Source organism: Periplaneta americana, chromosome 7 (genome assembly GCF_040183065.1).
Source record: "Periplaneta americana isolate PAMFEO1 chromosome 7, P.americana_PAMFEO1_priV1, whole genome shotgun sequence".
Classification (NCBI taxonomy): domain Eukaryota; kingdom Metazoa; phylum Arthropoda; class Insecta; order Blattodea; family Blattidae; genus Periplaneta; species Periplaneta americana.
Window position 1 is genome coordinate 135,762,570 of NC_091123.1, and position 496,866 is coordinate 136,259,435.

At 36.1% G+C, this 496,866-nt stretch overlaps 2 protein-coding genes across 7 annotated transcripts; both read right to left on the reverse strand.

The window, feature by feature from the left end:
• Window positions 1-15,272: 15,272 nt before the first annotated feature.
• On the reverse strand, window positions 15,273-470,944 carry yki (Transcriptional coactivator yki). Of its 6 annotated transcripts, none has more exons than XM_069831330.1 (9): window positions 470,208-470,944; window positions 144,650-144,804; window positions 102,967-103,098; window positions 85,790-85,867; window positions 47,079-47,254; window positions 42,626-42,827; window positions 41,122-41,205; window positions 36,493-36,593; window positions 15,273-26,720 (listed from the first exon to the last, which is right to left on the reverse strand). In XM_069831330.1, exons 1-9 carry the CDS (start codon window positions 470,723-470,725, stop codon window positions 26,706-26,708), a joined length of 1,461 nt encoding a protein of 486 aa, XP_069687431.1. In that variant the 5' UTR covers window positions 470,726-470,944; the 3' UTR covers window positions 15,273-26,705. The 6 variants fall into 6 exon arrangements, with proteins under 6 accessions (XP_069687431.1, XP_069687429.1, XP_069687430.1 ...); XM_069831328.1 differs by having other exon boundaries at window positions 15,273-26,705; window positions 470,208-470,943; XM_069831329.1 differs by lacking the exon at window positions 85,790-85,867 and having other exon boundaries at window positions 15,273-26,705; window positions 470,208-470,942.
• A 1,423-nt stretch (window positions 470,945-472,367) lies between these two features.
• Window positions 472,368-476,148, reverse strand: LOC138702795 (tigger transposable element-derived protein 6-like). Its single transcript, XM_069830092.1, has 3 exons — window positions 475,930-476,148; window positions 473,420-475,137; window positions 472,368-472,446 (listed from the first exon to the last, which is right to left on the reverse strand). Exons 2-3 carry the CDS (start codon window positions 475,135-475,137, stop codon window positions 472,368-472,370), a joined length of 1,797 nt encoding a protein of 598 aa, XP_069686193.1. The 5' UTR covers window positions 475,930-476,148.
• Window positions 476,149-496,866: the final 20,718 nt, after the last annotated feature.

The window sequence follows — 496,866 nt, forward strand, 5'->3', positions numbered from 1 at the left end:
TTCTACTGGAAAATCTTCTGTAGTATTATTCAAGGCACTAATTGCACTGTATCAGTTGGAACATGTTAGTAGTTGCTTGGCTTCTAACCTCGGAATTCGATTTTCAGCCATTTTCTCTTTTATTATTTTTTTTTTTTCAGATTCAAAAACTATGCACGCTTTATGTGTGGATTTATGTTCTAACCCGCAGTTTGGACATTTAGGTTTACTATTCTTGAATTCGCTTTCTGAATGGTTCTCACTACATATGGCACAGATAATTGTGTTCCGACAGACTTTTTCATGATGTCGAAATTTTTTACAGTTTCTGTATTGTCGTACTGGAAAACTATATTTCTCAGTAGGAAATCTTGTGTGGAAGAAGTATACCGCCTCTGGTATGAATTGTGACTGCCGTCATCCAGACTGTAGTGAGCTTGAAACACTTGGACACGTGCTTGGACAATGCCCTAAAGGCGAGCTGCTGATCAATGCTAGACATCATCGTGTACGACATGCTTTGGCGACATCGTTAAAAACTTTAAATTGGGAGATTCATGAGGAAGTACATTGTGTATCATCAGATGGTTCTTTCAGACGGGCAGACATTATTGCTATTAACAGATGCTTAAAACGGGCTCTTGTTCTTGACCCTACTATCCGTTTCGAAAGAAACCTAAATCAGGCCACTGAAGTTGATATTGAGAAGAAGTCTATATATAAACCTTGTCTGCTGTATCTTTCTCAAAAGTACAACGTCCCTCTTAAACAATGGTCCGTCATTGGTTTGCTGTTTGGTCATGGAATTATCTTAAGGAACTTCGCATTCCTTTTGATTATGTAATGTCTGTCCTTATAAATATTATCAAAGAATCTCTTCAAATATTACATCATCATCTCTATTTCAATTAATCTACTTATATTTGCCTTCAACAATTAACTTTCTTTTTTCTTTAATGTATCACATCACATTATATTGTACATGTTTATTGTATTCAGGACCCTTGTGGTCACTCAAATTCTTTGAGCTGATGTCTATAATTTAGAAAATATATATAATGGTCTGTGTAGGAATATAGTTGTAAATATTATTTTCGTACTATTTCCTATCAAATCATTGGATAGCTATAATAGAGACTGGCGATTCTATGTGGTTCATGATTTCTTTTTCACTATGCGATTGATGTACCCCTCTAATCACGCCTATTGTTCCTGTTTTGTAATAAGGAATGTAAGCATGATAATTCTTGTTTGCCCATAGATCCAATTGAACCGCTTTATTTGCATCTACAAATGTTTTAAATTTGATTTTGATTGTAGATCGATTACTTTTCTTTATTTCCTTGACATTTGGAATATTTTGTTCATAAATGAGTTTGCCCAATTGGGTTGGGTGTAAGTTACCAATATTCAAGTCTTTATGTTGAATATGTATACTAAAAGGTCTACTACCTTTATAAGTATATTGATTAATATCAGTGTTAGGAATAGTATCAAGTCGAATAGTATCGTTAGTGTTAGCAGTTGAAGTTACTGACTTTCTCTAGGAAGATGACTTATCCATGGGATATAATCACATTCTAGTATATACAGTCACGAAGCTTGAATTGTGAGGGTACTAGGAACAATAGACTGTGCCAGTACTATTTCGCATTGTCTATGATGAGGCGATAGTAGCGATCCTAGTGGTTAGCAACTATCTATGGATGCACATTCCCTACGTATTGAGCTTCATGACTATATACTAGACTATGATATGATGCTGCCTCCATATTAATGTCCGCTGCAATCTGGGAATCCATGTACAATGGTATGATACTGCTCGTATGGTCTATTTGAATTATACTCCCATGTCCTAATGTAGTAATTCTATCATGTGATTCACTAGTGTCCATGCTAGCAGATCCTATATCTTGTGTAGCAATCGCACGAAAACATAACTTATAAGTAGAAGAAAATAACTAAACTCAATTTTCAAAACACTAATAATAAATTGTAGCACTTATATAGAAGAGACTAACACTAGGAACGAAACTCCAAAAATTAAATTTAAATTTAACTGAAGCTATCAACCGATGAGGATGAATATAAATTAACATCCGCACTTCACCTAAACGAATGTTTAACTGATGGAAAGATCGTGTAGTTCAACACCACATCACTAGGGTCGCCGATAAGTTTTAGAGTCAATAGATTGAATTATATGGTATAATACCCGAATCGGATGCCATTTTTTGTCCATTCATATGAAAATCTTTTCCTGATAGTGTGAATAAATTCATAGAAAGATACACAGCAACAAAAGATTTATGTTTTCTTTCTTTAACGACAGCTAAATCTAGAAAATCTTATTCTTCATATTATTGAACCAGCAGAAATAACATACTTCTACATAAGAAAGCAAGAAAGAAGCCAAACACGAACTCTACAGTCTTTTTTTTTTACTTTTTTTATTTAACGACGCTTTTCAATATTAAACTTGGCTCTGATTGACTGGACGGTGTGACTTTTGGTATTCCAAATAAGTACTTTAGTACGATTCTTGGCATCTGTCAGTGCAGTCCCTACCCGGAGATCCGATTGAGGGAGTATTTTACCTCCAGAGAATTTTACAAACATTTTTAACAAGAGCCAGAACAGGTCACATTGTCACTCAATTGTACCTACACCGATTTCACATTTCTGATAATCCTACTTGTCTGTGGTGAATTAATCATGACGAAGATCTGGAACACATTCTTATATACTGTCCATTCATAAACCACAAAAGAAGTAAATTAAAATCATCAGTACCAGTTGCAGAAGACACAGCCCTGCAGTATATATTGACTACACCCCACTTCTGGATACTAGCAACAGGCATCTATAATGAACACTGATCAAAATACCCCTCATTTCTCGTGGAAAACAACAACTGAATAGACTACAGTGGACTATAGTGGACTTTATGTTGTCAGCAAAAGCTGGATACATTAAGAAGATTGATTTAACGACGCTGTATCAACTACGAGGTTATTTAGCGTCAATGGGATTGGTGATAGCAAAATATTATTTGTCGAGATGAGGCCGAGGATTCGCCATAGATTACCTGACATTTGCCTTATGGTTGGGGAAAATCTCGGAAAAAAAAACAGAAGCAGATAATAAGCCCAAGCAGGAATTGAACCTGCGCCTGACCACAACTTCGGATAGGCAGGCAAGCACCTTAGCCAAAAGAGCTATGCCGGTGGCTCTCAATGGTCTTAATATACGAGATAGAACAACATCCCAAGTGGATGAAAGATGAGTTAATATAGAATCAAGCTTTAATATAGAAACCTACAGTAAGGCCATAAAGTCCGTTACCCCTATTACAAACAAACAAACAAACAAAATGAATGACAGTTCTTTATAGCAGTTTTTATTTAGAACTAACAATGAATTTAAGATATTTTCTGTGGTACTGACCATTAAATATCAGTAGGCTTAGTGTGTGCACAGTCATTCTCATGGCAAAGGACAATACGCCGCCAAGTTCTGTGCGACATTTTCTTGTTTGATTTTTTTATGCATCCAACAACTTGCAATAACACGTTGCTCAATGGTTTATTAGATGTATCAACCATCGTTTAGTTCATACGATCTGAAACAGAAACAAACTAACGTAAATTTACATAAGGGGTAACGGGACTTTGGGGCCTCACTGTACAAGAAGAATAAATAACAATTTTATTACACTTTCGTGAGACTAGAATGAGCTTTATAGGCTTAAAACCTCATTATTTCTGCTGCTTCTGCTGCTGATGATGATGAATTAACAGAATTACTGTTTTGATATACGTCTTTTCCCAGAGCTATTTCAGAATCCATGGTAAAACAAAAAACTGAGAATTTCAAATGCTTAGGTACTGTAACAACACTGAGCTACAGCCGAATGCAAATATTATTATTAGTTAGGCTATGAATCAATGTAACTTGTGTACTACACCCAATGACACCGCTTCCCCTCTCTATGGACATGGGTGTGCCAAAGTTGAGTATAAGATTAGCCATACTGTGCAGTCTCTCTCAGTAATATCTCGGCATCGAGAACAGCTACACTGTGCTATCACTCATTTCATTTGTTATCACTAGTTCTGAAATATTAAAGTGATAATAGACACATACGACACACTTTGAGTGAACTATAGTGAAAAGTTAAGTTGTGAGTTGGGGTTAATTTCGAAATGTCGCTTCATATGAAGAGAAAATATTACATTAATTACTTCTCTTATCACAGACCCACACTCTCTTCAATTTTAAACCAAAACAAAAATAAAACATTCAAACCAATACAAGTGTAATTTCATTTCCAAAAATGCGTGATATACATACCGTATTTGAATCAGTTGGAGCTCAAAGGCATTAAGTCAAAATTGGATATATATATATATATATATTGTGATGCCATGTTGGAAGACCTGGTTGCATCAGGGAAGTTGCGCACGCATCTAGTGCGAGAGAAGGTGTGGCGTGACGTGGAGCAAAAGGAGCAGAGGGGGGACATCTGGAAGTTTTGCAAAGCCACAGGAACCGAAGATTCGAGAACGTGTGATTTAATAAACAAAGTGCAAGGAGATTTCAAGTGTGTCAGTTTAGTTTAGTTTGTCAGGTGCGAGAGAGCTAGTTAGCGGAGATTTATCCAGTGGAGCTGAATTCGAGGTTCAGTGAACTTGAGTAACTGTGGCAGCGTCCAGGCGAAGGCAACGTGTCCGGAAGTCTTCGGTTCGAAGTGCAGTGAACTGTGTCTGGAAGGCTTGGAGTTCGATATACTGTGAACTTGAGTGAGTGAGCTAGAAGAACTAGCCAAGGCGAAACGAACTGTGAACTGACAGTTTTTGTTTTCTAAATAGTGCTTTGTGAACATTAGTTGAAATTAGGAGTACATTTTTGTTCTTCTCTATAATACACTTGAATAGTCATTGTCGTTCTGTGGAGTGCAATAACGACTACTGTGTTACAGTGTTGAGTGGAATACCCATTGTTGATGAGTGTGTGATTAAGCTTAGAAATAAAAAGCCATTATTGTTGAATAAAAGTTACAATATTTTTTTTTATTTACCATTATGAACTATTTAAACAAGACCATTGATCGGCGCAAGAAAGAATTAAGTCAGCCTTCTCCTTGTACAAGAAACTGTTGCTACTGGTAACGTGAATGAATGAGGAAAGTGTTAAGTCATTGATTTTCTGCCTTACAGCGCTAGACAGATGCTTCACTACACACCATGAGGGAAAAGACTTATTGGAAGATCTCACAAGAGATGGTTGGAGACTGTAACAGGACACTAGGCATACTACTTGAAAGGTTTATGGCTATGATGATGATAAAAAAAATTGGTAGTTAGATTTGGTGATGTTTAAGTTTTCTACAGACCACTTCGTAATATTTTTAAGGAATTTTCCATTGTTGTTTCAAATTCAACACGTTTCTTTCTTGGTTTGGAGGTCCACATTACTAAACCATCTGCAAGCACACTTTACTCCAAATTTTTCATTGTTTATGGCATGTCATTTATGTAAGTGAATACAACTACGTTATATTATCATTTCTTTATACTGGGTGTTCAGTTCAAAATGTGTCATGGCTCGCTGTATGTCGTCATGTGGCTATCCGATGAGCCTAGAGAATTCAATCTTCCTACACTTCCGCAGAGGCGTATTACCTAAATGCGAGAGAAGTTGCCTAGCAAGTACGGCGTTCATTCTGAAGATTACTTACCGATACGTACAGTAACGCCAGTAGTGGCAAGAATGTGAACTGTTTGGAAACACGTACTGAAGTGAGATTTTTTTCTTACTGTCGGGATATGGGGAGAGGGTTAAGACGATTACTTACGTATTTGTTGACATTAACTTGGACGGTCAACATGGACACGGAGCATTTTGATTTGTGTTGTGGAATGTTGCCGTACGCAATCGATGATAACAAATATCCTGCGTACGACTTGCCCGCGCAAAACACTGTTCGAAAGAGGTTACGGTAGCACACAGACTTTACAGACCGCCATCTGTTGCTACGACATTCAAGTTATACCGTACACGTTCTCAAGTTCAGATTGAACGCCTTGATTAATAGGCAACTTCTCTGACATAAAAGCTGAAACTCGCTTCAAATCGCTGACTCACAACAGTGACGTCATGACACACTTCGAAATGAACACCCAGTATATACCGTACAATTATTATTGGTTATTTCATTTTAAGTATCCAGAAAGTAACATAAGTATGAAGTTTATATTTCTAAACATTGTTTTTTTAAACATGTATACACACATAACCATACAGAATAACTTTTGTGTCCTCATTTTCATGCACTGAGTTTCATCTTTACATTTAAGGTAAGAGGGTGCTGCCTATCTCGACAATGTTAATTTCATGAAGCTTGAGTGCACGTTACTGAAAAACTGTTATACATATCTGAACAAGATTTTCAGAGACTGTTTTTAAAACATGTATCTTTAATAATACGTACTACAAACTGAAGCGTATTAACAGGTATGGAGATATAATTTTTTTAATATAAAAAACGTAAAACCGAAATTAATGTCGTTCATTTCAAGGAGTTATTCTTTGAGATATTTCAAACAAAAATGTTTAATTCAATTTTGCTCGTTTTTGCTCCCTTTTCGAGAAAAAAAAAATTGTTTTATATGAAAAATTTCATAGTGTCTGAAAAAATCATAGATTTAATTCCCAATATGATAAGTCAATTCAAGAGAGCAATGTATTATGATAAAAAATTATTGAAATAATTTTAGTTTTATCCTTTAAATGTGCAGACATTTGATCCTAACAAATGTAACATTTTAAAATTCCTTTGCAGAACGAAAAGTTATATTTGTTCAGATCGAATTTCTGCACACGTGCAGGACAAAACTAAAATTCTTTCAATAATTTATTATCATAATATACTGCTCTCTTAAACTGAATAAGAATATTGGGAATTAAATCAATGGCTTTCCCAAAACACGCAATGAAAGGTTTCATATAAAACAATTTTTATCTCGAAAAGGAATGATCAACAGTAACTAAAGTTGAGACGATGTTGGGTGGAGTTCCCGGGTAGCTCGGTGGTAGAGCGCTGGTACGTTCAACCAGAGGTCCCGGGATCGATACCCGGCCCCGGAACAATTTTTCCCTTGAAATTATTCAAATCTGCTTTACAGGGAGCTTCACCTGAAAGACTAGATTTGCATAATATATACGTCACTGTGTACGTTAACAGAAAACCACAATTCCAAGTCACACAGAGATTGTGTGCACTCGTTGTGGGTCTCTGGCGTTTCGTCAGCCCAAGCGAGTTGTGTGGATATAAAGGGAAAAGTTGAGACAGTGTCGGGTGGAGTTCCCGGGTAGCTCAGTGGTAGAGCGCTGGTACGTTCAACCAGAGGTCCTGGGATCGATACCCGGCCCCGGAACAATTTTTCCCTTGAAATTATTCAAATCTGCTTTACAGGGAGCTTCACCTGAAAGACTAGATTTGAGTAACTAAAGATCATCCCCCAAATACCAGTGGAATGCCAACAGACCATCTCCTACTGGCACCATAACCATTCCTCAGGTGCTAGCTAGTCTTGCCTCAAGGCATCTTATGTAACACCAGGAACACTTCCAGATAACAGCTGATATTGCCAGTTGAGTGTCTTCCTCTGGCACAGGTACACCACACTCAAGGCATTTTACACAGAAGTATCATCTAGTATCATAGGAGCTCGCACTGATTGCTCTGAAATCATACTTTCTGATAACATGATATGAAAGAAGAGTAGAATGAAATTGAGTGTGTTAGTGGAATGAAATGCAAGAATCTTGATGTAAACCTTCAACATCTTGATAGGGCGGATTTCTGTAACACGTCATTTTTTTCTCTTACTTTATTTAGGAATTTAGACTATTTTAAACTTGATTCCAAACATTCTTATGAAAATGACGAGGCTTCTTTTGGGTATATAAATGCATATTTAGGCACATTTGGAGTTTTGTAGCACATTTAATTCAAAATTGCATAATAAGAATTTTCTTATGCATATTTTAGCATTTTTTGTTTCATAGCATATTTTGTAAAAATTCACTTCATAATGTTATGTTTTGAGAATTTTTTCATTTAAAAATCATCTATTCAAAACATAACGTACCACAATAGTTATTTATGCAACAAGTGGATAATCTTGATGATTATGGCATGAGTGAATGTTTGTCACATGAACAATAGTGAGTACGACAATTTTCAAGAGTGTCATAATAAGATTATCCATGAGTTGAGTTGGATACAACACTTTATGGCATCTTAGCATTACAAATTGTAGGAAAGAAATTATGAAAGAAATTCAATTCGGGATCCATAGCATTGCCATAGCTGACAAATTGTCTTCATATGTTCATACCGATTAGTTGTGCCTGGTCTTGGCACTGAGTAAAGAGTAATGGATGACCTTGCAGGTTATGTTATAAATGTTTCTTTATTTTGTTAATATAGTTTCTCTGAACCACAGAACTGTTTTATGTGATATTACAAAAGTGATACAAAATTGTTAAAGATTAGAAATACAGCAGCGTGCAAATTAATCCGAACACGACATATTTTTACATTTTCTGTCACTGTCGGCCTCACAGCTGCTCATACCGCTTTAATTGACATCTGTAGTAAGTGTAATTCCATTGTTGAAGGTCTGTCATTATTTTTTTTATAATATGTGACATTTTGCCTGTCGTTTTGTACTTATAAGCATTTCAGTTGTGTTGAAGACTTAATACTGTAATCCTGTGTACATTCTGTCGTCTTCACAAATGGATACAACTCCAAGAAAACGGTCTAAAATTATAACTTTAGCAGAGCATTCTTCTATGACATAGAGGCAAATTGCTGCACAATGTCACATCGGTATGGCTACTGTTAATTCGATCATGAAACGATACAGGGAGACTGGATCCATCACACCACACAAAAACGGAAACTGTGGCCGGAAAAGGAAGACTTCACCTGCAGATGATCGTTTGTCAGGAAAAGTAAATTAAATTCTAGACTAACTGCTGTCGACTTAACCCGCGAGTTAATGGCTACCACTGGGGCGAATATTCACGTCACAACAGTGCGGCATAGGCTTTTGGAAGCTGGACGAAGGGCTCATAAGCCTATTAAGAAGCAACTGCTAACCCCTGTTATGTGCAAAAAACGCTTAATGTGGGCAAAATTACATCAACACTGGACAGTGAATGACTGGAAGAATGTACTTTTTTCCGATGGGTCTCATTTCGAGGTCCACGGCCACTGTGTTTCTTACGTACGGAAAGGATCCGAAAAAGTAACAGCAGCTCATCTCCAACAAGCACCCAAATATCCCCCTAAAGTAATGTTTTGGGGTTGTTTTACACATGAAGGGCCTGGAGCATTAATACCTATCAAGGGAATTATGAATTCTGACAAATATATTCATTTATTAGAAACCAGAATCGTACCCCAGCTGCAAAAATCATTTCCGGATGGCAGAGGTGTGTTCCAACAAGACCTGGCACCATGCCATACGTCTCGAAAAACTACAGAATTCTTCAACAAGAAGAATATTCAGGTACTCCCCTGGCCAGGCAACTCACCCAACATCAACCCCATTGAGAACTTGTGGTCAATTTGCAAAAGAAGAATGCAAAAAATGGATTGTTCTACAAAGGAGAAGATGATTTCTGCCCTCATTGGTGTATGGTTTCGCGATGAATAATTGAAGAATATTTGTGGGAAATTAGTGGAATCCATGCCAAATCGCCTCAGAGCTGTTATTAGGAACAAGCGAGACCACATAGATTACTGAGATATGTCTTAGATCCTTTTTTTTATCCCGTTTGAGTGTTTTTGCATAAGTAATTACGTTGTTCAGATTAATTTGCACGCTACTGTAAATGATACGTTACCTTCTGTCCTGCATTTCATTTCTTGTTATGTCACACGTAGAAACAATAACCAAGATAGCAATCATTCCAGTATTACGTCATAGCAAATACGTCATTACTTTTATCAGCATGTGTACCATAATAAGCCAAATTATGCACGATTTTCGATGTAGTAGAAACCTGTTTATAATGCTGGGATGGCATAAAATATCTTTAAAATACCTATATTTTTATAGAAATGCTATAAAAGTTACGTGTTGTCTGTGGAATGTGGGTTTTCATGTAGCAGTTAGGCCTCTATTGTTTCTAGGGTTTTCTTACAATTTGTCAAATGTTGGTAACTTTCCTCCTCCTCCTTTAATGGTCGATCCTTGTGTCCTCGGTATTTTTCCAACATGCCTAAAATAAAAAAGTTTAGTAAGGAAGAAGTTACGATGTTATGTTCGAGAATTTGGTGATAAAATATTTAGTAGAGATGGAGTTACTGTACTCCAACCAGGAGAAAGTCTCAGGGGAATGAGACGCAGCGGGGTCATACTATGAATGAATGCTGATGTCATAAGATGTCATAAGGTCACACATGTGGGTACACGCATCTCCATTGGCTAACTCTCAAAGCACAAACGATAACACTGATAGATATATATTTATACTACCCTAGTTACAAAATTAGATCATGGTTAATTTCTTGGTCTTTTAATACCTCCATATGGGAAATAACATATGCAGGAGAGCGCATGTTTTTTTAAGCTGACGTTATAACAGTAATATTATCTATCTACTTCGCTCCAATAGATGACGCAATAGTAAGCACATTCCTTTCACGGCTAATCTCCTGGTTGGAGAACAGTAGCTTATTTTGTAAATTGTGTGAGATGAAAGACAGTCTGCAGTTGAAAGTAAGAAACTCCTATTATTCAAAAACTCTACCAGTACTTCACCGCACAACACTTCTAAATTTTCGAAAGACACTGCAAGATGATGGTTTCGTCCAACATTCCACTGAAGAAACTCAAAAACCAAACTTTTAGGCGGTTTCTAGAGAAATACACGAATCATCTGGTTCCCAATGAATCAATGCTGAGAAAAGGCTACCTGGTTAGATGTTACGAAGAGGTGTTATATACAATACTGTCTGATCGAGTGGTTATGTCACGTCTCAGTTTCCCCCACAATTTCTGCTGCCCCTCTGTAAAGGTCAGTGACAGAGTTGTTAGCTTTTTCCTAAAAATTTTTGCTGTATGGAATTAGAATTCTACGTAATATATAAAACTGTTTAAAATAATTTAAAGAAAAGGGGGATTCCATCTGGTGCTGTGGATTGAACTTCAGCGTAGCTCAGTGGTTAGAGCGCTTGGTACATAGAACCAAGGACTGGGTTCAATCCCCGGTGCAGGAGCAAATTTTTCTCCTCTAATAACCATTCTTACCATTACAGATAAATTCTGTAGGACCAAAAATTAATCTTTACGTAGATTATTCCCGTCAAGTAACTGTCACTTGATTTCCCCCATTAGACGACCCTGCGACATAACCACTCAGTTGGACAGCAAGATGTGTGAGAGACAATAAAATATGGATTTCAAATTGATGAAACTATGAATGTTGATGGCGGGTACATAGCAAATGTGACTGTTTGCACACTGAAAGAAGACAGATCTGGAGAAATATTCCTGCTAGCATGCAAATCTCCAGATAAAGCACATCTTTCAACTATTGATACTCTATTTGAAAATTCTATGAAGATACATATTATGGCCAAATAGGTAAAAAGAGACAATATTCTTGTTTGTGACCAATGCAGCTCCCTATATGGTGAAAGCAGTCAAGGAACTTAAAATGTTATACATGAAAATGATTGTGGAGAATATAATCTAAAAATATCAATACAAAAGACAAAAGTAATGGCTTTCAGAGGAAAACATCCAATTAGAAGTAAAATAATAATAAATAATACTGTTATAGAACAGGTGAGCCATTTTAAATACCTAGGTTGCGATATTGCTTATGATTATGATCAGGATGTGAATATTAAAACACAATGCTTCCAGGCTATATGTGGCACAATTGCCAAGAATTTAAAGAAGAAAACAAGGAAAGAAACGCAAATAAAATTTTATAAGACAATGGCTATACCATCTCTCTTATATGGATGTGAAGCATGGACCTTGAAGAAAAATGATATTAATAGAATCCAGTCAGTGGAAATGAAATTTCTCAGAGGAGTAAAAGGATGTACAAGATTGGATAGATATAGAAATGATGACATAAGGAATGAACTAAACCTGCTCCCAATTATAGATAAAATAAAGGAATATAGAATTCGTTGGTCGAATCATTTAAGAAGAATGGATAAGGAACGAATACCGAAACAGGTGTTGGATTATAAACCACAAGGGAGAAGAGATATTGGTCGGCCAAGAACAAGGTGGAAAGTTGAGGATGGAACAGGAGACTCTCCTACTCCATGAAGAGAAGAAGACATGAAAATGATACATGTGACATGCCTCACACATGCTTTCCACAGAATGGCCAAAGAGGTTCGCAGCAGCTACTTGGAATGGATAAATTAATATCAGATGAAAATATACAAAATCATCATTCCACCTTCAAAAGTTTAAAGATGAAGCTCTTTCAATGCTCCTTTCCCCAACCTGTTTTAATGCGTTGGTGTTACCTAGCTTAAGGTGTATATCGACTCTAGAATGTCAGATTTCTTAAAAATTTTGGTAAATGTTTTTGCATCAACTGGAAGCTGATTTCTTCCAGTTTTCAAAAATATATAACTTGTGCCCATTATCTCAATAATTTCACAATTATCTGGGAATTTATACTATAAATGCACTATACTTTCTATACCTTCAGTGTCTGTTTTGTATTTCAAATTTTCCGATATTTATTGCCCTTCCAAAGGACAAAAGTAGACTTCCAATGGGGTAAAAGACTTCATAGAGGTACCATAATGAAACTTAAACATGTGGCTATGTTGTAAACTAAAAGTATTATTTTCAATCGATTTAATTATTTTTTTCCCCCAAAATATGTTGTTGTTGTTGTTGTCTAATGCCTTGCATTTGGCAATGAAGCCATTAGCAGTCGTGTTTTCCAATACTTTTGAACTGTAGTTTCTTCTGATCTTAATGCTTCACAGGTCTTCAAGTGGTCTTCATTCTTTCTGCTGGATCGTTACACAGGACACATATGGGTGAAGCTGAGATACCTATTCTGTAGAGATGACTTGCTAGACAGTCAGGATTTGTCAATAGTCTGAAGGCTGCAACTGCTGTTTTCCTTGGTCTCTGGGGGATTATATCTGGGTTGGAAAGTAGTGTAATCCATTTTTTGTCTTTAGCATTTGATTCTATTTCTTGTAGGTATGAATGAGAAAATTTTGTAGTGATCAAGCGTTTTATTGAGGAATATGAGAAATTAAATTTAGACTTTTTTTTTATTGTTGTGCCTTTCTTGGCAAGTGTGTCTGCGGTTTCATTCCCCATGACTCCACAGTGTGCTGGAATCCATTGGAGATGGACAATCTTATTAACTTTTTGGAGTTGTGTTAGCATTTTGTAGCATTCTCTTATTTTTGTTGACTTCTTTGTAGCATTTGAACATATTCCCTGAATTGCAGCTTTAGAATCTGAAAGAATTACTGTCTTGTTATATTTATTTAAGGGAAGATTTAATAATTGTCTGAGAACAATGTGTATAGCCTCTATTTGTTGTGTCTCTGCCAACAGAATGATAAAAGGAAAAATGTGTACATGTAACTCCAGCTCCAGTAAGGTTTTCTGTGGTTGATCCATCAGTGTATATGTGTAGCCATTCTTCTTCCCCAAAATATACAAATGTACATTTTTACACAGGGTGATTCAAGAGGAAAGGAAATAATTTGGGATGTGAATTCTGAAGTCATTCAGAGTCAAAACGTTTATATGAATATAGGTCTGTTTTCGAACGGTTACGGATTTCAAAAAAACTTATGGGATTCCATTGTACTAATTCGCATTTAGAGACAGATAAAGGACAAATTTAAAGTTTATATTCACGTATGCACACATATCTAATATTCTAGATGTCGGGGTCGATGTTTTTGCACATTTTCAAAGGTACCTTCTTCTACTTCAATGCATTGTTGCACTAGGGCGTGAACTGTGCTCATCGCTCAGGAGAGTTGCACGTGGCTGTTCTTTATGCGGCATGCAGCATCCAAAATATGGTCGATTAGCACCTCTCTCGTTTTCACCTTCCTTTGGTATACTAAGTCTTTCATCCAACCCCATAAACAGTAAATACTTTTCGATATGGTACTCTTCTGTTCGGAAAGAATCGTTCATAATCAGCGATGGCACACAAGGAACTTCCATCGCACAAACCAAAAACATACACAATATCGGCGTATTCTGCAGTCGAAAATTTATAAAGCATCTTGAAAAACACAACTTAACACTTCCGATAACTGTACCTGTATAACTACTGTACTGTTAAGTAGCTGACTGAACTGCTGTGAACTGATAAGTGATAGTGTATTTGTGTTATGAGCGGGTTCTGTGTCATTACATCAGATAAGGGCAGGCGATTGGACATTTGTAATGCCCCACCACCCGGTTTGTGAGGTGAATGAACTTATCCATGTCACTCACAATGCAGATTCCAGTGTTACGTCATTCATTGTGATCCGTGACCTTGTCTCATATCTCACGTCAGCAGCATATGGTAATGTCTGATTCACATTGGGGCGAGACATTTTACCAAAAGAAAATGCATCTAGCTCCGCCATCGTAAACGGACCTATGTTCATATGAAGTTTTTCACTCAAAATGGCTTAAGATATTGTATACCAAATTTTTTACCTTTCCTCATGAATCACTTTGTATAAAGTGGCATATCTTTTGAATGGTTTAAGATAAATAAATAATTTTAATTTGTAACTTCTTCATACATAGGGAATCATTTTTGCGAAAGAAGTTTTACCCTAGGTCAATTTCTAATGAAGTTAAGTCAGTCCAAAACTTTATTAATTTAAAATATACAGTATCTATTTTTTTTTTTTCTTTGCGTCCCCCAAATTCCATTTTCAAGTTTGAATTATATAAATTGTTTAGTTTACTCCCAAGAATCATGTCACCAAAGTTTTAACGACATTAAGGATAAAATATGTATTTTTATCCTAAGAGTCAATGTATACCTTAATGCTGCAGTATATTACTGCAATAATTACGACAATGCGGAGAAGATTCTTCTGATGTCATCAGATTTTGTGTAAATGGATGTTTAATGAGGGAAAGACTTTGTGGACACGATTCATTTGCCAGTTTTTATCACTGAAGATTTCCTATCAGTGTTTAATAAACAAGGTCATTGCATAATTAAGAAATGATACACAAAACCCCTCTCCTACATCCCTTGTATTTACACAAAAAAATGAAGTCAATGTGTGCATTGTGTTTACATGATCATTTTAACAAGGAAGCCACCTTCTGAATACATTTCAAGTACAATGCTCCCTTTATTATTTGACTACTAATCATCAAGTGCCTCGGATTAGCTCATAAATATACTGAACAGATGTAATACAATTTAATTTCATTTGTTGACATTGTGTAAATATATACAAATAAGAAAAAACAAAAGACATTAATCAATAGTAATAATTAATTAATATGTATGGCTAATATAAAAATGCCTCCTCTTCATAGAGGATCTACCAGTCAGCTCCAATCCATGATGAACACAGCTGCCATGGTTGCCAACTTCTTCATGAAGTCTATTTTCAAATAAAATAGTCTTCAATTTGTTCATCATTGACTACAGTTCAGTGTTCCAAGAGAGGAAGCCAAGGCACCAGTCACGTCGCCTCCACTTGAGCAAATTCAATGCTTGTTTCAGATTGGACTCATAGTTCAACATCCACTTCAGCATCATTCAGTATGATTGAAATATCAGACTAAGTGTATTGCAAGCAAACTTGCTTAAATTTGGAAGCACTGTAAAAATAGGTAACCCATGTGAACTAAATATGTTGACAATATTTCTTGTACAGTGCAAATTAAAGTTGCCAGCATCATGAAAAATGCATATGCAAACTCAGAAAGAAATCTTTTGTATTACCGGTTATGTTATTTATGAGGGATATGATGGAATGCATAAAACACACAAACCATTCCTACGCACAATGCTAACATACCAAACTTCATACCTGTCATATCTTTACTCTCCATACTCCCTGTGTAACATTTTGACGTTACATTAAATTGCCATTTCAGTGGGAATAACATATTGTAGTCAGAATATTAAGTATTTTTATTATCAAATAAGGATCACGGTTAATTTTAAAAAAGTAAGATAAATAATTTTATATACCTCCCATTGAAGACTCACTTTCTCACCCCATTTTTAGGAAACATTTGTAGAACTAACAAGAAATTACTAACATGTAATTGAAAATCATAAGATATGACAAACACTTACTCTGCTTTAAATCTCGCATTTTTTTAAATTTTGACAATTCCAATAGATAAGACTTCTACATCTCTGAAGATATCCAAGCTATGACTTTTGAATGTACAGTAGAATCTCGATTATCTGATCTTCCCATCATCTGACATTCTGTCTTATCCATCACTGTTCATCCATCAGCAAGCAAACAAACATTAATAAGATATGTTTTTCTTAAATATTGCACTCTAAACTTGTATAATTAATGTGGGCCTACTGTGTTCTCATCATTCATTAATGTTTTGGTCTACTTCCTTACTAAGTAAAATATTTTACTAAAATACTGTTTTATTATGCATTTCTTTGTTATTCTGCACTATTCGACATTTTTCCTTACCCGATCCCTTCCAGGTCAAGTTTAAATCGGATAATCGAAAATCTACTGACATGTTAAGAAAAAAAGTTTACTAAAGAATATAACTCATTCAACAACTAATCAAATCGTGTTAACTACTTTTCTTTTCCTAAAGTACATTATATGAGGGTGGGGGGGGGGGGACATTTTATCGTGCCATTAGTAACTAATAAAATTTAAAATATTGGGGGGGGGGGGGAGGGGGGAGGAATAATAATAAACCACCTTCTTGGTTTTATATTACAATAACTTTAAATTCTTTCTTCGTGTTAAATAAGGAAAGTCCTTTTTCTGTAGCAAAATCAGATTTCTTTTCTTTCATGGAAAGTTAAAATAACTTATTCTCAATATATTGTTGACACTCATTTGAAGAGATGTACTCCATTTTCAAATTAAATATCACTTAGAATCAATTATCTCCCTCACAATGCTCAGTTGGTCTGGTAAGACTGGTGGTAAGGTTAAGAGTGAAGAGCAGAAAACCTTTTTCTGCTATCAGCAGTGTATATCCAGCTTCATGAGTCCATATCCATGTTTTATGTAGGTAACTTCGATAGTAATATCGATAAATGACAGCAACAGACCTATGGAATGATCACTACACCTGATGATGAAGTGGGAAGTCAATCTGTGAGCAATAAGCTACAAGCCTGCCTGGAGACACTTTGTCAAGGCTCTCTTTCATGGCACAAGGAAATGAAGCAGCATATTTTTTTATCTTTATCCACCTCTTTATCACCTTCACTTCATTGTTAAGAAAATTAACATACATATCCTCATAGTCTCATACTTATTCACATCTAAAGAAGACATTACCATAAACCCAACACCTGAAAAATATTATAATTGCAATAATAAAAACCACTACTTCATTATTAAAAAAAAACATATTACAAAGTACTTCACTTTAAAGTTAATATAACATGATAAAATTGATACAGTTGCTTCTTTTGTTTTTTTTAGAATCAGATATAAACCTGTATTTGCATTTGAGTGACAGGCACTGTTCGGACTTAACTGTATGTTACACAATGCCGATTCAATGTCGTTCTACAAGGCTTCTCTCCACATCAATTACAAACACATTACATAATATAACAAAATTCTTTGATAAATTGTTGTACATACTTAACCCTCTTATTTTGATACCCAGAGTTCCACTAATGTGCATTGTTCTCTTACATGAATACAGGATCTATGATGCATTGTGGATTGGACTATTTAAATTGTATGTAAGGCAATATGAATAGAACAATAGAGAATATGTTTTAATACTACAAAGGCTGTTGGTAAAATATAATACAACAGACACAAAGTGTGTACGCCCTTTAATGTAATGTCCTTCCAATTTCTTTTCTTCGCTAAACTGGAAAATTCCCACGGTATCTTTGAACCGTGCCGTTACGTTTAGCACCAAATTTAAGTAAATACACAATCTCGCCAACATAAGAACACGACGTTGGTGTGTGGCGTCGTTGGAGGGAGAAATTTGTTTCTTTTCTCTCTCTACCTCCTTCGTTCTGAACATTACTGAGAGATAGCACCACTGTTAGCTACAAGATATATTTGCGCAAATATATTGAAGTAGATTACGTGACCTATTACGTGACTTAGATGAGAGTCTCGAAACAAAACAGTTCTGCTATATTTCTTTTTTTATTAAATGTTAAGCACAGGAACGCCATTTCGTAATTTTATTTAAGAAACAAGCCAAATAAATTATCTTTGCATCAAAAACCGATGCTCCCTGGACCAAATTATCGTATTTTATAATTGTTTGAATGCAACAGAAGCCAGAAGTCTTGCACTTGACTAATGCAGTGAATTATTTAAGAATATAGTCGCGAATTTTACTACCACCATTTCGATTGTGTTTTGTTTGGCATGGCTCGGTACGGCCTGGTGACTAGTGGCCAGCGAGTAACATCGACTATCGACATTGCTCTGCCGTGGGTATTATCCAGTTGTTCCCTTTTCTCCTTCTTCTTTTTTTTTTTAACTTCACAAATTTAGAAAAATTGAATGCCAATTTAAAAACAGCATGGCACCGGTAAAATCATATTCATTTATGTAATTCATAGCTTTGCACGGAAGAAAAGGAATATGGTCAAGCACTTTTTATCCTGGAATTGCAGAAGATTAATTTGAGAAGCATTATAGATACTCCAAAACTAAGATGCTTGTAAATAATTTAATTTTTATTAATTACAGCCTACTTAATTAGTGATAAAATTATAGTTGCATGCATCTTTTAGTTGTTACTATGAAATAACTGAAAACTTATAGTGAAAGGAGTTTTTAAAACTATGTACTAATCTTGTATATTAAAGGACTTCTTTCTCATATATTCTCTTATTATCTCTGTTGGAGTAATTATTTTAAGAACATGTCATAACGCCAGTTCTTTAACCACGAGATAAGAGGGTTAATAGCCGTTTCTCCTGAGAAACTGAGATCTAGGCCATCTCCAACTTCGAGGTAAGTGACAAACATGCGCTCTACTATTCAAATTGCTACATAAATAGAACAAACATATTTGCTTGACACTTAACCTAGAAAATCGAGACAGAACATAACCTAAAAACATTAGAAGCCTTCAACCAATCAAAATCTTGTGCTTAAGATTTCGCCTCAAAATTAGTCTTAACTTGAAATATAACAAAGATAGTAAAATAAAATATATCTACACATCAAATACTTCGCAAGGCATATTTTCTGTTTAATAACATCCTGGTGAATTAATTTCTTTATTTACAACATCGTAAATTATTAATGGGCATCAGTTGTATAATCACGCTACAAAGAATCGCGCATTGTGTCTGTCCCTACGAAATCTGATATCTAAAAGTACACTTACAGTAAATAAAGTTGAAATGTAGATGAAGGAACAAATTGTATATTATCACTGTGGTCTGATGAACCAGTAGGATCATTCTTTATCTAAATGTATTATTTTTATTACAGAACTGGCAGTCAATAAAAAATATTCTTGGCATTTGATGGCAAGATAAGTATAGCATAATCTGCCAAGAATACCGTCAAAATTGTCTGATCTGCTGTTTATTTGTAAGGGGTGGGGGGCAAGACTTTCTTTACTATTTTGTTTAACTAATGCAGTTCTAGAAATAGCATATCGAAAAGGCACTAATATTAAGTTGCATGATTGTCGTGATAAATTGTACATGTATTGCTTTTGTGATAATCGAGTATTGAATTATGGGTGCAGTTACTTACATTAGATGAGCGTGGGGGGAGATAGAAATATATATATGATAAACATAATTACTATATAAAAAGGCACCTATATTGGATGGATCGTTACATCTAGTAAAAGCAAAATTGCTTTCTCTTTGAGCAGGCATGAAAACTTCTTATCTTTTTCTTACAAATAAAGTTCACTTTCTATTTAGATATAATATTGGTAATGTTTTGTGAGGCTGTTGCTATACCGAATCCAGTTGCTCTTGCAAATTTTTAATTACTGTTATATTTAACATATGGAACGTAACACCAAAATAGAACTGCAGTATTGCATACATGATTCTAGCACAATCCACGAAAATCACGGTTTTATTTCATTTACATGCTGGTTACCAATAAATATGTCTCTTCACAAGATTACAATAATGCACAGTTATGAGCCAGTAAAACTTTAGAATATCTGTTTGGTGTAGGCCTATATATACAAAAGAGCACTTTATTGTATTCATTGTTACTTTTATTTCAGACTTAAGTCCCTTATATTATTAACAGACTTTTCTTCAACATTATTTAATGTCAAGGTCATTTTCCGAAGTGTGAAAGGGTTACTAACCTTCAGTTGATAAACATTTGATAAAGTCAGGTTTGAAAAATATTTAATCTTATGCAACATTGAAAATTTGACATTTTCAACAGTTATTGGTAATGCCTATATATCAGAATATTATACATGCATTCGAAGTAAGAACAAAAATGCATATAAATTAAAATTGGTACTGGTACTAAGTAGCCTACATATTTTACAAAGAGAACATGAAATGATTTAAGAAATAAATAGCATTTATATATTTCACGTAACACATCCAAACAGCAAGTCAAACATGGAGCCTACCTCTAGCCTGGATTTTTTTTCTTAGCACCGAGGAAATGTTCTAATAATCTTACAACTTTAACTAAAACTATTGAAATATTAGCATTATTTTTTCACGAAAATAGATGGAAATTACTATAACACTAATGCCAAAGAACTTTGGTTTTCAGAGACTTAATACCTCATTAGTATACTACTTGTCTGTCAAAAATCTATCCTTTCCATCAGTCTTAAGAATCATGTAGGCCCTAAGTAACAAATTGAGTAATTATCGTAATGTAATATATTCTAACTCACTCACTGAATTAGGTATTAAATTAGCTCATAATACAATAAGCATAACTTATTGTTGCTACAATGCTTTTTAAAGTTTTACATCCATAAATTCCTAATTTTACAAGATATGAAGTTACATAATTTCTCATTACACACAAGAAATAATTTCTATATTATACCTAGGTAGTACAAATTTAGTTTGATTCTTAAACTATCTTTCTATTATAGTAGTCAGGATTCGTAAATCACAATGGCTATAACAATACTGTACTACTGATGCTGGGATCTATTACATCCAATATTCAAATGAAGACAATTTCATCCAGAGAATTTAACTCTGGAAAAGTCCCCAATATGCTCAATGCGTTTCCACGTTGGATGTCATTCCTACTCGTAATTTGTGCAGTGAGAGTCTCCAGTAATAGTCAGCAAACTTCTACCAATCTCAGAAACTAGGTCTTTTGCTTCTCTACGCCAGGAGCCTATCGTTTCAACAGAAAGAATGATGAAGATATAATTATCTAGCAGACATTCGTATTTATGTAAACTATTATAATAAGAAGTGAAAATTCCTACTCACTTTCAAATCAAGTGTATTCAAACTGTTAAGGTATTATTGTAACAAGCTATGCAGTTCTTATCTTGATGTTGTCAACATTGAACATATCTGCAAGAGCATGGATTTCCAATGAAATAACTAACAATTTTAACAAATGAATGCAAACAACAGAATTACTCCATTATCTATATGAAAAACTTCTGGAGCACTGAGTGCATTCTACCTATTTAACATTATAATAATCATAATAATATAAGAATAATAATATAATAATAGTACTCACAACATTTATAGAAAAAATTTGAACCATTAGTTTGACAGAAAACTCAGTTTAAACATTTTGATCGCACACTTTTTATATTATTTTGCACATTATAGGCTGTACTTTTTACATTAGTACCCGAACAAATGACTTGAAATATTTCCTGTTTTTTTTTTTTCCAAATAAAAAGATTACGCCTCAATACATAATGATCACTATGAATTCTAAAGAAGCATAATTATTACTTTATACCTTTTTATAAATCAAGTACAAATTGTATATATAATGAACAGTAACAATGAGAATATATTTAATATAGAAACTGGTATATAGAACATTGCAAATTTATTAGGTTTCCGTAACACTGTAACTTTTCCCGGGATACATAACAATATTTGTAACTAATATTTGTAGAATACCCAGCAAAATATTTCAAGTCATTTAAATATTTTACACATGTATAGTGAACTTTATTCTAAATCTGAAACAACAATATAAAAACTGCCAAAATACTGAGCTCAAATTCCTTACAATAAAGGTAAAGTTATATTAGATCCTAATGAAGATACCTTGTACTACGAAACTAGCTAACGCTCACATTAAGCATGGTGGCAAGAATAATCAAAACACAATATTAAAAGGTAACAATTTAAAGGTTAGAAAAAAAAATTTTCATTTCACAAATACATTTTTAAATTTCATATTGAAATCTTGAAAACATCAAACCTAACCTTTATATCAAAAAGACTGATTAAATAATTCTTTAAAAGAAAGACAATCCAAGTAACAATTGGTATTCAAATCTCTGAATAAAATTTAAATTCCTAAAAATTTAAAAACACCAAATGTATTATAACCAGTAGTATAGTTAAAATAACACATACAGCACTCAAAAGAGAAGGTAAGGTTAAGTTTAAGAAAGTCTTGACTTCAATACTTCCCATTATTACACTGATATAAACTTATCTTTGAATTGCAAGCTGTAATAACTTCTACACTCTAAAATAACGACTTTTTTACAGTACTGTGAGCCAAATACCCAAATTTTTAATACCTGCCTTCCGTGTAGATATTATATCATCCTTTACACTACACCTAATACATGCCATTTACTATTTGTTGGTAAGAGAGTGAATCACACATTCATATACTAATTTTACAAACATTTATAAGAACATTACGGGTAGTAGCATATCAACGTTCCAATTAAATTAGGACAGAAGGCATCACGTAGTATTTAATGATTAACTAATGAACATCATTGTTTGCATATTGCACTAAGTTAATATTGATTTAAAATAATGGCAAACAATATGAAGGGAAATATGGGACATAAAATGCATGTATGTAAGTGTGGTGTATTACATGATATAGTAAACACGAATTGTAAGAACACCAAATCACTCAAAACTTAACAACTTAGATCTTCAATAAATCTGAATAATTGGCTCATATTCCCCACTCACGAGTATATTTTAAAACTTCACACTGAATTAATCAATAATGGCCTAAATAAAATTAAAAAAACGCTTGCAAAAACAAAAATATAATTTCAATAGAATAACTATGATCTTGTTATTTATATATGACGAATTTCAATCACTTCATTAACAATAACATTTCAACCTGACTTATATAAAGTATTGAGAAAACTGTAACCGTGTACAGATGTACAGGACAGAATAATATGTCAACTCTACAGCTGCACATATGTTATACAGTGTTAAAACACTTTTGCATAACTATGTTATAAACATTGTGTGTACAATATCTAAAACCTTTAAAAACTACGTGTAAAAAATATTTCATTTTGAAGAAGAAGATGATAATATAAAGTTCTTTTCTACTTTCAATGTGAAACTTTTAAGTGTACATAGCTATTATACAAAAAAAAAAAAAAAAAAAATCTACATAGATATTGCTTAAGAATGTGGACGGTCTTGATTTCAGTTTTAAAAATATTGTAAGGTTATTTTAAGATGAAACTCTCCTTCCTTATGTGGAAAGATAGCTAGCATTGTACATCATCAACCTTCTTTCTCACCTATTGACAAATACTGTGGATTGTCAGAGTTTAAGTTATTGCTTCATTTAAGACGGTTTGTGTTCGGATACCTAGTTTCTAGGACCGGATGCTTTTAATTATCTGAGCAAAATACGAACTCCTTTGATTTCTACAAGACTGAGGTTCAAGGTTCATGATTGTGGCAGCATAACAATTGCTCGTACTTCCAGCTCACCATGATGACTTATGAACCGTTGTTCACTTGGGTATCACCAATATGCTTGTATTTACCATTCCATACAAGTTGTGAAAACGGTTTCTGTAGGTAGTCCCATTGTAGCAGATCTGCACTGAGATATGCTTCATCTTCTGACTGCTGCCAACACAACTTGCATAAAACACAAAATGACCTCTTTTCTTGTCATGTCCATGTAACAATTTCTCAACATGTAGCCATTTTAAAACCACCTAATCTGATGGCGTATCTAAGCTGTTTTCTAAATGCCTCTACTTCAATGCCTCGTATGTGGCTGCAAATAACCAAGCATGATAATTGCTCCAATTCTGCCTGTTTCTGGAACTATGCCCTCCTGGCAGATACCACTACTGTAGAAAATTGTTATAATTTCAGATTTGGGATCTCTGCCTTGGCATCTTATAGCAGAAAGACATAAAATACCGTTTCGTCATGGTAGAAAACCATGAAAATATACTCTAGTCCAAAATTATTGCAAAATTACTATGCTCGACATTCCCAAGAAAAAAAAAATCACTCATTCGTTGCAAGCTTATTTTACCAGGAGATGAAAATTGTAAAATGTGTCACATCTTTCCTAGTTCAGTGGACTAAAAAAAAAAAAACTTCACGTTAAGATGAAATATATTTTCCTTTAGAAAACGTGCAAGAAAGAAACGAGAATTATTAATTTATAAAATCTGTCAATTTTGTTCAATAACTTCATACTACAGATTATTATTAGAATTTTCATTCTGCTGCTGAACCAAAATATTCAGAGAAATGCCACTTTTATTCATTATTAGACAAAAACCTTCTTTCCCCTGACTTCAGTTCAGTTTAATTCGATTTCATATAAAGTTCCTTGCTGTACCCTATTTAATATGAAACGTAATAACAAATTTCATACAAACAGTATATAATAACTCTGTAAATAATGTACATCATAAACATAAACCTAATTAAGAAGCCAGTTTTCAAACGGAAAATTAGATAATTAAATTATGCATTTTTATTTTCAATGTATCTCCTGGGTGAACTTTGTATCAAATTTAAACAGAAATTTAGGTTCTACTTACGAAGACAGTACAGCTAAAAACCGTTTCTCTCATGAAAAACTAAACAGCACCATTCTGAATTCCAGAAATTTTAACAATAATAACATTATTAAAAAAAAATACAAAAAGAAAACAGCAGTGGCAAAATTAATGGATTATAAACATGGTACATATTGAAATAGTCACTGCAGAGCAAAAGGCCTCTAAAAATCCGACATTTCGTAACTTTTATTATACATTATATTTAATTCATCGCTTATTGCATTTTTAAACTCTTATAAGGAAATTGTATACATAAATATTTTAAGAAAATAATCTGCCCTCAATGAGGGTGACCATAAAGATCCAGAATAAAAGCACTACAGAATAATTTGGAAAGACAGGAATTGTTTAGCAAAAAATCAGAGAAATGGAAACCCAACAGAATCATCAATGGCCAAAATATAAATGGTAATGTAATATTTGGATTGAATCCTTAAGAATATTCAACAAAATTTTTTGAATTTCAAAAAGTCGGAGTCCGAGTGCTTTTAAAATACTATGTGTGAATTTAGGAAGTGTGCCACGTGCACCAAACAAAAGACCAGAAACACTCCACTGACTAGTGGGAATGTTATATTTCTCACTTAGATAAGGGATGCAGGACTCATAAATGTATTTCTTCTCCTCATCAAAGTGTTGTGCCTGCGCGTAATTGTTTAATAAATCAAGGTACTCGAAAAGTGACAGTGGGGAAAGAGGCCGAATTTTCCAATTATAACTCGCACAAAAAAAAAATTAAATATTTAAATTTATGTGTCTGACAGACATTTTTTTTTTTTTCATCTCCAACGTAGAGTAACGTTTCGTCATTTAACAGCAAACAGAAGTACAAATTTGCTTAATCACTTCACATTTAACACATTGTAATAACACTGTTCAACATTCTTAATACACTGTTAAAACTGGACACATTCAAAACAACTCACAGAAGTCACCTACGGGCATTATTCATTCCATATAGACTCAACACTATTACTACTCTTCCACAAGCACTCTTATTAGTAAACATACATTCATAGCTATATCATGACACATACAACCGTACCACCATTTGGTCAACAGCTGTTTATACGATCTCTTTTCCAAACAATCAACATGTCCATCCTTAGAATTGGGCAAGAAGCCTACAAAATGCAAAATGAACCATTGAACCATACTCTTACATACTTTCTAACAGACATAATAAATCAGTAAAATTCACTGATAGATGAGGTAAAAGTAACAATTAAACATAGAATTCTGGTTTACATAAAACATAGCTGCTAATAGCACAATTTGGAGCAACTATTTATAGAGGTATTGAAAACAGCATCCCTATAGCACTCTTTAGAGATCAGGCTACATTTATCTTGCCTGTGAGCATGGCACTTACAGCCACGTGAGGACATTGTCAGGTCTGCTGTTTGGGTTGATCAGAGATTGCACGTCGTCAAGGATGTCGCTGGAGAACTCCTCACTGAGCTACAACATTGGAAACTGCATTAGGAATAAATACAAAATATTAGGTACAAAGTGCATTAGGAATACATTCGTTGTGCAAAGACATGGAGAATGAAAAGGTATTTGAATCGCTGATTGCAAAAACACCCTAAGCCACAGAATACAAATTCTCAGAAAACTTGAAGAAACCTTATTTTGGCCAAATGAATTTATATACGAGTAGAAAGTTAAAAAAGTACAGTAAAACCTCGGTAAGATGCGCCCGCTTATTGCGCTATCCGGTGTAATATGCTTTTTTTGTCCAGTCCCTGCACATTTCATATATAACGCCTTTATAAAATACCCCGTTTGTTGTGCTCAAGTCGTGTATAATACGCTGTTTTTGTGGAATATTTTCGATGTAATTTTCAGCGATGTACTGTAACAACAATGAAACATCTTGGTCACTGAACTCACTGGTGTCATTAACGTGAAAAGTATTGGTATCTGACCCTTTACCTGCACATTTAAACCTTCATACTTCATACCTTAGTATACCTACCCCACCCTCTTATTATGCTCTCTTATTCGACTCCTTAGCTGCACGGTTAAAGCCTACATACAGTTACAATACCCCACCCTGTTGCTAACCCTCTCTCTCAAACAGCATTCCTCACTCGGCCGTAATAAAATTCTGGAAATTTCTGCTGGGCAGTTTGTTGTCCTTTTGTGTAGTGAAGTGTCTGTGACTGTGATTACAATGAGTATTAAACGAAAAGCGCTTTCTGTGTCGGAAAAATTAGAAATCTTACGAAAGTACGATCAGAACAGTACTCTTACTCAGAAACAACTCTCTGATTCATTAGAAATCTTATCATCGATATTAAGAACGATAATGAAAAATCGCGGCTCAATCACTACAGCTGCGACGTCGTCAGGAGGATGTAATCACGGGAAACTGAAGTGTGGTAATCATGAGGACTTTTTTTTTTCGAAAGAATTAAATACAATACAAATTGTAAATGTCTTTGATGTACAGTACAGTAATTACATAATGGAGTAATATTGTATTACCTTTCATGAATCATGTATTTCAATAAAGAAAAATGCTAATATATACTTTATATAAGTCAAAATTAGTATATCCACCTAACATGCGGTCCTGGTTAATATGCGGTTTACATGCGGTCCCTTGAACAGCACCTTATCGGGGTTTTACTGTAACTGATTATAGAATGCATTGTTTCACATAATATCCCAAAAGTTGAAATTAAAAATGGAATTGCAAATGTAAAACAAAAAATATTTTTGTTGGACTTCAGTTTTTTTGCAACGAGTTCTAAAAAATTGGTACTCGATCTAAAAAGAATATATTCAGATTCTTTAAATTATAAATAAACTTCAATTAAACCACAGAAATACGTTGGGAAGCATTTTCATTGTATTAACACTACACGTTTTATGTTTGAATATTTTCCACGTTATTTTATTATTATATGAATTTTGCTTTCGATTGAACATTGACAGAAATATTCTTTTCTGTCCAAAAACCTTAGGATACACACACTACCAAACTGATATTAAACAAAATACATTCTATATCTTTTAACATATTACACTACAGCTGTAGTACTTCACTCCAGAAAGAAGAAGATGATTCATCATCAGAGATATGTTGAACACACTTTCTAATCTCTCCCAGTTTCTTACCACATATTGGTACTCTTCCATCTATGTCGTCTGTATAAAACCTTAGCACGACCAGTCCTGCACTATGGAAGTGAAGCATGGACTCTAAGGAAATGTGACACAAGTAGAATCACTGCTAGTGAAATGAGATTCATGCGCCAAACAGCTGGGTATACTAAGTGGGACCATAAAAGAAATGAAGACATCTTAAAGGAACTTGAAATGAACTCTATACTAGCAGACATATGTCACTATTAAGATAACTGGCGTCAGCATGTGAGGCATATTCTAGGACTGGAATCCCTTGTGCAGTCCTGTATTACCAGGAGGCAGGAGATCTACTGGACGTCCAATTAAGAGATGGGCTGAACACTTTTGTGGACAGTAACAGTCCTTCTGGGGCTATAACCTGTATGACTGATGATGATGATGATGATGATGATGATGATGATGATGATGATGATGATAATGATGATGACAGATTTATATTTTTTGAAAGGGTTAAGTACCCTAACAGTTCAGTAATGGGGGTCGCACACAAAATTCCCGACCAAAAGTGGGTTGCGCCTTCAAAACGTTTGGGAGCCACTGCTACATGTTGATTGTAAAAACAACTGGAATCCAGCACTTCGGGTGTTTTAACACTCAACGCAATATTGATCCCCACTTTTCACTGCATTATTATTGTCACTTCGGTTGTTTTTCTACTCAACACTGATGCATCTATATGTGAGGTACCATAGCGACTACAGTCCACAACTCATTTTTGACCAAAATGTGACTTAGGGTGTTTTTGCAATTGGCGATTCATTTGCACATTCATAGTAGAGATGGGCGAAAAATAACATAGCAGTTACTTTGTAACAGTTACTTAATTGTAACGGTTACAAAAATAATTGGACACGAAATAACTAGTTACTCGCTGTTACACTGTTACTTTTGCCTGGATATACTGTAACTTCAGCTAAAGAAACTAGTAACAGTAACATCATTACGTAGTGTTCAATCTGTCCAGCGAGGCAGTACTAATGTGTTTCGCCATCTGGTTACAAAAATATCAACTGAGTCCTTTCCCTAGAGCAGAGCATTGAGAGCACGGTTTCGACCAGAGCCGAGAATGTGATATTTCACAATATTATTGTTATTAAATCTGTAAGAAAATTTATTGTAAGGGACTATACTCTTCATAAATTATTTCCACCCGAAGTGGAATGTGTATCTGCAAGTAAACCATCACAAAAAATTAGTCACGATAAATAAATCAATTTCGTTTATTATAATATTGTATGAGCTGTTCAGAACAGAAGTGGTGTAAGTCAATTTTGACTTACACCACATTTGCTCTGAACGGCTCAAATATAACTTGTTCGTGGATCACTAACTGCTTCTATGTCTCTGCTAGTTATTTAACCGTTAAATATAGCTTCCTCTTATGTGACTGCTATTTTGTCTCCGCCAGGAAATTGTAACCGTTACTTACAACCGTTATTTGTAACAACCAATCAAAAGTAACGGAGATAGTTATAACAGTTACCAGAAAATAACCGTTAGTCACATCCCTAATTCATAAGCATCTTCTACCCCCTGAACTTATAAAGCCACGGGTGTTACTTTCCCAATAAAATTAATAAAGGAGCCTCATCCCCCACAACATAATTAATAGAGGTGTGCCTTTTATAATTAGAAGAAGATTCCTCAAGTTAGATAAGTAACTAATTTGTTTGAAAGATGAACTAGGATATAACCCAAAAATGATTATTTTAAATCCATAATGAAAGTCAGCTGTCGCAATGAACATGTTAGTGACGCAACTCAAAATGCCACCTCCCTGTCTTTCCTCCTGCATTTGAGATCCGTGAATCCCTACACATGATGCAATGGTGACTCCACTTCTTTGTCTATGATCTACATTATTTTAGTTGAGTTCAAATCTATCAACTATTATGATTAAATCATAAATATCACCACCAAGAGGACATAATAATAATACAGAATTAACAGTTCAATTAACAGTTTATTCGACTATATTTTTACCTACCATCAGTTAACAAATTACTACTACTATTATTATTATTATTATTATTATTATTATTATTGGCGGCCGGGTAGCTCAGTTGGTAGAGCAGCTGGTTACGGACTGGAAGATCCGGGGTTCGATCCCAGGTGGTGACAGGATTTTTTCTCGTTGCCAAACTTTCAGAACGGCCCTGAGGTTCACTCAGCCTCCTATAAAATTGAGTACCGGGTCTTTCCCGGGGGTAAAAGGCGGTCAGAGCGTGGTGCCGACCACACCACCTCATTCTAGTGCCGAGGTCATGGAAAGCATGGGGCTCTATCTCCATGCCCCCCAAGTGCCTTCATGGCATGTTACGGGGATACCTTTACCTTTTTATTATTATTATTATTATTATTATTATTATTATTATTATTATTATTATTATTATTATTATTATCAGTGCTTTTTTTCTGGAAAAAAGTTTACCAGAACTCTATCACTCGATCACATTATACAACAAAAACGTAGGTTTAAAAATATTAGGCCTACATACCTTATATAGTCCGACCATTGGATCTATGCCCCCGTAAGATATGCGAACTGAACCTTAATTCCTTTTCAGCCTCGGCAATTCATTTCTCTCCCTGTATTCTTATTTCTCTCTTTTCTCTCTCCCTTTCTCTCCCCCACTACTCACAATTTTGAGCCTTCTTGCAGGACAGTTTATTTGCACTTGCAGTCCAGTGTTGTCAACTCAACATGAATACTGTAGCATGGAGTGGTGAAAGAAATATTATTAAGCAAGTAATAGCATCTTGCATAAGTCAATCAGCGTCATTAGACCTACTTAAATTAAATTATGAATAAGTAATAATTAACCTTACAGTATTATAAGCAATATTCAAGAGACATGGCAATGTTTGACGGAAGTTTGGCAACATCCCTATTCGGAAAGGTTCATGGCCTGCTGTTTGACGTAGTAGGAGAGAAACGGGTGGAATGGGGTGAGTAGAGGCGTTAACTTTTCCAAGAACGACGACAGCGCTGAAGGGGCATAGATCCGATGGTCCGACAATATTACAATAAGTTCGAAACGGAGCTGATCGATTTTAAGCATAATGGAAATTTTGCGATTTCGAGTTACAGTTTCAGGATCAATAACGGAAGATGGCAGCACTAGATTGCATGAGTTACTTTTGCACCAAAGATAATAATGAGAAAATGTAAACTCTTGGACGGGGCAGTGGCGGCAATTTTAATTTTCAATTTCGCTTATAAAATATATCTCGTTGGAATTTGTAATGGCAAAAAGTTTACCAGAACGCATTCCGGACCATTCCGGCTGAAAAAAAGCGCTGATTATTATTATTATTATTATTATTATTATTATTATTATTATTATTATTATTATTATTATTATTAATGGTCAACATTTTTTTTCATAAATAATTTAATTTGTTACGAAATTTAAAAATAACCATTATCAACATTCAGTTTCCATCATCATTTTTGTGATGGTTGTCATCATAGGTTATCAGCGATTGTAAGGTGACCATCTGTCCCGATTTTTTCTGGGACAGTCCCGAATTTAAGACCATCTGTCCCGGATTTTGTCTAGATGTTACCATTTGTCCCAATTTAGTTTTTTCTTCATTCACAGTAATGTTTTTAAGTGATGTGAACTCTAAAGTTGGCAATATAGGCAGTTAGTTGCCACTGATGGTGTTGCTTACATATCTCATTCACTTCAAAATTGGCTGCCACTCATATTCAATTCAATGAGAGGGGCTGGCAGTGCCAGTATTCCAATGCACTGAGATTGGACTGGGAGAGAGGTTATGAGTTATGTGATTGGCAAGTGTCTTAACGTTTTCACTCTATGTGATGTAGTAGCCTGATCAGTAGCGGCTGGTGGTCAAAATAATGAGTGTGCTACAATCTCTATATCGGCCTACTGTATACACTTATATGTATTTATCTTAATTTGGAGTCTCGTCTAGTGATGAAATATGAAGTCCATACGACGTTCTTTCGTACTGCAGAACTTGTCATTTGGTGTTAAACCCCTCCATCTTGGACATCATGCACTTTTCTATTGACAGTATTGCAAGAGCAGTGAGGCGATCCTGGGTCATAATGTTCCTTAAAAACGTTTTTATGCGTTTCAAGGAAGAAAAACATATTTCTGGCTCAGCAGTGGTCATTGGTGTTGTAACCAAAATATTTAACAACTTCGATACTTCACAGAATGGATTCTGTAAATTGTTGGATACTATGTATTGTGACAATTGAACAGCCATCTATATTTCGGAAGTCAGGTCTTCCGTATAGAAATCCAACTTGTATCTGGAGCACTCTTTTGTTCAGTATAGTATAGCTGTTGACAGCAACTTTAACTGGTAGATGGCAGCAGCAGTCAGACACTTTAATTACCAAATACATTGTACATAGTTCCGAGTTCTTCCACAAACAAGCATTTTTTCTTTACGCTTTACTTTTGCAATCTCCAAGCTGTGTTGTGCTGAAGCTGACTACAGCACTTTCCCGCGTAAAAATAGCCAATCAGAGCAGTGATTTCAGCTTCGCACATGTGCATAACTGTCTACATTTTTCTTGTGGAGCTTTGAGTAGCACAACGAACCTCCTGAGGCACCAAAGAGCGAAGAGCGAAGACTAAACACTCTATAACGCGTCATGAACATAACCACGGGAAATTGTCAAATGGCAGATCAAATACTATGGTGGTATTACAAATACATTATTTGAGCCAAAATTATCATTGTACTGTAGCACATAAGGACGGGCTGCCCCTGAGCCTGATGCTATAAGATTGCATTTTCATACAACTCATACAACAAGTACACTCTTCCTCACCAGCAGACATTCTAAGAAAATATCTCCTGCTAGAATCAACAATTACACTAATAAGGGAGAAGTCAACAAGAAAGCAGTAAAGTTTCCTATAGTCTCAAGAACACTGGAGGGAACACAACTGGAAACCAGAAAACAAACAATTGACGAAGCTTATTCATTCATTCATTATTAACACTACAGCCCATGAAGGGCCTGGGCTTCCTTAATCAGTAGAAACCATTCATCTCTATCTTGAGCCTGTTGTCTCCATCTCTTGCATCCAACTCTCCGCAGATCATCCTCCACATCCTGCAGCCACCTCAACCTTGGTCTTCCTCTCTTCCTTAATCCTCCTGGGTGTCCATATAATGCCCATTTAGGTAATCGGCCTTCTGGCATACGTTCAAGATGTCCCAACCATCTAAGTCTGCCTTTCTTAATGAAGGAAACTATACTCGGTTCTCCATACAGTTCCATTAGTTCTTTATTTGTTCTACTTCTAAACTGACCATTTTCAAAATGGGGACCATATATCTTTCTCAGGACTTTTCTTTCCCAAACTGCTAGCATACTTTCATTATTTATTGTTAAAACCCAAGCTTCGCTAGCATATGTAACCACTGGTCTTAGAACAGTTTTATAAATTATTTTCTTTGCAGATCTGGATAATGAACCGAGTTTAAATAGTTTTCCAAGCCCAAACAGGCACCTATTACCGGCTATTATTCTTGTCTTTATTTCTGAGAATATATCATCATTATTTGTAATCATTGTACCTAAATATTTAAAACTTGTACAATTTTCAAAATTATGGTGATGAAAGACCACATTGTCCTGCTTCTGTACCTCTCTCTGGATGTTTTCATATACTTGGTTTTTCTTCCATTTATTTCCAAACCAAGCTTTCTCGCTTCTTCCTCAAATTCTTGTAGTGACCCTGATAGTGCTGCCTTCGTTGACGAAGCTTCAGCCCTCCTTAAAAAAGGCTAACTAGGCCTACATACCGCTTTGGAAAGAAAAGAAAACTACTGTATAATACAATTACCATTCAGAGGCAAAGAACAGTCAAACCTTGGTTTGATGCTGAGTTCTTCAAACAGAGAAGAGAAGCAATCAAACTCTTGTACAGAGCACAGACAGACATCTCCGAGGCAGAGAAAAGGAAACCATATAAAAAAAAAACTGCCAGAGACAAAGAAAACTTTGTTCTTTGTTCTAATATAATTGATGGCAAGATTAAATAAACAGAATAATACTTACTTAAAGATCCTAAATGAGCATACACCATTCCCTGAAATACGTGCAGCAATTAAGTTTCTCTTAAATAATAGAAGAGGGACACTAACAGGTACAGTATGTACTTGAGTATATTTGTAACATCAGATTGTTGTTGTTGTTTAGTCAACTGTCCGACGACAGATCTGAATTTCACATGTGATACCAAGAAAGCACCATTTATGAGGCAACAAGGCCAGGATATAATGGAGTAGGATGCATACATCACCGACAAGCTACATATTACACTAGTCAGACTTCAAATGCATACAAACAATTATTCTTCCTCTGACACAGATCGTCAAGTGAGATGTACTGCCTGATAATAGATGTACATATCAACCAAAACCTCAATCAGAGGAAAAGATCAGATTACATTAAATTCACTGAGCAACAAGAATTTTGCTCCGACTTAAAAAAAAAATGTGTTCCTTATGGTTTGGTGTGCACTGAATCCGAAAATGCATTTCTTTTCTTCGTATCACGTAAAGTTTTTAAGATATACTATGATTTCACTTTTCGAAACATCTGGCGCGGGTTGGGGGTTGTAAACCAAAACAAAAGCTAATGCATTTTATGAGTTTATGACTTATTTTCGATTTCTTATGGTTGCTGAAATGTTCTTTTGTAATCTAATAAATAAACAGATATTGGTCCCTTCTAGTAAGTACATTTCATAACAGTTCAAAGTGAGGCCTATGCAATGAACAAACAAGGGTGTGGTTTTGAGTATTTAAAAGAAAAGTTTACTATTTTGAGTGAAAGAAAATTAAAAGAGGGCATTTTTATCGGTCTACAAATTCACAGAGTTATGGCTGACCCTTTGTTTGAGGAAAAACTTTCCATTACAGAAAAAAATAGCATGGTGCACTTTCAAAGATGTTTGCTCAATTTCCTTGGAAATTCTAGGACAGACAACTACATAGAACTTGTTGTGGAAACAATGCCAAGTGCATATGAGTAATTGGGGTGTACATTCCCATTTGGATTTCTTTTCTCCTAATCTTGGAGTGGTAAGTGACGAGCATGAGGAAAGATTTCATCAAGAAATATCTGAAATTGAAAGGTGATATAGAAAAAGATCATCATCCAGCATGCTTGCAGACTATTGTTGGTTCCTTGTAAAAGGCAGTCCTGGGTCTAGTTATACACAGAAGTCATCCAGAAGATTTTTTTAATTGTAAGTTCAAATTTCGGGATTTTTCTCATTATATGCATGGAATATTTTTATTGTTGTTGCGTTTTAAATTATGTAACATCATTTTTGTATCCAGTACACATTCTTCAAATATTATGAGGCATTTTGAATCTCTAATATGTTGTAATTTTACCAGTAGCAGTGAAAAATTTAAAAGAAACAAGTTTTTTCATAAAAAATTCAATTCATTTTCCCCGGAATAAAGTAGCCTACGTGATGGGGCAATTTGGATTTTAAATTCAGATTTAGGGCACACATATTAGTAATATTCACCTATTTTTATTTCGGAGCAAGACAAAAAGTAAAAATTTGTTATTCAGTGTATAATTGCAGGTATGAGGTTTTGAAGCTTCATGTGTATTACTCTTTTGGGTCTTTGTACACCTTCGAATAACTAACATTATTATTCCAATTATGCTTCTCCTGGAAGTTTCAGACCATTAGTATCAATATCATAAATGTTTGCAGAGATAGAATTCAAAGATTCTCCAGCATTTGTAACATGACTAAAACTATAACATAATTTCTGCAGTCTATTCATTAAATAAGATTAGCACTCTTATGGAAGTACAGTCTATTTGTATCTTCATAGAACTATATTACAATAATAACTTTGGTTAAATAAAAAGCTAGTTAGTCTTTCAGATAACATGAAACCAAATCAAGGCTGCATACAATGCTATTTCCTAAATGTCACTAATTTTTTTCTTGCAAAAACAACATAAGAATCTACACGATTCGATTTGTGAGTTCCCTCCCACCCAATAGTGGGTACTATGAAATTATGTTAAAATCTTAAATTTCAAAATACAACTCACCTGTAGGGAGGGTACAAGGTCATCTGTCGAGTCGATGTTGTCGCTGAGAGAACTTATGTCTGGACCATCCAATGCTGCCATATCTGCAGGGTTGCCACCCTCTGTTGGAGAGACAAATAAATATTAAATACAATAGTACACTTTAAGCACAATTCCTTAAGATCATTGCTTATGACTAGTGACAGGCAAAATACGAAATTTCACATTCTAACCATTCCTGCTAGCAGTGTGGGAACAATTAAAAAAAAAAATCATTTGAGACGGTGTCGGGTGGAGTTCCTGGGTAGCTCAGTTGGCAGAGCGCTGGTACGTTCAACCAGAGGTCCCGGGATCGATACCCGGCCCCGGAACAAATTTTCCCTTGAAATTATTCAAATCTGCTTTACAGGGAGCTTTACCTGAAAGACTAGATTTACATATTTCATAATGTTTTGGTAAAATTTTCATAGTTCATAAAAATATACCAGTTTTTTTGTATGATTAGCTGAAGTTCCAAGGGTTTCTGGAAAGCAGTTTCTACTAAATTGGATTTACTGCTGGGAAAGAATCCATCATACTCTGCACTCTAACAAGTTAGTATGGTGGTTGAAGGTTTTCATTGTATAAAACAATATTAACCAACAGAAGGTTTTTTGCTAAAAATATGGAAAAGTTACTTCTGCTTAATCGTAGCCAGTGTTGAGTCCAGCCAAAGCAAGAAGAGATTTTTTTTTTTTGTTTTATTCAGTGTAAAAAGTTGAGTTCTCTAGTTCTTGCATTAAGGTAAGAGCTTGATAATGCTGAAGAATTGTTTAACTATGCAGATTTATTGTATTTTATTTGGTAGCATATTAAATATAGACAAAACTATTAAATTCTAAAGGTTTGTAAATAATTACATATATACTCGTAAATCTGCTCCAAACGGTTTATAAACGACGATAGATATTTTAGCATTGGAAAGTATACTTCACATTTTATCAAAATTAATTTCATACTTTAACATAATTGTTTTCAAATTGTGCTGGTCTCTGTTTACAACCAAAACAGAAACAGCGAATTCAATTTCAGTGATCACAATTCCATCAACCAGTAGATTATCTAAAATTACTGCCAGGAACAGAATTAATACATTCAACAAGCCAACTAATACTTTAGAACAAAAATTCTCCCACACTAATTAGCATGGCGAAAATAGTAGCCTTTATTTTTTGTAAACTTCTAGCCCTTAAACATTTTCCATCACTACTTGAAATTCTAGATAAAATCGTTGATATCTTCAATTTGGTCGTCTACTTAATTTAGATTTGGAATACTATACAATAAATGAAATGAAATGAAAGATTTCTTTCAGTGGGAAGGAAAACATAAATACTAACCACCTCACAATTTCGTAAATTGTAGAGCAAATCTTAAACTGAAAATAAGGTACGTAGAAAATTTCAAGATCAACTTCCTGATGTAATAACTAAGTTCGTTCTGAAGTTATTCATATTATGACAAGAGGATGGGAAAACTGATAGTGCAGAATTTACTAAACACGGAAAATAAGAAGAATCGACATTATTACCTGGAAATTACCAGAAGTAGGGCCAAGAATTAAGATATGAAAGGTAATATTCTAAGGAAATTGCCCTTAACATTTCGCGAGAGCTTCGACTAACAAAAGGAAATTATTTAAGCTAAAGTAAGGATTATAAAATTACAATCATCCTGTTTAAATAATACACAAGAAGCACTGCAATTGAAAGCGTAATGAAATAGAACTCTAAGGCCCAATTGTATAAAACTCCCTGACTAAAGATCAACTATGATCGAAGATCGAAAAGTGAACCGAGTTCAGACACTTCTTCTATTGTATAAAACTTTTCTGCGATCAAATTACCTTGGTTCAAATGCAATCTAAGTTCACGTGAAAAGGATTTGGCAACATCGCATAAACAGATGAAATACGTGATGCGCGGACCATGTTACACAGGTTTGTTCAGTGTTGCCAATCTAGTGACTTTAACTCTTTTTCAACAACAATTTCTTTTAACTTTTATATTGCTTAAATAGGGATTTAGCGACCTTTTTAGCATCCCATAGTGACAAAATTTAATCTTTCTTTGTTGATAATGAGAAATCTTGCGACTTTACAATTACTTTTTGGCGACTTTCCGTATTACAGTCTGTTGGAGACACTGGTTTTTTGTGCTATGTAAATAATGGCGGACAATAAGAAGAAGGTTGACTGTTCTCCAAGTTGTTATCATGTTATGGTGTTTGATACTGCTAAACATGATAAAGCTTTATAAAACGACAATTTTCCTTTAGTAATACAGTTAATTGAACATTTTTATGAATGTACCTGTCATATCCATTAATAATTAATGGTTGTTATAAACATAATATAATTATAGGTTATGTTATTTGATACTGCTGAACACGATAGAGCCTTATAAAATATAAGAATGTTTGTGTATTAAGGCAAGAAATTGAAAGAAATATATATAAATGTACCTAACATATCTATTAAAATTAATAATAATGGATATTTTATTTGCACAATCTGTCACTCGTATATTTCAAACAGAAACGAAATAACTGAACTTGGATCATCTAACTTAATCGGAGAAATTTCTTCAGTCAAAGTTGACTTTAGTTTGAGACAAATTAATCTCAGATTAGACTTTATACAACACAAAATTCCAAGTTCAGCTGAAACAAGGATCAATTTAACCTCTGATCTAAGATTAAATGGTTTATACAATCGGGCCTAAGTAAATAAATCCTTCGTTTTAATTCTCACAACAACAACATATCTTCATGTCAAGACAAATAAATACACTTCTGTGCAGTAGCAGTAACAGTGGTAGTGGTGGTACTGTTGGTGGTGATCATGGTCGTGATAGCAGCAGCAGCAGCAGCAGCAGCAGTAGTCAATATTAAAGAATAACTGGATACCTTGTCACCCTTTCTGATATACCATCATAAGCATTTACAACCAACAAAAGACATCCACAATTTTGTTATACTCAGGGACATGACGTAACATACACACCTCATCCTCTTGCCTTCCTTAGAAACCTATCCAGGAAAACTATTTAATCCTAGGGGACACGAGTCAAGGATAGAAAGTTTACAGAGTTGCCTTGACTTTCATGGGCACTACGTATGTCCCTTATACAATTACCCTATAATAATTCCATGGGTATAGCATTTTTTTCTTATAGATATTTAGGCCTATAACATGAATGAATAAAAAGAATGCAGTTAATATATACAGAAAACAAAATAAAACTAACTGAAAGTTTACTATTTTATGAGAGTAATTCAACTTTCTTTTTCTTCCAATGGTATTCGCCCAAGTCAATGAGTAAGGATTTGAACCCAGGCCCCTTGGCTTATGAGCCCAATACTCTAGCACCGAGTCACCATGGCAGCTATAAGTCAACATTCAATTCAACTTTTTAAGATGTGACAGCTGTTAGAATTGTCAATTGAAGAAATTCTATTTACAGTACAGATACATCAGTTGTATGTGCGGCTAATCTGTTAATATTTTTTGATGATAAAATTTCTCCCTTTCCAATCAAATTTCGCAAATAGTTTCTAACATGTTTAGAGTTTGTTTCCGCAGTCTTGCCTTATTTCAGTAACATATTTTTTGTTGTTCGGGGTTCTTTGAGAACAGGTAATTTTATGTCAAAAGAAAATTAAAACAGCAGCAAATTGATAGTTAGGTAAGCATCACTGGCTATGCTCAGATTCATTATGCTAACGGTTAAAGGAGATTGAAGGAGGAGAAGCACGAGAGAGTGAGAGATATTAAGTAGAGAGAAAAGGGATGAAAGTTTTCAATATGTAGAAAAAGTTATTACTGGTTCAAACAATACAATAAACTCATGCCGAACATCATGGCGAAATCCTATGTGACATTGTCGCTGAAAGAAAAAATTAAAATCATTGAAGTAGAGGAAAAAGAAAAGCTCTAGGTATGGAAAATAATGATGCAGTTCAAGTGTGGAAAAACGTAAATTTACGACATGATTAAACAAAAAGATAAAAGAATGAGCAAGCGGCTGCAAGGATATGATAGAACGAAAAGTAAAGTGAAGATAATAGAGAACAAAATATAAATCAATGAGATAGTAATTATAGTGTAGTAAAAACAAAAACGCATCACCGAGGTTCACTCGCGAACGAAGATATTTAAATAATGATAATTTGATTATACAGTTTCTGAAAACAAGAGATTTGAGTAGTTTTCTATAACGTGGAAATCTGTCCAATTCGCAACCACAGAGCAACTGAAATAATTGCCATGCAGCATGACCTTAAAAAATCAGTCGCATTTTTTCTGCTAATGAGTGTTCAGCACAAAGGACTTTGTTCAGTGTCATTGAGGTTAGGATGGGGTTGGGATGGAATAGAGGAGACTTTTTTGGTACAGTTATGCTTAGCCATGTCCCCGACTATAACAGAGCCACCATCTAAGAAGACAACACAGAACAATCACAAAACACAGGACACCCCAGTCTCTACTAAAAGACAGATACAGCTTCACTTTCCATCTGGAAATCAAACATGAATCTGCTACATTTCTGTCCATGAAACATTAACAAAACATTCTGAATAATACTAGAATTTTAATAGAGAAATTTGTACCCAACAAGTAAGCTGCTATCCTTTCCTTTGCTTCCCAGATGATGCGGCTGACATGAAGCTTCGAAATGTCCGATGTTTGTCCATCTATGAAAAGGTGCAAAAACTATAAAACCTCGCACCATGCATGCACAAATATTCACAATGATATTACATAAACATTTCTTCCACAGATAACATCTTTGGTTGTTTTTTTGTGAAGGTGATTCAGGAGGAAAGAGCCATACATTGTGGGGTGGTAGTAGGGCGATTCTAAAGGAAAAATATTTTATAAAAATAATATCTTATTCTCAATGGTTTCCGAGAAACAGCTATTTGAAAATAACATGCATGAATCTCCTTTTCTTCCTCCGCATAATCGCTCACACTGATGCAGTCGCAATCAAAACAACATTAGGTTGTACTATTGTCTTTGTTATGTTGGCCACTTGCATATGTGCATGTGTTCCCAGAATACTTGGAGGATATTCCTTTGGCAACATGGGTAGTATGTACTTTCACCAAGATGGGGTCTTAAACATACCAGCCAGCCAGTGATCCAGTACCTCAATGAAACTTATCCTGGGCGTTGGATCAGTCATGGCGATGTCATTTCTTGGCCACCGAGGTCACCCGACCTCACACCATTAGACTATTGTTTGTGAGGCATCTAAAAGTGCAAACTCAAAACAAGGGAGCAATTGCTTGCCTATATTTTAAATACTTGTGATCACATTAAGTAATGTCCAAACCAGTTCGAATTAGCAACATGGCCTCTGGCTACAAGAGCTGCAAAGTGCTCGAGGTTGACAGTAGCATTTTTAACATGATACATAAAGTGATGTGGAAAATTAACACAACATACAGGTAGACTAATTATCTTTTGAACATGCTATGTAAAGAGAAATGGGAAATTAAACATACAGGTAACAATCATGAACATGCTATGTAAAGAGAAATAGAAAATTGAACACAACATACATGCTATGCAAAGAGAAGTGGAAAATTAAACATAACATAAATACAGGTAACGATCTCTTAATTTACTTTAAACATAACATAAATACAGGTAACGATCTCTTAATTTACTATCACCTGCATTGTTCCCATTCTTCACAGTTTCGATTGATTTTCTCCAAAACCATTGAGAACAAGACTAAGTTTATACCATGTTTTGCTTTAGAATTATGCGTACTAGCACCCCTCAACATATCGTCCTTTCCTCCTGAAGCACTGTGTATATAGATGAACTTCATTATAGCTACCGTGGTTGGTGTGACACCTCAGCTAAAGTGACAGTCATTTAGAAGTATGGTTTTGGTCTGTATTAAACAAATGTGGTTTATTATTTTCATAACAACAAATTCTTAATAATCAACTCATTTGTAGCGACATTTAGCAACAGTGTAAATTACTTCAAAATTCATTTTCTAAATAATTAAACAGAGACTGTTGTTGGGAGGAATTCTCAGCTAGACCTATATATCCAGTACAAGCTCTTAAAAAATAATTAAAACATCAATCTTACCACTAACGCCATCCATGTTGTCATCCATGTTGGCAAGGAAGTCCTCTGGTGTGTGTGGAAGAGAGTAGCTGTTACACATGCCCAGTCCACTGTCTGCAGATTCCTGGCGAGAGTGATCTGTGAGACCAGAAAGGAATGGATCCATTCCAGCTGAGTTGGGTGGCAGGTCCGTTGTACTTTGCTGTCGTAGCATCATCTCTTGCTGTTTATAAAATGGAAACAATATTTTAGTAAAGGTAAGTACTTACTGTATTCTTCACATGACATACACAATCTGGCAATAATAGATTAGTAGGTAACATCGCTGCAAAATCTTATAAAACAATGCTATGTCTAAGTATATTTTACAGTCAACAACAAGGTGTTCAATTAATCAATTTACTTATGTAGGTCAAAACATTTCAGCATAAAACTAAAACTCACATTCATAATCATAATGAAGCGATGGCAGATCCTTGATATTTTAGCACTTAATTTATTAAAGATGGAGGTCAACTGTAGTACTCCCTACTCACCATTAGTAATCTACTACCACTTCGTCTTATAAACTTTGAACTTTAACCTATAAAGATGTTTATTACATGGCAGTATAACTATCACCAAACAAATCCAATGCAACTTTGCTATCCATCAAACCCACAGAACGACTTTCACAGAGGCAGATGCTCGTCATTTCATGTTTCATGAATTCTGCTGTGCTTTGCTATTGTAGCATCATCATCTTTTGCTGCTTATGAAATGGAAACAACATTTTAGATCTTTCGCATGAAATACAGAATTTGGTAGTAATAGATTTGGTAACTTCACTGCAAACATCTTAAACACGTCTGTCTCTAAGTATATTGTTACGTTCGACAAATAGGTAGAGTTCCCAAAAACATCAGACAAAGTACTAATTGGTCACACATTACTAGAGCTAGGAATCTTAGATGCTGCACCTTATTTTATTTTTATTATTAAAATGCCTAATTTGGCTTGGCTTGTCTTGCAAAGAAAACATGAAATAAACACTCCTGTTTTGGTTGCGCCTTTTTGCACTTTTTTTCAATGCCAGCACATTTAGCACCTTTTGTCAATGTCAGAACCTTTTTTGCATCCGCCATCCCCCCTCTTTTTTGGTTCCTTTTCCGCATTTTATTTCAATAATACACTATCAACCAAAAAATAATTGGGCACTGTTTTTGCCCCTTTAGAACCTAGTGGTACCACCTCCTGTTGCTATAACAGCAGCCACTCTGTCAGGCATGCCCTTCAGTAGTTTGTGTAGGATATCCACTGGAATGTGTCGCCATTCCTCTTGCAACATGGCACTCAGTTGGACAATGGAAGTTGGCCCCATGTTTCGACGGCTACTATGCAGTGGTATGCAGACAATAATGTTCACCGGTTAGACTGGCCTGCACAGAGTCCTGATCTCAATCCCATTGAGCACCTTTGGGACAAATTGGACCAGTGATTGAGGTCTCGGAAGATGCGGCCAATTTCCATTGTCCAACTGAGTGCCATGTTGCAAGAGGAATGGCAACGCATTCCAGTGGATATCCTACACAAACTAGTAGAGAGCATGCCTGACAGGGTGGCTGCTGTTATAGCAACAAGAGATGGCACCACGAGATTCTATAGGGGCAAAAACAGTGCCCAATTATTTTTTGGTAGATAGTGTAATTAAACAAGAAAATTCTAATTAAGTGCTTCTGCCTACTATTATTAAACATGCCATTCGGGCACCTTAATCTACTATTCTACTGTTGATTTTGTTAATAAATTGACAAATCTACTGCTTTCTGAATGTTATTAGAATTTACTGTTTTTAGTGTGTCCCACATTACTTTTGCTTCGGTGGAGTCTTGTTTAGCAAAACCTTTCAAATTAATTTGCGTCTCAATGAACTCCCTTTTGACAAAATGTCCACATATTAATTTGCGCTTCATCACGCCACTGTTAGGTGAAAAGTATTGATTGAATAGGAAGAGAAGGAATTTGATTTTGCTCCTTCATTGACGGAAGATTAATTACATAAAATTTACTCTGTCACACGTTAAAAGTGTTAAAATTGTTAAAAAGGTATTTACCTTCGACAGACGGCCCGTTTCGACGCTATGTGTCGTCTTCAGTGTTTCTTGATTGGCTCAAGAGACACTGAAGACGACGACACATAGCGTCGAAACGGGCCGTCTGTCGAAGGTAAATACCTTTTTAACAATTTTAACACTTTTAACGTGTGACAGAGTAAATTTTATGTTTTTAACAAAGTGTTATCGAGAACTTTAATCAATGAAGATTAATTCTTTTCCTCTCCATGTCAATAACAACTGTAGGTCAGTCAGCTGACATTTTCACCAAATAGGATGAAACTTAAGCTTATTCAAGCAATTTTGAATCCTTATATGTAATGTAATTTGTTTCAGTAACAGTACTGTTTGTAATGAATATTTACATTTGAAATGTGCACCTTTTTTCGCACCTTTTTCAACTATAATTAAGGCATCTTTTTGACCAAAATTTCGCACTTAAAATTCCTAACTCTACATATTACATAATGCTAGAGTTTCACAACAATACATATCCCGCAATAATATTTAACTGTTTCCAGAGTATCAGCATTCATTTTGGTCACTATTTTGGGCAGCAGGGATCTACCTTGAATTATGAGTAAAGAATTTTGTTTTACAAGTTCTGAATGTGGTGCAGAAAAATGAATATAGGCTATAAAGTTTTTATATTTACTAAACACAATCAGGCTATAAAGTTTTTATATTTACTAAACACAATCTAATAAAAACAGGAAGATTAGGAGGTGCAATTATCACGAAGAATGTAGTAGTTCTATGATTACTATTTCTCTTGTTCAGTGAAAGATTGTGAAGAAACAATTCGATCATACAAACCACACTCTAGTATCTACAAGCCAAGGAATGTGTAGAGACTGTGCAAGCAACGGTTTCCAAACATCCTAGTTCTTATGCACAGAAAGAACCGACAGTCATGAGAATCTAGACCCAACAGTCAAATATCAATCTATCTTTCATATCCTAAAAGAAGAAGTGTCCAAGTAATTCCGACGTCAGTTAAACCCAATTTTATCTCTATGGATTACGAACAAATGTTATGAATATCGTGAAGGCAGAATTTCTAGAAACCAAAATATCAGTTTGCCTATTCCATCTTACCCAAAGCTCTTGAAGATGGTTACATTTAGAAAGTCTTGCAGAGAAATACCAGAGAGAAGGAAATGAAGATCTGAGGGCACACTTCCATTCACTTACAGCTTTGGTATTAGTGCCCAAGAAAAACATTTTCCAGGCCTCTGAAGATTGCAAGAAGCTCTACCTGAAGAACTCTTAGTAATCATGGACTAAATTTTATTGAGGATAACTATTTGAGAGGCCGAAGACACGGAAGTGGTAGGCAGCAACCACTTTCCTCTGAATACCTAGAATTGCTATCTGCGTTTCTTAGAAAACCTTCCCATAACCACGACTTGTGAGGTTTGGCATTGAAGAATAAATACTTTAATGGGCAAGGCAAATAGTAGTAGTAGTAGTAGTAGTAGTAGTAGTAGTAGTAGTAGTAGTAGTAGTAGTAGTGGTGGTGGTGGTGCAGTGGTAGTTGTAGTGGTAGTGCAGTGGTAGTTGTAGTAGTGGTGGTAGTAGTAGTAGCAGTGGTGGTAGTGGTAGTAGTAGTGGTGGTGGTAGTGCAGTGGTAGTGATAGTGGTGGTGGTGGTGGTATTAGTAGTAGTAGTAGTAGTAGTAGCAGCAGCAGTAGTCGTAGTAGTGGTAGTAGTGCTAGTAGTAGTAGTGGTAGTGGTAGTAGTATTAGTAGTGATAGTAGTAGTAGTAGTAGTGGTAGTAATGGTAATAGTAGTGGTGGTTGTGGTAGTAGTAACAATGTTAATGGTAGTAGTAGTGTAATGGTAGTAGAAATAGTAAAGTAGTAGTAGTAGTAGTAGTAGTAGTAGTAGTAGTGGTGGTTGTGGTAGTAGTAACAATGTAATGTAATGGTAGTAGAAATAGTAAAGTAATAATAGTAGTAGTAGTTGTGGTAGTAGTACTAATAGTAATGATAATAGTAGTAGTGGTGGTTGTTGTGGCAGTAGTGGTGGTGGTGGTGGTGGTAGTAGTAGTAACTGTAATGTAATGGTAGTAGAAATAGTAAAGTAGTAATAGTAGTAGTAGTTGTGGTAGTAGTAGTAATAGTAATGCTAATAGTAGTAGTGGTGGTTGTTGTGGCAGTAGCAGTGGTGGTGGTGGTGGTAGTAGTAGTAACTGTAATGTAATGGTAGTAGTGTAGTAGTAGTAGTAGTAGTAGTAGTAGTAGTAGTAGTAGTAGTAGTAGTAGTAGTAGTAGTAGTAGTAGTAGTAGGGTGGTGATATATTGTAATGAAGTTTGATTTGTTGACATGAATAATTATAATTAATGAAAGACAACATTAATATCATTATGCAATGTAACCTGTCTCATGATCTCCTGCTGGCGAAGTTTTAACCGTTCCCGTTCCATTTGTAATGACTGGAGCCTGAGCTTCTGTTGGCAAGCCTGAAGAGACTGTGCAGACAAAGAAGGCTGCATCCAGGCAGAGCTGTGTTGTGGCAGCATGCTTCCTGCAGGAGACTTTTGGAGATGCATGGCTGCAAGCAAGAGAGATATCTGTTAATCAACTGCGAGGCATAATCACTTGAAAAAATAATCTCTGTTACTTATTAGGAACGGTACTTTATCCCAAGAAGCAGCAAGATTAAGTACCGGTATTACTGAAGTTTTTAAGTGGACGATGCGCGTGCATCTAGCAAGCGATGTACTTTTTATTTTATTGGGTTATTTTACGACGCTTTATCAACATCTAGGTTATTTAGCGTCTGAATGAGATGAAGGTGATAATGCCGGTGAAATGAGTCCGGGATCCAGCACCGAAAGTTACCCAGCATTTGCTCATATTGGGTTGAGGGAAAACCCCGGAAAAAACCTCAACCAGGTAACTTGCCCCAACCGGGATTCGAACCCGGGCCATCTGGTTTCGCGGCCAGACGCGCTGACCGTTACTCCACAGGTGTGGACGCGATGTACTCGACTGAATGCTCAGCGACTCTTGTTTAGTAGAGTTGGACAGAACAAAACACTACACTAATATTTACAATTTAATTATTATTTACACTATGTACACTAGAATACGCTATTTTTACTATTTACACTATCATAAAGAATGCATGACCACCTACATCGATCAAACATTACTCACACTATTATATACAGTGTTGTGTATTGTAATACAAAGTATTTTATTTAATAATACTATAGCCTATTTATTTTATAAATAGTGTATAGTACTGTACGTATGCGTATATGTCTGATCAATGTAAGCCTATATTCATTATGATAGTGTAAATAGTAAAAATTGCGTATTCTAGTATGTGGGTACATAGTGTCAGATATTGACTATTTTCAAGGGGTGATTCCCAAAAAGACTGATTTTCGTTTCTAGAATATGGTCTTTCTTCAAATATTACATTTTTAGAATATGATTTTTATTTTTTAGAATATGATTTTTATTTTTAATATATCAATTTTGCTTCATTATGTTAATCATTTCTTTGGTCCAAATTATCCTAAATTATAATTGTTTAACGATTAGAATTACATGTATCTAAATACATCTACTTTTGCTCTTACTATTATTATTATTATTATTATTATTATTATTATTATTATTATTATTACTATTACTCCATTGTTTTCTGTATTGCTATTATTTATATTTGATATGTATTTTTATACTGGTTGAGTGGAAGAGAAGGTCCTTGTGTCCCTAACTCTGCTAGTAAAAATAAATCAGTTAAATGAATAAATAATTTAAATTGTAAGAATGGTCATCGTAGTATCAGTCTTTGTCACTAGAACGCATTGTCAACAGTCAGTTTTGAATCATGAATAGAACGTCAACTGCAGCACAAATAAGATGAAGTGGTCCCTAATAGTAGCCTACTCTGACAGGCGAAAACATGAAGTCACGTGAATATAGTCTGTAAACAACTAACCTTATCTCCGTACGCCCTGGGACAGAATACGGTCCCTATTAACTATACTAAATTAAGAATAGCGGATAATAATGCCATTATTAGAAAGGAACCTCATAAAAAGTAAAATTATAACCATGAAAATATTTATGAAACGAAGTAAATACATATAATAATAATAATAATAATAATAATAATAATAATAATAATAATAATAATAATAATAATAATAATAATAATAATCCGTGGCGCTACAGCCCGTGAAGGCCTAGACCGGGCGCGCTTCCGAACAGGGGCAGTGGTATTTCCTCTGAGGTTAGAGCCCAGTTTAGGTGTGTGCGTATTGATCGAAAATTAGGGGCTACAAAATATTGAGAATAGGACGCATGTTTATATGACATTTTTTTCGATTAATACACACACACCTAAACTGGGCTCTAACCTTAGGAGAAATGCCGCTGCCCTGTTCAGAAGCGCGCCCCCTAGACCGACTAGCCGGCTGCTGGCCTCACACCCATATGCCAATGCAGAGGTGGACGATCATCCAACCAGAATGGAGGTATCGTGTGGTTAGCACGATGATCCCCCCCAGTCGTTATAGCTGGCATTCGCAACCGGATTTCGCTACCTATCGTAGCTCCCCAAGTGCATCACGATGTTGGGTGGGCACCGGTCCCATACACTGGCCGAAATTTCATGAGAAAATTTCTTCCCCCATGAGGACTCTAACCAGCGCGCATTCCGTCACACGAGTCCCAGGCAAGATGCCTTAGACCACGACGCAACGGCGCGGGACCGAAGTAAATACATTTTGTATAATTATATTTACGATACAATTTTTCATATCAAGTTCAAAAGTATTTTCACAGAAATTACAGTTTTTTTACCGTACAAATTGTTGAATAGGTAAGTAACATATTAAAACCAAATTTATTTCCGAAGATTACTAGATTGAAATTATTCAAATCATTGCTCTTTCAACAGAATTCTAGGCAGCGAAATTTCGGCATAAAAACAGAAATGAAATAAAAGAATATAGTAGCCTATGTTTCACGATCACAGAGGTAAACAAAATAGGTATTGAACATTATAAAGATGAAATTAACATTACAAAATGTTTTGTGGACGCCAAAGCTATAATATAATAAACACCTACAATAACGTCGACAAACAAGAAGTAAAGAAACGTTCAGTAAAATTTTGAGCCTCAAATAACATGTTGCAATAGCTCGTTTTCGTTTAACTGTCGTGTGCTGATACGCTTCACTGGATCCAACCTGGACAGTCTAGTATATACAGTCACGAAGCTTGAGTTGCGAGGGTGCTAGAAACAATAGACTGTGCCGGTACTATTTCGCATTGTCTGTAATGAGGCGATAGTATCGATCCTAGTAGTTAGCAACTATCTATGGATGCATATTTACTACGTACTGAGCTTCGTGACTGTATATACTAGACTTGGCACTACCCTCTTCCCATTGCACTGACCAAAACATCAGTGAACGCATATTACCAAAGTTTTTTAGCCATTAAAAATCCCACTTGAAACAAATATGAATGCCACTCGAGAGGAAATTAAACCTAGAATAAATACGGGTAATGCCTGTTATTATTTGGTTTATAAGCTTTTGTGACCCACTGTGTTTTAAAAATCTGAAAATTAGAATTTATAAAACAGTTATATTACCGGTTGTGAAACTTGGACTCTCACTTTGAGAAAGGAACAATGATTAACGGTTTTCGAGAAAAAAGTGCTTAGGAAAATATTTGGGGCTAAAAGAAATGAAATTACAGGAGAATGAGAAAGTTACGCAGAACTGCACGCATTGTATTCTTCACTTAACATAATGAGGAACATTAAATCCAGATGTTTAAGATGGACAGGGCATGAAGCACGTATGAGTGAATCCAGAAATGCGTATGGAGTGTTACCTGGAAGACCTGTGGGGAAAAATACCTTTGGGGAGGCCGAGACGTAGATGAAAGGATAATATTACAATGGATTTGACGGAGGTGGGATATGATGCTACGGACTCAGGATAGGGACTGATGGCGGGCTTATGTGAGGGCGGAAATGAATCACTGGGTTCTCTAAAAGCCGTAAGTAAGTAAGATTCTACTTGATCTATGCGATTTGAACTAGAGTTTTCGACGTCAGAAACCGAAACCATATATACCCAGATTGCTCGGCGTTATAGGTTTTGACGGTAACAACTTTTGTCAGGTTTACTATGCTGCCATCTAGTTGTTACAAAAGGAGTCAGGTTATAACTCCCATTTTATTTGCATTAGCGACTGTACTGCCATCTCGTGTTCGTTTACGGCGGACGGGTGGCGATCCTGGTGGTTATTCTCTTCAAAGTGCAATAGATTTTAACATAGGAAAGAGCAATCTTTATGTGATCTGGGCCGAGGGACCCTAGGGCAGAGGTGTCAAAACACCTGCACGGCGTGCTCTGAAGAACCCACACAACATTTCTTTAAGAGCGATGATTTTACTTTATCTTGCTAAAAAGTGAACCTTGTTGGATTTGTGTTGCTTATTGTATAAATCCTTAGCGCAGGCGCACTGATATCCCTAGGTTCTAGGAGTTCCGCTATCGAGTCAGGTAGGCCTAAATTTATTGAATTATTCACCACTAAGTGATGCACTATTTTACATTTCAGTCCTTAACAAATTCGACCCTACGGAGCTGATAATTACTACATTTTCATGGAATATTCAATTCGATCTGAATTCGATCCGTACTGAATACGATCCCTGTTTTCATGCAATTTTCGATATGTATCGAAAACGATCTGCGTACGGAAGCTGAAGTTCCAAAAGTAGTTATGTTGGTTAACATGTCATCGACATATTAGCGTGTTGGTCGCTCTGTGGGCATTAGCTATAAACAATGTTGCGTTTTTCAAATCAGGCGCATGAAAGCTTAATCACAGTCTACTATATACAGTCACGAAGCTTGAGTTTTGAGGGTGCTAGAAACAATAGACTGTGACGGTACTATTTTGCATTGCCTGTAATGAGGCGATATTAGCGATCCTAGTATGTTTGCATATTTACTACGTATTGAGCTTCGCGACTGTATATACTAGACTGTGGCTTAATATTCTGGCTGTTAATGAATAATGGTAATATTGACTTTTAGGAAAACACGAAATATTATGTTTTACAACCCTCTTTTTCAACATATTTCCGTCGCTGTTGATAAAACATCTGACACATCAAACAAATGACGATCGATCTCGCGCTTGGCGTATTGAGATCGTATTGAATACGATGCCCGTTTTCATGGAACTCAATTCGAACTGAATACTATCCGATCCCACTTTTTAGGTGTATCGACCTTGAGACTCAGATCGAATTGAATCCCCGTTTTCATGAAGTATATATACGTTAAGTGTATTCAGATCGATCTGAATACTCCATGAAAACATAATAATTATTCCAACGGAAGATGTTGACAAAATTCTATTGTGCTAGGTATTGAAATGTAATCTGAGGTGGTTAATTTATTTCAATGATTGATGTAATTCCTTATATACGTAAGTAACTAGCATTTTTAACATACTTAAACTATGACAAATAATAAACAAGTCCAGACGGAGTACTAAAAATAAGATGGAGTAACTGATCATTTCAAGAGTGGTATCATATTACGAGGTCGAATAAGCAATCACACGAATTTATATCAATGCACAGCGTAACAGTATTTTAAGTGGCATACAATTACAGTGATAACACCACCTCACGACTTACGGCAGGGGCCCGAAATAGGGTCGAGCGAATATTCAAGGCAACCGTGCATAAACTTGTCCTTATTAGTAACAATAATAACACATGACATAATCACGTAACCTGCGCATCAGGAAATGGTGGCGGCAACAAGCAGACTGTAGCGTTGTGTACCAATGTACAGGGACATCATTTTATTTTTACTAACATTTCTAATATTAAACTGACTATACCCATGGATTAACGGTTGATAATCGAAAACACCGTTTGCTACCTCCTTCCACGACTGGAATTCGATGATACTGGCGTAAAATACAAACATATCACTTTACAACGTATAGTAGGGAAGAAAAGCTGTTCATCCATTTACGTAAACTAGGAAATATCGCGATTTTGAGTTTGATAATTTTCATTAGGTTATTGCTTAACCAAAATACAGTACTGTATTAACAATAAGTGTTTTTACTGGCGAACTGAGCTATCCATTCGAACGTATTCATTATGCAGTGTACAATTATATTGTCTACAGCACATTTAGAGTACAATATAGAGAATGAAGTTAAATTGAAAAATAATCATAATATGGATATTTAAACACAATTTTGAAAATGGTGGCCGTTTATTTCGACACAGGTATATTTGCATATTATCGCACTATAGACTATTGTACCTAATTCCAATTACCAGTTTCGTCCTTCGTAATAGTAACTCATGTTGAAATAATTCTGTACCTACTCTGTAAAAGAGTACCTTACGTACTGTAAATTCAATTTTAACTTCTGCCCGATCCGAAAAGATAAAATTACTCAGACATGCTATCTACTGTCCGTCCAAGTGGTTTTGTCGCAGGGTCGTAGAAAGGGGAGAAATCACGTGACAGTTAATTACTTAACGAGGCCCTTTTATTTAAGTTATTTAAAACAGTTTTATAATAATTCCAATTCCTAACAGAAAAGAGCTAAGACTGCTCAGCCACTAACCTTTACAGAGGGGCGTGCAGAAGCGGGTAGGGCAAACCGGGATGCGACGTAGGCAAATGGACGACAGTGCTTGTACGAAAATATGATTCAATATTGAAAGCTCTTTCGTTACTGAGACACGTGAACATATTTCTGGAACGTACTATACTCACTAACTCAGTACTGTTTCCTGACTTTGACTGCACACGTGGCCTTGATTCTGTCTGGAGGACGGTTGGGTGTTTACTAGTAGAGGGGGTGGGAGTGAAGTACATTCAAAAACTCAGGTACAATAAAAATTGAAGCAAAAATAAAATGATGTCCCTGTAATATTTTGTAAATGATTGCCACCAGTGCCAGATTTACGCCTAGGCAACCTAGGCAGTTGCCTAGGACGGCAATTTCCAGGGGGACGGCATTCTCTTTCTCTTCTTTTTTTCTTTACTTTTTTTTTATTTTCATTTTATAGTGAAATTTGTTTTTTTAAACATTTGTTGGCAAATTTTTTCTGAAGTTAGTTCTTGAACACCACCTTGTGGAAGTCGGATATTGTTTTGTTATCGCATTGTTGTGATCGTGGTGAGAGTAAAAGGAAAGTGTGCAGCTGCATAGTTACATTGTAATGCCGGTATCATGTTATTTTAGAGCCCGGAATTTTAGGTGCTAAAAGTTAAGAATGACACTGAGTGTAGACTGTAGATCAGGGATGAGACGATATTATCTCCCAATCATGGTAGAAGAGCTCGACCTTGATCACGAGCGCATAGCGCATCCACTATATAGCGTCGTAACGTAGATATCAGGGATGCACATGCACACGCAGCGAATAAAGGCAGCAACTATTACAATAACTTGCGTTACTAAATTTCTGGCTATGTAATAGGGCTAATTTATTTAATATACATGTACATATATAAACAAATCGCAAAGGGAAGGGTTTTTAGGAACAAAAAGAGAAATAGAAAAGTTAATTGCATGTAAACCATTTTATTGTTAAAAGCAATTATTTATTATGTAAATACTTCACTTCATGGGTTAGGAGAAACTAATAGGGTCTACCTGCTCGACGTGTGTGATCTCTAAGTACTTTTAAGTATTTGTTGAAAAAATAATAATGGCAATATTGTGAAAATGTAGTCCTTACTCTCCAGTCGTGATTATGTAATGAGTTTTCTTAGAGTGATTTGTAAGATGAACGTAACACGAAAAAAAAAAAATTGATTAAATTAAGATATTGAGAGTCATCGTAATTTTTGGGGTCAATCATTTAAGGGGTATGTGTGATTTTTAAAACTTTCACAATTTTCGGCCAAAATTTGTTAAATTTAAACTATATAAACAAATCTATAATAATATCATCTGTACAAAATTTGGCGCAATTAGGTCTAATAGTTTTCAAATTATATTTTTAAGAATATTTTATATTGACGTTACTAAAAAAGCTCCTTGCATCAAAGTTTTCAAAATGTTTAGTTCATATTTGCTCAAAATCTTTTAAAAATAGTTATTGGAATAAAAGTGAATTACCTTTCTGAGCTTAGTAGTAGTATAAGTTAAAGTGCAATCAAAGATAAAATATTATTTCTAAATTAAAGAAACACGTAGTCTAATAAAAGTAAATATCCAGAAACAAGCAACAAATAAAACATCAACAATACATTTAAAATGAAGCAATAAAAGGAATCTAGATACAATCTACTGACCCAAATATAAATTAATTTACACTTCGATGTCAATTCCAAAATCAATTTATTTCTCTCTTCTCCTGAATAATGCCTATTTTTTTTCATGTTGCGTCTCATAATGCCGTTTTATGTTTTTTTTTTTTTTTTTTTTTTTTTTTTTGCAAATGATAATTTTTTTTACACAAACATTGGACTTCATCACCATGTTCGAAGCATAAATATTGTATCTTCCACTCTTCCTTGAAAGCTTTAAGCGCTTTGTTCCGCCATGATGCGCTGTGTTCTAAGATCTGTACATCCTTTAGCAATGTTTACAGGTAAAAGAGCTCCGCGCGCGCAGCGAGCATAAAAGAGCTCTAGCTCGAAATTACTAGTCACCATCGCAAGACTGCTGTAGATGTATACATCTCCATATCTATTCATCTACAATCTACACTCAGTGTCATTCTTAACTCATAAATAATCGTAAAACGGTATTGCATATGCATACATGAAGTTACGACGTAAGAGCTACAAGATTTTTGTATCGCTTATTCCATTACATTGCGGAAAACTCCACGATAACAGCTGCCAGCAACCTCAGGATCAAGTTTACGTGTACATTGCCAGTAAATTCAAGTGATTCAAAGGAGAGAAATTTCAGTTTACTTCGCGAGCACACAATGAAGTCATGGAAACATTCCAACGGGGCTAAGAGTCAGAAAGCAATTATGCAAGTAATTGCATGATATAAGAGGTTAAACGCCTTAAGAACTGGTATAACACTTAGCATTTTCGTAACTATTTTTAATTTTTAATCGAAAATGGTGTTGATACAGCTATTTTATTCAAATGTAATGCTATGTCCATGGCATATCTCAGACTGATGTGTGTTACACTTTAGACTCATTTAATGCATTGCGTTTTATATTTTAAAGCCACACAGTTCCGCGATCGATTTGTTTATCCTTATGTTGTGGGCCCTAAACTTTGTCCATAATTTTAACCTAATTTCTAAAAATTGAAATTAGGTTTGTAGGGCAAACATTCAATATATCAATAGGCTATGTGTTTTATTCTTCACTTAATTAAATTAAACTGTCAAAGTGTCATTAGTGATATAAATAACGACGCTATTTGAACACATGATTTTATTCGGCCATACGGGCTATTCCATTTGAAATCGATCAGTAAAAAACCTCGCATTTTTTTATAATCTAATTTTTTTCCCTATTTATACAAGGTGCTGAGGAGAGTGCATTTGCAAAAATATACTATCGAAAGTCAAACGGTTTTCGTATTATTGAGCGACAAATTTAGCGTATTTTATAAAAACAAGCCTCTTTCAGCGCTCAGAACTCTGGAACCATTTACTGCAGAACATTGAACGAGAGCTCATTTTGAAGCTGACATTTGGTAGGTTATGTTAAGAAGTAATCCTTATTTTTATTGTATGAAGAGAGACAGATAATCTGATTTTACTTACTTTTCGGCTTTTTGCCAATTTGTAAAAATTTAAAACAATATTGAGAAAAAACCTTGCATTATTAAGAGGGATTCGGCATTGTTTGGTTAGTGGTACGTCAATAAGTTTCGAGGGTATTAAATAGATTATTTTCACACGCCTAGACTTGAACGGCGCAGTACCGCACACACTGGCCGAGAGCTGAATATAAGCTAGCGTTGGGCGTCATTTTACTCCTGTGTTTATGAAAACCTATGATAAAGCTAGCACAGCCATGACTGCTAGACGACACATCACGTGTTTATGTCTCCTGGCCTTGCTTACCTCGGCTAGCTCCCGTCTCACATTCAGCTGGTTAATTCACGCGCGTACTATTTATTTTTTTATTTGATATTTTCAATACTTTCTTATCAACGTGGTATCAGTAAGAAATATGTGTTTATTTGTACTTTCAATGCGGAATCTAACTATACATTTTTAAAATATTTTTTCCTTGGCAAAGGCGTCTTAATGAGGAAAAATCTAAATTTCTCCATTTCCATAAAAAGTAAGAAAATCTGTTTATATGTCAATATAAACTTTAATTTCTCAGCATCAAAATAAACCATGATTTTGATCATTGGGTGAAAGGGTTTAAAGTTCCAAATTTTATGAAAATACGATAAATTTATTTATTTTTTTTTAATTTAAACACTATGAAGTTCTGATGCCTCAAACTTTGCACAAAGCATTGGATCACAGTTCTCTACGTACAAAAAAAGTTTTATAGAATTTAGAAATTGTAAGGTCAATTTTCTCTATATTTCGGTCGATTTTAGATGGAATAGCTCATACGCTACCTACAAGTAACGTAGCTGTACCTTAATACCATTACATTAAAGTACTGCTATTCATTATGTTATTCCAACTAATTTTATTTTCTTTTAATTTATTTTACTTAACGACGCTCGCAACAGTAGAGTAAATCTACTGACATGAACCTGTCGCATTTAAGCATACTGCGCCAGGCCAACTATTCCAACTATCGAGTTCCAACTAAGCATATGCGATATTGATTAATATCGTTCGTACACGCAACAACCCGCAAGTCTTAAAAGCAGCAATCCAAAATGGCAGGAGCGATAATATAATAATCTATACTAATAATAAATCTGTAGCAGAAATTTTTCTGGTAATTTTCGATTTTCCAAAAATAATTGGTCCTAACATATATCATTAACCACCCTGAAACCGAAAATTGCTTTTTTGAAATTTTTGTTTGTATGTCTGTCTGTATGTTTGTTACCTTTTCACGCGATAATGGCTGAACGGATTTCGATGAAAATTGGAATATACGAGTAAATTAAGTTCGTTGTAACTTAGATTATAGGCTATATGGCATTCAAAATACATTATTTAAAAGGGGGGTTATAAGGGGGCCTGAATTAAATAAATCGAAATATCTCGCTTATTATTGATTTTTATGAAAAATTTTACATAACAAAAATTTATTTAAAAATCATTTCCGATAAGTTTTAGTCTTTGAAACATTTTGATAGGACTGATATTTAATGAGATAAATGAGTTTTAAAATTAAAATAACTGCCATCTAAGGCCGTGTAATGAAATAAACAAATGACTTCGTCTATAAGGGGCCTTGGTCAACAACATTCGAAAGCTATGAATCATAGCCTACAGAAAATGTTTCTGTGTTTGTATGAAGCAATATCGGAAGCTAAATTAACCGATTTGTATAACTAATTATTATTTCACCATTGTAAAGTGTAGTTTCTCTGTATGGACATAATGCTATAATGTTATTACAGTAACTTCTGAGTGAATTGAGGACAGGTAAGATTAAAATAGCTTCTTATGCACAGAAAACTTGATAGGCTATTCTGTGTATTCGTTTCCTATATTTCTTAAAATAATGTGTATCTCAGAGAATTAACGAACAACGAGAGTGTATTGATTTAGTATGCAGTAATAATACGTTAGCTTAGCATTTCATTATTTTATAATCCAAATTTTAACTATGCTCAATTGAATCGAGTTAAAATACATATGCATTAAATGCAATGCAAAAAATTTGGGTAATGAGCCAAGCAGATTATGTTGCTCTGTTGTAAAATAAAATTTGTTCCCCCTGAGATTCAAGAGCCCCCATAACAAATTGAAAACTTACTTATCGGGGTACATCCGTTATCAACACACTTTTTATATAATATAATATAATATAATATAATATAATATAATATAATATAATATAATATAATATAATATAATATAATATAATTTAAGTTATTTGAAGGGTTCAGAACCATAGTGGGCCAAGCGCCATTTACTGAATACGTAGAAAACAAGAGTTAAAATTAAGTTATTACCATAATTCAATGGAAACATATAGCAAGTAAAATAAAGTATACACATTAAATGTAAATGATGTCAATGTTCATTGAACTATGGTTGCATGTAACAAAAATTAAGAAACATGTTAAAGGAATTGTCATTGCACCAAATGAGTGCTCTGTGAACCAAAATGATTCCATTTTAATTATTTAAATATAATTTAAATTAAGTAACATATTAAACGATTTATCCTTCTATCAAACACGAATATTCCCTGGATCAAATGTCCTATTTTAATTATGTAATTACTTTATATTTATTTCTAACGGGTGCAGCGGAGCGCACGGGTACGGCTAGTATTCTAATAAATTCAGTTAATTTCCTGTGTTTTAATGTGTGTTTCTTTGAGGTTAAAATCTCCAAACCAAAGTTCTGCAAAAAATCAAATAAATACTGCGTAGACACAGAAATGCTCAGTGCCTACCATCTATTGCAGTAATCAGGAACACGCTGAAAAAACACTCGTGGTCATAGTCATTGTATATACAGAATATGGTTACTTCGAGACTTTCAATATTGCAGACTTATGAAACAATCGCTGCTCTATTACGTAGTACAAGATTGCGATGGTTACCACAAGGAACACTGATTTACAGCATTGTTGCCATTACTTTCGATTGCTCTATGTATAAAGTTATCAAGCATATAGTACGAGTAAATTATAAATATGATTTTATTCATCACTGCTCCGGCGATATAGAAGAAAATCAATGTTCACCTACAGATATAACATGCGAAGTAAGTCCGCTGCAATCGGCAAGCGGTAGAGCATGAAAGTCGAGGAATATTATAGACAGGAAAACATCGATCATACGGGAATGGGTATTTACGAGTTGTTAATTCATTGTAAAACGTTAATCTGATACGTTATATAAATCAATATTATTTCCTACAATATATCTATATATAAAATATACTAATAAATAAATAAGTAAATAAAGAAAAAATAAGTAAATAATAAATACATATTACCTTAATATTTGCGCCGTTTTCTAGACGTTGAATAATATTAAGCATACAAAGAAATAATTTATTACAGTTGTATGAACACTGTAATAAATTATTTCTTTGTATGTTTAATATCTCATTTATGAACACTGTTGAATTTGACCTTACTCGTGTAAATTCAATTACGTTGAATAATATTTATGTTGTAAAAAATATTTAGACGTGAACGTTTTGTTAATGATGCCTTACTAGTATGCTGTGGCTTGGCTTCTCGTCACAGCAGACCACGTTGTACTGTTTTCTGCTTTCTTTATTCTCAAACGTATTCTACTAAATCGACAGAGCAGTGTATTTCATTATGTTCAAGACATTTTGTGAAAATAACATCGAAAAGAATAGCTCAATTTTGTATATATTTATGCATTTGGTTTCTTATAAAATAAATTAACAGAAATTTTTAAAATCTGTTCATTGTTACATTGCATAGTCTACATGAAAAAACCATGTACGCTACACGTACATTACACATATTATAAAACCGCGTAAACGTAAAATTATAGCACACGGCACACCACTGAATTCAAGCTATGTAAGACGACAAGGTGCCTAAATTTAAGGAGCAATCCCTCCAGTATTTTCATCGTTTATGTCCACAATGCATCAGAAACCAAAGTTCAATATATCAAAACACTCGTATGGACACACTCTCTTATCCATCAATAATTTACTCAGTCAGGAACACCCTGTATATGCATCGTATCCAGAGTCCTTTTTCCACCGATAAGAAGACGTTACCCACTGAGCCCTAGGTCTCTCGGGTTGTTTTCTTTACTGTTTTCAGGCACTGTACAGTGTTGCATAATGTCATCGAAAACGTAACTACTTTCGCAAGTACAGAGACTCACGACAGACAATAAATTAATAAATAGAAGTGATCTCTCGCTTAACCTCCGCGCCACGGCGTGGAATGTGACGCCTTCCCGATATCGACCTCTAGGTGGAAGTCGGTGACTCAGTCATTCCCATGTAAAAACCCATGACACCCATTGCTCAAGATGCTGAATATGGGTTCCGAATCTATTGATAGGAAACTGGATTTATTATTTTTTCTCGTATTTCATGTGTCGTTATATGCTTGACGTGGAGTGGACGTGAGTTCGTATCCCAACTCTAGTATAAGTGTTCCTGTTATATCCTGTGTTTTTAGTTTGATATCCAGTGTAGTGCTGACGATAGCTGCCGAGAGTAAGTTACTGTTGTTTTTCCGATCTGTTTAATTAAAGGAGGAACTAAATAAAAAAATCTGAATATCGCGAGGTACAGGAACATAAAGAAGGCGCACGGTAGCGTCCGACGCTACCGCTACGAGCTGGAAGGCACGGGTTCGATTCGTAATAGATTTTCTCCATTGATTTAATACAGGGAGCCTTTTTAACACTAACATGTTTGTAGGACTTATTGCAGGTGACCGGTCAACGTCATTGAAACTATGTATTTGTGTTTATTTGTGTTTTATGTACTACAGCACTGATTGGTGATGAGAAATAGGTTGTCTTTACTTTGCAGGTGATGTCATTTTCATCAGTTTTGTTATAAAAAGAAGTCTGACTTCAGATATCTTGAATGGCAGTTTCCTCTTCACAACAGTGTCTTTTAAGTCATAAACATGCCAATCCTTGTCCAAAATGCCATTTTGACTCAAGACCTCATGGTATTGTGATGGTATGGTTCAGGTTTCAAGTCTTCTTAATTTTTTTTCGATGGTAGCTACCAAAAACACTATAGCCAATCTTTTAAGTGTAAAATACACATTTAAAAGAAGTGATACCAATAATTAACTGTATTAAAAAATCAATAAGAGAGGAACACACGCCGTTGATGAGTTTTAATAAAACTAAATTATTGTAGATGTTGAGTTTTGCAAAATTTCTCAATATTGAAGTCCATATTTTTTATTTTATTTTACTCGGTTATTTAACGACGCTGTATCAACTACGAGGTTATTTAACGTCGATGGTATTGGTGATAGCGAGATGATATTTGGCGAGATGAGGCCGAGGATTCGCCATAGATTACCTGACATTTGTCTTATGGTTGTGGAAAACATCGGAAAAAACCCAACCAGGTAATCAGCCCAAGCGGGAATCGAACCCGCGCCCGAATGTAACTCCGGATCGGCAGACATTCGCCTTATCTGACTGAGTTACGTCGATGGCTTGAAGTCCAGATTAAAGCAGTAGAAATTGAGTGTTGGTAAATTCTGATTAGCGCAATGTATTCGTCTCATTGAGAAATACATGAATGTGTGTATAACTCAATTTCGGAAATTTTGTAGATATTGAGTTTTACAAAAAATGGTCCTCAATTGTACTGACATTATATATTTTCTGAAAGTTTTACCTCTTATTCTCATTGATTTTTCTAAGTCTGATAATAAATTGTACCGATATAATTACTGATTGTACTGATATAACTATCACTCACCTATCTTTTCGCTAGATGAACTAGGGTAATTGCTGTTCAAACGCATTACAATTTCGGCCTAATACGGAATACATAAAAGAGTGAACATGGTAATGCCGTGTGCTTTAGGATTAATAAACGTTGTCAGCACAAACAAATAATGTCACTGAAAACAGTGTACCTACAGAGAAATGCAGACTTTCACCAGACACACAACGCCAGGGGGCTTTCCTCAAGCATATAATTGATAGGCTGTTCTGAAGAGTCAATCCGGAGGCCACGAAGGACTTAAGTTATAGTGCGTTGTGTGTTCTCGTGTGCAAGTGTCGCTGTTCGAATGTTCACTTTCTCACTCTCGAATACTAACTGAACATTTACCGAAAGGAAAAAAAAAACCGCTCACTAAAAATATAGATAAAAATAATAGTAGTTGAAACTTCGGAGAAATTACATGCTATATAAAGCTCTCTAGTTCGCCTCCAGACACTCTCCATGCCGTCTGGTGATCTGGACTCATCTGAGAAAGTTTCGTTCATAATTATCTTCGAATGTATCCAATATGATTCCAAACAAAACTTATTCAAGCGAAATTATGATTACGATACTCGAAACAAGAACGCCATTCCAATTTACTGAAGGTTTTAATTTGGAAAAAGCTAAAATTTATTTGGGGGAAGGAAGATGTAGGTCCGTGACCCATTTCTTTCAGGGCTTATGCCAATATTTGTATTCCCGCCTTATAAAATTCACAGAAAACCACAGGCAGGATGATCTGTCTCAATTTAGAAGATCAACCAATTGGAAGATAATTCTAATAAAATACGCTCGATCGATCCTGAGGACAATGTGAGGATGTGTGGGTATTCTTAACTAGGACGAAAAATAATGTGTTGCTAGCTTATAAATGACACACGGGAGGAAATTAAATGCAGAATAAATATGGGAAATGCGTGTTATTATTCGGTTGAGAAGCTTTTGTCATCTAGTCTTCTGTCAAAAAATCTGAAAGTTAGAATTTATAAAATAATTGTATTACCGGTTGTTCTTTATGGTTGTGAAACTTGGACTCCCACTTTGAGAGAAAAACAGAGTTAAGGGTGTTAGAGAATAGGGTTCTTAGGAAAAATATTTGGGGCTAAGAGGGATTAAGTTAGAGGAGAATGGAGAAAGTTACACAACACAGAACTGCACGCATTGTATTATTCACCTGACTTAATTAGGAACATTAAATCCAGGAGTTTGAGATGGGCAGAGCATGTAGCACGTATGGACGAATCCAAAAATGCATATAGAATGTTAGTTGGGAGACCGGAGGGGAAAAAGACCTTTAGGGAGGCCGAGACGTAGATGGCAGGATAATATTAAAATGGATTTGAGGGAGGTGGGATATGATTATAGAGACTGAATTAATCTTGCACAGGATAGGGACCGATGGCGGCTTATGTGCGGGCGGCAATGAACCTGCGGGTTCCTTAAAAGCCATTTGTAAGTAAGTAAAATTAGAGATAGATTGAGGGTAGGGCATGTCAATTAATCCCGTTTGGGAAGACACCTCATATTATTGAATCTTGTAGTCACCATGATCGATGATGCATACACGGTCCGGAACTTCAGTCTTCCCTAACGAATTTCCGTTGCATATCTCAGAGAGATTTACTCTATGGCTGTAGTGTACGATATTTTTACATAAAAAATGTAAAACACAGACTGATGTAAGAACTTATAGTCGCGTCGCTGTTATTCCCGGCGTGACTCCATCTCTTTGCTTACGCCTTAGGAAGTGAAGGCTCTATAAAGTCTAGGTAGGTAGTATCGTTCGCCATTTTTGTTCTTTCGTTGCCGAGCTAACACACGAGGAATCTATTTGCCGCACCGTTAAACATTATCATGTCGTAGCTCCTATGATAATAAATGAAACGCACTGTAATTGAGCAAATAATTGAGCGGCAAATAACGTCCTCTAATTTTTTATGCCAGGCATGTCAATTGATGCCCATAGGAGCAAGCGCGCGCTTTAGAGCCCAGGAGAGCCTGAGCGCTTTACAGCGGAAAGGAAAGAGATAGACGAAAGAGGTGGTATATGCCGCTTGGTCGAGCTATACTCAGGGATGGCCAGCACTGATTCAATAGATAATGGGAAGTGAACTTATTAAACCTGTATCCATGTTAATTTTTAGATTTGCCTGAGAGGTATAAGTGCATTATAAGAATGTAAGTTTTAATTTTAATGCTCATTTTTCACAAGTTTGATTTTTTTATTCAAAAGAAATATTTTCTCAACTTTTCGTATAGAAAAGTGAAATTTTCAGGTATAGGCCTCTTTATTTAGTAGCCTTACAGAATGTTTTCGTAAATCTAATATACCGTATATACGTATTACTGAAGACAGTGTATTGAAAAATTTGAAAATATTCGCATGGAAATTGTTTGTAAGGAAATTGATTAACAAAGCAACTACTGTTACATCATAAGCAAAAGATACGTGCCCATGTATTGTAAAAATGTCAACTCTATAGCTTCAGCAGATTTCGAGAAAATAATTTAATATTCTGATGATAGGAAGTTGCTCACAAATATCATCTTAAAAGCATAATGCGATAAGAGTTTTGTTATGTAACATTAGTTACACTTAAAAGAGATACAGTACCTAGGTAACTTTGCTTTGTACTGTAATAAGTTTATTGATTACTTTTGTAAGGCTAAAGCTACCATCAATATAAATTCCAACCAATCATGTCATACTCAATCTCTTTCTTTGGAATATCACTTTCTTTATGATTGATGTGTTTCATCCACTTAATGCAGTATAATATTAGGTATACTACTATGGAATTTAAGTGAATATTCCTTCTTAACTCTCTATTATGTTATTAAGATTTAAAACACAACTGCAATATTAAGACATCAGTGTTAGTACTTTTGTTTTACAGACAATATAGATAATATTAAACAGAAAAAAGCCATATAAAAATAACGACATAAAATTTCACGTTCCGTTTGAAGTTTGTGCACCACTGTTTTCTTAATCCAACAGGCTGCTTATTCATATACACAACCCTTCCTCTTTCCATACTTAGCGCTTGCTGCCCGCGCACGACGTCAAGGTCAGAAAAATGCGCTTGCTTTGACATCACTGCTTTATGCGAACGCCAACGAAAGAGTCATAATGGCGGGCGATTATATTGAGTACTTATCGAGCCTTAAGAAGTGCATAACATCATCAGCAGTGAATGACAAGACGCACTCGTTTAATTGTAGCCCATATGCAACGTGATTGGCTGCCGGAAATATGAGCGACGGGACTATAAGTTGACAGTATTTTTTGTGATAGGAGCTCTTTTAGACATTCCCATCATTTCAGGCACAATCCTTTATTTCGAAGTCAATTATTGTGGAGAGAAGACGTGAAATTCTGTAGTGATTGCAGCAGGCTTCTTTGCACTCGCTAAACTCCAATTTCGTCACCTGTCAACAATAATACAGGCGCAATAATGCAATTTTCTGGTTTTTACTTGCCAATGTGACAAATCAGAAAATTTCATTTTATTATAGTGACAGGTCTTAGAAACTTCGATAGTGTGTAGAGTGCATTAAATTTTAGAACAGCTTAGCTGGAAGAAAATGATTAATTGTGAATTTGTTTTATCAACGATGGCTAAAGAAAAATGTGCTAGAAGAGTGCCTGCTTAAGCAGTGGGTTCAAGGACACGCAACTTAGCAACTGATGGTGTCTTAATATTCTTGTGTATAAGAGAAAAACCATCAATAATAGTATTGTTTTTTATTTCGAGTGCATATTTTGTTATTTTTAGTGCATATATCGTGGGTTATACGTGCATATTTTGCCGTTTTTTAGTACATATGAATCCTCCCCTTAGTCATTACTCATAACCAGGCTTCGGCCTAGGGACACAGAGTAACCAGTATGAGGTTTAGAGTACACGGAGTATAAATGACGTCATGACCCGTGTGCAGTCACCCAACTGCAACAGCACAGGTGGGTCCGTAGTGTGCATTACCGTTGTGTGTATTGCTGCTTGGCTGCGGTACGTGTAACAGGCTTCGGCGTAGGGACAGCTGATTGAAGGTTACAACTCACGTTAATACTTTCATGGTAGACATTTATTGTCTACACAGGAATGTACTGTATATACTGCATCTGAACAGAGTGAAATATATTTTGTACCGTACTGTGACGGACTGTTTACATGTTGAGACACGAAGTAACGGCGCGCTCCATCTCCCAATCCACTCGACCAACATAAAACTATCGTCCGTGCGTTCTGAACTTCATGCGTTTCTGTGCCCAGTACCGAAGCCTGCTCATTATGCAGCGAAATGCTGAAATTGTTTTATTTGCACAAGTATGAGTGTGCAAGTTATTCAGAAGATGAGCGTACGTTTCCCTGCATCTCCAGTGGTAAAATAAAGCCGATAAAGACATAATTCATTCAGGATTATATTATTATACCTGCAAATATTGGCATACTTTGTTACACAATGCAAACGCCAGTAACGCGGGAACTCTTCATTATAGGCGCAGTTGTGTAAATACATGAAGCGCACTGATTAATTTCGCTTTGTATGTAATTTATTCAGTTGTAGGGACAGTTAGGCCACAGCAGTCTAGTACATGCAATGACGAAGCTTGAGATGATTTTTTTGCATTTCTAGCAATACAATGCTCCAAGCGGTTAGCAACTGAGAGTATTGGAAACAGTAGCACAGTCTACTATGTATAGTCACGAAGCTAGAGTTTTGAGGATGCTAGAAACAATAGACTGTGCCGGTACTATTTCGCATTGACTGTAATGAGGCGATATTAGCGATCCTAGTGGTGAGCAACTATCTGATGTTTGCATATTTACTACGTATTGAGCTTCGTGACTGTATATACTAGACTGTGACAGTAGATTGTGCCGGTACTATTTCGCATTGTCTGTGACGAGTGGATAGTAGCGATCCTAGTGGCTAGCAACTAAAGTTCAATTGTCATTGGATGCATATTCCCTATGCACTAGACTGTGGTTAGGCTTTGAAGAAACCGTAATTCCCCTTCAGGGAAAAAATAAAACATATGAACGATGGGACACTGGCGACAATATTGTTTCCACGTTAAATTATATAGGGTAAAGGTTGGTAATACTGTGATATGAGTAATATTGTGATAGTTATTTTTATGAATCTATTACAAAACTTTACTTAGCGAGAGAAAGACCGAGTTTGTGCGGCAACTTGTCCACGAACATTCCCTTAATACGTTGACGCAAGAAACCGATCTTCCTCTCGCTCAGAAAAATTGTAATAGATACTTAAAAAGAACTATCATAATATTACCGATCTTTACCCTATGTGTCTTAATAAAAAATTGTAGAAAATTTAATATTGAAGGTAACGATTAAGAAAAAAATATTTCTTGAAGGAATAGGTAAAATATCCTAGACTATGTTGTTGATGTGGGTCTTTAAAACATTCCAGTAAAAGAATCGTGCAGATATGTAATGAAGTATATTTTATTATATGAATGTTTTACGGTTGTAAAGAAATTATGCAAATTTGATATTATTTTACAGATAATTATTAGCTATTTTAATATTCTGAATAGTGTTTTATAAAGTGTAATGTATGTATATTAAGCATGAAAAGTTTTGTTCATTTACAGTCTTACTAATAAACCGTGTATAGTTTTTATACGAGGCTTGTGCAGAGTTGAGACAGAAAACGTTACTAATAAACCATAAGCTATGGACGTATAAACAGCCTGTAACTATACAATGGGAATTGCTTTGCAGTAGTTATTATACACGAAACCCCTTGTTTAAGCGTTGTATATAGGAAAAAAATGGCCGCCCCTCTAACAGCTGTTCGTATCGACTGTCATTTTATGATGATGGTTACCTTGTAACCACAGAAGAACAAACCAAAGATCATAGAATTATTAGAATAATATTGCTGTAGCTTGTACTCTTTGACCAAAATGTAGTGTGGTAATCGATTAGAGCCATTTGTATTATCGATATTTAACACGCGACACTAGAGCGCTCTACCGGATGCAATAGAGAACCTCAGATATTCTATTACCTTTCGTAACGAAGTAATGACGAAACTATGACGTAGTTGTGTAACAGTTGTACTGTTATACACGACGTATGTAGTGATTATTAGTAAGGAATTTACACACGACTTATAAACGAGCTACTCATTGTATAAGTATAAGACAGTTAAACGTCTGTATATAGGGTTTTTATTAGTAACACCGTAAGTTTTTATAGTGCCCGAGATATAAAAAAAAATTAATTTCACTAAAGTTTTGCAGGCCAACGGTGTACCTCCACCCTTCATTAAACCTCGTTTTATAGGTTGATAAAATTTATGGATTGCTAGTAAAGATTGAGTTGTTTTGAATTTCGGGTTTTCCCCGTGGTGAAAGCGAACTGGTACGGCCAAGTCATTGTAATAGGCTATATCTTGTGATAAGAGGAGAATAATGCCTTCTTACTTTGAAATACACAATAGTTAGCATTCAGTCGAATAAAAAAAAACCAAAGAACCGAGCTCAAGGAGGGGTGGGGGATTCTTATTAAAACAGCATTAACTGCGTATCCCGAGGTAAAGAACACCGGTAAGAAAAACAGCTTTCACCACTGGAGGCGCAGACAATGAAGTACGGATCATTAGCTAAAACAATCCTAACGGTTTCTGTAGAGTCATCTAAGGTGTATAAACTCGCCCGTAGCCAGAAAGCATTGAGAAACCTCGGTTATGATTTTTTTTAACCTTTTGTTGATATTTGAGGCGCTGACATGGGAAAGGTAGTAACTGCCAAAAACAAAATTTTTCAGGGGAAGCAAAAAACAAATTTATGAACACTTTCTCACTTACATTATTACAGAAACTGCTTTAAATGAAAGGCATACACTCATGTTTGTGTTACACATGGAATTTGAAAAGTCTGGCACAGATTTATCTGTGAAATCCTATTTTATGAAAATACAACATTGAAATCACTCCTTAGCCAAACTGAGAATTAACGTTATTTATACATTATGCACAAATTTTTCGGTAAAATGCATGATACTTTTCATAGAGGAAGTCTAACATTGATAACAAGTCTCTCTCTTTGGCATCAGGGACGACTGGTCTTCTTTCAAGGCGTTGCAAGCACTGCAAGTTAGTGATTAACGTTAATGACTGTCTTTCTTAAAAATCCTGTGCTCTGTCCACATTTCAAGATCATTAAATGACTGTCTTGTTTTTATTAGAGGAAAATCAGCTCTTGAGAGAGTAATCCAGTTGAGGGTGCTGATTTTGATAGGAGTTGTATTAAAAAACTTGTCACATTCTGCATAAAAGTCGAAGAAATCCTCATCCTTCATCACTATTACATTATTAGGCCTTACCTCTTCTGGAACCATGGTCTTGTATCTTTTTTTTTTTTCTTTTCTCTATGATGCCAAATTCCCTATCACATGGCATGTAGGAATGTTCTGAAACCAGGAATTTCAAGTCCACTGAATCAAAATGTTTCTTGGCAATAATGTAAACCAGGACCATTAGAATCATCCGATTCTTATTCTGCCCTGCACAGTTATCAGCCCATATTTGTCTAGACACACTCTGATGTTGTAAAAGGAGTTACTACCTTCTCCGCACCAACAGCTGTGCACATACAACTTACAACATCTAGTGACTACGCTTCCAACTTCGTTTCATTACATACGGACATACTAACTTCTCTGTGCCATTGGCATGGCCATTTACTACCTTCTCAATGAAAAACCTAAAAATTCGAATTTTTGGCAGTTACTACCTTTCCCATGTCAATGCCTCATTTAACGTATTCTACGTTTCAGAAATGCTTATAGATTCCATCATCAATGCCATAAGTATTGTCGGACCATCGGATCTGTGCCCCTTCAGCGCTGTCGTCGTTCTTGGAAAAGTGAACGCCTGTACTCACTCCATTCCACCCGCTTTCCTCCCACCACGTTAAACAGCAGGCCACGAACCTTGCCGAATAGGGATGTTACCAAACTTCCGTCAAACGGTGTCATAAATAACTGGTCCTCCATGCTACAATATTATTTCTTTCAATCAAAATACATCTTGTATTTGTACATTTTTTAAACCTAAATCCCATGTCTCGAATCACTTTCCGTAGGTTTTCTCTCCAACCTTGGAAATTAATGCTTCTCTCGCAAGCTTCAGTAATATCTTCAATGTTGAAACGTCATTCTGAACGGTACAAAACTCTTGCATCTTTCTTCTTAAAATACATCGGTTCATCTCCTCTACAATAATTAAAAGTTCCCTTGGTCTGTTCTTCTCTGGTGATTCTAGCTTTTCATCTCCTGCACAGACCCCCTCTCTCCTGATTTTCTTTATTAGGAGTTCTGACCTGTCTATATAAATTACATAAAATGTTGTATTATTAGTATTAGTTAAGTAAGTAATTTTAATACATAATCAATTGAAATAAAATAAGCCTCACCTGTGATATCAGTTGCTCTTTTCGTTGCCTGATTTATAGGAAACAAATATTGACCCGTTTGTTTCTCTTCATCGCAAAATGCTATTACATACTTGCTTAATAATATTTCTTTCGCCACTCCGTGCTACAGTATTCATGTTGAGTTGACAACACTGGACTGCAAGTGCAAATATTGTAAACTGTCCCGCAAGAAGGCCAAAATTGTGAGTAGTGGGGGACAGAAAGGGAGAGAGATAGGAATGCAGGGAGAGAAATGAATTACCGAGGCCGAGAAGGAATTAGGGTTCTGTTCGCATATCTTACGGGGGCACAGATCCGATGGTCCGACTATAGTGGGTAATATCTGTAGATATTTCAGTTAAAGTCGATATACAGAGTGTTTCCGAAGTGATGTTACAAACTTTCAAGGATGATGGCGAAGGGCACATGTATCAATTTGAGATAGGAACCATGGTCCGGAAATGACTGAGTCGAAAGTTATAAGAAAAAATAGTTGTGTGGAAATGGAATTGTTATTTGACACCATGTGCCCTCCTTCCCCTAACAGTCGTGGAAAAATGGTATGGGCCGGATGTCTCCTACGTGGGTACTTGTCCCGATACAATCTGTGAGCTTGTCTACTGTTCCCATTGGCTCATCCGTATTCGAAAATCAGGTCTGCTTATTCCGCTCCCGTGTACTCCTCCATTTCACTAGGACTGATCGATTGTACAAGTTGCAGTGTCCAGTCGATCAGTCCTAGTGAAATGGAGGATTACACAAGAGCGGAAGTGCTTATAAAAATTCTGGCCACTCGACCGTAATTACGAGGGCCGTAAAAATAAGTTCACCAGGGCCGTTAACAGAAAGAAAACACAATTTCATTGGAAAAATTTATTGGAACAGACAGCAATAGTTAAGCTATTTTTCAACATATTCCCTACCGGAAATGAGACTTTGTCATATCGATGGCTGAGAACCAGACTGTTCTAAGTCGAAATTTTTATAAGAAATAAATCTGTGTTTCATTGTGTTCCAGTTCTTGTCTGCATATATGAATCCAACAAAATTGTAAATATTCCTCTCCATAAGGTTGCTATGAAGCTGTTCCAAAGTGTTTTATGAAGCTTAGAATGTGAGGAGCTTAAAATAGCTCTCCTGGAGAAAAAAAAAAAAAAAAAAGTAAAATGGATTTGGAACAGTCTGGTTCTGGGTCATCGATATCATGGAATCGACAGAGAGCTGCTGTCAAACGCTGGTTCCGATTCCAGGTAGTTGAATTCTACGACAAGGATACAAAAATTGATCCCACGCTATGACAATGTCTCAGTTCCAGTGGATACGTTGACAAATAGCGCAATAACTGCTGTATCTGTTTCAATAAATCATTTCGTGCAATTGTGCTTTTTCTGTAATCGGTCCCAGGGAAAATCACTTTCTGGACGGCCTCGTAATTGCGGTGGAGTGGCCAAAATTTGTATAAGCACTTCTTTTGACATGATGGAAGAAAAAAAATTAAATTTTTTATCTGCTCCCATGAGAATGTTTACTTGTTAGTCAAAATATCGTTTGAAAACAAAACTTGGTTCCGCGGACCGCTTTAAAATCAATTGTGGACCCCTTGGGAACCGCTGGACTTTAAAATATGAAATGTTATATTCTGCCTCCTATTAATCACTGTAGTAAATTGAGATTTATGAATTTATTCACCGTCCAATTCTAAGATACTCTTTTCCTTTGGAAAACCACAACTTTAGCAATACCGGAATTCCACCTGATCTAATCCGTACCCAGGAACCTGTAACACACAATTGCAAGGAAGAGTGTCACCAACAAATAGCTGGCTCACTTCCAGTCCCCGCCCCAATTGTTAATCATTGCGCTTGATTATGTTGCTAGTAGTGATTTATTGAAACTGTATGAACTTTGTTTACGTTTACAGAACAAAACAAAGAGGAGATACTAGACGGGACTACAAAATGAATTAATATAAGGAAAGATCTACATAATTACTAGGGCATTCGAAAAGTATTAGCAACATAATTACTGTTTTACACTAAATTAATTTAGGTTACTTTTCGACATTACACACTTCAATTACACTGTAGTCTCCTGCCGTGTCAACAATGCGTTGCCAAATTCCTGGAAGACGGCGGACTCCATCTGCAGCATTATTTCTGGATATCTGTCTCACTGATCAGTCTAAAGCTCTTTGGATGTCAACTCTTGATTGAAAGCGAATGCCTCGCCTCCATCCAACTTGCAATAGTTCAGTATGGTAGGACTTTTCTCCCACAGGCTTCTTGCAATGCCCTAAAGAAATGAGTTGCATGTTTTTCTCCTGCAACTTGGAATTTTATGAACCACCTTTGTTCGTACCTTTAGGACTGTATTGTTCGCTACAAATCAGAAACAGCCACTGTATTTATAAAATATGGCTACTTCGAGACTTTCAATCAAATACCTTAATATAATAATACCGGATAGCTGTATACTATAGTCCCGACGCTGTTATTTCCGGCGTGACTCCGTCCCTTTGCTTACGTCTTAGAAAGTAAAGGCTCTATAAAGTCTACTAGTAGTAGGTAGGTAGTATCGTTCGCCATCTTTGTTCTCACATTGCCGAGCTACCATACGAGGAATCTATTTGCCACACCGTTAAACATTATCATGTCGTAGCTCCTATGATAATAAATCAAACGCAATGTAATTCAGCAAATAATTGAGCGGCAAATAACGTCTTCGTGTGCTTTCTGCGAACACCAAAAAAAGAGCTAAAATGGCTGGCGATTATATTACGTATCTATCGAGCCTTATGAAATGAATCAGCGAATCACAAGACGCACACGTTTAAATATAGCCGACCTGCAACGCGATTGGCTGCCGGAAATTAGGGCGATGGGACTATAGCAGCATTGACGTGAGTGCGAAATATCGCGGACCTGACATCTAGCGGAGCGGCGTGAAATTACGTCCACAAATACAAATATTAACATAGCGGGATTAGGACTATTGTTTTAACGTGAGTTACTAATGTGGAATAATATATATAACACTTAAGAAATGTTGAAAAATATTTAATGTACAATTATTATCTTATATTAAAGCTGCATATTATGAGAAATAATGCATACTTAATATTACTTTCCGTAATTAAGTGTTACATATTTTTTCTTTGGTTTAGTGAGAACAAAATCAATTCTGACATTAAGAATGAATTTACAATAATCTTCATATACGCATTGCTTACAACTGCAAAGATAAAATTGACAGTAAATTGATGCTTGTAATAATTAGTAAATGCACGTGGCAACAATAAAACTTAATTTGATAAAACCTTAAAAGTTCCAATACATTTTAACTTCTATTCATTTATTAGCTCTAAATAAAAAAGCTATTTTGTATTTTTCTATCAACACAAAGACGAAGGAATTAGGCCTACTAAAGAATGTTGTTGACTCACGTTTTATGATCCCTCGGAAATCGAAAGTAAGATTTGGAGCAATTTGTAATGCTGTAATTGTAGCAATTATAAACAGCACACATACACCCTGACATTTTAACACAGCACTAATTAATAAAACTATTAACTAGCCCAGCAACAATATACATTGCAGATTGCAGTTGATTACAGCTTGTTTCGCGAGTATCGCCACACCGGCCGCCTAGGTAGCAGCACCAGCGTTGATCGCGCGCAGAACTGCTGGCTGTCCGGTATTATTATAGTAAGGTATTTGTTTTAATATTGCAAATTTATTAAACAATTGCTGCTCTATTACGTAGTACAAGATTTCAATGGTCACCGCTAGGAGTACTGATTTACACCTTTGTTGCCATTACTTATCGAATGTCCAAGTTCCTAGTATTTCATCTGTATCTGCGCAGAATGAACACAATTTAATGTCTGTTAAAATTACGCTCTACGCCATATCAATTTCAATAACTACAGCCCAACAGCAGTTGCATAATTAGGAAGTTACGATACCATACTTGTACCGTATGTACTCTGTAGGAAGTAAGGAAGATGGAGGTGAAAATAATATTCCAATTATTTACAGAAACAAATCGTTAAAATGACTTAATGAGAAAATTGAACTGTATTTCAATTTATACATTAAAATATTTAATATTTTATTACTTCATTCCAGCGTTTCTCAAACTTTTTTGAAGTGGGGATCACTTTATAAAGTCAGAACAGTTCCGCGGACCACCTTACTCTTGTTCCCTTCGAAAGCAAATTTATAATTTTCGTAGCATATCTTGATACCAGTATACTTATATTTTAAAATTGAATTAAGGTTCGGTACTTTGGGCTGGGTTACAGGCGCGGCGCCAGATGTGCAGGGGAAAAGATGGCGAGAAACACCACGTGTATAGAGCTTTAAATCCCTTTTTTGTTGCCGACAGTAGAATGGGAAGTCGATACACGGATAGGGTAATAAATTTCATAAAATGTCAGTACTAAGAGAAGAAGGGAAATTCGATTGCCCTGTGTCATTTCCAGACTCTGAGATTTTAAGCTGTAGTGTTATACGCAATTCGTTTGAATTTTATTTTTTCTTATGTCTTGTTTGAAGGACAAGGGCAGACCTCGAGGACCACAGGTGGTCCGCGGACCATAGTTTGAGAAACGCTGCTTTATTCTATTCATATTACAACATACAACAAAATAACGTAGATCTGGAGAAAAAAAAAAGAACTAAAATTAAGTGCTTACCAAAATAAAATGGAGTGACGCCGGCTCTATAGTTGTTCACATTTTTTTTTAATTCATTACATTGAATGACAACAGAGCGATCAGATGAGGTGTGGACAGGAGCGACGGGGTTTTTCACTGTACACTTCTGACTCACTCTCGGCGGGAAACGATGGGCTGGCAAAGGCGACGACGCAAACAAACGCGTGTTCGTCCAGACTCGTGTCAAGGTTAATGAATCAGTCCCCAAGTAACTGGCGAGTGACGTGGTACATAGGACGGTCTATTATACGGTGATTTATTGTGCATTTAAAGTCAAAATGTGAGTAATTGTGAACTGTATAAGGGTGAAACTAAGTAATATAATTAATTCTGGTGGATGTTTCCTTTAGTAAAGAGCAACAAAGAAGTTAAATACCATTTTGCTGTATTTTAAATAGTTTTCCAGAAAAATGTGTATTTTAAAATACATGAATTATGAGATCGTGCAACGCTGTGTAATGAGTAGGTACGGAGTGCACATAAGGCTGTGTTGCTCTGAACAACCCCTTCACCTGGCTTGTTATATACAGAAAAGTTGAAGGTCATTGCTACGTGCATCGTTTTTGAACTCGTAAGAAGAAATACATATGATATACCGTTTAATTTTGTTGTTTAATCTGAGTTAGCGGAGAGTGAACACTGCTCATTTTACGTTACATGAAATCTTAAAAAAAAAAAAAACTCTACAACCTAATTTTAATTAAATTTTCAGAAAACGCAAACAATAAGATACTCTTATTTCAAACTAAATTGAAAAGATTAAGACATATTTCTACTCTCCAATTTCAATTGAATAATCTAGAAAACGTAAATAATAACGATGTTCATGTCACATTATAAAAACAAAATTTTAAAACATTTAAAACTCTAAAGGAAAAAAATAAAAATACCATATGCTTATTTTACGTTAAACGAACTAAATTAAATATATTATTTTTAAACTCTTCGATTTAATTTTAATTTCGGTGAACACAGGCAACAATAAAACCTTATTTTGCGTTATACAAATCTAATTAATGATTTTTAAAAAAATCCGTTTGCCGTACTACAAGCATTTTCTTCAGCCAATTAAAAATAATTTCCTCCCACTTTAATTTTTTTAAGCAGTAACCGGTAAACTTACATACAAGAAATGAAATTGTCCTTAAAAAAAGCTGTTTGTGTGTGTTATGTTTACATTTCTCGTTGTCTCATCCATCTCTCGCAATAGTCTTTAGAGATCTGTCAAGAGTGGATACGTTTTAAAATTCCTTTGCAGAACGAAAAGTTACATTTGTTGGGGTTAAATTTTTGCATATCTAAAGGACAAAACTAAAATTGTTTCAATCATCATAATACACTGCACTCTTAAACTGACTGACCATATCGGAAATTAATACAAAGGTTTTTCTAAAATGCGCTATGAAATGTTTCATACAAAGTATTTTTTTTCTCGAAAAGGAAGTAAAAACGAGCAAAATTGTATTAAACGATTTTGTTTGAAATATTTAATAGAATAATGCCATGAAATTAATGGACTTCCTTACAGTTCATCCTGTATATGAATAAAATGACTAATGAACAGACAGATGGATAAAACGCCAGAAACCACTTTCTGTGCAAAAGAATGCTGAAAATCTGAATTTCCGTAAGAATTTCGAAATTGGTTTTTGCAGCATTAGTAGGGCTTACACTGTGGTATTTTGTAAAATGAGACATTTAAATTTATTTTCATTTATTTTATTTTATTTATTTATTTTGCTAAAATTGTAAAATAAAATATAATATAAACAGAAAAAAGTTAAGCTCATCCCTGAAAGAGTATAACTCGTGCTCAGGAGCGGAATCCTGAATTGAAAATTAAAAAGTATATAATACAATTTGTCTTATGTCTACTACGCAATACGAATATCGTCGTTGTTCCTGCAATAACTCCTATGCGACATATTTATCGATTTTCAGATTTTTGCTCTATTAAATAACTTAAATAGTGATACAGCAAATAATAAAATCTCCTATATGTAATTATATTTCTTTCTTCCGAAAATTTAAGAATTCACAGTCTCCTATGTACTACTGCCATAGAATGAATAAATGTGTTTTTCTTCCTACTGAACAATTTTATATTTTAAACATAGGAGTTATTGCAGGAACAACGGCGATATACAAATTTAAATTTACAATTTTTCATTATTTATAAAATCCATATATAACTCTATAAATTTAATACTAGAACTACTAGAATTGATAAGACTAGGATATTTAAATATAAATTTGTTATATATTCTTGGGCCTAAATTACTACTAAGATTGAATACTGCAACAATGTTCCATTTTGCATCCAACAACTATGAGAATACAATTCAAAATTATTTCGATTTTTATGTATGAATTTTATTAATACAATATAATAAATTTGTTTAAAAACAATTTTTGAGATGGAAAATCAATAGGTTTATGAAGACATATTTTAATTATTTTTTTCTGTAATAAATAAAGCGGATTAAAATTGGTTTTAAATAAGCTACCCCACCCTACAATTCCATACATAATTACCGATTGAAATAAAGTTAACTATATTATGCGTAATAAACTTATTGACAAGTAATTCCTCAATAAAAGAAAAAAATATATATTATTTTACGTAATTTTATACAAAGGTAATTAATGTATTAGTTCCATTTTAAATTATTGTCGAAAATTATGCCTAAATATTTAACTTCAGAGGAATCCTTAATAATCGGACATTTACATTGTATATAAGGAACAATTAGAATTATGTAATTTAATACTTCATATACATGTTAAGAGGTTTGTTACAATTGAATTAGGATCTCTATTTCCGCAAGGAGAAAATGTTAAGAGGTTCATGCCGATAGATTCCAGAGACGTTGTTGCACAGACCCGAAAGAATGTGTTGGTTTTCATCACAGTATCAAAATATGAAGAACTGACGGGATAGGAGCCAAGACGCGTCGGGTAATTACTGACGGTCATTCATTCACCTACGCTTGTTTGGCAATACCAGTGCCACATTAATGCGAGATATTTATTTCCTAAGTGTGAGAATATAAAACGCACCCTCACAACACATTCCTTGAGCTACAAACGACAAAACACATGACATATTTCAAGAGATAAGATTGAACAGTAAAGGCTATTCTTGGTACGTTGAAATGATCTCGTAATAACATTTCTGAACTTGAATGTTTCTAATATCACAGCATTTACACGTCTGTACCGTCTCATTTACAATCTTACTATAAATGCTCTAAATTCTTTTCTCATAATCTGGCTGTTTCTTGAATCATACATGTTTTAAATGCGAACATTGTATATCTTCCTGGGTCGAATTTTTACACAATAGAAATTTTCTTCCACCAATCATTTCCATCTTCTCAATGACCATCCTGTAATCCTCTCGCTTCCACCATGTCAATAGCTTTGTTCGTAGTATAGTAAGAAACCGTTACCACTGATCAGACGCATGCGCATATCCATTTTCGCGTTCGTAGTAGCCTAGATTATGTATATCCCAGATAGGTCCGCCTTATAGGCTTTGACGGTAACAACTTTTGTCAGGTTTACTACGCTACCATCTATTTATTACATAAGGAGTCACGTCATAATTCCCATTTGAATTGCATTAGCGACTGTACTGTCATCTCGTGTTCGTTTACGGCGGACGGGTGGCGATCCTGGCTGTTGTTCTCTTCAGATTGCGAACGATTTTAACATAGTGATGACCTGTCACATATATGATCTAGGGTAGTAGCGAAGATGATGGTTGCTGACTATTAATTTGTTGTTCGTACAAAGAAATATACGATCTGTTTAAGGAGCCAGATATTATAAGAGTTATTAAAATTGGTCGATTGCAGTGGGCTGGACACCTGGTAAGAATGGACGATAATGTTCTCAAACTATTTGAAACTATCATCTAACCGTTGGAACAGTTTCCGACAGTAGAGAAAAATTTTAGTCAGAACATACGTGAACAGATTCACTGGCATCTATATACTACCATAACATTCTTCATGTCCTAAGAATAATTTAAAAGATACTGTAACAAAAAAAAACGATACAAGTTGGTTATCTTACCTTCCATTTCCATTTTAATTTAGATCCAGTACTTCCATGCCCCCCAAGTGCCTTCATGGCATGTTACGAGGATACCTTTACACCTTCCCCCCAGGGTGCGAATTAAGATTTCTGATGGGGGGATAGAATCCTAAATAGAGAATACAATACATAAAATTATTATCCTCATTCGATACGGCTCAACGCTTGGTCGCACTGAGTTGCTTGTCTTGAATCTTGATCATAATAATAATAATTATATTCCTGAACAGGCTTAAGATAAGCTATGTAATTCCTAAGTTATTGATTGTTGTCAGCTTACCGATGATAATACATCAATATCTTTGCTTACTTTATACTTTATAAAGTACTGTATATTCATATTAAAACAATATATTGTGAGGGAGGGAGGGAAGATAGAAGTTATCCCTGACAGGGATGTTAAAATGAATTTATGAGAGAGGGACAACTTAACAACAGGGGGGAAATCCCCCCATTCCCCCCGTTAATTCGCATCCTGCTTACACCATAGACAAATAACTTTGTATGGTAAAATCAACAAAGACATATTTTACGGTTTTGTAACGTAATGGCGGGCTCCACAATTCCTTATGAAGCTAAGTGCTGAGCCCTGACGCAACAACAAAATAAGTAGGATACGAGACATTAGATTCTTGAGATCTTAAATAATTATCGTATTATTGCTGACAAAATAAAAAGCATTGATGCTTCGAGTCATCATGAAGGAAGACATATTTTGGTGCCCATCCAGCATCGTGATGAATTTGGGGAGCTATAATGAGTAGCGAAAACCGGATTCGAAAGCCAGCTATAACAGCTGGGATCATCGTGCTAACCACACGTTACCACCATACCGGTTGGATGATAGTTCACCTCTCCTGAAGCATGTGGACGCGATGACTGCAGTAGTTTGCTGTTAAACCTTGGCCCTCCATGGGCTGTCGCGCAACGGATTTGTTTTGTTTTTGTTTGTAGCTAATGGCCTAGATTTTATATATATATATATATATATATATATATATATATACATATACAGTAGAACCTCTATTATCCGTGGTGATGAAGGGGGTGGACTGAACGGTTAAGCGAAAAATCGGATAATCCGTACTATAATATATTTTCGTAAATTAAGTACATAGGCCTAAGAGTTAGGCCTACAGTTCAGTAATTTTCTACATGTTCTTATGTTTAACATGCTAGTTAGTGGATCAGAAGTTCACTAATTTAAGTTCGGCTGTCAGTGACGGGTTTTAAATGGCGAGGAAATTCTTGCGATGGTTGTCTACGAAAAGATGGGAGTAGAGGTAACGTGTTGCAGATTTACATTTCTTACTTTATACACTTTATTTAGTTTTATAATAAATCGTGCACAATGTAAGTTGTAACGCCAATCTCGTATTGTAATTCGACATGAGCTATAGATTACACTTCTCCAAACCCCTCAATCACTTGCACTTTTTTTCGATACTAATCTCAACACATTTTCTTTCGACATTCTTGAAAGACATTTTGTATAAAAGTTAAACAGTACGGCCACTCGGACAGTAGGAAAAAGACCAAATGATGCACGGGTTTGCAATTGTGTGAAAGTTACTGAGGTCATTTCTTTGAAAGCAGATAGTGACTATTTTACAAGTTGGGAAAAACACTCCCTTCCACAAGTAACTGCTTTTGTTGCCGGAAGTATGCGGAAGAATTCCTACTACATATCGTGTAATGGTAAGAGCTTAGGCCTATAAAAAAATAGGGCGAGAAAAACAGTCGGATAATCCGCCGATCGGTTAATAGAGTGACGGATAATCGGGGTTCTACTGTATAACAGATGGCTCATTCCTATGTTAAAATCGGTAGCACTTTGAAGATAACAACCTCCGGGATCGCCACCAGTCCGCTGTAAACGAATACGAGATGGCAGTACAGTCGCTAATGTAATTCAAATGAGAGTTATGACGTGACTCCTTATGTAACAACTAGATGGCAGCATAGTAAACCTGACAAACGCAATCTGAGTACATAATTATGATCTAGGCTAATGGTCATATAAGTCATTACAGACCGTATGGTACACATCAGAAGATGCAGGCGATAGCCACCCGCACTACACTAAAGCAGCACTATTGCAGATGTCTTGATCTCTTGATGCCAGGATTGGGATAAAGATGAGCCTAGCTCTGCAGTTTACAACTAAACATCTCAAGCAAATAAGATAGTAATATAAACAAAGACGAGAGACATTCAACTTTCTCCTATTTAGTGGTTAAAACCAGACTGATGCGAATGTTTACCTCACTCCACTTCTATTGGGGATGATCGACTTCCGCCCCGAGAATGAATGTTGATGGAGCTGAGCGTAACTAGACTGCACAGGTAGAAAAGGTGGGTGGGGTAAAAGAGGGGAGGAAAGCAATCGCTCTCAAGAGCTACAGTTCTGCAGACCTGGTTTAGACTATAAGCGCAACGAACACTAAATGAAATAAAAATTGCATTTCAGTTTCATAATCATGAGGGATAATCCATGATAAACTTTTACAACCCATATTCTTGTCACTCTATAAATAATGGCGTATAGAACACGCCTTTAAGTCTGTCATTTTAAATTCCTGGATTTTTAAGGTTTCACAAAATAAAAAACAGAAAGATTATTATTATTATTATTATTATTATTATTATTATTATTATTATTATTATTATTATAGTATAACTATTTATATCTAGTATAACTGACGTTAAAATCCGTCCGGATTAAGTTTGGAAACATGAAACGTGAATTGCTTTTAACCAAAATGAATTCGTTCAATGGTGGAATTGCTACCTTCAGTATATCTTTGAGGTCATGCAAGAGAGGGAGGGAAACTGTAATGGCTTACTAGATCCAAAACACAGGAATTATTATTATTATTATTATTATTATTATTATTATTATTTCATTCTCCATTTCAATATGAAATTATCATGTCAACAGTATTCAATAGCAAAAGGGCAATATAGGGATTTCATCGGACACAAGCCTACATGGCTGACTCAACAGATGGCACCACATTCGGACTTCAACAATATTCCTAATTGAAGGGTTCAGAGCCAAAGGCGACCAACCCACAAAAATTTGTTTTGTCCATTATTAAGCCTTTTTTTTTTTTTTCAAAACTATAAATTGTAGTTATAGATTCATGATATTTTTTTTTATGTTTATTCAATATAGACCATTTAAAATAAATTGTGAAACCAATCATTTTTGTAAGGATCCTCTTAATATCAGCTCTTATTTACTCATTTTGTAATTGTGGGTTAGTCGCCTTGGGCTCTGAGCTCTTCAATTAAAGGAGTGGTAGAGTAGGCCTACAATAAGCCCATTTAAGGCTGAGGGCTTTGATCTCCTCCACCGTATGAAGGGAAAAAATTTCTTGCGAATTTCTGGTTGTTGAATATTTATAACATTTATAGTGTGTATAGTGTGTTATAGTGTTTTTGAAAAGAATTACAATTCCAACGGTAATGAAATCCATTATGCAAAATGTAACACCTATAAATTCCAGTATACGTATTCAGAACTCTCGTACGAGGGTTAATCAGTATATTTCCGAACTGCACTCTTATTTATTATACGCTAAATATAATGCGCGTGTGAGTCAAGATCATTGCTTCCATGCCTGTTGAGTCAGTCTATCAAACAGCATCAGATTGTCTTTAAGAACTGAGCTTCTACATGTGATTTTGTGTAAACATGTCAAGGATATATTGCAATTTTTCCTAAAATCTCTCCATATACGCCTTAAGGCTTGTCTTCTTCTCTGCTTTTCAAATGATGCATTTAATATAGATTCCAGACGTTCCCCTGTGTCTAGATAACTTCTCGTTTTCCATGTCCTGTGTGTTGCCTAAATTCAGGGCAGTCCGGAAACTTATTGACTCTCGTATATGGCATTGAAGAGACTGTTTACTTGAACTACAAGTAAATAAACTTGTTAAAAATTGGCAAATAAATATAATTTAATAAATTTAGCCTATTAATTTGATTGTTCACAAACGCTTTTCCATGTATGATAATTAACGTATTAGTATAGTACTTCGAAATACCTCTTTGCTTTGGAAAAAACTGCACATATCGACAGACAAATTAGACGAATCTCTATAGTTTATAATGTCATGTCATTTTATGAAGCAGAACGACGTCACATCATGGCGAAGACTTCCCCGTTTTAATTAAATAGTTTCACCTACAAACATATCAGCCTTACTATATAGATGTAAAAGTCGTCTTGTTCATACTGTGAACTTCCTTCAATAATTAGAGTTACATAATATATACAGGTATTTATTATATAATATGTACAAGTATTTATTACAAATATGTACAAGTATTTACACTTACTTTTTATTCATATTTTAAGTGGGAAATTGTTATAAACATATTGCATGCAACTATTCAATCAGACATGCATATGACTAATTACAAGATATTCTAGTGTGAAACAACTGAAAAGAAATTACCGAAGAGAAATGTTAGTTGATGTGAAATTTTCCGTGCATTGCACTGTACTTAATAGTGACATTTCTGTACATTAAATAATTACAAACACTTTAAATTAAATACAACAAATATAATATAAAGTATAAACAATTACACTGCGCTACTTTCATTCCATACATCTATATCAACTTAATTTCATGACAAAAAAAAATGTGTTACGATCCGAGCTGAAGGCTTCACTAAAACAGTGTAAAGTAAAACTTGTTTAAGGCGGAACGTGAATAAGGCGGAAAATTGTACAATGCGAACAAATCCTTTAGTTCCGACGGATAGAATAGGTATTATAGTGTTATTTACCTGCAATTTGCGGAATCTGGCCAACGCGTAAGCGAGAAGCAATATTTCAAAACTTCATAAGAAAACTATTTATATAATCCCGAAAAGAAACTGACGTACTGCGTCTTTCTATACCCTATATTTTACCGTTTTATCTGACAATGTCAGTTGGTGTGTAGTAGTTGTAACAAATAGTTTCATACCGCATAAAACAGAAGAACGAGGTGCAGTATTAGTATATTATATCGAGAGAAGGGCAATTACGAAAACTGTTTTCTATATCTTGGACAATCGTTCAGCGCATTTCCTGGGAATGAAAACAATGATTTATTCCGTTGACAGTTAGTGAGCATGCCTTCTTTAACGACCATGCCAACAGTTTATCAATTATAGTATAACACAGGGTGTAACAAAAATACGGATAAAATTTCAGGAATGGATTCCCGATATGTAGAGAAGAAAAACAGGTTATAACAACATGAGTCCGGAAATGCTTAAATTATGAGCTATCAAAACGTTAATTTACTGAAGTACGGTACAATACAGGTTTTTTTTTATTCCCATATAAGATCCGAACGCGATCTAACATTCTTGGTGTAGTGCGTACTGTCTGTGCCACAATTCACTCACGGAAAGTTGCTGGATCATCCACAGCAGTCGAATACACCAACGATTTCAAGTACACCCATGATAGAAGTCCAACGGAATGGGTTTAAATCAGGCGAGCGTGGTGGCCAAGTACTTGGTCCATCTTTACCTATCCAGCGACCAGGATAATGTACATTAAGGTGCATGTGAGCACAGTTTAAAATGTGCAGGAGCGCCGTCATGCATTAAGTACAGTCCACCAAGCAATGTAGTGCGCAAGAAATCTCTGTAGATCCGCCCTATAAGCCTGTTCGGAAGTACGTGGAGTCCTAAAAAGAAACTACCAAACAAAGTCGGCCCAGATGTTGACGGAGTAGTACTCCTGTTGGTGAGAAGGTTAAAGTACTGCATTGAGATTTGTGTCTCTACATACGTGCTGGTTATGGAAATTCTGGATTCCATGTCTTGTGGAATTCACTAAGATCATACTCGAAAGTCTGATAACTAAACAATTAACCATTTTCAGACTCATGTTGTTATAATCTGTTTCTTTTCTCTACATATGAGGAATCCAATCCTAAAGTTTCACTCCATCTCTTTGTCACACCCTGCATATGGAGAAGAAAAGAAATGGAATATTTACACGGGACATTTTCTCATAATATGCACATCCGTAAGAAGAAAGATAATGAAATTTGCATCAACTTTGTCATCTAAACAAGCATTTTCTGTACAATTTTTGTTTTTAAAGAATTGTGAAGACCAGTTGCGACGGTCTTCCCAGAAGGACACATACAAAGAGTTCATGAGAGTAAATTTACTAATTAGGTTTATTAACAATTTACGTACTTTGATTCGCGGAGAGTCTGAGAATGCGCATGCGCTGCACGAGGGATGGAATGGCGGTGCGCGACCACAATGCAGTTGCTGCAAAACAAGAGACGATCACAAGACACACAAACATAAACCTAACCCGCACCATTTTGAACAAGCAAACAAAACAATCAAACTTTACCAAATTTTTGGAAGTAAATAAATAGTTCAAATTTGGACGTCATGCTATTTTGTATAAACTATTCATTCAAAAAAGGGGGCTGCACCAAACTTTACAAGGAATCTAATTTAGAATTTTATGTATTTTCAAAAATTTGCGTATTAAAATAAATTCTGGTTGCAAATAATTATTAATGTTAGGTACATGTCAGTAATGCAGTAAGAATATTACTTACATTAGATCACATACATTGCACTATAATGGATTTGACCAAAGCAAATTAATTACAGGAATTTCTGCACTTGCTTTTTCTGTTACAGCATTTTTTGGTCAACCTTTGCTTTTTCCTTCAAGTTGTCTTTTTGATCATTTTTAGGAACCCAGGCAAACTATTGTTTACACCGTATGACACGAAAGTCACATAACAAATGGGGAAAACAATATTATATTGAAGTTACACATGTAGGCATAACAAATTAGATTCTTTAGAACAAATCTCTTAGCATTCACATTCTACCATGAAATACTGTACAGTAAAATATTACATTATTTCATAGCGTTACGTACAGGTAATTGACTAGATCTGCATGTAAAGATTGCTGTTCTATTCAACTGCACAGTACACAATCGCAAATGTTCAAAGTGTGTTCCATTTACTTGAAGAAAGTGTCTCACTCGATCCTGACATTTCTCTGTCACTCTTAAAAGTTTTGCTTGTGGAATGTGTTGGAAAATAAGGATCATCGTTTGTTTCAATTCACCTCTGTCTGAAAATATGCTGCTTCATAGAAAAAATCTAGTGGTGTGAGATCGGTGACCGTACAGGCCATTACTGAGGTCCACCTCGTCCAATCCAGTGCACATCGAACATATTATTTAAGTTCTCGCAAACTGTCATAGCATAATGTGCTGTAGCCCCATGAAAGAAAATGTGGTCCCACAATCATATAGCCTAGTATTCCACACCACACTATTACTTTTTAAGCACTAGTGTTACTGGATCACGCATCCATCTTAAGCTTGCTTTGGACCAATTTCGTGTATTTTTGTAAATGAGGGCACAGGCCTACCTATACGGAAATAATACACATTCATCACTGAATAAAGCATGCTGAAGGAAAGATTGGTCAATAAGCAAAAACCGTATGATTCAAACTCGCCTCTTCCGTTAATCATCTTACAATGTATGTACTGTACATGTTGCAATTTGCTGGGGTTGGAACGATTTTAGTAATCTTTACATGCACACCTAAGAGATTTATTCCGAAGGAAATAATTTGTTATGCCTACATTTGTTATTTCAAAACAATATTGTTTTCCCCATTTGGCAAGTGACTTTTGCGCCACGCGGTATTTCGGCTAGTTTATAAAAAATGTTTTTCTTTTATTGCGGTTAATCTTTTATGCACACAACAGAAACATGTACGACTAATTTATACGAAGAAATGTTATAGATCATCAACGAAAACACATTCTAATAATGAACTCAAATTAATAATATATTGTAAATAGTCAACATGTTCAAAATATCGCTTCCACGAGAGAAAACGACTCCAATACTGGCGTAATATAAGATCAAAATCAGAGCCATACGGAAATTGAGAAACTACGGTTAGTTTGACAAGAATACACAGTCCTCAAAATAAGATCAAAATCGGAACCATAAGGAAATTGAGAAACTACGGTTAGTTTGACAAGAATACACAGTCCTCAAAATAAGATCAAAATCGGAACCATACTGAAATTGAGAAACTACGGTTAGTTCGAGAAGAATACACAGTCGTAAAAATGACATGTTATCCAAAATGCGAAATAAGTGTAAGCTAAAGACCATACGCTAGAAAACTGTGTTTCGAAGTTGAAGTGTACAGCATTTTTGCAAAAACTGACACTCCAAAGACCAGTCATCTCTTCCAAAGCATTTACTTGTTACCATGGTTGCGGAATATTGTTCCTTATTTGTAACTAAACGTATCTGTAACTCAAAATAACTCATACAACATGTATGACAAAGGCCACGTGAGTGTATTTCTATAATTCTTTCATTTATTTCATTTACTGAACCCACAGTTCCGAAGTCCCCTAGCGGAAGTTTCAATACGTAGCCTACCAAGAATTTTAGTTACTTATTTGCCGACAGGAGACAGAGGGGCAAGTCGTAAGCTCATCGCCTCAAACAGCACCTACCATGCAACTAAGGTATTACTAGGACGCGAGAGAGGGGAAATTTAGTCCAGAGGCTGTAATTTAGGCTTGGCGTTTTGACACGGGACACACGGCTTAAGGTAAGCGTTCACTACATCGTAACGCACTCATTGTACGAATAGCACGCAACGGATATTCTAAGTGCAGCGCGTTCACTGTAACGGCTCCACCTCATCGCCTCATCGGATTCCCTTATCAGCTGTTTAAAACACGACGTCGTACGATATTGACATTACTGAAAGCAAAGGAGTTGAGGTTAGGTCTATTAATTACGTCTGTTAGAGAATAAGAATTTGTAATTGCTTCATGCGTCTTAATTGAAGAGGAAGAAATGAAAGAAATATTGGTTACATAATATATTTGCAAGAAACGACTTGATTACTGTAATGGGAACGCCTCAAATTATATAATTCTTCGCAATTTTCTACACGCGAAATAAGTTTTCCGTCTGCCATTTTAGCGCGACACTGAACATGGCACAACATAATAGTAACAGTTGACCAATTAAAATTGATTTATATATATATATATATATATATATATATATATATATATATATATATATGATATGCGACATGTGTGGACTTCGGTCCTACGTTCATAGACATCTATGACGTAGTGCAGAGGGCGGCCACTAGAGGGAACCCAAGAGTTGGAGCTTAATCTGAGACGATTCTGTCCGGCGCCGGGGTGGTATCCGATGTGGCTTAGTGGATAAAGCATCAGTACGTAGAGCTGAAAACCCGGGTTCAAATCCCGGCGCCGGAGAGAATTTTTCTCCGTTCCATTACTCTTTCATCGTACTCTTTCATCATAAAAATGATTTATTAAAGAAGGCCATGATCGCACGCATCGGAAAAGTTGCCCATCCGAGAAACGTGGACGGATTTGCCGAGAGGCGATGCGTCCGATACGATGTAGTGAACGCGGTTACACAACAATTACAGCAAAGATAGTCTTTTCCCGATCCGTGCGATTCGTCCGATGAGTGCGATACGATGTAGTGAACGCTTACCTTTAAAGTCCCTCCCGAGAACTTAGTTCCGGATTTTTGCGTCCTGAAAAATCCATCGATCCCAGCCGGGTTTGAATACGAAACCCTTGGGCCTAGAGGACAGTCTATAATTGAAAACCTCTTCGGAAAAAAGGATATAGCATCAAAATTATTGAAATACGTGATTTAGGTGGGAAAAGTAATTTTGAAGTATTCATTTATAACAATGAATTGTTGCATTCAATAAGTGAATAAACTTGTATGCTTGATTAGTCAAATGCTTTTGCTAGTAAATATAATGAAATATGATTCAAGACAGAGCATCCGCCCAACAATATAACGAATATTGTACACATTTAGCATAAGCAATATGGCGCTATAAAACTATTTTCATCACTTTTATCACAGCCACAACACATTTCAATTCTTATTGTACTATATATGTATATGGAATTATGACTACATTAACACATTATTTCACAAAACACACACTGAACGAACTAAATGTAATTATGAAAGTCGCCATATTTTCTCCCCGCCGTCACTATCCACTCTCACTAGATGGCACACGACACAGTGTGTAACAGGGATGGCAATACATGCAAATGAAATGATACTAAAAGTGAGGAATGTTACTACAAATGTAGAGTAATATGTGACAGGTTAGGTTTGGTTAGGTGTGTAGTATTATGTGAGACGTTAGGTTAGGTTAAATTAGATGTGTAGACCTAATATTATTACTATGTTGGCGACATTAAACCCCCTCCATTCTCTCCCTCAAATTACGTCACATTCACGAAATACATTCACGCGCGACGATTTTGACAAATAAGTAAATTGTTTATTGTTAGTAAAGTAACATGTACAAAAATACAACCTTAATTTTTCCCTGAAGGAGTAAAAACTCGTGCTCAGGGAGCTATCTAAACACACACTTGACACAAATAAAGTTAATTATTTGACACAAAGTGAGTCAAGGAAAGAAAAAAATTATAGGAATAAATTAAGTTTAAAAAATACAATTTCAATTTTAACATTTTAACTCATACAAATACATATACATATTAAACCAACATATTATATTACTTAAAAATTAAATTCCTAACGCTATTTTTGAAATTTGATACTAAAATTTTCCAAATTTGGCAATTTTTCAATTATTTTATTCTATAAACTTGGACCAAAGTAGGTACCATGGCTAACAGCTTGATTGTGAAACACTTTGATATCTCTAGTCGTATAAAATCGGATCTTTTAGTTCGGTATTTATAATGATACAATTTGAATTTATTGCGATTTTTATGTATAACGCTTTAATAAGGCAATATAATAAATTTGTTTAATTTTCAAAACATTAAAATCAGTGAACAAAAGCTCGGATGAGTAATCAATTGGTTTATTAAGGCATATTTTAATTATTCTTTTCTAAATAAGTATTAGTGGAGTGAGATTAGAATTACAAGCATTTTCCACCCTAGAATTCCATACTGGAGAATGCATTGAAATAAAGCTAAATAAATTAGACGTACAATATTAACTGGTAAATATGACAGAAGTATAACAAAGATATAAATTGTTTTACGTAATTGGTCTACTCATATGCCTTTTTAGCTTTCACGATAACTGTTATCAGAAATAGGCTTCTGGGTATTTCACCTGTCCTAGAACTTCACGTTTCCAACCTTTCGGAACTAGCCTACATACAGGTTTCATCATCAGGGCAGATCAGTAGTCCGGATTAGCCTGGCATATTCAGCCCAACAGAGTGGGCGACCTTTCTGGTCTTACCTATTTGTCTCTATGATGTAACCTGTACATACTGGGTGTTCATTTCAAAGTGTGTCATGACGTCACTGTTGTTGGGTCACCGATTTGAAGCGAGTTTCAGCTTATATGTTAGAGAAGTTGCCTATTATTTAAGGCGTTCTTCAATCTGAACTTGAGAACGTGTACGGTATAACTTGAACGTCGTAGCACAGATGGCGGTCTGTACGGTCTATGTGCTACCATAACCTCTTTCGAACTGTGTTTTGCGCCGGCAAGTCGTACGCAGGGTATTTGTTATCATCGGTTGCGTACGGTAACATTCCACAACACAAATCAAATGCTCCGTGTCCATGTTGACCGTCGAAGTTAATGTCAACAAATACGTAAGTAATCGTCTTAACCCTCTCCACATATCCCGACAGTACGTATTTCCAAACAGTTCGCATTCCTGCCACTACCGGCGTTACCGTACGTATCGGTAGGTACTCTTCAGAATGAACGCCGTACTTGCTAGGCAACTTCTCTACCTCATAGGTTATACACCTCTGCGGAAGTGTAGGAAGATTGAATTCTCTAGGCTTATCGGCTAGCCACATGACGGCATACAGCGAGCCATGACACACTTTGAACTGAACACCCAGTAGTTCCAAAACATTGGAAATTCCAAGTTCAAGGGTACGGTGAAATACACATAAGCCTAATTCTGATGAAATTATTACATTATCTAGTCTAATGTATTTCTAAATAATGAACAGCTGTCTAAAAATAGTGTACGACATGCACGTTAAAAATGATTTTATTTTGTTCGTAGGGTTGCTACACTCGGCGTGTGACCTTGTTTCGCAAACATCCCTACTTATAAAATTAAATATACGTAATTTTAACACATGTATCGTAAATATACTGAGGATCAAGTAAGAGTAATTCCTAAAAGACTAATTTGTCCGTCTCTTCAGTGTTGCTAACAAATACCAGACATCACCCAAGAGGGTAAAGTCACAATACCATGTACTGAAATAATAACAATAGCAATAATAATAATAATAATAATAATAATAATAATAATAATAATAATGAGTATTATTATTATTATTATTATTATTATTATTATTATTATTACTACATCGGGAGGTGTTTCCTGAATGGTTCAATAATTATTTGTGAAAGAGTATATTTTTCTCCTGGACCTTTAGCCCATTATGTTGAAATTAGTATTATTATCTAATATTAAAATGTAGGGTAAAGTTGGTAATACTTTGTTATAAGTAAAATTGTGATAGTTCTTTTTGAGAATTTTTTTACAATTTTACTGGGCGAGAGAAGGACCGGTTTTATGCGGCAACTTGTCCACGAACATTCCCTTAATAAGTTGACGTAAAAAAAAAAAAACAAAAAACGATCTTCTTCTCGCTCAATAAAATTGTAATAAAATCTCAAAAAGAACTATCACAATATTACTCATATCACGATATTATCAACCTTTACCGTATTTTACCTGACAAAGTGAAATTAATTGCTTTCACTAAACAGTTTACGATTCACGAGACCTAACCTAAAAATGCATTTTGTTTGATCACGTGAAATGGTTAGTACGAATTCCGAAAACTTTGAAATGTATACCCTACTTAAAATTTGAAGTATGGATTTTAAGTTAAAATACAGAGCATTCTGTCCATTATCAACATGCATGTTTCATACCAAGTAGGTCTTTAAGTTATACCTTATTTAATTTCACTTATCTCAATATAGTGTTGAATTCAAAAGAACGCAACACAATTGATATTAATATTAATACCGGTATTACTAATTAACAATTAATTACATTCAAATTTCAGAAGGTTAGTTATACTTCCATTTCATCAGTTTCGCTTACTGCAAATCAAAATTACTGCTGCCAACATAACAATTATAAAATAACTGCCAGTTGTCGTATTTGTCAGTACTCGAAATTCGAAATAAAGTTGGTAAAAGAAAATTCAACCTGATGTCTATAAAATCGCTATAATCCACTAGCATATGTAGTAATAGGGGGAAAATGGTTAGGTTTTACCCTTAGGTTATTAAGTAAGCTGATCTGGACTATAACTACGTTTTAATTCAATTCAAAAATTATGACTGTGTTATAATAAAAGGGATCAAATACTGGGTGAATGCGGTATTATTTTCAATTCTTTTTTGTGAACAGAATATAAACTAGTGATTAAGGGAAATCTGTACTTTCATATCTTATAATGTTAAATTCCTCAATTTTGGGTGCACTTCTCTCAAAAGTTATAAAAGATATAAATGTAGAAAAAAATAGGACATAATATGCAAAAAAACACACACACACACACACACACACACACACACACACACACACACACACACACACACACACACACACACACACACACACACACACACACACACACACACACACACACACACACACACACACACACACACACACACACACACACACACACACACACACACACACACACACACACACACACACACACACACACACACACACACACACACACACACACACACACACACACACACACACACACACACACACACACACACACACACACACACACACACACACACACACACACACACACACACACACACACACACACACACACACACACACACACACACACACACACACACACACACACACACACACACACACACACACACACACACACACACACACACACACACACACACACACACACACACACACACACACACACACACACACACACACACACACACACACACACACACACACACACACACACACACACACACACACACACACACACACACACACACACACACACACACACACACACACACACACACACACACACACACACACACACACACACACACACACACACACACACACACACACACACACACACACACACACACACACACACACACACACACACACACACACACACACACACACACACACACACACACACACACACACACACACACACACACACACACACACACACACACACACACACACACACACACACACACACACACACACACACACACACACACACACACACACACACACACACACACACACACACACACACACACACACACACACACACACACACACACACACACACACACACACACACACACACACACACACACACACACACACACACACACACACACACACACACACACACACACACACACACACACACACACACACACACACACACACACACACACACACACACACACACACACACACACACACACACACACACACACACACACACACACACACACACACACACACACACACACACACACACACACACACACACACACACACACACACACACACACACACACACACACACACACACACACACACACACACACACACACACACACACACACACACACACACACACACACACACACACACACACACACACACACACACACACACACACACACACACACACACACACACACACACACACACACACACACACACACACACACACACACACACACACACACACACACACACACACACACACACACACACACACACACACACACACACACACACACACACACACACACACACACACACACACACAAATCGATTCTATAAATTTAAGAATTAGTACAAATTATTTTTTATTTTTGCTGCAGATAAAAATAATCTTATTTTTTTAACCTACTGTGTAAAATGCCATCACATTGATATTGTGTATTAATTTCAGACTTTGGGTACAATACTTTCTGAGAAAAGCGCAACAATGTCACAAAAATAAGCAAATGCAGAAAAATGGTGTCAAAGTTTCCACATCTTGCAATGTTAAATTCCTCAATTTTGGGTGCACTTTTTTCAGAAGTTATAGAAGATACAAATGTGGAAAAATAGGGCACATGTAACATACTTTTATGTATACAACCAGCTAAATAAATTTAAAATTCCACTGAGCGGTTGGCAAGAAAAAAATGTTAATTGGTCATATTTTTTTGTATTGATGATTACCTACTACAATATTTTTGATAATATCAGATAATTAGTTTCTTATTTTCAGTCAATCACTTATCATATTAAGATGGCAGAAGTAGATTCTGTTACATCAAGTTACAAATATTAATATACATCACGAATATTTTCGACTTACTTTTCAAGTCATCTTCAGGTGATAGTTTACTAACAAACAAGTACATTTGAACGCAGGTGAAAAATATAAAGATAAAACACACTTATAAAACATAAGTAAAAAGTTTAACCTTGCTTACTTTTCTTAAAGTGGTTAAATGGCGTACATGGTATTAAAATAACATTCAGATAGAAAACCTTTCAGTAAATGTAGTTATAATTTATAAAGTATATTAAAATGGCAGACAATGTGCCAGAGTTGTAAAATAGAAATAGTCTGAAAATTATTATTATGTAAAACTGAAGGCTAAGGCTTGTTCATTGTAAAGTTCAATATGTTGGAAGACTGTAGTGAAATGGATGTGAAAGAAATTCTCGGTCTATTCATATTATGCCTCTCACCGCGGCGAACAGACCGAGAATTTCTTTCACATCCATTTTACTACAGTCTTCCAACGTATTGAACTTTATAATTAACAAGCCTTAGCCTTCCGTTTTACACAATAATAATTTTCAAAACTATTTTAATTTTACAACTCTGGATGGGGGAATCCAGAAATGCATACAGAGTGTTAGTTGGGAGACCGGAGGGAAAAAGACCTTTGGGGAGGCCGAGACGTAGATGGGAGGATAATATTAAAATGGATTTGAGGGAGGTGGGATATGATGATAGAGATTGGATTGATCTTGCACAGGATAGGGACCAATGGCGGGCTTATGTGAGGGCGGCAATGAACCTTCGGGTTCCTTAAAAGCCATTTGTAAGTAAGTAAGGCACATTGTCTGCCATTTTAATATAGTGTATAAATTATAACTACATTTACTGGAAGGTTTTCTATCTGAATGTTATTTTAATACCATGTACGCCATTTAATCATTTTAAGAAAAGTAAGCAAGGTTAAGCTTTTTACTTGTGTTTTATGAGTGTGTTTTATCTTTATATTTTTCACCTACGTTCAAATGTACTTGTTTGTTAGTAAACTATCACCTGAAGATGACTTGAAAAGTAAGTCGAAAATATTCGTGATGTATATTAATATTTGTAACTTGATGTAACAGAATCAACTTCTGCCATCTTAACATGATAAGTGATTGACTGAAAATAAAAACTAATTATCTGATATTATAATTCACAAACTTATCTCAACTCAATATGACTTTTAAATTTAAAACAATATTTTTGGTTAAGATAGGACTAAAAGCTGACAATCAGAAGAAATAAAATCATATTATCATTTTACACATATTAAACTACCGAAAAACGATAAAAACTAAAATTTAATTTTTTGTCAAAATTCGGTGTACAGATTCCCCTTAAAGTAAGTCAATAAACATTATTAATTATTATGACGATTACGACAATGAGTCCAAACCTGTGGCCCGGGTTTGAATCTCGGTCTGGGGAAGTTACCTGGTTGAGGTTTTTTTCCCCGGGGTTTTCCCCCCAACCCAATACGAGCAAATGCTGGGTAACTTTCGGTGGTGGACCCTGGACTCACTTCACCGGCATTATCACCTTCATTTCATTCAGACGCTAAATAACCTGAGATGTTGATACAGCGTCGTAAAATAACTCAATAAAATAAAAATAAAAACCGACAATGATGAATAGAGTGTAAGATTAAAACATAATCTCTTTCAGACGGTGAAATTCTCTCGCAATGGAAAAGATGATATATATCAAAAAGAAGGCAAGCCAGCAAGCATGCAGGCCTTCGTGCGTTCCTGAACAAGGATATATGGGGGGGGGGGAGAGGGCTGTGCCTGGAGCGAGGTCGGGCGCCCTCCCAAATTCGTACCAAGTAGAGCACGTTCCTCATGGTCCTCACATCGATCTCTTTCTGAGCGACGCGGTGTAACTCTGCCATGACATGAACACGAGGACAATCCTGAAATATGCGGCCCTTCATCTTCTTAAACATGCATCGAGGTCCTGTGATTATTTTCTACTGATTTAACGCAGCGGGCAGTATTATTATTTATTGCCTTTCGCTTCACTTCCTAGTGTGACTTAACTGTTCATTGTCTTTCGCAAGGCCGTCCTTGGTTTCTACAGATAATGACGATTATACAATATTGGTACCGTAACTAAACATTTTATTCGTAATTCCGATCCTTGAGACTTCTATTGTAATATTAGTTATGATATTTCATTTCCGTTCACTATTTAGCACTGTTTTATCATTTGTCTTAACCACTTCCCTGATTAACCCGAGTTAACTCGGGTTGCTAACTTGTGTCAAAATTTATTAACCCGAGTTAACTCGTTTTAGTCCCATTTTCGCTGCTAAGGATTATATCCCGAAAATATACGTTTCCATTCTTTCATTAACCTTTTCCTCACTAGATGGCTACAGAAGTTAGTGATATTGCTATATCTGGTGGTGTTTTTTGTACTTCTTCCTTGCTAGTGGAATTCTATGCTCATATAGCATTAACACACAGTAGTGAGTAGGTGATACTTAGTTTTGGCGGTTTCTATTTGTGTTTAGTGTTTTTTGTGCTGTTTTGTGTAAAGATGGATCAAGTTAGTGATTCCGAAACTATTGATCAGGAATATATTCCTGTAGAAGATTAGGAAATGAAACATCGGTATCAGAAGACGAAGTTATAGAACAACAAACAAATTCAGATCAGTTGATGTCGCGTCTTTTCGACAGTGGTTTGAATAGAAGACATTTGGCACCATTTCTTCTGCACCTCCGAGGTCCCCATTCCCTGAAATTTTAACATTGTTTCTGATAACGATAATTCTCAATTTTTTAAATTATTCTTTAATAATGACCTCATCAACATTATATTCGAGAAGACGATTCGGCATGCTAATAAGTGTTCACAGAATGCTGAAAATAATTCGTGGCGGCCTACTACAGACTCTGAAATACGTGTACTTTTGGGCATAGTGATACTGCAGAACATTATTCATTAACCTGAAGAACAGATGTACTGGTACAAATATTCAATGACTGCTACACCATTCTTCCCAAAACGCTCTCATATAGGAGAGCAGATACTACTGTCCGGAATGCAATGTGCCACTGTGCGTAATATCCTGCTTTCGAGTCTAACACACGACAAGCAACATTTAACGCCTTGATAACAGCACTGGTATTGCACCTCATAAATTAATCCATAAAAAAAAAACACAAGTTGGTAATAGTTCAGGAGAAAATCAAAGTGGGACAACTACCAGAGCTGGAATCAAGGTGCACGAGATAACTCGGGATGATAATTCAGGTATGAATGTATGTTTATTTCATAGTAGTTTTTAGGTATGTAAGAAAATTAGTGATGTACAGTGATTCTGCAATATTAAATGACCTCTTTACGAAAATAAAAAAAAATATGACACTTTTTTTCACAAAACTGGTAAAATATATAGTAAAGAAAGAGGTTAATTACAGATTTTGTCTCTCATAGGATTTACTACGTTTAGAGGTTGTCATAATTTTTCGATTCTGTCATGGATCCAACCGTCCGTCTTGAAAGTGGCATCGATCAAGCTATGAAAGCGAATAGAAAAATGATCTATATGTGAGCCTTGTCTGAACTACCTCACAGATGTCTATAAAATATACAGGCTGAATCGTAAGTAATGTTATTAATTTGGGGGGGGGGGTGTTATTTCTTTGAGATATTTCAAACAAGTAAAACTGGATCTTATTGCTCATTGACATTATATGAACACAAGTAATAATGAATGTTTAGATAAAATTTTGATTCATGTCAACTTTAATAAGTGTCCCGTTTCTTTTATTTTGGGAATCTGGTCACCTTACATTAAACATAACATAATACTGTACATATAATTAACAACTTATTGAGAAAATGCTGGGTAACTATCGGTTCTGGACTCCGGACTCATTTCACCGGCATTATCACTTTCATCTCATTCAGACGCTAAATAACCTGAGATGTTGATAGAGCGTCGTAAAATAACCTATTAAAAACATTTCACGAAATATCCACCGAAATAGTGGCAAGTTTAACACCGAAACCACATTTTATTTCACCAAAAATAGCCCTCGCTAAGAATGTCTTACTTCTTCAAGCTTTTGGTGAAGACATCTTATTATTCGAGATAATTCCGTGTTTTATTCCTGACATATTCTTTCTAATTACTAATTACTATACTAATCTATGTAATCCACCTTCGGAATATGCTAAAAATATTATGTCGTCTGCAAATAATAAAATGAATTTCGTTTAATATCGATATGATGGGTGCAAAAAATTTTATCACTAAAGAGGCATTGAGAATAATATTTTTAGCTTTAGTACAATCATTAATACAATATGGTATAATAAATTGGGGTGGAGTAGCGCCATCTGTACTTAATCCATTAATTTTATTACACAGAAGATTAATAAAAATTTTTCTAACCAAAAATATGGATTACCCGACAAATTTAATTTATACAGATTTTAAAGCATCAATTATTAAAGAAATTTATAAATACTGTACAGTTACTAACTTACTATCACAGAAATCAAATAAAACATAAATCTAATCGACATGAATATTGTACTCGAAGACAAAAGTATATTTTTCCATTAATTGAGCCTAAATGTCGTACAAGTGCAGCACTTAAACATGGTGTTAGTTTCGGCCCAAAACTTTACAATAAAATTACAAATCATTTTCCAAATTTGAATTATTTTAAAATTGAACCTTTTAAAAAAGAAATTTATAAAATTATTCATGATATATAATATTAACAAATGTGTGTATTTTTTCACCTTTTATTTCTGTCGACCATATTCATGTTTTCATTGAATATCACTGGCTTCTGTCTGATTCAATTTATACTAAATGTTTTTTTTTTTTCCTTTCTTTTTCTCTTTCTCGTTTTTTTTCTTTTGCTCTTGTATGTTATTTATTGGTTTGAATTAAGTTACTTACTGTATTTAGTAAACTATCCTTGTAAATTTTATGTTATATTATTGGCTACGACCACACTGTACACGAGCCTGGCTCTTACGGTAGTGGCTAGAAACATTTAGCTAGCTAGCTAGTTACATAAATAAATAAAATGCATGTCCATACAAATCTCGACACAGGTTATTTCATCATCACAACAGTTTTCTTTCATAATTTGAATAATTAAAAGTTCTGTAATAAAAGTTACTTCTCTTTGGTTAAGGCTAACGATAAACCTTACCTGATATAGCGAAATTACACAGGGAGGAATCTCAAGAAAACACGACCGTCTTCATTCATAAAATCCCACTTGGACTCGTCCGAATTTGAAACCGGATAAATTATGGCTTCAGAACTGTTAAACAAATATTCCCCTACATCGAAGCATAAACAATGAATGATTCTTGTGTTGGACAGCCACCAACAGGATCAACAAATGACTGACTCACCGCGACTTCTAACCTTTTACTGAGGTGGGGCCAAGGTCGAGTCAGTAGACCAAACATTCCGCATTAAATAACAGTTCAGCGAATTCCGATAACACTTGCTTATCACTGTCACTGTTTATAATGTTTATTACAGCCGTTGTTTGTTAACTTGGTTACATTTTTATGCAGCAAAGTTACCAATTCAGGTAGCTGTACAGTAGTGGCAAAAAAAAAACCGGACCGACCCTTGTAGCTGATTTCAGAGCCTTGTTCACTCCAGAGCACGATAGACTCCTAACTAAGACTTTCGTGGTTCGAATCCTGCCTGGGAAGGAAACTTTTTTTTGTTCCTCATGCAAATTTATTCCCAATACTTTTCGATTGCTGGTAAAATTCATGTTCTGGGTATAATAAGTTAATTAAGTAGTAAAATATCGCTGCAATCGAAAGTTCAGGATGTGCTGTGGGCGTGTTTTGTACGTTTGTAAATTTCATATTGTTCTACAGTGCCAAGTTCCTGGTTTTTTGGCGGGATTCTTCTCGAAATTGATTTTCACTGTGAAGCTAATGTCTGTATGACTCCCCACAACATAAAACAGCAAATTTCTACCCCAAAACGGTGGTGTAATAATAATAATAATAATAATAATAATAATAATAATAATAATAATAATAATAATAATAATAATAATAATAATAATTTAAATGTCCGATATACTCTACTTTATCCCGTTTCAATTTAATTTTGTTTTCCGTTTCTCCACGTTATCTTCCTTATTTTCGAATATAGTCACCTATATGGAATGAATTTATTTCAAAGTACTATAAAAGTCTTATCTTCTTGGTTCAAGTTTTGCTATTCCCAAGAAACTAGTTAGGAAAATTAAAATGTGTTTCAGTGAAACGTACAGTGGAGTCCGTAAAGACCTGTTTCTGTCCGATGCTTTTCCAATTCACTTCGAGCTAAAGCAAGAAGATGCACTATCACCTTTACTTTTTAACTTTGCTGTAGAATATGCCATTTGAAAAGTCCAGGATTACTGGCAGGGGTTACAGACGGGTTTGGAATTGAACGGGTTACATCAACTGCTTGTCTATGCGGATGACGTGAATATGTTGGGAGAAAATCCACAAACTATTAGGGAAAACACGGGAATTTTACTTGAAGCAAGTAAAGCGATAGGTTTGGAAGTAAATCCCGAAAAGACGAAGTATATGATTATGTCTCGTGACCAGAATATTGTAAGAAATGGAAATATAAAAATTTGAAATGTAACCTTTGAAAATGTAGAAGGGTTCAAGTATCTTGAAGCAACAGCAACAAATATAAATGACACTCGGGAGGAAATTAAATGCAGAATAAATTTGGGGAAATGCCTGATATTTTTCCGTTGAGAAGCGTTTGTCATCCGGTCTGCTCTCAAAAAAGATGAAAGTTAGAATTTATAAAACAGTTATATTACCGGTTGTTCTGTATAATTGTGAAACTTGTGTTCTCACTTTGAGAGCGACACAGAGGTTAAGTGTGTTCGAGAATAAGGTGCTTCGGAAAATATTTGGGGCTAAGAGGGATGAAGTTACAGGAGAATGGAGAAAGTTGCACAACGTAAAACTGCACGCATTGTATTCCTCACTAAATCCAGACGTTTGAGATGGGCAGGGCATTTAGCACGTATGGGAGAATTCAGAAATGCATATAGATTGTTAGTTGGGAGGCAGGAGGGGAAAAAGACCTTTGAGGAGGCCGAGAAGTAGATGGAAAGACAATATAAAATGGATTTGAGGAAGGTGGGATATGATGATAGAGATTGGATTAATCTTGTTCAGGGTAGGGACCGATGGCGGGCTTATGTGAGGGCGGCAATGAACCTCCGGGTTCCTTAAAAGCCATTTGTAATTAAGTACTACTGTATACAAGTACCAAATAATAATAATAATAATAATAATAATAATAATAATAATAATAATAATAGTAATAATAATAATAATAATACATGTTTAATGTCCGACATACCCTACTTTATCCGTTTAAATTTAATTTTGATTTCTGTTTCTTGATGTAGTTTTCTTCCTTATTTTCGGATATCGTCACCTATATGGAATGAATTTATTTCGAAGTACTATACAATTAACAAACGAGAAGTTTATATCTGGCAGAGTGTCTCCACTCAAAAGTGCCTATACCCAATCACAAACGCCCAAGTTATTAGTAATTACAGATTATTCGTATTTGTCTTGAAAAGCACACACCATAGTAATGAAATGCAAGTAATGTATTTCTTTGGGTTGCTGGTTTCTGGGCTTCTGACGCGTCGTCTCGGTTGCTGGAGCTGACGTTTCGACCATCTTGCTGTGGTCGTCCCCACAGCTGTGGACGACCACGGAAAGTTGGTCGAAACGTCAGCTCCTGTAACCCAGACGGCCGCGGCATAAGCCCGGAAACCAGCAGCCCATTAACATCGGCCGCGAAAACCTACGCCAATTAAAGTATTTCTTTGCTCATTATATTTTAGAATTGTGCAGGAAGTGTTTACTTGCAGGAAGATACTTACGTATCCTGGGATCGAACCATGATGTGGTCCTAGTCTGATGATTGATGAAGTACACCTCTCCTTCTTGAGTGGTCGCCTGCTCCCAGCCTTCAGGAAGGGGTCCTAGGGAACTTGCATCAACTGACTTGGTCCCTGAAAACATAAAGATAAACAATTATGTACCTATCTTACGTCTTTAATATGTTTAGGGGAGAGTCGGGTAGTATCGGACAGCGGGTAATATCGGACAGTGAGTTTCTTTCATCTACCACACGATGATAGTACCTGATTGACACGGTTACGTTTCTGTGATGTCGCATAGAGAAACGTAACCATGTCAATCAGGCACTATCATCGTGTGGTAGATGAAAGAAACGCACTGTCCGATACTACCCGATGTCCGATACTACCCGACTCTCCCCTGTCCAGTGGCCGGCAAAGATTAGGAATACGTCATGTAAAATGCAGCCCGAAATACACAGCAGAGCGGAAGGTAGGTGGGGAGGATATCCAAACTGCTTAAGGGGAGGAGATCATGCCTTACCCTTGCTCCTGCTTGTGTATTAGGCTTAAGGGATTGACTCGAGAGTCACGAAATGCCGACCACTGCTCTATTGTATGCAGACCAATTAATAATTTTACAGTATTATTTGTCAATAAATCAAGGAGTAAAGCAAGACTGCCTAACGTCACCCACCTTATTTAATATTCATATAAATAACATTACCAAAAACTGGGAAGACGAATTGCTCACATATTTTATGACTGACAACTTCCCACTCAACACATTACTTTACGCAGATGATCAGATAATCTTAGCAAATTCTGAAGACAACTTACAAAGAGCAATACACACACAAGATAGCAAAAAATCATAATTTGGAAATCTCTGTAAATAAAACCAGAATCATGGCCTTCCAAGGAAAGAATATGTAAGATCCAAAATTGCAATCAATAATAATTGTATAGAACAAGTCAACACATTCAACCATCTTGGCTGCAATCTTTCTTATATAAACTCCAGGGACGTAGATATTAAACTTGCCAAATTTCAGCAACTGTTAAGGACAATCAAATCAACTCTATTAAAGAAAGTTCGACCAGAAACAATTTTGAAATTCTATAAAGTTATGGCAGTCCCGGCATTATTATATGGATCAGAGACATGGTCATTAACGAAAGGACAACTTCGAAGAATAGAAGCTGCTGAAATGTGATTGCTAAGACCTCTTGCAGGATATACTCTTTACGACCATAAAAGAAACGCTGACTTCCGAACAGAATTGAATATCACCGCCATTACGGATACTATAGAATCTTACCGCAACAACTGGTATGAACATGTATTAAGAATGCCCAACAATAGGTTACCCAAGAGACCATTGGACTATACACCTCATGGAAAACGAGACATCGGAAGACCAAGGAAGAGATGGAAAGATCAACTTTCTTCTGGAAGCGGAACAGGCCAGGAGGCCTAATCCAAGACTGTTATTGATGATGATGACAATATTATTTGTTATTTATTTATAAAATGTGTGTGAATTTTGTTATACTCGTATTCTTAAGACCATACATTTTTCGTTTTCATATTACAATGCTCCCGAGAAAGGCAGTGAAAATGTTTATGTTTTCTATACATTTGTTATTATTTCGATTTCTATTGTATCACGTCCTAAAAAATACCATCGTTTTGAATTTTCTAAAAGTTATGAAAACAAAATAAGGGTAGACAGAAAGAAATTAGTAACAAACAGGGAAAAACTCTGAGTACAGTAGTGGCAAAAAAACCGGACCGATCCTTGTAGCTGATTTCAGAGCCTTGTTCACTCCAGAGTATGATAGACTGGTAACTAAGACTTTCGTGGTTCGAATCCTGCCTGGGAAGGAAACTTTTTTATTGTTCCTTATTCAAATTCATTCCCAATACTTTTCGATTGCTGGTAAAATTCATGTTCTGAGAATAATAAGTTAATTAAGTAGTAAAATATCGCTGCAATCGAAAAGTATTGGGAATACATTTGAATAAGGAACAAAAAAAAAAGGTTTCCTTCCCAGGCACGATTCGAACCACGAAAGTCTTACAATTAAACGTTCTGATGGGGGCAGATAAAAAAAGTTAATTTTTTTTTCTTCCACCATGTTAATAATGTCAAAAGAAGTGCTTATACAAATTTTGGCCACTCGACCGCAATTACGAGGCCGTCCAGAAAGTGATTTTCCCTGGGACCGTTTATAGAAAAAAGCACAATTGCATAGAAATATTTATTGAAACAGATACAGCAATTGTTGCGCTATTTGTCAACATATCCCTCACTGGAATTGAGACATTTGTCATACCATGGGATCAATATTTGTGTCGCAGAAGTCAGTCACCTCAGATCGGAACCAGCATTTGACTGCGTCTACACCTCCCATGATATGAGAAATATCTCAATTCCGATGGAAAATATGTTGAAAAATAGCTCAACAATTGCTGTGTCCGTTCCAATAAATTTGTCCAATGAAAATGTGTTTTTTTTTCTGTTAGCGGCCCCTAGCGAACTTATTTTTTTACGGCCCTCGTAATTGCGGTCGAGTGGCCAAAATTAGTATAAGCACTTCTTTTGACATTATTAACATGGTGGAAGAAAAAAATATAACTTCTTTTATCTGCCCCCATCAGAACGTTTACTTGTTAGTTACCAGTCTACCGTGATCTGAGTGAACAAGGCTCTGAAATCAGCTGCAAGGGTCGGTCCGGTTTTTTTTTTTTTTTTGCCACTACAGTACGTAAAATGTTATTGAATGACTACATGGGAATATTGTTTTATTCAGAGTTAAGTACTAATGATGTCATATCCGAAAATTAAGACTTTCAGTAACATTATCTTACATGAAGTTAGTCTGCGTTTATAAGGATGTTAGTGCAATGTCAAGAAATAGTGTAACTTAATGACAGTGAGGGAGATATCAGTACAACTCCGAGAAATACAATCCCAAAAAGTTGCACACCGTTCATTGGGATTTGAAGCAGAAACTGTGGTGTGGAAAGCTGGCGCTCTAGACATCCCACTAATGGTGCGCCATCCTGTCGGAGAGAAGGCTAAAAAAATGAATTGCGCAACGCGAAGAGAGAGAAATAGTCCAGATGCGGCGAATAGGTTGAGAGAATCGTGGCACACTGGTGCATAAATCTTCCAGCGTGAGATTAGTTTTCTAGATCACGGGAAATCCACATTTCGCAATCTCGTGCTTCACCTGCTCCAAAAACTATCAGACCGGAAGTCTGCGTTTGGTTACGTGTCGTTGCGTCACGTCAAGTATGTATTATTCTTTATTATTTACAGGCAGTATAAGTTTATTCATGCCCTCCACTGCTGCTCAAGCAATGACGTTTCTAAGTACAAATCTAGCAGATGCAGGTTGACTCTCGGCAAGAACTTGGAACTCTATCTCCTCCTACACTACAGAGCCTGGGTGTGAGTCCTTGTGTTCGATGTGGCGGTAGTAGTTTTTTTAGTAAGTTATTTTACGACGCTTTACCAACATCTTAGGTTATTTAGTGTCTGAATGAAATGAAGGTGATAATGCCGGTGAAATGAGTCCGGAGTGCAGCACCGATAGTTACCCAGCATTTGCTCATATTGGGTTGAGGGAAAACCCCGGAAAAGACCTCAACTAGGTAACTTGTCCCGAATCGGGAATCGAACCCGGGCCATCTGGTTTCGCGGCCAGAAGCGCTAACCATTACTCCACAGGTGTGAACGTGGTGGTAGTAGCAGAAGTAGTAGAACAGCACCATTTTATGTATTAACTCTTAAAAGTAGCATGATTATTAAACATTGTGCCGTACATCTATGAATTTTAAAGAAGATGAACAATTTTAACACCTGGCCCATATCACTAATGATGAAAACCTGTAACAGAATAAAACTGAACCATCGTGTAGCTAATGCTAACAAATAGTCCACACAAAATTACAAATTACAAACTCTTCTCCAGAACAAGAAAATAAGTGCTCCAAAATATAGTGAGGGTCACATAAGAACAGTTCCTAAACATAAAATATTACCGTCTTGTTAGTGTTGCCAATCGTTACCAGATATCACACGATCCTATGTACTAAATGACGTATTTACTTACCGTACTTTATGTTGGAAGGTTATTCTAAATAATTCAATAATTTGTAACATATTTTCGTAGGCAAAATTATACGGGAAAGGGATCAACATGTCAAATATTTTGTCTGGCAATACGAAATTCATTGGTTTGACTAAACAACTGACTCACGAGATCTAACCTAGAAATGGATTTTGTTTGACCACATTAAATATTAGTACTAACTTCGAAAACTTATCTGACTATAGTCTTGAATTATTACCACAACGCAACACACAAAATAACTATTATGTATTAATAATACTGATATTAATTAATTATTAGTAAGTTCAAATTTCACTAGCTTCCAGTAATCGGCTCAGAAATCTAGTACAATTTTAATTTCATGGAACTCCAGTACCGACAAATATTGTCGATATATGTCTCAGCTGCCAACATACCAGTTACAAAATCACTACCATTTGTAGCATTTGTCAGTATCGAAATTCGAAACATAGTTGGCAAAAGAAAATTCAACCTGCTAAGTAGAAAATCACCACAATCGACTAGCATATGTAGTAATGGGGGGGGGGGGAATGGTTACGTTTCACTCTTAGGGTATTACGTAAGCTGACCCGGCCTATACAGAACAACTCTATTTCTGTATAAAACCCTTCACAGAAAGAACCCACCTCTTTTGGCCACCAAGGTTGCAGCGATGCAAGCGCATTGGAAAGATCCATGCAGTGTTGTATAATGTATTTTCGATGGTGTTGAACAGCAACCTCGTATGTAAAAAAAAATGAACACAAGATTTCACTTGATTCCCAATAAATAAATTTTCCCGAAACATCTGTAAGCACATCTTAAGTCAAGGCATAGATACAACCCTGGGCCATAAGCTTGAAACGGTGGAATCAAAACGGTGTACTAGTATGGCCGTCAGATTACCCATAGTTCATCTCTTTTCCCGGTATGTTTATCAGCTATTTTGTTCATATTATTACGATTACAAATTGTTTCGTGTTGTGAATATTTCAAAAGTGTAGTTTAGTTCAGTAGGTGTCATTTTTTTTTATAAATACGCAAGGAGAACAAGAGGAAGGCGAGGATAAGGGGAATAAATCAAGGACATGGAAAATAGAAACTATGAGGAGAATACAAGGACACAAGTGGAATACAAGGTGAATAAGTGGATTGAAGAGAATATGGAGAATATAGTGAAACAAAGATAATACGAATACAAGGGAAATACAAGGAAAACAAGAAGAATATAAGAAAAACAACTGAAATGCAAGGAGCACAGAGTACAAGGAGTACATGGAGATGGGAATACAAAGAGTATAAGGGAAACAGAAAGGATACAAGCAGAATACAAGAGTACAAGGGTAATACAAAGATAACGAGAAATACAATGAGACCGAGAAAATGGAGAAATACAAGGACAACAAGGTGAAAGCAATGAGAATCCTTAGCATAAAATGAATGTAAAAGTCCTCTATCAACACTAGAAGTCTACAGATTGGAAGGTGCTTAAAGACGGTTCCTTTAAGCGATGAATCCTTACAATAGAATGAATGAAAAGTCCTCTACAATACTGTATTGTCAAAATATTAATAAAATGGAGAAATACAAGGACAAGGTGAAAGCAAGGAGAACAAGGAGAAAACGAGGATGGCAAAGATAACAAGTGAATACAGTAAGGGGAAGAAAATGAAAAGGGGATCCAACGGCTAGTATGCAACCACTGAACTACCGAGGACTTTCTGTTCAGAAATGCTCAAAATGCCCACCACTCTGTATCCAGCAACGCTGTGGTCTCCTCCTTATGTTCTAGGTTGCTCGAAGGACTTCAGCACTGCTGAGAGAGAGAGACCCACTGACTGCTCTCAGACAATCTTTCATGTCTTTCCTTGTTGCAGGGCACACTTGGTGGACAATTTCACTAATTCACCGCCGCAAAAAGTAGTTTGGAGATAAGTCAGGAAAACGAGACGGCCAACCTATCGGTTCTCCCCTTCAATCTACTGTCCTGGGAATAATTGATCAGCAAGTTGTCGGACCACGAGCCAACAGTGGGAACTAATGAAGTGTGTGGTGAGGGAGTAAGCCTTACAATACCACAATATTTATTTTCATTTATCACAGCATGTCTCATAACCACAACTGAGACACTGCATTTATTTTTTTCTTTCATTGATTGCAAATAAAGAATAAAGGTTAAAAAAGAAAAGTAACAGTAAAAGTTGTTTCTTTTCCAAAGTCCTACTCAAAAATATCTTCAACGAACTAGGTAACACTATTATGATACATTCCCCTGTCATAGCTTTACATCGAAGGAAGATAGCCACTGAAATCGATATTATTTCTGACGTAAATTAAAGAATTAGAACGTATTCTTAAAATAGCATATTACTACATGTCTGAAATATTTAAATACATAAAATAATAGTGAAACCAACAACAATAAAATTGTATTAGCCTATTTATTTATCCATAATATTTTCTACATTTTGTTCATATTTCTTACATAATAACTACTAACATACACACTTGGAATGGGTAAGAAGAAATGTTAAATGTTATGTTTTATTTAACAACGTTCGCAACTGCAGAGGTTATATCAGCGTCGCCGAATGTGCCGGAATTTTGTCCCGCAGGAGTTCTTTTACATGTCAGTAAATCTACTGACATGAGCCTGTCGCATTTAAGCACACTTAAATGCCATCGACCTGGCCTGGGATCGAACCCGCAACCTTGGGCCAGCGCTATACCAACTCGCCAACCAGGTCGACGGGGTAAGAAGAGGTTGGGAGTGTTTCAAGAAGTCCCATATGTCATAGAATCTTCATTATTCTATCTCTCGTTATGGACTCTAGTAGTTATGACAGCTAAATCACCCAAAGGCATATTGTAGGCATGTGGGAGGCAAGGCGTCCTGGCGTCCTGTAATCATAAGAAGGTCAAAAATCGACAGTTACCAACAACGACTTTTCAAATTTGTTTTAGCATATTTATTTTATATACTGTTGGTAACACTGACTTAACTGGGCCAGCTATTCATACAAGTAAATAACCTAACGAAGTCACACTTACACCAACAAATTATCAATCACTATCGATTAACAGGGGTCAGGTATCTTTGAACGTCAGCGTACACACAATCGAAATCTGACCCGACTAAACGGACCCTTGCGTATGACTCACTCACTGCGTGTTAACTGCTTTGTAATTGTGTGACCCTTCAACATTAACTGCGATATTTGGGAGTCGAATCACGAACAGCTCCTTGCACGGCACAATGCAGCCTTGACTTTGGTGTTTCCAAAAGAGTTGTTCCCTTTTCGGGCAGACCGTCTAAGCGCACGCTTTTAAACATGTACCACACTCCATGCGTAATTCGTCATCATCGCACAAATTTTGCGCAATTCAGTCAACACCAGCATCGGCGCAAAAACAATGAACATGACAAAAGCGCAGAAAAAAAATTATAATTACGCGGGATTATAGAGATGTTGCAAGAAATCATGGGACTCGTTGGTTTCATGTAATGGAAACCAACCTGGTAGTCAATTTGTCTCGCTTCTAAAGATCTAGGAATGTAAGAAATATCTAAAAATCTACACGGTAAAAGGTGCTTAATGCCAGTTCTTTTAAGCGACGAATCTTTAGCATAGAATGAATATCAATTTGTTACTTTGAGCTAAAAGTCTACAAAGTGTTAGATGCATAATGACAGTTCTTTTAATTGAGCGACGAATCTTTAGCATAGGATGAATGTAAAAGTCCTCTATCATTTTGTTACTTTGAGCTAGAAGTCTACAGAGTGTTAGATGCATAATGACAGTTCTTTTAATTGAGCGACGAATCTTTAGCATAGGATGAATGTAAAAGTCCTCTATCATTTTGTTACTTTGAGCTAGAAGTCTACAGAGTGTTAGATGCATAATGACAGTTCTTTTAATTGAGCGACGAATCTTTAGCATAGGATGAATGTAAAAGTCCTCTATCATTTTGTTACTTTGAGCTAGAAGTCTACAGAGTGTTAGATGCATAATGACAGTTCATTTAATTGAGCGACGAATCTTTAGCATAGGATGAATGTAAAAGTCCTCTATCATTTTGTAACTTTGAGCTAGAAGTCTACAGAGTGTTACATGCATAATGACAGTTCTTTTAATTGAGCGACGAATCTTTAGCATAGGATGAATGTAAAAGTCCTCTATCATTTTGTTACTTTGAGCTAGAAGTCTACAGAGTGTTAGATGCATAATGACAGTTCTTGTAATTGAGCGACGAATCTTTAGCATAGGATGAATGTAAAAGTCCTCTATCATTTTGTTACTTTGAGCTAGAAGTCTACAGAGTGTTAGATGCATAATGACAGTTCTTTTAATTGAGCGACGAATCTTTAGCATAGGATGAATGTAAAAGTCCTCTATCATTTTGTTACTTTGAGCTAGAAGTCTACAGAGTGTTAGATGCATAATGACAGTTCTTTTAATTGAGCGACGAATCTTTAGCATAGGATGAATGTAAAAGTCCTCTATCATTTTGTTACTTTGAGCTAGGAGTCTACAGAGTGTTAGATGCATAATGACAGTTCTTTTAATTGAGCGACGAATCTTTAGCATAGGATGAATGTAAAAGTCCTCTATCATTTTGTTACTTTGAGCTAGAAGTCTACAGAGTGTTAGATGTATAATGACAGTTCTTTTAATTGAGCGACGAATCTTTAGCATAGGATGAATGTAAAAGTCCTCTATCATTTTGTTACTTTGAGCTAGAAGTCTACAGAGTGTTAGATGCATAATGACAGTTCATTTAATTGAGCGACGAATCTTTAGCATAGGCTGAATGTAAAAGTCCTCTATCATTTTGTAACTTTGAGCTAGAAATCTACAGAGTGTTAGATGCATAATGATAGTTCTTTTAATTGAGCGACGAATCTTTAGCATAGGATGAATGTAAAAGTCCTCTATCATTTTGTTACTTTGAGCTAGAAGTCTACAGAGTGTTAGATGCATAATGACAGTTCTTTTAATTGAGCGACGAATCTTTAGCATAGGATGAATGTAAAAGTCCTCTATCATTTTGTTACTTTGAGCTAGAAGTCTACAGAGTGTTAGATGCATAATGACAGATCTTTTAATTGAGCGACGAATCTTTAGCATAGGATGAATGTAAAAGTCCTCTATCATTTTGTTACTTTGAGCTAGAAGTCTACAGAGTGTTAGATGCATAATGACAGTTCTTTTAATTGAGCGACGAATCTTTAGCATAGGATGAATGTAAAAGTCCTCTATCATTTTGTAACTTTGAGCTAGAAGTCTACAGAGTGGTAGATGCATAATGACGAATCCTTTCCATAGAATAGTTATTTTAAGCGACGAATCCTCTCCATAAAATGGATGGAAAAGTGCTATATCTTTTTGTTATTTCCGCTAGAAATCCATTTATTGGAAGGTACTTAATGACACTTCTTTCAAGCGATGAATCCATAGAATAAATGAAAAGTCCTCTATAATATTGTTACTTTGCGCTTGAAGTCTACAGAGTGGAAGATCAGCTGTTATTTTAATTGAGCGATGAATCCTTATAGAATGAAAGATAAAGTCCTCTATAATATTGTTACTTTCCGCTAGAATTTTACAGTATGGAAGGTGCTTAATGACAGTCCTTTTAAGCAATAAATCCTTAGCATAGAATGAATGAAAAGTCCTCTATCATTTTGTTACTTTGCGCTAGAAGTCTACAGAGTGGAAGATCAGCTGTTATTTTAATTGAGCGATGAATCCTTATAGTATGAAAGGAAAAGTCCTCTATAATATTGTTACTTTCCGCTAGAAGTTTACAGCATGGAATGAGTGGAAAAGTTATCTACCATTTTGTTATTTTGCGCCAGAAGTCCATTGAGTGGAAGGTATTTAATGACAGTTCTTTTAACCGACAAAAGCCTTAGCATAGAATGGAAAGTCCTCTATCATTTTGTTTCTTCGCGCTAAAAATCCACTGAGTGGAAGGTACTTAATGACATCTTTTTTGCGGCGAATCTTTAGTATAGAACGAAAAGTCCTCTATCATTTTGTTCCTTTGCGCTAGAAGTCCAGCAGAGTGGAAGATCCCTAATGACAGTTCTTTTAAGCGACGAATTCCTAGCACAGAATGAATGGAAAAAGCCCTCTATCATATTATTCTATTTGACTTTGATTTCACAAAAATTATTTTATTATTTTAAGTTATAATTTTTTATCTCATTAAAACACAGAATGATATGCAGGACAAAGGGTAACGTATCATTTATTTCCAACATTTAACAATTTTATATCACTTTTGTATTATCACATAAAACAGTTCTGTGGTTCAGAGAAACTATATTAACAAAATAAAGAAACATTTTTGTAACATAACCTGCAAGATTATCCATTACTTTTTACACAATGTCAATGCCAGGCGCAACTAATCGATACGAACATATGAAGACGATTTGTCAGCTATGGACATCGAATTGAATTTCTTTCATAATTTCTTCCCTACAATTTATAATGCTAAGATGCCATAAATTGTTGCATCCAACTCGTGGACAATCTTATTATGACACTCGTGAAAACTGTCGCACTAACGATTCACTCATGCCATAATCATAAAGAATATCCACTTGTTCCATAAATAACTATTATGCGTTTTTCTAGAATTAGAATGAAGCAGTATTAGGTATTCTGGCCGTATACTTCGGAAAGTCAAGTGAGTGAAGCTTGTAAATAGGGGGCGGATGTTGATGACCTAAAAATGTACTTAAAATGATCATTAAAATGCCCTTACACTAATGGAAAAATGACATGAAATTAAAAGAAAATGACATTTAAATATTATTCATCGTACTCGCACCACAACTTCTTAAAAATTAGTCACCTTGTTTCAATAATTGCCCTGCAAATCTTGGAGAGAGGAGGCAACTCCCTGGAATTTAGCTAAGAGAAAGGAAAAGGATATGCAACAAAATGAAGGTTTTAAGGAAAAACTATAGATTTTAATGAGGGTTTACAATGTGTTTCAATCAGGGGTGGTCCATATCAGTGCCTTCATTCTCTGTCTCCTCCTTTCGCGCTTCACTTTTATTACCAGATCTTCCAGATGAGGGACTGCGAATGACAAAACAAATTGTGGGCGCAGCGTGCATTCTTGCAATCTTTCTGTTAAAATACTGTTAATACAGTAGACATCCCCTCCGAACCACGTCCTGTCCAGGAAACGGTGAAAGTTACCCCCCTTCCAAACATAAATTCTAAAGACACCCTCGTACCGACAAAAGAACAGTAGCGGTCAAAACCCTCACTTAAACTAAGCTGTTGTCAAGCATTTTATACTACCGTTGTGTGAGTTGAAGCCTTCAGTGGAATGAGGGATGGACTTTAGAATCTATTCCAAACTATAAAACTCAAACTTCACTGTTTTTTCACTTAATCAGTAGGTAATTAGGTACTACTGACCTATTTGCTTAGAAAATAATTTAACAGACCTATCGGCAAAGAAGAAAGTAAAATGCATTCCGAATGATCTAAAAGTTCTTCAAAGTATTAAAAATTACCAAAAATGCCGAAAAAATATAAAAATGACCTATTAGTTCAAAAACGTCAAAAAATGCAAAAATGCAATATAAGAAATTATTATTTTATGTTGATAATAACATATAAATGATTTCTATATTAATAGGCATCGTCCTAATGTGAAAAATAAGACGACTTTTCATCAACATCCGCCCCCCTACTTATAAGAAAAAGACACAGGGAAGAAGAACTTAAGTAATCCCACACTTAATGTTGGTTCAAAACACTCTGGAAAGAGATGACAGAACGGGTGTTGGACCCGAATCATGAAAGCCGACGAAACTTTTCACTTAAAATAATTATTGCACCATGAAGATTTCGGAGGATTGATATCAGTGCAGGCGTGAGACTATCGGATAGAAATCTGAACGAAGTTGATGGACGCTTTAATCATCGTTTAGATTCCGTTTGTGGAGACCGATTCTAACCACACGCCTCCATCTCAATCCAGAGTTGCTGTGCTTGGCATTACATCGTAATTCACTCGTGTGAAACGCTATTACATAAAGGTTTATCACACTAAAAAATTTCTACACTGAGATTCTCTACTATATTTACTTCCGCCGTCAACCACAAGGTTTCTTACAGTGCAAACATTCTTCTCGTCTCATTCTTCTTACTCTACACTGCATTCTTCTTCCTCTTCAAGGCACTTTAAAATAGTAGGTACCCAATCTGTTAGCTGTATTTTGTAATCCTGACGTCAACAAATGCACGTGCACATATTCCCGTGTCATTGGTAGAACTATTTCTAAAAACAACTTAACATGGCGCATGAAAGTATAGTTCCATAATATGATGCTTTCGTTCGAATACATACCTATTTCCATATCCAATTCCACAAATAAACACATTTCAATTCAATATAATACAGGGTGTCCATAAAATAAGTAACTACTTCGTGTTTACACTAACTTACGCATGTTTTTGTTGTTATAGGTTGACCACTATGTACAATGTTGACTATTGCTGAACGTGTTGCCGTTGTGACATGGCGTCTACAGGTTGTTCCGTACGATGAGCTGCGACGACGGTTTCAACGGAAATTTCGAAAGGATGGACCAATGAATAAATCCATATGGAGGCTGTTGAATAAGTTCCAACGAACAGGCAATGTTGCTGATGAATCTCGACCAGGTCGACCTTCCACAAGCCCAACCAATATTGACGCTATACGGGAGTCAATTGAAAGGAGTCCTAAATCTGTACGTTGTCTTTCACGTCAATTGCAAATTCCGAAATCAGCAGTGTTCAAAGTGCTGAAGTTCACCTTGAAGATGCGTGCATATCATTTGCAAGTGTTATACCAGTTGCATGAAGAGGAGCTTGCAGAATGGATGGCGATGTGCATAGATTTGCTGGATTCTGTGGAGACTGATGATTTAATGTCACACGTGTTGTTCAATGATGAGGCAAAATTCCATGTAAGTGGACAAGTGAACCGGCATAACTGTCGGATTTGGGCCGACAACCCTCCAACAGATTTCATTGAGCATATCAGAGACAGTCCAAAGACCAATGTGTGGTTGCGAAGCACGCAGACAAAGATACAGGGACAATTTTTTTTTTTTTCAGACAGAAGACTATTACTGGTGCCTGTTACTTGGATATGCTGACAGAGTTTCTGCAGTAGTGCTGCTCATCGGAGTGACTACTACCGCGGAGGAATCAGAGATTACGAATAAAGCTCTCCACCGGTGATCTCCGGTACTATCGTAGAAGGAACAGGGAAGATACGGAGGGATGCGGTGGTTTGGAGCGAAGCGAAGTTGGAGGACGTAGAGCTCAAGGACGACCGGCGCGTACGGACTGAGAGTAGTTGTGAGTGGAATAAAATGGCACCAAATCGTATATCCGTCGCATGGAAATTCTTTAATTTAATTGGAGATAATAATAAAGTCGCACGCTGTGAACTTTGTGGGCGAATTAACTCTAAGGGTGGTGGCACTTCGAATTTGTTAGACCATTTGAAGCGCTCGCACAATTGCGAACTTGAATAAAGTAAGTAAATTTAACTAAAACACTTTTGAACTGTTTTAAAAAGCGTGTTTACTTTGATGTATATACAAAAGTTCTAATAAATAATTTTGTGGTTTTGTGTGCAGACAGAGCAACATTGCGAATGAAAAACTGAAAAGCAGAAGAATTTAAGCAAAAAAGGACCCTCTAAGATTGATCCAGCATATTGTTACGAGATGAAACTCCAAACTTCAGTGATGAGCCGCTTACTTGAAATGAAATATGAGTTGGTGATTGTGTTGCCAGAAAAGCCAAACGCTCCTAGGACGCTAACAGGTCAGTATTTGGAAATCTCTATGGCGTGGACCAGATTAGATAGATTCTCTGAGTAGGTCTAAATTTTAAAATGTAGGTATGTAAGTGTTTAGGCTAACATTAAGAGCCGCGGTTGTGGTAGCCTACTCGTACTTGCTGTCAAAAATAAATTATTACCATTCAGATACACATTGACGGTTAAATAGTGATAGGCCTATCATCGTTTTCGTAGTTTTAAAATTACGCAAAACATTTTATACGACTTTTTTAACTGCTTTAGTGCTATTATACCAAAGGTCCACAGTCTAGAAAAAAAGTCTTGACATTTCTATAAAACGTAACTTTCGAGGCAATAAAAATCATACATAACTTATATGGAATATTTAAAAGGCAACTTGAGTTATTAAATTAAAATATTGAGTTTCATTCTTAAACTAAAGTAACGTGTAGTAATAATATAATTACAATTATCCTTAAGTTGATATCCGCTTATATTTTTTATTACAGAGGAAGAGTGACGCGTTTTAGGAGAGACAGTTCAAATACTGACACCCTTTAACACAATGATCACAATCCTGTCTAGTGAAGAATTATAATAAATTATTTCGGACAGTAAACTTTAACCCAATGATACCGTACGTTTTTTGTTCCATTCTGAAACTCCCTGAACATATTTTACGTTAAACTAAACCGATTACAATAATAATTGATAAAAATTGTTTGTGAATAAACGAGTGTTTCCAGGAAAATTAGGCCTATAAATGTTTACATTAGGTACTGAAAAGCTTTACTTCTGCGTTAGTTTTCAGTTAATTTTGATGTTATTAATTTGATCAATGCCATAAAACTAATACGCCTTTCCACATATACTTGAATTTCAAAAGTAGAAAAAAAAATCTGTCAGCTAACATAGTACTTCAAGCAAAACAAGAAAAAAAGAAGAGCCGAAGAAAGAGAGAGAGAGGTAAATAAAAAACAGAAAATAAACAACAAAAAATTACACACTTATTTTAAAAGATACGCGGACGTCAGCGGACTCCAATCACTACCTGATCCGATTAAAGGAATGCTCAGCGGAAAATGTATGTCTGCGCCACAGCACATATACAATCTGCGCGGCATCAATCGGAGGTAACCGGAGGTCTCCGATTGAAAGCGCACAAACAGCCGCTCCGGAGAAAAACCTAATCATAAGCAGCACTATTCTGCAGCCACAATTGGAACAAGATGGTATCGTAGACACTGTTGTTTATCAACAAGACCCTTGCCACTATGCGACTTGAATGAAGTGTTTCCCGACCGGTGGATAGGACGAGGCGGCCGTAGACCATGGGCAGCAAGATCCCCAAACCTTACCCCATTAGACGTCTTTGTATGGGGATTTGTTAAATCCAAGGTCTACACAAGAAAAGTATCTAACATTGATGAACTGAAACAAAGAATTCGTGATGCAGTGTCACTAACCACACCACAGTTTCTGCGAAATTCATTCCGTGAAACCGTGTGCAGGTGGAAATTCTGCAGGGACATCAATGGACGACATGTCGAAAGGAACCAACGAGTGAGTTTGTAGTGTACAATCGTCTTATGAATACAAGAAAATAGTTACTTATTTTTATGACTCTGTATATGAAAGGGTGTATCAATAAATGTTTTAAAATATGTTACTGGTAGACACCATTACTTCAAAGTATAGTCTATTATACAGGGACATCATTTTATTTTTACTTCAATTTTTATTGTACCTGAGTTTTTGAATGTACTTCACTCCCACCCCTTCAACCGTCTTCCACACACATCCAAGACCGCATATACACTCATAGTAGCCACAGTACGTTCCAAAAATATGTTCGCATTTTCCGGTGACGAAAGAGCTTTCAATATTGAATCATTTTCGCACAGGTACTATCGTCCATTTGCCTACGTCGTATCCCGGTTTCCCCAACCAGCTTTTATTCGCCAGCTAGTGGCTGACCTGTCTTAGCTCTTTTCTGAGAACATTAATTTCTGCTAGGAATTGGACGTCTACGTAATATTCCATACTTAACAACTGTTTAAGATAACTTAAAAGGGCCTGTTAAGTAATTAACTGTCACGTGATTTCCCTCCTTTCTACGACCCTACGACATAACCACTTGGACGGGCAGTAGATAGTATGTCTGAGTAATTTTATCTTTTCTGGCAGAAGTGAAGATTGAATTTACAGTACGTAAGGTACTCTTTTATAGAGTAGGTACAGAATTATTTCAACATGAGTTACTAGTACGAAGAACTGTTTTTTTTTATTTGATTATTTAACGACGCTGTATCAACTGCGAGGTTATTTAGCGTCGATGGAATTGGTGATAGCGAGATGATATTTGGCGAGATGAGGCCGAGGATTACGTAGAACTGGTAATTGGAATTAAGTACAATATGCTATAGTGCGATAATATGCACAATAGAACTGAAGCCTGTATCGAAATGTGTTTAAATATCCATATTGTGATTATTTTTCAATTTAACTTCATTCTGTATATTGTACGCTAATGTGCTGTAGACAGTGTAATATACACTGCATAATGAATACGTCCACATGGACAGCTCAGTTCGTGAGTAAAAACACTCTTTGTTAATACTGTACTGTATTTTGATTAAACAAAAACCTAATGAAAATGATCAAACTCAAAAGCGCAATATTTCCTAGTTTAAGTAAATGGATGAACTACTTTTCTTCCCTCCTATACCTAGTGAAGTGATTTGTTTGTATATTACGTCAGTATCATCGAACTCCAGTCGTGGAAGGGGATAGCAAACGGCGTTGATCCAGAGGTATAGACAAGTTAATATTAAAAATGTTAGTAAAAATAAAATGATGTCCCTGTACAACACAATTCGATACTGCTTCAATTGAGTCAGGTATAAGACATCTGTGACGTGTGATAAATTTCCGTATGTCACTGCAACTTAGAGGAGGAGATGGGTGATATCTCCCCCCCCCCCAAGAAAAATTCTCAAACATTTAATAATTAGTATTACAGATAATTCAGAGGCTAACTGCTTGCAAATTTTATTCGAAGAAAAAAATTTTTCACTCTTTGCCAATGCAGCTATTCAGTTCATCTCGTCTCTACCTATAGCGTGGATGCAAAACGAGTTTTTAAGTAAGTTCAATTTAATTGCCACAATCAGCAAAACCAGATTATACAAGAGTATTGTTGAAAATTTTGTCCTTCAAATGAGTATCTTCAACCATTAAATTCACAAAGTATCCTATAGGATACAACAGATTAATAGGCTATATGCTACAGAGTGATTTATATAGAACTGACATATTTCTTTCTTTAATTATTCCGTTGGAAATTCATTCAATGACCCAATTTTAGCACCAAATTAAGCAGAATGTTCTGGAGTTTCGATTCCTTGTCACTAGATGCGCAGATGTTTATGTTTTATTCCCATTGTTGGCAGCTGTTTTCGACATTTTGTGTCAACGTGAAAATGCAGTACACATTAAATCAACGACTCTTCCTTGTGAAGCAATACTGGATTACGAATTCAATTACAGCTACTCAAAGGGCATACCAGAGAGAATTTGGTGTTCGCAATCCTCCCAAAAGAAACACAATACTGGGACTGGTAAACAAATTGGAAACAACTGGATCTCTGGTGAGTGAAAAGGGCAAGCATCGTTCATCTAGGCTTCCCACGGTTGTTGTTGACGTAAGAGCACGACTGGAGCAGTCACCCAAAAAATCATTAAGACGTTTGTCGCAGGAGACAGGGTACACCTACTCAATGTGTCAGAGAGCCTAAAGCCATATAGGGTTACGGTTGTTCATCAGTTACAGGAACCAGATAAGGATAAAAGATTGAAATATTGTCGTTGGTTTCAGACGTTCATTGTGCAAAATCCTGCCATATTGTCCATCACATGGTTCACAGATGAATCATGGTTCCATTTATCCGGTTATGTGACGACCGAATAATTTCCAGGAACCTGTGGCCACCGAGATCTCCGGGTTGACAACGCCGGACAACATTTGCTATAGTGGTAAATAATCTCCCAAAATTCCTCTACATTTTAGGTATAATAAGTTGTCGCTAGCACAATTCGCTTTGAAACAATTAATGAAAGAAATGTGTCAGTTCTATATAAATCACTCTGTATAATTTTAATAGAACAATAGAAAAAAAATTAGTAGGAAAATTAAATTTAACAAAATTTTCACAATAATATAATATTGTACAACATACAAAATATGGACATTGCGACAATGTGTTTTCTTTACAGTCCGACACGGTTTAATAAACTAGTGTAAGAAATGAAGTTTTAGCAATGTATAAGGGTTAAATGAAATGGATTTGTATCTTGAATACTGATTTGATTTTAAATGCATATTAATCTCTCTGTGTTAACAGGCTCACATATTTTGGAATGTGTCTTGATGTTTATCATTTCACTGTAATTGTGTGTTCCTTAATTTATACATTATTTTCGTGAATTTTGTCTGTAAAATGTACAAAATTCAATTCTTAATACAATTATGACATTGAATTCCTTCTACCACAAAACTTTCAATAAAAATGTACCATGCAGATCAAGATTTCAGGTATAACTCCCTGTAAAGTTGGTTTGAATAATTTCGAGGGAAAAATTGTTCCGGAGCCGGGTATCGAACCCGGGACCTTTGGTTTAACGTACCAACGCTCTACCATTGAGCTACTCGGGAACTCTAACCGACACCGATCTAATTTTTCCCTCTATATCCACAGACCTCAAAGTGGGCTGACAACCGTCAAGCAACCAACTTCGAGGGCACACTAACTCAGTGTGACTTAAATTGTGGTTTTCTGTTAACGAACAGTGACGTGTATTATGCAAATCAAGATTTCAGGTATAACTCCCTGTAAAGTTGATTTGAATAATTTCGAGGGAAAAATTGTTCCGGAGCCGGGTATCGAACCCGGGACCTTTGGTTTAACGGTTTACAGGGAGTTATACCTGAAATCTTGATTTGCATAATACACGTCACTGTTCGTTAACAGAAAACCACAATTTAAGTCACACGGAGTTAGTGTGCACTCGAAGTTGGTTGCTTGACGGTTGTCAGCCCACTTTGAGGTCTGTGGATATAGAGGGAAAAATTGGATCGGTGTCGGTTAGAGTTCCCGAGTAGCTCAGTTTTAGAGCGTTGGTACGTTAAACCAAAGGTCCCGGGTTCGATACCCGGCTCCGCAACAATTTTTCCCTCGAAATTATTAAAAAATGTACCAGCCCAAAACGCCACAAAATGCTAAATTCGAAAATTAAAAATTCTATAAAATGCTAAATTTGATTTTATTAAGTGCTAATTTTTTTATTTCAAAATTCATAAAATCTACCATCTCTAATTGAAGACCTCCCCAGAAAAAGGATGTAATATCAGATTCCTGAATTATGTGAAATAGGTGGAAAAAGTAATTTTAAAGCATTTATTTATAACAATAAATTACAGCGTTTAATGGCTGAATAAACTCGTATCCCTATTTAGTCAAATGGTTGTGATAGTAAATTATTCATTCAGTGCTCTGCCAAAGGGCAGGTCTTTCACTGCAAACCCAGCTTTATTCAATATTTTCTATGTTCTGCCTTCCTCTTGTCTCCTCATATGATCCATATGTCTTAATCACAATATCGTCTATCATCTGATATCTTCTACCCCGAACTCTTCTCCCGTTCACCATTCCTTCCAGTGCATCCTTCAGTGGGCAGTTTCTTCTCAGCCAGTGACCCAACCAATTCCTTTTCCTCTTCCTGATCAGTTTCAACATCATTCTTTCTTCATCCACTCTTTCCAACACAGCTTCATTTCTTATTCTGTCTGTCTACTTCACACGTTCCATTCTTCTCCAAATCCACATTTCTTGGATTCTCTTCACTTCGTCGTAATGTCCACGTTTCTGTCCCATACAATGCTACACTCCACACAAATCACTTCACTAGTCTCTTCCTTAGTTCTTTTTCCAGAGGTCCGCAGAAGATGCTCGTTTTTCTATTAAAAGCTTCCTTTGCCATTGCTGTCCTCTTTTTGACTTCCTGGCAGCAGCTTATAGTAAACTCCAAGTATTCGAAGCTGTCCACTTGCTCTGCTGCCTCATTTAGAATTCTCAAGTTTACCTTCTTTATTTTTCTTCCTATAACCATGGTCTTCGTCTTATTAGGCTAGTGAAATATACCCCTGAAATTATTTTCCTTTCTCCTGAAACATGAATTACAGTTTTGTTGGTTACAACTTTATTCCAGAGATGTTTTGAATTATAGTGATGATGCTAAATCTGTGATGTTTAGCCGGTTCATTCCCAGTGGACAACGACTTAGCAACCAGTTGAAGAAAATGACATATAATTAATTCCTTGCGGCCTACGCCATCTTACACAGAGTTTCACGGTCATACAGCACGTTGTGTAGAAGGCAAATCTTATCCAGAGTTGTCAACTCCAGTTTGCATAAATACACTAAACGCTTAAAAAAAACCGTTAAAAATAGCATAAACCCACTAGAGTTTTAAATGTGCATTACATATTTAAAAATAGTAACAATAGGCTACAAATAATTACTAAACACTTACCAAAACTACAAAAGAAGAGATTCTACATAATCATTATCGTCTTCTTCTTTCCAATTTCAGTCGTAGTTGTGGAAGTTGAAGCACCTGCAGTTTCTGGTTTGTATGTTTCCATTCTTCCGATTTTTTTAATAATGTGTTCAGGCAAGTCAACATCATGGGCAAATTTACCACACCCTCTCAGTGCAGCCTTAACTGTCAAAATTGACCGTGATACCTTTGTCAGCATTCTATTTCTAATTTTGGTTTTAATTATATTCATCAGGCTAAATAGCCTTTCTATTTCTGCATTTGACCAGGGAAGGCAGCTTAGAAAGTGCGAACTCGCTAATTTTTTTAATATGTTCATATGTGAAGCATCTTCATGCTCAAAATTTTCACAACAAAAGCCACTATTAAAACATGGTGTGGTGTCTCCACGTGCTATGTATGGTTCGGGGCTTCCCCTTCACTACAGACGAGAGGAATGCTAACACAGGACAAAGTCGAGTTTAGTTGTTTAACCTCTTCCCTTACTATATATTTTACCAGTTTTGTGAAAAAATGTGTCATACTTTTTTATTTTCGTAAAGAGGTCATTTAATATCGCAGAATCACTGTACATTACTAATTTTCTTACATACCTAAAAAATCACTATGAAATAGACATACATTCATACCTGAATTATCATCCCGAGGTATCTCGTGCACTTTGATTCCAGCTCTGGTAGTTGTCCCACTTTGATTTTCTCCGGAACTATTTACCAACTTATGTTTTTTTTTGTATGGATTAATTTATGAGGTGCAATACCAGTGCTGTTATCAAGGCGTTAATGTTGCTTGTCGTGTGTTAGACTCGAAAGCAGGGTATTACGCACAGTGGCACATTGCATTCCGGACAGTAGTATCTGCTCTCCTATATGAGAGCGTTTTGGGAAGAATGGTGTAGCAGTCATTGAATATTTGTACCAGTACATCTGTTCTTCAGGTTTGTGAATAATGTTCTGCAGTATCACTGTGCCCAAAAGTAGGCTACACGTATTTCAGAGTCTGAAGTAGGCCGCCACGAATTATTTTCAGCATTCTGTGAACACTTATTAGCATGCCGAATCGTCTCCTCGAATATAATGTTGATGAGGTCATTATTAAAGAATAATTAAAAAATTGAGAATTATCGTTGTCAGAAACAATGTTAAAATTTCAGGGAATGGGGACCTCGGAGGTGAAGAAGAAATGGTGCCAGATGTCTTTTATTCAAACCACTGTCGAAAAGACGCGACATTAACTGATCTGAGTTTGTTTGTTGGTCTATAACTTCGTCTTCTGATACCGATGTTTCATTTTCTAATTATCTACAGGAATATATTCCTGATCAAAAGTTTCGGAATCACTAACTTAATCCATCTTTACACAAAACACCACAAAAACAAATAAACACAAACAGAAACCGCCAAAACTAACTAGCATCTATTAGAGTTGGGTCGATTCGTGAACGAATCGTTCATTCGAACGACTAATAATAAAGAATCGTAAGAATCGATTCGTGGTATCAACGAATCGTCGTTCAAAAGAATCGTAACGAATCGTCGTTCAAAAGAATAGTAAGGAATCGGCATGGTATCGTAACCCACGATTCTATTAGTTGTTTGATGTAACCTGTCAACGGACATTTCCGAACCATGTCGAATGCTCCCGAGCGAGAGTGAAATCAAAATATGTACTGCATTTGTTAAGTATGGAAAATAATGAACACAAACCTGAAATTTGCAAAGTAAAATAGAGATGTAATGCAAAAAATGTACTTCATAATAAGGTTCAGTTGATAAATTATAATTTAAAGACATTATTTTGGGTAATTTCGTAGACTAATGGAGGTCATACTGAATGGTTCCAGCCAATGAGAAAGAGACAATCCAATGTCTCGCCTCTTATGCCATCTATGCGAGAGATGTAGAACGTTTTTGTTCTACGTGTGGTTTGCAAAGGAAAGTGTCTTGCGACGATTCAAAAGAATAGTTGGAATCGCAGACTGGGAAGAATCGTGAACTCGTTGACGATTCAAAAGAATAGATGGAATCGCAGACTGAGAAGAATCGTGGATGAATCGTTAGAATCGATTCGTAATGTGTGATTGAATCGTTGGAATCGACTTCTGAAAAAGAATCGTGTTGCCCAACTCTAGTATCTACTCACTACTGTGTGTGAATGCTATATGAGCATAGAATTCCACTCGCAAGGAAGAAGTACAAAAAACACCGCCAGATATAGCAATATCACTAACTTCTGTAGCCATCTAGGGAGGAAAAGGTTAATGAAAGAATGGAAACGTATATATTCGGGATATAATCCTTAGCATCGAAAATGGGACTCACACGAGTTAACTCGGGTTAATAAATTTTGACACAAGTTAGCAACCCGAGTTAACTCGGGTTAATCAGGGAAGCGGTTAAAGAAAAAATAAGTTCCCACTGATCTGAGCGCGAAAAGAACTAGATTTCCCACTGCCCACCGTTCAATAATTTTTCCCCACCGACAGAGAGAGATAAAAAACTAGATTTAGTGGGAAAACCACCATGTTGGCAACACTGGTTTTATCGTTAAAACAAACCGCTCATTCGTAGAGAGAGATAAGAATGTTATAGGCGCCATATAATTCTGAAAACGTCCATGTTGACCGAAATCATTGTTGTGCACCTCTCCTCGTTCCGAGGAGTCTTGAGATGAGGTCGACGCCCTTCCCGCACGCAAGCAAGCAAGCACGGCCGAGACATACAGACACATGCTCATACATGGCCGAACACTGCGGAGAGAAAATAACGGAGCTCGCTAATTATTACGTAATGGGCGACTCCGGAAGCCCCGCTCACACCGTCTCGTTCTGCGTTATGATGGATGCCAAATATCGACACCTGTGTTCACAACGGAATATTGCTGTGAAATCGTGTATTTCTTATTTGTATACGGGTGATTTCCGCTTGAGTTCACAGGTGAACGAATCATAAGAAAGAAGGCGAGAGAAGCCAGAATCTTCAATCGATGACGATCTGTGTCTATGACAGCTAGTGACGTAAATTGTTCTCTCTATTGAGAATTAATGATGGAGAACTACGTACGTCTTTCTCCTCACTAGACTAGATGGCATTTCGGAAGGCGGTCGGCTGCTATATGCGCCGTAGCATTTCTGGTATGTGACGTCACAAGCTTGTACAGTAGAAGCAATCGGAATCAATCAGTAATAAGTACTTCTCGAGTTCGTTTATTCATGTGTGGGTGTTTCAATACATTGAACAAGTAAAACTAACATTTACTGTGTGTGTAAGATAAATAAATGGAAGAAGAGACTGTAAAAAGACAAGTACTGCATAGGCAGGCACGGAAAATAGTGTTTAAGGCGTATAATTATTTTTAAAACGTTGATGAGCAGAACGCTGCCGGCCATCTTGATGCTGGCTGCAACATTGCCAACGCGCAAGAAACGACTGCAGAAGCATGTGTTGTGGGATTGAGAACCGTGCAAAGAATATTGTTAGTGAAGGAAAGAGGGTTTGTTTGGTGTCATGCTTACACTAATCAGCAGCTAAGGTCATTATTGTCTTTTGATAATTTAAATTCTCTCCTGCGCTATTTATATTACACGTGCGCGTGAAGTACGATGTGGCAACTCTCTATCTGCCTCTCTCGACGCAAACGCTAGCAGACTACCGCCTTCCGAATTGGCGTCGACTCTAGTATGAGAATTGGGGTAACTTGTCTCCCCATCGTTCCCCTTGTCTCCCCCTCGTCCTTTGCATTCCCCTTGTTCTCCTTGTCATTGTCGTCCTCTCGTTCTCCTGTTCCTCCCCTCATTGCCCTTGCTTTCCCTTTGTTTACCTTGCCTTCCCCTGGTTTCTCTCGTCTTCCTTTTGTTCTTCTGGCCTTCTCCTTGTCTTCAGATTCTCCTTCTCTTCCCCATATTGCTCTTTCCTTTCGCTCCTTTTTCTTGCATTGCCTTTCCTCTGTTTGTATTCCTCTTGTTGTCCTTGCCTTCACCTTGCTCTCCTTGTTTTCCTCTTTTTCTCTTTGCCTTCTCCTTCTCTCCTTGTTTTCTTCTTGTCCTCCTTATCTTCCCCTTATTCTCCTTGTCTTCCTTTTTTTTCTTACCCTTCCCCTTGTTCTCCTAATCTTTCCTTATTATCATTGCCTATCCTCTCTTCACTTCGTATTCTTGCTGTTTTCCTAGTATTCCTCTTTTTGACGTACCACCAATAGGCTACGTACTTCTACGTAAAGCTATGCCACATAGTAAAGCTATTCAATTGTCTCTTTTTTATTGCACTGATATATTTCTAATACTAGCCGTACCCGTGCGCTCCGCTGCACCCGTTAGAAATAAATATAAAATAATTACATAACTAAAATAGGACATTTGATCCAGGGAACATTCGTGTTTGATATAAGGATAAATCGTTTATTATGTTACTTAATTTAAATTGTATTTGCATAATTAAAATGAGATCATTTTGATCCAGAGACCACTCATTTGGTCATAAAAATTATTTTAGGAATACAGGAAACGAATGTACAGAATAGTCTATCAAGTTTTCTGTGCATAAGAAGCTATTTTAATCTTACCTGTCCTCGATTCACTCAGAAGTTACTGTAATAACATTACAGCATTATGTCCATCTAGAGAAACTACACTTTCCAATGGTGAAATAATAAATAGTAATTATACAAATCGGTTAATTTAGCTTCCGATATTACTTCATACACACACAGAAACATTCTCTGTAGGCTATCTTTCATAGCTTTCGATTGTTGCTGTCCAAGACCCCTTATAGAAGAAGTCATTTGTTTTTTAATTCATTACACGGCCTTAGATGGCAGTTATTTTAATTTTAAAACTCATTTATCTCATTAAATATCAGTCCTATCAAAATTTTTCAAGGAATAAAACTTATCGGAAATTATTTTTAAAGAAACTTTGTTATGTAACATTTTTCACAAAAATCAATAATAAGCGAGATATTTCGATTTATTTAATTCAGGCCCCCTTATAACCCCCTTTTAAATAATGTATTTTGAATGTCATATAGCCTAAAATCTAAGTTACAACGAACTTAATTTATATTCCAATTTTCATCGAAATCCGTTCAGCCATTATCGCGTGAAAAGGTAACAACATACAGACAGACAGACAGACAGACAGACAGACAGACATACAAACAAAAATTTCAAAAAAGCGATTTTCGGTTTCAGGGTGGTTAATTGTATATGTTAGGACCAATTATTTTTGGAAAATCGAAAATTACCAGAAAAATTTCGGCTACAGATTTATTATTAGTATAGATTAATTGTAACTGTCCTATTCTAAATGAATCTTCTAAAGTTAAATATCTCGGAATAATAGGCCTATTCGACCAACATTTACGTTGGGATACACATGTTCTTTTTCTGTGCAATAGATTAAGAAAAATTATTCACTATTTTGTCATCCTATGAAATTACTTGACTGTCCATACTTTACAACTGATTTACCTCGCATTAGTACAAGCTATATTACAATACGGCATTATAGGATGGGGTAGTGCTTATAGTACATCCCTCATGCCAATAACTCTGCTACAGAAAACAATAATAAAAATATGTCTTAATAAACCTCTTGATTATCTTCAGAGCTGCTGTATTCAGAATTTAAAGTATTTGACTTTCATCAAATTTATAACAATGTATTATTCAATTTCGTACATAAAAACCGAAATATATTTAATTTATATTTACATAAATATAAAACCAAAAGATCAGACAACATATGCTTGACAGTTCCTAAATGTACCACAACTGTAGCATATAATCACAGTAGCAACTTCGGTCCAAGGCTTTATAACATGATAATAGATAAATTTCCAAACATACAATTTGCTAATGCCCCTTATTTTAACAAAAAAAAATCAATTAAAATTGCGGTTAAAAGAGAAAATTTAAAGTTCACTTATTGTGATATCTGGGCTTTTTCTTCTTTTTTTCCAATTTTCTTTTCTTTTTTTACTTTTTACTCTGTTATTTAATAAAATGTCTTAACATTATGTGGAATGCCCCCTGAGCACAAGTATGTAACTTAATCTTTCTGGGGGTGCTAGGGTGTTTTTATATTTTAAAAAATCAATATGTAGCTTTGTTCTGGTAATAAGTATTATTGTTATTATTATTATTATTATTATTATTATTATTATTATTATTATTATTATTATTATTATTACTATTATTATCATTATTTACATTTTGCAGTTGCAAGGAAAGGTGGTACATCTGACAAACCATCGCGACCTCAAGTCTATTGTACTGATATACTTGAAGATATGAATTTATTAAAAAACATCCCAAGTCCAATATTTACTGGACTTGACTTTTTACCTGACATATGTTGTGTTTTGTATAGACTACCATCCTGTAAAAAGAATATTCCCAGTTCATCTCTAAGCCTGTTTTTTTTTTTCCATTCAAGCAGATATTTATTTTAGTACTCTTACAGTATATAGTTATTATGCTCTCCTGAAAACTTTACTTCAATGAACTTAGGATATTTGTCAATTGAGGTCTTCAATTATCATTCACCTCTTAACCTCAACGACAGATTAACCACTTGCTACTCAGCATCATTTACACAATCAAATTTTTTGTATTACACAATAATACTAACAATGTACACACGGAACAGGATTAAACATTAATTAGATCTCAAACTTAATTACAAACAACAATTTTCTGAGACAATCACAGCCACAATTCATACAACGAAGAAATTTGACTGGAACTGGCTGAGTAGTGAATGTGTGGTAAAACATAAGAGGAAGAGTGCACAGGTATAACAAAACAGGAAACCACGCACTGCACATATAGTAATGATTTCCTCATAACAAAACAGGAAACCACGCACTGCACATATAGTAATGATTTCCTCATAACAAAACAGGAAACCACGCACTGCACATATAGTAATGATTTCCTCATAACAAAACAGGAAACCACGCACTGCACATATAGTAATGATTTCCTCAGAAAATATTAACTAATTCATTTTTCAAATGCCAGCTCCACGTGAAGCAAATAATGTGGCAATACAGATCAGTAACATTTTCAGAAAATTATATTTCTCAGCCATTGTTTATTATTATTATTATTATTATTATTATCATTGTCATCATCAACATTATGATAAAACAAACGTGACAATGGCTGTTGTTTCGGAGTCAGTATTGACACAATTTTCACAGGTTTAGACGACTTACGACTTACGCTTGATAAGTAGGTGTACTGAGAAAATTGAATAAGCAATGCATGTGCAGTTTTTGCATGTGCAAGCAAGGAAGAGAAGAAAGCAACAATTTCATTAGGCGGATATTTTTCCGGTAAAGTCCCCCCCCCCAGAAAATTTTCTGCGAAAAATATTCCTTCTCACATCACTAGTAACAGCTAGCTCGTTGTTGATTTTTCAGCATTTTTTTTTATGAAAACAAACCCTCGAATTAAAAATTGTCACTGTGAATGTAGGCCTATGCTTCAAGCCAAGAATAAAGAACCCTCGTTTACAATCGACAAATTTGATTTTATTTTAACAGCGGCATGTAGTTATTAATAACAGTAGAGCACGCACGTGAAATGGCCTTACACCATGGTCATGCAAGTCTTCCCTAATGCAACAAACATAAAATAAAATAAAGGAATATACATAAAAGAATATAACATATGCCTTATTTTTTCTACATAACAGGCTTACCATAATTGTGATCGGGGGATTAAATATACTATACTATGAATTTAAGCTGTAAAAAATTATAAATTATCAACTAAAGAAAGGCTGCAAGAAATCATACAATATTATCGTAATTAACAGATGTTATTTGCTTTTTATTCCTTCTATTTCGTATTTGTAAGAATATTTATTGAAATACAAGTATAACAACTAAAAATATAGAAATATTTAAAGATGACTATTTCACTTTTACTACGTCATACTACTTTTGACCAATAAAACGGTACGGACCGACGTATTTCAACCAATCATGACTGTTTATCCTACAATTTTTATCACCTCCTTAGCATTTGTTTCTTTCTTTCACAACATTGTATTTTCAATAATTGTACCTTTTAAAATGATTCATGTTTATTTCATCATCCTTAATTAAAACTCTTCTATCATTTATCTTGTTTATATTATATAGGTTATGTTATAGCTTCTACTGTATGAGATGGATAATCACGTATCAGAGATTGTTTAATATTATATTGATAAATGAAGTAGAATGCAATAATTGTTTTAATAAAAATGAAATTGAATCAACAAAGACTTCTTGATTAGTAATCGTCCATAGAGTTCAATTAAGATTGTATAGTTGGCACAACCGATAATAAGAAAACAGCACATCATAACACACTACTGCCATCCAGCAGAATATTTGTAATGATGATATGGTACAATAATACATTTCCAAGACAGTTTAGTATTTTAGTAAGTCAATTAATATTTTATTGTATTAGGGTATTTCATTTCTTCTAATCTTGATATACTTTCTTCTAATCGTGTAATAGCCAATTAAATTCCACTCGAGTTTTGATTTTCTCTAGACAATTTAAAACCTCTAGCGAGATTACTGTAGATAAAAACTATACTATTTTCTACTCTGAATTTTTAGGGGAGAGGAGGTAAATCTTGACTCCCTTACCACTCTCCCTCGTTCTTGTGACACTGCCAGGACACAGTGAAAAATCCGAAAGTCTAATTATGATTATAGATTAATTATTCAGGCAAACCGTAGCCCAGTTTAATTGATTATCTTAATTGATACATCAAATATTCATATGTATGAGGTCTCGCCCACCTCATTGAATATTACATGACTAATATGAATTAGTCTATTGTATTATTACTATTAAATACGAGAAAAATTCGTACCGGCACCGGGAATCGAACCCAGGACCTCTCAGCAAGGCCGGCGCCGTGGATCGTGTCCCGGCATGGCTCAGTTGGCTCAGCGCGCAGAGCTGAGAGGTCCTGGGTTCGATTCCCAGTGCCGGTACGAATTTTTCTCGTATTTAATAGTAATATCTTAATTGAATAATGAATACCACAAAAATTCATCACATTAACGGACATCAAAATTAAAACACAAATCGATCAGTACGCAATAACGAGGGACTGTATCTCAAAGAAGAAGGCGTCATCTGTAAGTTATAGTCCGCCACTGCCATAACTTATCAGTTATCACATGTGCAGACGTGACTGTTGCAGTAACACAACGATTATGTCGCTTCCAATCGTCAGCTCGAACGCCACGTGACACAAACCGGTGTTGTTTACATGAGGTTTCATTCATATCCTGAACAAATAATGTAGCAGTCTTTATTATTAAAAAAGAACACACTTCACTAAACACGAATATGTATAACTAGTCATGTTTTGTTGTGGAGGCCTGGTTCAGGACATCGCAGAGTGGGGGTGACTGTGGAGCATTGGTGAAATAATGATAATGGAGAGAGGCAAAGGAAAAACCCCGAAGAAAAAACCCTCGCGCCCGCTTTGACTAACCCAAATTCCTTTGTAACCCTGACGGGGATCAAAGCCGAATCGCCACCGTGGAAGGCAGAGAAGCTAACCACTCGGACAAGGGCGAGAATAATATTAACAGGGCCTGGATTTTGATGACAAATCTTTTAACTGATGCATCATAGACATTGCTAGCTTCTACATAAATCGCTAACTTGTACTCTTGGTTTCACAAGTAAAGAACCTTCGTTGCAGGGTTGGGTTCAAGAAGCCATAAATCTGACTGACACGCTCCCCCAATTAGTGAAACTGTGGACAAAGATACCGCCAGGAGACCGCCTAGAATGCTGTGTTGTGAATTTTCCATTTTTGAAAGAATCCAACCAGTTGCAAAAGAAAATACATTTAAAGAGTCCAGTCAAGAGCAAACGTGGCAACAGCTTCCCCTAACTGGCCTGTCAATCACTGTCATCTGTGTAGAAGTGGTGTGAGGCCAGGGTTCTTTACTTGTGGAGCCGAGAGTACATAAAACTCCATCATGGCCCCAAGATTGTCATTTTAGGTTTTTAATTTCAGGTTTTTTCTTTTATTTTACGTCATTATTTTGCAATTTTCATGCATTTACATCCCAGATCACATATATAACAGATTGCTCACCCCTATGTTAAAATCGGTAGCACTTTGAAGAGAACAACCGCCAGGATCGCTACCCGTCCGCCGAAAACGAACACGAGATGGCAATACAGTCGCTAATGCAATTCAAATGGGAGTTATGACGTCACTCCTTATGTAACAACTAGATGGCAGCATAGTAAACCTGACAAAAATTGTTACCGTCAAAGCCTATAAGGCCGAGCAATCTGGGTATATATGATCTAGGATTTACATTCAGCAATTAACATACTATACTTCAATATTATTGGAACAATGAATAAGTACGGTGAAGGTTGGTAATATTGTGAGTTATTTTTGAGAATTTATTACAATTTTACTGAGCGAGAGGAAGACCGGTTTTTTGCGTCAACGTATTAAGGGAATGTTCGTGGAAAAGTTTCTGCACAAAACCGGTCTTTCTCTCGCTCAGTAAAATACTAAAATTGTAATAAATTCTCAAAAAGAACTATCACAATATTACCAACCTTTATAAATACTGAAACATCAGAAGTTTCACTGTTATCGAATTGAGACATAAAAGTAATTTTGTATACCCTTTAGCTGCATTCTTGGGAAATCCATTGCTGATACTGTCAAATCTCGTTTTAACAAAGCCAGTTTAACGAATTCGTCAGTGCAACGAAAAAAAAAATGTATTCCCCTGCCTTACCCGCATAACGTTCCATGTTAAATTATTTCAATTGTACGAACGTCGATATTATGAAAATTTCACCACAAAGAAAATAAAAATCCCCCCTTCATGATACATATGATCATTACAACGAAGTGGTCTAACACCAACTTATCAATTTTAGGAGCCATAGAAATGTTCACTTCAGCATGGAGAAGCTTATCCACAACTGCTATAATGAATTGCTGGCGGAAGTCCGGAATTTTGTCAGTGATTGAAGAAAAAAAGAATAGCCTGCAAATAACATTGAAGAGTTGGACCCAAAACTCTGGAGACAGATATGTGAGAAGAATAACACACCTACAGACGTGAAACCAGATTTCACTGATATCGACAGTGCAGCCACTGTTGTGTAATGCAAGAAGAAGGTGGTGTGAATCAAAGTGATGAAGAATCTATATGTAGTGACAATGATCCATGTGTTGTGGGTCCCTATCACCACGGCATGGTGCGTCCTCAGGTTGCGGATAGAGAAGACGGCCTCCAGATATGGAGGATATCTGCGAATATAATGAATAAGCTGGTCGCGTACAGCCGATGAGGGGTGGTCCCTCACCTTGGGATTTGGGGAAGGGCTAACAACCCATCACCGTAAAAAAAAAGCTTGTTACGAAACCCCTAAATAAGCCTCAGAATGAGACTGATTCTCTGGCACGACCACAGCAAAGGAATAAGATTATGAGATTTGGTACTTGGAATGTTAGAAGTCTATATAGAAGAGGAGGGGGTAACATTGGTTGAAGTAGGAAATATACAGCATTCTACAGCTTGAATAACGAACGATAGCTTCACCTCCTTAATCAATACACACTGCAATAGTATTATTAAGGAGACTGGAGCAGTCGTTCGTCATTTAACCTATAGAATGCTGTATATTTCCTACTTCAATCAATCAGAAAGCCTCTATTTTCCTTATCCACGCGGACTGGAATCTCACACAAAATAAACAACAACAGTTGTGGTGGATTCTTTCCAACCGACTACTTTTAACCCCATAATTGGCATATTGCTATGTCGGTCTAATTTTGAAATCGATTATATTAGGTTGGTGCATAAGTTCGTAGCGTTTTTGTTTCGGGTGTTGGTACTGCGGTTGCTATGGGTTTATTTATCGATTGTCCTTTTTTTTATTTCAAGTTCAATTGTTTACATATTAAAGTTTTCATTTTTGCAGATAGTGAGGGGAGCCGTGGACACTAGAAAATGGAGTGACAAGTGGGGAAAATAAAACTTTTCCGACATATTCTTCTTTTTGAGTTCAGTAGAGGGGCGAAAGCAGCGGAGGCGGCCAGAAACATTTGCGCCCTATACGGAGACAATGCTATCGGAGAGAGCACGACAAGAAAATGGTTTTCTCGTTTTAAGGAGGGTCGTTTTGACATTAGTGACACTCCACGTTCAGGAATACCTTCGGGGTTTGATGAAGACCGTTTAAACACATTAATCCGCAATGATCCACGTCAGTGTAACCGAGAACTGTATCATTCCACCATCGTGTGACATTTGCATTCAATGGCAAGGTTTAAAAATCAAGTGTATGGGTATCGCATGCTCTAAGCCAAAACCACAGAAATCAGCATCTTTCCTTGCTCGTCATTGATTGGCTCGTGAATAACATCGAACATTCCTATCCAATATCATTACAGGTGACGAGAATTTGTGTCTTTATGCTAATATAAGGAAAAGAAAGGAATGGGTAAGCCCGAACAAAAAGCAATTCCCCGTACAAAGACCAGCGCGCATCCACAAAAGATAATGTTATGCATCTGGTGAAACTGCGAGAGTGTGCTGCTACTACGAATTGCTTCCTCGAGGTGTAACCATCACTGCAGACATTTATTACAAAACACAATCCAGGAGTTGGGTTGGGAAGTCATTCCGCACCCACCTTATTCACCTGACTTTGCGGCCTCAGATTTTCACCTTTTCCGCTCTTTATCGAACAACGCTCAAGAAACTTCCTTTCCGGATGAAAATGTTTGGCTTGACGACTTCTTTAACTCAAAACCATGCGATTTCTACAGGCGTGGAATCGAAAATCCAGCGTTGGCAGACTTTTGTAAATAGTGAAGGAGAATATATTGTTGTTGATGATTAACTTTTCCCTCATATCTGATGTGTTTAATAAACTTAAGAAAAAACGCTACGAACTTATACACCAACTCAATACATTAAATTGTTATTCCAAGAAACGTTTCAATTAATTTTTGTTCACTCACGACTATACTTCGTTCCATAATGTGTGACAAGAGATATAAACATTGCCGGCAGAGGAGGAGAGAAGTATAATAGCTATTCAACCAATGGCAAAGGTCCCGTTTCACGCTCATCTTAAAGTTAGGTGGACTGAAGCGTTCTAACTCCACCCAACTTCAAGACAAGACAGTGTGGAATGAGACCTCTGCCATTGGTTGAATAGCAATACTTCTCTCCTCCTATGCCGGAAATTTTTACTTTTCCTGTCAGACATTATGGAACGAAGTATAGCAGCCCGAGCAGCTTCAATGGCTACTGGAACTTGGTCGCACAAATACCCTAAGAACAATACTGCACAGCGGACATTGTGGGGGGGGGGGGAACTTTTACAGATTTTTTAACATAGTCGTGGATAATAATAATAATAATAATAATAATAATAATAATAATAACTTAATAATAATAATAATAGAAAGGCCTCTTTTAATCAAGAATTTGAACCTTTTAACACTAGACAGCCAAACATTACAGTAAATAATTCCGAAAATGGCCAGAAGTCCTTCTGTCAACCGAGGATAAGAAAAAACCACATAATTCAAAAGAGTAGGCATTCGAGCTTATAACACTGGTCAACAATGAAAATGTTTCTTGCTCAAAAATAGCTAATTCTTATGTATTTCCACCTGCTGAATTCAAAAATCACCACAAAAATGACATATTAGCTCTTGCTTTGTAGATAAAGTGACATTTCATTGTTTAGAGTCAACATTTTCAGTTTGGGGGAAATTTGGGGGAAATTTTGTTTTGGGAGTCGGCACACCTGTCAAATAACAAAACACAAATATTCTTCAGCTGTTTCTAAGTTACAAACACAGGTATTGTTGCTGTCACTGTGAATTTCATATTGTTTCTGCTGTAATTATTGCAGAATTTCTGGTTTGGAAGTGTTTTTAAAGCGTAAAATTTGTAAAAATGCCACGAAAATTGTGTGTTTGAAGTAGAAAATGAAGACAGTGTGGAACAAGAAGAAGAACCCAACAAGCCTTCCACATCCCAGGACCCTGATTTTGAGGAAAAAAGATGATAAACCGCACAGACTGAGTCAAGCGGAATTGAATGATCTCATTAGAGACCTTGACCTGTCAAAGGAGAAGGCAGAAATTCTAGAGTCTAGACTACAGCAATGGAATCTTCTCGAACGTGATGTCAAGGTCTCGTAGTACAGACAACGTCACAGGGATCTGCTTCCCTTTTTTTTTTTTTTAGAAGAAAAACAATCTTGTTTGCTGCGACATAAGTGGCTTGATGAAATGTTTGAATTTAAACCATGATCCAATTGAATGGAAGTTATTCATAGACTCCTCCAAACTTAGTTTGAAAGCTGTAATACTTTACAATGGCAACCGTCTTCCTTCTATTCCTGTTGGTCATGGAGTTCACATGAAGGAGATTTATGCAAATATGACAGCCCTCTTTGACTCAATCGAATATCATGAACACAAGTGGAAAATCTGTGGTGATCTAAAACTCATTGCTGTACTCTTAGCAATGCAACTGGGGTACACAAAAAATTGCTGCTTTTTATGTATGTGGGACAGCAGTGATAGGAAATCAATTATATTCAAGCAGACTGGCCTGCAAGAAATCATAACCCTAGCGAGAAAAATGTTGTTGCCGAGCCTCTCGTGGTCCCAAAAGATGTTCTTCTTCCACCCCTGCATATTAAGCTGGGTTTGATAAAATATTTTGTCATACGTATGAACCAAGAAGGACAGGCCTTTAAGTACGTAACAGAGAAATTTCCGAAATTAAGTGATGCCAAAGTCAAGGAAGGCATTTTTGTCGGGCAACAAATTCGAGAACTTGTAAAGGATCCTGCATTTGACCAAGTATTGGCGGGGAATGAAAAGAAAGTTTGAGAAGCCTTCAAGGGAGTTGTTCATGGATTTTTAGGCAACAAAAGAGATGATAACTACACTCAGTTGGTGACGGTGCTCCTGCAAAAATACCATCAACTCGGATGCAAAATGTCCCTTAAAATCCATTTTCTCCACTCCCACCTAGACTTTTTCCCTCCTAGTTGTGGAGCTTTCAGTGATGAACACGGAGGAAGTTTCCATCACGATATTTCTGTTATGGAACAAAGATATCAGGGCCGCTGGAATGAAACAATGCTTGCAGATTATTGCTGTCTTTGCGTAGGGATGCTCCGGAACTCACTTACAAGAGGCAAGCTAAAAGACGACGATTTCATGAAGCCACACATGATTCTCTTCAGACCCAACCATCTGCCAGGTATTCTTCCATAAATTTAGAACTCTTAGAATGTAATTGCCATTAAAAAAAATAAATGCACTTTCAATGTTGTTGGCATATGTAATTAAAATGTATCGTTTTCTCTTAATCCGTTAAACTGAAATACTTCCACCTATTGTGTATCACAGAAACTAGAGCTAAGAAAAAATTTTCATTGTCATATTCGTTTTTCTCAACCCAAAATTAGTAAGAATTGGCTCATGAAGTGCAAGAAACTTTCAAAAAAATTTTTTTTTGTTGGCCAGTGTAATTAAATTACAGTTAACAATGTCTCTGGAAATTACAAGTACAGAAGCACTATCCAAGTTACAACGTGCAGTTACTGGAAGGCATCACACAATCAACGATGAGGAAAATATGCCAGATTTCACAAGAGAATATTATTACATGCAATTTTATCCTTGACATTATAAAATGAGGAAATAGTAAAAGAATATCCTTGTGCGAATTCAACATGCATTTATTGTATATTTTCCCATGTTCAGTATTGGGATGTATTGTTCATATCTGGGTGTGACATATTCATTAGATTATCGGACAGAATACACGACCGACTATCAGAGCCGAAAAACTGTTTTTCCTGACACCCCTGATCATTTCTGAGCCATAGTGGATCAAGTCACCAAAGCATTGCATCAATTAACATCACAATTGCTTATATTTTATAAATCTAGAATTTGAGATTGGAGCAATAAAATTATTGCTAGTCAAATCAGATAATCCACTAGAGCAAGTTAACTTAAGTCCTATTATCTCAAAACTACGTCTCATGCACTTCATCTACTTTAGCTCTGAACGCCTCATATGTGATCAGGGCTGGCACTGACAATCAAAACCCTGGGACATCACAGTGGTGGTGACACGACTTTTTAAGGTTTACAAATCAAAATGACATACAACCGAAGAGAAATGCATCCGTCTACTATCCTGGAGAACTTTTGCACACTGTGAAATGTCTGCTATAATATTGTTACTGAGGTTACGCATTCCTGTATTAACTCCTGATGTTACTGCTCAGTTGGTGATGCACTGTCAACCAGGAACTTCTATAAAATAATAGGCTACTGTTGTCGTCACTGGTCTAATGATATACTAGTCGATGGATCTGAGATGAGCAGATTCCAACTCAGACCAGGACAATGAAAAATTGGCAGATCCATAATATTTACTTAGAATTAGGTGTGGGTGCGATCATCTGTTGACAGATGCATAGCTTTACTGTGCATCTTTACCTACAATTACGTACGGGTATTACAAAAGTTTAAAAAGGCGGAAACAAGAAGAGAAAGAGGACCACAATGAGAACATGGGAATATAAGAAGAACTGAGTAAATACAAGGAGAAGATATGGGGAACAAGGAGAATAAATGGAGAACAAGGGGAATACAAGGCGAAGAAACAGAATGGAAAGACAAGGAGAACAAGGGGAATACAAGGAAACCAAGAGTAATACAAAGGAAACATGGGAAATACAAGAAAAACAAGGCGAATACAAGGAAAACACAGAAAAATACAATAAGCACATGGAGAAGACATAAAGATCAAGGAACATACAAGGAAAAGAAGAGATAAGGAGAAAAAGAGAAGACAAAAACATACAGAGAAGAAGGGAAACACAAGGAGAACAAGGGGAACATAGAGAGAACAAGGGGAACATAAGGAGAACACACGGAGAACTAGGAGAACACAAAGAAAACAAGGGGAACACAAGGAGATCAAGGGGAACACGTGGAGAACAAGGGGAACACAGGGAGAACAAGGAGAAAAGGGGAACACACGGAGAACATGGGGAACGCAAGAAGAACAGAACACAGGGAGAACAGGGGTAACGAAAAGAGGTGAACAAGGGGACTATAAGGAGAACGAGGGGAACACAAGCAGAACAAGAGAAACACACTATGAACATGATGGAATGCGCTGAAAACAAATGTGAGAAAAGAGCTTGTAAAGTTTGCATGGAATTCAAATTCAAGTGTGCAACCATTTACATGTGGCGTAATTTTAATGCTTCCAAGAGCAGCAGATTGCTACTTAATTTTTCACAAAAAAAAACGTAAGACGCGATTTTTTAATTGACAATAACGTTTAATTTCGTGAAAAAGTGATTTAGAACGTAACAATGAAATTTCATCTCTCCTGAAGATTAAAATACGATCGTATAAGAGTCAAAACGAATAAACGAAAAATGCAAATCCAAAATAAATTAACACGAAAAGTACACCTAAATGAATTTTGCCACCTCAGAAAAAAAAAAAAGTGTGAAAATCGCATAGGTACCTGCGAAATGTATAAAAGAAGTTTCACTGTACTTAGAATCTTGTTTGTATTTTCTTTCTACCATTGCACTACTTTCGCCATTTAACATTACCGACTTTGAAACCTGGCGTAATAATGAAATGTCCTTAAATGTAGAACTACTACTAGGTAGAGTTTAAGATTTCCGTGTTTTCATTGTATCAGTGGCTGACTGCGGTACATGTTGAAAGCTTGCAGCAAGAAAGCTGATGCAAAATGAAAGTAAAAGGCGACGGCACATCACACAACTTTCACTGTGCATAATATATTAATGCTATTGTAACCAATCTCGAAAGTTTATGTCATCTATGTTATATATTCTGTTACGGGGCCTGACTTCTGATATGGTTGACAAAGATGTCGATGACCTGGCAAGATTAATTTATTTAACATCAATTACTTCACAAGTTAGGCCGTGTGACCCGTTCCATCCTGCCTCTTATAATGGTTTTCAAAAAATACTCGTTCACAATCGAAAAAATGTTCTGGTCAAATGGCAAACACAGAGAATGATCACCGCTTAAAACACCATGGGGAATCATCGTGGTCGTTGTCATCGTCATCATAATTATGGCTAAAAAATCTATAAACTATAAATCGTCAAAATATACCCTAAAGTATGGCATATAGAACCTTATACTGTGAATTTGGCCTAGTGTGGAAAGAGTTCTTTTAGTGTTTAATATTTACACTAATAACACAGGCATGCGGTGAAAAAACGTTTAAACAATTTTAGATCTCCTTTATGTATTTGTGTGTGCTGTAGCCAGAAATGTCATAAAGAATGACACATCACGCACCATTTTTAAACAAAACTATATTTTATGTTTTATAGTGTTAATATATTGGTGATTTTGCTATATTAACGATGCAAATTGCAAACCGAAGTTGCAGGGCCCCAAATTTCTCATAGTGTTAAAATACGCAAAAACTATTTTATTCTCCAATAGGCTAAGCCAAGATTAGATTGATGTGAGACACGTATTCATTCATTCATTCATTCATTCATTCATTCATTCATTCGTGTATTTATTTATTTATTTATTTATTTATTTATTTTAGCTAGTAAGCGAAGTGAGTACAAATTCAAAATTATACAACAAAAATGTTTCTAGTCATTACAGTGTAAGATTAGTATCTGTTTCAAATTCTACAACAAATTCTACTACAAAATTTATTCAACAATGGAAGTGTGGGAAGTTTTGGTTCTTGTGAGTTTCAGATACAACGTTAACTGTGGGTTACCCTTTCAACAAATGACGTAGGATATGAATAACTTTCTATTAGCGTAATGTTTAAGTTATGTTTCTTACTAAGAGGTTATCGTAATTTTTATAATAGGAGTTTTTAAAAAGGCCGTACATATTATGTTATATCTAGCCTTCGGGCTAGGGGCACAGAGTAACCAGTATGAGGTTTATACGGAGTATAAATGACATCATGACCCGTGTGGAAGGGTGACTGCAAAAGCACAGGTGGGTCCGTAATGTGCATTACCGTTGTGTGTATTGCTGCTTGGCTGCGGTACGTGTAACAGGCTTCGGCGTAGGGACACCTGATTGAAGGTTACAACTCACGTTAATACTTTAATGGTAGAATTTATTGTCTACACTAGGAATGTACTGTATATACTGCATCTGTACAGGGTGAAATATATTTTGTGCCGTACTGTGACGGACTGTTTACATGTTGAGACACGAAGTAACGGCGCGCTCCATCTCCCAACCCACTCGACCAACATAAAACTATCGTCCGTGCGTTCTGAACTTCATGCGTTTCTGTGCCCAGGACCGAAGCCTGGTATATCCTATTCCATTTTGAAGATTTTTTTTCCTAAATGATTACAGATTCTCTTGAAATTAACGCCACCACCCTTCCTGTACTCATATTAGTTACATACCGTCGCTTCCTATAAAACCACTTTAAGCACCGACTATAACTATAGGATAACTTGTATGGAGTTTTATCGTTTTGTCATCAGTGAAAGCAGCAAGTGCTCAATTTCAAAAGACCGCAGCAACAGAAAAATTAAAGAGAAAATTCGTATTCGAGTATATAAAGTCTCTCCAGCCCATAAAATATGTATCCCTACATATCCAGATAATTCAACTTCAAAAGCTGGCAACCCTAGGTGAAATTGTATGTAAGATAAAGAAAATAATGACATAAATTCAACACACAACACTATTGTCAAAAGAAAGTACGTTTTATCAACAGTAATCTCACTAGACGTTTTGATTTATCTAGAGAAAATCAAAACTCGAGTGGGATTTAATTGACTATTACACGATTAGAAGAAAGTATATAAAGATTAGAAGTAACGAAGTACTCCAATACAATAAAATATTAATTGACTTACGAAAATACAACTGTCTTCAAATGTATTATTGTACCATCTCAACATTACAAATATTACGCTACATGCATGCTAGATGGCAGTAGTGTCTTTATACAGACACTGCAATGATTACTATTCAATAAATCTTAATATTAAACAATCTCTGATACGTGACTATCCATAATATCATATAGCAGAAGTTCTTTTTATCCTCTCAGAGCAGAAGCTATAACATAACCTAACTAATATACACAAGTGTTAGAAAAGTTTTAATTAACGACGATGACATAAAAAATAAACATGACTAATTTTAAAAGGAATCTTAATTACTGAATGTACAATTTTCAAATTTGAATGTGGTTGGTGGTTCAATTGATGTTATATTGGACGTGTGCGTAATAGAAGTGGAACTCGTTGATTTAGGCCTACATGGTGTATTCAACTTATTCAGAATTTCCGAATGAATAATTTTAAAAGGAATAATTATTGAATGTACAATTTTCAAATTTGAATGTGGTTGGTGGTTCAATTGATGTTATATTGGACGTGTGCGTAATAGAAGTGGAACTCGTTGATTTAGGCCTACATGGTGTATTCAACTTATTCAGAATTTCCGAATGAATAATTTTATTGAATGTACAATTTTCAAATTTGAATGTGGTTGGTGGTTCAATTGATGTTATATTGGACGTGTGCATAATAGAAGTGGAACTCGTTGATTTAGGCCTACATGGTGTTTTCAACTTATTCAGGATTTCCGAATGGTGCTCTTCATTTATTTGTAAATCGGATATCAGAAGATGCATAGGTATGATCAGTGATTTTTATTAATTCTTGTTCTTGAATGCCAATGCGAGTCATATTTGAAACTGCTGTGCATCGACTGGAGTGGTTTGTAATTTTATATATATTTTTGACGTCCAGACCAGCGCAGTTTCAAATGTTGGCAAACAAAGAAACAAATGCTAGGGACGCGATAAAATTAAACAAATGCTAGGGACGCGATAAAATTGTGCGATAATCAGCCATGATTGGCTGAAATACGTCCTTTCGTACCGTTTTATTGGTCAAAAGTAGTATGACGTAGTAAGAGTGTAATAGTCCTAATAATTTTGTGTTATATGTGTGCATTCATTTAGGTTAACAGTGAATGAACATTTTTACCTTGTGGCTGAGGCGATGAGGAGGAGTGTGGAGATCCGGCAACATTGCTGATGAGGTCTGCTGACGTCTGTTGTTGCTGCTGCTGTTGTGATTGCGCAACCTGCGCCGCTAGTGTTTTGCGTGGGTCTTCCCACGTTGTGGTCCTGGTTAAATGGCTGCAACAATACAGAAACAATTTAGTATCTTAATTAAGACAAGCAAATATTATACAAGTGTTTCTTAATCAGTATAATTTTCAATGGAAAAAAATGTTGCAAACAAATTTTCAAATTGTACTTCTATATCTTTTATCATCACCACATTATTACCAGATAATAATTATTGAATCGCTGATGGTACTCCTATTTTTAGAAAACACGGCAAACAATAACCTGAAAACTACTTCTCATGATGATATTTGGACCCAAACTACATAATGGAACATGGCAAATTAGATACAATCATAAACTATTTACTAAATATCCGGTATATATAGAACTAGAGATGAAAAAAACTGCCGCTCTCGCTCGCTGTGTTCGCTGCATTTGTCTCTCGAGTCTCGTCTCGTCATTCTCGTGCGCTTTGAGTATCGCTCATCATTCTCGAAATAGCATTTGGTCGGCGTGGAAAGATTTCGTAACTTTGAATAACATACATCATTGAAATAAATAACATTATAAATGCTTAAATGAGACAAAAAGACAAAACAGAACAATATCTTAGTTATCAAAATGTCCTGGTTCTGTTATATGATATTACCTATGGTTATATAAATAAAAAAAAAAACAATTCTAAAATAAATTTGCATTTCTAAGAAACATAAAACATAACGTTAATATCTTTTTACTTGAGATTGCACACTTGATCTTAAATATATGAAAAGAAAATTCCTAGCCTTTTAATAATGGCCTAGTGATTAAATAAAGATTGGGGAAAGGATTATCATACACTGAAAGGTATAGATGATGTTCCAAATAGACTACTTGATTGTTTATACATATACACAGTTACCAAAGTAGATAAAAGTTCAGTCAGATATAAACAACTGTGGCGATTCAAGGCCGCTCGACGTTCGGGACTTCGAGAGCGATCTATCTCGACGTCTCGAAACACTCACAAGCAGTCTTTACGTCAACGACGCGACGTATACAACACTGTCGCTGCAAATTTCTGGCTTTGCGGGCGCTTATAGTCTTGCTTTCTCGATCGTTGTTCATCTCTATATAGAACCCTATTTCACCCGTTGGTATATTATGGTTATAAATTTAACAATTTAGGATATAGGCCTATAAGTTATTTGATTAGTACCGGCACATTACAATTTAGCAAATGCATTATTCACAAAAGACGAAAAATGCCTACATCTATACATATTTAAAATATACAGTTAAGTGGGCTAAATAGTCAAAGTGGATCTTATTCAAATATGACTTCAATATGTACCTTTCATACAAGAATAAGAAGCAGTCGACAGAAGATATCTGACAGAGTGGTTTTCTTCTCCACATTTACAATTGGCATTATTTACAATGCAAAATCTCTTAAGATATTAGGCAAATTTTCCAAAAATTGTGTTAGAATAAAATTTAGTTGTAGGTACTTAGAAGATCATTTATCTTGTACTGTTGGAAAAAATAGATCTATTGTAGTAGGCAAGGCTACTTCCCTTTTCACTCTGTCGCCAATTTAGATTCCATTTTTGAAGAATATATTTTCGTATTTGGTTCTTTACAAAGGAAAAGAGGGTTTAATGCGTAACAAATGTGGAGATTTGAGTCAGACGCCTTATAAAATGATACAGAATTATCCAACATACGTATTAAGTGACTCCAATGGGCTGGTAATATCGCAAGAATAGAAAATCAACGAATCTCCAACAAAGTATTTGATGGATACATTGAGGGGAAAAGTCGACCTGGTTGGCGGAATTGGTATAGCGCTGGCCGTAAGTGTGCTTAAATGTGACAGGCTCATGTAAGTAGATTTACCGGCATGTAAAAGAACTCCTGCGAGACAAAATTCCGGCACACCGGCGGCGCTGATATAACCTCGGCAGTTGCAAGCGTCGTTAAATAAAACATAACATTAATTCATGGGAAAATGCCAGTTGGAAGTCCACGTGACCGATGCGATGGGAAGAAATGATACAGAAAGATTAAGCCGACTTGATCCATATAAGAAACTGCAACCGCAAGGAACATGAAGAATTTGGAAAAGAAAAATAAGGGAGGTCATGGTCCTAAAGTGCAAGAAACAGGGAGAATTTTGAAGAGAAAAATAAGGGAGGTCATGGTCCTAAAGCGCAAGAAACAGGGAGAATTTTGAAGAGAAAAATAAGGGAGGTCATGGTCCTAAAGCGCAAGAAACAGGGAGAATTTTGAAGAGAAAAATAAGGGAGGTCAAGGTCCTAAAGCGCAAGAAACAGGGAGAATTTTGAAGAGAAAAATAAGGGAGGTCATGGTCCTAAAGCGCAAAAAACAGGGAGAATTTTGAAAAGAAAAATAAGGGAGGTCATGGTCCTAAAGCGCAAGAAACAGGGAGAATTTTGAAGAGAAAAATAAGGAAGGTCATGGTCCTAAAGCGCAAGAAACAGGGAGAATTTTGAAGAGAAAAATGAGGGAGGTCATGGTCCTAAAACGCAAGAAACAGGGAGAATTTTGAAGAGAAAAATAAGGGAGGTCATGGTCCTAAAACGCAAGAAACAGGGAGAATTTTGAAGAGAAAAATAAGGGAGGTCATGGTCCTAAAGCGCAAGAAACAGGGAGAATTTTGAAGAGAAAAATAAGGGAGGTCATGGTCCTAAAGCGCAAGAAACAGGGAGAATTTTGAAGAGAAAAATAAGGGAGGTCATGGTCCTAAAACACAAGAAACAGGGAGAATTTGGAAGAGAAAAATAAGGGAGGTCATCGTCCCAAAACGGGCCGAAGCATCATAGGATGATGATATATCAAAACTGACAACGTTAACTATCATTTTTCTTACTTACAATGTTTCCAAGGTGCAATTTATTTACAAGAGAAACGATTATCAATTTAATTCAAGCATTTTCAATTGAAATAGTCTATGTATGTATGTATGTATGTATGTATGTATGTATGTATGTATGTATGTATGTATGTATTTAACGCATATCCTAATGTAATTCTGTAAAGAAAATTTCTTATCCCGTGCACATACTAAACACATAAAGAGCAGTGTTGTCTCCTGCCACGGAGGTGTCAGATGGTTGTCAACAGATCGTGAATGTATGGCTCAGTGACAGATTTTTGGCATTAGAAATCTGGACACTATAAATATGTTTAGAAAATATTATTTATTTCTTAACAACCACTTCAACTCGCAGCTAATTAGTCGACTGTGGACAGTTGTATAGTAACAACGGAAAAATGTACGTGACGCATCTGTTTCAATGACATGATTCGACAGTCTGTTTTTTGTTATAAATAACACGAAAAATACCACAGTCTCTGAACATAAATTTAGGTTATTCTGTAACAGAGAGAAAAAAAATAGGGGAGGGGGTGGAGTGTAACTTGAAACTTTGTCCAATGACACTTTCTGATTTCTATGCCCTGTTAGAGATTCGAAATCTCGCACAAAATAAAAATGTCACAAACTCGCCGATTTAGTCATTTTTATTCTCAAACAATACTATACTTCGTTCCATAATTTTTAATAGGAGATGCCGGCAGAGGAGGAGAGAAGCACTGTTCTCCAACCAGGAGATTAACAGTGAAAGGAATGTGCTTACCATGCGCTCTCCTGCATATGTTATTTCCTGTATGGAGAGATTAAAAGACCAGAGGATTAACCGTGATCTAATTTTGTAACTAGGGTAGTATAAATATGTGTGTATCAGTGTTATCGTTTGCGCTGTGAGAGTTAGCCAATTGAGATGTGTACCCACGTGTGTGACCTTATGACATCTTATGACATCAACATTCATACACAGCATTACCCCGTTCCGTCTCATTCCCCTGAGACTTTCTCCTGGTTGGAGTACAGCATAATTGCTTTAATAGCAATACCAATGGCAGAGGTCTCATTCCACGCTTGACTTGAAGTTGGGCGATCTGAAGCGTTCTACCCCCGCCCAAACTTCAAGGCAAGCGTGGAATGAGACCTCTGCAATTGGTTGAATAGCAGTTATACTTCTCTTCTTCTCTGCCGGCAATGTTTACATCCCCAGTCAGACATTATGGAACGAAGTATAGACATCTGGATGGATGCTTTCCAAAACTAAAAAATTATCTCTCGGAAAAGCCCCCGCAAAGGGAATATCTCGAAGTTTTATCCATACTGCACTCAAGCGAGTGTACAGTAGAGGAGCCAAGATCTGTCCTGTGACCATATCATGTGCTGTGGCTATATCACCAATGGGTATGGAGGCGAAAAACAGATTTTAGTCTGAGATGAACTTCCGTATCGGTAGATTCATGTAATATTAACCGTCATTAATTAAACTCTCCTGAGCTTATTCTATCACCTCTCGCACAGCTCACATGTCAAGTCTCATCTCCTCATGATTTCAGTCGAGCTCGTAAACAAGAAAGACACCGTACGACATGGTGGCATGACTGGCATGCATGTTGTGACCACCCAAGACTTTATGACTCTCTCTCTCTCTCTCTCTCTCTTTCTAGCGCCGTTTTAGGACGCAATATGGACATGAACTTGTAACACGAAAAGCATCCGGCTGTTACAACAAACTGACAACTACAGGAAATCTCTTTCTTACTTTCAGTGACTTTGAATATCTTTCACCCGGAGATTTAATAATAATAATAATAATAATAATAATAATAATAATAATAATAATAATAATAATAATAATCATCATCATCCTTGTATGTATTGGGCCTAGTGGCCCGTTACGGTCTCTTGCCAACGCTTGAACAGTCTGCCCAAGGATCTCTTGCCCACAGGATGGTAATTTAAAATTAATAATAATAATAATAATAATAATAATAATAATAATAATCATCATCATCATCATTCTTGCATGTATTGGGCCTAGTGGCCCGTTACGGTCTCTTGCCAACGCTTGAACAGTCTGCCCAAGGATCTCTTGCCCACAGGATGGTAATTTAAAATTAATAATAATAATAATAATAATAATAATAATAATAATAATAAGCGCAAGACCATAAAACCTAGTCCTATCAGACAACTGGTGACGTAACGTCCACATGCCTCAGCAGAGGTGAACGATCACATAACCACTGCAGAGTTAATGTGTGATTATCTGGATCACAATGATCCCCACAAGATAACTGACTCGCGGAACCGATCAGGAACATCCTATAAAACTAACAAAAAACTTAGCATCGTAGAGGAATCTTTCGATTAATATCCCCCTTGTACATTTACGATTTTCTAGTAACTATTTTACGGACTACGATTTAAAGAACTCAATCCTCTAGTCCTCGACAAGAAAATTGCACAAGTTTTTTTTTATCCTTGTTCTTAAACCTTTCTTAGGAGTGACATTTACGCGATATTTCAAGTCGAGGAGGAAAAGCAAAAGGAGAAGAAAGGATTGGGAGGGGGAAAAGAGGAAAAGTGACAGGGTATTTGAGGAAATTCCTGTGATTGCATGTGAATCTGTACAGGAATTAGGATGAAGGAATTATGATAAATATATACAATTTTCTGTAAATGTTTGTGTATAATGAACGTAATGAAATAGGCTGTCAGTAACAGTCAATAATAATAATAATAATAATAATAATAATAATAATAATAATAATAATAATAATAATAATAATAATAATGTTTATGTAATGCCGATCTTGTATAAACTATCTACAGTTATGTCTGCATTGTACATGCGTCTTTGTCGCGTCTATGTTGGAACATAACTGATCATAATAAACTCATCAAACCAGATTATGTATATATGTGGACACCAGTTCTGCATAGGAATGTATTCCTTCACATTGTTGAGTTTATCGTCTATGACGTACAAGTTTCCAAGGCAACCAAAATCGAAAGATGTCTGTATAATTTCCGTTCCACCAAATCCTTCCATTTTTCCTATTAATGTAACCTTTTCAATCTCAATTTCGGAAAATATTCAATTATATTCGGAAAAAGTGTATACAATTTCGGAGAAAGTAATGTCAGTTCCGGAAATAGTAATATTATAAAGTTCGAAACATGTAAAGTTACTTTCAGAAAAAACAAAATTGGATTTTGGAAAAGATAAATGTAATTTCGAAAATGTTTTCTTTTATTTGGAATAATATTGCATTAAATTAGATGTAATTGCACTAAATTAATATAAATTGTGATAATCGCGACAATTCTTGTTGTCATGTAAACGAATATTGTCAATAAACGTTGTTCCATGAATGACTGTGTAGCTACAATATTTCTGTTCTCTTGGGAGAATACAGAGAATCGATATTATTTTAATATGCATGTAATAAAATTTTATATCTATATATATATATATATATATATATATATATATATTTTTTTTTTTTTTTTTTTCTTACCATATGACTGAAAAATTGAGAAAAACCCTTCAAATCCTAAACTGACTTCCTTGCTTTCTCTGTTTCCTCACTTTGGGTTTTATGCAAGAAACTTTTCCACGAACATTCCCTTAATACGTTGACGTGAAAAACCGATCTTCCTCTCGCTCAATAAAATTGTCTTAAAAAGAACTATTACAATATTACTCATATCACAATATTACCAACCTTCACCCTATGCTTGAATCACAGCCTTCATAGACATCACGGTACAGCACTGAATTAAAAAGGCAGTGTCCTAATGCCGTTTCATTACGAGTTATGTGGAAAAGATAAGGGCCTAAAAATTACTTACTTACTTACAAATGGCTTTTAAGGAACCCGAAGGTTCATTGCCGCCCTCACATAAGCCCGCCAGCGGTCCCTATCCTGTGCAAGATTAATCCAGTCTCTATCATCATACCCCACCTCCCTCAAATCCATTTTAATATTATCCTCCCAATTACAATATTTAAAAAGTATAAAAAAGATACCGAAGTACCAATGTCAATTTTGAAGGTTAAGATATTGTTCTACATTTTACTTCCACAGCATCTTCACATTTCAAGCTTCAATTGTGATGTCTCTATCGCTTGGTCCGAAGGGTTGTGGGTTCGAGTCCCGCCTCGGGCATGGGTGTTGTGTTTGTATTAGTGTAAGTAAAACAAAGAAAACAAATGAAAAACGAAAACAGAAAACAAAGATAACTTTGGTAAACGGCCTCTGGCCGGTCTAAATTAAAAAAATAAATGAAATAAAATAAAAATTGCAAATGAGGCATACATGTTCTGTAATGTAGCTTACAAAGCAAGCATTTTCGTTTACTAGCTACTAAGAACTTCATTCCTATGCACTATGCAGGTTTGGATCATGACTTCTGACATCACATCCGGCTATTTAATCAACCATCTAGTTTACTTCAGCTGTAAATGTAGCTTTGAGACACGGATTCATATTACATTTTCCGCAATTCAGGTTAGCAATACCGAAATTAAGTTTATTTTTTTTAATGTGAATTAAATATTTCCGAAATTGAGGTTAGCTTTTCCCAAATTATAATTTGCAGAATAACTGGATAATATGCACGGTACACCAACGTCGACAGTCGACGTTGCTCGCTGGCCACTAGTCACCGCGCCGTACCGAGTAGTGCCGAACGAAAGGTAATCCGAATGGTGGTAGTAAAATTCGCGATTATATTTTTAAGTAATTCACTCCATTAGACAAGTGCAAGGTTTATGCAGTACAACGGCGGTGTTTTGAACGCACCAAAACAAAATGCAGATGCAGTAATATCAAAAAGTAGGTTATCATACCGAAATGAAGGGGGGAGGGGGAGGTGTATTTTAGGGAATATCTTTAAAATGAAGAAAGTAAATTTCCTGTTAATGTTCGGCAAAGTGTTAAGTACGTAATTATGACCGCGTTGCCGTTTTATTTGTGGTCTATAGAAAATAATTCGCTTTTATGAAGAAAATTTCTAGCGACCATGAAATTATTCACCACTTTCATCATATTATTGTCATGAATATTACGAAACAAAAACTATCATAAGGGCCATGACTGATAGGATCATCTTTGCTGTCTATGTATGCGCGGACTTGGTTAATAAAAACCTGAAATTACTGGGAGATAGCACCACTGTTACCGACAATATGTGTATGCGTAAATATTGCGAGTAGATTACATGTCTTAGATGAGGGGCTCGCGACAGGAACAGTTTTGCTGTGTCGAATGTGCGGACCTCTCATGCAGTGGCAGCGTGATCCTTACTTGAATTTATTTTCGTGTGTGCATTCCAGAACAAATCAAGAAGATTGCTTCTTCCTCCGGTTACACATCTTGCATATACGAAGGTTACAACTCACATTAATACTTTAATAGTAGACATTTATTGTCTACACTAGGAATGTACTGTATATACTGCATCTGTATATATATTTTGTGCCGTATTGTGACGGACTGTTTACATGTTGGGACACGAAGTAACGGCGCGCTCCATCTCCCACTCCACTCGACCAACACAACACTAACGTCCGTGCGTTCTGAACTTCATACGTTTCTGTGCCCAGGACCGAAACCTGGTTATATTTTATTCCATTTTGAAGATTTTTTTTTTTTCTAAATTATTACAGATTCTCCAGCTTAGCGTAATTTGCTTTTCCGAAATGGAGATTAGATTTCCCGAAAATGAGGTTAAATAGGTATAGTTCGAATACACACGTTACACGTCAAGAGGACGAATAGGCAGACGAACAAAGAGAGTAATGGTTGAAAAGAGAAGAGCAAGACGTGGATAAAGTAAAGAGAAAAGATTAGTATCCACATCTTGCTCTTTTCTTTTCAACCTTTACTCTCTTTGTCCGTCTGCCTACTCGTCCTCTTGACGTGTAACGTATGTATTCGAGCTATAGGCTACCTATTTAACCTAATTTTTGGGAAATCTAATCTCCATTTCGGAAAAGCAAATTATGCTAAGCTGGAGAATTTCCTATGGTAGCTTTGAACCGTACCGTTACGGTTACAACCAAATTTAACTAAATACACGATGTCGCCAACTTAAGAACATGACATTGGTCTGTGGCGTCATTAGGAGAATTTTTTTTCTCTCTACCTTCTTCGTTCTGAAATTAGTAATAAAAACACATTGAGAGATTGAAATACGGCAAAATGTTTAACAGATGAATGAATGAATGAATGAATGAATGAATGAATGAATGAATGAATGAATGAATGAATGAAAGGTGAAAAGGTACGAGGAAACATGTCCTTGCGAAGGAAATTGGGACTGAGAGGAGGCGTCTATGTGAGCTCCAAGCCTGTTCGCCACTCGTCTCACTCTGATTTTCGCCTACGATGGTGATGACGAAGACGACGACGATGATAATGATGCCGATGATGAACTTGGTAGCTTCACTACGAAAGTGAGTACATTTCGTAAGTTTCTGATTGTCGGTAATGAGACGGGCGACGCCTTCGCGGTAATTAGAATTGGGCGAGTGACAGAGCCGTGTCCGTCTGACAAATCTCGCTGCAAGCCGTCATCACCTCTGGCAGCCTTTTACTCATTTAAGCAGGAGCGGGAGCCAAGCAAGGCAGCGCAGGAAGTTGGCCGCCCAAACAGGTCGTCCGGTTCCACCGCCGCATGTAAAAATACGCGGCCGGAACTGCAAAATGGAAAACGAAGCACTCCACTTCCTGTCCTTCACTGTTATGGTCCACTTCAAGCCAGTGTTGCCAACAATTGTCACCTCAAAGTCGCCAAATAAGTTGTCAAATGTCGCTAAATAGTCGCTAAATTCAATTTACAAGTATAAAAAGGCGTATCTAAAGAAATGGATAGGATTAACAATAGCAAAAATGTATCGTAACTTTTATAGATATAAATGATCCATATCATCCTCTGCTAGACGACAACAGACTCATCTAAACTGGAATACTAGATGGACGACATGCACAACCGGATCACAGCCCAAGAGACACTTAGGGTCGTATTCATAGACATTCTTAAAGCGGGCTTTCGGTGGATGATCAGCGAACTAAGGTTTTTCGTATTCATAAATCAGTATCAGCGATATAATATGATATGAATCCTGTTTAGCACGCTCGTAGCCCGGGCTAGCGAAATGTCTATGAATAGCATCCTTACTTCCCAACAATCCACGACCGACTCAAAAGCCATCACTTCAAACCTACTTTCGTAACAACGCAGTTTCTTTCTGGACATGGGAAATTTGGTACTTACTTCGACAGATTCAACATTCCAGCAGACATCGACTCTACATGCTCCTGCCGCGAAGACCTTCACAGTGTGAAACACCTTCTATTTGACTGTCCTATTATTGAAGCAAAGAGATTTCAAATAAAGACACATCTTCTGGACTGCGACACCGAATACAGGACTCCACTATGTGAAGTAATCAAAAAAACCTTGTTGCTACAGACAATTTATAGACTTGCTAAACTTTATCTTTAAAAGACTGTAGATAAATATTTCACCATTATCTGTGTAAAAGTAAGTAGTAAGATAAGTAGTATACCGTATAACATAAACTAAAACCCTAGCATACCGCTTGGTGAATTAGGGTTCTTTTCCGCGGATATTTAATAATAACAATAATAATAATAACAATAATAATAATAATAATAATAATAATAGTTCTCTGCTACTTGTGTAGGACATTTCGTAACGGAAATTTCGTCACCATTACAGTTTGTCGCCTATTTTTCGTCATTAGTTTTTTGATCAAATACATTTTGTCATGTTTTTTGTCACTAACGAGATTTTGTCACCGAATATTTATTTCGTCATCATATACATGTCATTTTCTTTTGTACTAAGGGAATTTCGTCACCAAAATAATATAGAAAATTACATTTTCGCTATTTTCATTACGAGTCCAAAACTATCACTGTAATGAATAATTTCGAGGGAAAAATTGTTCCGGGGCAGGGTAACGAACCCGAGACCTTTGGTTAAACGTACCAACAGAACGGAACAATTTTTCCCTCTAAATTATTCAAATCAACTTTACACGGAGTTATACCTTAAAGCTTGATTTGCATAATACACGTCACTGTTCGTTAAGGGAAGACATAGATGAAATTACTAAATCTTACAGTTTTCAATCTATTGAGCTGAAATTTTTATCACATGCTACTTTTATATTTCAGTTACATTGTGCAAAATCTCTTTTATCTAGCTTTGATGGTTTTGGAGATATTGTAATTTTAATCAATTTCATTAATATATAAATGGTTTCACACGTCGAAAATTAAAGAAAATCACGCTGAAAAAAATTCCTGCCATTTATTTCATCTTAATAAGGAAACGTGTCACATAATTTTATTCTGGTGTCCTTGGTCTTTGAGAATCGCATTTTTGTCACATTTTTGCCAAAATTTCACCCATGCCTTCCCTTAACAGAAAACCACAATTTAAGTCACACAGTGTGCACTCAATGTTGGTTGCTTGACGGTTGTCAGCCCACTTTGAGGTCTGTGAATATAGAGGTAAAAATTAGATCGGTGTCTGGTAGAGTTCCCGGGTAGCTCAGTTGGTAGAGCGTTGGTACGTTTAACCAAAGGTCCCGGATTCGACACCAGGCCCCGGAACAATTTTTCCCTCGAAATTATTCAAGTCAACTTTACAGGGAGTTATACCTGAAAGCTTGATTTGCATATGACTATAATTATTTTAATGCTCTGTAATTAACATGGCTTCTGAATTGCATACATTCATCCTGTTTTTATGGAGTTTCAACTAAAATTCCCACTGAAGTGCTCTATAGGTTCTTCAATAATGGTTTTTAAAAATCTCAAACTTTGTCGCCAAATGATTAATAAAAACTCCAGAAAAGTCGTTGGTCTCTATTTCGTAATTTTTGCCGTTAGAAGCGCTCTCAAAACCGCTAGACCTAGCGACTTGTCGCTAAAGTTGGCAACACTGCTTCAAACATGACGCTGTGCTGTAACTACCAAGCTAGTCTTTGTCTCCCTTCCACTGTAGATCTGTTATTTTTATTTTACCCTACCCTATTCCTAAAACTTAGTCCTCATTAAGTACACCAATGCTACAGTGTAAAGGTTTCCATATTTTTCTTCTTCACTCGTGGAGGCTCCCGTTTCGACTTCACACTTACTTTCTTTCTTTATTTGACCGTCAATTTTTTTTTTTTTTTCTCGAACGAGGCCTAGTTTTGTATACATTGTTTTACGGCCTTGCATCAATATTTTTCCCCTACAGAACCGATATTCTATACAATTTTATTGGCTGCATGTCCCGTTACTATAGCTACATGGGTATCCTATTCTTTGGTTTTCTTTTTACCAACTTCGCGCTCTCATGGATATTGTTTTTGTTCCTGTATTTATTTGCCTTTCTCTTCTTGCCACGCAGAGCCCTACACTTTCGCGATTTTATGTAAAATTCTTCCATATCAAAATATGTGACTGACTCCTTCAAATACTTGTATTTTAAAAACTCTGCACCGTATCAGGGATAGCTACATAGGCATGGATAGTCCGGATCAGCTTACTTAATACCCTAAAGGTGAAACCTAACCATTTTCCCCCATTACTACATAAGCTATTGGATTATGGTGATTTTCTAGTTTGCAGGTTGAATTTTCTTTTGCCAACTTCGTTTCGAATTTCGGTACTGAGAAATACTACAACTGGTAGTGATTTTATAACTGTTATGTTGGCAGCAGTGACATAAGTTGTCGGTAGTTTAAGTTTTGAAAATCCAAATTGTTCTAGATTTCTGAGCCCGTGACTGGAAGCTAGTGAAATTTGAACATACTAATAATTAATTAATATCAGTATTAATATTAACACATAATAGTTATTATATGTGTTGCTTTGTGTTGTGGCTACAACTTCAAGATTAGAGTCAGGTAGGCTAAGTGTAAATAAATATAACATTTTTCATTGATACATGCCCTTGGGTAATCGATAGAAATATACCATTTCACATTTTAATTAATTGTTTTCTTTTCTTTAGACTTTAATTACAATAATGGAGTAAATATTCTAAAGCATACATTTCAAAGTGGCATTCGTTTTCGAAATTGTTACTAATCATTTCACGTGATCAAACAAAATGCAATTTTAGGTTAGGTCTTGTGAATCGTAAACCGTTTAATCAAAGCAATGAATTTCATGTTGTCAGACAAAGTAAATTTTAATATCATATCATACACTAACCTACTAACTACTAACATAATGTGCGAGAGATCCAGAAGAAAAATATACTCTTTCACAAATTATTGAATCTTTTAGAAAACACCTCCCCAACATAAAAATGAGATGTGGTAAATAAGCAAGACATCGTTATTGTTAATACTATATATTATTACTATTATTATTATTATTATTATTATTATTATCACTACCACCGGGTGTATACCCAATTGTAGTGTTAATAAATACATACATTATTATTATTATTATTATTATTATTATTATTATTACTATTATTATTATTATAGTACATGGTATTGTGTGATTTTATCCTCTTTTGGTGATATCTAGTATTAGTTGGCAACACTGAAGAGATGGCCAAATTAGTCTTTTAGGAATTACTCTTACGTGACCCTCAGTATAGAATAAGCCACATCAGGGATAAAACTACAGTTTTATTTTTCTTTTTCTTTTTTCGGGTCTACAAATGGGTCTAGGATAAGAGAAGTAATTAATGAAAGTCATGCAATGTATGTATTTTCTCTTCATACTCGCGATTATAAATAAAACGAGTGGTAGCACAGGTCTCTGGCTGTTCTCAATGCCGAGATATTACTGAGAGAGGCAGAACGGCACGGCTGATTTTATACGAAGAGAAGGGAAGTGGCGTCATTTGCAATGGTTACACAAGTTCATGGCCTAACTGCAGGCTGTGTGATGTATCTTGTCTCACTGTGAAAAGAGAGAGAAAGGAGATATGTCTTACTTCGTCTGTGTTGTTATGGCGATGGGGGAGTGGAGCGATGCCGTCCATCCATCCAGTGGCGGAAGGAACTAGTTGATACATTATGTAGCGCAAAATAAAATAACAAAATATCTCTCTTCGTACTGTGTAGTTCCGTCACTGAGCTTGTCTTTCAAGAAACTTAGTTCCGGTAGCCTGTACAATAACAAGGTTTTGAAAGGAATCCAGAAAATTTACAACCCCCCTATAATCTCCACCCTCACTTGAAGGGACTTGGTTTTATTGCTACTGAGACAAGATAAACCTTACCAGGTATACTAATAGCATTAACATTCAGCTATGGTTCATGGTTTTGTTAAAGTATTTGAAATTGTCATTTTTTTTGTTTCGCCACGGGTGTCCACACTCGGTGCGAGAAAAGACGTACACGTAGACCCTATACGGTGTAGTGTAGAAAACTTTGATATAGAATACGGTACATGGATAATCTTATTATGAAATTCGTGAAAAACATTCAATCATGCCATAATCATCAACATTATCCACTTGTTGCATAAATAACCAATATGAATGTAGTATAATTTAGTTTGAACTTTTTAAAGCCATGAACACTTATTTAATAGGCCTACAATTTAGTATATTTAATGTTTTACGTTCAAGGTTGGTAGCATTCAAGTACAACCCATTCTTGATTCTTGGTACCTCATCATATGCTGTTTTGTCGGACAACTTGTTTCATGAGAGTACGTAACAAGTTGCAACAGCCATCATATGACGTTAACACCGGACATTTATTTCATGACCTATTTCATAAAATGGTCGAGTTTAATCCTCGTTGAAGTCTGTACTTGAATCACCATGTTTTATATTAATGAATAATTTGTAACTTTAGAATGAACATTACTAATGACAAACTTCGAAGTTTCGTAGAAGCTACGGTCGTGGGTTCGAATACCCTCGGATCATAAGGATTTAGTATGAAATTTGATACTGTCCCCATCCCACGAGGGATAAAAGTGACCAGAGTTGCGGCCTTGTAGAATACTGGTCCGGTAGCTTTGGTGTATCCTACGGTAGAAATGGTCGTAGAATTGGTAGTATGCCTATTGGTCAGAAAAGGAATTTAAATGCATGTATAAGAATCGAACTATTTTTTTAATGACTGCACAATCATACAAAAACCAACCAACCAAAATAGGACTCTGCGCTGGTTATGAATGTTATAATAATTGGTGTGAATGATAATTCGGACGTAGGCCTATGTATAAGATATAAAAACAGGTACGCTATTTAGTTAGAAATTTCAGACGCGTGAAAAGAAATTGTTACTCCCCATAAACAATCACAGATACTTTCTATCAGTAATTATCATTCACAAACCTACCAAGACACCACCAAGAAGAACCCGGAAACAAGCGAAAGACCTTACTAAAAATTTGAAGATGGGGAAAACAAGCCGAAACTTGTCACTAATTAAGGTAAAATACAACAACAGTTTCGATCACAGAAAAGTTAAAAAAAGCTGTTTATCATATTTTAACAAATCACTAATGATGATCAATTTACTTACAAAATGATGTAAGCATACATGAAATCAATTAATCCTACACAAACTTATGTTATTAATTAAAATATGTAAGCAGGCCTTAAATCAATTGGACTATAAATTCAATTGCAACAAGTTATTTGAACATTAAATCAAATGACATACCTGAGACTGAAAATAAAATCAAACCAACGCCAATACTTTTGTGACGATCCAAAATACAATTTCTATAAATTTAAATCTCTGACGCTGATATTTCATGTCTCATTAAATATATTTCTAATAAGGGAAAACTAAAGTGCCTTTTCCTATGTAGAAACTCTTAATATAGAATCACACAGTTAACTTCTGGAAACTTACGAGTTTCAGATATACCGTGTTCCAGAAAGATTTTCTAGTGAAAGCATTATTATTATTATTATTATTATTATTATTATTATTATTATTATCTACCGCAGCTTTGCAACACTAGAGGTGACACAATCGTATTGCGGAGCGGGCTAGCAGCTGCAGTAGGCGAAATATACGTAGAGAAGAATACAGAAGTGTAGGCCTATATAGTATTTGTGAACTTAGAAAAAGCGTTTGACAGAGTGAATTGGAATAAACTTATGGGTATCCTAAAGAAAATTGGCGTGAATTGGAAAGAGAGGAGGCTGCTCAGTAACCTTTATATGAAACGAGTCAAAGTCAGAATAGGAGAAAAAATGTCAGAAGAAAGTGAAATAGGGAGAGGAGTACGACAAGGATGCCTTTTATCACCTACCCTGTTCAATATCTACTTGGAGGATTTAGTAAAGAACTGTTTTCAGAACATGGGAGAAGTGATAGTAGGAGGAAGAATAAAGTGTTTAAGATTTGCTGATGATGTGGCGTTGTTAGCAGAAGAGAAGACGATACTAAGAGACAATTTAAATCTCTCTCTTCAGAGAAAAGGCCAGCTCATTGTTGATATGTTGGATAAATTACGGGATTTCAGTCGTAAACTTAAACTAAGTCAGTTTCGAAAAAGTAATATGGCTTACTTTCCAACGATAGAAACTACTCGTGATGAAGTCATGTTAAACGATTATGTGCAAATATTAATTGAAATTCAAAATGAATTTAATTTTGAGTTCCAAAATCTTGTCTTAACTGGAAAGGAGTTTAAAGTTAACATAATAAATGCGTTCAACACCAGTTGAAACAGTGTCATACGATTTACAGCTTGAACTTATTGATCTACAATGTGACCTAAGGGCTAAAGACCGTTTGAATAATACTACTAATCTGGTTGAGTTTTACACGACTAAACATTAGTAATAATATCCACGACTACACAGGCTGGCTGTGAAAATAATTGCTATGTTTGGCTCAACATTTGTATTTGTGAGCAACTGCTTTCTATTATCAACTTCAATAGAGGCAGGCATCGAACATATATAACTTATGTTTCATTACGATCAGTACTGTTCCTTTCAGCTGCCAACAGCATAAAACCCCGTTTTGATGTACTGAAAAATAAAAATATAACAAAATGATATTGTATATTTAAATACCTACAGAATTTATATTATTTCTGTAAAATAAATATTTCTTTAATAATTAATAATAGTCCAAGATAGTTTTGTAAACATTGAACGGAGATTCATTTCGTGAACACTCGTACTAGTACTTCCTTTTGTTTACATTTTGCACGAGATCACCCCTTCATCCAGTCCACCCTTATATAGAGCGCATCCAATAACTGGTTTCCGTTCGCGAGCTGTGAGCCGACTCGGAGAGCGCAAACCTTGTGCAGGCTTGATCTAGAACCTCCAGCTTTCCATTCAAACTCCATCTGACACCCTCTTCTGTCTTGTGTTACTTTCCTCATGACATCTTTCAGAACTAAAAGGAGAGTCTGAGATAAAAGACATCCTTGCTTCACTCCGCTGTTTACTTTGAATGCCCTGTTAACTTTCCTTCGTGAATGTGACATTGTACATATCAATTTCAAATAAATTCAAGTTGGATCAAGTACAGTAATATAAAATAAGGGCAAAGCAAGGGTGAACTGGAAATTTGAAATGTTACCGGGGGAGATTCACGAGAGCCCTCATTCGCCGGTCGTATCCAGCACAGGCATCATCCAGTCAACGCCGGAAACAGGGCTGGAATTCGCGGGTTGGTAAGACCAAACTCTGGCACTGAACTAACGAAGTACGTGACGTAGTCCCTATAGGAAGAATTTCTAATTCTCTTTCGAGTATCGAACCCGGATCCTAATATTTGCAGCTACAACCGCCACCGCTTGAACCACAGCAGAAGACGTCATCCCAAAAGTTTGTTTGGAACTATTCTATTTCAAAAGCAGCAACTCTCGCGTACATCCGTAAGGCATATAGTGGGCTTAGCACTAACTGAAGACTTCGCAAGACCCAACACAAACACATCGCTTTATAAGTGGAGGCGTTTCCTCCCGGTCTGTTTTGAATTATACCTTCCTAAAAATAGAAATGTGCTAAATATAGCATAACGCTTTCCAACCGCCGTCCCTTTGGAGACGACTTCCGCTTCACATGTTTAAATTGAGACAGCCTACTCATTGATCTGCCACTACTCGTGCTCAATAAGAAAGCTGTACTAATAAGCAAAGGAAGTGCAAACAAGTCTTTGAATGAAAAACTACTTTCTGTTCTTGAACTATCTACAGGCTAAAGTTCCAGAGTTTGGCAAACTTGAGGGAAATTTGCCTACGCAGCAAACATACTGATGAATGGACCACCAGAAAGAGACATTACTAGCAGTTTATTTTGTCAGATAACGGTCTTTCATAACCACAGGCAAAGAATTATTTCTGTAGTAGATCTATTAATACAGAACGTCTTCCACGTTGAAGAGCAGAGTTCAAATTTCCGTCAGTGTAACTGGATTTTCTCAATTTACAGGTATCCTTCAACTGATGCAGGAGGAACAAAACACAAAGAACATTCTCCCCCAAAAATGGAACTCATTGTAAACCCTTTGGCGAACGATCTACAAAGCAAGTAACCACAGGAAACCTTGGAGATGACACGAGACCTGAGTATTTGGATACAGCACCACACAAATTACTCTTCAAGGAACGACCACTCCTATAAATTGAGGGAAAGAAGACAGAGGACGGACACTGGAAAGTTTTCTTTTCTCAATCGTATTATCAGCGACTGGAATGCTTTACCTGTAAACTTACTAAAGGCTTTACCAATGACCAAAAATATATTTAAAAATAGGCTTAAGGACTTTACTAATAGACGATAGTATACTATACACACTATTTAAAAGGTGCAATTTATATTTTATTTGAAGTGTTCTAAGTGTGAAGTGTGTTGTCAATGAAGTAGGTTTCCGTCAGTGAAGTTTTATAGTTTATAGTGGCAGTGCAAAGTTATTGAACAGTGAAATGTTGTTGAAGTGTTAGTGAAATCAGGGTAAAATCAGTGAAATGTGTCGTAGTTCCAGTGCAGTGAGTGAGTTGTCAGCGAAATGAGTATAATGCTGAAAGTACTTGTGCAGGTATGAACATATCATACTCGTGGGTTTCAGTTCGAACTTAGGGTTAAGATACAAATTAGATTTACTGTAAATGTTATTTTAAGTGATCGTTTCATTTAATTTAGTATATTCCCTATTATTATTATTATTATTATTATTATTATTATTATTATTATTGTATTTTTATTAACTGTGTTTATTATTGTCATTATTGAGTGTAATTCATTACCATTGCCACCGGGTATATACACATTTGCAGTGTGAATAAATACATACCTACAAAAAAAAACTCCATCACCATCTCATCGTGGGTGTAGCGTAGACCAGCCTTCTATGGCGCACCCTAGGCAACAACTCTGTCGGTAAATCTATCTACACAACTGGCTTCGTATGGGTAAAGACGAACAGTTAAGTACTCACCATATGTTAAAAGAAAAAGAATTAACAAAACAATTTTATTTCAGATTACGGTAAATAAGTTCATTCCCATAACTCTATTTATCCTGAAATAATATGTTATCCTCATCATCTAACTATACTTCGTTCCATAATGTCTGACAGGTGATGTAAATATTGCCGGCAGAGAAGGAGAGATGTATAATTGCTATTCAACCAATGGCAGAGGTTTCATTCCACGCTATCTTGAAGTTGGGCTGTGATAGAACGCTTCAGACCGCCCAACTTCAAGTCAAGCGTGGAAAGAGAGATCATCGGTGCTGTGGATTAAGCCTCATCGTAGCTCAGTGGTAGAGGACCCAGTGCGTAGAACTGGGGGTTCTGGGTTCTCCGTCATTTACAAATTGTATTAAGTAATCAGGAGAAGCCCACACCTGTGGAGTAACGGCTAGCACGTCTGGCTGCGAAACCAGGTGGCCCAGGTTCGATTCCCGGTCGGGACAAGTTACCTGGTTGAGGTTTTTTCCAGGGTTTTCCCTCAACCCAATATGAGCAAATGCTGGGTAACTTTCGGTGCTGGATCCCGGACTCATTTCACCGGCATTATCACCTTCATCCCATTCAGACGCTAAATAACCAAAGATGTTGATAAAGCGTCGTAAAATAACCTACTAAATAAATCAGGAGAAGCGACATAGTGTAGATTTTCCTTTTCTATATGTTGTAGTGTAGCAACTGACGGTAATGAAAGCATTTATCTTCCCCTCTTAGTAGCTTTTCAATCTGCTAATTGATATCAACAATAACAAAAATGAAATAACCCCTTGTATAAACTTCCGAAATATAATATAATTTGTCAATTTGTGCTGAAAGTCAACTAGTCAACGTTTGTGAGATGGACAGTAGCATATTTCTCTCTCACTAATGGTAGAGAGTGAGAGTAGAGGAGAAAGACCTATCAAAACAAATTGAAATGGGGAGTATAAGCATTTAATGCCTTTGAATATATTTCTGAATAATAATAATAATAATAATAATAATAATAATAATAATAATAATAATAATAATAATAATAATGCAAGTTTTATTATTATTACTTGGTGGATCGACGAAAACTAACTCGCTACACGCGCTCTGAAGGTGCAACATTGCAAGGAAATGTCACCCCAGGTATCCGAGATTGTTACACAGCGCTCATGTCAAGGGACCGCACATGACGCCACTTCCGCAGCCCTGGCCAGGCGTCCTGTGAAGTAACTCATGTAGGAGGACAGCGTTTTGGATGGGTTCCCAGGCGGACTGGATGCGCAGTACAAGAGCGCGCAGCAGGAAGGATGTAAACAAACATGGCGGTCTTGTTGGTGATGGCTTCTTTTTCTCGCATTATTGCGTTATCTGGATGTGAGGCAGCCACTGTTATTGAAGGGGAAAGGGGCGAAGGAGGGGCACAATTTATTTTTATGTCCGAGATAGGGGGTTCTGGAGCACGCAGCGAGTGAGGTGAATGGATTGGAAGGTTTCTGGCGTTGGAGGCGATTTAAGAATAAAATAGGCGCCGTCTGCTGAGACAAATATAGTACGTGGAACCCCAAGACGTGTTCCCGCCGACTGACAGTGCAAGGAAACCGAGCCAGAACTGTCCTCCGATGTTACAGTAGACGCAGTGTTCTCAACCATTTGAAGACTGTGAGCCTGAACAAACCAAACCTAAAACTGTCACTGATGTTCCTTTATTGTTGCAGTTATTGGCAGCACTGCAATAGGTAGGACCGGTTTTTTTTTTTATAAACACGAAATGTGGCATATTGTAGATGCATAATGAAATATTGGAGATTTCATCATAGATGTGACTAATTTGTGACAGAAAAATTGTAGTGAATTTTCGCGCTAGTTATCCCTTTCTGGCAAAATCTTCATTTCTACGATAACAACGAAAAGGGCATTTATTTTTTAAAAATATTTTAAATAAATACAGTATATTAATTTTGAATATGTCAGCTGCAAAAGAATAGAGAGGCAAATTATCACTGGATTTTTGTATGAAATTGAGTGAAGTAATAAACAATAAGGATGATTTACAGAAGGTACAGATTATCATTATTATTAATATTTATTTCGCTATGACTGTTGCAAATACAGTACCATGTATAAGATTACTGACAACTAAGTTTACTCGTAAGTCTGGGTAATATCACAACAGAAGATGAAATAAAAAAAATAATCACGAAATTTTCACGATAATACTGTAACATTTTAAACCGTAAGTAGCCTACAATATTTTACTTATTACTCACAAATAAAAAATTGAAAAATATTCACCAAAAAAAAAGCCTGGCCCTTGTAATAAATAAGTAGAGCCCGGAAGTTTAGGCATTTATTTTGGTTAAAATAGGCAGGCATATACGCACTAAAAATAGTAAAAATAGGCAGTGAAATAGGCATTTATTATTCGTGGGAACAGACAAAAAAATAGACAAATATTTAATAAACTATCCCATACGGCACTCACTTTCCTTGGTTACATGTCACAACAAGATGCTTTTTTAAGTTGTCAACTGTCATAGTGAGCCGTCTGTCAGAGAGAACGTTTTTCATGGTGGAAAAAGAGATTTCTTCTTCTACTGAAGTGATTGGAGCAAACTTCAACTATTTCAGAAGGCCTGTCTCTACTTTCTTTCAGAGATGGGGAAAAACTGACTTTGTATTGTCTCAAAAAGAGGGGTGTGAGAAGGGATTAGAGACTTCAAAGTACGCGTGACTTGTGCGTGCAAGCGACAACAGTAACGGGACCTGGAGACGTGCTTTTAATACTTCCCTCATCCCCTTTCTTTCGCTGATAAACCCCGAAGTGACCTGAGCACTGAGGGTCATACTGTTCAAACATCTTTGTTAAGTGACATAAAAGATGGAATCGGTAGGGGAGAAAAGTTTACGACTTCTTTTTAATGCATTAAAAATATAGGACATATACAATAACGACGTAAAAGTCTAAAAAAAAAGCGTTTAACCTTAAAATAGGCAACAGGAGCTAAAAAACGCAAAATAAAGATTGAGCCTATCGTCCCCAAATATGTGTAAACGCATTTATCTCTAATAGGTCTTTCATACATACACTCAGTTTAAAAAAGGTATTTTGCCTAACATCCGGGCTCTAGTAATAAGCATTCCCAGTCACTTGCCAGATATATTCGTGACTATATTTAATGTCTGATATATGTAACGCACAATATGAATTGAAATGTCTCTAGAGTGATATATATAATTTATTTCAAGAAATAGTCTGCCCAGGCATCCTGGGTTGCCAAAAACACAGAATAACACACATATAAGAATAGTAATGATTACAGTAAGATAGATGAGCCAAATTTAAATGTGAACTAGGAGCTTAAGTTTAAGAAATAATAAATTTGTACATATATTTGTAACAATCACACACTAACGAATAGAAAAGGGGGGGGTATTATGATATTCCGTATAAATGATTTTTCAGAATTGCCACAGACCCTTTAATGGTTGAAGTAATTATTTTTGGAATGATGTCATGGATTCCAAATGTTTTGATAGTGTTTACAGTTGATCGTGGGATGGTGCCCCTCGCTCCGATCATTAAACCATGTACTTCCCAGGTGCCTTTCATCTGATATTTTTCTCGAAAATACGGAATAGTAGGCTCATAAATTTGTTGTTTTTCTTTGTTGACCTCGGATGGTTGGGTCTGGCTCATCTCATATCTAACAGTTGGGTCCAGTATAAAGCCTTTACTATTAGTCTTGTCTAGAGCCACGATGTCCGCTCTTCGAATTCCGCCGCCTTCAGACGCAACGCAGTGCACCTCTTCATGGACCTCGAAGGATTTGTTTCTAAGGGCTGAATGACATGGTTACGTTTCTCTATGCGACATCACAGAAACGTAACCATGTCAATCAGGTACTATCATCGTGTGGTAGATGAAAGAAACTCACTGTCCGATATTACCCGATGTCCGATACTACCCGACTCTCCCCTATAGTGTAACCTATTATACGTGATATAGTCCAGTAGTTCCCAACCTTTTTGACTGACGACATACTTTACTGAACGCCCACAATATCGCGACTTATTTGTTTATGATGATGATGATGATGATGATGATGATGATGATAATAATAATAATAACAACAACAACAACCAGTGCTTGCTTTTGGAGAAAAAGGTTGTGGAACTCGTTGTAGAATATTTTATAGCGGACGGGGAAATGATTACTGTTTATTGCACGGAAATTTTGTAGTTTTTAGCCTCCTTTTCGTCCAACTATGACTTTCAAGGTCTATACCGTTTCAGAGCGTTCCGCCAGAGAAAAAGCACTGATAACTTCTATGTAGCGTCGGATATCCAGCGTTGTAGATAGATCGATGTTAACACACAATCGAAAAAGAAAAAAAAAAAAAAAAGAGAGGGGTGGGGGTACAATACCTGTGTGTCAAAAATACCAACCTATCTATACTAGATGTTCGATTATGTGCTTACTCTTATCGAGGAACTAGACGTGACAACGTGACGCTTAGAGTGAAACCTACAGAGCAACAATCGGTCGGCAAAATTATGTTTTCAAATCATACAGCACGTTATTGTATTAGCCGTTCAGAGCAAAAATGGTGTAAGTCAAAATTGGGTAACTAGGTTTAAAGTGAAAATTCTGTAAAATACAGCGCAAAGTAGAAATTAATATGTCCTTCTTGCTATTCACTACTAATAGTTTATATAAATTTAATATTAATTGCTACTTTGCGCTGCATTTTACAGAATGTTTACTTACTTTAACCCTCATTACCCATTTTTGACTTACACCACTTCTGCTATGAACGATGCCGACATGTTAAGCTTGAGGCCGCGGCGATAATACCATCTCTCTTCAAGAAATATTATAGACTACCATATCTCTTCAAGAAATAACACAACACAAATCAGAAGTCAGTCCCGTGTGTGCAGGGTTGCCAGATTTTATATTTACCAAGGAGGGACAATCTTTATCCATCAACCGGTACTTACGTTTTGTCTAAAAAAAAAAAAAGTGATATGAATATGGACAAAGTTGACATTTTCATAACCACAAAAAATAAATAAAAAATTTAAAAAATAAATAAAAATTATCACTTTTTAAGTTATATGCAATTCAATAAAGTAATATGAATCTCAAAACTATAATTTTAATAAAAAAACATACTGCAGGTACAGGTTTCCAAGCACAAAACAATATTCATCTCGCTCTACAATACATTAGGCCTACATCACGTTTCTCTGGCGTCTTTCTGAAGATCTTGTGGCAGTAATATGTTAGGGCCCTATACCAAATTATTAATTTAATGACGTAATAATAGTTCTGCCTCATAGATTTTCCCAGCTGTTTACTATTAACTGTAAAGCACAAATTTCAAAAGATGGCATCACATGTGACAAAATATTACAATTTCAAAGTTTATTATAAAATTTATTGATACCTAAATTCGTATATATTTTGTTTCTTAGCATATTACTACCATCGTTTAACACACATACATTTTCAGAGCTTCCTACATACGTATTTATCACTGCACTTTAACATTTTCAACAACAGTTTTTTCCATTCTCTGTGCCACGCATTTCTGATGAAACGTTTAGAAATATCATATTCACCACCGAATTCGTTGTTACAAACCTTACGCTTGCCAAAATATCATCTTTTCCAATGTGCAAACCTACACTGTTAAGGAAATTAATTTAAAATTAATGTAGGCCTAATTATTTAGGCCTCGAAGAAAATAGTTGCTAGGTAACAATAAAATTATACAAGTGATATTGATTTTCTAAAAGAGGGACTTTTGCGTCCCGCCTCGAATCGAAGCGGGAGTCGGAATTTTTATACGAAAATAGCGAAATGTCCCGCCAAATCGGGACATCTGGCAACCCTGCGTGTGTGGTATGTGTGTGTAGCGAGATCGAAGTTTCAGTATATTTTAATTTGAATAGACACATTGATTTGAATTTGCCAACAGAACTGAATAAGGAAGAAGGTCCAAGCCACTGGTCATCTGGCACAAATTTACGTAAACTATAATTCCGCATTATCCAATGTTGAGTTCAGGAAGTTGTCTCATGGTGCTGATGGTGTTCCTCCTCGAGTCTCCCGCGACGTGGCGCGCAAACAATGACATGACTCGTACTGGTCTTTCAATTGCATCTCGTTCCAGGCACAGTGCCAACCGTCCCGAGTGAGAGGGAGAAAAAAATCCTCGTTACAAGGTATGCATCAGAGTTCAAGATCTTTCGTTTCTAACCTTGATTATATGAGGATTGGGACACAGCTCACCCACTGCACTAAGCAACCGTCTGTGCAGTGGTGTACAGGTGTGCTGAGCAATCGGAATGCTAGGACTCTCTTCTATCATATTACCAAAGTGGACATCACAGCTCATTCAACTTGCATTCGTCATAGAATGCAAAGAAAAATTAACATTTTCAACACTTAAGCTACGGTTTGGCTACGACGATATTCGCCGAACGAACATCGCTGACGATTGAAATCGCCAGCGTTCATCATCAGAGAGTGGTTTCTTTACCGGCGAACTATAGTAAATTGTTTTATATAGTTGACCATGTCTAATCAGCTGATAAGTGGATGATAATATGATAACGGTATAATACAGAGTGATTTATATAGAACTGACACATTTCTTTCATTAATTGTTTCAAAACGAATTGTGCTAGCGACAACTTATTATACTTAAAATGTAGAGGAATTTTGGGAGATTATTTATGTACGTCTTAATGATTTTTTGGGTGACTGCTCCAGTCGTGCTTTTACGTCAACAACAACCTTGGGAAGCCTAGATGAACGATGCTTGCTTGCCCTTTTCACGCACCAGAGATCCAGTTGTTTCCAATTGTTTACCAGTCCCAGTATTGTGTTTCTTTTTGGAGGATTGCGAACACCAAATTCTCTCTGCTATGCCCTTTGAGTAGCTGTGATTGAATTCGTAATTCAGTATTGCTTCACAAGGAAGAGTCGTTGATTTAATGTGTACTGCATTTTCACGCTGACACAAATGTCGAAAACAGCTGCTAACAATAGGAATAAAACATAAACATCTGCGCATCTAGTGCTGCCAACAATAGGAATAAAACATAAACATCTGCGCATCTAGTGACAAGGAATCGAAACTCCAGAACATTCTGCTTAATTTGGTGCTAAAATTGGGTCAGTGCTGCCAACAATAGGAATAAAACATAAACATCTGCGCATCTAGTGACAAGGAATCGAAACTCCAGAATATTCTGCTTAATTTGGTGCTAAAATTGGGTCAATGAATGAATTTCCAACGGAATAATTAAAGAAAGAAATGTGTCAGTTACATCTTGAAAATGATCCCACCAATTTTAAGGAATATTTCAGACTTTCTCCCGAACAATTTCATTTTGTTTTAAGTTCAATTGAAAATGATATTGTAAAATTACCCACAAAATTTATTCACAAACCAATAAGCCCACCTGAAAGATAACAGCAACTTTAAGGTAAACACCAATGATATAAACACTTTATTTTTACTTTTTTACGTTATTTTTTTCATTTAGGAGCATTATTTAGGAAATAATGTTACAAATAAAAAAATAATGTGAGAAAGAGGTTGTTGTACTTCTCTCCTTTGCTCGGAATTCCACTTCACTTACTATTTCACGCTGAAACTTTTGCTTCAGTAGCTAAATCTGCCGCATCGTGTGTGTCCTTCAATGAACACTTTACTCAATTGTATTAACAGTTCTGGTTATTGCAAAATATAGATTTGTTGTTGTTTACGTTGGTTCTTCTTTTTGGCTCATGTCGAACAGGGATTTGTGTTTAATCAATTAACATCTCATCTTCATTAGTGGAGAAATTGCAAAAAGATTTCTGTTTTACCGCCATTATTGTATGTATGATGTATAATCACACGTTATTAATTGATTTAATTCATCACTTACTATAATTTTACAATTGGTTTCTCGGCGATGATCGCCAGGTTTTTGCCTCCAAGGCAAACGCCGACGATGTTCGTCGAGCCTAGCGACGTTCGTTGACGTTCATCGCTGTAAAGAAACCATGCACATTCAAATCAACGGGACAGAATCCCAGCGATGATCGTCTGCTAATGTCGTCGTAGCCAAACCGTAGCTTTAGCCGAACGTCTAGACTAGAGCGCCTACTTCCCGTGCGAGGCACTGGGGTGCAGAACAGAAGCGGCGTTTGTGGTGATTGAAACCTGTTAAGTTTTTTAGGAGATATTTCCATTTCTCATCATCGTCTCATTGTCATTACTGCATAAAAATGGATGAGCTCTGTGATTTCCTAAGATATACTGTACCGGCATTTACTTTGAGTGGGGAAAAATGGAGAAAAAAAATCACGATGTTCACGAAATGAGTCGCATTTTAACATACCTGCACAAACAGCGCTCGACGAGCGGGAGAGCCCTGTTATCGCTCGCCGAAACTGAGAGGAAGATACGTCAGAATGACATAGACTTACTACAGGTAGTGGAGAGGGAAATGACCACTCAGTTATCTATCTAGTGGAGTGTAGTGTGTAGGTATTCTCAGTAGTTATTTCACGTTGCTTACCTACTGCTACAGTACAATATGGAGGAATCTAAAAGACGGAACACAACATTTAACAATTTACAGCTCGAACTTATTGATCTTCAATGTGACCTAAGGGCTAAAGATCGTTTGAATACTACTACTAGCCTAGTTGAGATTTACAAGACTAAACATTAGCAATAATATCCATGTCTACACAGGCTGGCTGTGAAAATTTTTGGCACAAAATGTATATTTGTGAGCAACTGTTTTCTATAATCAACTTTAATACAGGCAGAAATCAAACATCTGTAACTGATGTTTCATTACGATCAGTAGGCTACTGTTCCTTTCAGCTGCTAACAGCACAAAACCTTGTTTCGATGTACTGATAAATAAAAAATATAACAAAATGATATTGTACATTATTTTAAGTAGCTATAGAATTTTTATTATTTCTGTAAAATAAACATGTCTTTATTAATTAATAAGAGTCCAAGATAGTTTTGCAAACACTGAACGGGAATTCATTTCATAAACACTCGTAAAGTACTTCCTTTTGTGTATATTTTGTACGAGATCACCCCTTCTTCCAGTCCACCCTTATACAGAGCTCAGCTAATATCTGCATTCCGCTCATGAGCTGTGAGCCGGCTCGGAGAACGCAAACCTTGTGCAGACCTGTATATTTTAAACTTTAAGTACGATAGTTTCTTTTCCACAAAAAAGTTCGAAAAATCATCACCAAAAAAACCATGGTCATAAGTAGGCTTCGCATTCTAGCTACCTATAAACTGGAATGAAGGTGCCAGATTCAAAGTATATGTGACGTCACAGCGCAGGTACAGGTACTTTCGTATACAAAATAGTTATGCATCCTCTGCCCTCTTCCTCTAGGAAGACAAAATAGGAACTCGGTCATAGTGAATAATCTCACCACTCTTACTAGTCGTATTAATCATATAACTACGTCTTTGTGGCTGATTGAAGGTTCACTGCAGAGGTAAAACGCCTTAGGTAAGACGCTCAAGCGTGTGATATTGCAGGGCATAGTTGAGGATATTTGAACTAATATTTTCACTGTCAATACATACAACATTACATATTATAAAGTTTGTAAAATTAACGTAAAAGTGATAAAAAAAATAGTGCACTGAAAGACACTGCAATGCCAAACGACACAGAAAGTGTGGTAAACGCAATCCAAAAGAACCAGTAGGCCTACCATCAAAATCTGAAAATTATGAAGTTAATAATAATTCGACGTTTGGCATTGATTTGTGCAGCCTTGCATGATGTTCAGTGCCAACATCCCAGTTAATAAATCAAATAATCTAAATTTTAGGGAATTTCTAGAAAAGTACCGTACATAGAAAATTAGTGGGTTATCAGTGATGAGCGACATATGCAATATCCTAATGAAACGCGAAAAAATATCAGACAATAGGAATATGTTGTACTATATCATGCACCAGTAACGTCATGTGTAGGGACCGGATTTTTATGTAATATCAAGGTGTGAAATATGTACATATTTATGTAAGAAAAATAGGCAGAATATGTACCAAAATAACTATGTAAAATCATGAAAATATTTAATATCAATATCTGGCAGGTAAAAGATAGGTAAGACTCTCTAGTTATGATTTCATAGAACACCCGACTTTTTTACCGCACACTTAACACTATTTTTCCATCTGTAGTGAAAGCTTCGTACATCGCAATCCATGATTTTATTTTTGTCGTTAGGGTTGAAGATACAGGGGCCATTTTAGTTAGTTAAAAGCAGTAGATAAACTCACTTGCACTTTATAGGTATTGTAAGTACTAAAACTAGAGAACTGAGTGAAATGAATGACACAACAGTATTGCAAGCACTATTTCGCTTTACTGGATTAGGATAAAATAAGAGGAGATGTGGGACACATGCATTTTAGCTGCTCCCTGTTAGAAACAAGTACCTACTAAAACCTCAAACTATAGGCATTTACAAACTGTTGTTTGAAAAGTGACATTCCTGTCTCATTCAGAAGAGTAGGATTATTCCAGCCGAGAACCATACTTTCTAATTGCTCGGAAAATCCCATTTCCGTATAGGTCTACTAAATTTAAAATAAAGAGGTCAAGCAATAACCTGAAAGTCTCACGTCAGACGCGACACGGGTTTTCCCTGGAAGAATTAGGAAGAGGGTGGGTAAGGTTGCAAATTGCATGGACGTATGCAGAACAATTATAGTTCGAGACAAATCATGTCGTCCTCGTCCCTGAAGGCAACGCTACTTTCTGAGTGATTGTTTTACAATATAAGGTAGTTGTATGAGAAAGGTTGCCTTTTGTTCACTCATATTTACACTGGGTGGTATGGGATGAGAGCCTCTATTACTTCCTGGAACTAAGGACGTTATGTTTCGTCCCGAAATATATCCTTTCTTGGATAGGTAAAAAGGTTTTTTTAAATCTGTGTATTTAAATTGTAAACTTCCCCAGCAGAAGTTCCCCCCCCCCCTTTCAGAGAAGTAAAAATGAATAAAACCCCTAAATATTTAGATTTATGTAATACCAAGTCATAATATGTAATGTGGGGTAAATATGTAAAAATATGTATCAAATTTTAATATATTAATGGTATATAAAAATCCGGTCCCGAGTCATGACTAGGATTCGTATTCCAGCTACCTAAAAACTAAGTTACAGACACATTGGGTATACAATACGACGAACACAGGTAATGCAACGGATAAAGATGTAAACAAACAGGTCGTCATCGAGTGTTCATGAAGTATACAGTATGGAAAAATAGTAATGTGTCAAGTGTGCGGTCAAAAAGTAGGGTGCTCTATGAAATCACAACTGGAGAGTCTTACCTATCCTATACCTGCCAGATATTGATATTAAATATTTTCATGATTTTACATATTTTGGAACATATTCAGCTTATTTTTCTTACATAAATATGTACATATGTCACACCTTGATATTACATAAAAATCCGGTCCCTAGTCATGACTATAATGTGTGACACTTTCTTCTCGTTGCGTAGATCCAAAATATAGATTAGATTAGATTAGATTTATTTATTTAACCTGGTAGAGATAAGGCCGTCAGGCCTTCTCTGCCCCTCTACCAGGGGATTACAACTATAACATGAACAATAAGATTACAATTAATATTAAATTTACAATTACAATTACAATAAAAATTAAATAAGAATACCTGATTAATGAAAGCTAGACATTTTATCATAGAAGTTAAGAACAAAGAATATTTTTGTATTTACTAAATTACAAATTAAACCTACAATAACAAAATTCTATAGTGATGAAATTACCGGATATTGAGATTTTTGTGGTAGATTAAAAGAACTATTTACAAGAAACCATGTCTGAACGAGTCTCAATTACTGACCAAGTGCCTAGTAAGTTTGCGTTTGAATTCAATTTTATTTCGACAGTCCCTGATGCTAGCAGGTAGCGAGTTCCAGAGTCTTGGCAGGGCTATTGTGAAAGAGGATGAGTATGAAGAGGTGCGATGGGATGGTATTGTTAGTATTGTTTCATGGCGAGAGCGTGTGTTCAGATTGTGGTGGGAAGAAAGGTAAGTGAAGCGAGACGACAGGTACGAAGGAATAGAAGAGTTCAAGATTTCGAAGAGAAAGAGAAGTGAATGTAAATTTCTTTTCTTATCTAGTTTAAGCCAACCTATTGCTTCCAGGGATGGGGTAATATGATCATATTTACGAACATTGCTTACAAAACGTACACACAAATTATGAGCACGTTGAAGTTTCATTTTGTTGTCGCTGGAAAGGTCAGTCAGTAAAATGTCAGCATAGTCAAAATAGGGAAATACAAGGGTCTGCACAAGGGACTTTTTTAAGCAAGAGGGAAGATGAACATTTATCCTTTTTAGCACATGAATAATAGAATATACTTTCCTGCAGGTTTCTGTGATTTGCATGTCCCAGTTGAGATTATTATCCATGTGAATGCCAAGATTTTTTACCGAAGAACTGAAAGGGATATGCACTGTACTTACTTTAACGGGGGAAATGTCGAGGTGCTTTACAGCGTCGGTTTGCCGTTTGTGTCCTAATATGATTGCTTGTGTCTTTCCAGGATTGATATTAAGATGGAATTTCTTTGTCCATGTCACAATCGAGTCAATGTCTTCGTTCAATTTATCTATAGCGTCATTTATTCGATCTAAGCGGGAATTGTATTAATATCTTTTACTAAACGTGTAGACTAAGAAAACGATGAACAGATCTAAATGGAATGAACCGCTATAGATACCGGTACCGCGTTTTAAAAATAGGTCCTATTAGCTGTTCGCTGATCCACGTCGTCTTATTATAGAGGGCTTTACAAGACTACCTTGGTGATGCGTGTAGGTGGGGAGTCTGTTCTTTGTCCTCGGCCTAAAATAATTGATAGATTGTGCGTATCTGCGAGCAGAACCGTCGGTGGAATTCAAAGATGTTCCGTAAGACATCAATCGAGGCAAAAAGATTAAACAATGCAACAAATCAAGATTGAGGAGATATAACAAAATCTGTTCTGTTTTCCTTGAATGAACTTGATAAGAGAATTAAAATTTGTTTAAATAAGCATTTATATTAACTAATAAAACACATAATAATTAAATATTTCAAAGTTTTAGACATCATAAAGAATTACAAATATACGTAACATATTACCACAAAATACTCATCAACTTACCACACTTATTCTACAAGAAAACATGCTATTCCTTTTCGGTTAACTGAACCAAAGTCAGCCGTGGCGTAAATGTAATCGTAACCTGCAACGTGCATAGCACCTATGGAGGGAGGCGGACACCCGAAGGGGAAGTGAAGCAACTGTCTGACTTATTAACGGATTTTCATTTTCCTTACGTCAATCACTTAAATATAATTTTATACAGTACAAGGCTACAAACTAATGTTTAATGTGTGTAACGAAGAAAGAAATGAACAATAAAATATAGGACAATTATCACAACCGTCTTCAGAATGTCTCTGTGACAGAGTTTCAAAATCAGGAATTATGTCACTTATTGCCAGTTATAGTTGATCACGAAGGTATTTGTCTGTCAGTCGTGATCTAAATTTGGTTTTTACTATTTTCATTGTTGAAAATAATTTTTCACAAACGTAAGTTGTAGCGAATACGGCTTCAACAGAGCAAGCGAAAGAACGAAGTTTCAGACATTTATTTTTTGGCAAAGATTTGTAAAGTTCAACATTTGTCAAGTCCTTACATCTAGCTTTCATTTGACACTACATTGTAAATCTGTGAAATTAAATTGAAGAGCTAACCGCATTATTCGTACATCTGCTGGAAAAGGATCGACGCACATAGATGATGATGATGATGATGATGATGATGATGATGATGATGATGATAACACTTAATCTTTTAATCTTTCATGAGTGACATGTAGTATAATGTTGTTTTATGTTACACAACCTTTTCCCCGTAATACTTGTGAACAAATTATACATTTAATATTCTCATCATATTGGCAGCAAAAAAATGCGTCCTCCCATCCTACTTGAAACTTTCGTTTTTGTAGAGGTACATGGTTTCGAGAGAGACATTGCGACGATACGCCATTCGCAGATCAGAGACAAATACAAATGGAACGGAGTTTGACTCCAGTGAGTGAGAGGGTGGAGGTTGGGGGAGGTAGGAAGCAAGAGAAATGTACAGCTATAATTGCGAGCCACAATGTGCTCGCGAGTCACATTTTCGCCACGGCTGACCAAAGTGTAATACTGAATCTGGTCTGTGACATAGCTCTAATTTCTGCCCAAAACTAAGCAATTATCTTATCTATACTAATAATAAATCTGTAGCCGAAATTTTTCTGGTAATTCTCGATTTTCCAAAAATAATTGGTCTTAACATATATAATTAACCACCCTGAAACCGAAAATCGTTTTTTTTTTAATTTCTGTCTGTCTGTCTGTGTGGATATTTGTTACTTTTTCACGCATTAATGGCTGAACGGATTTCGATGAAAATTAGAATATAAATTAAGTTAACTTAGATTTTAGGCTATATGACATTCAAAATACGTTATTCAAAAGGGGGCTTATAAGGGGGCCTGAATTAAATAAATCGAAATATCTCGCTTATTATTGATTTTTGTGAAACATGTTACATAACAAAAGTTTCTTTGAAAATCATTTCCGATTAGTTTTATTCTTTGAAAAATTTTGATAGGCCTGATATTTAATAAGATAAATGAGTTTTAAATTAAAGTAACTGCCATCTAAGGCGGTGTAATTAAATAAAAATTAAATGACATCCTCTATAAGGGGCCATGGACAACAACAATCGAAAGCTATGAAACATAGCCTACAGAGAATGTTTCTGTGTTTGTATGAAGTAATATCGGAAGCTAAATTAACCGATTTGTATAATTAATTATTATTTCATCATTTGAAAGTGTAGTTTCTCTAGATGGACATAATGCTATAATGTTATTACAGTAACTTCTGAGTGAATTGAGGACAAGTAAGATTAAAATAGCTTCTTATGCACAGAAAACTTGATAGGCTATTCTGTAGGCTATATTCGTTTCCTGTTTTTCTTAAAATGTTTATGTAAGTTACATCCGTTATCAATACACTTTTTATATAATATAATATAATATAATATAATATAATATAATATAATATAATATAATATAATATAATATAATATAATATAATATAATATAATATAATTTAAGTTATTTGAAGGGTTCAGAATCATAGTGGGCCAAGCGCCATTTACTGAATACGTAGAAAACAAGGGTTAAAATGAAGTTATTACCATAATTCAATGGAAACACATAGCAAGTAAAATAAAGTATACACATTAAATCTAAATGAGGTCAATGATCATTAAACTATGGTTGCATGTAATAAAAATTAAGAAACATGTTAAAGGAATTGTCATTACACCAAATGAGTGGTCTCTGGACCAAAATGATCGCATTTTAATTATTTAAATCCAATTTAAATTAAGTAACATATTAAACGATTTATCCTTCTATCAAACTCGAATGTCCTCTGGATCAAGCGTCCTATTTTAATTATGTAATTACTTTATATTTATTTCTAACGGGTGCAGCGGAGCGCACGGGTACGGCTAGTAAGAATAATAGGTATTCTCACCTAATATTAATGAATTATTTTAGGTAGGGTGACCAGACGTCCTCTTTTATCCGGACATGTCCTCCTTAAAAAGCCCTTTGTCTGGGGTCCGGGCGGATTAAAAAAAAAATCAAGAAATGTCCTCCTTTTCGTAACTTGTATGCCTGATATTTTGAAATTATCTGATCTGACATCATTCACAAGTAATTTGCCTGTAGGTGGCAGCAGCATCGACGGAATACACTCTTTGCCAACCGTCATAACTCTCTCTGCTCCTACTTGTTATGGTCGTTGCTTTCATATGTATTTAACTGTAAAATAAGTTTATATTATTAAGTTTTTATCATAAGTATGCTGTAATCAAATAGATATTTTCTGTCCTCTTTAATATTATAGTTCCCTTGACTTTCATATTGCAACTGTAAAATCATTATTATTATTATTATTATTATTATTATTATTATTATTATTATTATTATTATTATTATTATTAAGTCTTATCAAAATTATTTTGTAATAAAAAAGATATTAACATACTTTTAATATGATATAGGCCCTAAGCCTAAATCTGTATTGTAAATATTTTGTACCCAATAAAATAGATATTGACGTAATTTAAAGTATAATATAGGCCTAAGCCTAAATCTAAGTACATATTCTCTGTGCTCTTTTTTCGAACAATGTTCTCCTTTTTGAAACTTTGTGTTCTCTTTTTTATCGATGCGAATCTGGTCACCCAAAATTTTGGTTTAAAAGTAAGTACACAAATTACATCTACGAACTTTTATCTAAGAGAAAAAAAACTGACTCTTAAAAATATTTTCTGCTTTTTCATATTATAATTTATCTCATTCAGTTCTGTAATGCAGGGCTACTCTTTGTAATATTCTCTTAATGTGCTTAATGTATATAATTTTACGTACTTCTAAGTTTCAAAAAACACTCCGAGCACAAACTTTGGCTTTTTCGGGAATGAGCTAATTATAAATTACGAATATAATATTTAATTTTGTGTAAAAGAGTTCAATAATTTTTTTTCTCACTACTTATATGTAAAGAGGGTTCTGTTTAGTCGCTCGTAGCAACATAAACAATGACTTTATTCACTCCTAGAAATATGTTTAAAATGTAAAACAATTACTAGGCTAAACACACAATAAAACCAACTAGCCCACAAGCAAGAGCCCTTACATTTTTTTTAAATTTTTGAATACAATTTCATTTTTAACACTTTAACTAATACAAATACATATTAAATTTATATATATATATATATATATATATATATATATATATATAGTCCACACCTGTGGAGTAACGGTCAGCGCGTCTGGCCGCGAAACCAGGTGGCCCGGGTTCGATTCCCGGTTGGGGCAAGTTACCTGGTTGAGGTTTTTTCCGGGTTTTCCCTCAACCCAATATGAGCAAATGCTGGGTAGCTTTCGGTGCTGGAACCCGGATTCACTTCACCGGCATTATCACCTTCGTCTCATTCAGACGCTAAATAACCTAAGATGTTGATAAAGCGTCGTAAAATAACCTACTAAAAATATATATATATATTCTTTAAAAATTAAATTCCTAACGCTATTTTTGAAATTTCTGATAATAAAATTTTCCAAATTTGGGTATTTTTCATTTATTTTATTATATAACCTTGGACCAAAGTAGGTACCATGGCTAAGAGCTGTGCTTGTGAAACACTTTGGTTCCTATAGTCGTATAAAATCGGGTCTTTTAGTTCCATATTTATTTCGGAATATGTATGACTTTCCTGTGATCTGCCTGTGTGTCCTATGTAGAAGATGTTGCAGGTGTTACATTTGAGTTTGTATACTCCTGTTTGGTTGCATTCGTTTGTTTGTGTTGCAGATCGTTTCAAACACGTTACAAAGAATACATCACAGCCATAACAAAATTACAAAACACCTCCACATATGCAGAACACATCACAAATGCTAACCACACCTACATAGACATCAACAGACATGGAAATACTACACATCCAACCAAAAAGCTAGAAACTAAACACACTAGAACAATATGAAATATACAGACACATGAAAACACACCCCAACGAAATTCTCAACACACAATTAAACTTCAAAACACACACACACTCTTTGACTCTACACTATACTACACGAACGCACCCTCACAGGAAACAGAAACCTCGCCAAGACCAACAACGACCAGTTCTGAGGATGACCCATAAATAGGTCGAAACATGTAAACGAGGCACGTCGGAGTTTAACACAGTAAAGTCTCATCATACATATTCCGAAGTGATACAGTGTTAAAAGTTGTGTAATCAAGAGGTATAATCCATATTTATGATGATACAATTTTAATTTATTGCGATTTTTATGTATGAAGTTTAATAAGGCAATATAATAAATCTAATTTTAAAAACATTAAAATCAGTGAACAAAATCTCGGATGAGTAATCAATTGGTTTATTAAGGCATATTTTAATTATTCTTTTCTGAATAAGTATTAGTGGAGTGAGATTAGAATTACTAGCATTTCCCCATCCTAAAATTCCACACTGGAGAATGTACTGAAATAAAGCTAAATAAATGAGACGTAAAATATTAACTGGTAAATATGACCGAAGTATAACAAAGATATAAATTGTTTTACGTAATCTATTGCATAAATATGTAACATGTTTATTCCATCGTAAATGTTGGTCGATTGTAATGCCTAAATACTTAACTTCTGAGGATTCGATTAATATGGGACATTCACAAGTTTGAGAAGAACAATCTGAATGTTGGATTTTGAGACTAAAAGAAGATTGAGGAGATTTAAGACCACTGGACCCTAGTGAAAACGGGACAACAGTTTATTTAGCAAGCCCATTTCCTCTCTTATTATTTCATTTCTAATTTTCTTACGCCTAGATATTTCTAATGATCTCCTTAGAAAGTCCATTTCTATTGTTTCAAATTTCTTTTTTACTCGTAAATGTATTCGCGATTTGCCAAACTTCTGTAGCACAAGACAATACGCTTTTTATTGTACTAAATATTTGATTTATTTTGTTTAATTTTAGTTAAATTTTCAGTCCAAATTATAAAATTTAAAGAATTTGTTTTACGGGAATAAATGATTCGTTCTTCTATTTCTCTCCTATGTGTACCGTCGTTGTCAACTTTAAATCCAAATATTTAAATTCAGAAATCGGTTTTATGTAATTTTCATCATCTACCTATGTGAAAATCTCTTGGTCTATTCACCACACACAGATATTCTGTTTTATCTCTATTGATTTCTACGCCTTTTTTACCTACACTATTCTTCCTCTAATTTATGTGTCAATGTCATCCTATTCTTGGGCAATAATTGAGTTACACTTTATACATGTTTACAAGAAAATACATACTAGCACCACTACCACTGGTTATCAGTCTTTATTTGAAGCCCAGATTCATTGACATAGTGTTATTTTGTTTTACAGTAAAGACTGCTGGAAGAAAAATTGTAATTTTAGAACATGGTGCTTACATAAGCTTTTTTTCGTTCCTGTTACTCTACGTAGGCACTAGTGACGTCTTGTGACGCAGAAAGAGCACTATATTGTACTAAACCAGGCGTTCTCAAACTGTGGTACGAGTATTCCTAGTGACACACGAAGGTTTTGCGGGTGGTACACCTTTAACCCTTAAATTCACAACATATTAATAGGCTTATGCTATAATTGTAATAGAACAATAGAAAAAATTGGTAGGAAAATTAAATTTAACCAAAATTTCACAATACTATAATATTGTACAACATACAAAATATGGACATTGCGATAGTACGTTTTCTTTACAGTCCGACACGGTTTAATAAACTAGTGTGAGAAATGAAGTTTTGCCAATTTAATCAATTGAGTCACTCTTGGGTTAGCACTGTACGCCGTGAGCAGCGTTTAACTCTTCCATGAGCTTTACTGAGGTTCTCTATGATAAAATACAAATAAATCGAATAATTAAAGGAAGAAAATCTCATCTAAATAAGAGGACTCGTGGAAGGACGCCAGAATACTTGTAGCATTACCGCGCTGAATGGCGATGTCAATGCGCTGACGTAGATATTGACTGCTTCGAGGGTCCCCAGAAAGCTGCACTAAATTTCTACCTATGGTGGAGATGAGAGCTTTGGCTTCACTACACCATGATCCAAACGTTTCAACCGCAAAAGGGACAAAAATATAATTATCTGCAAGATGTTTATATTTATGGTGTTTACTGACAGCTGCAGATCCTGGTGTCTTAGAGGTTGAAGACAAATGAGAAGGGGCCAGCGTATCCACACATGTGGAATCCCAAATTAAGGATTTGCCTACACGCCACGGGACTAGAGTCAGACCATCGGGTCTCTTGCCGTCTGAACGGCTGATCCCAGAAGGCTCTAAGATGGATGAAACCCCTGAGGATGTTAATGCCCTTTTAATGATGTCATTGAGCGATGAATGACGAGAGAAACGCCCCTTACTCATGACACAACTTAAGGCACGGTGGCCATAAGAATCTACAATATTGCCACAGATACATTTATGAATCTGACAGATTTTACAACCGAGGCGTAAAGCCACAGAAACTTTAAAGGATCTGGGATCCATAAGTGTACCGGTGTTAGGGGAAGGAATTGCATGAAGCCAAGATCCTGAAACATTTTGTTGGAGAGCCAAAAAACGAACACGATCTGAATCTGAAGAAAAAGATGACTGAAGGGACTCCTTAACAAGAGAGATTAGTATTCCATCCCAATTCTTTTGAACCGCTGGAAAAGACGGAGGATCAGAGTTATTGGAAACCTCACCCCATCGAACTAAAGCCTCCTGCACAAAAGGGATCGGAACCGAATCACTTTTGGAATTATACTTACCCTATGTGATTACCTGAAATATTAGTTCATTACTCTTCAACTGCTGGACTTTCGGATATTGAAGTGTTATATTATTGTGAATTAGTGGCTGCTTCATCTACGATTATGTTAGTAAGGTGGACTTTTGCCTATTTCCTACGAAATCCTTGATGTCGTCATCTCGTTCTTGGATTGGGTAGCCCAGCAACAATATACATTGCAGTTGATTACAGCTTGTTTCGCGAGTATCGCCACACCGGCCGCCTAGGTAGCAGCACCAGCGTCGTTCGCGCTCAGAACTGGTAGCCGTCCGGTATTATTATGTACTGTATGTATGTATTTATTTACACTGCAAGTGGGCAAGCACCCGGAGGCAGTGGTATACCAATATAAACAATACACAATAAAATTACAATACAAATACATATACAATACACAATACAATTTAACACAATAATTACAATTAATAACAATACATAAAATAACCTAATTAATAAGTGAACCTAATTTTACATTACAACCTACATATGTATAGGCCCTACATAAGTTTCACATTGGTACTGATAATAATCTTTCACTTTACTGTCGTATCACTCACTTTAGTGGCACTATGACGCATTTCACAGACACTTTAGGCCACATTTCACTGACACTATGGAACACATTTCATTTACACTACAAATTATCACTGATCGGAACTATTCACTGCACTGTAAAACCATAACTTCACTGACTCACCACTCTTCACTGATACAACAGCTCAAGTAAGACAAATACTTACACCCTTATGCATACTTATAAACAGAACTACATTTAAGCTAAACATTTCTAGTCTAAGACCCTCTTACACGTTATTTTTAAATAATTTACAATTCAAACCAAGGGAGTAACTCGTCAGGCTAAATAAATACATGTCACCTTAAAAAATTAAATGTTAAATGTCACCTTAATTTTAATTTACACTTTATACACAACTTTTTAAGCACAGCCCTCAAAGACCGCTGCAGGTAGGTCATTCCAATCATTTGCAGTTCTACTTAAAAATGAGAATTTACCTACATCCAATTTCTGTTTCCTACATTTGATTTTAAAATCATGATCGTTCCTACCATAGTACGTTGGCTTTTCTAACCGAGCCGTTATGTCTATCCATGCTTTCTGACCTAGATGTGCTCTATACAATGATGTTATTCTAGATTTCCTACGTCTGTTTTCCAATTTTTCCCATTTAAGTTCTTTTATCGTATCATTTTCATCTTCTCTTTTACCTTTAACAAATCTAGCTGCACTATACTGGATTCTTTCTAAGGAATTTATCTAATATATTCTATAGGGATCCCAACATGCTGTTCCGTATTCCATTAACGGTCGCACTAACGTTAGATATGCTATTTCCCTCGATTTGGGGCTAGCCTTTTTCAAGATTCTCATAATAAAGTGAAGTGCCCACCATGCTTTACCCGTAACATTATCAACATGCTCTCCCCAAGAAAGTTTAGAGTTTAAATACACTCCTACGTATTTACAACATTGTTCTTGCGGAATTACAACACCACTGAATTCGTAATTAAGACTAGTTTCCTCTCGGGTTTTACTAAAATGTTATAGATTAACCTTTAAAATCATTTATTTGCATCCTATGCATTAACGCCCAGTTCTAAAGTTTATTCAAGTCTGTTTGAATAGCATCCACATCTGGATTATTTGTAATCTTTCTATAGATAATGCAGTCGTCTGCGAATAGCCTCAAATTTGATGTAATATTCTGGCATAAGTCATTTACGTATATTATAAAGAGTAATGGCCCTACAACGCTGCCCTGTGGCACCCCTGAACTTACATTTCCAATTTCCGATATTTCATGACCTACTCTAACTCTCTGGGTTCTACCTTTTAAGAATTCTTGGATCCATAGCACCACTCTTTTATCTATTCCTAGCCTACTTAACTTATCTATCAATATGTAATGTGGCACCAAATCAAATGCTTTCGAAAAATCAATCACAACTGCATCGATTCTTCCGGCTCTATCTACCTCTTCAGCTAGATCCTGAACCAGCGATGTAATTTGACTATCACATGAGAAGCCTGCCCTAAAACCATGCTGGCAATTGTAAAAGTATAGTAAGGTATTTGATTTAAGGGTTAACATTTCATGAATATCCAATACAGTGAGTACCTGTATGCAATTATACCAATTTCTGAGATATAACAAAATACCTTGTTGTCGTCATAGAACTATTTGGTCGTCGTATATTTTGTAGTAAGGAGGTCGTGACATAATTATGTCTTCTTCATCCATCGTCTCGTCCACACCTGTGGCGTAACGGCCAGCGCTTCTGGCCGCAAAACCCGGTGGCCCGGGTTCAAATCCAGGTCGGGGCAAGTTACCTGTTTGAGGTTTTTCCCTCAACCCAATACAAGCAAATGCTGGGTAACTTCTGGTGCTGGACCCCGGATTCATTTTACCGGCATTATCACCTTCATTTCATTCAGACGCTAAATAACCTGAGATGTTGATACAGCGTCGTAAAATAACCCAATAAAATAAAAAAATAAAAAAAAAATTCATCGTTTCTAACTAACCCAGAAATTCATTAGAATCACTTTCAATATTATATGCTACGTGTACATGTGGCCAGACTGATGCACATGAATTGAATTCTTAAATATTCCTTGCCATAAATTTTGAAACTGGTTAAGCTGTGTTTATGTTGGCTGGCTTGTACCCATGACAGAACGCCATTGGCCAATTATATACAAATAACATCAGAATGCGTAATATCGACTTTACATATTGTTACAGACATATCGATATGTATACTCGTTATTGTTCCGGTTTATTGTGAATAAAAAATCCTCACGTTCTCGTCCTTCGCTTTCCGTATTCTATTCGTTATCGTTCTGGTTGTCGTTCCCGGTTTATTGTGGACCAGCCTTTAGTGGTACTCTGAGAAAGAAGTTTGAGAACCCCAGTAGTAATATATTTTCAGTTGAAGTCTCTGATAGGAATTACGATTTTATTTTCATTACAAACTGAAATAGCAGAGAACGAGGTTGGTTTCTTAAATTTACAATTACTCTACTGTATTTGCATATATAATATTCTTATTAAATTTGGTATTCCCAAAAACTAGTTCGATTAATTGAAATGTGTCTTAATGAAACTTACAGCAGAGTCCGTATAGGCCAGTTTCTATCTGATGCTTTTCCAATTCACTGCGGGCTAAAGCAGGGCGATGCACTATCACCTTTACTTTTTAACTTCGCTCTAGAATATGCCATTAGGAAAGTTCAGGATAATAGACAGGGTTTGGAGTTCAATGGGTTACATCAGCTTCTTGTCTATGCGGATGACGTGAATATGCTAGGGGAAAATCCACAAACGATTAGGGAAAACGCGGAAATTCTAGTTGAAGCAAGTAAAGCGATAGGGTTGGAAGTAAATCCCGAAAAGACAAAGTATATGATTATGTCTCGTGACCATAATATTGTACGAAATGGAAATATAAAAATTGGAGATTTATCTTCCGAAGAGGTGGAAAAATTAAAATATCTTGGAGCAACAGTAACATATATAAATGACACTCGGGAGGAAATTAAACGCAGAATAAATATGGGAAATGCCTGTTATTATTCGGTTGAGAAGCTTTTGTCATCTAGTCTTCTGTCAAAAAATCTGAAAGTTAGAATTTATAAAACAGTTATATTACCGGTTGTTCTTTATGGTTGTGAAACTCGGACTCTCACTTTGAGAGAGGAACAGAGATTAAGGGTGTTTGAGAAAAAGGTTCTTAGGAAAATATTTGGGGCTGAGAGGGATGAAGTTACAGGAGAATGGAGAAAGTTACACAACGCAGAGCTGCACGCATTGTATTCTTCACCTGGCATAATTAGGAACATAAAATCCAGTCGTTTGAGATGGGCAGGACATGTAGCACGTATGGGCGAATCCAGAAATGCATATAGAGTGTTAGTTGGGAGGCCGGAGGGAAAAAGACCTTTGGGGACGCCGAGACGTAGGTGGGAAAATGGATTTGAGGGAGGTGGGATATGATGGTAGAGACTGGATTAATCTTGCTCAGGATAGGTACCAATGGCGGGCTTATGTGAGGGCGGCAATGAACCTCCGGGTTCCTTAAAAGCCAGTAAGTAAGTATTTGCATATTTTATAAGGAAAATTTGGTAAAGTTTTATGCAAGCGAAGTCTAGTATTCGTTTGGCACATATATCAGAAGTCTAATTACAAGATTTACATTCAAACAGACAACGCATTCACGTAATTAAAACAGAAAATGAGGCAAGTATGATCTGTTTGAAGTTGTGTCACCTTAGATCGTCTGTTCGGTCATCGTACTGGGCATGCGCATTTGTTCGTAGTCGCTCCCCGACTGGCGGGCGCCATTGTCGCCAGCGAAGCGAAACAAACAAAAAACAAACGCCAACAGGAGCAGCAACAGAGCTGTATGTGCTTGCGTGGTTTTTTGGACATAAGCCCACTTTTTGTATTTTGGAGGGATATTTTTACATTGGGATTTGGTTCGTCCGTACCGCATCAACTTCTTCTTCAATCTTTTTTAACCGGAAATCGTTGCTCATTCTTGTTGGCAACATCACCCACGAAGCGGGAGGAAGCGGGGGGCGGGGGTTTCGTCCAAATAGAAGGAGGGAGGGGAGGGCCCTTACAGCCAACCAAATTCTACACGGTAAAGACGGAGTACATATACTCCGCGGTGAGACACCAGTATGCCCTGGCATGAATGATTGTAGCATTACTGATGTACGTTCCCCCCTCACATAGTGTTAGCCCCACCCCCTCATTCACAAAGTAGTTGACGTTTTACGCTAGGCGACTAGAAAACTTCGCACAGAATTCGGCGAATGCTGCATACTCTCCCCTCCACAGCGTGACAGTCCGCACTTCCGTCTTCGCTGTATCATCCACCCGTGTGCGACCTGAACAGTCACGTTCTCTCATCAACTCTGTCCTTCCAATTCACCCGGTCACTGGATACCCAAAACAAATGCATATCGGCACTCCATACATTTGAAAGCGGTTAGGAGAACTTTATTACGAAACAACTGGCGTTCTGATACTCCACAATAACATAGCAAAACGCCAATGTATCATGTTCAAGTCAATGTAACAAACACAGTTAGGTATTTACGTCTATGTATGTACGGTCTTACTAATAAAAACTCTATATACAGACGTTTAACTGTCTTATACTTATACAATGAGTAGCTCGCTTATAAGTCATGTGTAAATTCCTTACTAATAATCACTACATCCATCGTGTATAACAGTATAACTGTTAACGCAGCTACGTCATAGTTTCGTCATTACTTCATTACAAAAGGTAATAGAATAGCTGAGATTCTCTATTGCATCCGGTAGAGCGCTCTAGTCTGCCGTGTTAAGTATCGATAGTACCACTGCCTCTGATAGATTACACACTATATTTTGGTCAGAGTACAAGCTACAGCAATATCATTCTACTTATTCTGTGCTCTTTGGTGTGTTCTTCTGTGGTTACAAGGCATCTATCATCATAAAATGACAGTCGATACGAACAGCTGTTAGAGAGGCGGCCACTTTTTCTCTATATACAACGCTTAAACAAGGGGTTTCGTGTATATAACTACTGCAAAGCAATCCCCATTGTATAGTTAAAGCCTGTTTATACATCCATCTCTTATGCATGGTTTATTAGTAAAGTTTTCTGTCTCAACTCTGCATAAGTCTCGTATAAAAACTATACACAGTTTATTAGTAAGACCGGTAATGTATAAGGAGTGGATTCCTATCTAATTAAATATTATTTTTGCGTGTGATAAAACACAATTAACAAAGTTAAAAATTCCGAACATGAAGGTTCAAGTTTAAAACCCGAATTTTAATCCATATAAAAACACATATTTCACAAAAAAATTATGTAAATACATTTTTTCAGGAAATCTATTATAAACACATAAATCTTTGAGTTTTTTTTTTTACTTAAATAATTTTTTACAAGAACTTTTTAACATTTTAAGACTAAATCAATTATGTCACTCAGAAGTACGTTATCTTTTTAAGAATTCTTGGTTGCTTCGTGTTTCCAAGTGCTGTGTGGTGTATCCGTTTTGTTCCTAGCGTAACTTCCAGCTACTACCAACATTACTGCAGTTGCTAGCGCATACACTCCGCTGTCTCCAGTGCGGAGAGACTTTTCTAACGCACTGTAGTTTCAATAAATTTTCGAAAATATGATTTAAATCCACTTTAAGTGAAAGAAACTGATACCGTACATAAACAATAAAAATCCTGAAATAAAAGTTGTCTGCCGTTTTCAAACTACCGTAACTCCGTAATTATGAATGTGAGCTCATTGATTTATTTACATTTTTCTTTCCAAATATACTCAGGAATCACCTGAACAGACCGGGGAAGAACTTCGTTAAACAACCTATATACTATTATTTTCTGTTAATTTTTTACCCCTTTTGCCACTGATTTCCATTCTCCATTATTCTATTAATAGGCCTATAGACGTTAAGAAAAGAGTTCGGAGTAATCAAACAGCTCTGTTTTACTCCTTTCACTTCTTTGTTTGTCGAGGAAAACCGTTGACTACAATTTGAAGAAGATGGAAGGGATCGCGAACGTTTTATAAGTTAGTGAAGAATAGAAAGGAAGCTTGATTTTCTGAAATAGATCACCGATCACCTCGCTCCCAGCAACGTCGTAACGCTAACCACAACGAATGTATCAAACTCTGGAAAGAAAACAAAAACTACTGGCGTTTACTTACCGAGATAGCTTCTCGTGACGTCATTCCTTTTTAAAAAGAGTTTCGATATTCTAAAAACAAGTCGGAACTTAAAAATATCATAACGAACCCGACGCAGTCTATTCTGAGTTACTAAATTCTTTCTACGCTTATTCTGGAATAATAAATCTATCTTTAGCGCATATTTTCCACCCACCATCAACCTATCATCCCCCTTTCGTGGATCTAAAGCGCCATTCATTAAACAGAACAAACACTACAACATAAAACTATACATAATTTCTCATTTTCGATATTACTCAGTTGATACGGAACTTACTTATTTACTTACTTACATGCTGGCTTTTAAGGAACCCAGAGGTTCACTGCCGCCCTCACGTAAACCCGCCATTGGTCCCTATCCTGAGCAAGATTAATCCAGTCTCTATCAACATATCCCACCCCCCTCAAATCCATTTTGATATTATTTTCCCACCTACGTCTCGGCCTCCCTAAAGGTCTTTCTTCCTCCGGCCTCCCAACTAATACTCTATATGCATTTCTGGATTCGCCCATACGTGCTACATGTCCTGCCCATCTCAAACGTCTTGACTTTATGTTCCTAATTATGTCAGGTGAAGAATACAATGCGTGCAGCTCTGCGTTGTGTAACTTTCTCCATTCTCCTCTAACTTCATCCCTCTTAGCCCCAAATATTTTCCTAAGAACCTTTTTCTCAAACACCCTTAATCTCTGTTCCTCTCTCAAAGTGAGAGTCCAAGTTTCACAACCATAAAGAACAACCGGTAATATAACTGTTTTATAAATTCTAACTTTCAGATTTTTTGACAGAAGACTAGATGACAAAAGCTTCTCAACCGAATAATAACAGGCATTTCCCATATTTATTCTGCGTTTAATTTTCTCCCGAGTGTCATTTATATATGTTACTGTTGCTCCAAGATATTTGAATTTTTCCACCTCTTCGGAAGATAAATCTCCAATTTTTATACTTCCATTTCGTACAATATTATGGTCACGAGACATAATCATATACTTTGTCTTTTCGGGATTTACTTCCAACACTATCGCTTTACTTGCTTCAACTAGAATTTCCGCGTTTTCCCTAATCGTTTGTGGATTTTCCCCTAGCATATTCACGTCATCCGCATAGACGAGCAGCTGATGTAACCCATTCAACTCCAAACCCTGTCTATTATCCTGAACTATCTTAATGGCATATTCTAGAGCGAAGTTAAAAAGTGAAGGTGATAGTGAATCTCCCTGCTTTAGCCCGCAGTGAATTGGAAAACCATCAGATAGAAACTGGCCTATACGGACTCTGCTGTAAGTTTCACTAAGACACATTTTAATTAATCGAACGAGTTTCTTGGGAATACCAAATTCAATAAGAATATTATATAAAACTTCTCTCTTAACCGAGTCATACGCCTTTTTGAAATCTATGAATAACTGATGTACTGTACCCTTATACTCCCATTTTTTCTCCAATATCTGTCGAATACAAAAAATCTGATCAATAGTCGTATCTATTACGCCTAAAACCACACTGATGATCCCCAATAATTTCATCTACATATGGAGTTAATCTTCTCAAAAGGATATTCGACAAAATTTTGTACGACGTCAACAAAAGTGATATTCCTCGAAAGTTACTACAGTTAGTCTTGTCAGTATAAAAGAAAAGTGTACTAGGAACGTTTGACAGCTCGCTATATATAAACAGTATAACCTCAGTTGAATGTAGTTCTGGTTTGCACGTAGTTATTATACATAGGTTCTGGCAAAATTGAATTTAATTACATATGAATTAATTCTGAATTGTACATAACTAATTTCTACGTAATTCATTTTTGTAAGGGAGACGGTGAGTTCCAAAACTTCGTAAGTGTACCTCACATAATTTTTCAGGAAGAACATTTTTTTTAACAAACTGCAATTATTGAATTGTTTACACCAAAATAAAAATAAAAATAGTTAATAACAGCGAGTTGAGACATAGTAGTTCATGATTTCCTATGCTTGAATATGATAAACTGAAATATGTATGTAAGCCTATCAAGTTTTGATGCAAAACCTAATAATGAGATGGATAAGCCTGTCGATTCTTGCACAGTTGTTTTATATTTGGATGTATGCTGGTAAGCGTAAGTCGGAGATCGTCAAATACATCGAGTCGATTTCGGTAGCCTACTTTGCTTTTATTAGAGTTAGTGATGAAAACCCTTGCTCACACAGATACGTAAAAGCAAACTGAATTATAATCTGTAAACACCATTGTACAGTTCACTATATTCTCTTTTCACTTGTGATGAGATCCACAAATTAACCACATCTTCCGCTTGGAATTTCATTTTAAGTCCAGTGTCATTCAAGAGTTCAATTGACTATTCTCTTTCATTCAATGAAAGTTTGTTAGTTTCAACATCGCAATGAAAGGGATCACGAACACATGAAAATTCGTCATATTTACTTGGAAAATAAGTTTCATATTGTGACCTCAGTGTTTCGAGATGCGAAGATATATCCTTGCATAATTCTTTTCCAATAACGAAATCATTTTCAACCAAAAAATACTCTAGGTTTGGAAATAGTGAAAAAATCCTCTGTTTTACGGAACTGACCCACAAACCAAGTTTCTTCTCTAACACTTTTTTTCTCATACGCATTGAGAACAGTCAAAGAATTACCTTATAGAGAGAGATTTAGTTCGTTTAGTTTTGAGAATACCTCTGAAAGATATGCCAATTTACTTAGCCACATGTCATCAGCTGATGTGCAGGGAAAAGATGGCGAGAAACACCACGTTCATAGTGCTTTAAATCCCTCTTTTGTTGCTGAGAGTAGAGTGGGAAGTTGGTAGATGGGTAGGGTAATAAATTTCATAAAACGTCAGTACTGGGAGAAAAAGTGAAAGGTGATTGCCATGTGTCATTTCCAAACTCTGAGATTTTCAGTCATAGTGTGATACGCAATTCGTGTGAATTTTATTTTTTCTTCTGTCCTTTTTGAAGGACCACAAGGGCAAACAGGGGCCACAGGTGGTCCATTGTTTGAGAAACGCTGGTATAGAGAGTTCGGAGTTTATAAAATACCATTGGGTATATAGGCATCTTCTTAGAGGATAATATAACTAAAATAAGTTATTTACATATTTTCTAATGTGTATATAATCTGTATTTTATAAGTAATGTACAAGTCAATTTTGAGATTAAAGCACTACCGGTACTGAATTCCTGAGGATAAGATCTATCTGAAGATACATTGTGTTAAGTCCTGGGACGAATGATTTCGGACTTAATGTATTTTTTCAAAACAATAGGATCTTATATTATGGGTACGTTACAATAAGTCATGTATAATTCTATTTACTTCTAAGAGTGTCTTAAAATATTCAAGGTATACTGTGGTTCCGCTATATCAAAAATAAAAGAAATAGGTTTGTAATTTTACCAGCCAATACGAAATTTGTTTTTTGCCTCTATCCTAAAGTTGATATAATGGACTTATTATGCAATACCTGTAAGGTAGATACTAGTGTCCTGCCATGTCCGAACATGAGAGAGGGAACCAAAACGTTACAAAAATCGTCTTATTCCATATGAAAAATTAATCGCAAGATCTATGCTAAAATCCATAAACTGTTAAAACATCAAGAGGTGGAGTGGAGGACAGTGACTGTTTCCATAACAAACATGAAAGGCCGACTTCTTGCAGAACGAACATTGGCGAATATCGGCCTTCGCCATTCTCGACGAACTTTAACCGAATATAAGAGCCGCCTAATGAACGATGCTATACTGAAGACTAATTTGTCGTCTCTTTAGTGTTGCCAACTAATACCAGATACCACCAACGAGGGAAAAATCACAATGCCATATACAATAATAATAATAGTAATAATAATAATATACTACTGGGTGTTCAGTTCAAAATGTGTCATGGCACGCTGTATGCCGTCATGTGGCTAGCCGATGAGCCTAGAGAATTCAATCTTCCTACACTTACGCAGAGGTGTATAACCTATGAGGTAGAGAAGTTGCCTAGCAAGTACGGCGTTCATTCTGAAGAGTACTTTCCGATACGTACGGTAACGCCGGTAGTGGCAGGAATGTGAACTGTTTGGAAATACGTACTGTCGGGATATGGGGAGAGGGTTAAGACGATTACTTACGTATTTGTTGACATTAACTTCGACGGTCAACATGGACACGGAGCATTTGATTTGTGTTGTGGAATGTTACCGTACGCAACCGATGATAACAAATACCCTGCGTACGACTTGCCCGCGCAAAACACAGTTCGAAAGAGGTTATGGTAACACACAGACCGTACAGACCGCCATCTGTTGCTACGACGTTCAAGTTATACCGTACACGTTCTGAAGTTCAGATTGAAGAACGCCTTAAACAATAGGCAACTTCTCTAACATATAAGCTGAAACTCGCTTCAAATCGGTGACCCAACAGTGACGTCATGACACACTTTGAAATGAACACCCAGTATACTAACAATAACGATGTCTTGCTTATTAATTAATTAATTTATTTATTTATTTATTTATTTATTTATTTATTTATTTATTTACCACATCCCGCCTTTATTTTCCGATGGGTTTTCTAAATGGTTCAATAATTTGTGAAAAAGTAGGCCTATACTTTTCTCCTGAGCCTCTCGCACATTATATTGGTAATTAGCAGATTAATATGATCTAATATTAAAATCTATTTTGTCTGACAACATGAAATTCATTGCTTTGACTAAATAATTTACGATTCATGAGACCTAACCTAAAAATGTATTTTCTTTGATCACGTGAAATTATCAGTTTAATCACTTTGAAATGTATGCTTAATAATTACTCCTAATAATTTTACTATTTTAATAATAATTGCTGTCTCTTTGCGCATAATTCCTTCTTCATTTTAGTCTTTCTCCAGTTCATTATAGGCCTACATATGAACTATAGATTCCTGAAAGATATGCCTACTCTGAATGGCACACGATTTCTTTATTCGAGGAGTCGCCACAGTCTAGTATATACAGTCACGAAGCTTGAGTTGTGAGGGTGCTAGGAACAATAGACTGTGCCGGTACTATTTCACATTGTCTGCAATGAGGCGATATTAGCGATCCTAGTGGTTAGCAACTATCTAAGGATGCATATTTACTACGTATTGAGCTTCGTGATTGTATAGGCCTATACTAGACTGTGGAGTCACTGTCATGCTATTTCATTTCTTTGGCATTATTGTAATAAAAATTTAAACATGAATGAAATTAATTAATTAAAATTTGAAATTGCATTTCTATCAATCACCCAAGTGCATGTATCACACCGTATGTTATATTTATTTATACTTATCTAAGTATAATCTTGAATTGTTACCGCAACGCAACACATAAAATAACTGTTAGGTATTAATATTAATCCTGACATAAATTATTAGTATGTTCAAATTACACTAGCTTCCAGTAATCGGCTCAGAAATCTAGAACAATTTTAATTTTATAAAATGTAACTACTGTCCACGGCTGTTACTGCTGCCTACGTAAGAGTTAGAAAATCGCTATCAGTTGTAGTACTTCTCAGTACCGAAATTCGAAACGAAGTTGGCAAAAGAAAATTCAACCTGCAAACTAGAAAATCACCATAATCCACTACATATGCAGTAAAGGGGGAAAAATGGTTAGGTTTCACCCTTATGGCGAAGTGCGTCAACCTCGGTTAAAAACGCAGAAATCATAGATTACAAAAGATGGTTAAACAGTAACCATGGTTAAAATGTAATTTCTGTGCACCATTCATAATCACCGATTACGTGAACATGGTTAGCTAATACCTCATTTAACCAGCGTAAAGTCTGTGGTGGTACATTGTTTATATAAAATGACTAAAGGAAAGCATCCATACCTCTGTAAAGATAATAGTCAGTGTCTAAAAACAACTGCGCTTACTCCGTTATACATAGAAATGAACGTGTTCTACATTTTCGCGTTGCATTTGTTTGCCTTTGGGAGCTGTTATATTTGCGAGTTGCATTTCTTTGTTTTTCAGTGGTTAGGTTAAAATCGTACAAAATGGAAAATTGAATGCAAAAGTGATTATAGCCCAATGTGAGGTTGAAGTATCGATAGATTTAATTATTATATTTAAATATATTATATAAAAGAGATGGAATATCCATAAAGGAAAAGGATGCAGAAGATTAGTAGGAATGTGTGTAGGAACCCCATTTACACCAGGGATCTGTGAATTATCCTATGATCCATCCATAATCTCTCTTTGTTCAGTCATTGACATAGAGAAAGAGATATTCGAATGTTCCCTCCTAAAATACAGAAAATGACAATTGCATAGAATCGTAACATAAGCAGTCGATCCATAGGAGAAATATGACTGTTTTTGTGTTATTTCTAGTGATCCATTTGTTGCAGCAGAAATGAAACTGTAGATTTTGATAAACGAAATCCCTCCTGAAATTTTCTGTCACCTAATTCCGCATAATAATTCTCTCTTTCCGCTAAAGGAACTTCACATTCTCCATCATCTCTAACCAAGCAATTCAATTACTGTACAATAATAATCGTCTTCGAAATAATCAGCTGTGGATCTGGCCGCCATTTTGTTTTACTTACCCTACTAATCACTGGTTATCTCCTTTAACTGCTCGAATATGGCCGGTTAGAGGTTACTGTGGTTAACCTCCTATTTAAGTCCTAACCGAGGTCGATCCACTATAAAAATGCTTAACCAGGGATTAGGTGACAATTTGAACTGGTGGTTACACTAACCGACGCTGATGCACGTGGACATTAGGGGTGCTATTCATAGACATTTCGCTAGCCCGCGCTACGAGCGTGCTAAACAGGATTCATATCATATATCATATCCCTAACACTGGTTTATGAATACGAAAAACGTTAGTTCGCTGATCATCCACTGAAAGCCCGCTCTAAGAATGTCTATGAATACGGCCCTACGGTATTCAGTAAGCTGATCCGGACTATAGATAGTAGGTACAGAAATAACAGAAGTAAATCTATATTTTGTAACTATTGTTTCAAACATAAACGATTTATACTGTTTTTACAAAGAGCCGGCGATGTCCGCTAAGATGACGCCAATATATTCACTGGTATTTTCTGAACTCCGAACGCACTATAGGCTAGTCATTCGAAAATTATCTTATATTCCAACCTTATTCACACGTAATTCTGAGTTATGCGTAATGCAAATTATTTCCATTCAGTTACGTACAACCCAGCTTTTACTCTAGTATTTGGGAGCAAAGCATAAATTTCCCGTTTCAGGCATAGGCTAAATTTCATAGGCGTCACTCTTCTTCTTCTTCTTCTTCTTCTTCTTCTTCTTCTAACTCTTCTTCTCTGTCTTCTTTCCCTTCTTGTGATGATACAAAGGTTCTGACGAAGCGTGGTAAATGTTTCATTCTGAAGTAAAACACACTAATAAAGGGCCTTAGTAAATCTTCGCATCCTTTAGCACGGACCATTAGTCCCTCATTCATCCACCACCTCTAAATGGAGAATATATGTTCTTTCAAAATTACTGACAGCCCGGCCTCAAAATGAGGACGATAAGGGTGACAGCTCGGACTCTTCTGGCTTTTGTCAGTTACCACAAAGCACTGTGGGAACGACCACACACACATGCTGCGGACAGACGGACATTCGCAGGCGACAGACGAAACAGTACGTCGCGACCAATCAAGACTACGTGGAATATTAGATAAAAGCTGCTCCTGAAACCATTTTTTAAACGGTCGCTCTCCATTTCTTCGTAATAATCCATAGTTTACCTTTTGTCAGGTTCATAGTTATCCAAGTTTCGTCGGGAAAGAATACAGCACGTTTGGTTGATCTTATTTCTTTATTTGTACAAGAAAACTGATTACACAGAGCAACTATGTCCTGACTTATTTCTCTGTGCACATTTTAATGTCATTCAACTTCTCCACACGTAAAATATTTCTTCCCAATGCATCGCTGTCGAAATTATCTACATTATTTTCAAAATAATTCCGTGCGGTTTTTCCGTTGGACTTTTCAATTCGTCTGTTTGTTTCTCCTAAGGAATTCTACTTTTCAGGATATCATAGATTTACAGCATCTCGTATCGTCATAGTCTTTCTGAAAATACTCGAAAACACGGCATGTAAGCTTTTTATTTTCGGAACGATTATGGTTCCCTCTCCCACCAATGAAATAAGACACTACTTACTTACTTACTTACTTACTGGCTTTTAAGGAACCGGAAGTTCATTGCCGCCCTCACATAAGCCCGCCAATGGTCCCTATCCTGAGCAAGATTAATCTATTCTCTATCATCATATCTCACCTCCCTCAAATCCATTTTAATATTATCTTCCCATCTACGTCTCGGCCTCCCCAAAAGTATTTTTTCCTCCGCCCTCCCAACTAAAACTCTATATGCATTTCTGGATTCTCCCATACGTGCTACATGCTCTGCCCATCTCAAACGTCTGGATTTATTGTTTCCTAATTATGTCAGGTGAAGAATACAATGCGTGCAGTTCTGTGTTGTGTAACTTTCTCCATTCTCCTATAACTTCATCCCTCTTAGCCTCAAATATTTTCCTAAGCACCTTATTCTCAAACACCCTTAACATATGTTCCTCTCTCAAAGTGAGAGTCCAAGTTTCATAACCATAAAGAATAACCGGTAATATTAACTGTTTTATAAATTCTAACTTTCAGATTTTTTGACAGCAGACTAGATGACAAAAGCATCTCAACCGAATAATAACAGGCATTTCCCATATTTATTTTGCGTTTAATTTCGTCCCGAGTGTCATTTATATCTGTTACTGTTGCTCCAAGATATTTGAATTTTTCTACTCTTCGAAGGATAAATTTCCAATTCCATTTCGTACTATTCTCGTCACGAGGCATAATCATATACTTTGTCTTTTCGGGATTTACTTCCAAACCTATTTCTTTACTTGCTTCAAGTAAAATTCCCGTATTTTCCCTAATCGTTTGTGGATTTTCTCCTAACATTCACGTCACCCGCATAGACAAGCAGCTGATGTAACCCGTTCAATTCCAAACCCTCTCTGTTATCCTGGACTTTCCTAATGGCATACTCTAGAGCAAAGTTAAAAAGTAAAGGTGATAGTGCATCTCCTTGCTTTAGCCCACAGTGAATTGGAAACGCATCTGACAGAAACTGACCTATACGAACTCTACAATTAAGCAAAAAACTTACACTTAAGATTCCCATTTGTGACAAGTTCACAAGACCACAATTCACACCAAACTGCTTGAAATAGCAAACTAGTTATGACTATAGCATCTATACGCAATAGGAACTACAGAATCATCAGCGACTTTTATTTCAACCCTCTCTGTACCTGCGTCACAAACAGTAACGTGCAGGTTTTCCAGGAATATGGTCAAGTAGCCTGTGAGGATATCGAGGTCAACCCTCTGTATTTGTGAAACGCACTATAGAATCTGGAGGAATACATTAAACCAGATACTGCTTTCCCACCAGTAATATGGGTCGAATTCACCGCTACGACGGAAACAACTACAGGCAGCTGCGAATAATTTCATGCTAAGTTAAATTGCTTATCTTACATCACTCACTCTAATATTTATCAATTTACAGAAGGCTGAAAAAAGTGTTACAGTCAATAAGCTGGCTGGAATATAAAAGCCCTGTCCTACAAATTTCTTCTAAGAACATAAAACTGACAGCTCAGCTTGACTAATAGTTTTTTTTTTTTTGTGTGTACAGTATTAATTTTTAAATAAATATGACTTATAGCAGTGTCAACTACAAATCGACGGCCCAATTCAAAAGGGAAACAATAAAAATTTAAAGTTTTGAGAAACCTTACTTTTAAAAACTCATGTTGCTATGAAAAATCCAATTAATATACTCTAATTTGAAACTTATAGTATATACTCAGTGACATCAGAGACTGTCGGAATTTATTACCGTTCAAAAGCAAACTTATTAAGCATTTTCTTACTGCGTAGAGTAGGTTTAAATTTTACTTAGTTAATAAAAAAATTTTTCTCTCTTCTTAATTTTTACAATGAACTGTCTAGCTTTTAGTCTGTTAATCTTTTAATACTTTCATTTTTATTGTATTTGTAAATTCAATATTAATTGTAATTATAATTGTAATTCTATTCTTAATATTGTAGTTGTAATCCCCTGGTAGAGGGGAAGAGAAGGCCTGATGGCCTTATCTCTACCAGGTTAAATAAATAAATAAATAAATAAATAAATAAATAAACCGTACCTTATTTCACTCAGGACATGTCACAGGGTTCCCAGACATATTGGAAAAAAATAAAGGACACTTATCAGTTTTCACCGAGTATGTTTAGTATGAGCACCCATCAAATATGCCAATCTTTCAAATTGTGTTTGTAGTAAAGTTTACTACACAAACACTTTACTAACTAACTAAGGATAAGTAAACAAGTATTAGGTCTAAACAAAATTGTTGGGGAGCATATTTCTATTAAGTTTAAGCTTATTTATGTAAATTGCCTTCAAATTGTTTTTACTAAATTATTACAGAAATAGCTACAAACTCTCTGCTCACTGACAATATTCTTATAAATCAATCCGCCTTAGCCTTGCAATATTTCTCTGAAAAATTAATTTCACTTAACAATTGTTTATTTTGAAGAATCATGCATGAAAAACAACGAGTACAGTCCTTACTGAAGAATGGCTTTACAACAAGCATTGATTTTACCGTTTTTACAAACAATTTATTTTTCTTATCAGTCCATAGAGCGTTCATGCAAGAAAATAATCTTTCGACATACGTATTTGTTCCAGGGATACACATAATGAACTCCACTACTCTCTTCACATTTTAGAGTTCTCCTTCAGTACTTTTAAAAAGATTCACTCAGACTTCATCTAAGCGTTTGGTGTTGCCATCACTTGCCTTGAGAAATTAATAACTCACAATAGTAAAATGGACACCCGCCCTTAGTTAAATAAGATATAAAAGATCATCAACAAAATCTGGAGTTAATTCCAACGATCCTTTGATTTTTTACAGCAACACAAAGCTTTAAAATGCAGGCTTCTCAAAAACTGAGTTGTTTCTCTTCTGAACTGGGAAATCGAAATGATGCGTTGAGTAAGGGTAAGCAACTTTTATGGGGCAATTACTGCAACCTTTTAGACAGCGAAGAGTGAACATGAACAGATGATTCGATTATCCGCATATGTTTAACAACGATTGTGTTGACGAGAGTCAATAATTATCCCCTCTCCAGTTTTTGACAGTCCTGAACCCGCATAAAATGGGGGAAATTTGTTTTATAATTCTCACATCATTTTAGTAATTGAGAGTATCGAATTATTGTGACTTACAACTCCTATACGACTACTTAGAAATTATTGCTTAAGTCCCAACGTCTGCTTTCTTACTTTAGCAGCAGCAGCAGCAGCAGCAGCAGCAGTAGTAGGGTTTAAGAAGGGCGCGTCAGGATAAGTAAAAGGGGTCAATAAAAAACTAAATCACCTTATCCAAACCTGTAATCGATAAAAATCTCAGAACTGCATATGTACAATTAAAATCATTTCCAAGAGCGTCACGTAGTGTCGGTCGAATTCCATATTGCCGGCGCACACAATCATATTTTCTGCAACGCAATAAAAAATGTTCCACTGTAAGTGGAACACGGCACATATCACACTCCGGCTGAGGCTCGCCACGTAGGAGATAGCCATGTGTCAGACGACAGTGGCCAATCCCCAACCGGGTGAGTAAAACCTCCTCGTGTCGTGACGTTTGTAGATATCGTCACAGTCTAGTATATACAGTCGCGAAGCTCAATACGTAGTAAATATGCAAACATTAGATAGTTGCTCACCACTAGGATCGCTAATATCGCCTCATTACAGGCAATGCAAAATAGTACCGTCACAGTCTATTGTTTCTAGCACCCTCAAAACTCAAGCTTCGTGACTGTATATAGTAGACTGTGATATCGTCACAAACCCTATTTTTTAACATGTGGTGCCATCTGTTAAAGGTTCCAATGGAGCGCCAATAGTGTCCTTCACCCATCCAAAGCGGACTACGACGCCTGACACTGCTGCTATCTATAAAGTCAGTCACAAAACAACATCACGTCAAACCGTTTAGGGCAAATACTATTGGAATGATTATGTTAATGAATATTAAATGGAGAGTAGCGATGGAATCGTGGAAAGGAATTGAAGAACCTCAAGAAAAACTATGAGGAGCATGATTTTCGTCCATCACAAATACGACTCCATCACCAGGATCCGCAGTCATCTTAGGCTGCTATTACACTATCAAAGTTCTTTGACAAAGATATTTTATAAAATACAGTACATATTATAAAATATATGACAATATAATAGGTTTTCTTTTATAAAAGCTTCTATGATAAAAGATCTTTTATAAAATGTAAGTGCATCTTGTTATGTTTGATAAAAGATTTCTATACCTTGAAACAAATATGGCGGAACGCAAATGTAACTGAACAGTTGCGACCACAAAAATTCTGATATCGGAGAATGAAGAAAATTAAATGTTGAAAAAAAATAATGTATATAATATAATATTATATAATAATAATAATAATTATTATTATTATTATTATTATTATTATTATTATTATTATTATTATTATTATTATTATTCATGTATTGTGGGTCCCTATCACCACGACATGGCGCGTCTTCAGGTTGCGGAATATATTGAATAAGCAGTCGCGGACAGCCGATGAGGGGTGGTCCTCCAGCTTGGGGGTTGGGCGAAGGGCTAACAACCTATCACAGTAAAAAAAACAGCTTGTTACGAAACCTTCAAATAAGCCTCGGATATTAAAATGGATTTGAGGGAGGTGGGATATGATCATAGAGACTGGATTAATCTTGCTCAGGATAGGGACCAATGGCGGGCTTATGTGAGGGCGGCAATGAACCTCCGGGTTCCTTAAAAGACAGTAAGTAATACTAATAATAATAATAATAATAATAATAATAATAATAATAATAATAATAATAGTAACTTTTCAAGTCCTAGCATTGTAACTCTTTCAATAAGTTCTGATTGATACTTCTCTTAGTTTATCAAGTCTTGCACTCCATGGTTTTCTTTTTTCTCTTGTACGGAGGAGGGACCCCGAAGGCTTACATCGCAGCCTGAGGCTTATTGTGCTTACCACTCCTACATATTGTGAATGATTGGGTAGCCGAACGGTCGCGCTCTTCTACAAGTACAGCACGCTGCTCCGTGAACTTTACCCGAGCTACTGTATGGATGATGATATGTGAATTAATTATGGCGAAATGAGTCCGAGTTCCAACGCCTAAAGTTACCCAGCAATTCTGCTTCAATTGGTTGAGGGAAAACCCCGGAAAAAATCCAACTTGTCCCAACCAGGATTGAACCCGGGCCCGCTCGTTTCATAGCAGACGTGGTGACCATTACTTCACCACAGTGGGCAAACCATGGTTTAACCCACAGGCTTTCTTTTTCTCTTTCTTTTTCAAAAACATGCACACTGTAGTAATTGAAGTAAATGCAGCTAAACAAGCATAATACTGTTCTTCACTCATGGTGTTATAAACTTAACACGTAAATATTAGTATCAACATATTATAAACTTAATGCGTAAATATTAGTATCAACAAATCACAAACTTAACGTATAAATATAAATATCAACAAAATTCTCGGAACACGTGTTAACTGCTGTGGAACAATTTTAGGTTATCTTTTATAAAAACTTTTATGTAGTAGTGTAATATACCCCAAATTCTATATTTTATCAAAGGTATTTGATAAAATATTTTATCGTATTCTTTGTCAAAGAACTTGATAGTGTAATAGTAGCCTTAGGCCAGTGTTCTGACAAACGAACAATCAAGAGGTTGAATAGAGACAGACTTTTAACACTGTTGCGGAAACTTCAAAATGTACGAGTAACTTACATTGAATAGACATGACATGCATTATATTGGTTTCCTTTCCAACCGATCTTCCACGAAAATAGATTTCCTTTCAACTCTTTCTTCATCTATACACAGCAAAACATCCTTGACAACAAAGTTCTATTTTAAGAAGGGAAATTATGGGTCGAAAATGGAGTCAACATTTCGATGGAAATGCCCAGTTTAACAGGATCCCTAACGGTTCGTCGTCCCACCAAAATATACAGCAATACAACCTCGGCCACTGGTGAGCACTAGACCAGTGCGTCCGTTCTATTGTTATACAACCTCAGAAACCATTCAAAATGAATGACTGACAACATTACTTTCCCATTATTCGAAGCGTAAACGGGGGGGAGTAGATTCTAGATTTCCATGGAAATACGTGTTTTCAACGTACTGAAAAAAATGAGTAATAATTATCGTCTGTATGTTAGCCTCACATCACTCAAAACATCTACCCCAACTTCTCCAAGGTTCAGGGCAGATTTGCATATGTTCCGATGTTTCCCGAATTGCAATACAATACTTATGGCGAAGTGTATCAACATCGGTTAAAAACGCAGTAATCATAGATTACGAAACGGCGGTTAAACAGTAACAGTGGTTAAAATGTAATTTCTGTGCACCATTCACAATTACCGATTACTTAAACATGGCTAGCTGACACCTCATTTAACCAGAGTAATGTCTATGATGGTACACTGTTTCTACAAAATTACTAAAGGAAAGCATCCATACCGCTGCAAAGATAATAGTCAATGTCTAAAAACGGCTGCGCTCACTCCGTTCTACATCGAAATGAACGTGTCCTACATTTTCGTTTTGCATTTGTTTGCCTTTGGGCGCTGTTATATTTGCGAGTTGCATTTCTTTGCTTTTCAGTGCTGTTAGGTTAAAATCGTACAAAATAGAAAATTGAATGCAAAAATGATTATATCCCAATGTGAGGTTGAAGTATCGATAGACTCAATTACTAGATTTAAATATAATATATATAAAAAAGATGGAATATATATAAAGGAAAAGGATGCAGAAGATTAGTAGGAATGTGTATACGATCCAGGACCCCATTTACACGAGGGAACTGTTCATTATCCCAAGATCCATCCATAACCTCTCTTTGTTCAGCCAGTGACATGGAGAAAGAGATATTCGAGTATTCCCCCTTTTAGTACAGAAAATAACAGTTACATAGAATCGTAATATAAGCAACCGATCCATAGGAGAAATATGACTTTTTGTGTTATTTCAAGTGATCCATTTGTACATTTTGATAAACGAAATACCTCCTGAAATTTTCTGTCACCTAATTCCTCGTAAGAATTCTCTCTTTCCACTAAAGAAACTTCACGTTCATGCTCTATCCAAGAAATTCAAGTAGGCTACTGTTAGATAATAATTGTCTTCGAAATAAACATATGTGGCTCTGGCCGCCATTTTGCTTTACTTGCTCTACTAATCACTGGTTATCTCTTTTAACCGCTCGAATATGGCCGGTTAGAGATTACTGTGGTTAACCTCCTATTTAAGTCGTAACCGAGGTCGATCCACTGTAAAAATGCTTAACCAGCGGTTAGGTGACAATTTTAACCGGTGATTACACTAACCGACGTTGATGCACGTGGGCATTAATGTCATTTGCACAGACATGTTTTTGTGAGTACATTTTCTGTTCTGGTCTTCTTGAAGAACAAATATACAAATGAACTTTAATGTTGAGATAGACTTGCGACTTTGAGTATCTACAATTGAGCCAGACTTTGCACTGACCATACCTTATGGTAAGTCTCAAAACAGCTGGTTTAATTTTTCACCACAAAGACGTAAACCGTTCCACTGATAAATCTTATGGTAATTCTAAAAAAAAAACTGTGTTAATTCTAAAAAACTAGTTTTTCTTTTTCACATCAAAGATATGATATTCCGTAAGTCAAACAACTTCATTTTTATGTATTTTCGCATTATATTCATAAGTTAAAACTGAAATTTACTAAAACGTTTAATTCACTACATTATCAATCAATCAATAAATCAATCAATTTAGGGAATTTCAAAACCTAAGAGATTTTTAGCCTCATTCACGATATATCGCCATTCGTCTCTGTTCTCTGCATCTTCTTGTCGTCCTCTCACTGTACAAAGATTATCATATACTTGGTCGTGCGAACGGAGACGAGGTCTAGCAAGAGGTCTCGTACATCTTGGAGAATAGTCGAAAGCTTTTCGTAGAAGAGAGTCTTCATCACGCAGTAGAACGTGTCCAAGCCAACGTAGTCTTCGACTTTTTATTAAGGCTATTATGTCCGGATCTTTATAAATATCCCTTAGTTCCTTGTTGCTCAAAATTCTCCTTGTGTTATTTTCTTGAATGGTACCAAAAATCTTCAAGATTTTGTTTTCTAAAGTAAAAAAGGGATTTTGTTGTGGTTTTTTTTGTTAATATCCAAGTTTCATAGCAATATTATACGAGAGTTCGTAGGATTATAGTTTTATAGCATCTTACTTTTGATAATCTAGAAAGGAGTTTGGAACTAAGCAATTTATGAAGGGAGTAGTAACACTTATTTGCCGTAACGAGTCTATGTTCAATTTCTTTCCCAAATAAGCCTGTTTCATTAATTATACTTCCTAAGTATTGAAATTCAGTAACTTTTTGAAACTCCCATTCATCTATTATAAGTGACTCTCTGTTATACGAGGTACGTAATATATACTATGCAAATGTTTAATTAGTGGATCATGATTACCAGCTTAAATTATACAAACTATTTCGGGAGTCCGCGAAAATGAAATATGAGCTCCAAGGGGTCCATGACACTCAAAAGGTTGGGAACGATTGGCTGTAGTATATCTAAGCTTGTCGGTAGGGAACGAGGGTCATTTCGAAAATAATGCACAGGTTGGTAGAACTGTGAAATGGATGACACAACACCAATAAAAATTACGTCAGTTGCAGTTGAAGGCTTAAGGATGAAAGACGTGTGTTCGTTTTGTCCATAACATATTCTGTGTTTAGGAAAGGAGAGCTAGAAATGGAGCCTATACGTGTCTCGAGTACTGTGACGATTGATGATCAAAGATCGAATCTTTACGTGGCAAAAACGCCACAGAAATCCACAGTGTTTTGAGTGGAATTTGTGATGAATTATAGTGGATCGTAGTACAGTTTCTCATTGGGCTACTCGTTTTCGTGATGGTCGTGATCAGGAACGCCCAAACATGGACAAATGAACGAAGTGTAAAGCTTGTGGCGGATGCTCTTGAAGAAGATCGTCAAGCGACGTGTGAGGAACTTTCAAAAGCTATGGGGATTCAACCAACTTCAGCATTCAGTATTTTGACAAATGATTTGAAGAAGAGACAAATTTCTGCGCGGTTGGTCCCTCACTGTTTGACTGCTGAACAGAAGCAGAAACACCTGAACATTGCAAATTTGCGGAAACAAAGATTTGAAGTTAAATGTCGCTATTTTTGACACGGGGATCAGACACTTCCAGCAGGAATTGAAATCACAGTCAGACGAGTTTCTGCCGCGTGAAGATTCGATCTTAATGTACAATCGTCACAGTACCCGAGACACATGTAGGCTCCATTTCTAGCTCTCGTTGCCTAAACACAAAGTATGTACGGACGAAACGAACACACGTCCTTCTTCCTTAAGCCTTCAACTACAAGTGAAACAACGTTGCCACTACTTCCCTTCCTCCCGTCCAGCAATAATCGAAATACATTGTATTTTAATTATGGCGGTGTGTTTGCTTCGTGTAACATTTGATTTAGCTTTGAATTTTACGTGTCATATCCTTAATTTAAAACGGCAAGAAATTTTCGTTACTTGATATTTCCTTGAATATCCCTGAAACGACATTTCATCGTAACCATGAAAGAGACATTCCCTCCTTAATCAGCCATCAAATGTTCCTCAGTTCCCTTCAAAAGACGTTAAACGCTTTGTAAGGACGGACTGACGTAATTTTCGTTGGTGTTACGTCACTCACTTCGTAACTCTACCAACCTGAGCATTGTTTTTGACATCATCTTCTTTATTTCTTCAGTAGGTGCTGTAACTTCGTCGAAATTTTGACCTTCTCAATTAATTTACGCCATTCTTTTCTGTTATGGACAAGATTTGGCCAATTCTTTACATTCATTGTTTTCAAATCGTTGGTTATGTTTTCCTTCCATCTACTTTTTGGTCTTCCTTTTGCTCTTTTAATGATGGGGTTCCATTTATATATTTTCTTAACTGATTTACCTTCGTCCATACGATTGATATGGCCAAACCATGCCATCCTTTGCGTTTTGATATAGTTCACTATGTGTTGGTTTTGTATTAAAATGTTTAACTCTTTATTATTTCTAATTCTCTACTCATCGTTTGCATCTTTTATTGGGCCAAATATCCTTCGTAATATTTTCCTTAAAAAAACCAGGAGCTTTTGTTTAGACAATTGTTTTTGACAACACCCTCGTAAATCACCGCGGCAACAACATTGCGGGCCTCCATAGTTGTGTGGTTAGCATGGCACAGGATTACAACTGAGACAACACACAACAGCATATGCTAATGGACAAATCTTCAATCCACTGGAGTGAAGATAGTCACTCCCATTACCCACGACGGAAACTGAACCACGGACTGCTTGGATGTGAAGCACACGCTAACCACAAAGCCAAAACAACGGACGACTTTTATAAAACGCTACCAATGAAGCAAATTTCACTTACACAGACCATCGCTTCTGATAAAGCAGTGTGTGACTTCACTAAAGGATAGAGTGTGGTCTTTCTGGCCAGCCTACCTTGAGGTGCGCTACATACCGAAACAGCAGAAAGGAATTTAACATTAATTTCGACCACACGGCAGTAGCAGCAGAGAGTTTCTTTGGTTTATCTTATTAATACAGTAATGGAAATCTGGGTTTGATTCTAACAGAACGGCAATGTGCCCGGAGGCGAGCGAAGTGATGTCATTTCATCTGACAGGATCTCTATTCTGAGAACAAGGGGGCAGGTGACGGATCCGACGTCTACCAGGAAACCAGCATCATAAACAATTTCAATCCGAACAGAAGAGACCCCCCGCTACACAGGTAATGTGCCAGGCGATGTCTCCGCAGCTTCGAAGAAACTCCTGTGGCTCGGCCAATGCGTGACGTCACTGTCGCTGATTTGATACTGCCTTAACGAGTAGCTACCCCTGATCACAATGAAACTACGTCATTCTGCGTCATATTATTCAGAAGACCTGTCCGGCGCCATCTGAAACACCGGCCCCAAATTAATTCCTTGCGGACAACCGCCCATAAGTGGCATCCTAACCAGTTATCTGTAATCTTGACCATCCTCGCCGCTGTGACGGGGGATGGAAAGGATCCGATCCATTGAGGAAGGCCAACCCCCAATGAGTCTACCTGGCTTTTGACTGTCATGTAGTGCACAGGTGAACCACAGTCTACTATATACAGTCGCGAAGCTCAATATGTAGTAAAAATGCAAACATGGGTAGTTGCCCACCACTAGGATCGCTATTATCGCCTCATCATCGCAGATCTCTCTCCTAGCAGACAAAATATGTTACACTTTCGTTGTGTTCTTTTGGAAAAATTAATACCTTCCTTCCATTATTAAAATATTAAATGCATAAAGTTAATTTATTATTTTAATGAAGTATATTAAATTCCACCATAAACTCGAAGATACCTGCAAGAAATAAGTTAATATAATTTTTGTTTGTGCAAAACGAACTGAAATTTACTATAATAGCTTCACTCATTCAAGATTATAGCGATAATTAACTATGAAACCAATAAATATTAATTTGCATTTCCCTTTACAGCAATAATAATGTAAATATGAATTAACGGAGTAACTTACGTGTACCGGTACTTGTAGTGTAGGCTTACGTAGTTAACAAAGTGGGATGAGGTTAAGCAATAATAATCACACCAGAATTGGAAATAAAACGTGATCAATAAATTTTATTGTAACAGACTTTTTCTACGTCTGTAGTAAAGTAACAAATAAAAATAACAACAAAATTAACAGCTATAATTAAAAACATATCCTTTGAAAAAAAAAGTAGGCCTAAGCAATAATAATCCCACCAGAATTGAAAATAAAACGTGATTAATAAATTTCATTAAAATAAACTTAATTTCCCTACGTGTCTAGTAAAATATTATTATTCCAATTATTGTATTTTAGCCATTAACATTTTCATTACAACCAATAACAAACATTTCACAAGCATCAGTGTGAAATACGCAAAGAGCTAGCACTCGATGGAAATACGACAGTCCAAAGTCGACCGTGGACAGTCTATTGTTTCCAGTTGCTAACCGCTTGGAGCGCTTTATCACGAGATTTGCAAAAAATCACCTCAAGCTTCGCGACTGTATATAGTAGACTGTGGGTGAACTCTGAAGATACATTTGCCAGTCTACAGGGAAGAAAATGTTTGCAGTTAAAATATGTTTGTTTTTTCACTGTAACTTTCCGTTAACTTAACAAATCAATTGGTGTAGACTAAAAATAAAATATTTCGCTTATTTTTATTATATTATAAAATATGATTTAATATTTTGGGGTAACTCCCATGGGCGCCCATTAGGGTGGGCTATGGGAACCCGAGCCTTTAACTTTGTAGGTTTTTGTAGATTGATTTGTGAATATAAAAATTATGTTTTCAAACTGCCTGTAAATGAAATTAACTCTCCACTAGTAACATGAATAGTACGGCATTCGTTGGTAACAGGGGTTGTGCACCACCCCAGGCATTTAACACGCAAATAAACAAAGACTGTAGATATATTTATTTATTAAACCATTTTTACTATTAAATTATGACTTTCCTTTCCTATAACAAAAGCACATAATGGCATAGTTGTAATGTGCCGAAAAACACTGTATAGAAATATCCTTCCTCTGCTAACTACAAACTGGACTGCCACGCTTTGAACTATAGTCCGGGTCAGCTTACTTCATACCCAAAGGGTGAAACCTAACCATTTCCCCCCCCCCCATTACTACATTATATATTATGCTAGTGAATTGTGGTGATTTTCTAGTTTGCAGGTTGAATTTTCTTTTGCCAACTTCGTTTCAAATTTCGATACTGACAAATACTACAAATGGAAGTGATTTTGTAACTGGTATGTTGGTAGCTGAGATAAATTTCGACAATATTTGTCGGTACTGGAGTACCATAAAATTAAAATTGTACTAGATTTCTGAGCCGGTTACTGGAAGCTAGTGAAATTTGAACATACTAATAATGAATTAATATCAATATTAATATTAATACATAATACTTATGTTATGTGTTGCATTGTGGTTATAATTCAAGACTATAGTCAAGTAAGTTTAGCCTATTAATAATTTCATGTGGTCAAACCAATGAATTTCGTACTGCCAGACAAAATACTTGACATGTTGATCCCTTTCCCGTATAGTTTGCCTACGAAAATATGTTACAAATTATTGAATTCCTTAGTATAACCTTCCAACATAAAGTAGGGTAAGTAAATAAGTCATTTAGTACGTAGGATCGTGTGATATCTGGTAACAGTTGGCAACACCGATAAGACAGCAATATTTGCTGTTTAGGAACTGTTCTTATTTGACCCTCACTATGCCTGTCTTCACTTTTCTGTCCTTTTTTCGAGAGCAAAAATAACATCTAGAATATTTGTTTAGCTTTATGGATCTGAGTTCGATCTTTTCGAGATCCCTATCTCGTTTCATCCCTAGGAATGAAAATGTGTTCGCAAAGAGCTCACGAACAAATTCGTATCTACATGTCATTTCATGACGAGGATTTAGAATTTGAAAAGCCAGGTTCTTAAAAAAATCCATTATTTTTAGTTTTCGCTGTCATTTTGTTGGTGTATATAGGACCAATGCATTTAGAGCAGCTAGACTTGGAATTCTAAACAACGTACAGAGTGGCCAACGATGCGTGTATCTTGAAACCGTGTAACCATGTATTATTATGTAGAACTCTTCAACCCCTCCTTTCGTATCATTATAAAATTAAATTCCTTTATATAAAAGGACACAATTCAAGTAAAAGATTAAATATTTACCACCGTGGAAGATAACAGGGATGGTGAACAACCCCGAGGAACAATTAAATCCATTTAGATCACTCATACAGAATAGCTGTACGTAACGATCCCAACAGTAGGTTTTTTTTCCTTTCTCTCCTTCCTTCCACCCGAAGACGAAGGGAGAACGACCCTTCGAAACGTTGTGTCTTAATTTTTGATTGTGACAACCAGCAATGGAAAAAGTCCAAACCCCTCACCTAAACATTAATGATCCACCATTGCTTTCCAACCCCTCATTTAGATCAAGAAATAACAGGACTGTCGCTACGGCAACCAATATTCTGAATTTTTTAACAATAAAGTGAGATTAAGACGGGCATAAAATAAGAAATACAAATGTAACACGTGGAAGAATATCTCGCTAGGGTTGCGCGCAACTTTTATTTTGATGTTTCTAATTCGATGTGAAACTCTGACAGAGTTACTCTGTTTTTCACTCTCTGTAAGCATAGTTTCATTTTTTAAATTTATCACTTTTTATTATTTTAATTTTATTACAAAGCCATTACAAAGTACATTTATTTTGTGTTCAGGTATCACAATTTCATTTTTTTTGGTAATTATTTTTCAACGGTATTTATATGACAACTTGTCCTTCAAACTCTTAAATAATTGACTCATAATAGTTATGTTCAGATATTCTAAATTCCTTTTACAAGATGAAATTAATGAACATGTAGTCCGGGGAGGCCTTCTATCCCAAAATACTATCTCAATAGCGGACACCTCCTGAGATTTAAGAAAATGTCCGATACCAGGAGTGTCCTTAACTGAGAAATTTTCAAGTAAAAAGTATAATAATTATTATATTACACATTTATCTACAGTAATCTCAGACCTCGAGTGACATTTATTAGAACTATTTCATGAATAAAATAAAAATGTACAGATAAATAATATATCCCTAAAATTCGATCACAAAAATTGTTAATAAGTTAATTGTTTATTTATACATGTTTAACCTATTCACAGACATTGTGAAGTCGAAATAGATGACTAACGATTATTACAATAAATAAATTCAATGTTACGGTATTCAGTAGTGCCAATGGAGAAAAGTGAAATAAAGGTTTAAAAATGTTAATTACATATACTGCGCTTTTCTCTTGTTATAACAGAAATACGTTTTCATTATCTGCTGAAATCATAATTTAATTTAATTTAAACATTTTATAGTATAATTACACCACACGTTTGAGATGGGCAGGGCATGTAGCACGTATGGCCGAATCGAGAAATGCATATAGTGTTAATTGGGGGGTCGGAGGGAAAAAGACCTTTGGGGAGGCCGATACGTAGATGGGAGCAAAATATTAAAATGGATTTGAGGGAGGTGGGATATGATGATAGAGACTGGATTAATCTTGCTCAGGATAAGGACCTAAGGCGGGCTTATGTGAGGGCGGCAATGAACCTGTGGGTTCCTTAAAAGCCATAAGTAAGGTAAGGTAATAGTATAATTACAAATAACCTGATTAATACATTAATTAAATGAACAATTGTTATGAAGGAGTGTCATTTTCTTTAGGTACAATTGACATGGAATTAGAAGATGAAGATGTAGATGTGAAAGTAGGATTTCGCACTTTATTCAGCACAATGGATTCATGATCATCGATTTACGTGGAAACAGTTGGCGACACTGACTAAACAAAAGAACGACCATGCGATAAATAGGTAGTGATAAATCGAGCTGCAGAAATTATCGTGATGTAAGACTGTGATAGGTAGAAATTCAAAATTTCATTACACTTCATTGGTCGAAAATGGAATGACGTCATATCAACGAAACAGTCATCATAAAAATTGTAATCTTTCAATTCTTTGGATCCAGATGGTCCGTTTATTTTTCTGTGATGACTACATACGTAGCTTGTTCCAAGATTGTCGTCAGTTGTTTTACACTGCAACTTCGCATTAAGTGTGTGACAAGAGGGGCCTTCTGCTACTGAGGGCTTGATAACGGTTCAATTTCCACACAAAAATGACAAAGGCACGTATCAAAGAGTTACATCCAAGTTTGTATTTACACATGGGCTCAGGGCGGGAAATTGGTTGAGGGCGGTAAAATCTTAAGAAAACAAAAAATCGAGATGAAAATAGATATTCGCAGATGTCTGCTTTAGATAGTAACAACTGTTAAATTGTTCTTACATGCATGCCACTTATTTTATAGTTTGACTTAAATGTCGTCTAAGATTTTGATATGTTAGTAGATTTTTATATGTGATAGAGTAAAAAATCTAGGAATTTATATGGACAATAACTTAAGTTGGAATACTCAAATCTCACACATATGTAAAATAATTTTTATGAAAATTCATGCACTAAAAAGATTTCGAAATTTCCTTCCGTTGCTTCTCAAGCAGAATTTAGTGCAGTCGCTCTTGATGCCTAATTTTGATTACTGTGACACTCTCTACACTGACCTTAACGTGAGACTGACAGACAGACTACAGCGTGTTCATAATGCATGTGTTCGATTTATTTGCAACGTCCGTAGATCTGATCGTATCACGCCTTCACTAAATATGCTGTCCTGGGTCCGTCTCAAAGAGCGAAGAAATATTCACTCTCTCACTTTACTCTTCAATATTCTTCAAAACTCTAACCCTAGCTACTTAGCTTCTCGTTTTCAACATTTGTTCTCGTATCACGAAATAGATACTCGCTCACAACACCATATCACACTCTCCATTCCTAAACACAGAGCATCCTTCTACTCTTCATCTTTCACCGTCTCTGTAGCTCATCTCTGGAACTCTCTATCACAACATGTCAGAGACTGTCGGACATTGTCTAGTTTCAAAAATAAATTAAAATTGCACTTTTTCAACTCAGATTCCTTTCAGTTATAAGCCTTTTTCTCTGCGATAGTTATGTAAAAATATAGGCTATATATTTCTTTCCTTCCTTTCCCCTTTTTGTTTCCTTTATCAGCTGACGAATTTATTATCATAAGTCTTTTATTGTGAATTGTATTTAATTTTCTTTCTTTTTTATTATTTTCTTATATCCTATTTTGTTACAGCTATTCTTCCTTATGTTTTTCCTTATTAACCATTTGTGCTAAATGAGTTGCTTTTACTATATTCCAATGTATTTTACTTACTTTTTTTTTTCTATTACGGTATTATTTTCATGTTGTTTAGTGTCGATTTTATTATTCTATTATTATTTCTCTTTGTAATATGTTAGTATTATGTTCTGTAACTTTTTTGTTAAATTTTAACTGCTTGAATACTTTGTGACCTGGTAGAGTGTAAGAGAAGGCCCTATGGCCTTAACTCTGCCAGTATAAATACAGAATTATTAGGGGGAGGGCGCAAAATTTGTTCGGACCCATGAGCATAGGACTACATAAATATGGGGTTGGTTACATCGTAGAAGATACTGCAGCAAACGAATAAGAAACAATAATGTAAATAAATGTGTACACAAAAAACAAATACAGCAGAAAGGTGATAAAGTGTTAAACGGAGTGCAATATAGCCTACCTAAACGGTGAACGCTTTATCTGAAACATTGTTTACAGTACTGGTAGAGCTATCATATATTTCCTGTGAAACGTTGCAGAATAAGTTATTGTCTCCGTGTTTGCACAGATACATCTTCCGTCATACTGCTTAAACTGATGTGTATTCTCATCTTCTATTGGTTCCTTACTAACCAAACACAAACACAGATTACAACGTAGTATCAGACAACCCACTAAACAGGACAATTTCATCGCAGAAAAGAGTATAATACGTTCAATTGCTTGTAACCTATCCTTGTACTTTTCAGTGTCAAGGTTTTCATATTTCACTTGCTAGATTTGCAATTTAAACAGACATAAGAGAGGAGTGCGTGAAGTAGGGAGAGTACGGCACAGGACGTCACCTGAATTTTATTTAACACAGGATATTTACACAACGCGCAACATCAGAATCTTGGAGTGAATGTGACCACGGTTGTGTATTTTGCCTCTCATTTAGAAACACAGGTCTGCTTGCCCTTAAGGGGACTCTTCACTAAAACTGACCACTTTTTTCCTAATCTTTTTTTTTTTTCAACCAAATTATGAGAGCATGTTTACTATGTGAAGGATTAACAAAAATCCAGATTTTGAACTCCCAGATGTTTTTTGGCTGTTGATTTTTCTATTCTTTTTAGAAATATTGCCAAACTCAAGATTTTAGTATAAGATCTCAAATTTTAAGCTACGCTTTGGGGGGGGGGGTTACATTCACAATACACAGATGAACATTTTATACATTCATTTTATGACATAGCTCATTTATTCACTTCAAATTTTTATTTTTATTTTTAAAATGCCATTTTTTTCTATAATTCATGAAAAAGAATTAATAAAACAAACTAGCAACATTTTTTACAAAATAGATACATAGAAACACACAGCTATCTCATAAATACTTGCAGTAAAAATTTAATTTATTTTGATTAATATTTGCCGTAAGAAAGTTGGTGTTGAATCAGGAAAAATAAACTTACGGAAAAATGGATTTGAAAGTAAAATGAATTTTTATGTAATACCTACCTATTAAAATTCTCCTCCGCTATTTTCATCTAGTAACTTCAGGGAGCCAACTTTAGAACCAAAAGCTACTAGATTTGTTATCAGAAATTTGTAAAAAATATTCTTTTATGAAAAAATAATTTTGACAGCTCTTTAAATGCCACGCCCCTTACCGCCTTAATTAAAAAATAAACATATTTGTAATCGGAACTGAATTAAATCCATTTGGGGTACGAAAATATATAAACTATTCTAAAGAAGTGAAGTAACTAATAAATGTTTTTTGGTAAATTTTCATAATTTTCAGTGGAGTCTTCCCATAAATCGGCCCTAGTCCTACTTCTATTCCGAAAAAAAAAATAATACTGAAGACTTTTTAGCATCGACAGCGAGATAAGGCCGAGGATTCGCCATAGAGTACCTCACATTCTTCTTATAGTGGGAAAAACCTCGGAAAAAACCAAACCAGGTAGACGCCCAAAGGGGAAACGAACCCACGCCCGAACGCAAATCCGGATCGGCAGGCAAGCGTCTCAGCCGACCGAGCTTGCCAATGGCTGCTGAAGACTTCTAAAACCTTCTTAAAACCAAGGTATAAAATAAATCCTTCCTCCAATCATATCACTGTCATCGTTTTCTTTTTGTGACTACGTTACTCGACACTAAAATTCTTATCCACGTAAGGGGTTGTTGGACATAACTTCATTTAGGTCAAAATTACATAAATTCTTACTTAACAGATCAATTGCTGATTAATATTTGTTACTTATAATGAAACTAACATCTGTCCATTCATATTATTATCATTAATTTCTCTAAATAGATTTACAAAACCTCTAATGGCAATTACATTAATATTCTCATTATAAAAATATATTTTAGATTTATATATATATATATTTTTTTTTTCTCCCTGTAACATAGTTTTAGTAAGCTTATATTAAATTAATTTTCATCATTTTACTAGCTATCTCAAATATTAAATTAATTATAATTGATTGAATTAAATTCTCATAAATTAAGTTACTACTTTACCTTATGGGTTTATCTAAATTTAAATAAATATGTAGTCTACTAGTCGATAAAACTGAAGAATATTGCTGGAGAACCTTTTAAGTGTAGTGTCTAAGTATTTGTAATTTAAATATGTATTGTATTGATTAAGGCTGGTTGAGTGGAAGAGAAGGCCTTATGGCCTTAACTCTGCCAGCGAAACTAAAACATTATTATTATTATTATTATTATTATTATTATTATTATTATTATTATTATAAATGAACAAATCGTTGAATTAAAAAAATTAGAGTCACTTATCGCACCAATATTATCGTTTAAAATTTTCGATTTTGTTTTATCGCTACTGCTTGGGAGTTGTTTCCTTCTACGTCGATAATTTAGGTCAGGTCACGCCATCGCTAGTTTTTGCGACATGTCACTTCAATACTGGTATATTAAGTAAATTAAAGTATTTCGTTTTAAGGGAAATTGTTCCTTAATAGGGTCTAACATTGTAATCATTTCATTTGCTTATATTAAAAAGCGCTCTTTTCTGTTTATGTATAATTTACATAAACTTATTATATTCCAGGAATATTTGTATTTAATAAATTAGTAACCCATTGGCAAAAGTCGTTATATCCACTTGAAATCTTTTTTGGATAGAGCGAAAAAATGTGTATCGTTTTTGTCATTCAAGGTATCAAAAAGATTTTTTTAGTTAAAAAAATTAGTTCACGAAACCTGTATAACATGGAATGAGAAATACAATTTGTACTTATTAAAATAAAATGCACTTCAATGGTTCTGGGCTGGACAAAGGATTTAGCTGATTTTAGAAGTGACGTGTCTACAATTTTTATTTTCTATACAGTTGCAATTGCATTTAAATCTTAGCTTAGTCTAACGAATTATACATAAAGTTATAGTTTGAAGGATGATATTATCCTACGAATAGGGCCTATACACAAAATTGCATACTACTACAGCGACATCAAATACTTTTTCCTTGCATTTTTAACTATGGCCTTATTGTACCTATGCAGTGTCACTCCTTAGCATAGCGAATACTGTCCATCTGCATGCGCTACACACGATTCGTGGGAGCTACTGTAGAGCATGCGGCCGTGCGTGTGAAGAAAGTATAGGATGAGCAAAAGGTATGTCGCTGATATTGGAAAAAAAATGCAGTGACAGTGAGTCATTAAGAAATCAACAAAACACATTTTATTTTATGTTAGCAAAATCCACAAACGCTTAAGTCTGGAGAAACTGAAAAAGCTATGTGCCTGAAACCGACATGTGCATATGAAATAAAACTTTAACATACAATCGTGGACAAATTATTAGACTAAATTAATTACATGTGCAACGAAGCTGTATTTATCAGTAGAAATAATGAACAGAAATGTATTTTACACAGATATAATGAACAGAATTTTGAGTCTGGAGGTTACTAATATTTTGTGAACATTCCCTTGTTCTTTATTCTTTATTAACACGTTGACTTTGTCAGGGATTCTGGAAACCAAAGTTTGACACTTTCTTTGAATATCAGCATCATTTAACTAGATATCAGACAGTGCTTAAATGAGTCCATGTTTTGTTGTAAACCTCTTTTTGTTCACTTTCTTCTTCAGTACAGATCTATAGATCATACAATTTCGTTCATGTCCGGTCTTCTTGCAGGCCATGGGGGAATGTCTTCTGCAGTATATAATTAAAACACTAGTAGTACCAACATAACCAGAAAAAATATACTTAACAATTGGAAAAATATACCAGAAGATGTAAACAATTATATTTACAACAATAGAGACTCTGTGAATTATACTGATAGTTGATATGACGAATTATATTATGTTCCAAGAAAAACGTTTTAATCTAATAATTTGTCTGCGTCTGTAATTACATACACAAAATGAATCTCTCGAGATTATAAATTTAACAATTCCGTCAGAAATGCCCGTTTCTGCAGCCAATCTCTTTAAGGACTTACAAGGACTCTTCTGCATTTTTTTCTTTTACATTTGCAATTACATCTTCTGTTGGTTTTGTAGCCTTTCAAACATACCTTTTCCGTTCTGTGCATTCGGTTTCTCTAAATTTACTAACCAAATTATTAAGATTTCTGCGGAAGTTTTCAGTGATTACATAATCAGGTAAAACGAGAAACAAACTGTTCTTCAAAGTCTTCAATGTTATACTTCCAGTTTCCATCTCCATCCTTGACGTATGCTTCAATAAAAGAAGATCTCTGTTGCACAGAAAAGCAACCATGTCTTCGAAACACACTATACCACTCTATGTTACGTCGGCAACAGACACACGACAACTGAATGTTGTGCCCCTTCAGACTGCACAGAGCACAGCGAGAGCGTTCCGACGGTTGCCTCTGTTTATAAGCACGTGCCTGCATAGTAGGGGAGACTGTTGTACGTTTAGTACCTTTGAACATTTTTTGTTTTTTAATTTTTGCTGCTACCTAGGGGATTCAAACGGAAGTGGATTGTAGAGAAAGCCGCTAAGTAGCTCTGGTCATAGTTTCAGTTTGATTTTCTGCAAAGTTTGAGTTCTGTAGATAAAAGAAGTTTTTTAGTACCAAAAGTAAACATTTCGCTAATTCATATGTGTTTTATAACACAAAACCATATTGTATTTGTTAATATCTTTCAAGTACGGTGTGTTCCCTGTCATGTGGTGAGTAATAACATATTTTAATTTCCATGATTTATGCGAATCCCTAGTTTTGGGAGCCATATTTGTTTAAAAGTGCACCCTCTTGTACCTTTGAACACAAAACATCTTGTACCATCGAACATGTTCCAAGGTAGAAGATACTATCGGTTTTTGTTTTTGTTTCATTTTAAGATCATGTTATTAAGTAAGTCTAGAGTTAAGAGGCCCCAACTGATACAGATGCCTTGAAGAAAGCTGTTGAAGCAGTTATTGCACCTCCAGGAAATAAAATCTCAATCAGAGAAGCCTGCTCTGGTTTATGGTTGCAAATACATTTTAAATATGATTGTCAGTTTTTACTCTATATTACCACCTATATTCATTGTATTCCAACTTAAAAGAGAGTATGTTCCAAGGTACATGAACCTGTTGTACCTTTGAACACATTACATATTCCTTCATTTTATTTTTTCCATCCTTAATAGATCTGTAAAACAGGAAAATACATACAGGAATTCGTAAAGGAATCTTCAATAATTATTTCAAGCATTTTTTTATATAAAAAATTTCATTTCCCAAAATTAAAAAAAATAAAATGTGAAAAGTGTCAGAGGTACAACAGTCTCCCCTATAGTCTAAAAACAAGATACAATAAAAATGCAAGGAAAAATACGCAATTTCTTTTTCTCTATTTAGTCAGGTGTTTCTAGTTTAATGAAATGGAAAAAAAAATTCTAACAGTATTGTTAGGGGGAGTCTCAACTATATTACTTTCACCCTCTTGCCATCACATTAATATCCTCATCCATCGTTATTCTGAAAATAAAACTGATAAATTAGCGAAGCATAAAATATTCAGAAAAGTAACAGCTAATCTTTGAAAAGGCAGATACAATAAATTAATAAACTCGAATGTTGATATAAAACTATTATATTACTAATATACTGACTGTGAGACATGGAGAACAAGTAAAATTATACAAAATAAACTGCAAACATTTGTTAATAGATGTTTACGAAGAATTTTAAAAATTAGATGGCTAGATATAATCACAAACTCAGAACTATGGAAGATAACAAATCAGAAAGAAATCATAATAGAAATCAAAAGACGAAAGTGGAATTGGATAGGGCACACAATCAGGAAAGAAGATGGAGCAGTAGAAAGAATGGCTTTGGATTGGAACCCCCAGGGTAGTAGAACAAGAGGAAGGCCAAAAAACACATGGAAGAGAACAGTTTTGGAGGAAATTGCTAGGGAGGGGAAAACATGGAGTGAAGAGAAGAAGTTGGCTACAAATAGGGTCCGATGGAGGCACTTTGTGAATGCCCTATGCTCCTCATGAGAAGATACAGGAGTTTGATTGATTGGTTACTAATATACCTACAGCTGTTTTCCAGTGTTAATGTATTATTTTCTCCTACTCACGTATTTACAAATGCCACATAATTTTATTATAGATGAAAATAAATTTCTCTCCTGGTTATACAGGGACATCATTTTATTTTTACTTCAATTTTTATTGTACCTGAGTTTTTGAATGTACTTCACTCCCACCCCTTCTACTAAGAAAGTTCCAACTCCACACAGAACCAAGACCGCAGATAGTAAGCAGTACTGAGTTACTGAGTATAGTACGTTCCAGAAATATGTTCGCGTTTTCCAGTGACGAAAGAGCTTTCAATATTGAATCATATTTTCGCACAGGTACTGTCCGTTTGCCTACGTCGCATCCCGATTTCCCCCACCTGCTTCTGCTCGCCCCTCTGTAAAAGCTGGGCTGTCTTAGCTCTTTTCTGAAAACATTAATTTCTCTTAGGAAATGGACGTTTACGTAATATTATACAGCTGTTCAATTTAACTTAAATAAAAGGGCCTTGTTAAGTAATTAATTGTCACGTGATTTCCTCCCTTTCTACAATCCTGCGGCATAACCACTTGGACGGACAGTAGATAGCATGTCTGAGTAATTTTATATTTTCGGGTCGGGCAGAAGTAAAGATTGAATTCACAGTACGTAGAGTAGGTACAGAATTATTTCAACATGAGTTACTAGTACGAAGGACGAAACTGGCAATTGGAATTAGATGCAATAGTCTATAGTGCGATAATATGCACAAAAGAACTGAAGCCTGTATCGAAATGAACGGCCACCATTTTCAAAATTGTGTTTAAATATTCATATTATGATTATTTTTCAATTTAACTTCTTTCTCTATATTGTACGCTAATGTGCTGTAGACAATATACACTGCATAATGAATACGTTCGCATGGATAACTCACTTCGTGAGTAAAATCACTTATTCTTAATACAGTACTGTACTTTGATTAAAGAAAAACCTAATGAAAATTACGACTCAAAATCGCGATATTTCCTAGTTTACGTAAATGGATGAACTTCTTTTCTTCCATCCTATACCTAGTAGAGTGATTTGTGTTTTACGCCAGTATCATCGAACTCCAGTCTTGGAGGGGGGAGCAAGCAGTGTTTCCGGTTCTCTAAAGGTATAGACAGGTTAATATTAAAAATGTTAGTAAAAATAAAATGATGTCCCTGTACAAGAAGGATGTAGCTACTTTTGCAACTTGAAGTTTGAGGTTGCCATTTTGTCATACTCATTTAGCTGTTTTTGCAATTGTAAATCTGGCTGATGGATATAACTTCTCTTGCAACTCGACCCAATTTTATTCCTCGATTTTATGTGGTTTATAACAGTTGTTTCATATATTTAAAATATTCAGTTCGTAACCGAGGAAAGAAATCCAGGGGTGCCAAAATATCGTATTTTTTATTTTTGGATATAGCTGCTTTTGCCAATAGTCTACTCAAATGTACTTACTTCTTCATATAGTGAAACCATATTAACCAATAATGATGTTTACTCAACTGTCCGAAGACGGTTTGAACCTCATAAGTGACGCAATTAACTCTATACACACCAGTAAAAGATGTCGTTATACTTCCCATACTACCGCAGCTCCGATTACAGCATTACATACACGGTCGATTTTACCGATGTTTGTCATATTTTGCTTGCCCAACATTTAACTGTTGACTTTGGAACATCTGTTTAAAATAACAACTGTTTCATAATCAACAAATAACTGACGGCCCGTAAGTCTGACAATTCCTTTGTTCGTGTGCAGGCCATGCAACTTTCCGAGAAGCAAAGGTTATAATACAGAAGTGTTCTGATTCGTCTTACCAAGAATTATCCGCATAACAAACACACTCGTCTGAAGAAATAATTGTTCAAATTTTGCAAGCAATACAACTGTTAAAACCAATACTACAGAAAACACGGACGAAGGAGAGATATTACTCCACGTTCGACATGAGGACATTCATAAATTTAACTCAGAACAGATATAATTGAGCCGTTGAGAGCAGAAGTGGTGTAAGTCAAAAATAGGTAATGAGGGTTAAACTAAACGTTCTGTAAAATACAGCGCAATTAATAAACCAATTTATTTAAACTATAAATAGTCAGTGGATAGCACGAAGGACATATTAATTGCTACTTTGCGCTGTATTTTACCGAATTTTTACTTTAAACCTCATTAACAAATTTTGACTTACACCACTTCTGCTCTGAACGGCTCAATTTAAAATAAATCAACCGAATACTAAACCATGAAATATGTAGAATTTGAAAGGCAAGAAGTAATGTCAGAAAAGAATATGCTAAGCAAAATCTTAAGGATACACAAAGGTGAAATTTGAATTTTCTAAACCAGCGTTTCTCGAACTACGGTCCGCGGACCACCTGTGGTACTCGTGGTCTGCCCTTGTGGTCCTTCAAAAAAGACAGAAGAAAAAATGAAATTCAAACGAATTGCGTATCACACTATAGCTTAAAATCTCAGAGTTTGGAAATGACATATGGCAATCGAATTTCACCTTTCTCCCAATACTGCATTTTATGAAATTTATTACCCTACCCGTCTATCGACTTCCCATACTAGTCTCAGCAGCAAACGAGGGATTTAAAGCACTATGAACGTGGTGTTTCTCGACATATTTTTCCCTGCACATCTGGCGCCGCGCCTGTAACCCAGCCAGGGACCACCCGATTCATAACAGAGGACCAAAGTACCGAACCCTTAATTCAATTTTAAAATATAAGTATACTGGCATTAAAATATGCTACGAAAATGATCAATTTGCTTTCGAAGGGAACAAGAGTAAGGTGGTCCGCGGAACTGTTCTGACTTTAAAAAGTGGTCCCCAATTCAAAAAAAGTTTGAGAAACGCTGTTCTAACGATTCTAACCAGACACCTGAAAATAAAATTAGTAAAGTCAGCATGCTGCATATAAATACTCTTTATACAAAGTTTCACGTAATTTGGTTGACAAATGTATGAATATTATTCACGTATGCTTTGGTCCACCGCTGTGGACTAACGGTTAGCGTGTCTGACCGTGAACGAGCGGGATCTGGTTCAAATCCTGGTTAGAAGAAGTTACCTTGTTGAGTTTCTTCTGGAGTTTTCCCCTCAATCAATTGAATCATAAATGCTGGGAAACTTTCACCATCATTAATTCACATACCATCATCCACACAATAGCGGTGCGGCGTGTTGTACTTATGCAAGAGCGCGACCGTTCGGCTACAAGTATAATTCACAGAACGGGAGTGGTAAAAAAGCACAATAAGTCTCAGGCTGCACTTTAAGCCTTCGGGTCCAAAAAAAATATTTATAAATATAAAATACAATAAAAAAGCCATTCTTTCCACAAATTTCGAAATTTTATTATATACCGTAAGTTGTTGTTTAGTCAACTGTCCGAAGACAGGTTTGAACCTCATATATGACGCCTATAAGGCACAATTTGTGAGGCAGCTAAGCCAGAACATAAAGGGTTAAGGTAACCAGTTCCCTTCCCCCTCCATTGCATACATCGCTGACAAGTACCATATTACACTAATCAGATTTGAGATGTACAGTATATAAACAATTGTTCTTCCTCTGACACATACCGTCAAGTAAGTTGTACTCTCTGATAACAGATATTACGCATATCAGCCAGAACCTCAAGACAAAATTCATATATATATATATATATATATATATATATATATATATATATATATATATATTTATTTATTTATTTATATATTAGGCTATACTGACTTATCAGTGCATTACTAGGAACCGTATTTTGTCCCAGGCGGCTACAAGGTTAACCCTTTGAAGCGCAGTGCTTACAGTACGTAACCACCTTTTAAATTTGAGTTTCCCGCCTACTTACAGAGTGGTTTTTATTTCAAAACTACTTCCCTGCGTTCACTGATCCTTAGTAGGTAAATGTAGAAGAATTTTATTTTCCCTATACAGTATGTGTGTTGCTGAGCCTGTTCATTAAGATGGCCGATGTTGTTGTGTATAGTTGGGGTGTGGAAGACTCGCTCTGTGTTTTTATTTCAGTTGTATGCTAAAATATCACAGTTAGGTAAGTTTCTATTTAGTATTATTTGTCTTTCGGTCTTTTAGAACATATTTCAGTAACAAGATTGTAATTTCTTCGACACATGTGGCATCAATATAGAAATAATGTGGTGGTTTCAAAACGTAACCACCATGCAAACAGGGTAGTTATGCTTACCATATCCAACAAAATGTTCCATTTTCGTGTCCGCTTATTCATCATGGCTACAAGAAAGAGAGTGTTTTTGACAACTTTTTCACAAGTTTGAATCTGATGATCTCTAAGGCAGCAAAATATCTATGCATGTGGTACAGATAGACATTGACGTATTGGTTCACCTCACAACGAAAGAAGAGACCGCGACCTGAAACGTGATGAGAGTGATGGCAGTACGTCATATGCTGGAGTGTCCTGGCTCAAGTGGAAGGATAGAAGGTCCATTCTTTTCCATTCTAATTACTACGATCCATCTATTGTCGCCACTGTTTCAAGGAAAGAGAAGAATGGAACAACCACTGAAATTGCTAGTCCACAACTCGTGAAGGACTACAGCAAACTTTGGGTTATGTTGAGAAAGCTGATATGTTGAAGTCCTTGTACGAGATTGATAGAAAATGCAGAAGATAGAGGCACCGTATGTTTTGGTATTTTGTTGATGTCACTGTGACTAATGCCTTCTTGGTATATTCATTGAGAGGTGAAGGCGGAGAACTGACTCTGAAGAATTTCAGGTTGGCAGTTGTTGATGGTTTGGTCGCAGCTAATATTCCAAAACCTAGAGGGAGAAAGACAGTACTAAAATCTGTGCACCACTTCAAGCCAACGGTCCCATATGAGAAAAGATTCGACAAGGTGGCACATATGCCTGTGTGTCGATCTTCAAGATGCTGTGCTTATTGTAGCACTGAAGTTCACCCACACGGGAGTAAATGTGCCTGCAACACTTGTGGAGTGGCACTTTGCTTTACTGAGACCAGAAACTGTTTCCTTTTGTATCATTCACAATAAGTCTGAAGGCATCGTGTTCTGCAGTATTGCATAGTGGTTTTACCATGAAACCACCCATTTTCTGTGTCAAAAATTGAAGTTTTTCAAATTTTTAAAATTTGAGGTATTTCTCTTAGACAAATAAAAGATTAATTTCATTGCAAACACAATTTTTTATTTTCCTCCCAAATGCGTGCAACAAAGGGTTAAGTATTACTGGAGTTCTTGCTGTAATGTATGAATGCATGCATGTAGCAAGCGAAGTACTTCTGTCTGCTCACGCGAATCTTCTTTTGTCAAGTTGGGCAGAACAAAACATTCAACTTTAACAATGATATTAATATTTACAATTTATATTATTTAAACTATGCACACTAGAATAGGCTATGTTTACTATTTGCATTATGGTAAAGAATGTAGGCCAACATTGATGACACATTATTTACACTATTATATGTAGTGTTGCTTATTGTAATGAAAGGTATTTTATTTCACAAAGTATAACCTACTTATTTTGTAAATAGTGCATAAAGGGGTTTCAGACATTCACTACTTTTTCATTATTAGGTTATTTCACGCCGCTGTATCAACTACGAGCTTATTTAGCGTCGATGGAATTGGTGATACCGAGATATCTGGCGAGATGTGACCGAGGATTCGCCATAAATTACCTGACATTTGCCATACGGTTGGAGAAAACCTCAGAAAAAACCCAACCAGGTAATCAGCCCAAGCGGGAATCGAACTCGATCCCAAGCGCAACTCCTGATTGGAAGGCTGATTGTACAAAAGACTGTTTTTCGTCTCGAGGATATCATCTTTCTTCAAATATAACTTTTGTGGAATATGATTTTTATTTTTCATATATATCAATTGTCCTTCATTATGAAATATCATTTCTTTGGTACAAATTGTCTTATTAACACTAAATTGTAATTGTTTAACTCTTCGAATTACATGTAACTAAATACAACTATAGGAAGAGGAGTACGTTAAGGATGCCCTTTATCACCTACCCTGTTCAACATCTACTTGGAGGATATAGTGAAGAACTGTTTTCAGAACATGTGAGGAGTAATAGTAGGAGGAAGAAGAATAAAATGTATAAGATTTGCTGATGATATGGCGTTGTTAGCAGAAGAGGAGATGATACTAAGGGATATGCTAGTGGAGCTAAATGACAGCTGTGAACAGTATGGAATGAAGATAAATGCCAAGAAGACGAAGACCATGGTCTTAGGAAGAAAAGTAAAGAAGGTAAACTTACGAATTCTAAATGCAGTAGAGCAAGTAGACAGCTACAAATACTACAGGGACATCATTTTATTTTTACTTCAATTTTTATTGTACCTGAGTTTTTTAATGTACTTCACTCCCACCCCTTCTACTAAGGAAGTTCCAACTCCACACAGAAACAAGACCGCAGATAGTAAGCAGTACTGAGTTACTGAGTATAGTACGTTCCAGAAATATGTTCGCGTTTTCCAGTGACGAAAGAGCTTTCAATATTGAATCATATCTTGGCACAGGTACTGTCCGTTTGCCTACGTCGCATCCCGATTTCCCCCACCTGCTTCTGCTCGCACCTCTGTAATAGCTGGGCTGTCTTAGCTCTTTTCTGAAAACATTAATTTCTCTTAGGAATTGGAAGTTTACGTAATATTATACAGCTGTTTAATTTAACTTAAAAGGGCCTCGTTAAGTAATTAACTGTCACGTGATTTCCTCCCTTTCTACAATCCTGCGGCATAACCACTTGGACGGACAGTAGATAGCATGTCTGAGTAACTTTATATTTTCGGGTCGGGCAGAAGTGAAGATTGAATTCACAGTACGTAGAGTAGGTACAGAATTATTTCAACATGAGTTACTAGTACGAAGGACGAAACTGGCAATTGGAATTAGATGCAATAGTCTATAGTGCGATAATATACACAAAAGAACTGAAGCCTGTATCGAAATGAACGGCCACCATTTTCAAAATTGTGTTTAAATATTCATATTATGATTATTTTTCAATTTAACTTCTTTCTCTATATTGTACGCTAATGTGTTGTAGACAGTATAATATACACTGCATAATGAATACGTTCGCATGGATAACTCACTTCGTGAGTAAAAACACTTATTCTTAATACAGTACTGTGCTTTGATTAAAGAAAAACCTAATGAAAATTATCAAACTCAAAATCGCGATATTTCCTAGTTTACGTAAATGGATGAACTACTTGTCTTCCTTCCTATACCTAGTAGAGTGATTTGTGTTTTACGCCAGTATCATCGAACTCCAGTCTTGGAGGTGGGAGCAAGCGGTGTTTCCGGTTCTCTAAAGGTATAGACAGGTTAATATTAAAAATGTTAGTAAAAATAAAATAATGTCCCTGTATAAGCAGTAACATGAGCTGCTGCCAAGAAGTCAAAAGGAGAATAGCAATTGCAAAGGAAGCTAATAGAAAAAAAAAGTCTCCTGCGGACCTCTAGAGAAAGAACTAAGGAAGAGACTAGTGAAGTGCTTTGTGTGGATTGTAGCATTTTATGAGGCAGAAACATGGACATTACGACAAAGTGGAGAGAAGCGACTAGAAGCATTTTAAATGTGGATATGGAGAAAGATGGAGCATGTGAAATGGATAGAATAAGAAACGAAGCTGTGTTGGAAAGTGGGTGAAGAAAGAATGATGCTGAAACTGATCAGGAAGAGGAAAAGGAATTGGTTGTCACTGGTTGAGTAGAAACTGCCATCTGAAGGATACACTGGAAAGAATGATGAGCGGGAGAAGAGTTCGGGCAGAAGATATCAGATGATAGACTACATTAAGATATATGGATCATAATGCGGAGACTAAGAGGAAGGCAGAAAACAGGAAAGACTGGAGAATACTGGGTTCACAGTGAAAGACCTGGCCTTGGGGAGAACGCTATGAATGAATGAAACACATCCATGTTTTATTTATTATTATTATTATTATTATTATTATTATTATTATTATTAAATTGAATAATTTCAAGGGAAAAATTGTTCCGGGGCCGGGTATCGATCCCGGGACCTCTGGTTGAACGTACCAGCGCTCTACCACTGAGCTATCCGGGAACTCCACCCGACACCGTCTCAACTTTTCCCTTTATATCCACACAACTCGTGTGGGCTGACGAAACGCCAGACCCCCACAACGAGTGCACACAGTCTCTGTGTGACTTAGAATTGTGGTTTTCTGTTAACGAACACAGTAACGTATATATTATGCAAATCTAGTCTTTCAGGTGAAGCTCCCTGTAAAGCAGATTTGAATAATTTCAAGGGAAAAATTGTTTCGGGGCCGGGTATCGATCCCGGGACCTCTGGTTGAACGTACCAGCACTCTACCACTGAGCTACCCGGGATTGTGTGCACTCGTTGTGGGTCTCTGGCGTTTCGTCAGCCCACGCGAGTTGTGTGGATATAAAGGGAAAAGTTGAGACGGTGTCGGGTGGAGTTCCCGGGTAGCTCGGTGGTAGAGCGCTGGTACGTTCAATCAGAGGTCCCGGGATCGATACCCGGCCCCGGGACAATTTTTCCCTTGAAATTATTCAAATCTGCTTTACAGGGAGCTTCACCTGAAAGACTAGATTTGCATATTATTAAATTGTTTTCTGTGTCGCTATTATTTATTTTCCTGCGCATTTTTATATTAGTTGAGTAGAAGAAAAGGGCCTTATGGTCTTAACTCTGCCAGTAAAACTAAATGACTTAAATAAATCAATAAATAATTTAAATTGTAGGAAACATCATAGTAGTATCAGTCTTATCAGTATAATGCATTGTAAACAGTCTGTGATGTCTAATTTCGAATCATGAATAGAATGTCAACTTCAGCACAAACAAGAAGCTGTGGCACGCGTCAAATATGACGTAACGTCAATATTGTCTATGCACAGCTAACCTTATATTCGTATGCCCTGGAACAAAATACGGTCGCTATTAGTTATTACACAGTAGACTAGTTGCACTGAATATATTGTTTTGAAGCCCAACTTTTATAAATACCCAGTAAACAAGACTATCTGTAAGAATCTTTTAATTTACAGCATAAATGGCCGGTCTGCGGAAACCTAGAACTCTCGCCACGAGGGGCATTGTTCCTTGCCCAGCAGCCAAGAGGATCAAGATAAATTATGTCGAACGAGCCTAATCGCCGCACAGCTTTTGTATTTCTTGGCGCTCATGGATTTGGCCTTGCTTCTAGCTTTCAGTAAAATTGCAGAACCTCAACTTTGATCTGCTTTGTTTATATACAGAGAAGGCCAAGACTGCTGTGCCTTGCGTTAAGATAAAGCGGTATAACTGGAACAGAATACTGTATAATTAAGAAGCCCGATCAAAGCCAAAGAATGTTAATTAGTTACATAAAATTCATCAACGGACAACAGATTTTCAATATAAACACGCTTCGTAACTACAACTACCTGAAACAAGTACGAATATAGATTATAACTTCTTAAAAATAGTTGTATACTGTTTCATGTCATAGACTACAGATTCCTGTTGACTATGAGGATAATTATCTACAAGAACAGCATTGCTACGTAAAACATTCAAATATGATTGACAAGTACAGAAATCAACATTTCATGGTCATATTTATAGGCATTAAGGTTGGTTCACAATAAACCGGGAACGGAAACTACGAGAACGAGAACGGAAATATTGTTAGAATAAAATGTATTTAAATGTAAGCATTCACAATTAACTTTCATGTTCCCGGGCTCCGGCAGGCTTCTCGTTAAGCTTGAATGCTCAAATTTAAATAACTTACATTTATTTTAACAATACTTCCGTTTTCGTTCTTGTTGTCGTTTCCGTTCCCAGTTTATTGTGGACCATCCTTTAGGCCTATCGATGGTTAGTGTTTGTTAGAAAAGTATTGCATGTAATAATAATAATAATAATAATAATAATAATAATAATAATAATAATAATAATAATAATAATAATAAGCCCGGCCCGTCACGTAGGAGGTTCGAGTTCGAGTCCCATACAATATAATTTCTAAACCTTCACTATATAGATATTCTTTCCTTTCCTTATCTTTGTCAAAATTTCAATTTTATTCACTTGAGTAACTTGGAATGTTGCTTGATTTTGAGTCTGTTGAATTAGGTGGCTCCTATGGTCATTTAAATAGTAGACTAATTAGCGCACTCGTATAATCGATCAAAAACATCACGAAACTCCAGGGTCGCCAATAAAGATAAATCTGAAAGCTCATAAATGTTTCTTCGTGATGTTTTATACTGTAGTTTCTATTGTTTAAATTGCTTTGGAGGTCCATAAAATCGATTTTTTTTAATAAAATAACATAAACATAACCGCTCATAGTGGTAAAACACGGAAATTTTAGTTCCTTTACAATTTTTCGTAAAGTTTGGTTGGCGACATTGCGTATGAATTACGCTTAGTAACAGAGCTTTCTATGCGTTTGTAAACTTTTAATATGATTCGTAAATGTTTAATTTGTAATGTATTAACTTCATGAAATGACGTCAGGAGGAATATCAAATAAAACTTAGGTACCGGTAGCTGACATGAAATGTCTACATATTTCATAAGGTGTCTTAAGGACAGGTACGTATAGTACACAATATAAAGAAGAAATTAAGACACCGCTCACTCATCTTTTCAGTGTTTACTAACTTGAATTAGAACAAAACTAGAAAAATCTCACAGAATTAATTCAAGTAGTTTTTCTAAACACGCCTTAAATTACGAACTTAAAGACTAAACCCAGTAACAAGACTACAATGTTAACAGCACAGAAAACCGTGATAGTCAAACAAGCTGTGAGCCACAAAGCCAGAGAACGAGAGATGTCGGTCCCCCAGGTTACGATGAGAAGATGACCTTTCAATTCCAATGAGAGTGAAACACATTTTTACAGAAAGGGAGGGACGTGGAATCTCCGAGTCGAAAGCTATTCTGGGTGGAGTCTGAATCTGTTGAAATGCACCGACTCCAACCTCGAAATAATACCTTTGAAGAGAACACTATTTTTTAACACTTTCCTACAGTGTGAACTGACGGAAGCTTCATATACTAGAAGATTCAATGTGGATAAAATTCTAGAAAATTTCCTCATAATTAAGGAAATGGAAACGGTGAAAATGTCGTATAGCATCGTTAACCGTTACGACAGGTTTAGCTATAGTAATGTCACAAGAGGTCTGAGATATGCCGATAAATCTCGGACCTCGAGTGACATTTATTAGGACTATTTCGTGAATAAAATAAAAATGTAAATAATATATCCCTAAAATTCGCTCAAAAATGTTAATAATAATATATTTATGAATACTTAACCTAATCAGACATTGTGAAGTCGAAATAGATGAATAACGATTACTGCAATACAGAAGTTGAACGTTATTCAGTAATGCCAATTGAGAAAAGCGAAATACAGGTTTAAAAATGTTAATTACTGCGCTTTTCTCCTGTTATTATAACCGAAATACGTTTTCATTATCTGCTGAAATCATAATTTAATTTAAACATTTTATAGTGTAATTACAAATAACTTGATTAATACAGTAATTAAATGAACAATTGTTATGAACGTGTTTCATTTTCTTTAGATACAATTGACATGGAATTACAAGATAAAGATGTAGATGTGAAAGTAGGATTTCGCACTTTATTTAGTACAATGGATTCATGCTCATTGATTACATGAAAACAGTTAGCGACACTGCCTAACAAAAGAACGACCATGCGATAAATTGATAGTGATAAATCGAACTGCAGAAATTATCGCGATGTATAACTGTGATTGGTTGGAATTGAAAATTTCATCACACTTCATTGCCCGAAAATGGAATGACGTCTTATAAACGAAATAGTGATTATAAATATTACAGTATGTTCGGATGGGTTTGTTACGAACTATGGGGGAGGGGAAGGAATTGTTAAAGGAAAAAATATATATATTGCCGATAAACCCATATCCTTTGCGTTATCCTGGAAGGTGGATCTGAAAAAGCACTGTTCATGAAAATTTTTCTTCAGAGGGGCGATGAGTGAAACTTCTATTTTCTACAATTCTTAAGGTAAAGATTCATATTTGTACTCTTTTTACCCCTCTTATAAGTATTTTTGTATATAAGTTTCATTATGATGAGATAAATGGTTTTTGTGTTAGGCCTATTCAAATTTAAAAAATGCATATTTTCAATCTTCTTATACAAAATTTAAATTTCATGCAAGATATGGTTAGAAAACTACTAAGTATCCGTAATGGAGAGAAATTAAAAAAAAAAAACACGCAACTTCAAAATTAAAACTTTAGTGTCTACTAAGAATGCTTTATGTTTTAAATTTCGAAAGCATTTGGTTTATAAAAAAAAATGCTAGTGTGTTTCGCTAACCACAGCATATAGAACACGCAGTAAAATTTTCATGTTCTTAGCATTAAAACTTTAAGAGCCTTTACACTTTGAACATGACAAAATATTCTGGAGAGAAAAAAAAGTAGAGAGAAACAGCATGTAAAGTTTGCATAGGATTCAAATTCGAGGGTGCAGCCATTTAAACATGGCGTATTTTTTATATTCTCCAAAATGCTCTTTTTGACTGAAAATGACCAAAGTTTCACCCGCCTTCCCCACTGCACGTATTATTAAATCAGTATAATAATTTGTTTTAAATTTTAACATCTGTTCGTTAAATCGGCCCTAGCAATCGAAAAATAGCTATGGCATCGGCTGTATTTGAACCCGGTACAGTTACTTTTTCGCAACATGAAACCTGCGCCTTCAGCCGTTACGTATACCACATCCGGCGAATGTTGACGGTTATTATTAACAGTATGTATCACTTTAATTTGTGCTTCACTTTCTATAATTATTGTACAGTGAACTGACCAGCAAACCACGACTCCGCATGTATTTCGGAGAACTTGCTATATTTAGCGCCATGTCTTAGAAAGGACGTGTTTTCTAATGTATACCACAGTGCTTGCTGTATCAGGCATATTTATTGGAAAGTGTAGGTTTCGAAATTTCAGCAATGATGTTTGCATTAGCTAAAGCGTGAAGTAGGCCTACATGGTTGTGGGTTAAAATCTCACTTGGGACATGCATAGATGTTTGCCCTGTGTTCACGTGATGTCTTTTCTCAGCATGATGTAGTATTGCAATGCAGCAAGGTGACGATAATGAATGGCAAATGGTGAATCAATATTGTAGGAAAGGGGTAAGTTATATCCAGTGATATCTCTTAAGGCCCGATTGTATAAACCATTTAATCTTAGATCAGAGGTTAAATTGATCCTTGTTTCAGCTGAACTTGGAATTTTGTGTTGTATAAAGTCTAATCTGAGATTAATTTGTCTCAAACTAAAGTCAATTTTGACTGAAGAAATTTCTCCGATTAAGTTAGATGATCCAAGTTCAGTTATTTGTTTTCTGTTTGAAATATACGAGTGACAGATTGTGCAAATAAAATATCCATTATTATTAATATTAATAGATATGATAGGTACATTTATATACATTTCTTTCAATTTCTTGCCTTAATACACAAACATTCTTATATTTTATAAGGCTCTATCGTGTTCAGCCGTATCAAATAACATAACCTATAATTATAGTATGTTTATAACCATTAATTATTAATGGCTATGATAGGTACATTCATAAATTTTCAATTAACTGTATTACTAAACGAAAATTGTCGTTTTATAAAGCTTTATTATGTTTAGCAGTATCAAACACCATAACATGATAACAACTTGGAGAACAGTCAACCTTCTTCTTATTGTCCGCCATTATTTACACTGCACAAAAAACCAGTGTCTCCAACAGAGTGTACGGAAAGTCGCCAAAAAGTAGTTGGAAAGTCGCTAGATTTCTCATTATCAACAAAGAAAAATTAAATTTTGTCACTATGGGGTGCTAAAAAGGTAACTAAATCCCTATTTAAGCAATATAAAAGTTAAAAGAAATTGTTGTTGAAAAAGAGTTAAAGTCGCTAGATTGGCAACACTGAACAAACCTGTCCGCGCATCACGTATTTCACCTGTTTATGCGATGTTGCCAAATCCTTTTCACGTGAACTTAGATTATATTTGAACCAAGGTAATTTGATCGCAGAAAAGTTTTATACAATAGAAGAAGTGTCTGAACTCGGTTCACTTTTCGATCTTCGATCAAAGTTGATCTTTAGTCAGGGAGTTTTATACAATTGGGCCTTAAAAGGCTTTTGAGGCTTAACCTACTCACAAAAAAAAATAGCTATACCTAGTAACACTTGGTTTCACTCCGATCCTTACATATATTAAGTCCACTGCATTCCAGGATGAAGAGTTCAGTGCGAGGTTTGTAACAGGAGCCTCTAAAGGCATGGCTAACACCTTGACTTTCAAGCTTGATGGGGGGACCAGGAAGGATGTATCGATTCGCTACGTCTCGATACGAAACATGTCTAGCCTCACCTTCACAATAATACATTGCGCTATATTGGTGCTATATGGCTGCGTTGTTGAGTGTTAGTTTAATCCCTGATCACATATTATGTATCAGATTGGTCATACCCATGTTATCAAATGGCAACATAAAATGAGAACAAACACCAGAGCTCCACCGTCGAAAAGACATTTTTTGTAACGACCGCTAGAGGATATAAATAATAATCGATTTATTTTGTTGGTTCTTATATTTGTAATATTTATAGTATTTTTAATTATCGGAACTAACTTAATTAGAATACTGTTGGGCTGAGATTGGAAGTACAGTTTCATAAGGATAAGTGACTTCTTTGTAGACGCTAGATGGCAACATAGTGAAACTGATAAAAGTGGTTGCCTTCAAAGCCCATTAGGCTGATCAACCTGTTACATGTGATTAGGGGTTTAATCAAAAGTGCATGTGTGTTAACTTCCATATTAATTTTGCGTACAATGGCTCATACTGAGAGAACACTGAGGTCATTATTTGTGAAATTAAAAGAGAAACAGTCTTCAAGTTGGACGTATGAAACAAAATGCGTTTATAAATATAGGAGATGACAGCACATTTACATATTAAAATAGCGGATTGAGGAAGCCAAAACAGACATTTTCATAGTAATATAAGAAATATCCTTGGCGAACAGGGTGCTCTGAGACAAGTAAGTTATATTGTTATCCTTGTATTCTGTTTGGGGATTAAAATGAGTGGCCATCACTTTCTTGTGGGATCTGTATCACAACAAATTTTGATAGAAAAGTCGAGAAAAGTCTATTCTGTAAAAATATATAAGGTAAAGAGATTTTCTGAGCCTACCCACTATTTACACCTTAGCTTCTCCACTGGTTATATTTCGCGAGAATCTTTCCCAGAACATTCCATCCTTTCCGAGTTCTACTTCGACGATTTAAGGGCATACAGTCCTGAGCATGCAGTGAAATGATACGGAATCAACAACAAACATTTATCACTCTAACTACCATAATATTGAAGACATAATTTTACAAAATTTTATTATGTGAAGTCAAAATCTTACAGACTCAAATTAAAGGCATTTCATTAGATTTAGTTTGGTGTGAGATTTTTTTTTAAATCCAGTTATTTTCCAAGGACGTGCTGAAACATGTCATTACATAGGTACACACTACTGTAAAACTACTGGTACCATTGCTTCCAAATTTTTACCACTCATTAAATAGGTTCAGATCTATATTCCACTCTATAATTATTTATTTTGGTGAATATTTAGTAATTTAATAATTGTTTAAATTCTTATTACTAAAAAATTAATATTAATCCAACATAAAACTTTTATAAACTAGTACAATTTTGAGGCTACATTAAAAATTCTAGAGTTTCAGCATCAAAGTATTGTCATAAAAGAGTGTGCAAAGTTTTAGATCTCTAGGTTTCATAGTTCACATTCTATGTGTACCTAAAGGTGGAAAAAAATAGTTTACGGAAAACTGCAGCAAAGGCATTTAAAAAGGTGATGTAGAAAATACGAGGCTTCAAATTATATGTTTTAATTTTTTAGAGAATTCACATATGAAGGAATATAAATTAAATATATTTCTGTTGAGAAATACACGTTTTTCAAAATAACAGCAGAAAAATATCTAATTTTTTTAATAATTTTCACGACCATATGTCCTTAACTGCATTGAACCAAAGTTCCCCACGTTTGAATCCGATTCTCTAAAGCCTTGGATTTTCTGAATCGACGCATGCGACGAGCGAGGCCCGCCTCAGACAAACCAAGGCTTAACAGTTCGGATATTGGTGCTATGAATTTGGAAATACTTCTCATCATGTAAATTATATATAGCGAAATATCGAAAGGAGATCAAATTCGTAGAAGGTTTCGCGAATCATAGAACACAAGTGACACAGAATTTCCCGTAAGACTCTTTGAAGTCAGCAACGTTTAACGTCTTTGTATTAAAATGTAACTGAAAACAATTGATAGTAAATCCACGTTGGCTGAGTTTCCAACGCAGAAGTAAATTTAAGTTGTCGCCAAAACAATTACCTAAGCTCATAGATCTTCTGCATCACTTAACAAAGGCGTCCGCCCAATAAGATTAATTTAAGACAGGATAACTGCCGACGGCGTCCGAGTTTAGAACAACTACGTAACAGCAATCAAGCTGTGACTCATCGTGACATCAGTTGGTTTCTGTAAGAAAACAATCTCGGCTACGTCCATATGCAAATATTACGGAAAAAAAATACATCACAGTGTGGTTAATAACAATGTACCTGTACCATTATTCTGGGAATGATATGAAAATATTCAAATATCTTATCATCATGGACTTAAGAACTTTACTTGTTAAGACTTACGAGGGGAGGGGAACGCTGAAATGGTATACAAATCTTTTGAAGCCTTGGTTTTTCTGAACCAACGCATGCGACGTGCGAGATGCGAGGCCCGCCTCACACAAATCCGGACTACACGAGAGAGAGTGAGTGGTTTCTATGGCTGCGAGGTTCGCTGACTCGCATCTCGCAGTTATAGAAACCACCATCTCTCGTGTAGTCCGGATTTGTGCGAGGCGGGCCTCGCATCTCGCACGTCGCACGTCGCATGCGTTGGTTCAGAAAAACCAAGGCTTGATACTGTCTCCGGATTCGATACGTCTAAAAGTTCTAACGGTTGAGTTTGTTACAAACTTGGGAAGTATACCAGGTGTCAAAAGAAACACATTTTGTCAATAAACTCATACCCAGCAACGCGACGCTCAAGTATAAAGCTACATGTCCTTAGAAGCATCGTTTCACGCCTGGCTATTAGACAATTCTCTTACTCATTTGCATAGTATCATACAAACAGTTGTGATGTAATTTTTATCAAAACTGCACTCTTATTTTTTTCTCGATTTATATTTTGACAGTATATTATATTTCTTTACTTGTAGCTATTAATTACATTCAACTGAATAATGAAATTTAAAAAAAAATAACATGAAGTTCTCCACATTAAAAACAAAAGTTATATGCTATTCATTTGCGGATGTGACCTCGATCCATCAGAGGCTGATGCAGGATGGTCCACTTGTCAGCGTCGGATTCACAAATTCCACCACTCAGGCCACCTGGCGGGATATCACAGCATATACAGGGTGGAAGTGAAATAAGTGATTTTCGGAGCGAATAGCCCATGTTTTATGTAACAAAAAAGTGTAAGTTCACAGTTTTCTCAGAAAAAATGTTTCCCTCCCCCCCCCCCAAATATTTAACATTCTCTTAATCGGTAACTATTTCGAGTAGGATCATGAATTTTGTCCAATCGATAGAAAATCCAATAAAGAATAATTTATCCCTCTGGCGTATTTCAATAACGTGAACGTTTTTCATGTAAATTTAATTTTAAAACCATTAATATCAAGCCACTCAACGATGGGAGCAGATTGCAACGTCCCGTCCCGTCGTAGCGAGAGAGGGAGGCTCGCGTACAGATAGACCTCAGTTCATTGACCGCTCACGTTTGTATTACGAGAAGAAAGACTACTGTGTTAGCGCCGATGTTGCCAGACTGCTGAAACTTCCAATTTAATTTTCTAATTTACCGTGAATTTAATCACAAAACGTAACATAGGTTTTGTATTCGTTTAAGTGTATCCTATCGCCCCTTTCAATCTGCAGGATTATTTCACTTCCACCCTGTATAGGGCGCACAATTGGCTAAAGTATGCCAAAGTGTAAGAATCCGTCCTTGGTCCAGCCCTAGAAAAACTCAAATTCATGAGAAAATTCCTTTCTTACCACTCCGTAACGCGAGTCCTAGGAATAATGTCTTGCAGCACGACGCTACGACTATTATCTCCATCATTGTAAATTGTATAGTTCCGAGGTTATGCAGAAGCGTTCTTTCAGCTCGCTGCTAGAAGTCTGCACGGGCAAGGGCACGGCTTACGGGCTAATTCCCGGTCAGGCCCGTAGGGCGAGTTTTAGCTCAAATATTCAAGATCTCTCCAGGCTTGGTTTGGGGCATGGGCGATTATAACAAGGACTAAATATTTTTACGGGCCTTTTCTTGGGCCGTGATAGCGTACTTTTGTTCTTTTTAATAAATAACATGAATATGGAAATAAGATATAGATCTAGTTATTGCCAATGAACCCTATAGATTTAGCTCAAGGGGCAGGTTCAAGAATAAATTTTGGGATTGTGTTCGATAGGATCTGGAAAGATACGGAATTCGAAAATGAAAAGAACTGTAAGGGCCCTCCACGGGTTATAGAGCCACGAAAAAAAAAGTTTTGACAAAGAATTGTAACTACTGTGTAACAGAAAAGTGTTGCAATGATGATCATTTAACTTTTCGTACGTGAAATACGTATTTCATCGTCGATTGAAATTCCAGATTTTCGCGGAACAGTCTCAATTTTTGGGGCTTTTATAATTTAATTCACACAAGTAATTCTGCCTGCTTTATCACGTAATGTATTTTAACATTTGAATATTCTCCTTTATGAGGCACATAAACATAAACAAAGCTGACTTTAATGTTATAAAACCATCAGAATATGTTTTGTTACGTTTTATAAAAATGTTATCTTCTACATTCAGAAGAACTTCCATTTCTCTAAAAACAACCTTCTACAGGAATATGAATCATTGTCATTAGCATTTCTTTCAAAAGCACTGAAGAAGCAGCACAGGAGTTGGTTTCAATTTGGATGCTGTTTGTAGATTATATTTTCTTAAGAAGATACTAATATATAATATAATTCCATATACTTACAAAGGTTTTTGAAACTAAAAAGGTGTTTTAAGACTAAAGTAGAAACAAACTATTGTAATTACATATTCTTACAAAGGTGTTTGAGACTAAATTAGAAAAAAATAAGGTTTTTTGAGACTAAATGAAAGTAGAAACAAACTATCGTAATTTCATATTTTTACAAAGTTGTTTCGAGATTAAACAAAAAAAAAATTATCATTGAAAGGTGTTTTGAGACAACTAAAGTGGAAGCAAACTATCACAATTCCATATTCTTATAAAGGTTTCTAAAACTAAAAAAAGGTGTTTTGAGTCTGAACTGAAGTAGAAACAAATTATAATTCCACATTCTTACAAAGGTCTTTGAGACTAAAAAGGTGTTTTGAGTCTGAAATGAAGTAGAAACAAATTACCATAATTCCATATTCTTACAAAGGTGTTTCGAGGTTAAACTAGAAAAAATTATCATTCAAAGGTATTTTGAGTCTGAACTAAAGTGGAAACCAATTATCACAATTCCATATTCTTATAAAGGTTTTTGAGACTAAAAAGGTGTTTTGAGTCTGAAATGAAGTAGAAACAAATTATCATAATTCCACATTCTTACAAAGGTGTTTGAGACTAAAAAAAAAAAAAAAAAAAAAAACTTATGAGTCCATATTCTTTCAAAGGTGTTTCTGTCACACGGATATTCAGGTTGAGTTTCCGTTGAAATGTCTATTTAAACGCAGACGGATAACGCTGTATTAGCTCAAGCTGTTATCTGTCGGAAGGACAGGCTTCAGTCTGTTGGTAAAGGCACTCCTATTCAAGTACTTGACACACGTTCAGAGAAAACACCTTGCATATGCAATTACGGCATTCAACCAGGAAACACATGTGGAATACAAGTGACCTTCTCACAACGACCTTTAGTTCTCCACCTTGGCCAACAGGTGGAGCGAGTGAACTTCCGGTGGTAGAGGAGGGGAGGAGGGAGAGACTTGTAACACAAATTACCGACATTTCCTGTACACTGTATTCGTCGTAGTAATTATACTGTTTTGTGTTGGTATTCAAATGTTTTTCATTCTCTGTCTCACGAACAATTAGCAAAGGGAAAAGGATAATATAACCTGTGTATTGTAATACATTTGACATTATAACACTTGCATAACTTTGAAAACAATTACCGAATGGAAGCAATAACTTGCGTTACGTAACAAGCTTAGCATTATTTCACGGGTTGTTTCCAAACACATTCCCAATAGTACCTATTCAATTATAGGTTTCCTGTACGAATTACATGCATACACATACGAGCATACGATTGTTTATGTATTACAGGTTTCTTGTTCTAGTTACTAGCAATATTTCAGCCGGTTGGAGATACAGAGTGTAAACCATTACAGTATGCTGCAGAACTTTACAGGCGGTACAGCAGTCTACTGAACAACAGTATAATAAAGTTGCTTCTCATTTATAATAATTTGTCCAAAGAAAAATGTCGCGAGAATAGGATTGTCGCATAAAATATAGGTAGGCTATGTAAAAACATCTCACATTAAAACTCCGTAATTTTCTCGACATCATTTTATTGCATTACGTTTTCATAAAATTTTCAATCTGCGGTGAACAAAACACAATACATTTATGATAGCTAAACTACAATACATATAGAAAGGGTACATTGGAAAACCGAACAATGTCACATTTCCATTAAGTGTGAGATAATAATCTATTTCAGTATATTACTGCAAAATTTATTGGTGTTTCTACTTGAAATGAAGGCAATGATTAGCGTAACCGTGGTTTTAATTCTCCTTTACCACTTTAGGTAAAAATAACACTAAGGTTTGTAGTAATACAGTGAATCAGATAACGACATCAGCCTTAAAGGAATTGTGACATTGTTTGTTTTTCCCGTGTACCCTTACTTGTGATTCCAATCTATCTATCTAATCGTCTTTCGAACACAGCATCAACAGGGGTACCTCCATTCGTTGTATGCACTGTTCTTTCAGACTTCTTTGTATTGCCATAAGATGTTTTCACATCAAAAATGTTTTAACAGATCCTATGTAAAAATGAGTAACGACATTGAACAAGATCGTGGAGTATTAGTCAATAGCGTATTCTATAGCATTTCTTCTTTTATGATCCACAATACTTCATAGCAGCTTCAAAAGAAATATTTGCTTTTACCATCTCCGAGAATAGTTTAAGGTTACAGTATTGTATATAAATTTATTACTATCTCCTAGAATCTCTTAGGGAGGTGTCCTTCGACTTTACTGTCTGAAAAGTTGGAATTTCCACCTGTAGCCCCAGAAATGCATATAGAATGTTTAGTTGGGAGGCCGGAGGGAATAGATCTTTGGGGAGGCCGAGACGTAGATGGGAGGATAATATTAAAATGGATTTCAGGGAGGTGGAATATGAAGGTAGAGAATGGATTAAACTTGCACAGGATAGGGACCGATGGCGGGCTTATGTGAGGGCGGCAGTGAACCTCCGGATTCCTTAAAAGCCATAAGTATAAGTGGCACCTAGTGACTCATTAGGAGAAATGATTCCTACAGACTTGATGTTCTAATAACTGTTCTGCGTGCACTGTGCTCTTCAACGGCGTTTAAAATCTGGTTCACAGTGAATAAATTATCATCTAACATATGGAACCAAATGCGCACATTTTTGCATACTGTACACTCACTGGCAACTAAGTTGCCACATGATTTCACAACACTCTAGGACATACCAGAAAAACTCTTCGTCATAAACTAGCTTTAAAATATTAAGTAAACATTCTGAAATGTATTTTAGTGAGATTTGAAATAATGAAGTAAAATTTAACAACAGTAATTACATTTTAGTTTCATTTATATAGACACACTCAAAATCACTACAGAATTTCGCGTCTGCACTTCACAACAATGACTTTCAAATGAAGGATTGTGCCAGAGATGACGGGAATGTCTAAAAGAGCTCCTATCACAAAAAATACTGTCAACCTATAGTCCAGTCGCTCTTATTTCCGGCAGCCAATCACGTTGCAGATCGGATACATTTAAATGTGTGCGTCTTGTGATTCACTGATGATGACGTTATGCACTTCCTAAGGTTCGATAAATACTTAATATAATCGTCCGCCATTTTGGCTCTTTCGTTGGGGGTTCGCAGAAAGCACACGAGGACGTTATTTGCCGCTCAATTATTTGCTGAATTACAGTGCGTTTGATTTATTATCATAGGAGCTACGACATGATAATGTTTAACTGTGTGGCAAATAGATTCGTCTGTTAGCTCGGTAACTAAAGAACAAAAATGGCGAACGATAGGCCTATTACCTACCTAGAGGTATAAGAGCCTTCACTTCCTAAGGGTACGTACACGTTGGAGCAACGATAAACGATAAAAGAAATGAGCTAGCGACGCTTTGGTATTATCAAAGAATCAAGTGTTCATATCGGAGCAACGAGGACGCGGGAAGCGAACATTTTGATTTATCAGTAGAAGATATTCTATACATCCACTTAATGAAAGAAGATATATAGGAAATATCAGCTGCTAAGTTCAAGGTTAATATAACTTAAATACGTACAAAATTAAACCAGTTTCTCATCCCAAAGATAGTATAAACTCGTTGTGTTGTGATTGGTTCTTGTGATCACATAACATATGACAAACAAGTACACAACTGATCAATTTGCCAATATCTACAATAATTAATTTAATACGCCGAAATAATAATAAATCGATTAATATTCGGATATATTGATAACCACCAGTATTTATAGATTAATATTATCTTAATCAGAGATCATATGAACGACAAGAGCGAAGAAAATGGAACTTTTCATTTTCGTCGCTTTTATCATGTATCTTCGCTTTTATCGTTACTCCAATATGCACACCTCAATGACAATGCATGCTTCAATTCTCTCTGATATAGCAACGCTGCTTCTTTTATCGTTTATCGTCGCTCCAACGTGTACGTACCCTAAGACGTAAGCAAAGAGGAGGAGTCACGCCAGGAATAACAGCGTCGCGACTTTAATATTATGTTTATTACAATTTTTATTTAAACAAACAGCAACTAAAGTTGCCACTGAGCACGAATGGGTTAAAATATCACTGAATGAAACAATTCTAAATTAGTCGAAAAGGAGCTCCCATGACAAAAAATACTCTCAATCTAATATTTTGTTTATTACAATTTTTATTTAAACAAAGTTTCCACTGAGCTCTAAAGGGTTAAAATATCACAGAATAAAACAATTCTAAATTAGTCGAAAGGGCGTATGGTGCAAGTAAATTCTGCCAAGCATACAAAGCTGCCAGATTAGCAAGATCTTTGAACGTCATGTGGCGAAATATACACCCGGGGCGAAAACCTAAGACCAGTTCTCACTTCACTTCTGCATCAGGAACCAGAGTGGACACTTCAAGATGTAGACATATGCTCGAGACAAATAAAACGAGTGCCCTCAGGAAAATAACAGGAAAAACAAGAATGGACAGCGAAGTAATGATGTTAGATAGCAATATAGCTAACATACAACCGATGAACAACGATTTATAAGAAGCAGAATAGAACGAGCCGTAAGAGCGGTTGAAAATGCATAATATCATATCCGATAACATGTAAGACCTTTCGCGTTTAATATTCGTATAGGAGGAATATATTCCTCGGCTTATGTTTTGCTCTGGAACAAGTGGTCAACACGCTAGAGTGGACGGCATTTCGGAAGGAGGTCGTCTGCTATATGGGCCATAGCATTTCTGGTATGTGACGTCGCAAGCTTGTACAGTAGAACCGATCATTCAGTCTGTAACAATTGCTTCCCGAGTTCGTTTGTTTACATGTGAGTGTTTCCATACCTTGAATAAGTAAAATTAACACATACTGTATTGTGTGTGTGTGTGTGCGCGCGCGTGCGTATGTGTGTGTAAGATAAATAAATAGAAGGACAGACTGTAAAAAAGAAGCTCTTAAGTTCCACAGAAAACAAGTTCGACATCCTATAGTTCGACTGCTTACGTAGGAGAATTAGACACGCCCCTATACGGGCACTAAGAAATGGGTTTGCCATTTGAATGGGAATTGGTTCTGTGTCTTGTATTGATACTTTTATTAAAGGAAAACAGGCTATTTTAATGATTAGGACATCCATATTTAATCAGGGATTTTAAATTAATGAACTCTTCTTTTTCTATTTGAGAATTGTGCCGTTTGTGAGACTGAACTGTTGAAACCCACCTGTGGTACTAGAAGCGCATACACAAGTCTCGAGGCAGTGATGCCAACTCAGAATTCCATTTACAGCTGCACAAGCTTAAAAAAACCGCTAAACTGTACTTGAAAAACTCCAGATTTTTCTTAACGCATCACTTCCAAATTTGAAATACAAACTATACAGTTTTAGAAATTGGAGAATTTTATAAAAATGTAGACTAAATTATGGAAAGTGTGTATCACTTCGTAGGCTCTATATTCTATACAAAATCGTATGGACAATTAAATCTGAATATTTTGCATTCAATATTACCTTACATCATTTACATCGAGCTTTCCAACTATCACTGGCAACTTCTTCCACCCATTCTTTCAATACATTCTTTTTTCTTTTTTCACACATCTCTAAACTTTTGTACGTAGGAAGTTTTACGTGGCATATTTCTTCAAAATTGAATGAAGTATATCAAGAATAATATAAGCTTACTGGACATTTCGGAAAGAATCACATTCACAATCACACAAGTCCGTTCGAAATCTGATTTCACACTGAGTTGGAAACGTACCTGCCAACAATGAGTCTGGTTTTAAGTTTTTAATATGTCTGTGTTACATAAACTGCAATGCGGAATGATAAATTAAATAATATATAATATTATAAGACGACATTAAGATATAAGTATCATATGAGGAGACAAAGAGGAAGGCAGAAAGTAGGAAAGGCTGGAGAATACTGGGTTTGCAGTGAAAACGAATGTGGCATACCTTATTTGTACAATAATGAATGAGGCAGGAAATGGACATGGTTGTACGAAATCAAGTTATCATAAAACACTGATATTTTATACTCGCAGAATGAAAAATCGTGATAATACCATATTAATCTCTGGTATATGATTAACTAATATTGTTGTCCGCAAGTAGGCCTACATATAAAAACAATATAGGATCTTTACAGAAAAAAACTTAAAAATATCGTCTCCCCTTGCCGGAAGCATAAAAAAACGCCAAATAAATAGTTAGCCGCTGACGGTAAAATTCTGTAGCTGACCACAGTCCTGAAAACACCAGATTTAGCTACAAAACCGCTGAATTGGCAACACTGTCTCGGGGCGGGCAAGAAATGCAAGTACAGTACGTATTCGTTGATGGATAACCAATAAGAATTTGTATTCATTTCACCTGCCACATCCAGTATCCTTATTGGACTGAAATTACAATTCTGTTCAGTCGAACTTTAGGAGAGTCCACTGTACTGCACAGGCAGGCGCGGGAAATAGTGTTTCAGGTGTATAATTTTTTTAAAAACGTTGACAAGCAGAACGCTGTCAGCTATCAAGGTAGGCTGGCTGCAACGTTGCCAACGCGCAATAAACCACTGCAGAAGCATGTAGTGTTGGATTGAGAACCGTGCTAAAAATATTTTTAGTGAAGGAAACAGGGTTTGTTTGGTGTCATGCTTACAGTAATCAACAGCAAAGCTCAATATTGTATTTTGATAATTTAAATTCTATCCTGCGCTATTTGTGTTGCATATGTGCGCGAAGTAAGGTGTGGCAATGTTGTATGCTGTCTTACATATTTTTTACCTTTTATGCGTAACTATAAAAGCCCTACTTATCACAAAATTTTGAATTATGGTACCACCAGCACCACCACCACCACCACCACCAATAATAATAATAATAATAATAATAATAATAATAATAATAATAATAGAGGAGAAGGTGGAAATATGGGCTAGGAGTGGTAATATGGGCTACCTCGTTTTTTACTATATATAGTGTTGTTACCTAGCGAAAAAACTCTAAAAGTACATCTCGTGTCCATCAGTCTGCGTGCACTAAGAGACAAACCAGTTGCCTTTGTGGTGTGGATGTGGTGTGTTCTTTGTTTTTTTTCATCAATTTCAAAGTTTTTGCAGATATATAGTTTCAATTTTATTGAAAGAAATATATTTCGTGTTTAGAAATCACGCTTGATGTGTTGCACTGATTAAGAATAGCTCTATCTCATGGCATAGGAGTAATATTTATTTAGAACAACAATTGCCATACATAATCTTAGAAACTTTCATGAGTCAATGCTGCTAATATGGGCTACCGCTATGTGTCAAATATGGGATAGCCCATATTACCAGCACATTAACACGTCCCGTATTTTCACGATCGTGATTTGCGTTATTTGTTACAGAATATTGCCACTGACGTCACACAGGTTTCCTACTTATGTTTCTTTATTTTTTCCAATTTTATTTCCAAATTTTTGTGGTAGCCCATATTTAGACCTCTACTACCTATCAAGGACCAGTTCGTCTTTCTTTCAAAAAGTAATTATATGAAAATATCTATTGCAACTATTGACCTTTAAGACTGGAAAAATTGTATATGAATAATTACTCTGCATGTCAATAAAGATTTCCAAGCAATATGCCACACCATTTTCCATTATTATGAGGAAAACAAAATGGTAGCCCATATTTCCACCTTTTCCTCTACCATCAGCACTTCTAAATTGCATATTAGCTTATACTTACGAATATTGTTTTTTAGGTCTTGTTAAACGAGACAGATAACCACCGACTTACCTGAAAAGAGAAAAAGAAAGTATTAAACAATTTTAACCTTATGTGACAAGATATCCACTTTACAGCCCGTATACCCACTTATAAAGTCTTCTCAACATTTCGTGATAAGTTATACACACTAACACAGCTTTGTAATTTACGACCAGTGTGTTCATGTAGACCGTTATGCAAAATGAGTTTCATAATTGTCCTCTTTACATATAACTTAAGTGGAAGATATCTTCATATTCATCTAAATTAGGGATATATCTCCATACTCCAGCATGAAACACCATAAAATTTTATCAAACAACGATCTGACTCACGATATGGCTTATAAAATTATGTACAATGCCAATTAGCTTTTAAATGCATTATTAATTAAATAATAAGTAGATATTAATTAGTGCTACGTACTATTCCCGACCACTATTCCAAATACTTTTTCAGAAACTATTATTCGTAAAGTCTGTTCTTCTTAATTGTACTTTTTCTTCTAATCTCTTTTTCCGAAAATAATTTTTCAGTTAACCATTATTTCTGTATGAAAATTCATGAGAATAGTAACACTTCGACATTCCTAGGAAATGCTTTCATTTCATTTCGAGGTAAAAATTTTCTGTTTTATTCATATATCCATTTAGAAAGAAAACATTCAGAGAGAACCCGAAATAATTGCATCTGGGAGGGAACTGATGAAATTGCTATTAAATGGATTTCTAGGCTAGAGTAGAACCTTTATTATCCGTGGTAATGAATGGGGTAGGCTAAACGGTTAATCGAAAAAACTGAATAATCAGTACCATAAAAGATATTCGTAAAGTTAGTGAATAACATTTACACTTTCGTACTTTCCTTCTTGGTGTTGCGTTTAACATGCTAGATAGTGAATCAGAAGTTCCCTAATTTGAGTCTGACTGTCAAGGACGGGTTTTTAAGGGGCAAGGGAGCTCCTTGTAATGGCTCTGTGGAAATATATGAGTAGTGAAGGTCTCGTGTTGTAGATTTACATACTTTATACACTGTAATCTCGAATTCTGATGCGAGATGAGCCACGATTTCTCTTTGCCCAAATCACTCAATTATTTACACTTTTTTTTTCGATTCTTAGCACAATGGGATTTCTTTTGACATCCGTAGAAAAGATTTAATATAGACGTTACACAATACGACAATTCGAACAGCAGACCATACCGTTTAAGGGAAAAGGCTTGTACTAACACATTCTAGAAAAAATATACGTGCTAATACAATGTACAGTACTTCATATATTTCTGCAGCAAAAAAAAAAGCGGAGGAAGACAGACGGTTAATCCACCAATAGGTTAATAGGCTGATGGATAATTGGGGTTCTACTGTATATTATAAAACAAGATCTGGAACGCAGGGGAAAATTTATTGGAAACGCAAGCAACTTCGAAGAGAATGTTCTACAAGAGCTATCACCATCGACAATGGGTGACTTCTTCGTCTGTATAAGAGTGACGAACTGTCGTACGATTCTCTCATCCTCCGTACATAGAAGCTGAGGCAGAGAAGTACAAAATAAAAAGCGTGCAGCCCAAGACCATTCAGAACTTCTTCCAACATAAATATTGCGTAATGAAGTATGAAATGTTTCTTTCGGTGCCATACCTAAAACAAGACGTAAGTGCAAGTTTGAACCAATAAATTATTGAGATTTGCGATAGATTAATTAGTTAAGGAAATTGTTTATTTATTATGTAGAACTCCATTTGTATATAGATCTTTTGTTAAATTATTAAGTTTTGTACTTCTGTGAACTATATCAATAAATCTATCTATCTATCTATCTTTCGGTGCCATACATTCTTTTCCTGAACGGGAAAATTGAAAGAAATCAAACCGAAGGGAGAGAACACTCGATCAACCCTCATTTCCGACATGAATGGTCTTAATAATAAATCTTGTATAACTTTTATACGAGATTTACTAACAAATCATGCATAAGTGATGGATGTATAAGTAGCGTGTAACTATACATGGGAATTTATTTCTTATACACACGAAAATATTTACGGATTCTACAGAGAGGAAAAATGGCCGCCTCTCTTACAGCTGTTCGTATCGACTGTCATTTTATGATGGTTGCATTGTAACCACAGAACAACAAATCAAAGTGCACAGAATAATTAAAGTAATATTGCTGCAGCTGCACTCTTTGATCAAAATATACGTGGTAATCGATCAGGTTCAGTTGTATTATCGATGATTAGCACGGCACACTAGCACATACTATTGGATGCAATAAAGAATCTCAGTTATTCTGTTACTTCTCTTAATAAAATAATTACGAAGCTATGACATAGTTCTATAACAGTTGTATTGTTATACACGACATGTAAAGTGATTGTTAGTCAGGGATTTACACACGATTTATAAACGAGATATTCACTGTATAAGAACGAGACAGTTAAACGACTGTACAAGAGTTATTAGTAAGATCGTAAGCTTACTATATCTGTTTCTTCAAAACGGCAAAATTCAAGGTGGATTTACAAGCACAACATTCCAAATAGCAAATGACAAACGATAAACAGTCTCCCAACAACGCAAAATTTTGATGTCAAATAAAAACGCAGCAAACTTTATCAATCTAATAGTAGTCAATGATGTATAGGTGTATATGTATGCTATAAACTGAATATACATAGTTTTAAGAAAGAACTAATAGATTTTTATAGAAGAATTTTCTAATGTATTTCTATTTTTATTCTTTACTTATTATACTTTTTCTGGCTGAGTGGAAGAGAAGGCCTTATGGTCTTAACTCTGCCGGCTAAAATAAATCATTAACTTATTATTATTATTATTATTATTATTATTATTATTAATATTAATGATTTTTACTACACGTTTTATTCTTTAACTTACTAAATATAATTAAGAATTACTAAAACTGTTATAAATGTTCAAATCAAGATTTCAGGTACAACTCCCTGTAAAGTCGATTCGAATAATTTCGAGGGAAAAATTGTTCCGGAGCCGGGTATCGAACCCGGGACCCCTGGTCCAACGCACCAACGCTCTACCACGGAGCCACCCGGGAACTCTAACCGACACCGATCCAATTCCTCGTTAACGGAAAGCCACAATTTGAGTCACACGGAGTTGGTGTGCGCTCGAAGTTGGTTGCTTGACGGTTGTCGGCCCACTTTGAGGTCTGTGGATGTAGGGGGAGGAATTGGATCGGTGTCGGTTAGAGTTCCCGGGTGGCTCCGTGGTAGAGCGTTGGTGCGTTGGACCAGGGGTCCCGGGTTCGATACCCGGTTCCGGAACAATTTTTCCCTCGAAATTATTGTTATAAATGTTGTTTATTATTTTTATTTATTTTATAATTGATAATTACTACATGCTTCAACATATTGTCTTTACTCCATTTTGTTCTCGCTTTTAAGACATGATTTCTGTAGCTTTCTACATATTTTCATCTACTGAACTGGCTCCTGAACAAGAGAAATGCTCTTTCGGGATCCACTCTATTTTAATGAGTGTATGTTTATTTCAATAGATTTGAATCTGAAAAAAAGAAAAAAACAGTTCCACTATTCTGAATCTTTCGGAAGAATGACTTTCGAAATTTCGTTTTCGGAAACTTGAAAGTAGAATCACAGTTTTTCGGAAAAAATGGATTCGAAAAAAATGTACGGGAACCCAATCTACGGATGAACAAAATTCACTTCGTGAAATCTTGTAGTATTGCTTCAGAGAAGTTTGCGAACTTTTAAAAATAATATTACATTTATTAATTAAAAATGCGTGTTTCTCAAGTAAACAGCAATCAACGGTTATGGCGCAAGTTTGACGCCGCCTGTTCATAAATTGCAATCCTATCTGTGGCAAGTTGTTGGTCGTTTGTCAGTATGCCATGAACTGCATCATTTTCGTTGGAGATCAGTCGACGTACTAAGAAAGAAAGAGAACGAGGAGGAAAATATCGATAATTTAAACTGCAAACACACCAGTATATCTCATAATATTTTAGTTTTCAGAGCCGAAAAATGACGTCACAAGTCCTCGAAAATGAATGCAATGGTTATCTTTTTATTACCTTTGTAGTAGCTTACTGTTGCACACCTGGATCGTAACTACTAAATTCTTCTCTGTTCCCTCACGCACACTTACGCATGCTTGGTGCATGTACGAATACGTGCGTGTATGCATGTGAACAGTGTTCATGAGTTGTAAACATATCTACAATTTAAATTTTTATCTATGTGATTCTCGTACTGAGAAACAACGGACATTTACATCTTGCATTTATTTTTATCAAGCCATCGAACATGAGTTATTATTATTATTATTATTATTATTATTATTATTATTATTATTATTATTATTATTAAGTAATTTCAGCTTTCGTATTCCTTCTAAAGAATGTAGAGTTCACAAAATTTTCTATAGGCCTACTAGAAATTCTAAATCTCTTTCTCTGGTCTCTAGATGCATACAAATGCCAATATCCATGGTTCTGAGTTCGATCCATTTAACGTACGGTAGTGACTAATAAGTGATAAATGATTTAATTGCATTATATAACCAGCAAATTTGGGCATTTTATGTTTCTTTATTAATTCAACACTGATCATTTTACTGCTTATTAATACTATATCTGTATTTAAGCTTTAACATTATATTTTAATTTTTATCACTAGTAATATTGCAGTATCTTTATTTAAGCTTTAATACTCTAATAACATTTACATTATTTGTTTTTACTGTACTAATGTGCTCGTCTATCATTTCTTCTTATTAAATTACAATACATTTATTACAATAAGAAAACCACAAAAAAACATTTTAAATGTTACAGAAACAAAGACACATTAAAAATTATTATATGCATAAAACAGAAATATAAATTAAAGCATTTATCCCCTTGTGAGCAAACGCTCGTGGTCGAGAGTTTGAAGCCACACTGCAGATAAGCAGAAAGAAGATAATAAACAATTAATATAAACAATAAAATAGCACAGATTACAAAAACAAAAACCTATATGATAAAGAACAATCACAACTGAAAATGTTTATAACCAATATTCAGAAGTATGATATAAAACTAATATTTGACAATTAATTATCTAATCTTATGTTAAGTTCTCTCAATATTTTTTTTTTTAATTTTCAGTTTAAATTTAATCATAGTTATGTTAGCTAAAACAGTGTACTGAGAAATTAATTTGTTGTATAGTTTTAAGCCATATTGAAGCCACGTTTCATACCAGCAGCCGTTGAACTTTTGGATTCTGTAATATGAAATATGTTTCTTCTCGTATTATAATTATGCCAATGTGTGTTGAAAATTTTCTGGTTCTTACGAAAGAAAGTTAATAATGTAAAAATTGGGCAACGGCTGATGACCAGCACACAAATATCAATAAACAAATAAATAATAATAATAATAATAATAATAATAATAATAATAATAATAATAATATTATTATTATTATCATTAATATTATTATTATTTCGTAATCCAGTAGCAAACTTTCGTTGGATTTCGCTTAAAATCATGAACAAAATCCATTTACAGACGAGTTTTACCGTTATGTTATATAGCAGAAATGTAGAGACCGCTCAAAAATTTCGAATTATTACGATTTTGAATTAAATTATACAAGTTCGACTGTATTTCATTCGCCGTGTGATTAATCTAAATTTAGTGACAAATTAGTTACGTTATCACAAGACTATTAATAAGTAAGTTACATAATCGAAAGGGTAGCAACAATAACTGAGGAGTACCGAGGGTCGAAGGCTACAGCTCTGCATTGAAACAATCAGTGCTGGAACTAATAAGGTATAAGGCATGGGTGTTATTAAGCAACTGTAATTGGCATTAATTATGTTACAAACTTCATTACCGGAACCGAATGCTACATGAAATGGCAAAGAAAAAAATTAACCTGTCTGGCATCAGTCATCTGGAGTTTTGGCTTGCTAGTTCGCTAAGTTAAATAAAATGTCCTCAAGAGTATTATGGTTTACACTGAGCTACTGGTTTGGGTGACCATGACGACGTGGTTAGAAATATATCTATGTCAGAAACCAGTTAAATCCCTCGAAAGCATGCACTTGTATCATGAATGTTTGGCCTTAATGCTGTCACGGACGATCTCTTAGTCTCGCTTTCTACAGGCCGCCACGGCGCGTTATTGTCTACAACAGACCACTTATTTTATTGTCTCACACTAATTAATTCGTATATAAGAACCTTCAGGATACTGCACAACAGACACCTTGGATATAAGATTAATATAAAAACTTCTCCGAGAACGAAAATAATTGTCAGTACCTGAAAGGTTAAAATATTATTCAAGTAATTTTAATCAAAAGCGTATTATGTAATGATACTAATTTTCGTTGATGATCAAGTAATTATTTCTAACTCCAAAAACGACTTCCAGAAATCAATATACGAGTTAAATAGAACGGCAAAGGAATACAATATTGTCCCCTCTCAGAGCCAGGTTTTTTAATGTAGTGTCTCGGCATGATCCGCTTTGCCCTGCAATTCACAGAAACTCATACTTTGTCTAATAACTCAAAAAATGTATATCCCAATAGAAACAAGTTGAAGTTATGAACTAGTTGTATAACCATGCTTTAACTTGCGACTGATGTTTCTTGTGTAGGTAGCAAAATTTCGTCTCCACAATGCTTTGTTTTCACTCAACATACACTTTTTTCTCAAAGAATTTAACAGATAAGGATAATCCGAAGACTCTCTCTTCTAGAAATGCCACTAAAAATAATTTTCTTTGCATTTATCATCCATATGGCGCTGACTTAACTAAGCAATACATATGTGATCCGCTTTACCATATGTGATCCTCTTTACCCCAGTTTACGGTACCCTGCGCCGCAGTCCGGTGACACTCTTTACGGAAGACGCATGGCCGTTAAAAAATAGAAAAAAAAAATAGACAGAGCAAGTTACAGATTGAATTTGTACAGTAATCAAATCTCACTGAAGGTCATAATGTCTCACTATGGGTTCAAATCCCGGTTGGGACGAGTTACCTGGTTTGGGTTCTTTCCGGGGTTTTCCCTCAACCAATTGAAGTAGAATAATAATAATAATAATAATAATAATAATAATAATATTTATTAATACTATACACTTGAGCTACATTAGGCATTGCAGCCCGAAAGAGCAGAAGCTCGTGCTCGGGCGCAGTTCAGATCAGTTATACAAAATATATCACAAAATTACGAGAGTTCATTGAGCACAATCACATTAATAAATGGTAAAATACATACAGCATGTAATAACAGGGTCTATATACAATTAGAAAATACAAAAGTACATGAATATTAGAGTAACAATTTTTAACTCAATTAGCTTCAACAATTAAATAATTATTCTGATTTGTTTCTTAAATCTATGTGTGTTAAGTGTACTTAGCTCAGGGTAAGCTCTAATTAATGTATTATATATTTTGGGTCCAAAATTTCTGCTGTGTTTTAATTCAGCAGTTGTGTGGCATTTGGGAGTATTTAGAAAGAAACTGCAGTTTTGTCTCGCCTGGTATTCATGAGGATCATATTTAAATTTATTGTGGTTTTTATGGAAGTAAATCAGCAATTTTTTGTTTATAAATTTGTTCTAGATTTGATACGCCAAATTCCTGAAAAATTAATTTTGTTGGGTAATCAAAAGGTTTATATAGACACATTTTGATAATTCTTTTTTGGAGCAGATTTAAAGGACGGAGAGTCGATTTTGCCATTCCTCCCCAACCTAAAATACCATACTGAATTATTGATTGAAACAGAGCTAAGTACACAGTACGCAGAACATAAACAGGTAAATAAGAGCGTAGAATGGAAAATTTGTGGATTGTTTTACGCAATCTGTTACACAGAAAGGAGATATGCTTGTCCCATTTTAAATGTTGGTCAATAATAATGCCTAAATATTTAAAATTGCGGGGTAACTTTCAGTGTTGGCCCTCGGACTCATTTCGCCATCATTAATTCACATATCATCATCACCCATACAATAGCCCGGGTTAATTCATGGTGCGGCGTGCTGTACTTGTACAAGAGCGCGGCCGTTCGGCTACCCAATCATTCACAGAATAGGAGTGGTAAGCACAATAAGTTTCAGGCTGCAGTGCAAGCCTTCGGGTTCCTTCTCCGTACAGGAGAAAAAAAAGTTTCATTACTAATTTAATTACAGTACACGCATATACAGTATGCAATATAGAAATCTTAATGACTGTATGTATCTTCGGTCCCGTAATCTTATCCACTAGAAAGTTTCAAGAGAGGGTGTAGTGTAATGTAATGTAATCAAGATCATATTTAGAATAGAATAGAATAGAACAGAACAGAATAATAGAATAGAATAGAATGTTTTATTTTCGATGGCAGAGTTAAGGCCATAAGGCCTTCTCTTCCACTCAACCAGCCTTAATCAATACAATAGTTACATACATATTTAAATTATGAATATTTACAATACACTTACAAGATTCTCCAGCAATATTCTTCAGTTAAGTTTTAACGACAAGTACATGTTTATTTAAATTGAGATAAAACCTGTAAGAATAATTTATGAGCTAATATATTCAATTCAGTCTATATGCAATATCTAAAGAATTATAATTAAGTTGAGATAGCTAGTTGGTTAAATGATGAGATTTAATTTAATAGAAGTTTACTAGAACTATGTTATAGGAAGCAAAATATAAATCTAAAACAGAATGATGGAATGAGAGTATTAATATAATGAGATTTTGCCAATAGAGGTTTTGTATTCTACGAGTATTTCTAGAAATTAATGATAATAATAAGAATGGACAGATTTTAGTTTCATTATAAGTAACAAATATTAATCAGTAATTAATCTTTACAGACATTGCATATGAAACGAATGGAGGTTTATGTACGAGTTTTCATCTTCGGGCTAAATCAGAATTTATGTCTGTAATATGTCGCAGTAATCAAAATGTGACATCACCAGGAGTTATTTTTAACTGATAATGAGATATGTGCAAAGTTTCGAACAAAATAGAACAAGAAACAGACAGGGACAGATCATAAATAGAATAACAGTTTTGTTTATTAGCTAAATATAAAACGGGAGATTATGTACATTGCATGACCTCATTTCAGCTGTTTACATTTTGTAAAGGTTAAAAATTCAAGGTTATATACTGTACGGTATAAATGCAGTTTTAATTTTTCTCGTGGTTCTTATATTTTGATGTTTTGATGATACGACGTGCACTGCAGATTCATACTGTTCTCTGCAAGCAGCATAATGAATTACATAACCAATGGTGTACTACTGATAAATGATGGAATGATTGAAAGGAAATTGAAAGTGTTCCAATAAAGCTAATATATCCGATAATCCAAGGCACGATTGTCCATGAAGGATCATGACCAACCAACCTGCTGCTGGCCTCACGCCCACATGCCAAAGAAGAGGTGGACGATCATCCAACCGGAATGGAGGTATCGTGTGGTTAGCACGATGATCCCCCCCAGACGTTATAGCTAGCTTTCGAAACAGGTTTTCGCTACCTATCGTAGCTCCCCAAGTGCATCACGATGCTGAGTGGGCACCGGTCCCATACACTGGCCGAAATTTCATGAGAAAATTTCTTCCCCCATGAGAACTCGAACCAGTGTGTAGTCCACACCTGTGGAGTAACGGTCAGCGCGTCTGGCCGCGAAAGCAGGTGGCCCGGGTTCGAATCCCGGTCGGGGCAAGTTACCTGGTTGAGGCTTTTTTCCGGGGTTTTCCCTCAACCCAATACGAGCAAATGCTGGGTAACTTTCGATGCTGGACCCCGGACTCATTTCACCGGCATTATCACCTTCATTTCATTCAGACGCTAAATAACCTAGATGTTGATACAGCGTCGTAAAATAACCCAATAAAATAAATAAAGAACCAGTGTGCATTCCGTAGTGTGTGTCTAGGCAGCAGTGGCGTAGCGTCAATGTAAGCTAAAAAGCTTAGCTTCCCCAGTTAATAATAATTTCATAATAAACCTGCAATTTATGCGGCAGCTCAGGATGATTTGTGATGCAGCAGTAAACAAGAAACCTGCACACACCAGCTTCCAAGCAGACCGGTTTCTTCTGTGTAATCCACCCCGCAGATTTTCCATCCCTTTCTAACTAAACTACCCTAGTCGCAAGGCTCGCAAGAAGCCAGCTTTAACATTTAAAATAAGTAGTTTCCGAGTTATCCCTTTTCGTCAGTTGCGTTCAGTTGAAGTGTTAGTGTGCATTGTGGCTGATATAATAAATAATGAGCGAAATAACAGTTCCTGACCTAATTTACTTGAATTTTTGTAGGACAATTATATTATCAAGACTGACTTACGAACAAAAGTGTAATTTAAAAAACAAATGACCGACTCCCTTGCTGTCAATGAAGGACACAACCAAAAGACAGACGCATACTTACGTAATGATACTAATATTGTGATTTCTCTAAGTATGACAGGGAGTGAGCTAATGTTATACGTATACGTGTCTATTTGTTAAGAGATATGTGTAAACCGTGAAATCATATTTTACTACGTATCATTTGAGGTCATGCCTTATTGGTGTTACTTACGATGTTCCAACCAATCTTCGACTGCTGACTTGAAATTGACTACTATTTATTTTGAAGACTGTATTTTTGTAATACGTTTTCTCATATTGCATGAAAGAACTTGAGTTAGTTTCCCCTGCTCAAAATTTCATGCTACGCCACTGCTAGGCAGGATGCCTTAGATCACGACGCTACGGACGGGACCAAGCTGTTATATCGAATGGCACGAAAGTATATTACATAATACAGTCAGTATATACTTGTCTATATTTTTCGTATAATCAGTAAGATGTAGACAGTAGATATACAAAGCCATATACAATAATTTTGTTCAGGCTTTGTTTATGTATCTCAATCTTGCAAATTTTCGAAATTTCTTTCCTCAACATTAATACGACCCCGAAACATGTCAGCGACACTACGACACACAGTAGAGTGCAGTAGGCCTATGCGGTTCCAATCAATCTCTTGAAATGTATCTCAAATGAAGTCACACAACTGTAGCACTGTGTGATCTCCTCCCATAAACCTTATCCTTAATCATATCCCCCAAAAAAAGGAGGAATGTCAGGAGATCGTGGTGGCCACTTAACCCTGCTATGTCATAATAATTTTACAGATTTAAACCTACGGTCGGGACCAGAGGGTCATACAGGAGTGTTGTACTACATAGCTTTAATTTCAAATTTTGCATTAACCGCTGGAAGGACGTTCATGGTATTAATAACTTCTACGATGCAGACTTCTTCAGGGTATTCACGAACGTCCGAGCTAAGTCTTCTGATTCTCCTGACGACCTGATTTCGATCCATTTGTCACCGAACCCATTGCATCGATATCGTCTCTGATGTGGTATATGGACAATGGGAGAAGGGCTGTGTGTGAAATGTTTCTTGTCACTCTCTACGCACCGTTTCGGCATTTTTCGACTTCCAATAACGTTTAAGGATTCCTTTGATCAGTATTCAGATTACAAGGCATTCTTCCTTAAGAATACGCGCTGGGTTCTGGTGAAGCATTTTAATTTTATTATTTTATAATTTTCTCACCAAAAATAATTTGGCCTATGATAAATATCTAGCAAAATATAATTTAATTATTTGAATAGGGTGACCTAAATATTAATTCCTTTAAAGTGTCGTAAGCTAACCTGACAGTCAGGAAATTACCTTTAAAGTTTAAATGCAGTTTCTAGGATATGTATGTATTTTTTTTTACAGTCTAGGAAGTCAGATTTCTCAAAAGATAATTCAAACATTGTATTCTGTGGAAATATGTTATTTTTTATATTATTCGAAAAATTCAGCCAATATACGCGGGAGAGTCAAAACGTAACCTTAATAATTATCTTATTAATTGAATATATACAATAAGACTACAAACACTTAATCACTTTTAACATAGTTTAACAGGAACACTTGCATTGAACGTAGTGGGGACTATGTTGAAAAGTGATGAAGTGTTTGTAGTCTTATTGTACATATTCAATTAATAAAACAATTATTAAGGTTACTTTTTGACTTTCCCTCGTAACTATTATTCATGACCCAAATCTTCTTAATTTTTCCAAAAATAATGTATCTCAAAACACAAATGATGATAAAAAAAAATTAACACACGATTCCATTACTCAATTATTCAAGTACAGGTTAAACCGTGAAACTAGAAGAAAATTTATTAATTCGTCTTTAACTTATTGGCAAGCTATACATTTTTTATTTAATGTTTTATGGACAAAATTTACACACCAAAAATTCTGAAAATTTCAACATAATCTAATCTTAATGAAAGGAACTAGTGATCAAAATTTCATTGAAATCAGACAAAAATTATGGAAATTTTAAAACTCAGTAACGGATATCTTTAAATCTTGCAAAATACGGAGAAGTGGTATAGGAACAATAGTAACTTATTACAATGCAGGGTGCGAATTAACGGGGGGGGGGGAATTTCCCCCCTGTTGGAAAGTTATCCCCCTCCCATAAATTCATATTAACATCCCTGACAGGGATAACTTCTATCCCCCCTCACAAAATATAAAATTGTTTTAATACGAGTATATGTATTTCATAAAGCACTAAGTAAGCAAAGAAAATAATATTTCTGTATTATCATCACAAGCAGGCAATAATCAATAACTTAGGAATTACACATCTTGTCTTAAACCATACACAGGACATCACACATGCAGCCATTACATCCAAATGGAAATGGAGTAGACACGTGGCCAGGCGACATACCGAGCTACCATGTGGGACCCTCGCATAGGAAGGAGACTTCAGGGCAGACCTCGGCGCAGATGGGCAGACTTCTTCAAAGAACAGGCATGTCAACAATGGTCCAGAGAGGCAAGAGACAGAAGAAAGTGGAAACTACTGGAGGGACATATGTGCATAGACAGGAAGTTGTGAAAGGCAGTGAGAGAATCATTGTTAAAGAAATTCAAGTTCTTAGACTTAACTATCACGTCTAACGTGAACTAGCTCATCACGTTAGGCAAACAGAGCTTTCCCTTATTTAAGGAGGCCTTTGCCCTTCATGGGACATAACAGGCTATCTTTATCTTTATCTTAAACCTGTTAAGGGATAAAATTATTATGATCAAGATGCAAGACAAGCAACTCAGTGCGACCAAGGGTTGAGCCGTATCGAATGATAATAATAATAATTTTATGTATGTATTCTCTATCTAGAATTCTACTCCCCCCCCCCCATCAGAAATCTTAATTCGCATCCTACTACTATGTAATTACTTTTGGGCCACTCCGTGTAACATTGTAGGCCTATCTATTTCTTTATCGAGTTTTCTTATTGTACGCACCAGGAACGTCAACCCGAGTCTACAGAATGGAAAGACGAAGCGTGAACTATTGGACCAAGGATGAGCACGATGCTGTCAGTGAAGTCTATTAGCCAGATGTGAAGGAAATATAGAGAGCAACAATCATAACGTTCGGTTACGGAATGTTATGGGAGCTATTTTTGTAATTGGACGCAGTCTGGGCTAATTAACACAGTCCCAGCAACATTCCAGCGCTTTCGAAGCAATATTTTGTGTCTCACACTCTTCCAAATCTAATAAAGTTCAGTTCCGTTCCATCTTTCATTCCACGCAATTTATATCTTTAATGTTTCTTGAAGGTGGATGCTGGGGAAGTAATAAATGAAGTTCAGTTCTGGACTAACATCTAGAATTTTTTTTTTTTTTAATTTTCTACAGTGTGACCAACATCCAGATTTCCTAATGATATCGGCAATTATTCATTGAATGTCTCCTGTCAACTAGGTAGGTCATTCAATGACATAAGAATGATGACACTGCTGTAATATAAAAATAAGAGAATAAGAAAAGGAAATGCGAGCCAGTTCCAGAAATATCACCCCACAGAGTGTATCCAACATACACTTGAGGAGCTTCCCGGAATCGAGCTCCAGTTTCCCTGGTAAGAAGACATCAGTTGATTGTAATGTTCAACTTGTGAATAAAAATTTTTTTGATGCAGCAAACTGAAATCTATCATTCCACTAATTCCAGAACTCCTTATCACTACAATGTAAGGTGTTTACTTGACATTTCCTTTATATGACGTCATTCCATTTTCGGCCAATGAAGTATAATGAAATTTTGAATTCCAACCAATCAGTCATACATCGCGATAATTTCTGCAGTTAGATTTATCATTATCAATTTATCGCATGGTCGTTCTTTTGTTTAGTCAGTGTCACCAACTGTTTCCACGTAAATTGATGGGCATGAATTCATTGTAGCTAAATAAAGTGCGAAATTCTACTTCCACATCTACATCTTCATCTTCTAATGCCATGTCCATTGTATCTAAAGAAAATGACACTCTTCATAACAATTGTTCATTTAATTGATGTATTAATCAGGTTATTTGTAATTATACTATAAAATGTTTAAATTGCATTATGATTTCAACAGATAATGAAAACGTATTTCTGTTATAATAACAAGAGAAAAGCGCAGTACATGTAATTAACATTTTTAAACCTGTATTTCGCCTTTCTAAATTGGTATTACTGAATAACATTCAACTTCTGTATTGCAGTAATCGTTATTCATCTATTTCGACTTCATAATGTCTGAATAGGTTAAGTATTCATAAATATACAATTATTAATATTTTTGTGAGTGAATTTTAGGGATATGTTATTATTTACATTTTCATGTTATTCACGAAATAGTCGTAATAAATGTCACTCGAGTTCTGAGACTTCCCAAATACATCCACTCGCAACAAACCATCCATTCTGACGTTACCAGTTGTTCAAGTAAATCCAAACTTCCTTTCCCTTTGTTTTTCTCGATCAGTCTAAATCTCCCCGATCCTTTTCATCTTGCTCAAATAAATCCAAACTGAATTCCCCCGTTTCTTCGCGTTCAGATAATTTGAAACTTATTTTCCCCTTCTTATTTTTCTATTCTTACTTTCCCTCTTTTAGTTCTGAATAAATAATTCCATACTGACTTTCACTCCTTTTCTTCATGGTCAGATAAATTAAAAACTTACATTCTCTCCGTTTCCTTTGTTCTGATAAATCCAAATTTAATTTCCCTCCTCTTCATTCTGTCCATATAAATACAAACATAGGTACTTTCCCGCCTTTTCTTCTGTTCGTGTAAATCCAAACCTTTTTTCTCTCTTTCTTCTTCTGTTCAGAAAAATCTTACTTCCCCCCCCCTTTTTCTTCAGTTCAGATTTTTTACTTGGTTTATTTAACGACGCTGTATCAACTACCACGTTATTTAGCGTCGATGGGATTGGTGATAGCGAGGTGGTATTTGGCGAGATGAGACCGAGGATTCGCCATAAATTAACTGGCATTCGCCTTACGGTTGGGAACCTAGGAAAAATTCCAACCAGGTAATCAGCCCAAGCGCGGATCGAACCCGCGCCCGAGATAGCTCAGGATCGGCAGACAAGCGCCTTAGCCGACAGAGCTACGCCGGTGGCTTTCTGTTCAGATAAATCCAAACTTACTTTCTCTCCATTTTCTTCTGCTCAGATAAATTGAAACTTAACTTTCCTCTTTTTTCTTCTGTTTCGATAAATCCAAATTTACTTTTCCTCCTTCTTCTTCTGTGCAGACAAGTTCAAACTTACTTTCCCACCTTTTTTTGTTCAGATAAATCCGCATGTCCTTCTTCATTTCCTCCGTACACATAATTCAAACTTAGTTTCTCTCCTTTTTATGTTCAGAAAAATCAGAACTTTTCTGCCCTTTTTTCGTTCTGTTTACCCAAATGCTCTTTTTTCCTTCTGTTTAGGTAAATACAAACTTCGTTTCCCTCCTATTCAGATAAATTCAAACCTATTTCTTTTTCCTGTGTTCAGATAAATCCAAACTTTCTTTCCCTCCTCTTTAGAAATATTCAATCTTTCCTTCCTTTCTCCTCTGTTCAGATAGATACAAATTTCCCTCCCATCTTCTACTTCTCTTCTGATAAATCCGAACTTCCCCTTTCTCTTTCTTCTGTTCAATAAATCCAAACTTCTATTCCACTCCTAGAAAGATTCCTCCTCATCTTTTCCTTGCCATATGGCAAAATCAAAAAAGATTAATTCCTTTCAGTACCCCTAATACTCACATAAATTCAGATTCTCTTTACGCTTCAGTACTTGCTGTCCAGATTTCAGTTTCCTCTAGCATTTCTTCCTTTGACGTTTAGAGATATTCTGTCTCCCCAACTCTCCTAATCCCAGATGTTGGGATGATTTCGGCTTTATTCTTTATACATCTTGATTGCACAACTTTTAACACTATATCACTTCGGAATATGTATGGTAAGACTTTCCTGTGTTAAATTTCAACGTACCTCGTTTACATGTTTCGACCTATTTATGGGTCATCTTCACAACTGATCGTTGTTGGTCTTAGCGCCACTTATTCTGTTTTCTGTGAGGTGTGTTCCTGTGGTATAGTGTATAGACTCAAAGAGTGTGTGTGTTTTGAAGTTGAGTTGTGTGTTGAGAATTTCGTTGGGGTGTGTTTTTGTGTGTCTGTATATTTCATATTGTTCTAGTGTGTTTAGTTTCTGGCTTTTTGGTTGGATGTGTAGAATTTCCATGTCTATTGTTGATATCTTTGTGGGTGTGGTTAGCATTTGTGATGTGTTCTGCATTAAACACACTAAAAAATATGAAATATACAGGCACACAAAACACCCCAACGAAATTCTCAACATACAACTCAACTTCAAAACACACACACACTCTTTGACTCTACACTATACCACAGGAACACACCCTCACAGGAAACAGAACAAGTGGCGCCAAGACCAACAACGACCAGTTCTGAAGATGACCCATAAATAGGTCGAAACATGTAAACGAGGTACGTTGAAATTTTACACAGGAAAGTCTTACCATACTTTATTCTTTATTTCCCACCGTATTAGATGAACTTCCGAATTCAACGTGGACTGAAAGTTGACACAGATGCCCGAAGTCACGAAAGTGAAGATCAATCATACAAAATATCCAGGTACCATTAGAAACGTTTAGGATTAGTTACGCCATCGAAGATTGCTCCAGAGTAGCCTGATTCTTCAGAACGCAACCATTAGTAGAGTCTGCTTGCGGTGGCTACTGACGGGATAGGATTCACTTGGTTTGCAGGGCTATGGGAACCATAAAACCTTGTCTGGTTACGTGGTGAAAGTCATTAGTTAGGAAATACAATAGCTGGTCCGGCGGGTTGCGGAGAAATTGTAAGACACGGAGCAGAAACAGAGGCTCGTTCACTCAATGGTTCTTAAATAAAACGGAGCGCGAGTTCTAACCGCAAGATCAGTCTGCAGATACGCGTTCGTTAAATAACAATAATGTTACAGTCGGGGAAATCCAGGAGTCACGAAAATAGAGAAACCTCGTTACAAGATATGGCGCATTACCGTATTCGACATAACGTTACCTCAGAACATGAAAGCTTGTTCTTTTCAGCCTACTTCCCGTATTCTATACACTTTGTATGCGACAAAGAGACACTGCGGGACTTTCTATATACTGTGAAACTAATCGGTCACTGCACTGTGTTAAAATTAGGGCTGTGATATGAAACATGGTTAGGGACAGGATTTTTTTGTAACAGTGATATGCGCGAAATTTTGTATAAAATTGTTTTGTTGCATTTATTCTTCTAGATACCCAAAGTAGTACAATATATTTTTTTTCTTCAATTTATTGAGTATGTCCCAACGAGTATAACTCATATGTAGGGGCTATACAAGAACACATACATATGTTGTACAATGTAATTGAAAAGTCGTGAACTACAGTCTGTGAAAAATAAACAATAACGCAAGAATTTATGAAAGAAAGAAAGAAAGAAAGAAAGAAAGAAAGAAAGAAAGCAAAATAAGAACAAATAGTAAGATAACAAAGTTTTGGGCAGAAAGAAGAAAAAGTTTGAAACTTTGAAATAAATAAATCAACTGAGAATTAAAATAAATAATCTTTCCAAAAACGTATTTTTAAACAATTCTTAAAACACCGGCAATTTGGTAAAAGTCTATGTTCTAAAGGAAGCTGGTAGAAAGTTGTTAAAAATGGTTAAGTCATTTCGTTCCATAAGTTACGGAGCTATGCTGAGAAAAATATATATTGTCTTTTTGTCTTGTTAAATAAGTATGTATAGCTATCTTTATTAAACTGAAATGTAATATAACTATGTTGTAAATTGTTAATAACTTTGTACATGAAAATAGTAGCATCTAATTTGATAATCGATTCAACTGGTAGAACGAAAGAAAATTGATATAGATATTTAACTGCAGTCAAATAATGAAAACCCAATATTTAAGCAAAACAAACTCGTGACATTTGAATCATAGTGCAAAAAATGTCAACAACCATAATATACACCCCTCTGTCGCAAAAACTACGATATATACACCAGAATGTTATTCAATATTGTTATAAAACCATGTTGTGACTTTCGTTTCGGAAAATTTGACAATCGTTTGATAACACCAATAGTTCTGTATTTTCTCTATGAATATTGTCTATACTCCTTTTTAAAATCTCTATGGCTATCGAAATTAAAGATCGATTTCTGTAGTTGACTGCATCAACGATTGAAGAATGCTGTATGTTGTACACCTAAAAAACCCCAAACATTATGAAAAATTAGAATTTTCGATTTATGTCTTATGGTTTTTCTGATAAATCTCATTTTCCAAGATTCTGCGTCATCAGCCACGCCCACTTATAGCTGTCAATCCCCTCGTCCAGAATTGCTTCCAAAATAAGCTTCTTTCTAGTCCCAAAATCGATACATAGATCGCAGGGCATGATCACTAGATTGTGGCACACACTAGTGAACTAGAAATTAAACATTACAAAAATCATCTGTTTGCAACTTACTTCGTTTATAATTTTGATGTAAAATTTGAAACATAATATCTCGTGCAGGTTTTAGGATACAGACAAGTTTTTTTTTTTTTTTTTTCATAGCTAAAGCCATTGTTTAGTGCCTGACAAATAGCTATTCTTTATTTTCATTTATATTCATTAAATATTACCATATATGTAAAAAAAATCCATAGATAATTCTTAACTATATTAATATTATTTTACTCATTGTCAGGGACTAGGGAACATTTCGAGCTTCAAAATGATACCAATATCTTCTTGCTATCACTATATTTGGATGAGATATGTTTAAAGAAATTAAATATTCTAAAATTATTATTTACAGGAAATGCAAATTTTATTAGGCAATATTATACAAAACAAAATTTTTTTTTTACATGTAAAGGTGTATATAAAGATTAAAGAATGTTATTCTGCAACCTTCATTGCCATATATTATGCACTGGAGGCAACATTTTGATACCAATATGTTTTGGGGAATTAGTAGAGGACAACAGTGAATTTGGTATCAAGTATGATTACAGGAAGTATGGTTCCCTACATCTAATATGGACAGTGAGAGGGACTTTTCTACGTAGAAGATAATACGGACTGTCACACAAAATATTCGTTCCTGATGGTGGTGTTAATGCTCCTTCTAAATTACGACGTCTTTGGAAGTGGAGGGGCGTAAATATTGTCCTTGGCGAAACTCCATAGGAAGAAATCAAAGTGATATCCGTGAACGGGGTGACCAAACGCAGATGTCTGCGGCCGCTGCACGACCAATCCATCGACGTGGCAGATGTTCAATCCCGGACGTCCGTATGCCAATGTGGTGGGGCTCCGTGTTGTTGCAAAATGAACCTCTGTCCCTCCTCATCCGTGAGTTGCGGCATTAATGTTCCATCATGTCCCGCGATAGTCTGCTCGACGAAGAAAAATGGGCCAAAAACACGTCTTCTGGAACGGTACCGGTATGAAACACGTTCACTTTGGGATTGACGACGCGGGAGGACCGGCACGTCCAAATTACTGTTGCAACACGCGGCGAACTGCGACAGCAATGTTACTTCGCGCAAATTCGAGCACATGTCACCTATGGTCTGTTGGTATGGCAGCCATTTTCTCCAATAATGATATACGCGTTCGACTGATCAGATGAAAGTATGAAACTTGAAATATCCCTCTTTCAAATGGTGATAATAGCCTATGTCTCTTCAATATTGGTGAAAATATAGCATTATATAATCATCCAGTGTACTGTTTTCCCCATTTCGCGTGACTACTTGAAATATCCCTCTTTCAAATCTGATAATAGCCTATGTCACTTCAATATTGGTGAAAATATAGCATTATATAATCATCCAGTGTACTGTTTTCCCCATTTGGCGTGACTACTTGAAACATCCCTCTTTCAAATGGTGATAATAGCCTATGTCTCTTCAATATTGGTGAAAATATAGCATTATATAATCATCCAGTGTACTGTTTTCCCCATTTGGCGTGACTACGTGAAATGTCCCTCTTTCAAATGGTGGTAATATGTCTGTCTCTTCAATATTGGTGAAAATACAGCATTACATAATCATACAGTGTACTGTTTCCCGATTTGGCGAGACTACTTGAAATATCCCTCTTTCAAATGGTGATAATAGCCTATGTCTCCTCAATATTGGTGAAAATATAGCATATATAATCATCCAGTGTACTGTTTTCCCGATTTGGCATGACTACTTGAAATATCCCTCTTTCAAATGGTGATAATAACCTATGTCTCTTCAATATTGATGAAAATATAGCATTATATAATCATCCAGTGTACTGTTTTCCCCATTTGGCATGACTACTTGAAATATCCCTCTTTCAAATCGTGATAATACTCTATGTCTCTTCAATATTGGTGAAAATATAGCATTATATAATCATCCAGTGTACTGTTTTCCCATTTGGCGTGACTACTTGAAATGTCCCTCTTTCAAATGGTGGTAATAGCCTATGTCTCTTCAATATTGATGAAAATATAGCATTATATAATCATCCAGTGTACTGTTTTCCCCATTTGGCATGACTACTTGAAATATCCCTCTTTCAAATGGTGGTAATAGCCTATGTCACTTCAATATTGGTGAAAATATAGCATTATATAATCATCCAGTGTACTGTTTTCCCCATTTGGCGTGACTACTTGAAACATCCCTCTTTCAAATGGTGATAATAGCCTATGTCTCTTCAATATTGGTGAAAATATAGCATTATATAATCATCCAGTGTACTGTTTTCCCCATTTGGCATGACTACGTGAAATGTCCGTCTTTCAAATGGTGGTAATATGTCTGTCTCTTCAATATTGGTGAAAATACAGCATTACATAATCATACTGTTTTCCCGATTTGGCGTGACTACTTGAAATATCCTTCTTTCAAATGGTGATGAATAGCCTATGTCTCTTCAATATTGGTGAAAATATAGCATTATATAATCATCCAGTGGACTGTTTTCCCGATTTGGCATGACTACTTGAAATGTCTCTCTTTCAAATGGTGGTAATAGCCTATGTCTCTTAAATATTGGTGAAAATATAGCATTATATAATCATCCAGTGTACTGTTTTTCCCATTTGGCGTGACTACTTGAAATGTCCCTCTTTCAAATGGTGGTAATAGCCTATGTCTCTTCAATATTCATGAAAATATAGCATTATAATCATCCAGTGTACTGTTTTTCCCATTTGGCGTGACTACTTGAAATGTTCCTCTTTCAAATGGTGGTAATAGCCTATGTCTCTTAAATATTGGTGAAAATATAGCATTATATAATCATCCAGTGTACTGTTTTTCCCATTTGGCGTGACTACTTGAAATGTCCCCCTTTCAAATGGTGGTAATAGCCTATGTCTCTTCAATATTGGTGAAAATATAGCGTTACATAATCATCCAGTGTACTGTTTTTCCCATTTGGCGTGACTACTTGAAATGTCCCTCTTTCAAATGGTGGTAATAGCCTATGTCTCTTACATATTGGTGAAAAAATAGCATTATATAATCTTCCAGTGTACTGTATTTCCAATTTGGCGTGACTACTTCAAATGTCCCTCTTTCAAATGGTGGTAATAGCCTATGTCTCTTCAATATTGGTGAAAATATAGCGTTACATAATCATCCAGTGTACTGTTTTACCCACCTGGCGTGACTTTTGTGGCACGTGGTATTTCCATGGCGTCGGAAGTCTTACAAAGACCAGTCATTCAAATTATAATGATAAAATTCGCAGTGAAGGCACTTAAATGCATAATCTAATGTCTTGTGATTTTGTTTTTAAAAGCAGTAATACTAAAAACGTGCCCAGTATCAAGACCAGGAATCGCTGCCCCTAGCCATAAGTTACCCAATGACAACCGACAAGCATCTGCATGTGTCTGAGTTCTCCTCGACAATAGTAGATAGGGGGTAATTACAACACAAGCCTTAGTGAATGGAAATGATGTCAGTGAGTTATTTTTAAAACCCCTCCTCCCAGTAGCGCACAAGTGCCTGCCGTCTGTTGTGCTGCAAGTGGATAATTAGCAAAGATCTATCTGGGTTGCGTGGGCATCCCAATTACTCTAGCGTCGCGTTCGGGAGGCCGGTGTTCGAGTACCCCACAGACCGGATATCCTCAGTTCTGTAGAAGCAGGATAAACATTATGAGTGGAGACAGACTTCTGTCTGCACTGTTTAATTCACGCACTGACAAATTCTACACAAGTGTAATTAAGAAACAAACCAGAGTGTTTTATATTCAAGGATGGTTTCAGTAGGATATGACAATGACCTCCAAATGAAAATGTTCCAAATTAAACAGTACGCGTAACAAATATACTATTGAAATGTCTCGTAAAAGCTGAAATATTAGCATTCGTAAAAACATCTACTGATATGAAGATGACACCTACTTTGTCAGTACGGTTTATGGGATTCGCCACAATTTAACTTCTTTATCATGTACCAATGACAGTCTTGTTCAGAGATTTTAATTTAATACAAGATGAACAGTAAGTAATGTCATTACTCCCATGGTTTTATTCTTTCAGATATTTCAAACTAACTTACTTACTTACTGGCTTTTAAAGAACCCGGATGTTCATTGCCGCCCTCACATAAGCCCGCCATTGGCATCCTGAGCAAGATTAATCCAGTCTCTACCATCATATCCCACCTACCTCAAATCCATTTTAATATTATCTTCCCATCTACGTCTCGCTCTCCCCAAAGGTCTTTTTCCCTCCGGTCTCCCAACTAACACTCTATATGCATTTCTGGATTCGCCCATACGTGCTACATGCCCTGCCCATCTAAAACGTCTGGATTTAATGTTCCTAATTATGTCAGGTGAAGAATACAATGCGTGCAGTTCTGTGTTGTGTAACTTTCTCCATTCTCCTGTAACTTCATCCCTCTTAGCCCCAAATATTTTTCTAAGCACCTTATTCTCAAACACCCTTAACCTATGTTCATCTCGCAAAGTGAGAGTCCAAGTTTCACAACCATAAAGAACAACCGGTAATATAACCGATTTATAAATTCTAACTTTCAGATTTTTTGACAGCAGACTGGATGATAAAAGTTTCTCAACCGAATAATAACAGGCATTTCCCATATATTTATTCTGTGTTTAATTTCCTCACGAGTAACATTTATATTTGTTACTGTTGCTCCCAGGTATTTGAATTTTTCCACCTCTTCAAAGGATAAATTTCCAATTTTTATATTCCATTTCGTACTATATTCTCGTCACGAGACATAATCATATACTTCGTCTTTTCGGGATTTACTTCCAAACCTATCTCTTTACTTGCTTCAAATAAAAATTGCTGTATTTTCTCTAATCATTTGTTGATTTTCTTCTAACATATTCACGTCATCCACATAGACAAGCAGCTGATGTAACCCGTTGAATTCCAAACCCTCTCTGTTATCCTGGACTTTCCTGATGGCATACTCTAGAGCAAAGTTAAATAGTAAAGGTGATAGTGCATCTCCTTGCTTTAGCCCACAGTGAATTGGAAACGCATCTGACAGAAACTGACCTATACGGACTCTGCTGTACGTTTGACTGAGACACATTTTAATTAATCAAACTAGTTTCTTGGGAATACCAGATTCAATAAGAATATCATATAAAGCTTCTCTCTTAACTGAGTCATATGCCTTTTTCAAACAAACAAGTTAAATACAATTTTGCTCGTTTTTATTTCCTTTTAGAGATACTCGCAAAAATTGTTTTATATGAAACATTTCATAGTGTGGTTTCTGAAAGCCATTGATTTGATTCCCAATATTCTCAGTTAATTTAAGAGAGTAGAGTATTTTGGTACTAAGTGATTAAAAAAAAATAAATTTATTATCTTCCATAGACAATTGTAGTATGGTATTAAATATGTATATTTTAACACAATTTATACGTAACTTTGTTAATTAATTTCCTTCACCTTCCAATTAGAAAGTTTTCTTAAAAAGTGTTTTAAAGGTTTTAAATTTTAATGTTTGCAAAATTGGTCAAACTCTTGTATCATGTAATATTAATTTTTCACCATGCATAGATAACTACGCAATTGCCTGATGATGCCCCACAATTAGGGGCGAAAACATTCACATATAATTGAAATGTGTTAACAAAAAACAACTTTGTTGGCATTGTAATAAGTCAAAAACGGAAATATTGGAACTGTACTTCTGTATTAAAAAAAAAAAAAGTTTTGTCCTTTAATTGTGAAGAAATTTGATCTGAACAAATGTCAATTCCTTTGCAGAAAGAAATGTTAAATTTATTTGGGTCAAATTTCCGCACATTTAAGGGACAAAACTAAAACTCTTTCAATCATTTATCATAATACACTGCTCTCTTAAATTGACTGAGCATATTGGGAATTAAATCAATGGATTTCTCTACGAAATTTTTCAGCAGAAGAGACTCCACATGTTCGATCTTACGACGGTTTCATATAAAACTATTTTCATCTCGAAAAGGAAACAAAAACGAGCAAAATTGTATTCAATTTTTTTGTTTGAAATATCGCAAGAAATAACCCCCTTAAATTGATGACATCACTTACGGTTCACCCTATATATTTACAATTCAAATCATATACTATGCACACTAATTTAATCATTATTCGCACTGTATATAAAAGCAGCAGAAGAGACTCCACATGTTCGATTTTACGACGGTGTCATGAATGCATTGAAGTTTAGGGCGGACACTTAAAACACCTGCTGTAAATGGTATGTAGAAATGTAAACTGTACATTAACACTTTCTACAAACTGTATGGTACTGAACTGTATGAGAGCAAATTAACTAATAATTCATTGTGTCATAAGGTCATAACATAACTTAAGATCAGATAGCTTTTAAACGAAGCGTCGGAGGAAATGGGTTGTATATAAAAAAAAGTCCTCTGATTGAGGTTCTGGCTGATATGCACATCTATAGGCTTCGTAATTCAGCTACCTATAAGCGGGAATGAAGTTGCTTGATTCGAAGTATATATGACCTCACAGCAAAGGTATAGGTATGTTAGTATACGGGAATTTTACTCGGAGCAAATAAAGAGATAGGTTTGGAAGTAAATCCCGAAAAGACAAAGTATATGATTATGTCTCGTGACGAGAATATTGTACGAAATGGAAATATAAAAATTGGAAATTTATCCTTTGAAGAGGTGGAAAAATTCAAATACCTGGGAACAACAGTAACAAATATAAATGATAATCGGGAGGAAATTAAACACAGAATAAATATGGGAAATGCCTGTTATTATTCGGTTGAGAAGCTTTTATCATCCAGTCTGCTGTCAAAAAATCTGAAAGTTACAATTTATAAAACAGTTATATTACCGGTTGTTCTTTATGGTTGTGAAACTTGGACTCTCACTTTGACAGAGGAACATAGGTTAAGAGTGTTTGAGAATAAGGTGCTAAGAGGGATAAAGTTACAGGAGAAAGTTACACAACACAGAACTGCACGCATTTTATTCTTCACCTGACATAATTACGAACATTAAATCCAGACGTTTGAGATGGGCAGGGCATGTTGCACGTATTGGCAAATCCAGAAATGCATATAGAGTGTTAGTTGGGATGCCGGAGGGAAAAAGACCTTTGGGGAGGCCGAGACGTAGGTGGGAAGATAATATTAAAATGGATTTGAGGGAAGTGGGATATGATGATATAGAATGGATTAATCTTGCTCTGGATAGGGACCAATGGCGGGCTTATGTGAGGGCAGCAATGAACCTGCGGGTTCCTTAAAAGCCAGTAAGTAAGTAAGTATACAAAATAGTTATGCACGCTCCGTCTTTCGCTATAAGTCGAAGCCGGGACGCAGTCATAGTGAATAGTCTTACCGATCACTGCTCTTACTAGTCGTACATAACTTCATCTTTGTGGCTGATTGAAGGCTCATTGCAGTGGTAAAATGCCTTAAGTAAGGCACTCAAGCGTGTAATATTGCAGGGCATAGTTGAGAACATTTGAACTAATATTTTTACTGTCAATTTTTTATGTGTGTGTGTGTGTGTGTGAGCGCGCGCGGGCGGGCAGGCGTGCGTGTGTAAAATAAACCTAAAAGTGACAAAATAACAGTGCACTGAAAGACACTGAAATTATATCAAAAGGCACGAAAGTGTGTTGAACGTAATTCAAAAGAACCAGTACCATAAAAATCGGATAATTATTAGGATATTAACTCAATGTTTAGCATGGTAGGTTTTCGGTGATGAGCGACATATGCAATATCCTAATTAAACATGAAAAAATATCAGACAATAGAATTTCTTCTACTAAATCATGCACCTGTAACGTCATGTGTCACTGAAAGAATTTCTTGCAATATAAAATCATTTCAAGTGACACCCGCATATGTTCATCTTCCGTAACATACGAATGCACGTTATTATTCACTGCAAATATCACGACGAAAATGAACATCACGGCTCAAGCATGTGTTTACTATTAGACCTATAGCTTTAGAATGTCGGAATTGACTGTACTCCAAGAACACGAAGCGAAGACCTGTTTGTTTATATCCTTATCTGTTGCATCACCTGTGTTCGTCGTACTATATACCCAATGTGTCTTTAACTTCAGTCTTTAGGCAGCTGGAATACGAAGCCTACAAATCTATTATCAGGCAGTACACCTCACTTGACGATTATGTTCAGAGGAAGAACAATTGAGGGGTTTGGGGGGAAAACCAGGCAGCTCCAATTTTTTTCACTTTTGAGCTATTTATGCACAGAGGAAGAAGAAAATACGCTCTATCGTTTGGTCGAAGAACCAGATACTTCCAAGAATTACATTCACAGTTATAATGCATTTTGGACCTTCCTCTTTCTCGACATGCTTATTGTTTGGCGTTAAGTTTTTCTTCATTATCTCGCAACGTACTGAATTGGAACTGCCTGGTTTTCCCCCAAATCCCTCAATTGTTTGTATGCGTCTGAAGTCTGATTAGTGAATAAGTAGCTAGTGGGCGATGCATGCAATGGAGGGTAAAAGGAACTGGTCACCCTACTCTATTATCCCCTGGCCTACTTGCCTCATAAGTAGGGGTTCAGATCTATCTTCGGACGTTGACTAAACAACATAACAAAAATTGTCCTTCATGCGAGACCTATTGTCTCTCAGAGGTCCTGAATAATCTTGTATAAGTAGACTCCAGTACCGGAACTGCAGGATTCGAGGCGGTTTCCACCACCACAAAACCCACTGGACTCGCCAGAACTCGAACCCGCGTTTCTGAAGTAAAAATCGAAGCTACCGTTGTTCGACTAACGGAGGGTCTATTTCTTTCTGGCCCGGTTTCTTCAACCTTTGTTAAAATGCACCTAACATAGTGTTAATTAACTGTAAGTTAAAAGTATGAATTGCTGTTAAAAATATTGCGTTTCTTCAACTTTACATTTCACATTTTAACATTCTGTTTGTAAACTCTCTGTTAGGACCAGAGATTCTAGAGTTTAACCATAACCTATACCCAAGTATAGGCTCACTTCTGTTTTCTGAACTCTGACAATTGCGATTCTCGCTTGTTTCCGTTGTTTGATTCAGAGAGGATAAAAGTCTTTCTATTCTCTCAGGTTTGATTTCGTTTGTATCACATTATCACAATAGCGTGGAGCGGCGTATTGGTAATGCTGTTATGAAATGGAAAACACTGGAACAAATAGAAATCGTGGGACTAATTTCTCTTCGTTCGAAAGAAACCTTCTGCTGGAAATTATTTCGCAGTATAAACCAATTAATGAGAATAAACAAATAAACGGAACTACGAGTAAGTTGAAAGCGAAAAGTGAGGCTTGGCAGAAAATAGCCTATCCTTTGTATGAACTTCTGGTCTGTCAAATCACAGAAATCAACCCCTCTGTTTATGTATTCATGGATATCATTTTCTAAATAATCCAGATATATAAGTTCAGCATCTAACGCACCAGCCATATTGAATACTTCTATGCTACCACAGAGTTAAATCATTTAACTGCATGAAATTGAGCAGTTATATTAACGTAGGTTTTAACAGCCTGTTACTACTAACAGTAGTTGAAGAAATGCTTCAACTGTTAAGTGTACAGTTAAAATGGAATAACACACTGTTATAATTTAACAAAGGTTGAAGAAAAGGGTCTCTGTATGTTACAGAAGCTGAAGACCGCACGAGTGCTGGCATGCGGAGTGTACCTCGAGTGCGGGAACAATTGAGTGTGACCACGCACGGGCCCCCAACGTGACAGGCGCCGAGACGCGCTCTTGGCTGCTGTCGCTGCTTGTTACACGAAACAACATGTCCTCCTCACCTGGCAACGCTAGAGGATTCGGTTTCCTGTGCCAGCTCCAGCCCCTGGTATGTTCCTGGTGAATCACGCTTTCAAGATACATCACCTGCTGCACGCCGTCTTTATTATTATTCGTGAAGTTATCGTCTTTCAGACGGATTTGCTGTCGTTCATCAGAACAGACCATACGGAATACTTCTCCGTAGTCTCGCGGTTACCACGCTTCTTCTTAGACCGGAAATTCACGGTACAAGGGAAGGTTAAAGACTGAAGTGACAAACACCGACATATCACTATTTTATAAGTTTTTTATGCTCGACCATGCCGAAATGTAGTAATTATACACCTGGTAGCAGTCCTTTAATGCATGTCATTAAAGTACACATATTCATTAAAGTACAGGTGTTCAGCCAATGACAACTCAGCTTACAGGTGTTCAGCCAATGACAAGTCAGCTTTGTACCGTTACAAAACCGCAAGTATCGATTATTCTCGGATATGCAATCGAAAGAGAATTAGCGAAAAGTCACGGAGGCTGGAAATCCAATACTGTCGCAGAAGGTTATGTTCTGTTACTATAATAATTAGCGTTAATTGTAAATAATATTCAAATAAATCCAATTTGTCATCTCGTTTTTCAATGTCGAATTCAATAATCAAGGTTATATCAAGTTTAACGGGATTACATCAAGGTCAATGACATTATTGTTCCTCGGAAAAAATCAATACTTTAGCGTCTGCGCACATCTCACAATTCACGACCTAGAACAAGGTCACTTCCGATCTTGTCAGATACAAATAAAATGTATACATCTGAATAATTTCAAGTTAGAAATATGGTCGAGCATAAAAAGTCATAAGAAATTACTATCATTATAGGCTCGTTGCATAATGTACTATTATCATAGAAACCACTTAACCAGTAATGACCAAATTTTCCAAAAGAATCTGTATATGTATGCCAAGCATTTGCCACACGAATTTCATTCTAATTGGATAAATTGTTTAGCTCTATTGATGCGTACCCAAATACCAAAATGAGGCTTTACAAGACAATGATACGCCCGATATTAATTTATGGATGTGAAACATGGGTTATGACCAAAAAAAAAAAAAAAACGAAAACATAATAGTTTTGAAAGAAAAGTGTTAAGAAGAATTCTCGGACCCGTTAGAGATAATGGGATCTGGAGAATAAGACGTAACAAAGAAATTTACAATAGATCTAAAGATTTGGAGATTTCAGTAATAGTGAAACTCAGGAAAATTAGAATGGGCTGGACATGTTCAAAGAATGGACAATTAAAGCATGCCGAAGATGGCTATGCAGGATCAGATATATGGCAAAACACCTATTGGAAAACCTAGGAAAAGATGGAAGGACTCAATCAAGGAAGATTGCCAGCAGCTATTGGAGTGTAGGAATTGGGAAGTGACAGCTCGGGACAGAGAAGACTGGATGTAGAGAATCAAGAAGGCCAGGGCCCGTTTTGGGCTGTAGCGCCAATTATCATGATGATGATGATGATGATGATATTGATGAGTAGAGACCGGATTTTAAAGGGAAAATTTTTCACCAAAAAAGGACAAAAAAAAAAGGGGGGGGGGAGAAAGTTATAGCAAAAAAAAAAAGTCTTGAAAAAGGACAATATTACTACCAGAACACACTTCAGCACATTCATGGATATACAGTCAGCTCTGGATATAATGAACTCGGTTATAGTGAACATTCGGCTATAGTGACCCTAATTCGTTGGTCCCGACCCGCATACATTATAAAGTACATTAATATTTCCGTTTATAGTGAACCCTCACTTCGGTTATAGTGAACCTAAAACTATAACTTCCCCAAGAAAATTTAATTTTAAAATGGCCAAAATGGTAATTTAGGAAACCCTTTCTCCTATAAACTTCGAAGAATATGTTCAGAACAAAATCTCAGATCTTCCACTCCTTGAGTGCATTGAAAGACATAGGATTTGTTCAGCTTCCTGGACAGCTTGAAACATGTTAAAGAGAATAGTGTATGCAGTGAGCGATAAAGGAAGGATTAGTTCTGATTCCTTTAAAAGAGATTATTAGAAGAATAGGAAGAGAAAGTGTTTCCTTTGTAAAAGGGAATAGAGTGATGACCAAAGGGTAAATACAAGAAGGATTACAGTATAATGGTCCTCAACCCTTCCTCCCGCAACTTTATAAAAGTTAACCCAGGGAAATTCCAAGGCCGAGTAGACAGTAGCATACCTCTAGTGGGAAGAGATGCGAAATCAGTCAGTGCCTACTACCTACATGACCAGCTTAGATTCAAGTTTCGAACTGTGAACATCAGGATGTCGAAGCGTAAAGGTTTAAGTTGGAAGATACAGCGAACATTAGTACTGATATTGAACGTGGTCTGACCCAAACGGGCATTAATACTGTATGTATAACAACGTCAGTAGTATAAAAACAGACACTTTGGTTTCAGTGAACCTCGGATATAGTAAACGAAATATGCTGGTCCGAAGAGGTTCACTATAGCTGGAGTTGACTGTATATGGCACACACAATCTTATATCTCTTCTCAACATAAGGAAAGTGTTGTATTTGAAATAGTCAAAAACAGGACTTCAGAAAGGACTGCATTACTCCCTCAAAAGAGTGCTACTTTAATTGAAAACACACACCAGCATATTCATGTACAGGGACATCATTTTATTTTTACTAACATTTTTTATATTAACCTGGCTATACCTTTAGAAAACCGGAAACACAGTTTTCTACCCTCTTCCACGACTGTAGTTCGATGATACTAGCGTAAAACACAAACAAATCACTTTACTAGGTATAGGAGGGAAGAAAAGTAGTTCATCCATTTACGTAAACTAGGAAATATCGCGATTTTGAGTTCGATCATTTTCATTAGGTTTTTGTTTAATCTTAGTACAATACTGTATTAAGAATAAGTGTTTTTACTCACGAACTGAGTTATCCATGCGAACGTATTCATTATGCAGTGTATATTATACTGCCTACAACACATTAGCGTACAATATAGAGAAAGAAGTTAAATTGAAAAATAATCATAATATGAATATTTAAACACATTTTTTAAAATGGTGGCCGTTCATTTCGATACAGGCTTCAGTTCTTTTGTGCATATTATCGCACTATAGACTATTACATCTAATTCCAATTGCCAGTTTCGTCCTTCGTACTAGTAACTCATGTTGGAATAATTCTGTACCTACTCTATAAAAGAGTACCTTACATACTGTAAATTCCATCTTCACTTCTGCCCGACCCGCATAGATAAAATTACTCAGACAAGCTATCTATCTACTGTCCGTCCAAGTAGTTATACCGCAGGATCGTAGAAAGGGGGGAAATCACGTGACAGTTAATTACTTAACGAGGCCCTTTTATTTAATTTATTTTAAACAGTTGTATAATATTATGTAAACGTCCAATTCCTCACAGAAATTAATGTTTTCAGAAAAGAGCTAAGACAGCCCTGCTTTTACAGAGGGGTGAGCAGAAGCAGGTGGGGGAAATCGGGAAGCGACGTAGGCAAACGGACAGTACCTGTGCAAAAATATGATTCAATATTGAAAGCTCTTTCGTCACTGTAAAACGCGAACATATTTCTGGAACGTACTATACTCACTAACTCAGTGCTGTTTACTATATGCGGCCTTGATTCTGTGTGGAGGACAGTTGGAACTTCATTAGTAGAAGGGGTGGGAGTGAAGTACATTCAAAAACTCAGGTGCAATAAAACTTGAAGTAAAAATAAAATGATGTCTCTGTATATACATAGCTCACACAAGCTTATACTTATCGCTTCGCAACATAAGGACATATGTAAGGTGTATTTGATCACATTCAACATTTCAGTATGTTTCAACATGATTCTGCCTCTTTGAATGCAAAATGTCTTTATAAACAGAAATGACTGCTCAACATCAATTGAAACCAGAGGTGAAAATTTTCTTTTTATCCTGAACTCCGAATCAGCACACTTATTAGTTTTCAATGTTTGGAATCAGAAGAAGAACGATATTTATTTTCGCTTGCTCAGGAAGTTATAGGCCTATCGGAAAAAATATAGGAAAATTATCTAAATGTTTGCGATATTCTGTCAAAAAAGGACCAAAATAAGAGATGTTTTTAAAAAAGGGGGGAAGGAATATGGACTAAAAAGGGAAGTCAAAACCACATAATTTGGTCGGAGGAAGATAGTTTCGAACATCGTAATTAATTATTTCGGCCTCCCCAAAGGTCTTTTTCCTCCTGTCTCCTAACTAACATTCTATATGCATTTATGTATTCACCCATACAGTAACACCAAATTTCACGAGAGGATCCCTGCGAGGGGAGTACGGTTCTTGCGGGGTAAGAGGAGAGAGTAAGCCAGTAACTCAGCGTTCTTGAAGGATCAGGTGGATGGGAGTGGTGTCATTGGCCGGCTGGGACAAGCAAGGCTCAGTCAATGGCCGGCCTGTTCCTTGTTGGGGATAGGTTATAAGAGTGGGGGGAATACTTGCATTCCTTGCTCGGATCTCCTCGTGAAATGCGGACAGTACATGCCCTATCCATCTCAAACGTCTGATTTTAATGTTCCAAATTATGTCAGGTGAAGAATACAACGCGTGCAGTTCTGAGTTGTGAAACTTTCTCCATTCTCCTGTAACTTCATCCCTCTTAGCCCCAAATATTTTCCTAAGCACCTTATTCTCAAACACCCTTAACTTCTGTTCCTCTTTCAAAGTGAGGGTCCAAGTTTCACAAGCAGTAAAAGTTTTTTTTTTTTGTGAACTATTGTAAGCATCGAGGCAGTCGTCTAACTACACAGTGTCTTAAAGAAAAAATGTATTAATATTGTATTACAGAAATGCCACTACAAGCAAGTTCCACAATCTTGTCTGGAAATCTGTAGTCTAGGCACTGGGTACGTATTCTACCAAGGGAACGAACAATATTGAGAAATTGGAACAACTGGATAATACTCACGGCAGAGCAATGTCGATAGTCGACGTTACTCGCTGGCTACTAGTCACCAGGCCGTACCGAGCCGTGCCAAACAAAACACAATCGAAATGGTGGTAGTGAAATTCGCGACTATATTCTTAAATAATTCACTGCATTAGTCAAGTGCAAGACTTCTGGCTTCTGTTGCATTCAAACAATTATAAAATACGATAATTTGATCCAGGGAGCATCCGTTTTTGATGCAAAGATAATTTGTTTGGCTTGTTCCTTAAATAAAATTACAAAATGGCGTTCCTGTGCTTAACATTTAATAAAAAAATGAAATATAGCAAAACTGTTCTGTCTCGAGACTCTCATCTAAGTCACGTAATAGGTCACGTAATCTACTTCAATCTATTTGCGCAAATATATCTTGTAGCTAACAGTGGTGCTATCTCTCAGTTATGTTCAGAACGAAGGAGGTAGAGAGAGAAGAAACAAATTTCTCCCTCCAACGACGCCACACACCAACGTCGTGTTCTTATGTTGGCAAGATTGTGTATTTACTTAAATTTGGTGCTAAACGTAACGGCACGGTTCAAAGATACCGTGGGAATTCTCCAGTTTAGCGGAGAAATAAAATTAAAAATGTATCGGTGGTGGTTGTGATAATGATTACGATGGTGGTAATTTGGCATGCCACCATTCAAATGCCTACAAATCAGAAACATTTGTTGAGACATAAAATCAAAGTTGCAATATCTCATACAAAATAATTCCACAAAAGAAAAGAAGAAAGATTGGTAATTAAGAATGAAAGTACTCCTAATGACTATTGCAGACGGTGCAAAGGCGCCTCAGAAACAGTTCCAACATTTTACAGCAAGATGTCAGACACTAACTGCTAATGAATATACCACCAGTAACAAAGTCGCCAAGATTATACATAGCACATTGTCCAAAAATACAAGCTTTGGAAGCTGACACAAACTTATTAATGGGTGTTCTCCTCAGACTTCTTAAGAAGCGAAACACAGCAACCGTATTGGAATTCTATTGTAGCGCGGTCGGAAGAGTCCTCGGAATCGGGAAGTTCTTTCCCATTTTAATAATGGTGAACGGATAAGTCAAAAGTAGGCCTACAGTAGAGCACCGATTAACAAATCGGCGGATTATTCGACTGTCTTTCTTTCGCTTTTTGTTTTTCTTTTTGCTGTAGAAAAAAAAAACAAACATGTAGTACCGGCAGTACAATACAAGTACGTACTGTACTGTACAGGGTATCTTACATTAGTACGTTCTTTTCTAGAATGTGCTATCACAAGACTTTACCACAGTCTAGTACTAGTATATACAGTCGCGACGCTCAATACGTAGTAAATATGCAAACATTAGATAGTTGCTCACCACTAGGATCGCTAATATCGCCTCATTACAGTCAATGCAAAATAGAACCGTCACAGTCTATTGTTTCTAGCACCCTCAAAATTCAAGCTTCGTGACTATATAGTAGACTGTGACTTTACTCTTGCACAGTATTGCTGCCGCTGCTGCCAATAGGAACAATTACTTGTGGATGTTTCCGAACGCATTAAATAGTCAGTACAGTACGATTATTTAGTCCTGACAGTCGCCGAGATGTGCGCCTGGGTCAGGCGAGTCCATTTAGTTACGCCAAGGGGTGTTTGGGTTAATCACTCACTTGCCTTCGGAGCGATCGGATGTCATGCGTGCTGTAGAGTGGTATGTTTCCAGTACAGTTAAGCTGTACTGCATTCCTTTACCGACCACTCGCCCTTATCTCTACTACGGAGCTCTCCCCACTACTCCTATTACTTCCCCTCTTTCGCGTCGCTGAGATGTTAGGACTAAATAATCGGTCTATACCGGCTTTCAAAGAAATGACACCGAGAACATTCACACAATTTATAGCAAACTCGTGCATCATTTAGCTCTTATCCTACTGTCCCAGTGGCAGTATGTGTAACTTCTATGCGAAATGTCTTACACCAGTGTCAAAAGAAAACGTGTTTGATAAGTTTTGAAAAAAAAAAAAAAAGTGCAAATAATTTAGCGGTTTGGGAAAGAGAAACCGTAGCAGGTCTCCGGTCAGAATGTGTGACTGGCGTTACAACTGTGCGCGATTTAATAAAATAGGACCAAGTGTATGAAGCATGTAAATCCACAAAACGAGATCAGTGATATTCCTATCTTTCCGTCAGGGTTGGCATGTTTGAAACAAAAAGTTTTAAACAAAGTGTCCAAAATTGTTTAAAATAATATCCGTTATTTAGAACAAGTTAAACACAATGTTTAAATTTTTTTATAATGTAAAAAATTATTTCTCACTGTTAATGAATGTTGGATCTTCAGTGAAATAAAGGCAATCAAATTGAGGTAAATTAAAAAAAAATATGTTTTTTAAGACTCAATATTGCGTATTGTTATTGCAATATATATCGCAGAAAATATATCGAAATATCGAACGATTATCGATATATCGCTATTCCGTAAGCAAATTCCATTTTCAGGCGTACATTTACTGTATTACAATAAAATTACTTAAATTTTAATATTCCTTTTTACCATTGAACTTAACAACATAACAGTCAAAAGCATAAATGTAAAATTGTAACAATAAACAATACATTTTTAATACCATATATGATGTAGGTCCTAACCTAAATCAAAATTATGGTGGAGGCAAGGGAACTTAAATGATATAGTGGGAAAGAGTTAAGTGAACTCTACATCGTTGAGTATTTGATATTAGAACACGATTCACTTATTCTAATGTTATATAGGATTCAATCCAGGACACAGATATAATGCTCTTTTCTACCTAACTACGTAATCATTTTTAAATATAAATAAACAGAACTTCTAATTATTTCTAAATGTAAGTAAACCGTATTATAGAATGTTACAAGTTTTAACAAACATCACAGTTGATTTGATACAATCCTTCCATAGTAGGCCTAAGTTCCCGTTGCAAGTTGTTACACTCCAACATTCCAAACAACAATGATGATGATTATAGGGATAGAATTTTTATGCACTAAAAGATATAATAAGAAAAGTGTCAGCACTAGGTTGTGCATAGAAGTCATAGACGTAAACAAATGTCACATCGTATTAAATCCTTGTTTCTCTTTCCATTTCAGAATATAGAAATACACTGTATGTAACTGTCCACCTTCAGTAGCGCCATCTCTCGGGAATTATCGGAGTTGTCTAATGTGGATTTTGTTGTTGTTGATAATGATAATAATTCCAAAAAAAAATCGATAAATTTATGAGAAAACTGATATATCACAAGATATATTGAATCAAAAATTCGATATCGATATATCGCTATATCGAAACGAAAATATCGGTATTTCGTAAAAACCGATATATCCTTCCCATCTCTAGTGCAATAAATTTAAAATGTCCAAAATGGCGGTTTCCCTAATTTTTATTAAGAAAAAAGCAGGAATTTTGCTAATTTTCACAATACCCGTCTGGCAACTCTGTATAAAACATAAAAAAACATGTCAAATTTATCATTTTTCAACAATTCAAAGCTTAATCAACTCAAAATATCAAGGTGTACCATTTTAACGAAATTTCAAATAATAATGCTGTACATGGGAGAGCCTCAATGTACAAAATATAATTTCTTAGAATCCGATGAAAACTGCATTTGGATCCTTTCGACTACCAACAGGGCATGATTGTTTATCGAAACAAAATTGGAATTTTTTCTTCGCCACTTTGTCCATTATGCAGTCTTCAGAAAGAAATGGATGACAATCATATGTCCAGCCTTTTCCTCTAAACGCACTTTATGTGAGAAATATTGGAGAGCAAGAGAGTTGATGGTTTTATTGCCAAGAACTCAGCATTAATTAACAATGACGACACAACTCTTCACAGATACAAATCATGTACAGCGTAGCCCGCCGAAGTGGTGTACAAATTTAACATGGGTCACAGTCCTGGCATCTACCCGAAATATACGCAACCTGAATCACACAAGTGAAGTGTGTAGGCATTAGATACATACATGTAATTTTTTTTTAATTATGATTTATTTAACGACACTCGCAACTGCGGAAGTTATATCAGCGTCGCTGGTGTGCCGGAATTTTGTCCCGCAGTTCTTTTACATGCCAGTAAATCTATGACATGAGCCTGTCGCACTTAAATGCCATCGACCTAGGCCGGGATCGAACCCGCAATCTTGAGCACAGAAAGCCAGCGCTATCCCGACTAAGCTACCGAGGCCGATTATTACATTTAGAAACGCACATTTTACGATACTGTTTAATACGTTTTTTTTTTTTTTTTTTTTTTTTTTTTTTTTTTTTTTTTTTTTTTTTTTTTAATGAAGCTGTTTTTCCCATACCTGCTTTCTGTAGATCAGACGTCTCCAAAAGCGTACTCGCGAGTAAGCCCCTGAACGGAACCGAAGCCAGTAAGTAATGAGCGCGCTCCGCCTCACCCATCCCACCTGTACTGTGCTCAATGTTTACGCACAAACGAAGAGCAGTGGCGGACTGCCATTATCATTGTGTTGGTCGGAGTGTTCCACCGTTTCACAATGTCTTCTAATCATGGACGTAGTACATTCAAGAATGAATGGGAAGAGAAACTTTTTTGTGTTAGTGGGGAGAATGTAAAATGCTTAATTTGTTCGAAAATTCTTAAGGGTGTGTTAAAATTCAACATGCGATGACAATACTCGATTCTTCACAAAGAATATCAAACAAATTACAGGCATGTTGGACATGTGAAAATAATTTTATTTATTTTGGGGCTATCTATATAACTGTTGGTTATACATAATAATCAGTATATTACAATACGTTTACACTCAGTTCCGCATGACAAACATATAGTTTTTCGTTTAATTTTAGGTGAAATGCGTAGGCCTATAAATATTTTGATAAATAAAAAAATAAACAAGAAAATACAAACAAAAATCAAAAAAAATAAACAAGAAAATACAAACAAAAATCACACATGTGTCCTCAGTATTAAAGAAAAGCTTCTTGCTAGCTATGTTCTAGCCTGGAATATTGGAAAATCAATGAAGCCCTTTACAGAAGCATCATTTGTAAAATCGTGCATACAGGACGTTACTAAAATACTGTGTCCAGAACAAAGTCAAAGTTTAAGAAAATTAAATTGTTTCCAATTACAGTTCAGAGAAGCAATTTCAAGATTGTAAAAGTAATTGAATCTGAAGTCGAAACCACAATTAACCAGTTTGTAGCTTACTCGCATTGTACGAAAGCACAGATAGAAATGACAAAGCTCACCGAGTCATTTTCATCCGAGGAGTTAATGAACATTTTACTGTGTCTGAATGTCTTCTAGATGTAATTACAAAATACAACTGGAGAAGATCTTTTCCAGACACTAAAGACACCATAGAACAGAAGAGGTTGAATCTGCAATGGCTTGTGTCAATAGCAACAGACGGGGCTCCAGCTTCATAGTATGTCAAAATAATATACAAACGTATGATATTTCTTATTCTTTTGATGTTATTATTTGTAAACATAAGCAGACCGTTGCCGCGATCCCCCACTGATCGCTCCCATCTGTTGAGGTACGAGTCTCTTCCCCTTCTCTAGCCTTACAGCACACTGTGTTCGGCGGGCAGCATCGAGAGCACGAAAGACGAATACGGTTTTTGGAGACCTCTGCTGTAGATAGCCATCACAAAGAAATGCCTTAGCCCTTAAAATTTCATCATTGACAACTGGACTTAAATTAGTGAACTTCTGATCTGCTATCTAGCATGTTAAACATAACAACACGCAGGAAATTACGAAACTGTATGTATTATGCTCTTCATTGATTAAAATATTTTATGTACGGATTATCCGATTTTTTCGATTAACCATTCAGCCCACCCCCTTCATTACTACGGATAATAGAGGTTCTACTGTATTCCAAAAAGAAAAGGAAAAGCAGGCACGGTTTGTAAATTACCAATCACTGTTGTCCGTAATAATGGTCTAGCCCACAACAAATAACCTAATTGATTGATTTATTTATTTCTTTATTTATTTAAAGTCGCTTCAACCGCTATGGTCATATTAAGACTTCACTATGTATGAATGTCATTTTGTCTGAGTTCGGCTTTCTTTCTAACTCGGAAAAAAACAAAAAACGAACCACCCAGACCTGAGGTGCTCTCACCTCCGCGGTGCTATGTCACCGTACCAACACGATCGAATTTAAACTTCGGAAAGGCCAATGGGAAGTGGTGGATCAAGTTTTCTTGGAGTAATCTTGCCTCCACCTCATAATTTCCCTTAATTCATAACCATTGTCGCCGGTGCAGAGAACAGCGGAAAACTGCTGTACCACAGTCTAGTATATACAGTCTCGAAGCTTGAGTTCATGAGGGTACTAGAAACAATATACTGTGCAGGTACTATTTCGCATTGTCTGTAATGAAGCGATAGTAGCGATCCTAGTGGTCAGCAACTATCTACGGATGCATATTTACTACGTATTGAGCTTCGTGACTATATACTAGACTGTGGCTGTACCATATCATTCTCTACCATTCTCCCATGAAGGCAATGTCTGAATTTTCTAGTACGAATCCAATTCCTAAAGCGTCAACATGTGGAGAGAAATGTACTAGTACGAAATAATAATACGTACTGCTATTTTGTTGTAGGTCTTGCTAGTGTGTTTGTGATCTAGCGCCGTGCTGGAAAGGCAACTTGTCTGTCTCGTGTGTTATGAAGGTAGTCTAGACACAAAAATGCAGGGGTCCTAAATATACCTTGACTTTTTTTTTTTTGTTTTTGGCGGCTAAAGAATTTTAGTAACTCGTATACAAACACAGAACTGGAAAAAAAAAAAACAAGACTTTACAAATCACAAGCCTAATCATCACACAAAGTGTAAGCCAGGGTCTGTTTCCGGGAATCGAAGTTCTTACTCAAATGATCAGAACCGCTAATTTTAAAACTGAAGTTAAAATTCGGAATGTATTTCCTTTAGAGCAAGCATATTATCCAGGGATTAAGCCACAGTCGCATTTGATGTGTAGGAACTAATCAGTTCTGGAGAATCTGAATTTAAATCAAATGCTAATGGAATGGGCAATGTTCTGAAACACAATAGGGGCAGGCCACCAAAGGGAAACTGAGAGGTAGAACTTAAACTGAGAGGGATTCGATCCGGCATCGGGGCAGGAATCCGGTATGGATAAAGCATCAGCATGTAGAGGTGAAAACCCGGGTTCGAGTCCCTGCGACGAGAGAATTTTTCTCTGTTCTACCCATTCTTCATCAATGTTCAACAAGGTATTGAGCTATAGATGTCCAGGAATGCATTTCAAAGCGTTGGTACAATTCATGTAAGTTAATAAGTTAAGTGAACAATTTCTTCTAATTGATTTATACAATTTCATCGCATACTGTAAATTGTGAGCTAGGATTTAGTTACATGAATCTTGCAAAAACTTGAACTAGAACCCGTCTTTCAGTAAAAAGAGTTAGTACTCTGCTAACAATAAATCTTGAAGGCCTACTCGTAAAGAATTTCAATGTTTAGAGTGTTTATAAAATAACGTAGGGCTATTTTAATTTGATGTAAATTCAGCAGTAATTGATTCTAAACATACCTACGTCTCATGATTTACTTACAAGAGTAGGCCTATGTCTAGAGTGTGGTAAGATGGATTGAAAGTAATAAAACTCCAAGAAACAAATTACACAACATTTTGTTTCTGGAAACATTATTAATTTTACCTTTTTTTGTACAATCATTTAGAATATTGCACAAGCTTTTCGCAATTTGCACAAATATAATTTTCATTTGTGCATTTTTGCGACAATTATTTATTTTCTAGCTTAAACACTGATATTCTCGCTCTTTCCTAAATTATTTCAAATTGAGGTTATAACCACGTAGAGAACTTCTATGTTTAGAGTGCCCATAAAATAACTTAGGCCTATTTGAATTTGATGTAAATTCAGCAGTAATTGATTCTAAACATACCTACGTCTCATGATTTACTTACATAAGTATGTCTAGAGTGTGGTAAGATGGATTGAAAGTAATAAAACTCGAAGAAACAAATTACTTAACATTTTTGTTTCTGGAAACATTAATTTTACCTTTTTTGTACAATCATTTAGTATACTGCACAAGCTTTTCGCAATATGCACAAATATAATTTTTCATTTGTGCATTTTTGCGACAATTATTTATTTTCTAGCTTAAACGCTGATATTATCACTTTTTCCTAAATTATTTCAAATTGAGGTTATAATAACGTGGAGAACTTCAATGTTTAGAGTGCCCACAAAATAACGTAGTGCTATTTTAATTTGATGTAAATTCAGCAGTAATTTATTTTAAATACACCTACGTCTCATGATTTACGTAGGCCTATGTCTAGAGTGTGCTAAGATGGATTGAAAGTAATAAAACTCCAAGAAACAAATTACATAACATTTTGTTTCAGGAAACATTAATTTTACCTTTTTTGTATAATCATTTAGAATATTGCACAAGCTTTTCGCAATTTGCACAAATATAATTTTTCATTTGTGCATTTTTGCGACAAGTATTTATTTTATAGCTTAAATCCTGATATTGTCACTCTTTCCTAAATTATTTCAAATTCAGGTTATAATAACGTAGACCTAAGTGTAATTACGAGTGTAGGCTAGAATTTTCAGGGATATATTAGCCTATTGTCCACTGACAACAAATGGTATTATTTCATAACCAGAAATAAGGTATGTATGTATGTATGTATGTATTTATTTATTTATTTATTTACACTGCAAGTGGGCAAGCACTCGGTGGCAGTGGTATAAACAATATAAACAATACACAATAAAATGATAAGCAATACACAATAAAATTTACAATACACAATACAATTTTACAATACATATACAATTTTATACACAATACAATAAGAATGCACAATACAATTTAACACAATAATAATAAACATAAATAAAATACCTAATTTTACAATACAACCTACATAATTATGTATAGGCCCTACATAAGTTTCAATAGTCTTTCACTTTACTCTCATCTCATTCCCTGTAGTGGCACTATGACGCATTTCACTGACACTTCAGCACACATTTCACTGACACTTTAGGGCACACTTCACTGACACTATAGAACACATTTCATTTACACTATAAATTATCACTGATCGGAACTATTCACTGCACTGTAAAACCATAACTTCACTGACTCACCTCGCTTCACTGATACAACAGTTCAAATAAGTCAAATAATTACATCCTTATGCATACTTACAAACAGAACTACATTTAAACTAAACATTTCTAGTTTAAGGCCCTCTTACACGTTATTTTTAAATAATTTACAATTCAAACCAAGGAAGTAACTCGTCAGGCTAGATAAATGCATGTCACCTAAAAAAATTAAATGTTGAATGTCACCTTAATTTTAATTTGCACTTTATACACAACTTTTTAAGTTATTCTTGAATCTCCTTAAGGAAGGACAGCCCTCAAAGACCGCTGCAGGTAGGTCATTCCAATCATTTATAGTTCTATTTAAAAATGAGAATTTATCTACATCCGTTTTCTGTTTCCTACATTTGATTTTAAAATCATGATCGTTCCTACCATAGTACGTTGGCTTTTCTAACCGAGCATTTATGTCTACCCATGCTTTCTGACCTAGATGTGCTCTATACAATGATGTTATTCTAGTTTTCCTACGTCTGTTTTCCAAAGTTTTCCATTTAAGTTCTTTTATCGTATCGTTTCCATCTTCTCTTTTACCTTTAACAAATTTTTACCTTTATGTATGTGTATGTATTTATTCACACTGCAAATGGGTATATACCCGGTGGCAGTGGTGAAAGCTTGGAAATCTTTACACTGCATTATGACAATACTTAAGGTAAGCGATAGGTCCGAAGAAGCAGCATTACGTATAGGTACATAAAGTTAAAGTTATTGGGTTATTTTACGACGCTGTATCAACATCTAGGTTATTTAGCGTCTGAATGAAATGAAGGTGATAATGCCGGTGAAATGAATCCGGGGTCCAGCACCGAAAGTTACCCAGCATTTGCTCGTATTGGGTTGAGGGAAAACCCCGGAAAAAACCTCAACCAGGTAACTTTCCCCAAACGGGATTCGAACCCGGGCCACCTGGTTTCACGGCCAGACGCGCTGACCGTTACTCCACATGTGTGGGCAGGTACATAAATCACTCGTTCGTCCGATTATGGAACATGAAGCGGTTTGCTGAGTCTCTTATCCGAGTAGAAAGCACCAAACAGAAGCCCTGGAAATGGAGGACAACAAAGCAGCAAAATTCGTCAAACGGGGTAGAGGCCATGGGTTCGAAAATGTAAGTGAACTGAGCTGGGACACCTTAGCGGCTAAGCGTAAAAAGCGAGACTTTGTACACTTTTTGAGGCAGATTCGGGGCAGAGCGCCTGGGGAGATATAGGACGTAGTCTTAGCGCATCAACATATTACCCGAGGGGAGATCACAAGCATAAAATTAATACAAGAAAACAGATGACTGATGTAGGGCAGTTTTCATTTTTAAACAGAACAATAGATAATTGGAACCAATTACCTGTAAACGCTTTTGAGGGCCGTCTCCTAACAAAAAAGTTGAAAACTAACTTATGAAAACCGGTGTAAATAGCAAAGCTTTAAGAAAGAGCAGACTGTCGTGGATGGATTTACTAATTAATTGTCATTATTACTATTGCCTGTGACGCTTTTCCAATTCACTGCGGGGAAAGCAAGGAGATGCACTATCACATATTTACTTTTAAACTTTGCCATTAGGAAAGTTCAGAAAAACAGAGAGGGTTTAGAATTAAACGGGTTTCATTAGCTTCTTGTTTATGCGGATGACGTGAATATATTAGGATAAAATTCACAAACGATTAGGGAGAGCACAGGAATTTTACTTGAAACAAGTAAGGAGATAGGTTTGGAAGTAAACACCGAGAAAAACAAAGTATATGATTATGTCTCGTGACCAGAACATATTACGAAATGGAAATATAGAAATTGGAAATTTATCTTTTGAAAAAGTAGAAAAATTCAAGTAGACTATCTTGGATCAACATTAACAAATACAAATGAAACTCGAGAAGAAATTAAACGCAGAATAAATATTGGAAATGCCTGTTATTATTCGGTTGACAAACTTGCTGAAAGTTAAAATTTATAAAACAGTTATATTACCAGTTGTTCTGTATGGTTGTGAAACTGGTCTCTCACTTTGAGAGAGGAACAGAGGTTAAGGATGTTCGAGAATAAGGTGCTTAGGAAAATATTTAGGGCTAAGAGGGATGAAGTTACAGGAGAATGGAGAAAGTTACACAAAGCAGAACTTCACACATTGTACTCTTTACCTGACACAATTAGGAACATTAAATCCAGACGTTTGAGATGGGCAGAGCATGTAGCACGTATGGGTGAATCTATAAATGCATGTAGAGTGTTAGTTGAAAGATCTGAGGGGGAAAAGAACTTTGGGGAGGCCGAGGCGTAGATGGGAGGATAACATTAAAATGGATTTGAGGGAGGTGGAATGTAGTAAGGACTGGACAAATCCTGCTCAGAATAGGAATCGATGGCGGCCTTATGTGCGGGCAGCAATGAACTTCTGGGTTTCTTAAAAGCCATTTGTAAGCAAGCATTATTATTATTATTATTATTATTATTATTATTATCATTATTATTATTATTATTATTATTATCATCATATCAAAGTGTTGTAAATATCTTGTTATTACTCTTCTTACTGTATGATTATTATTATTATTATTATTATTATTATTATTATTATTATTATTATTATTATTACTGTTGTAAAAATGACGTAAAAATCTTTTATATTAGGTTATATCATACTGTCGCCTAGCATACGCCAATTGGCAGTTCATAAATACGACATACATTGAATTAGAACGCATTACATCAATCTTAATGTAACGTTATGCAATCTCTAGCACGTAAGATACGGACGACTGCGAAATACAGTTTTATGTATTTCCAGACAACACCATTCTTCACGAAATCAGGATCGGCGCAATTTCTCCAAAAAGATAAAAAGGAAAATGAATTAGTTGACGTTCCTCTTCTAACTATAGTCGCGACGCTATTATTCCCGGCGTGACTCCTCCTCTTTGCTCTCTTTGCTTACGTCTTAGGAAGTGAAGGCTCTATAAAGTCTAGGTAGGTAGTATCGTTCGCCTTTTTTGCTCTTTCGTTGCCGAGCTACCATACGAGGAATCTATTTGCCACACCGTTAAACATTATCATGTCGTAGCTCCTATGATAATAAATCAAACGCACTGTAGTTCAGCAAATAATTAAGCGGCAAATAACGTCTTCGTGTGCTTTCTGCGAACGCCAACGAAAGAGCCAAAATGGCGGGCGATTATATTAAGTATATATCGAGCCTTAAGAAATGAATAACGTCTTCCTCAGCGAATCACAAGACGCACACGTTTAAATGTAGCCGACCTGCAACGCGATTGGCTGCCGGAAATTAGAGCGACGGGACTATAGAACCTACTTTTCTAAATAAGTAACTAAAAATCAAGAAAAATTTCTGTATATTCGACAAATATTTTTTCGCACACAAAATCCAGACGTACTCAGGCAACATTATTTTTTTATTTCTTAAATTATTAATTGCATAATTCATTAGCTTAACATGAAGCATAATTATAGACAGACGACAGCGGCAAAGTTTGTACTCAGAGCAATTACTATAGATCTGATAAGAATGCCGCGTATTTCTCGGAATCGTTTCTTTGAATTCTTCCGTCTATAACACAGCAGTGAAACCAAGCTCTCTGTAAACAACAACGTCTACGGCACTCATTTGATTTTTAGTAGGTTGGCTAGCCTGGCTTTCACTTGATCCCCGTTGTCATGGTGATTGTTTTGACCCGTGGAGGTTGGCTGTTTGTTGGGATGGCAGACGGCCTCTCTCTCTGCTAGCAGCACTTTGACAGTGTGAATGTGCGGGCTAAATTTAGTCTCCAGCTAATAATATCACTACGGCTCCTCCGAACCAGACGCGTGTTCTGTGTCATGTAGGCAAGTTCCCCAAAAACACCTCAGTCCACTCACATTCTTACACACAAAAAATAAAACCCTTATAAAGGTGTCGCGTCACTGACAATGGCAAATCTTGTTTACTCTTTTATGGAATGATATCAACTCAAATTCAGACCGTGTGTGGCGTATGATCATTACATAATACGAAGGAAACAACTCGCCATTTAGTCGACAGTGGTGTCACAATGTTGCGTGAAACGACCATAAATATCAATCAAAATATAAATTTGCTCAATATACCTTTTTTTTTATTACAAACGAAAATATACATCAGAATATGCAATTTTTATAAAGAAATAGGAAAATATTCATTGAATATAATAAATAATATTATGCAAACATGGCTTTCTTCGATTATAATTTACAATTGTAATCACTTAACACACATTAGTGCATATGATTGCATATTTTAAGATTCAGTTCTCCGAAGCTTACAGTCTTACTAATAAACCGTGTATAGTTTTTATACGAGACTTATGCAGAGTTGAGACAGAAAACGTTACTAATAAACCGTGAATAAGCTATGGACGTATAAACAGGCTGTAACTATACAATGGGAATTGCTTTGCAGTAGTTATATACACGAAACCCCTTGTTTAAGCGTTGTATATAGCGAAAAAATGCCCGCCCCTCTAATACCTGTTCGTATCGACTGTCATTTTATGATGATGGTTACCTTGTAACCACAGAAGAACAAACCAAAGATCATAGAATTATTAGAATAATATTGCTGTAGCTTGTACTCTTTGACCAAAATGTAGTGTGGTAATCGATTAGGGCCAGTTGTACTATCGATATTTAACACGCCACACTAGAGCGCTCTACCGGATGCAATAGAGAACCTCAGATATTCTATTACCTTTCGTAACGAAGTAATGACGAAACTATGACGTAGCTGTGTAACAGTTATACTGTTATACACGACGTATGTAGTGATTATTAGTAAGGAATTTACACACGACTTATAAACGAGCTACTCATTGTATAAGTATAAGACAGTTAAACGTCTGTATATAGAGTTTTTATTAGTAAGACCGTTGATGAATAAGGAATTATTCACGTCCCTGTGGAATAGGCATTTTGCTTGGTTCATGAAGCGGGGGAAGAGAAGAGAAAAATTATTGAACATTATCGTCACCTCCCTTATTAGCCTACCTGAATCTTGCAAGTTTTCACTTGTTCAGGATTTTTTTTATATTTTAGTAGGTTATTTTACGACGCTTTATCAACATCTAAGGTTATTTAGCGTCTGAATGAGATGGTGATAATGCCGGTGAAATGAGTCCGGGGTCCAACACCGAAAGTTACCCAGCATTTGCTCATATTGGGTTGAGGGAAAACACCGGAAAAAACCTCAACCAGGTAACTTGCCCCGACCGGGAATCGAACCCGGGCCACCTGGTTTCGCGGCCAGACGCGCTGACCGTTACTCCACAGGTGTGGACGTTCAGGATTTAAACACTTCTTTTGTCCTTTAGAAAAACAAGAATTATAAGTAAGCGATAATTTCCTACTAGAAATAGATCACATATTTGTATACTCCAAAACTTGATGTGTATTCCACAAAGACATCAGATATTTATCACAGAATACAAACATTTCTAAAGAAGTGTCTAAAACACAAGAAAGAATACGAGGCAAAAAAGAGGGCAACAGGCAAAAACATTTAGAAATATCGTTACGAAGTCCACTTCAACATGTACTTGCATAGTATGACTAAAATTTCACTGACCTGGTGGGAAAGCCACCGGTGTGGCTCAGTCTGTTAAGGCGCTTGCGTGCCGGTCTGAAGTTGCGCTCGGGCGCGGGTTCGATCCCCGCTTGGGTTGATTCCTGGTTGGGTTTTTTCGAGGTTTTACCCAAGCGTAAGGTGAATACCAGGTAATCTACGGCAAATCCTCAGCCTCATCTCGCCAAATACCATCTCACTATCACCAATCTCATCGACACTAAATAACCTAGTAGTTGATACAGTGTCGTTAAATAACCAACTTAAAAAGAAACTGGTTGGCCAACTGGTCGCTAATGACATTGTTCCAGTTGAATGACTCTGACGTCAGCAATCACGGAGACACAAAACACGGGTTCTTTAAAATTTAAAAGGGCAGGAAGCGTAAATCACGGAATGCACTTCTAGGGACAAACATTATCAGTGTTTACAGCCCCACTTCCTAGCACGACGCTCCATTTCCCTGCGTGATAAGGATAATTCATTGCAGTTGGTCATTAGGTAACTAGTGGGGAGCCTGTCCTGTCAGAAAAGCACTGTTAAATGACATGCACTAAAACACTGACATTTCTAAAAGGAGGAGAAGTTCCATGTTTTGTTGTATTTTATGTTCTGTTATAATTATGCTGTATTGTGTTATGTTCTGTTATATATTATGTTATGTTCTGTTGTGATGTGTTATGTTATATACTGTTATATCCTTGTTATATGTTAGGTTATATTTTTGTTAGACTATATGTTATGTTAAATGTTATGTTCTATTAAATGTTACGTTATATCCTAGATCATATATGTAACAGATATGTCGGGGTTATAGGCTTTGAGGTTAACAACTTTTGTCAGGTTTACTACCCTGCCATCTAGTTGTTACATAAGAAGTCTCGTCATAATACCCATTTGAATTGCATTAGCGACTGTGCTGCCATCTCGTGTTCGTTTACGGCGGACGGGTGGCGATCCTGGCGGTTGTTCTCTTCAAAGTGCTGCCGATTTTAATGTAGCGAGGAGTTATCTGTTACATATATGATCTAGGGTTATATTCTTGTTATATGTTATGTAGTGTGCGGAAAGCATCGGTAAGCTACCAAATTTACCTTTTCTAAGAAAAACTGCAAACATGGTGAACGGGAGAAGTGTTCGAGGCAGAAGAAGATATCAGATGATAGACATCATTAAGATACATGGATCATATGCGGAGACTAAAAGGAAAGCAGAAAATAGGAAATACTGGAGAATGTTGGGTTTGCAGTGAAAGATCTGCCTTTGGGTAGAACACTATGAATGAATGAATGAATGTTATGTTATGTTATGTTATGTTACATTTTTGTTATATGTTATGTTAGGCCTACATGTTGTTACATTTTGTTTTGTTGTTATGTTATGTCACTAGATTACCATTTTATATGTGGAACGTAAACAACGATGCTGCTATCTTATGGTGTTACTGTACTCCAACCACGAGAAAGTCTCTGGGGAATGAGACGAAGCGGAGTAATGCTGTGAATGAATGTTGATGTCATAAGATGTCATAAGGTCACACACGTGGGTACTCTTATCTCTATTGGCTAGCTCTCACAGCACAAACCATAACATTGATACACGCATATTGATACTACCCTAGTTACAAAATTAGATCACAGTTAATCTCCTGGTCTTTTAATCCCTCCATACAGGAAATAACATATGCAGGAGAGCGCATGGTTTTTAAACTGACGTTATAACGGTAATATTATCTATCTACTTCGTTTCAATAGATGACGCAATAGTAAGCACATTCCTTGATGTCCTGCTTGGAGAACAGTACTCTGTTGGAAAGAAAGAGAGATGGTCAGGGCCGGATATTTATGGAAATCGCGAAAATGACGACATAGATATACAATATATTTTTTATAATCTTTGCGGATTAAGAGATTCTGATTAATAATATGCGAATAAAACAATCGCAACAAATCGCGAAATAGAGTTATAATAGCGAAATATGAATACATTCGCGAGTTATTATTATTATTATTATTATTATTATTATTATTATTATTATTATATTGCGTCGTTTTATAGGGAATTTCATATTCTGAGTTTTTTTTTTCGGAATTTTTTCTTCACTTGAATTTGTTATAGGCAGTGGCGGCTTGTGCCTTTGTTGAATGGGTGTTCACAAAAAAAATATGAGTAATGAACACACTGATATATTCTCGTATAGCTGAATCATACGTCAGAGATAAACGAGTTCTAATATTCATGCACCAAATCTACGCATATGAAACCAAAATTAAAACCATTAAACAAAAGTAGAGTAAAATTAATTCATAGGACTCATCTTCACTGCTGTTGTAGATGGTGTTGAAGATCTGGATTTATTTATAGAGAAACTCCATGCGCCTAGTTTTGAGAGATGCAAACTTATCAATAACTTTATTATTGAAGTCTCCAATCATGTTAACAATTTTTTTTTCCACTGCCAACATAGCCAATGTACTTAATCGGTCTTCTGCCATGGTGTTACGGAGGAATGTTTTAATCCTCTTTTAATTCCACACACTCACAATTTCACACACGTCCGTTTCCAAACTTGAAATGTTATTGTTTCAACTCTCAATACGCACCAATGCAGCTTATATTTTCCTTACTTTGCTGAACAAAAGACAACAGAATCAGCCCCCGCGCATAATGGTATTTTGAAAAGAAAAGTAAAGAGAGAAAACGAGGAAAGAGGGAGAAAGAAACTGGATGCCAGACCCAAGAGAGATGGAGCATCTCTCTTTCTCTGTCACTAGCACGTTAAGACTTGTGCGAGCCAGAGCTATTGTAACCATTGTAACAAACCAGAAAATATTCTCGCCTCAGGCTATTCCACCCTGCTAGAGAAAAATTGTGCGAACTGCTGTCAACCAGTCCAATATTCTAAGTTCCTTGCAGTCCAATGGAGATTTAAAGACACACGACACACGAACAGGACATTCTCTCGAGACGAAAAATGTAGGAACGTCATTGCGCATGGAAAGTAATAGATGTACCGGTAATAATATTAATACACTAATACGTATGATTATTGTTGGTTTTTAAGGCGTTCACGTGCTCCTGTGCTCATATAGAGGAACCGCCGCTGGTTATAGGCCTATATCCAAGCAACTACATTCCTGAGGATCAAGCACCTGTATGTACCTATTGTGAATACAACGTGTTAACTTTTACAGCTATACTGGATACGTAACAGAATAGAAGAGCCAGGTATAATAGTGTTTCCAGCGTCCTTTGGTATTTTCTATAATCCGAGATTTTACAGCCATCAGTCGCCTAACAAGGGTGGGACGGGAGTGGGGGTGTTTGTCATTATCACCAACTTGCTATTGTCAAAGTCGAGGATCCTTCTTGCTTCTTTCATTATGTGAAGATGGGATATACGATCAATCCATTTTCCGCTAAAACACGCTCAGAACAATATTCCATGGAAGGTTTGTATGTGAGTTTCACTGTAAGTTTTGTAATACAGTGAAACCTCTCATTTACGGATATGGAAAGGACGTAACAATCTGTCCACATCTGGGAGGTGTCCTTTATTGGGAGGGAGGCTCCCCAATCTAACAGTACATTTGTAATATGATAATGTATCCCGGGTTCCCCAATCTAACAGTAAATTTATAGTAAGCATTAAGTATCCCTTCACGCTTTAAATGAAATGTATTATTGTAGTTTAATTCTAAATTCAGTATACTACAGTTAATTCTTTGCAACTTTGAACTACAGTAGATAAGACCGAAAAAGGGAAATGCAGTAGGCCTACTGTGCCATGCAATTTTATTCTAGGTCTACAGTTATGCAGCACTGTAATTTACAGTTTTCAACTTAACCTTTACGTTCAGGTGCCATGTCTCTCGAAACAGATCAAGTGATTGAAGTGAACAGAATAATCCTACCAACCCTATCATGTGTCGAATACAATTTCACGATCGCGCAAACCTTGGACCCATCAGACAGGTTAAATTTAATGACTTTGTTTATCCACCCGCTTTCAGCTAACAAGGGGTAGCAGGCTGGGCTAGAGGTAGCCACGAGACCCTTATTGTCTTCTTTCATGTTAAGGAATTTCTGTGCTAAATTTTCCATTTTTGTAACACATAAGGTGTTGAAATCCAAGTTCTGTCCGCAGTCAGTTGGTAAAGCAAGCTTTAGGACTCTGAAACAGCTGTGCGTGTCCGTGTCTGGGAGTGTCCGTAAACGAGAGTTAAATTTTTCATTATTTCTATATTATTTCAGTTGAGACATAAAAATCTGTCCATATATGAGGAGTGTCCGTAAGGAGAGGTTTCACTGTATTAGGATTGATTATAAGCGAAGTGACACTTGTGAGAAACACGTAAAATCTAAAGTCCACAAAAGAAAGAAAGAAAAGTCGATAAACGACACTGAAACTAGGAAGAGGGGACTTTTCTACAGAAATGGTCATAATATAGTCTTCTGCAACTGTGTTTAATAAATATATTGACTTTTGGAGATCATCTTCTGAAGTGGCCAATAGAACCTGGTCATCTGCGAAGAGGATTGTATCTATTGTGGTGTAAGAGAAAATGTACGAGCCCCTGCTGGAGTGATGGTCATGATACGTTATTCACCGAAATCCTGGTAATCGCAATGTAAATAATGACACTGTTGTCTCCATTCATGGAAGACACAATACTGATGGGAAGTCAGAGGAGCATGATAACGCCGAGTTGCAGAGCATAATCTGGAGTCATAAATAAATCTCTTGTTGTCGAAAGTATTTTACAAGGCATCTTAAAACACTTGAAAGAGGGGGGGGGGCATTTAAACACACTTTGTTTTTCCTCCTTGCAGCCGACATCTACACTTCGCACGAAAACATGACCTTCCCTCATCCCCTTCACCAGTTAACTGCAGGCACGCGCAAGGGATAAACCCTTAGCCGAGTTGCCAATTCTTGAAGTCATTGTGATTTGCGAACGTTTTTCAAACTGTGTTCCGTGAAACTGCGATTTTCAGAAAGACTATATTATCTTTGTAAATATACCTTAATTTATAATTACTAAAACAAAATTGGTGTAAAAATGAACAAACTTATTTTAAAAACACTTTATATTTATATTTTCACTAACATGTTTTGCCTAAATAAACAAAAAAATGCAGACTTCTATAATAAGTGTTAAATTCTCATGTTATTGAAGTTCCAGAATTTTATACTTAATTAAGAATGTTGCGCCGGTAAAATTTTCTGAAACTGTGATCATTGAATAGTTATAGAATTTATAGTACAAAAGAGTAAAGTTAGATTTTATCAGCTTCGCCTTGGGTGATAATTTCCACAAACGCATAAAATCTGTTTACTCTAGTATGCTATACAATATTTTATTCATTACTGGTATGTAAATTTAATTTTAAATTCTAGGGCTTTTCTTTGTAATGTGTTGTTGGCGAAGAAGTTCATATATATTCATTTTACTATTGCTAATATGTTGGTTGTCGTGTAGAGAGTGATTTAAAAACATTTAATTCACTGCTGTAAGTTAGAAAAGTTTTAAGCACTGCTGTGAATAATGTCATTATTTAGGTTGCTAAGGACGGTGTTGCTGTTGGCGATATCTCTTTCGCGTACTGTTCACATACTGTTCGGCGAAGTAAATCACGTATAAAATCGTCTATCTTACCGAATTCTGTTTTAATTTGTTTATTTTCTCTTTAGTTGGTGAACCGTAATTCTTAATTTCTATGCCCATATATCCAACTCCGCCGGTTGCGTCCGATGTTAAGTGGTTAAGATTTATACTTATTAAACTGCCTGAACTTTCGATTACTTTATGGATAGAATTTCTAACGTTAGACACAATTTTAACACTTTGTTTTCTTAGCTACGCTCCTCTGCAAATAAGATATTCTGTTTTCTTCGACGGTGTTATTTGTTGTTCTTGTCGTGATGGTCCTGGATCTTCAGGTGTATCAGGAGGCCTGGCTGCGGATCATCTGCTCCAACACTCATTAATCATGGCCGAAATAAATTAGACATATTGAAGCGCACAACGGTATAAAACAACACGTCGACAAAGACACTAAAAATGGGTGAAACCCAACAGGTAGAGGCAATGACTACTAGATTTGGCAATGCTGGGATCTATTGTATTCCTGCCACGCGGCTAGGGGTTGAGTAGAGGATGGGGGTTTATGAGGGATTACCAATTCCAAGAACAGAGGCCGTCATGTTTCCGAGCCAAGTATAACATCTATAGTACAGGCAGAATCAATAGGCGGGTTTTTGGTTTGGTACGGAAACAACTCACTCCACACTTTCTCTAGCGGTTTATGACCTGAACAAAGAGATATTTCTGTCTCTCCGTTCGAATGTTAGTTATTGACAAGTGCTTGTCTGTGATACTACTGTGCTACAGTTTGTTCGTAAATACATTATATCTCATAATAAACAGTATTTTTAAACAGCTACTAATCATCCGAGTACTCTAATCGCTATCATGTCTCAGTCGGGCCCTGATATCAGAAGCCTTACTAAAGGTGTTATTTATCAACTTCACTGTTTCTTGAAAGAACTGTGACGACATTAAAAATGTCCTGTCATCAATGCAGACAGTCACTGTCAAAGGCCAGTGACGCTTCTTTACGATCGGTCCAGAGAATTTGTGCAAAGTAGAGAAGAATAGCAGTAAAACAATGATGCTATTGAGCCTAATTTTACATATATTTATTTGAAGAATACACGGACAGATGTAGATAATATGGAATTTTACATTTAAATTATTTTTTATTTTTATTTTTTACAGATATTGTAACATTTCATTTTATGCTATATTAAGTTGTTTATTTAAGACATTAACAATGGAAAATTGTTTCATTATTTAGATTGTTGAAGACCATTATTAAGTTAATTTAATTTTTTTTTAGAAATTGTTCAAGGTATAAGGTAAATTTCTTAATTGGTATGCTAATTATATCTTTGTCAAATGGAGTATTATATTGTAGTCTACTACATATTCTTGACTGCTAAATTTTTAGGAGCTCCAGTGTCAGTTATAATTAGGCAAAATACATTACGTTTGGTAATAAAATATTATTAGGATCATAAAGTGAAATATTATTTAAAAATTTGTCAATAATACATTAACTTGAGTAGATATAACTGTGATTGGCGACTATTTTATCGACATTTTTTTCATTGAATATATGCTACTTCAACACTTCTTGTATTGAATTGTTGATGGTCTTCAATAATACAGACGCATAAACAAGACTGAATGAAACTCCCACATAGAATCAGAATAATGCTGAGTGCCCAATTTATAGAACGATTTTTTGTGTCATACTTATTGTGTTATTTATTTTAATAAGCTAAGACATTCGTAAGTGTGCTTTCATTACGAAACTCGTTCATGTTATAATAATATACATATTCCACAATCAGTAAACATACATTAATAATATTTTGTAGTTTAATTTTTAATTTTGTCGTGATTTATAGAGTTGGTAAGTATACTGCATAAACATTATTTAGTATTTACTATTTCAACGCAACATTCTGAAAATACATAAATACAAAATATTTGTGTAATGCTAAATATTTTATTTATATTAGATTTAAATTACACTTTATTACATTTGTGAAATGGTTTAACTTGCGAAATATTATAATAATATTGAGTAAAGAACGTAGGCCCTATTTGTAATTACTACAAATCATGTTATTATTTTATTCATTTTCTTAGTTTTCCTGCAGTGAAAAAGTATCCATGTAGGAGAAAGTTATTGGGGACAGGACCATACACCAAGCAGGTTCTGAGGGGTGTAGGAGTCGGGGTAGAGAAGTATGGGTTCGCCAGACCCGCCGATTTCTTCTGCCCCTAGTATAACACCTAACGAGCGGCCAAACTATACTTCTTCGTGAGACACGTATCTATTAATGTTGCCTAGTATTTCAGAACACCCTATATAAATCCCATATCACAAGCGACATATGCACGTGTTACAGCGCAAGCCGTGACACAGAGGAACACTTCTGAACACTCGCTCACTACTTGAACTTTGGAGCACATCCGGTTCTCTGTCTAGATGTTAACTCCAACTGATGAAAGCTGGATAACAGGCGGTTCGCTTTGCTTGCGTCCCACAAGGGTGGGAATGTATACCAAGTTCCCAAATAATGTATGACGTTTCCAGTACCGAACTCAACGCGATGAGGACGAAGCAATGTTTACGAACCGTCAAGTGCACATTTGTACATCAATATCAAATTGTTCCCTGCGGATGGGTTGCTGTATTATAGGTGCCTTGACCTAGGCTGCAGCATTAAGTTACTGGTTCAACTTTTCATGACTGTCACAACCATGTCACAACTGTGAAATTCCCTTGTACGCTGTACATCTCGTAGCAGGAAGAGCGGACAAGAAAACAGGGAACCTGGAAAAGTTTCGTTACACACTGATATAAAAGCGCATGGCAAGTTAATAGAAATTAAATTAGTCTATACCATAAATGTACTGATCTTCTTTATCAGTTTCATTTATGGACATCATCTTTTTTAATGTAACATATTTGGATTCCCATATTTAAATCTAGTAATGAAATGTATAAATATTTCAGACTCACATTGGGATCATTTTCGCTTTTAATTTTTCATTTTGTAAATTTTTAAAATTGTTTTTTACTTAACGACGCTCGCAACTCTCGAGGTTATATCAGCGTCGCCGATGTGGCGGAATTTTGTCTACTAAAACGAGTCTGTCGCATTTAAGCACATTTAAATGCCACCAACCTGGACCGGGATCGAACCCGAAACCTCGGGCAGAGAAGGCCAGCGCTCTACCGACTACCCACCCAGGCCGACTCCATTTTGTACGAGTCTAACCAAAGAGCATTGGAAAACAAAGAAATGCAACCCGTACACACAACAGCACTCAAAGGCAAACAAATGCAACGCGAAAATATAGGATACGTTCGTTTCGATATAGAACGGAGTAAGCGCAGTCGTTTTTAGACGTTGACTATTATCTTTGCAGAGGTATGGGTAGCTTTCCTTTCATCATTTCGTAGAAACAGACTATCATCACAGACTGGTTAAATGAGACGTCAGCTAACCATGTTAAAGTAATCGGGGATTATGAATAGTGCACATTTTAACCATGGTTACTTTTTAACCGTGGTTTTGTAACCCTTAATTACTACATTTTAACCGAGGTTGATGCACTTTGCCGTCAATGTTAAACCTTTTAAACCTTGCTTCAGTGATTCATTCAGTGTAACAAATGAGTTTACAAAGAATGGTGAATTCTCAATTAATCAGTCCTCTTTTGAAACTCAGAAACTTCGCAATGAAAAGTACAAATAACTCTGTACGGTGTACATAATAATTGATTTCTCTTAGCCAAACTGTATTCGTGATTAAAATAAAGGCACAATGATTTCTTACTTCAAAAAATGTTGCGGTACATTTTCATGTGCATCGTTGCCAGATAAATTTACTCATACATTAGGTTTCAGCATTAGGCCTAATGTAAATAAAATCCGACAAATAGTTTAGAAAAGAATCGCTGTATACAAACAGATAAAGTCCAAAACAGCAGTTCATCTTCAGAATTAGGACTATAATGTGAAATAAGTTGGGGTAAGTGCTTCCCCTAAATATTAAAGTTCAACTTTGGTGCATAGTAACACCTGAGCCCTTTGTAATTTTAAAACAAGATTTTATTGGTATATTACGTGGTTAATTCTGTGTGTTTTCATCTTGTCAGTTGCGTAAATGGTTGAAGCATGTTTTATGAAACAAATACCATTATAATATTGAGGATGTGCAGTTGCCCCGTGATATGGGGCAAGAGCATCTCCAGGCTCTAACTTTCGTGCGCTTATTCTCTGTTCTTTGAGCTACAAATGCATGTTTCAAATTTATTTTATTAACTTTTTCTGATAAGTTATGTATTTCCGAATTAAATGGTGTTCAAGGAGTAAGATTAATACTCTCCGAGATGGCAACACGAATCTCAAATGAACTACAGAGATATGGACTTAAGTTGCACTTGCCCCAGAAATGCACTTACCCCAACTCACCTTATTACAAATAGAAAACCATAGAACGAACTATTATATTCGAAAGTATTCGTATCATATATATATTAGACATGCCAGACAATTACAGTACAAACTGATACATTCTGAATTAAGAATTTCATGCCTGAAAGGGATGAAATTTCGGGAGAGAAGCACTACGATTCAGTGCTGCAACCTTTTACGATATATTGCTTTATCCCTCAAGCTAGGGGCATCCCCAAACCCACACCGGCTGACTAAGGTCCGCTGCGTACCAAGTTTTCCAGAAGGCAACCCCAACTCGTCACCTTCGTGCATCACCAGTCGGCGTTCGCGTAACTCTATGGAATGATGACGAAATGGAGAGATGTTTATGGAATGATGTCCATACTTAATATGCGGGAAAATTCCGACAAAAGACTTAACTGCGACCTTGTCCGCCACAAGTGCCACTATAAAAAATCCCAGACCTGATCTGAACTCGAACCAGGACAGCCTGCATGATACACTGATGGTCTGACCACTCAGCCAACGCAGGGACGAATTCCATGCATAAATGGAAGATATTATTATATTACAGAATGAACTGTTGTTATGTATTTTAAAAACTTGAGACCAACAGACAAAACATGTTTTAGAAATATTCACCATTGAAGTAAATTTGGTTATTTATTAAATATTCTATACAAAAAGTATTGTAACATTCATAATACAGTCTGATCCGCTTGGGTATGGATAATATCAAATTATTATTATAACGCTATGATAGTAGAAAAAAATTTCTTGCTGGTTATATTATGATTAAAAGATGGCAGTTTCCATATATGACAAGCAACAATGCATAATCTGAAAGGACAAATTAAAATCGTAGATGATTAAAATGGCTACTACAAATCAACAGCGGGCACAATGTGTTCTTTGGTAAGCTAAATTTGAGTGTTAAGAGAGCTCGAAGGGAATTTCGACGTGAGTATGGTGTACGTAATGTACCTAAATACGATTCCATTATGTTGTGGTATCGAACATTTGTAGAAACAGGTTCTGTGTTAAAAAACATGCAGGAGGTCGCAGACGAAACCCAGTACGAGATGCAGCTATCTCTTGGTTTGGTCCCCAAAATCCCAAGATCTAAACCCTCCTGACGTCTTGTGTAGGGTTTTGTTAAAGACATTGTCTACTCACAGAAACCCAGGAACATTGATGATCTGAAGATAAAAATTACTCAAGCTTTCAACAAATTACCCCTCTTATGTTACAACGGACATGGGCTGAATTGCATCAGCGTTATGAGTTGTGCAGGGTGCGCAATGGGGGTCATTTTGAGCTGAGGAATCTCCCAACTTTTAGGCCCAATTGTATAAAACTCCCTGACTAAAGATCAACTTTGATCGAAGATCGGAAAGTGAACCGAGTTCAGACACTTCTTCTATTGTATAGAACTTTTCTGCGATCAAATTACCTTGGTTCAAATGCAATTTAAGTTCACGTGAAAAGGATTTGGCAACGTCGCATAAAGAGGTGAAGTATGTGATAAGCGGGCCATGTTGTACAGGTTTGTTCAGTGTTGCCAATTTAGCGACTTTAACTATTTTTCAACGACAATTTCTTTTGACTGTTATATGGCTTAAATAGGGATTTAGCGACCTTTTTAGCATCCCATAGTGACAAAATTGAATCTTTCTTTGTTGATAATGAGAAATCTAGCGAATTTCCAATTACTTTTAGGCGACTTTCCGTACACTCTGTTGGAGACACTGGTTTATTCTGTGCATTGTAAATAATGACGGACAATAAGGTTGACCGTTCTCCAAATTGTTATCATGTTATTGTGTTTGATACTACTAAACATAATAAAGCTTTATAAAACGACAATTAGTAGTACAGTTAATTGAAAATTTATTAATGTACCTATCATATCCATTAATAATTAATGGTTGTTATAAACATAATAATAATTATAGGTTATGTCATTTGATACTGCTGAACACGATAAAGCCTTATAAAATATAAGAATATTTGTGTATTAAGGCAAGAAATTGTAAATATATATATAGGCCTATCTACCATATGTATTGGTATTAATAATAATGGTTATTCTTTTTGCACACTCGTATATTTCAAACAGAAAAGAAATAACTGAACTTGGATCATCTAACTTAATCGGAGAAATTTCTTCAGTCAAAGTTGACTTTAGTTTAAGACAAATTAATCTCAGATTAGACTTTATACAACACAAAATTCCAAGTTCAGCTAGAACGAGGATCAATTTAACCTCTGATATAAAATTAAATGGTTTATACAATCGGCCCTTAGTGTTGTATGCACAAAGTTTCAACAAATAAAGTTCAGTAGTAAATATTTTACGGTGTTTTTATTTTATCCGTACCCAAATGGATCATCCTGTATTGCAAAAAAAATAGATAAAATAATAGAAAAAAATACTTACCGCTTTTTAATAACAGACCAGCAGTTGAGTTAATATTGCGAAGCAAAATAAATAAATTAACTTCATGCAATAAACGAATTTTGCTTATAAATGGCAGCAGAGTGCAGATATCGCATTCTTGATTTTTGAGTTAAATGATCCAGCTAACAGCAGATTTGTGCAAATATTTCATTTTTTCATATTGTCGATTGGTCTGTTGTTGCATAACTCCATCCAATTAATCTGAAGAATTGACTAGCACAGCGTTTCTCAAACTATGGTCCGCGGACACGGTCTGCCCATGTGGTCCTTCAAAAAAGACAGGAGAAAAAATAAAATTCAAATGAATTGCGTATCACACTATAGCTGAAAATCTCAGAGTTTGGAAACGATATATGGCAATCGCCTTTCACTTTTTCTCCCAGTACTGATATTTTATGAGCATAAAAAGGCCCTTCTTCATTCTGATGTTCACTGGCTCTCACGGGAAAGGTACGACAGAAAGTCCTGTTATTTGTAAAAGAAATTAACGACGATTTTACGTCATTTTTTGCTGAGGAGATGTGGCTAAGTACATTGGCAAATCTTCCAGATGTATTCTCAAAACTAAACAAACTAAATCTCTCTCTACAAGGTAATTCTTTGACTGTTCTCAATGCGCATGAGAAAATAAAGGGGTTCGAGAGGAAACTTGGTTTGTGGGTCAAGTGTGTCAAACATAGGATTTTTTCACCCATTTCCAACCCTAGAGTCTTTTTTGGTTGAAAATGATCTCGTTATTGGAAAAGAATTATGCAGTGACATGTATTCGCATCTCGAAAAGTCTGAAGTCACAATTTGAAACTTATTTTCCAAATAACTATGACGAATTTTCATGGGTTCGTGATCCCTTCCATTGCGATATTGAAACTAACAAACTTTCATTTAATGAAAGAGAACATTTAATCGAATGACACCGGACTTAAAAATTCCAAGCGGAAGATATGGCTGAATTCTGGACCTCAGCACAAGTAAAAAGAGAATATAGTGAACTGTACAATAGTGCTTTACAGATTATAATTCAGTTTTCTTCTACGTATCTGTGTGGGAACAACAACTCTAATAAGAACAAAGTACAGAAATCGACTCGATGTATGTGACGATCTCCGACTTAAGCTTACCAGCGTGCATCCAAATAATGAACAACTGTGCAAGAATCGGCAGGCTCATCCATCTCATTAATGTGGATACCAACATTTATTTATTTTTTTTTTAGTTAACAAGTTAAAATTATCTGAACTCTAATAAATTGAATTATTATGATTAATTAATTAATTAATTAGGGTAAACTAGGGTCTGTTGGACAATCGGGCATGTTGGACACTCTGTACTTTAACGTGTTACCTCGCCACTTGTGGGCACCACATTCTGCTAGAAGTTAATGACGGAAGTAGCCCCACTCGTGGCTACTTCCGTCATTGATTTCTAGCAGAATCTGGTGCTCACAAGTGGCGAGGTAACACGTTAAAGTACAGAGTGTCCAACATGCCCGACTGTCCAACAGACCCTAGTTTACCCTAATTAATTTTCTTCTATTAACATTAACTTAATTAGTTAATACTAATATAAAATTACTTGAAATAAATTAATTTTAATTAATTAATTCTATTTTGAAATATAAATATACTTGTATTAAAATATGCTACAAAAATGATAAATTTGCTTTCGAAGGTAACAAGAGTAAGGTGGTCCGCGGAACTGTTCTAACTTTAAAAAGTGGTTCCCACTTCAAAAGAGTTTGAGAAACGCTGGACTAGCATATTCAGGATTAGAAACACCATGCACCATGCACGACAGCCCAATTGCAGAAAGAAACGCCAGCAATGCGTTAGCCATTTCCTCTTCATCAACACCAACCAACGAAAAAGACAAGAGGAATATTGATAAAACGTCGCGCCTCGGCATGAACGACTTCAGTCCAAAGACGGGCGATGGAGAAATGTTCCCTACAATTTGGAGAAAACAAGACAATGAAGACTTTAGACGAGCACGAAGGCAGTCAGGCGGGCGTAGTAGGTACCACTAACGTGTGTAATAGGTCAACGAGAGCCTCACGAACGTCATGGGGTGGTCGACCTCACGAACGCTGAACGCTACCAGCGGCGCATGAACCAAGCCTGTGTGTGACAGCTTCGGCATTTACAGTCAAACGCAGATAATCGACTTCTCGGGCAACCGCAGCAGGAGCGCCTCATCTGCACACGCGATCGCAGCGCTGCTGGCTTATCGACAAGCTAACCGCCCTAAAAGAAATGGGCCACGGACCACTTCCCTTCCCCCACTCTTTCTCTTCTACTATCACAAAGAACTTGCTAATTTCTTAGATACCAACCCTGAATTATGACAATAGGGGAACATATATATATTGTAAGTTCACAGGGCTAACGGCTTCGAAGCTGGGTACCTGGTTCTAATGAAGTGCACTGGTAGCAATCTAAAACATGGGGGCATGAGATAGTTACTCTGCCTGCCATTAAAAATTCACTTCACCAAATCCCCAAGGTAAAAAAAAAAAAAAAAAAAAAAAAAAAAAAAAAAAAAAAAAAAAAAAAAAAAAAATGCATTTTATTGTAGAGGGAGAGAAAGTGCTTCATCTTCGACGAGAGCGCGAATTCAAACTTCTACGAGTTACAGAACGTCCATAACTGTACCTATCTTTAAGAAGGGGGAAAGACTAACTATAGTAACTTTCGAGGGATATAACTTTTATTGGCGTCATACAAAATTTTGTTCAATATTCTTTTGAGAAGATTAATTTCTTATGAAGATGAAATTATTGGGGATCATCAATGTACTTTTAGGCGTAATAGATCGACTATTGATAAGATATTTTGTATTCGATCATAGGCGGAGTTATGGGGGAGTGTCCCCACCCAACTTGCCTGAACTCTTTTTTTTTTTTTTTTCCTATTAACATTAGAAAATATTGAATGCAAAAGACTTTCCTTGCATGTGTTTATGATTACGTTTCTGTGCTTAAATTTACGAATTAATGTATTCAGATCATGTGTCTAGACTATAATATTTATTTTAAATTTATGAATGTATAACAATTTCTATACCTCGTCTGAAGAATGGAAACACTGTAATGTCTCTTTTGTAACAGCCTATACTTCTGTGTTAGAAGTCTCCAGCGAATATCTATTAAATTAGGTGTTAGTGAAAAAAAATCACCATAGTTCCATGTTAAAAGAGTGAACATTTTCAGTAGTTTTCATATAACAACCAAACATAGTCCAAAGATTTTTTGTGAAAACAGCCATTTTCCAGGAAGATGGTACGATGGTAGCATTTACAAATAATGTCCCATTCATAAACAAAAGCAAGAAAAGTCTTTTGAATTCAATATTTTGTAATGTTAATAAAAAAGAAAAGAGTTCAGACAAATTTGGGGGCGGGGCAATGCCCTCTCATAACTTCCCATAACTCTGCCTATGATTATGCCCTATTATAAATTGTAGTACACCTACAATTGAAGCCCTATACAACTCGGTCCGAAACATCGTGGATATGGATGTAACACTGTAAGAAACATGCACCCCAAAAATACTTTTATTAAATGATCATATTCCGATATACTGTACCACGGTTAAGCTATAACGGGGAAGGAAGTAAATGATATCCCCCGTAACCTCGTTATATGGGGATTCAATAGTTTTTCTTTGCCCCCCCCCCCCAGAAAACGGTTCTCTCTCCGCCTATGTATTCGATATTGGAGAAAAACTGGGAGTATAAGGCACGAAACAACAGTTATTCATAGATTTCAAAAAAGCATATGACTCGGTCAAGAGGGAAGTTTTATATAATATCCATATTGAAATTGGTATTCCCAAGAAACTACTTAATTAAAATGTATCTCAGTGAAACATACAGCAGAGTCCGTATATGCCAGTTTCTGTCTGACGCTTTTCCAATTCACTGAGGGCTAAAGCAAGAGATGCACTATCACCTTTACGCCTTAACTTTTCTCTACAATGTGTAATTAAGAAAGTCCTGGAAAACAGGGAGGGTTTGGAAATGAACGGGTTACATCAGCTGCTTGTTTATGCGGGTGATGTAAATATGTTAAGAGAAAATCCACAAACAAATACGGAAAACATGGGATTTTTACTTAAAACAGGTAAGGATATAGATTTGGAAATGAACCCGGAAAAACAAACTATATGTTTATGTTCCGTGCCAGAACATACTACGAAATGGAAATATAAACATTGGAAATTTATCCTTTGAAAAGGCGGAAAAAATTCAATTCACACGAGAGAAAATTAAAAGTAGAATAAATATGGGAAATGCCTATTATTATTCGGTTGAGAAGCTTTTATCATCCACTTTGCTCTCGAAAAAGCTGAAAGTTAGAATTTATAAACAGTTAAGTTATATTACCGGTTGTTCTATATAGTTGTGGAACTTGGACTCTCACTTTGAGAGAGGGACAGAGGTTCAGGGTGCTCGAGAATAAGGTGCTTAGAAAAATATTTGGATTAATAGGGATGAAGTTACAGGAGAATGAAGAAAGTTACACATCGCAGTACTGCATGCATTGTATTCTTCACCTGACATAATGAGGGACATTAAGTCCAGACGTTTGAGATGGCCAGGGCATGTAGCAAGTATGCGTGAATCCAGAAATGCATATAGAGTGTTAGTTGGGAGGCCGGAGGGAAAAAGACCTTTGCGGAGGCAAAGGCGTAAGATGGGAGGATAATATTACAATAAATTTGAGAGAGGTGGGATATGATTGTAGGGACTGAATTAATGTTGCTCAGGATAGAGACCGATGGCGGGAGGCAACGAACCTCCGGGTTCTTTAAAACCCATTTGTAAGTTAAGTAAGTTAAGAGTTACAGAACTCCAAATAATAATAATAATAATAATAATAATAATAATAATAATAATAATAATAATAAGTAGGGACCGTATTATATCTCAGGGCTTATGGAGGTAAGGTTAGTTGTCCACAGACTATACTGCCGTTGCGTCATTATTTGGCGCGTGGCACAGGTACTATCAGGGAACACTAACATCTTGTTTATGCTGAGGTTCTATTCATGATTGAAAACTAGACCTCGAAGACCGTTGAAAATGCATTCTACTGATAAAGTTTGATACTACGATGACCTTTCCTACAACTTAAATTATTTGTTCATTTATTTTTACTGCCAGAGTTTAGACCATAACGCCTTCTCTTTCATTCATGTAAAAATACATAGCAAAATATGATAGATAACGTAAATACAGAAAACAATGGAATAATAATAATAATAATAATAATAATAATAATAATAATAGTAATACTAATAATAATAATAATAATAATAATAATAATGATAAAAAACCAGATCAGATAACGGAAACGTTATTTCCTGTGAAAATCTCGAAATGTACTGTATAGTTCGTTCAGTTTCCTCGTGTGCAGTTCGGTAAAACTTGTTTGAACGCCCACTTATATATTTACTTGACATCAACTCTTTCTCCACGTGAAGTTGGAATGTATCGTTCTTGTAAACGAGGATTGTCATGGGTTATTAACAGGCGAACACAAGGCTTCTGTCGCAGTAAGAAAGACATTTATGACAACCATTTAGTATGGGGCGACAGAAGGTCAATCGGCAAAGTATTTTCTATGAAACTGTACTGGAGGAAATAAAACAGACTCTATACTATACTGTGTTGAAATTCTCTGTAGGCTACTTCGCGAAATTATAAAGAAAATAACAAACAGAAGAACATGTTCAGAGAACGTCACGTAACATAATCATCATAAGTTTAATAGAATAACTCTCTCATCGTAGTGTGGATCGATTCAGGAAGTCCCTTGTGATCCAATTCTATGAAGAGAGTTTCATCTGTCCAAAACGCGACCTTGAACTAGGCGTGCTAAGCCTTCGCAGGAAGTCCAGACCGGTCTCGAGTAACGGAAGTCGCCTCCTGATCTAATGGTCTTCACAAGTTGACGTCATGCATGGGCAGATCGTGGTTGGCACAGATGATCCATAGTCCCAATATCATTGCACTTTCAAACTCTTTCTATACTGCGGACAGTTTTACGGAACGCCAGTGTCCATAGATTTTCGGAATAAAATTTCCCATCGTGGAATGCAGAATTTCTCTATCTAAGGTAATATTTCCCTGCATTTTCTTCCCCCCCCCCCAAATTAGCATTCAATCAGAGCGGAACAGTTAGAGCAATCAACGGTAATGTGTACTAAAAACCTGTTTTACCACAAATGTGAACTACTAATCTTTACTGCATTTGTATTGTATTTTTCACACACGGAAAATGGGAAAACAATCGTCTTTTGCGAAGACACATTTTATTCACTGATTTATAGGACACACATAGATTACTATAGCCACAGCCAATTTTTTTAGTGAAAATTTCACATTTTTCTGGAAAAATGAATAACAAATTATTATACTTATGATTAAAAATGTGGTAGTGATTTTGTGAAAATTTCGTATCTTCTTTTTCACCACGTAATGTACGCAATCTTAATATGACATTGGGGCATTGTACAATATTTGCAACATTCATGGCGAAATAATGCTGTTAATAATAATGGTGGTAAGTGATTATTCATAGTTTTCTGCCCAAGAGCAGGTTTTTAACTGCAAACCCAGCATTCCCTGATCTTTCCTAGTTTGTGCCTTCCTTTTTGTCTCCGCATATGAATTGATGATGATGATGATGATGATGATGATGATGATGATACAACTTCCAAATGACTTTTAGAGAACCCGGAGGATCTTTGCCGCTCTCACGTAAGCCCGCCATCGGTTCCTATCCTGAGCAAGATTAATCCAATCCCTAGCATCATATCATAGCTCCCTCAAATAAAATCCATTTTATTATTATCCTTCCATCTACGTCTCTGACTCCCCAAAGGTCTTTTTCCTCAGGTCTTCCAATTAACACACTTTTGGATTCACCCATACGTGAATAATAATAATAGTAATAATAATAATAATAATAATAATAATAACAATAATAATATTCTTCTGCAATCAGTCTTAAAGTCACATAACACAGTTTTGTACAAAATCCCATTCATCAATGGTCCTATATAGAATTTCCTAATAATTTTTTTAAATTTTCTGCAGCCAACATCTTCGAAAGAAATACAGTATACTGAATGAATAATTTTGATGGAAAAATTGTTTCAGGTCCGAGTATCGAACCCGAGACCTTTGGTTAAACGTACCAACGCTCTACCAACTGAGCTACCCTGGAACTCTACCAGACACCGATCCAATTTTTCCCTCTATATCCACAGACCTCAGAGTGGGCTGACAACCGTCAAGCTACTGGTACTTCAATGTATCCGAAGACACTGTCAATTACAAGAATGCGAATGATCGACTATTTTGCAAGAATCCTACAGACATTCAACAAGGACACATCATTCCACTCCTCGAAGGTACTTTCTCAAACAAACAAATTACAGGAAAAATTCAACGAAGATTTATCAGCGAAAGTTAGCCAGAAATCCTGAAATGTATCACTCTTCATAATGTACCGACGGGCCCAGAATAGCAACTGTACCCTTCTGTTTACACACCGGACACGACAGTTTAGCTAAACACCTCCACCGTATTGGTATTCTCCCAGAAGGAAGTCCAAATTATAACATCGCTATTGGGAAGCAAAAAGTCGTATGGGACAATGAATTGTCCAATTTTCAATATATACCTGCCATTTGAAATAGATAAACTCTTCTCGAAATTTTAACTTACATGTTTGCTGTTTTTAGTTGGTCTGTTCTGTCAGAGGCCTACTTTTGAGAGCCTTATGCGAGATGAGAACTTTCCTTGACTTTATTATAAGGTAAATGTTATACATTTACAAAAATGTCTTCTGTTCATAAATACACTGGTAATATTGACTACAATAGTACAAAAATTATTCGTGCGAGGGTCCCTTAACGGGTTAGGTACAGCTTACAGCAGTAAAAGTTTTGTAAATATTCAACATTTTTTCCTCCATTACTGTATCTTGTACAATAATAAAAATTGGTATATGCAAAACACTGTTCGTCTGCTATATGAAAAAAATATATATTTTTACGATTAACAAAATGATTTATAGGCATATATATATATATATATATATATATATATATATATATATATATATATATATTTTTTTTTTTTTTTCAAAATTCAAAACGGTGACAGTTCACTGTGCAGTGATAAAGCGTTTCCCTCGTAACTCAAAAACTTGTTAAATTTTTATGTTCTCTCTCTCTCTCTGTTATTTTACTGCTGAAACAATATCATGCTCTTTCAGCTACATTCCTTAACAGATAATATATATTTTTTTATTTTGTGTTAGAAGAAAATACTGATATTTGACTATTTTTAAAAATGAATTTATTTTTTATCAGACAATATATCAGAGGTAGAGAAGTGACTTTGCATCATATTGTAGTTATGACATGCATCAATACACACAAAACATTTCATCATAGAATGTTGTATAGTGTTTTTTTTTTTTTTTTTTTTTTTTTTTTTTTTTTTTTTTTTTTTTTTTTAATTACGAGGGAAACGCTTCATCACTGCAAAGCGAACTGCCAGCATTTTGAATTTTGAAAAAAAAAAAAATATATATATATAATTTTTCTACATCGTAAAAATATTTTTATCGTATAGGAGGGCAATGTTTTACACATACTAATTTTCATTATTGTACAAGATACAATAATGGAGGAAAAAAAATGTTTAATATTTCCAAAATTTTCCTGCTGTAAGCTGTACCTAACCCAACAGAAAGTCTACTCTAATATGATGCTCTACACAAACGAACGGTCGATCTTCTAAAAACCTGTTACGGCCCCTTTGACAATATCACAGAGAAGCCTTAGTTGTAATCCAGAGAGGTCGCATTGGTCTACTCTATATCTCAGGGTACTAAAATGTTTGTCCTTGAATGGCAAGTGGGTTCAGAGCCAAGAGTCAACCATGGACCTGGAGATACAGTCGCACACAGCTGATAGGACCTTCAACCAAGGGAATCTCCAGATCGTATGGATTCTGAATACACAACAGAGTAATAACGGAATAGAATAACTGGAAATTCAAGACAATGTGTAAGGTAAACAAGTAAAAAGTGAATATTTTCTATAAATAGTTCAAATTGTCGTTTTACCCAGCACAAACTTCAGAGGACCTGCCGAGCATCGAACCCCACACTCTCCGTGAGAAGCCGTCACGTGACCGACAAGTGTGCTGCCTCCAAAACCCCACCTTACGTCATATAGCTCTGTAGATTCATTCACATTAAAATAACGCTACTTACAAAAGCTTTTTTTACTTGGTTATTTAACGACGCTGTATTAACTATCAGGTTATTTAGCGTCGATGGTATGGGTGATAACGAGATGATATTTGGTGAGATGAGGTCGAGGATTCGCCATAGATTACCTGACATTTGCCTTACGGTTGGAGAAAACCTCGGAAAAAAACTTCAACTAGGTAATCAGCCTCAGTGGGAATCAAATGCATGCCTGAGCGCAACTCCGGATCGGTAGGCAAGCGCCTTAGGGGACTGAGCTACGCCGGTGGCTACAAGCCCATATATAGGGTAAAGGTTGGTAATATTGTAATAACGTTTTTATGAGGATTTATTACAATTTTTCTGAGCGAGAGGAAGATCGGTTTTTTGCGTCAACGTATTAAGGGAATGTTCGTGGACAAGTTGCTGCACAAAACCGGTCCTTCTCTCGTTCAGTAAAATAGTAATAAATTCTCAAAAAGAACTACCACTATATTACTCTTATCACTGTTTACAAATCTTTACTCTACAGGCTGAAAGTAATATACCTGTGCAAATTTTAACTGTTTACTTCCTTGGATAGAGTACAACAACAAAAAATCCAATCCCATATTAGTCCCAAATGAATATTTTTCTCCGAGACAAATATCTTTTCCCATAATTGGTAACACTAATATACTTGTTAAGTACTCTTATCATTAGACATAAGGAATGATTTAAGTCTTTGCAGTTTTTAAATGGAAAGTACGGTTTTCTTGCAAAGTAAATGAAACTGTAAACACGTACGACCGCAATCCTCTAAGTATCGTCATTCACTATCAATTCAGCTTACGCAGCACTCCAGCACCGACGAAAACCGCACTTAATGTCCCTCTGTTCCCCTGAAATTGACGAACTTCCATGATGATCGACCTTGCAACCTAAGAGTTAAAACTCCTTAACCCGTATTACATCCAACACTTCCTCACAGTCTATTTTCATTTAATTCTGTTTCAATATGCCGAGTTACTTTGATTGTTGAGGATTTTAATATGAGTAATGTATTCAAAATCTTTCATTGCTGTTTTCTCATACTTCAAATTTTCAGCATTTTCATTCCTATGCGTATATAATGTTCCTTGCGAAACAGATTTTGTGATAGTTCAAACTTGGTATTTAAGTTCACAGATATGTAGAGAACAAAAATAGCTCTGGGTTTTATGGTGAATAGAATTTCAAAAAAAAAATATATATATATATATATATATATATATATATATTCAGTTCCTTAATATTTTTTAAGAAAAAAAATTATACAACATTTAAAAATTCTAAAGGCTTATTTAATGAAGCTACATTGAAACCCAGGACTAAAATGTAAACTTGCCCATAACTTGTTAACCATGAGAACTACAACGACAATTTTTTTGTGAATTCTTTGTTATATGAGTACACACCTATGGTACAAAATTTAAGAATCTAGCTTTTATAGTTTAGAATTTCGTAATTTCACTAATGAGTAGGGGAGACTGTTGTACCTTGATCATGGTGTACCTTTGAACATTTTTTGTTTCTTATTTGTGCTGCTACCTAGAGGACTCAAACTGAAGTAGATTGTAGAGAAAGCCGCTAAGTAGCTCTGGTCTTAGTTTCGCTTTGATTTGAGCCCTTCAGAGCAGAAGTGGTGTAAGTCAAAAATAAGTAATGAGGGTTAAAGTAAACATTCTGTAAAATACAGCGCAAAGTAGGAATTAATATTCAATTTATTTAAACTATTAGTAGTCAGTGGATAGCAAGGAGGACATATTAACTGTTACTTTGAGCTGTATTTTACAGAATTTTTACTTTAAACCTCATTACCCAATTTTGACTTACACCACTTTTGCTCTGAACGGCTCATTTATTGCAAAGTGTGAGTTCTGTGGACAAAGAATTTTTTTAGTACCAAAAGTTTGGATTTTAAATTCAGATTTAGGACACACATATTAGTAATATTCATCTATTTTTGTGAGAGATCGTGCGTATTTGCTTGTTTTCCGCACAGAACCAATACGCGGTAAGTGTGAAATACCACATTCAGTATTCCCAACGTAACACACATAACAATTTCCCTCTTCTTACCGCTTAAGCGCCACATTCATTTTACTGCTTTAGGCTTTTAACATATTACTTTTAGAGACGTTTAACATAGTAATAATTATAAATTGGAAACTTACCACTGCAGTTTCACCTGAACTGCAATGTTAATTATTGTTTTTAAATATTTGCAAAAATTAAGTAAAGTCTACTACTCCACGAAACTTATTGCATTCCTGATACAAGTAACATTAAGGAAACCGTGAAAAAATCAACAAGATTCCAGATGCCGATGTTATTACTGCAATATTTTATATAAATAATATTGTTAAAATATTAAAATGAAAAATAAATCATTACATAACCTTACCGTTTGTTTTAAGTTCGCATTTATAGACTGGGGGAAAAAAAAGACAGACGTATATCACGGCCTGCCGGAGTATAGTAAACACAGAAAACATTTTATAGCAACAATGTTGAAGAAAGATATTTTGGTTTTCCGAAGTTGCCGTCATTAAACAGAAACCAACATGGAGATTTCATTGCAACTAATTAGAAATTCGTCTTTCAGGTATGTAATAAACGATCTTCGCACAAAATAATGTACGATACACGAGCGGTATGTTTGTTTTCATGTTCTCGGAAACTAAAAAAGCTCAACTACGTTTCGCTTTTTCAGTCTTTTCCTCGACCATGAAAACGTCAACATACCGCTCTTGTAACGTATATTAGTATTATTTCGAAACAAGACAAAAAATAAAAGTTTGTTGTTCAGTGTTATTTCAAGCACTTTTTCATTTTAAAAAGTTTCATTTCCCAAAATTTAAAAAAAAAATAAATAAATAAACTGTGAAAAGTATATCACGGTACAGCAGTCTCCTCTACCCTTATTCACAAAAAAAAAAAAAAAATCCATCAAAACATGCCGTGCATCGAACTCGGACGCCAGGACGGAAAACCAGCATTTGAGCCAAAGACACAGTGGACTTGTGTCTCTCAACGTCAAATTATTAAGCAGTTCTGAACCCGGAATTATGAACAAGACAGGAAACCAAACTTCACGGTACAGCGCCCTTAATGAAGAAAGAAATAACCAATAACATTAGTTGTAGGGGAACGAGCGAGACGTTTACAGTCCGCAGTGCAAGAGAAATCGCATAAAGCCAAATGGAATATCCGCCACTGGGATTATGTACATACACACGCAATTTAATCAGTAATAATTTCTCTTTGTTGTACGAGGGAAACGGCTCTCGCGGTGAGCCAGTCTTCCTCTGCTTTGTGCCTCGTTCGCCCTTCGCCAAGGCCGTGCCGCTGGTACAGCGTGCGCGCACTTTCACGAGGCAGCTTGCAATTCACGGCTCTTGGGTCACTTAATCCTCGATTATACACACTACTTTCCTATTATAAAACAAAGGCAGCCGTGTCGTTCTCCAGCTGCGCTACAAATGTACCTCGACAGTGTTATAGTCAACTCCAGTCTTTATATCACCATAACAAACAACATCGCTATGCAATAACTTTAATGTAAGGTAACTACCTAGGAATGAATTATAAGATCCGAGCATAATAATAATAATAATAATAATAATAATAATAATAATAATAATAATAATAATAGATTAAGATACAGACTTCATCGATTGAAAGCAATACTTTCCAGCTCTTGTCTTTCCCTTTCCAACAAAAGGTTAATATATGTAATGCTTCTTAAACCTATTTGGCTCTATGGATGTTCATTATGGGGATCGGCTTCTATAAGCCAAATCAAGCGTATTCAAACATTCCAAAATCGGGCACTAAGGATAATCACTGGAGCACCATGGTACATCAGAAATGAAACACTTCATTCAGATCTAGATCTAGACAAAATCGAGACTGTACTTCATTCTTCCTACACACGATTATATGCAACATTGTCAACATATTCTAACAGCTTAATCAACCAGATTCCTCGGAACCTGGCCCCTGCACAGCCTGGTCGTCGCCTCCAGAGGAAAAGGCATACTGATTTGTTGATGCTTTGAGGAACGTTAATGGACGTCTGATATTATTGTAACGTTAATTATTTAAGCACAATTGATAGTACTAATGTACAAAAATTGTCAAATAAATAAATAAAAAAATAAAAAATAAAATAATAATAATAATAATAGTAATAATAATAATAATAATAATAATAATAATTAGGGGTAGGATTTCTATTCCCTAGTTCGATTCATTAAAATGTGTCTCAGTGAAGCGTATAGCAGAATCCGTATAGGTCAGTTTCTGCCAGATGCGTTTCCAATTCACTGTGGGCTAAAGCAAGGAGATGCACTATCACCTTTACTTTTTAACTTTGCTCTATAGTATGCCATTACGGAAGTCCAGGATAACAGAGAGGGTTTGAAATTGAACGGGTTACATTAGCTGCTTGTCTATGCGGATGACGTGAATATGTTAGGAGAAAATCCACAAACGATTAGGAAAACACGGGAATTTTACTTGAAGTAAGTAAAGAGATAGGTCTGGAAGTAAATCCCGAAAAGACAAAGTATATGATTATGTCTCGTGACGAGAATATTGTACGAAATGGAAATATAAAAATAGGAAATTTATTCTTTGAAGAGCTGGAAAAATTCAAATACCTGGGAGCAACAGTAACAAATATAAATGATACTCTGGAGGAAATTGAACACAGAATAAATATGAGAAATGCCTGTAATTATTCGGTTGAGAAGCTTTTATCATCCAGTCTGCTGTCAAAAAATCTGAAAATTATAATTTATAAAACAGTTATATTACCAGTTGTTCTGTATGGTTGTGAAACTTACACTCTCACTTTGAGAGAGGAACAGAGATTAAGGGTGTTTGAGAATAAGGTGCTTAGGAAAATATTTGGGGCTAAGAGGGATGAAGTTACAGGAGAATGGAGAAAGTTACACAACGCAGAACTGCACGCATTGTATTCTTCACCTGACATAATTAGGAACATTAAATCTAGACGTTTGAGATGGGCAGGGCATGTAGCACGCATGGGCGAATCCAGAAATGCATATAGAGTGTTAGTTGGGAGACCGGAGGGAAAAAGACCTTAGGGGAGGCCGAGACGTAGATAGGAGGATAATATTAAAACTAATTTGAGGGAGGTAGAATGATATAAACTGGATTAATCTTGCACAGGATAGGGACCGATGGCGGGCTTATGTGAGTGCGGCAATGAAGTACAATAATATTAACAAGGAGCATCCTAAATTAAATGCAGCACAATCACTTAAAATAACTTTAAAGTAAATCTAATTTATATCTTAATCCTAAGTTCGAACTTAAACCAACGAATATATATTATGACATGTTCATACAAGCACAAGTACCTTTCAGCACTACACTCATTTCGCTCTCAACTAACTCACTGGAACTACGACACATTTAACTGACACTATCCTGATTTCACTAACACTTCAAAAACATTTTACTGTTCAAATAATTTAGACTACCACTATAAACTATAAAACTTCATAAACACACTTCACTGACACAACACACTTCTTCACTGATACAACACTTCAAATAACAAAACATCAATAATTACACCCTTATTATTCCGTATAATCGTACTTACTATATTAACCTCAAAATCGCTAGCTCTATGCTAGCTCGCTATGCTCTATAATATAAAAAATATGCCATAACAAATTTAAATATATTTTTATAATTCACTTTGACGGTATGCACTATCCCTAGAATGACAACCAGAAGAGAAAAAAAAAGAAATTTAAGGGATTTCACGGCATATACATTTTATTCATAACAGAAAATGCTAACTTATTTTCATAATCTTTCATTGTATCTATATTTTGAGACCTGAGTCGCTATGTACAGTAGTGGCAAAAAAACCGGCCGACCCTTGTAGCTGATTTCAGAGCCTTGTTCACTAGAGAACACGATAGACTGGTAACTAAAGGTGCTATGCATAGACATTTCGCTAGCCCTCGCTACGAGCGTGCTAAACTAGCCCCGGCTATCGACGGGTTACTTGTACAGGATTCATATCATATCATTTCGTTAACTGGTTTATGAATACGAGAAACGTTAGTTCGCTGATCATCCACCGGAAGCCCTGGCTAAGAATGTCTATGACTTTCGTGGTTCGAATCCTGCCTGGGAAGGAAACTTTTTTTTTGTTCCTTATTCAAATTTATTTCCAATACTTTTCGATTGCTGATAAAATTCATGTTCTGGGAATAATAAATTAATTAAGTACTAAAATATCGCTGCAATCGAAACGTATTGGGAATAAATTTTAATAAGAAAAAAAAAGTTTCCTTCCCAGGCAGGATTCGAACCACGAAAGTCTTAGTTATTAGTCTATCGTGCTCTGGAGTGAACAAGGCTCTGAAATCAACTGCAAGGGTCAGTTCGGTTTTTTACCACTACTGTACAATGAATACCTTGTGCAAATTTTCAAATGAAAATGATTGTCTATTGTCAGCTAACAAACTTTTCTACATAGAAACGATTTTTCTACTTCTACTCATAAAATGGGAGAAAACCTGAAATGAACAATATCACTTGACTCAAATTCTCTGTCTCTCACACTCACACTCCTTTTTCTAAACTTAGGCAACAAAGTGGTTTTTCCGTACTCCCACTTCCAGTTGCTTCAAGTGAGATGCCTAGTCACCCCTTTATCTACTTGCGTGAAAACAATAGACAAATACTTGTAGTGACTCGTGAATGCTTTGAGTCAAGTCCATTTTGCACATAACACAAAATGGGGGTCAAAGAAAATATTAAAATTTTGTCAAGAGATAAAATACAAACAATAAAACTGGAACAAATATCTTTCTTCGCTGAGGCAGAATCTTGTCGCCTGTTAATAACCAATCACAATCCTCGTTTAGAAAAACTGACGGCTTCTCTTTATCTGCATATAGGGGAAGATTTGTCACATAATTTATGATTAGAGATAGGATTTCCATGCAAATGTATGTTTTTATATAAGCTTGCTACAGTTCTCAAACTTTGTAAATATCCGTTTCATGGCTTAGTGATTCGAAATATGTATACTTTTTCCGTGCATATTTGCATGTTTTGGGCTTTTTAGTGGTAAATTCATGCATAATGCATGTTTTTTAGATTTTAAGTTTAATAATGCACATTTTGAGGTTTATGCTGCATATTAAGTCCATTTTTAAAGTTTCATTGCATATTTTATATTAAATCGCATGATACTGCATTTTATAAACGTTGCCTCGTAGAGTATGGTATTTCTGAACTTACGGTATTTGAGTATATGTACTGAAAAATATAAGTGAAATGCTAACGGTTTGCAGGGCTTCTAACCGAGGAGTTTGAACCTTATCAGCTAATCCTCTCATTGTATTGTCACACTGGAATTGCACACTCTTGTTCTATACAAGTCTTACCCTGAGGCTAAAATTATTATTAGAAGGATGTCTCTTCTGCTCCCTCCCATACTTTGTAATTTGGCGACAGCAGCACTAACATGCTACCCCTAACATGCCTTTAATTTGGAAAGGTAGATAGGTAGAAGGTATGTAGTAGGCTGCATGTACAGGTGTTTTGTGAATTAGCTACTGTATTCGTGTTCTGTGGTGATCTGTGAAGTGTTGTAATGCCCCCCGATTAACTCTTCCAGAAGAGATCTTGTGGCACAGTGGATCAAGGGAAAATAATATCTTAGAAATTTGGAAAGATTGTTAGTAGTACATTGTGCCATTCGAAAGTAAAATGTAAGTTTAAATTTTGATAGTGCATATTTTCAGTGTTTTTTCCTTCATTGTGCATATTTGGCAATTTGATAGTGCATGGATGCATGCATATTTTACGATTTGATAGTGCATGAAAATCCTGTCTCTCTTTATGATAAACTGAAGTAGCATATGAATGGGGGTGGTCAGCGTTGTTTGTTGTTCATGTTGTAAATCTGTCCAAGCCAGCAAAACTGCACACAAGGAAATTGAACAGACTTCATTTAATTTAGAGAAAAGATAGAAATACATCAGAGGCGCATTCGGAATGAAAAGTCCGAGGAAGAACTATACGGTAGAGAAAGTCATACGCCCTCTTCTGGTGCATTGACTCTGACGGCCATTAACGGAGAAATACGAACGACTGCATCGGAAGCGAAGTGTTACTAATCCGACCAATTAATGTAAAATACACGAGGAAACGGTGGTCGGCCATTCAAGAGTGACGAGAAATGTTTCACAGTGATTTCATCACCACGAACCGCTTCGATTCAAGTTTGCATATCATCGTGACAATTAGAGCCAGTAACGTTCACCTTGCGTATCGACAACCTGCACCACATGAATTGCGATGAAATGTTCATAGTTTGTACCAATACGTTTCCTTTCATTTAGCATACTCCACTTTTCTGCTGATACAAAGTACATAATCCGTTCTCTTATAGTGTGCCAGTTTTACCACTTTTATAATTTTCTAATAACTTAAATTTTTTTTCTTTCCTCAGCTTATTTACATTTTTTTTTAATTATTTGTATTTTACTTTTACTTCTTTTTCCATTTAATCACAACTCTCGGAGACGTGGTTTCATTAGACAATGCTTCACTAAGTGGACTAAATTTCTAAGCCCTTCCTACAATAAAGTTTAGAAGAAGGCCGTTATATAGAGTGGCGCAGGGAAACGGGGAACTTTGAATTAACGTAAATGGCACGAATAAACACAGTACAAACATTATTTATTGATGAAAGTGTAAGTAAGTGGGAAGCTTACCTTCAGCATTTAAATATTTGTCAAAGACTTTTACACGTTGACAACCCTCCTGTAGCAGCCACTCGAAATCTTCCAAACGAAATTGAACATTGCATCAAACAATTACCAATTACCTTGGATTGCTCTGAACATATTTCTTCTCAAAAACTAAGAAAAGCATTGCGTGAAGATTCTTTTCATCAATGGAGCAAATTGAAAAGTAAAGGTTTGGGAGTTGTTTTCTATTCTCACTGGAAGAGAGGTAATTCGTGGATCTAAACCAAAAAGGGACTTTCGAGCAGCCATTAAGATGAACTCTTGACTCAACCCGTTGCAGAAGATGCGACGAGCAAGAAACGCTTCCTCACGTCTTTGGGTTTCTGGCATCATGGAGAATTGCTCCGAAACAATAGACAATACGGTTCGTTCTCTCATCGCATCTTCAATCCGTCAGAATGCTTCGTATGAGGTTTATGAGGAGGTTGGTTGCGTCTCTTCTGATGGCTCTACTAGACGGGCTGATATCATCATAATTGATCGGCAGAAGGATAAGGGTGTCATTCTTGATCCCACAATCCGTTTTGAGATGCATGAGCAACAGCCACAAGAGGTGTGTCGTAAAAAACAAGTCATATATGAGCCTTGTTGTCAGCATCTTGGAGCACAATACCACATCATACATTGGACAGTTTTTGGGCTCATGTTCGGTGCCCGTGGTACGATCCCACGAGAAACTTTAAATAAACTTAAACAATTTAAAATTTCTGATGCAACGATTTATGCCATAGGATCTCATGTGTTAAAATCATCCTTAGCTATAATTATTAATCATTTGTACCCAAGAAACTTTTATTGTAAATGATTTCCTATGTTTTCTTATCATTTAACTTATCTTCATGTTTTTTCTTTCAAATTGTCACATAATTGTTTTTAATCATTGTTCATTATGAATCTATCGAAGCCATATTTAGGGCGGCTATTTTTTTTAGAAAATTATCATTATGCCATTTATGTTGCCATTATTACACAATGTCTCTTGTCATGTTACTTCTTGAAGATGGCATCGGAAAGATGTGCTCCATTTCGTCGTACACATTTTGATAGCCTAGTGTGGAAACTCTGAAATGGTCGGTGTTTCATGTCTCGAGGAATGCCAGTGATTTTGTCTTCAATTCTGTTTTAGCGTGCGGTACACTTTGCTTTTAAGATGTCTCGACAGGAAGAAATCGCAAACACTGAGATCAGGGGACCTCGCAGGCCATGGAATGTCACCGTTACGTGACATGACACCTTCAAAACAATTGTACGGCTTCCATTCCATTGATTGTCGAGCAGTATGTTGCTATGCTTGAAACATTCTTTGCACCGAGACTGCACGATCTTAACATCGAAAACATGTGGTTTCAGAAGGACAGAGCAACGTCACGTACATACGGGCTATTCCATCTCAAATCGACCGAAAAACAGAGAAAATTGACCTTGCAATTTTTAAATACAATGAAACTTTTTCTGTCCGTAGACAACTATGATACAATGCTTTGTGCAAAGTTTGAGGCATCAGAACTTCATAGTGTTTCAATTAAAAATATTTTAATTTATCATATTTTCATAAAATTAGCAACTTTAAACTGTTGTGGCTCCGAAACCCTTTCACCCAATGATCAAAATCATGGTTTATTTTGATGCTGAAAAGTTAAAGTTTATATTGACATGTAAACAGATTTTGTTACTTTTTATGGAAATGGAGAAATTTAGATTTTTCTTAATTAAGACACCTTTGCCCGCGAAAAAATATTTTTAAAATATATGGTTAGATTCCGCATTGAAAGTACAAATAAACACGTATTTTTTACTGGTGCAACGTTAATAAGACAGTATTGAAAAATGAAATAAAGAAAATAAATAGTACGCGCGTGAGCTAACCAGCTGACTGTGAGGCGGGAGCTAGCCTAGGCAAGCAAGGCCAGGAGACATAAACACGTGATGTTTCGTCTAGTAGCACGTAACTGGGCTAGCTTTATCACAGGTTTTCATAAACACAGGAGTAAAATGACGCCCAAAGCTCGCTTATCTTCATCTCTTGGCCAGTGCTTGCTGTGTTGCGTTGCGCCTTTCAAGTCTAGGCGTGTTAATATAATTTATTTAATATCCTCGAAACTTATTGCCGTGATACTAAGCCAGTAGTGTCAGAGTTGTGAGCTCCGAAACCGGTTGTGGTGCTAGAGACGTCCAGTCGGAGCGTGAACTTGCTTATGTCTGTGGAAGCACCGGAGCACGCAACGAGTTATAGTGGAACGCTCCCCTCCGTTTAGGCTGTGTCTGACAACGCTGTACTAAACAAACAATGCCGATTCCCTCTTAATAATGCAAGGTGTTTTCTCAATATTTTTTACATTTTTACAAATTGGCAAAAAGCCTAAAAGTAAGTAAAATCAGATTATCTGTCTCTCTGTATACAATAAAAATAAGGATTACTTCTTATCATAACCTACCAAATGTCGGCTTCAAAATGAGCTCTCGTTCAATATTCTGCAGTAAATGGTTCCAGAGTTCTGAGCGCTGAAAGAGGCTTGTTTTTATAAAATATGCTAAATTTGTCGCTCAACAATACGAAAACCGTTTGACTTTCGATAGTATATTTTTGCAAATGCACTCTCCTCAGCACCTTGTATAAATAGGGAAAAAATTAGAGTATAAAAAATGCGAGATTTTTTACTGATCGATTTCATATGGAATAGCCCATTCACAGAACGGACAGACGGTGTGATAGGATAACTTCTCCATACTGTGTATTAAGAGAAAATATAAAAACACGTTCGACCTACTTCTCAAACTGATATAAGATCGAGGGGACTCCCAATAACACAGCCGGTCTAACGAAGTGAAGGTAGAGTTACATAACACAGAGCTACGGCGATGACAGGTCGATAATACAAAATATCCCATGAGAAACACTGCAGCTCGAAATCTTCTCAAGTCTCAGTCGTACAGTCTTTCCCTACGATCTCCAGTTACTAAAGCCGTAACATGTTCGTGTGTGTTTTCCCACGCGCACGGCAGCATCTTACACTGTACAATTTCTTGCGAACTCATTTCAACTCACACGACTCATTAAACTCAGACTGACATTTGTCCCATCTATTGAGAGATTTCGTAACCTTATTAGCAGAATCTACGTAAAGATAAATTTTTTGGTCCTACAATTGGTAACAATTGATATTGTAGGAGAAAAATTCGCTCCGGCGCCGGGGATCGAACCCGAGTCCTTGCTTCTACGTACCAAGCGCTCTAACCATTGAGCTACGCCGAAGTTCAATCCACAGCACCGGATCGAATCCCTCTCCTCTAGTGTTTTTCCCTTTGTGGTTCGACATATACGTTGACATATTATTAAGTCAACTGCCAATGTACAAGGAGCGCACTCAGTTGAATGACTTGGTGGCTGGGATTCCATAGTAATATGCACTGTTGATCGAAGAATCTACGTAAAGATTAATTTTTTGGTCCTACAGAATATATCTGTTATGGTAACAATTGATATTGGAGGAAAAAAATTCGCTCCAGCATCGGGGATCGAACCCGGGTCCTTGGGAAAACCACTGGAGAGGGATTCGATCCGGTGCTGTGGATTGAACTTCGGCGTAGCTCTATGGTTAGAGCGCTTGGTACGTAGAACCAAGGACCCGGTTTCGATCCCCGGCGTCGGAGCGAATTTTTCTCATCCAATATCACTTATTAGCAGAGCTAGGAAGTTGTTACCAAAACCGTTAAGTTGTGTGAGCCTGGACATCTCTCCAAATGATAAGGTAGTAGAGCAGCTCTTAATGTCAATGAATAATTTATTTACCTATACAGATAAAAATAACATACAAAGTATAAAATTATGATTCTAACCTCATTATAACAAATAACAATGAACATTTTCATTTTATAAACAGTAATTTCACTAGAGGCTTTAATTAATCTACAGAAAATCAAAACTCGAGCGGGATTTAATTGACTATTACACGATTCGAAAAAAGTATATAAAGATTAGAAGAAATAAAATACTCTAATACAATAAAATATTAATTGACTTACTGAAATTCTATTTCACTAATGTTAGGTTCATCAAAACCTTTGAACGGAGCCGCCATTTTAGTCGACTGTGTATGCTTAAACAAATGACGATCGCAAAGCATGTTTTATAGTACCGTAAAGAATTTGCAGTTTGAAGTGTTGGCAAACAAAGAAACAAATGGTAGGAAGGTGATAAAAACAAGAGAAAGTATATGAAGATTAGTAGAAATAAAGTACTCTAATACAATAAAATTGATATTAATTGACTTACTAAAATTATATTTCACTAATGTTACCTTCACCAAATGTTTGTTTATACGGGTGAACAGTATAGAGCAGAACAGGTTTCACGGCTCTTAGGCGGCCGCCCGGGTATGCGCGCGGAGATGGGGGACTCAAGGCCGCGCGAGTTCTACTCTATGCTGTTCAGCCTGTATATAGTGTATTCATAAAATTAAAAATAGAAACGCTACAAGCAGTGTCCCATAATTTTTATTCAACTTGTAGACAAAATATGTGATGAATGCAGAAATGACTGTAGTACCTTTGATAAAAATTATGTTTCAGAACTAATCCCCACCCCCTACAATCACAAAATTTATTTGTCTCACCGGAATCTAAACCCAAGGCATCAGGATGGTAAACCGATATTCGAGATGTTCAACTTTTGTTAAATTTATGCTCAATTGCTGAAATCTGAGATAATATAAATTTTATTACAAATTAATTACGTATTCCTACGCATAGGCTAATCCATATTCCTGCCATAGAGATTTGGTGTGTGTTCTTTCTCCCTTATTAGTCACACTCTGTCGTCTTCAAGCAGCAGGAATGCATCATACTACAGGGACATCATTTTATTTTTACTTCAATTTTTATTGTACCTTAGCTTTTGAATGTATTTCACTCCCACCCCTTCTACTAATTAAATTCCAACTGTCCTCCACACAGAACCAAGGCCGCATATAGGCCTAGTAAACAGTACTGAGTTAGTAAGTATAGTACGTTCCAGAAATATGTTCGCGTTTTCCAGTGACGAAAGAGCTTTCAATATTGAATCATATTTTCGCACAGGTACTGTCGTCAGTTTGCCTACGTCGCATCCCGATTTCCCCCACCTGCTTCTGCTCGCCCCTCTGTAAAGGCTAGTGGCTGGGCTGTCTTAGCTTTTCTGAAAACATTAATTTCTATTTGGAATTGGACGTTACGTAATATTATACAACTGTTTAAAATAACTGAAATAAAAGACCCTCGTTAAGTAATTAACTGTCACAGTGATTTCCACCCTTTCTACGATATAACCACTTGGACGAACAGTAGATAGTATGTCTGAGTAATTTCATCTTTGCGGGTCGGGCAGAAATGAAGACTGAATTTACAGTACGTAAGGTACTCTTTTATAGAGTAGGTACAGAATTATTTCAATACGAGTTACTAGTACGACGGACGAAACTGGTAATTGGAATTAGATGCAATAGTCTATAGTGCGATATTATGCACAAAAGAACTGAAGCCTGTATCGAAATGAACGACCACCATTTTAAAAAATGCGTTTAAATATCCATGTTATGATTATTTTTCAATTTAACTTCATTCTCCATATTGTACGCTAATGTTCTGTAGACAGTATAATATACACTGCATAATGAATACGTTCGCATGGATAACTCAGTTCGTGAGTAAAAACACGTATTGTTAATACTGTACTGTATTTTAATTAAACAAAAACTTAATGAAAATTATCAAACTCAAAATTGCGATATTTCTTAGTTTATGTAAATGGATGAACTGCTTTTCTTCCCTCTTACACCTAGTAAAGTGATTTGTTTGTATTTTACGCCAGTATCATCGAACTTCAGTCGTGGAAGGGGGTAGCAAACGGTGTTTCAGGTTCTCAGCCGTTAATCCAAAGGTATAGCCAGATTAATATTAAAAATGTTAGTAAAAATAAAATGATGTCCCTGTATATGAACTGTAAATCTTACCACTTGTAAAATTCTAACAGAAATTCAAAATCCTCACAAGATAACGAAGCGCACCAAAGTGTCTATTGTGTGACCGTTGAAAACTATGAATTTTTATAACTGTACAGTATAAGAATAGGCCGCAATGCAGATCAAACAATAGTCTGCTCAGTGACATGCACAGAATGAAAGCCGGTAAGAAAAGCGGCTAGACATGGGAGACAGTAACTCAACTGAGAAATTAAGTATCCTTTCACCACAAGTTCGAGGAAACCAGTTCAGGATGCGGTGAGTATCAGACACTTGAAAGGTTTTCCTGCGGTTGCTGGGTATCCGTATAGCATTATTTTAAACAAATGTCAACCACTAATGCTTCATCAACGATCACATGTAAAAAATCGAGTGCTGGGTGTGTTCTGTAAATCTTTAAGGTGCTCTTTTCAAGATCCTTTGTCGATCTGTCAGCATACGGATTTAGAAAGAATTCCGGCGAGAAACTTAAGCAGAATCTACCTATAGTGAAATGTTCGAGGATCATGAATTTTCGTGTAACATCTCCGAAATTATAGCATCGACAACTTCTATAACCGGGGTCTTGAAGGTTCCGCAATCAAGAGCAAATTCATTTTAAAAAAAGAAGAAGAGGATTTTACTTATTCTCCAAACATTGTGACATACTATTTACCGTTGACACGATGTTTATTTTTAAAAACTGGTCCTATACCTGTATATGTAGACACACTGGGTAATGAATAATTTATCCTGCCCCAGGAACGGTTCTGGGCGTTATCTTTACCAAAGTTGCGTCAGGGCTCTTTTATATCTCTAGATATTGCCTTCAAGGTTCTTAAATAAATATTATCAGTAGAGAACGCACAAATCTTATCTTCAATTTTATATGATCGTGAGAAGAACAGCTAAGATGAAAAAAAAAAAACAATTGTGTAGACTATTACACTTTTACTACGTCACACTAATTTTTACTAATAAAGCGGTAAGAAAGGACCTCTTTCAACCAATCATGGCGACTTATCGCACAATTTTATCGCGTCCCTAGCATTTGTTTAATTTTATCGCTTCCTTAGCATTTGTTTTTTATCACTACCCTAGAATTTGTTTCTTTGCCAACATTTCAAACTGCACTGGTCTGGACGTCAAAAAACAGAAAATTACAAACCACTCCAGTCGATGCACAGCAGTTTCAAATATGACTCACAATGGAATCAAGTACAAGAATTAATAAAGATCACAGGTCATAGCTATGCATCTTTCCTGAAACCCTATTTACAAATAAATAAAGAGCACCATTCGGACATCCTGAATAAGTTGAGGAATAAACCATGTACATCAACGAGCTCCACTTCTTTTACGAACACGTCCAATATAACACCAACTGAACCGCCAACCACTAAAACATTCAAATTTAAAAATTGTACTTTCAATAACAGTTCCTTTTAAAATTATTCATGTTTATTTTTTATTTCATCGTCCTTAATTAAAACTTTCCTTTTTTATTTCATCATCCATAATTAGGGACTCTAGTATCTTCAGTTATTTTATACGAGCACTAGAATCCCTATCAGTCCAGTGATATTGTGTCGCCATCTACCAGTATATTTAGAAATCTCTGGGGTACTCGAGCACTCCGGTAAGTGTTCCAGGGTTAAAATCCATGACCTACAGGATTACGTGATGTGCATTCCTTCCTGGGGTACAGAGCTTGGAAAAACAGAAAGCCTAACACCTCCACAAATATTCCGGCATAGACCTTCCAGGAGTCTGCTAATCTGACAGATACAAGCATTCATTTCTTTTCTGAAGTTGATTATCAATAAGATGGAACTCATTACCACCAGTGTTAGATCAAATCATAGGCAACAACGATGCCAATCAGACTTGGATTTTGGCGTATTCGAAAAATGGCTGATATATTGACGTGGAATTCGTCCTCCACATTCCGAGATTCGTGGTTAAAAAAATTAGAACATAAAATGCTTACTGTAACCAAATACAGACATAGCCCAATGCTAATATTATTAATTAGGTAATGAACCAATGTAACTTGTACAACTATGCCCAATAACGCCACCTCCCTTCGCTACGGGCATGAAGGCGCCGAAGTTGCGTATAAAATTAGCTGTACTGCGCTGCCTCTCTCAGTAATATTTGATATCGAGAGCAGCTACAGATATGTGCGACCACTTGTTTGATTTGAAATCGCTAATTCTGCAATACTGAAATCATAACAGATATGTATGATAAACTTAGAATGAACCATAGAGAAAAATTTGTTGTGAGCTGTTATTATTTCGAAATGTCGCTACATACGGAAATATATTGCTTACTAACCTACTAACAAATGACTTTTAAGGTACCTGGAGATTCATTGCCGCCCTCACATAAGCCAGTCATCGGTCCCTATCCTGAGCAAGATTAATCCAGTCTCTACCATCATATCCCACCTCCCTCAAATCTAATTTAATATTATCCTCCCATCTACGCCTTGGCTTTCTCAAAGGTATTTTCCCCTCAGGCCTCCAACTAACACTCTACATGCATTCCTAGATTCACCCATATACGTGCTACATGCCATGTCCATCTGAAACGTCTGGATTTAATGTTCCTAATTATGTCAGGTGAAGAATACAATGCGTGCAGTTTTGCGATGTGTAACTTTCTTCATTCTCCTGTAACTTCATCCCTCTTAATCCCAAATATTTTCCTAAGCACCTTATTCTCGAACACTTTTAATCTCTGTTCCTCTCTCAAAGTGAGAGTCCAAGTTTCACAATCATACAGAACAATCGGTAATACGCGTAACTGTTTTATAAATTCTAACTTTCATCTTGAAAATATACGGCATGCCTTCATTAATTACTTCTCCCATCATAAACTCACAATCTTCATTTGTGAACCGAAACGAAAGTGCAACAAGTCAAACTAACGTAACTGTAGTTTCATTCCCAAAACTGAGTCACGTATTCTACGTACCGATATATCCCTTATACAGCGCAGAATTTTTTGCCTAGGGAAAAAGATTTTTCACATATAGTCGAAATGCGATATCTCGAAGTGCTTCCACAAACTGGTAATGCTTAGAATTATCAAAAATTCGAGACACAGAAACTTGGACTGAATTAACAAAAAAATGTTTCCTTTTGCTGTTTCTACCTACTTATGGTTCTAAACATTTTAGTTATTGTACATGCACTTAGGGAAACCCATACCACTTAACTATCAACAAAGAGAAGTCGAGGTTGCCCACAGACTCTTTTTCAGGACGACGATTTTAGCAATTCAAAACAAAGTTTGAGAAGAATAATGTTAAAGACATGCCATTATGTCCTCGTAGTGGTAATTATTGTGTTATACCGTTACGGTGCAGGTACCTGTCTGGTGTGATTGACAGGGTAAGATTAGTACTAATGGGCTGAATGCTAGAGAAGGACACTTTCAAAGAAAGGAAAATACTAATGTACATCGCTTTTAAAAATAAATGGTATTACATAATTTCATTCAATTTTTTATTACACATGTGTAAATAACTTTCATTTTCACCTTAAAACTGAGTTAAAAAATACGTATTCCCTACTGGAAAGAAAAATATCCATCGAGATATCGAAAAAAATCGAGTAACAGAACTTCGAGACAAAGTGCTGCATTGGAGTTAAATCGCTCGCTTGAACTCGGTCGAATGTCGCACCCTCGAGTGAGATAAGATCGGTCGTGATACGCTCGTAATAAATAGAAGCACAGTACAAGGTCATCTCACCGACAAGTCTTATCTTGTATGAAAGGCGACAGATAAGATACACATATGTTTTGCTCACATGGTAAAAATAAGGCTTTATTTTCTGCGTTTATGACAAACGTTTAATGGAACAATCTAATGGAACGTACGAAAACAGTAACATGAAGTTATAAATAAAATACTATGAAAAACTTCGATATACAGTTATTATTGCTAATTAATAATTATTCTATATTTGATTTACCACATAATATAATAAGGTCCATACATAGTGTTCCGCCTATATACTGCAACAATGTAGAAACGTTTTACAAAATATTATCGATATAGCAGTAGATTAATAACAATATTAGTACAGAGATAACGTCACAGAAAATATAAAACGAATAATCACGCTGCACAACTGTTACAGACGCAAAGATTGATACACTAATTATTATTATTATTATTATTACTACTAGAAAACTTGATACGGTTCTTCCATTATCGTGATTATGTTCTCCGTTTGTAATAACTGCATTTACATCCAATAACATCTATCAGATGTGGCAAAAACAAAATCACTCCTGTGCGGAAAAAGAAAAACATTTACCCACAACATTTATATTACATTTTAAAGCAAGTTTTGTAGTTGCACTATGGAGAGGTTAGTTAAACACTGCAAAGTTTTGAAATGATAAACATCTATGATGTTACTACACAGTTCATCACTGTAACAAGAACGAATGCCTAACGCTCGGGTTATACCGTTCGAGGATTTATAGCTTGCGACAATTTTACCCATCATGCATGTGCGCTACCTAACGGATTATGCTATGAACTACTTGGCGCTCGAGCGAAAACGTCCGATGCAGACCTCTGCTTCGAGATGAAAAATAGTACACTGACGTTCAAAGGTATCCGATCTACGATTTTATGATCGTGAAAGCGAGCTTTCCAACCACGGGATAAGTCAGAACCAAACTTATTAAAAATTGACAAACTTTGAAAGAGTTCCGCTAGTTCTCAATAAGTGGCACCATAATTGGGAGCCGTTAAAAAAGTGTCAGGGAAAATGATTATGTAGATTAAGCACGAATTTCTAAAAGACAGTTGTTTACAGCCAAACTCAGTGTTGTTTTACAATCAGTAGAGTGGGATGAAAAACTCAATTCTATAACACGGGTACATTTATCTACGATTGGCAACAGTGACTATTATCTTCGCCATCTATTCATAGAAGTAATAACTAAAGAATCAACACATTATCGATCAATATCGAATTGTAGAATCAGATATCTTTGAATGTCAGTGTCCATGTAAATTATATATAATTCCGCCAGGAAATTAAAATTACTTCGAGGTATCGAAAGATCGGCTCATAAAGGTTCGACTTGAGGAATCTCAACTGACCCTATATCTAAGACAAGGGGCTCCTAACTTACTCTCCTTTCGCAGAGAAACATGCCAAGATTTTCATTGTTCTTATAAATACTCCTACTTCTGCCCTAGGCCTAATAGGAGTCCACGAAACCAGAATCTGCCGCGTTAAGTACCGAAAAATGAATGCCCAATCTAATAACCGTGCCTTCGTAACGGAACTCGTTCTTATGAAGTTGAAAAGCAGGAGATGTAGGGCTTATTTGTTGACAGTTTGTGGAACACACGAGGCATATACACACATAATACAGTAGGTTACATCAACAATCTGTGCTTCCTACAAGTGTTATATGGTTTGTATTTGTGTTGTTTATATTGATTTATGTCTTGTAAATATTGACGTTCATTAATCGTGTCTATATTATCTTAACTAGAATCCTTGCGCTAAACGTAAATACGATGTAAATAACACCCATTAAGAGAACTACAGTAGACCACTTCACATGAACAATTTACTCACTCTCCTGAAAAACAAATTATGTTCAAAATACAGAGAAAACCTCAAATATTGTGCAAAAAAAATAACATACAGTACACACGTGTTATATGGGTAATCGAAAACAGAGAAAACTCGATATTTCGTCTTTTCTAACTTTTCCTTGATTTTGTTATAATGCACTTACCACCCTTGCAACGCAATATATTGCTACAGGCTTCCCATTCTTTAGCAGTAACCTACAGTTACCTAAGAAAATATTTTTTTTTTTTTGCATGGGTTTCATCTTAGTCTGAGTTTAACCCAAGTCTGCAATATTGTTCGAACCGGAAACACGGTCAGATTCCAATGACCTAACATCAGCACGACGCACGTTGTACAGAATACAAAGGGGAAAGGACATCAAACTGACACAAAATAAACATAAATTTTCTAAGAAGAATTCAAACACACGACTTTGGCTTCTAAGCAACTTCAAAACTGCGCCATAACTGCGTACACAAAGACGGGCATTAGGCATACATAATATACTGTATTATAGTAATTATAAAATCTCGGGAATATTTCTCATTATATTAAAATTTAAAACCACTTCGATCTTCTTTTAACAAACGTTTCATTATGTCCCGTGACGTTCGAAAGCAATGTTTTTCAACTTTCTTATACTCGCAAACGCGACGTTCTCAAGCAACGTTTTTAACCTTATGATACTCGTGAACGCGACGTTCTCAAGCAGTGTTTTTCAACCTTCTGATACTCGTGAACGCGACGTTCTCAAGCAGTGTTTTTTAACCTTCTGATACTCGTGAACGCGACGTTCTCAAGCAGTGTTTTTCAACCTTCTGATACTCGCGAACGCGACGTTCTCAAGCAGTGTTTTTCAACCTTCTGATACTCGTGAACGCGACGTTCTCAAGCAGTGTTTTTCAACCTTCTGATACTCGTGAACGCGACGTTCGAAAGCAGCGTTTTTCAACCTTTTGATACTCGCGAACGCGATGTTCTCAGGCAGCGTTTTTAACCTTCTGATACTCGTGAACGCGACGTTCTCAAGCACTGTTTTTCAACCTTCTGATACTCGTGAACGCGACGTTCTCAAGCAGTGTTTTTCAACCTTCTGATACTCGTGAACGCGACGTTCTCAAGCAGTGTTTTTTAACCTTCTGATACTCGTGAACGCGACGTTCTCAAGCAGTGTTTTTTAACCTTCTGATACTCGCGAACGCGACGTTCTCAAGCAGTGTTTTTCAACCTTCTGATACTCGTGAACGCGACGTTCTCAAGCAGTGTTTTTTAACCTTCTGATACTCGTGAACGCGACGTTCTCAAGCAGTGTTTTTCAACCTTCTGATACTCGCGAACGCGACGTTCTCAAGCAGTGTTTTTCAACCTTCTGATACTCGCGAACGCGACGTTCTCAAGCAGTGTTTTTTTAACCTTCTGATACTCGTGAACGCGACGTTCTCAAGCAGTGTTTTTCAACCTCCTGATACTCGTGAACGCGACGTTCTCAAGCAGTGTTTTTCAACCTCCTGATACTCGTGAACGCGACGTTCTCAAGCAGTGTTTTTTAACCTTCTGATACTCGCGAACGCGACGTTCTCAAGCAGTGTTTTTCAACCTTCTGATACTCGTGAACGCGACGTTCTCAAGCAGTGTTTTTCAACCTTCTGATACTCGTGAACGCGACGTTCTCAAGCAGTGTTTTTTAACCTTCTGATACTCGCGAACGCGACGTTCTCAAGCAGTGTTTTTCAACCTTCTGATACTCGTGAACGCGACGTTCTCAAGCAGTGTTTTTTAACCTTCTGATACTCGTGAACGCGACGTTCTCAAACAGTGTTTTTCAACCTTCTGATACTCGTGAACGCGACGTTCTCAAGCAGTGTTTTTCAACCTTCTGATACTCGTGAACGCGACGTTCTCAAGCAGTGTTTTTTAACCTTCTGATACTCGCGAACGCGACGTTCTCAAGCAGTGTTTTTCAACCTTCTGATACTCGTGAACGCGACGTTCTCAAGCAGCGTTTTTAACCTTCTGATATTCGCGAACGTGACACTCTAAAGTAGCGCTTTTCAACCTTCTGATACTCGCGAACGTGACGTTCTAAAGCAGCATTTTTCAACCTTCTGATACTCGCGAACACGACGCTCTCAAGCAGCGCTTTTCAACCTTCTGATACTCGCGAACGTGACGTTCTAAAGCAGCATTTTTCAACCTTCTGATACTCGCGAACACGACGCTCTCAAGCAGCGCTCTTCAACCTTCTGATACTCGCGAACATGACGTTCTCAAGCAGCGTTTTTCAACCTTCTGATACTCGCGAACGTGACGTTCCCAAGCAGCGTTTTTCAAACTTCTGATACTCGCGAACGCGACGTTCTCAAGCAGCGTTTTTTAACCTCCTGATACTCGCGAACGTGACGCTCTGAAGCAGCGTTTTTCAACTTTCTGATACTCGCGAACGTGACGTTCTCAAGCAGCGTTTTCAACCTTCTGATACTCGCGAACGTGACGTTCGAAAGCAGCGTTTTTCAACCGTCTGATACTCGCGAACGCGACGTTCACAGGCAGAGTTTTTAACCTTCTGTTACTCGCGAACGTGGCGCTCTAAAGCAGCGTTTTTCAACCTTCTGATACTCGCGAACGCGATGTTCTCAAGCAGCGTTTTTCAACTTTCTGATTCTCGCAGACGGAAAAAACAGGAACCACTTTGCATTCAGTTATTTATTATTGTTTTTTTTTTCAACCATCGCTAATAAAGTTTGCAGTATTTCAATTCCACATTTTAAAATGACATCAGCAAACGGACTGTTTATTCCTGTCTCAAAATCACTGTTATTTACTCAATGCGATATCTGCCATTGTTTATTTATCGAAATCTTTTATATTCGTAGTTAAAAGGTTGATACATCAATCCCCCCTCTTCCATCCGCGGAATCTGAATCCGCAGTTAAACTTGGCTACTTCATTTCTTTTTTACGGATTTTAGCGCCTACCGTCTCAATCTAAAGAGATTTGTAGAAAATATAGAATTTAATCTCACCCTGTAGGGTCTTCATAGAGTGCGTGTGTTCACTAATGTAATAATGCGCGACGTATTATTATTAGCGTTTTTTCTGTATGGTTGTGATACTTGAATTCTCACTTTGAGGGAGGAACAGAAGTTCAAGATTTTTCGAGAATAAGGTGCTTAGGAAAATATTTGGGGCTAAGAGGTATAAAGTTACAGGAGAATGGAGAAGGTTACACAACGCAGAACTGCAAACATTGTATTCTCCACCTAACATAATTCCGACATTTAATCCAGATATTTGAGATGTGCAGGGAATGCAGCACGTATAGGTGAGTCTAGGAATATACGTAAGAGTGTTAGTTAGAAGACCTGAGAGAAAAAGACCTTTCGCTACGCGAAGACGTAGATGGGAGGAAAATATTAAAATGGATTTCAGGGAGTTGGGATATGATGCTAGGGACTGGATTAATGTTGCTCAGGATAGGGACCAAAGGCGGGCTTATGTGAGAGCGGCAATGAACCTCTGGGTTCTCTAAAATCCACTTGTAAATAGTAAGTTATTATTATCATTATTATTACTATTATCTTAATGTTTTATTGTTTGTAATCTGGCAATTAAACTTTAACACAGGTAAGTACTATATGAAAAAAAAAAAAACACTTATTTATGGGGTTCCCTATCATCCGCGGTAAGTTTTGGAACTTATTCCCCGCGAATAAGGTACTGTAGTTGTACTGGAAGGCATAGTGCGGCAACAACGTCCATGCTTTCGGTTTCTATATTTTGTCTTAACTGTAGAGATGCCCAAAAAGTTGTGTACAGATCCAGAAACAAAATCTGGGCCATATGAATGCTTAGTATGTAATAACTGGAACTGGAAAATTCAAGTGGCCCAAATTTTAATGCTGGATATTCTCACAGACTCCCAGAAATAATTTACTGACTTGATTTTAAATCTGATTGTAAGAAGTACATTTCATTTTATTTTTCACTTGCTTGAAAATCTACAAAAAGGCACGAATACTAAAATAATTCAAAGTTACCCATGCATTTTGTGTGGACCGACAAAATAACGCGCCGGGTTCGATCCCTAAAGAAAAAAGAAATGATTTTTGGCCAATGTATGAGACCAATGGACATCCAGCATCGTGATAAATTTGGAGAGCTACAGCGAGTAGCAAAATCCGATTTTGAAAGCTAGCTATAACGGTTTAGGGATCATCGGGCTAATCATGTACAGTATTACCTCCGTTCTGGTTGGATGATCTTTCATCTCTGCTAACATATCTGGAGTCAGACCAGTATAATTAAATTCATGGTTTGTCGCGCCATGGATCTAATTTAAACAAACAATGGACGTGTATTCGTTCAAAAACTTCGAGTCAATATCAGAAAATTACTTACTTAATTTCTAATCTTTCTTTATTGCACGTGGAGAAAGTAAATACTGTTAACGACTTTAATACACACACAACCTTCGTGCTAGTGTCAATTAACCGATTTCTTTTTACTCTTATAAAATAAGAAAGTCACATGGTACGAGAGGCTAGAAACTCTTACCCTTTCCCATTCAAGTTCGACTGCAAGGAATTGTAATTTCATGTAGGCCTACTTGCAGGTTCTTTAGGTGATACGTGATTATGGAACTAACCTGGAAAATGATACTGGTATAGCTCGCGCAAGGAACGATTACCGAAAAACAATGGTGGCGTTACTGTTTTGACGTGTGTATGTAGGCACGCCGAGGGAGCGAGGGATGCATGCCGATGGAAGTACTGCCTCTTCCAAGAAGAACAGACGGGGACATCGCCAGTGGAAATGAAGAGCGTAGCAAGAGAAAAATTCGAAGCAAATTAAACGCGCAACATTACGTTTACGAATAAAATAATGATATTCTGCGAGGGGATCGTCCCATCACTACAGCAGAGCGTCTCGTTTAGGCACATTAAAAACGTATACAAAGTACAGATAACGTGTGGGTGAAAGACGAGCCGTACGATAAACACGAGGGTTGCACAAGGTTTTAGTTACAGCATTTATGACGGAGCATTAATTGAAATTATATTTTCCAAAAACACACAAATTGCATAACGAATGGTGCACAGTAATTACATTTTAACCATGGTTACTTTTTAAGCGTGGTTTCGTAACCCATGGTTACTACATTTTCAACAGACGCTGATGTACGTGGCCATTAGTCTGTTTGCCTGTCTCAGACAGTTATAAATCAGCCTCAATGAATCAATAACAATCAATACGTGTCGTCCAGACAATTTAAATCTTACGTTCTAGACACATGGTGGAACTACTGTTCCATGTGCCCAGTAAGACAGAGTTCTCTCCACCGACAGTAAGCGCTGTATCACAACAGATGAGCATCAATGTCCTACAAAGGATTCGAACCAACAACAATAATCTTATAATCAACCTCACAGTTGCAACTAAACTGCTACGACCACTACAACAAACAAAAAATTAAGTCCCCCGACCGAGTAATATTTTTTTCATCACTTTATCATAAAAAATCACCAGATTTAGAGGAATACCGCTCATGTTGGTAATACAACTCTCGGATACTAGTTCCTCCAAGACGTTTCCAGCTGGATGGTGTAGCGTTGCGTGGCAACAGAAACAGTTGACCCTCGCAATAGAGCAGGTTACAGGCCGAGTTCCAGGACAACCAATTATCACTGAAAATTCCCACACATCTGTTCTCAAGCCAGCTGCTGGTACAAGCAATGTGGACAGTAAGACACCAGGGAACACTAAGCGTTAATGCACTATAAATATGTATTATCCTTAAAGTCAGAAAGGATTGCATTTTTGTGTGGAATATCTACAACTTTTCTGCATGCTTAAGAAATTCAGCCACAATTGGAAATTTCTATACAATTTTTTTTTCTCATCATGTCGGAAAATTCTTACTTTTCCTTAATAATTTTCCCTTTTGCCATAATGCCGTGATAATGGGGGGGGGGTTAATAAGTAACAGTTTGTACTTCGGAATGCGTTGGTCCTTTATCGGAAATTAATTTCAACGTAGGCAATGATTGAGCAACTTGGCGTGGAGTAGTTTATCAGGAACCTATAGCTTAAAGAAGTTCCAGAAAGAGAATGAAATTATTATGAATTTAAGATAAAATGAGGTACAGTTGATTCCGGTTTGTTTTATGCCCACGTGCATCAACGTCGGTTAGTGTAACCATCGGTTAAAATTGTGACCTAATCCCCGATTAAGCATTTTTACGGTGGATCGACCTCGGTTACGACTTAAATAGGAAGTTAACCACAGTAATCTCTAACCGGCCAAATATGAGCGGTTAAAGGAGATAACCAGCGATTAGTAGAGCAAGTAAAGCAAAATGGCGGCCATAACCACAGGTGATTATTTCGAAGACGATTATTATTGTGCAGTACTTGAATTACTTGGATAGAGCGTGAGCATGAAGGTTCTTTAGTGGAAAGAGAGAATTCTTGCGAGCAATTAGGCGACAGAAAATTTCAGGAGGGATTTCGTTTATCAAAATCTACAAATGGATCAATTGAAATAACACAAGAACAATCATATTTCTCCTACGGATCGGCTGCTTATATTACGATTCTATGTAACTATTATTTTCTGTATTTTAAGAGGGAATACTCCAATACCAGTGTCTCTTTCTCTATGTCACTGGCTGAACAAAGAGAGGTTATGGATGGATCTTAGGATAATGCACAATTCCCTGGTGTAGTCCAAGATCGTACACACATTCCTACCAATTTTCTGCATCCTTTTCCTTTATGGATATTCCATCTTTTTTATATAATAGGCCTACATTTAAATCTAGTAATTAAGTCTATCGATACTTCAACCTAACATTGGGATATAATCATTTTTGGATTCAATTTTCCATTTTGTACGATTTTAACCTAAAAGTACTGAAAAACAAAGAAATGGAACTCACAAATATAACAGCGCCCAAAGGCAAACAAATGCAACGCGAAAATGTAGGATACGTTCATTTCGATGTAGAACATAGTGAGCGCAGTCGTTTTTAGACGTTGACTATTATCTTTGCAGCGGTATGGATGCTTTCCTTTAGTCATTTTGTAGAAACAATGTACCATCATAGACTTTACTCTGGTTAAATGAGGTATCAGCTAGCCAAGTTTTAGTAATCGGTGATTATGAATGGTGCACATAAATTACATTTTAACCACGGCTACTGTTTAACCATCGTTTCGTAATCTATGATTACTGCGTTTTTAATCAATGTTGATGCACTTCGCCATTAGTGTACAGTTATACACAATTTACGCAGTAATGAAACCAATATGTGCAGTAATAAAATAAATGTTAAGTAATATTAAAAAATACAACAGACTACGTGAAACCAACGGTCAAATAAGTGATTTATGCCCACGTGCATCAACGTGGGTTAATGTAACCACTGGTTAAAATTGTCACCTAACACCTGGTTAAGCATTTTTATGGTGGATCGACCTCTGTTAGGACTTAAATAGGAGGTTAACCTCAGTAATCTCTAACCGGCCATATTCGAGCGGTTAAAAGAGATAACCAGTGATTAGTAGAGTAAGTAAAACCTAGACGAAGATAATTATTATTGTACAGTACTTGAATTACTTGGACAGAGATGATGGTGAGCGTAAAGTTTCTTTAGTGGAAAGAGAGAATTCTTACAAGAAATTATATGACAGAAAATTTCAGGAGATATTTCGTTCATCAAAATCTACAGTTACATTTCTGCTGCAACAAATGGGTCACTTAAAATTTTACAAAAACAGTCATATTTCTCCTATGGATCGGCTGCTTATATTGCGATTCTATGCAACTGTTATTTTCTGTATTTTAAGAGGGAACAGTCGAATATCTTTCTCTGTCACTGGCTGAACAAAGAAAGGTTATGGATGGCTCTCAGGATAATGCACAGTTCCCTGGTGTAAATGGTGTCCTGGATCGTACACACATTCATACTAATCTTCTGCATCCTGTTCCTTTATGGATATTACATCTTTTTATATAATATATTTAAATCTAGTAATTAAGCTTATCGATATTTCAACCTCACGTTGGGATATAATCATTTTTGCATTCAATTTTCCATTTTGTACGACTTTAACCTAACCACTAAAAAAACAAAGAAATGCAACTCGCAAACATAACAGCGCCCAAAGGCAAACAAATGCAACGTGAAAATGTAGGACATTTTCATTTTGATATAGAACGGGGTAAGCGCAGTCGTTTTTTAGACGTTGATTATTATCTTTGCAGAGATATGGATGCTTTCCTTTAGTCATTTTGTAGAAACAGTGTACCATCATAGACTTTACTCTGGTTAAATGAGGTGTCAGCTAACCATGTTTCACTAATCTCTGATTATGAATGGTGCATAGAAATTACATTTTAACCACGGTTACTGTTTAACCATCGTTTCATAACCTATGATTACTGCGTTCTAACCGAGTTTGATGCACTTCACCATTAAGGGACGAGGTACACATTGGTCTGCAAACATTTAGTGAAATTCATTTTCTTATATCTCAGCTACTATAAAGTTAAATGAACAAAACTGTAATGTATATTAAGCATAAAAGGTTTTGTTCATTTAGCTTTTATAGTAACTGAGACTAAGAAAATGCATTTCACAAAATTTTTGCAGGCCAATTGTATACCTCCCCCCTTAATACAATTACAAACTAAAAGTAATATAAACATATAGCAGAAAGTATGTAGAATTTATTTTAGTTGGTTATTTAACGACGCTGTATCAACTACTAGGTTATTGAGCGTTGATGAGATTGGTGATAGCGAGATGATATTTGGCGAGATGAGGCCGAGCATTCGCCATAGATTACCTTGCATTCACATTAAGGTTGGGGAAAACCTCGGAAAAAACCAAACAGGTAACCAACCCAAGCGGGAATCGAATGTAGAAGTAATCTGAAAAATTATCTTATAACAGTCATCACTATCAGTATCTTCAGAACTTCTTAATCTTCGTTGTTGTGACGTAATTATTTAAATTATGTACAGTATGTACACTATAATAAAAAAATGTATACCTACATTGATCAAATATTATTTACAATATTAGGCTTATGTAGAGTGTTGTGTATTGTAATGCAAGGTATTTAATTTCGTATTTATTTCCGATTGAGGTTTGTGGCAGATATGTTCACCTACAGTATTATCAGGCAGTACACCTCACTTGACGGTATGTGCCAGAGGAAAAACAATTGTTTGTATGCATCTGAAGTCTGATTAGTGTAATATGTAGTAATGGAGGAGAGAAAGGAACTGACCATTCTACCCCATTATCTCCGGGCCTAGTTGCCTCATAAGTGGTGCCTTACTGGTATCACTTGTGAGGTTCAGACCTGTCTTCGAACAGTTGACTAAACAACGACGACTAAATAATACTACAGCCTATTTACTTGTAAATGACGTAGGCCTACAAATGAAGATTTTACTTGAGGCAAATAATAATAATAATAATAATAATAATAATAATAAAGGTAAAGGTATCCCCGTAACATGCCATGAAGGCACTTGGGGGGCATGGAGGTAGAGCCCCATGCTTTCCATGACCTCGGCATTAGAATGAGGTGGTGTGGTCGGCACCACGCTCTGACCGCCTTTTACCCCCGGGAAGGACCCGGTACTCAATTTTATAGGAGGCTGAGTGAACCTCGGGGCCGTTCTGAAAGTTTGGCAACGAGAAAAAATCCTGTTACCACCTGGGGTCGAACCCCGGACCTTCCAGTCCGTAGCCAGCTGCTCTAATAATAATAATAATAATAATAATAATAATAATAATGGTTTATTTAAACTGGCAGAGTTAAGGCCATACGGCCTTCTCTAACACTCACCAGGAGTACCACTCAAGTAAAGCTACAGGTTTGAAAGTACATCCCGGAAAGATAAAGTATATATTATGATTATGTCTAGTGACCAGAATATTGTACGAAATGGAAATATAAAAATTGGAAATTTATTCTTCGAAGAGGTGGAAAAATTCAAATATCTTGGAGCAATAGTAACAAATACAGTATAAATGACACTTGGGAGGAAATTAAATGCAGAATAAATTTGGGAAATGCCTGTTTTTATTCGATTGAGAAGCTTTTGTCATCTAGTCTGCTGTCAAAAGACCTAAAAGTTAGAATTTATAAAACAGTTATATTACCGTTGTTCTGTATGGTTGTGAAATTATTATTATTATTATTATTATTATTATTATTATTATTATTATTATTCCGGTAATTTCAGTGACGATATTTGCAGTAATAAAAATTACTTTAAAAAACTGTTTGAGCTAATTTTTTGGTATTAAATCCAGGTTCTCCAAACCATGAAGCCCTCCCGAAAACTAACCAACCGCAAGCCAGTCCGATATTACGCAAAGGACTCCCCGACCGTAATCTCCCATCACAGGTCAGAGAGTTAACCTACCTACACTACTGAATCCTTGGCTTGCGTTCGTGAAGGTTGCGCGCTGAGACCGTTGTCCTCGTGGGGGCAATTTTCAACAATAGAAGGATCCGCTTCTCGAAGCTATCTTGCGCGTCAAGGTCGGACATTTTGCCCCAGGCAGAGAAATCAAAGCCGCACGCACTGCAAATCTCCGAACCAATTGCTGTTGTATTATGCAAAATAGAACGCAAGGCTGTCGAGAGCCGGCGAAGCATCCTTGCTCTTATGTGGTCAATGACGTTTTCTGTTTACGAGGCATGGGCGACGTCTGTACACACTGGAGGGCATTTATAAAGCAAACGTTGCGTGATAGAGAGTGCACCGATCTCACTCAAAGAGCACGGTGAGCACGGCCACAGATCCAAGCCTTATTATGAACTGACGCGTTCTAATATATGTTACTTCAGGCAAGAAACTAAAATTCATTCCTGCGAGAAAGCAGTCACAACGCATATTGCCTTTTACACGTCAATTATACAGATCTCTTCAAAAGTAACGCATAATTGTGATTAAATTTGAATGAGGAGACTTTGTATAAATAGTTCAGATACGTCAAAGCTTGTATAATACAGATATCGGATTTTATCTCTGCCGGTGAATGGCAGTTGGGATTCGAGCGCTTGCCATGGTTGAGGGTGTTGAATATTAGTACTTACAGTAAAACCTCGATTATCCGTCACCCTATTAACCGATTGGTGGATTATCCGACTGTCTTTCTCGCTCGCAGAAAAAAATATGAAGTACTGTACATTATATTAGTACTAATTTTTTCTACAGAGTGTTTTTTACAAACATTTACACTTACGAATTATGGCCTACTCTTCGAGTGGCCGTACTGTTTAACTTCTAGGCAAAATGTCAAAAGAAACCACGTTGTACTACGGAAAAAAGTGCGCAAGTAATTGAGTGATTTGGGAAAAGAGAAAATGTGGTTCATCTCACATCACAATACGAGATAGGAATTACAACTGTATGCGATTTAGGCTAATGAAAAATAAAATATAAACAGTATAAAATTTGTAAATCTACAACATGAGACCACGACTATTTCTATCTTCCCACAGACAGTTGTCATAAGGAGTTTTCTTGGCGATTAAAAACCCGTCGTTGAAAACCAGACACAAGCACAATAAATAATGTTTTAATAACTGACTTATCGGAAAATGAAACATGAATTGTAAAAAAAAAAAGACTTAAATTATTGAACTTCTGATCCACTACCTAGCATATTAAAAGAAAATGCCATGGAGGAAATTACGAAAATATTATGTACTTAGTATATGAAAACTTTTATGGTACGGATTATCCGATTTTTTCGATTAACCGTTCACTCCATCCCCTTTATTACCACGGATAATAGAGGTTCTACTGTACTTACAAATGGCTTTTAAGGAACCCGCAGGTTCACTGCCGCCCTCACATAAGCCCGCCATTGGTCCCTATCCTGTACATCATTAATCCAGTCTCTATCATCAAATCCCACCTCCCTCAAATCCATTTTAATATTATCCTCCCATATACGTCTCGGCCTCCCTAAAGGTCTTTTTCCCTCAGGCCTGCCAACTAACACTCTATACGCATTTCTGGATTCGCCCATACGTGCTACATGCCCTGCCCATCTCAAACGTCTGGATTTAATGTTCCTAATTATGTCAGGTGAAGAATACAATGTGTGCAGTTCTGCGTTGTGTAACTTTCTCCATTCTCCTGTAACTTCATCCCTTTTAGCTCCAAATATTTTCCTACGAACCTTATTCTCAAACACCCTTAATCTCTGTTCCTCTCTCAAAGTGAGAGTCCAAGTTTTACAACCATACAGAACAACTGGTAATATAACTGTTTTATAAATTCTAACTTTCAGATTTTTTGACAGCAGACTAGATGACAAAAGCTTCTGAACCGAATAATAACAGGCATTTCCCATATTTATTCTGCGTTTAATTTCCTCCCGAGTGTCATTTATATTTGTTACTGTTGCTCCAAGGTATTTGAATTTTTCCACCTCTTCGAAAGATAAATCTCCAATTTTTATATTTCCATTTCGTAGAATATTCTGGTCACGAGACAATAATATACTTCGTCTTTTCGGGATTTACTTCCAAATACCAGTACAGCAAAACAAAAGACATCTGGTCACCTCGTTCCCAACAGAATTGTTTTCCTGTTAGTAATGTGTATGTCGGAAGTCGGTTCGGACCTGCAATATTGGCAGAGTTATTATTATTGTAATTATAATTATTATTATTATTATTATTATTATTATTATTATTATTATTATTATTATTATCGTCATCATCATTATAGAAATCTAGTTTATAATAGTTAATGCTTTAGTTTCGTAATTTCTAACAGTTCAAAGTGTTATAATAGTACATTATGCAACGAGCCTATAATTATAGTAATTAAGAAGCGAGTATGGATGCTTATGAAACGAGCGCAAGCGAGTTTCATAATTTTCATACGAGCTTCTTAATTACCATTATAGGCGAGTTTCATACGACTTTTTATGGTCGACCATATTTCTAACTTGAAATTATTCAGATGTGCGCAGACGCGAAAGTATTGATTTTTTCCGAGGAACAATAATGTCATTGACCTTGATGTAATCCCGTTAAACTTGATATAACCTTGATTATTGAATTCGACATTGAAAAACGAGATGACAAATTAAATTTAATTTATTTGAATATTATTTACAATTAACGCTAATTATTATAGTAACAGAACATAACCTTCTGCGACAGTATTGGATTTCCAGCCTCCGTGACTTTTCGCTAATTGTCTTTCGATTGCATATCCGAGAATAATCGATACTTGCGGTTTTATAACGGTACAAAGCTGACTTGTCATTGGCTGAACACCTGTAAGCTGAGTTGTCATTGGCTGAACACCTGTACTTTAATGAGTAGGTGTACTTTAATGACATGCATTAAAGGACTGCTACCAGGTGTATAATTACTACATTTCGGCATGGTCGAGCATAAATTGTGTAATGGTAGTCATTTTAATTTCCAATTTTTCACGGATCATGTCCAAAGTTAAAAACAAAAAAACTGAGTGGTGAAAGTCGGGAGCTGGTGGCTAATGTATTAAAGTTTATGAAGAATGAAGCAGATCGTGGTGACTTCAGTATTCAAGAGAGGACAGCGGCTTCCACAGGCATATCAGAGAGAACGGCGCGTGTGATAAAACAAGAACTATCCACCATTGAGAAAGGAGACGCCAGTTCGTTCACAAGACCAGATAAAGTTCGCGAACGTCCTGTTGCCAAACTACGCAGCCTTTCAACCTAATTTTATAACAGTTAACCATACACAACAGGTGTAAGTACGTAACGGCTATTCCATATGAAATCGATCAGTAAAAAACCTCGCATTTTTTATACTCTAATTTTTCCTTATTTATACAAGGCGCTGAGGACAGTGCATTTTCAAAAATATACTATTGAAAGTCAAACGGTTTTCGTATTGTCGGGCGACAAATTTAGTGTACTCGTATTTTATAAAAACAAGCCTCTTTCAGCGCTCAGAACTCTGGAACCATTTACTGCAGAACATTGAATGGGAGCTCATTTTGAAGCTGACATTTGGTAGGTTATGTTAAGAAGTAATCCTTATTTTTATTGTACACAGAGAGAGACAGATAATCTGATTTTACTTACTTTTCGGCTTTTTGCCAATTTGTAAAAATGTAAAACAATATTGAGAAAAAACCTTGCATTATTAAGAGGGATTCGGCATTGTTTGCTTAGTGGTATGGCAATAAGTTTCGAGGGTATTAAATGGATTATTTTCACACGCCTGGACTTGAATGGCGCAGTACCGCACGCACTGGCGAGAGTTGAAGATAAGCAAGCGTTGGGCGTCATTTTACTCCTGTGTTTATGAAAACCTGTGATATAAAGCTTGCCCAGCTATGCGCTACTAGACGAAACATCACTTGTTTGTCTCCTGGCCTTGCTTGTCTCGGCTAGCTCCCGTCTCACAGTCAGCCGGTTACTTCACTGGCGTACTATTTATTTTCTTTATTTGATATTTTCAATACTTTCTTATCAACATACCATCAGTAAAAAATATGTGTTTATTTGTACTTTCAATGCGGAATCTAACTATATATTTTTTAAATATTTTTTCCTAGGCAAAGGCGTCTTAATGAGGAAAAATCTGAATTTCTCCATTTCCATAAAAAGTAATAAAATCTGTTTATAGTCAATATAAACTTTAATTTCTCAGCATCAAAATAAACCACGATTTTGATCATTGGGTGAAAGGGTTTCGGAGCCACAACAGTTTAAATTTGCTAATTTTATGAAAATACGATAAATTTAAATATTTTTAATTTAAGCACTATGAAGTTCTGATGCCTCAAACTTTGCACAGAGCATTGTATCACAGTTCTCTACGTACAAAAAAAAAGTTTCATTGTATTTAGAAATTGTAAGGTCAATTTTCTCTATATTTCGGTCGATTTGAGATGGAATAGCTCGTAAGCTTAACTCGTAGTTACAAAACGCGTAATAGGTTTTTTTTTATTTATTTTAATGTATTCCATTGTCCCCTTCAACCTGCATAGTTATGTCAGTCCCGTCCTGTATTTATTTTACACAGTTCTGTATATCACCTGCAACCTGTACACTCCATATTATCCACGTTCAAGAGTCGCGTGTGGCCACTTTTTTTTATTGTTATTATTTACATGCTATTTTACAACCTGTGTTTTGCCATAGGCATAATCACAAGATATTTACATTAGTGGTGACTACAATTGATTGTTTAGCGTCTATTCTTGAAGTGTGCGGAAGATGTTGCTGATGAAGTTTGTGACGGCGACAGTGTTGATGTGGAACTTCAGTATCTGGGGCAGCGTTTGGGTTGTTAGAACACGAGGCCGGTCTCTTTGAGTACAAGGAGCATTCTGCCAGAAGGTGTCTTGCTGTCTGAGGTGACTTTTCTGGGCAGTTACATAGGGGGAATGGTGCCTTGTTGATCCTGTGAAGATATGTACGGAAACAACCGTGGTTGGTCAGGAATTGGGTGATAATGTAATTAGGCCATAGGGATAGAGAGAGCCTGTGGTGGATAGAGGGGATGAACTGTTTGGTGTGGTGTGCTACCTCGGAGTTGATGTAAGTTGCATTCCAAATGTTTATGTAGTAATTTTCCAGAAGTTGCTTAGCTCGAGACATAGGGATGGAGTTGTAGGCTATAGTACTTCTATAACTGGCAGCTATCTTTGCTAGGTAGTCGGCCCGTTCATTACCTCTGATTCCTGTATGTCTTCTGACCCAGTTTAGTGGGATATTAGTTGACTTCTTGAGAGTGATAATTTTCTTTCTAATGTAGATTGCTATTGGTTGTGTAGTTCTTTTGTTTGCGATGGCAAAGACTGCTGCTTGCGAGTCTACATGTATTGCATATGAGATTTTATCTTTACTTTGCTGTTGAATCCAGTCTACTGCCATTTGGATGCCTAGAAGTTCTGCTTGGAATACCGAGCATTCGTTGTCCAGTCTACGTGCCTTGGTGTAGATCTCCATTGAATTTTCTTCTGCGACCATGCCAGCTCCGACGTGTTTTTCAGTTTTCGACCCGTCCGTGAAGATCTGTATATTGACTGGATTGACTGTACCACTGTTGCCTATTGTTACGCTGTTGTCTTTCGGATGGATTCCTTCATATCTTGTTGGTAGTTCAGTCTTCTTGAGTTTGAGCAGAACTGCATTGGTGGGCACTTTCGACATTTTGTCGTAAGTAAAAACTACCCGGACCCCGTTACAGCGGACAAGGAGCTGAAAAAGCTTAAGACTGCGACAGACAGACTTCAGATGCCCCCAGTGGGTAGAACACTGAGGCGCCCAGATACCGTGCAGACACGCGGAGCCGCGGGGTCAGAACTGACACCACACTTTCGGACTTCTGATACCTGTCTGCTTGGTATAGTCCGGGTCAGCTTACTTCACACCCTGAGGGTGAAACCTAATCATTTTCCTCCAATTACTAGACTACATATGCTAGTGGATTCTGGTGATTTTGCAGGTTGAATTTTCTTTTACTAACTTCGTTTCGAATTTCGATTCTGACAAATACTACAAATGGAAGTGATTTTGTAACTGGTATGTTGGCAGCTGAGACAAACTGGAGTTCCATGAAATTGAAATTGTACTAGATTTCTGAGCCTGTTACTGGAAGCTAGTGAAATTTGAACATACTGATAATTAATTAATATCAGCATTAATATTAATACATAATAGTTATTTCATGTGTTGCGTTGTGGTTAAAATTCAAGACTACAGTCAGGTAAGTTTTCGGAGTTAGTACTAATAATTTTATGTGGTCAAACAAAATACATTTTTAGGTTAGATCTCGTGAGTCAATTGTTTAGTCAAACCAATGAATTTCGTATTGCCATACAAAATACTTGACATGTTAAGCCTTTTCTCGTATAGTTTGCCTACGAACATATGTTACAAATTATTGAATTATTTAGAATAACCTTCCAACATAAAGTACGGTAAGTCATTTAGTATGAAGGATCGTGTGATATGTGGTAACAGTTGGCAACACTGACAAGACGGCAATATTTGCTGTTTAGGAACTGTTCTTATGTGACCCTTACTATAGGAATGGACACAGGTAGGTAGGCTGTTGTAGAGACAGATGGATAGGTAGAATGAATAGATAGATAGATAGATAGGTAGAATGAATAGATAGATAGATAGATAGATAGATAGATAGATAGATAGATAGATAGATAGATAGATAGATAGATAGATAGATAGATAGATAGATAGATAGTCTGCTCTCAAACAAGCTGAAAGTTAGAATTTTTAAAGCAATTATATTACCGGTTGTTTTGTATGGTTGTGAAACTTGGACTCTCACTTTGAGAGAGAAACATAGGTTAAGGGTGTTTGAGATAAGGTTCTTAGGAAAATATTTGGGGCTAAGAGGGATGAAGTTACAGGAGAATGGAGAAAGTTACACAACGCAGAACTCCATGAATTTTATTCTTCACCTGACATAATTAGGAACATTAAATCCAGACGTTTGAGATGGGCAGGGCATGTAGCACGTATGAGCGAATCGAGAAATGCATATGCAAGATATCATATTATCCACTACATATCTCATTTTTGACCAAAATGCTAGTTACCGTGTTTTACACCCCAGTCCCTCAATATATATTAGTTAGTTGGGAGCCCGGAGGGAATAAAATCTTTGGGAACGTCGAGACATAGGTAGGAGGATAATATTAAAATGTGTTTAAGGGAGGTGGGATACGATGGTAGAGACTGGATTAATATTGCTCAGGATAGGGACCGATTGCGGACTTATGTGAGGGCGCTAATGAATATCCAGGTTCCTTAAAAGCCGTAAGTAAGACTTTACAGTATATCCGCCAATTATCAGATTGGAAAAATGAAGAGAACAAAGAGAATTCCTAGGAGGATCTATTGGTAATATCGACCAAACACGCTAAGTCTGATACACTGGTCCATATATCTGAATAAATTTTGTTGGTGAACCATGACTCGCGGGTCGAAACTGATTCCATTTCACGGTACTGTTGCGTTTGGCATGATATGATCATTTGCATCTTGAAACTCGTGCACGATTTTACCTTAAGGTCTATTAAAAGGTATACCCCTTCTCTAGGAATTCCAAGCATTTTCAAATAATCTCGCATTCCAAAAATAAATGAATAAATAACCTCGGTTGGAATTATATAAACGCATGGAAAAATAGATCTGCTAATATTTGACCTGAAAATGCACAAGAAGTGTCAGCCATAATTCCGTACAATATTTACAGCGCTCTAATGGATCATTTAGGAATATTTTGTAGTGCGAAACATAACTTTTAGGTGCATAGTTTTTTTCTTTACTCACCATAACATACTAGGTATGTGTATGTCTAGTCAGGCCCGAAGACTGAGTGGAAGAGTATATCCTCATAAGTGACACCAATAGGTCATCACTCATGATGCAACTAAGCCAGGAGTTATGAAATACTATTTTTAAATTTTACATATTGTAAGTGTTCACATCTTAAGAACGAATTATATAAGGAACTTGATTTTTTCTTCCACGTAATTGTTAATAACAAGTTAGTAGAAGTATAAGTAAGATTAGACCTATAGGCCTAACCTTAGCTCAGTCATTTATAGCTGCATTTCTTGTTTGTATTACTAGCTGGGCTTTCCAAAGTTAGCTAATTTTAATTTTGATAAATTTCAGAATAAAATTTAACAAATCGTTCAGTATTCACGTCCCTTTTTCTTTTCTTTTTTTTTCTTCTTTCTTTTTCCTTAATACCAATATATTTATTCATACGAACTTATATTTTATACTTTGTTTTCATTCTCGTTTTTATCAACACTAATATCACTAGAGATTTTGATTTATCTAGAGAAAATCAATCCTTGAGTGGGATTTAATTGACTATTACACGATTACAAGAAAGTATATAAAGATTAGAAGAAATACATACAGTAGGCCTACTCTAATACAATAAAATATTAATTGACTTCCTAAAATTCTATTTCACTAATGTTAGCTTCACCGAAACGTTTGAACGGAGCTGCCATTTTCAGTTGACTGTCTATGCGGTAAACAAATGACGATCGCAAAGCATGTTTTATAGTACCGTAAAGAATTTGCAGTTTGAAATGTTGGCAAACAAAGAAACAAATGGTAGGGAGGTGATAAGAACAGAAGACAGTATATAAAGATTAGAAGAAATAAAGTACTCTAATACAATAAAATAAATATTAACTGACTTACGAAAATTTTATTTCACTGACATTACCTTCACCAAAACGTTTGAACGGAGACGCCATTTTCAGTCGACTATCTATGCGGGAAACAAATGATGATCGCAAAGCATGTTTTATAATACCGTAAAGAATTTTAAGGTTGAAATGTTGGGAAACAAAGAACAAATGCTAGGGAAGTGATAAAAACAAACAAATGCCAGGGAAGCGGTAAAAATGAACAAATTCTAGTGAAGTGATAAAACTGTGCGATAAGCAGCCAGCAGATTGGTTGAAAAACGTCCTTTCGTACCATTTTATTCGTCAAAAATAGTATGACGTAGTAAAAGTGTAATAGTCTTAGTAATTCCTGTTTTGTAATTATTTTATTAAATTTTGTAATTTTATTCGATGTTTGTTATATTGTAAGTTAGTATAAAATGGTTATTTATAGGAACTGCCTCGAACACTAGATTGCTCAGGCGGGTGTGTGCTATTTGTATTTTGTCTATTCATTTTGTATTAAACTGTATGTAGTAGGCCTAGAAATAAATAAAATAAATGCAATAAAAATTAATACAATACATTACAATACTTTTTTCGTTTAGTTATTTAGATGAATAATATTAATCTTGATCTTAAGCTTTGTTTAATACTATAAAAATGTATCTTTTTAATATTTTAAGTCCACACCTGTGGAGTAACGGTCAGCGCGTCTGGCCGCGAAACCAGGTGGCCCGAGTTCGATTCCCGGTTGGGGCAAGTTACCTGGTTGAGGTTTTTTCCGGGGTTTTCCCTCAACCCAATATGAGCAAATGCTGGGTAACTTTCGGTGTTGGACCCCGGACTCATTTCACCGGCATTATCACCTTCATCTCATTCACACGCTAAATAACCTTGATGTTGATAAAGCGTCGTAAAATAACCTACTAAAGAAATATACTTTTGTATTTCTTTTTTTAGTTTTTTGATACAGTAATTTAATGTTATTAATTAGTTTCTTAATTTGTGTACATGCTTATAAATTGAATTCATCTACTTGATATGAATTGTACAATTTTGTATAGCTTAACGAAAATATGCTTGTAAATTGAAATAAGCTGTTTACTACGTATAGTATATTTTTGTATAGTTTGGCCAATTGATGAATTGTATATACTGTAAATTCAATAGTAGTCTGTATGAATTGTTTATGATTATAAATTGAATCAATCTACTTGAACTGTACAATTTTGTATAGCTTAACGAAAGTATGCTTGTAAATTGAATTAATCTGTATACTATGTATTGTACAGAGCGTTCGCCTACGGGTGAGGCCAGGAAAGCGGTATGTACTGATACGCCGCTTTGTGCGCGCAGTTGTTGAGACACGCTCGACAATCAAGGTCGACAAGTTATCAATTGTGAGCCAGATGCTGCAGCATTTAACACGTACAGTGCAGTTTCTTGACACAGTTGCTTAAATATACAGCGTGTGTGTAAAATTTGCTAACAATGCAAAACGCAAAATTCAAGCTTGAACAAAGAGTTTTTATGTATGATGCATATGTGAAAACAGAGTCATGTAGAGAGGTGCGTAGGCAATTTGAAGTGAAATATCAGGGTGCTCCAAATCAGGGCAGAGAAACTGTTAGACGTCTTGTTAACAATGAAGAACAACAGGGTCGATAAATGCTACAATTCCTAAGCGAAAACAAAGAGTATTGACGGAAGAAAAAAATTGATGAAATCAGTGCATAATTTACACGCTCTCCTAATAAATCTCTAAGACGTGTTTCACAGGATGTTAGTGTTTCAAAAACATCAGTCTTTACTGCTGCTAAACTTCTAAAATTAAAACCCTACAGAGTATACATTAGTATAAAAAGCGGAAGCTTACGGATAGACGATTCCCGCAAGCGAAACCGCAGGCAGGCCGCTTTCCTGGCCCCACCCGTAGGCGAACGCTCTGTATATGTATGTATAGTTTGGCTGATGAATTGTGTATGCTTTAAATTGAATATTGATCCGTATAACTCAACTGATAAATTGTTTATGCGTTTAAATTGAATTAACTTACTTCCTATGTATTATACTTACAGCTTAGCTGATAAGCAATAATTTAGGTTTGTAAATTTAATAATGTGATTGTATATTTTTAGTAGAGCCACCGATGCAGCTCGCTGGCCTGCTGATCCGGAGCTGCGCTCGGGCTTGGATTGGATCCCCCGTTTGGTCTGATTGGTTGGTTTCTTTCGAGGTTTACCCCGGTCGTGGGGTGGATGTCGGGTGGTCTATGGCGAGTCCTCGGCCTCACGTGGTCTGATTACCTGGTTGTGTTTTTTCCGGGGTTTTCCCCAACCATAACGCAAAATATTTCAGCTAATCTATGGCGAAACCTCGACCTCATCTCTCTACATCTTGTCAAAAAAATTGCTTCAATGATAATAATAAGATCTATGGAATGCAATAAATGAAATGAAATGAAATATATAAATGAAGTACTATTGTGGTTTCTTCAGTAAACAGACTTCTACATCGTAAAATTCTTGTAATTCCTACTCTAGACAGGACTGAAGTCGAAAGAAACGTATGCAAATTGTGGTAATGTGTGTAATATGAGTCATGGCTCAAGAAATCGATGCAAGGCCTCCTAGGTGCTGCACCTACACTACAAACCTTAACGCACAAATGAACTAACCCGAGTCACTTCTCAGAATTCAGTTACGGGGGAAAATCCACCAGTCAGATATTGATACAATCAGAAGTTACAATAGGCCATAATAATTTTTAATGCTTTACCACTGATTGTTAAAACAGAACCTATTAAAATTTAATGGGATCTCTGGAAAATCCCAAGCCACTTCAGTATTTATATGGCCATCAATAGACGACCAGAATTAAACCGACTGCCAATATATACGTTTCAGCATTTACTTGCCACTGGTTAATAAACAATGAGAATTACAATGAGAATTCAACCGACTGACAATATAAACGTTTCAGTATTTGCTTTGCCACTTTTGCTTTGCCACTTGTTAATAAACAATCGGAATTCAACCGACTGTCAATATAAACGTTTCAGTATTTGCTTTGCCACTTGTTAGTAAACAATCAGAATTCAACCGAATGTCAATATAAACGTTTCAGTATTTACTTTGCCACTTGTTAATAAACAATCAGAATTCAACCGACTGTCAATATAAACGTTTCTGCATTTGCTTTGCCACTTGTTAATAAACAATCAGAATTCAACCGACTGTCAATATAAACGTTTCAGTATTTGCTTTGCCACTTGTTAATAAACAATCAGAATTCAACCGACTGTCAACATAAACGTTTCTGCATTTGCTTTGCCACTTGTTAATAAACAATCAGAATTCAACCGACTGTCAATATAAACGTTTCAGTATTTGCTTTGCCACTTGTTAATAAACAATCAGAATTCAACCGACTGTCAACATAAACGTTTCTGCATTTGCTTTGCCACTTGTTAATAAACAATCAGAATTCAACCGACTGTCAATATAAGCGTTTCAGTATTTGCTTTGCCACTTGTTAATAAACAATCAGAATTCAACCGACTGTCAACATAAACGTTTCTGCATTTGCTTTGCCACTTGTTAATAAACAATCAGAATTCAACCGACTGTCAATATAAACGTTTCAGTATTTGCTTTGCCACTTGTTAATAAACAATCAGAATTCAACCGACTGTCAACATAAACGTTTCTGCATTTGCTTTGCCACTTGTTAATAAACAATCAGAATTCAACCGACTGTCAATATAAACGTTTCAGTATTTGCTCTCGCCGCTTATTTCTCATAGTTAAAATATCCAGAAAGGGGGTAGTTATTAGTGGGCGGATTCATATGCACTAAAAACGCCGAAATATGCATGCACCTGATTCTCTTTTTAATACTTTACTTCACTGTACATTGCAGAGAGCGAAACTCGTTATCACCTATTCCAACGGCGCTGAATAACCTAAGAGTCGATTTAGCGTCGTTAAATGGCCGACTTAAAAATACCGGTGATGATTTGATAAAGGTAGTGACGGTGATAAAGGTGAGGCGGTAACGGTCATAAAGGTGAAATGGTAACGTTCATATAGATGAGGTGATAACGTTCATATAGGTGAGGTGACAATGGTGATATAGGTGAGGTGGTCACGATAATAAAGGTGAAGTGGTAGCAACAGTAAAGGTGGGACGGTAACGGTGATAAAGGTGAGTTGGTAACAATGACAAAAGTGAGTGGTAGCGGTGAAAAAGATGTAGTAGTACAGTGAAACCTCTCATTTACGGACATCGAGGGACGTAACAATCTGTCCGCATCTGGGAGGTGTCCTTTACTGGGAGGGAGGCTCCCCAATCTAACAGTAAATTTATAATACGCATTATGTGTCCCTTCACGCTTTAAGTGAAATGTATTACTGTAGTTTAATTCTAAATAGAGTATACTACAGTAAATTCTTTGCAACATTGAACTACAGTAGATAAGACCGAAAAAGGAAAATACAGTACTGTGCCATGCAATTTTATTCTAGGTCTACAATAATGCAGTACTGTAATTTACAGTTTTCAACTTAACCTTTACGTTCAGGTGCCATGTCTCTCGAAACAGAACTACTGATTGAAGTGAAGAGAATAATCCTACTAACCCTATCATGTGTCGAATACAATTTCACGATCTCCGAAACCTTGGACCATCAGACAGGTTAAATTTTATGACTTTGTTTATCCACCCGCTTCCAGCTAAGAAGGGGTAGCCGGCTGGGCTAGTGGTAGCCTACGAGACTCTTCGGGCCGTATTCATAGACATTTTTAGCGCGGGCTTCCGGTGGATGGTCAGCGTTTTTCGTATTCATAAACCAGTGTTAGCGATAGGATATGATTTGAATTCTGTACTAGTAACCAGTGGATAGACGGGGCTAGCTTAGTACGCTCGTAGCGCGTACTGCGAAATGTCTATGAATAGCACCCTTATTGTCTTCTTTCATGTTAAGGAATTTCTATACTAAATTTTCCATTTAAGGAATTTCTATACTAAATTTTTCATTTTTGCAACACATTAGGTCTTGAAAACCAAGTTCTGTCCGCAGTCAGGAGGTAAAGCAATCTTTAGGACTGTGAAACAGCTGTCCATGTCCGTGTCTGAGAGTGACCGTAAACGACAGTTAAATTTATCATTATTTCTATATTATTTCAGTTGGGATATAAAAATATGTCCGTATGTGAGGAGTGTCCGTATCTTGGAGGTGTCCGTAAGGGGAGGTTTCACTGTAATGATAAAGGTGACATGGTAAAGATGATAATGGTGAGATAGCGGTGATCAAGGTGAGTTGGTAACGGTGAAAAAGATGAGGTAGTAACGATACAGGTGGCGTGGCAGCGATGATGATAATGATGTAACGGTGATGAAGGTGGAGTGGTAACGGTGATGGAGGTGAGTTGGTAACAATGACAAAAGAGAGGTGGTAATGGTGATAAAGGGGGGTAGTAATGGTGAAAAAGATGAGATAGTAACGGTGATAAAGATGGGGTAGTAATGATGATAAAAATGTGGTAACGATGATAAAGATGAGGTAATGTGAGGTGGTACAGTAATAGAGGTGAGGTCGTAACGGTGAGTTGATAACGGTGATAAAGATGAGATGGTAAAACAGTGATAAGGGTTATGTGGTAACGGTGACAAAGGTGAGATGGAGGAGATACAATGTTACTGAACTTGTTCGTCTATGAGACATGGAAACATTAGCCTATGTCTCAGAAAATAAAGGTGCACGGCCTTGGAGGAGAAGACAAAGTTCCTGGCAATGGGGATACTTTTCCCCTAGCACTCCCCCTCCTGACAAACAAGCACATGCAGGCTATTCTTATCCTGGTTATCATAACCCACTGCTTATATAATTCTACCTCTGTTCAGCACGACTTTCCACACTGGCGCTGCCTGTAGAGTACGAGGAGAACTACAGCTAAATAAACACAGACAGAAGGCACAATTTTAACTTCTTTCTCTTCGAATGGAGTTCGATTCTCAGCAGGGTCATGTACTACGTACAGCTTTCAATGGCCACTCACCTCCCCTTTAGGAGAAATGAGGGGAAATCAAGTAGAAAGATGTATCGTAGCAAACCTTACTGCAGGAAAAGAGCGAGAGGTACCGCTGGAGATATTGTTCTATTTTTAAAAAGTTGAAGTATTTTGTAAGAGGTGAATAATTTCAATTATTTGTGATATGATGAAATATAGGACAAAGATTGAAATATGGAAAATAAACATGTATCATATGTGAACCAACAGAAAATATTACAACATACACCACAGAAACATGGCTGAAATATTACTTTAAGCATTATTATTATTATTATTATTATTATTATTATTATTATTATTATTATTATTATTATTATTGCCTACAGAATTATTGTTGACTGGGCTTTTGTATAAAACTGAGTTAAGCAACAATAAGGCTGGTTTACCGAGGGTACCAATTATATTATTATTATTATTATTATTATTATTATTATTATTATTAACATTAACAGCTTTATTCCGACATGAATGTTGCAAATACAATACCGTGAATAAGATTATTGCTAATTAAGATTGCGTATGAGTTTATGACATTACATGACGAAAAAAGAAAATAATCACGACGTTAGTCACATTCGTAACCGTTAAATACGATATTTCATGTATTTTTTCCAAAAAAAAAAATTTGAACAATTTTCAACAAAACAAGAAAATCTGGCCCTGAATTTGATCTTACGAAATTAGCTCTTTGGTCAATACTTCTTCCATTATTGCTTGGATATCCCCATTCTTCACAGTATTTTCTCATTTCTAATACGGTACTGCCTATTCCTCGTTTATTATTATTATTATTATTATTATTATTATTATTATTATTATTATTATTATTATTATTGCTGTTGAAGGGATATATGTTAAAGTCCATCGGACTCAAGAAAAAAATGGACTATGTTTTAAAATTTATTTCGTACTTTGACGTCCTTTAATTTAATTCATGATTTCAAATATTTTATGTTTACTGTAATGTATCCTCATTCAATTAATACCCAGCCGCTGCCAAAACGAACATTTTCCTTTGATGAGAGAAAATATGAGTTTTTTTTATTGATGCAGTCTCCTCAAATACCGCTCCAATCACAAGAAGTAATTCACGTGAGTATAAAACAACATTGTCATATCTCTACTTGATTGATGACGATAATATAATTTAGTAGTTTTAATTTGTTTTAATTAAGAGCCATCTCATAGCTTAAAATTTATTCAGTGTGAATGGCAATGGTAGAAATCAATGTATTGATGTAGGTACAAAATTAATATTGTAACTAGGGATAAGATCTTTATAACAAAAACATCGCTTCACATTACAAGAAGTGATGCGTGCAAAATAAAATGTGTATATCGAACATAAAGCTTGCAGACAGGAAACTAAACCACCACGGCGAACCTATAATCATAGAACTCTGATAAGCTTTAACTTGAAATAGTGTAATCAAACAATAGCAATTAGAAAGGCATTACATAAACGAAAGGAGAACGCAGAACAGGAATGAAATGAAATGGAATTTCGGGAGGAGGACACTACGACCCAACACTGCGACTTTTCAAGATCTATTGCGCTTACCCTCAAGCTAGGCGCATTCCCAAACTCACACCAGCTTACTACACTAATGCCCGTGTGCACCATTCTCGATTAAAATTTGACCATGGTTAAGTCGGCACTTGATCATCTTCAACGCCAATTTGCGGAGTATCAATCTCGATCAAAGTTAAACAAGCGAGTTGATGATGATCAAATTTGATCACGGGTGTGGGCCCGATTATCTTGAATTGAACATGGTCAAGTCGAGAAAACCAAAATGGCGGCACGATTTGACGTGCTTGATGCAATTGAAGATGAAATGATGTATCTTGAACACGCAAATCACTGCGGAAATAACAGAACTGGTGTTATTGTAGAAAGAGTAAGTTTGTAGATGAATAATAAAAAAGTCTTTTCTCTCAAAATAGACTAATGTTTTATATATGTTTCTGCTTTGGAAGATCGGGACTTTACTTGAGGACAAAATATTATTTAGGCCTAACTGTCCAATTTTGTTAACATAATAATAAAGTAGTTATTCCATGCCAGTAATAACATAGCAAAACTAAATGACCATTTTGTAGAATGCGAGATTATCACTTATTAGCTATAGATTTGCCGTTTGAAACTATTAGGACCTAGACGTTTTGGACAATTAGGCTATTTATACTTGAATTAAGAGAAATTCCAACCTTGTGAACACAAAGTAAATGGATAAATTTCAGAACAAGGAAACTTTCCTTTTCCTCTTACTCCAAAATTCCAACCTTGTGCACACAAAATAAATTGGCACTAAAAACTTCCTTTTCGTATGCATGTTGATGCGTATTCGACATACACAGACTAATTGCTTGTTTTTTTTTTTTAATTTTAAAATAATTGTTAGCGAGGTATCCGTATACTGAAATTTTTCCAAATAAATTATTGGCACTGAAATGTGTCTTTTCGTAAGAAAGATGATGAGCATTCTACAAACACATATAAATCAGCTCTTTTTAGTAGCCTATTTCAAGATAATTGTCAGTGAGGTATCCGTATACTGAAATTTCCCCAATTATTATCAAAAATATGAAATAACCACTCTATAAATTATGTTACAAATTATGTGGAATTATGTAAACACGTATAACTCATGTGAATTGTGAGGTTAAATCCAACCAGGTAGCCTGCTTTTCTCTTAGAGAACTTCCGTCAGTACTTTTATTCTGTAATATGGATGCATAATTGCTGACGAGTTCTAAAGGAATTCCCACTTCGAACTGTGAGAAGTTCGGTGCTCTTTTCCTTTTTATTTTCCATAATTATTGAAACTTGTTATTTGAAAACTGCGAAGATGTTTGAAAGCAGTCCGGCAAACAAAAACGAAGCGATAATTGACAGAGTGCGTTCGTTCGCTGTTTTATATGCAGTAACCTAGCGCTCAGATGATTCTTCTCAAGCGAGCGTACCGTCACCTGACGGTACTGAGTTGATCGAGGGAAAATGTCGGTGCACTGCATCTGTAACTTGATGATTGTTAAGAATTGACCACGTTTCCGTGATTGCTGATAAACGGGCTAGATGATCGAGAATGGTGCACACGGCCATAAGGTTCACTGCGTACCCAGATTTCGAGAGATTTACCGTTGTGTGTAGGCCTATTGCTGCTTGGCTGCGGTACGTGTAACAGGTTTCGGCGTAGGGACACCTGATTGAAGGTTACAACTCACGTTAATACTTTAATGGTAGACATTTATTGTCTACACTACGAATATACTGTATATACTGCATCTTACAGGATGAAATAAATTTTATGCCGCACTGTGACGGACTATTTACATGTTGAGACACAAAGTAACGTCGACCTAGTTGGCGAGTTGGTAGAGCGCTGGCCTTTTATGCCCAAGGTTGCGGATTCGATTCCGGGCCAGGTCGATGGCATTTAAGTGTGCTTAAATGCGACAGGCTCATGTTAGTAGATTTACTGGCATATAAAAGAACTCCTGCGGGACAAAATTCCGGCACATCCGGCGACACTGATATAACTTCTGCAGTTGCGAGCTCGTTAAATAAAACATAACATTTAACACAAAGTAATGGCACGTTCCATCTCCCACTTCACTCGACCAACACAACACTATAGGCTGTGCGTTCTGAACTTCATGCGTTTCTGTGCCCAGGACCGAAGCCTGATAATAAATACAGACATGAGGTCGTTACTCGAGTATTAATGGAGTTATCGTATTCAAGTAAAAGTTTCGATCCATAAATGTACCCGACTACACAGTATTCGATTCTTGAAAACATTCGATTCTGTCCAATATTACTTCCAACCAACACATCAAACTCCAAAAACTAACTCTACAATCAATCTACTCAAAAAGTATAAATCTTACGACCATTGAAGTCAAAAGGAAGGCCGATGTTATTTAACTCCGTCTGGCCGGTTCACATTATTTGGAGAGTGACCTTCAATAAGGTTGTCAACGGGAGAGTATTTACATGTACAGGCAAGGACCTTGAGCACAATATGACACAGCAGACGGCATTCAAGTGCTTCAAGATCATTTCCAGTCACCTACAGTGGGGACAATCACAGTTGGTATCAGATATAATGTAGGCTATACCATTCGCTGTAAAACATGAGCAGACAACCTCGCTCCTACATTTGTATGCGTCTCTACGGTTACTCTAGAAGCACTGCCAAATTTATTAATTAATTTTTTCTTCAAAATGTCCACCTGCTGTTGCTTTTCTGACTCTCACTGTGAGCTTGTTCCTCGAAGATAGGTACTGGGATGTCTGACTGAATCCAAAATTGAATATACAGGATGGAATATACGGTAGTACATTAATTGTAGGGTGTGATTCCTTAAAATATAACGAACAAAAAAGTCTAATACCATTTTGCTCGTTTTTGCGAGGTTTCTGAAGAAATAATACTTTTATGCCGACATTTCGATCGCGAATTTTACGAATACTGTTTAAAATACGATTTAATTTCTTGTATAACAACGAAGAGAACGTTTGTTATGTTCATGTTGCAGCAGTATTTTAATTAGAAAATTCACAGATAACGAATTAATCGACTGAAGAAACATTGGAAACATTGATTGTCGAGTCACGTACAGAAGGTCTAAAAATCTGGCATCGCTGTCGAGATGGCAGAAGGTTTGCGTAGTACTCGCAACTGATCAGCTGTTGTGATGTTTACATTGCACTGTGTGCAGTTGGACGTACAGCGTATTTTAAACAGTATTCGTAAAATTCACGATCGTTCGTTATATTTTAAGGAATCACATCCTACAATTAATGTACTACCTTATGTTCCACCCTGCATATATCCATTATATACAGGATGATTCATGAAGATTGTTCAATACTGTAGGATGTGATATCTGGTGTCATTCTGATGAAAAAAGTTCATATAAACACATGCCATACTTTTTTAATTGAGTGAGTTACGTCCTCCCGAATGTTAAACATAAACGTAAATATTTACAATTACAGACGTTGACAAATTATTAGCAAAATTGACTATTTTTATGGTATAATTTTACAAAAATTTGACTTTTCAATTTCGACTACAGTTCAAATTTTTACATATTTCTGAGTATTACTCGTATAATCATAAAATTGTCGACAGTAGTCTAAATTGAAAAGTCAAATTTTGTAAAAATATGTCACAAAAATCGTAAATTTTGCTAATAATAATTTGTCCACGTCTGTATTATCTTTTGTGTGTTGTGTTTCATATTCAGAAGATAATATTTTGTTTCAAAAGCTCTTAGTATAATGCAAAAAGAAATTATCATTCAACTTTTGTTTCAATGTTAATTCTCAATTAATTTAGTTTGTCACCGATTCTTCTTACATTACTAATCTTTATGATTGACTCATATTACAACTTCAAAACTAACACAACAAAATATAACATCTGTATGCCCTCAGCCACCTCCATCGACCAATGGCCGGTCTTCTAGGTAATTTTTAGATAAAATAATGCCTCACAGTTAACAAGAAATAACAACATACAGTTCTAAGTCCAAAAACAATTAATTAATTATTTAAATGTAAATATAGTACTTATCCAAAACGATGTCACCAACACAACTCGTCAGCACTTACCTGAAAGAAGAGAAAAACGTATTACATACTCATCACAATATGCACTGCACAGTATTCAAGATACAGAAAATGAACATGATACCACAATCTACAGTAGTACATACAGTTACGAAGCTCAATACGTAGGGAATATGCATCCAATAACAGTTTAAGTTCAGTTGCTAGCCACTAGCATCGCTATTGTCGCACAGTCTATTATGCCTAGTACTCTCAGTTGCTAACCGCTTGAAGCACTGTATCGCGAGAAATGCAAAAAATCTCCTCAAGCTTCGTGACTGTATGTACTAGACTGAGATGATACTCTACTCAACATCTGCAAACACAATATTAAATTTCAGGAGACACACTCACAAAATCAAAATAAAGTAAGAGGACAAAGGAAAACATGATTAAATTACAATTCAAGACGGACATAAATATATATGTGAAGCCGAGAACATTGGTCTGCCCTTGTGGTCCTTCAAAAAGGACAGAAGAAAAAATAAAATTCAAACGAATTGCGTATCACACTATAACTGAAAATCTCAGAGTTTGGAAATGACACATGGCAATCGCCTTTCACTTTTTCTCCCAGTACTGAAATTTTACGAAATTTATTACCAACTTCCCACTCTACTTTCAAAAAAAAAAAAAAAAAAAAAAAAAAAAAAAAAAAAAAAAAAAAAAGGGATCTAAAGCACTATGAACGTGGTGTTTCTCTACATCTTTTCCTTGCACATCAACTGATGACGTGTGGCTAAGTACATTGGCATATCTTCCAGATGTATTCCCAAAACTAAACGAACTGAATGTCTCTCTACAAGGTAATTCTTTGACTGTTCTCAATGCGTATGAGAAAAAAATGTTCGAGAGAAAACTTGGTTTGTGGGTCAGTTCCGTAAAAGAGAGGATTTTTTCACTATTTCCAACCCTAGAATCGTTTTTGGTTGAAAATGGTTCCGTTAATGGAAAAGGATTATGCAATGACATTGTTCGCATTTAGAAACTCTGAGGTCACAATTTGAAACTTATTTTCCAAATAAATATGACGAATTTTCATGGGTTCATGATCCCTTTCATTGCGATATTGAAAATAACAAACTTTCATTGAGTGAAAGAGAATAGTTAGTTGAACTCTCAACATAAAATGAAATTCTAAGCGGAAGGTATGGTTAATTTCTGGACCTCATCACAAGTCAAAAGAGAATATAGTGAACTGTACAATTGTGCTTTACAGATTATAATTCAGTTTGCTTTTACGTATCTGTATGAGAAAGGGTTTTCATCACTAACTTAAAAAAAAAAAAAAACAAAGTACCGAAATCGACTCGATGTATGTGACCATCTCCGACTTAAGATTACCAGCATACGTCCAAATATAGAACTGTGCAAGAATCGGCAGGCTTATCCATCTCATTAATGTGAGTACCAACATTTATTTATTTTGTTTAGTTAATAAGTTAAAGATTGTCCAAACTCTAATAGCCATGATTTATTAAAAAACGAAAATCAATTTTTTTATTAACATTTACTTAATTAGTTAATACTAATATAAAATTAAATGAATTAAATCAATTTTAATTAATTAATTCTGTTTTAAAATATAAATATACTGGTATTAAAATATGCTACAATAATTATAAATTTGCTTTCGAAGGGAACAAGAGTAAGGTGGTCCGCGGAACTGTTCTGACTTAAAAAAGTGGTCCCCACTTCAAAAAAGTTTGAGAAACGCTGTTCTAGAATGTTACAACATACAAAGCATTTCTGTTACAGGTCTCTTATTTTGTTATCAGGGAACAATTTCACAATTTTTGGTAAGTGGAGAAATAAATATAAAATAGGAAATGAACTGCAAGATCAAATAGCTGTCACAATTATTGAATACTCTGTGGAATTTTTTTTTTGTATGGAATTACTTCTATATAAAATAACAAAGCATTGTATATAAGTAAGTATTATTGTTATTTGTTGAATTTTTTTTATCATTCTATTTTGAATTTGCTAATTTATAAGAGATGGCGCAATTTTATCATTTATTTTACATATTACAGGAAATTTATGTTATTATGGAACATATTTCTCTTAAAACCATGTTTCCATATTGTATGTATATAGTATAAATCTGTATGTACTTCTGTTATTCTGTGGATACTTCGCGAAATCTAATATGAATCAGACTGTCAAATAATATTGCTAAAACGTTGCTTTAGTAACAAGATTTCAGTTCTTAAATTGCAACTTTATAGTAAGTGTTGGAAAAATAAAATTACAGCTGTGAACAGGATGTGAGAACATAGTTTGAATATGATAATATACTTTGAGGAACACAAAGAAAACTTGTAAATAGAACTGCAGTTTGTGTATATGAAACCTGCACGTTCTTCACACACAATTATGTCCCATAAATAGCCACTGTAAACTCTCTTTGTCTTTTGAGAACAATTTAACAGCTCCAGATCGAACCAGCTCAAACTACATCCAGTAACCTCTTCAAAGACAACGAAGTTAAAGGTACATCGCGAGTACATAGGCTCTTGCGGGACAAAGAGCCATTATATCGCTTAGCAAAATGTCAAGCTGCAAGAGACTCGAATTCTACCAATCGGCCTTCAACTTTAACAAGATAATACGATTAGAAAGTGCAACAAAAGGAAGACGATTCAGATAATCACGAAGTGGCTGCGGATGTGGATTCACGTGGGAGAAGGAAACGTTGCATGACAATCTATTAATACACAAGAAGGAAACAAGCTGTGAAATACTCGTGTTTCTGACATTAGCTGCGTAAAGGAAGTGAGACCTCACTGATTTAGATTTAATTAGTTTACGTAATAATACGTATTATTCACTTCAGGATTAAACCACTAATATCTGATATTCTTCTTCTACCCCGAACTTTTTTCCCCGTTTACCATTCCTTCCTCTAATACAATGGTGTCATGAAATCAGCACGGCAACTTATGATTTTGAAGTTAGGGGTTATGCAGCGTGCTCCTCTGTAAAAGACTGCATACGCCTGTACGATTACTAGGCTTGCCAACTTTCGTAAGTAAAAATTAGGTACACAAACATTACTGACAATTTTATTGAATAATTATTATTTCTACCTATCAATCCACATATTCAACAGTAGTACATTCATAACAGTATGTATATGTATGTATAATATAATAATCCGTGGCGCTATGAAGGGCCTAGACCGACCAGCCGGCTGCTGGCCTCACGGCCACATGCCGAAGCAGAGGTGGACGATCATCCAACCAGAATAGAGGTATCGTGTGGTTAGCACGATGATTCCCCCCCCCAGCCGTTATAGCTGGTATTCGCAACCGGATTTCGCTACCTATCGTAGCTCCCCAAGTGCATCACGATGCTGGGTGGGCACCGGGTATATACATATACATACAGAGTGTCCCATTTATCTTGTGCACCTATAACTTTTTTGTTTGGATAGGTATTGAAATGTTTGTTTTTGAGCGTTATGTTAGAACGAGGGGCTAACATGAGTGCGGAGATTTGGTGCATGTAACTACATATACATATACATATGCTTATACATATATATATATATATATATATATATATATATATATATATATATATATATATATATATATAAACATATACACACAGAGTGTCCCATTTATCTTGTGCATCTATAACTTTTTTGTTTGGATAGGTATTGAAATTTTTGTTTTTGAGCGTTATGTTAGAACGAGGGGCTAACATAAGTGTGGAGATTTGGTGCATGTAACTACATTACGGTACAAGATATACATGACGTCATCAATTTTTTAAATGACACTACATACTTTAATCATGTTGCATTGATTGCACACATTAACAAGAGTTCAAAAATGCATACAATGTCACCTTCCTAATCAATAACAACAAAACGAAACAAAAATGTACTTCCAATGTGATAACGTTATGCTTTGAGAGTCACATTAACGCACATTCGAAGGCGTTCCCCGAAAGACCGTATGACTGCCAGGCATGTTGCTGACTGAATGGACACACAAGCCTGTCGAATGCGTTGCTGCATGTCGTCCTATGTTGTCAGAATGTTCTGGTACACACTGTCCTTTACAGTTCCCCACAGGAAGAAATCGAGTGGCGACAGGTCCGGAGAACATGCAGGCCACTGTACGTAAATTGTGGCGTCGACAGTTGTGGTTTGTTTACATGTTAAGACAGCAAACACACAACACACGACGTGTACGGACGTCAATCGCCTTTCGTTTTGTGTAAGTTAATGCACAGGATGAATGAGGCACCACAACAAACGGCACATTCCGATGGCATTCATTTTGCATATTCAGGTCATGACGCATGTCTTCATCCGCTTACGAGAGGGGGCGTCCTCTCCGAAACAGTCTCTGGGTAGGCTACCAAGCCTTCCGCAATATCTCTGCCAGGATTCATTCCTTACAGCACTTCCAAGGGCGTTTCGACACCTTGGAAGAGATGTCGGAATGGATCCTGTGCTGCTTGGTTACTTTGATGGTATGAATTTAGAGCGGTGGGGGGGGGGGGTGTAGGGAGCCCATTGGATGAGAGGGTGAGGGGTTTCCTGCGGATGGTGGGCACAATAGACCTCAGTCCGGCCGGCGTGGTGAATGGTCGTCCCTAACCCGCCCCTAGCCAACGTTCCCTAATCATTCTTTTTTTTCAGTTGGTTATTTAACGCCGTATCAACTACGAGGTTATTTAGCGTCGATGAGATTGGTGATAGCGAGATTGTATTTGGCGAGATGAGGCCGAGGATTCGCCACAGATTACCTAGCATTCACCTTACGGTTGGAGAAAACCTCGGAAAAACCCCAACCAGGGATCAACCCAAGCGCAACTTCAGACCGGCAGGCAAGCGCCTTAACCGACTGAGCCACAGTGGCTCCCTAATCCCTAATAATGTCGAAACACACTTTCTTAAATTATAAGAGTTCATTTTTCTCACTAGAAGGGCCAGGTGGAAACGCATGAGTCTATTTTCATATATAGCATTACGTTAGCAGTTGCTATCCTTAAAACTGAATATAAATGATTGTGTATCAATCGACTTCTTAGCCTAGCTTTGTTAAATTTAATGAAATAAAAAAAAAATTGTTTACATCTAACGTGCTGCCGAACATTGATAGAGACAATTTTTTATTTTATTACTTAAAACAAAAAGTAAAACTTGAAGTAATCGAGGATATTGTGATGTCTTGAATCTTTAAAAGACGAAAAATATGTGTTATTGTGACGAATCTTGTACTGTTACGTGCTTGCGTAACAAAAAGCTTTGAGACAAAGTGACCAATAATTAAGTTGACGAAAACGCAAGACCCAAACTGACATAGTCAGCAGGCATTAAGGTTTGGTTTTTCTGAACAGACGCATGCGACGTGCGAGGCCCGCCTCGCACAAATCCGGACTACACGAGAGATAGTGAGTGGTTACTACAGCTGCGAGATTCGAAGCCTGCGTACCTAGCAACTATAGAAACCACACACTATCTCTCGTGTAGTCCGGATTTGTGCGACACGGGCCTAGCACCTCGCATGCGTCGGTTCAGAAAAACCAAGGCTTTAATGTACAGTGGACTCTCCTAAGTTCGAATGAACAGAATTGAAATTTCAGTTCAATATGGGTAGTAGGTGTGGCAGGTGAAATGAATACAAATTCTTATTGGTTATCCATCAACGAATACAGTACTGTACTTGCATTTCCTGCCCGCCCCGTGACTTATGTATGCGCTTTTAGTACCACAGTGGGTTTCGACAGTTTCGTCCCACAAACGGCACAATTCTCAAATAGAAAAAGAAGAGTTCATTAATTAAAAATCAGTGATCAATATGGATGTCCTAATCAATAAAATATTATGTTTTCCTTTAACAAAAGTATCACTACAAGACACAGGACCAATTCCCATTCAAATGGCAAACCCATTTCTTAGTACCCGTATAGGGGCGTGTCTAATTCTCCTACATAAGCAGTCGAACTATAGAATGTCAAACTTGTTTTCTGTCGAACTTAAGAGCTTCCACTGTACTCTGATATAAGCAATGGATAGAAACTAAGAAGAAAATAGATATGGGGCACCCCCGTTTTATTTGTCTTATGAAGACAAACTAAGATATTATTACCGATTTTAAAAAGCTGTCTTGCTCCAACCTGCGAATATAAATTGTCTGGTAATCAATTTACTAACGAGGACTGACACTTTTTGTTTGTTACATTAAATGAAGTGCATCACTTCTTTATGGTCGTTTTTGCCGAACTCCAATCACGCCATTGCACTGCCTGCCCAAGTGCAAGGAAAATCAAGGATGAAGCATTAAGCATTTGACCATCTCGAGTTCCTAGAATATCGGTAATGATGTTCAGCCAGTTTGCTCCGAGCTGCAAAGGCAAGATCAATCTCTTCGACCTTCTCTGAATCTGATCTTCTCCGAGATAAATTAAAAAGCGGACAGTGGTTTTTCCTCAGATCCAATTACTCTCATTTACCGCTCCTCTTGCTACACCTTCCAGACGCGTTCTAAGGCACCCCACCTCTCACTAAACCGTTCTGCAGTCTCTTTATGGTACTAAAATAATTTAACAACATTATAACAACTTACATTAATAAACTAGTGCGTTACATTAAATAATTATCATTGGTAAACAAAATGAAACATTTTTTTGTTAAAAGATAAAGAATGAGTGATTCTTATAGCATTTTTCGTGCTGATTTTAGATCCGTTTTCAAACTTTTTTCTATCACCCAGGGATTTTGAGTAATTATATGAAATGTGCTTCAGATTTTTCTAGTATTTATACCTTGTAACATTTTACCTAAAACCATATTTATTTACCTAAAATGTGTGTGAAATAGATTTTAGGCTATGCTCCGCTTGAGAAACATCTATTTTGGGTGTACAGTAGTAGTTTAACAAAATATTTGGGCTCCATTTTTCCTGGTAATCTTTCATTTCAGAAAAATTCTGATGAAAATGCTCCCCATGTTCGTCGCTCATTATCCGAAAGTTCTGAGGAAAGAAAAAATAAATGAGAATTCAAGAAGTTATTCTGAGAGATACATGACACCCCATCACGTTATAGTTCTGAATCAGCTCGCTGATAGGTTCTCTGTAATCTTCTGATCTGTGGTTCCTAGAAAGTAACTGTCTGCTTAATGATTTTTTTAGGTTCTCGGCATATCATTGGAACTGGAAAAGACATAAGACGGGATCCTTTTACCCAACCAGTTAAGCTAACAGAATTACATGGACCACAACAGAATTCAGGGTCCCAGTTCCTGTCCTTATCTATTTTGCAATCAAAAGAACACTCGTAAGCACTTTTAACTAGTGTAGTAAAATTCACCTGTGTTCTTTCAAAGTTAATTAACCACAAACGTAACAAAAATTGTTTGTGATTATTTAACAGTATTTCGAGGTATGTTTCACTTTATAAGATACATTTACCACACTTAAAAATTAGGACAAAGAAAACACATGTTATGAAACGTGTTTCATGAATGTAAGTTCCAACTCAACTGAAAATTAATTACTAACTCCCACAGCCTTATGAGGGATAAAATTTATTTTTATGAATTCTGACTTCACAGCCAACAATGAACTAAGTTATAAGTCAATAATAGTTGAAGCAATAAAACGAAATATTTGAAATATTTTCTTTCCGTTAGTATGTTAAGGACTGTATATAGCAATAAAAATATTTTTTTTTAATTACAAAAAAAATGGGTGGTAGATTAATTCTGACTTCATTTTTGTAATCAGCATAAGAAACAGCAGAAATTGTACATTTAACAAAATCATTGTTGACCAGTGATCAACAGAAAAGAGTGGAACTTATATAACAACAGTGATGACCAACTTTTTTAACTATCCATTTTTGAGTAACAGGTGTCCGGTATCTAAAATTGATGATCACGTTAGCAAAGCTAGCAACCTAAGTGTCAGTTACACAAGGGACAAATTTAGGACCTATTTTACATCTTTTTCATATAAATATTTTATTGAAAATTACATTTATTAGAAGAAATTTCTGGACCTATTTTGATGATATAATTCTTATTTCTCTCAGATTAAACCAAAATGACAAGTACGAAAAAGCCAATAAACGCATAAAAATTGTTAAAAAATGGTTAGATTCTAACCTATTTCGTTAAATATCTCTAAAACATCCCTCATATATTATTCATTGTCCATTACTGGTATTCAAAATATACAAGATGAAAGTGAAGTAACCTTGCAGATTGAAAGGGACGATAGGATACACCTAAATGAATAGAAAACCTATATTACGTTTTGAGATTAAATGTACGGTTAATTAGAAAATTAATTTTGATGTTTCAGCAGTCCGGCAACAACGTCGCTAATACACTCTAGTCGTGATACCGATGTAAGAGATCAACGAACTAGGTGAGTCTCCGTACGTAAGCTGACCCCTGATTATGTAATTCACCTCAAACTTGCATTTTCCCACTTTCTTCATTACAGTTGGTCATGGCATTTGTTTTGTTTTGCCTGATTGCCTTTTGTTCTGTTTTGTGTTATTCACAGTAACATTCATCACATCACAAGATGTGTTTAGTGAGAGAACTGACGGGTATGCACTACATTTATGGCCCTGCAGATGGGAATACGGTAGCAAATTTGATCAAATCCGTAACACCCCAGGAAATTTGCACGGAGTACGGCAAAGCATGGAACGCAGGCTCATGGCATGCATCGAAGCAGGAGGAGGTCACTATGAGGAATTTTTGTAAATGTGTGTTGTAAAATGTATCACATGTACCATTACCAATAAACCCATAACTCCCTAACGAAGGGTTTGTGGACCCATGTTCATATGAACTTTTTGTTATGGTTTGGTGTCAGGAATACGCCCACACATTTATGGACACATATATAGATACACTCTGTATAAGCACTTTAGAAATATATATATATATATATATATATATATATAGTAGGTTATTTTACGACGCTTTATCAACAGCTTTGGTTATTTAGCGTCTAAGTGAGATGAAGGTGATGATGCCGGTGAAATGAGTCCGGAGTCCAACACCGTAAGTTACCCAGCATTTGCTCATGTTGGGTCGAGGGAAAACCCCGGAAAAACCTCAACCAAGTAACTTGTCCCGACCGGGAATCGAACCCGGGCCACCTGGTTTCGCGGCTAGACTTGCTAACCGTTACTCCACAGGCGTGGACTGTATATACATATATATATACACATATATATATATATATATATATTTGTATATTACTTACTTACTGGCTTTTAAGGAACCCAGAGGTTCATTACCGCCTTCACATATGCCCGCCATTGGTCCTTATTCTGTGCAAGATTAATCCAGTCTCTATCATTATATCCCATCTCCCTCAAATCCATTTTAATATTATCTTCCCATCTACGTCTCGGCCTCCCCAAAGGTCTTTTTCCCTCAGGCCTCCCAACTAACACTATATGCATTTCTGGATTCGCCCATACGTGCTGCATGCCCTGCCCATCTCAAACGTCTGGATTTAATGTTCCTAATTATGTCAGGCGAAGAATACAATGAATGCAGTTCTGCGATATGTAACTTTCTTCATTCTCCTGTAACTTCATCCCTCTTAACCCCAAATATTTTTCTAAACATCTTATTCTCAAACATCCTTAAGCTATGTCCCTCTCTCAAAGTGAGAGTCCAAGTTTCACAACCATATAGAACAACCGGTAATATTTGCTTTTTTTTTTAATTCTAACTTTCAGCTGTTTCGAGAGCAAAGTGGATGATAACAGGTTCTCAACCGAATATTAACACGCATTTCCCATATTTATTGAGTTTAATTTCCTCCCGAGTATCATTTATATTTGTTACTGTTGCTCCCAGGTATTTGAATTTTTCCACCTTTTCAAAGGATAAATATCCAATTTTTATATTTCCATTTCGTACAATATTCTCGTCACGAGACATAATCAGTATACTTTGTCTTTTCAGGATTTACTTCCAAACCTATCTCTTTACTTGCTTCAAGTAAAATTCCCGTGTTTTCCCTAATCGTATGGGATAAAATAATTATAATCGATTGAAAATACTAATTTTAGTTTACAACATAGCCATATGTTTAAGCTTCAATTTGGTAGCTCAATGAAGTCTTTTGCCCAATAGGAAGTGTACTTTTTGCCCGTCGGAAAGATAAATGTCGGAAAACGTGAAAAAAATAGGATAAAGCAGACAATGAAGATGACGTATAGAAAGTATAGTGCGCTTATAGAAATTTAGAAATCTCACTATTCGTGAGCTGCCACAAGGGACAAAGAGTACTTAACCATATAAATGTTTACAAGTTCACTGAACCATTGATTTTGTTTTGACAATGAAACTCCTACAAGTACATAGCTGCAAATACATTTTGTGATCGGTGGAAATATACCTAGTTTTAGAGAGGCAAGTGTTACGCTACACTCGGAATAATAGATGTAGGTATTCCAAGCCTCTTAAACACATCTTTCATGAAGAGAGTAGCGGTACCTCTTGCTCCAACCAGAAGTCCGATTACTTCAAGCTCTTCTAGCTGGTACTTTTGGAGGTAATATGGAATGGTAGGATTGTAGATATTCTTTTTTTCCTTATCCACTTCTGCTGACTGTTCCTCATTCGTTTCGAAACGCACAGTGGGATCAATTATGAATCCAGATCTTGTAGATTCCTTGAAAGCTATTATATCTATGCGCCGTGTATTATCGCCGCGCTCTCATGGTTAACATTCGGCAGGTCTTTGAGCGGCCTCGTGCATAACATTCGGCAGGTCTTTGAAATTTAATTGCAGTATTGTTTTCAATTTCTTATGTCGCCGCTCCAATCACTCGCTTCAATTTCAACATTGCAGCCAATAAGCTGCTTCCATTATTAAATGACACCTACTTGGCCCACGTGGACTAAAACCGAGGTTGCAATGTCTTGTGCTGAGGACGAACATTAAGGTATGTGATTAAAAATTATTATTAAAGAGTTATTATTAAGAGTTAAGAATGTCAACGTACTCGTATATGAAATAATAATAATAATAATAATAATAATAATAATAATAATAATAATAATAATAATAATAATAATAATAATAATCATTTAACAATATAACAAACTAGTGCTTATTCTTATCGAGGAAGTAGACGTGACAACGTGACGCTTAGAGTGAAACCTACAGAGCAACAATCGGTCGGCAAAATTATGTTTTAAAAGCACACCGCACGTTATTGTATGATGCCGACATGTTAACCATGAGAGTGCGGCGATAATGCTGCCAGTGACGGAGAGACCCTGCCCAAATAATTATGAAATTATTGAGGTAATGGGTACAAGTTACATATTTTGAAAAGTAAAAGAAATGAGCTTTTAGGTGAGGTAAAAGCATTATTTACCAACATTTTGAAGAAATCTGACATTTCTAGAGTCGATGAATACAACTTTTATGCGTGTTATAGAATGTTACAAGCAGTATGAATTTTGCATACAAATGCGGGCACTTGTCGGAAAACTAATGCCCAACTATAAGTAACAGATGAGAGATCGGAGTATTATACAAATGACTCGATGACCGAGTTGTGACTCGACGCAGACAACCTTCACGACGGCTAGCAGCAGACCCCCCAATACGAACCTAAGTGCAGACCACCCTGAGCACATACACCACACTCCTTATGACTGCCCCACCATTAACAAGAACAAAAAAGTCAGGCAACATCGCACTATTACAAGAAACAACCTTCCTCCTCAACTGGGAGGCCTTTTGCTTCTGCTGCGTTGTCACGTCTTTCTCCTCTGCGGATGAGACAACAACCTCGTAACGAGATTTTCTGTTACTTCAGATTTGGTGACTTTATGCACAAGCAAATACAGGTTGTTTTTTTTTTTTCTATAATACACATATTAGCTGTTGAGCAGTAGTCATGAATATATTTTGTGCGAGATCGTGCGTATTTGCTTCTTTTCCGCAAAGAACCAATACGCGGTAAGTGTGAAATACCACATTCAGTATTCCCAACGTAACACACATAACAATTTCCCTCTTCTTACCGCTTAAGCGCGACATTCATTTTACTGCTTTAGGCTTTTAACATTATTTTTAGAGACGTTTAACATAGTAATAATTATAAATTGGAAACTTACCACTGCAATTTCACCTAAATTGCAATGTTAATTATTGTTTTTAAATATTTGCAAAAATTAAGTAAAGTCTACTACTCCACGAAACTTACTGCACTCCTGATACAAGTAACATTAAGGAAGCCGTGAAAAAATCAACAAAATTCCAGATGCGGATGTTATTACTGCAATATGTTATATAAATAATATCGTTAAAATATTAAAATGAAAAATAAAGCATTACATAACCTTACCGTTTGTTTTAAGTTCGCATTTATAGACTGGGGGGGGGGGGAGACAGACGTATATCTCGGCCTGCTGGAGTATAGTAAACACAGAAAACAATTTATAGTAACAATGTTGAAGAAAGATATTTTGGTGTTCCGAAGTTGCCGTCATTAAACAGAAACCAACATGGAGATTTCATTGCAACTAATTAGAAATTCGTATTTCAGGTATGTAATAAACGATCTTCGCACAAAATAATGTACGATACACGAGCGGTATGTTTGTTTTCATGTTCTCGGAAATTAAAAAAGCTCAACTACGTTTCGCTTTTTCAATCTTTTCCTCGACCATGAAAACGTCAACATACCGCTCTTGTAACGTATATTACTATTATGTACGTAGTGGCAAAAAAAAACCGGACCGACGGAATAATCAAAGTCCCCGAAATGAGCCACTGCGCATGCCACGCCCGCATTCACAAGATAGCGAGTAATTTATTGAAGTTGTACTTTCGACTGCTGACGTAGACCATTTCGAAAGCCATTAGAAATTAAGCTGGTAAAATTCATCTTCTGGGAATAATAAGTTAATTAAGTAGTAAAATATCACTGCAATCGAAAAACACTGGGAATAAATTTGAATAAGGAACAAAAAAATGTTTCCTTCCCAGGCAGGATTCGAACCACGAAAATCTTAGTTACCAGTCAATCGTGCTGTCACTGTGAACAAGGCTCTGAAATTAGTTACAAGGGTCGGTCCGGTTTTTTTTTTTTTTTTGTTGCCACTACTGTACTGTTTTCAATTTACAGTTAACAGAAATTAAATAATTACATGAACTGAATACCTTATACAGCGTGTTCCTCGAATGGGAATACAATAAATGAAATAAAATAAAAAAACTAACTCGCACATGTAAAACCGCTTCTCATTAGAGACACATTACGTACACCGGTAAGGTAAGAAACATGTCGTTAATGTGAATCATGCTTGTCTAGCCGAAGTATTAGAATTTGTTCGATCGGCAAGTTTTTCTGTCTAAGCTGTACAATGACAATAGAAACTCACATATTTCTAATGAGCAACCAATCACAAGCTACGATTGGTAATGATTAAAAGTTGGCAGTGCTGTACGCACAGAAGATAATATGCAATACTTAAACTACAGCCCAATAAATTTGTTTGCGATGAAGACATCGTAAACAAGCTCTACTGAAAGATGAGTAGGTAATTGTCACAAGCGATTCCACATCGGCTTCCTTGTCGCTTTGACCAATCATGTCACTCGCATTATTGTCCAAGTGTCGAAAGTTTAATTAGGTCCTCTAGCTTCTTTGTTTTTGCTTGGCTGAGAGAGACAAACAAATCATAGCCTTAACAATGTCCATTTCGAATACTCCTCTGTATACAGCGTTGCCAACTTGGGGGGTTTTCCACCCAAATTTGGCGGGGGAGGGGATGGGAAACAGGTTTCCAGAGTGAGGTTTAGGGGGATAAATATGTTAGGGGGATTTTCAGAGGAAAGATAAATGTTAGAGGGTTCTTTTTGCGGTGGTTTTCTAAACTACGTCATTACGATTTATTTTTAGAATTAATTATAATGAAACTACAGTGTTGTGTAATTTAACAATGAACATCATGATCACGAATTCTCTCTTCGGCCGCCATCGCATCTTGCAAGCTTGTTTTCTCACTTGCTATCTTTATTACTCGTATTATATTAGTATGACACTCTCTCCAGTCCGTCATCGCGTTGCACACGTGTTCTACTTGTCTTCCTTAAGTCATGGCCTACACAACAATAGTGTCTGCAGTAAAATGTAGTTAAACAATTTCCCCAGTTTAAATTTATGCTTTTGATACAACTGATTTTCATTTCCTTTATATTCTACATCAGGCATGTCAATTGATGCCCACAGGAGCAAGCGCGCGCTTTACAGCCCAGGAGAGCCTGAGCGCTTTACAGCGGAAAGGAAAGAGACAGAAGATAGAGGTGGCATATGCCGCTTGGTCGAGCTATATTCAGGGATGGCCAGCACTGATTCAATAGATAAAGGGAAGAGAACTTATTAAAACTGTATAGAAAAGTGAAATTTTCAGGTAGAGGCCTATTTATTTAATAGCCGTACAGAATGTTTTCGTAAATCTAACATACCGTATATACGTATTACTGAAGATAGTGTATTGAAAATTTTGAAAATATTCGCGTGAAAATTGTTTATAAGGAAATGAATTAACAAAGCAACTACTGTTACATCATAAGCAAAAGATACGTGCCCATGTGTTGTAAAAATGTCAGCTCTATAGCTTCAGCAGATTTCGAGAAAATAATTTAATATTCTGATGATAGGAAGTTGCGCACCAATATCACCTTAAAAGCATAATGCGATAAGAGTTTTGTTATGTAATATTAGTTACACTTGAAACAGATACAGTACCTAGGTAACTTTGCTTTGTACTGTAATATTGTTTTGATTAGTTTATTGATTACTTTTGTAAGACTAAAGATACCATCAATATAAATTCCAACTTATCATGTCATACTCAATCTCTTTCTTTGGAATATCACTTTCTTTATGAATGATGTGTTTCATCCACTTAATACAGTATAATATTACACTATTATGGAATTTAAGTGAATATTCCTTCTTAACTCTCTATTGTGTTAAATTAAAACACAAGTGCAATATTAAGAAAGCAGTGTTAGTACTTTTGTTTTAGAGACAATATAGATAACATAAAACAGAAAGAAGCCATATAAAAATAACGACATAAAATTTCACGTTCCGTCTGAAGTTTGTGCACCACTGTTTTCTTAATCCAACAGGTTGCTTATTCATATACACAACCCTTCCTCTTTCCATACTTAGTGCTTGCTGCCCGCGCACGACGTCAAGGTCAGAAAAATGCGTTTGCTTTGACATCACTGTTCTACATCTATGTTTTTTAATTAGATTTTATTTTATATTCAGTATTTTAAGCAACACTTGCCAAGTCACGTGATCTATGAAGAACATTTTAGTTAGAAATTACTGTCTGCTTGCCCGAGTAAGTCCACACCTGTGGAGTAACGGTCAGCGCGTCTGGCTGCGAAACCAGGTGGCCCGGGTTCGAATCCCGGTCGGGGCAAGTTATCTGGTTGAGGTTTTTTCCAGGGTTTTCCCTCAACCAAATACGAGCAAATGCTGGGTAACTTTCGGTGCTGAACCCCGGACTCATTTCACCGGCATTATCACCTTCATATCATTCAGACGCTAAATAACCTAGATGTTGATACAGCGTCGTAAAATAACCCAATAAAAAATAAATGAATTGTCCGAGTAAAGATCACTCTGCAAGGTGCAAGTGTTATGGACTTTCAGAATATGTGGCAATACTTGCAAAATGCAACGCATTGTTGTCCCCAATGAATAAGGAACCAACCAGTGATACTAGGCGGTAGGTCTCTCTATAATAAAGATAGCATTGTTATAATTCCAACGTGCCACAGTACCAAGCACAGGGATTATATTGAAGGAGGAGTAGGAGAACTATGACTTATGTCGATGTAGATTTTGTTACTCTGACAGTGTAAAATTAGATGAGGGAAACGATTACGGATAAAAAAAAATACTCAAATCCAAATATGTAATTTTTTTTTTTAAGTTCAAGGGGGGATTCAAACCCGGTAACCTCCCCTCCTCTTGCGTACGCTCCTGCTAACTAGTAACATATTTCACTAGTCGGACTTGAGATGTAGGCCTATAAAATAATTTTATTTTTCTTCCTCTAACGTATCAAGTGAGATGTACTGCCCGATAATAGATGTATCAGCCAGAACCTCAATCAGAAGTAATAATCTATTATCATTTCATTCATTCATTAATTTAGTGTTCTGCCCAAGGGCAGATCCACGTATCAAGTGAGATGTACTGCCCGATAATAATGTATCAGCCAGAACCTCAATCAGAAGTAATAGTCTATTATCATTTCATTCATTCATTAATTTAGTGTTCTGCCCAAGGGCAGATCCACGTATCAAGTGAGATGTACTGCACGATAATAGATGTATCAGCCAGAACCTCAATCAGAAGTAATAATCTATTATCATTTCATTCATTCATTAATTTAGTGTTCTGCCCAAGGGCAGATCCACGTATCAAGTGAGATGTACTGCCTGATAATAGATGTATCAGCCAGAACCTCAATCAGAAGTAATAGTCTATTATCATTTCATTCATTCATTAATTTAGTGTACTGCCCAAGGGCAGATCCACGTATCAAGTGAGATGTACTGCCCGATAATAGATGTATCAGCCAGAACCTCAATCAGAAGTAATAATCTATTATCATTTCATTCATTCATTAATTTAGTGTTCTGCCCAAGGGCAGATCCACGTATCAAGTGAGATGTACTGCCCGATAATAGATGTATCAGCCAGAACCTCAATCAGAAGTAATAGTCTATTATCATTTCATTCATTCATTAATTTAGTGTTCTGCCCAAGGGCAGATCCACGTATCAAGTGAGATGTACTGCCCGATAATAGATGTATCAGCCAGAACCTCAATCAGAAGTAATAATCTATTATCATTTCATTCATTAATTAATTTAGTGTTCTGCCCAAGGGCAGATCCACGTATCAAGTGAGATATACTGCCCGATAATAGATGTATCAGCCAGAACCTCAATCAGAAGTAATAATCTATTATCATTTCATTCATTCATTAATTTAGTGTTCTGCCCAAGGGCAGATCCACGTATCAAGTGAGATGTACTGCCCGATAATAGATTTATCAGCCAGAACCTCAATCAGAAGTAATAATCTATTATCATTTCATTCATTCTTTAATTTAGTGTTCTGCCCAAGGGCAGATCCACGTATCAAGTGAGATATACTGCCCGATAATAGATGTATCAGCCAGAACCTCAATCAGAAGTAATAATCTATTATCATTTCATTCATTCATTAATTTAGTGTTCTGCCCAAGGGCAGATCCACGTATCAAGTGAGATATACTGCCCGATAATAGATGTATCAGCCAGAACCTCAATCAGAAGTAATAATCTATTATGATTTCATTCATTCATTAATTTAGTGTTCTGCCCAAGGGCAGATCCACGTATCAAGTGAGATGTACTGCCCGATAATAGATGTATCAGCCAGAACCTCAATCAGAAGTAATAATCTATTATCATTTCATTCATTCATTAATTTAGTGTTCTGCCCAAGGGCAGATCCACGTATCAAGTGAGATATACTGCCCGATAATAGATGTATCAGCCAGAACCTCAATCAGAAGTAATAATCTATTATCATTTCATTCATTCATTAATTTAGTGTTCTGCCCAAGGGCAGATCCACGTATCAAGTGAGATGTACTGCCCGATAATAGATGTATCAGCCAGAACCTTAATCAGAAGTAATAATCTATTATCATTTCATTCATTCATTAATTTAGTGTTCTGCCCAAGGGCAGATCCTTCATTGCAAACCCAGCTTTTTCCAGTCTTTCCCATTTTCTGCATTCCTTTTTGTCTCCTCGTATGATCCATATATCTTAATGCCGTCTATCATCTGATATCTTTTTCTGCCCCGAACTCTTCTCCCGTTCACCATTCCTTTCAGTGCATCCTTCAGTAGGCAGTTTCTTCTCAGCCAATGACCCAACAAATTACTTTTTCTGTTCCTGATCAATTTCAGCATCATTCTTTCTTCACCCACTCTTTCCAACACAACTTCATTTCTTATTCTGTTTGTCCACTTCACACGTTCCATTCTTCTCCATATCCACATTTGAAAATGCTTCTATTCTTTTTTCTACATTCCGTCGTAATGCCCATGTTTCTACCCCATACAATGCCACACTTCATACAAAGCATTTCTCTAGTCTCTTTCTTAGTCTTCTTCCAGAGGTCCGCAAAAGATAATCCTTTTCTATTAAAAGCTTCCTTTGCCATTGCTATCTTCCTTTTGCACTTTCTGGCAGCAGCTCATGTTACTGCTTATAGTAAACCCCAAGTACATATTTGAAACTGTCCACTTGCTCTACTGCCTCATTTAGAATTCGCAAGTTTGTCTTCTGTATTTTTCTTCCGATGACCATGATTATTATATACTGTAATATTAATTAATTCCTGGACTGCTGTCAGTTTTTCTTTCACAATTGAGAAGTCAAATCAGAAAAAACTGCCGAATAATCTAAAAACTACTTTACTGTTGAACTCCAGTACGTATTACACGGAATGGCTGCTTATAACGATTTTACAAATTGTAGATGTAACAAATGACACGTCTTTCATGAAATCACTGTACCGGGACATAGGAACAGAGTACCGTAACCTTGACATATGGCGATAATAGAGACAAGACGGTGCGCCGGTCGTGGGAATGACCGAACGACCGCGATGGAGAAGATCTTTCCCTGCACCGGGGATCGAATCCGAAACGCTCGCCCAGCCCGCAGCTAGTCGTTCAGACGGCTGATCTATCACGGCTCACACAGTTGCTCCTCCCAAATAGGCCATGGCCACATGAATCGGTACCTTTCTCTCGGCTAGCCTTCCTCGTCGTCTTCTCGCAGCCAAACACCGCCAGTTTTCTCCATCTTTTTTCTTTCCCTCGCTCCTCTCTTACTTCCTTTGTAATGCCACGTCTCGAGACCGCACAACACAGTATGTCTCACACAATTTAAACCGAGGAACACACGCAAGAAATATACTGATCAAGAAAAGTCTTCCGTGGTGTATTTGTTATCGTTCTCGTCAGAGATCCTGTGGTCCTCGAGTTCTGTCCTGGTAGTCCTTCAAAAAAGACACAAGAAAAAAATAAAATTCAAACGAATTGCGTATCACAATATAGCTGAAAATCTCAGACTTTGGAAATTACACATGGCAATTGCCTTTCACTTTTTCTCCCAGTACTAATATTTTATGAAATTTCTTACCCGTCTACCCACTTAACACTCTATCATGGATAAATATATAATAGGATGCGAAACTACGGTCAGCACCATCTGGCGGCAGGGGGCTCAAATAAGATGATCAGCGCCCAACGTCGTAGGTGCTGAACATTAGAACTACGTGTTGGGTACATTACCCAGAGTTCTCTATTTAGCCGTTCGAGATATTGCTCGAGAGTCGAGGAGCCGAGATGGCAGACAGAAACGTGCTAATAATAAATGAGCATAAAGTGATACTACGTGTGTGTATTAGCAATGTATGTTAAATAGTGATGTTTATGGACGTTCTAAAAATAGCGTTGTTGAATGTATTGTAAAGTAATAGTAATATAACAAATTGAACTATCTAAGTAGTTCTAGCAGACTTTTCCATTGCGCTGTACAATAAATACCCAAAGAATACAATCCCAATTATCTAACCTTTTGCTTTATTTTTTGTCTCTGTCTGGTTATATTTTAATCGGGTAGTGTAAAATAGATCGCCTCTTTTATCTTGCTGTTGGCTACGGTAAGAATTTTCAGTACAAGATGCTGTGAGGAATAAAAATGTAACTGTTTTATTTTAAATTGGGTTCGTTTTGAATATCGATGAGGGAGGGAGGGAATACTTTCTGCACAGTTTCACATTTTCGTCACCAGGTGCGCTGCTAAATGCGTGGAGTAATTACTCTTTTCGCTACTTGGTGCGCTGCTACAGGTAATAACGCTCTTCCCCCCCAACAGGTGGCAGCAAGGTCAATTTCTACAACAGCGCCTCTAGTATGTGTTACGGGAAACTCAGCAAGTTTCGCATCCTATTATATATTCATCCATGACTCTACTCTCAACAACAAAAGAGGAATTTAAAGCACTATGAACGTGGCGTTTCTCGCTATCTTTTCCCTGCATATCTGGTGCCGAGCCTGAAACTCAGCCAGGGACCACCCGAATTCATAACAAAGGACCAAAGTACCGAACCTGTTCATGTATTGATGACTTTCTTAATAGTTTTGCCGACACCCAGTCTGCACATTAAAATGGGCACGTACTGTACGTCGTGCCAAATTGCATCTTTACTTGTTGAAAATGGGGCATGTTTCTGCATTATTTTTTATTTGTTTTTCCAGATGACAATATAAAAATTTTCAGACTCCGCCTATTTTAAAATACGACAGGTTTACTTTTTACACTTGCGTGTTTCGTCTCTAAGTGCCGTTTCCATTTCGCGGGTTTCATACACTCGTTTGAAAGCACTTCGTAACAAAAAACGCACCGAGATTTTGGTTCATTCTCATTGCCACACCAAGTAAATCCAAGTTCCAAATAACTCTTGTCATATTTACGGAAATATTTTTTCTTTCAATTGTGTCTAATAGGACTAGGTATTTCTTTAATGGCACTATAATTAATATATTTCTTTACACACAGCTTTTGAACTATTAGCACTGCCTAAATGAAGCGTATCATGTTCCTTTCTTTTCAAAGATCCGGATCAAAGCCAATTTTCTATTATTTATAATGGGCACTATTTAACAGAGACATGGACAACTACTAGCGTGTACCACATAAGAAAGATTTCAAACAACTAATTGCTAACAGGCAAGCGATGAATCAACAATGCACAGAATTTGTTATAAGTTACTTGTGATTGGCTACAAAAAATATAATTACGAAAGTATTATAATTAATTAATTCTATTTAAAAATATAAGTATACTGGTATTAAAATATGCTACAAAAATTATAAATTTGCTTTGGAAGGGAACAAGAGTAGGTGGTCCGCGGAACTGTTCTGACTTAAAAAAGTGATCCCCACTTCAAAAAAGTTTGAGAAACGCTGTACTGAAGACTACCAGAAGAAATACAGGAATTTACCAAAACCTAAAATGCTTTCATAATTAAAATTCAGAGGTTTAAAGTTACAAAATATGTCCGTAATAGGGAGCATGGGCTCGTTTCAATTACACTACGTTTTTAATTTCAGGAACAGTTATTTTAGAGCATGTAATCTCAAGTCATGTTAAAATTAGTACTTGTTCTTAAAATACTGAAGAATAGAAACTAATTTCATAAAAACTATAAAACTTTCTTATTTTTTTTATTTTATTGGGTTATTTCACGACGCTGTATCAACATCTAGGTTATTTAGCGTCTGAATGAAATGTAGGTGATAATGCCGGTGAAATGAGTCCGGGGTCCAGCACCGAAAGATACCCAGCATTTGCTCGTATTGGACTGAGGGAAAACCGCGGAAAAAACCTCAACCAGGTAACTTGCCCCGACCGGGATTCGAACCCGGGCCAACCTGGTTTCGCGGCCAGACGCGCTGACCGTTACTCCACAGATGTGGACTTCTTAAAATTAAAACGTAAAAGTGTTTAAAAGCGAAACACAAAGATGAGTGACAAGTGTTTCTTAGGAAGGTTAGGCCTCTCTCGTAAAAGACGCAATAAAAATAGAAACTGTGTTCCTAATAACTTTATCAAAATACTAGTTACCATAAACAGGATTTAGAATACGGAATAATACGTAGATACAAAATACTGTGCAACATACAAGTTACTTCCAAAATGGGGAAAAAACAGTATTATTTTTAAACGACAAATGTAGGTATAACCAATTATTTTCGTTGAGCAAATCTCTTACTGCATTAATTACATTCTACCATAAAATATCGTATGGCGCAACATTATTACACTGCATTACCCTCAGCTAAACATGACTAGGTTTGCATATAAAGATTATTGTTCTCAGTACAACTGCACAGTGCATTCCATAAATATTCAAAGTGTGTTCCATTTACTTGAAGACAGCATCTCACTCGATTCTGAGATTCTTCTGTCACTCTTCGAAGTGTTGTTTGTGGAATGTTTCTGGATAATTTGAGTGATCCTTTATTTAAATTAATCTGAAGATATATCCCCGTCAAAAAAAAACCCATGCTTCTTCACAAATCGCCATAGAAAAAATCTAGAGGTGTGAAGTCTGGTGACCGTGGAGGCCATTATTGAGGTGCACCTCGTCCAATGATGTGCACACCGAACATATTATTTAATTTATCATGAACGGCCTTGGCATTGTGTTGTGGCCGCATCTAGTTGAAACCACATTCTCATCAATTTATTCAGTGATAAATAATATAGGAATTCCAATATTGCTTTCCAACAATTCGCCAAATATATACTGATTTACATTTCCATCATACTAAATATTTTCTTTAAATTTATGTAATAAACTGCCTATGTATTGGTGTGATAGTTTTGGAATGTCTGGATGACGACGATGAAGCTCTCAGCAGCTTTCCTTGTTATTCTTTGACTGTACCCTCAGAGAAGTATAATGTAGCTCCATTCGTTGTTCAGGAGTCAACATATCTTCAACTCTCACTATACAGAGTGGTTCACGAGGATTTACCGTCCCTTACGGAGCTCATTTCCAAAGTCATTCTGAGCAAAAAATTGCATATAAACATTTGTCTTAATCTCAATATTTTCAGAGTTACACTAATTTGAAGTTCTTTGTAAAATACATTTTTTTTCTTTAGTTTTAAGGGTAAAATAATAATACACATAGAGAATAAACTATTCAGAAGTAGTCCTATCATTTCTTTAACTGGCTAGTGTTCTGAAGCTAAAAATGTATTGTTAGTTGCTTTGTACAGATTTTGTTTTTCAATTTTTAACTAAAAATGACATCATTCTTACGCACTTATCACAAAAATTGTTACAAATCATACGACTTTGGGAACTTGATCTTTACAGTTTAATTATGCATCCTAATGTACAGTCTTGAAGAACTTACAAGAGTGGCGTGATTTGTAACAATTGTAATAAATGCGTAACCAAATGTAATTTTGTAGTTAAAAATCGAAAAAAAAATTATGTACGAAGCAAATATAGAATTCACAACACATTTTTAGCTTCAGAATACTAGCTAATTAGTTCATTCTTTATCTGTAATATTCTTTTACCCTTAAAACTCAAGAATAATGGTATTTTACAAACAATTTCAAATTAGTGTAATTCTGAAAATATTGATATGAGAACAAATGTTTATATGACATTTTTTTGCTCAGAATGTTCTCTGAAATAAACTCCGTAAGGGACGGTAAATCCTCGTGAATCACCCTGTATTTTACAACACAAAACAATAATGATATCTCCTTCAGCTCTCAATAACTCCAAACAATAAACTAACTGAAACATTGTTGTTTACCATGGCCTACTTCACGATTAAATCACAAAACAAAAGTACTGTATAAACGAAAAATAGCAGCCATTTGACATATGACTTATGTGTGTCACAGTATTCTACTGATTGTCATGATTTAGTCACTTTACTTCATGGAAAGTAAATCACTTTGTTACCATAAGAAATATCACCTCGATTTTCAGAGACGTAAGTAGGCATTGATCTGTAACGGTTCATAAAACAGGAAAAAATATGAATTTAACTCAAAGTTTGCTTTCCGCACAATCTCTTAAGTCGAAACCAAGGTCGGACGAAGTTATTTCATCCGGCAATACGAGACTTTCAGACTAGGGTGGAGTTTATTACGACTCAAAGGTCAAAACCCAATGTCCTGCACAGTCTAGTACTTATAATTTTATATTAAGTGCATCCACCCGTCGACTTCGCGTCGGGAAGAGGACACCCAAGATATCATAATGTATTTAATAAGCTGTTTGATAATTCAACAGGGCACTCTCCTGTCCATTAAAAGATAAAAATCTGCGTTGGTAGCTCGATTGCTAGGACACTGGCTTGCGATGATTGTGGACCCGGTGTGTAATCTCGATGATGGTGATTATTATTATTATTATTATTATTATTATTATTATCTCCCTATTTCTCCAGAATACCGTGGTTCACAGACACGCCCTTTAGGGGCACGCTTACGACGCCGATACTGTCATGGATAGATGGCAGGCCTTTAGTTGGAAAATGGTATGATATAAGAGAAGTGATGGTGAAGGATTTATTAAGACTGAGAAGAAGGCTTATTCATTGCCTTTTAAAGTTGGAACTATGCTAGCATTCACCTCAACGAACTTAAGAAATCACGAAGAATCCGTTAGAATGGTCAGTCCCTACTTACCAGACCTACTGAATACAAGACGAGAATAATAACCATTACTTCGCCATGATCTGAATAATAATAATAATAATAATAATAATAATAATAATAATAATAATAATAATCTGATATAGGCGTGGGCGCTATTAAGTCGATTGAGTCACTAAAGGCCACTTCTTAATTCCCCACTCCACCCTTCCCGGCTAAGACAAATTGGGTGCTATTCATAGACATTTCGCTAGCCCGCGCTACGAGCTTGCTAAACTAGCCCCGGCTAGCGACTGGTTACTTGTACGGGATTCATATCATAACATATCGCTAACACTGGTTTATGAATACGCAAAACGTTAGTTCGCTGATCATCCACCGGAAGCCCGCGCTGAGAATGTCTATGAATACGGCCCATTATGTTTTAGTGCGGTACTAGCGGACAGGAAGGTCAGTGACGGATTGTATCAGGCTTTTACGAACTTTTGGCTCTCGCGGGTCGCCTAAAATCCACCACTGATGTAAAGAGACTTACTCTGCGTTTGTTTATAAGGCGATGTAAGCGAAAAGAACATGGGCAGGGGCTTCTGCGTCCCTTCTACTTCCCCTCTTACGCGCAGGGCTGGTCTAACATATCCTAAACCATGACATCTAAACAATACTGTCTACAGTTGTTCAAATCGTTATATCGAACAACGAAAACATATATTTTTTTACTAATGGCGGGTACTTGAATGTTCGTCATTCACTAATATGAAACCAGTTGTATAAACCAAACTAATTTACCAACAGAGTCGCTGTCCAGGGTGCGCCATAGGAGACTGGTCTACGCTACACCCGCGATGAGATGAGATGAGATGAGATGAGATGAGATGAGATGAGATGAGATGAGATGAGATGAGATGAGATGAGATGAGACTATGGAGATTTGTTGGGATGCCACAGCGGAACCAGAGCTCCCGGAGAAAACCCCGTTACTTGAACCACGGTCTTGTTGAACACAATTTATAAATCGGGGGTACTTCGGAGATCGAACTCGGATCAACAGAATTATAAATCCAGCACTGTAGCCATTACACCACTATAACTGCCACAATTAGCAATATACAGACTGGACAAATTAGTAGAAGAATGTGGAATGAAAATTTCAACCGAGAAATAACAATGGTTTTTAAGGGACACGATCCAATAAGGAGTAAAATTTGTAATGAACAATCATTTAATTATCTAAGATGCTCACTATCCTATGAAATTGAAAAAGACATTTATATAACAAAATTTCATTTAAAAAACAGGAATTATTGTTAATAATATATTCAAAAGCACAATATTTGAGTACTCGAATAAAAATTATGACTAGGCTTCGTATTCCAGATACCTAAAGACTGATGTTAAAGACATTTGAGTATATACTACGCCGACCACAAGTAAAGCAACGGATAAGGATATAAACAAACAGGTCGTTGCTGCGTGTTCGTAGAGTACAGTCAACTCCAGACATTCTGAAGCTATAGTAGTAAACACATGCTTGAGCCGTGATGTTCATTTTCGTCGTGATCTTTGTAGTGAATAATAACGTGCATTCGTAAGTTACGGATGCTTGAAATGATTTCATATTACAAGAAATTCTTTCAATAGCACATGACGTTATTGGTGCATGATGTAGTACACGATATTCTTATTGTCTAATATTTTTTTGTGTTTCATTAGGATATTGCATGTCACTCATCACTGAAAACACACTAATTTTCTATGTATTTTTCTAGAAATTCCCTAAAAACGTAGATTATTCAATTTATTAATTGGGATGTTGGCACTGAACATCATGTTAGGCTACACAAATCCATGCTAAACGTCGCTCGAGTTAATATCTTCATAATTGTCAGATTTTGATGGTACCGTACTGTTTTTTGGATTGCATTCAACACACTTTGTGTGCCTTTTGGTATCGCAGTGTCTTTCAGTGTACTGTTTTTGTCACTTTTACGTTTATTTTACACAAGTATATGTAATGTTGTCTATATTGACAGTGAAAATACTAGTTCAAATATCCTCAACTATGCTCTGTAATATTACACGCTTGAGCGTTTTACCTAAGGCATTTTACCTCTACAATGAACCTTCAATCAGTCATAAATATGTAGTTATTTAAATAATACAACTAGTAAGAGGAGTGATCGATAAGACTGCTCACTATGACTACGTCCCGGTTTTGACTTTCTAGAGGAAGAGGGTAGACAGGTAGAGGCTGCGTAACTATTTTGTATATGAACGTACCTACGCTGTGACGCCATATATATACTTCGAATTAGGCAACTTCATTGCAGTTTATTGGTAGCTAAAATACGTGAGCCTAATTATAACACTGTGGCTCTTTCAATATTAATGTATGGCAGCGAAATCTGGACACAAAGTCAAAAGTAGATCAAGAATAATTACAGCTAAATCTGCGATCTAGAATTTGTGCACACGGAATAAATATTTAATTCAATTTAATGTTGTGACGTCTTATGTTCTGTGTACTATGTTCTAGTGCTGTACTGAATTATAAAATTAAAGTTGATATTTTGTCGTTTAATGCTGAAAATTCCTTTATTTTTTATTTTAGGGGATTTTTATTAATATTTTAGATGGTGTTTCAACGTCACCAGTTTGCAACACTACTAGAAGACGCCGGATATAACCACCATGAAGTGTTCCACTTTGGGATCTCTTCCTACTGAACTAACTCTATTTGCCGCACTTACTCATAACCAGCATGCATCATCGGTAATTAATAAATCACCACATCCTAGAAGACGGCGCCACTGTTTCCAGGAAGAAACCCGCACAATGATGAATGGGAGAGATGACATCAGACAAACAGGATGTCGTCACTTCCTACTTGTTCGAGAACCGGGTCACTGCAAGGTAGCTACAGCCATACGTGCGAAGTGATAGCTAGGCCGAGCAAGGGTTACGTTAAGAGGACTGAGGAAGACGGAGCCAATTAGTGCACTGATTTATTACGCAGTGTTGATGGATTTATTCACAGGTCTCGTGTATTCCATTATGCACAGCATCCTACAACCTATATTTCTCTGGTTCGGTTTTTTCTTATTAACTACTGTATGTACGTTTACAGAAGACGAATTTCGTTCTTTCTTCGAGCGCTTTCAAATTACTACGCCAAAGAGTTACAAAGTAAGCTAATACAAAGAACCTACAGATACAGTAGGACACCAATACTTAGCCCAACAGTCCATATGAACACTAAAGTAAATAAACAAAATCATTCTGCCAAGCGGAAGCTGAGGATTTCTAAATCTCATCTTCAAGACATTAGTGACCCAAAACGTGACAGGAGATTAATCAAGTCCCTTTATCCTCTTCAGTTCTTTCGTAGAATAGCCTATAGGCCTACTATACATAATTTTCTTTTATTTTTATTTATTTTTTTGCAGTGTCTTGAATACTTTTGAAAATTTTTCAAAAATTAAATTTGATAGAAATGAAGAGTATCACTTTTGCAACATTTCTATACCAGAATTATAAATTAGAATTTAAAATTTTGCGACCCCAAGAGTCAAAATTGCCCCAAAATTTGATTTTCTGTGAAGACTTGATTTGGGATTTTTGGAACCCCAGAATGATATAACATTTTTTGTTCAGAATACCTTCGGAAATAAGCTCCGTAAGTGACTGTAAATCCTCGTGAATCACCCTGTATAATAATAATAATAATAATAATAATAATAATAATAATAATAATAATAATAATAATAATAATAATAATGTGTACAGTAGTGGAAAAAAAACCGGACCGACTCTTGTAGCCGATACAAAAGAATCCTGTGCTGTGTATTGTGTCAAACTGTGGTAATTTTAATATGGATAGTGAAGCCAGAGGTATGTACTTACTACTTACTTACTGGCTTTTAAGGAACCCGGAGGTTCATTGCCGCCCTCACATAAGCCCGCCATTGGTCCCTATCGCGTACATGATTAATCCAGTCTCTACCATCATATTCCACCTCCCTCAAATCCATTTTAATATTATCTTCCCACCTAGTCTCGGCCTCCCTAAAGGTCTTTTTTCCTCAAGCCTCCCAACTAACACTCTATACGCATATCTGGATTCGCCCATACGTGCTACATGCCCTGCCCATTTCAAGCGTCTGGATTTAATGTTCCTAATTATGTCAGGTGAAGAATACAATGCGTGCAGCTCTCCGTTGTGTAACTTTCTCGATTCTCCTGTAACTTCATCCCTCTTAGCCCCAAATATTTTCCTACGAACCTTATTCTCAAACACTCTTAATCTCTGTTCCTCTCTCAAAGTGAGAGTCCAAGTTTCACAACCATACAGAATAACCGGTAATATAACTGTTTTATAAATTCTAACTTTCAGATTTTTTGACAGAAGACTAGATGACAAAAGCTTCTCAACCGAATAATAACACGCATTTCCGATATTTATTCTACGTTTAATTTCCTCCGAGTGTCATTTATATTTGTTACTGTTGCTCCAAGATATTTGAATTTTTCCACCTCTTCGAAAGACAAATCTCCAATTTTTATAGTTCCATTTCGTACCAGAGGTATATACTGCTATTTAACATAAAAATACGCAGTTATCTTTGCCGAATAGAAGTAGAAATGTTATACTGAAGCCAGATGAAAATATAACTCTCAGAGTTTTTTCGTCTGTAAGTTTGAGGCACTGAAGGAAACAAAAGACGGTAAGAATTGAACAAACGCAATAAATTTCATTGTTACAATTAATTATACAAGATGGATGTGTTTTGTGACTAGCAAAATTTGAATCTGTGACTCTGAAATCAGCTACAAGGGTCGGTCCGGTTTTTTTTTTTTTGCAACTACTGTACAACTGTTTAGCCATTTTTATTTGTTCTAGAGGCCTGGCTCAGGACCTTGCAGAGAGAAGGTGATTGTGAAATATAGTGGAATGATGATAATGGTGGGAGCAATGGGAGAACCCCGAGAAGAACACCTCGCGCCCACTTTGTCAACCATAAAATTTCTTCGTGACTCAGGCGGGGATCGAACCAGGGCCGCCACGGTGGAAGACAGAGAGAGAGAGAGAGAGAGAGAGAGAGAGAGAGAGAGAGGTTAACCACTCACATACACATGCACACATACCAAAATAAGATATGGAGTTGCACGCTTGAATCCAGTTCAATGTTTCCAAGTGATATCAAGGACATCTGTGTTAAAAATAACAACTGTTTGAACTACTGAACGGGTCACCACCCGGGAAACAAACGAAATAAGCTCCTATTGTCCTTAATGGTGCCGCCCGCGCATTCGCTGCAATAAGAAGTCATAAACATATTTAACCCAAGATGTAACATGCGGGTAATTAGGGAGAGGGGATTACAGCGTCAGACTCCATTGAGCATGAACGGAACTCAAGACTACAAAAATATGATTTTACGTTTACTTAATTCCTCCGCTGTTTATAATAACTGATGATGGAAATGACTGTCATAATGGTAATAGTAATCATACAAGATGAATAAAAAGTATTGAACACTACTTGTAGCTTTCTTACTTTTAATTTTATGGAGAGAATATATACAAAATTTGGAAGGGGTGAGAAAAGGAAAACTTTGAACATGTTTCAAAAACTTCCCCCCCCCTCCCCATTTATAAAGCGTGTCTGAAGAAGTGTTTCAATGGCACCCCACGTACAATAGTGGCAAAAAAAAAAACCGAACTGACCCTTGTAGCTGATTTCAGAGCCTTGTTCACTCCAGAGCACGATAGACTGGTAACTAGGGGCCATATTCATAGACATTCTTAGCGCTGGCTTCCGGTGGATGATCAGCGACCTAACGTTTTTCGTATTCATATACCAGTGTTAGCGATATGATATGATATATGATATGATATGATATGATATGATATGATATGATATGATATGATATGATATATGATATGATATGATGATACGATACGATATATATGATACGATACGATATGATATATGACACATAAATATCATGTCAACATTTACATCCATGTAATGTGGACCTCAAAATTTGTATCCGGTGCCACAATTACATTCATTACAGATATACCTATTGTAGACGCTCTTATAATTTAACTTTCGACCCCATTTAGATCATTCAAAATGGACACTTTTACGACTCTGTTCTTGATTTTCAGTACACTTATATTGAACACACACTGTTTCTACTAATACTTGTTACTACAAGATACTACACCATTGTCCAACATGTTCGTTACTATGTCTGTTTATTGTGTACATTTCATTTTCAGATCTCACTAATTTTCTACATATAGTTTACTATCCTAGCTAGCCTCCACCGCCTTACTCACCTATTTTCATTATCTCTGTCGTTTTACTTAACTTCCTATTACACTCCTCTAATACATTCAAAATTGACACTTTTATCACTTCGTTCTAGATTTTCAGTTCACTTAGACTATAACGAACACACACTTGTTTCTACTAATACTTGTTACTAAAACGTATTAATTTTAATTTGACCATTGCTCCATTATCAAATCACGTCAATAACTTTTGCAGCAGCCACCGGCGTGGCTCAGTCGGTTAGCGCGCTTGCCTGCCGGTCTGAAATTGCGCTCGGGCGCGGGTTCGATCCCCGCTTCGCCTGATTACCTGGTTGGCTTTTTTCTCGAGGTTTTCCCCAACCATAAGGTGAATGCCAGGTAACCTATGGCGAATCCTCGGCCTCATCTCGCCAAACATCATCTCGCTATCACCAATCTCATCGACGCTAAATAACCTAGTAGTTGATACAGCGTCGTTAAATAACCAACTAAAAAAACTTTTGCAGCTCAGAAGGTCCGTTAAAGAAACGTCACTAACATTTTAAACTTCGTTTGAAATATTTTAGCCATTCAATGAGATGTTGGATACGCCCTCATTCCTTCCAGAGGTGTTGACCGGTCCCGAACCCACGATCTTACATCCAATATACAGTTGGATTCTTCAATTACCCTAACGCAACTCCTCACAACCGAGGGTGGACCAGAGACAAGAGTGTGAACGTTTTGGCATTCCATGAGAAAACAACTTTCGTAAAGGGCGTTCACCTAATGTATTGGTGTTGTCGAAGAAGTGAACAGAGTTTTTATCTCTCGTCTGAAGTACGGGAGCCTGCCAAGTCTGCGGTGCTCGGCGTACATACTATTTCAACCGGTCGTGTGAATTACACACCTCGAAAACTACAAGAATTCATAAGTACTGAATGTAACTTCGTCCGCTTAGAGAAACCCCAACTCTAATTCCTTCATAAAAACTTATTAGCAGATTTTCGCAATCACGGTAAATGCGAAATATAACCAAATGCTGTCAAAATCAGTAATTTTATGCAGGGCGCGAAAAGTTTTCTTCAGCGGGGGAATATTAAAAAAATCCAGTATTCATTATTCGTTCTTCTTTCTTAAACACGCAGTTTTCCCTTCCAGTGAAACCATATAAAATAACGAGGTCTACGGACGCCTTTACAATGAATATTTTAAATTATAATTGCTAACAATAGGCAGTGTCGAATATTTCGTTTATATGACGTCATTTCATTTTTGGCCTATGAAGTGTAATGAAATTTTGAATTCCAACAAATCACAGCCATACATCGCGATAATTTCTGCAGCTCGATTTATCACTATCAATTTATCGCATGGTCGTTCTTTTGTTTAGTCAGTGTCGCCAACTTTTTCCACGTAAATCGATGAGCATGAATCCACTGTACTAAATAAATTGCGAAATCCTACTTTCATATCTACATCTTCAACTTATAATTCCATGTCCATTGTGTCTAAAGAAAATGACACTCTTTTATAACAATTGTTTATTTAATTAATGTATTAACCAGGTTATTTGTAATTATACTATAAAATGTTTAAATTAAATTATGCTTTCAGGAGATAATGGAAACGTATTTCTGTTATAATAACAGGGAGAAGCTCAGTACATGTAATTAACATTTTTAAACCTGTATTTCGCTTTTCTCAATTGGCATTACTGAATAACATTCAATTTCTTTATTGCAGTAAGCGTTATTCATCTATTTCGACTTCACAATGTCTGAATAGGTTAAGTATTCATAATATTATACAATTATTAACATTTTGTGAGCGAATTTTAGGGATATATTATTTAAATAAATAATCCGTGGCGCTACAGCCCGTGAAGGGCCTAGACCGACCAGCCGGCTGCCGGCCTCACGCCCACATGCCGAAGCAGAGGTGGACGATCATCCAACCAGAATGGAGGTATCGTGTGGTTAGCACCATGATCCTCCCAGCCGTTATAGTTGGTATTCGCAACCGGATTTCGCTACCTATCGTAGCTCCCCAAGTGCATCACGATGCTGGGTGAGCACCGGTCCCATACACTGGCCGAAATTTCACGAGAAAATTTCTTCCCCCATGAGAACTCGAACCAGCGCGCATTCCGTAACGCGAGTCCTAGGCAGGATGCCTTAGACCACGACGCCACGGCGCGGGACATATATTATTTACATTTTTATTTTATTCCCGAAACAGTCCTATGTCACTCGCGGTCTGAGATTACTATAGATAAAAACATTGTTAATAATGTAGTAATTAGCATTGTTGGCTGACTCGTATTATTGTTGAGCTTAACTTACATAAAAAAGAAACGAAAATAGTTAAGTATGTTCTGCATTGGTAACATAAAAGTACGGAAACTATAAATTGGTCTTAAAGGGGGTAAATGTTCCTGACGACAAATAAATACAATTTCACATGGGACACCAAATTCTCCAGGGGGGAGATGATTCCCGGTATCTCCCTTCGTCAATTCGCATCCTGATTTTGTTTGTTTTTTAAACCACGATAAAATACGAAATTGTGTGCAAAATGCGAAATGTGTTTCTGCGCAATTACATTTTATGAGGCATTTTGTGTTTTTGTAAAAGCAAAAAACTAGGAATTGTTTAAAGGTCCCATCACATACATGTTATTACATTTTTAAGCGGGATGACGGATGAAATTTTGGTTATTATCGTTTTCTTGTAAAATAATGTATTGCATTGTCACTGTTTTCGGGCAGTTGACTAAACAACAAACGATCACGTAAATTTAGGTTTTATGTGGTTATGATATTTTCATAAACATTTTAATAATCGGTATTAGAAACAATTCAAAGGTTGACAGTCTGAAAATTGTATTAGCAATGCAAATAAAATTTCCTCTTTTTGGCCATGTAGCTATTCAGTTCATATCGTCACCTACCAACAGCGTGGATCCGGAACGATTTTTCAGTTTCAATTAGTAGTCACAGACAGGCGATACAGATTAAAGGCGAGTAATGTTGAAATTCGTTCCACGTTAAACTTTCAATGAGTGTCTTTAAATGAAATAGAATGATCTGTTGCCTTAAATACTGATGTCGGCCTCTCGGTATTATAGCAACTTCATGTCGTCGTTGTTCCTGCAATAACTCCTATGTGCAAAATATAAAATGTTTCAGTAGAAAGAAAAAATAAATTTATTCTTCCTATGGAAGAATTCTTACATTTTTCGAAGAAAAAAAAAAATATATATATATATATAAATATATATATATATATATATATATATATATATAATTACTAGACAGTGGATTTATTTTATTTTATTGGGTTATTTTACGACGCTGTATCAACATCTAGGTTATTTAGCGTCTGAATGAAATGAAGGTGATAATGCCGGTGAAATGAGTCCGGGTTCCAGCACCGAAAATTATCCAGCATCTGCTCGTATTGGGTTGAGGGAAAACCCCGGAAAAAACCTCAACCAGCTAACTTGCCCCGACCGGGAATCGAACCCGGGCCACCTGGTTTCGCGGCCAGACGCGCTGACCGTTACTCCACAGGTGTGGACACTAGACAGTGGATGCGGGATGACTTATCGTTGAATGTAGGTGCACATTTATTATATGTTACATTTTTTTCATTCAGACCATTGGCAGAACAGGTTTTAAACGTAAACAGACGACATCAACATGTCACTGTATCTCCGTACAGTCAGAAGGAAAAGAAAAACAACGTACTGTAGTTCATACCTTGCAAGGTTCAGTCCTCGTCATCATTGATGCAATTACCAGCGTTGCAGTAAACGACGATATATTCTTGTAAGTTGTCGAAGCTGAATCGTCTTCGCCTATCGCTTAAACAGTTTTTGTATCGAGAGAATTTCTGAAGAAAACCTCTAAAATGGGGATCACTCAATTTCTTTAGAGGAATATTTGTACTGAGCATCATGTTGCACGTGTCGTTAGACCCGCACAACTAAATGATAATGATGATGATGATGATGATGGTGTAGATGGTTCCTCAGATTCCATTTCAACGCATTTCCCGTGCGATGTACTGTTGCAATGTTTCTCTATAGCCTGAGTTGTTCTGGTTTTTATTTCAATTTTACATACATTACACACGATATTATCTTCGTTAACACATAAAATGTCACTCTCATACTTCTTAATTGCATTTCGTATCTCTGAGCGAATTTAACGTTTTGCTATTATGAATGGATCAGCACAACACTATTCAACGCGTACTAAATACTTGTACGCTACTGTACTCGCCAGGTACACAAAAGACGGACGGCGCGGCACGTGCCATATACTCCGATACGAAACAACTTCACTTTTCCTTAAGTCATCCCGCATCCACTGTCTAATAATTACATACAGATTTTATTTGCTGTATCACTATTTAAGTTATTTAACAGAGCAAAAATCTTAAAATCAATAAATATGTCACATCTAGGAGCTATTGCGGGAACAACGACGATATCTTTTTGCATGTTTTTCAATGTCCCCAATTATTTTAATAATAATAATAATAATAATAATAATAATAATAATAATAATAATAATAATAATTTTAATAATAATAATAATAATAATAATAATAATATTTATTTATACTGGCAGAGTTAAGGCCATACATCTTATAAAACTGTGATGAGGTAGCGACGAAAATTCGGGTCAAGCTCAACATAAAATCGGCGTACCTAGTCACAAATATTACTCGTCAAATATTAAAGAAATTCCAGCATAACAATATTTCTCTCTTGCATCATTTGTTTTCGTCCAGAGATTAGTCTGTAACGCAGAGAGTTTTCTTATTGAGTCCTTGTCAGCCAATGACATTCAATCGTGGACTTGAGGGAGAGATGCGGAGTCCATGAGGTCTATAGTTCAAAAAGTGAATTGCCTTAAATATCAGTTACTGCATTAGATTTTATTAGTGCTGGTTATGAAAGGATAAGCGGTGTAAGCATAGATAATAGTAATGGTAATTAATATCTGACATCGTGCCAATGTACCGGCTTGAACAGCCTTGTTGCCGGAATCTTTGTGGGTACAGAAAGATCCGGGTGGAAAATAAAGAGCGTTGCACATATGAGTCATTCAGAGCAGAAGTGATGTAAGTAAAAAATGGGTAATGAGGGTTAAAGTAAACATTGTAAAATACAGCGCAAAGTAGCAATTAATATTCAATTTATTTAAACTATTAGTATTCAGTGGATAGCAAGAAGAACATATTAATTGCTATTTTTTGCTGCATTTCACAGAATTTTTACTTCAAACCTCATTACTCAATTTTGACTTACACCACTTTTGCTCTGAACGGCTCATATGTAAAGAAATGTTTAGTCCTCGATTGTTGTAACGTTTTCAACTGCAAATCCAGAAAACCTCTATTCGATCCGTGACTGAGGCTCCGAGATAATGTGCTTGTCTTCCATACACGCGGCTTGGGTTCGATCCCCGGGCTTGATCGTGATGGATTTTGTAGTCGACAAAGGAAACATTGCAGAGCTTTTCTCGGGGTACACCCATTTCCGTCCTTTTCCGCTATCACTCCCACCTTCTCCTTATTTCATCTATCATCTGCAATTGCTATGGTTGATAGGAAGAGGGCCGATCATCAACAATATTTCAATTCGTTTTCTTTCTCTAAGATTCGCCAAGATAAAACATATAAACGAATCACTGTTATTCAATTGTTTATATTAGCATTAAATTTGTCAATGATTATTTAATTCGCGGTCCCCTTATTCTCCATAGTAATAAAATGATATAACTACTGAAGGATGTCTTTGTTATGTGCCCTTGCACTGGAATTACAAATTTGAGGCCGTTTTTACAAAATAAAGTTCATAAAAATGTAAAAGGTGCACGGTACCACAAAAAGATTTATTGGCATTACCTTTTTAAATAAAAGATAAAAAACATATATTTTTAAATATCTTCGAAAGTATTTCTCATATTTATTTATTCATTTGTCGAGGTTAGAAAAACATAATTTTTTTTTTATATTTTCAAAAGTATGCCTCAAATTTAGTTATTTATGTTATGTATTTCTGTAGTAAATGTTAAAAAAGATACTACTGTAGCTCAAAGTTGTAACTGTAATTGAGGGACAACTCTAATAATTCTTATAGAGGTGCGGTTAACAATGAAGAAAAAGCATAGCAAAGTTTCTTATTTGCTGGGGAGGATTTTAAAGACATATTTTGTCATATGTATCCTTATAACTTCATATATTGACGTATCTTATACTTAATTAGTAGATCTGGAACACATTCTTCTATACTGTCCATCCATAAACCACAAAAAAAGTAAATTAAAATCATCAGTAGGCCTACCAGTTGCAGAAGACACAGCCCTGTAGTATATATTGACTACACCCCAACTCAGGCTACTAGCAACAGGCATCTATAATGAACACCGATCAAAATACCCCTCATTTCTCATGAAAAACAAGAACTAAATAGACTACGGTGGACTATATGGACTTTATGTTGTCAGCAAACAGCTGGATACATTAAGAAGAGTGATTGATTTGTCGAGATTATAAAAAAAAAAAAACAATATCTTCAAAAGTATTCCTCACATTTAGTTATTTATTTATTTGTCGAATTTAAATTAGGCTGATCAAAGTGTCTGACAAGCAAACATTCTTGTGCGGGCAGATAAAAAAGTTTCTCTTCCACCATGTTAAGAATGTCAAAACAAGTGCAAATTTTGACCACTCGAGAGCAATTACAAAGGGCTTCCAGAAAGTAAGTTTCTCTGAGGCAGTTTACAGAAAGGAAACTCAGTTCCATGGAAAAATTTATTGAAACAGATACAGCTAATGTTGAACTATATGTCAACATATTCTTCACCGAAAATAAGACATTTGTCATACTGTGGGATCAACTTTTTATAACCCTGTGTCGTAGAAGTCTGCCGCCCGGCGATCGGAACCATTGTGTGACAGCCGTCTGCATCTCTCTGTTGATCCTACAGTATGAGATAAGTTTCAGTTCAGAAGGGGAATATGTTGAAAAGTAGCTCAACAGTTCCTGTATCTGTACCAATAAATTTTTCCATGAAAATATGTTTTCTTTCTGTAAACGGCCTCAGGGAAACTTACTTTCTGGGAGGCCCCTCGTAAATGCGCTCGAGTGGGCACAATTTGTATAAGCACTTGTTTTGACATTATTAACATGGTGTAAAAAGAAAAAAAAACTTTTTTTATCTGCCCCCATGAGAATATTTGCTTGTGAGCCCAAATATCAAAATACTAGAGATGAACAACGATCGAGAAAACAAGATTAACAGCGCCCGCAAAGCCGAAAACCCGCACGACAATGTTCTATACGTCGCGTCCTTGACGTAAAGACTGATTGTGAGTGTTTCGAGACGCCGAGATTGATCACTCCCGAAGTCCCGAACGTCAACCAGCCTTGAATCGAAACAGTTTATACCTGACTGAACTTTTATCTACTTTGGCAATTGTTATTATATGTATAAACAATCAAGTAGTCTATTTTATTTTATTTATTTTGCTACTAATTGTAACAAAATATAAATAAACAGAAAAACTTTAGCTCGCCCCTGAAAGGGTAGAACTCATGCTCAGGGGGCGGATTTCTAAACTGAAATTAAGAAGTATATAATACAATTTGTCTTATGTCTACTACGTAATAAGAATATATAAATTTAAATTTTCAATTTTTCAATTTTTATCAAATTCATACATAACTTTTTAAATTTAATAGTAAAACTATTAGAATTGACAAGATTAGGATATTTAAATATATGATTTTTTTAATTTATATATCTTCTCACCATTCGTGAGCTGCCACAAGGGACAAAGAGTACTTAACCATAGAAATTTTTACAAGTTCTACAACTGTAGCAGTTTGAAACATTATCTCTACTTTTCAGTGTATAATAATCCGTTCCCCAGTCTTTAATTACTAGGCCCTTATTAAAAGGCTATGAATTTTCTTTTCATATGTTTGAGGTTTAGTGTGCAAACTCAAGTAAAAAGATATTAACGTTATGTTTCATGTTTCTTAGAAATGCAAATTTATTTGAGAATTGTTTTTTTTTTATTTATATAATAGGTATACATAGGTAATATATAATAGAATCAGAACATTTTGAGAAGTAAGATACTGTTATGTTTTGTCTTGTCTCATTTGAACATTTATAATGTTATTTATTTCAACGATGTTTGTTACTCAAAGTTACGAAATATTTCCAAGCCGACCAAATGCTATTTCGAGAATGATGAGCGAGACTCGAAGTGCACGAGAATGACGAGACGAGACTCTAAAAACAAATGCAACGAACATAGCGAGCGAGAGCGGCAGTTAGTTTTGTTCATCTCTACAAAATACCACACACAGTCGAGGACTCAAAATTCTGCTTGTACTGACTTGCTTTCATTTTAATAGCTTATGTACAGTGACATCATTTTATTTTTACTAACATTTTTAATATTAACTTGCCTATACCTCTGGATCAACGCCGTTTGCTACCCCTTTCACGACTGGAGTTCAATGATACTGGCGTAATATACAAACAAATCACTTTACTAGGTATAGGAGGGAAGAAAAGTAAACTAGGAAATATTGCGCTTTTGAGTTTGATCATTTTCATTAGGTTTTTGTTTAATCAAAGTACAGTACAGTATTAACAATGAGCGTTTTTACTCACGAACTGAGCTGTCCATGTGGACGTATTCATTATGCAGCGTATATTATACTGTCTGCAGCACATTATCGTACGATATATAGAAAGAAGTTAAATTGAAAAATAATCATAATATGGATATTTAAACACATTTTTTAAAATGTATGACCGTTCATTTCGATACAGGCTTCAGTTCTAATGCGCATATTATCGCACTATAGACTATTGTACCTAATCCCAATTACCAGTTTCGTTCTTCGTACTAGTAACTCATGTTGAAATAATTCTGTACCTACTCTATAAAAGAGTACCTTACGTACTGTGTATTCAATCTTCACTTCTGCCCGATCCGAAAAGATCAAATTACTCAGACATGCTATCTACTGTCCGTCCAAGTGGCTACGTCGCAGCGTTGTAGAAAGGGAGGAAATCACGTGACAGTTAATTACTTAACGAGGCCCTTTTATTTAAGTTATTTTAAACAGGTGTATAATATTACGTAGATGTCCAATTCCTAAGAGAAATTAATATTCTCAGAAAAGAGCTAAGACAGCCAAGCCACTAGCTGGAGAATAAAAGCTGGTGGTGGAAATGGGATACGACGTAGGAAAATGGACGAAAGTACCTGTGCGAAAATTATTCAATATTGAAAGCTCTTTCGTCACTGGAAAACACGAACATATTTTTGGAACGTACTGTTTACTATGACAGTAAGGCTACTATGACTATATATGCGGTCTTGGATCTGTGTGGAGGGCGGTTGAACTTCATTAGTAGAAGGGGTGGGAGTGAAGTACATTCAAAAACTCAGGTACAATAAAAATTGAAGTAATAAAATGATGTCCCTGTACAATATGTACTAGAGCAATGGTTTTCATAAGGTGCCATGCGTTTCTTTTATGCATATATAAGCAGACGTATGTCATTTCAGCAAATCATAAATCACTTACACTACACGTAAGGTTTACGAAAGCACAGAGCATTGTGGAGTTCGCTGTTAACCCCTGCACGTGAGTTTCTACACACGCATTCTCTTCCCCAATTACTGGAAAATACGATATGACAACAGCGCAGTGCAGACACTTGACATGGAAGTAGTCAGGTGAGTACTTTCTCTTCCAGGTAAGCGGCTGCTGCTAGCGGCACCATCTCCAGGTACACAGCGACGTCCTTTGTGAAGCTGTCCTTGGCGAGAACGTGTAACCTGATTAGGGCGAAGATCCACCAAGTGAGGGAATCGACGTCGTCAATCTAATTTTTATTTCTTTTCCTTCTTCTTTTCGTTATCTTCGGCTTATTCTCATCGTTTTCATCCTCCTACACCGTTTCTTCCTCATTTTTTACTCTTCTTAACTACCTACTAATCCTACTTTTTCCTCTTCTTCACCATTCTACTACTATTTTCCCATTTCCCACATATTTAACTTACCACCACTCTTTTTCTGCTCTTCACTATTCACTTCATTCTTTACCTTCTCTGCCATATTTTCCTTATTCCCTGAAGGAGTAAAAACTCGTGCTCAGGGAATTATCCAAATACATACATATTACATACATACAGAATAATCTGCCATTAAACTAATTTAATTATCCATTTTGAATCTTGCGTACACTACTTTTAACACTTGAATATAATTAATTGATTAACTAGTGGACTTACTGGTGTTAATTATGTAAGATTTGTGCGGCTTACAGCTGTTTCAGTGCTTCACGCACCATACTCAGAGCCTACTAGATCACGGCGTCATCTCGAACTTCTCTGCCTGTTATGTGGGTGTGTTTGATTGTTGAAAGGTGTTGAAGAGTGGAGTCAAATAGTGTGTGTGTACTGAAATTGATCTGTGTGTTGAGAATTTGATCGGGATGTGTTTTAGTGTGTTTGTATATTTCGTATTGTTCTAGTGTGTTGAGTTTTTGGTTCTTGGGTTGTATGTGTAGGATTTCCATGTCCGTATTTATGTTATTGTATGTATGGTTAGCATTGGTTATGTGATCGGCGTATGATGTATACAAACTCACATGTAATAGTTGCGATAAGTTCTATCTACATAGGATAGACAGGCAGATCATTCCAAACACGCTATAAAGAACACATTAAAGCAATAACCAGAGAACACAACACATCTACATACGCCGATCACATAACTAATGCTAACCATACATACAATAACATAAATACGGACATGGAAATCCTACACATACAACCCAAGAACCAAAAACTCAACATACTAGAGCAATACGAAATACACAAACACACTAAAACACATCCCGATCAAATTCTCAACACACAGATCAATTTCAATACACACACACACACACACACTATTTGACTCCACTCTTCAACACCTTTCAACAATCAAACACACCTACATAACAGGCAGAGAAGTTCGAGATGACGCCGTGATCTAGTAGGCGCTGAGGATGGTGCGTGAAGCACTGAAACAGCTGTAAGCCGCACAAATCTTACATAATTAACACGAGTAAGTCCACTAGTTAATCAAGTAATTTAATTAATTCATTATTTAAACATAGTGAATAAATTTAGGTGCAATACAAACTTTTAATTTGCTTGCACTGTAGGCCTACATAAAAATGTATTAAGCTATAATTACTTACTTACTCGTACTTACAAATGGGTTTTAAGGAACCCGAAGGTTCATTGCCGCCCTCACATAAGCCCGCCATCGGTCCCTATCCAGTGCAAGATTAATCCAGTCTCTATCATCATATCCCACCTCCCTTAAATCCATTTTAATATTATCCTCCCATTTACGTCTCGGCCTCCCCAAAGGTCTTTTTCCCTCCGGTCTCCCAACTAACACTCTATATGCATTTCTGGATTCGCCCATACGTACTACATGTCCTGCCCATCTCAAACGTCTGGATTTCATGTTCCTAATTATGTCAGGTGAAGGATACAATGCGTGCAGTTCTGCGTTGTGTAACTTTCTCCATTCTCCTGTAACTTCATCCCGCTTAGCCCTAAATATTTTCCTAAGCACCTTATTCTCAAACACCCTTAACCTATATTCCTCTCTCAGAGCGAGAGTCCAAGTTTCACAACTATACAGAACAACCGGTAATATAACTGTTTTATAAATTCTAACTTTCAGATTTTTTGACAGCAGAATGGATGATAAAAGCTTCTCAACCGAATAATAACACGCATTTCCCATATTTATTCTGCGTTTAATTTCCTCCCGAGTGTCATTTATATTTGTTACTGTTGCTCCAAGCTATAAGCTATAAAATATCCTAATTACTAACAAGTATTCATGGAGTCAAAAAAGATCCCAGATAAATAGGCCTAGTATGAAATTCTAGAGCTGCTAAGTTGCGAGGGTTAAGGCGAGGATTCACAGTTACCCACTATCAGCGAGTTCAAGTCGTTCAGGAGCTATCTAACCCATAAAGCACAGAAAATGGGATTACCTTGTTCCGTTTCGCATGCTTGTTTCGGGGGAACCGTGCAATCGGAGGAAATGCCGTGTACACAAACATCGGGAGGGCGCGAGCTTCCGCGCCATGGCTGCCAGTGACCCGTTTCGTATTTGGCAACGGAAACTGATTGTTTAGTAATGCTCCATTTACCATGATCGCATCTTTCCAGGAAACCGCCTGTGGAAATGATCCGTTCATTGTCTGTTAAACGATAAATTAACTACTTTTCGTTGTTTGTTTTATACGCTCAAATATATTGGTAGGACATCAAAATTAACACTGACATTCAACTGCGCATTCTTGCCTGAATCACGAATCTAAATTAAGCAACTTGGAATGTTATTTATTTTAGGTTTAATCCTCCAAATTCAAACAAGAAGTTTCATATAAATATAAGACCATTCAAAAGTCACTTCAAAATTAAAAGCAGGGATGATTCACGAGGATTTGCCTTCACTTCCGGAGCTTATTTTATTTATCTATTTATTTATTTAAATCCACCACCAACAGAAACAAGCTTCCAATTATAGATGGCTTACATTGATATCTATACAAATACATAATAAGAAACAACAAACAACACAAACGAAAGAAAGATAAATAACAGATGCTACAATATAATATTGCAGTTAATATAGTGCCAAATATCAATATAATACTGCAAAATTATTTAAAAACTAGAGTAAAAACAATATAATACACTTATGCATAATTTAAGTATCTAAGGAAATACAATTCTTTTTAATATTATGTGAAGTTTTTTAACTGTTAAACTGAAATCTAATTGAGAATCACAGTTTAAGACAGAGAGTTGTAAGTATTGCACATAACAAACAGTTCTAGGAATTGGAATAACAAAAGTTTGCCTGTGACGTAATTCTGTTCTTTTTACATTGAACTGAAGGAATTTAAGAAAATCACAGTTATTCAATATACCGTTAACAGACTTATAGAGTAAAATTTGGCTAAATATTAATCGTCTAGATTTTGAAGTTTTATAATTAAATTCAAAAAGTAACTGATTATATGAAATTTGCTTTACATAAGACGATACGTGATTTTTTTTTAAATATAAATAACGTAAAAGTCTTTTCTGTATCCTTTCTATTTGCATCTGACGCGACTGGAACGAGGTGACCATATTATAGAAGCATACTCTCGATTACTCCTAACTAGAGTTTTATATAGAGTGTCAATAGTATTTATAGTTTTTAATTCTTTTGTATTTCTGATTATAAATCCTGATTTTCTATATGCATCAATTACCACGTGATTTAAGTGCATTTTAAAACATAACTTTTGTGCAAAATAAATACCCAAAACCTTAAATGATTCTACTCCAAGTAATTTCACACCATTAATTTCAAACGAATTTTGAGCAATTGTCTTATTTTTAGAATACGTCATAAAGCAACATTTATTAGGATTTAACAGAAGATAATTGTCAATACTATCTACATAGTCTGTCCAAACCATGTTGCAGATCAAAAGCATCTTGTTGTTTGTCAATGAATTTATACAATTTAACATCATCAGCATATAGTAAGCATTTAGAGTGCAAAACCTGTTTAGGCAAGACATTCTGAGCAAAAGACGGTCATATAAACATTTTTTTTCTAATCTCAATATTTTCAGAGTTACACTAATTTGAAATTGTTAGTAAAATACCTTTTTTATTTAGTTTTAAGGGTAAAAGAATATTACAGGTAAACAATGAACTATTCAGGAGTATCATTTCTTTAATTAGGTACTATTCTGAAGCTAAACATGTCTTGTGAATTTCATAGTTCCTTCGTACAGAATTTTTTTTTTTTCAACTTTTAACTACAAAATTACACTTTTCTTAAACACTTATCACAACAGTTTTATTGTTACAAATCACACGACTCATAAATTCTTTAAGACTGTGCATTAGGATGTAAAATTAAATTGTATATAAGTTAATCAAGTTTCTAAGGTCGTATGATTTGTAACAATTGTTGTGACAAGTGCGTAAGAATGGTGTAATGTTTTGTTAAACATTGAAAAACAAAATCTGTATAAAGCAATTAAGAGTGTTGTCATGATATGTTCCATTATTTACATTCACCGTAGGCCACTTAAGCAGTGAGCGCCAGACATTTGAACTCCCTCCGTACAAGACTATACAGAATGTTTCCGAAGTGGTGTTACAAACTTTCAGGGATGATGGCGAAGGGCACATGTATCAATTTGAGATAAGGAACCATGGTCCGGAAATGACTGAGCCGAAAGTTATAAGCAAAAATGGTTGTGTGGAAATGGAATTGTAATTTGGCACCACGTGCCCTCCTTCCCTTAACTTTTGGAACAGGAAAAACGATACGGGCCGGATGTCTCCTACGTGGGTACTTGTCCCGATACAATCTGTGAGCTTGTCTACTCTTCCCATTGGCTCATCCGTATTCGAAAATCAGGTCTGCTTATTCCGCTCTCGTGCACTCCTCCATTTCACTAGGACTGATCGACTGGACACTGCAACTTGTACACATACACTGCTGTCTACAGACGTGCATGTCAGGATCGACCATGTCCGTTACACATTACGCTATCTGCATTGCTTTAGTGTAGTTTCCTGTCCCCATTCCTCAGACAGCGCACTGAATGGAATACTGTAAGTACACAACGTAAACGTCAGATGAATAGGCCTACAATATGTGTAAGATGTACAGATAAATACACATAAATAAGGTATACACAGGAATAAAATTATTTCATTTCCATACAACTATTTTTCCTTGTAACTTTCGACTCGGCCATTTCCGGACTAGGGTTCCTTATCCCAAATTGAAACATGTGCCCTTCACCATCATCCCTGAAAGTTTGTAACACCACCTCGGAAACACCCTGTATTTCTCGATAAATTCAGTGTGACAAAAATGCGAAGCATGATCATGATGATGATGATGATGATGATGATGACGACGACGACGACGACGACGAGAAACACAGACACTCTAAGAAAACCTGCAACACCGTCGATTAGAAATTTCGAAGTTTGAACCCAGGTCTCTGACGAAGAAAGTCCGATGGATGTACTAACAGCGGTGCTGATAAGAATCAGCGTTTCGTGTTTTAATATGGAGACGCAAACTCTGGGCATACATTACAGTGATACAGATCTGTGGAGCCGCTTTCATGTGGAACCGATGGCCTCATCTTCCAGCAGGTTTTGTGCAAGAGTTGCAGTCATCCAGGGAAGAAAACCGTTCCGTGTGCTTTATTGGAAGATAAAAGTCGCAATTGAACTTCCTAGTGTCAATGTCTCTGGTCAAGTTTCTTCCCCCATGATAGTACATTCTGTTACACAGGCAACATTGCATGCGTTCTGATGTTTGCATAAGGGAGGATCGCTTATAAGGGAATCTAATAATGCGTCCTAAAGTTTTTTTTTTTTATTTTAGTTGGTTATTTAACGACGCTGTATCAACTACTAGGTTATTTAGCGTCGATGAGATTGGTGATAGCGAGATGATATTTGGCGAGATGAGGCCGAGGATTCGCCATAGATTACCTTGCATTCACATTACGGTTGGGGAAAACCTCGGAAAAAACCCAACCAGGTAATCAGCCCAAGCGGGGATCGAACCCGCGCCCGAACGCAACTTCACACCGGCAGGCAAGCGCCTTAACCGACTGAGCCACGCCGGTGGCTGCGTCCTAAAGTAGACGACAAAAACACTGAACATTAAATTTTATCTGCGATACAACGAACTTTTTTGTTGATTTTCGAGTTCGTTATTTTTTTTCTGGTTATTATATGCTTATTTAAGTTGTGTTAACTCTCGCTAAGTGTTTTATATTTTATTTTATCAGTCTTAGTAATTATTTTATTATTGTTAATATTTTGTTTTATTATTATTATTATTATTATTATTATTATTATTATTAATTTGTATTACTATCTTTGTATTATATCCGTCACGGTTATTATTTATATTTTGTTTCATCAGTCTTAGTATTTATTTTATTATTAATACTTCGTTTTATTATTATTATTATTAATTAAATAATTTGTATTACTATCTTTGTATTATTTCCGTCACGGTTATTATTATTATTATTATTATTATTATTATTATTATTATTATTATTATTTCTATCATCAACATTATTATTGATATCTGTAAAATTTATGTAGACTCTACTGGACTGTACCCGAGCACGAGCATATGCTCATTTCGGGTATCTATTCATATGTACCATTTCAATTGTAAATTGTGAATAAATTTGAATTTGAATTTGAATTCAATTTTGTGCTTACGACTCCAGCACCCAAAACATTCATTCGCAATAATTACTTCATACCTTATTCCTATCTAAAGATTTTAGTATCTATTAATTTTACATTTATCATTTTTGTAGACTTGACAAAAGAAAATGGTAATATCCATTAAATAAATATTGTTTGAAACTTAAGGAAAAACAAAAGAATATCAATGGAAGACTAATAAAGTCACAAGTGCTTTGAAGGTAACAAAAGGATGAAGACAAGGATGCAGAGTATCACCAAATTTAAATTTAAAATAGATATATTCGACAAGTGTTGAGAAATTGAAAAATAAAATGTTAAAAAAATAAATAGGTATACATAGCTCCGCCGATTTAGTTGAGTCTACAGAAAACAGAAAACCGTACGTGGTCTGTTGTGACGAGAACCCAAGCCTCCGCATACCAGCAAGGCATCATGTCACAAACACGTTCACGTCTGAGTATTTTTAACAACGTAAGTATTATATTCAACGCCTAGAAAACGGCGCAAATATTAAGGATATTGCTGAAGAGTTTAAGATAATATTAATTAATTTATTTAGTTATTTATTTATTCATTTATGGACATATTTGTGCACTTATTTATTTATTTTTTTCATTCCTTCATTTATTTCCTATTGCATTTTATAGATATGAAACGTTCAGAGCTAAAGTGGATGAAGCCACAAATTTTCATAAATTGAGTTTAATTCATTTTCTGATTATCTGAAGTTGGATTTTTTCCGAGCAGTAATGGATCAAGTCTTAATTCCAAGTATTCGCGATAGGTGACACCAGTCACTTTTGGCTCAGTTTATTATCTGTTCACGATGTTCGAGCCATAGTGAATCAAGTCACCAAAGCGTTGCACAACTGTTTATATTTTATAAATCTAGAATTTTAGAATGGAGCAATAAAATTATTGCTAGTGAAACTGGATAATCCACTAGAGCAAGTTAACTTTAAGTCCTATTATCTCAAAACTTCTCGTGGGCTTGGTCCACTTTAGCTCTGAACGCCTCATATATTGGAAATAAAATTAATTTATATTAAAGTTGTATCAGATTAACTTTTCATAATGAATTAACAACTCTTAAGTATCCATTCCCGTATGATCGATGTTTTCCTATCCATAAGATTCCTCCACTTTCATGCTCTACCGCTTGCCGATTGCAGGGGACTTGCTCCACGTGTTATATCTGAGTAGATGAACATTGACTTTCTCTTATATCGACGGAGCAGTGTATCAGTCCAAAATATATTTTTTTTTAAGTTCAATTTTGCAGATGATATTGGATATATTATAAAATAATATGAAAAAAATGGGAGCTAACAAGAAATGTAAACAAACGAAATAGATAGGGCTACTTTCTATTGGAGAAGTGGAATCCTTTAAATTTGAAAGTGCGGACGAAATAGTACCATGTACAAAACATACTTCTGTAGGTACCAAAACAGATAAATCTGCAAATAGTCGAACAGAAATTAAAAACAGAATTACTCAAACTAAATAGCTATAACTGTCTTGAATAATGATACAGTAGAAACATAAGATTTAATATACGTCATTTAAGGTGCTAATACTTGAAACCTTCAAAATTTTCGAAGATGAGTTTTTGAATTCGTCTAATGCAAGTGATGCGCAACTAACTGCAAAGTTTCGTAAACCTCATTTTAATATTAATCGAGGAAAAGTAAAAATTTGAATGCCACATAAGCCTTTTTCATTCTCCTGTAAAATACTGATTTTTTGGAATACGAGCATTTGCATCTTAAGCGAAGTAAAACCATACTCTAACGGTCTTACTAATAAAAAATGTTATAAAGACGTTTAATAGCTCGTTTATAAGTCGTGTGTAAATTCCTGACTAACGTTTGCTGATACACATCGTGTGTAACAATACAACTGCTATAGAACTACGTCATAATTTCGTCATTATTTTAATACGAAAGGTAACAAAGTAACTGATATTCTCTACTGCATCCGATAATGTGCCGCGCTACGTATCGATAGTACAACTGGGCCCGATCGATTACCATGCTATATTTTGATCAAAGAGTTCAGCTACAGCAATCTTATTCTATTTATTCTATGCTCTTTGATTTGCTGTTTTGTGGTTACAAGGCAACCATCGTAAAATGACAATCGATACGAACAGCTGTTCGAGAGGCGGCCATTTTTTTTTCCTCTGTATACAATGGTTAAACAGGGGGTTTCGCAATGCATATATACATCCATCGCTTATGCATGGTTTATTAGTAACGTTTGCTGTCCAAACCCTGCGTAAGTCTTGTATAAAATTATACACGGTTTATTTGTAAGACCGTTACAAAACTAATATCAAGAGTATTCTCACATATGGGTCAGCGATATGGCAATTATCAATCAGGGAAACAAACAATGTTCTATCTACAGAAATTGATGTTTTGAGATCAGCAAGAAAATCCAAGCTAGAAAAAAATAATAAAAAACGAAATTATAAAAGAAATTATGGAATGGAAGATTACTCTGGATATTTTAGCCGTTATTGAACACAAAAGATTGCTTTGTTTTGGATATGAAAATTTTCAAAACAATTTTTATTGGCTATTTCACTTATTTAGAATGCCATTTGCATACCCCAAATAGATTTAGTTCAATTCCGATTACAAAATAATATGTTTATTTTTTTAATTAAGTCTGTAAGGGGATGTGGCATTTAAAGAATGTCAAAATTATTTTTTCATCAAAGAATTACTTTTTACAAATTTCCGATTACAAATTTAGCAACTTTCTGTTCTAAAGTTGGCTCTTGAAGATACTAGATCAATGTAGCGTAGGAGAATTTTAATTTACATAAATATTCAGTTTACTTTCAAATCCATTTTTCCGTAAGTTTATTTTTCTTGATTCAACATCAACGTTTTACACCAAATATTAATCAATCTGGGTGAAATTTTGCTACAGGTATTTATGAGGTAGCTGCATGTTTCTATGCATTTATTTTGAGAGAAATGCTGCTAGTTCATTAATTAATATTAATAAATATTTTTTCATTAATTATAGGAAAAATAACATTTTTAAAATTTGACAAAAAAAAATCAAAGTGAATAAATGAGATATTTCACAAAATGTAACAATAACAATAATAATAATAATAATAATAACAACAACAATAATAATAATAATTGAGCTCTTCTATTAAAAACTTGGGTTTGAGATTATTTCTAAAATGAATACAAAAAATAATAAAAAATAAAAAGTCAAGAACATTTGGGAGTTCAAAATTCGGATTTTGTTAGTCCTTTATATAGTAACCATCCTCTCAAAATGTGGTTGAAAAAAACTATTAGGAAAAAACGTTATCATTTTCAGTGGGGTGTCCCCTTAAAGAATATAGGGAGAAAGAGTGCTTAATTAATAATGGAATGGATTCCAGCGGAAAGAAGAGAAGGAAGACGTCCAAGAAGACTTGGCTGGAAGGAGTTGAAGCAGCAATGAAGTGCATAAATTTAAAAGATGACGGAGAGGAATAACGTTTGGGCACCGGAAGACGGCGACAGCTGTTGTGAAACCGGATGTTAGTATTAGTTTTTCCCCTGTGGGATCTTCTCAACAGAAAACAGTTACTTTACTTTAACGTGGAACGTTTTTCAGCGTAGCCTACCACTCGAGAAAAATTGTAACAAACATTTTTGGTTACATTCACAAGGCATGAAAACATTTCTATGTACATATTCATTTTACGAAATATCTCATTTATTCGCTTTGTAATTTTTTTTTGTAAAATTTTTTAAATGTTATTTATCTTATAATTACTTACAAATGACTTTTAAGAAACCCGCAGGTTCACTGCCACCCTCACATAAGCCCGCCATCGGTCGCTATCCTGTGCAAGATTCATCCACTCTCTATCATAATATCCCACCTATCTCACATCCATTTTAATATTATCTTCCCATCTACGTCTCGGCTCCCCAAAGGTCTTTTCCCTCCGGTCTCCCAACTAACACTCTATATGCATTTCTGGATTCGCCCATACGTGCTACATACCCTGTTCATCTCAAACGTCTGGATTTAATGTTCCTAATTATGTCAGGTTAAGAATACAATGCGTGCAGTTCTGCGTTGTATAACTTTCTCCATTCTCCTGTAACTTCATCCCTCTTAGCCCCAAATTTTTCCTGAGACCCTTATTCTCAAACACCCTTAATCTCTGTTCCTCTCTCAAAGTGAGAGTCCAAGTTTCACAACCATACAAAACAACCGGGAATATAACTATAATTAATTTAAAAAATATTAATAGAATGAACTAGCAGCATTTCTCACAAAATGAAGCTTAAAAATTGAGATCTTCTACTAAAAACTTGGGTTTGAAATTATTTCTAAACAGGATATAAAAAAAAAATCAAAATCAAAAATCAAAAACATTTGGGAGTTCAAAATTTGGATTTTGTTAGTCCTTTATGTAGGAAGTATGCTCTCAAAATGTGGTTGAAAAAATTATTAGGAAAAAAAGTTCTCATTTTTAGTATTGATGAAAAAAAAATAATTAATTTTTTGCCTCTTCTATAAAATTAGTTTCGATGGAGATGACTGGTTTTCGAACTCATCGATTCAATTGAAGTGGAGATGAGAAATATCCCAGTCGTAACTTGAAATGTGGTAATCCACGCAGAAGACTGCGTAGCAATTAAAGCCAACAACAAATGCGGCATATCCTGCGGATTCAGAAAATCAGTGGCTAGCGAAGTGACTGATGGTAGGGGAACAGAGAAGGTTATTTCAGGAAGTCGGTTGAGCAGAGCAAGCACAACTGGGCTGACCGTGGCGGAAACCAGACAAGTGTGACCGACGATGACGACTTCCGGTACTCAAGGTCACAACCAAGGTGAACTTTCATCCCATTCCTCGACCTCAATAATTTATTACAAGAGCCTTTAACAAACACGGTTTATGTCATCATCCGTGACAAGTTTATTTTTATCTACGCAGAGAAAAGTCGGCACGGGTCTGACAAACGTAAGTTATCTCTGCTTCCCCGTGAGAAGGAACCTGTCCTACATCACGGCCTCTAATTCGTTAGCAGGAAGAAAAGCTGGTCACAAAGTAGGTAAACGGAGACAAGAGAGAGAGAGATGTGGATATCCGCGGATTATGTAACACTTTCCAATCTGCTCCTACTCTGTAAATACACCTTGAAGGTTCTTGGCCTCGGCAAACCAGACCAGCGATATTCGACTAACAACTTTATTAGAACGTTCTGCTAAGGAAAATAAATTGGGGCAGGGGTAGGCAATCTACAACGGGTACAAATCCATGTGGCATACACCATCACCCACTTCCAGTAGTCAATTTTGAGCTTCATTTAGGGCTGGTATTATAAATGCCGTTTAAAGCTTAAGTTCAGTTTAAACTAAACTGAAGTTTTTCGAATGCTCTGTATGGGCTATTCCATATGAAGTCGATCAGTAAAAAACCTCGCATTTTTTAATACTCTTAATTTTTCCCTACTTATACAAGGTGCTGAGGAGAGTGCATTTTCAAAAATATACTAGCGAAAGTCAAACAGTTTTCGTATTATTGAGCGACAAATTTAGCGTATTTTATAAAAACAAGCCTCTGGAACCATTTACTGCAGAACGTTGAACGGGAGCTTATTTTGAAGCTGACATTTGGTGGGTTATGTTAAGAAGTAATCCTTATTTTTATTGTACACAGAGCGACAGATAATCTGATTTTACTTACTTTTAGGATTTTTTGCTCATTTGTAAAAATGTAAAAAAAAAAAAAAATGAGAAAAAACCTTGCATTATTAAGAGGAATTCGGCATTGTTTGCTTAGTGGTACGGCAATAAGTTTCGAGGGTATTAAATAAATTATTTTCACATGCCTAGACTTGAACGGCGCAGTACCGCATGCACTGGCCGAGAGCTGAAGATAAGCGAGTGTTGGGCGTCATTTTACTCCAGTGTTTATATAACCTGTGATGAAACTAGTACAGCCATGCGCTGCTAGACGACACATCACGTGTTTATGTCTCCTGGCCTTGCTTGCCTAGGCTAGCTCCCGCCTCACAGTCAGCTGGTTAGTTAACGCGCGTACTATCTATTTTCTTTATTTGATATTTTCAATATTTTCTTATCAACGTACCATCAGTAAAAAATATGTGTTTATTTGTACTTTCAATGCGGAATCTAACCATACATTTTTAATTTTTTTTTCCTTGGCAAAGGCGTCTTAATGAGGACAAATCTAAATTTCTCCATTTCCATAAAAAGTAAGAAAATCTGTTTATATGTCAATATAAGCTTTAATTTCTCAGCATCAAAAAATAACCCATGATTTTGATCATTGGGTGAAAGAGTTTCGGAGCTACAACAGTTTAAAGTTGCTAATTTTATGAAAATACGAAAAAAATTAATTATATTTTAAATTTAAACACTATAAAGTTCTGATGCCTCAAACTTTGCACAAAGCATTGTATCACAGTTCTCTACGGACAAAAAAAGTTTCAGTGTATTTAGAAATTGTAAGGTCAATTTTCTCTATATTTCGGTCGATTTGAGATGGAATAGCTCGTATAGTCTAACACAGCTGTCACAAAAATTGTTTTTCAATATCTGTACCAGAGGCGCTTCTACACGAGTTACAACCATGAATTTCTTGGTTGGAACAACGGGCTATGTCACTAGTCACTTCTAGCATTTCAGTTGTTTACATCGTAGGCCTATAGGGATTTATTGCACGGGAGTTTGTTCTCTTTACGAATACTGGGTAGCCTACATGAACTCTGTGTATCAGGTTTCGGTTGATCTATTACGTAAAATGGACGACTGCAAGACAGTGACGATTTCTACGGGAGATATTGACCGACTAAAAAAATAATAATAATATTAATAAGTGGAAAGATGTGTCACGAAAGTCGCTGAGAGATAGTGGTCTTGAGTATACAACAAGGAAGACGAAGTCGCAAGTTAGTGCGAAAGATCCCCCAAGTAATGCAAGTTTCTGTCCGTTATTTTTGCGGTATTTTATTAGTTGTATTTTAATTTACACTTTACCTAGTGTTAGTTTGTCTATGTTGTGTTTTGCCACTATAGTTTATCTTAGAATTTTATCAAGGTATTTCGTTTCAGGAACAGATTTGTGGAATTTCTTGTAAGGATATATTTGCAGTGCTCGGGAAAAGTGACATAAGTCAGTTTCCACAAACCTTTTTTGATAATTTATTGACAACTTACGGAACATCTGTTAGCTTGGAAAAAAAAAACGTAAGTATTTCTCCCATTACAATAATTCATACAGAAAAAAATCAAATCTACATAAACCAGTGTAAGTTGTCAATAAATTATCAAAAAAGGTTTGTGGAAACTGACTTATGTCACTTTTCCCAAGCACTGCAGATATGCTCACAGCTTGCTCTTGAAGTCAGAGAGGAGCTGTTTAAATGTATTACTCTCTTAAAGTCGGCATTTAAAAACTGTGATTTTATTGTCTTCGCTATTAATAAAATGTATACTTAATAGGTAAGTCATCTGTTGGGATAGATATTGAATATTCAGGATAGAGGTTCAAATTTCATCCCCTAACAATTTCTCAATTATTGTAATAATTAATTTTATGTATTCATTTGTTATTGTTACAACTTTAATGGTGTCCCTGTAACTCAATGCTGCAGCTATTTTCTAATAATAGTGTTATTATTTGATCAATATTATGTTTATTCATAATATGGTATTGAGTGTAACTTTAATAAATTAAATGGTGTTAATTCTGATATATATATATATATATATATATATATATATATATATATATATATATATATATATATAGTATAACATTTAAAAATAAAAGTCATAATAATTTTGTTCATAATTTAACCTTTTCATTGATTTTGTATATTTTCGTAATATGCTGATTGTATAAAACTATTTAAAATTGTCTGTATTCTCCAGTAGCATTTATGTGGAGTTAGAAATATTACAAATTTCTATGACTTTCAATAACATACAATCGTATACTTCGCTTAGTGTACAAAACACAGTGATGGAATAACGGTCTATGTTGCCCGTCCGATAGTAAATTTATGAGCTCAATTACGATTAAACATTTTCGTTCCTCCTACACAATTAGCAGATTGTAACAAAGGCCGTTATTCCATCAATTCTTATTTTTATTTTTTTTTTTCGTTGTTGGTAACTCTATCGCATCTATTAGATGCTTTATGGTTGTGCTAACAGATGGAGTTACTTGTCAACAATGTGACGCTGAAACGTGTGTTCAGGTTACTGCCCAGCGACAGTCCTGATGTATTTTTATATTTCTGATGATTGGTTAATTAATATTAACCCGGCACACTCACAACCACACTCACATTTATACAAATTTCCAGATTCTTAGACACCCAGGGAATTCCTCTTCTTCAAGAAAAATTCACCGAGAGCCGAGCCCGGGAATCGAACCCGGAACCTCCTGATCTGGAAGCCAGCATGCTGACTAACAGACTACGGAGGCAGTCTTAATTCTTATTGAATTGTAGAAGTTTCAAAACTCAGTCCTAGTGTCCCTGAATCTCAAATTATCTCCTTAACCTAACTTCGCAGACTCCAAGTTTTGTACGCTTTCACTCAATTATCATGTATATAAAATGTTAATAAGAAAGGGGACACATTTTTTTTTGTAAGCAATAAAGAATAAGTCTTGAAATAGTATTTTTCTTTGCTATTACCAATTCAAACCACAATGTAGAGTCTGTACATGAGTGTTCAAAAAAGTCTGTAATTCTCTAAGTTTCCAAATCAATCAATAATATCGACACAAATTCCAATTAATTGGTAATCAATGTTTGCCGCCATTGAGATTGCAGGATTATCAAGTTGAACCAAGTCTTTGGCAATCCGATTGCGATATACTTATGTTTTATTGGATGAAAGCAGTCTAAGGTGATACTCTAATTTATGTTGAAAGGAAAGCAGGAAACTGGAAGGAAAAAATCAATAAAAATAGATGACCCCATAGCTCGATCCAAGGACCTTTGAATGGGAGCATGACAGCAAGAGGAGGTTCCCAATGAGACTCCTTGCCTTAAAATAACCTCAACCGACTTGAAGCCTCTGGAATGAATTAAATATCCATGCAGAACGCTGCACGCCATGTATCCATTCGCGAAATTCTGAAGCAATAAGAAGGAAAGAAAGTCTGCAGGCTGTTATGAAAGCGGCAAATATAGAGAAAGTTACGATTTTCTTTATTGATTATTCCTCGGTGATTATTACCTGACGCAATATTTTCGTAATATAAATCTATCTTACATCTCTATCAACAATTAATTTTTCGCAAGAATATGTTGATGTTTGCTAATGTTGTGAATCACGGACTTGTTACATTCCAGTTGTACTTCTCTTGTAGGTAGATCTTCCTGGATTATGCTGATTGCTTCACATCGAGAATCCTTTTCCTCCGATATGGCATAGTTGCACCCCACGGTCAATTGGGAGACCTAGGCATGGCATAATTGCGCCCCGAAGAAATCAAGTAGCAGAAGGGACATGGCATAGTTGCGCCCCGAAGAAATCAGGTAGCAGAATGGATATGGCATAGTTGCGCCCCGATGGGCATAGTACACACGAAAGTGATTGTCATAAAATAAATAAATTACTTTAAAAATATTACAGTGCATTGAAATCAGGTATGCCTAGCATATGATCAATTTTGCTATTTAAAATAACACTTTTTTATTGATCATACACAATAAATGTACTGCATTTTTTGTTTCTACATCGATATCTTAACCCTACGGTACAGGGTTTCGAAAATTGAAACTTAGAACCATTGTGAATTATTAACTCTTCACCCTTTTCACTAAACTTAATATTCATTTTAAATGAACCTCACTATACGCCACAGACGGTGTCAAAATCACTAATAAAATGTCAAGACTGCTAAGGCCCCATATTCCAACGGCTCACTCATTTGAATATGTCAGTTAATAAAGTACTGCTAACTTCATGGTGTTCATTTTAACAGTAGGCTAGTGATAATCAATCCATAAACAATAGAAAAACAGTTAATAAAGTACTGCCAACTTCATTGTGTTCATTTTAATAAATATTAAATCGAATAAGAAATCAATAAGGTTGGTTGATTACGAGACTCGAGTTTCCGTAGTGTCTTTTTCTCTACCTATTTCATCGGGGCACAACTATGCCATGCCCCTTGCTCTACCTGATGGGAACGGGTCGCAACTATGCCCACAAAACAGGGACCCATTTTATCTACTGCATCTTATCTGACCGTGGGGCGCAACTATGCCCTGCCCCTTTTCTTCACGTTATTAATCAGTTTACATTGTTGTGACGAGTGTACAAAGTTTTTCAAAAGTAACACATATTTGCAATTAAAACTGAATTAGGGAATTTTTGACAAAAAAGAACTCAGACACGTCAAAAACTGCACCAATTTAGAAAGCAATATTTTTAAGGAAACAAACTACCGGTACTATATTTTTCGATAATGTTGTGCGAACTTTTCCGCGATCCCTCGACATTTCTACACAACGCAATGTTAAAAAATCGTCTGTAATTAATTTTTCTATATAATCCGAAGAGAAATTAAGCGAAATTCAGTTCCAAAATTACGAAAATCAGTCAACAATATAGCGTGAGCCACAATGCTGGGGATTAGAAAGGATTCAGAAGGAATGTAGTCCCCATTGTCAAGCGTGCATCCAGGAATATAAGTTGCTATGTTGAAGGGCAACGAAATGTTAGTAAAACAATTTTCAATTTTCCAATAAACTCGAAGAATTTTTGCATGAATCGAAGATTAAAATGGTACAAACAAGCAAACAAACAAACAAACAAACAAAAGTATCAAGCTTTTTTTCTTCTTTACATTTGAATGTCCTATATTTCGACAATGTACAAGATCTTGGAATAACAGTTTTGTTCTTACTGTATTACATTGATTTTTATCACATGGGGGATCATTAATACATTTCATTGGTTTGGACCAGTTCTCTCGAAAAAGTTGATATATTTTAATCAAAATTCTTCTAGTGTAGAAAGAAACAAAACAGTTTTTGAAACTTGCCTAATTCGAAATCTTAAATAATTCAACTTTTGTCATGGTCTCTTCAACTTCAAAACAAGGAAATGTATCTCATTGAGAACATATTTTGTACTCTGTAAACCAAATAAATTTAATGACTATTACACTTTTACTACGTCACACTACTTTTGACGAATAAAACGGTACGAAAGGACGTCTTTCAGCCATCATGGCTGCTTATCGCACAATTTTATCGCTTCCCTAGTATGTTTGTTTTTATCACTACCCTAGCATTTGTTTCTTTATTTCCCAACATCACAAACTGCAAATTCTTAATGGTACCTACTATAAAACATGTTTTGCGATCGTAATTTGTTTCCCGCATAGATAGTCGACCGAAAATGGCGGGTCTGTTTAAACATTTTGGTGAAGGTAACATTAGTGAAATATAATTTAGTTAAGTCAGTATCTATTTTATCGTATTAGAGTACTTTATTTCTTCTAATCTTTATATACTTTCTCCTGGTTTTTTCACCTTCCTACCATTTGTTTCTTTGTTTGCCAACATTTCAAACTGCAAATCACTTTAATCGCCCCATGCAGAAAGGGCTTCAGTCCATTAGACCTAGTTTTGAGAAAACTAAAAAAAACATTCTGTACACTATATTCCTTTCTGCATAGAACTCTGAGCCTGACGCTTCAGTTTCTATCTTTCCAAGCATTGGACTGAACACCTTTCTGCACAGACCGATGGAGCCACCCATAAAGATATGATTTCCACCTCTTTTTTTTTTTTTTTTTTTCCAAAATTTGTGACTGAAGCCCTTTCTGCATGGAGCGATTCATTTACGGTACTATAAAACATGCTTTGCAATAGTCATTTGTTTAAAGTATAGACAGTCGACTGAAAATGGCGGCTCCGTTCAAACTTTTTGTTGAAGTTAACAAGTGAAATAGAATATAAATAAGTCAATTAATATTTTATTGTATTAGAGTACTTTATTTCTTCTAATCTTTATATGCTTTCTTCTAATCGTGTAATCGTCAATTAAATCCCACTCGAGTTTTGATTTTCCCTAGATAAATCAAAACCTCTAGTGAGATTACTGTTGATAAATCATTACATATATTCTGTAAGGTGGTACTACATTCTTTGATACACTGAATTTGTGCTAATCGGAGAAAGAAGTTTGAGAACCCTGACTTTGAACATTAAAACTGTCTGAAGCGTCCTCCCTCCCCATCACTAGAAAATACCGTAAAAAACTGAGCTAAATAGAACTCTTCGTAGCTGTATGGCCAACACAATACCAAAACTTGAAACAACACGGCACATAGAGTACTAGGTTAAGCAAATAGCCGGTTTACAACAGCAATAACCAATAGTAGGTCAGTCCAGTTTATGGTTACAGCGTATATTATCAATCGCTTGAAAATAAAAGCTAGAAAACAAGAACTTAAATTTCTCCGCTTGCTTGGAAATCAGACCTCCAAGGACACCGTGAACGCGATAACCTCCCTGGTGCCAGCTTGAGGCAGGTAAAGTCGATATTTAACTACTCCGCATGCCATACAACCTAACCAACCACCCGCATACATCTTCACCTCGTTTTATTGCAAGACGTTTATGATCGGACAGTTCTATGCCATTCGATAAGCCACCCGCTCTATGCTTTCTAGCTTTCACGACAAAGGACATAAATCTTCATGCCGACGTAAAGTGGCAATACTGTAGCAAATCCACGCTGATTATTTATTTCACAATAATAAAATTATATAAAGTTAAATTGAAGCGCTCCCTGCAAAAACGAGGTAGCTCCATTTTTACGAAGTTGTGGAAAACAAGAAGCATTATAAAAATTCAAATTTTAACTGAACTTCTCTCCTTTTCCAGAGTAGGCCTATGTCCTAGGTAGCTAGGAGTTTCATTTCATCATTCAACCATTTATTACAATCAGCCATTTAGGAGGGTAAGTATGGACAAATAATGGAGCTACCCCCCCCTTTTTGCAATAAAATTGGATATAATTCAATTAGCCACTTTTTACATTAAACACATATGCACCGTGCGAATATCATAAATTACAACACAAGAGAGAGACACACACACACACACAGTGTACCGTAATGCCATTAATTTCAAGGAGTTATTCTTTCAGATATTTTAAACCAAAACGTTTCATACAATTTTACTCGTTTTTGTTCCTTTTCAGAAAAAAATTGTTTCATATGAAACATTTCATTTTACGAGTTACATTTGTTCGGATCAAATTTCTGCACATTTAAAGGACAAAACTAAAATTCTTTCAATAATCTATTGTCATAATACACTGCTCTCTTAAATTGACTGAGCATATTGGGAATTAAATCAATGGCTCACCCAAAACATGCAAAAACATGCAATGAAATGTTTCATACAAGAATTTTTTTCTCGAAAAGGAAGTAAAAATGAGCAAAATTGTATGAATTTTTTTGGTTAGAAGTATCTCAAAGAAACACTCTAAAATTAGTTACATTACTTACACCCTGTATATATTATAAATTATATATGGGGCAGAAACATGCACATTACGATGAAGTGAAGAGAAGCGACTAGAAGCATTTTAAATGTAGATATTGAGAAAAATTGAACGTGTGGAGTGGAGAGACAAAATAAGAAATAAAGCTGTGTTGGAAAAAAGAGTGGGTGAAGAAAAATTATGCTGAAACTGATCAGGAAGAGGAAAAGGAATTGGTTGGGTCACTGGATGAGAAGAAACTGCTTACTAAAGGCTGCACTGAAAGGAATGGTGAACGGGAGAAGAGTTCGAGGTAGAAGATATCAGATCATAGACTACATTAAGACATACATGGATCATATGAGGAAAGATTGGAGAAAAAACGGGTTTGCAGTCTTTGGACAGAACACTAAATGAATGAAATGAATATTATATAGCTCCAGGAGCTGCTTCCTTTTTTCAAAGAAACGACTGGGAGCTCAGCTCCAATTCCACTGTAACTTACTACCAAATGCTCGGAATCACACCGTTCTTGCACTAAAAGATCGGGCATATTTTTTAACGTATGAAACAAGCAAAACATTCATTTGGCCAAAAAGTGGAGCCATCTTCCCTTTTGCAGGGAGCCCTTCAATTGTTCTTATGTTAGAATAATGTACTCGGAATAAGATATTTTAATGTCTATCCAAGGCAAGAACCGTACTAGACCAAAACAATGTCACTGACTGATCTACGACTGGTCAAAAGCCAAAGCCAATATACGCTATAAAATGTAGCCCCGTAAATACTTCATTATAGCTAACGTTTTTACACATATTATGTCAATTCAAATCAGTACAATATAATTAACCATTATGTTAGATTAAAAACAAACATAATGTACCTACCTATACATTAATGTGTATGTCCTGATCTTTTCTGTTCACCCATGCGTAGTGATCAGTGTTGCCAACTGGACGGAAATTCCGTCAAAACTGACGGAATTTCAACGTAGCTGACGGGAAAAGAATGGATTTGACGGGTGACGGATTTTCTGGCGGAAATTACGATTTACATCGTCTTTTGACTATTTTAGCTACTGTCATTTTAATTGTTTAATTTTTTGGGGAATTTTACTTTTTCTTTAAACAGCCCTGCCTGTGCCCTATCATATTGAAGAATCCCCAGTTTCAGATTTCCTCGTAATGAAATCAGACGTTAACGAATTATTATTTTGATCAAGATTGGTAAGTTGTGTTAAAATTTGCTTTTTATTTGTATATAGATATATTGAGTGGGCATTTTTTTTATTTTGACGGATTCTGACGGATTCCAGGTGTTAGACTGACGGCGATACAATTTATGTGTTGGCAACACTGGTAGTGATATCACAGTCTAGTAGGATACAGTTACGAAGCTCAATACGTATGGAATATGGATCCATAGATAGTTGCTAACCACTAGGATCACTACTATCGCCTCATAACATACAATGTGAAACAGTACCGGCACAGTCTATTGTTCCTAGTACCCTCATCAACTCAAGCTTGGTGACTGTATAATATACTAGACTGGTGATATATTAGTATGGTTTTTGGCTTGGATATATACGCTGAGGTTACAAATTGTTACAAAAACTGATTTTGATTTAAGGAAATCCCAATGATTGCGACAAGAGTCTGTACTCGAATTAAATAAGAAAATAAAAAATGTACATTCTTTAACATTAAGTGCATTAATTTGATATAGGCTAATGCAATGTGTTTCAAAAGTAGGCCTAACGTATAATTGCAATTAAATTAAAATTGAGTAAGGGAATTTTGAACATAAAGCTCAGACGGATCAAACCTTGTATTTAGAAAGGAATATTTTAATCGAAACAAAATACTTTCGTGACTATTGTTGTGCGAGTTATGACGTCATATGACACTCCACATGCTAGTTTTAATATCTGAAATAGCATATTATTATTTATGTAGTATTCTTTCTTCCGAATAAAACGTGAACATTGTCTTCGTTATAAAATATACATGAACATTTCCGCGTATTTCATCGTTCCAGCATTACATTCGCATGACATCTGGCAACGATGTACGCAGTTTCTGGGACTACTTCCAGAGAACAGCGCAAGCAGACAACGGTCATTTCTCTTTCCCACAACTACCTTCGTGAGATCAAGAAGGCAGTGCCGTCACCCCCTCACAGTCTAACAAAATTTAATTATGATGCAAAAAATGTTGTGTTAGTTTCAAAGGGATTGTTTCAATAAAAATTTTAAACAGATATTATTTTATAATTTTGTTAAGTTTCTTTAGGTTGCGAAATATGCGCGAAATTACTTTTCTTTTCGTTTTTTTGCGCGCGCGACAGTTTGTTTTCTCGTCGTTACAGCAAACGGCCGCCACGATTGAAAGTTGATTTTACTACATTCAGAGTTGCCAACTTTGGATAAGTATGTTGAAATATTACAAATAACTGCTCGAGTGTTGTATTGGAAACCACTGCCCTCTATTATGCTACAATGCATGCAAAATTCATACGCAAAAGACAGAGTTAATATATATTATACGAAACAAATCGCTGCATTTGAAATGTACTGAACTTTATTTAAACAATTAAAACTTCACTTAACAAAGAGAAATAAAAATTATTCCAACTGTACACGAAATATTAGAAGTACCTGTATCATTTTTCACCTTGAAGTTGATGGTGAAGTTAGTACGTTGGCCAGACTGCTAACATCAGTCAGTCAGCTGTTCATAGTGTAATGATTAATGACGTACTGTATATTAAGATTTTTAAAAATATACGCTCGTACAAAAATACTGTACAATACAGTTTGTAAAAAGCACTTCACAAACTTGTATCGTAATATATTATTACGCATTTTCGCCGAAATTAAACCATTGTAATCACCGAAATCTGGGTGAAATAATCACCATAAAATAACACCCCTACTAATAATTAACATAATCACCATAAAATAACTCACCTAGTAATAAATAATCATCAATAACTGTATCATCGTGACTTTCAGAAGAGAGATATTCTCCGAAAACGTATTGTCGCCAGGTTACATCTTATCATTATCAACGATAAGAAGTCTGAATGTAGATTGCTTATCTTCGTATATATCACGTGATGAGGTGTTTTTTGTTCTCATCAAATAAGCTACGATATATAACTTCCACGAATCGGATATCACAAAAGCAATAAACAATCTGACAAAAATATCCCGCTTTAAATGCAAATGAGTACTTAACCTTTACAGGAAGAAGTTTTTTATTTATTTCTTCATGTTGGTTTATCTTATCTCGAGTGCAATGATAAATATGCTCCTTTATATAACACAACTACTCCATATCCCCCCCCCCCCATCCCGTGAGGTACAATGGCAGCTCTGTATCACGCAAGCAAGTAAACGATATAAGAATACTAGTATATGTTCCATGAATTTATTTTAGAGATTTACATGTATAGTGAGGGTCACTTAAGAACAGTTCCCAAACAGCAAATATTGCCGTCTTGTCAGTGTTGCCAACTGTTACCAGATATCACACGATCCTTCGTACTAAATGACTTATTTACATACCGTACTTTATGTTGGAAGGTTATTCTAAAGAATTTAATAATTTGTAACATCTTTTTGTAGAAAGGGACCAACATGTCAAGTATTTTGTCTGGCAATACGAAATTCTTTGGTTTGACTAAACAATTGACTCACGAGACCTAACCTAAAAATGTATTTTGTTTGACCATATGAAATTATTAGTATTAACTCCGAAATGTTGCCTGACTATAGTCTTGAATTATAACCACAACGCAACACATAAAATAATTATGTATTAATATTAATACTGATATTAATTAATTATTAGTATGTTCAAATTTCACTAGCTTCCAGTAACAGGCTCAGAAATTTAGTACAATTTCAATTTCATGGAACTCCAGTACCGACAAATATTGTCGATATTTGTCTCAGCTGCCAACATACCAGTTACAAAATCACTACCATTTGTAATATTTGTCAGTATCGAATTTCGAAACGAAGTTGGCAAAAGAAAATTCAACCTGCAAACTAGAAAATCACCATAATCCACTAATATATGTAGTAATGGGGGGAAAATGGTTAGGTTTCACCCTGGTATGAAGTAAGCTGACCCGGACTATAATTGAGGGGCATAAGGGGGATAGAGAAAGAAAACAGCGGGTTTTAACGGCAAGACTGAGCCTTCCAAACTTCTATGAGTTATTACCAAACAGACCGGATTCGAGCCCAGCAGAACCTGTAAAATTTATTATGAACAACGTCAGTGATTCTCTCTAAGCACTTATAGTTTTCCAATACCTCACAACTACTCTGATACATGAGCTGCTACCTGAAGTCGAGAGGAGAACAGCAACGGCGAACGAAGCTTTTAATAGAAAAAAAAAAGACTATCTTCTGCGGACCTCTGCAAAAAAGAATTAAGGAAGAGACTAGTGAAGTGCTTTATGTGAAGTATAGCACTGTATGGAGCAGAAACATGGACATTACGACGAAGTGAAGAGAAGCGAATAGAAGCATTTGAAATGTGGATATTGAGGAAAATTAAGAGTGTGAAATGGACAGACAGAATAAGAAATGAAGCTATGTTGGAAAGTGTGGGTGAAAAAAGAAAGATGCTGAAACTGATCAGGAAGAGAAAAAGGAATTGGTTGGCTCACTGGCTGAGAAGAAACTGCCTACTGAAGGATGCACTGGAAAGAATGGTGAACGGGAGAAGAGTTCGGAACAGAAGAAGATATCAGATGATAGACGACATAAGATATATGGATCATATGCGGAGACAAAGAGGAAGGCAGAAAATACTGTACTCCAACCACGAGAAAGTCTTCGGGGACTGAGACGAAGCGGGATAATGCTGTGAATGAATGTTGATGTCATAAGATGTCATAAGGTCACACACGTCGGTACTCTTATCTCTATTGGCTAGCTCTCACAGCACAAACCATAACATTGATCACACATATTGATACTACCCTAGTTACAAAATTAGATCACGGTTAATCTCTCCATACAGGAAATAACATATGGAGGTGAGCGCATGGTTTTTAAACTGACGTTATAACGGTAATATCGTCTATCTACTTCGTTCCAATAGATGACGCAATAGTAAGCACATTCCTTTCACGGTTCATCTCCTGGTTGGAGAACAGTAGGAAAGATTATAGAATGCTGGATTTGCAGTGAAAGACCTGCCCTATGAATGAATGTATGTAGTTACTCTGCATTTACATTCTTACAACTGCAGACTAATCAGAGAATGGAGATTGAGTTTTTATAGTTACTTAACCAAGTCAACGAGTGTCTATCGCGAATGCTAAATTGTTGTCTCTGACGTCGGATCATTGTAGATCCGTTGACACAGCACCGTTGGAGTTCGACTTCGCTTACACACGCGCGAGCACACACACGTACGTACTGTATGTACTTTCATGCGCGATGGTGAGTATTGAAATGTTGGAATAGTGCCAGAGAGAAGGAAGTACTCCGGAAAATCTGCAGCTTGTCGCAAATTACACTTGAGCTCGTCAGGATCTGAACCTGAGTGTCATCAACAGATAACATACCCCTAGGACCTAGAACGCTGGCGTACCTGTATGCGCTGTTCTTCAGTTGGTTCCCAAACAGAATATCAACAACGTGAGTAGGTTCCGCATGTTCAAATATCAACAACTTGGGTAGGTTCCAAGGCTCTATGGGAAGGGAATGTTTATCGATGATGTAGCAGAGTAGTGAAAGGTGTTCAAATACCAACAATGGGGATGAGGTAGTTGTTATTGCCTATAATGCCACCTATAATCGATCATTACCCGTGGTTCCACCTACGTTAAAATATAAATACCGATCATAAGTTTCAGTGATTAGCAGAGTAGTGGCAGTGGAAGTACAGGACAGCATGAATGCCACTACTATGCTCAGTGAAAAGACGAAGAACTCTCGTGGTCAAAGATCACAAGTTCGGTTTTCAGAAAACATTATCTGGTGGTGTGGAAATATATACTTGTGTTAAAAGAGGATATAAGTGTTTCGTGAAACTTTTTGATTCAGGTATTATAATGAAATGCAAAGTCGAACATAACCACGACACTTCTGATACTGCAACTTTAAATAAAATTATTAAGTTTTACGACGCAGCGTGTCCGCCAAGCACAAAACATTTTTAACTTATCTACTACCGTAGACAGCTCTAAGTCTGTATAAAATGAGAAGAGAAATGTTTCTGGTTTGGTCTAGTGCGGGAACCAATTGCAGTACACAGATGAAATCAATCTGGAACCAACTCGATTATAGCTCTGCGACGAAATGGGAACCGATTCACAGATTTGGGAACCAATTCCAGTACGCCCCCTGTATGGGCGCGAGTTTGATTCCTGGTGGACTGGAATAGATATTCATGATGGATAAGATTAGGGAATGGTTGTTATCAATTTCCCAACTTTGAAATATCATTCCACCATCACCTCACTTTAGCCTTATCGTTGTCCTTATTCCACAACGTTTAGCTTTGTAAAAGATTGATGTGGATATGACACATACAGGGACATCATTTTATTTTTACTTCAATTTTTATTGTACCTGCGTTTCTAAATGTACTTGACTCCCACCCCTTTCACTAATGTCCTTGCTAACGTCAGTCACACAAACTTACGGTCGCTGTTGCTAGCAGTGAAATAAACAGTACAGAGTACAGTGTGTTTCAAAAATATGTTGCATTTTCTATAGAAGAAAGACCGTATATTATTGAAGTTTATTTTCACACAGGTATGGTGTGTAGCATAACTGAATTTATCTGTGTGGACTAAGCACAAGTGAAGATTAGAGTTACCGAAAGTACGGTACCCTATAATATGGTACGGTACTTAACAGCATTATTTAAACAAGAGTTTTGTTTTACTGTTTGTAGCTATGAAGGACGATGATGGAAATTGGAATATTACAATGTAACCGAATGTGAACAACAGTTTTTTTCACAATTTCCTGATTATATCATTACGGAATATTTTCATAGAAATGTCATTAATCTGGCAGATAAATTTAGAGCAACAGAGTGTACAGAAAGGAAGAAAAGTGTAATATGGCCAACAAAGGTGACAGAAGATGCTGTAGAAGATGCTAGAGAAAGGATGCAGCGAGGTCCTAATAAGTCGGTCAAGAAGTTAGCTGTAGAAATTGGGGTTTCTTACGGAAGTGCTCACAAAATTCTCAGGAATAAATTAGGTCAGTAATATGCTGAATAAAATAGACATTACATAATGAATATAACCGCCTGAAGAGGTGAGTTTATGAAAAAAAAAAGTTACTATTCTGTTTTTTGATAAAATACAGTAAAAGTAATGATCAAACTGAAAATCGTAATACTGTATTTCTCTGTAACATAAATGGACACACTACTTTTCTCTCCTCCTATACCTAATAAAATGATTTGTTTACATATTGCACTACCAACTCCAAACTCCTGTAATGGAAGGGGGGTAACAGTGTTTCCGAGTATAGCCAGGTTAATGTTAAAAATGTTAGTAAAAACAAAGTGATGTCCCTGTACTTTCTTATGCGACTTACGCGTTTGGGATCTTTTATCTTGTTACAAAAGACTGTCCCATTTATCTTTTATTTCTATGAACCATCAATCAAACGATATGCGCTCAACGCACGCCACACAGATGTGTTAAGAAAAAAAACACTAGAGGAAGGTAATGGTGTGATAGTTCATGTAATTGCGAGTTCGACATTTAATATTATAAAACTGAAGGCCTTTAACGCATCTAGGAGATATTTGATTGAAATTGGAAAGTTTTTTTTTTTAGATTAGACCGTTACGGATTAGATATTGGTAGAAAATAGGATGACCTAACATAAGTGAAATAGTCTTTATTAAAAACAATCGGTCTTACTAATAAAAACTCTATATACAGACGTTTAACTGTCTTATACGATGAGTAGCTCATTTATAAGTCGTGTGTAAATTCCTTACTAATAATCACTAAATACGTCGTGTGCAACAGTATAACTGTTACACAGCTACGTCATAGTTCGTCATTACTTTATTACGAAAGGTAATAGAATATCTGAGGTTCTCTGTTGCATTCGGTAGTGCTCTAGCACAGTCTACTATATACAGTCGCGAAGCTCAATATGTAGTAAAAATGCAAACATGGGTAGTTGCCCACCACTAGGATCGCTACTATCGCCTCATCTTCGCAGATCTCTCGCCTAGTAGACGACAAAATATGTTACATTTTCGTTGTGTTCTTTTGGAAAAATTAACACCTTCCTTCCATTATTGAAATATTAAATGCATAAAGTTAATTTATTATTTTAATGAATTATATTAAATTCCACCATAAACTCGAAGATACCTGCAAGAAATAGGTTAATATTATTTTTGTTTGTGCAAAACGAACTGAAATTTACTATAATCGCTTCACTCATTCAAGATTATAGCGATAATTAGCTATGAAACCAATAAATATTAATTTTCATTTCCCTTTACAACAATAATAATGGAAATGTGAATTAATGGAGTAACTTACGTGTACCGGTACTTGTAGTGTAGGCTTACGTAGTTAACAAAGTGGGTTGAGGTTAAGCAATAATAATCACACCAGAATTGGAAATAAAATGTGATCAATAAATTTTATTGTAACAGACTTTTTCTATGTCTCTAGTAAAGTAACAAATAAAAATAACAACAAAATTAACAGCTATAATTAAAAAATATCCTTTGAAAAAAAAGTAGGCCTAAGCAATAATAATCCCACCAGAATTGAAAATAAAACGTGATCAATAAATTTCATTAAAACAAACTTAATTTTTCTACGTCTCTAGTAAAATATTATTATTCCAATTATTGTATTTTAGCCATTAACATTTTCATTACAACAAATAACGAACATTTCACAAGCATCAATGTGAAATACGCAACGAGCTAGCACTCGATGGAAATACGACACAGTCCAAAGTAGACCGTGGACATCTATTGTTTCTAGTTGCTAACCGCTTGGAGCGCTTTATCACGAGATTTGCAAAAAATCACCTCAAGCTTCGCGACTGTATATAGTAGACTGTGGCTCTAGCGTGCAATGTTAAGTATCGATAGTACATGTGGCTCCGATCGATTACCACACTATATTTTGGTCAAAGAGTATAAACTACAGCAATATTATTCTAATTATTATGTGCTCTTTGGTTTGTTCTTCTGTGGTTACAATGCAACCATCATTATAAAATGACAGTCGATACGAACAGCTGTTAGAGGGGCGGCCATTTTTTTCTCTATACACGACGCTTAAACAAGGGGTTTCGTGTATATAACTACTGCAAAGCAATTCACATTGTATAGTTACAGTCTGTTTGTACATTTATCACTTATGCATGATTTATTAGTGACTTTTCTGTCTCAACTATGCATAAGTCTCGTATAAAAACTATACACGGTTTATTAGTAAGACTGAATATGTATACAACTTTATCTTTATAGCCATTTTTTATTTGTTCTCAAGGTCTGTCTCGGAACCTCGCAGAGTGAAGGATGATTATGGAGGTGTGGAATAATGCTAGTGAGGGAAACAGGAGAACTCCGAGAAAAACACTTACCATACTGTCCACACTTTGTTCACCAGAAATGTCATAAATTATTCCAGAATATAAAGTCCGATTCTAGTAAATGAGGTTGTGGCTGAACCTTGGTGGAATGTTAGCAAGAGAAAAGAGTGTATTCTGAGAAAACTGACTAACACCTTCCTTCTCTACCACAAAGTCTACTTGGCCTCGAGAGGATTTGAACCCCGTTCTGCGGCTTCGAAAGTAGACTATCTAGTTGTTCGGCCAACAGTGCTCGACGACACATGATGCTAAATCACTGTCACACTCACAGGTATATCCGTTTGATTATTATAACACTGCCCGACCCGAGAAGAATGATGGGGGTGGAAAAACCGTTGATTACACAGTTTTATCCCACATTGCGGAAAATCGCGGAAATTCTCTGTAGATATACCCGATGCTGCGGCCAAGTTTCTAACCGGTTTACCTCCTACATAAACATACAAGTTCCAGGTGACCGTTAGGATAACGTGTCCGATCCTTGCGTATATCCTTACGAGATTTCTCTCCAGCACTGCATTTACTGTCTAGAACTAAATTCTTGGGGCAGCAGGTGCTGACGTTGCTTTCAAAACATTTTTACCTAAGGTGTTAGTAACACCGTCATAAATAAATATCAAACATTCAGTTATGCAATGACAAAAACTGATAATTACTCATTAAAAATTAGAATAAAAACTATGCTTGAGCGCGTGTTTAAACACATGACAAGGCGTCATTTTGTTTCAGCCAGAAATTTCAATTCTCGACATGCCATATTTGGTGCAACACTGGTCAACAAAATTTAAATTTGTCCGTTAAAACATAAAAAAGGCATGTTTTCAATTCATTTTGAGAGTGTTCAGACAAGTCTCTAAGTAATATCAAATGTTTTATTATATTTTTCCGTCATTGACTTATCATATAATATCATAGAGTGGATGGAACTCTTTATGTTACATATTTTACAATTTGTATGAACGTTTTCGTCACCATTGTCACATCATCAGATAGGGCCTACATATAATTTTCAATATGTTAACCTCAAATGTCATACAAATACGCTAATAAAGTTAGACATGAGGCAGAACGGATGTGATTAGCAGATTGCATCCTGATGTCCTTCTTTTGCATCCAAAACACCTGTCATAAACTATTTTTTAAAGTGAAGCAATAATATTTGGCCTTTGTGCCTTAAAACTTAACTCACCACAGACATAACAAAAGTTGTTTGATGATTCACATAATTTCGAGTTATATTTCCACTTACGAAACACACTTCGCGGTATACTTCAACTTAATAAATTGGTACTAGGTTATATATTGCACAAAATATTATTTTTATAGAGAGCACATATAATGGAGATTGTTTCTTGAATGATAGTTTGAATTCAACTGCAAACTGGGAAATAAATTAACGCAGTTATGTGATGGATGTAGTCCTTCCTTGTGGATTCTGATTATCAGGCAAAATGGTCAAGAGTTACACATCAACAATACTTAAACCATTTCTTTTCTTGCCATTAGCATTGTAAGGACAGTATACGCCAATGCATATGGAAAAAATTAAACCGAAAAAATAGTACTACACTATTTAGGGTCGGTAGAATTGATGATGACGAGATGAGATCGAGGATTCGTCTTACGATTATGGAAAATCTCGGAAAAACAGAACCAGGGAATCACTCCAAGCGGGAATCGAACTCACGCTCGAACTCAGTCCGGACCAGCAGACACACGCGCCCGCCGATTGAGCTAGTATCCAATGTCTATCCACTTCACTTTACAATAGATGGCAGGACTGACTCATGTTTCTAGTTGCACACCACTTTGGCGGGCCAAGCTGTACATGTGTATCTGTGGAGAGTTATGTCGTGTACTAGGGTGAGTGTATGTGTAAGTGTAGTGTATGGAATGAGAGATGATAATGATGATGATGATGATGATGAGGGAGAAGGGGAAACCCGGTGCCGGCGCGTAGCCTACTCCTGTCGAATAGCACCAAGGGGACCACCAGGCTTAACGTCCCAGTCCGACGGACGAATCACTATCAACAGTGACATATGCCTTCTCATCATATGCACTGCGGAGAGATTTGGGATTTAACCCTGGCATATTGGTGCACAATCTAGTGTTAGAAGTTGTGCACCGCAATCTCTCCTAGTCCCGAGGTAGAAATTTTACATGAAAATTTCTGACCCAGCCGGGGATCGAACCCGGGCCGACTAGTCTGGAGGCAAACACGCTATCACAGAGTTAACTCGGCCAACATTATTATTATTATTATTATTACCATATTATTATAATTTTTATTATTATTATTATTATTATTATTATTATTAATAAACTGTCCGAAAACAAGTTTGAACCTCATAAGTAACTCCAATAAGGCATCACTCATGGGGCAACTAGGCCAGGAGATAATGAGGTAGGATGGCCAGTTTCTTTCCCCCTCCAATGCATACATTGCCGATTAGCTATATCGTCGGTTTCTTGGTAAAAGTAATCAAGTCCAAAATGCAGAATTGTTGGGAAAAGGCATTTAAAGGTTTAATGATCCATCCAAACGGCAACTGTACTTCTTTAGATGTTAGTAAATAGTTATTTTGAAGGTAAATGTGCTATATTATTAGTTTTTAATATAAAATTGTCTTAAATTTTCATAATGCTTGGAAGCCTTCACTGTGACTTAGTCACTTTTACCAAGAAACCGACAATATATTCCACTAATCAAACTTCAGACACATACAAACAATTTTTCTTCCTGCGACACATATCGTCAAGTGAAATTTATTTATTTATTTATTTAAACCTGGTAGAGATAAGGACATCAGACCTTCTCTTCCCCTCTACCAGGGGATTACAACTACAATATTAAGAATACAATTACAATTAATATTAAATTTACAAATACAATAAAAATCAAAGTACTAAAAAATTAACTGATTAATAAAGGATAGACAGTTTATTGTAGTAGTTAAGAAGAAATGAAATAATGTACTGCCTGATAATAGATAGGTCTATACATATCAGCCAGAACCTCAATCAAAGGTATATTATTATTATTATTATTATTATTATTATTATTATTATTATTATTATTATTATTATTATTATTATTAGGTGATTTACGTCTGGTAATAGTAGCGATAATAATAATAATAATAATAATAATAATAATAATAATAATAATAATAATAATAATAATGTAAACGCAGAATGCATTTCGTGAATTATTCACGAAAAAAATAACAAGAAATAAACAAGGATTTAAAAAATATCGTTGAGTGAAGTTTTCCTATTCGCATTATTATCAACAAAATAAATGCAGAAGAAGCGCAAAGAGTTAGTTTAATCATACTAAAAGATTTGCCTTATTTTTCTAGTTACTGTAAAAGATCTGAAACGGATAATTCCCCTAGGAGATAGTGACACAAAGCAACAGTTGGCTGCCTGTTAGTGCAGCGGAATGACTACATCCAAGTCCCTACACCTGTACCGAGATCTCTCTCGCAAGCGGGTTGTTGTTCAAGTGGTAGACGAGACGGCCTTGGCAGCTTGACTGGAAATACCGATATACCTGCCCGAGCGGTTACTAGAAACCTTGGTAACCTGTGCGTACAGAACAGGCTCCCACATCCACGGGGTGAACAATAACCGACCCACCCGTGTTCATCCTTCGCACAACTCCTTTGTGCGGAATATTACCACTGCTCAAGCCGCCTGCACCTTACACTCCGGCAATTCAAGAAACTCAACGCTCGCTTAGACTTCTAACGGAATTTCATTCTAAATAAACAAATACGTAAACACAAATATTTTCCTTGAGACTTACATTGTAGCTGGAACTGTTTATAATTCGCATTGCAAGACTAATTATCGTCGTAAAAGTAAATTTATTGCTTTAAAATCATCTACAAAATTATCCAAGAATAATTTTATTGAAAATTGTAGTAGTTCATATTTTCTATGATGTTAAATTATCTAGCAAACGAATAACGATAAATACATCTCTGTACGTCATATAACAAAAGTAAGTCTTAAAACAAGAAAGAAACTTGCCAGAGAGAAAGAGAGGTTTTATAAATACTTATTTATCCCAAGCCCCATTAATGGGTGTGAATCACATACGAAAACAGCAATTCAAACAAAAATCGTCCGAAAAGTGAAGGAAGGCAAGATCACGAACTGAATTAAGGGCAGTTAGTTGTTGCGTCATAAAAGAAAATTGTGAAAATATAACTACATTTTACTTTGTAATAACTTAGGTGCTAATACAAATATATATATATATATATATATATATATATATATATATATATATACATACAGATACACACACAGAGTGGTCCACTTAATTCTTTCACCTCCGACAGCGTGTGAAATATTTTCTTTCACATCCGACAGCGTGTGAAATTTTTCAGGTATGCACAAACCGACAATTGCAAGTTAAATTACATTGATTTTTTTTGGGTTATTTTACGACGCTGTATCAACATCTCAGGTTATTTAGCGTCTGAATGATATGAAGGTGATAATGCCGGTGAAATGAGTCCGGGGTCCAGCACCGATAGTTACCCAGCATTTGCTCATATTGGGTTGAGGGAAAACCCCGGAAAAAACCTCAACCAGGTAACTTGCCCCGACCGGGATTCGAACCCGGGCCACCTGGCTTCGCGGCCAGACGCGCTGACCGCTACTCCACAGGTGTGGACAATTACATCGAAGGGCCATCTAATACACATAATGTTTTTTTTTTGTACATGAAATAATTTTCAAGATATCAGAGTGAACTTCATTTTTTTTAATGGGAACCAACTATGTTTTGTATTGCAAATGATGCGTTAGCTCTGTCTAATAATAACTGGCTACTTTATGCTCCACTATCGTCCAAACGGGAAGACACCTCTCGGTCGTCCGAAGAAGCGCTGGATTGAAAATTCAACTGTGAGATCGTAACAGGCCATATGGCCTAATACTTGAATGGAAGAAGAAGAAGAAGAAGAAGAAGAAGAAGAGCAGAAGAAGATTAATTAGTGATATAATCAAAATGTTCCATGCGCATTAAATTTAAAAACAGCAAGTTCACATTTTTTTTTACAAGAACCACTATTGCCGGGCAATATTTTAACGTTGAGAAATTCATGCTGTCTACACTAGTTTTTAGCCACAATAATTTTATTTTAAATCAGACATTTATTTATTAACATTTTTTATTTACATAATAATATTTTAGCTCCTAATTTTCAAGATACTTTAAATTTCCCACCGTTAGGTCCCACATAATATGCATGGACAAGTATGAATATTTTCACTGAATTTCGTCAAAACTGCATGGGCATGGAGCATTTTGAATATCAAAAATGTAGTTTCGAGAAAAAAGCAAATTGTGAAGACGCAGAAACAAAAGACTCTACTACCAACTTCGTAAGTGCCCAAGGAATACTTTCGTACAAAAAAAAAATATATAATTCATTTTTTGATCAATTTTTGTAAAAACTCAGTATTAGTGCTTCTTAATTTGTGGTTTGGCGCACCAAACTGCCCTGAATTTTTATGTTTCTATATATATATATATATATATATATATATATAATATTTCTAAAACGTGTTCATAATGTGTGTGTCCGCTTCATATGCAATACTCGTAAATTTGACCATATAACGCCATCTTTTGAAGTTCTTTCTTAGGTCCGCCTGAAGGAACGTAGAATAGCACATTCTTTATCTGTTCTGTTTAGAATATTACTCACTTCCACTCCAAAATATCTGAGAACTCGCTTTGAATATCTTACAACGTTACGGAATCAACATCAGGCCTTATTAAGGCTGGTTCACAATAAACCGGAAACGAGAATCGGAACGAAAACGAAAACGGTAAAATTGTTAAAATGTATACATTTAAATGTGAGCATTCACAATTAACGAAAAGCTTGCCGGAGCCCGAGATGGGGAACGGAGAGTTGGCCAAGTTTCAACTTTGGCGTTCACGTTTCCTATCACAGCCCACCAGATTCATTCTATTGCCATCTGAAAGCTATTTTGTCGTCGTATATTTTGTAGCAAGAAGACCGTGACATAACCTATGCATCATTTTGTTCTGTGCTGTGCATCATGGAGCAAGTTTTATTTGATGAGATTCTAATATTTAGTGTTGAAGAAAATCATCCTCACATTTACGATAAGCGGCGCGCCTCGTATAAAGATGAGAAAATGAAGGAGAATACGTGGCTTTCAATAGTTGCATCCTTGAACACCGATCGGAAGCGAATCATATTTTATTACTGTATTGGTTGTATTATACACTACATATTCATGCTTCAATTCAATAACTACTGTTGTGTTCATTTTTGTTCTATTCAAATGTTTCTTCTCTAATTATTTTACGTTATGGTAGACTTAAAATAGGTTGTGATAATAAAGATGCATAGTTATATTTATAGTACCGTACCTAATGAAATGTTTCAGTTGAAATTTCGAAGTTGGTTAACCTGTGTTTATGTTGGCTGCCTTGTACTCATGAGAGAACGCCATTGGTCAATTATACACAAATAACATCAGAATGCGTAATATCGACTTTACATATCGTAACTGACATACATATCGATATGCATAGTCGTCTACGTTCTCGGTTTATTGTGAATAAAAAATTTTCATATTCACGTCCTCTGCTTCTCGTTTTTATTCTGGTTCTCGTTCCCGGTTTATTGTGAACTAGCCTTTATCCATTCCTCGTCACCGTACCTCTTTCTATTCATCCTCTTTCACAGTGTCAGTTTGTCGCCTATGGAACTCCTTACCTCGTCATGTCAGGGATTGCCGAACGGTTAATCAATTTAAATTAAGAATTACATACTTTTACATAAAACTGATTATTGAGTGTTAGCCGATTTTTATAGGTTATTCTGTGTGTATATAAATTGTCATTTAGGCCTATCACAAAGTAGAATTAGGATATGAATTGTAAATAACTTAATTATGTATCATGTTTAGTTAATATTTCATTATAGCCCATGTAAGCTTGTTAATGTGGATGAAAATTATTTTTGTGCGAGATCGTGCGTATTTGCTTGTTTTCCGCACAGAGCCAATACGCGGTAAGTGTGAAATACCACATTCATTATTCCCAACCTAACACACATAACAATTTCCCTCTTCTTACCGCTTAAGCGCGACATTCATTTTACTGCTTTAGGCTTTTAACACATTATTTTTAGAGACGTTTAACATAGTAATAATTATAAATTGGAAACTTACCACTGCAATTTCACCTAAATTGCAATGTTAATTATTGTTTTTAAATATTTGCAAAAATTAAGTAAAGTCTACTACTCCACGAAACTTACTGCACTCCTGATACAAGTAACATTAAGGAAGCTGTGAAAAAATCAACAAAATTCCAGATGCCGATGTTATTACTGCAATATGTTATATAAATAATATTGTTAAAATATTAAAATGAAAAATAAATCATTACATAACCTTACCGTTTGTTTTAAGTTCGCATTTATAGACTGGAGGGGGGGGGGAAGACAGACGTATATCACGGCCTGCTGGAGTACAGTAAACACAGAAAACAATTTATAGTAACAATGTTGAAGAAAGATATTTTGGTGTTCCGAAGTTGTCGTCATTAAACAGAAACCAAGATGGAGATTTCATTGCAACTAATTAGAAATTCGTCTTTCAGGTATGTAATAAACGATCTTCACACAAAATAATGTACGATACACGAGCGGTATGTTTGTTTTCATTTTCTCGGAAATTGAAAAAGCTCAACTACGTTTCGCTTTTTCAATCTGTTCCTCGACCATGAAAACGTCAACATACCGCTTCTCTAACGCATATTACTATTATATTTAAGTATGACTTTCCTATTTTTGTCATTGTTTCAATATGTATTTTACTTCTAGTAGTGTGGAAGAAAAGGCCTCATGGCCTTAACTCTACCAGAATAAATAAATAAAATAAATAAATAAATAAATATGGAAACCCTACTAACGCAGAAGAATGAAACAAACACTAAGAAAATTCTGAAATGACTGATAAAACTAAGTATCTTTCCTAGGCGTAAAATGATGCGCGAACACGGTGCTGACAGTACCACGTTCTACTGCGAAGATCAAGAAAGCACCACTGCAGTTTTATACCTAACGTTTCCCATGCGTCTCAATGACGTGTAGGCGGACACCTAATATTATGAAACTATCTGTTGGTAACAGCAAGCTGTTATGAAAGTTGAGCCTTACAAGAGTGGGCATCTGTGTGTCAACTATTAACTTTTTATTGACATTAATCTACTAAAAAAATCCCCCGTTCTTATCTGAAGGGAAAGAACCCGCACATTAACTGAGAAGATAAAATTATGTCTGATAAAGGCGTCACGTATTTTGTGATAATTGTGGTGTCAATCTATTTATGATTACAAAAGTTAAGTGCCATGGACTTAACACTACGCAGTCGTTATCGGCCTACAACGTCACAGTGATAATAATTATTGCTGCAGTGATGTCACTTTTCATGCACTCCTGTTTTGAACACGATAACAACATATTGCGCATTCGTATCTGCCTGCATAGACAACGAATCTGAATACCTACAATACCGAAAAGGATTAAATTTATAGCCTATACATGCGGCCATTGCATGATTGCCGTGAGGAAGCCACAAAGATTGTTTCTTTTCTTTCTTTCTTATTTTCTTCCTCCGCCCCCTCCTTTACGTAAATACGTCTACGAGTGTGCGCCTGGCCGGCAACTTTTGAAGATCGCGATAATCACAACATGTTAGATAAATGCAACTAATTTTTATTAATATATGTAATAATTAATTGGTTCCAATTAGGGAACGACGTCTGGACACCAAAACATTGCCTAGAGACGGCTACAGGTTTAAGGGAAGTTCAATGGTTGCGGGTTTTATATTGTTTACTGCATTCTAATATGTTGTTTCGACAAAGCATGCCTATACTTACAACTACTTACAAATGGCTTTTAAGGAATCCGTAGGTTCAGTGCTGCCCTCACATAAGCCCGTCATTTAATTATTTATTTATTTAATCCACAACAATGTAATTACAGAGTAGATAAAATGAAAATAACAGTAGTAATGCATATAATAATGGTATTTAAACTTAAACAGTTACAATCTAATACAACTCAACAAAGATATTAAGCAAATATTACATGTAAATCTCGGTAAACAAAAACAAAAGTATTTACAGTATGAAGAAAACATGAAATGCAAATAACTAGTCACAGATTAGTAACAATAATACAATAACTGATGAGGGACTAGACCTACGTTAAGTCAGAATTAGGAGCGAGTTCGTAATGATAATTGATATGAAATAATTTAAGAAAGAAGACCAAAAATACAATATGCAAACCAGTTAAGACCTATTTATTAGCAAAATACTTATGGAGTGTTTTGAACGCCACCGGTATTTATTTCTCTCAAGAGCGTGTCCTGAAAGATGTCAATATTGCTCAGTTTATTATAGAAGGAACAGATTCTAACAAGAAGTGGAGAGTACTTATAATAACATGTCCTAGCATAGTTTATATTAAATGTTTTACTGGTCCTACAGTTCTCTCTTGGTACATGTATTGCTATCCTGGACAGTAGATGACTATTTCTGTGCAAGATTAATCCAGTCTCTATCATCATATCCCACCTCCCTCAAATCCACTTTAATATTATCCTCCCATCTACGTCTCGGCCTCCCCAAAGGTCTTTTTCCCTCCGGCCTCCCAACTAACACTCTATATGCATTTCAGGATTTGCCCATATGTGCTACATGCCTTGCCCATCTCAAACGTCTGGATTTAATGTTCCTAATTATGTCAGGTGAAGAATACAATGCGTGCAGTTCTGAGTTATGTAACTTTCTCCATTCTCCTGTAACTTCATCCCTTTTAGCCCCAAATATTTTCCTAAGAACCTTATTCTCAAACACCCTTAATTTCTGTTCCTCTCTCAAACAAAGCATGCCTATATTAGTATTTAGTATTAGTATTTATTTATTTAACCTGGTAGAGATAAGGCCGTCAGGCCTTCTCTGCCCCTCTACCAGGGGATTACAACTATAACATGAACAATAAGATTACAATTAATATTAAATTTACAATTACAATTACAATAAAAGTTAAAGTACGACAAGAATACCTGATTAATGAAAGCTAGACATTTTATCATAGAAGTTAAGAACAAAGAATATTTTTGTATTTACTAAATTACAAATTAAACCTACAATAACAAAATTCTATAGTGATGAAATTACCGGATACTGAAATATTTTGTGGTAGATTAAGAGAACTATTTACAAGAAACCATGTCTGAACGAGTCTCAATTACTGACCAAGTGCCTAGTAAGTTTGCGTTTGAATTTAATTTTATTTCGACAGTCCCTGATGCTAGCAGGTAACGAATTCCAGAGTCTTGGCAGGGCTATTGTGAAAGAGGATGAGTATGAGGAGGTGCGATGGGATGGTATTGTTAGTATTGTTTCATGGCGAGAGCGTGTGTTCAGATTGTGGTGGGAAGAAAGGTAAGTGAAGCGAGATGACAGGTACGAAGGAATAGAAGAGTTCAAGATTTCGAAGAGAAGGAGAAGTGAATGTAAATTTCTTTTCTTATCTAGTTTAAGCCAACCTATTGCTTCCAGGGATGGGGTAATGTGATCATATTTACGAACATTGCTTACAAAACGTACACACAAATTATGAGCACGTTGAAGTTTCGTTTTGTTGTCGCTGGAAAGGTCAGTCAGTAAAATGTCAGCATAGTCAAAATAGGGAAATATAAGGGTCTGCACAAGGGACTTTTTTAAGCAAGAGGGAAGATGAACATTTATCCTTTTTTTATTGTTTAAAAAGTAAACCTTTCGTAAAAATTCAGTTTTGATCTAGTGAAGGTACTGTGGAGATATGTATTAAAATACAGCCAATATAATCTGTAACTTTTCCTGTGCTTAACGCAGTTCGGAGATGAGAGACTCCACTTTTCGTAGGATCTGCAGTATAGGCCTATTGCATATTAAAGTTCTCGGGGACATGGTAGTGGCTATTACAGACTAAAAAATAGTGACAGTAAGACATAGGCATACAATTACTAATGTTTAATAACCTCTAAAGATATGTAAGCAATTCTTGAAAAGAATCACATACCTACACATCTTTCAGTGGCTGTTTTAAAGGCTCGCAGGTCTATAATAATTAGACAGTGGATGCGGGATGATTTAAGAAAAAGTGAAGTTGTTTCGTATCGGAGTATATGGCACGTGCCGCGTCGTTCATCTTTTGTGTACCTGGCGAGTACAGCAGCGTACATAACGAAGGAACCCCGGTCCACATTGTGTTGTAGTTGTGTTATCCTGCTCAAGTATTTAGTACGAGTTGAATAGTGTAGTGCTGATCTATTCATAATGTCGAAGTCAAAACGCTAAATTCGCTTAGAGATATGAAATGCAATTAAGAAGTATGAGAGTGACATTTTATGTATTAACGAAGACAATATCGTGTGTAATGTATGTAAAATTGAAATAAAAACCAGAACAACTCAGGCTATAGAGAAACATTGCAACAGTACATCGCACAGGAAATGCGTTGAAATGAAATCTGAGGAATCATCATCATCATCATCATCATCATCATTTAGTTGTGCGTGTCTAAATGACACGTGCAACATGATGCTCAGTACAAATATTCCTCTAAAGAAACTGAGTGATCCCCATTTTAGAGTTTTTCTTCAGAAATTCTCTCGATACAAAAACTGTTTAAGCGATAGGCGAAGACGATTCAGCTTCGACAACTTACGAGAATATATCGTCGTTTACTGCAGCGCTGGCAATTTCATCAATGATGACGAGGACTGAACTTGCAAGGTATGTACTACAGTACGTTATTTTTCTTTTCCTTCTGACTGTATGGAGATACAGTATCATGCTGACGTCGTCTGTTTACGTTTAAAATCTGTTGAGCCAATGGTCTGAATGAAAAAAATGTAACATATAGTAAATGTGCACCTACATTCAACGATAAGTCATCCCGCATCCACTGTCTAATTATAATGTTATGCCTCCACCAAAAATTGTAATTACTTAACTACAATTTCAGAAGTAAATATTTTATCATCAGGTAGATCATAGATGTCCAATTGGACGGAGTTACGCAATAATAGACCAAGTGCCAAAAACCTGTTTCAAGATATTTTCCAATGAAATAAATCTGTTTTTATATAAAACATTTTATTCAAAAACATTAATACTATTACAAAAAAAAATATAGCACAAATAATACCAAAAAAGGCTAACCGATTTTTAATAGATCAGCACTTGAATTAACATTTCAAAGCAAAATAAATTAATTTTATGCAATAAACGAATTTTTACTTATAAATAGCAACAAAATTCAGATATCGCATTCTTGATTTTTTTCGAGTTAAATTAGCCTGCCATCATCAGATGTATACGAATATCTAATTTTTTTCAAATTGTCGGTTGGTCTGTTATTGCGAAACTCCGTCCAATTGTAACACGTACGAGGTAATCCCTGGCGTAAGCAACCCGCAGTGCATATTCTTTAAGGTCGTTTTTCCTATTTTATATGGAAAGTTTTGACCTTAGCAGAGCATGCTTGACGTGCAATATCTCCTGGTTCTGTAGGCGTTTGGACACCCATGGGTTAGAAGGTCAATAAAGTACAGTACCTGAACCAAGAAACACCAAGAAGTAAATACACTCAATTCTTGTAATATCCAAGGGGGAAGAACCAATGATAAAACTGGGTAACAGCTGAGAGGGATAGAATGATAGTTACCCTTGTAGATGTTATCAGCACTGGAAGTTTCAAGAGCACAAGGACGGGGAAAGACAAAATCTTTAAGTAAATACATTACATAACATGAGTTGACGACATCAAGGTTGGAATAATAATGAATATTTGACAACGAATTGCCTCTGCGAAGCTAATACTTCCAATTTGTTTATAGGGGTATGCATCAGTGCTCAAAATATTTTTATTCACGTTTTAGTATACGTACTTAATCGAGCGAGAGCATCGGTTTTAAATGTAGAGACCTATGCTCTTTGTTCATATGCTGCACAAAATCAATTTTCAAACGACAAGAATTGAAGGGTTTAGAACCATAGTGGGCCAAGCGCCATTTACTAAAACCGTAGAAAACAAGGGTTAAAATGAAGTTATTACCATAATTCAATGGAAACATATAGCAAGTAATATAAAGTATACACATTCAAACTAAATGATGTCAATCTTCATTAAACTATGGTATTCACTTAACTTTAACCCTTGCTTTCTCCGTTTTAATAAATGGCGCTTGGCCCACTATGGCTCTGAACCCTTCAATTATCGCTAAACAAAAGCTAATATCGTTAATAAAACAAAGTTACACGTAGCATAATTTAATCAAAGTTTGTACACAAAAAATATATGCTGCCTGTAACGTCTGCACAGTTTCATAAAAATCTGTTATATATGAAAGAAGTTTTTAATTTTGTCTAAAATCATCCCTATAAAGGGGTAGTTCCCTCTTACACAAACGTAATCAGAGTTTCTACACAAAAAATATGCTACTTGAAATTCCTGTAAAAAGTTTCGTAAGAATCTGTTATATAATATGAGACAGAAGTTATTAATTTTATTAAAACTACGCGGTAGTTCCTCTCATACAAAAATCCGATTTTCTACGCAAAAATGTATATACACCACTAACTCCTGTACGAAGTTTTATAAAAATCTGATCTATAAGAGTGAAATTATTATATATCTTGATTACACAACTTTTAACACTGTATCACTTCGGAATATGTATGGTAAGACTTTCCTGTGTTAAATTTCAACGCACCTCGTTTACATGTTTCGACCTATTTATGGGTCATCTTCAGAACTGGTCGTTGTTCGTCTTGGCGCCACTTGTTCTGTTTCCTGTGACGGTGTGTTCCTGTGGTATAGTGTAGAGTCAAAGAGTGTGTGTGTTTTGAAGTTGAGTTGTGTGTTGAGAATTTCGTTGGGATGTGTTTCTGTGTGTCTGTATATTTCATATTGTTCTAGTGTGTTTAGTTTCTGGCTTTTTGGATGGGTGTGTAGTATTTCCATGTCTGTGTTGATGTCTCTGTGGGTGTGGTTAGCATTTGTGATGTGTTCTGCATATGTGGAGGTGTTTTGTAATTTTGTTATGGCTGTGATGTGTTCTTTGTAAATTATTTTGTTTAAAACCACCACCTATAAGGGGGTAGTTCCTCTTCGCATAAACGTAACGACAGTTTCTAGACAAAAAAATATATGCTACCTGTAACTCCTGTACAAAGTTTCATAAAAATTGTTATGTAGGAGAGAAGTTTTTAATTTTGTCCTGCTAGATTTGAGTTCAGACTGTGCCCTGGTGAGTAATATGCAGGTTGATCCAAAGCACCATTCAATTCAAAGATATCCCTTTTCTCGGAAATTACAGGACACTGGGTATTAGCGAGAAAAAAAAATCGTTACCAAAACCCAACTTACATAAAGAACAGATTGTTGGTACTTCCATTTCCCGGGACAAACCTGATGTAGAGATAACAGTGGACAACTTTGAATTTTCAAATAAGAAACTAGGTCGTATAAAGTATCTTTGGATGTGACTTTTAACCCTTTGCGGCATAGTGGTTGTTCAGAAGAACCACAGTTTTCTTTCTTTCTAAATTTTATGACACACATATTCTACCAAGGAACCACCTCTTCAGTATACATAGAGGTGCCATCTATGTTTTGAAATTGTGTGCAGAGTTAAAATGTTGAAAAAAATTGATCGAAGCTTTGTTATAATCCACGATATGAAAAACATAAATTAATTTGTGCTGCAAAGGGTTAAAAAGAAACAACTTTTACTAAAGCTTTTTTTTTTCTAACTTTCATTCTTTATTCATAATGAAAGAAAACAGAAAAAATAAATACTGTGATATTGGGAAAATACATTCTCACATAAAACCCTTCATAAGTGCTAAAAATTTCCACCACTCTGTGCTAAACAACGCTGCAATATTTATTTATAATATCGGCCTATTTACAGCTTACTGGATTTTATCTTTTAATCGTCCCCATTATCGGTTATCACTAGCAAAAGCAGGGTTATAAGGTCTACTCAATTAAAAATATTAATTAAGCTTAAATTTAACTGACAGAAATTTCACTGAAAGCTTACAGTAAAGAATACAAAAACACATGGCCTATACACAACACAGTATGCCTACTGAATTGTAAAATTGTGCTACAAGATTTGCTGGTAAAGTGTATTGGAATTGACTTCAATCACATACGTAGTGTATTTCATGTTCATAAGTAGGTTTCATCGTACGAAATCAGTAATGCAACGTGTGCAAACATGAAACGCAGCATCGATAAGACCAGTTTGGAGTTCATGTGACAGTGATGTAAACTGTAGCGATGTTTGAAATGAGAACTTCAGTCATGCCACACAAGACAGAAAATATGACAATTATGACTTTTGCTATAATAAATAGCATTGAATATAATTTGGGTTACAGAAAGCTCCGTTCAAACTGAATAAGTTCATACAAAACAAAATCTTAAAATACAGATTTCTGAAGGAAAAAAACAGTACAAGTCTCTCTGAAAGCAGGAAATTGTCCACAGGAATATATCGCCCTGTCCATCCCCCGATCTAGGTTTAAAAGGTTATTGTTTAACTATATAAAACACTAGACAGATGCATAACTTTACTATGCTGCACGCTTTTACGTAGTACCACAGTCTAGTATACAGTCACGAAGCTCAATACGTAGTAAATATGCATCCATAGATAGTTGCTGACCACTAGGATCGCTACTATCGCCTCATTACAGACAATTCGAAATAGTACCGGCACAATCTATTGTTCATAGTACCCTCAAAACTCAAGCTTCGTGACTGTGTATACTAAACCCCATTTCAGTTTGGTTGATAGGCTTTCTCCTCTACTCACACTCTCTACTATTAGTGAAGGGGAAGCTGCTACTGTCCATCTTACTAACGTTCGACTAATTGATTTTCAACACAGTGACAAAATTTTATTATTGAGAATGTTTACCGGTAATCTATATTTCGAAAGCCTATACTAAATGTTAATATTTCATTTTATTGCTGTTTATATCAACTGGCACATTAAAAAGTTACTGAGAGCAGAAGATAAATATTTTCTTCACCACTATTTGCTACTCTAAAACATACACAATGGAACAATCTGCACTGCGTCACTCCCCCCTGACTTCGTAATACAAACTAACATTTCTTAATTTAATTAATTATTAGCTGGAACGACACTAAAATATACACAAACACGTAATTGTCAAACTTGTGTCACTGTATTTTATATTCACTTATGTACTTTATTTAATGTTTTATTTTCTTGTGTGTACAACTTGGGGGGTGCAGGTATAAAAGGTAACAGCTACCGTTCTGTTACTGACGGACTCTGGGCAAGTAGAAGGGGAAAGAAATGCCTTCGCTTCCTCTCAACTTGTATGAAATGTCGTTTAGACTGTGGTAGTACTTTGTATGTGTTGTACACACAAACTGCTGAGCATGCGCAGTATGTAACTGGAACTTGGAAAATTCAGGTAGACCTATCTCAAATTTTGTTTCTGGGTTTACAGGCTCAGGTTTAGCCTCAAGTGCTATCCTCTGCCTTTTAAACTACAAATGCGGCAAAAATATCTCGCATGTTACCGCGTCATACGAAATACACTGTTATAAGCGCCAGCTTTAAGGTTTACAATGTTACTTGTTCTATGAAATTTTCGTCGTAGGCACCTCACGGAGTTGGTCTCCTGCAAAAATGATAGGATACAGTAGTTTCTCGCGGCTCCTTGCAATGGTAACGATTAGGGAGCGAAACGTAATGCCCAATGAGAGAGGCAAGTGGTTTCAGGTTAATTGTGTTCTAGAGTCTCTCTACTGTGTACAATAGAAGGCGGCGTGGGTTGTGTCCCGTTGAACTATTATGCCTTAGTTGTTCGTTGTTTACTTGATTTGTGTTGCAGTCGAGAGTAACTTGTTAATTGATTATTTTACATCGCTTTATCAACTGCGACGAGCAATTTACATCACGGGCTAGAGACCACAGAATTTCGTATTAATTTCGAAAAAAAATCGTTATAACATATTTTATTTCGCGTTTTATCGCTAATTAGTTGTAAGATAACCGCAATAATTTCGTATAAATTTTAAAGCGATTTTTACGTGAAAATAACCCTAATTACGTATTAGGCGTTAAAATAATGATAAAGGTTTCATATATCAATTTATTCTATACGTGGCGTATACTGGTTAAAGGGTTTGGGCTACCGCTGACCCTATTATTACACAAAATATATCTAACAATTACTTTAATTTTAATTACTATGGTAAAACTAATAATACAAAATTATTACATTATGTTATATTATAAACTTTTTCTTCTGTAATTTCCTTGGGCTACCGCCGATAGCCCGCAAAATACGCCCTGAATTCTACATATTAAAATTAAACAACTTTATAATACCGAGGAAAAAAACATTGTTTATATTACATAAGATCTGCTGTTTCTAGTTGTGGAATGAAAACATAGCAGAAGTGAGCCTACGGTCACTAACATCTCAATAATACATTGAAAAAACCTTTCTGCGTCAACAGATGCACAAGGAATCCAGACACATTTCAACACAGCAGATGTAAATTCAGGGTAATTCAACATGAGAGCTCGTAATGCCTCAATCACGTCAACTTTAACATTGGAAGTGTTGAATGATTGTTTCAAAACTATTTCTTTCAAAGTGTGTGTGTGTGTGTGTCCAATGCCTACCCACTTCACTTGCGTGATTCGGGTTCCGCATATTGCGGATAGATGGCAGAACTGTGATCCATTTTCTAGTTGCACACCACTTCGACGGGTCACGCTGTACATGATGTGTATCTGTGGATAGTTATCTCTTGTATTAGGGCGAGTGTATGCGTAAGTGTTCGTGTAAGTGTAGTGTCTGGAATGAGTGATGATGAGTAAGAAATGCTACACTGCAATAAGTACTTTTTATATCCTTGAAGTAACCAATGGTTTTAACCCTTTCTGTGAGTGCATTAACATTATTAACATTTATCTGTACAATATTTGCTGGGTTGAATTTAACAACAAATTTAACAAAAAAAAAAAAAAGCCGCCCTAAATAAGGGTTCGAATAGATCGGCCTACTAATCAATTCATAAAGAATAATCATTAAAAGCAACTGTGTGATAATTTGAAAGGAAAAAGAAAACATCGAGATAAATGATACGAAAACATAGGAAATCACTTACAATAAAAGTTTGTTGGGTACAAATGATTAATAATTATAGCTAAGGATGATTTTAACACATGAGATCCTATGGCATGAATCGTTGCATCAGAAATTTTAAATTGTTTAAGTTTATTTAAAGTTTCTCGTGGGATCGTGCCACGGGCACCGAACATGAGGCCAAAAACTGTCCAATGTGTGATGTGGTATTGTGCTCCAAGATGCTGACAACAAGGCTCATATATGACTTGTTTTTCACGACACACCTCTTGTGGCTGTTGCTCATGCATCTCGAAACGGATTGTGGGATCAAGAATGACACCCTTATCCTTCTGCCGATCAATTATGATGATATCAGCACGTCTAGTAGAGCCATCAGAAGAGACCTCCTCATAAACCTCATTTAAATCTACAAACAATGCTATGAATCATGTAATTCGTATTTTTTCAATTTTCTGAATCACCAGTATACTAATATGCTTAAATAATTCTTATATTTCATTCTTCAAGTCCAAACTGAAATGATTAATTAATTTGCCTATTGACTCCCTACATTATTAGAAATTACAATATTTAATCTATACTTCAGTAATTATGAGAAAATCTGTGGTCTCTACCTATTCCTCTCCACCGCTGACCATGACTACTCACGCGCAAGTAAACAAACCCGTACCGATAATAAAAAATTACAACTGAACTCTACGACGATTTCAATTATTCGTTTTCTGCGTTGTCTGTCTTGGTCGTTCTACAATTTCATTCACGTACTGAAGGCAAGCAGTGGCGGTATCATGTCGCTCTACAAACTCTGTCTCTACAAACAGTAAGAGGTGATTTCGTAAAGAATGAGAAGGAGAACTTTTTTTGTTGTTCTGTGGGACAAAATATAATATGTTTACTTTGCTCAACGGTTCAATTAGGAGTATATAGAAACATTAATTGCCACGCTGAATAAAGTATTTTTATTATTATTATTATTATTATTATTATTATTATTATTATTATTATTATTATTATTATTATTACTGACCACTAAGCATGTGTTTCTATAATTCTTCTGTACGTGCATGAATATTGATATTTTTAGATCTTCTCCCTAGAAGGATAAAATTACTAGGTTTTATCTCAATTTTAATCTTCTTAATCTTTAGATGAGAGTAACTATTTATTAGTTATTCATTTAATAATAATATTGTAGAAAAACTGATTCAATATTATGTGCCAACGAACTGTTAAACGTCAGGAATTGACATGTCTTAAATCATAGCCAGAAAGAGAAAGATGAGATAAATAAATGTAAGGAAGTTGGCTACCTAATGGGGTTTGAAATATCTCGTGCTCTAAAGCCTTTTAATAGAACAGAATTTCTGGTAAGAGTAATGATTAAAATAGCTTAAATAACTTGTCCATAAGAAGTTTTTAATTTTGAAAAACTACGAATTTCTCGACCAAGTATCGAGAGAAGAATTTAGAAAATTCCTGATTATATTCAAGAGGAAGGTTAAAAAAAGAAACAAGAAAAATCGTATATTATTCACTGGCTCTTGATGACAGCAGTGACATTACTGATACAGCAAAGCTTGAGATTTTTATCCGCGGGATTGATCAAGATGTTAGTACAGGAACCAAGAGTGGTTGTAGTTTTCATGCCAAGTACCTTTCCTCCGTCTCCTTACTTCATAGGCTGTCTGTTGCACGTAATCACTGCAGTTCGAGTTTTGGTTACCGTTGTTACGGTGCGCCAACAGACACACAAAGTCGTTTCAGTATGGGAGGATAATTCATGACTAACATTTGTAACAACTTTGTTTAGTTTCCTCGAATATCGAAAATAAAGTTTAGAAATACAATCAGAATTGAAATTGCGTAATTCTCTCAGAACTAAATGTCGCTAGCATAGTACGGATAACTCACGTGTTGCAACATACGTAGTAAGAACACAGCCTACGTGATGGGTTGTCTAACGAAACAAAGCAAAACGCAGAATCAGGAAGTGTTCTCCACGCGACAACAAAGTAGTAGCGACTTCACCTGAAATCTGAACACACAACTTATATACGTTTTAGTTAGCCTATAGTGCTATACAATCGTGTGCTTCTTGTTATTCTGTAATAGACAAATCAAAACAAACAGTTTTCCTTTCCTGAAAAACTGTACTGTATCACTTCATGATGAATTCAGCAATTTGTTCCCATTGTTTACATTCGCTAGATTCAGAGATTACTCAAGGTTTATTTATTGTTGTATTATCATATTCATCCTGGTCTTAATAAACAGCTGTAATAGAAAAATATAGTGTTTTCCTTATAGTGTGTAAGGGGTATAAGTCCCGTCCTTTTCACAATCGTCGGGAATGTTCTACAGCAGTGGTTGCCAACAAGACGAAATTGTGACGTAATAGAAATGCAACCCGCACACCACTATCGCAGGGAGAGGGGTGGAGTGGGTTTCTCCTCAGGTAATGCAGTGAATAACAGTGCAGAGACGGACTGTGACCAAAAAACAAAAAGCAATATAATATTCTTCTACTTATTAACTACACACACTTTTTTCCACGTTAATTTTTTATCATTCTATTTATTATGTTTGTATTATTAATAAAATAAAGTAAATTTATTTCCTTATTTACCATAAAAAGAACGTGTACTTTACATCAGCAGATATTTGAAATTAGAAAAATGTACCAGGCTGGTCACGAAGTTGTAAATTACACTACATACTTAAAAAACGTGGAAGTATTTTACTCCGATTAAGATATAGAAGCCAATAATTTTTATTGTTTATTTATTAATGAAATATTAGAGGTAAGGGCGTGGTAGTCTCCATAACAAGAAGAATAATAACAACGTACATTGTTCTTTTATACGCCATTTAAAATTTTACAACAAATTAAGTACCTCATATTTTTGCCATCTGCACACTCTTTAAAATTATGTTTTTACTTACTACCTGTTTTGGAAAAGACATCGAAACATATTATCCTACACACTTGTAACATTACATGCGTACGTCCGCTGCTGATAAATGTATTTACTTATATCGAAGTGAAGGCTGTAAACAGAGGGTGAGGGTAAGATGCCATGGTTACGCTTGAGTGGAGCCAGGGGCATGTGTCGCGACACAGCTTTTGGCGATCACTGTTCTACAGGATCAAAAACGTCCCATACAACATAGGGTCAAAACTTGATAGTTTTCCCAGAAAAAATATTTCTTCTCTTATTTTATTTCCGTTATACAGCTGATATCGTTAGTAAAATTACGAAAACAATTACATCAGTAGGTATATCTAGGAAAGAGTTAATATTAGTTTAAATATATATTTGTGTGTTCTATTAAGCTTTCGTGAAATTAAATAAAAATGCATGCTTAAATTTGTTTAATATTCTGGCGTGAGAGCAGGGACGTCGCTAGGGGGGTTGCGAAAGGGTGCGCAAGCACCCTATAAAAAATCGGAGCACCCCTTTCTGCACCCCAAAGGTCAATTTATTAACAAAATACTAGGCATAAATTATTTTGAAGAACTAAAACAAACAAACAATTTCTTGGATGTGAAAAAACTACGTCCCATAGTGTATCGTAATGGATGTGATGAGCAATAATAATAATAATAATAATAATAATAATAATAATAATAATAATAATAATAATAATAATAAACAGATGTATAGTATGCGCGCAAGTGCATGAAAGAACATTTTGGATTTTTTATGTACCACATTTTTACAGTTCGCACCCCATTTTTAAATCTCGCATCCCCCTTGCTCACTGCGTGAGAGACGTGGCAACGTGTTGAGCAGGCAGTACTCTGCACAGACGTAGGCCTAAGTACGAGTCAGCTGAGTTCAAGCTCACTGTCCATAGCTCTACTGCCGAGCGGATGACAGTTCAGTACAGGGTATTCGATAAACAACTTACAATGCCATTCACAGTTTAGGAATATCATATGTTATTAATTTATGGAGAAAGTCATCGTAATTCAAATGCGGCAAAAGGATCTACCGTCAACGTTTCCCCCAAAGAAGGTTACCTAATCGACGAACTTTTGTAGCAGTTTCTCAACGATTTTTATGGTGCTATTCATAGACATTTCGCAAGTCCCCGCTACAAGCGTGCTAAACTAGCCCCGGCTATCGACTGATTACTTGTACAGGATTCATATCATATCATATCATATCATATCATATCATATCATATCATATCGCTAACACTAGTTTATGAATACGAAAAACGTTAGTTCGCTGATCATCCACCGGAAGCCCGCGCTAAGAATGTCTATGAATATGGCCCTTAGAAACTAGGAGTCTCTTACCCCGTTTCGAAAATCATACTACCAAAAATGTTGTTTAAAAATGATACTCCTTTACGGAAGCGGGAGAGATTAAAATTTTGCATTAGAAAAAAGTTCGTGTGATTTTGTGCAGAAAACCATTACTGTTTATTTTTTAGACACGCTGGCCATTACTCCACAGGTGTGGACTATTTAAACTAATATTAACTCTTTGCTAGATATATCTACTGATGTAATTTTTCGTAATTTTACTAACGATATAAGCAGTAGCCTATAACACAAAATAAGAAAAGAATTTTTTCTGGACAAACTATCGAGTTTTGACCCTATGTTGTATGGACATTTTTTGATCCTATAGACCGTCCCCGACGACTGTGAAAAGGATGGCACTGATACCCCTTACACCCTGCATAGGGACTATAAAACTAAAGACTATCAAAGACAGCTTTAAATTGACTAACGCAAGAAACATTCAAAGATGTAAAAACAGGTAGAAAAAAGTATTTCAAAAACTGATACATAAAAAATACAGATAATTCATGAACGCTAATATTATAGTGTTTGTTTTGTTTTAATTTTGTCGTAAAGTATCTCATTCAGTCAATAACTGAGTTTCTACATTCTGACGAATCTAAAAAGTCTAGAACGTCAACCATGATTACGGTAACTAGGTAGGCCTATGAGTTTACACGCCATTTGATTCTACTCAGTTCCTATCTTACAGGGCTACGTCCTTACCATGGAAGCGTGAAGCTGACCACAAATCTTTAGTAAGGCTGAATTATTTATTTCTAACATGTTATCCTCTCTCTACACGCCTCAACGTCATATAAATAAAAAAATATACCGTAACACAAATTTACTTGTTCTATTTTGTGGTATATTACAGTGGTGTGGTATGCTTATATAATGCAATAAGACAAGGAGACATAACTGATGTCAATAGGCGAGATATATTGTATTTCATTTTCTACAAGAAATCGAACCCCGATCCACTGGATTTGTAACTAGAGCCACAGAGTAGCACGTTAATAACATACATTATTTAGGTTCGGAATGAATTTATAGCAGTAATATTCTTGCATCTTATTAATTTCGTAACTGTTGTTAATCATGCATTGAAAATTCTTCATTCGCACAATAGTAATATGCGTTACAAGAGCGGTATGTTGACGTTTTCATGTTCGAGGAAAAGATTGAAAAAGCGAAACGTAGTTGAGCTTTTTTTAATTTCCGAGAACATGAAAACAAACATACCGCTCGTGTATCGTACATTATTTTGTGCGAAGATCGTTTATTACATACCTGAAAGAGGAATTTCTAATTAGTTGCAATGAAATCTCCATCTTGGTTTCTGTTCAATGACGGCAACTTTGGAAAACAAAATCTTCAACATTGTTCCTATAAAATGTTTTCTGTGTTTACTATACTCCAGCAGGCCGTGATATACTTCTGTCTTTTTTTTTCCCCCAGTCTATGATGAGTCTGGAATCTTGTTGATTTTTTCACGGCTTCCTTAATGTTACTTGCATTACAAATGCAGTAACTTTTGTGGTGTTGAAGAGTTTACTTAATTTTTGCAAATATTTAAAAACAATAATTAACAGTGCAATTTAGGTGAAATTGCAGTGGTAAGTTTCCAAATTTATAATTATTACTATATTGAACGTCTTCAAAAATAATATGTTAAAAGCCTAAAGCAGTAAAATGAATATGACGCTTAAGCGGTAAGAATAGGGAAATTGTTATGTGTGTTACGTTGGGAATACTGAATGTGGTATTTCACACTTATCGCGTATTGGTTGTGTGCGGAAAGCAAGCAAATACGCACGATCTCGCACAAAGGTAATGATTGTATTACTCATGAACAATCAAAAACCATATTCAAACAAACTTTCAGATCTTCTGTTGCGTGGTAATTTAAAATAGACATTACACAAATAAAAATAAACAGCTATTTTATGCAAATCTGGCTTTCAGGTAGAAGCTCCCTGTAAAGCAGGCTTGAATAATTTCAAAGGAAAAATTATTCCGGGGCTGGTTATCAAACAGCTATTTTGGCATCACTGTTTTAATCTCTCGTGTAAACATACCCAATTAGATTACATACCAGCTAGTACAACAGTTTTTAAAATATTATTCAATTGACACACAAATTATTACTAAATGCGTAAATTACGACCAAAATTAGATTTCTGTAAACAATTCCCGCAACAACTGACAGTTTTGGAAATGAAGTCGAGAATATAGTTCGCCAGTTCCCCGCCAGAAAGTGATGTGAATGTCTATTGTTAAGATTACCAACTGGGTGCAAAAGAAAGGCAAAGGAGTGGTAACTTACAGTGAAGATCCAAAAAACAACTCTTGGATTAGTAATAGAAGAGGGATATCATCCTCAGAGTGGACCAATGCCATAAAGATGTCCACAAACATTGCAGCATTACGATCGGTGCCAGGTCGTTCCTTTCAAGATCAAAACTGTCGTCATCCAGGATGCAGCGAAGTAGAAACCCTTGGGCATGTTTTGGGTTATTGCCCTAAAGGAGAACTACTGAGGAACAATCGCTACCATAAAGTGAGAAGCTCCATCGCAACCACTCTTCGGAAGGCAAAGTGGGAGGTTTACGAAGAAGTGCACTGCTTGGCTGAGAATGGGTCAACGAGAAGAGCAGACATTATAGCCATCGATCGCCGGAATCAAAGAAGCCTCATTCTTGACCCCACTGTCCGTTTTGAGAAGAATGATCAACAAGCCAATAATGTTAACGATGAAAAGAAGTCTATTTACAACCCATGTATTCCTCACTTCAGTGAGAGATACAAAATGAATATTAATACATGGGAAGTGAAAGGACTTCTTTTTGGCGCTAGGGGAACTTCATATAAGTTAACCAAAACCATTCTCCTTTCTCTTAAATTTTCTAATGAGGACATCAACAAAATTTGTCTAATGGTATTGAGAGATTCATTATCCATTTTACACAATCACTTGTATAATACTATGTAATTTTTTTTCACTTCATTTCATTACTCTCCAATGTATTTATTTTCATCTCATGTTTCTCCGAAATCAAATTGTACTTTATTTTTAAATGTATCATTGTTCCGTAATCTCTCCGCAATCATTTTGTATTTTTCATTTAACCTCTGCTTTGTATTCTGGATCCTAGTGGTCAGCCGTAGATTTCGGCCAGATGTTCCAAATTGTGGAATTTGTTGTTACTGCATATTCGTCATACATTTTTGAGTAGACAAAACTAACAGCAGTAACATCAATAACAATTTTATTAGGTAGTCTATGTTTTATGTTTGTTCGAATCAACTTCTCTTGTGAAAAGCTGCTTCCTCCCAAACAATAAAATCTAAATTTTCCTCGCTATGCCATTTCGAGAAGTTTATATTTAATCACAGCAAAATTAAAACATTCCTGAGCTTGACTAAATGTCAAACTCTCAACCTCCAGAAAAACTAAATTTATCAAACAATCGTGCCTTGGTACACACTGAGCACGCGTTACGTTTCATCGTACCGGTCCTACCTAAATTTTATAATTGATTTAATTAATAAATATATAACTACTTCACTACTACTGATAATGTCACAGTCATAGATTACACGATCTTACAGCAAAATGAGTTTCTAGATAACGTAAATAAGACGATTGCATCAATATGATTTTTCATCATGATAACGGTTACATTGCGAATACAATGACCGTAAAACATGAATTTCATATGACCTATGCTATTCTTTGATGATAAAGCAATAGTGGTAAATCAAAACGTACAGTATATCTGTCCAAAAAAGGAAATTAATGATCCGAAATCAGAACACAATGACATAATGAAACATCACTCATATTACACTGGGATCATAAGCATTGAAATATCTTTAAAACTTACAATAACTTAATTATTATGCTCTGACTTTGATTTCGTAATTACCTATTATTTTTCAGAACATGTTCGAAACTAAAATGTTGTAGTTTTTGTGGCATAATTGTCATAGGCCTATTAAAAACTCAATGTAGGAACATTATATTATAGATACTGCACATAAAGTTTCTCTAAAAATGTTATTTCCAAAATAGACAAACTACTCATGGTGTATAAATCGATATCCGTCAATATATCCTTCGCGTTTTTATGAAATACAGTTACTGTCGTGGGAAAGTCTTCATTACAGTAGATCCACTTTTATTCTTGCATTGACATATAAAATGACAAGAAAATCATAATGAAAAAATATAAAAACGTAGAATTCTGCTTACAAATTCTTTGGACCTGGACTTATCTCTATCTATGCATAATTTTGTATAAAGTTTTCGTTTATTAAACATTCTATACAAGTCGAGCGCTTACATTTACAAATCAGTGTGTAGGTAGATACATCTGCGTAAAAAATGCTAACGTAAGCCAAATCAAAAGAAAATAACGATTCATTGCTTCATTTGAAGTTTTGTAAGCATTATATTCGTTGGCAGCCATTATACTTTTATTTCTAAGCAATAAAGTTTCTCAACAATGACGAAAGTCTATTCCACATAACATTAACGACACAACAAGCGCGAAGGAAGGAGAAAAGTACGGTAAAATCTGATTATCTCTCAACAGCTTCGAAGGATAACAACCATTTCAATGGTAAACAAGTAGATACGTCAGAATGTCTAATTCATGGCTACCAATGACACTATGAGCTCAACAACCTCGCAATTTTCTAAATTTATAGTTGGAATGAAATTTCGAGGCCGAAAGCTGTTTCACTTCTATACGCGAGTCACAGATTTTTAAAGAAACTGTAATTACTGCACAAATCGGCACTAAAATTACCGGAATGACATTTAGTATTATTATTAATTCAAATATTATATATTGGACTCAATGGTTGAAACGCCAGACTCCGGAAATAATTACAATAATAACGTCAACAATCGTAGATTGAACTGGGTACAAGTGTTACTGGGGGGAAAAAAAACTTCTGTATACGTTACCTCTCCGCATTAGCAACAATTGTCAGGGTTGCCAACTTTGTGAATATGTATCTACATAGAGTTTAATGTTTGAAGTCTGATGATTCTGATTATTTTTCTAGCATATTCAGCAGTGCAGAGAAATTTCAAGACAACAGCTTGCAGGTCAACGCCACAACAAAAAAAGAATTTAAGAAGTTTGAAGATTTGGGTCACTCTTGTGAGATAATTTTTCATGTTAGTTTACATCATTCTGCTATACCCGGTAAGGGGCCACAGTTTAAAATTACTCGTATTTTCTAACTCCATCGAGTAATATTTATATAATGTAAATTTTCATGAATATTAGACCATTGCTTTCGCGTATTCTGTTGTATTTTTTAAAACTACACAAAATTTGTTTCATTGCTGTATACATTGTGTATGTCTGCACACTAATAGAAACCCTGGGAGAAAGAAAAGCACGACAGTAAAATCTGATTATCATCAGCAGCTTCGAAAGATAACAACCACTTCAATGGTAAACAAGTTGATACGTCAGAACGTCTAATTCATGACTACCAATGACATTATATGCCCAACAACCTCGCAATTTTCTAAACTTACAGATACAATCAAATTTCGAGGCTGAAATCAATTTCACGTCTACAGGCAAGTGTTTCAAGACTAAATTTTTGCACGTATCTGTTGGCAGCCCTGTAACCCTGGCAACAATATGGAAAACACTCACTTGAGGTAGTAAACTTGGCCCTCTGGTGTCCTGGCTTGCTCCCAACCGGGTGGTAAGGGCCCCAATTCGTCGACGGTCGTGATGTCATAGCTCCTCTGTTTGAGGTGGCCATGCTGTTGATGTTGCTGTTGTTGGGCAGAAGCGTAAGTCTGCTGGAGGGAAGCCGGAGAGCTATGGGCCCGCGGGTGGTTCACCTGTAACCCACTGGCGCTGGCTGCTGACGTTGTAGTCGTTGTGGCCCCCGGTCCTGCTCCCACGGAAGCTGTACCGAAAGCAGAATCCGCAGAATTTTCACGACTGTGTGATATAGAAGAGACGGAAGGCGATTTTGAACCAGTGGACGGAGGGTTAAAAAATGAATTTGGTAATTTACGCATGCGTAACGGCACTTGTAATGGTCTCTTTGAGTCTGGTTTTAAGACGCTGTCGAAAAGTGCTTGCAAATCTGAATCAGAGTCTTGATCTATCCGCACAACTAAGTTCCCTTTGTGTTGTTCTGAGTCCGGATTCAACGCCATTGTTAACTTTGGATCGTTAAAGTAATGTTCAACAGAAAAAATAACTTTTCCGACACTTCCTTTGATAGTTTTTAATTAAACTCTTAAAAATCACAACAAACAAAAAACCCCCAACTCCCCAAACCCGGACATCCAACACACTCGACCCCTCACGTCCCGTGCTCACTCCGCACACTGGCGGCCGTCGCACCAGTCTGGAATGTGGGCCGCAACACAACCTCAGTCTATTCCTCGATTGGGATGTAGTCCCGGCCCAGACATAGGTTCGTCGCTTGTACACGAGTAGCGCCAGCTGTTACAGCGAACTAATAGTTGGCACTCTTGCCGCAAGGCTGCGCTATCATACGTCACTATAATTTCACCGACTTTGTTAAATGTGTAAATAAGAGGTACAGCGCAAACGAAGTTTCCTTTCCTTTTCTGTTTATTTACCTTTTACTTTATTATAAGATATATGCTGTAATGCTACCAAAATTCGATTTCGAGAATTTTACAGAAATAAACATTTTCACACTATTCATATTATCGATGAGCAGATTTTGACACTTGCATCAGTGTGTCTGTTTTATATATATCGTAACTTTCTGTTGTTTGTATCAAACAATTGACAAGACTTAAAACTGATAATTCCGTATGCAATTGAGGAGGTCAGCGCAACAGTGGTCTAACCCTCCTCAATGTGAAAAATTAAATATTGAGGCTTTTCTTGATTTTGACGTGAACTATCTTCTACGAAGTGGAATAGACCAATCCACTATTGACACTATAGCTTGTTAGGAAGCATGTAATTTCTCCCTAAAATTATCACTGCTATAATTATATGTATATGTATATATCTTTAACTGCTTGTTCTGCATTAAAAACGTGGCTTAGACCACTGTTGCGCTGACCCCCTCAATTGTAGATGAATGTAAGAATTCGCAATACATTTTTTAATCTTTGAAATTATAATCTTAATTCTTGTATCTATTATAAATTGTAAAGTATGATCCCAAACCTTATTCAGTCACCTTGGCCATTTTTATGATTTATACATACATATATTCAGAGAGAATCAGAACTTTCTCCGCAGTGGCAGACACACTTAAATCCTGGTGTAGGTTGGTATTTCTCCCTTGCCTTAGGGGTGGCCACGCAAATAATACCGGCGCGTCCTCGCCAAGGTTATACACAAATCCTGCAGCCAGCAAGTGCATTCATTCCGTAAAATCTTTTCATTTGAAGAATGAGCTTTTTTTTAGTGGAATATGTGTTTCGAGAAAGTGATAAATGCACTAAAAAAAGTGAAACAGAAATTTAGAGAACGTTTCCCAAGTTCTAATTTACCTCGTCGAGATACAGACTGGTAAATAAATTTCGCCAGATAGGCCCCATTACGTGGGAAACCCACAGTTTTAACGGAAGGAAAACTGTTATAGTTTTCTAATCGAATGATAAAAAGCCTTAACAAATCGGTTAGAAAATTGGCACAGCAAACTGACATATCTTATTCCAGTGCGTGTAGAACATTAAAGAATGAACTAGGATTATACAGCCGTACAAGGTATCGGTCGTGCATGAACTAAAACCCACAGATAATGAGAAAAGACTAAATTATTTTGTTTGATTTCAAAGATTTATTTGTCGTCATGGTGTTGACGTGTTAGACAGAAAATTCTTTACAAACGAAACTTGGTTTTTCTTTCAGGTTACGTAAATTCCCAGAATGCACGGATGTGGTCCTGCGAAAACCATTATGCAATACATGAAACACCATTGCACTCTCAGAAATTTGGGGTGTGGTGTGCCATATCACGAGCACCCATTAGGCCTATAGGACAAGTTTGTTAAAGACAAAGTAAACTCTGAAGTTTATTGCTCAGACATATTGTTTCCTTTTTCTGGACGATTAATTGAAATTTAATTAAATAGCTGTTTCTTTCAACAAGATGGTGTCACAGCTCATACATCTAACCGATCTCTGCAATTGTGAGATGAGGTTTTCCACGGAATAATAATTTCACAAGAATTGTGGCCGCTGAGATCCCCCGAAATAACGCCTCTTTATTATTTCTTTTGTGGAACAGCAAATTCTAAATTGTACCAGTCCAATCCTATCACGATCGATGAATTAAAACATGTAATAACAAACTTTTTCAATTCAGTGACAAAGAAAACTTTGAAGAAGGTTTTTGAAAATAAGGTGAAACGGGTAGACATAGGGGAGGCCGGGGTATTGGCGAACACATAGGCACATGATGCAAAAATTGCTAATATTAAGAGACGTTTCACAAATTCCATAGTGTTAACGTATAGTACAATGCTTTCTCTTTCTAACCCATATAGTAACAATATATAGAATACATTATTTTTGTAAAATTTAATAAAAGAAAGAATAGCGAGCATGTTCGGCATTACCCCTGCTAACCGGGGTAATCCCGTAATGTGTTCGCCATTTCCCCTTATGTAAAAATACATTGTAAACGTAAAACATAACCACATTCAAAGACGAAATGAAGAATAGATGTAATTGAGAATTATTTTATTAATTGTGTGAATCTAAAAGTTAAGCATCATGAACAGTAACTGAATACACAAGCTATTTCGATTTCTTATTTTGAGCAAAAGTCACATAAATATGGGTTTAACTTGTTTTCCCACGAACTACAGTCTTTATGGGTCCAGTATTTACAACTTTTGTTGGAACATTTATACCACAGTTCTTTGTCTCTCCCAAATTCCCCACAAACACAGCACACTTCTTGGGAAGGATCTTCAGATTCAGCCTCTAAGGGAGCAATATCTACATCTTCTTCACTATCACCACGTAGATCGATATTTTCATTTTTACTTTCATCAGAATCCTCATCTTCAGAAAATATTGTGACCAGATTCTTACTGCAGGAAGGTTTACTTGTGACAGTCTTGCTTCTTTTCACTTTTTTGATGTTGGTTGCACGAAGTTTCACTTTTTTTGAGGCCACGAGTTCGGACGATTTCTGTGCAGCCAATTTCCTCTTCCTTTCTTTTTCTTCGAGCTTCTTTTTCATTGGCGTCGATGTCAAATGCTCAGACTGTTGTTTCCGCCTTCCACCTTGTCTTTTTTCTGTTGCTGGTTCTGGCATTGGTGAAATGTCAGCAACAGAGACATAACTTCCACCATTATTATTTTGTGGGATTCCAGCGATTTCTGCAGAGTCTTCGCCATTAGCAGCATCATTCTGGACATATGCTGGAACACTCCTGACGTTGGCACCAAGGAAATCATCTTCAGTAAATACCTCTGGATCAAGAGGGTGTATGCCTGCACTCCTGAAGCCTGATATCGCTTTCTCCATGTTTGTCACTCTCATGTAGGCTTTATTAAAAATGGTCGAGACATCAGACATGAGAACTTTGGAATGGCTTCTTAGATGAATGTCGCATTCTTTGTTGTAGGCTGTTTTGAGTGGTCCATAAAAGGTAAGGTCTAGGGGCTGCAATCGGTGAGAGCAGTGTGGTGGCAAAGACAGTAGATAAATCCCATTCTCCTTGCAAAAATTATATGATGCCAAGGAAATATGGCTGGAATGGTTGTCCAGAATTAGAAGGCATGGTTTCGATTTTGTTGCACTTACAAAAGTTGCAAAGTGCGCCAACCAAGTGCAGAATAATTCTTCTGTAATCCAGCCTGATTTAGAACAGGCATAGACAGTTCCATCAGGACCACCACGACGGCATTCTGCCTGAATACGTGAACCAGGATAAATTATCATCGGAGGAACAAAAGTTCCTGATGCATTCATGGAACAACATATTGTCACAGTTCTTCCTCTCTCTGCACTGGTAACAGCCCCAACCTGCTTTTGCCCTTTAGGAGCCAGAATTTTACCTGGTTTTTGAACGCAGGTTAAACCACTTTCATCCATATTAAATATTCGTGAAGGTGGGAAATTATGGGCATCCATTAGATTAGACAAATTGGAAAAAAATCTCTCTACTGCAGACTTATTGAAGCCTGTAATTCTGTTTAAGCTTGTGGCCTCCGGTGTTCGAACACTTATAAGTGGATTCCTTTGTAAAAATCCATGTAACCAGTCTTCACCTGCCTCCTGTTTTTCTCGCGAAAAGTTGTGGGGGATATTGTTTTTCTCCGCAAATTCAAACGCAATACGTCTCAACGCTTTCGCAGACACGCCATAAAATGCCTTAGCCATTAAAATTACATGATTAGCCATTTCTTCCTCCTGCTCTTTGGAAAAAACAGGTTTCCTCCCCATTTTTGGACCTTCAGCATTGCCGGACTTCAATCTGTCGTACAATGTAGTTACTGGAATGTTAAATTCTCTAGCCACTTCTCTTATTGATCTTCCACTCGCTCTGGCATCCTTGGCCTTCTGAAGATCTTCCTCCGTCCACTTGGCTTTGGTTGTTTTTCTTATTGGGTTCCTCATCTGTAATGAGAGAGGTTGATGTTTTTTCAAGCTTATTTAAAGAAGCATTAACTCACTAGACCTATCAATTCTAGAGGGTCGGTGTGTATCAGTAGGCTATTTGTAGTCTATTAACTGAATTCCAATGCTATAATTTGTTTTACATGCCTGTGAAATTTACACTGATATAATTTTGAATCTTGATGAATTGAGATGATGGCTGTGGTAATTAAGTTACCAATTCGGTAATTACTTTTGCGACTGAGGGACAGCAAGAAAAATACAGAATAGTCGCGTCGGGAATTGAATCCATACCTTCGGAACATGAGTCACAAACACTACGGTGCAGTCCGAGTCACCTCATTCGGTAGGAAAATGCTTATAAGTTAAACGTACAGAAATATTAAGTTCATTGTATTATTATTTAGATTATTTTTCTTATTATTATTTATTATCCTTTGATTATTATTATTATTATTATTATATTATTATTACTACTATTATTATATTATATTATTATTACTACTATTATTATTATTATTATTATTATTATTATTATTATTATTATTATTATTATTATTATTGATAAAATAGGTTAGAAAGCCTCCCGCCGCATCAGCGCCCTAGCCTGCTGCGGGGTAATGCCGAACACTTGTTCGCCAATACCTCATTCTGCGCCATGATGGTTTCGTCATAACCACGTCAAAAGTATGTTATTTCCAAATACACTATTCTGACTGTAACTTTCTGCAATAATTGTACAATCCATAAGAATAAACAACACTTCGAAATAATATGAATATCTCCACTTACCTTGATGTCAAAACAGCATGAATTTTACAAGCAAAATGGAAGAAATCGTAGTTCGTCTGCAGCATCCAAGTCTTCTCGCACAATGGCGAGGTAAGCGAGTTGAAGAAGTTAATATAGCGGACGCTAGACGGCAGCACCAATCAGAACTCGCTACTGAAGAAATACAAAGAGATAACTGGTGTTCGCCAATACCCCGGTGTTCGCGAATACCCCGGCCTCCCCTATATCTCCAAGAAAATGGACGAAATTTTCAGCATCTCCTGTAGAGTAGGTAAGTGTTTATATTTATTGCCATATTTAGGATTTGTCGCTTCATAATGATTTTATATTCATTCTCTGTACCTAGCTCGCTCTCGTTTATTCCACTAGCGTAGCCAGTGGCACCACTCCATTCTCCGTATCTAGCGCGTTCTCGCTTATTCCACTAGTGCGGAGAAAGTTCTGACTCACTCTGTATGTATGTATGTATGTATATATATATGCAAATCTGGCTTTCAGGTAGTAGCTCCCTGTAATAATTTGAATAATTTCGAGGAAAAATTGTTCCGCGGCCGGGTATCGATCCCGGGACCCTTCGCTTAGCGCACGAATGCTCACCCATTTTGTCCATTATCCTTTTGAGAAGATTAACTCCATATGTAGATGAAATTATTGGGGATCATCAGTGTGGTTTTAGGCGTAATAGATCGACTATTGATCAGATTTTTTGTATTCGACAGAAATTGGAGAAAAATGGGAGTATAAGGGTACAGTACATCAGTTATTCATAGATTTCAAAAAGGCATATGACTCGGTTAAGAGAGAAGTTTTATATGATATTCTTATTGAATTTGGTATTCCCAAGAAACTAGTTCGATTAATTAAAATGTGTCTTAGTGAAACTTACAGCAGAGTCCGTACATGCCAGTTTCTATCTGATGCTTTTCCAATTCATTGCGGGCTAAAGCAGGGAGATGCATTGTCACCTCTACTTTTTAACTTTTCTCTAGAATATGCCATTAGGAAAGTTCAAGATAACACAGAGGGTTTGGAATTGAACGGGTTACATCAACTTCTTGTCTATGCGGATGACGTGAATATGTTAGGAGACAATCCACAAACGATTAGGGAAACACGGAAATTCTACTTGAACCAAGTAAAGCGATAGGGTTGGAAGTAAATCCCGAAAAGACTAAGTATATGATTATGTCTCGTGACCAGAATATTGTACGAAATGGAAATATAAATAAATGACACTCAGGAGGAAATTAAACGCAGAATAAATATGGGAAATGCCTGTTATTATTCGGTTGAGAAGCTTTTGTCATCTAGTCTGCTGTCAAAAAATCTTAAAGTTAGAATTTATAAAACAGTTATATTACCGGTTGTTCTTTATGGTTGTGAAGCTTGGACTCTCACTTTGAGAGAGGAACATAGGTTAAAGGTGTTTGAGAATAAGGTTCTTAGAAAAATATTTGGGGCTATCCCAGGAACTACACAGGACACTGTCACAATTTTTCCTTTATATTCACACAACTCAAATGGGCTGATAAGACGCCAGAACCCAAATTTTGAGTGCACACAAATTCTGTGTGACTTAAATTATGGCTTCCTGTTAACGTACCTCCAGTAACGAACATATTATGCAAATCTGGCTTTCAGGTAGTAGCTCCCTGTAAAGCAGGTTTGAATAATTTCAAGAAAAAATTGTTCAGGGGCTGGGTATCGATCCCAGGACCCTTCGCTTAGCGCACGAATGCTCTTCCGACTGCGCTACCCCATATAAATGTTAAATGTTATGTTTTATTTAACGACGCTCGCAACTGCAGAGGTTATATCAGCGTCGCCGGATGTGCCGGAATTTTGTCCCGCAGGAGTTCTTTTACATGCCAGTAAATCTACTGACATGAGCCTGTCGCATTTAAGCACACTGAAATGCCATCGACCTGGCTCGGGGCTATCCCATATATATATAATGTATTATCTACTATATATATTATGTTTTGAGACCCCTATCATCATATTTTAAGCTTGTTTTCTTACAAAACAACGCCAATCCTTGTCTAAAAGTGTGTTACTGTGCATGCCACTTGAAAACTCGCTCAGTCCGAAGACCGGTGGATAAAAAAACCTAACTCAGTCCTTTCATAAAATGAACTTAACGCATTTTGGGATCACACTCTTCAATTACTGTCGAAAGTATATGAACGAGTTTTTGGCTTTTAAAATGCAAAATGTTATTTAAGATCATACACCGGCGATTTAGTCAAATTCCCCGGACGTACCCGGCGCATGGAAGACTTTGATATGTCCAGGGAAACCCTGACGTCTGGTAACCCTAGATTAGTGACATATAGTCCCACTGTTATTGATAAGGTTAGATAGGGTGCGATGACGAAATATACGTATTAGTACGCGTAACAAGTTGCCCCACCGTCACTGATAAAGTTGGAGGGTTTAATGAGGAGATAACGTATTATGACCCAAGTGAATGTCAGATCCATCTGCATCTCGACACTAACGACTTCTGTGGGTCATGCTTTAGAATAACAGTAAGTTAACCCTTAAATTCGCAAAGTATCCTATAGGATACGGTCAATAGGCTGTATGCTATCATTTTAATAGAACAATAGAAAAAAAAATTGGTAGGAAAATTAAAATTTCACAGAGAGAGAGAGAGAGAGAGAGAGAGAGAGAGAAATCGTCCGGCCTTAATTAAGGATGACCACGAGGATCCGGAAATTAATAGCAAATAAATATAATTAATTAAATATGAATAATGTTATAAAATAAAGGGTAAAAATTAAGCACCATTCACTATCAATTATGAAATAAAATCTTAGAAGATGACCTTAAAATTATACCTATAAATAAAACATTTTATTTAAAATTAGCATATCCTTAATTAAGACCTTCTGAGTGGTAAAAATGAAATTGTATAATCTGCAGAGAATCTTTAAAAATTTGCGAGATGATTTTTTGAATTTCAAAAAATGGTATTGATAATTGCTTACTTACTTACTTACAAATGCCTTTTAAGGAACCCGAAGGTTCATTGCCGCCCTCACATAAGCCCGCCATCGGTCCCTATCCTGTGCAAGATTAATCCACTCTCTATCATCATATCCCATCTCCCTGAAATCCATTTTAATATTGTCCTCCCATCTACGTCTCGGCCTCCCCAAAGGTCTTTTTCCCTCCGACTTCCCAATTAGCACTCTATATGCATTTCTGGATTCGCCCATACGTGGTGCTACATGCCCTGCCCCTCTCAAACGTCTGGATTTAATGTTCCTAATTATGTCAGGTGAAGAATACAATGCGTGAAGTTCTGCGTTGTATAACTTTCTCCATTCTCCTGTAACTTCATCCCTCTTAGCCCCAAATATTTTCCTAAGAACTTTATTCTCAAACACCCTTAATCTCTGTTCCTCTCTCAAAATAAGAGTCCAAGTTTCACAACCATATAGAACAAGCGGTAATATAACTGTTTTATAAATTCTAACTTTCAGATTTTTTTACAGAAGACTAGATAACAAAAGCTTCTCAACCGAATAATAACAGTCATTTCCCATATTTATTCTGCGTTTAATTTCCCCCCGAGTGTGATGGTATTGATAATTGTTTAAAAAAATTATATGTAAATTTTGGTAAAGAACTCCGAGCACCAAAAAATAAACCTGTCACTGACCAATTGAAGAGAGGGATGTTATGCTTGGCACTGAGGTAGGGAACACAAGGTTCATAAATGGCGCTCTTTTCATGATCAACCTGAAGAGCTTGGTTTAGATCTCTCTCCATAAGTACAGTTGGATCTATGATAATAGCCTTTTGTTGTTGCCTGTTTATTGCTATTATATTCGCTCTTCTGTGAGAGTCGTGTTCAGAAATACCATGGACCTCTTCATGAACTTCCCAACCCTTGTTCCGAAGAAGACAGGCGATAGCTCCAAGACTCTATGATGCCTGTTGTTACGCAATAACTCTCCTTTCCGACAAAAGCATAAAATATGGACATTGCGATAGTTGTTTTCTTTACAGTCCGACACGGTTTAATAAACTAGTGTGAGAAATGAAGTTTTGCCAATTTAAGGGTTAAGGGCTTGTTTTAGCAGAAAATAATTCTTTAATTAAAAATAAATATGACAGAACAGTTCTAATCAACATCTAATAACCTGTTGAGCAATCATTGATATCAATCGTCTTCAATCAGCGAGATTTTCCTAAGTGGAGTAACCTCAAGGACCTCAACGCCTGTCATGTCTGAAGTTATACTACGTGGCAGGAATTTGTAGACCTACGCAGGAGACGAAACATGTCCTTTGAGGTCCAGTCCAATGTCCGCTCTGGCGGGAATGCATTGCTTGGAAGGACGAAAGGAGGGAGCTACTGCAAAGAGGGGCTCATTTTTATCTCAACTAAATTGCAGTTAAGATGCCACACTTCTGCCACGTGCATCTTACTCCTTAGCGGCCGCGAGCCGATGCTAACCGCAACACACTCCCGCAATGCTAGGCTCTACCCACTCACTTCTCTCCATCTCCAACCAAATGCGCCGACTAACTCTACAGATTCCAGAGTGCAACTGAACTGTATTTATGCACATCCGCGTAGACGGACGTCCGTATGGATCCTATGGATGCGTACAGTACGCAGAACTGTGAAAGCTCCCATATAGGTATGTAAGGTAATTTGCTATAGACTCGTAGCATACGGATGACTGTATAACGGGCGGATCCGTAGTCCGTAGTGCGTAGCATACGTATTACTGTGTAACGGGCGGATCCGTTGTCCGTAATACGTAGCATACGGATGACTGTGTAACGAGCGGATCCGTAGTCTGTAGTGCGTAGCGTATGTATTACTGTGTAACGGGCGGATCAATAGTCCGTAATACGTAGCATACGGATGACTGTGTAACGGGCGAATCCGTAGTCCGTAGTGCGTAGCATACGTGTGACTGTGTAACGGACCGATCCGTAGTGCGTAGCATATGTATGACTGTGTAACGGGCGGATCCGTAGTCCCTATTACGTAGCATATGTATTACTGTGTAACGGGCGGATCCGTAGTGCGTAGCATATGTATGACTGTGTAACGGGCGGATCCGTAGTCCGTGATACGTAGCATACGGATGACTGTGTAACGGGCGAATCCGTAGTCCGTAGTGCGTAGCATACGTGTGACTGTGTAACGGGCGGATCCGTAGTCCGTAGCATACGTGTGACTGTGTAACGGGCGGATCCGTAGTGCGTAGCACATGTATGACTGTGTAACGGGCGGATCCATAGTCCGTAATACGTAGCATACGGATGACTGTGTAACGAGCGGATCCGTAGTCCGTAATACGTAGCATACGTATGACTGTGTAACGGGCGGATCCGTAGTCCGTAGTGCGTAGCATACGTATGACTGTGTAACGGGCGGATCCGTAGTCCGTAATACGTAGCATACGTATGACTGTGTAACGGGCGGACCCGTAGTCCGTAAAACGTAGCATACGTATGATTGTGTAACAGGCTTTGGGATAAGGTTTGTCAACGCTGGATTTCTGGGTGGTCCTTTGTCGGTGTTCCAGCCATGAAGGCAGTGAAAGAACTTTTATTTTCCAAAAGGAGAAGGTCGTTTATGCATGTCGAGGACTTAGTAGCGAGATCAGCTCCAATCGATATATAATTAAAACTCGGTACCGTGTACGAGCTATACGGCTGTAAACCACGTTTATTGCAGCAAATAGGAAATATTACTTGATCAGAACAATTTGTTGCAGTTCCAGTTATGTCTTTAAGCAATAACTTTATGGTTTTAGGACTCTCTCGTAGCCATAAGAAGTTTCTAGAAAATTTTAAATAGGGAACATTTTCCCCTGTCCACACCTGTGGAGTAACGGTCAGCGCGTCTGGCTGCAAAACCAGGTGGCCCGGGTTCGAATCCCGGTCGGGGCAAGTTACCTGGTTGAGGTTTTTTCCGGGGTTTTCCCTCAACCCAATACGAGCAAATGCTGGGTAACTTTCGGTGCTGGACCCCGGACTCATTTCACCGGCATTATCACCTTCATATCATTCAGACGCTAAATAACCTAGATGTTGATACAGCGTCGTAAAATAACCCAATAAAATAAAATAAACATTTTCCCCTTATTAGGTAATTTTTTTAGGTAATGAAGGCAAAAAAACTTTTCGATTTCAAGAGAAGAAGGTTGTTTATGCTTGTCTGGAACTGTAGCGACATCAGCTCCAATCGATATATAGGCCTAATCAAAACTCGGTACTAGTATGACCTATACGGATGTGAACCACGTTTATTGCAGCAAATAGGAAAGTACCGTATTTACTAATTATCACAACACTTTGATGCAGTTCCACACATTTAAGCAATAATTATATGGTTTTAGGACTCTCTTGTAGTGATGAAAATTTTCCACTTATTAAGCAATTTTTATAGGTTAGCTATTTAGTTTGTTAGATTTTATAATTGTAATAACAAGCCGCCACTGTAGTCTAGTGACTAGAATGCTGGACTTATAATCCCGTGGACCCTGGTTCGATTTTAACTTGTGCTGGGCAAGCCCGTGGTTCAGGTAACAAAGGGGTTTTCTCAAGAAACTCCGGTTCCCTTCTGGCATCCCAACAAATCACCATTATCTCATTGCGGGTGTAGCGTAGACCAGCCTCCTCTGGCGTACCCTGCGCAACGACTCTGTCGGTAAATTGGACTACACAACTGGTTTCATATGGGTGAATGACGAAAAATCAAGTATCCGCCATTAGCAGGGGCAGGTATTTATGGAGATTAATTCTATCATTTGTGTGTTTTATATTGGTGTCGGCGGAGATTGTTGGTGATTGATTTGTACTCTTGGCGGAAATTAATGGAAATTTTGGAAAATATTTTGGAATTATTGGAATATTAACTCAGTATGAATATTACTTTCCAAACAATTAACATTAAAGGTACATTGGATTCTGGTAAAGGTGCGGTATGGCCAATAGATAATAGATATTTATTGGATTGAGACTGTATTTAACATACATTCATTAACAAATAAAAAAAAAAAAAAAACTTGCAGCCTTCAAATTAACAATTTCAAATGATTACTGGAATGTTGAATTCTTCGTGTTTTGAGTTCACTAATGTAATCAGAACATCTGGAATACCATGTGATGTAGCCTACTTGGATATATAACAAATTTAAGTGAAAAAACTCAGAATATGAAATTCGCTATAAAACGACGCAATAGTAATAATTCGCAAATGTGTTCATATTTCGCTACTAGAACTCTATTTCGCGATTTGTCGCGATTGTTTTATCAGCATATTATTCATCAGAATCACTTAATTCGTAAAGGTGAGTAGAAATCTATTGTATATCTATAATGTCCTGATTTTCGCGATTTCCATAAATACCCGGCCCTGGCCATTAGCATAATAACTTAATAATAATAATAATTAGACTTCGTTGAATTGCCACACGCAGCATTCAATCAAGTTGCCGATGTACGGTAGTATAGAGGAGGTGAGAGCCTGCCCAGTCTCGTAGTATAAGCAGTTCATGTTAAGAGTTGTGACCGGTCCAAGTAGATAGAGTAGCTACAGCTAATGTATACCTATGTAACCGCTTGTTTTTGCATTACTGTGGTTGGAATAGTCAAAGCTTAACATTTGTTCAGTGCCGACAAGAATTCAATCAAACATACTACAATGAGAGTGTTGCTGTTCCAAACAATTGCCCCTGGAATACCCTTACCCCCGCAGCCAGTCTTGACCCTTTGGAAAACGTGGTTGGATGCTGTTAATTTTTATGCAGAATATTACGGCAAAATAATGGAGGTAATTGATGCATTGGATAGCTCAGACAGTTCCGCTGTTGCAGCTGTAAAATCATTGCCTTCTGAACAGCTACTGGAAGATATTCTGGTCATTGATTCTAATTTTAAAATCGTGTCCAAAAGCATCACCTTGTTAGAATCGTCTAAACTACAACTCTCAGAAGCCCTTAATATAGTGGATAACGTATCACAAACCGTTATCCAAAATAACAATTCACTAATTTCAGAAAAAGTGAAATGTAAGTTGGGAAACATTATTGCTAAAAATTCTCCTATTCACAACTTCGTATTATAAATGATGTGCTATCAGGTCACGACAAGACGTCTGAAGTTGGTGTACTAAAAAGTAGTGACTTTCCGTTCTTAAAATATGCACTTACTACATCGTATGATGTTGAACGTACATTTTCCCAATATAAAAACTGTTTGAGTGACCATCGGAGGAGGTTCACCTTGCAGTCGCTCAAAATGTACGTAATTCTTCACTGCAATGCACATATTCAAGAATGATGTATCTTACATTAAATTTTAAGAGTTAATATATCTCACTATAAAATGTACTTACATGTTTAGACATTTCCTACTTAAGTGATCATTCATTATATTTCTTGAATGCAGGATACAGGTTTTATTGTAACCGCAGTATACTGCTCAGTGTTCACATCAGAGGCATACTCCATCCGTTGCACGCTCCCTTCTCATACAGTCTATACTGCGTATATAGTAAACCTTACGATTCTCGTGGCAATTCCACGAAGTCTAATAATAATAATAATAATAATAATAATAATAATAATAATAATAATAATAATAATAATAATAATAATAGAGACTGGATTAATGTTGCTCAGGATAGGGATCAATGGCGGGCTTATGTGAGGGCGGCAATGAACCTCCGGGTTCCTTAAAAGCCAATAAGTAAGTAAGTAATAATAATAATAATAATAATAATAATAATAATAATAATTGTAGCTACTGATATAATTATAAATTTTCCCGAAATTATTCACCATATTAAAAAAATAGCTTACTAGTTTTTACAATTATTGTGCTAATATAATAGGCCTAATACTCGTACATTTCCCTAAAGAATTTCCTCTTATAAAGCAATTTTTTAGTTTATTCGTTTTGCCAAGTTTCATTATTGTTCTTATATAATTAAACATTTCACTGAAAACTTCCCCCTTGTTAAGCATTCTTTCATTAGCATATTGATTTTGCGAAGTTTTCTAAATGTATTGATATATTATTATAAATTTTCCTTTACGTTTTCGTCTTAAGTAAATTTTTAGCTTAATGATTTTGCAAAGTTACGTAACTGTAACTGATATAATAATAATAATAATAATAATAATAATAATAACAATAATAATAATTAAATCGCTCACCTCTTATCCTCAACGGAAGATATGAACTAATTGATGCTCGAATAGCCACCAATTACACAACACATTTTTGTTGTATTACACTATCACACGCGTAATTCAAAACGGATCAGGATTTAAAAATAAATTTTATCTGGAAATTAACTACACGAAACAGTCATAGACCATATTCAGTACAGTATGCTATGGGTAAGGGTGACTGAGCTATGAATGTGTCATAAAACACACACCATATTAATGTTTCCCTCAGTCAACAATAACTAATTATTTTTAAATAATAGACATAAATCGGCCCCAAGTGGAGCAAATAGCGTTGTACAATTTAAATTACATCAATGAAGTTGGTTCTCACAATATGATATTCATCAGCGCTTGTTTTTTATTCAGCATGAATGTTATGGTAAAGTAGATGTGACAATGGCGTTGTCCTGCAGTCAGTATTGACACAGCTATCAAAGGTTAGGCGACTTACGACTCACGTTTGATCAGCTGGTGGCTAATCAGTATAATGAGGGATCAATGCATGTGCAGCTCTAGAGGCTGTAAACAAGGGAGCGAAGAAAGCAAGAATTTTGTTAGGAGGAAAATCTTTCGGAAAAATATAGCGGGAGAAAATTTTCCTTCTCACATCACTAATCCGTTGTGATTACAAATAACGTCGTAACTCTTTCTCGTAGTAGTCGTCATGGTGCGAATTAACGGGGAGGATGGGGGGAGGGATTTCTCCCCCTGTTGGAAAGTTATCTCCCTCTCATAAATTCATATTAACATCCCTGTCAGGGATAACTTCTATCCATCTCACAAAATATAATTGTTTTAATCAGTGGCGGCTGATTGACTGAGGCAAGTGAGGCCGGGCCTCAGTCACGTGGCTTAACTGAAATCAAATTTTGTTTTTATGTAATGTATTAGTTATTTGAATGAAGCATATATCGCTGTAGAAGCATTTGAAAACTTTGTGATGTATATAGACCTGTTTTGCAGTAAAATTTGTTCATGAGGCCAGGATCGCTCGTGCCGGGTCTGCTTCTGGATTTTTGTGTGTCTTCGCGGGCTTTTGAGGTTGCGCTTAAAACGTTGTAACTGAGGCACAATTCGTCTGGCCTGGTCAGATTTCACTCCTCTCAACCATGGGCCGGTCTCAAAGGTAGAGTGGGGTGGGAATAGGGTGACTTGTCTCCCTAAATAGGCCATAATACCAAACATTCGAGCTCTTTGGCAGGCAGAGACCCACACTATTCTCTCCTCTTGTCTTAGTTTATGACTTAAGCGAGGGTGTTGTACTACTGTACTTCGTGTAGTGAATCTGGGCCAATGTTGTTATGTATTTCGGGAAAATATAAACAGAAACAAATGCGAGAAATAATGCTGGTGTAGTTAATTCATTGTTAGAGTGTCCTTTTTCGAGAAGAAATAATATTGAAAGAAAGGAAGTTTTAAATAAAGAGAGAGCCGACCGAGATATCTATGACATCGCTGACAATTTTTCTGACAGATAATCTTAAAACTCGAGTTTCTATTGCATCCTGGTTTAGGCAACATAAATGGTTAAGAGGTAATGTGGTGCAAAATAAACTTCTCTGTTGGCCTTGTTTGTTGTTGACAAAGGAAAAAAATAAAAAGAAAAGAAAGAAAGGGGAATTTCATCGCATAATATGGGTTGCTTCATCACACTGAAACAATCACTGAAACTCGCAGCATAACAGCTTATTTGGTGAGTGAAATTATTATTTTTCATTACTAGTAATAATAATAGACTAATATTAATAATAATAATAATATTACAGTAATAATGATATTAATAATATAATAACAATAATAATTAATGTCATAAACATTTTCTATCGGAGGCACTAAACTAGTTGCATCTGGTCTCACCGAGGATTTCGATCACCGGCCGCTACTGGTTTTAATACGAGTATACTTTATAAAATACAGTATACTCGTAAAGTAAGCAAATAGAATAATATTGATATATTATAATCACTGGCAAGTTGATAACAATCAATAACTTAGGAATTATACATCTTATCTTAAGCCTGCTCATGGATATTATTATTATTATTATTATTATTATTATTATTATTATTATTATTATTATTATTATTATTATTATCATTATCAAGATGCAAGACAAGCAACTCAGTGCGACCAAGCGTTGAACCGTGTCGAATGAGGATAATAGTTTTTTGTATGGCATTCTCTATCTAGGATTCTAATCCCCCCTTCATCAGATATTTTAATTCGCACCCTAGCAGTAGCAGCAGCAGCAGTAGCAGTGGCAGTAGCAGCAGGAGCAGCAGCATCAGCAGTAGTAGTAGTAGTTTGTGTAATTGTTTTCAAATGTATAGGATTCAGGGTCGAAATTCAACTTTGAAGAGGAATGATCGATGAATTTTGGCTCCAGACCTCTTTCTAGTACAGAGTTATTTTACATGCAGTAAATACACGGCCTCCCAACTTTACTTACCTCCCGTGGGAAGCCATGCCAAGTATTGTATTCTCTTTTAAAACCCATCGCCCTCCTCAAGGTTTAAACTCGAATCCGATGGCTAGTATGGCAACAGGAGGGCAACCATAAACTTCGCGTCTACCATCATAATTTGAAGGAACTCTACTTCTCTGAATTAATCTGTGTCTGTAGCAGCATATTCATTATAGACTAAACACTGAAATTAGCGTCGTGCTTTACAGGAGCTATGTTCGGTTCAAGTTTGTCGAGTATGGCGAAGTTCGATATTCACCTATGTTCGGTCTGCATGAGCTGGTCTGTCGTGTTAGTTTCAACCTGTTATAAAAATATTCGCCGTCCTTCACTCCCACCCCTTCACGTTTTAACTGCTGAAGGATTTTAGCACAGATTTTGCTATTAGTTTTTCATACGAAATAAGACGAACTTTGTAATGTCTTGGTTGCCTCTCTCTTGTTGGAACATTGCAGTACACTAATGTGGAGTATCTGGGAAATTGTCCATCACATAAAAGTGCAACCCCCGCCCCTTGTTATTCCATTGGTGTCCTTGCATTCTCCCCGATATCCTATTTCACTTGTTCTCCTTACATTCCTCTCGTTCTCTCAGTACTCCCCAACGTTCTTCTCGTATTCCCCTTATTCTCCTCGTTTTAGTATTCCTCTTGTCCCCCTCGTTCTCCCTGTATTCTCGTTTTCGTATTCCTCTTGTTCTCCCTGTATTCCCCTCGTTTTAGTATTCCTCTTGTCCCCCTCGTTCTCCCTGTATTCTCGTTTTCGTATTCCTCTTGTTCTCCCTACATTCCCCTCGTTTTCGTATTCCTCTTGTCTTCCCTGTATCCCCCTCGTTCTCCCTGTATTCTCCTCGTTTTAGTATTCCTCTTGTCCCCCTCGTTCTCCCTGTATTCTCGTTTTCGTATTCCTCTTGTTCTCCCTGTATTCCCCTCGTTCTCCCTGTATTCTCGTTTTCGTATTCCTCTTGTTCTCCCTGTATTCCCCTCGTTTTCGTATTCCTCTTGTTCTCCCTATATTCCCCTCGTTTTCGTATTCCTCTTGTTCTCCCTGTATTCCCCTCGTTTTCGTATTCCTCTTGTCCTCCCTGTATTCTCGTTTTCGTATTCCTCTTGTTCTCCCTGTATTCCCCTCGTTTTCGTATTCCTCTTGTCCTCCCTGTATTCCCCTCGTTTTCGTATTCCTCTTGTTCTCCCTGTATTCCCCTCGTTTTCGTATTCCTCTTGTCCTCCCTGTATTCTCGTTTTCGTATTCCTCTTGTTCTCCCTGTATTCCCCTCGTTTTCGTATTCCTCTTGTTCTCCCTGTATTCCCCTCGTTTTCGTATTCCTCTTGTTCTCCCTGTATTCCCCTCGTTTTCGTATTCCTCTTGTTCTCCCTGTATTCCCCTCGTTTTCGTATTCCTCTTGTTCTCCCTGTATTCCCCTCGTTTTCGTATTCCTCTTGTTCTCCCTGTATTCCCCTCGTTTTCGTATTCCTCTTGTTCTCCCTGTATTCCCCTCGTTTTCGTATTCCTCTTGTTCTCCCTGTATTCCCCTCGTTTTCGTATTCCTCTTGTCCTCCCTGTATTCTCGTTTTCGTATTCCTCTTGTTCTCCCTGTATTCCCCTCGTTTTCGTATTCCTCTTGTTCTCCCTGTATTCTCGTTTTCGTATTCCTCTTGTTCTCCCTGTATTCCCCTCGTTTTCGTATTCCTCTTGTTCTCCCTGTATTCCCCTCGTTTTCGTATTCCTCTTGTTCTCCCTGTATTCCCCTCGTTTTCGTATTCCTCTTGTCCTCCCTGTATTCTCGTTTTCGTATTCCTCTTGTTCTCCCTGTATTCCCCTCGTTCTCCCTGTATTCTCGTTTTCGTATTCCTCTTGTTCTCCCTGTATTCCCCTCGTTTTCGTATTCCTCTTGTTCTCCCTGTATTCCCCTCGTTTTCGTATTCCCCTTGTCCTCCCTGTATTCCCCTCGTTTTCGTATTCCTCTTGTCCTCCCTGTATTCCCCTCGTTTTCGTATTCCTCTTGTTCTCCCTGTATTCCCCTCGTTTTCGTATTCCCCTTGTCCTCCCTGTATTCCCCTCGTTTTCGTATTCCTCTTGTCCTCCCTGTATTCCCCTCGTTTTCGTATTCCCCTTGTCCTCCCTGTATTCCCCTCGTTTTCGTATTCCTCTTGTCCTCCCTGTATTCCCCTCGTTTTCGTATTCCTCTTGTTCTCCCTGTATTCCCCTCGTTTTCGTATTCCCCTTGTCCTCCCTGTATTCCCCTCGTTTTCGTATTCCTCTTGTTCTCCCTGTATTCCCCTCGTTTTCGTATTCCTCTTGTTCTCCCTGTATTCCCCTCGTTTTCGTATTCCTCTTGTCCTCCCTGTATCCCCCTCGTTCTCCCTGTATTCTCGTTTTCGTATTCCTCTTGTCCTCCCTGTATCCCCCTCGTTCTCCCTGTATTCTCGTTTTCGTATTCCTCTTGTCCTCCCTGTATCCCCCCCTCGTTCTCCCTGTACTCTCCTCGTTTTTGTATTTCTCTTGTCTTCCCTGTATTCCCCAAGTTCTCCTTATATTTCCCCTGTATCCTTCCCGTTCTCCCTGTATTCTCCTCAATATTCTCGCTCAGTCACTCATACTCGGTGCGGAGAAAGGCGTAGGGCCTATTCTATGCCAACAATTAAAGTATAACTTATATTGTTTTATGTTGTTCTATCAATAGTCTCTAAACACACACCTTCATCTCAAACAGCAGAAATAACTCAAATGCTCTCTCAATTAATATCACTCAATAAAAGAATTGTATTCCAATGGATACCATCCCATTGTGGAATCCTGGGAAACGAGAATGCGGATGCTTTAGCAAAGAAGGGAAGCACTGCTACTTACAGACCTGTTTCTAAATCTACGTATACTCTGTGAAAAGATTTATTAAATCTACATACTTAGACTTCAACAAACAAAATTTGATAACACAATCTCAAGGGAAAATATGGAACTCTCTGCATCATAATCCACAGATAATTCTCGATTTACCAGGAAAATCGTCTGTAGCTGCATTTAGATTGGCAACAGGCCATGATTGTTTGGCCAAACACCTGCATAGAATTGGAATATATCAGTCCCCTAACTGCCCATTGTGCAACTCAAACCAAGAAATGGATTCGGAACACCTCAAAATCTGTGCTTCAGTGGCTGGCCATGATAATATCTTTGAAACATATTAGAGTGCAAGAGGTCAAATGACTTTATTGTCAAACGCCTGGCATTAGAAAACAACAACATATTATTTTATGCTGAAAAAAATGGTCTGATAGGCTGTTATTACTGTATTTTAAAAAGCCAATGGTGAAACCTGACCTAATCTGAATGCGCAAATAATAAAATGTCTAAAACTAATCTGGCACATTCTGATTCTAATGCAGAAGTACTTACAGTTTCTAGCTGATTCCTGTTAGTACAAAATGCTTTAAAACAGTAGAACTTCTGAGCAGCCTACACTCTTGCATTTCATTAATATCATAATCTGAATTACCGTGATGGTTTACAGACTAAACAGAATCAAACTTTACATTAAACATGAAAAATTTTACAGAACCCGGTTTTTTATTTTAGAACCAGCCCGCGAATTCCTTATTTCTTAAACATTCCTCATTAAAAGCGCACTCTCGTTGTGTTTTCTAATATTTTATGCTCGACCATGCCGAAATGTAGTAATTATACACCTGGTAGCAGCCCTTTAATGCATGTCATTAAAGTACACCTATTCATTAAAGTTCAGCTGTTCAACCAATCAGAAATCACCATTGTAGCAAGTATCGATTATTCTCGGATATGCAATCGAAATACAATTAGCGAAACGTCACGGAGGCTGGAAATCCAATACTGTCGCAGAAGGTTATGTTCTGTTACTATAATAATAGCGTTAATTGTAAATAATATTCAAATAAATTCAATTTGTCATCTCATCTTTCAATGTCGAATTCAATTTCAAGGTTATATCAAGATTAATGTTTATCTTACTCTCTAGATTATATTAAGGTCGTCGACATTCGTTTCTCGGAAGAAATCAATACTTTCGCGTCTGCGCACATCTCACAATTTATGAGGTAGGCTATTGCACTCACTCACATAACAATAACATGAATACTTATGAATAATTTCAAGTTAGAAATATGATCGAGCATAAAAAGTCGTACGAAACTTGCCTATAATGGTAATTAAGACGCTCGTATGAAAATTATGAAACTCGCTTGCGCTCGTTTCATAAACATCCTCGCGTCTTAATTACTACCATTATAGGCACGTTGCATAATGTACTATTTTAAGTTCAGTCCAGTACCAAGTTGCTATCCCAGAAAGTCCACAGACACATTTTCAGACCAGTTTTGTCGCTCCTATAATTTCTAAACTGCATAATATATTTAACTCAAGTAGAAGGCGATCGACAGACGAAGGTTCGATATATCCAACGTGACCTTGAGTTGGGCGAGTGACGTTAATCAGCGATAAGAGGGAGGGCGAAGTTGAGGCACGAATTGACAGGTCGAGCGGTACCCTAACCAGTAAGTCCAGAATGTCAAGCGATAGAACGTTCGCAATCATGTCAAACGACTCATAACGAACCAGGCTACAATTTCAATTAGCAACAATCAGCAGTAAACATGTTAAATTAGAAAGATTCGCGAGTAAAATTTCAGAAGAGATAACATTCTCAATATCGAGGCATATGCAGGGGGAAAGGGAGCACGCGTATAAACAACGTAGTTTCTGTAGCAACCGATATTCTCTCAATGTATACTAGATGGCTACTCCCAGAAGTTCTAGCACAGCGAAGTGTATCTGGAAGTAAGAGATGTTGATTGTCATTGGTGGCGTTCACCTTAACAGCAATTCTATCAGCGACGTATTTACGCACAAAACTTGCGGCTTTCTTTCCGATAAAGGCTATCTCGATTTTTTTCGTTTAACCTCCTCCTGACACTCGAGAGGAAATTAAACGCAGAATAAATAGGCCTATGGGAAATGCCTGTTATTATTCGGTTGAGAAGCTTCTGTCATCCAGTCTGCTCTCGAAAAATCTGAAAGTTCGAATTTATAAAACAGTTATATTACCGGTTGTTCTGTATGGTTGTGAAACACGGATTCTCACTTAGAGAAAGGCACAGGGTGTTCGAGAATAAGGTGTTTAGGAAAATATTTGGGTCTAAGAGGGATGAAGTTACAGGAGAATAGAGAAAGTTACACATCGCAGAACTGCAAGCATTGTATTCTTCACCTAACATAATTAGATACATTGAATCCAAACGTTTGAGATGGGCAAGGCATGTAGCACTATGGGTGAATCTAAAAATGCATACAGAGTGTTAGTTGGGAGACCTGAGGGGAAAAGACCTTTTGGGAGGCCAAGGCGTAGATGGGAGGATATTATTAAAATTGATTTGAGGGAGGTGGGATATGATGGTAGAGACTGGATTAATCTTGCACAGGATAGGGACCGATAGTGGGCTTATGTGAGGCGGCAATGAACCTCCGGTTTCCTTAACAGCCATTTGTAAGTAAGTAACATCCTACTGTTGTAGAGCTTACACCAATGCCTGTAGAGGAAGGGACGACGCTATGAAACACTAACACTACATACCGACACATAATATAATACCTTCCCTAGTCTGCGACACATTAACGAAGGACATTCATCCACGCCCGAGGCGGAATTCGAACCTACGAACCTTCCGACCGCGCCGCATAAAGAGATGCTTAGACCGCGTAAAGGCTGATTCACAATAAGCCGGGAGCATTCACAATCAACTATTGTGAATGCCCAAATTTAAATACATTTATTTTAACATTATTTCCGTTCCGGTTTATTGTGAACCAGCCTTCACCACGCGGCCCAGCAATAAGTTAATTTATCAAATTGAAATCCGTCATTCAGCTGTCTATGTTGTAAAGTACCGAATTTATTTTTATTTCCTTATTTTTTATGTTATTTAACGACGCTGTATCAACTACTGAGCTATTCAGCGTCATTGGAATTGGTTATAGCGAGATGAGGCTCAGGATTCGCCGATGTGATTACCTGACATTTGCCATACAGTTGGGGAAAAACCTCGGAAAAAGCCCAACCATATAATCAGTCCAAGTGGAAATGAAACACATGTCCGATCGCAGCCGTGAATCAGCAGGGAAACACGCTATCACCTTAGCTACGCCAGCGGCCAATGAAACATGTAGCATACACGCCAATATATAATTATGGCTTATTTGACGACGCTCGCAACTGCAGAGGTTATAACAGCGTCGCCGCTGTGTCGGAATTTTGTCCCACAGGAGTTCATTTACATGCCAGTAAATCTACTGACATGAGCATGTCGCATTTAAACACACTTAAATGCCATCCACTTGGGCTGGGATCGAATCAGCAACTTCGAGCATAGAAGGCCAGCACTATACCGACTACGGTACCCAGTCCGACCACATATTATAATATGTTGCATTACAAAATATAATCAATTAAAAATTAAGTTTGTATTTATTTACTTGTTAAGAACAGGAACATTTAAATTGATTTCAAATGTTTTTTTAAATTTCTGGCCGTTAGACTATATGCATTTCTGGTATGTGACATCACAAATTTGTACAGTGGAACCAATAGGAATCAGTCTGTAACAAGTGTTTCCCGAGTTCGTTTGTTCACCTGAGAGTGTTTCAATACATAGAATTAGTAAAACTAACATATACAGTGTGTGCGTAATATCAGGGGCGATTTCTCAGGGCATGCTATGCTTGCTGCGCAAGCCCAATATTTTCGTAGAATGTGTATTCTCAAAATGGGATTACGTACATTAAAATTTATTTTGATTTTTGGAATATTGTATAGGCGTAATACCATCCGCAGGTTGCACACCGCAAGTATCGCAACGCTTGCTCGTTTGTCGGAGCTACAGGAAAGACGTAGAAATAACGAGAATATGATGCGCGCGCAAGTGCCTTCCTCCTTGGTCCGTCCTAGGCGCACATACTTCTGTTATATGCTGTTTGAAGCTCTGGTCCGAGAGCTACACCAACGACTATTTAACGTTACACAGACCAGTATTGACAGCGGGAATGTGCTGTGATTTGCGAGTGCAATGTAATTGTATGAGCTGAATGCATGTGTTAGCTGCTGCATGTATTATTAATTCTTAAACATTAATTTGAAGTGTTGCAATGGGTTCGGAATTGTGTGTTATTGAAACCTTATTATTAAATCCATTTTCCCAAAGGACTATTCAAGAGAAGACAGACATTATAGAGAATGTGCGCTCGTTCAGTGCAGCTCAATACAACAATACGCATTGGTTGACAGGGTCGAAAAAATAAACTGTTTTGTTGGACATGTTTGTTATAATATAATATTATTATACCGAACTTTTACATCTGATAAGCGAATATGATCCATGACTCATAATGATTTCATAACTATAAAATAAATTATTTATGTGGGTCTGATTATTTTTATTAATTATGAATTATTATATCCTCCCATCTTCCCCTATGAATAAAAGAGCAAGTCTAACTTTCATGAGTAGCATTCGCCCCTGCGTAATATAAATAAATGGAAGGAGAGACTATAAAAAGACAAGTAATGCGCAGGCGAGTGCTGGAAATAGTGTTTACAATGTATAATTATTTTTAAAACATTGACAAACATAATGCTGTCGGCCATCATGATGCTGGCTGCAACGTTGTCAACGCACATACGAAGGGCCTGGACCATCAATTCCTATCAAGGGAAGGATGAATAGTGATAAGTATATCCGCATATTGGAAACTAGAGTCTTACTGCAGCCGCGGAAATCATTTCCTAATAGCAATGGTGTGTTTCAACAAGACCTGGCAATATGTCATACACTGAATACCATACTTTACATCTCTAAAGACTACCAAGTTCTTCAATCAGAATAATATCCAGGTACTCCCCTGGCCGGACAACTCATCTGATATCAACTCAATTGAGAACTTGTGATCAATTTGCAAAAGGAGAATGACAAAACTAGATCCTTCTACAAAAGAAATTTCGATTAAATTAAAATAAAATTAAATAGTGATAAAAGTGGTAAAGGACAGGAACTGCAACTGTCATTCATCAAACGTAGAATGCTTAATTTTAAGGCAGAAAGGATAACACAGACATTCTCAGATTAGTAATAATTACTGATTAACTTGCAACTTCTTTACTGTGTTAACTTCATAGGAAATTACCTGGCTGACTACTTTCGAAGTGTTATCCTTCATTGTCCGAAGCCTTGTGAAGGTTCCATGTTATCTTCTGGTTTCCTGTTGTGGTGAGATGTGTTCATGATTGTGTCGAAAAAGATGTTTTTTTTTTTTAATTAAGTTGAGTGTTCAGGTATGTTTGTAAATTTCATATTGTTCTAGAGGGGGTGCTCAACCTTATGAATACTGTGGGCCAATATTAAAAAAAATACAGGGTGTTTCAAAATTAGAGGGCATAATTTCAGGTCTGTATTCCCCATATGTAGACAATACAAAAAGTTCATTACAACATGTGTTCGGAAATGCTTGGTTTCCGAGTTATGGCCTTCAAAACAGTGACATTCACCGGAACGTTTTTCTTCCCGGAGGTAGTTGCCTTTACAGCAGATGTTCAAAATGTCCACCTCCTGCTTGAATACAGACCTCACATCGATGTCTCATGGCCCTGCAAACACGATCCCAAATTCCAGGAGTATTGCGTATTTCCTCACAACCTGCCACAATTCGATTCCGAAGGGATTCCAAGTCAGGCACCGGAGACGAATACACCAATGATTTTAAATGGGCCCACAAGTAGAAATCGATAGGCTTCAAATCAGGTGAGCGTGGAGGCCAAGTAATTGGGCCACCTCTACCGATCCATCAGTCAAGATAGGCCTACCTCTCCTGGTACAAACGACGAGCCAACGCAGCATTGCCATCCGCCTTACCGTACATGAAGTGCACTTCTGCCAGCTCCTGGTTTGAGTACATGTCGCACAGTACAACGCCAAACACAACACTCAATGTACCCTTCGCCTCGGAACTAACTGTCAAGTGTGTCCTCTGTTAATATCTTCTGTTACGGCACCTACATGCGGGAAGAAAAACTTTCCAGTGAATATCACTGTTTTGAAGGCCATAACTCGGAAACCAAGCATTTCTGGACACATGTTGTAATGAACTTTTTGTATTGTCTACATATGGGGAATACGTACTTGAAATTATGCCCTATATTTTTGAAACATCCTGTATATGTTCTTTTGAAGGGCTGCAGACAT

Bases quoted from the DNA above. Each gene is read 5' to 3' on its own strand.
- yki (XM_069831328.1), bottom strand. From the start codon at position 470,725: ATGGCGTTGAATCCGGACTCAGAACAACACAAAGGGAACTTAGTTGTG. The intron at 85,868-102,966 runs GTAAGTATCTTC...CTTGTTTTGCAG, and splicing joins ATGGTTCGATCCCAGGATAC to CAACTGCATTGTGGTCGCGC. The intron at 42,828-47,078 runs GTTACATTGCAT...TTTTATAAACAG, and splicing joins AGCAGGAGATCATGAGACAG to CAAGAGATGATGCTACGACA.
- LOC138702795 (XM_069830092.1), bottom strand. From the start codon at position 475,137: ATGAGGAACCCAATAAGAAAAACAACCAAAGCCAAGTGGACGGAGGAA. The intron at 472,447-473,419 runs GTATAAATGTTC...TGGTTTTCGCAG, and splicing joins GGGAGAGACAAAGAACTGTG to GACCACATCCGTGCATTCTG.